Genomic DNA, 576,716 nt, shown 5'->3' with positions numbered 1-576,716 from the left:
TGAGGGGTGTGTTTGTTGTGATCTGCAACCTCACCCCTATATTCCACTAAATCCTACACAACAGTCCTTTTATCACTTAATATTCAACATTTTTGCAGGGTAATGTGGTAAGCCCTTTCGTTTTATTTCCTGTAGATGAAAGCCTTTACTTTATGTCAAAAATGTGGAAGGAAGATGAACACGAAACACGCTTGATTCCCTGCAGACAGCTTCTCATTTGAAATTGCATTGAAATTCTAAAATATACAGATATGTTAAGTATACACAATTTGTGTTAACATCCCAAAACCCTAATGGACCATTTTAACTATTATATAAAAAAATACATATACTGTATCATGTTTCACTAATCAGATGGAGCAAAATCAAGCAAAGGCTTTAGCAGGTGCTGGCATGGAGGGATGCAGAATATTCATTCATATGTATTGGGAACACTTTTATATTATATACGTACTGTATATTGGAGAGATGAACTGACTCCATGTATTATCAGTTTTGAAGTTCAGTTGGCCTATTAAATTAAAGATGTGTATCTAATCTGAGTGCATTTGATTTACATAGCACATTTCAAGAACAAATGTCACGAAATGCTTCATAATGAAAGATTAGAGAGAACAACACTCATTAAATAGAGCCTACCAAATAAACACAGAGAAAGACAAAAAACTCTCAAACAAGCTGTTTTTTTTTTAAATTGTCCTGTTGTCCTCAGACACTGTCATCCAGTGGGAGACAACCTTAAAAGCGCATTATAGGTTCTTAATGGGTTTATATGGTTGCAATAGCTCTTTAATGCAGGCACCAGAGAATCTAAACATTACCACAGATGCTTGAAGTAGAGAGAAGTGCCAGTACTCCCATTGTGGACATACACAGTAGTTTTGTGAATCTACATCAGCAAATTAATCTCTAAATAATAATATTTTGGGGAGATATTGTTGATGTTTATAAACAGATTTACTCAAAGGAACATGTATTTGCTGACTTAAAATATATGTAATAATGATACATGATATATATATATATATATATATATATATATATATATCATGTTTATAAATATGTGAGATTTATATATCATGTGATAAAACATATTATACTATACTATACATATTAAACTCCATGATACTTGTGTGTGTCTACAGTGTGTTTTATGTTTATGTAAATATTCAGTACTCTCTCTTAAGTATGGCTGGCCTGCATCAAGTAAGTAATGCTCATGCAAATCAAAATTAATGTCAGTTATGTTTTTCTGACTCCTAAAGGGCAGAAAACTCCTGAATCAGACTATTGACTCCATGAGCTTGACTACATTAATTGTACATGAATATTTTCTTAACTTTGCATTTTCTTATCTACAATATAAGCAGTAACTCCAGTGAAGATACTGTAAATGGCTCAACTTACTTTACGTTGTTATGTAATTTCATAAAGAAAAGCTCAGTTCACACATTGTCCATAAGTTGAGTGTGGTGTGACAGAGCTAGACAGAGAGAAGTGATAGAGTGGATGAGTGAGCGCATGTGCTTTGGAGATCTAAACCGAACAGTGACCACATGATGTATTATTGAGCTGCAGTTATCAGCAAGCAAACATCATAATTTGTGACAATGTGTAATGCAGTATAAAGACCTGACAGTGAGGTGCCAGTATGCAAGAAAATTTCTGATACACCAAAGAGTGACATGTAGAACCAACACCAGTGAGTATCAACCCCAATTCAAGTACTTTTTATCACAATAATGTTGGACTGGGTTCATTTGATGGAGTGTTAAGAAATCAGGGTTGGTATTACATGAGACCTCCTGTGAGATTTGGTCAGAAGCTTAGCAGCAGTATTTTGGACAACAGAAGTTCGCAAAGGCCACAATAAGACCGAGAACTGGAGAATGAAGTGGATAGGAAATAAACATATGCATAATCATCAGCCAACTATGGCCACAATAGAGCTGAGTTTAGTGATGTTACTCTGCTGAAAAACAGGAGTGAACTAAACAAATTACATGCTGATCAAGACTCAAGGCCTGGCCTATAGAGACAGCTAGATTACAGAGAGTGGGTTTAACAGAAGAAGATAAAGAGCCAAGACTTTCCATCACCTTTGGGACAATGCCAGCAGGGGCAGAGATAAGACATTTTGTTTTGTCCGTATTTAGCAGTCGAAAACTATGTGCTTTCCAGTTGGTTATACAGTTTTGGCAATTCAGTAGAAGAGATAGCTTTGAAACATTTTGAGGCTTAAAGTGGCATTAACGAAGTTTCCCCAAAAGTCGAAACAATCTAAATACTTACGGTGTCGTTATTTAAAAGACATTGCAGCATAAAACTTGTGTATTGCCACTTTAAATAAAACATCAAATAGAACTTACTATTGTGAGAAAGTAGAAGATGCCTTTAAAATGACAAATTAGCAGTATAGTTCTGTCATTGTGAAAGAGAACTTCTTTTAGAAAATGCATATGTAATTGTATCCGCATGAGATGATTTCTTTAAATTGTGTAAACTTTTTTTTTTCATTCCTGTGTCTCAAGCCAATGGCAAATCCATTATGCTTAACGCCAATGTAGCAATAGTCCTGGATTACTCCACTGCAATTAATTGGATCACTTGTGTGATTGGTAAAATGAATCACTATGCAGTTTGCTTTTTTCCTTTGCCTCTCCATGTGACTATGAGTCATCCAGACATTTATGATGGAAGAAGCTTCACAGACCTGTATGAAAAACCAACACAGAATATTTATATAAAAAAAGGAGTACATCACTGTGTTAGAGGCAAAATGAGGCAGCAGACTAACATTGCATGTTTTTACTCACATTGATCAATCAAATTGATGAAAATAAAAGTTGTCCTAGCAGTGTCCAGTGTGAACTATTCAAATTAATCCGTTGATTGGAAACCAGACACAAACATTTTGATCTCTGTGACAGAGGTGGGAGAGTAAACGACTAAATTATTGTCTTGATCGAACACACTGATTCAGTGCTCTGAGGCTGGTATAAGGTCAAGCCTCGCCAAGGACAAAATCCCATCCTGACTGAGAGTTTTCGTGGGTAGAATTGCCCCGGGAACTAGGGAGTAGGGTCTGATAAAGCCCCAAGATAGAGGTGCGTCCTTGGCCAGAATGAGAAAGAGAGAGGAGTTGTTTTGTGTGATATGAAAGAGAAACTTGAAAAGCTCTTCCCAACGCCGCTAAATTTACAAGCTTCTTGTAAGTAAACTTCAATTCAAGCTTATAGTATCCACACTATAGCTAAAATCAAAGCTGAGAAGACCTTAGATGCATCTGTACACTTGCGTTCCCTCTTTTGTTTCTGTTTGAGTTTATGTGTGCATTGTTGTTTCCTTTAGTGCTGTTCTTTGTGATATTTGATTTTGGTTACCATGGCAAGTCATCAGTCTAAAGTAGATCAAAAGTCTAAAGAAGTTGCAGAAACTACTGCTAAAAATAAATCTAAGAAATCAGATCATAAGCTTGATGATGATGTGTCAAAAAACAAATATTCAGCTGCAGCTGACAGATTTGACCAGGTGTTTCCAAGTGACACCCCGAATGGAGCAGTAGAAGAGTAGAAGAAAAGCCTGGAGAAATATGGTGCCATTTTCCAGTAAAATGTGTAAATGGACTGATAATGAGTGGTCGTATGAAGGAAAACTGAACATGCTGTCTGAGTGGCATGTGAGAATATCTGGAAGTGACAAGTCCATCCATGGAGACAGAGAATACATGATAATTTGCATACCGGAATGGTAGAGTGTGGCAAAGAGTGAGAGAGAAAAGGAAAAGAGATCGAAAGACTGTGAATGGATGTCTGTTGAATTGAGAGACGCCATAGATGCAAGTACTGATTGGATTTCTAAACAAGAGTTGCCTTTGTTATAAACTGCTTTTTTCCTCTGAGCCATTGAAGCTCTAAAGGAAAACATGACAGAGATATGGCCACATATGCTAAAACCAAAATGTATGCTTGGTGTAAATAGCAAAGCCATCCAAATGCTTATGCAATGTTTAAAGCTGCACATTACCAAAGTGTTTAAAATCGCCAACACTATGTCGACCACTGTGGCATGAATGCTGTGATCGTTGTCATTCTCACTACGTATGGAAATCTGACTTTTGCAGGGGCAATCACAGAGAATTGCATGCACAGGCTTCTCTAAATAACACACAACCAAGGCAGAGGGACAAAAATAAAGGCGTGTGTTGTAAATGCAGAAAGTGGGGTCATTGGGCCGCTGAGTGTAAAAGTAAACAGCGCAACTGGACACAGTCCTCCCCAGATCTGACCATGGCGTTGCCATCGCTGCCACCAGCCTTTGCTGCCTCCTCCTTGGCCTCCTGGCCAACAGCCAGCTTTTATCCTTTACAGTTGTTCATGGTGGGGGGGGGGGGGGGGTGAGTAAACAGGATCAGAACCAAATGTTTTCCTTCAAGCACTTGTAATTAGTAACGCAACATTGCCAGTTGAAATTTGTAGTTCAGTTGTCATATTTTGATTGATAGTGGAGCCACTTTGTCAACAGTGAGAGCTGCAGAGCAGGTGTGTTACTGTTGCACTTTTTCCTGATCTCTGAAAAAAGCCCAATAAATCTAATGGGCAGAGATCTGTTGTGTAAGATGCACGCCATCATCGATTGGATTCTGGATGGTTTGTTTTTGTCTCTTCCTGATTACAGAACAATGTAGAGCAACATGCAGAAAGTTGTTAAGTCCTCCCCAGCTTGTGCTTCACGTATGTCTGCTATGAGGCCAGTCTTGAATTGTTTTTGTGTGGTTGCTTTTAACCCATCAGGCCAATACAGAAATTATGTTAAAAACTTTTTTGAGCACTAGGCCTAAATTCTGATGACATGGTTTTGTATCTTGGCCAACGGGGATGTGTGATGCCTGTGAGTCTGTCTGATCCACATGCAGCTGTGCTCAAAACTAATGGCTTTGTCTCACAAGTTGTGGCTGTGTCCCAAGAAAATGAGATAACAGACCTGCAGGGAATGACAGCTAAATGCCAAGCACTCTGAGCAGCTGGAAGTGAAATCACTCCTGAGGCCTTAACTCACCTAGGTGATGATCTGTACATGTAAAAGCTAGAGGGGCCTGTACAGCCTCCTGGTGTGTTTCAGTATCAAAGGCCAACTGCTCCAGTACATTATGGCCCGCCATCTGAGCTGTCAGAGGTGCCTTTATCACTCTGGGCTAAACACAACAATCATGTGGGCACTGTAAAGTCAGCACCTCCTCTAAAAGTCTCACTTAAACCAAATGCTAAATTGCCAAAGATCAAACAGTACCATCTGCCCCCACGCTCGATAGCAGGAATTGAGCCTGTTATTCAGTCATTGATGGATCAGTGGAGTGTTGGGAGAAACACAAACCCCTGTAACACTGCTGTCCTACTTATTAAGAACCCTGGTCACCCAGATGACTGGAGATTTGTACAAAATATAAAAGCTATAAATTACATTGTTGTCCCCATGACACCTATGGTTCTTGATACCAATTCAATCCTAGTATTATTGACCTCTGATTCAACTTATTACACAGTCACTGACCTGAGCTCTGCTTTCTTTTTGGTGACATGGCACAAAGATAGTCAGTATATTTTTGCTTTTACATTTAAGGGTAAGCAGTTAACCTGGACCTCCCTTCCACAGGGTTACTGTGAGTCGCCAAGTGTGTATGCTGTAGCTGTCAGGAGAGATCTTGAGGATTTGCACTTGCCATATGGCACTGTTTTGTTGCAGTATGCTGATGATTTGCTGATCACACTGCCCACAGAAAAAGATTGCATAGAGGGTTATATATGTTTGAGGCAGAGACTGGCTAAATGTGGCCACAGGGCTTCGCTGACAAAGCTGCAGTTCTGCCTCCCACAAATGACATATTTAGGCCACATACTAAAGGAGGGTCAGCGCCTGCTGTCTGCTGATGGAGTGAAACTCATTGTTGAGATACCCCCTACTAAGACCAAGAAGGAGATGTTGTCTTTCCTACGTGTGACAAACTTTTGTCATCATTGGGTGACAAATTGGGTGAGTACGCTGTCAAGCCTGCTATGCTGGGTTTGGTTGAACTGATTAGGAAAGCATATGAATCTAAGGATACTAAAAGAATTATTTCACTCCTGTATAGAGAACTCTCTAACCTTAAACAATGTTCAACTCTGTACATTAAAACACTATGGGAGAGGGAAGGAGGGATAAACATTTCTGAGGAAGAATGGAAAGTAATGTGGATAAACCAGTGGAAATGTACGAGTTCACAGAGGTGGAGAGAGTTTGGGTGGAAAAGTCTGATAAGGTTTTTTATAACACCCTCTCAGAAAGCCCATTATGATGGAAACCCTCCGACTTGCTGGCGAAAATGTGGGAATTTAAATGCCAACCATTATCATGTTTTTTGGAATTGTAGTGTCATTATTGAATTTTGGAAAGAAATACATAAAGATATCCAGCATGTCTTTACTTGTCAATTTCCATTTGAAATTAAGACTATTTTCTTTGGGCTGTTACCTCAAGAATGGAGGAAAAAAGACAAATATCTGTTAAATGTGTTGCTCACAGCTGCAAAAAAATCTATCACTAAAAAATGGATGTTGCAAGAAAGGCCGACCCTGAATGAGTGGATGGACATTATCGTGGATATTTACAAAATGGAGAAGATCACAGCCTCTGTTAACCAAACACTGGACCTGTTATCATCACGGTGGGAAAAATGGATAATATATGCAAGACCGCGCAGACCAGAACTCTTTCCTTCAGTTATGTAATTGCTGTACTTACAGGAGACAATCTACTCCCTCCCTGTTCTGTTTTTATTTTATGTTGTCATTTTATTGAAAAACTGTCAATAAAAAGATAATAAAAAAAAAAAGCCTGCTATGCTGGAAGCTGTTCCAAATGTGGTGATATGGACAGATTAAATGCACAGTGCTTTTGGTGAAATGAAACGTGCTCTTATATTCACCCCTTCACTGGGCCTCCCTAACAACGCTCAACCTTTCCATCTGCACCTCCACAAGAGCAATGGATTTGCGACAGACATTTTGGTGCAAAAACATGGGACTCACTGCAGACCTGTAGCATAGGAGACTCTGCCCTGTGGTTAAAGAACTGCCTGGTGGTCTGCAATTTGTTGCCGCAGTTGATATGATGATAGAGAAATCCTCTCCTTTAGTGCTGGGCCATGACTGTGTAGTTCATGTGAATCATGCTGTAATGCAGATTCTGAAATCCACAGCAACTCAACACCTGACAGCTACTTGCCATTCAGGTAATGAAGCCATTATTCTTGGGAGCCCACACATTACATTTAACCCCCCCCCCCCCAACCCCCCCACAATGTTGCCATTAGTAGATACAATTTTGACCATGACTGCATTGGTGTTGTTGATCTGTGTACTTCACCAAGGCTAGTTTTGCTTCACACACCTATCACTAATTCTGATATCATTTTTTACACTGATGGCTCCACATGCAGGTCAGCAGATAATATCCAGCTTGCAGGCTACACTGTTGTGTCTGACTTTGAAGTGATAGAGAATGTGGCCTAGCCCAGAGGTACCTCCACCCAGGCCGCAGAGCTTTATGCTTGCACGCGTGCATACACACTCACAGCAGGAAAAGTGGCAACAATTTATACAGATAGTCACTATGCTTTTGGCTGGTTCGTGATTATGGACAGTTGTGGAAAATGAGAGTTTTTTTTACTTCATCCAGAATACCGAGTCAGCACTAAAAATTGGTACCACAATTCCTTCAAGCAGGTCAGCTACAGTACTAACTAAAGTAGCTGTTGTTAAGTGTGCTGCTCACACGAATGGTTCTGATCCTGTCTCAAGAGGAAATGTGTTGGCCAATTCTGCAGCCAAAAAAGCAGCCATCTCCTCCTCCTCCATGATTAAGCAATGTACTTCCATTCAGCATGTACATTAGTCATGCTCTCCCTCTTATGATGATTTCATTGTTTTACAGGACCGCATTAATGATAAGGAGCGAGACTTATGTATATGGAAAGGCTGCACCCCTCATCCAGAGTCGGGCCTATGGCAGCATCCAGGTGCCCGACCAGTTTGTCCTTGTTCTCTCCTACATGTGTTGGCTCGTATCACGCACGGACCCACTCGTGACGGAAAAGGAGGGATGAATGAAGTAATGCAATCACAGTGGTTTGTGCCAGATATTACACAAGTTACACAGGAATTAGAAGACATATGTAGAACTTGTCAGTTAACCAGAAGAAAAGGCAATACAATAAACATGATAATTTGGTTCCACCAGCTGGACCTTTTGGGAACTTGCAAGTTGATTTTGCACACATGCCTAGATGTCAGGGCTATAAATATCGCTTCTGTTTATAGATCAGTTTTCCAAGTGGGTTGAAGTGTATCCAATGAGAAGAGAAGACGCACAAACTGCGGTAAGGTGTCTGTTGAAAGATATCCCCAGATATGAAATCACAAGAGGAATAAACTCTGACAACGGGCCCACATTCAAAGGTAAAGTACCACAAAACTTAACCAAAGCATTCAGGTTTAAGTAGAAATTGCATGTTCCTTATTGTCCCAGAAGCAGTGTCCAGGTGGAAAAAAACAAATCGCGCAATTAAAGAAAAGCTGACAAAAAACAATATTAGCAACAGGCCTAAAATGGGTCAATGCACTGCCACCTGTTCAATGTGCAATCAGAAGCACACTAAACACAACCACAGGGCTAAGCCTGCATGAAGTACTTATGGGGAGGCTCATGTCCACAGGGACAAACCCACCTTTGACACCCCGTAAGGTTGCTGTGCTAGGGACTGATGACCTCCAGGTGGACTATGTTAAAAAAGCTAACTGAGATTTTGAGACTATCACAAACAGGTTGCTGACAGACTACCACAGCCCTCAGATGATCCAACACATTCATTTAAGCATGGTGATAATATGCTAATCAAATCTTTGGACAAAGAATCTCTTTCTCCTAGGTGGAAAGGCCCTTTCTAGGTGTTGCTGGTCACTCGAACAGTTCTGAAGGTTGAAGGGAAACCAGAAGGGATTCACACCACGAGGTGCTGGCTGGCCCCCCTGGACTGCCAGAGGGAAGGGTACAATGGTGGATAAGAGGAGAGCGCTTTCCCCTCCCTTATTCTCATCACCCTAATAGCTATAATGTGTATAAAACTCACACAAGAATACACCGCCTCCCTCAGTGAAGAAACCATGCTTAGCCCAGATGTCCCTCTTCAAATCAGGAACAAAAGGAGGGTGCAATATGTTGTTTTCTGATGCCCAGTAGATAGATGCAAGCCTGTGCAAGGAACATGGTGGTAGAAAATCAGAGAACCTAAGCGAATAACAGCCACCACCTCTCTCTCATGTAAACACTACTAAAATTGCATACAAATATTTTGTGGCAGAAGATTCTGATATCTGGTGTTGTACCAAGCAGCGATTAAAAGAAAAATCTATATTGAAAAAAACTTAAATCTCTTAAATTGATAGTGGATTATGCTAGGGACCAGAACTTCACTGAGTGTTTGGTCTGTCAAAATGTACCTGCCTCAATCCATGCTCCAATGTTTGTGCTGTGCCATTTCCAGGGCGGATTGCGAGTTGTTCAATTGGAATGACTGGGACTTCCTGCTTTCTGATAAAGCTGAGTATTGTTACCCTCCCGCAGATCCACATGAGCCTAACGCATTGTGAGCCTGCTGCAAATAATTCATACGTGAATGTATGTTCAACTTGGTTTTAATTACAGAATACAATTAGCAGTAACAGGCAGCATGGTGGTACAGTGGTTAGCACTGTCGCCTCACAGCAAGAAGGTTCCAGGTTTGAGTCCCGGCTCGGGCGTGGGATCTTTCTGTGTGGAGTTTGCATGTTCTCCCTGCGCCTGCGTGGGTTCTCTCCGGGTACTCTGGCTTCTTCCCGCAGTCCAAAGACATGCAATTGGGGGCTAGGCTAATTGGATACTCAAAATTGACCGTAGGTCTGACTGTGAGTGTGAATGGTTGTCTGTCTATACGTGTTGGCCCTGCAATGGACTGGTGACCTGTCCAGGGTGTATCCCACATCTTGCCTGAAAGCCGCCAGGATAGGCTTTGTAACCCTTTACAGGAATAAGCGGAAGAAAATGGATGGATGGATGGAATTAGCAGAAACTCAAACTAACTGTACTGAACAATTAGACACACAGGTCTGCGTCCCCATACCACTCTCTCTAACTGCTGTGGCTGAGGCTTTCATTACAGCAATAGCATGGAAAGGTCAGCTCAATGTTTCCTTAGTGAAAATCTGAGTGCATAACTATTCTGGGCTTGTTCTGAGAGTATGTATGTCCCTGGGTGATTGCTCAAGGTGGAGTCTGTAAAGTTGTGGTTAGAGTGCTGTCCATATGTCTCTGATTTGACACCTGAGGTTCAAGACTTGGCTGCAATAGGCCTACAACAACTGCATGAGGAGCATAGACTTTACTTGAGAAATTTCTCCTAAATATTTGGATCCAGGGGTTCTGGAATAATGAAATGTAATCCTTAGCACTGTCTCTCTGCTTCTGTCCCCTTGATAAAGCAAACTGCACACAGCTGAGATTGATTCCAGTTATTCTTAGAGGGAATTTAATGTTGTATTATTTGCAAAATTTTATGTATCACTCAAATCTTTTGATGTTTTGATTATCATGTCATGATTTGCATGTTATCCATGTATTTACTGTTCATCATATACATCTTACATTTTAGAAGTATTATTGATTGTGGTGTTATGTTCTTAATTCTCCTAATCAGCTCTGCCCATACAAGAAGCAAGTTGAGTGGTGATTGATTCTGATTCATGCTTACTTAAGACACAAGAAAGGGTTAAAACTCCCTAATAGATGGAGGACGTTCAAGGTGTTCTATTCTGATCTCATGGGAGAGGATGGACAAATGCTGAGTGTCTGGTTGCAGCAACTCATCTCCTGATCAGTAAAGACTGACTATTCTCTTTTAGTGGATTCTTAATGTGATCTTGAAGATTAATTTTGCTTGGATTAAGACTCAGCTAAGGCCAAGGCTAAAGCATAATCAGATTTGATTACATTTGATTTGTTTTACAGTATCAGTTTTTATCTTATATATTCACTTTTACTCCTGTCATTTAGGTTGGAGATTGAGATAGGTGTTACACTGTAGTTTAGTAACATTGAATTACTCATTGTTGTCTAAATTTTACATTTACATCTATGTGTTTTACTCTTGCTTTTCCCATATCATCACTTGTCTATTCGATTAGGTTGGAATCATTTAATGTATGTTTGATTTGTGTTTATTGCTGTGAACTGATTTACTCAAATTTTCAGTCTCCGGTATTAGGGACACTATTTTGAGCTGCTCAGGGGGATAGTTAGACAGGGCAGACTGGCTCTTTTGTCCATTCCTAGTCAACAGCGGAGTGGGGTGTTTGGGCAGCTGCTGTTGTGTGTCTTTCATGAACTCTGCCTTTGAGATATTGCTTTGGTAATGACATGCATTCAGTTTTGACTGTGGGGCGGAACTCATGGGAGATCCATCCATCCATCCATTTTCTTCCGCTTAACCTGTTCAGGGTGGCGGGGGGGCTGGAGCCTATCTGCGGCTTTCAGGCGAGAGGTGGGCTTCACCCTGGACAGGTCTCCAGGCCATCGCAGGGCCAACATCTATAGACAGACATCCATTTACACTCACAGTCATACTTACTGTAGAGTATCCAATTAGCCTAGTTCCTTCCCATTTCCATGTCTTTGGATTGTGGGAGGAAGCCGGAGTACCAGGAGAGAACCCACACAGGCAAAGTGAGAACATGCAAGCTCCATACAGAAGATCCTGTGGCCGAGCCAGGACTCAAACTCGGAACCTTCTTGCTGTGAGGCGACAGTGCTAACCACTGCACCACCGTTCCGCCTCTCATTGGAGATACATGACAAAAAATTCATATTCTTCTCTACTGTGACATTATTAAAGTGATTCTTTTAAGTTTGATGTTATATTCAAGTTTGTTGACTTGACAAACGATAAAGAAAAAAAGCTCATACTGGTTTCTGGACATTGATTTTATTGTATAGTCACGAGATAACAGGTTGACACAACTCCTCTCACCCACTGGGTGTTCCCCCTCTGATTCCTTTGGACAGTTGTTTATCCCCTAGTGAAAAAAAGAGGGCTCTGATGATGATTAACTCCCTTGCACCTCATCCTCATAATTTGTCGATAAGGTCAAAAGTTGGTCTGACCCCAGGGCCTTGACCTGGGTCTGGGAGTGAACCTGTTGCATCTTCCATTGTTTTTCATAATCACAAATTTATTGTTAGAACCCTTTCTGATAATAAAGCTGCCACTCAAAGCACCAGCTTTGTGGCTTTGCTTCAACTACGTGAACTTCACATCTGTGCACGATGTTCCAATTCAGTATTACTGGTAGTGCCTGACATTACTAGTATGATTGTTTTTGAGGGGTGGGACTCATATGTTCAGGAGGAGCTGACTCTACCTCATCTCACAGCGAACCTTGTACATCTGGGTTGGATATCCAGTAAAGTGTCCATTGCAAGCCATCTCTGAATCTCCAGCCTGTTTCCCTTGTCTGACAAATTCTTTCATCACCCAAAATTCCTGGACACAAACCTATGGTGTGATTCACAGCAAGTTTTAAATCTCACAGAATGAATGCATCTTAAGCAACTGTGTTTGCATTTCAATGCAAAACATCAATTTTTACATCCTGCCTGTTGACTAGCAAGGGAACTTTGGGTAGTCAATTACTTTTGTAAGGAAAACATTTCCTATCCACTACTGTCTTAGAACAGATAAAAGTTTAAAAAATTCCCGGGGCCTCAGGTATCAATTCTTGCGTGAATCTCATACTAAAAAAACAGCGGTCGCAAGAATCCTGAAAGTTGCGCTCACAGAAAAAAAATCCGGATGCATCAATCTGTGCGAGCGCCGGAATCCACGCACGTTTCCAAACCCTTACGATTAACGTAAGCATATTCCTCATAGGACAGCACTTTTATGGCAATATGAGTGCAGTTGATGGCTTCGATTACATTACAGAATCTGGCTATTAGTGCAAATTGTGCTTTAATATTGGCCTGTTCAACCACACCGTGAGGGAATTTAATTTACCTGAGGGAGAGGTGGATGATCAGGTCCACCACCAAGGGCACGGCCCTGCTGAGGGTCAACTGGCTCACCCTGGAACGGTCCAGCATCTCCCACTGGAAGGAGCCAGTGGCTAAGATGCCGAGCATGCTCAGCACCAGTGTCGGCACTGGCACAGCTCGGCTCCTGGCGGTTCTGCGCTGGAGTCGCAGCTCCTCATAAATTTGCAGGAGGATGGCCCGTGGTAGCCAGAACCCGCTCATCAGCTACTCATCTGAATTGTGCAGCAGATCCTCCCGCTCCCTGAAATGTCGCTCCCATCTTAGTGCACCGTTTGCCACGTCTTCAAACAGCGCAAGTGCTGCCATTGTTGAAAGTTACACATTCAGCACCATCGTGAAGGCTCTTTTATAGCTGCTTAAGTAATGCCAAAAGGTGTTTGTGTTGATGGCTTTTGTGTGCCCGATGTATGTGCAGTTGTCAAATAATATCAGTCATCAATCACCGCCACACAGTGTATCCAACGGACCAAAGTGCAGTCAACGCAAAAATAGGCTTTCCGCCAACTTCTATGGCACCTCTGGAGTTGGCGTGAAACAGCGCAAGAATCAACGAACTTTTCGCATAGATACATCTGAACATGAGCGCCAATCCTGGCATAGCCAAGTTTTTCTTGTGTAAACGGCTGATACATGAGGCCCCTGGTCCTCACTGAGAATGTTAGACACCGATGTGTACCATCTTTACAAGTTAACTAAATACTGCAATGGAATGTGCTTTTGAAACTTTGAATGAAATTTCTTTTCAAGCACTCATCATCAGTGAGAAGAGAACACCCCATCATGTTGTCATCATCTCCCAATATGCAGTGTACACATGAAAGAGCAGTTGCTATTGGGAACTACACATTTTACAGAGCCCATTACAGTCTATACATAAACCCCTGACAGTGGTAAAACTATCATCCCAAGAGACACTTTGCAGTGGTTTATGGCTCATTCTCTGCATACAGCACTACTACGATTGGAGATGACTTCTGAATGGCAGCCAGTCTTTTCACAAGAATTTGTCTTGCTGTCAGCAGGCACTACAGGCCTCAGTGAATTAATGAGCTCCTTGGCCTGACAAAACCATGTTCTCTATGGATGCTTTGTGATGAAACATAGAAGTCAAATGATAAATGGGAAAAGCCAAAGAAAAGCTATAAAAAAGTACACCCAAATTCATTTGTGGAGGCGAGATAAAGTATCCCAGGGGGCTTTTAGATAAAATCTCAGAACAAATGTCATCATCTATTATCTACTACTACTGTGTGCTTATAGGAGGTGTTTGAAATGCAGCAGCGGAATCTGGGTCATGCTTGATTTGAATAGTCCGGCACTGCTACTCAATTTACTGCCAAGTGATATTCGAAAAGTTTGAGCTTAAGGTGAAACAGATTTGTGCAGAGAAGTAGAAGAAAAACTTGGTTGGTTAAGAGCCATCTTCAGGTTGGAGGGGAGTAAGTAAAACTACTGGCATGTTGACAGCAGCATCCCTATCTGGCACACTTTATTTCAAAAACTGATAAAAAAAACCTCTGTAAGCCAAGATAGCATTCAGTTTTAAGTTTGTCTCTCATCTGTCCAGAAATGCACAGGTTTTGCCATAGCACCTGTCATGATGGTACCTTCCATGAATTTACAATGTTGCAATCTTCTGGGTTACTGCAGTGCCAAAGGAACATGCACAGAATGCCTAAACATATACTGTATATGCAAGCAACTGCTTGAGGGGTAAAAACTAAGAGATTAATTGATATGCTCCAGATTTCATGTGTAAGATACAGCTGCATCAATTCAGACAGTTTGTATTAGTATAAAAAAAGTTTGACACTGTGTACATTTCAATATGATGTGCACACCTTTCATTTTTGGCATCTACAAACTGCTATTGTTACTTTGCCCCCTCCTGCATCTCTCACACTGTCTGTCTCTGTCTCGCACTCTCTGGGTCTGTCTGTCTGTGTGTGTGTGTGTCTCTCTCTCTCAGCTACTATTTTATTTGGGTATTGGGTAAGTCCCAACTTAAAAAAAAATCCAACTAGGGGACTGTTGTCTTTCATCTGCTTTGGGCCTAAAGTATTAAAAAGGACAAATATGATTGAAATTCTCCCAATATTTAGCAAGATGCAAGCTGGCATCCATGATACCTTTCCAAAGGAGCGTTTGTGGTTGGTTTTTGCTAATGGCATGCTCAAAACCATTTGGAAAGTATCCCTGGTGAAAGGCTGTCTCATGGAGTAATGTTCTGGAAATCTCTCAGGCATTCCGATTTTAACTGCAGAAAAAGTCACATTGTGTTTTTTTAGAGTTAAAAACAAGCAATGTGTTATGCGCGTTTATGAATGATGGTAAACAAAATTGCTCCACACATCACAATGCCTTAGGGGGACAGAAGCACACTGACATTGTGGCCACTGGTAGACAAAAAGTACAAGACATCCTTCACCAAAGCACTTGTTTTCCTGAAGAAAGATGTTATTTCTGGAATGGAGAGAGAGACCTACTGGGCACACAGTAAGGTTCATCTTGTTACCTCAGGTTATGGTGTTAACTTGGCACATGAAAATACAGAGAAAGGATCATTCAATGAATCAATAAAAAAAAAAAAACAGAGTACTCACCAAGCCAAATGTAAACAAGAAGGTCAATCTCAGTGAAATTCTTTCCCTGATGATGAAGACATCACAAAAGCCATTCAGCACATATTAGTGACAGCATGACATTTTGAACCTATCAATTATAATGATAAACCCAACTTTGCATTTAGCTGCACCTGGCGTAACATTTAAGATTCACATCATATAGGAAGAAAGCAGAAAGAGAATGGTGGAAAAATATTTATCTACTTTGAAAAATAAATATTGCTATAGTTGGCCTCTTGTTGGTTCACTAGCACACAATATCTTATGAATCCATAGATGGGCTGCTGTCTTTTTTGAGCTTCCCGTTTCATGTGCACCGTGTCAATAGACATTGTATTCCCTCTTGTGTAAAAATGAAAATAACTTTTGCATATTTCCCACTCTGGGAAGCACCTTCCTCTAGCGTTACCCACTTATAAGTATTGTAGTTTCCCAGTCTTTCTTGTAGCTGCATTTCTTTGTAGTAGTTTACATCAAAGTCACTTGAAAACTTCATAACTTGTGACTTTGTGGTGACTCTCAATCTTCCCTGTTGGGTATCGTGTAGAGGCAGCAAAGTCTAAGACAGGTTAGCCTTTAATTGACCCGTGTGTGAATTGTGATTGACATGAAATAAAGCCCTGTGAAGGCAGCCTTCACTGCTTTCTCTCAGCCATGGAATTAAAAGCCAGATTTTAGCAAATTACCTATCCTGTTGTGGTTTACCTTTTGAAGACTATAGCACCAATCAAATGTGGAACATCTTGATGTGTGGGATGCTACACAAAGGTTGAAAAAAACAATGCAGTTCCACATAAAGCAGGACACCTAGTCACTCTTGTCTTTGTTCCCCATTTCTTGTCAACTCCACTAAAACTGTCAATGTAGTTGGTATGTTTTTATTGAATTACTAAGAGTTAATTACTAATTATTAACAGTTAATTAGTTGATTAGTCGGCTTGCCTAATGACCATCAAATCTGGGTCCACCTGCATCCATTCATTATTACATATGTTCACTTTTGCCTTTTTTATCATTTATTGCAGCAGTGGAATATATCCAGATCACACTTGTACCAATATTTGAGACTCAGGTACAGCCTTCATCTTAGCTTACTCCCCATAATGTCTGCCTACTTCTCTGTTAGAACAGGCAGACACATAATTTACAAAGTACTCCACTTAATGCCTTTAGAGCCTCCTTAAAAATAAATGGAGAATGGGATTAGGCAGACCGTTTTTTTTTTAAGATAATTTTTTCTCCTTCATACGTTTTACACTTGCTGTTAGTCATTTTGAAATTCTACTGCATTTGCACTGACCTGAAGTTATACTGAGTTGGTAAGACAATTTGTAGAAAACTGAGATGGGAACACCGACACTCAAACATCACCACAAAGGAGTGTTTTAATTTAATCTTCTGTCAGACAGTAGTGTTTCATGTTGAACCACAAACACCAAACCAAAAAATGCTAACATCAGCCCCTGACTCTCTGGGCCAGCGTTTCTTAAAGTGTGTGGCACCCAACGTCCAAACATTATTTCCCCCCTCACCTTTCGCTTTGTTTATGGTTCCACCGCGAAAAAAAATTCCGACGTCCAAACATTAGTTTCCCCTCACCTTTCGCTTTGTTTATGGTTCCGCCGCGAAAAAAATTCCGACGTCCAAACATTAGTCCCCCCCCCCCTCACCGGGGGGAAAAGGGGATGGGGGGAACTAATGTTTGGACGTCGGAATTTTTTTCGCGGCGGAACCAAAGTGTGCTTTAAACCTCTTTCATAGCAACTGTTGTCAGGTCTGTTTTTAAAATGGAGAGATATTTGACAGGGATGAAAAACATTTTATTTCATTTTTTCTAGTTCTGAATAACTAAAGGACTGTTTGTAATTTTTAATAGGTCAATAAAGTTAAACATGGCCTATTTTGTCAAAAATATGGCGTGGGGGAATGAAAAATTTCTTCCTCCAAAGGGGGAATGACAGAAAAAGTTTGAGAACCTCTGCTCTGGGCTAACCCTCTGCCATTGTCATCCAAAACCAATATTTACATATTTTAAACCATTGTCAATATTTTGCATAAATCTGTCATAAAAAAGATTGTCATTCAACTGCCCGATGGTCCAAGCAAATCTAGGGAAAGTACTTGAACCAAACTGCCAAAGAATTCAAAACAATGATGGGATTGAGAGTTGTACAAAAACTTTGATTTAAAGCCCCTTTCACACTGCACCAAAAATGCAGATGAACATGGGTGTAAAAAAATGGGTGGAAAAAAATAAATAAATAACTGGACTCGGCTGCACTGCAAGCGCTGCTCACTCATCTCTCAATAAAGTCTTGGCCTCTGCCATAAGATCAGTCTTCCTGTTGATGTCCCCAAGACTCTATCTCACTCCTTTTTTTTCAAACACTTTACATGTGTATGATCTTACATGAATTAATCTATGCTTGGGAACTCCCACCAATCGGGGAACCCTAACGTGAACTGCATAAGCGCGAATGTGTTTATAAACAACTTTTATAGCGATCTTGCACATCTTTTGTATCGATCATGGCAGGGCACTGGCAAGATCGGGAAGTCTGTGAGCTGCTGGCCATTCGTGGTGAAGAGGAGATCCGGCGCCAGATTTCTGGAACCGTATGGGATACGGTGATTTATGGGAACATCATCGGCATTTTGAGACACAGTGCACTTTTGTGTGTAATGATGATGTTGTCAGTGCGATGAGGTACAAGAGAGAAAAACACAGGCACTCAGCCCTCACAATGGGAGCTCAGACCCGCGTCTGCTGGACGCTTGAATGGGCCCTAATGCCGAGCAAACGTCGGTACAAAAACCCGCTTTAACCCACGTGTTTCAGTGTGAAAGGTTTATAATTCTCCACTTCAGGAAGATTACAATGTTAAGTGTTAATATGTTCTGTTTGAGAGAGTTTTTATTTTGAATGTCATTTTTTGTGGACCAACACTGACGGGAATAGCTGCTTTGTATGGCAGTTCCAACTGTGTTGCATTTGAGGACCTGGGTGCCTCTCAGTAGTGGAACAATTGATTTCAATCATTTTGACCACAAAACATAAAAAATAGGGTCCAGGTTAAAAAAAAAAATTACCTGGAGTAAATTGAACAAAGTCTGACAAAAGAAATAACAGGATGAGCCACAGCAATTGCTATTATGCCAAAAATTTCTGGTTTGTACTTTATATACTATGTTGTGCTAAGTATGTTAATTAAATGAATTTGGCTGTGAAAATTATTAATAATCATTATGAAAAAATAATCATGAATTTAATGGGATATAATTTGCATTAAATCTGCCTCAGGGCATCATCCTGCTAACAGAAAAACAGCCAAACCAGTGAATTCCATCTCATAAAGCACCAACTACATTACAGAACTATTAAGTTCCATCGTCATCGTCATCTTCCGCTTATTCCTACACATTAAGGGTCGCGGGGGGGCTGGAGCCTATCCCAGCGTCAACAGGCGAGAGGCGGGGTACACCCTGGACAGGTCGCCAGTCCATCGCAGGGCCAACATAGAGAGATGAACAACCATTCACACTCACATTCATACCTACGGTCAATTTAGAGTATTCAATCAGCCTAGTCCCCAATTGCATGTTTTTGGACTGTGGGAGGAAGCCGGAGTACCCAGAGAGAACCCACGCAGACACGGGGAGAACATGCAAACTCCACACAGAAAGATCCCGTGCCCGAGCCGGGACTCGAACCCGGAACCTTCTTGCTGTGAGGCCACAGTGCTAACCACTGCACCACCGTGCAGCCAACTATTAAGTTGTAAATGATTAATAGTTAAGATAAATTAAGATATATGATCAGAATTACATATCAATAGTGAGTAAATTGAAGGATTTTGGAGTTCTTGGCAAGGACGAGTTTTGCATATGATTTATTATTTATTTGTTTGCACAAGAACATTAAAGAAACTTGTGCATTTTATAACATTTATGTGCAACATAAAAGACACAACCTAACTAATGATTTAACTAAACACCTAAACTACTAGGAAGAGTGTATGCATGTGAGAAAGAATGTAGTATTTTCTGTGTGTTGTGCAGGTAGTGCATGAATGAACACAAATGGTCTGAGACAAATAGGGAGCATGGCTGGAGCAGGATGTTTAAAAAAAAAAATCATTACCACCAGTAGTAGTAGAAGACCCAAACTAGAATTGGTTGTGTCATAGTGCCAGGTAGGACTCGGTGACATGGACTAAAAATAAAATCTCTGATTTTTTTTCACAAAAAATTTGATTCAGGATTTTTTCCAATTTTTTTGAAGAAAACAAGAAGTACAAACAGAACTCAAAACAAATTCTGCTTTTATTTATCAAAAACATAATTAAAGGAGTTTGTTGGTTGTAGCAGTCTTGTTCCCCTTGCAAAGAGTGGCATTTCTCCAACTCGGCAGGATGCCTCTGTTTTAGATGCTGAAAAAAGTTTGCTGTGCTGCTGCCTTTTGTTACAATGGCTTCAGACAAACTTTGCAATGCACAATCACTTGTTCAAGTATGTCGCCACAAACCCAAACCAGTTCCAAACCACTGATGATGCTACCCCTTACTTAGAAACAAACTTCTTGCTCTTGTTAGCCATGTTACTACTATGCAGGCGCAGGAAACAAGAGGGAGGGGTGATAGGGAAAGCTATGGAAGCTCCTGGCGGACAAAAGGTGCACCAAAGCAAGAGGAGTAAAAACTCAAATTTCTTATTTTTTAAATTGTCCACAACAAAAGACTCGAATTAACCAATAAAATAAAAACATCACCCAGGCCTAGTGCTAGGTTCAAAAAGAGGTTGATTAGTTTGCATGCATAGACTGTGTGTCTGTATGGAACAACACAAACACCAAATTTCTCACAACTGGTGATCACAACAATAGAAATTAAATTCATGTACATCAACAATCACTAGGGAAACAGTCGTTTTGAAATGTTCTCACTACTAATGGTGTATTTTTGAATGCTCTGTTTATGCCCGGTGGAGTTACCAATTCAGGTGTTGCTTAGCTGGTGTACTGTCAGTCTGAGAAAAACAGGAAGATGCTGGTCACCCCTTTGTTCTCTAATTCAAGTGAGCAGCTTGGTGCTAACTTGGTGCCCCTATGCTGGCAAAGTTTGAATCAGCTGTCAGGCTGTACATAGCAACAACCTGCAATGAGTTACCCCTTTTGTGCAGCTGATTTAGGCAGGCTCTGGTATCACTGCCGTGATGTGAAGTGAGCCTCCAATAGTTCTAAACATTGCGTAACATGGCAATGGAACACACTGATTCCAGTGGCTGCACATCTAAAAACTCCAGCGGTAAGTTGAAGAGCTGTTTTCTTTGATATGTGTCAGCGTTGGTTTAAATTTATATCTTATACAATGGCAAGGTTGGGTTTTCAGCGGTTGCCCGCTTGCTAGCTAGCTTGAATTTGCTGGGATTTAAAAAAATATTTAAGTAATGGAGCTTCTAAATTAAAAAGTTACTATCAACTTTTGAAGGGTTATCAAAAATTTGAGGCTGGTTTTCAGTGGGTTTTATTGAGGTTGTTTTGTTGAAGCTGGTGATGCTCGACTTCTGTGATGTTTAAGGCGGCATGGTGATGCAGTGGTTAGCACTGTCGCCTCACAGCAAGAAGGTTCCAGGTTCGAGCTCCCGCTTGTGCATGGGATCATTCTGTGTGGAGTTTGCATGTTCTCCCTGTGCCTGCATGGGTTCTCTCCGGGTACTCTGCCTTCCTCCCACAGTCCAAAGACATGCAAGTGGGGACTAGGCTGATTGGATACTCTAAACTGACCGTAAGCATGGCTGTGAGTGTGAATGGTTGTTTGTCTATATGTGTTGGCCCTGCAATGGACTGGCGACCCGTCCAGGGTATACCCCGCCTCTCGCCCGAAGGCTGTTGGAATAGGCTCAAGCCCCCCGCAATCCTTGACAGGAAAAGCGGTGGAAGTTGGATGGATGATGGTGATGGTGAACGTGCTAATTATTGTCATTTACCGCAGGCAGAATTATGTGTCCAATTTGCCAGTTATTTCATTCAATTGGTGATTTATTAATGTTTAATAATGTGCGTTGCCTGTAAGTAGTATTATCTGTCCTGCATTAATTTTGCTGGCTAATTCTACGTTAAGAAGCAGTGAGCTCCTGATCAGGGCATGTCAAGGCATTGGATATGACTCCTAATGAATTAGGTTAGATTCCAGTTTAAATGGATGGAATGGGTTTCAGTGGTGAATTTGAGCTTGTGATTATGGCATGCCAAGCTACTCAACAAGACAACTGTCAATTTCAATAACAAGTGGCCTACTGTTTAACTTTGCTTGGGCTCCTCATGTGAATTGTTCATCTTGTTATCTTGTCAAAATAGCCAATGTGTGTGGACATGACCAGACTCATAAGAAGTAATTGATAACGTTAAAGAACTTTAAATTTCCTTCTCCAAGAACCATGATGTGGTAAGATAGGATTCTCAGTGCTTCTCCTCTTCCACAAAGCACTTCAAGGCAGCACTTTTTGCTGAAGAGATGCATGGCTGAACCAACTTTAATTTTTTCAAAATGATTAGACTCCAAGATGCCTCTGAAGAGGTTAGGAGTCAGCTATACATAATAGCCAGTGTGTGGACATGAACAGACTCATAAAAAGTAATTGAAAACTTTAAAAATTAAACAATTTTAATTAGCAGGTTAAGTGGCTGCTGGCGGCAGCTGCTGCTGGTGGCGGCTGGAGCTGGTTGAGGCTGCTGCTGCTGCTGCCGGCTGAGACTGGTAGCAGCTGGTGGCTGCTGCTGGCAGTGGTGGCTGCAAGTGGCAGTCGCTACTGGTGACTGCTGGAGACTGCTTCTTGTTCCAAAGCACTCACACGATTGTTTGTTTTAATTATTGCTTGATAAAAATCTTGTGTTATTAAACAACTCTTATTCCACCCCATAAGTTCTAACATGAATTCCGAATGTGAAAAAAAGTTAGTTGCTTATAGCTTTACTTTTGTTCCTATTGATTCAACATACATTATTCAAGCATAACTTGTGGTACTTTGATATAGATATATCCATACATACACACTAATATGTATAAATATTTGTGCATATATATATATATATATATATATATATATATACACACACACACACACACACACACACACACACACACACACACACACTCACTGGCCAATTTATTAGGTACACTTTGCTCGTACTGGGTTGGACCCCATTTTGCCTTCAGAACTGCCTTAATTCTTTGTGGCATAGATTCAACAAGGTACTGGAAACATTCCTCAGAGAGTTTGGTCCATTGACATGATAGCATCATGCAGTTGCTGCAGATTTGTCGGCTGCACATCCATCATGCGTATTTCCCGTTCCACCACATCCCAAAGGTGCTCTATTGGATTGAGATCTGGTGACTGTGGAGGCCATTTGAGTACAGTGAACTCATTGTCAAGTTCAAGAAACCAGTCTGAGATGATCTGAGCTTTATGACATGGCGTGTTATCCTGCTAGAAGTAGCCATCAGAACATGGGAACACTGTGGTCATAAAGGGATGAACATGGTCAGCAACAATACTCAGGTAGGCTGTGGCATTGCAACGATGCTCAATTGGTACTAAGGGGCCCAAAGTGTGCCAAGAAAATATCCCCCACATCATTACACCACCACCACCAGCCTGAACCATTGATACAAGGCAGGATGGATCCATGCTTTCATGTTATTGACGCCAAATTCTGACCCTATCATTCGAATGTTGCAGCAGAAATTGAGACTCATCGGACCAGGCAATGTTTTCCAATCTTCTGTTGTCCAATTTTGGTGAGCCTGTGTGAATTGTAGCCTCAGTTTTCTGTTCTGAGCTGACAGGAGTGCCACCCAGCATGGTCTTCTGCTGCTGTAGCCCATCTGCCTCAAGGTTCGACGTGTTGTGCGTTCAGAGATGCTCTTCTGCATACCTTGGTTGTAACGAGTGGTTATTTAAGTTTCTGTTGCCTTTCTATCAGCTCGAACCAGTCTGGCCATTCTCCTCTGACCTCTGGCATCAACAAGGCATTTTCGCCCACAGAACTGCCGCTCAATGGATATTTTCTCTTTTTCAGACCATACTCTGTAAACCCTAGAGATGGTTGTGCATGAAAATCCCAGTAGATCAGCAGTTTCTGAAATATTTAGACCAGCCCATCTGGAACCAACAACCATGCCAGTTCAAAGTCTCTTAAATCACATTTCTTCCCCATTCTGATGCTCGGTTTGAACTGCAGCAGATCGTCTTGACCATGTCTACATGCCTAAATGCATTGAGTTGCTGCCATGTGATTGGCTGATGAGTAATTTGCTTTAACAAGCAGTTGGACAGGTGTGCCTAATAAAGTAGCCAGTGAGTGTATATATATACAAACAGTATATCCACCATCTTGGGGGGTGATGTGCTGGGGTAGCATCATTGCAGCTGCAGATGAGAAGAGACTAGACAAACTGATTAAGAAGGCCAGCTCTGTCCTGGAATGCTGGCCAAGCTGTCATCTCTGTTGAACACAGACTCCCACCCCATGCACAACACTCTGACAGCACTGGAGAGCTCCTTCAGTGACAGGCTCCTTCACCCTAAGTGTGTAAAGGAGAGATTCTGCAGGTCCTTCCTACCTGCAGCTGTCAGACTGTACAACAAGCACGGCTCCCAGTAACCACCCCCACCAGACCTTGGACAATCTTTCGTGTGCAATATTTAACACTTGGCTGTGTAATACTTAACACTGTTAGCCAACGCTTATGCTGCTAGTATTTATTGTAGTTGATTGTAGTTTATTATCGTGTATTATAGTTTTATTGTAGTTTATTATAGTTTCTGCCATTTATTGCGCTTGTACTTTTTCTGCTGCTACTTCTCTGTCTTTGCTGATGTAACAGTGCCAATTTCCCCACTGAGGTATGAATAAAGGTTTATCTTATCTCATATGTATGTGTGCGCATTCATAAATAATACTTTGATAAATCCAAAAAAAAAAAAGTGCTTTATCTTAAAATCTTCATGGTTCTGATGTGTGACCTAGCATGATCAACTGAACATTTCAAGAGCTAGACTGGGTAAATAAAGATGAACATCCATCAGTAAAGCAGACACCTAACAGAGCAGGCAAGCTCCACAGTCCCAATAAATTGGTAAGCAATGAATGACCCTTTAATGTTATCACCACTCATGTAAGTAATCTACTCAAGCTAACACAAACCTTTCCCCCAAAACTTGACACTTTACAAAGTAATAAATGCAGTACTTTCAGATGTCAACCCCACTAAAAAGTATAATTGACACAAAAATATATAAAATAGTGCAACAACATTTAGAAATATACTTGAGTATGGTTTATATTGATATTTACTAATCAATAACACGCTCGCTTCTGTCTGTCTCATATTAGAACATGACAGTTAACCCTTTGTTGGAAGTATTGAGGCTTACATGAACTACGTGACTGCTCCAGTAGTGACATCAAAATGTGTTGCAACTCTTTCTCTCGATGGCTCTGGGATTGGCATCCAGTTGTGAAATGGCTGGGGCTTCTGGGAAAGTCCCTCATGGAATCGCTTTGTTCTTTGGGCCTTATCCATGAGGTCCCCTCACATGCTCACTAACTGCTCTTTAGAGGATAGGTGAAATGCAGAGGGAAAATTAGTTATATCTACAGGATACAATGACTGACCACCAGCTCAAAAATGCTCATTGGCAGTAACTCAATACAGTATTATTCTGGTGATTTAGCCTCCAACCTTCTTGTTCTGTCCACAAACTGCCAAAGGACTGTCATCAGGATTACATTGGCTAACTCACCACTCTGTTCATTCAATGTAAGATAGTGAATTAAAAATAAGTCAAGTCAGTTTTATTTGTATCGTGCCAAATCACAACAAAAGTTATTTCCTGACACTTTACAAGTAGAGCAGGTTGAGTACCACACTCCTTCAATGAATTTACACCCAACAATTCTCCATGAGCAAGCACATTGTGTAACAGTGGTGACGAAAACCTTCATTTTAACAGGCAGGAACACAGAGCAGATCCAGGCTCAATGGGGAAGGCCTTCTGCTTTGACCTGTTGGGGGAAAGAAAGCAGGAAAGCGGGGTATAGACAAAGACAGATCATGGAGAAAGACAGATATACAGAAGAAAAGACAGGGGCAGGGATAAAGAAGGAGAGAAAGGGAAGAGACTGATGGAAAAAAGATAATATTTGACTTTAAAAATGAATATTTCATTATAGTTATTCAAATAGTTTGGCCCTGATTACTGTTGGCATTTTTCCCTATTTTTCAATCCGTGCACAAGAAGAAAGTGCCTTTGCGCTGTCAAAAACAAGACCACTGTGTGCACAAAGCATTGACTGGCAAGGTAATAAAAATGTATCCTGTGAGCTCAAAATATAAGAGTGTAGAGGAAAAAGTCTGCAATTGTATTTTTGACTCTGCTGAGCCAAAGTGACAACCTGTGTCTAGCTGAAAAAATAATGAGCCAGGAATGCTCGCTCATCACTTTAGGAGCATCATCTCTTTGCAATTTGACAGGAAAGGTTCCTGGCTTCACCAACACTGTCTGCGTCTCAGCCTATGTGCTGTTTTGTGACAAAGTTCCTCAGTCATAGTTGACCCATGGGAGTCAGGTACTTCACCCAGTGAATGCATGGCTGAAGCACATACAGCTGTTGAAAGGAATGATGAGACAGAGTTCGTGTTATGGGTGGAAGTCGACAGCTGTGACCCCTGTTCATATTAACTTCAGTGGTTGGGCCTTTTCTCTGTCCTGTTACCTCAGAATAAATATGAAATTAGGTTTCAGCTTTTTGTAGGCACACGTAGTCTAGGTAGACTGAATAAAGAAGATTCCGCTTTTTTTGCCACTAGCTAAAATATTTCAGTTGGAACCAGAGGTGGATAAAATAGGCATGGTGTGTAATCCTCTTTGAAAGGATTGCAGAGAAGCAAACCTGCCTGACAGAAGCAAATTAAGATGTCAGCAGCAGTGTGTGGAAGTGCACACAGTCTCATTATTAGCTCAGACTATTTCTAAAAGAAGCAGATGAAGAAGATGACCTCAATCACCATTGCATTTCCCTCATTAAATCAGACGATGCCACTTCCATTAATGCCGCATAAACCTTTGCACGACTTGTCATTAGGCTTGACGTCAGTTTACATCATGTGGCGTGTTGGGAATGAGGTAGACTTAAGTCTTGATTTGTGACAGAAAATAATAAAAATAATGTCACTTTTTCTATTTATGTCATGTCACAGTATATCCTTCGTCTAGGTTCCCATTAAGGGATCTGTCTTCAAAGTTACTTTTCTTTGTTTGAAGGGCATTGCACTTTGTATATTATAACACAGGGCCAAATAAATCTGACAGAACAAATATATATCCATCCATCTACTGCTTATCCTGTTGGGGGTCACAGGAGGGCTGGAGCCGGAGTACCCGGAGAGAGCCCACACAGGCACAGGGAGAACATGCAAACTCCACACAGAAAGGCCCTGCGCTTGAACATTATATGTTTACAGTGGAGCTGGTTGAAAACTGGATGTGTCTCTTGCAGATCCCAAATGGTGTCTTGTGCATTAGGTAGGGGTGTTGTGTTGGGTATAATGCATTTCACTACACCTAGCCCTAATGTCCTTTTTTAAAATTTTTATCTTAACGTTAGGGTGGTACTGTGGTGCAGTGGTTAGCACTGTGGCCTCACAGCAAGAAGATTCTGGGTTTGAGCCTTGGCTCAGGCACGGGGTCTTTCTTTGTGGAGTTTGCATGTTCTCCATGTGCCTGCGTGGGTTCTATCCAGGTACTCTGGCTTCCTCCCACAGTCTAAAGCAGGGGTGTCAAACTGATCCAGTAAAGGGCCATGTGGCTGCAGGTTTTCATTCCAACCAAGCAAAAGCAACACCTGATCCAACAAATGAGCTGTGTGGGTACAGCTTAGTTGATTTAAGTTGAATCAGGTGTTGCTTTTGCTCAGTTGGAATGAAAACCTGCAGCCACACGGCCCTTTACTGGATCAGTTTAACACCCCTGCTCTAAATTGACTGGAGGCATGGTTGTGAGTATGAATGTTTGTCTGTCTCTATGTTGGCCCTGTGATGGACTGGCAACCCATCCAGGGGTGAACCCCGCCTCACACCTGAAGGCTGCTGGGATAGGCTCCAGCCCCCCCCAGCCCTTAACAGGATAAGCGGTAGAAAATGGATGGATGGATGGATGTTTACTTTAGTATATTTCTTATTTGGTTTTGTTACAAGTGTGCTCTCAGATGTTTGTTTTTTTAACCAGTTGGACACAAGTGTACCTACTGTTGCCAGGACCAATGGTTTGACTGTGAGAAAACAACAGGCCACTCAAAGGCAATGCTGGAGCAAGAGGCAGACTCTTCTCTTCATCAAAAGAGCAAAACTGCTTTTGCTCTTTTGATCAAGAGAAGAGTCGGAAGGCTGACAGTGTGACAGCAGACATCAGCTGGCAATTACATCTAGCAGCCAGTGAGATCCTGCATACATAGCACCAAGCACACATTTTGGACATTAAATCGGCCAACTGTCAACTCTCCCTTTTAAGACTGAGGACAGTTTTGCCTCTCATGTGAAATGTGGTGAAAGCAATGTCTGGATCTGCACTGTGATCCAGATCTTTCCCAAATTAAATAAATTATTTCTTCCTTAGGCCATTCTCCACCCCGAAATAGCCAATAAAAAAAAAATTATCTAATACCAATGATGCAAAACAACAAATCATTCAACCCCTGTTAGGGGATACCATAAGCTCTCGTTTAAAACAAAATACATAAAATAAGAAATAGTTCAACCCCTGATAAGACTATCAGAAGCTCTCATTTGAAATAACCATTTCATTAACAGAAGATTAACAATGCCTGGAAATGCAAAAACATGTTTTTATCATCCAATGTCACACCTTCCATAATTGTTTTACTTGTTGTGGTGGAAAGAAGTTAAGAGGAATCAAAGGATCGGGACACAAGTGTCGGGTGGGGAAGTCTCTTTATTCACAACAACTCCACTAACAACATAGTCAAGAGATGTCTTTCAACATTACAGTGTGACATACGTTTTCATACTGAGGACAGGCTCTGTGTGTATGTGCTTGTGAATGTTGAGACCTTCAGGCTATCTTCAAGTTCCAGAAAGGAAAGGGACATTCCCAGATTATGCTTATCTTGGACCTTGGCTGTCTGTACACGAGTGTCTCTGAAACCGTGTGTGTGTGTGTGTGTGTGGTGTACTTTGCTTGTTTCCCACATCTCCTGCTTTTGTTTGGTAGGCTGACATATTTAGCATCAGTACAGGTCATAGTGACTTAAATCTCATTCTCTTACATACTCAACCTTTATATTACTGCAACTCCACCATTATTAAAATACTATAAATAATATGTATTTGAAAATTTACTATTTTCCTCCAACTAAAAATAGAGGGGGAAAGTACTATCATTAGCATAAAGTGTTCAAAGCGCTCTCCCCCTTTACCCAGCTCCTAAACGGAAATCTTTAATGTTTATCTGTGGGATTTAATGCTTTTTACAGGTGAACAAGCTGAGGGAGGATCTGCAGAATGTCCCCTGACAGAAGAGAAATTTTAATTAGCATTGTTGCAGTTTGGGTCACCAACATAGACATCCATCTGAGACTGTTCAATAATTAATTAAATGGCTCTTGCTTTACACCCTGTTTCACCTAAGAACACAATTCCCTTTTATTCAGCATCCCAATTAATCAGTGCAAAACACTTAATGAGAAACAGCAAAGCAAATACTCAATAAATCCCAAAAGCATCAGTTTGCTGTCGTCTTAAGTGATATCAGGTATTTAAAGTGGTTCTTAAGAGTTTAAGAGACACAGATTTTAATCCTGTTTAACAGATACCGCTGAAATGTTGTTAAATACCCACATTTTGTTTCAATGTACCAAAGTCATCACTAATGAACCACAAGCTTACTTATTTTTAGACCAAACAAAAAAGATGCAAGCCATCTCAATTGCATGTCATCCTCTGTCCTCAAGTATTTTCTATCTCTTCAACTGTTTTGAGGAGGAATTTACAGTCAGATCTGATCAGTCAAGTCTTGTTCATGACCAACTGATTGTTTTGTTTTTGATCCATAGCCTCATTTTGGACACTGGCATTCAGTTATTTTACAATAACAAATGGTAAGATGAAACAAAAAACTCTAATTGGCTATGGGACACCTCCCAGTCTGACCTACCTGAGTATGTGGATGTCTTTACTGCTGTGGCAAATTTAAGGTGATGGGTTTGTTTATTCACATCCAAAGCCTCGGACTGCCAGCTTCAGCAGCTAACTTCCCAGCAGTCTCTCAGAGTATCTTTGGACTCTCATGAAAACTCTAAATTTGAACTCATGTCCCCCTCCCCCCACCACCACCATCTCCCTTCTACTTTACACTTGGATCATCTTATCCTTGTGGACTCCTGCTAATTCGCAAAAGCCAAGGTAGCCCATGGTTGATATGTACCTCGTCTTTTTAAGAAACCTTACTTCTGGCACCAGTGTAACACTTCTTGGATGAGATGGGAAGATAATAAGACTCCCTACCCGAGGTTTATTAAATTGAACAATGATGGGTGGTGATACAGCATTGTTCTTTGGTCAGTTAATTCATTCAAAAATGTTTCAGCTTAGGCAGCACGGTGGTGCAGTGGTGAGCACTGTCGCCTCACAGCAAGAAGGTTCCGGGGTTCAAGTCCCGGCTCGGGATCTTTCTGTGTGGAGTTTGCATGTTCTCCCTGTGCCTGAGTGGTTTCTCTCCAGGTACTCCGGCTTCTTCCCACCGTCCAAAGACATGCAATTGGGGACTAGGCTAATTGGATACTCTAAATTGACCGTAGGTATGAATGTGAGTGTGAATGGTTGTTTGTCTCTATGTGTTGGCCCTGCGATGGACTGTTCGGGGTGAACCCCGCCTCTCGCCCGTAGCCGCTGGGATAGGCTCCAGCCCCCTCCCCACGACCCTTAACGGGAATAAGCAGAAGACGATGGATGAATGTTTCAGCTTCTCTGTATTTACACAACAGAAAAAGTTTATTTCCATACAAATGGAAGCATTTCTGAAACCACCCATAACAGCATTTTATGATGTGACAATGCAATGATTATTGTCTGGTTAGGTTTTGGCAGCAAAAACAAGTTTGTGAAACATTGCTTCGTTAGTTTTCATGGATAAAGTAACAGCCAGAAAAAGAAATGGAGGTATTCATAATGTAATATTTTGTTTTAAAACACATGATTTGAGTACAGAAAATGTGGTTTGAAACAGTAAAAACAGCTGTCTCAATCTTCCGATTCAGACTCAGAAAGCTTTATTCTCTTCATTTTAGATTTTGCTCAAAACACTCAAACATACATCTTTTAAATTAAAAGCATATGAGAAATGTTTTCCACTTGAATAAAATCTTTGTTTTATTGGGATTAAAGGAGTTTTGATAAACTTAATTATCCTGTCAACAGAGTCTACATACCACCTAAAAAAAAGAAATAAAATAAGAGAGCCAGATGCCTAATCTTTGTAATAAGGCAAGGGAATTTTTTTACATCAGATTTCACTGTTTTGTCTAGCTACATAACATTCTATTCACGGACTTAAATAGTGGCCTCAAAATGGGATAGTATAAACATTATAGAAAGAGGCAAACCACTCATGGAATCCGAAAGACAGTTGTATTATACGTATTCGTCCTCTCCTGAAACAGCAGTTTTTATGTCCCGATGATCATCCAAAGAACTTTTATCTCTCCAAATGCATTTGATTGAGATGATTGAGTGACCTATTAAAACGAAATAACTGCCTGGAAGCATTACTTACATGGTGACAGAAATTTCATGTTACGAGAGCAAGGAATAAGACCCAATTGCAGACCGAGGCAAGGCGTGTTCACAAGAAAGTGGATATTTAGTAATCCGACTTGAATCACAGCGACAACAACGTGAATGACAAACAATGGTCCAATGTGGGGAAGAGGAAACAGAGGTTAAATACACTGAGGAAATGAGACACAGGTGGTGCAATCAACACAGGTGAGACACATGAGGTAATTACAAGAAGGAGCACAGGAAAGCAGGACAAGAGCTACAAAATAAAACAGGAAGACAAGACATGGAACATGAGGCAGGGATCATGACAAGAAATTTACAAATTTAGAAGGACTTTGAGTGAATTTTTCTTTAAATTCTCAAAATTCACATATAGCGTGAAGGCAGCAAAATATATACGTCAATAAATGTCAAGTCAGAGAAAACAGGTGAAATTTAGATGAATATATTTGGATGGCCTATAGATGTTTGCTTAAAAACCAGAACAAAACAAAAAACAACAGAACATACCATTGCTTTTACATGTAGACATACCTCATGACATGATTTTAGATAATTCACCTTTTAATTACAAATAAATGGATTCAGTTCAACACAATGAATGCGCTGACATATGTTATGAAATAGATTAATGTAAACTCTAAGTCTCACACTTTGAGACAAGAAATATATAAATTATCCATCATCCATCAATCCATTTTCTACCACTTATCCTGTTAAGGTCGAAGGGGAGCTGGAGCCTATCCCAGCGGCTACAGGCAAGAGGCAGGGTTCACCCTGGACAGGTCGCCAGTCCATCGCAGGGCCAACACATATAGACAGACATCCTTTCACTCTCACAGCCACACCTACGGTCTATCTCTGATTAGTCCACTCCCCTCTTGCATGTCTTTGGATTGTGGGAGGAAGCCAGAGTACCCAGAGAGAACCCACACAGGCACAGGTAGAACATGCAAACTCCACAAAGAAAGACCCCTTGCTTGAGCAGGGGCTCGAACTTGAAACCTTCTTGCCAGGAGGTGACAGTGCTAACCACTGCACCACTAAAAATAAAAAATAGATCAAGTATTCTAGTGATGTATAGTGATTTTGACTATCCATCCATCCATTTTCCATACCACTTATCTGTTAAGGGTTGCCGGGGGGGCATTGGGCGAGAGACCAGGTACACCCTGGATGGGAAGCCAGTCTGTCACTGATTTTGGCTAACTATAGTTATTAAACTCTACCAGATGTTATGTGAATATATCCAGAACATATTATACAGAGCGTGAAATTAAAAAGTCATTGAGCTAGTGGCGCTATTGCATTTAGATTTAGGATTTTTTTTTACAACCAAGTAGCCTTACTATAAGATTCCTGCAGGTACTTTCTTTTGCCAAGTTGAAAAACATGACATATCTTCTGCACTCTACAACACAGAAGTTACCTATGATCAGGCCTGCAGATTTTCTAACCACAGCTGAGGTGAAGATGGGACCATGAATCTTATTCATGAGTTCAAGTTGTTCCTTTACACTTTGCACTTTTATTTTGAGTGTATTATGGTCAAACAAAATCTTTGGTTTCCTTTTCCATAACTGTTCACAAAAGCCATGTCAAACACAAGACGAATACATTTTTCTCATGGCACTGCTCCACTGCACTATGAATGCTAAATTTAGTATGTCATAGAACGGCTGTGAAAGGTACTATAAATAATTTTATGAATTATGCCTGTGTTTACCTTCTGTGATGTGTCAAAATGGCTGCTGTTGAAAGGCCTATTAGAGCCAAATTTTCAGGGAGGCACATGGGAAAATATTAAAACAAATATTGTGTTGGGCTTCAATTTGTGAAGGAATGAAACAGAGAAAGGTCCTCATTTAAAACTTTCAGATTTGTTCTGCATGAAAATTATTTACACAACTTTCTATGATGAGGGTCTGTTAATTATTCTTATAAACTTTCGTGGTGATTACGGCCCTGTAAGAAAAATCTAATCAGCCAAATAACATAGATGGAAATGGGTGTAGTCCCTACACCACGAGAATAGATTTAGGTAACTTGTACAACTTGGTCATGTCTTATTTTTATGTGAAAATATGTATGAATGGGCAGCATGGCGGCACGGTGGTGCAGTGGTTAGCACTGTTGCCTCACAGCAACAAGGTTACAAGTTCGAGCCCCTGCTCGAGCAAGGGGTCTTTCTGTGTGGAGTTTGCATGTTCTCCCTGTGCCTGTGTGGGTTCTCTCTGGGTACTCTGGCTTCCTCCCACAATCAAAAGACATATAAGAGGGGACTAGGCTAATTGAATTCTTTAAATTGATCATAGGTGTGGCTGTGAGTGTTAATGGTTGTCTGTATATATATGTTGGCTCCAGCCCCCCCTGACACCTTAACAGTGGTAGAAAATGGATGGAATTTGTACTTGTGTTTATTTTGATTCGAATACCGCCTTGTGGTGGACATGGACAAAACATGTTTACATCTGTAAAGTTTTATCAGTTTTCAAGCAAATTGGGCATGCATTATTAATTTGCTGGAGAAACTCGAAGTCCTTTAATCATCTTTCTTGCTCACCGTTTCTCTCTCACCCAAATACATTGGAGTATATTTAATAAATATATTATCTAAATGTAAATATGACTATAGATTTGACATGAGAGAAATAGCTTCAGTGTGATGTAGACACACTGGACAAAAACAGTAGATAACAAGTAGTATGGCTAGACATTTCAGCAGTGAACATGACTGTTTCTTCAATAAACTGAATCACTCCAGACATATTCTCTACCCAGAATCAATTTGTTTTTTATTTGTTTTTTTTCTGTGTCTTTTAGTATGACTTCTCTCTCCTGTCTGATCATGGTTCAATCTTTTAAGTCCTGTTTCATTTTACCCAACTAGCTTGTTAGCATTTAAATGACTTTTTGTAATTGCCTTGGTGAATCTTGAAAGAGCACGAGCAAATAGCTTGTTTTTGCTCTTCATCTGCACTACCCCTGTGTTGTTGACCTTCCCATGCATTCTCAATTGCAAGCAAACAATACCCTCCAGGTCGCTCTATAAAATGTTTTTATTTAAAATTATTCCGCTCATAGTCTGGCTTAAATGCTTGTTATTACTTTTTTTCTGGCCCCTGTCATGAAAAAATTATTCACTAATAGTCAACACAAACTGAGTCTTAACATGACACAAAACAATTTTAAGGGTTTCTTTGAAAGTGTGTACATGTTTGGAAGGACAGTAGGGATCCCTGAGATTAAAGTCCTTGTTTTGTACAGCATTCAGGGAAAGGTGGGACTTTGTATTTTGATCTAATCCAAAATAATCATATAAAAAAATCGTAGCCAAGAGATTTATAGCCAGAAATGCTCCGTTTTATACAGCTACAGACTTCAACAGTAAAAGTACACTGTAAAATAAGAACAATGTCCTGACTTACGACTAAATAGCGCATTTAACTTGAGTCAAACTAGTTTTTAAAGTTTACTTTCTAACACTGAGCTTTCTGTACTTTTCATACACGTACTTGTTACATTCAGTGATATGTACTTGTTTTTTCAGAATGCGGAGAATGGTTTGTGGTATCAGATGTAAGTCTGAGATCTGTGCATCGCAGTGTGCATGTCCATTTCTGGTTAGCGTGCATTTGCAGCTGAGGAGGCACTGCTGATGCAAGCTGTTGAAGGTGCACACAGCTCCAGTACTGGTTGGCCTTGATTTCAGCAAGTGTAAAGCTTTTGTTTGTTAGCTTTCCAATATGATTTCATTTTCTTAAAGTGACATTTTTTAATAAACAAGCTAGCAAGTTTTTCCAAGAACGTTAGCTTGTTACCCTATGTGTGTTCACAAAGCAGACGTCAAAAAGTTAGCTGCAACTCAACATGAGTGAATGAGTGTAAAAGTGCATTAGTTTAGTCTGAACGGCTCGGAGCAAGTCTCTGTAGTGTCCTGCACCTGACCCATTAGCTGGCGGAAGTTAGCTGCTGCCGCTTGCTAACAGACGGCAGCAGCTCTCCACCTGTCCTGAAACAGCAGCCACTAACTTCCAGCAGCTAACGGAACGAGTGCAGGAACAGGAGAACTGTACCGCAGCCCCGCCATCTGTGAGCAAGCTGTAGCAGCTAACGACGCTGGTGTAGGAACAGGAGGACTGTACAGCTGCCCTGCCGTTTGATAGGTAATCACCGGAGTAGCGCGCACTGCTAGCTGTCTTGAAGGGAACCAGTCGATAAAACGGAGTCATGATAAATAGCATAAATGCTAATGCTATCATTTCTTTGCAACACATTTGTTTGCATCATGCATCAACTGCACTTAAAGTTATCAGCTCTCATTTGCTATCAGGAAAAGCACTGTGACACATTAATATGACAACATGGACACACATGTTGAGTACCTCTAGATAAAAAAAAAAAGATTCATTGAATAATTCCATTCTTTTGTTAAATGCTGGATGCCTGCGACCTGTCCAGGGTGTACCCCGCCTCTCGCCCGTAGCCGCTGGGATAGGCTCCAGCACCCCCGCGACCCTTACTATAAGACCCAACAGGAATAAGTGGAAGACAATGGATGAATGGATGGATGCTGGATGCCTGGCACTGGCACTTGTGACTTTACCCAATTTTTTTTTTTTAATTTGTTGCAGGTGGTATGAGACCCTGGTAAGTCCCAAAACCAGCAAACCTACAAGTGTCTGTTTGAAGTGGGATGCAGTGGACAGTGGCCTTATCTTAAATATATATTTTCAGATAAGTATCTTCTTATTATGCCAGTGATTTACAAATGGGCTACAGAGAGAATGCAAAAAATACTTGGTGATGCACCAAAACATTGTCCCATATCCTCCTTGTTACCACCTTTCACAGATTGCAGCTGCCAATGTTGATCTGTTGACATGAAAGCTTGTATTAAATATTGTTTCAGAAATTGTGTCATAAAGGGCTAAATGACTTCTAAATGGTTGAATTATTTTTAGATGACTTTTTTTTGTCTCCCTGGCACAAAAAAATGTTTAAAAAAAAAACTTTGGGGTAATTAAAAATTTTCCAATTGGACCCAAAAATATTCACATTGCAGTGATTTGATAGTGTTGTGATATCACTCATGATTAAATGGTAGTATGATTTTTTTTTAAATGTGATTTTTTTTCATCATACAACACTCTACAATGCTTCCATCAACATATTATGTTGTTAAACATTTGACATTTGTTCAGTGGTGCTTCACCATCCTCTGTACGTTTAATGTCATTATAATTTAAGACAGAAAGCCTGAAGACTTTTTCATGAATAGGTCAGCTTGTTGATAACCTGTGTTCATTTTTTTAAGCATTTCTTTAAAGCATGGCTAAAGCTTTATTCTGGTATTTTTAAACATGGACAACATTTTCCCATTGTTGGGCTGACGACAACAGCTATCAGGGACAAAAATGATAGGGATCGGCACAAATGGCTGCAGAACAGAGTGATGAAAAAAAAAAAGCTTCTTCAGATTTTAATTCATAGTGTTGGATATTATTGAAAGTGAAATTTTGGACTGTTTATTACTCAAGCCCATGTTTACATGAATCCCGACATGTAACAATTACACAGCTTCAGCAGACTCATTAAACATTGCCAGCTGCACACAGTGTTTGATAACAGCCTCCTAAATCTCATAATAAAATGATTTAATTCCCTGCTTTACTCTCTTCATAATTGGCTTCTAAATGGCTTCCCTCTCTTAACTGCAGATACAGTTTTTTTAGACTCTTTCATAAACAACTGATTCTTTTGTCTTCTTAAGAGTGTAATCGTTTCCTCTTTCTCTCCTCTCTCCAGTATAAATGTCCTAGACTGCATAATCTAATCAGTCATAATCTTGAAGGATGTCATCGTAGAACCAAAATTACGATTTTTGCCAATTCTCAAATTGACAGCATCCTTAATTTTCCCAGAGACACTTTTTTTTTCCAATGAGAAATCATCCAAATACACCAGACACTTGATGCTGAACTCATTACACTCTCATCCAGGTTCCTCATCTCTCTTCTCTTTAATTGCTTTATATTTGTATAAAATCACTGCTAAAAGGTTCATTACTTGTCTGGATATAGGCTGCATTGCTACACCATAATAATGCAATATGTATTTTTTGCTTGACTTTAGAACACTAAAAGAGAAAACCTAGAAGTATTGTGTTGTGGATGTTGTGACCATGGAAAGATTGCTTAGGCGAATAATAATTCATATTTGAAGAATACAGTCCCCTCTTACGATGATTCAAAACTGAATAATTAACTATAAAAATAAAAAAAATATGTCAGTGAATTATTTTTTTCAATTCTCTCCTCTATTTTTTATTTAATGTTTTTGTTATTCGTCATCAGCACCCTTCAAAGAAGCACAAGGTTTCAAACCTTGCCGTAAGTGTAATCACCTCTTTAAAATGATATTGAATCATACGTTCTTATTTCTTTTTCTTTTGTGTCAAACACAACGTAGTTGGAAACCTCTTACAAGTTGGTGTTTTTTGCAGTGCTTCTCTTTCTGCTTTGAGGCATGTACACAAGTCTCAGAGGTCACCTTTGTGTGTGAGAGTTGTTGAAAGGGAGGAGGAGGAGGCGGCACGCAGTGAATGGTTGCTGGCAGCTCTTCATTTGTTTAATTCACAGGAAGGTGAGTGAATTGCTCAGGGGAACAAGAGAAGACTTTGGAGACACAGATAATATTGTAGACAGCCGACATCACAGTGAATCTACAATGAATCAGTCAGGGAATTGGCAAATGAGGAAAGGCTAGAGTAATTTGATGGTAATAGTTGTACACGATATAGGAGCAGGTTTTGATGAAATCCACTGAGGCCAACAGTTTTATTAGGTCTCATAATACAAACGATGATGGCAATAATGAACTGCAATCCTTGCATCTCATCTCATGCCACTTCAGACAAATATTTCTTAATTTCAGGGAGCACCATTAGGCACTAGTCACTTAGTAAGTTACTATATGCTCCTGTGCCTTCCACATAAATTTGTGTTGAGTACTAGCACTGACTGGACATAAGTGGACATGACCCAATAGATTCAGCAAACAGAAGAGGATTGCCTTGTATTGATGTGTTTCTTCCCCTCTTGCAAGAATTTTATGAGCCAACTCACCCTCTACGCTGAAAGACTGTGATATGCTCACCTCTAGTAATTAGCTATTTACAATAATTGTGGTAAAATATTCAGTCACATTAAAGCTTTGGGACATACCTAAATTTATTGGAGGCACGTGTATTGACAAGTCCACAAGAAATAGGGCCGCTGAGTAGGCTATATTGGTGTAAATCAGTTACTATAAAAGTCATCAATTGATACAAAAGAAAAATGCAGTGACGGAGGAAGCGTGGAAAGAAATGTCAACATGATAAAAGAATAGAATAAATAAAAAATCGGAATATGTATGCACTCATAAATCAACATGTGACATCCAGCAGATCCACAGCATAGAGATTTCAACCCCCCATCCCCGAATTACAATCATTTCAGGGGATTTCTTTATTGTGATAAGATTCAAGATATTATTGGATGGATGTATGATTGTTTAAACAATTTATTTTCATCATCAGGCAGACTGATTTAAGTCATTTAAGATTTCCATGTGCGCAGTAATAGCACTTCAGTTAATGTCAGCTTGTCTTACCTGGCCTTGCCTTTGACTTGGTCTGCTAGGGCTCTGCTTTTCAGTTTGGCAACTTCAAGAACTTATCTCTGACATATGTCTCGGAGGCACAAATACCTGCTGAAAGAGCCATAATGAAAGAGCAGACAGCACAAACCCAACTAATTATTTTTCTCTGATTTATAACCTGCCTGCACCCAAATATTGTTTTTGGCTTAAATTTGCCCTTTTACATTTCTCTCTGATCTCTTATTCTGTTTTTGTTTTAGACTTCATTGTTGTGTATTGTATGTGCACATTTGCAATTAGAGTCTGGGTAGCTACTTTGTGCATGACAAAAAAAATTACCTTGTTAGCTGACAGAAGAATAATACATATATATAATATCAATATGCTCTGTAGCTTTCTGCTTTGTTCACAATTTTCTCATGAATGATGAAGTATTTCACCTTTTGCATCCCATCTGCTATTAAACAGAATGTTAATTTTTATGACCCAACGTGCCCAGATTAATCACAGAGCCTGCAGATACAACTATTATCTGCTTAACTTGACTGTCAAGTGTAAAACTCATCTTTTGCAAACTAAAAAGTTGTGATGATGTATCTTGGTGATGAGCACATGCTGTATGTATGTAATATACAAGAAAAAAAGGCAGAGAAAATCTTTATTAGACTGTTTATGTTTATTTTCTGCCATTTTATAACTGCCTGATTTTGAAATTCTCAACTACTTTATAGATTAAAGACACCTCTTTCCTAGAAGTCCACTGCATGGTCTAGGTGTTAGTGATACAGCCAGTTACAGAGGGACTCTCTCAATGCCTTCAGTATTTGCAATAGTTGCCTCGCAGACAGAGCTGAATGGTGCAAGTTTGGGCAATAAGGAGTGACAGGAACAAGGAGAGAACTGCTGTTGCCTCATTCTCAATTACTGTGAATTCATTGGGGGAGATAGAGGAAGTCTAATCAGTCTTGTAGGATCACCCGTGGATTTTGTTCAATTCACAACAGCAGCATCTGCTCCAGCTGCATGAAGCATGGCACTAACTACAGTGCCACTTCATGCTTTCACAGCGTAACAACACATGCTCTCTGTGCCCACTTTTCCTCTCGTTCCTGTCCAAACACTATGTAATTATGTGGAAGAGGCCCACTTGTGCTTCTGTCTTTCAAATCCCAGCTGTTCAGCTTATGCATTTTAAAACTCCTAAAGTGCCACATTGAATAATCCCTTAATTAAATGAGGCTAAAAGCACACAAGATTATGCCTAAGAAAAAACAATTGAATGTTGCAGGTTTAAGACAATTTTTGGCACAAGATGCACTTTAAGATTGTCTGGTCCAAGGACATAGAGGAAATGTGCAGAGGATCCCTCTCCCCATGCCCTTTTCTTTCATAACCAGTAGACAAGGAATACCGCTGCTCATTTGAGAATTTCCAAATAAATAAAAAGGGGGACCTTTTGGTGAAGTAGGGAGTTTTAAATAACTGACAGATGGTGAAATCCCACATATTTCCTATTTTGTAATTCTATTTTCTTTTGTTAGGTCTGCTGCCCTGATTAGACTCATCAGTCATATTCTTCAGTCCAGATTTTGCACATGTCATTTTGTTTCAGTTTCCTATGAAAGCCCATATGAATAGGCGGCATGGTGGTGCAATGGTTAGCACTGTCACCTCACTGCAAGAAGGTTCCAGGTTCGAGCCCTGGGCTCGGGCATGGGATCTTTCTGTGTGCAGTTTCCATGTTCTCCCTGTGCCTGCATGGTTTCTCCCCAGATACTCCGGCTTCTTCCCACAGTCCAAAGACATGCAAGAGGGGAATGGGTTAATACTCTAAATAGGCTCCAGCCCCCCTGCAACCCTTAACAGTATAAGCAGTAGAAAATGGACGGATGGATGGCCCAAGTGAATGCTAGCAATTCTATTATATTCACTCTTGAGATTATCAAGATACATCGCATTCTGTAAGTGTACATTAAGGGCATCAGTGATTGGTGTTGAATGGAAGAATGTCAAAAGAAAGAAAAGCATGAGAGAAAGGGAACTATGTAGTAATACAGGTCAGAAAACAAACTGTACAAAATCATTGTTTATCTTTCTCAGAGAATTTCGGACAACAGCAATATGGTTGTTTTTTTTCAATTTTTTTCTTTGATAAATTTGTCCTGATCACGTACCCAGCAGACAGCAAGGTGATTTTTAACATTAATGGCTTTATGGACATTAGTAACAAAACTTACAACACTAATCTCCACGAAGTCGCACTAAAAAAGGAACTCAGGGAAATCTCCTCCAGGCCACATCTCACTGGAAAATGAATCAGCATGACAAAGGATGACAGCTTCTTTGGACTCATTATATCTCTCCCAGGGTGAAGCCTGTACCAGAGCCAGTTAGCCTCCAGCCTACTAAGCCAATCCATCTCCTGAGAACAACCTTGTTGAGTTTTTCATGAAATGTGCATTCAAGTCTATGACTAATTAGTCTGCTGGTATTCAACCTCACAGTAAGAAGCCTAAACTTGTACTGTCCTGCCACTCCATCTCCTGAACTACAAGCTTGCTCCCTGTTATCATGCAGCATTCCAGTTTTGATGGGACTCCTCTGGTCATTTACTATGGTGTTCACTGAAATTGATCAGAGAGATTGCTTTGATTTTATGTTGCAACTGGTAACTGTCTAAAGCCTGGTTTATGCTTCTGCATTGCAGCGACGCCGTACCTACGCCGTCGACGCAGACCCTACACCTGACGTGCACCTCCAAAAAATCCTGACTACACGTCACATCGCGTCGACACATCGTGACATGAACATCAAGGACTGTGATTGGTCCGGTCAGAACGTCATTTCCGGTTCAACACAACAACAACGCCATTTTTTATGTGTCTGTGGTGAGAGCTACACGCAAAAATATACCAAGCCGAAGAAAGGGTTATCGAGGAGGTCTGCAAGTACAAAGACACAGCCACCTGAGTCACCAGAGCTTGTCCTGCAGCAGCCCCAGCTAGAGCCCATCCTGCAGCGACTCTCCATGGTGTCAGAGCTAAGGAGCTGCCCGACTCATCACATCCTGAGCTTTGACAGTCATCAGACCTGCAGCAGTCGTCCTCATCTCTTGACCTGTGGCTATCCAAGTCATGGGAGTGCCAGTGTCTTGTGTTGAGAACACTGCAGGGCATATTTGACCAGAATAGAATTAGTCTAGAATGACCAGATCAGATCCAGCTACTACAGCAAGGGCCATAACACAACACAGCCATGTCCAATGGAAATTAGTAGTGAGCCATCCTCAAAAGTGGGTCCTTTGTTTGAGGCCCCATGGCAACTGCCCAGGGGAGGTTCTCATTCATTGTAGTCAGCCTCCTGAGTGGCCTGTCCACCAAGGGCTTACTGAGATGTATAGTGCCTGTCCCACACCCAGTATTCAGGCCTCCTGACTAGGGTAAATAGCCAGTACCATGTTCAGCACTCAGGCCGCTCACCTGAGGTCAACTGCCTCTTCTGTCTGAACCACTTGACATTTTTTGTAGTATTCATTTCTTTTAAAGCTTAATGGAGTCCCCCTTAATGTTTTTTGTCGTATGTTGTCTATTATTGTCATGATTTCAGCTAATTTAGGATTGAGCTACAGTACCAATAACAAACATTGCATTTTGGATCACCACTTCATTTTTGCATTCTAAAGCCAGTCCCACCCGCTGAAGAATTCAATATTCTGGTCCATGAAAATGACCCACCAAATAAAGGAAAAAGAAAACAAAACTGTTCATTCTCACTGAACATTAGTGAAGGAGGTACTTTAAAAATAAATTAAATTGTTGTAGTTGATACGAATTTAATGGCCAACCAAGTGATAAGCAGGCCATGCTCAATGATAAGTGAAGATCAGTGATAAAATTATGTTTTGTTTTGGTTTTTTTTTTGCTGATGTAAATTTTGAATTTGAAACAAAAAACAATGGTTGACACTGCACAACAAGGAATGGTATGCAGGAGAATTGCACCAAATCAAAAAGCTGGAAAAAGGACTACAGTACATTGTAAATTTCAATATAATATTTATTTGTGACATTGCAGTCCAAGACATTTATCAGGCAAACAGTTTCTGACAATGACAAGCCATTTTACATAGGGAGATGTTGTCAATTTGCAACCTATCGTATTACTCACATGCAAAGAAGAACATAAAAGGAGAATTAATCATAATGAGCAAATATAAAAACAAAAAAAACTTGCAATATTTAAAATAAAGATAAAACCCTATTTTTTAAAAATTGCATGAAGACAAAGAAGTTTTAAAACTGAGTTTTTATCAAGGTCCCAGGTTATCAAGTTCATTTAGCTATGTAACTTGCTGATTATGTTCATTTATATAAATCTCCATTTGTACTGCATGAATCTTTTTGGAGACCTTACTAGCTACTGGATACATAACAGTGTACTTTTTTTTTTTAACTCTGATAACATTCTAGCACCTCATACTGCACACTCAACAAATCAGGAGCAGCATGTTGCCCAATATTTTGGCTAACCACCTTATAATAAGACACAAGAAACTGTTAACTCAAAAAAAAAATAAAAAATTAACACTGTCTTTCAACTACCTTTATAAACAATGAAATGAAGGAGCCCAAGTATCATTTTCATGCTTAGTGGCAATTGCCCCTTGAAGTTCAAACAGGTATTACCAGAAGGGACGGACCAGTTTCTAAAATTATAAACAACTTCTAGAAAAATAAATCTTCAAATATATCAAAAATATTTACCTTGTAAACATTTGCACAACAGTAATGAAGGTTTCCCTTTGAACATCTCATCTAAAAGGAGCTCTTTCTGTTTGTTTGTAGAAACTACCACTGCCATCAAGTTGTTTTTGTCAGAGACAATGTTCTGATTGCATGGGGAGAGTAAATTATATTATTTATTTCTAAACTGCCTTGCTTGAGCTGCATCGGCTGAACTAGCAAGCTGAAAATAAACATTTCTTCTCTCCTGCTCTGCTTCTCAAATCATTGACAAAAGTTTTCTTTTTAACCACACTGCAATGCTAAAGAGTGAGACGGCTTGTCTAAGAACTGAATGAGTGGTCTACATCCTCTCAGCTTGATGGCTGTGTCAGAGGGCTTAGTACAAATACTTACACAGCAGCGTTTGAACAACATATCTCCTCAAATGAGTTATTTATATTGGGATGAGCTTTGAGGCCTCTCTTTACCAACCATCAGTGAGTGGGTTGAAAACAAAATCTGTCTACCTTGAAACTCAGGCTGTACTTTTTGAAAGTCAGACTACTTTTAAGTATGCAATCATTGGCTAGTGAACTTTTATTCTTTGTTGCAGTTTTTTTTTTTTTTCAAACATCTTTGGTCATTGCAGGAACAAATAAATGGCAGTGCTTGTGTCTGGTGTGGGCCAAGTGTGAAAATGATGCAGTTAGATCACAGATGCAAGTTGAATCACACCACTGTTTGAGGGAGATAAAATGAATACATCACACATTTCCTGGAATGGTCCAAGGGAGTGATTTAAAAGCAGCTTCTGGTAAGTGAAGTACAGTTTACAATCATAGCAACCAGCTAAATGGACTGAGAAATCTGGACTGTGTTTGGATTTCAACAAGTTTACCTGGAATGTCACATGAGCTTTTCACTGCCAGGAAACATCATTATAATTACTGTAAACACGTACTGAGAAAATCATGAAGACAGAAGCTGAGCCATCTCTCTATCAGTTAAATCACTATGATAATCACTGTCAATAAGCTGGGGGCATCACGGGACCACTCCTCCTCCTTAACACTCTACCCTTACATATCAAATAGCAATTATTTCCTAATACATATTACAGATTGCCTAATTGCCACATATGCCCACTGCTCTCAATCACTATTTGGTGTAAACATGGGATGAGTGAGCTGTTAATGATGCTCAATTCAGTACTGTTGCTACAGTCTGTCACAACCCATACACTATTCCCTAATTACAAACCTGCGTACTATACATGTTGTCATCATCACTGCTACAACACATTTATTTATTCAGACTGCATCTATTATTCATTACAGTGCTGTTGTCCTTTTATCTCTTTCTAAAGTCTAGTTAAAGCAACAAAATGCTCTCAAATCAAAGGATATTCAAATGTGCATTAAGGGTCACATGTGTATTAATGGGTTCACCTGCATGTTATGTGAATTTTGTACATGAATAAAATCTGCGCATGCATGCATGTGTACTGAACTGTCTTTGAGGACTTCAAGGCAGATGGTACTTTTTAGTCTTGGGCAGTTAATATTCAAAACTTGCAAGAATTTCTAATTAAGCTATCCATGGTACAGAGGCAAAACAATCAAATAAACCAAAGTGGAAAATTATGTCAAATGTAATTCAAGTATTTACATTACTTAAATATTCATCAACTAAAACACACGAGGGTAATTCAGGAAGTCCATAGGCCACCTTCTTACTGAGCATCTTTTGGCTAAATGCTGATTTCAGCCCCATTAACTTGATATCACTAACCATTTCTACAGTCATGATACTCAAAAACAGATGAGCTGTTATTATTCAATGAAAATGTTACAGCTACAGATTGTTACAGAATCCAGAACAGATTACAGAACAAAAGGTGTATTTTCAGCAAAGCAGGATTCCCTGATGAATGAGAAAAGGTGTTGATGAAACTAAAAAAATACACAGATGAATCAAAAATTGAAAGTGCTTTTGAAACTGTTTAATATGTGAAATTGGTGGAAAGCTTTCCCCATTCACAGCAAACAATCTTCCAGCTGCAACCACAGGCATTCTTTTCCTATATTTTATTCATAATTTTGACTCTCTGACACCATTGTTGTCATTCTATATGCATTCCTTATGCAATTCATTTCTCGTACTGGGAGTTAATGGTAAGATATAACAAACACTAATAGATGGATTTTGATGACAACTTGTGAAGCGATAATATGATAAGCTACAAATTATTAACTTTTTCAGGTGATCTGGATCAAACTGTAGCTGCGTAATTATTGTGCAGGATGAATTCTGCTTGCATACCTCAGAGAGAACTGTCTGTATTATTACTAATTCTGCACTGAGTAAGTTTTACTGTAGTGCTGAAAGCAGCACTTGTAGAGGCCACAGTATACTTCAACCTGTTGATCTGTGTCTTTTTTCCCAGTTTGCCATGTTTTTTAATAATTTTTAAAGCTTAAGAGAAGTGTTGAGTTATTTGAAATTAAAATAACAACTCAACAGCAAAAACATAAGCAGCTCTATAGCTGAAACATAATTTGCTTCCATCCATCAATCCATCCATTTTCTATACAGCTTATCCATTAAGGGTCGCAGGGGCTGGAGCCCATCCCAGCTGACATTGGGCAAGAGGCGGGGTACATCCTGGATGGGTCGCCAGTCCATCAAAGGGCTGTCAAGAGCAATTCAGTATGTTCCTCAAGGATACTTGGACATGGCTCCCGGGGGGAAGTGAGGAACAAACCACCAACCCTGCGGTTGCTAGACGACCACTCTAACTCTGAGCCATGCCACCCCTGCTACTTTGATAGCTTGTCTTTATTTAGCTCAATCTTTTGATTGATTTGTTAATCTGTGTCTGATGACTTCTGCATCTGGATCCAGCTCCACAAGTTGTGACAGTACTCTATGCATGCACATAAAAAAGATCGACAAGAAATCAATGAGCGACTGAATATCTCCACATTCGTTAACTTTTGACACAGTGAGTGGCTGTTCCACAGAGTGATAGGGTGATGAAACATGAGGTGCACTAAGCCTTGTTGCATGGTTTCAGCGCGATTTCATTTTTGTTTCAAATCAAAAGCAACTCCCCTTGATCCGATAGCTGCCTGACCCCTGAATACACTATGAAAAGTCTGTCTCTGGAGACAATGCAGGGCTCCCAAACGACAAACAAACACTGAGAACACAGGATGTGCACATAAACGTTACAAACCACATTCCAGCCAATCACCAACAAGATGGTTAGGGATGGGGGGAGTAGTGTGCATGCATACATTTGGGAATAAGCAGAGTCTATTGAGTAGCAATGCTACTGTAGCATAGTAGCTGTAACACTCGTAAACTATTTTTCAATGTAATAGTTTGTTATTCCTAGCTTACGCTATAGGTCATAGCTAGCACTGATTCCAGGAAGGACAAATTCTACAAGAAGTGTCGCTTTCGAATAAACTCATAAGATAATTTTCAATATATCAGTGGTAACTCATAATCTAACAAAATAATTTTAGATATACTGTATATCAGCTGTACCTCATAACCTAATATCGTAAAGATATTGTATAAAGACTTAGAATATAAATTTACTCACCAAACAGTTGGAGTTTGCTCGCTCATCTTATCAACATTAGCGCAGCACAGGCCCACTTTCTATGTCGATGCGCGTTCATGACATTTACAGAAATACAGGGGGAGGGGCGAGCTTGCTCTGCTTTTGTTTGGTATTTACAACAAATGGCAACGGAAGTGATGTCAGGCAACAACGCTTAGTGCACCTAAGATCCAGTATTTGGATGTCAAATGCATACTAAATGGTTCAAATATCTCTTCCTGTGTGTACGAAGTGGTGCTAAAGAACATACACTTTCCATACTATGTGTGACACTGCGGTGAAGTCAAGTTGGGTTTCCATGTTTTGTCTTGTCATTTCCTGTTTTTTACATATGAAATTTAACTCCCCTCTCATTTTAGGTCACTTGCTCTTCCTCATGTGTCTTAGTCTGATTGCTGTTTCTACCTGTTCCCCGTTACCTTGTGCCCATATATTGTCTGCGTTTCCCTTGGTCTTTTGCCAGTGTGTTTCATCCCTGTGGTTCACCATAGCCTTGATTGGTGTTTTGTGGTTACCTTCCTCCAAGTGAGAGATCTTTTGTTGTAAGCTTTTCTACCTTCGACCAGTCTTTAGTTCAAGTTTTCATAGCTTTTTGTTTCCTCCGTGAGGAGTCATCTTTTGTTTCCTTACCTTTTCATAACAGTTCCTCCCCTTTATTAGGGCCTGAGCCAGAAGGTACTTCTGGTTTTATTTAAGAGTGTTTTTTGTTTGTGTTTTTTGTTTCGAGTTCTTGTTTCCTCTGTAGCTGGAGTGGTTTTCATGTATTGATTAACCTTTGATAATCAATTACGTTTATTCCTCCTTTATTGGAGTGATTCTTTTTTTAAAATATGATATTTTTCATAGCCGAGGAAGAGGTGTAATCTTAAAATAGGTTCATAGCCTATATTCTGTACCTTGAACTTGGAGTCAACTGGAAAACCTTCATTAAACACCTGAACCCTGCGCCTGTGTCCAAGCATGACAGACACACATACATACATAGGTTGCTGTTTATCATGGTATAGTTTTTTTGTAAATCATTTTTTTGTTCTACCCGGTTTACCTCTCTCTTTAACCCCAAGGTGTTGCAATGACTTAAATTAATCTTGTGAATGTCTTCAGGCCAGGACTCATCAGCATGTTTTTGAGGCATTTCTGCAGGAAATTTGAAATTCATCTTTTGAAATTAATCTTGGAGGATGGAGGTGATGCTATGACTATTCTGCCCCCAAAATGTAATGGATACTTCCTTGGCCCACACTCGTCCATGTTTAGTGACAAATTGCCCCCAAGACATTACCACCTTGCAAAAGTCATTGTTATTAAAGATTACCGAGGGAATCCAGAGTTTGGATTTTAAATGTGATAAATGTTCTTCTAATAGGAATCTTAAGTACTGCAAATAACTACATATGATAGTTTTGCAGAGGATTTGCTTCATTTGATTTCCTTCATTAGTTTTGAGAAAAAATATGCTCGCTCTTGATTGCCCTCTATAATCAAGATGTTACCCACAGGTGTTGCCACTCAACTGAACATGAATTTTGAGTTTGACACAGTATGCATGTCACATCTCTCAGCCTTGTAAGTGAATCTGAGGTCACATTTGTGTTCCTTTTTATATCTTGGTACCAGAGGAGTGGATAGGACATGCTGTCTCCATCTCTGCTGCTCTGCTTTCAGTTCTTTTTGTAGCTGCATAATAAAACGACTCTTCACACTATGAAATTTAAAACATTACAAAGTCACCCCGTCTCCTTTCTTCGAACAAGTTCTGCCTTCTGAAAGGCAAAACAAAGCATGGATTACATTTTTTTAAACAACAATTTGAACAGCAGTGTTTCTTTTATCTAATCTGGCGCTTGGGTTTTTGTCATGGCCAGGAAAAGCGATTATTTTCATACAAACAAGGAAATGCTCTGATTTTAGGTACGCCTGAATCATCTTGCTTCTCACTAAGGTTTCTGTTCAAAAGCAGGTCATGGCTGTAAGCTTTTGATAGAATGTCAGAACTGGTTAAAATTGGAATCATTGGGTGGGTGCACATATTTAGCATTGGTGTCCTCTATGAGACAGAGAAGCTCTGTGCATTCATCCATGTGGGACCACACAGTTCAACATAATCTGAAGGCATACAAAATCACAAGGAGAGCTTGATGTAGTTTAACCTGCAAGCAATACATTCACAGCGTGAAACTGTCGGATAAATTAAGAAGATCAGAGGTTCAAAGTCTTTGCTCATGTTGGCAGTGTGTAAAAGCTATGGTGAGAGATTGCTTTTGTGTTATCAGGAGAAGGAATCACAGTTCTCTTCCAATAACATGGCATTCATGATATATATATATATATATATATATATATATATATATGGGTATGGCTGTGGGCATGGCACTTGCCATTTGCGGTCATGATCATGTTATCAAGTAAATGCATACCCCGACATGATGTGCTAACCACATTTTTGGCCTTGCAACAGAAGGCCCAGTGAGAGCCTGCCCTTTTAATGAATCATGCCCATGCACACATGGAACACAGGGAATTGCATGTCAACTTGCATGTGTGGCATTGTAGAAATTGCCCAACGCTGATTTATATGCTGTCCCTTACTTGACACAAGCCCAGGGACAATTAGAGAAAGTATTTCCTGCACACACATATACTCTCTGTCTCAGGGCTCAATGACAGCACAGGAGACCATAAAAATGCAAGCAGCCCAAGAGAGTGCTGTCTGCCTGCTGCACCCTGCAAATGCACACATGGGAAGGAATAATTGGACCCAGCTAGCTTTGCATTGGGCTCCATCCAACTATGTGCAAATGTGTTGAATTTAGAGTAACTGTTGATTGATAGATATACTGTGTGCCTTGGGCCCTTGAATATATTCTGTGCAGCACAAGTGTCAGGCACCAGTCGCTGAGATTCAAAACATTACATTGAGACGGTGCAGGGGGAGTTGTTGGGTGCTTGGATGCTGGTTTAATCCCTCAGTTTGTTGAAGGCAAATGATAGTGTGTCACTTGCTGTCCTCCTGACCAGTGCCTTCCTTTTTCCATGGGTACTAGAAACATTCTTTCTTTGGTGTGTAAAATCAGAAATACAAAAGACGGAAACTGAGAGCATAACCAAAGAAGAATATTCATTCGTGGCTGATTTCAAAATGATTTTTACTTTCTTGAATCAAATAATGTGTAGTAGCTTGATCATTTCTCCTTGTGGATTAATAATGTTTATGTAAACCTAAAATAATACATCACAATCTGTTGCTCATGTAAAAAGAGTGACATCTCGTTCTGTTACATTAATAGTTTCCTGTTGTTCTTTGGCATAGGTGAAAATTACACATATAAAAAATACAAGCTCTACAGCAGAACTTTGTTTTCATAGTCAACTGTCATGTTTGGTTTTGTTTTTTTTAGTTTTTTTTAGTTTTTGATAATCTATGACATAGCTGTCATAAATGGGAAATTCTAAGGTTGATCTAAGGTTGTGCAAAAATTAATGTTCGGTCAAATATTCTACATGTTGTGATGGTTGTATACTGTGAAAGCCCCCCGATTACATTACTGTATAAGTTCCTGTGATCCACATTGAGAAGACACAATGATGGGCTAATAGTAGTTTAGGGAGTTCGAACTTGAGGGGCTATGAGTTGTGTAATGTCACATGACCTTTCTGACTAATCCTGGATCTCATAGTTCTGCGTTCATCTTTAAATTCTACCTTTGCAAGTCTTGTGAATCTTGTCTTGCAGGTTATTGATCCCTGACTTAGATCTCAGGGGTGTAACTTTCATTTTGGATGTTATTACTATGATCTCTGAATTTGATGCTTCAACTATTGTTCCAGTAATGATTATGAATTTGCAGGATTATGAATTTGTTTTGGTACTCTGTAACTGTAAAGTTCAGATTTTTCAACAAAGCACACTTCAGTTTATCGGTATAAACTGTATACCTTGAAATATTTAAATGTTTTTATATTATTATATTTGTGTCTTCCTATAAATTATAACACCATTTGAAGTTCTTCCATCTTCAGCTACTTAAAACATAAGAACCTACACCATCAAGAGGACACCGGCATTGTTGGTAGGGTCCTTGAGTTTTTCAGTTTTTTTGTTAACTTTGAGATATCAACATAATTGTTTTTATGAATATTCTTGGGCTATATTTTGATAGATATTCCCTTGAATAATATAATATTTATATATACCACTGTCTGCACTCTTATATAGTCAACTATTGAATGATATCTTCATAACCATGTGCTTGTCCATGAACACAGTAGAATAAGTTGCATACTTTATTTATATATGTGCTAATACTTATAAGTGACCAAAGACATATGTCACCCAAGTTCATTTCTGAATAATTAATAAAATTATCTTTTTAACTCTTCTCTGGGACATTACAATTTCAGCCCATTTATTGTTCAACAATCTAAGGAAACTGAGGTGCACTGTTGATGATGTGTTTTACAGTCTTTGACAGTGAGGTGCAGGAATGTTCTGCTTGCAGCTAGCTGTACTTACACACCTTTATATTTAGTCATAACTACTCTATGATATAATCCTCTTATCCAGGATCCAGGCTACGGTACATTGAACACTGTGGAATAGGCTGATGTATATATATATATATATATATATATATATATATATATATATATATATATATATATATATATATATATATATATATATATATATATATATGGTGTGTTTGGCCTTGTGCACACTGTCTGAACTACTGATTCGTAGGATTATACCAGGTGTATCATTGAGATTGAGATCATTCTTAAACTTCTATACAGGGGACGGCATATGCCTTGGAGGTAGTGTGGCTGTCTCGCAACCAAAGGGTCACTGGTTCAATCCTCACTTCCCCAGTGACCATATCAAAGTATCCTTGAGCAAGATACTGAGCCCCTAAGTGCTCCTGATGGCTCTGTGACGGACCGTCAACCTGTCCAGGGTGTACCCCACCTCTTGACCAATATCAGCTGGATAGGCTATAGACCCCTTCCGTGACCCTCAATAGATAAGCGGTGTAGAAATTGGATGGATGGGTGGATGGATGGATACATTTAGAAACTCTGTAAGGGCAGGCTTGTCTGCCAAAATAAATAATTCAAATTACTTTATGGTCCAGCCCTCAGACAAACATGTAGTTGGTTAGACAGTTACCCATCCTCACAAAGGGGAATCCATGAGTATTATTTTGCAGGAGGAGGGCAATACTGCTGCTGTTGCATTGCTGTGACTATTGTTTATGGTCATTTTAAGATTCTTTAAGGCAAGAGTGTTGATGTTTAGACCTTTGATCTATGGTTGTTTTTCAAGATGAAGCTTAAAATTTGCTGACCTAACATTAAACTCTTGACTGTGGATTTGAGCTCTGACTACTCACAGCTGTTGGTGAGTAGTTCAGCTGTCACCTCACAAAGGAACATCTTATACTTACCCACCAGGGAAAACATTCAAGGTAAATCTCAACTTGATTTGCCTCTGTAAATACTGAAAAATGACTACTTCTCAGTGGTGCAACAGCAATCAGCATTTGCCCAGCTGTCTACAAATTTGCAAACACTCCTGACAAGCAGCAGTGGCTGGCAAAATATACCTACTCTCAGCTGCCCATGACTGGGCACATAATGCTCACATTCACTGTCAACAGCAGCCCCCAGGAGGGCCACCAAAATTTGTCGATCTATGTCACCAAATTGTCCCAAAATCTAACTCTAGCTTGTAATGTATGTCTTTGTCTGTTGGAAAAAGGAACTATCTGCTCATCCTCCATTCTCTGACTCAACAAGAGGCTATTGAGGTCAGGAGAATCTTCACATTGACTGGCTTTTGTGACACAGCTTCTTTTGATAAACATTAAATATTTTCGACCTGTGCAAACATGCAAGAGGCTGACACATGTCACATTATTTGCTGTTCAAGCCTTGACGTTGCAAATTTACTAATGACAAACACAGAGCTAACAATTTTGTTTTCTGATTGTGTTTTTGTGTGGAGGGATAGACTGAGAGACAGCAGTCAGAATTAGATGTCATTTATGATGATAGCCAACCAGATGATCAATTATGATGACTTTGAAAACACATCACACTGTACTAGGCTCTGGCTGTGTTTTGTTTTGTTTTTCCACTTGACTTCAAAATTTGTATTTTGATACCAGTTTTGCTCTGGTTAACAGACAAACACGATTCTCTGACCATCAACCAATCAGATGGAGTGGAGGTAACATTTTCACAGAGTTCAATGGAAAGAGAAGCTTCAGCTGTGTCATTTCCAGTTGTTACATGTTCAACAAAAAGTTGTCAAGCCTGTTCTCTTACTTTATTTCTGTAGTGCAGCAATTAAGTCCACTTAGGCTTTATACTAAGCCCAAAGCACCCACTGAATCAGACAGATGGCAGTGGGTCAGCTACTACTACTACTACAGTTAGTACTAACTGTTGGACATCATGAGAACACATCAGGACAGAATATTCCTTTGGTGAATGTCCTGCATGACACATCAAAACATGCACATATACAAAAATTCCTTACTTAATTACAGAAATGTATGATCACATGGAGGAGTGAGGACATCTCACACACATTGATAATAAGAAAACAGTGGAATACTACAGAATCAGATGTCCTCCTGCTGACTTTGGAATTTTCACATTGAATTAAACACAAATTTATTACTGAATAACACTGATTTATTAATGGTGGAAATCATATTTATCTATCTTGTGGATGTTGTCTGTACATCCAGGTGACTTATGTGTTTCCTTCAGCTATATGGGTGAAGATTGCAGGACATCATATAACTTCACTTCAATTGACCTAAAAACGTATCAGAGTACAATGGTATACACATTTCATTACACACCACACATCCAATCTCACACAATTTTAGATATTCCACACTTGATGACAGAAAATGTATTAAGATGTGATGGAAAAAATATCACTTAAAAGAAATTACTTACTTTTTTCCCCCCAGCATGTATATTTGTCTTTACACCTAGGGTGTAAAGCGTCGCTTTGGACAAAAGCGTCTGCTAAATGAAATTGTAGAATTGTAGAATTGTAGGGTAAAGCTAACACTTTGCAGGTGACTTCATCTTGTGTCCTTCATCTATGTGGCTGCAAGTTTCTGAACGTAACATTGCATGTCAGGAAAACAATTGAATACTACAGGGTAGGATAGCCCACTGGCGGGTTTTGTACACCACACATCAAACCATGCACACAACCAAAGACTGAAGAATGACAGAATGAAGCATCACATATCTTTACAGTTATCAACTACAGGAAAACATCAAACTGTTACAGGATAGGTTATCCTACTGGTGGCCTCCATACATACATCATACCTACACACAACCATACCTGCACACAACAAGAGATTTTTTACTTTATTGGAGTTATTTGTTTTACCACATGAAGAAACAAATCTGCATTTAAAATCAAATCTAAGTTTTTAATCACAGTGTAAGTTTTCTCTCCATTTTCCTCCCCCATTTTTTTAATTGGGTTGTTAAATGCATGGAATGAAACATCAAACACAATTAAAATAATAAATGGAAAATAAAGCAAGAATTGAAAATAAATGCATTTGTTTTCCATTGCATCAAAATTATGTGACCCAAACCTAATGAATATATTTTACTACCAAATATATCAATGAGTTCTTCAAGTTGAGAACATTAATTTTTTAAAGCTTCTTTCACTGGGGAGAATCGAGGGAACGAATGAAATCTGTTATCAATTAAACATTTTTACATTGCTCTCAAATGAGGTGTTTCCTTGTGATAAAAGTTTGCTGCAATTCAAGATGTCATTCAATACGGGAGGCTTAATATCATTTTTGTTGTTGTTGTTATTATTATTATTATTATTATTATTATTATACTACCAAGAAAACAAATGTAACAAATTTTCATTTAACGGCTGTATGCTTTAATATGGAAATAAGCAGAAAATAAGCCATGGGTAATGTAATATTAATATATTTCTATCTCATGAAGGTAGGAATCTCAACAATGAACAGGGATTCATTCAGATGAACTCAAACTTGATGGGTCTTTTGGGGTTGCAGTTGCAAGAAGTTTAGTGGGTTCTTCTCATTAACAGCTCAAGTAAAACGACCAAACTAGGAAAACTTGAATAAGGATAAAAATGTCGGCACTGCTTTTTTCATTGACATTGGTTTCACATACAATTGTAACATGACATGGCCACGATGTTGGAAACAATCAAATTCTGCCCATCAATGTACAATCTTACAAATTACATAATTGCACAGTGATTTCACAATGCATGACAGCTCCCTCCTCACAGTGGAAGTCTATGGGGCATCAAATGACATGCAGAAAATCCATCCATTGTCTTCCGCTTATTGCTACATTAAGGGTCGCGGGGGGGGCTGGAGCCTATCCCAGCATCAACGGGCGAGAGTCGGGGTACACCCTGGACAGACCGCCAGTCCATTGCAGGGCCAACATACAGAGACAAACAACCATTCACACTCACATTCATACCTACGGTCAATTTAGAGTATTCAATCAGTCTAGTCCCCATTTGCATGTCTTTGGATGGTGGGAAGAAGCCGGAGTACCTGGAGAGAACCCACGCAGGCATGGGGAGAACATGCAAACTCCACACAGAAAGATCCCGTGCCAGAGCCAGGACCCGGAACCTTCTTGCTGTGAGGCGACAGTGCTAACCACTGCACCACCATGCAGCCTTGCAGAAAATCAATAATGTGATTAGATAACACATGAATTGTGGCATGTTAATTATAACCAATCCCATAAACTCACATTTTTCAGACCCGATTGAATAAGTAAGAATTTAAGGTAGCAAGGCTCAGAATCAGGTTTTAGAACTGCTTGGATTCCTTGGCTAAATGCAAAGACAACTTGGCAGTGGTACAGTCCAGGAGGACTGGTGAGGAATGAACTGGACAAGACATAATCAGAAGTTTGAAGAAGACTGGTGGAAATGTTAAGACATTTCAAAAGAACGAAGGTGGTTGAGGCAGGTAGAATAAATCAGAGGTAGATAGGTAAATCACAAAAGAATTTACAAAATTGTACAAGTGATAAAAATCTGTTGGGGTATGAATGTGAAAAAAATACTTTTTACCCACTTCTAATAACTGAACACGTGGTCCTAGATGAGCTTTTGATAATTCATAGGCTTTGCACGGTTGGATGCTATTAAAGCTATCAGTTTCTCACAGCGTGATCTGAATATCTTTTGAGATTTGACTCTTTGAAGAATCAGTGTTCAGTGTCATATTAACTCTTCAGGCTGTGAGAACTGTGGTAATTTCTGTGGTTCAAACTGCAAAAAGGAAGCTTTTACAAGTATATAAATTACTCACATAACTGGAGGGGTAGTGCAGAGAAACAAACATCGCAGGTCTTCGCCAGTCCATTGCAGGGCCAACACATAAAGACAGACAACCATTCACACTCACAGTCACACCTATGGTCAATTTAGACTCTCCAATTAGCTTAGTCTCCATTTGCATGTCTTTGGACTGTGGGAGGAAGCAGGAGTTCTTGGAGAGAAACCACACAGGCACAGGGAGAAAATGCAAAATCTTCATAGAAAGACCCAGTGGTTGAGCCAAGGTTTAAACCTGGAACCCTCTTGCTGTGAGGCGACGGTGCTAACCACTGCAACACCGTGCCACCATTCTGCTGTAAAATCCTCTCTAAATATCTTTGTCACATATGTTCTGTACATTACGGTACAGAACGGTTTGTACATTACGGTACAGAACGGTTTGCTTAAGATGAAATGAAACACTGTGCACAAGTAAGGAAAAGCAAAGCAAAAGTTTCCATTTAATTTTTCATGCTCAATTGCAGAGTTTATCAACATGGGATATGTAGACCTGGCGGCACGGTGGTGCAGTGGTTAGCACTGTCTCCTCACAGCAAGAAAGTTACAGGTTCGAGCCCTGGCTCGGGCATGGGATCTTTCAGTATGGAGTTTGCATGTTCTCCCTGTGCCTGTGTGGGTTCTCTCCAAGAACTCCTGCTTCCTCCCACAATCCAAAGACATGCAAATGGGGACTAGGCTAATTGAATCCTCTAAATTGACCTTAGGCGTGGCTGTGAGTGTAAATGGTTGTCTGTCTATATGTGTTGGACCTGTGATGGACAACCGTCCAGGGGGTACCCCACCTCTCACCCGAAGGATGGATGGGTACACAGACCCCTCGTTGTCCGCGGTGTTATTGCAAGGGGTCCGTGAATATAAAATATCTTTTTAAAAAGATATTATGGCATTTATAGATAAAGGATTTTTTTATTCAAATGCAACTGAGACCTCCATCTATCCATCCATTTTCTTCCGCTTGTTCCTATTAAAGGGTTGCGGGGGGGGGGGGGGGGCTGGAGCCTATCCCAACGGCTACGGGCATGAGGTGGGGCACACCCTGGACAGGTCGCCCAGAATGCTCTGAACCCAGAAGCAACTGAGATCTTTTTCTTTCTAGACTAAAGAGGATAACATGACTTATTATTCTCTACTTCCATCTGTTTCACAAGTATATTTCCTTCTTTTTTAATAAGAGCTTGCACCGTTTGCATTGTTAAATTTACTGCATAATGCTGATGATGCAAATTTGACCGAATCTGCATCCTTTTCAAATAATAAGCCCCCTAGTGTCTCAGTGGGCATACACCATTCATTTCTTGATAATCCTTTTATTGTGAAATATTTGCAGGAATAGTTTGATTTTAATGAGAACTCATTAACTTCCAAGGTCCAGGTAAGCGCTTGAAATTAAGTTATTGTTATAAAGAAGAAGACAACAAAGAGGCAGTAGAAGAAGATGCTTCAACTTGACAACATGGAGAGATGGCTCAAAGAAAAAGACTGCTTTTTACGGATGAAGCAGACTCTGGGCCACCGAAAAAGAAGAAAACAGACAACAACAAAAATGACTTTATAAATGGGTGTATGTAGCAACTCATAATGTAATAATGGCTCATAATATAATAAATGTAATAGAAGTTCATAACTAATAATCGGCTCATAATGTAACAAAATCTTAAGCGCATAACGTAATAACATCTTTTTAACAATTTATTACATTATGAGCCCGACTATTAAGCAACTCATAATGTAATAACATCCCATTGTGTAACAGTGGCTTATATTTTCCGGGTTTGAGTCCAGGCTCTGGCAAGGGATCTTTCTGTGTGGAGTTTGCATGTTCTCCCTGTGCCTGCATGGGTTCTCTCCTGGTACAACAGCTTCTTCCCACAGTCCAAAGACATGGAAATAGGGACTAGGCTAATTGAATACTCTAAATTGACCATCGGCATGGCTGTGAGTATGAATGCCCGAACGCTGAAAATGGAATAGGCTCCAGCACCCCTGCGAACCTTAAAAATGCTCTTAAAATACATGAACTACAGACTTCAGAGGAGAGAACCCACGCAGGCACAGGGGGCACAAGCATGCAAACTCTATACAGAAAGATCCAGTGCCCTAGCCTGGGCTTGTACCCAGAACCTTTTTGCCGTGCTCTGAAACTACATGAACTACAGTCCCCTCCCTGTTTCCTAATCCACACTATTACTGTAGTGGCACTTATGTACAAATTACAGTCAAACACAGGGCTCTGCCTGTCACTGAATTCTAAGTAGTCAGTGTGCAGGTGTAGTCATTATGGACCACAATTTGCAGAAATTTTGTGACTCTGCTTACATACAGACGGACAATCACAAAGGTGAAAGCATGACCTTTCACCCTGCAGGAATGGTAAAGGTAAAAAATGGTGATAATGCAACACTTCTCTCACAGTATAAGCCATTGTTACATTATGAGCTGTTATTACATTATGAGTTGCTACATAGTTGGGCTCATAATGTAATAAATTGTTACATTATTACATTATGTGCAAAGACATTACTTCATTATGCGCTCATGGTTTTATTATATTATGAGCCATTATTACAATATGAGTTGCTACATATACAGGTATATTTATAAAATTAAAAAAAATCAATATGAGGTGTATTTATATCTAACTGTATGATACAGGACTATGTGAGGTAATTATGTGGGTGTTGAGTGTGTGTATTAGAAGTGTGAGAGTCCAGGGGTGGGGGAGTCCGTGGAGTAGATAAGAGGAGAGCTTGGGTCCAGAGGCTTTGAAGGAGAGAGATCTGAAAGGCTGGGAGGATTTTCTGGGGAGAGAGAAAAAAGGGACACAGATGAGTATGTATATCAAAAATGTGCAAGTACCAGAAAATAACCAAAAACACAAGCGTATCTCACGAGTGCTAGAGATGTTGCTGTACCGTACAGATGACTACGTACGTTCTGGCACAGGAATGTAGGATGCGCTGGCTCATATAGAATGTGGTGTCCTCATTAGCGGCAGGTCCGTTGATAGCCGGTTGCATGAAGCTGGGCTGGTGCACGGCCGTGGCTGAAGAGGGACACGCTGGAGAGCACACTGAGGGTCCAGGACCCCAAAAATGTTGAGAACCACTGCTCTATGGCAAGACATGTAGGAAATGAAAAGGACAGTTTTTTTTTGTTTTTTTTTGGCTCTGATATATTCTTCCTGGACTATAAAACATACATTGGTTTGCGATAAAGGGGTCCCATGTTTAATCTGTGTAATAATATGAAGCTGACTGTGGCACCACACTGAGATGTGGATAAGAAACAATGATAGTTGTGTTTAATGACCCAAGAGGCATCTTCTCTGAAGAGGAAATTAAGCCTCTTTCAGCAGGGAGAGGGGATGGATTGTTGGTGTTTGGGGAAATGACTCCAATTTTTTTTTTTTAATTTACTAAATGACTAGCAACCTTTGTGAGAAAGAAATCAAATCCCAATGTCCCTACCCCTTGTCACTAACACTGCTGAGAAAAGCATGCTCCGCTATATATGGCAAAAAAGAGGTGCTTTAGCTTTAACTTTCAAGTAGTCAAAGTCTGAAGCATAACTAATAAATTATTAAATTTTTATAAATTATTTTTATTTGTGTCAGTCAACGCTTTTGATTCAGTCACATCTATCAAGGAAACATTCAAGGCAGGTACTCAACCAAATGAAGACTGCTTAAAAGAAGGAAGAGGTCAGCACACAGCAGCTCCTTTTAACTTAATATAAAGTAATAGTGATATTTTGAGCCACTGCTCCTCTTCACACTAGATAAAAATGATAGATGATTCCTCAGACACCCCAGTCACTTGATTGAAGGGAATACAAAAAGTTAACACACTGTGTATAGGAGGCACATAGTGGAATGTACAGATCTGTTGGGCTATACAGAAAAAGTAAAAATAAATACAATTAAATCAATACTTTTGTATAAAAATATCATGATCATAGATGCTGATTTATGTTTCAGCTGGTGGACGCTCAAAGAAGTGAAAGCCCCAGCCCTGCCCTCAAGATAGGATCCGAGCTGCAACATGTTACAGGGATAGTCAGGGTGAGTTTTACTAGATTGGTGAGCTCTGGCCACATGGTCTTCAAGTGTTGTCCCTGATCGCCTTGAGAAGTAGCAATACAAACTCATTTTTGTTGTGCTGCTTCAATGCACATATCACGATGCACCATAAGCCTGACTTTGGCTAAATGACCTATGTGGAACTGCATGATTTCTGTGTCAGAATTGTCCTAGTGCTATACCCTAGCTAAAAAGCCATCCATCCATCCATCCATTTTTTACTGCTTATCCTGTTAGGGTCGCGGGGGAAGCTGGAGCCTATCCCAGCAGCCCTCGGGCGTGAGGCGGGGTTCACCCTGGATGGGTCGCCAATCCATCGCAGGGCCAACACATATTGACAGACAACCATTCACACTCACCCCTCAACCCAACCTGGTGCCACATGTGGGTGCTTGGTCTTCTTTGAGTGCTTGGGTGTGTTTGTGGGTGCTTAAATCTGTCCCTATGATCAAGAACCCCTGAGCATCCAGTGATAAAAGGCACAACAGTTTATATAAATTTTGGTTGATGCGAACTTAAGAATTAGAACAGTGCTAAGGCTAGCGGTGATGACAGGATTTACCCTTAACAGATTCTTAAGAAGTCAAGTAATAACAAGAACACATATTGAGAAATGGCTTTTGATTATACTGGACATGCATCTCATAGCTGAACAGACATTTTTTTTTAATCTTATCTTATGTTCTTTTTTTCAATTTAAGGTCTCTCTTAACCTTCCAGTAACAAGTGGGCCTACAAGGGATCCAAATTCTGGAGTCACAAGGGAGTCATTTGGAGGGGGTCCAAAATTCATGAAAATCATGAATCTTAAATAAATACTTGTCCTCATAAGCTATTAGCATATGGCATGTATTTTTTAAGAATATGTTGAGAGCACAATCAATCAGTCAATTACAACCAGTAATCAAAATGCATATTTGAGATAAAGTAAAAAAAAAAAAAATTTTTTGAATTACATATTAAATCATACTGATTTTTCTGTTTTTTCCTATGAGCTTTTCCACTTAACACCACAAAAGCAGACCCTGACATGCTCTGCTGAAAGTGCTGATCTACTGTTTTGTATGGAAATATGTCTTCTGCTACTGAGAATACGACATTCTGTTGGTGCAGGAATATAAGCAATTTTCTACTTGGCTTGGGGCCTCTGCATGTGACCTCTGCTTGACAGTTCTGCTGATGTACTTGCTGAGGTTGACATGTATAAATGAATCTCAATTTCCTTTATTAATTTCAAACGTCAATATAAATTTGCCTCTAAATGGACCTGACCCAATATCTCAACTCACTACCCAAGAGGAAGTGACTTCCATAACTTTCACACACACAACATTTTAGACATGACATGAGTGCGAAGACACATGACATTACTTCTGACTACAGTGAAATAGAAACTGGTTTTCAAATATGTGGTTGATCTGCACATATTGAGTCTTGCAACTTGCAGCCCTGCAATAAACATCAAAGAAATGCCTGTGTGACTTGAACTAAACAGAATTCAGTTCCTAAAACCTAATTTATACATTACACACACAGTATAAAGTAAAGTGTGTAATATCTCTAAAACTGCAGCACAAACGGAAATTCTTACGGCACAAACCAACACAAACGAAGCACAAGCGAATGGCAGCGCTCTGGGCCGTTTGGAGCAAATGGGGGGCTGGGTGAACTCTGAAAAATTATCTTTAATAACTAAAAAACCATAGCAGCACAATTGAAAATTTTTACAGCACAAACCAACACAAACAAAGCACAAACGAAGCAGATTATTTTCCCGAAATTTGGTGTGGGGTGGGGGGCCAGCTTCACTCACGTCACTAACTCAAATGTTTAAGTTTCAGTCAATGAAAATATAATTAGGACATGACAACAGAGATCATCCAATCACACTAAATGTATTTATTAGTTACCTGTCCAGGGTGTATTTGACTAGAGACAGCTGGGATGAAGTCCAGCCCCCTGCAACCCTAAACAGGATAAGTGGTTGATGATGGATGGATGGATGGATGGACTTTTAAACCTGCAAATGCAACATTTCAAGTACAGCCCAAAGTAAAAATCAAGCCAAGGCACATTCCTTTTGTTGTCTAAATCATTACAGTGTGCCTTTGAATATTGATTTAGCTCTCGAATTCAGAGACAGAGCCAAAATTCCTCACATAGTGCACTAGTAAGTAAAGCTGATATTTGCCACCTCACTCTCCTGCACAGAAAATAAACAGATCTCAGAATAGACCTGCATGTCACGTGACAAGCACTGACACATTGAACCTGTCAAAGCTGGTAAGACCCAGGCAGAGCAGGAGAATAACTTTATCTGAAATACGATGGCACCTGTCTCTCAAGCAGCAGACTCCTTATTACAGGCAGTTTCTTTGACTGCTTGTTCAGACATCAGCTGTCACAGTTCATCAGCCATGCCAATAAGCAGCTGCCAGTAGTCTCCTCAGCTGCAAAGGAGCCATGTGGAGATAAATACCAGGCCACAGAGCTCTGGGAACAGTCAGAACTCTGTCACTCTGACAGCTGTGTGGTGTGAACCCTTTTTTTTAGTTCATACCAGCAAAGAATGTAATTATCATTAAATGAATTGAGACAACCGATACACATGAAATTGATTGTTTGTATGTATAAATACAGTTGATTTATTTCGATGAATTGAATAAATGCCAGATTTGATCTTGTTTAATTAGGGGTAATTTGGAGCAGAGATGGCCTTTACCACACATGGAAAAGGTAAGGTAGAAATTGTTCACATCCAGTTAAAATGCAACGATAAAGATATTGGCAAGATTAAAAATTATTATAAGAAATAGGAATAGCAAGGTAGTAATCTGTTTTACTGTACAAAACATATACTGTTTGGCTGCTCAGCATTTGTGCTCACCCCATCTGTCACTTTATCCTGTTGTCAAACATTACAAACATCTGTTTGTATGAACTAAGGTAAAACATTACTATTCTAAATTCATTAATCCCATAAATTTTTCAAACATCTCTACAATGAGAGTACAGTGGCGCAGTGTTAGCACTGTCGCCTCACAGCTAGAAGGACCTGGGTTTGATTCCCGCAGAGGACCCTTTGTGGTGTGTCCTCTTCTTCATGTAACAGAAATCAGGGATAAAAAAAAAAAAAGCTATAATGGGCTGTTAGAAAAATAATCCAAGTGCCTTTTCACACACATGCTGGTTTGCGTAGGAATACCCAAGCTGTAGTGATGGAAATAAATTACATAATTGGCAGAGCATGTATACAAAAATGAGGACTGAATATTTGGCCAGCACTTCAATTTTGTTGGGGTGAGGACAAGGCCAGAAAACAGTCTACTGCTGTGACCCCAAATTCCTGCTGAAATAGAAACGTGTAAGATTAGGCATGCAAGGCAAGATTATATTGCGTCAATTTACAACTACACAACAGGTCAAGTTGCAGAGGAAAGCAAAAATAATGTAATGAATTGTGTTGCTAATTACCAGTCGCCAGGAGTAATAATGTGAGGCATTACTTTTCTTAGAAGTATTGAGTAATTAATTTCTTATTCAGCATTAATACTCTAAAATTAGGCTACTTTAAAAATGCCCACATACAAACTAAGACATATATACAGTATTTATCCATGTCTTCTAAGAAGCTGCAATTGCGGTGTTGTCGAACAATTGCAATGAATTTTAAATGAAAAGATGTGTAAACTTCTTTGTTTGTAATCTGCTGAAACTTCTGCCACCTTCCAATTCTCCTTATCCATCACTTCTGCTCTCCCACACTGCAAAATTCCATCCATCCATCCATCCATCCATCTGTCCATTTTCTACTGCTGTTAGGGTCCCAGGGGCACTGGAGGCTGTCCCAGCAGCCTTCAGGCGAGAGGCAAGGTACACCCTGGATGGGAAGCCAGTCCATCGCAGGGCCAACATAAATAGACAGACAGCCATTCACTCACACAGCTATGCCAACAGTCAATTTAGAGTATCCAATTAGCCTCATCCCCTCTTGCATGTCTTTGGACTGTGGGAGGAAGCCAGAGTACAGGCTCGAACCTGAAACCTTCTTGCTGTCGCCCCTGCAAAACTCCTTTCACTCAAAATACTGGCAACACTTCACTGGACAAATCCTCTCTCTGCCTGTATTCTACTCCCATAGTTCAGTTATAATGAAAATTCATGTGAAAGATATATTGCATGCACCTAACCACAATCCCAAACGTCTATTATTTCAGATGTTCCTGGTGCCTCATTCATTCCATGTGCATCCTTGCTGTAGGCAGCCACCAGCTTTTAGACCCAAGGGGAATTCTATCCTACTTCCTATTTCCTGAGACTAAGCACACTCTGGTGGGGTCTTACTGTTGGTTGGGCTGTGCCTCAGGAGTTAGGACGGGTTGTCTAGTAATTGAAAAGTGGAGTTCTTGGCTCCTTTAGAAGTTTCAGTGTGTCCTTGAGCAAGACACAGAGCCCTGAACCACCCCTGATGCCTTTGCCATCAGTGTCTGCATGTGTAAGGAAGTTGGCGCCTTGCACAGCAATCTCTGCCAACAGTGTATGAATGTGTGTGTGGCTGAATATGAATTTGATTTAAAGCACTTTGAGTGTTTGCCAGACTAAAAAGAAACCTCTAAATGAATGCAATCCATTTACCATTTGTCAAACTCTGCCTCTTCTATTAATAACAAATTAAATGTTATTTCTTAATCTAATCTCTACTTTAAGAAACATCTTTAGTGTTTTATATGTAAGTAACAAACTATAGACATGTCTTTGTTTACATATCCCCCAAAAAATCCCACAGTGAATGACGTTTTCAACAGAGACATCTTAAGTATGAGTCCAAATTACATTTTAATCAATCCTGATATCTCCATATCGAACAGAGTGGTTTTGGTTTTACTAGAATGCCCCTGGAAGCCATTTATACATTTTTACATGGTGATGTCTTGTAATATGCCTTTTGTCTTCATTAAAGAACCAGACATAGTTTGTTCTTTCAAGTCTACGTCTTAGAACTTCCTACTTCTCCTCCTCCTCCTCCACTTACCATGGTCTTCACAGCAAATGAGGAACACTTTGCCTCCCAAGACCTTTGACATACAGAGGCTTGGACACCCAAAATAACTCCCCTTACTTCACAACTCAGTGTTGGTGTCAAGTATGACTGTCTACCTTAAGTATTTTCTGCATACTTGTCACACGAGCCCTCCCTGATGCTCTGTACTAAGACGTGAACAGACAGTCTGTGGTCAGGCAGAGACATAGTGCCTTAAGGTGGCCAAAATCCTCCTTAATCCCTGAAAAATTGTCAACTGGACCCAATGGCACTGCAAAGAAATTAGTTCCTAGCACTGTAACAATTTCTCATGGGGCTTTTGAGTGAGGAGGGAGCAGGTCTAAAACGTTTGCTTTTACTTTCCGTCTCTTATCGTATCCGACTCCTGCAGATACAAGAAATAATCAGAAATTACAAGGATGCCCTTGATCCCTGTCTGACCCCTCTCTGTTGACTGCCACTCTCTGCTCTTAGGTGTTCTTGCCTTAATAGTGTCAAGGATACCAAGATTGCCTTATCACACTCCTCCTGGTGTTTGATTCGCGACACTGATGCTCAACAGCAATGGCTCTTTGCCTCAATGTCTTTATCACAGTAACAGAGTCTTGACTGGGTCAGTGAACTAAAGGAGGTGCAGCAAATAAATGATCATATTTACTTGACTGATTCAGAATGATGAAATGTTGTGTTTACCAAGACAGGTCCTATGGAAGCTTTAGGAGAACTAATTTACAATTTTTGATACTGTCCAATGTTCAGTGTGAGTGATTACCCTGAAATACACATTCTGGTGCAATGGGCAATGCACCAAAAAAACATAACAAGGAAAAATTACTTTGTAATCTTTTTTTTTAATGTAAGTATAGTTAAAATGTGATTATCTCAAAGGGTTCCTTGCAAATATTAAAGTTTGGTTTGCAAATTAAAAACCTTTACTTGCAGTTCATCATTTTTTGTTTGCAATTGAAAAAGGTTTGCCTACCCATACACTGAAGTGTGTGTGTGTGTGTGTGTGTGTGTGTGTGTGTGTGTGTGTGTGTGTGTGTGTGTGTGTGTCATTATTTAGCATTCAAACAGGTTTGAGAGCTAAACTTCCCAATTGCAATCAGGAAACAGATTTGTGAGCTTTGACTTGATCCAAGTTTTGGAGTCTGAGTATTTGAGTCAATGTGATTTATACACAATATGAGTGTATTGCAGCAGGGCTCACACATTACAAGATTGTTCAACAGAAACGTGAGTCTGTTTGCTATGGTATTTGTCATGAAAAGACAAATGAACTGCACAAAACAAGACAAGATGTTTTGTTCTGAAAAAAAAAGAATTACAAGAAGTGATTCAATTTTTTTATTTGGTGATTTATAGTGAGCCCCAACAATTAAAAAAAAAAAAAAAAAAAGGTCATGGTTGAATTTTCTTTTTCTTTTTCAATCAGTTTATTGACTTTTGCCAACATTTTTCACCATTTATACCTAGTAGCTGGTTGTATCTGGCCTTTGAAACAACATTAATTTGTCTTGCAAAGGCACAACAGTTCTTCAGATGACTACAGCTTGTCTGATCTAGATATTTTGCTGCCCAGAATTGTTGGGTGTTTTCAAAATTCATTGGTTTCACACACACAGGTCTTTGAGTTAAAGTGTGTCAGGACATTTAAAAGAGCAGAACAAATGTCGATTCATCTGTGATCTGGGGCTTTTGTTGGTGGGCCCTGAAACCCAGAGGGGGGAAAAATCAGGGCTAAAACCATGCAGCATGAGCTGGGTACGAGTTGTGCTTCTGACTAAGTAATGTAAAATCAGAATAGTCATGTGCCATATAGCCAAAACCATTTATATTTTATTGGTCTGGTAGTTATACAAGCAGTGTTAATAGCTGTGACATTTTCTTATGACCATTTTAACCTTGTCTGATCATGCCATACATTGAAACAGAATTTTAGGCCAATAGTTCTGCTGGCATCCTTTTCCAGTTTAAAAATATGGCTCACTCCGAAAAAAAAAAAAATCAGGTTAGCACAGGAATTAATCCTTGAATCTGTACATTATTTTAGATCAGTGTCAGGTGTCAGTGGGTCATGAATAATCATTACTGTAACGTGAACCTTGAGACAGTGGACAAATTATAACTGTCAAAAATGGCCTACCAGTTTATTTTGAAAAAGTTAGCATTGGTATTACTCTGTTCTACTCACACTCTATAGTATAATTTGACAAGCAGCTAAAGGCCTTCTTTATCAAACTCCTGTTAGGAGAATATTAGAGGAATGATGTGATTTATAATGGAAAGGGTGGAACTTGAAAGAACTTAATAAAACCCTATTTACCTGAGTAACATAATTCCAATGATTACATGACTTACATGATCTTAATTAACAAGCAAAAAAAATAAATGAATCGACCAATTCTAAACATAGGATTACATGGCTGAAAAAGAAAATATTTTTCATTAAACTGACTTTGGTTTGGATCCTACATGGGCAGAGGATTAAGGAAAACAGTTATGGTATTTTACTCCAAAGTGGAAATAAGCCTACAAAAATGCACAGAGATTATTGCTTTCAAAGGTCACTCCAAGGTCGCTGTGACATCAGAATCATTTTTATTGGCCAAGGAATTTGACTACTGCTCTCTCAGTACTCACACAAATAGGATAGACAGGTAAAACAAAGGCAACATACAGAGGACACACACACACACACACACACACACACACACACACACACACACACACACACACAAACACACATTATATATACATAGCCATAGTGCAGCCTTGCAGAGTGCAATGATGAGACAGTGTGTCAAAAAAAAAGTGTTCCTTATAAATATTAATTATTCAACTTGACATAAGTGGACCATAGTGCATTGTCGTGTTAGTGAGAAAACACTGTTGCTATTGGGCTTATTTTATTCTCAGATGTCAGTTTCAAGCTGCTACTTTCAGTGACAACATGGCAGACTGACTGATTTGGTTTTGAAGTGCGAATGAGCCAATCTGATCATCCATTCTGGTGGTCAGAAAAATGCATGGTAAACAATTTAGTTAGAGCCTGTGCTAGAGCTTGGAGCTCTAGGGAAGGCTACATGGAGGGAAGTAGAACATGCCTATAGTGTCCACATTGTAATGAAACAAAGCTGGTTGGGCTAGATCAGTCCAGTCCATCACTGACAAACAAAATTTCAAAAGGAAAATTGATGTCAGTTTTTCTTCTTATAATTTGTAGAAATTTGCTATATAATTTATGTTTTATATGAGTTATAGTATTGTGGTTTAAATCTCTGTTGGTGTTACTGTTAGATAGTCGGGGAATAATATCTATTTACTCCCTTTTAAAATCAACTGAAAAAGATTTTGGAATATCGTGTCTTCCTATAAATGTGCCATGCATCTTAATAATGTCAAACAATCTAAGCACAAACCAAAAGAGTGGTTAATGGTTAAAAGAACAAAGACAGATATGTCAAAAGGAATCAAGTATGTGCAAACAAGGAAATGAGAGGCTTTTTTCTCAGAATCTGCATTGTCTCATGAAAAAAATAACTCAAATAATATTTTGATATACATGGATATATACAACTTAAATCTAAATATGTACAGTACAATAAATCTGATATATTATTTAAAGATATAGACAATATATATATATATATATAGTATTTATCTATTTATTTTTACCCCTTCATAGATACCTGAGGGGGATAAATTCAGCCTGAAATAATATGCAACATTTAGGAAAAAGGAAAGAGATTAAACTAAAGCCGCTGACAAAAAAAAAAGACCATAGTAAGTCTGAAGATATGTGATAGAAAACTGTAAAAGAAAGTTCGAGTAGAAAGCCGTGGAAGTAGAGGGCAAATGAGCTATAATTTTACTTCATTAGATATGGAGTAAACATCCAACTCATCAGAGCTTTATGCTGAGCCACATTCTACAAATCACCCAAAAGGTAGCATTAGAGTAAAAATGAAAAGGTCAGCAACTCATTCAGCTTGAGTGGATAAATAATTCCAGATGAGAAACAATGGAGGGCGAATCAAACAGGCATTCAAACAGGTAGGTAGGAAGGGCATGTTAGTCATTATAGTCCTTTTGCTCTTTACAGAGCCTGTAGGCTGAAGACACTCTGTCAGGTGTGGCTCTTTGATTCACGCTCTGACTCCACTGGGTATTTAGCCATGTGCACACTGCACAGACAGTTGCTCCAACTTCAATACTAATTACCCTGTGGGATTATTTATCAAGTGATGTATTTAATCTGTCGTATGAAATTCAGCATAAGTGAACGGGTCACTTAGATAAAGTTAAAAAGATTTTGCAAAATGACTTTGCAGCAGTCCCAAGTGTTTACTTGCTTAGTGGGGGCAGTTTTTGCTCCACTTATAGAAAATGATTTGGGCGAATATTCGCAAACAGTGTTCTTTTTCCCTGCGCACTAATTAAACACTGTAAATCTCATAGAGGACAGAGATATTCATAACACCAACCTGGAGCGCTTGTGGCACTTAAAAGCCATAAGCACAAGACAAATGTTCATCAGCTGCACAAGCAAGCCATAATCAATCATATGACTTAGTAGAGGAAACAGATTATTTCCTATGGAGGAGAGTGCTGATGCTGACATAAGGATATAAATGAATGCATTCTAATGGTGAGAAATTTGTGTGTGTAACAGCTTTATATAAGGGGAAGAAATGTAGGAACCGGGACTGATGAGGCTCCCGGAGGAAAGCTATCAGAAGTGCAACAGCAACACCATGTGGCCTTGAGAAAACATTGTATACTGATTCCTCCTGTGTATCAGACATTAGGGGCAAAGTGTACAGTGACCATTTGGTGGTGTTTACTCTTGGAAGGCATCACAGAATGTGAACTTATATCTTGGTCTTTAGTTTAATGTGAAACCAGTGAAGACTAGATTTGTGCCTCGTGAAACATTATGTCGGACCTGGTCAAAAGCTTTGAGGCAGCATCCTGAACCACTTCCATGTAATTGAATTTAGTCCTGGAATGTCTCGCAAAAAGTCTAAACTGGATAAAACAAAAGCATTCATGTTCATTTCCCCCTCAGTCTGAGACACAGTGAATCTATCTATATTCATCAAACAAAGTAACGAGCATCAAACAAACATTCCTTGAACAACAGATAACTATTGCAACACTCAGATTTCACAGGTTATATTTAAAAGAAGGTAAGAGACAAGATTTTCCATCACAGTTAACACATGCCTGAGTGGTGGAAAACAACATATTTGCATGTTTTGCTTTTTTAAATAGATCTGTTCCAAACTTGTATGTAGATAATATTTGGCTTCACTTTTGGAGTAATCCTAACAGTCCAACAGAAAAATAATAATTAAAAAAAAAAAACCTCCTCAGCAAGTAGTGTGACCACATTACCTCATTAAAAGAGATAATTATATACCTGCATACAATAACATCTAGGTAATGTTAATATAGCAATGTTTTATAGTGATATAACTCAATAAAATGGAGTCTGTGTATTCAAATTCACGTTCCCTACAGGCAGTGTTTTGGGATTATACATCAGGGACTGTAGAGCTCTGGATGTTGAGAAAAGTGAAGAGGGGGTCTGTTGGAGTTTACTGCTGACTGAATTGGATTGACATGTTCATATGAGTATGTGATTGGAAATTAGAGTGCTTTTCAGATCACATTTAAACCTTAGCAGTATATTCAAAGAGATTTACAATGTTGTTTTCACTGGTGGTATAGATTTAGCTCAAGTAGACTATTAGTAATTTAGTGTCTTGCTAAGGATGCTTAAAACGATGTCTGACGGTAGCTGAGGATCAAACCTACTGGGATGGAAACTGGGGTGTTGAGTGCTGTAGTATCCTCCTGCTTAAAGCAATAGGTAAATGAATTAAAACAGCTTCATTTGCATTTGTATTTTGTATGTACAGTTTTTGCCTCTGGAAAAATACAGATATTCAAAGAAAGTTTACTCAGTTTACAGTTTGCGCATCGTCTGTTCTTTTGCTCATCTCCTCTCTTTACATCTTACTGCCTCCTACTTGAAATTTGGGCAGAGGAGGTGAGCTGGAGGTACCAGGAGAGAGAAGACAGGAGAACAAGCTTTTCAAAAAGTGAAACATCCATGCTTTGAGCATCATGTCAAAGAGACACAGCAGCATCACCTCTCTGTTGTAGGATACTCAAACTAGAATATTCTCTTTAACACAGAAATTTTGCTAAAAACTATTTTCACAAAGTAAACATTACACTGGGTCAAGAGAAAACAAATCATTTGAAATGTAGGGAGCCTTTTGCAGTACTACACAAACAGTGTAGGACTAAAAGCTTATTAATACATGTGATGTATTTTTCCTATTTTCGTATTAATTATGTATGTATCCATCCATCCATTGTCTTCCGCTTATTCCTACACATTAAGGGTCGCAGGGGGGCTGGAGCCTATCCCAGCGTAAACGGGCGAGAGGCGGGGTACACCCTGGACAGGTCATCAGTCCATCGCAGGGCCAACATAGAGAGACGAACAACCATTCCCACTCACATTCATATCTACGGTCAATTTAGAGTATTCAATCAGCCTAGTCCCCAATTGCATGTTTTTGGATGTGGGAAGAAGCCGGAGTACCCGGAGAGAACCCACGCAGGCACAGGGAGAACATGCAAACTCCACACAGAAAGATCCCGTTCCCGAGCCAAGACTCGAAACCAGAACTTTCTTGCTGTGAGGCGACAGTGCTAACCACTGCACCACCGTGCAGCCCTTATGTATGTATTATTATGTATTTATTAATGGTTTAATATCTACCAATTCCTTTTTTAACATCCATCCATCCATTTTCAACTGTTAATTTCTTATTTGAATTATCAGTTGGAATTATACATATATTTATGCAGATTTCGAAATGTGTATGTTTTATGTGTGTGTTTTTGTGTATATATAAAAACACAATATAATACAATATAAATATATATATATTATGTAATCTTTTATGTGGATGTATGTATTTATATGAACATATATATATATATATATATATATATATATATATATATAGTACAAAATAAAGATTAAAAAAATCAGAAACGAAAAGAAAAAATCTAATATTCTTTATTTTCTTCCTTAATATGCAGACACAAGTTATTGCTGTGTCATTAAAAAATAAAATGCTCTTTGCTTTGAAAAAACAACATTTGTTTTTTATACACACACACACACACACACACACACACACACACACACACACACTCACACACATATCACTGTTGCTTTCTCATTTACATGGGAAGCCAAAATAAGTCCACACAACTGATTTGTTTGATGAAGGAGCATTCGCTACTTGTTCGATCTCATCTTCCTCCATTTAGAAATAATTGTTTTGCTTCTTCTTCTTCCTCTATGGGGCTGCTACAGTGTTCTTCCTCTTGTAGTGTGTGTATACAGTTGGCAAGAGGGTCAAAAACCATCAGTGATAGTGGTGCACTTTGTTGCTTCGAATTTTTTTTTACATTGATTTTTTTTGTCTGATTTTTTTTCGTCATTTTTTATTTTGTGAAATTTCATGATGCAATTGACGTGATGAAATTTTGTAACACCCCTAATATATGTATCTATATCTATATCGATATAGATATATACCCATATATACACACACCATACACTTTGCACACTCAGATATCAGCCACTTCCTCAATCTGGCGGTTGTACATGCCATATAGGGGCTTATCATCCATGTCTGCTCCTCTCCCTCCTCACTCTCATCGGGTTTCAGCTGTCTGAGGCATTCACTGAGCAGCTCGTCCTGAGGGGCCATCTTCTTGATGTACTCTTGGATTTTCAATGTTTCATCCTGGACAGTGGCTCTGATGCTCACTAGTCCTCATCCTCCCACTTTCCGCTTAGTGTACAGCCTCAGGATGCTGGACTTAGGGTGAAACCCTCCGTGCATGGTGAGGGGCTTTCTGGTCTTGACGTCTGTGGCTTCTATCTATTCCTTTAGCTTATGATCCCAGCGGGGTATCTGATGACTGGTAGCGCACACATGTTGATGGCTTGGAACTTGTTCTTACCGTTCAGCTTGCTGCCTCCTTATGGTTTCCATTATCCTGTGGGATGCCAAGGTACTTGTGGCTGCTCTGGATGTCACCTATATTTCCTTCTGGTAGGGTAACCCTGTCAGTTCTCATCTTGCCTCTCCTTAATACCATCTGGCCACATTTGTCCAATCCGAATAACATCCCTATGTTGTTGTAGATCCTGGTGGCGTGGATCAGTATAAATAAAGGAGTGGACTTGTTTGAAAACAAACAACTGAAACAGAAACAGATTACTTAACTGAGTTTTGCCCATTGGTATCAGTGGTGTCAGTGGTGTGGTCCACTTATGTGTGTTTGCCTGTGTTAGTGGCTGTGGCTACAGCTGTTGAAGATATTGTGTCTTTCCGACAATTGTTGGCTTTTCTGCTGTTTTATACTGCAGTTAAAATGTTTGTTGTTTAATCTTTGATGTCTGATAGAGAATTTCATCTGGTGTTCTCTGTTTTAGCTTTCTTAGGCCTCATCCCTGTACTTTATCTGTAAGTTTAAAGGTGTGTTCACACCAAACGCAACGCAAATTTTCACGTAGCTTTATTCACGCGAATTTGATCGCTGGATCGTATGTTTATATTTGCGTCATTCGCACGAACTTATTATATATATATTATACTAGGAGAATTTATTTCCGCCATTTCTCTCATCATCAACCATGGCTGACCTAACAACCTGGCTGGCTTGTATCTGTTGTGGAAGTCCCAGATACAGCGGAAAACCAAAAGCCGCTGTATCTGGATCCGTGATACAATCCGGAGGAGCACACAGCTTGGTGAATTTCACTGCTTTGCGCCTGGACGAGGGCCGTACTTCAGGCTGACGAGGGCTGAGTTCGATGACCTGTTAGCAAGGATCAGTGCCAGGATATCACAGCCTGACACCAACAACAGCCAGGACCGTTGACGTGACTTCATTGATGCCAGGGGAATCTCAATGCTGTTCTCTCGACACAACATCACGCGAATTTGTCGAAGACGTAAATACACAAAATTTGCATATTCACATCACGAAATTCGTGTCGAGTATACACGCAAATCCGCGTCTAATTGCCTCTCTACATAGACTTTACATGTAAACTTGTCGCGTGAAAAATTTGCATCGTGTTTGATGTGAACACACCTTAAGAGCTGATCTGACCCCTGGGCCTTGACCTGGGTCTGGGAGTGAGCAAGTCTTCTATAAATGCTTTTATAATCATAACTTTGTTGTTAGAACACTACCTGATAGTAAAGCTGACACGTACGATGCCAGCATTGTCCAGATGCATAGCTTTGTTTAGACAATGTGAGAGATCACATCCAGGATGTTCCGATGAGGTATAACTGATTGTGCCCAATGTTACTAGTATGAATGTTTACACGGGTGGGACTCACACTGTAAATAATTACCAGGATTTAACCATATTTAACTGTAATATTTCACACTAAATTGCTTTATTATCACTTTACAGTCTTTAACTTTAATTTTCACAAGATTGTAATTTAGAAATTTAGACTATCCTCTGCAAAAACACATCAAATTACACAAACTGCACTTAATCGTGGGATCTACTGCAGACTTTCAAGATTTTAACGGTTGATGCCACCCGGAGCTCAAAGAACACAAAGAAAAGAAAAAGAGATCGGTTCTACACATTCTGTCAAGGTAAATCACCCCCATTTTCCCCCCTTGGCTTTCATTAGACATTTGCTTTTCAAATGAGTGTGGTCTTCATATTAATTACTCTTTTCTCTGAAGCTTTTATTTCTGTGCTCTGAAGCCAGGTTTTCTGTGCCAAGTGATGCCCACTTTACCGAAGGCTGCCAGTGCCACAGCAAGGATTAGCTCGCATGTAATGTAAAAACTAACTTTTCCATGGACTTATTCATTAAAAAATGATGTGACGTTTTGTCTTTGACGGCCCACAATCTAATATTGGGTCTCTAAACTGGCCCTCAGTCATTCATTCTTTGAGAACCCCAGAGGGGTATTCCATAAAGTTGACTAACTGAGTCAGCCTGGTTCATACACTGAGTAAAACCTGATAGAGCTCTTTTTCCTTCAGGCCATGTTCAAGATTTGAAGAGGTTCCGGGTTTTGCTCTGTGATGATAGAGTTAGCCAGCTTCATTGAATAACCTGCTGGTTTAAAAGTTTATAACACTGTAGAGGTTTATTTTCTTCAGGCTAAGCAGTAAAATGTAACATATTCTATTGTTCAGATGTTTTCACACAGACCTGATTAAAAAAGGCATGTCTGCCATATTCCTGTTAATGCAATTGCACTTGGCACTTGAGCTATTGGATTAAAGAGTGAAAACTAATTCTTATAGTGTTATAGTTTTATTGTAAATAACTGTGAAATAATTACAATAAACTATTGTGAAATAATTGCAGCAAATTACTGTGAAAATATTTGCAGCGCATTGCTGTAAAAGTAATGCCATTATCAACCAATAATTTACTGTAAATTTACAGCGAAAATAGTTACAGTGCAGATATTCTGGGGGAGCTGGACATATCAAGTAAAGTGTATGGTGTAAACCATCTCTGAGTCTCCAGCCTGTTTCATGTGAATTCCTTCATCCCTTCAGTCAGAAAAGCTGGTTCACCAAGTGGAAATGGTCGCATTATGTTTCTTTTGTCTTTGCGTCTCTTGCTGCAAATCCCTTGAAAAGGGATGAAGGTATATAAACTTTATTTATTAAAAAAGGCTTTTGAACTGATGTGTAGCTGCAGTACCAAAAAGTCAAGCCATTTGAAGGTGTCTTACACACTTTCTGACTGTGAAAATATGAGGGCTTCGCTCAACAACAATCTATTACTGCTCTTCTCTTGTTAGGGCTTTTGACTGTGACTAATAGCCACAGCTCTGAAAAGAGTTGTGGCCCTGGACCATAACTGCACTATGATGGTGGATGCATGTACTGCGTGTGTGATTTAAGAAAAAATTCAATCTACAAATTTTCAAAAGCCCTTTCCTCTACAACCCAGTGTTATCAGTACAAAGTTATTAGCTAAATTAATCACTTGAGCGCACTTCCTCAATACAGAGAAATGTGTTGAGGGATGTCTTTAAAAGCAGAAGGAGCTTGGGTGCTATATAGTTTTAGTTTGGTAATGTGTGTATGGGTGTGTGTTAAAGCATGCATAAGGTTAAAATAATCTAAAGCCACTTCAGTGTGATGGAAACCAAACCCAGAGAACATCAGCTGATGGAAGTAACAGAAAGGTGGTCAGATCAGAGCACCAGGCAAAAAAGTCAGAGAGAGTGAGGAATGAACATTGAATCTTAAGTGTTCCATTCATGTCAAAACGTGTCAAAGTTCTTAAATGTCTAATATCTATACCTTCACATGTTTCAGTCAGTGAATAATCACAGGACATCAGATATATTCTTAAAGGTGCACAAAGCATTGTTGCAAAGTTTAAGCATAGCATTTCATTTTTGTCTCAAATCGTAGGCATCTTCCCTTGATCCCAAAGCTGCCTTCCCCTGAATACAATATGAAAAACTCCGATTTCTGGAGATACTGTAACACAGGGCTCACAAATGGCAAACAAACACTGATTGCACAGGATGTCCACACAAACATAACAAACCATGTTATAGCCAATCACCGAGAAGATGGTTGGGGATGGGGTAGTGCCCATGCATGCACTGGGGAATAAGAAGAGTTGTTTGAGTAGCAGAGTAGCAAACAGCCAGATAGCTGGATGGCATCTACTCTTTGTTACACTTTGGAAAATGGCAGAGCCACAACCAAGGAAAAGACGCTAAATATTTGGTAAGAAGAGAGATGGCAAAGGAAGGAACAAACACAGACCTGCATTTACACTGGGGAAGCGTTTCAAAGGTTGTGAGAACTCAGCCAACTGTGCATCAGATAGGACGCCCATCTGTTGGCAAAGTTCTTACTTGACAGGTAGGTAGGTAAAAGTGAAGTAATAGTTTTTTTTATTCCGAGCTTATTCTATAGGTCCTAGCTAGCACTAGCATCGATTCCAGGAAGGACAATTCTATAACAAGTAACAAGTGCATAAGCTCATAAAATAATTTTCAATATATCAGTGGTAACTCATAACCTGACAAAATAATTTTAAATATATCAGCTGTAACTCCATCCAGCCATCCATCCATTTTTTACTGCTTATCCTGTTAAGGGTCATGGGGGGCAGGAGCCGATGCCAGTAGTTTTCGGGCGTGAGGCGAGGTACATCCTGGACGAGTCGCCAGTCCATCGCAGGGCCAACACATATAGACAGACAGCCATTCACATTCACAGACATGCCTACTGTCAATTTAGAGTATCCAATTAGCCTAGTCCCCGCTTGCATGTCTTTGGACTGTGGGAGGAAGCTGGAGTACCCAGAGTGGACCAACATAGGCACAGGGAGAACATGCAAACTCCACACACAAAGACCTGTAACTCATAACCTAATATTGTTAAGATATTGTATAAAGACTTAAAATATAAATTTACTCACTGAACAGTTGGAGTTTGCTCACTCATCGTAGTGACATTAGGGCCAGTAACATACTTGTAGTGTGGATTCTTTGGCAAGCCTGTTAATGCTGCTAACCTACCTCAGGATGAGTGAAACCAAAGATGGAGTCATGAGTTCCAGCTCAGACATTGCTCAGGTTAACAAGGTCTGTGTCAGGTGCTAAGAAACCATGGCAACCTGATGAGACATGGGCTACTGGAACAAGACATAGATGGACTTGAGCAGAAAATCTGGATTGGTTGTGATATTATTAAATAAGTAATCCCAGCAAGAGTGGCTGCATTCTGGGGGGTATGGGAGACATAGATGTTTCGACACCCAATAGCTTGGTTGACAAAGAAACAAAATCTGGCCCAGTGTCCTAACATCCGCAAACAGCAACTACTATCACAACTAGAGATTGATGAGGTACAACTAGCATGCTACAGCAAGGGGGATTGCAGGTCAGATAGGATGTATCATCATTATCAACACAGAGATTAAGTACCAAGCCCCGATGATGCCAACCTTTAACACAAAGGGTGACTGACCTGAGAATGAAGATCATAACCAAACTGGATACCTGGGCCCCCCAAACCCAGTTACCAAAGGGTAAGTGATAAAGTACCCTCTGAAGGTCTGCTGGAAGATGTGAACGCAGCACTACAGACTATCACCACTAGGACCATGGCCATAGGATCATAACATGTACACCACAGCAACAATGATGAATACCATGTGCCACAAGGTGCATTACCTCCTATAGAGGCTGTATAGAGGCTGGAGGCCAAGATCAAGGCAATGCTGAGAAAAGTTAATCAGCTCCCAGAGCTACAGAAAGGTGTGAGGAAGAAAGGGATGCCCAGGGAGTACAACAAGCTGTCCATACTTGAGGCACTCGAGACTGCCGTGCAAAGACTCACAGCTCTGGTACTGTCTGTACTGTAGAGATACAGAATAGTTGTAGAATGCCTGGCAGCACAAATGAAGCAACTGTTGATGGATGGGATTCACCCAGAAAGGCTAACCCAAGAGTGAAAAGCCCTGACCATGAAAGAGCCCAAAAAGGGTGGGATCCCATCCAACTATCAGCAAATAATGTGCCTCTGCACAACATGGAATATCCTGTCAAGCATCATAGTGGCTAAGACAAATGGACACATGGTCCAAAGGGCAGGGACCATAAAGGAATTGGTCACAATAACAGCGAAGCCAAGCACCTGCTTCTGATCGATATAACAGTCACCCCAAGACTGACATTGCACAAGTTACCATCAGGCGCAGTATATACCACCTCTTCGGCCGCCCTCACAAATCGCCTCATAAACTCCAACTCGTCCAGAATTCAGCTGCTTGCATCATAACTCGAACTCCTTCTATCCACCATATCACTCCGGTCCTCCAAGAGCTCAAATGGCTCCCGGTTCAGGTCCGCATTCAATTCAAAATCCTCCTGCTTACATTCAAGGCCATCCACAACCTTGCCCCCCATGCCCCCCCCCCTCCCCCAATCTGTCTGACCTCCTCCATCTTCCCACTCCCTCCCGTGCCCTAAGATCCTCTTCCACCATACACCTGTCTGTCTCCTCGGCCCGTCTCACCACCATGGGGAGCAGGGTATTCAGCCGCTCTGCTCCCCACCTCTGGAATTCATTACCACCCCAACTCAGAAATATTGACTCACTCGCCCACTTCAAATCACAACTCAAAACTCATCTGTTCAAATCTGTGTATCCAACTTAATGTAAATCTCTGTGCCTCTTTCTGTTCTTTTTAATCCATTATTGTTGTTTTGATGTTTGTTTTGATGTTTGTTTTGATGTTTACAGATGTGTGTTGTTGTTTTTTTAAATGTGCTCTGTACGGCAACCTTGAGTGCCAAGACAAGTCCCTTTAAATAAAACTTATTATTATTATTATTATTATTATACCAAGGTGATGCACTATCCCCACAATTGTTCTCCATAGGCCTCGACACTCTCAGCCATATCATAACTAAGAGTGGCTAGGGATAACAGTTCTGAAGTGGGGCAACCATCAGTCACCTCCTCTACATTAATGACATCAATCTATATTCCAGGAATGAGTGAGACATCAACTCATTGATCCTCAGCACCAGTATCTACAGCAGCAACATCGGAATGCCATTGGGACTACAGTACATAAGTTTGGTCAGATGGAATCAAAGAGAGACAATGATCAGAACAAATAGGGCTGAACTCCCAGAAGGCTACATTGCAGAGGACAGCTACAAGTATCTTGGGATCTCACGGACAGATAGAAACCATTGGGAGGCAGCAAGGAATACCTCCACAGAGTAAGGCAGGTCCTGAGAAGTCAGCTCAATGGGAGGAACAAGGTCTGAGCCACGTATGCCCTACCAGTCATCAGGTACCCTGGTGATATCATAAGTTGGCAAAAGGTAGAGATGAACGCCACTTAAATAGGCTCTTCAAAATGCATCAAGGGTTTCACCCCAAGTTCATCAACTTGAGACTGTACGCTAGTGGAGCAAAGGAGATCATGGTCTGTTATAGCCACTGTCGAGGATGAAACAACCAAGATCCAGGAATATATCAGGAGTAATAAAAGATGAACTGATGAATTGATACCTCTGGCAACACAAACCTGAAGATCCAGAGGAGGAGGATGAACCATTATTGCGGGACAAGCCCTGCATGTCCTGTACATCTGACAGAAAGAAGAAGTGTCTGATATCAAGAAATTCTACCAGTGGCTGGAGAAGGCTGAACTGAAAGACAGCACAGAGACCCTACTCATGGCAGCACAAGAATAGGCACAACATCAATAGAGGCCAGGGTCAACCACACCAGACAGAACTCCAGATACAGGTTATACAAAAATGCCATGGAAACAGTTCAGCACATAGTAGCAGGATGAAAGATGTAGTCAGGAAGGGCACACGTGGAACACCATAATGAAGCAACTGGCATAGTGTACAGGGACCTCTCCACTGAATATAGGCTCAAAGTTTCAAGGTCAGAATGGAAGAACCCCTCCATAGGTAGGGAGTGACCAAGCAAAGAACCTCTGGGATTTCCAGATCTAGACTGACATTATTGTGTCTTACCTGGCTTTTTGTTGTTGTTGTTTTGATGTTGTATATGTGTAGTAGTAGTATAAAACTTTGAATAGTGTTAAATAGTGTCATTTTGCTTAGAAAGAAATCATCAAGAGGTAATCAGTTTTTAAATTATTGACTATCCTAATTGCCCTGGGTCTTCCTTTGTTAAGATTCATGATCCTCAAATCGACTAGGGGGAAACAGATACATGTTGTTTTATGTGCCAATGTTTTTTGCTGCAGGTTTGTATTTATTATTTTGGATAGTTCCTCCAGATTTTGGTAGCCTCGGATGGTGGATCATAGCCTAAGGAAAACACAGTATACACCTTAATAGAAAACTGTCTGACTACTTCACTTACATTTTGAACCTTTATCTGTTCATTTGTAACTTTTTAAAAGACAAACTAAGGGGAAAAAAGAGACACTTCGGCTTGGCTTGAGAGAGCGACTTCGGGTCGGGTTGGGTCGGGTCGGTTTGGCCCCATTTCCACTGGCCCCAACATGGTACTAACATTTTTGGGATCTGTCCCCCATTCTCTCAGGTGGGCAGCCTTTAACTTCTTCCATGTGTTAAGCAACATCACAAACCTGGTCAGAACCTACTTCCAGAATTTGCAGGTTTGTGTGACAGCAGCAGAGTACACAACAGCTTGGCAATCACTGGCAGTGGGAATAATGGCAGGATGCACCATCTCCCCACTGGCTTTCACCATGGCAATGGAGGTGATCATCCGAGCTTCCGGGTGGGTTGCAGGAAGGCAACGTCTGCAAAACAGACAACGACTGCCCCCTATTCATGCCTACAAGGATGACATGACCACCCTGACCTCAACCATCCCATGAACAAAATCCCTGATGGAAAAACTACACAACAACATAACATGGGCACGGATGAAGTTTAAACTCCGCAAATCCAGGAGCATATCGATCGTCAGAGGAAAACTCATGGACCAGAGATTCTACATCAACGAAGCACCCAATTCCATTGGTGTCAGAGCAGCTAGTCAAAAGCTTGGGCCGATGATGCAAACCTCAAAGACACAGAGTGATCAACTGAGGGAGGCAAAGGACTTGTCACCATAGACAAGACATCCCTCCCAGGCAAGTTGAAGTTGTGGTGTTTGCAGTTCAAATTGCTCCCCAGGTTGATGTGGCCTCCAAAATCAAGGTCGAGAAAATGAACTGGAGAGGACAGTCAGCTTCTCTATCAAAAAGTGGCTTGAACTCCCACGGTGCCTGAGTAATATCGGATTATATGGATATGGTGCGCTGGAGCTGCCAGTCTGTGGCCTCACTGAAGAATACAAATGCACTAAAGTAAGGCTAGACATGACCCCGTCAGAGTCCCAAGACACAGCTATACCAATGTCTGCTCCCAAACTGGCAACAGGGAGGAAATGGATCCCTTCTGAGGCTGTGCAGCAGGCTAAATCTGCTCTCAGCCATCAAGACTTAGTGGGGCAGGTTCAGCAGAGAAGAGGCAGGTTTGGACTTAGGACAAGTAGACCAACATGGCACAACACCCACCCAGATAAGAAGACTGGTGGTTGATGAGATCCGCCAGCAGGAGGACGCAGACCGATGCGCAAAGGCAGTCTCACAGGCCAAACAGGGTCAGTGGACCACCTTGGAGAATCTGGGAAAATCTGGAGCATCGCAAACTCACCTGGAGGGATCTCTAGGGGATGGAAGGAAGCCAAATATGATGTTCTCCCTACACTCATGAACCTTAACCAATGGATTGGAGAAGATCCCTCATTTGCTCTCTGCCAATCTCCAGCATCACTGAGACACATCCTCACTGGCTGCAAAACCAGCTTGTCTCAGGGCCGGTACACCTGGAGGCACAGTCAGGTCCTACGGCAACTGGCGATAATCCTGGAAAAAAGGAGAATTACCACCAACACCCTCCCTCCCCATGTGCCTGGATTCCCAGGCACCACTGCCTTTGTGAAAGCAGGACAGCTTCCAGGGGGACCATCTGCAAGAATGGAGGCCACCCTCCTGGACACAGCCGAAGACTGGAAAATGAAAGTCTACCTGGATCAAAAACTCGTCTTTCCACCAGAGATCCATTACAACTAATCTCAAACCATACCTGATCTTGTGGTCAACCTCGCAGAAGCTACTGTACATTGTGGAACTAACAGTCCCATGGGAGACTGCAGTGGATGAAGCCTATGAGCGCAAAAGCCTGAAGTACACAGACATCACAGCGAAGGAGGCGGAGCAGCATTGCTGGCATACATGGGTGTTCTCTGTGGAGGTCGGATGTAGAGGATTTGTAGCCACATCAACAACAAGGCTCCTGAAAAGCATGGAGATCCAAGGCCAGGGCCTCCGACAAGCTGTGAAATTGCTGTCAGAGGGTGCGGAGAGAGGCAGCAATTGGCTTTGGATGAAGAGGAAGGACTCAATTTGGGCTGCTAGATGTCAAATGAGAGGAAAAGTGGAGGAGGAACACCTGATGTCAGTATGATGTCATAATGACAAAACTACACCAAGAGACTTCAAAGCTTCAAAGACCTACAAGACTTCAAAGACCTACAAGAGACTTCAAGGACCTTGCAAGGCATAAAAGGACTCCTCTCCCTTCCCAATTTTGATGAGTAAGAGGAGCAGAGCCAGAGGGGGGCACTCCTGAGGCGTGCAGTTGCCACTGTTGAACCCATCCCAAGGTGTCGTGGGCCTATCAACGAAACACCGATGAAGAAGGGCGCCCACCAAATGACCCCAGTGAAGACTTTGTCCTCATGCAGGTAAAAAAAATGATGAATTGATTGCTTCTTCCCCACTCAAAAACACCCCATAAATGCTGATTATTTTAGGGATTATAACAAGTCCTATTAGCTAAACGGAATACCATTTTGGTCCCTGCACCACTTGGGTTTCAAGCAAGCCGAGCAGGGACTAAATTGTGATGTAAACATAGAGTGGGGCGCTTATTGGGTAACTTACCCACTTACGTTGTCTACTTCGTATCATCTTAGCTTTGGCTGAATACTGGTCGATGGCTTGGTAAAGTCTTTTATACTTTTCTTGAGTGTTCTGTTTCGCTGCTTGAAGCCTTGCCTGTCTGCCATCCCTTACTTTTAGTTTAAGCAAAAACCCATGACCGAGCAACAGGCATCACGCTGCCTCCATGTCATCCATTGTTGCTGTTGTGTCACACACAAATTATACCGAGGAACTCTCAGCCGGTGAGTCCACCCATGCTGACATGGTACCCAATGTTAGTGGAAACGCACCCATAGCGAGCCGTACCAGCCTGACCCCACCCAGCCCGAGCCGAAGTGAGAAAGTGGAAACACACCCTTACCTTCACTCTATCTACCTTTAAAATGGCAGTTGACCACATACCACTTAAAGTTAAGACAATATTTAAGATAAAACTTGAGGAATTTTTTTTTAGTCTAATTCTTTCTTAAATGTATGATGTCAAATGTTGAGACAAATGTTAGGATAATGCTTGAGGTATGTTTTGTGAATGCAAACTTTATTTTTTTTCCTCTGAAATTAAAACACATTTATTCATTCCATTACACATTCCCACTGTCGTAAGATAGTTTTGTGAATCTGGCCATAGGACATAAAATAACTAGGTTTGTGGAATTAACCAAAAAAGTTTTCAGGTTTTGTTCAGTCACCTTACTTTTATGCCCATATCTTGTTATCAAGACAGCAAATTACACTATAAGACAGGACTACAGTGAAATTATCATCTCTATTTACAGAGATAGATCAGGAAGGAAGCATTGCAGATCAGGAAGATAATATTTGTTCCAGTGGGCCATGAAGACAATATCTAGTCTGACCACAGCTGAGGGATGACATCATCATGGATTCCCAACCAGCTAAACTTGAGTGATGAACAACACACAAAATTACAAGATTCAGTAGATGAACCCAAAAAGCATCAAGTGATCACATGTCCATGTCATCATCATCACCATGACATCATTGAACCCTCAGTCAGATGATTTTCTTGGAAATCATGGTTCTCCTCTGGTCCATCCCAATGCTGTAGATCCTAGTAACCAGGGAGGTTCCTAGCAATATGCATTGTGCCGCACAGCCCCCAGTAGCAACATGGTCAGAGAACATCAGCAGCCATTCAAAGATCTTTCACACAGAGAAACCACACAAACACACACAAACACACACACATATGCACTATATAAGCTCACGTTTGAGGTCCACCACTTTGCTACACCACACATCAAAGGGATAGTGCCAACATCTCAGAGGGTTGCATGGGTGAGAAAATATTGGTAGGTGCCCTCTCTTCTCAGGATTCAGACCTGCCATGTCCTAACCAGGACAGCTCGGTAGAACAGCACATAGTAGAAATGGTATCTGATGTTTATTGACAGCATGTGGGGAGCATAAGCCAGAGTAATGGGAGGGGACACCAACCTCGCTTCTACAGACATACATGCACAGGTGATTCATTCAACATTTATGTCCGAAAACAGTGTGTTAACAAATTGCCAGATCCTCCATACTAAAAGAAACATCGATCGCTAAAAAAAAAAATCTCTTGCCACAATTCACTGATATTTTGTGCTTTGGGTAACTCCTAATGTCACTGCTGCTGGGAGCTGGCTGTTTCTTGTGAGCAAGAAAAGCCTGGATGAAACTGAAGGTGAAAATGAAATGGATTTTAACAAACAATTGCAGAGTATAAAGAGAGGCAGGAAGATCAGGATTTCCTGCCTCAGCCTTTCAGATATCCGCATGGAAGAGCAGAGAGTCCCACAACAGAATTATACTGCCAAATATATTTTACTGTATGCAGTACAACAAAAGATCGTTTTTACTGATGTAGTCCTGACTAACATCAGGTTAGTGTCATTCCCTCCACCAGATTTGGAAACTGTTTCATTTACAAAACACATATTTTCAGTCATCACTCAGAAAAAATGTTTCATATTAAAAGTGTTATTTCTTGTCAAACGAAAATGTCATTTGTGTGCTACAAAGTCCCTGTGGCCTTGCATATGCTGGAGCAAGACCAGGTGCCAGGTGAAACATGATGCTTGGTCAAATGTGAACAAGCTGTTACACAGATACATTCATTGCTGGGTCCATATTGTGTTCCTAGGTATTTTTTGTTTATATGTTTTCTTTAGTGGTTTATTAATGTCTTTGAGTACTAAGGCATTAATACGCATAATATAGTTAAGGTGGGGATGTTCTAAATGCAGTGTTAAAAGCAAAACTTCATCCTTTTTTCAGATGTTTGCTTTGTGTATTAAAGTTGGGTTATAAGAATGTTTCTCCAAGAGTAATAATTACTCCGTATACTATAAGAGGCTGAAAGATCAGAAACACTGGTTACCGAATTCCGCTATATTTAAGAATTGTCATGGTTTGCAGTTTTCACCACTGGTTACTCCAAGTCACCCTGAACGCATCACCTCTCACTCCCTCAGCCAACCTCCTCTGCCAATCAGTCTCTATCACCTGCACCTGTCCCATAGCTATATAGGCCTCCCTCTCCCTTTGTTCTCTGCCAGATTGTGATGCTCGATGCTAAACTCTCCAGCGTTTTCTCTTGGACTGACTTCCCGGCTTCGACCCCGCCTGCTTCGACTACTCCCCCCTGCCTCAGCCCTGGTAACCACTTCTGCCTTGGTTCACTGCAAGACTGCCTCTGTTTTTGCCTGCCTGTTATTGTGGTTACTTTCCTGGCATCCTCGGAATAAAGGCCATTACCGATTCAACTCCTGTTTCTAAGTGTGTTGCATTTGGGTCCATAACCCCCACCGTTTCAAGAATTTACAATTTCAGAAGAGAGGACGAGTGAGAACAGAATTGCCACTAAACCAAAAGAGCCGGCAAGACATAGTTAGCCAGTCTGAGTGAGACCGTGCAATGCTGCAGGGAGCAGCTTAGCAACAGAACGTTTTTGCAGCTCATTGGTAAGCACGCTGGTCTGAAGCAGGAAGCAGTGGTGGCTTACTTTCTCTCAGCTAATTCCCCACCTCCCTACCTACAGGAGTCTACAGATCTGTCCACCTACTGCAGGAAACAGCTACCCAACCTCTGTCTTTACTGCTTGTGATTCAAAAAATTTGGTATTTACCACACAATAAGATGTGCCCATGACAGTTGTCTTCTGGAGTCTGGTAAATGAAATTATTAACATTGTAATGTTGGAGGAGGTATGCAATGGTAATGTGTGCAAAGAAAGTATACGTTTATAAAACAGATTAACTCTATCACCTGGCTGTGAACCTTCATCATAACAAGAAGGCACTATCATTACTTCTGGTTTAAAGGGTCAGTCTTGCATAAAAGCCATTTTTAAAGTCACCAATTCCACAAGTTAGTTTTCAGCAAATATATCTCAACAGAAAAAAAAAACAACATCCCTCACTTTGATAAAATTCTCAAAATTTTGGCATTGACCATTGTACCAATCTGTCTGTTCTTGTGCCACCTTTACATATGGGTGCCTTAATCTGTAGGGCTTGAATACGAAATAATTTAACAAACATGGAAATTCCTTCCAAACATAATGTTGCAGGTAGTCCCAGGAAAAAAAAGCCAGATGCATTTTAATCACCTTCGAAATGAGCGATTACAATAATTATTTCAGGGGAGAGGGATGGCTCCTGCTATTAACAACTCTCTATTCAATCTCACAACAAATTACCTCATGCTCATTAGTATGACTTGTGCTTGCCTAGTGGTTTGGAAACCATCCATTGGGAACTTATTTCCCCCCATGTGAGTGGAGCAGGTAATTAGCATTCATCAAATGTGCTCCTCCTCACAAATGTAATTTTGACATTATGTAAGTGTTACTTGCCTGATCAAGATGGGTCTTACCTGGGAGGCTAAGCTGATACACTAAAGATCAACAACTTCCACTGATTTCAGATGTCCATACTGAAGTTCTGGCCGAGTTGCTGTGAACCAAGACATTGTTAATGCCATAAAGTCTACTGTTCAAGTATATCACTCTAAAAAGTAATTCAACTGACCTTTTACAACCTCTCACTTCAATTGATAAATGTGAGATTATAAAGAATGTAAATTATTTATTTGCAGTTGATAAACCTATCTTTCAGACAAATTTAAAAGAGTTGTGATAAAATAATCTTGGTAAATGCACCACATTAATCCATCCTCCATTTTCCTCCGCTTATTCCTGTTAAGGGTCACAGGGGGGGCTGGAGCCTATCCCAGCAGCCGAGAGGCAGGGTACACCCTGGACAGGTCGCCAGTCCATGGCAGGGCCAACATATTTCGACAAACAACCATTCACACTTACAGTCATACCTTTGGTCAATTTAGAGTATCCAAATAACCTAGTCCCTAATTGCACGTCTTTGGACGGTGGGAAGAGGCCAGAGTACCTGGAGAGAAACCTTGCAGGCTCAGGGAGAACATGCAAACTCCACGTGGGCGGCATGGCCCACTCCATGTGGGCGGCATGGCTCAGGGGTAGAGTGGCCGTCCAGCAACCAAAGGTTCGCTGGTTCGATCCTCGACCCCGGTGACCATGTCGAAGTGTCCTTGAGCAAGATACTGAACCCATAATTGCTCCTGATGAGTAGGTTGGCGCCTTGCATGGCAGCCTCCACCATCAGTGTGTGTGTGAATGGGTAATGAGATGACACTGTAAAGCGCTTTGAGTGCCGCTAAGGTAGAAAAGCGCTATATAAAATTGAGTCCATTTACCATTTTACCACACAGAAAGATCCCTTGCTCAAGCTGGGACTTGAACCTAGAACCTTCTTGCTGTGAGGCGACAGTGCTAACCACTGCACCCCCGTGCCACCCACATCACATTAATGTTGAAATTCAATTTTTTGCATTCATTGAAAAACTAAATATAAGTTTAAGACACAGAATAAAGTTTGCCGGCTAACTAAATGTTTTTTCTTCTTTGATGAAAGAATTACAGTTTATTGTGAACTTTCCTACTTATGTAACCTGGATAAATGTCATGTGTGTTAGAGGACCTGTAAGTTGAACAAATATGATAAAAATGACATTTTCTTAGTGAATCTCATTTCATTTACAAATAAACTCCACTAAAACTAAGATTTGGGCTTGTTGTCATGACCAAAATTGAACTTGCATGGAGGTTAAGTTACATCTGCTGTTGTTGATGGAATATCTCAACACATATTAGCTCGTGCTGTAATATTAAATTCTACAATTCTACAATTTAATTTCAAAGATGCTTTTGCCCAGATCGACATACAACACAAGCAAGAATTTAGGCTGGAGGGAAAACCTTATTAAGTATGACATAGTGCTTCAAATTTGATTGACTGTAGGTGCTGCCATTTAGTGGCAGAAGCAGTGTCAGTTTTTTGTTGTTGTTGTTGTTGTTCATAATAAAATGTAACCGCAATTGACCATAACCAATAATTCAACATTCAACACATTCAATATTCAACACTGTCAGTGCTAAGTACTAGCAGTCACTGAGAGCTTGGTCTTACTCATTCTCCCCCTGAGGACAAAGAAGAGAAGGGTCAAATTTTAGTGCCTAGGTTTTCCCTGAACAGTTGAGTCTTCAAATGTCTCTTAAAAGTAGAAAGGAGCTATGTGGATTATATGGAGTTGGGTAGTTCAATCCACCATTTGGAAAAAACAGGAGAAAAGTCTGGCTAGAAATTTAGAGCAACGCTGGGCTGGGAGCACCAGCCGTCTCTCACAGGCAGAACATAGTGGGTGGGAGGGAATGTAGACCTGGATGAGGGATTCCTGGTAGGCAGGAGGTGTTCTTGTCCCTGTTTTGTAAGCCAGAAGAAGAGAAGAAAAGAGAATTTGGCCTTCAAACCCTTTAGCACAACATGATTTAGTCCCATTTGATATATTTTAAAAGCTAGTGAGTGTTCAGTTGGAAAAGAATGATTACATTTTTGCTTATTTGTCTATATTGTGTATTCTAAACTTGTCCATGAACACTTTTTTCATCTGTCATTTACTGATAAGTGTTGGATAGTTGGTCAAAATTAGCCATCTTAGGAATTTGAGAATCTTGAAAGGCATAAAATTTGTTGTTGCACAATGTTTCTGTTTTATCTTTCTCACTCATTTCATCTTGTGTTGGTTTTGTATCCAATTTGCACACGGTTACGTATAATATTTAAACACTTTTGGATTTTTGGCAATTATTGGGATAGAGCTTTAAAGTATTTTCTATTATATACATTACACTGAAAGGTTAATATTCAATGATGTTGAAAAAGCTGTTGGAAGAACTATGAGTAATCAACTTTAAAAAAAAATATGTACAGTGGATTGAAAAAAAATCATTTTTGAGGAAAAGCTCATTTCCCTTGTTTTTTTCTTGAAGGAAATATCATTTGAAGTTGTGATTTTAAAAGACTGAATGGTAAGTGCTGCATTATCTATGTATTTTTTTAAGTATGTATTAGGCCACATCATGTGTAAAGTTCATGTGTCATTCGATGATTTCAGGAAATCTTCCTTCAAACAGCCATTGCAGTCTGTGACACTTAATAAACAAATCTATGGTTCCAAGAATCAGGTTTAGAATCAAGATTCAATTTTAGGAAGCCTACAATACTTTTTCAAGAAATGAAGTCTACTTTGAAGGAAGTCCTTTTCAGATTAACACTGATTTGTGAAATGTGAGCCAAACAACTACTGTTTATAAAAAAGGCATGAACTCTCACTCCAATATACAGTAATTGTCCTTTGCATTTCTGAGTCTGTCTGACAGCTGCATAGACACAAGTGAGTAAACTTAAATAATTGGAAGAAACAAAGAAAAGTGAAGACGAGAATTTACCACTACTACATTTATATAAACAGTGACACCATGGTAACAGCAATGACAATCACACCTGGCATTTTGTGTCACTGTGGTTTTTAATATTGTTGTTGGATTGATATGTGTCCCTGTCCCATTTATTGCCTTATACATAAAGTGTAGTGGGATCGTGTTGTGATCATTTAGTTTGCATTGTGAGTAAAATTATTGTCTATAACCACTAATTATTTTTAATCTTAAATTATTCCAACAATCAGCTTTCAACAAATGGAGGAAAGAAACATCCAAAAAAAACCTACCAAGGTGACTTCTGTGACAGACCATAAACAAAAAAATATTCTGTTCTTAAAATGAGACCTGTCATCTGACAGGCTGGAACTAGAGAATGTCATCTTTCACAATTGGGTTGAAAATGACAAATTAATTGGGTTTTTTTGTTGTTGTTGTTTCAATTTAAAAACAGCATTTTTCTATTTATTGATCTATTGATGAATTTGAAAAACTTCTACGGTTACAATGACCAAAGGAAAACATATGCCTGCCTTAACATTGGTAAAAGTCGTCTGTAAATGATAGGATGAGAACTAGTATTTAGCAAGCTGGGGACGAAATTGCAGTGCGCACACACTTCCTGCTGGAGCTGCTTATGCGAAGAATAAAATACTATTAGCTAGCTTGCTAGACAAGTTATGAGAAAGTTATGCCTGGCTGTGAAGTGGAAGGCGGAAGATCGGTTTTTGATAATGGACGTTATTTTTACATTTTTCGTAGATGAATAATAAAGAACGCCCACGTCCAGAGTCCCGGCGCTGGTGTCAAGCCAACTGCGAATGGTTAAATTGTTGAAGCTAACAAGTCCCCGGTAGATAGCGTTAGCATCCAGGCTAGTCAGCTAAATAAGACGAGCTTGCTAATATGCTTTAGGCCTTGGATAGTTTGTTTTTGTATTCGGCTGTGACTGGATAATGTTAATTTGGTGCCAACACTGAAGTACAGTGATGCTGTAAGTTCATTGCGTGTTCTACATGATGTATTTGATCTCTCTTGACTTTGTATGCCAGTTTTATGGCAGCTACAGTAAGTCAAGCTAATAATGCTACAAGATTAGCCAGTCAGTTAACTGCACCGTCGCAGCCCACTGAAGGCTAAATGTTATCCTATTTAACTGCTTGACATTATGTTAGACTAACGTCACCCCAACTTGTCGTTTCTTGTGTATCCAATCTAAGTTATGGTTTATTATATTTCACTTTGTATGGCTAACTTGACGTTACCCACTGACAATTATGTTATTTTGGTATTGTAAATATCGCCTGGGCCTTCGTTTGCTGAATTTAACAATTTTCTGCCTTTGGCTGTAATTTGGATGTTTTCCTTCAGTAACTTGCTGGTTGACGTTAGTTAGTAATGTCTCTAACGTTACCGTCCGCCGATATGCTTGAAACACCTCCTGGATATCCATTCGAAGAAATCAACTATGAGGACATTGAGGTTGAGGAGGTAGGTTTTTTTTGTATTTTGTAGTATAATTATATTCTCTGAAAGTAGGTGCCAAAAGTATCTGTGAATGCCATCAATAAATGTTTAAAACAATTTCAGAAACTCACACCTTGTACAAACTGTCATTTTTCAGGTGGTGGGGAGAGGAGCTTTTGGAGTGGTTTGCAAAGCCAAGTGGAAAGGCAAAGATGTTGCAATCAAAACTATTGAGAGTGAATCAGAACGGAAAGCCTTTATTGTTGAGGTATTGCCATGTCATCTCCCTCACGGAATTGTACATGTGCTGTTGGCATATTCAGAGAATTACCTTTCAATTTATTGCAGCATTGTTATAAAATAATTAATTCAATAATAAATTTATTTTCAAATGTTTGTATAGTTACGTGGGTTAGGGTGTCAGTTCCCTGTTGTGTTGTCCTCCTCTGTCTTTCTGTCAGGAATTGTACATTTTATGATGAAAACACACAAGGAGTGGCAAGACAAATAATACAAAACCATACACGAGACAGCAATGTTTGTTCCGAAAATGAATGGTCCTGAGAAATGAAGGAACATCAGTAATGAAGGGATTTGGATGTTGTTATTGGTGCATGTGTCTTCATAGTCTAGTCACCAAAGTTTTCACTATTTGGAAAAGCTGTTCTGTGGGTGCAACAACATTGGTCAATTTTGCAGATGCACATATAAAAAGAGTAGTTCTGTGACTACTGACAACTCCTCATGCTGACATGCCATGTCCTGCATTCCCAATGGCTCATGTGACTGCACCTGGTAACTGACTTATCCAAATTTCCTGCTTGACACTGAGAGCACTTGAACCCCCTCAAAGAAAGTTCTGTCAGCAAGTTAAAAAGTCATGACTAAAATCATGCAGTCTGAACTAAGCATTAGTTGTTTAACATCATTAATGGAATATTGTGTTATACCTCTCTATGTCTGTAGCTCCGTCAGCTTTCACGTGTTAATCACCCCAACATTGTGAAGTTGTATGGCTCCTGCAATAACCCAGTAAGTTAATTACAATGTTAGACATGTAGATAGGCTCACCAAGTATTCCTTTAATATGGATATTGTATATACACATTCCCTATTTGGTGGCTGGTCGCATCTTAATTCCTGATGATTTTCTCTCTTCCTTTAGGTCTGCCTTGTCATGGAATATGCAGAAGGCGGGTCACTGTACAATGGTGAGTCTATATGTGTTACTAGAGAAGTACACTTTTGTCTGACCAAAACTGAATTTTGTCCACTTTGCATTTGTTCCCCTTAGTTGACTCTGCCACCATTTGCATGTTCAGTTATTTGTCCAATTCCTTTGCACACTCACTTTGTTTACGTGGATGCAGTAAACCAGTGATTTGCCTCATTTTAATGTAGACACTGTTTTGATGAAGGTGCTTACATAGGTTTTCTATAGAATATTCCACTCGTATACCTGTTTTTCATTATATAATGCAAAGTCTGATGAATGACAGAAGATTCTAGCAAGTCACAGTTTTTAAGTGTTTTTCCAAAACATATAGTGGACTTATGATATGCCTGCTTTGTTTTAGCAAATGTATATGTTTGAGGTCAGCCCTATAAATTTGGAAGTTATTCCAGAGCTTAATTTTTTTGACATCCTGCCTGTGTAGTGTTTTTGAAAGCCTGGCTATGGAGCAGTTACTTGTCAACAGGAGGTTCAGTGCTTTATTTTACTTTGCTGGTGACTTCAGATGACAACTGTGACTTACAATTCATGTTTGCATCATGAAAGTTGGGATTGATTGATGTAGCCTAATGAAGAAAAAGAAAAAACGACACCATTGAATACTGATTTGTGCATCGATTTCAATGGCAATGAATGACACTTCAAACTCCCCTAGTTTTATTAGCATTTTCAATGAATTTTAGTTTAATAAGGATAGAGTTTCGATGGTACTTCAGTCATATCACAATCATTTGCTTGCTAGATTCAGAATTTCTAACAGTTAGAATTGCAGAAAGAAAGAAATGCAGTGTGTGTTATTCAATTCAGAGGTGCAGACTTACTTTGAATGGTGCATTCTCAGCTTTTCTTGTCAGAATTAACTTGTAAAGGAGCGAGCAAGTATATAGATCAGTGGGTGTCTTTGTTTGTAAGACAGCGTCATAAAGCCCTGGTGGTTTAATGTCAGTGGTTGTGACTGGGCTCTCTTGTTCACAGTGCTGCATGGTGCTGAACCCCTCCCCTTTTACACTGCCTCCCATGCCATGAGCTGGTGTTTACAGTGTTCCCAGGGTGTGGCCTACCTCCATGGCATGAAACCAAAGGCTCTCATTCACAGGGACCTGAAGCCACCTAAGTATGCTCCTCTGTACCTCACACTCTTTTCTGTCCCTTTTCACTATGCCAACAGGATTTCTTTTCAGTACCTTTAAATCATTTATAACAGTGAAGTGCTATTTGAAAACTTACGTACTCAGAATGGAATGATTGCTTGCCTCTGACTGACGCTTCAATAAATAGAAAATTTCGTGTAATGGATGTGAGGTGTGAATGAATATATTTACACCAACAAAATCAAAGAAAGTAACATTCTGTTATACAAATGATTAAAGAAATAGCTTTAGTACTTTAGTAGAAAATGTTTTTCTTATTACTCAGGTAAAATAAAGACTGCATTTAAAAATACTATAATGTGCATCCTAAAATAAAGTGGATTTATACTATTGGGATCTTTTGATTGTTCCTATTTTTGTTGCCCTCAGTTTGGATTTGACTAAGTATGATTTCTGCACAGATAAGGGCTTTGTCAATTGTGGCACTTCACAAACACAACTATGACCTACCATCACAGAAAAGGAACTGCCTTTGAAAGTGTGTGCTCCATTAACATGTATGTAACTGCAGTAGTTGGGGCCCTATCCTTTGAAAAGTTGAAGAATGTTATTGATAGTTTCTGTCATGGGTGTGTTGATTTAAAACGAAAAGATTGGGTTAAGTGCATTCCCATCTTTAATCAGTACAAACCATGTGTGCCATGAATGAAAAAAATAGAGGGGCTTGATTTAAGTGTTGGGATTCTTAAATGGCAAGTGGGCAAATGATGAAATGACTGACGAAAAATATTTCAAATTTATAACACCCTGTGTACACTTAACCTTGAATGAGTTTCCCTTTACAAATCCTAGTCTACTCATCTTTTAAGTCAAATCGCTGTCACTACCCTCTGCCATGTTTTCAATGATGCAAATTGCACCTTTGTCTGCCTCCAAATTGTAAAATTGGACATGCTGCTCAGTCCCGAGAAGTTGTTTACAAGACACTTGTGAATAGAAAGCCGCAGGCAGGAGTCTTTGGAATTATTATCTGGTATTTTTCATGGAGAATTTTTGTTGAGTCAATTAAAATAAGTATGTCAGGCATTGACAAAGTGTTGTCATGTCTTTACTGTTGGAGGAGTTTCCTTAGTCTATGCTCACTTTATCATTTTCTATGACAATACATTTCAAATGTCGGCCTCTCTTTCTGTCTCAATTTCATTTTCAATTCAATATCAATTTAATGAGCTTTGCTGGCAGCGGCACAGTTTATATTGCCTAAGCAAACAAATATTAACAACAGTAATAAATAAATCACTTTTTTTATTGAAGTAGCAAATGGTTGGAGTATTTGCAATTAACAAAAAAAAGAAAACAGACAGAAATAAAACAAGTGCATATACAAAGTATATTAGGCATTTCACTGGTCCCTTAGGTTGTGGCAGGAGGCAGGGAGCACCCACCCAATGAAGCAGCCTTGATCCAAGTGTCTGGGATCATGCTCCCCTAAAATAGGCCTAACAACATCCATGATGCTTCATGAGTCTGAAAAACACAGATGTAAACTGCAACTGGACTGCTTGGCTGATGCTGACTCTGAAGTGCAGATCTATGCCTAGACCAATACCAAAACTTTCCCTCCTTCACGGTATGAAAGAAAACAATAATAATTGTTAAAAAATGGATCTTGGAAATAGGTTTATCCTCAGTCCGTGATCCAACCTTCCATCAAATTTCATGAATATTAACCTGCTCAGTTTGTGTCCATGTGAATTTGTTTCTAATGGGTTGCTTCCTCTGTTGCAGTCTGTTACTTGTGGCTGGTGGCACTGTACTCAAGATATGTGACTTTGGAACAGCATGCGACATTCAGACCCACATGACCAACAACAAAGGAAGTGCAGCATGGATGGCCCCAGAGGTATTTGAAGGCAAGTGCAGGTGTTAATCCAAAAACTTCAAAAAGTGACATTTTTTAACTCTGGTCTCCAGTCAGTGATGGCACTGTATTATTATCTTCACACATTACAAGGCATTAAAAGAGCAATTAGTGCACGCACGTACACACACCCTTATAGATACTGGCGCTGCAATGAGGTGTATCTCAACTGTGCCATTTTGCTGATCCAGTAGTTGACATTAGCCAGTATAAATGATGAGATCAGTGATTTGTTATGGTTAGTGGTTGGCAGCCCTGTCTAGCTGCAAAGCTTCTTAAGACTTTACTCCCATTCAGGTTTTAACATTTTATGTAAAGAAAAGTGACACCAGGACACTTGGTGTAGAAGAAGGAAATATTAACTTTGGATTCTGTTGCAGAAAGTATGTAAGTATGTATGTTTGTGGAGCATTAATGCCACCTTCTGGTTGTGCAGTGACTTATTACCACCAGTTCACTGTAAACACATATGGAAGATGTAGTTTTTAAGACCAGACAAAGGCAGTTACCAGGCAAAAGTTTGGACCCACATTCTCATTTAGTGTTTTTTGTTAATTGTTATGATTATTTACATGGTAGATTCTCACTGAAGGCATCAAAACTATGAACACGTATGCAATTATGTAATAAACAAAAAAGTGCGAATTAACTCAAAACATGTTTTATATTTCAGATTCTAAAAAATAGCCACCCTTTGCTTTGCTCTCCTTTCACACTCTTGGTATTCTCTCGATGAGCTTCATTAGGTAGTCACCTGAAATCGTTTTCCAACAATCTTGAAGGACTTCCCAGAGATGCTGAGCACTTGTTTGCCCTACTGCCTTCACTCTGTTGGTTCGTCTCATCCTAAACCGTCTGCATTGGGTTTAGGTCATATGGCTGTGGAGGCCAGGTCATCTGACTCAGCACATCCATCCCTTACACATTCTAGAGGTGTGTTTTGGGTCATGGTCCCATTGAAAAATAAATGATGGTCCAACTAAACGAACACCGGATGGGATGGCATGTCCTTGCAGGATACTCTAGTAGACATGCTGGTTTAGTGTGCCTTCAGTTTTGAATAAATCCCCACGTGTCACCAGCAAAGCACCCCAACACCATCACACCTCACATGTAGGGACCATCTGTTCACAATTTTTGTGTAGCACAAAGACACGGCGAGTGGAACTAAAGATCTCAAATTTGGACTCATCAGACCAAAGCACACTTTCTACTGGACTAATGTCCATTCCTTGTGTTTCTTGGCTCAAACAAATCTCTTCTGCTTGTTGCTTTTCCTTAGTAGTGGTTTCTTAGTAGCTATTCGACCATAAAGGCTTGATTGGCACAGTCTCTTCTGAACAGTTGATGTAAAGATGTGTCTGCTACTAGAACTCTGTGTGGCATTTATCTGGTCTCTAATCTGAGGTGCTGTTAACTTGCAATTTCTGAGGCTTGTGACTTGCATGAACTTTTTCTCAGCAGCAGAGGTGACTCTTGGTCTTCCTTTCTGGGGTGGTCCTCCTGTGAGCCAGTTTCACCATCGTGCTTGATGGTTTTTGCAATTCCGCTTGGAGACACATTAAAAGTTTTTGCAATTTTTCAGACTGACTGACCTCAGTCCCTCCCGACTGATGTAGGGAGGCTGCTAGGGTGGCTACTTTGAGGAATCTAAAATCTAAAATATATTGAGTTATTAAAAAAAAACTTTGCTACATAATTCCATATATCTTGATGATATATTTCATGTCTTGAGTATGTATCTACAATGTAGAAAGTAGTGAAATAAAGAAAAAAAACATTGAATTTGTGTCCAAACATTTGACTGTGTATGTGTGTGTTTATATGTATGTATGCATGTATATATGTGTATATGTATGTATGCATGTATATATGTGTATATGTATGTATGCATGTATATATGTGTATATGTATGTATGCTTGTATATATGTGTATATGTATGTATGCTTGTATATATGTGTATATGTATGTATATATATATGTGTGTGTGTATATGTGTGTCTGTATGTGTATATGTGTGTATGTATGTGTGTATGTATGTGTATATATGTGTGTATATATATATGTATGTGTGTGTATATATGTGTGTGTGTGTGTGTATATACAATGGGGGAAATAAGTATTGAATGCATTAACTTTTTTGTCATTACATTTATTTCCAAAGATGCAATTCATGTGACATTTCTGCCAGACACTGGTATTAACTCAAATAATCCACACATGAAAAGAAATCACAACATTCAAATCCATAAATAATGATTATGTGGAATTTAGTGCAATAACACAGGAAAAAAGTATTAAACACACTATCTGAGACTCGTTTAATACTTTGTGGAGAAGCCTTTGTTTGCAATGACAGCTTCCAGACGCTTCTTGTATGTATTAACTAATCGCCCACACTGCTCAGGTGTGATTTTTGTCCATTCCTCCACACAGATTGTCTTTAAATCTTGAATATTCTTTGGTGCCCTCTGGTGAACCTTTTTCTTTAGTTCTTTCCACAAATGTTCAATCGGATTTAAGTCAGGTGATTGACTGGGCCATTCTAACACATTGATTTTCTTATTTTTAAACCATTCGAGAGTCAACTTTGCCATGTGCTTCGGATCGTTGTCCTGTTGAAAGGTCCAGCCACGTCTCATCTTCATCATCCTGGTGGATGGCAGCAGGTTCATCTCAAGAATTTGCCGATAGATGTTTCCATTCATTGCTCCTTCAATTACATGAAGTCTGCCAGTACCACGAGATGAGAAACAACCCCATGCCATGGTGTTTCCACCACCAAACTTCACTGTTGGTATAGTGTTATTTGGGTGATGTGCAGTGCCATTTCTCCTCCAAACATGGTGTGTAGTATGACAGCCAAAAAGTTCAATTTTGGTCTCGTCTGACCAGACAACATTCTCCCAGTATTCCACAGGCTTATCCAGATGCTGTTTAGCAAACTTTAAATGAGCTTCAACATGCCTTTTTTTGAGGAATGGAGTCTTGCGGGCTGAGCGTCCATAGAGGCCATGGCGGTGGAGTGCATTGCCTATCGTTTTCTCTGTAACACTTGTACCTGCTGCCTCCATGTCTTTCTGGAGCGCTTTCCGGGTGGTCCTTGGCTCTTTGAGAACTCTTCTGACCATCTTTCTGACCCCCTGGTCAGAAATCTTGCGAGGAGCTCCTGTGCGTGGCCTGTTGATGATAAGGTGATGCTTCTTCCACTTGTGGATAATAGCCCCAACGGTGCTTACTGGAATACTCAGATGCTTTGAGATAAGTCTGTAATCAGTTCCATTCTGATGCTGAGCAACAATCAGGTTGCGAAGGTCTTGAGAGAGCTCCTTGCTTTTACCCATCATGAGATGTGTCTTGTTTGACTACTTGGTGAAAAAACAACCTGTTTATAGGGCCATCAATTAGCACTAACCCAGCTGATGTTGGTTTGCACTTATAGGAAGTACAAAGACTAATTACTTTCAGATTTGAGATGGTATGGTGCCTTTCCTTGCCAAACTATACAGCTTTCCCATGGTGTGTTCAATACTTTTTTCCTGTGTTATTGCACATAATTCCACATAATCATTATTTATGGATTTGAATGTTGTGATTTCTTTTCATGTGTTGATTATTTGAGTTAATACCAGTGTCTGGAAGAAATGTCACATGAATTGCATCTTTGGAAATAAATGTAATGACAAAAAAGTTCATGCGTTCAATACTTATTTCCCCCATTGTATATATTACTGAAGTCATCAAATATATGATGCAAGATTTATGGCATAAGGTAGATTGTTGTGGAAAAATTTAAAATAACGCTTAATATGTTTTATATTTTAGATTCCTCAAAGTAGCCACCCTTTGCTTTGTTGACAGCACTGCAAACCCTGGGCCTTCTCTCAGTGAGCTTCGTGATGTAGTTACATGAAATGGTTTTCACTTAACAGATGTGCTGTTGGAGTTCATTTGTGGAATTTCTTGCCTTCTTAATGGGGTTGGGACTATTAGTTGTGTTGTGCAGAAGTCAGGTTACTACGCAGCTGGCAGCCCTATTTGACAAATGTTAGAATTCATATTATGGCAAAAAACAGTCAGCTAAGTAAAGAGAAAAGACAGTCCATCATTATGGTACTTAAAGAACTGAGTCAGTCCGTCTGAAAAATTGCAAAATTTTTGAATGCGTCCTCAAGTGAAGTTGCAAAAACCATTAAGTACTATGGTGAAACTGGCTCACAGGAGGACCACCCCAGAAAGGAAGACCAAGAGTCACCTCTGCCGCTGAGAAAAAGTTAATCCGAGTCACCAGCCAAAATCGCAAGTTAACAGCACCTCAGATTAGAGACCAGATAAATGCCACACAGAGTTCTAGTAGCAGACACATCTTTACATCAACTGTTCAGAAGAGACTGTGCCAATCAGGCCTTTATGGTTGAATAGCTACTAAGAAACCACTACTAAGGAAAAGCAACAAGCAGAAGAGATCTGTTTGGGCCAAGAAACACAAGGAATGGACAGTAGTCCAGTAGAAAGTGTGCTTTGGTTTGATGAGTCCAAATTTGAGATCTTTAGTTGAACCCGCTGTGTCTTTTTGTGACGCAGAAATGGTGAACGGATGGTCTCTACATGCATGGTTCCCACCGTGAAGCATGGAGGAGGAGGTGTGATGGTGTTGGGGTGCTTTGCTGGTGACACGTGGGGATTTATTCAAAATTGAAGGAACCAGTAAGGCTACCACAGCATCCATCAGCCTCATACCATCCCATCCGGTTTGCGTTTAGTTGGACTATCATTTATTTTTCAACAGGACAATGACCCCAAACACACCTCCAGAATGTGTTAGGGCTATTTGACCAAGAAGAAGAGTGAGGAAGTGCTGCGTCAGATGACCTGGTGTCCACAGTCACCTGACCTAAACCCAGTGCAGACGGTTTAGGATGAGATGGACATCAGAGTGAAGGCAGAAGGGCCAACTAGTGCTCAGCATCATTGGGAAAGTCCTTCAAGACTGTTGGAAAACCATTTCAGGTGACAACCTAATGAAGCTCATCGAGAGAATGCCAAGAGTGTGCAAAGCAATAATCAAAGAAAAGGGTGGCTATTTTGAAGAATCTAAATATAAAACATGTTTTGAGTTATTTCACACTTTTTTGTTTACTACATAATTCCATATGTTTTCATTCATAGTTTTGATACCCTCCGTGAGAATCTACCATGTGCAAAGTCATGAAAATAAATTTTAAAAAATATCAAATGAGCTGCTTTGGCTCAGTTATAAAGGATTCACAGCCAGTCACACACTGTGAACCTTTTCATGACTGAGCCAAAGCAGCAACATAATATGGAAAATAAGGAGCGGGTAAGTTAGCTGCGCAACGCACTCGTTTGCTTGCTAGACAGTGAATGTGATCTGAAGGAGGAAAACTAGACAAGACAATGCAGAGTCTCACAATGAACTAAAACAGAGTGTCAGTGCCGTGACATTTTGTATTTGAGATCAGCTGTGATGTGAGCTGCAAAATGTTATTTATTTTAATACAGCTGAATTCCCAATAATGCAATGTCAATTACATCCAATTTATCTCAATTTTATTTGCTGTACATGCTGTAAGACAAAGGGAAAAATAATAAATAGAGAGTGACACAAAGTCTATTAATCAACATGTTTGCTTCCGCTCGACACTGCCACAGTTCTATAACTATGTATATACTATATGATAGCTGACAAATTCCCGATACTCTAATTCTAAAGACAATGGCTGAGCTGGAATTTTGCTGTATTAAATAATTGAAAAGGCAGCAGAATAGCTTTCAAAGAGACTGCTCCTTCATGTCTGTGTCTGCTGATACGTGGACTACAAATGGTCCTCTCTGCTTTACTGCCACTCAGTTAGCTTAACAGAGGACAGAGATGTGTCACTCGCAGGGGATTTCTGATAGCTGTCTTTAGTAGCTTAGAGTTTAAGCCTCTGTAGGAGCTTCCACCAGTCTACTATAAAGTGAAGTTTGAAAACTAGTTGTAAAATTAGGTTTACTGGTGCCAGGCCTTTTTTTAAATATCAAATCAGTTAGAAGATTTTTACAACGGGCATGCCTCATCACCTTTTACCTTAGTCGTAACATAGACCTCAAACACTGAAGGATTAATATTTGACTCATCCTCGGTTGCCTTACTCTCTAGCTTGATGTTAGGGTTAACACGTCCAAGGATATTTGTAATATGAAGGGAATATAGATGGTATGTTTATTTCCCTCATGAGATCACAGTGTTTATGTTCCCACTCAACCAAGAGCTGAATTAATTTCTGCATGATGAGACATGTTCTCGGCCATGGGGATAGATGAATTAAGCTTTAGTCATTATCTTGTTTTTGGAGGGAAGTTACAAGACATATGTAATTAAACTTCTCACATTTGCCCTTCCAGTGAACTCTTTACAACTAATTAAAATTGGTATGAAATTTGAACAGAGCATCTCAGTACAGCAACTTTAAAGTATGTGTGTGATGTGCACTTTAATTCTCCAATAATAGTGTCTGTTATTAAGGAACACAGGGGCTGTTAGTCTATAAAATTGCTCCCTTATTTTAATGTTCCTCTTCCTCTGAAAGCAAATATGAGATAAAGGCTCGGGTGGTTTCATTGGCATCATGTTTGCCCTAATTTCAAATGTGCAACAGAGAGTTCTACGGAGCCTTTTTTCTCTGTTTGAAAATGACTAATTGTTGCAGTTGGTTCCTCTGTACTTCCAGGCAGCAATTACAGCGAGAAGTGTGATGTGTTCAGCTGGGGGATCATTCTCTGGGAGGTGATCACACGCAGGAAGCCCTTTGATGAAATTGGAGGACCAGCTTTCCGCATTATGTGGGCTGTGCACAATGGTGAGTCAAAAGGGAAATGCCCACCTGTGTAGTATTCCCTGCAGTTTATTTTAATATAGAAATGGATGGAAGATAACACCAATTGATTGCAATATATATTTCATATTTTTATTACATCTCCTGACTGAGTCATTCCAGATTCAAGCAGCAGGAGACAGGATTGTGGATTCGCATAAATTTGCATTATGTCTTTGCTTGCCAGGTGTGATGCCAAAGCTTACATTTATTTTTATTTTTTTTACTTTATATTAACAATTACTTACATTAGCTGTTTTTTTGTTTTTTTTGTTTTTGTTTAGGCACAAGACCACCTTTAATCAAAAATTTACCCAAGCCCATTGAGAGCCTGATGACTCGCTGTTGGTCGAAAGACCCCACTCAGCGGCCTTCCATGGAGGAGATTGTGAAGATCATGACTCACCTTATGAGGGTAATCTTTCTTTACACATTGCTCACTAACCTAAAAGGCTTTTTTTTCCATTTGAAGTGAATCAATTAGTAATCCTGACACACTGAGAGTAGAATGTAAAGTGAAGTGCTGCTTATAGAAAGAGAGCAAGTCATTTCCTTCTGGAGATGAAAGCTTATGATCAGAGTTGATTAAAAAAAGATATATATATATCTTCTACATTGATTGCAAGCATATCAGTGTGGAAAAGGTCAAGGTATTCCAAGAGCTTGTTTGGTACCTAGAACCCAAGTGTGATATGCCATCAAGAACTACCATAGTTGTGATCAGAGCTTGCTTGGCTGCCCTACCACATCCTTCTATGTGTTGTATTTTTCAGAGCACTCAGTTACGGTAGTTCTTGATGGCATATCACACTTGGGTTCTATTTACCAAACAAGCTCTTGGAATACCTTGACCTCTTCCACACTGATTGCAAGCATATCAGACTAGTTGTGATGAAGTTCTGTCCAGAGACATAGTGTGTGCTGTTAATGTTGTAACATATGGCGCAAAGCTTCAAACTGCTACTTTTGGAAAAGTTTACCACAGATGTTATAATACCATCATCTGGTCTAGATTCAGCGTGCCCAAGAACTACTGGGTTGCTGCCCCTTAGTGGTCCTCCTGACGGTTGGCCAAACAGAAAAAAGTAGGCTGAAAGGAAGGGGGTGCTTATAGGGACAAGAGCTAAAAGATTTTTTTCAAAGACAAGATGAGGTAAAGAGCTGCAGTAAGGGCCAGATAAGATAATAGAAACTGGACCTATAATGAAAGTCGGGTGGAAATTATGTGATAGGTCCACTTTAAATTTGATTGTACATTTATTTTCCTCTGACTTTTGTTTTCAGTACTTCCCAGGATCTGATGAACCCCTGCAATATCCATACCAGTATTCAGATGAAGGACAGAGCAACTCTGCAACTAGTACAGGTACAAGAGTCTCCCTAAAATGTTAAGAATTGATAATTAAAGTATACAGATAAGGACAATATTATTAGCCCTATGAAAATGTAATTTTCTAAAGTATTTCCCAAGCGTTGTTAAACAGTGCAAGGATTTTTTTTTAACATAACATTTTAGTTTTACATACTACTTTTCTTTACAAAGCATAAATTATTTCTGTTTGCACACAAAAAAACAGGATTATTTCAGGGAAAAAAACAAAATTTACCAGGCTAACTATAACAAGCCCCCTTAAGATTTGACTTTTTTATTGAGCAATAGCACAAACCACTGATGTGTAATGATGTGCTTTAACTTGTAATGTCCCAAGCTTGTAAAATCAAGTTAAAACTGAGGGTTATCAAAGACTCTTGAATGAAATAGGAATTCTAAAATACATGTCATGATTGATGTTTTGGGGAATAACAGGTTCATATGTGGACTACACTGGCACCAGCACAAGCAACAAGAGTGACGCAAACATTGAGCACAGTGATTCTCAAGGGAGCAACGACACTATCAAGATTACGCCCCAGTTTGCGCCTCACTTCAAGCCAAAGGCAAACTTTTTTTGTCTTCCTTTTGATTAAAACTATTGAAATGTTGTTTATAGTAATGGCTATGGATGAAGTGATGGATGAAAACTTTATTTAAACCATCCTTGTCTTATAAAAATTGTATTAATTTTTCTCTTTCAGGGAGATCCATTAAGGACTCTGCCTCTTTCAAGAGGGGGCAGTTTTGAGAGTCTGCCTGCACGAACACAGTGCCTGGCATCCTCTGACAGCAAAAGAATGAGTGCTGACCTGTCAGAACTGGAGCCCAAGATACCGTTTGCATCAGCAGGTAATGTCAGACATGACACATCAAAAAAAATCCGTGGAAAGTAGAAATTGAACTTGTTCAGGCACATTGGCTTGGATCAATAATTTTTTTATTTTAATATTTTGTAAAAGTTGCCCTTTCTGAGTCCTCAAGGAATTTCTCTCCTGACACTGAAGGTCTATACAATGCTTATCAGCTCAATTATCCATTTAAAAAAAATTTTAAAAATTCAAAAGAAAAGGATTTGGAAAAAATGATTCAGTTTTTTAGATTGAATTTTTGAATCCAACATGGGGGCCAGAGTGGTACCACATTTGACCATCAGATGAGCATGTTTCTCAGTTATTTCCCCTTTGCGGGTATAGTTTGACTTCTACTCAAATGTATAACAGTCGTATAGTTTGATAATAGGAGAGGCACATACTTTTTTATAAATGTAGACCATGGAACTCAAGGTTAGTAGGTCTGGTTGGCATACAATATTACCATGACATTACAGAAAATGTGGGCCTACACTCTCGGACAGTATCTGGCTTAATGCACTTTCAGTGATCGGTGCCATCAACCATTGACCACAAGGAAAATGGAAGACAAGCTGATTGTTGCAGCGTATGGCCAGCTATAACTGAAACTGAGAACTTAGATTAGACATTAAATGCGGTCAAACAAATTCCTGTCTATCTCATGTTTAACCACTGCAGAAATATTTGAGCTGGCAGTGAATTTCAGTATAATTGGCCAGTGTGAGACACTGATGGAACTGTGCCATGCTGGCAGATCATGTTGAGGTTTACTAATTGCTTCAGTGCCACAGTACTGGTTAAACACAAGATGTTGGAAGTTTGATGTTCTGCCAGTGGTGAAAAGTAGTATTAATACAGAGCGGATTTCCAATGTTTAACCAGGAACCCTGCACTAACTGCCCACTCATTGAAAGCAATTTTTCCTCTAGCTGCAGATATCTGTTAACTGAGCTTTCAATTGATTACAAACTTGTTTGTCAATTAAACACTCCGCTGCAACAAACACAGAATTGCCAATTGTCTTCATAAATAAACAAGATTTTTTGATTTTTGATTTTCCTCTTTTTTTTTTTTTCTTTGTTCTATATCTTCCAACCCTACTTTTGGTACCATAGACAAAAGGTATCTTGAACAAATGCCCAATGGCATGTTCGCCATTTATTTTGTCTTCCATGGACAGTTTTATGGTGGTAAACTTAAATTTTAATTTGAGATTTTAATGTCATCATTTTGTAAAAGTAAAATGTCAAGTTTACAAACTACGTGATTTATGGCAGTGTACTTGCATTGCTCACAAAATCCACTTAGCTGGCACTTATCCCGAAAGTGCACAGAGAAAAAGAAAGAATTGAACTGGTAAGTGTTACCTAGGCTGCCCACATTTCATTACTCTGTGGTGAAGATTGATTTGTCTTATAAATGCAGCCATATTACTGATTACACTGAGAGTGAGACAGTAACTTATGTCATCACTGTTTTATCTGTATTGTGCAACAAAGCCGAAATCGGTCTGCAATCCAAAAATGTATTTCTGAAGCTGAATAGTGCTGTTCAAAGTTGTCTTATAGGGAATAAAATAAAATGGTTAAATATATTATCATGTTATCATGAAAAACACGTTAGGAAGCTCATGAAAGCCTTTTGATAATTGTCTACGTTTGCCCATGGTATCACTTTGCTGCAAAAGTATACATCGAACCCACCTGTATGGGACATTTATTAGACTTTGATGTAAGCATGGCACCTTTTTTTAAACTTTTATAGTTTATAAACGGTATCCTTATATTCAAGCATTACCACGTATGTCCTTATGTCGTCTCACCAAACATTTATGTCCATGTAGCATTCTGCAGACTGCCTGCCCGTTGTCTGTTCTATGAATTGTTTTGCAATGGCTGCTGGCAGTCAACAAAGTGTCGCTCCATTACAGCATCTGGAACGGATGGGATGCATGCTGCCCTTGCACGTAGTGAACTGTACGCTCTGCATGTGTGCGGCCTACATTTCCAGTCCAGCTGGGGTTCTCCTGTCTGTCGTAGTCTGCATGCTAGTTGTGTACGCAGCTATATGTGTGTGTGTGTGTGTTTTTGCAGTACAAACCCACTATAAACGAGGCCACCGTAAAACAGCATCATTCGGCACCATTCTGGATGTTCCCAAGATCATCGTCACAGGTATCACTGGAGCACTGGGCTTCCTGGTGACTGGGTAGAGCTGGCTTGGTTGAGGCCTAGGGGTTGCTCTGTTCTGACAGGGCCCTCTCCTGTGTGTCACTCCAAATGGTACCAGCTGCAGAATCAATGCAACTTTCATCAATCCAAACTTCTCTTTTGGGTCAGTTTTTTGGGGGGGGAATGTTAGATTGGAATTGAACTGATCCTGGAGTAACACACTTCAGAGTTGCCTCGTGTCCTTTTTGTCTTTTGTGAGTTGTTTTTGTTTTGTTTGGACAGAACCAGAACATGAATTAATATCAGAGCTATCTCATCTGCCATTACTGTCAACTTTCAAAATGTAGTCCCAACTAATAAGTCTTCTTCAGGGGTTGATTAAGACTTTATTCCACCCATGGGAATAAAAAAATATCGTTATCTTATTTTAAGAAACCCTATCGGTTGGCACATGAGATAAAACTCATAACACATGTCCCTGTGCTCTGTCCTGTCTCTGGCATGGCTTCAGCAGATCATGAGTAGTGGAAGTAAATCAGTGCTCTGCATTTCAGCTTGTCCTTGCCTTTCATGCATAGAGGACATTGAGAAAGCATGGCTAATTTTCCCCTTGTTGCTCTCTTTATATCCATTAACTTTGAAAAAATTGTCATTTTGATTAATTTCTTTCACACTGAGGGTCAGAGCTATTATTACATGCTGAGATGTAGATGAAAGGAATGGGGACAGCCCTGGAAGTCAAAAAAGGCTTCTATTTGCCCTGAGAGACAAGTTGAATGGGTGGCTAATTTAATCCAGTGACTAAGGGAGTCAGCTAATCATTAAAGGTAGGACACTTGTCATTTCATGTGCACACCTGCACATCAATCCCCTAAGAATCAGTTTGAGTCCAATGTAGCTGTATTAAAATCTGAGGATTGGTAATTGTACCTTGTCTAACTATATCTTTTGAGTGATGGTTAAATACATTTCCAATTCAACTTGCAATAAAGATTTAAAATTGAACAGCTATTCTTAAAAAGGTAAACATTAATGGGGGCCCATCTTCTATAAATTTACCATAAAATGAAGATGGTTGATTATGCAGTTGATTTTTATTTTGGTCAATATTGAGATAACAGTTATTAAACACAGTTACTCTTTGACTTAAGCAACACTTACTAGTGGGGGTTGGAAGATGCAGACTGTTTGTGCAGGGGGAGTAGAAATGCTCCTTTGCTTAATCTGAAAATCCCTTCCTGTAACCCAAATTTACCGTAACCCATACCAGCTCACATACAGTGGGGCAAAAAAGTATTTGGCAGCCACCGATTCTGCAAGTTGTCCCACTTAAAAAGATGAGAGAGGTCTGTAATGTTCATCATTGGTACTCTTCAACTGTGACAGACAGAATGAAAAAAAAATCTAGGAAATCACATTCTATGATTTTCAAAGAATTTATATGTATAATTGTGCAGAAAATAAGTGTTTGATCAATATTAAAAATTCGCCTCAATTCTTTGTAATGTAACCCTGGTTGGCAGTGACAGAGGTCAAACGTTTCTTATAGGTCTTCACTAGGTTTGCACACACTGTTGCTGGTATTTTGGCCCATTCTTCGATGCAGATCTTCTCAAGAGCTGTGATGCTTTGGGGCTGTCGCTGGGCAACATGGACTTTCAACTCCCTCTACAGATTCTCTACTGGATTGAGGTCCAGAGACTGGCTGGGCCACTCAAGAACCTTGAAATGCTTTTTACATAGCCACTCCTTCGTTGCCTGAGTGGTGTGTTTGGTACCATTGTTCTGCTGGAAGATCCAGCCACATTTCATCCTCAATGTTCTCACTGATGGAAGGAGGTGTTTGCCCAAAATCTCACGATACACGGCCCCATTCATCCTTTCCTTAATTCTGATCAGTTGTCCTGTCCCCTTTGGAGAAAAGCAGCCCCAAAGCATAATGTTCAGTTCCCCCCATGTAGTTCTTGGCCGTTTACTTACCGTTCTTAAGATCATTTGTACCCCACAAGGTGAGATCTTGCATGGAGCCCCAGGTCGAGGGAGATTGTCAGTGATCTTGTGTTCATTCCATTTTCAAATAGTTGCTCCAACAGTTGATCTCTTCTCTCCAAGCTGCTTTCCTATTGTAGATTGGCTCGTCTTAGTCTTGTGCAGGGGTACAATCTTGTCCCTGATGTCCTTAGACAGCTCTTTGGTCTTTGTTATTTAGGAGAGGTTGCAGTCTGACTGTGGACATGTGTCTTTTATATAGACGATACAGGTAACGAGTGGAGAGAAGAGCTTCTTAATGAAGAAGTAACAGGTCTGTGAGGGCCAGAATTCTTGCTTGTTTGCTTTGTTTGTTATTTTCTGCACCATTATACAAATAAATTCTTTGAAAATCATACAATGTGATTTCCTTTTTTTTGTTTGTTGTTTTTACATTCTGTCTCTCACAGAAGAAGTGTAACAATGATAAACATTACAGACCTCTCTCATCTTTTTAAGTGGGACAACTTGCAGAATCGGTGGCTGCCAAATACTTTTTTGCCCCACTGTAGGTAGGCTCAGCAGTTACTGTGAATAGGCTTGGTTTGGTTTGGTCTGCAGTGGTGTGTGTGTGTGTGGGGGGGGGGGGTGGGGGGGGGTGTACCATAGCTACAGTGGGGCCAGGTGTTTTCATCTCTGTGGTGACATTACAGCCTTGTTGACAGTCAAATCAAACTAAGGAATTGAGAGTTAAACCAAAGTAGTTGTCCCTGTGTGATTGTAGGGTTGGATGTCCCTCTAGTAGTAAGCAAACATGGTTCCCCCACCATCAAAACCTGCAAACACCTCTGTGTCTGATTGTGTCTGTTCTTGTATCTCCATTGTGTCCACAGCCACATGCGAGCCTCAAAGACGTCGGTCTATACAGGATCTGCCAGGGGTTGGCACAGAATCTAGCCAGGTAAGCCACAATCAGTGTTGAATATCAAGTGTTAAACAAATACTTCAAAATAGGCCATTCATTTGAATGTTGTTTTTTTAACTTGTCAACCTCTGTTTTTCATTTCTGCTTGAAATTACTGGACAAATTAGTGAGCGCTCTTTTTGTAGTGTATATGTATTGGTTCTGTTCGCAATAAACAACACTGAACGTAAAATCCAAACTCCCAGAACAGGTGTTATGACAGGACTTTCCCTTATGCAAGTTATAAATCCAATTTAACAACCAGAATATGACAGCAGCAAAACACAAAACCTTATACTTACCTATTCACAACCCACATTAGCTTACTTAATGTCTCCCCCATCCACATTCATCACCAAATTTCTTGTGTTGCTTGGTCTGCTGAACATAACATGCAAAGTAACATCCACAAGGGAAAAGTGCATTGCTAGCATAATTTTACCAGCTAGACTGCTAATTTGCTGGTGAGCTTCATCACATTAAAAACCACATGCTGTGGCCTTCATTCCTCAGCACCACAGCCAACCAAACATTTCTGAACGACTGTAGTCAGCAAGAGAAGTTTTGCATTTGAGTTATCAGTCAGATGGATGTGCCTCTGAGGCTTAATGGCTGTAGGAGATATATATATACACACACACACACACACACACACACACACACACACACACACACACACATATATATATATATATATATATATATATATATATATATATATATATATATATATATATTCTCCAGTAATTAAAAAAAAATTCTCATGTAATGAATTTTGATCTCAAAAAGAAATTAATTTATTGTCATTACGTAGTGTTTTTCTGGTATTGTTTTACTTAATGAATGATACAACAAACCTAAAATACAAATTAGTTCAGTAAATCACAAATACATCACTTTCTTTTTGAAATTCTATATTATATATATTATATAGAAGCAAGTGTTTGTCCCAATGTGGTCATTCTTTATAATTTATTTTATTAGGTAATTTAACTACTGGAAATCTACTTCTCAAAATTTGCAGATGATAGAACAATTGCTCCGCAATTAATCGTGATAAAAGGCTTTAATCCTGATTCACACATCTTGGTGATCTCATTTCTACATCAGGACTATTCGCCCTCTGGTGTTGTACATATTGATGTTCTCTGTGTTTACGTGTTGTCACCTCGGAACAATCTTTGTTGCTGTAACGGTCACAGTTATGCAATGTAAAGTCAAATAAAGCAGTTGTTCAACATTGATCTATTCAGTTTAATCAATGTTCTCTCATTTCACTCCCTTAATACTGTAAAATCGGATGTCAAAATTTTGCTGGTAAGATGAGCTTCTTTTGGTGCAAACCCAATAATAATGTAAAAGTGGTCAGAATTTGCAAGCCATCTGCAAGCATCATTCCAGCACCTAAAGGTAACATGCAAAAAATCTCCACAACCCCCAGAAATGTTATTACTATACGGTATGAGTTAGGGATGAAGGATAAACATCAGCCCGAGATAGAACCTGACCCTTTGATTTTGGCATTCCGGCTGAGGGTCACCTTTTGTAGGAACTAAATTCACATTTGAAAATGTGTTGAGATTAATTGCATATGAGTTATTTCTCTTGAGCTGGAAGAACCTGCGGCCTCCTGGTTGTTTTCTATGGTTCGGAGGTGTTCTGCATCACTTAAAACTAATGAAAATCCATCTTATACTTTGTGGTCATCACAAAAACAAACTATGGCAGCCCTTTCTGGATTATGCTAAATGTAAATTTATATATTGATATATTGTTTGCTTTTACTTGTAAATATTTGCATTGACCCCAAAATAACAGTGTCACTTGTGCTGAGATAAAGTTTCTACTCAGCCAGTGCAGTTCTTTTCTGCTTTCCCAGTAGGGTTTAGGGGTTTCGTAGCCACTCATTCATTTTTCTCTGTAAAGCATCAAGGAGTTTTTTTACTTGTGCCGTCATTCAAAAGAATTTGATTCTTATTCAAGAGACAGAAATTCTTGGGAGAGACGAATATAATATATTTGATATACATGCACACACAATTCTCTGTAGTTAAAGGTTTATGCTGAGCTCAACACCAAGATATTGTACAGAACTTCTGTGAGTAAAGAATGTTAGAAATGTTTGTTGATGTCAGTTTGCTGTGCTATACCATGTTGCTTCTCTTGGAAGATCTAGTGAGACAATATTGCGTACTGCTAATGCTAATGGATTTTTAGATATCGCATGGTAAACTATTGTGTTGGATTCATACTGTTGTTAATAGTTTGGAATTGTAATAAATTAGCCAAAATAAATTCATTGTATAGCAGGCAAAGAGAATAACTGACAATTGTAGGTGCTTTACAGCAATGCAAACCACCAGCTTTTCAAATATAATACAGTTCTAATGTCTTCGTATACCTCCTCATACCAAGACATTATAAAGATTCACTAGAGGATGAAACATGTTAATAATCTAATTTTCTAATGTAACTATTGTCTGGTTTTCTCAGAATTCTTACGGCATGTTTTTTGTCAGAAAATTCCTGGTCTAATTCTCATTGCTTTTATCCTCAGAGCAGTTATTAATCATGTGCTTACTGATAAGAAAGCCACAATTAACAGGCAGCCCATGACCACTAAAAAAACTATATGAACTTTTGTGTAAACAGTTACTATCCTTATACAGGGGAGCAGGAATGGTTGTCAGTCATCTCTTGTTCATAGACCATAGACTAATTTGTCTTTTGAATATCTTGTCACTGGTTGTATAATTTATCTATAAATGGCATCCTGCAAGCAGGAAATTAGGGGGAATATGCTACAGCCATAGGACTTGTTGACATGTACAGTTTTGATATTATATCTTACTGAAATAGCTCAGAACCAGGCAGGACATAAAAAAAAATAAAAAAAAATAATGACACTGATGCATCTATTTAATTTTCTATCAAAAATCCTGTTTTTTAATATCACTTTGATGGCTGGAAAGATGCCGTGCTGGTCTTGTGCCAAGGCTCACAAACAAGCTGTGATTGACTTTTCACATGATTTATAAGACATATCTCCTCTTGCAGGGGAGCAGAAACAGCAGCCGGTCGTCCAGTCCTAGTGTTAGGATGATGCCACCTGATAAGACGGGCAGCAGAGGCTACTTCTCCCCAGATGACCCCACAGGTACATAAGACAATTCCAGTTAAGTTATGGTACCAGCAAAAATAACTTTACATTTCAAAAGAATGGATGCTTAAACTGCTATTAATCCGCTCACTCTGTTTGCCATGCAAACTTTTGAGTCTGGATAAACAAACATACATGTTAACTGCAAATGGACTGCTCAGTATACTACCACAAGCTGTGAATACAAGCTCCCTTTCCTTAACCATGATGAATAGCCTTTCACTGATTGTTAAAAATTTCCCTCCAGTCAAAAGGGTTTTTCTTCTTCCCACAGTTGAATGTGTTTGGCTTCACCAAGTAGAATGCTTTATGAGCAGAGTTTGACATTAGAGGGCTGTTTTAGCATTCATTGGTGAATGTGTAAATTTTCTCTTTGCTCATTGAAGATCTAATATGAAGAGGAAATCCTATGAGCATCATTTGTAACATGAAAGTAGTATCGTAGTACAAGTCTATTGTGGAACATTAAAGTCAGCCAGTACATAAACAATGAGAATTGACTTTCTAAAGAAGCAGGAGACTTTTTTTTATCCAGGAGTGAAACAAGGGAAATAAAAAATATTTGCAGGTTTTTAATGAGGTAATATTTTTTTCAACTTTTTAAACGACTTTCAAATGTTGAAAAATTTTTTTTAATTTGATTGTTGTATATTTATTGCATCTTTAATGTCTACAAGTGAGAAGCCCATAGTCTGTCCAAAAATTGAATTTTTTCCTACAGAAAACACAACCTCCTGAAGCTTTTGCTAGAATTTGAATAAGAATTCTTACATTATTCTGAGCTACTAAAACCTGTGTTCCAACTGCACTGAACAGGTGAATCAAGAGAGCATAACATACAGATGTAATTTTTTATTACTGACATAATTGACAGCATAACTCACTATTATTCTAAAATGATGTTAATACTAATGTCATTGTGGCAACATCTGTGGTAAATCTGTCAGGCTGCATCACAAACATGTAATGTTAATCAGTGTTCTCTGGTGCTGAAGAAGGTGCCAGGGCTCTCCAGAGGTGGTAACGTAAGCTGATACCCATCGTTAAACAAAAATACAGTTAGCTGTTGCTCTTTCTTCCTCAGACACCAACGGCTCTGACAACTCTATTCCCATGGCTTATCTCACCCTGGATCACCAGCTCCAGGTATACTATCAATTTATGAACTAAATGGAACAGCACTTAAAGCTGAAGAACATTTGTTCTGCAATATTAAGACAGTAAATGGCAACATAGATGCTTTATTTTTTTTACAGCCCCTCGCTCCTTGTCCCAACTCCAAAGAGTCCATGGCGGTTTTTGAGCAGCACTGCAAAATGGCTCAAGAGTACCTGAAAGTGCAAACAGAGATTGCCTTGCTGATCCAGAGAAAGTAAGTCGAGCTGCCCTTCCAGCATTTTCAGTCTGTTGTAGTTGGGTAAAAGACGTTTTGTCCAAAGTAGTTTTAACAAAAGTACAACGACTTTGTTGGTAGATTCTTACAATTTTAATCCACACAGTTAATACCTATCCATAAAAACTACCGCAAATTCCGGACGATGGAGCGCACCGTTATATAAGCTGCAGATGCTTATTTTAGGGAAAAAAATCAACTTTGTACACGTATAAGCCGCACCGGTAAATAAGCCGCGGTGCACGGCGGTAACACCTCGGCCGCCCGTTCTCGCGTTTTGACCCAGTCTTCCAGAGCGTTTTCAAGTCCGGGCCATCTGCTATTATGACCTCTGAAAGCTTTTGTCGTCTTTTTGCATTGGGTCAGTTCGTCATGTTGCCGCCTCCAGCGTCTCACCATCGATTCGTTTATGCCAAACTTACGTGCTGCAGCTCTATTTCCATCTTTAACTGCCAGATTGATTGCCTTTAACTTGAAAGCTGCATCATAAGCATTCCTTCTTCTGCTCTCCATCTTGAGGGTGAGTACAAATGACTGAAAATATTGTGTGATGCTCTTTTTACACTGCACCGCGGCATGGACTGGATGGTACTTAGAGAAATTACCATAACATTTGGCCGGGAATTTCCCTAAGTACGGTACTTGGAGCTGCCATCAGGAACAATAGGGTATTACTGCCCGCTGCCGCTGCCTGCCACACCCCAGGGTGAAGGTAAAATCCTCATATAAGACGCACCGGAGTATAAGCCGCGGGGCATGAAGCGTCAAAAAAAAGTCGCGGTTTATAGTCCAGAATTTACGGTAGATAATTTACTTTCAAGACCTGATCTAAAGAGGACAAAAGGGTTTCTAAATGAAGCATCGTTCATCATGACCACATTACTGGAGCTGACCAATGACTGAAGCCAAATGTGCGATATCATGCACGTTGCATTACTGTACTGATATTGAGGACAAACTTTTGTTATATTCGACCAATTGAAGTGATTTAGAATTCAAAAGGGAATACTCTGCGGTGGGCAGCTCTCCCACTGTAGCCAATTTGCCATTTATTTCTATCCATGTCTGCCTTCATGGTACATTTTAGAAAATTTCAAAAAGCCAGCAATCAATACAATACGATCTTTTACAAGACCAGAGTGTGAATCTTTAAAACAATAGATTCAGTACCACAAACAATAAAGCAATAATGTTAATGTTCCATTTCTGTGTTTAGTTTCAAGGAAAATCCTAAGATTATATTAATACCAGTAATTACAGAGGGATATTTGCAGCGGCATTATGAGGTCTTTCCTTTGATGCTTCATGAGATTCCTATAGACAAGAGACTGAAACTTCAAAACTGTTGTCAGTAAAATGATATGAGCTTCTGTTTGATATGATGTGTATTGTGGTTTTCTTGATAGAATCTGTCAGTGTAAAGGAAGATGACAACTAGTATGTACATTTAGTTGAAATCAATCACAGGAGGATGCTGCAATATTTTTTAATGGCTAATTGTGTGTCAAAATACCACTTTAGATTAAATATTGTGGTGCTACAGAGGTGTCCTCCCTAAATGTCATTCTAAAGATTTTGAAGACATTTATGCTTGATATAAAACCCGACAAAAATAGCCTAAGTATCATTTTAAATGTGCTTTTCAATTTAATGAGAATAATGATGTTTAAATTTGATTTCCCTCTAATATTGCAAATTATAATGCAAAATAATATTGACTATATTTACAATTGAATTTTTTTTAGTTTTTTTCCCCCCAAAATGGAATAGCCCTGATGTCAGTGTTGCCTATAATGCTTAAAGCTGCAGATGTTGTTGCTCTGTGGCATCTGTGAATGTGCCTTAGAGCTTTTCACCACATTCTGAAGCAACATGTTCCAACTTTATTATAAATCCAAGGCTCAATCCACGCAGATGGGTCCGTTTAAAATATTGATGATGACACAATAACTGTCCTTTTGTGTATCATTTCTGTTCGGCCCTGAGTCACATGATGAAATCTTGAAATTGACGCCTTTCTTCAAGTCTGGCTTTTTAACAACCACTGCACCGTAATGTTCATAACTTCAATATTACCTACAAATATTACCTACCTATTGCTCTTAGTTCTGAAAGAAGTTGCAATATTTTTAACATTTTACCTTTAAAATATTTTTAAATATGAAATGGAAACAAATCCCTGATGCTCAGGCCCAGCATGGAGTCAGTTAACCAGGCCATACCAAGTTGACTTAAAAAGACGTTTTGATATGAAGGCAAAAATCAATGACTTGAGACTTTGTCCCATATTTATAAAACATGGAGGAATTCAAAGTTTTCACAATTAGCTTTTGGTGAGCATATCGTAGTGTAAATTGGAGATAGAGACATTATTTTGTAGGAATTCTTAATTCCATAGTCATTGTAGTGTGTCGCCATCCCTGTTTAGTTTGTATTGTGCAATACACACAAAAAAAAATCTGCTCTCTGATAAGGTCTAAAGTGCATGGGGGTTAAAGCTGCAGAATTTATTTAAAACAAATGGAAAAATGGAAGCAACAGTTATGCAACAATTATGAAAAGATTGATTGGTCGAGTGCTGCAGTTTTCAGTAGACATGTACTAACAAATACATGGAGAAAATTTGAATGGAAGTGTCTTTATTTCCCCAAAGCAAAAGGCTCATGTTACAGGAGCTGAGTCTCAAGTGCTGGTGACAGGACACAAACCACTGGCAAATCTTTTGGAGATGTCCAGTGGCAAGCCGTTTCTGGTTAGAGACACACAAAATATTAGAGAGGATATTTGTGACAAAGATACCATTTCACTTTTCCACTTTCATCTTAGGAAAAAATCATTTCATGCAGTGCTGCTCAATAAATAAATTTTTTAGAGCTCTGATTGTTGCAAAAAATCCATCTCCAATCACTGGCTGCGCCCTGAGTCCTCCACAGTGTAGGAATGAACACATGTCATTAATGCAATATATAATGGGAGGAATTACTTTCTCACATCATGCATACTTCAATACATTCGCTAAACTTTGGTCTAAGTGGGTCACTTATTTATGGCAGTCAAAGTTGATGGAGTCAAATTGAGGGTTCCTCTTAGATTTGGGGTTGGTTTGATTGTGAAGGTTTTTTTTCTTCTTTCTTTTTTGTCTCCTCTTTTTACATAGAAGGGTGAGTTTGTCTTTGCTCTCCAAGGAACAACTTTATTGGCCTCCTAGTCAATATTAAATAATGACTCAGTAGATCTGCCAACATGATAATTGTTGTGTATTAATACATCCCTTTTTCTGTAACTTGTGTTTGGCAGTGGAGGCATACAAGAAGCTTGTCCAGATAGATATACTCTAACTAAACTATGAATAACATTCACATAATATCTGATTTTCTGTAAATATCTACAATATATTAAGATGAAAACCCTGCTGGTGTAACTACAGTGTCTGGTGAATCTGTTTTTAATAAATGAAAATATTTCGATAGGAGTTCAATGTTGATTTTTGCACGTGTGCAGGAAGGAGCTCATTGCTGAACTGGACCAAGATGAGAAGGACCAGCAGAACACGTCCCGTCTGGTACAGGAGCACAAAAAGCTTCTGGAAGAGAACAAGAGTCTGTCGACATACTACCAGAAATGCAAAAAACAGCTGGAGCTGATCCGTGTCCAGCAACAGAAGAGACAGGGCACATCGTGATGAGACTCACCCTCACAGACCTGTGAACTGCTACCATCCTGTCCCCCACCCCTCCCTCTCCTGCATCATGACACTACCCACTCTCTGCTCCTTCTGCTCCAAATCCACACACACACTGTTCCTAGTCCAGCGTTGTACAGAGACCTGCATTCTACTGTGTCCTGCATGTTACATTGTAGACTCTTTTCTTCTGTCCGGCAGGAAGATGGTGTCCTGTACATATATTTGCACATCTTCACAGTGTATTCTGTGACTGCAGACCAATCAATGACTGCACCCCAGTACCCTGCTGCTGTGCTTCAGAATGGAGCTTCCCTTCTAGGATGGCAGGCTGGTGGGTTGTGTGTTTCTATGTATTGCTCTCAGGGCCTCTGGGCTGCCCGGTCCACTTATCCAGCGTTTTCATTCATCAGCATTCTCTGATGGATCCATTGATATGTTTTTCTCTGTGGCTAATGTAATGGCCACACTGTCCTCAAGAATGTGAAAAAAAGACAAAGTATGAATTATATGCAGAATGCTTAGGATGTTTGCAACCCATTTTACACAGTGTGCTTGGAATCCCTGTTATGCAAATCAAACACCTTTAAATCAATGTATTTATCTTTAACCTTCCCTTTTTAATGATGAAATCACACCTGGTTACTTCCTCAAGGGTTTTGGTGTTCCAGGAGACTTCACACCAAACATCTTCAATCTTCTTTTACAGAAAAACAATCAAATCTGTAGATTGTGTAAACCTGGATACACAAAAAAAAAGAGCTTCCAGAGCAAAAACAGGAGCAATGGATTCCAAGTAAAAAAAAAAACAAAAAAACAATTTGTTTTGACTTCAGTATTGTTTTGCGTGATTTCTTTTTTAAGTAGTTGGCTTTGTATGATAGCTGTTGTGTCATTTTTGCATTTGTAAACTGTCCGCTTCAGTAGGTTCACCTGTACAATGGTATGTAATCCATTACAACAGTTTAGCAAAACGCTTCTTTATTTTTGAGGTCATAGTGTGTGTGGTGGTGGACTGGAGATTATACTGAAACGTTTTTCCAATGTTGTGGCCCTCTCATGCATGTAATGGGGTGTTCCAAGTATGAGATATACCTCTCAACATAACATAGTTCAATTCAACACCATTGCAGCCTACAGCCTCATTTATATACTTGTAAATCTCCTTTTAATACCCCTCGGACAGTGATAGTGTCATTCAGTAGTAAACATTATGATCTTTTTAAACTTAGTTTGTTGCTTTGCATCACATCAAAATGTACAAGTGGACCTGATGAAGTGGCCAATGATTTTATTTTCTTCTGTATGGGAACGCTCGTATAGATAGAATAGAGGAGCCGTTACATCTCTCTACAGTATATAGTTTGTTTTTAGTTCACATGTTGCCTTAGAAGTTGCCTGCATTTTAAGTGCTTGACTTGTTTTATGTGATATTTAGTGGGATAAAAGCTTCAAAAAAGATGTTTTTAATGTCATGGATGTTGAATGAAACAGGGCAGGAGAAAAGGATGTATGTTGTCAAGCTGTAACTGTTTCCCACTAGCTTTATACCCAAAACAATCACTGTACTGAAAAAGGATCTGATATGATTATTTCTTTTTTAACTTCATATCCCTCGAGTATTTTTGCACAATCACTTTAACGCTGGTCATGAACAAATTTTATCTTTCATTTAAACAATTCTGTTTTTAAAAGTGCAAGACTTGTCCTGTCAGACTTTTAGATATGTTACTGTACAGAAGAAGTGAGTTTTCTGTTGGCTAAGAATTCATTTTCCACATTCATCACTTCTCCTAAGCAGTTGGGATTTGTGGTACAGTTTGACTGTGAGCAAGGCATTATGAATAAACTCAATGTTGAAAAGATGCAGTTTCTCATGTGCGCATGTCTGTGTGGATTTTTACTCACGTCTCTTAAATTCTCCTTACGCAATTCTTCATCATGATGGAGAAGTATAAAAGCCATGTATGATTATTGAACAAGTTTAGCTACTTTTAGATGAAATGGAAGTTGATATTGACTGTAAACAAATCCAGAAATGTAAGCCTCACTACACCATCACTACCACCTTAGTCCAATGTTCATATCCAAGCATTCCTCTGGAATATAACACTTTTTTTTTTGTAATTATGTAACATTGTACTGTATATTGATTGGTATTATTTTATTTTGTTTTGTTTTGTTGTTTTTTTTTTTTTTTGAAATTTAATTATTATTTGCTGCCTGTTGAGTGTTTTACCACATCTTATGTTTCCAGAGAATGAACCTACTTCAATTGATATTCAAAGTTTAAAAAGTAATCAAGGTCCCGTTACTCAGTTTAAGGAAGTGCAGCTTAAAACAATACTTTATAGTATTATAGTATTTTAACCTCAAGTGTCTTAAGTAATAGTTTGTTTTCAGCCCCAAATTAAAGCTGCAAAAGACAACAATTAGAAGAAAATTGAAAAATAAAAATACATCCACAATGTTTTGGAAAGGTGCAGAATGAAAGTCAAAATTTATCAGAAAAAATATAGTGGTGGAATTAATTTTAAAAATTATAGCAATAGCATCAACATGTTGACATCACGGGGTGGCACGGTGGTATAATGGTTAGCACTGTTGTTGTGGGGAGTTTGCATGTTCTCCCTGTACCTGTGTGAGTTCTCTCTGGGCACTTAGGCTTCTTCCCATAGTCCAAAGACATGCAAGCAGGGACAAGGTTAATTGGATGCTCCAAATTGACTGTCGGTGTGGCTGTGAGTGTGAATGGTTGTCTGTCTATATATGTTGGCTCTTTGAGAACTCATCCAGGGTTTACCCTGCCTCATGCCCAAAGGTGACTGGGATAGGCTACAGCCCACCCGTGACCCTTAACAAGATAAGCAGTAGAAAATGGATGGATGGATGTTAATATGGGCGGCACGGTGGTTCAGTGGTTAGCGTTGTCGCCCCACAGCAAGAAGGTTCCGGGTTCGAACCCCGACTTGGGCACAGGATCTTTCTTTTTGGAGTTCGCATGTTCTCCTTGTGCCTGCGTGGGTTCTTTCCGAGTACTCTGACTTCCTTCCACAGTCAACCAACCCTTGGCAACCAAGGGAATAGTTTCGTGCAGCAAGCGTTAACTTGATGCGCAGCACGGTAGTACAGTCATGTCTATGTGTGCAGTGGTCAGTACTGTGGCCTCACAGCAAGAAGGTTCTGGGTTTGAGCCCCAGCTCAGGTATGCAGTCATTCTGTGTGGAGTTTGCATGTTTTCCCTGTGTCTTCGTGGATTCTCTCTGTGTACATTGGCTTCCTCTCACAGTCCAAAGACATGCAAGAGGGGAATGGGTTAACTGGATACGCTCAGTTGACCATAGGTGTGACTAAGAACAGTCTACTAGTTCTACTGGTAAGATATTTCGAGTTTACTAGTATTACTAGTAAACAAAATTTTGCTTTACTAGTTACGATTTTTGGCGCACGAGTGCATGCGTAGACCTTACCATAAAGCAAAACCGTCTACTAGACAATTTTGTCACACTAGTACGACTGGTACAGCTTTGAGTTTTTACTAGAAACATTTTCCAGATATCACTGATATCAATATTATGCCCAAACGGCTTTTCATAGACTGGTAGCACTAGTAAAGCCAGAAGTGTCGCTAGTCGTTGTAGAATATTTTTCGGTCTATTAGTCGTACGAGTGACACTTTTTCCTTCACAAGTACTACTAGTGACACTTTTTACTTTACTAATTAAGTCTACTCATGCACTACTATACCAAAATTGAGTACATGTACTCCAAATTTGAGGATTAGGAGAGCTAAACTACAGCTGGTATCATTTTTATGCTCAAATGGCCTTTCATACAGGGCACCTCTCTAGCATCAAGCTTCATGGTTGGCTCTCTGCATTCTGGAGCCACACAGATGTAAATTCATGACACCTGTTTATTAATGCTTGAAACGCAAATACAAGTTTCAGCGAAAGTATGGCTTTTCAGCTTTCAGGCCCATTTTGGCATTGTTGGTGAAAAACAGTATATTTGTTATTTAACAAATAGCTTGTGTTTCAAAAAGGTCAAAGGTTCATTGATTGTCACTCAGTTATGCAGCACATTATGAAATTTGTACTCAGGTCTGATGCAAGAATGAAGACAATAAAAAGAGGTTAGAAACAACCAGTAGTAGATTTAAGTAGATTTTTCAGGTACTTTGTACATTTAGAAGTATTTATTTCTCTGACGACTTTTTACTTTTACTCAGTTACATTTTCAACATAAATATCAGTACTTCCTACTCCTTACATTTTCCAAAAAGGCTTGTTACTTTTTATACATGTAAATATATATATATATGTATGTATGCATGCATATATATATATTACATTTTATATACATGTAAATATATATACATGTAAATATATATATATATATATATACATGTAAATACATATATATATATATATATATACATGTAAATACATATATATATATATATATATATATATATATATATATATATATATATATTGCCGCCAAGATTTTGAAAGATGCAGGAGAAACGGCTGTCTGTGTGTGTGCATGCGCGCATGCGTGCACTTTGGGTTTATGAGCATGATTTGTGACATCATAATTTTGGACCAGGATTAGAAGCTAATCCTATTCCAAAATTCAATGTTCAGAAGTGTGATGTGTTAACCTTAAGTGTACAATACAAATGCCTAAATGCCTGAAGTACTATATAGTGAAGTACATAAGGATACTTGGCAGGTAGTGCTTGTTCAAACAATAACATTGCTAAAGTAGATTCTATATAAATTATCCCGTGTTTGATAGCTTTGCAGCAAGTGAATTGTGCAATAGAAATACTTCTTACTTTTAAAAGTACTTTTGAGTACATTTCAGAGCCTGTACGTTTTGCTTTTACTTGAGTAGATATTTGGATCAGTACTTTTTACTTTTACTCAAGTCATATTTTTACATAGGTATTTTACTTCTACTCAAGTAAGGAATCTGGGTACTTTTGCCATCTCTGGAAACAATACAAAGTACCTTACAAACACTGTACAGTTGGATGGTCCAGACTCATGTCCACAAGATGGCAGTGAATAAATGACAGAAAAGGTCAGAGCATTATGGCTCACAAAGTGCATGAAGCGCTTAATTCAGTTCATGTTAAAAGTGTTAAAAGTGCACAAACTTTCTTTTTGAAAGCTTTGTCCTGGCTGAAATGGCCATGGTTGTCTGAGTGTCCCACTTAATGACTAACTCCACTGAACCAGCATGTGCAAGTGGCTTGTCTAAAAAAAAAGTTGTTGTTATTGTTATTAATAAGGCTTATATCTGTTTGTCCCACCATCAAAAACCTCTGCCTTGAAAATAAATACTGTAGAACAGAAGTTCTCAAAAGTTTGAGGCAGTCTCTCGAGAGGAGCTCCAAAAACATTCAAGTGAGGCGCAGTGAATGCAGGTGGCAGATTATTACTTATCAAAGGACATCTTGGAGATCAACCAAAATGTTTGTGATTTAGATCAGTGTATGGTTATGATATACAGGAGTTATGGATGGATTGTTGTCCTACTTTCCAAGAGTCAGAAACTAATTGCTGACTCAGGTGAGACTGTATTCATGTTTCATTGTTAAAGTTCAAGTTATATTAAACTTTTATGTTCGCTAACCAGCTTGGCTAAATAGTTGATTGTCTACTGGATGAAATGAGAATGAACCTAAATTCTGGGGGCATCCAGAAATGAAACCACAAGTAATATAAGGAGGAGTAACATTTCTGTTTCTTATCTAGGAATCCTAAACTGTAAATTTCAACTCAAAATTTTAATAGATAAACAAGCCTTTACAAAATAAAATACTCACTTGACAAGAAACTTGAAAAATAATACTAATGTGCATTCTCTGCCACATATCCATTATGTTTCATGTGTGGAGATATACAGTCAATACATATTGTTACATTATCCATTCATCCATTGTCTTCCGCTTATTCCTGTTAAGGGTCGCAGGGGGGCTGGAGCCTATCCCAGCGGCTACAGGCGAGAGGCAGGGTTCACTCTGGACAAGTCGCCAATCCATTGCAGGGCCAACACATAGAGACAAACAACCATTCACACTCACATTCATACCTACGGTCAATTTAGAGTATCAATCAGCCTAGTCCCCAATTGCATGTTTTTGGACTGTGGGAAGAAGCCAGAGAGCCTGGAGAGAACCCACGCAGGTATGGGGAGAACATGCAGTCTCCACACAGAAAGATCCCGTGCCCAAGCCGGAACTTGAACCCGGAACCTTCTGCTGTGATGTGACAGCGCTAACCACTGCACCACCACCACCACCGCCTATTGTTACAGTATTTTAATAAAATTACTGACTTGACATGATCAGGGCACTCCTTTGTCCCTCTCACCCTGAATAAATAAAGGTTGAAAAACAAATAAATAAGAATCTGTATAGAAAACGTTATGTTTTGTATTCACATTTGTTTATACTTGAGGTCTCATTGAAATTGGTACAGTAGTTTTTCATTTTGCTTTCATCCAAACAGGTAGACAAATACTTCATCTCGTCTCATATCATTATGTGACTGCTATAACAGGTGTAACAACAAATAAAATCCATTCTTTGTGCTATTTAATGATTCAGAACAGTGTCCCATTCTGTTTAACAACACAAATCCCCTGTTATGTCATTGTGGAGGTAATATGTTTGACTGCTGGCAAACAAAACAAGAATAATCAGTGTCATAATGTAAGAATGTCACATACGGTTCCATATTATTTTGGAAATGAGGTGTATATAACTGATCTACTGCTGTTGAGTACAGCTGTCATTTTGACAAATACCCTTGGCTCCCTCCATTTCATAACTCAAAAAGGGCTTTTACTTTGAGAGGCAGGATTTCGCTTCTGTAGGACTGTCCAGTGCTAACTGTGTCTTCAGCCAGACAGCAGGTGGTGCCAAACATCAAGTCATTGCCATCGGCAGTGCAGTGAAACTGTTTTTGTTTTCAGACAAAGAACCATTCATCTGCCACTGTATCAATGGGAGAGATTAAGGTGGATCCTTATTATGTCATGCTACAAGGCCCAGCCAGACCTGCTATATTGATTGTGTGTACAGCTGCTCTTTTGAATTGCACTGATTTATTTAACATATAGAAATAGATTCAGTTACATAAGCTGCGTCTGGCCTTTGATAGTGGAAACCCTGAATCTGACCAGTGAGCAGCCCTGGCTTCTGGTTTACATTTCAGGTTGAAATGCTCCTAGCATTCTGCTGACAAAGGCTTCTCACTTGCTTCTGCTGTCTGTGTTTGAAGCTGACAGCTAAATGGGGAACAATGAGTCATTTCATTGTGGAGAAATGATGTCATCTTCCTTCCCTAGCCAGGTATTGTGTGTGTGCTTCTCTTTGCCCTCGCTGAACTGGTGGAAATAAGGAAGAGTGTGTAGTGTTGCCAGCTTTGTCCTCTGTGCTTTTGTTCTCAGAAGGACATGTAGTGTTTGTCCTACTGTTGACTGGTGGGACAAGAAAGGCGATGGTCTGTTTGTGAGTGTGTGTCTAGGCACAGATAACTGGTGTCCTTTTGGCTTGAGTGCAGTGTTTTCTTTCCACAAGGACAGATTAAACCTCAATGTCATATTTCTTAGAAGGATCTGAATGTGTGTATAATAGAAATTCCTTGAAATTAGCATCAGTCAGGTGGCCAGTATTTAATGTTCAAAATAATACACTATTGTATATGTGCCCTCGCCCAACATGCACATCAGAGTGTGTGGCAATAATTATGTATTTACTGCAATTGGTGCTATAACTACCATGGGCATGTGATCAGGGGTGCTTCATAACCATGTTAAGTTATTTTCACTTCCTTTTTGGCATAATGTAATGCAACGGACATGACCGACCCTGGATGACACAGTGTGAAACATACTTACAAGGAGTAGTAAAAAGCCCAGTTCACCACTTTAGATGTGGGTGGTGGTGTAACTATATGTCATGAATGTCACATAGGCACAATCAGGAGTCTTTAAATAACCATATAATGAGTTAATTTACCACTTCCTGTGTGCCATGGCAACCTTGTTCAACACATTAAGAGGTGTTTTAACTGAAAGTCTGATCAATGTGCATTCCATTTACTAACTGCTTGCTAATTCAACATAGAAAGTAAAATATTTCAATGAACTGCATGCACTTCCAGACTTTCAAGCCTCCTGACCACTCAAAGCACTTTACACTTGTTCAGTGTGTTGGCAGAGACTGCTTCTGAACGCAAGGTAAATACAAATTTACTCTCTGATTATAATCTAGAGAGTCAAAGCTAGGAACCACCTCATTACATGATGACCCATTTACCTCCTGAACCACATCCACCTAGCTTGACAGCAATTATACCTAATCTAACATGAATTGATGAACTTTCTCAGGAGAAAATTTGAGGTGAAACAAAATTAAAACTTTTTTTTGGATGTATTTTCAGAACTGCACACAACAGGTTTCCAAAGCAGGGATGGTAATATAAGGTGGTGCAGCGGTTAGCACTGTCACCTCACAGCAAGAAGGTTCCGGGTTTGAGTCTCGGCTCAGGCACAGTATCTTTTTGTGTGGAGTTTGCATGTTGTCCCTGTGCCTGTGTTGGTTCTTTCTGGGTACTCTGGCTTCTTCCCACCATCCAAAGACATGCAATTGGGGACTAGGCTGATTGAATACTCTAAATTGACCGTAGGTATGAATGTGAATGTGTGTGAATGGTTGTTTGTCTATATATGTTGGCCCCCAGCCCCCCCCCCGCAACCCTTAACACGAATAAATGAATGGATGGATGTAATGAGGTCTCCTATATTGGATTATGCACAAGTAATCTGCCAGCAGCATTTTCAATTAGATTATTAGTTTATTTTATTGTTTTATTTAATTAAATTATACTGAGACACAGATTCGGTGATATACCACGATTTAACATGATATGAGGACACCAAGATAGAATTCTACCATTTTGATGTTTGTTTTTTTTTTAATAAAAGCTCTTTTTAAAAAAATATATTTCTGTGCTACAATTTAAAAAAAAAACAACTCTTGAGGGTTTACCCAGATGCTTAAGTGACTTCAAAGTCGATGTGTTGACAGATTTGTAATTGTTTGATACTTTTATGATGTTATTAAATTTTTCTCTTCTTTAGTTCTTCATATACTTGGTTACAGATTGTTCTATTCGGTACAATTTGTTTCATGTGCAGATGTACTGGGGGAGTACATCTCCTTTCTCAATGGGACCTTCCTCAATAAAATAACATAAGAGCTGCTGCTGCTGCTGCTGCTGCTGCTGAGGAATACTATGCAACACCTTTACACAAACATTCATCTTTAGACTGATAATGGCATAATACCAGGGACATCTTCATGTGCTTTTATGAAGTGCACTGATGAATAAAAGGCAATCATGTCATCCCTCTGCCCTCTTTGTAAGGGGAAGTTGATGTTGCACTTGAAGACCTGTGTGCTTTAGATTTTATCTATGGCATGGTAGCCATGGAAACTGGATGACATAAATAGGCTAGCTATGGCAGAGAGAGATGTGGTGGTTCTCAATAATGGACAGAATTTGGGTCATAATATCTTGCCTGTTGGTCTATAAATTGCACAGTGTGCCAGTTAGGATTCCATTAATCTGCATGAATCCCTGGTTGGTCTTCAAAGTGACTGCGGGCAATTATTTAGGGACTTGATAAGGTGTCCTTGGAGTCAAATATGTTAGAGGAGGAAAGAGCCTCATGTTCTAGCACAAAATTCTTTGTTTACTCCATTTCATGCATTATGTAATTACACACCCCATCTGAGCTACAGTAACAGTGTAAGTATGCTAATTGGGATCATGAATCAGTTTGTTATTTGGAGCAGGTCTCTACAACCATTCTCCATTCATAATCTCACTGCAGGTCTATTAAGAGGGGCACTAATGAGGGTAAGGGGAGGGAGGTTGTGAACTATGTTTTTCGAATGCAATATTGGGAGAAAAGGACAATTTTTTTTCATTTTGATTTTTTTCTAGACAGTGCTTCAATTGTCTGCCTCTGTTTGCATAGATTTGTGTTGTGGAAGAAAAGCTGTGATAACCCCTCTATTTGATCATTTCAGAGGCTGAGTAAGGTTAAAGGTCTCTGGGCTGCCTTCTGCAAGACAGCAGGTAAGACTCAGCAATTGAATTTCCACTCCACACGATAAGCCCCCCCACCTCTTCAGGAGCTGCTCTCCAGGGGAAGTCTGACCATCCATCCATCCATCCATCCATCCATCCATCCATCCATCCATCCATTTTCTACCGCTTATCCTGTTAAGGGCTGGAGCCTATCCCAGCTGCCTTCAGGTGAGAGGCAGGGTTTACCCTGGACAGGTTGCCAGTCCATGGCAGGGCCAACACGTATAGACTGACAACGATTTGCTCTCATAGCCACACTGACGGTCAATTTAGAGTGTCTGATTTACCTCGTCCCCTCTTACATGTCTTTAGACTGTGAGCAGAAGCCAGGTACCTAGAGAGAACATACGCAGACACAGGGAGAACATGCAAACTGCATTCTTCTTGCTGTGAGGCGACAGTGCTAACCACTGCATCACCATGCCACCCTGATGTCAGACCAAGAAACTACATGTTGTGACCTGTTGGACCTCATGATATCTAAGAGTGAGGGTGCAGATTGCATAGTCTACTTACTCTCTAATAGTTCAGCATAATTACGGAAAACAGTTTATAAAAAAACTATAAGACAAATTTTAAAATGTGTATAGAATAATTCTTCATTAATCCTAAATGAGGTAAAAATTTAACGTAATTGCAATATGGATTTTAAGTAATATCACCCAGCCCTTTATCATGTACTAATTGCAAGACCAACCTAGAGGAAAGTTTTGATCCATATCTCTTAACACAGCAGAGTCTTAGATCGCACTCATCCACTCCTTATAATCTTGCTGTTACCTTCTGGCAGGAGGTTCCAGTGCCAAGGCTTTTTGAAAAATAGGTGAAGAGTCGTTCAAATTCTTGGACAAATGTTTAACTAATGTCTTGTCATAATCCAGTTCTTTTGTTTTTAGGGGCAAAATAAGATTTGTGTTTCATCCAGTGTTTGATTATTTTACTACTTTTTATGAATGTGATTCAAAGACATCATGCAATCCTAGGATGCATCTCTGGCATTACTTAATCAGGTATTTTATGCTTGATATGTAGCATATCAGACTTACCTATGACAAGAGCCCACTGCTTATGTTTATGCCAATTCTGAATCTCACTGACAAAGAATTTCCTCATAATAATATAGTAACAACAACTCCATGTCTGAATGTAACCGGTTATGTTGCGATAATGAGATAATTAATTTACTGTTTTTTTTTCAAGATAATGGCACACAAAATTAATTGCAAGTACAATCATTGTCAGCCTCTGTATTTTTCAAAGTTTTGCTGAAAGATTTTCATTTGAGGAACGTTTTAGAGACTGATGTCAGCTAAGTAGTTTGAAATGTCTACATCAAACATCTACAATTATCTGGAAATATTTAAAGACTATTAATTACAATAAAGATGTAAGAGGGAGCACATCTCCAGGACAACATCTCCAGGTGATTTGTGTTAATGAATTCATTACTGCAGGTCATTGGAACACCTGCCTGTGATGTGTTGCATCCTGAACAGATGACTACAACAGACAGCAGGCTGCTGCTTCATGCAAAGAAGCCCTCGATGAGTAAGAGGCTACAGCCATTAAGATGAACATCTTTACTGATGCCCTCAGGTTCAGGACTAAATGAATAGGAAGTAATGACAATAGACCACCAATAACAAAATAGAATAAAATGCCGGCGTCATATAACATCAGCATGTTTACAATGCCATAAATGACACATCATAATACAAGATCACAGTCAGCTGCTTTTCTGTGAGAATGAGATGCCACTTTTACTGTACCATTCCAATAAATTCACGAGTTACACCAACAGATGCAATGTTTGCAAGAGAACATGCTTTCCTCAATGGAATATTTGTTAAATAATCCCAATTTGATTTTAATATTTTCAACCCTATTGTTGATCCCAATGGATGTAACACTATGTGAAGTGCTAAGAAACTGAAGTATTATTATATTATTAACGCGAAACTTCTCCACTGATGCATGGTATAGAAATACATCATGTAGAGTTTAAAGCTTTTATTAGAAGCATCTGAAAGGTCAGTAGGAGTTTTCATTTGTAGTTCATAGTTCAAGTCATCTTCTCAGCAAGAAAACACAAACCTTGAATCAAACCGCAGTTTTCCAGCACACTAAGTTCAAGGAGAAGCACAAATACACAGCAAAATGTCAAGCTGACTTTGATTCAACTGACACCTTTAGTCTGCTATGCAGGTTTGGAAGTGCAATTTGTGCATTTAGTTTGCAACTTGGAATGGAAACTAAGAATAGTAACAACAAGCCTCATTCACTGCAACCACAACCGCATTTCTGCTCCATAATGCCCAGGTTAGACATTTTATCAAAATGGACTCCAAGAATGCTACACGTTACAAATCATGACAATAAATATCACAATGAGGGGAAGTACAAATTTAATGTTCACTAGTTATACAGCAGATGAAAGTTACAACTGAATGTCAGTTGGTGGGACTTTGTTTTTAACTGTATTTCCAGAATCATGTCTGGGAAAGTAAAGCTTCACTATTACTACTTCTGTGTGAATTTCTTTGAGTTTTCATGTTCTTTCTAAGTCTGTTTTTTTTTTTTAGGTGCTCAGATTTCCCCAAATTCATGTTTGTAAGGAAGTTATTACTCCTGTCAGGGCTCTGGTAGGAAAAAAAAAATGGAATTGGTCCTTGACACTGCACTGCAGACACTTACAGCTCCATTTTGGTTGAACACAGAGGACACATTTTGTCATAAGCTGTATTTGATATTATGACTATACTTTATTCTTTATTACAATTCTAGATATTAAAACATTTTAGAATGGCCTCTAATGTAGTTATTTTAATAATTGAAAGTAAATTTAGCTGCACGGTGGTGCAGTGGTTAGCACTGTGGCCTCACAGCAAGAAGGTTCCGGGTTCGAGTCCCGGCTCGGGCACGGGATCTTTCTGTGTGGAGTTTGCATGTTCTCCCCGTGTCTGCGTGCGTTCTCTCCGGGTACTCCAGCTTCCTCCCACAGTCCAAAGACATGCAATTGGGGACTAGGCTGATTGAATACTCTAAAACTGACCGTAGGTATGAATGTGAGTGTGAATGGTTGTTCGTCTCTCTATGTCGGCCCTGCGATGGACTGGCGACCTGTCCAGGGTGTACCCTGCCTCTCGCCCGTTGATGCTGGGATAGGCTCCAGCCCCCCCGCGATCCTTAATGTGTAGGAATAAGCGGAAGATGACGATGGATGGAAAGTAAATTTACATACTATTGTAGAGTTTAGAGAATGCAACAATGATGATCTTTTTCCATTCTTGTGCACCAAAAATTTCGTCAAATCTTTTCAGTGGAATACAAAGTAATATCTTTGTGTGTAGTCTCTGTAATCAGTTTCACAACATGGTCAGTGTGTGTGTGTGTGTGTGTGTGTGTGTGTGTGTGTGTGTGTGTGTGTGTGTGAGAGAGAGAGAGAGAGAGAGAGAGAGAGAGAGAGAGAGAGAGAGAGAGAGAGAGACCTGAAGAGTGCTGGCAAGTGAGTTTTGAGTGGGACAGTGTGACAGCCTGTTATTACTGTCCATGTGACTGACAGTGTGTGGGCGGGAAGGTAATTGCTGAAGTATGCCTGCGGTGACGAGGACCTTCAGGGGAGCGGATGTTCAGCAGACTGAGGCACGCACAGCCCTCAGAGGAACTGCAAGCCCTCAGCTGATGACTCATCTCTCACACCCCATTCACTCTTGTTTGTTTACTCCACTCATCTTCAGCCAGTGCCAGGTGATGACAGACAGGGAACTGTCACCCAGTGATTGGGTCGTCTTAAGGGATTCCACCTGTTTAGACCTCAGGACAAGCAGCTTAGTTAGATCCAGGTCCACTTCCCATGTAAACAGCCCCCAGAGCTGGCAGACTGTAAGCCTCTTTTTACTTGGCTGAGAGGGAGAGTTGGTCTAAATTTACTAGCTGTATTCGCCATGATGAAAGGGCTGCAGTGACTGGGATCGGCATACATACATTATGATATAATCTTCACCGTAGGCTCCATCTTTATAAAAATCCTTCTAGTCTACATTTAAAAAAAATGAAATATATGACACAGAATTATTGAAGACATTGAGGAGTAAACATCATGTTAATGAGAAGCGTTAGTCAAATGAGATACAAAGTGTACAATTTAAAATGTATTAAAATGGAAAAAGCAAGAGATTAAAGAGAATAATCCCATTTACTTCTAATTGTATTTTCTGCAAATAATCTTATTATATTTATGATTTCAAACCTTTTTTTAAATCATTCAAGCATGGATCATTTCCTTTAGTTATAGTGTCCTTTACTGTCAATGTGTTTTTCTCACTACGGTATCATTATTTCACTGTTATGCATCGCAAGTGCTACAACCCAAACAGTCAAAAATGAGCTCAATCTTCACTTAAATTATTTGATTCTAAACTTATATTTTGAAATATATTTTACTTTGAATTAATATTCATAATTTATACTTTTTCGCTGCAAAGTCAACAGGACAAGTTGTGCATGCACATTACAATTTATTACAAAGAATGAGATCTGAAAAGTTGGTTGTTGCTTGTTGGTTGTTGCCTGCAGAATAGCACAAAAATACAGGGCTGAAATTTATCGAACTTCATGTATTAAGAGCAAAGGAAGAATTGTGGGTTAAATCAGTCTAACACAGTGAAAAGGAACTTGTTTTCCTTTTCTTTTACATTGGTTTTGGCAGAAGTCTGTGCTCTCTAAATACCCATCTGTCAGCGGGATTACCATTGGCATCCCCAGAAACCTTTGATACGCCAGATGGGGCCACTGGAAATCTTGGGGTGGCACACCAAAACCATGAAACAATGAATGAATGCATGAAATCCAGGAATCATGTTATGATGTGAGTTAAGGCTCAGTATTTGGTTACAAGTGAAGCATCTTATCATCGAATGTGCATTGACTCATTCGTGTTGAGTTTAGAATTTGAGTTCCAGTACAATCACACTTGAATGTGTTGTGTATCTGATAGTGAGGCAGCAGTGCAACTTCGTAAGTTTCTCATTACGCATAAAAAATGATCAATTAATTGTATGTGTAAGAGAATTTGCTTTGTACTTTAAATCCCCCTCATTGGAAAGAGGGTGTGGCTTTGCAGGTAAAGGTGATATAGTCACCTGGCATGTGAAACAGGTGTGGCAGGTAAGGACAAACAGTTTCTCAGTTGTACTTTGTTTGATTATTGAAGTATTAAGTCCAATCTAATTGTAGACAGCGCCCTCTGTAGAAACTTATTTTAATAGAAGAAGAAACTCATTGGTATTTGCATATATACATTTTTTTCTCATATATTTATTTATTAACATTGACCTTGTTTTTTTCGTGGACTTTATGTTCTTCAAGAATAAATGCAGTTTACCTTCATTTTTCATTTGGTTCTTCTGGTTAAAAACATGGGGTACATGAGGTTTTGGACTATTTTTTTTTACCTTGGTGGAGGTTGCATTTTAAACTGCTCTTGGGGTTATTGTGATCATATTTGTGAAATCACATTATTCACTTAACTGAAAGAGTCACATGTAATTAGATAAATTAGCCTTAAAACCTATAAGAAAGCCCTTTGCAAAACTAGAGTAGCCTGTTACTCAGCATTAGTAGAGGAAGACAAGAACAAACCCAAGTTTCTCAACAGCACTGTAGCCAGACTGACGGAGAGCCACAGCCCTACTGAGTCAAGTATTCCTGTTTCCCTGAGCAGTAATGACTTTATGAACTTTTAAATGATGAAATTGTTGTTGTTGTTAGAGGTAAAAATTCATCTCTTCCCGCCATCAGTTGACACAACGTTAACTTTGGACACAGCTGTAGGTTCAGAGTGGACTGCCTTTCTCCTACTGACCTTCATGAACTCAATATTGAAATTTCTTTCTCTAATTCATCTATCTAACTCCAAGATCCCATCCCAACTAAGCTGCTTGAACACACTTTACCCCCAGTTAGCGCCACTGTTTTAAACATGATCAATCTGTTACTGTCATCAGGTTATGTTCCACAGTTCATTAAAGTTGCAACATCTAAACCTCTTCTCAAAAAAAAAAAAAAAAAGACTCTAGATCCAGAAGTTTTGGCCAACTATTGACTCATATCTAATCAACCCTCCAAAATTCTTGAGAAAGCAGTTGCTAAACAGCGTTGTGACTTTCTTTAAAGCAATAGCTTGTTTGAGGATTTTCAGTCAGGTTTAAATCATATTCAGGTCTATTTCTGTTTGTACTAATGATGGTTCTTCTGTGACCACTGTAGTTAGGTACGGAGTTCCACAAGGGTCTGTGCTTGGACCAGTACTCTTCACCCTTCATTTGCTGCCATTTGGTTAAATCATCAGGAAACTCAGGATTTATTTTCATTGTTATGCAGACGATATGTGATTGTACTTATCAATGCAACCATATGAAACTGATCAATTAACTAAACTTGAGGCCTTCAGACATAAGTATGTAAAAACATGGATGGCCCACAATTTCCTATTACTAAATTCTGACAAAATGGGAGTTATGGTGCATGGCCCAAACCACCTTAGAAACATCTAATCTAATGAGATAGGTGCCCTGGATGGCATTACCTTGGCCTCCAGCAACACTGTAAGGAATCTGGAAGTTCTCTTTGGTCAGGATCCATATTTTGAATACCAAACAAAACAAATATCCAGGACTGCCTTCTTTCATTTATGTAGTACTAAGATCAGGCACATCTTGTCTAAAAAAAATGCAGAAAAACTAGTCTCTAAAGACTCTCCAGCTGCCCTGAAATGCTGCTACCCATACATTGACAAGTACTAGTAGAGGAAATCATATCTTTTCTGTACTTGTTTCTCTGCATTGGGTCCCTGTCAAATTCAGAAGAAAATTCAAAATTTTTCTTCTAACATACAAAGCCCTCAACAAGCTATCATCAAGCTAGAAATCTACACTGGCAGGATGAAAGGTCACTTGTGGTTCCTAGAGTCTCCGAAAAAAAACTCCCATGATGCATTGAGTGCTTTGCTCCTCCTATATTTCCTCCTGTACTCATTTATACCCAATCATGCATGTTGCTAATTTGACTTCTTGCTGGGAATCTTCATGTGTTGCCACCTCCTAACTCCTTGATTGAGGCTGCTACTGGAGGATACTGCAGACTAGCAGAAGCTCAGGCTGCCACCTTTAAAATCAGTATTAGTATTAGAACTAGTAGTATTCATATTAGTATTCTCAGTACTGTGCTTACATTAACATCAGAACCGTGTTTGTATTATTGCCAATAATTTGCAGGATGTACTTCCTGAGGAGGCTGAGAGCCTTCAACATCTGCAGGAGGCTCCTGTGGATGTTCTATCAGTCTGTGGTCTTCAGCGTACTGTCCTACGCTGTGGTGTGCTGGGGAGGGAGTGTGACAAAGGCAGACCTCTCCAGGCTGGAGAAGCTGATCAGGCGGGCCAGCTCAGTGGTTGGGATGAAGCTGGACCCTCTGGCAACAGTAGCAGAGAGAAGAACTTGGACAAACTGCTGGACATTCTGGACAATGTCACCCACCCTCTGCACACTGTCACCACCAGCCAGAGAAGCCTGTTCAGCCAGAGTCTGCTCCTCCCCAAGTGCAGGACCAACAGACTGAAGAACTCCTTCATCCCCTGAGCCATCAAACTGTTAAACTCCTCACTGGAGGGGGGGAGGGCCAACAGAAGGACTGTAGGAGAGGGCTGAGCACCATTAGCTTGCCCTGATAACAACCGGACACTCATGTGCAGTATAAGAGACTGTATATTATTATTTTTATGATTCTTCTTCTTGTTACTACTGCTGCTACTATTATTATTATTATTATTATTATTATTACTATTATAACTATTGTTATATTTTTGATTTTATTATATAATCATCATCATTATTATTGTTATAATTATTATTATTGTTATAATAACAATTAAGAACAATTAATATTTTGATTATTCCTTTCACTATGCACATGTAAATATGCATATATATATATATACATAGTCTTTGTTGCCTCTTCTTTGCTCTTCTTTTTTTAGTCTATTCTATGGTAACAGTGCTGTGAATGTTTGTTGAGGAGAGTGCAATTTCCCTGGCGGAACGTCCAAAAGGGATTAATAAAGTAGTCTGTCTGTCTGTCTGTCTGTCAATGCTAGAACTTTAATGCTCACATTATTGTGGAGTTGATTATTTAAGTGTTTCTCTCTGTCATTCCCTCTTCATCTTCTTTCTCTCCATCTCAATCTATGTCCCTCTCTTTCCTTTTCTGTTTCTGTCCCTGTTTCTTATCCATCTTCATCTCTGCCCCCTCTCTCCTGCTGTCTTTCCCCAAAAAATGGTCAAAGCAAATGGCTGTTACTATTGACCTTCGGTCTGCTTGATGTTCCTGCCTGTCAAAAGGAAAGTTTTCATTTCACAAGATGTATTCGTTCATGGAGAACTGTTGAGTGTAAATAATTGAAAGAGTATGGTGCTAGACCTACATGTAAAGTGCTATGAGGTAACAATTGTTGTGTTTAGCATAATAGAAATATAACTGACTTGACTTGACTTGATGGAGTACACCAAAGAAAAAGTTATTTTTTTATCATGATGACTTCATCCATCAATCCATCCATTTTCTACCACTTGTCTTGTCTTGTCCTGTTTTGTCTGGTTGCGGGGGGGCTGGAGCCTTTCCCAGCTGCCTTCAGGTGAGAGGTGGGATACACCCCGCACGGGTCGCCAGTCCATCGCAAGGCCAATACATATAGACAGATAACCATTTGTTCTCACAGCCACGCTTACAGTCAATTTAGAATATTTGATTAACCTCGTCCCCTCTTGCATGTCTTTGGACTGTGGGAGGAGGCTGGAGTACCCGGAGAGAACCCACGCAAGCACAGGGAGAACATGCAATCTCCACACAAAAAGATCCCATGCTCAAGCTGGGGCTTGAACCCAGAACTTTCTCGCTGTGAGGTGACAGTGCTAACCACTGCACCACCATGCCACCCTCATGATTACTGCATCATTAAAATTAGATAAAAAGATATATCCTTCTTACAGAAATATTGAATTGAGTACCTGAAAAAATAAAGCTTGGTGACAAATGACAAAAACAGATCTTTGGTTGACTCTATCACTTGGAGGCTATGAAGGACATATGAACAGGATTAAAGAGGTGAGGTGAGAATACAAGCACTTGACAATCCTCTTCCTTCAGAGTATCTTGAATTTCATGACCTAATCTTTACATTTCAATGGGATGTCTCCTCAGATTTCTCCCACAAGATAAGATATATTCCAAAATTCATGAAAGCAGCTACCTGCAAAACAAGGCCTGCCTATCTGGACATTTGGCTTTGCTGAGCCCTTGGGTGGAGGATATTTTAATGTGATGAAAAACTGGCTTCCCACCCACCTGAAATGTGCAATTCTCCATCTTGACACATGCATTCCATGCACATACACTCACAAGCTCGCACACACTACAAACTCACAATGACAACCTGTTATCTATGGAGTTGCAGGCTTTTGCCCTTTAATCTCTGAGGTATGAACAGAGGAGCAAACTATCTAAATCTGTCAAGTGGATTGTGTGGTAAGCCAGAGGCAGGGATTGACCCAACAGTACCTTCCACTTAACAGGCAAAACATTTGGTCTTCAGAGAACAAGAACAGGGAGAATGGTCCTTGCACCTGGGTTCCTTTGCTGCAATGTCTCTCAACCTTTCAAACCAAGTTTTGGTTGGGTTGATAGTGATGGGGTGGATGAAAAGGGGGACTTTTACCTCACTGACCCACTGATGACTCAGCGATTAGACACTAACTCATGATGATGATGTGCAGCCCACTTTGTTCACACCTGCTGTACCTCATTTCACAAAGTTTCCAAAATGTCGTCCAAAACTCTGACGACAAAATCTGATGGGATGATGAGGCCATAAAAACATGAAGTTAGAAATTGTGCACAAGTACAAGGGAGTACAAACAGATACAAGAATATGGAAATTTTCTGTTTTTACACAAAATATAATCCAATATATGCAGCACAGTGGTGCAGTGGTTAGCACTGTCGCCTCACAGCAAGAAGGTTCCAGGTTTGAGCCCCAGCTTAGGCATGGGATCTTTCTGTGTGGAGTCTCCATGTTCTCCCTGTGCCTGCGTGGGTTCTCTCCAGGTACTCCGGCTTCCCCCCACAGCCCAAAGACATGCAAGAGGGGACGAAGTTAATCTCTAAATAATACTACTACTACTAATAAATAATACTCTAAATTGACCACAGGCGTGCCTGTGAGTGTGAATGGTTGTCTGTCTATATATGTTGGCCCTGGCAAACCGTCCAGGGGGAACCCCACCTCTCGCCTGAAGGCAGCTGGGATCGGCTCCAGCCCCCCTGCGGCCCTTAACAGGATAAGCAGTCGAAAATGGATGGATGAATAATCCAATATAAAATGCCCAAAAGAAATATTTGTAAACTACAATTTCCACAATATGAGCAATCGAAAAGAGTCAACTCAAATGCATTTTTGTATCACCTATTTATAGTAGAAATTCCTGTATCTTGTATGGAACAGATGTAGAATTACTAATTCCCATGTAGGTCAATCATTTGTCTTTTGGTTTGAAAGTTAAATGATTTTATGAATAAATGAATAAATGTGGTTGTATGTGTTGAGCGGGATCATGGGGGCAGAAGGTGTTTATATGATTACAGGTCCATACTAGAGGTAGAAATACCTGCAGAATATGACAGGAAGTGAGGAGAGAAGAGTGTGTGAGATGCAGTAATGTGTTATGAATGCTTACACAATGAGAAGGGGAGAAGGAGCGAGAAGAGCAGTGCATCATGGGAGATCCCCTGGCAGTCTTGGCCAATAGCAGCATAACTAGGGGATGACTCATGACAAGCCTGAGCCAGCCCTAACTATAGGCTTTATCAAAAAGGAAAGTTATAAGTTGTACATGTAGAGAGGGTGTCTGCCTCCTTGGCCTAAACTGGAAGATAGTTACATAGCAGAGGAGCCTCTCAAGTGAAAGCTGTCCTAACCAGCACCGTCATATCATGAAATGTATTATTTCATTACTTTGAACATTAAGCATGGATTCTTCTTCACTGATGCTTGGTGCATCAGGTCATTGAAGCTGACTGCTGCTCTTCGCAGAACTCTGCACTGGACTTGAGCAGATACAGTACTCTATACTTGGTTTGAAAGAGTTAGTACACTTTAACAATCTGCTGACACCTCACTCTGTCACTGCAGATCTATTGTGTGCCTGTAGACACAGTAACATGGAACATTTGGATTGCATGTATGTTTTTTTCATGTGACAATTATATTTGTTTGTATCTTCTTAAAGTATGCAGAGCCATGTTGAAGGTAACCTGAGCCTGACAGGTGGCTCTATGGCAGCCGCTGTTATGAATGGCGGTTAAACTACTCCCCGCGGCTCCGTCAGCTTGCAGTAATTGATGTAATCAAAGATATTTGGCTTTTGGTCAGATGCCAGCTTGCTGGCTCTCAACAGCGCTGCATTTACGTCTGTGTGCCTCTGCCTAGACTTGTCGCTCTCCTTAGCCAGCGAATTTGTGGAAGTTCTTTTTGGCAAGCATTGCTATCTCACTGACCTTAAACCCAGATGAATCACTTGGAAATGAGTCATCCTCTCTCTTCAAATGATGTCTGAGTGAAGTCTCTTGTTCTGAGCAGGGCTTTTTTCATGCTTTGGATTTGCTTTGAACATTTTTCCTATGAGTCATTGCTTTTAGCAGATGCAGGATTATACATGTGCTCACACTGCAAATTCACTGAAGTGCTGCAGTATAAGATGTGAACTATGCTGCTTGTATTGGATGATGACCCTGCTGAAACACATAAATAGTTCAATAATGATGAACTATTCTTTAAATGTGACATACATTGTGTTTGCAGTTGGCTCTTGTGCTTCACTGACACAATTCCTATCGGAATCCTAAGGAAACTGGTGTGTAAGGGCTAATGAATACACAATAAGTTGAAAAGATTACATTTGATCTAATCTATCCTAAACAGCATTCTGTTTTCATCGACCCAATAAACCCCAGAAGGAATGCATTCATTAGTTATACAGTATGTCTGCATAAAAAAGAGACATCTTTGTTAATCAGCATATGCAATAAATAACAGGTCTGGTTCGTCTTATTACATACACTCTCAAAATAACTAGAAGAAACCAGTAGTAGTATTTTTTTTTCTTAAACAAGGAGCACATTGAGAAAGATTTTCCAAAATAGCAATGTCATTTCTACAAAAAAATAATCCCTTGACACTTGACTCACTGACTCACTGGAAGTGTGGGCCAGTGTCTCCTGCCTTTATTTTATTATTTTGCTGTGTCTGGAACGTGCTTGAGTGTCCATCTCTGGATGTACCCTGGCCAATAATGGTGTGACCAGATGTCATATTAGACCACTGTAAGACTGGCATTCAGCATGCTCATGTTCCAATCCTCTTTGTCTTTTTCCTCCCAGTCCCCCGTTTTTGGTAAAATTCTTAAGACAGGAGCTCTCAACCCAGGTTGGGACCTCCACAGGGGTTGCAAGATTATATTTTGTGTCACAAAATGTACAGTAGGGAAAAAAAAGATATAAAAGTGTTCTATTGTGCTGCCTGTCTCAGTAATACCATTTGATCTAGTATATATTTTATTTAGTGTGTGAGAGTCAAATTATTTGCCTGGTAATGCAGACCTATAATTCACTTCACAAATAAATTCACTTGGTGAGTAGGGTTTTGGGATTGTTTGTAGGATTTTTCACTGATATTGACTGTATGATGTACATTGCATGCCAGAACTCACCAAGCTGCGAATGTAAACAGAAATCCTCCCCCTACATGAGACCAGAGTGCAACATTATGTTGGTAAATGATCATTAAAGAGAATTGTGAAGGAAATCTAAAGTTAAAGGGAACAATACAGCATGGTAATTAATGCTAACTTCCCACATTTTCACAAGACAAAGCACACGTTACCTGTACCCATGACAAAAATTTAAAAAAGGAGGGCAGTGAAACACAACAGTTATTATTGAACAGAGACTGTTATTACATGAAGTCTGTTCTTGCACGGGGTCCATTATTGCAAAGTCATTGGACTTAACCACTGTCACTAGTTGCTGATTGGTCTAATCAAAGATTTTATTTGATTTTGATGAAAACTACACAGCACCTATGAGAACAGTTCTTTAACTAAGGCCTGTAAACTGTAAGGCTTTGTTAGTCCAGCAGTGATCTTGTTAATGAACTAATACATTTATAAGTAAAAGTAGTCAGGGATTTCTGAATATTTTTTAAAACAATCAGTAGTGAGCTCATGGCCTGTGTCCTGAAGACTGTGTTGCATTCCCCAAATCCTAAATTGTTCAAAAGATCCAACATAGACATTTTATTACTGTGGATTTACAAATAGATTGGAGCATAGATTGCAGCCCCCTGTCAGACATCGCTAAGGCATTTTTATTTGCATTTTCTTTTGTGCAAAATTTGCTGAGACTTCCAGTGACCTAATTATTGATAGGATTTGGGGACACATTTATGATTGTTGTTTTGCAGGGGTTTCACTGACTATCTTTGTTTATGTTTTAAATTTCTCCAACAGCTGGTTGTTCTCTTTTGCATGCAGGGAATGTGATTGGTTGCTGGCTTGTCATCATTGTCCTATATAAGCCAGCTACCCACTCACGCAAACTGTTTGCCTGATGAACGTCTGGTAGTGAACTGTTTCAAATAAAAAAGGCTATTGCAAGTTAGACAATATTCTGAAACCATTTTTTTCCCCCTTTCTGTCCAGTCCACCCTCTCTAACTTACCTGTCTTATGCTGGATGAGCAAAGTATTATTTTGTATTAGAGTTAGTAGCAGTGAGAGGCAACAGGGAGGGTTGGCAATACTTGCTACCCCCCGGCTCAGTGCCTGTATGTTAGAGTTTAACCTGGTGGAGGAGAGGGTAGTCCCCCTACACTTTCGGGTGGGGGTCCTGACTGTTGTTAATGCTTATGTGCTTATGATGATCAACTTTGTGGTCATGTCGTCAAACAGACTTGTGGTCATACTTCTTGGACACTTGGGTGAAGAGAGGGGAGAGCAGTCAACCACTCATCATCTGGTGGTGAATTGGCTCCGATGGTGGGGGAGGATACGTGTCAGACCTGGCAGGCCCAAATACATTGTGAGGGTCTACTGGGAATATCTGGCAGAGTCTCCTGCCAGAAGGAGTTTCAACTCTCACCTCCTGTAGAGCTTCAACCATGTACCAAGGGAGGCAGCAGACAAGTCTGAGTAGGCCATGTTCCATGCCACCATTGTCAAGGTGGACGATCAGAGCTGTGGCCGTAAGGTGGCCAGTGCCTGTTGTAGCAGTAATCCCAGAACCTATTGGTGGACATCTGGAGTGAGTGGGATGCTGTCAAGCTGGAAAAGGAGTCCTATCAGGCTTTTTTGAGGACTCCAGAGGCAGATAAGATAAGACAAGACAAGACAAGACAAGACAAGACAAGACAAGACAAGACAAGATAAGATAAACCTTTATTCGTCCCACAGTGGGGAAATTGGCAGCTGACAGGCCAGGCGGTGTGCAGTTTTGGCAGTCGCCGAGGCAAAACCTCAGTTATGGGAAGAGTTCAGCGAGGCCTTGGAGAACAATTTCTGGATGGCTTAGAAAAGACATTCTGGATGACCATCCACCATCTCAGGAGGGCAAAGCAGTGCACTGTAAACACTGTGTATGGTGCAGACAGTGAGCTGCCGACCTCAATTCGAGATGTTGTGGACCGTTGGAGGGAATACTTGGAAGACCTCTGCTATCCCACTGACACGTCTACCAGAGAAGAAGCAGTGCCTGGGAGGTCTATAGTGGGCTCTCCTATCTCTGGGGCTGAGGTTGCCGAGATAGTCAAAAAGCTCCTAGGTGGCGGGGCCCTGGGGGTGGATGAGATCCACCCAGAGCTCCTCAAGGCCCTGGATTTTGTGGGGCTGTCTTGGTTGACATGACTCTGCAGTATTGTATGGAGATCGGGGGTGGTGCCTCTGGATTTGCAGACCAGGGTGGGGTGGTGTTTCCCCTATTAAAGAAGGACGACTGGAAGGTGTGTTCAAACCATCGCGGTATTACACTTCTCAATCTTCCTGGTAAGGTCTATTTGGGGGTTCTGGAGAGGAGGGTGCATCAGTTACAGTAGCTGAACCTTGGATTCAGGAGGAGCAGTGTGGTTTTTGTCCTGGTAGTGGAACTGCGGCCCAACTCTACACTCTTGGCAGGTCCCTTAAGATGCATGGGAGTTTGCCTAACCAGTCTACATGAATTTTTGTCGACTTGGAGAAGGCATTCAGCTGTGTCACTCAAGGAATCCTGTTGGGAGTACTCGGGTTAGGGTTAGGGTCAGGTGGTTCACTTCCTGTGTGAGTGGTGCCAGAGCTCTGTCTGCATTGTAAGTTGGACTCGTTTCCAGTGAAGGTTGAACGCCGCCAGGGCTGCCCTTTGCCACAGATTCTGTTCATAACTTTTATGGACAGAATCTCTAGGCGCTGCCAGGGTGTTGAGCGGATCCAGTTTGGTGGCTGCAGGATTGGGTCTCTGCTTTTATAGGACAATGTGGTCCTGCTGGCTTCATCAGGCCATGACCTTCAGCGCTCACTGGATCGGTTTGCAGCCATTTCCTGCCCCAAGTGGAGGAGTTTAAGAGGGGTCTTGTTGGATGGATGGTAAGATTGACAGGCAGATTAGTGTGGCATCTACAACGATGCGACTCTGAATCTGTCATGGTGAAGAAGGAGCTGAGCTGAAAGGCAAAGCTCTCAATTTAGCGGTCGATTTACATTCTTACCCTCACCTATGGTCATGAGCTTTTGGTAATGACCGAAAGGACAAGATCGCAGGTTCAAGTGGCCGAAATTAGTTCTCCGGAGGCTGACTGGGCTCTCCTTTAGAGATAGGGTGAGAAGCTCGGTCATCTGGGAGGAGCTTGGAGCAGAGCCGCTGCTCCTCCACATTGAGAGGAGTCAGACGAGGTGGCTGGTCATCTGGTCAGGATGCCTCCCAGATGCCTCCCTGAGGAAGTGTTAAGGGCGTGTCTGAATGACAGGAGGCCTCATGTAAGACCCAGGACACGTTGGAGAGACTATGTCTCTCAACTGGCCTGGGAATCCTCGGAATGCCTTGGTATTCCCTGTGAGAAGCTGAATAAAGTGGCAGGGAGAGGGAAGTCTGGGTTTCTCTGATTAAGCTGCTGGCCCCGCAACCCAATTCTGGATAAACGGAAGAAGATGGATGAATGGATGGATGAAGCCATACCTCTCACCTTATCTTTAATTAAACCATTTTGGTGCTCAAGCGTGGCATTTAGTTACATTTTAAAGATGACATTAGAGGACATCCATCTTCTTGATGCAATACTTCACCCAAAAGTGTATTTTGCTTTTCAAGTTCTCACTTATAAGTGTTTTAAACTCACACAGATGTTTCTCATAACTGCATCACTTGTGTTTCCAGACAGCAGTAAGAGAAAACCACATATATCAGCATGAAGGGAGCTAATGGCACCCCATACATACCAGTTACTAACAACAGCAAAACTGTTCAAAAATGTCAGTTTACAAACTCTCTTGTGCATCATCTGGTATAACCCATGTTTTCTTTATCCAGCCATATGCTCAGTAATCCACAAGCTTTTTATTTTGCTAAATCAAAAGATATTATGGCAATACTGTGAACAAGTGCAGATGAGTGCAAGCAAGTTGGTTCAATTTATGCAGTGACGCTTAGACAATACTTGAAAAGCAAAATATGCAAGTTAGAATGCACAAATTCAAAAGGTCAAATTGATGAAAAGGAAAATTCATAATTTTGTTTGAAATAGATACCACTGTATTTACAGGTATTACAGATATTTAAAAAAATAAATCTGTTGTGCTATTTTTTGTTTAAAATATGTTTTCATCATAGGACATGTTTACAATGCAGTTCAGTGACCACGTACAAAAAGACAAAAATAAAGAAGTTACAAAGATGGTGACCCTTTTTAATTTCCAAATATATCAGATTTATATAGATGTTAATATTTGTTTTTCTTTGTTTTTGTTTTTCTTATTTCATAAATATTTTTTCTTTTTCATTTGTTATCCTTTCTTCTTCTCTTTGTAAATGCTGCTGTTACTATGTAAATTTCCCCAGTGTGGGATAAATAAAGTATCGGTATTCTTATTTTTATTCTCATTCTTATTTCGCACAATACAAACGTGATTTTTTTTTTAAATTTGGCACACACATGACATTTCAACTTCTAATTTGTTTTTTTGTTAAACATAATCTGACTAAAAATATCACTAGCACAATGATCTATATAGATGTTACAAAAGAAAGCATTTTAATTAAATGGAATGTAGTATTTGTTGGCTGATTTTTAGTAATTCTTGCATGACAGAACACATTTTCTTCAGACACCTATCAACAAAGCGACATCATTGCACAAATGTGTTACACGGTCACCTTGTCTATAAGAGGAGGTTTTCAGGTTTTCCACTGAGTGGGCCTCCCTCTGCATGGTGTTTCCTCTTTCTGACACAGAGGAATCGCAGACATTTCACATGTTGCTTTTATTAAAGTTAATTAGACTTCCTGAAATGAGAACACATTGTTTGTCCACAGAGTGGGTGCTGGGCGAGAAGGGTAGGCCAAAGCCATCACTCTGTAGATTCTTTCAGCTCCCCCCCCCCCCATCATCACCCCATTCATCCCCCACTCCTTCCCCTCTTTTTCCGCCACCCAGCCTTAGTCAGCCGGCTTTCTTGAAAAGGCCTCAAGGAGAGGTCATCGAGTGCAGGAATGCAACTGAAAACTGTGTGTCCGTGTGTGTGTGTGTGAATGTGTGTGTGTGTTCATGCAGTCCATACTCTGTAATTGAATTCTCCTCATGCATTTAGTGCATTGGGTGCACTAGTGAGATGTTGACTGTGAGAGCAAAGCACTGAAACAAAGGGGTTGAAGATCGTCTCCGAAATGCTTTAGACATGGGTTTGCTCCTTGGTGCTTAAGGCCTAAAGCCTGGCTTCAGAGTGCCACCACTTTAGGTTTGGGAATGAAAAACCCTAAAATATCCTGAAGGTTTCTACATATGTGAATATGAATACCTTCACTAATCTGGAGGATTAGCTGCTGGATTTTCAAAATGTGCCTCTCAGAACCCCCAAAAATCACCCCATGACAGATTGCAGTTCTCCTTTAATTCAATACTTTCTATCTGGCATTTAGCTCCGTACTTCAAGACACCACTGATTTTCCTTTGACACATTGGACTGATTATAAGTAATGCATATTCATTTCAAGTTCTGTGCGGGCTTCAATGAAATCTGTTCCTGTCATCTGGGTTCTTGGAAGTAAGCTGACTTCACACGTAGAAAGAACCATTTGGATTAAGCAAATGCTTAATAACACTGTCTGCTGCTATAACACACATTTAGAGAGACTGTTGAGATTCAGCATGTTTCAAGTCTAACTGAAATTTGAATTTTCCATTGAATATGAACAGTAATGATAGATATCTAATTGATTGATAAATGTAATCAACTTCACAGTCTTATTTCGCATTTTTGTTTTTCCATTTGAAAAGTCAGTCTTCTCATCACCATTAGATCCTGTCTTCCTCTCTCCACATGCAGGCTGTACAATTCTGTTGTTTTTCTGCTTTTGCTTTAGAATCCCACTTTGATGCTTTCTCCATGCCAATAATAAATGCCTGTTGGTGGTATTGTTTTGATGTCAGTGGCAGGCCCATCTCAAATTGCCTGTTTAATGTGTGCAGCTGCACAAAAAGCTGCTCTTTGAATGCCACTCATGGAATAGCCAGTGAAAGTGAATGCTGCTGTGAAAAAGGGGCTGTCTGCTGTGCAGTGATAATTCATAATTACATGCAAACTCCCCAAGGTTATTTTTTACCTTGGAAATTAAAGCATCTTTAGTGAATGCTCACTTGTCCAAATAGGATGTGAGCTCCTTCATGGAACAAAAACCTGATCCCCTCACATAACTAGAGTTTAATCTGAGCAATGTCCTCCACTTTTCCTTCCTCCCACTGTCTTGCTCCTCTCATTTACCACCATCCATCTATAAAGTTTCTATACCACTTACCCATTATGGATCATGGGGGACTGCAGCCTATCACAGCTGACATTGGGCGTGAGGCGGGGTACATCCAGGATAGGTCGCCAGTCTGTCACAAGGCCATCACAGGCAATTAGGGGTTCCGTACCTTGATCAAGGATACTTTTACATAGACAGCAGGGGAAGTGAGGATTGAACCAGCAACCCTTTGGTTGCTAGATGGCCACTCTACCTCTGAGCCATGTCCCCCCTTCATTTACCGTCAGGCTTTTGCATTTTAGTTTGTTTGCGCAGATGTGTTTTAAGATATCAACATATCTGGTTTTCTGATGTGGATTAGATCATTAACATTAATCAGTTATGTAAAGAACATTACTAAATAGTTAATCAACAGTTATGTATGAATGTAGTTATGTATAAATATCAAGTAAACCTCTACCTGAGTAGTAATGTATTTTTTGATTGGCATAGGCCCCTTGGAATGAGGTGGTTCATTTCAAGTAGTTTATCTCACTTTAAACATAGATTTTTACCAAAAAAAAAAAGATGGGCAATTATTGAATGTTGTGGATTAACATTTTCTTTTCCATCCATCCATCCAATTTCCACCTCATATCCTTTTAAGGGTCACGGGGGAGCTGGAGCCCTCCTAGCTGCCTTTGGGCGAGAGGCGGGATACACCTTGGATGGGTCACCAGTCCATCGCAGGGCCAACTCATATAAGACAGACAACCATTCGCACTCACAGCCACGCCTACGGTCAATTTCGGGTATCAATCTGTCGAGTCCCCTCTTGATATCTTGGGCCTGTGGGAGGAAGCCAGAGTACCCGAAAAGAAGCCACACAGGTTAAGGGAGAACATGCAAACTCCACTCTAAGTTAAATGATTTAGCTACAAATGTCATAACATCAAATTTGATAAATATATAGTATATACCAATCTTAGCTTGGCTGCTGGCTTAGCTTAATTAATATGACATGTCCTTTGTTAATGTAATGCTTGTCAAAGGCTATTAATAACTGCTACATTGTTAGTTCATATTTGTACTGTGTTTTTAAACCAATAGATAAATGTATAAATTCGTATGAGTTTACATGAACACAATAAAGAAGTTATTCACTGAAACACTGACTGTAAATGAATGCCACTGACTGTAAATGAATGCTTCTTGCAGAATTTTCTGACTTACATAATGTTCCCTTATCATATGTGTTCCAGGTCTTTTCATCACCATTTAGCAGTGCTGAATGTCCAGATTTCTTGTCTCTATGAAAAAGTTCTGGCCAGAAATAACGTCTGTGGTTAACACAATCTCAAGATTTCTTAATGTTTTCCTCTACTACATAAGATACATGGTACAAACTGCATTTATTAATTTCAAAGCTTTTTATGTGTCTTAAACGCAATAGTTTTAAACTGGAGTCTAAAAGAGACAACAATTGCTGACAAAAAATTGTGAAGCTTTATACTAATAATGTTGATGTCTTGGGTCTGGGGTGTATATGTTCTGTGATTCAAAAATAATGAAAAGTGGCAAGTGCAGCACGGTGGTGCAGTGGTTATCACTGTCGCCTCACAGTAAGAAGGTTTTGGGTTCGAGCCTTGGCTTAAGCTTGGGATCTTACTGTCTGTAGTTTGCATGTTCTCCCTGTGCCTGCGTGGGTTCTCTCTGGGTACTCCGACTTCTTCCAACAGTCCAAAGACATGCAAGTGGGGACGAGGCTGATTGGATACCCTAAATTGACTGTAGCCGTGGCTGTGAATGTGAATGGCTGTCTGTCTATGTGTTGGACCCATGATGGACTGGGTGTACCCCACCTTTCACCCGAAGGCAGCTGGGATAGGCTCCAGCCTCCCACGACCCTTAACAGGATAAGCGGTAGAAAATGGATGGATGGATAAAAAGTGGCATTCATTTTTAAAGTTTATCTTCAACAAAACATGTAAAACAGTAAAAATGTTTGCCACAGAGTTGATTTTCAGGAATAATCTGAATTGCAGTGTAAAATACTCATTGACTTTGCTAGTGATACACACTTCTGGGTTAGCCATGTCATGCCGGCAGCACTTCATGAATTGTGTATGTATGTTGGAAAAGTAATCATGTATATTTTTTTGTAATTAAATGTTGTGGGTAACTCCTCTGATAACTCCTTGAGTTTCTGTTAGATCCTCCATATTCTGGTTGAAAGTTCCTGGAATCATCCCATTTAAACTTTGTTTTCCGATGTGGCTTGAGTGACCGGCTCACACTGGACAGTGAGATACACTGTGTTCTGATTCATTCCTGCCTATGTGCCCTTCAATACAAAGTCAAAGGGCTTTGTAAACAGTGCTAATGTTTGTCTGTTCCCGTTCAAGCATCTATTAATCATAGAGTGGCTATGAAAACAAGAAATTATTTCAAGTATTTATAAATGTGTATTATATTCATATAGTATTACAAAGATATGTGGCCAGGTTTCCCCAATTTGCATATGAATTGTGAGAATGTTGGTCATTTACTTTTGTTTTGAATTGTGGGAGTTTGTGTATATCTCTCTAAATTCACACAAATGTATTTCAAGTACTTCAACAACAAAAATAAAATAATGAACACATCACTGACAAGGGATAAAATGTACATTTGTTCTTCCTTGTATAAATTTGCTCTGTTGAGGTGTAAATTCACACTATTAATAGAAAATGAAGTGAATTAATATAATCAGGGTTGAATAAAAACAATATGTCATGTAGCAAGTGAAACATTGTTTTCAATATGCTACTATGTATTTTCAGGAAGTCTGCTTACTTCAGTTTGATATTCAATTTTTGTATAAAAACAATGCCGCAATTTATTTTGAAATTCCAACATGTAAACTTAGTCCTTCAACATTTGAAAAGGAGTTGAACAAGTAGTGGATACCGAAATGAATTGTATTCATGTTTGTGTCTCCAGCTTGTGAAAAATGCCTGTCATCTTTCGCCGTCACATTCACACTGTGTGTGTGTGTGTGTGTGGGGGGGGGGGGGGGGCATGAGGGGAGGGATCTTAGCCAGCAACCAGTAGTGCCATTCTCCAAGCGTGGCTGCGCACATTCCAGGGAGTACGCGCGCACCTCCCACCGGCACCAACGCAAATTCGCGCCGCGCTAACGATGTTGTGAATGAGGGGATGGAGTGACGTCAGCGGACGAATGTCAACAATGTAGCGGCTGAGAGTAGGCGTTCCAGTCGAGTGTAACAAACAGCAGAGACGGAGCTGCACGCCGCGCAGGATCACCACGCACACGTACACACACACATGCGCGCGCGCGAGCAAACGTACACACCGCGGCAACAACAGACCGTAGAATCTCAGACGCGTTGTTTTTTTATTGTAAGTGAAAAATAACCGAGTTACAGCAGAAGAAAGAAGGCACCTCTCTGGAACCCGGAGGCTTTGAGGAAACGAGAAAGCGAGTCATCATGTGAAAGAACTTACGTGGGAAACGGACAAAAGGGCTGGAATACTAGCAGTATTGAAAGGAAAAGGTGAGCAGACATGCACACTTCTGTCTCCCTCTTTATATCACAAGTATCTTGCTGTGTTATTTACTGCCAACTTGTCTAAGCCTTCATGCTCTCATAACCGAGTTGCAAACTTGCATAAGTGGGCTACGGCCAAAGGGGTACTATCTCAATTTGATGCGATCTATGGAAAAAGTCACTTGTAGCAACAAAACCGCATACGCAAATATTGAAAGCTTGGCTTGTGTGTATACTATAGTTGAATGTGTTTGGGTGTGAACGCGGGTTCAGGAGTGAAACAACCACATCCTGTTATGCTTTGAGTCAGTACGTCTTGTGCGCTCCCTTTTGTCGGATTTTGCAAAGTAGATGCGTTGGTGATCCCAGAAGAGGGTCGGGCATGCCGCTGATACTAGCAGGAAAAATGCTCCTTAAAAAAAACAACCTTCCACTTGCAGCGTCATTAAACACCTCCCTCAGTCATGCAGGATGGCATCCATCAAATGAATCTGGAAAACAATGCGTATTATTATTATTATTATTATTATTATTATTATTATTATTATTATTGCATGAACTCTTCTTTTCCCGATTCTTAAATTTTAAATCATTGCACTTCCTTAATACAATACATATATTAAAAAACAGCTAATTATTTGCTGTGTAAGGCGAGCTGTTACCGCTCCGACAGCCAATGGAATCATCTCCATCTCTCGACGACATGGTTTAATGACCATATTCTCAACATCATTAACCCTTTAATGTTGTTCATTAAAAAGATGGAGAGCGAGGTCTAAAATTAAAAAGTATTATTATTATCATTATTATCATTATTATTATTATCATTATTATTATTATTATTATCGTTTACTGATCACAAGCATGACTGTGTAAAACCAGCTGTACGCGCGGTCTTGTATTGTCATGTGAGTGGATGCTGCAGCAGCGGCTTCGTCAGTCCTTGTCAGCCGTATTATGCAGGAGTCATTGTTGTTACTGAGTTATAGTGGTACGGATTGTGATCAGGTCTCACAAAGAGGAAACCATTTTAGATCTTTTTTTAAACAAAGTATTTATTGAGATCTTAATGGCGAATGTGGACAAACCTCTCATAGATCTTACGCTCATATCATACATTTTTGGAAAAGTTTACAATAAGAAGCCCTGTTTCATCTTCCAGTGGCCACGTTTGTTCTCCTGCGTCACATAGCAGTGTGTGGTTCATCGATATAAGATGGTAGAATAATGTAATATTCTGAATAATATTGTTTCATCGCCACGTGTTTGATGATGAGGTACCTGGATTCGGAGGGGAGGATGATGTTCCCATCGATGCAGTGATACAGCATTTTGAGTCGCAGTGGTAACAAGGTAACATGCATAGTCTCTTTGTCTGGGAGAGTGCTGATGCAAAGCGACGATGGCAGTGGCGGATTGCAGCATCACCCCCTCATCCTCAGCCTTTAATCTCATCATATATGGTATATTTGGTTCGTGGAATTATGAAAAAAATGCTTTTATTTAATCTATCAGTGCTGGAAGGTAATTTGAAATTAACGATGACCGGAGATTTTTTTTGTAAGTGTCGTAATTCTTGGCCATCGACATTTCATTGGGATGCTGAAATGAAACACTCTCGCTCTACTTTCACAACACGTGCATGGCGGCAGCACTCATGCGCAGTTTTACGCACTGAGCCTTTTGTTCTGTACAGTGGCCTCCGCAGCCGTTCTTTTCCCATTATTGGGGGGGGGGGGGGGGGTGTCTCCAAAACTGTAAACCCCACGGTGACTCAGTCATGCTTAAATGCCACCTCATCCAGTCCTGTCTTTGATGCTTTCACACCACACCCCTCCCCATTGTATAACATCAAATTTCACCAGTTTATGTGGAAAAGGAAGAATTATTTTATGAACATTTTTTATTTTACCTTGAGTGCTACTTTCCTCAAGGTCTTAGCTGCTTGTGTCTATTAATTTGATATTTTTTAAATGGCTTCTAATATTTCTTTATAATAGGAGATGATCATTTCTGTGTACCTATAAAGTCCAGTCGGTAGCATCTTCGCAATGATGTGATCATATTAAAGTATTGCCCAGTTATTGCATCACATTTTCTCTCTCTTTTATTCCTCTCAATAAAGCTGTAATTTCAACGTGAGTGATGTTGTTTGGGTTCAGCGCCATAGCTGAGATATTCCCAGTTTAACCCTTTTTTCTGTAGATAAAATTCTCTATGCAAAAATAATAATGAAGTCTTTTTAGTGTTTTGATGAAGTTTGAAAATGAATTAATAACCTCTGCTGGAGATGGGGTGGGGGATTAATCACAGCACCACCTGGTGGTAACAGGAAATTTTATTTTTTTTTTTACACTTTGATGTTGTCCTCTTAGGGCATCCACCTGATCTGTATTTCCATCTTAGATTGCACCTGATAGATATTGCTTATGAATGTTGGTAATTATAAAAGAAGAAGAACTGTAACATGGCAAGGTGATCAATTTTGATATTTCATGATGAAACACAAAACTGGTGTAACTCTTTTTAGGTGTGATGATTTCCCAGCCTGAAGGCACAAGCTGAACGTAAGTCACAGCCATAGCACCACATGGTGATTACAGAAAGTAAGCATGATGTAACAGACATCATTTGATTTACATCAAAATTAAACTGGGTGTTCTTCTGCTTTAATGAGGGCCAAATTATAAAAATGCCTGAAGACAAAAGTTTACCTAGGTGGAATCATGTTCTCTCTGCATGCTAGCTTGTTCTGAGCAACAGGCCCCCAAATGTTGCTTAAAGAACCAATGTCTAAAATGGAAATAATTTTTGATAAAAAAAATCAAAGGTGTATTAAATACTGCATACAAGCTTGAACAAACTGACTGCCATAGCAACATCTCTCAAGTTGAGCTTGGCTGAGAACATACCAGTCAAAGCAGGGCTGTTGGGGATAGACAGACTGAGTCCCTCAGGATTTTCAACCCTCAGAAATCCCCTCCTCCTGCATCATCAGAAATATACTATCTAGTACAAGCTCTGTTTCCCCAGAGCCCATAGTAGACATGTTTTTTTTATTGCTGAAGTTCCTTATTAAGATGATGATGGCAGAAGACGCTACCTTTGTGAAAGAGTAACCAAGAATCAATGGGTAAATGATTCATGATCTTGCAGTTGGAGTATAATGTGATGGAGTAACTACAGGCGCTTTCACACTGGCCACCGAGCCGCTAATTTGCCTGTCTTTTTTGCGTCTCAGTCCGAGGTTTTAGACAGAGCGCGGCAAATTAGGGTCAATTTTGTCAATATTCCTCCTCCGACGGTGCGCTTATTGCCGCATCCATTGCTATGTGAGTCCAAGCCGTCAATGTGAAGGCTTGGTGTGAGGTCGGCGTAGGTGTCGTGATGATGCAAACTTGCACAAACATAATGCTCGGCAGTTCTCACGCATCATACTCTTCCAAGAATTTCAACACCAATGCTGCTGGCAGCCAGAGCGGCGAACCGCTGTTTTAAACTTACAGACTGTCACGGAGCTAAATATTCTTCAGACGCATCGTCACTTCAGCAAGATTAGGAAATGGGGAACTGCTGATATCAGGGAGCTGCTAACCATCTCTGGCAAGAGGACTGTGGATAACCACCTCACAGGACTGTGAAGGATGGCTTGATGTATGAAAAGGTCCCGGAGGAGCTAAATCGACATAGCTATCGCCGGATGACGGAACGTCTCCAAGAAAAGTACCACCAGGTCTGTGACCACAACAGCAGCAGCAGCAGAGGGAGGTTGGACTGAGAACACAATGAGGTTTGACAGACTGTCATGGGGCTAAATGTTCTCCCAACGTACAGTATATGTAGTACGTCAGTGTTAACGTGCAACTTTGTGCTGCACATCATGTCACATGTTTACGCTAACACAAGTGGCAGCTTTTTTGGAAAGAGGAATATTACGCCTCCATTTCAAACAGACAAAACGGCAAATTTGGCGCATTCTCTGTTTACAAAAGGCTAGTGTTACTAGCCTGCTCTAGTGTTACTACTCTTACTGTGGGTGAAGAAGGATTTCTCTGTACACAGCACCCTGTTAAGATGCTAAATCATCATCATCTATCCATCTATTTTCTATACTGCTTCTCCATTAAGGGATGCGGGGGCTGGGTCCTATCCTGGCTGACTTTGGGCGAGAGGCGGGGTACACCCTGGACGGTTAGCCAGTCCATCGCAGGAAACTTTGTCCTTTTGGATATATTAGATTAGATTACATGAGATTAGATTATTATAATGTATATATTTTATCAGATATAACAAGTTAAAAAAAAACATCTTCCCTAAAAAGTTAACAAATGCCATGACATAAATAAATCTGCATGTTTCTGAAGGAATCACTTGCATCACAGAGGTTGTTTGAGTAAATCAGTGGCATTTGTTTTGTGCCTTTTCTACATTAGCAGCACTCAAAAGACAGTTTTTTCCTCATTCACCCATTCTCGACCCCACTCATTGCAGAGACTGCTATACAAGGTGCCAAACAGCTGATCAGGAGTAATTAAGGGTTGAGTATCTTCCTCAATGACACTTTGACAATGGCACTGGAGGATCAAACCTTATGATTATTAGACAGCCACTCTATCTACTCAGCTATTCCACCCCTTTCAGTGTTGGAAAAAGAAAAAAACATGTTCCCATCGCTCATCCACGTCAGCACAAAGGCATGTTTGACTGGGCTTCTGCCAGTGTGAGGTGTAGATGGAACAGCACTGCTGGAAGAAATCTAAGATCCTGAACTCCATACCAAGGTCTCTCTCTCTCTCTCTCTCTCTCTCTCTCTGTGTCTCTCTGTCTATGTTGTAATCCCTTATTCCCGCGTCAGGTCATGGCTGTTCATTCCTTTTCCTCCCGCCGTTCTCGGCAGTGATGTGCACTGGTGTAGTCACTCCCCATGTGAAATCAGATTGCATTATCCCACCAGAGCCAGCTCCCATCAGTCTGCGGTCACAGAGTCAATGCTTGTCTGTCTGTTTGCTTCTCAACAGAGATACTTGCCAAGAAGCTATAAAAGAATCCAAAAGAGCACAGGTAGATTTCAGATTGTTCAGTTTTATTTGTTTTTTTTTATTTCCAATGTTGCCGGTGAGACATGATCAAGACATCAAATCATAGTTGCATAAAACTACTTTGATTATGTCCCAGACTTGTTCTATATCCCTGGGAGAGAGCCTCACATCATCAGCTGTGAGATCATACTCTTTATCCTGCCTTCATCCTTGAATTTAACACTGTGCAACACATATTGGGCTAATTAATGTACACCTGGTCCCAATAGCTTGCACTTAAAACACTGGAAAGGGGAGGATGGGACTTTTGTGAAGCAGTTTAGAAAAAGGAACCGTGTGTAAAGTGGCATTCAGTGACAGAAGGGAAAAAACAAAAGTTTAGCACATTAATGACCTGTTTGTATTGGATTGGTGCAGCACTGCTATTCTTGCCCTGGCAAGGGACTGAGAAACACTGCTGAGATCTGTTTAAACTTGCACTCACTGAGCTGGAGACCAGTGAAGTGATGCTGCTACGTTTCATTCAGTTTGTGTTGCAGAACAGGGATCCCACAGAGAGTTCATTTTCATACTTTACAACAACAGTCTTATAAATTACACTGGATGTTTTATGCTCAATGAAATAAAATATGTGTACTACTTACTCCAATGTTTAAGTTTTCCCATAATCTTAAACAAAATGTGTTTTAAATGGTTAATTATCATGTCATTACTGTTCTGCCTGCAAAGACAACTCTAAACCACCTATATGATGAGTTCCATTGTTGTATATTGAACTCATATTAGGCCCAGGCACTAAAAAATTACTATTAGCAATAGTCCCTTCAAGTATATCTATTAGAAAAGTGTCTAGTAGAATTTCTAGTTTTATTAAAATTAATTTATTGCAAAACACCATTAAGACACATAAGTTTGTTTGCATCAAAAGCATTCTCCCTCCCTCGCTAGTAAGCAGCCTTTTATATTCCTCGATTATGGACATTTAATAATCTAAAAGTGGTGTTGTTTGGTTGCACGATGAAGTTGTTACAACAGAAAAATTGTGAAAATATGTAACTGATGAAGTAGTTAAAGTGAACCTTTTCCCCTTAATATAGGTCAGTTGCAATTACAGATATGAACTGATGTTGACCACTGGCCTATCTCATAACAACCAACCAAGAAAAATTGAAAGATGATGGTGAAAAATTTCTGATCTGCTGCTGCTGTTCCTATAACTGGTCAACCTTCTGCTTATTAATAGAACTGTTTGTTGTTATGGTAAATTGAATGGCCAATTACAGAATGTTCAAAAGGAATGCATTTGAGTTACTGTTATTGTATTGAAGAATGTGTCAATAAAACCCCGCAATGGCTGACTTTTGATTCTGAAGAGACTGAACAATCTTACCAAATCTGAGAAAATCGTGGCTGAATCTTGTGTAGAATATCTGTCCTTCAGAGGCTTTCTGGTGTTGCAAGAAGCAAGAGAAATGGTTGATAAAATGCTTGCTATTTTAATACTAATTTCATATACTTAATTAACTGAATGGGTATTTCTGTTAATAGAAAAATACAGCGTGGGTGTAAGGTATAGGCTGTACTTGTGTGTACCTGATAAGTGTTGCACTACTGCTGTTTGACACATTTAGTGCCTACGCTAGAAGACACCAGGCTCTGCAGTCTGCGTAGAGATGCTTGAAATCTTCTCAGCTCCAGGGAGAATAAAGACTCTCTTCACAGGAAATTGATTTGTTGGATATTTATCTGTTTGCAGGAGTATATTCTAAGACATTAATGATGAAAATTAGTAATCTGTTGTTAAATGTGAATCATTCTATGAGGACAGAGTCAGAAGTGATTAGGAAATTCACATTTTTTAGATGAGCCAAATGTAGGTTTTATAAGAATTCATGAAATGTTGGAATGTTTTATTGCTCAGAATACTGACTTTATCTCTTAATAAGTCCGAGCACAGTCTTAGCAATGTAATTTTAATTGTAATACTTCAAAATGTATTCTTGAATTTAAACCAAGTTAATAATGGGGTGTAGTTATTTTTTTATATTTCCAACATAAAAAAAAGTCTGGTTTGAATGTGAATTTTCAGATTAAGTGCCTTGTTTACAAGATTTATAATTTAAAACCAAAATTGATGACTCACATAATTCCTGTACCAAATGTTTTTCATACATGTTAATTTAGCAGTGGGCTGTATCAGTTTTGGAACGTCTATGTTTATGACCGTGTGTTCCATTTGTGTAAAACCAAGCTCCTGAACACAAACAACTAGTTCTGTTTGAAATACGCCTCCACATTTGTCCAACTTCTTTGATGAAGCTGTTGCATTTTTTTTTTATTTTCTGATGTGTGTGTGCTGTTTTTGTTTCCAAGCATTATTGAAAGTGAATGTTATGTGTGCCTGTTTTTTAAATTTTTTTTCTCCATTGAGCCCACTGGAAAAATGGTGGACAAACAGTCACATTGAGCGCTTTTGCTGTGTCTCAATATGCACCTGGGTAACACTAACAAAGCCATTATCACCAACTCTTCCATATATTCATGTAAGTTTTTTTAAGGATGCTGAGATTATTTATACAGAAGTAAAAGCTGCTGTCTGTGTGGTCCTCAGAGCCCCCCCCCCCCATCATCACCATAGAAATGATATGCATACCATATCAAATTAGAGCAGTTTACTGTGAAAATGAGGCACTACAAACATTATATCTCTGGGGTTAGCCCCCCTGCTGCATGCCACTCCTGTGTGAGTGTTCCTGGGGAACACTAAAGCACATAGTAGTATTGCATCCTATCTGTCAGCAGTTTCCTCTCTGCGGCTGCAGAATCGCATATGAAGTCAAAGCTTCTACTGACCAGAGTGCTACTTGATTTCACGGCTTTATTCATGCCAGTGAAAAGGCCATTATCATGAGACATATTCCTCCGTATTTGAATGTAGGTGCCTACTGAACCTATTCTAGTAGGTTCTAGAAGCTGCTTTCATCTGTTTTTATTTGTAATAAGTTGAGGAGTTAGTGGCAAAGAGCGTCTCCTAAAACACAGTTCCTACAGAAGCAGCAGATTGCCTCTCATAATCTGCCAGCCTGGTCTCACCAAAAGCAGTAGGCTTATGATTAAGATGCCAATTTAGCATGTTAGCACAACACATTCTTTGTTTTGTTTTGTTTTTTGTCATTTCATACCATTTTGTGTCCATAAACATGGCTTAACAGTTTACTGCGAATGCAGCATGGCTGGTTGTTAATGCATTGGCTATTCCTTGCCTCGAAATACATTAGAAACATACTTTAGTGTGTAGTGTTTAGTGTGTAGTTGTAAAATGAGACTGTTACTCGGTCTCTATGTTGGGAACAATTGTCGGCAGTGAGTTTGCTGTGTGCGGCATGGTGGTGCAGTGGTTAGCGCTGTCGCCTCACAGCAAGAAGGTTCTGGGTTTGAGCCCCAGCTCGGGCACGGGATCTTTCTGTGTGGAGTTTGTATGTTCTCCCTGTGTCTGCGTGGGTTCTCTCCAGGTACTCTGGTTTCTTCCCACAGTCCAAAGACATGCAATTGGGGACTAGGCTAATTGGATACTTTAAATTGACCGTAGGTGTGAATGTCAGTGTGAATGGTTGTCTGTCTCTATGTGTTGGCCCTGCAGCGACCTGGTGTACCTCGCCTCTCGCCCGTAGACGCTGGGATAGGCTCCAGCCCCCCCCCGCGACCCTTAACAGGAATAAGCGGAAGACAATGGATGGATGGATGGATGGACTTTGCTGTGCGGGACCATGGCATGCCATCTCTTTAAATTTGACATCTGTAGGAAAACGACAAATGCATTGATATGACAAGTGAAACCTCCTTAGTGGCGTGTTATTTATTTGCATTCCCATGACATCATGCTGCATCTGCAGCCTTCAACATAAATCAACTATGATTTGCGAGGACAATGGTTAAGGTGTGATTAGATTTCGGCACAAATCAATCAGTCAAGCTTAGGCAACATGTTCACAACAAGAGTAAACTTAACTCACAGTTGCAAGCATGCACCCAACAGATGCAAACAGGACTTGGTATTCCACTGCAAGGTGTAATATTACAATAAATTCAGTGAATTAGTATCTATAGAAAAGCAGAATCAAAAGTAAATATAATAGATATTTATACCCCTAATTGGTTGAAAACTGCATTGTTCCGGTTGGAAACATAATTAATACATTAAAATGGCATCAAACATGCCTATCACATCTGAGGATGCAAGTATCTCTGTCAGAGTGTGGTACAGGTTTCTAAATATAAATACATTCATGTAAAGACAAAAGAATAAAAAATGCTAGTTTTGACATGCCCCCCACCCCAACCCCCACCTGCTGGCAGAAGAATGCGGTTGTGTGCTTCTTCCTCTGAAATCTGAGGTCATATCCTTATGTGTGACTCTCTTTTGTTCTCTTCACTTGTCACTTTGCAACAACAACAGTGAAACGCCTGACAATGCCTGAGTTGCAGCAGTCATTACTGTCTCATCTCCCTCTGTTGAGTTCGTACTGCTGAACACACCACTGTCCTGTACTGCTGCCCTTACAGTTTACAATCATAACCCAGCCTACTCTATGCAGCAATAAGGCTTATGAAGACTGATACATCAACAGATAGATATTAACAGCTGGTATCAGATTATTCAGTAAAAAAAACAACAGAAAGCAGCATTGAAAAAAATGTTTTTTTGGTATGTGTGAATCTTTTTTTCTTCTTCGGACTTACACCAGCTCTTCATGACTGTGTTAAAGTGCTAGGAGAAAAACTATTAAATGAATATACAGTGGTGACAGGCTTATCAGCAGTTGTTTTGTAGGACAAGATTGAAAAATCAAGTCTAAGACATCAATGTAATTTTTGCTTTTGCCATAAGTTTTTGATCCAGTGTCAGTGTTGCAAAATTTTCATTTTTTAAGATACATACTTTTCTTCATTTAAACAGCTTTTTTATTTTTAGCTTAAAATGTTTTTTTCATATTCACTGCCTTGATAACAAGACAAATCAAATAAGACATTACCAGCTTCTTGAACTCTATGTGTGTTAATCGTCAGCGCTACAAATATATTTTTCTTTTTAATAAGTAATCATTGGTCAAAATTTAACTGGTATTTACAGTTTAAAATGTGTTATCATACTCTCACTCTTTCATCATATGTGAAATTAAAGTGTATTATTGAACTGTAAATTATCTTTGTGTGGATATATTTTTATAGCACATATTTTGATGCAAAAACTGCTACTGAATCATTTATATGGAGCAAGGAAGGGGCTAGGATGATCTTGGTGTCAGGCTCTTGTCATGTCCAACAGAGCTGCTCAGTCAAGCAGTTATATGGTCATATCATATCATTATAGTTGCATGATTGTGAACTTGACAGTTACACAAGATCATGAACTCAGTCGGGCAACATCCATTTTAATGTGACTTTTCGCTCATAACACAGGCCTACAATATGTACCAATGGCACTGGGTTTATTTATCCAGGATTTGCGTTATCTGATTTCATCTGATTTTTCCGCTTACATCACAAAACAGCTGAGGTCTGCCTTAACAAGTGATTGCTTTATTTATAAAATGGCAAATTAAATGAGTTAGCATTTTCACAAGAGTCACTGTTCAAATTAATTGAATATTGCTGTTAGCAAAGTTATTCAAGTGCAGCTAATTAATGTTAATTCCATACGTCAGCCAAGGTGAAACACGTCAGCCCCCAAAAATTTTCTTTGAAAAAATAAAAATCCCTTCGATGCTTGAAAAATATACTGCTTTATCTTTTCCGGAGTTTGTTTGTTTCATCTGCCTCACTGATATTGTAGCCTCTCAGGTCGTTCCAGTCAGCAGCTAACTTTGCAGTCATGGATTAAAAGACAAAGATTTAGTGAATACACACTATACCTGCATCATTTAAAAAAAAAAGACTTCAAAGCTCATTATTTTAAGCGTCCCAACTTTATAAATCTTTATTAAAAACCTCCAGTATAGAGTGAATGTGAAGTTAGCTTACTGTGGCAACAGCGCACAGATGGGATAAGAAGTTTTTTCATTTGCAGAAAAAATGTACGCGTAAAATTTGACAAATGGCCCAAAAAATCCAAAGTATGTTTTCCTTACAATTATTTTGGCATGAATTAAGGTTCTTTTCTTTTCTTTATGACTATCTCAGAACCTATCAGCTAACATATGACTAGCCTCTGGAGACAAGGACCAAAGTTTTGGGCTCTTAGTGTAGCTATTGTGTTTCAGGGCAAAGCTTTCTTCCTCCATTTGTTGGTTAAAATTTCACAGACTTAACGAATGGAGTTGGAGTTGAGACATGATGTTTAGGTATGTACTGTATTGTTATTATGTAGATGGCTTTCTTTTCTGCCAGTATTTTCTTTCTCATGGACTACCACTATTACTGAATGTTATTGTTCCATACTACTTGGACCAAAAAGCAAAATCAGAGCACTACCATTCCCTTAAATTCTACATGTATGCAAGTAGATAAGACATTATGATGCTCACACCAGTGAAGAACATTTGAAAAGTTCATCAGCAACCTCAGTTTTTAGGATCATTGGGCCCTATTCATGAAATGTTCTCCAATTATGATAATATTTCAAGGGGTATAGAAGTAGCAACCAGGCTTTTCTTCCTATCTGTAAAACTACATTTTAGGGTTTAAAAAAAGGTCCAGTAGTCTGAAAGAACACATTTTTCCATAAGAACTTTTCATGAATGTCCCCTCACAGACCATGCTGTGCTGAAGGGTCCTTGTAATTCCAATGCAAAATTAAAAGATGTCTCACACCAGATGTCTCCAAATATAGCTAAATAAAAGTATCTGCATTGCTTCATCTAACAAATGTTCATTAATTTTGGGTGAAACAACCCTCTATAGACTTACAGTTTGTGGAGTCATTTATGTTGTAGAGGTAGTGGAATATAAAACAAAGGTGTTGTACACTGCAGAATTTTCGGTGTGCAGCTTTTAAAGTGCAGCTGTAAAGGAGTTAGTGTTGAGGAGACGTGGGGGTGGGGGGCCGAGGGCCTGGAAGGCATCCTGTGAGACCAGCACAGGTGTTTGGGTTGGCGTATTGGAGGAGGAGGGATGGGTGGTTTATGGGCGTGGAAGTGGAGTAATGTGCCCACTTCCTGCACCAAGCCCCAGCACTGCACTATAAACCAGTAAGCTTACAACAAGATCAGCAGGATTTGCTGGCTGTGGCTTCTTGCCATCTCACAGCAGGCAGCCATAGGTGGAGATCCTGTCTCTGCACTCCAATGGCTCACTGTGCCTCATATTTTTCCCTCTGACTTTTCTTTGTTTTATTAGATTATGGTGCAGAAAAAAGGAGAATAGAGAGGTGTTGCAAAAGAAAAGGCTGCGAATTTAAATCAAAACATGGTAAACATCAAAAGGTTTTCCATTTTTTTGCACAGAGAATGGAAAACATGTCATCCATGTGGAGTAATCTCTAGGCAGATTACAAGCTGTAATATCAAGGTAATGAGCCTGTAAAAGTCTGTAGGCTTTGTTCACCCAGATATGTTTGGACCAGTTTATCCATTTTCCAGTTTGGCTCCACTGTAAAAATGATAATGATGCCATTTATCATGGTGCCCTTAAATAAATCCACCATGTGAATCCTCATCTTTCAGCTACTTTCTTATCAACACTGTATTTTAATGTTGAATTAATATTGTATTTAAATAACTGGGACATTGCTCTGTTCTGGCAGTTGGTCATTCTCACAACTCTGTCTACAAAACATACTGGTAATTCCTTGTGTTAGCCAAAATGCTTACTTCAGAAGAACAGTTTAGATAGTTAGATCATCAGATACTGAGCCCTTAATTGCTTCAATGGCCCCTGATGGACTGCAACCCATCCAGGGTGTACCCCGTCTCTCACCCAATGTCATCTGTGATAGGCTGCAGCCCCCCCAATGGTCCATAATGGATAAGCAGGATAGAAACTGGACAGATGGATGATGGTAAAGGAGCGAGACGGTTGATGTATTGATTTTCTTTAAAAAAAATCAAGAGTTAATTTTTTTTGTCACAATTAGCCTTTTTTGGAACTAATAGGGATTTGAAATGGTCAATATTACAAACCTAAACATTATAGCATAGCTTTACCTCTCTTGGATAAAGTGCGCTACATTTTTCATTGAAGACTTTCTTATCAAAGGTAGAGAGGAAAAAAGATTTAGAAACAAAAAGGGAGTTAGCGAGAATCGAGATCAATAGTCCTGCTGCATGAGAAGTTGCTGAAGCTGGCCATTTAGATGAATTACGCCAGCGCTGCTTCCCTTTCATCTCACCAAGGGATTGTGACTGGAGGGAAGGAAGTAAATTGGTTCTCATCATGCTTAGCAAGTGCTGCTCAGTCTTATTCCAGTAGCAGAATCTGTTTGATCACACCCACATACAGCATGCTCCTTTCGGATGATATACAAGATGAACATTTATGTTGCTGTTTAAACCAACAGTCATAGTCTTCCTGTCTTCTGTGAGCGCAGTGACACACCAGGCTAATCACTCATTCTCTCCTCCATAGCCTGGCCAAAATATCATTCATCAAAGGGACAGCTGTATGCACCGTTTCAGAATAATACAGTATTTGATTTGTATTGGTTGAAACAATTAGCAAAATAAAAGGAGAAGGGGACAATAACAGATTTCACAACTGATTTAAATGTGTAAGTGAAAGATTTCTTTAGCCACCACTGTAAAAAGACACAAGGGTGTCAGCTCACACTGCAGTCTGGACTACAATCATGAGATAGTTGATTGAAACTGCATTACTGCAGCTGTGATTATACTGTAAAAAACAAGCAGCAAATTCAAGAATAATTCTGGTTGTTCCCATATTTTCCAGAGAAACAAATTGAAAAAATGTGACAACCACAGGATTTGTCAAATATCATCGAGTTCACTTGAATCAAAATGATAAGAAAGAAGTGTTAAATGTTCTTCATTCCGAAGAAAAAAAATGATATTGAAAGTTATTTAGCATTTAACTGATATAAAAGACAGCAGCTTTGACAATGATATGAAAATATTTGATAAATGAAATAATGAATTAATTTTGTTTTCAATGTGGCCAACAGTAATTTCTGAGGGATCGTATGTGGCTTCTGAAAAAAATGATCCAATATTTTCTTTTGGAGACTGCGGGCTGAAAGAAAACATTATCATTAGATTAAACTCACGTAAAGGATAGAACAATTGTAAAAACTCCTGTTATACAGGAAATGACAATCAGACATAATCACTTATAAAGTATTGGTACATAATATGTAAGCAAAAAAATCCAGTATTCTACAGCTCTTGGCAGGAGCATCAACTGGGTACATTAAGCATAAATCACATGCACCTGCAATGTTTCTGCGCTGCTTTTTAAATGAAGCCTTATTCCTTTCTTCCTTTATTAACATTTTCCTATCAAGAATTATTATTTATTTGTAGAATTAACAAACATAACTGCATTGACAGTTTATTACGAAATCTATGATGAAGTTGAGGAATTTTTAAAATGTTTTTTGCAGTGATCCAAAAATGTGTTTGTGTTGTACTGTTTTATAGATCTTGCATAAAAAAAAAGAAACTAAAAATTTTTCTAGCAGTTGATCTACATTAGGAGCTTATCAAAGATTTTCTTAAAATAACTGAGTATTAATTCTTTTGTTATGTCTAACTTGGCTACAGATATCACTTCTGTAGGTTTGTTGTGACGGAAGGAGGAGTAATTGTTGATTATAGGAGTGTCTGTCTCCACACTGCAGGGACGCCCTCCCCACAAGTCACTGAGCTGCAAATCATCTCTCTGACCTTGCATCTATTTTACTGATAGCTATGTAGCCAATGTGACTATATGATGCTTGCGGATAAATGATCACTTATCACAATCAAAAGATGAAGCACACGTCTGTAAGTAACACCAATAATTTTCATTCTTTGTCTGTTTTTAACGATTCTCTGCTGACAGGAAGGCTGTTTTATTTTATTTTTTCCTGTTGTGGTTACACTGTGTGAAGCTGAGGCAAACATTTGTCACTGTCACAACACACATGAAACTAAAGGATGATTCTCTGATTATTTGAATAACTAATTTATATATTTCTATACTCTCTATATGATTTAAAGTCCCCAAAGCGAAGATAACAGTAAATTATTTGTGTTTAACAGCTAAATTAGACATTTTTAATGTAACAGCAAAAAATCCTCTCTCAAGTAAAGACTATTCGCAAGTCAGAAGATGACATTTGTTTGTACTCAAACAATAGCAGAAACAAATACATTTTTGAAAAATTGCATAGTTCCATTTATTACTAACTGTTGCAAAGGAAATACAGCTTCCTTCTCTAACTTCCTGTGCAGGTGATAGAGTAATTGCCATGGTACACTTAATATTTCATTGAAATTGATTCAAATGTATCTTTTTTGACTATTTTAAAAGCCTGTAATCTTTTAACAATTACAGCCTTACACACAGATTAGAAATAAATATAATATATTCCCAAGCCCTTCCTTCTTATTATAGATCCTATTGCTGGTAAAGGGGATACTCAAACTCTACATGTTGCTCACAGACCTCTTTATAGTGGCTCTCATGTGTGTTGCATATGTTTATAAAGTCAGGACCCTTATCCGTTTTTCCCGTATAATCTGCTAGGATACATAAATGTGTTCTTTGTCCTGGAGCTGTTAGTCTCATAGCATTGGTGGCTTAGTGTAGTGAAGTTGAAAGCTGCTGTAGTAGTTTTCACTGCGCTTCATTAAGACCACGTGGAGTGCTGGAATCTGTGTGCCATGCCCTGAGACCTGCTCAACATGGATACTTTTACTTTTGGCTGATGTGGCACGCTGCTCTGGCCTTGTATGACTCCCAGACCTTCCACTGCAATTTTTTTAATGACAATATACATCATTTTTGCTACAGAGCAGAATATTTGTTCCTTGATTTTACATGGGGAATATTGTTGTAAATATACTTAAACAAAATAATTGATACATGTTTTGTTTTTTCTGGAGTAACCAAGATACCAAGATACTTTAGTTGTCACCAAGGGATGAGCCAAGGGCATCCTCTGTATTTTTGCTTCTCAGTTGGTTATGACTTATGATGTCAGCACAGTAATTTGATGGGTCAACAACAAAATAAGTCATAAGCCAATGTACTTAAAATTGGATCAACAGGGAAACTGACATTTTGATGCTGGCCAGAGACAATATCATTTTTGGAAATATTGTTGAGTGACTCCAGCTCTCACTGTTCATGTAAATTTTCTGTGATGCAAATTCACAACTTATGTGCTAACACTTCAAACTCCATCACAGTCAGTGAAGTGTTCTGTCAACTACAAGTAAAGATTTGAAAGCTGTAAGTTAGGGTGTGTGTTTACAAGGTCATTATGACACTGTCTTTATCCTCTTATCCTCTATTTCCTGTCAACTCTTTCATATAGGTCTTGATGACCCTGGATGTTGCCATGGTACTTCCATATGTTGAATTCGCTACTGGTTGTCTGTCTCTATGTGTTGGCCCTGCGATGGACTGGCAACCTGTCCAGGGTGTACCCCGCCTCTCGCCCGTAGCTGCTGGGATAGGCTCCAGCCCCCCCGCGACCCTTAACAGGAATAAGCGGAAGACAATGGATGGATGGATGGATGGATGGAATTCGCTACTTTGCACAGTGTGTTTGACCTAAACTACAGACATGTCAGAAATCCAACCAAATCTGGAAAGCCCAAAGGGAATTGTTGATAGTAACCTGTTGCATCAGATTGCTTTTTTTCACAGAACCATCGGAGAAGCTTCCCATAAATACTGTTTTGAACAGAGTAGATGCTTTCAAAAAATATTTGGCAGGTGATCGGATGATCACTTGTCTGCTACCATCTAATCAGATCAACCAACTGATGCAGAAATCAAAGCAAGTCCATAAAAGAGTTAAAAAAACACATCTTTTCTGGAGTGAAAAACCTTTGGTGGAGGTATTTGCTTCTCTGTCAAAGAAGAAATACTCTCCTCTTCTCATAGAAATGATGCTATAGCTGCATCTATGCAAACATTTTCATGAGCAGCCATTGTTGTTTTCAGTCACTTCCATGGACACCATACATCTAAACCACATCACAGCTGACAGTACTTACTTCCTATAAGCCTTGAATGGCCACACTACTTTGGTGCTGACCCAAAACATAAACTGGTCTCTTGTGATATTGTGCTCTCAAGAATCCCTCTACTAAGTAGAAGTAGAGTCTACTTCATAGGGTGAAGCTGATAGAACCTTGCTCAAACTGAAGTACAGTCAACGGCAAAATGTCTCTTGCAGCTCAAAAATCAGGTCAGAAACAGGCACAAACCCAATGCAGCGCATTATTTTACGGAAGCTGAAGCAAAGCTACTCGACAGCTATTAAACTGTATACACTTCCTGGCTTCTTTATGGGCGTAGTTTTTTCTTGTGCCAATCCCTTGTCTGGAGGTTTTGTGACACAACCTTTATTTTATTTCAGCTTTTACTTTAAATGGATGAATAAGTCCATTCAAAATTCATGGTTTGACAATAAAAGTCAGCAACACTGCAATGAAACTATATGAATGTTTCAGCATAGCAAAGATTTGGTAAGATTTCTCCCTAACACAGCATATATTGTCATGATTTGTTATATAAAACCTTAGAAAAAAAATAGGGAAGCAACCTTGTTTTAGCATTCGTAGGATTCCAACACTGGGTGTATCTGTTTTAAAAGATAAGACATCATGAATTTTACACCTACTTTGCATAAAGAATAAAGAGCTGGCAGGAATATTGACAATGTAATGCCGTTTTCTTGCTTTGTTCATGAGCCTGCCTTGGGTTGTATAGTGACCCAAACAGATGCTTCTTCTTTCTGCCCTGGTAAATCTGTTGTTATTTCAACAAGGTTTGGCAAACCTGGAGAAAGGTGAGCCAAACTGGAATTAGGAGGGGATGCCTCTATCTTTCAATGAATCTGCTAAAAGCTCAAGAATAAAAATCATGTTTATTTAAAGATAAGGTACCACCTCAAGGTTCTTTTTTCTATAGCTTTCATTTTTACTGTGTGTTTTTTGGTGTTAGGCAAGTCACTTCCAAAACGGAATTTATTAGGTATTGCTTTAAATCACTTTACAATATTACTGCCTGTCTTCTATTTCTTTTTTTTTCTATTCGTGTATATACATTTACATATGTTGTATTTGTTTGTACTGGACAAAATAATTATATTAATATTACAAAAAATTCCATTGATAACGTTGTACATTAATCTGCATTACTACATGAAAATAGGATATTACTGGTATGTGTTGCCCCCAGCACTGGAGGTTTTATACTTTTTGGGATTATGATTGTATAGCAATTTCATTAACTGCTGTTGTTATCAAAACATCTTTACGAGTACACTTGACTTAAAAAAGTGAAGTATGGAAAGCAGTTCATGTATTAAGAGAGAGTGTGTGCATCAAAGACAAGTGAACACATTTATTCATACTATATATTATTCATGTTGGAGGTTGCTGGAGCTTTGTGAACTGCCTACCCTCTAATCCAGACTGAGTTCCTCAACTGTGTGTGTTTCACAAAGCAGCGGTAATCCAAGCACATAATTCACACATGGCTCATGTCTGTGAATTTGAGGGCCATTGCTTGTTGCCTGGGTTTGTGTGAGGCCTCTTAGAACTATCCATGCTCAACTGTATGAGCCTGTCTGCCTGTCTGCTTCCCATGATGCACCTCCCCATCTCCAGGCTGGCGAAGGCAGTGAAAGAAGCCATTGTTCCTGTCACTCTGAGGCATGTTGCATGCACTTCTGACACAGAGTAGGAAAAGGCATTCCCATTATACCCCTGGAATGTCTTTGAACCAATCAAATCTGTATGAATAAGTGCTTGTTTACATGTTTGAAAGCAAGCAGAAAGAACATTACACTGTATAAAACTGAATTATACTTTTGTGCAAGAATAATTGCCATAGTCATTGAGATATTGTTCATTTTTACCCTGATCAATGCAAAAAACCCTCCCCAGATTAATCCCTTTCACATCCTGTTCAAGGCTAAAATATAACACCGCTGTTACCGCTCACTGTCTGTATAAAAATTAAGAGAGATAATAGGAGCACAGTGAAGGCAGTAGAGGTGCCAAATCAATGTCTGTAAAATCACATCCCGTCTTTTTGTAATGTTGTGTAAACATGCAAAGTGAAATAACATTTAAATCATTCTTACAGCAGAATTACTTTGTGAAATCAGCTCCTTACTCAAAGTTTAGATCCAGCGAGTCTAGTGGTCTGTTAACACCTTGGTCATCTCTCACGTTATTCCTTGCTTTTCTTGCAGAGCTGTGATTGATGTGAAGCAAACCGCAACTGGGAAAGCTTGTAGCTTTCTTGAGGATTTTTCCACCATGACGCAATGTTTTGAAGATCCCCATTGAAGTACACCATGTGCAGTGACACTAAATCATATCCCTGCAAAGGATATGTAGGCACAGCATTTAAGCTTCACAGCCCCGAAAGATTAAATATTATATTTCTCAACCGTATACATAGATCGGCAACAATTCTGTCATTACAATTAATGCATGAACCTCAATTACTCTCGTCTCAATGCAGTGATCCACTTTAAAATCAATCACAAACTGATACAATAACAGTAAGGTCCTCGTGAGAACTGGATGACCGAAGTCTAGTCTTAGGCTAAATTAATACCAGAAGAATTCTGACACCAACCTTTTTCTAATACTTAAAAAATTATTCAGACTTAATGACTAGAGATTTGTCCTCCATATAGCAACAACCACCAGCACAGTGGTGACATAAATATAAATTACACCAATGCTCTTTTCACAAATTTATTCTACCATGCCGACCACCTCCATTCTTCCAGGTGTGTGTTTGGATTTTGCCTCTACAGCTGCATCTATTTCATGTTCTGTGGCCTAGGAGCTCCAGCTCGCCACAGCATCTGAATGAAAGAAGATTATATAAAAAAAATCATATAGAAGACAAATAAATGAGCAATAGTTTTCAGAAGTGATGTGATTTGGGTGTTTCTCCTGCCCTCAACCTTCTACTTTCCTTTACATTGCAGTGGTTAAAAAAAAAAAAAAAGTTTGTCTTGGTTTTTTTTTTTATGAGCAGTAGTGTAAGTGATTATTGGTTGCTTTGTTTTGATAGTTAAGGGCACAAATTGTCACTGACATTGTCAGTAATGGGACATGCAGGGTCGAAATGAAAACTGCCTCTAACTGACTCAAACATTATGGCATAGCGTAATTGCCAAAGTCATATTTTAAGGTTTTTGAAAAAAAACAACCAAAAATGTTTTTAAGGTTACTTAATTTGGTGAGCTCAGGCACGGGATCTTTGTGTGGAGTCTGTATGTTCTCCCTGTACCTGCGTGGGTTCTCTCCGGTACTCCGGCTTCTTCCCACAGTCCAAAGACATGCAATTGGGGACTAGGCTGACTGATACTCTAAACTGACCGTAGGTGTGACTGTGAGTGTGAATGGTTAGAAAATGGATGGATGGATGGATGGATAGTTTGGTGAGTTAGGCAGATATCTCAGTGACTTAGGCAATTGTGCTATGTGGCTAACGACATACTAGAATACTTAGTGGGGGAAAATGTTATGCTGGCCAGCAGAACTTCACAAACTAATACAATTCACACTACTTTGTAAAGTTCTCACAGTCCCGTGGCAGAGTGAAGGGAGAAGATCAGCAGGCTCATGTTGTGCAACTTACAAACATCACAGGCTGAAGAAAGGACTAGAAATTACAAATAGATATAATAGACAAACCTATCTGGTGGATATAAATAAACTGCATTAACGTGTTTTTAGCAAGTGTTCTCAGCACCAATTTTGGTAAATGATCACTGCATGATAGATGTTTCTTGGATGCCACAAGACGTTCTTTACTTGGTTGTGCATGAGAATGTTTGATTATTTCTCATCACAGGGTCCATCCATCCATCCATCCATCCATCCATCCATCCATCCATTTTCTACTTCTTATCCTGTTAGGGGTCGTGGGGGGGCTGGAGCCTATCCCAGCTGCCTTCGTGCGTGAGTTGCCAGTCCATCGCAGGGCCGACACATAAAGACAAACAACTATTCGCTCTCACAGCCGCACCTATGGTCAATTTAGAGTAGCTAATCAGCCTCGACCCCATTTGGATTTCTTTGGACTGTGGGAGGAAGCCAGAGTACCCCGAGAGAACCCATGCAAGCACAGGGAGAACATGCAAACTCCACACAGAAAGACCTCGTGCCCGAGTGGGGGCTCAAATCTGAAACCCTCTTGCTGTGAGGTGATGTGCTAACCACTGCACCATGTATCGCCATCTCAGGTTCCAGGCAACATAAAATCCTAATAGAAGTAACACTTCCTCGTAGAATATGTGTCTCCAAGTGCTGGGCAAAAAAAACCCAATTATTTTCTTTATTTCAGCCTTAGACTGAGTTGTAGTCTCAGTTTTGGAGTCACATTCATGAAACACTGCCCAATCCGTCAGCAGCTGATCTATTTTTAACCCAGCTGTATCACATATCACCTCTTGCCATTTTGTTCATTTGTTTGGCAAGGAGGGATATTTCAGGACACTCTCAAATAGCATGGGAGAAAAGGTGAGGCGGAACCTCTTCCTGACAATTGATCTTCCCTCTCCTTTGTGTGTGTGTGTGTGTGTGTGTGTGTGTGTGTGTGTGTGTGTGTGTGTGTGTGTGTGTGTGCGCGCGCATGTGTGTGTGTGTGTGCGCGCATGTGTGTGTGTTTGTGAGGTGAGATGAAGTCCATGCCTGCATCCAACCTGTTTCAGGGTTTGAAAATGAGTTCTTCCTATTCATTAGGCATCGGCATCCTGCAAAGCTACCAAGTGCTTTCACTGCATCTGAATTTGTGGTTTCTGATAGGATCCAGATGGCAGTCTGGAACACCCGTGCAGACCTCTTATGAGTTTCACATATGGCAAACAGTAAAGGAATATTTAAAGGAGACTTACACTGGTCACTATAAACAAGTGATGGGCTCTGCATTCGTCGTATTATCAGCTCATTTTTAATTCTATTTTGTCATAGGAGGGGGTATGGTTTCTGTAAGAAAGGTTAAGATTAAGTAGTTTAAGTACTCCAAGTCAGTGGCACTCACAGTAACTTTTCATATGGGTGGCCGGATGAAAACCATGGGGTGGCCTGTCAAAACCAAAAGCCATATGTGAGTGTCTGGAATTCTGTTATGCTGTTGTATTGGACAGGTAAAAAGTAGAATTGCATATTGATTCACTTTTTATTCTTTTTTTACTTTCGTGATATCTGATATACTTAGATAAGTAAGGGGTAAGTGTCTTTTCATTTGAAAGATTTGCAGCTTTATTTTGAAATCATAAATTGTGAAACAAAATTACAGGGAAAAAGCCTGTCAACTTTAATGTCATGTCACTGGGATAGACAAAATATTAGCACCACCTCTCAGTTGAACCTGTTGAAGTTCTACAGCAGCAAACATTACAGCCTGCAGAATGACAATGTAAATAACAACTCTCTAACACAGCTAAAAAACAATAAATAAAAAGGACTGGATGGTATAATTCATATATGGTGAAGTCTGCATAGTTTTATCTAGTTGTACTGATAAATTGTCAAACTGATCCAGTGAACAGCCATTTGGCTGCAGGTTTTCATTCCAACCAAGCAAAGGCAACACCTGATTCGACTTAAATCAACTAAGCTGTGTCCGCACAGCTCATTTGTTGGATCAGGTGTTGCTTTTGCTTGGTTGGAATGAAAACCTGCAGCCACACGGCCCTTTACTTGATCAGTTAAATTGACCGTGGACGTGGCTGTGAGTGTGAGTGGTTGTCTGCCTATATGTGCTGGCCCTGCAATGGACTAGCGAGTCATCCAGGGTGAACCCCACCTCACACCTGAAGGTTGCTTGGATAGGCTCCAGCCCTCCATAGAAAATGGATGGATGGATGGATGGATGGATGAACTAACGTGACACTGTATGTATTATACAGCACCCATCCCTACTTTATAGAGAATGTCAGATTCTGCCAACGTTACTGTTTTCACAATATGGTAATCCCAGAAATGTGTTACAAATATAATTTGATAAATACCAGAGTCAAAAATAATACAGATGGTAAATGTCTGTACATCAACTGTTATATGGGTTATTTAGCTTGTAAAAGTGTGCTAAAATATATAGTTATATACTGTCATTCGTGTCAGTGCTAGTATAATGTATTTAATGTCATGTTTTCTGTAGGAAGACATGTTTGGCATAGCAAGCTGAGACAACAGCATAGACAAAACCAGTAGATAAGGAGAATAAAACTGAAAACACAGGGTTAGAGTATTTTTAGGGAGAAAGGATATTTTACCAGACAGTTGGGACATGACATTTGTTGTCCAACTTTTTGCTGCTCTGAATATGGTCACGGAATGTGTGTGGGGCAAGCTGACAGAAGGGGCAGGAATTCCCACTCACTTGGCTCATTTTGCATTTTCTCTACTCCTTCGCTGAACTGCACATGGTGAAGGGGATGTTTTGTTTGTGAAACACAGCACTCTCGGTGCTTTGCATGCCTTCGTTGTTTTCCAAGTATTGTGAACTCAAAGATGCTGCACAATGTGGCGGGAGAAGCAGGGGAACACTACTGGGTTCATTCATCTGCCTGACATGGGCCCCTTTTCACTTTTATTTTTAGCCAAAATCCATCAGGCCTGACAAGCAGGGCAATATGAGCCAAGTCAAAGGCATTGCTCCAGGACTCTTCCATAAAGTCCCCCCCCCACCCCCCACCCCTTGGGAAAAAGCTGGACAACCCTGCTCCAGGCCTGGGGTTTTGTTGAGTCATGTGAGATCATATACACAGAAACACAGATGAGGTGGGGGCTGAAGGTGAAGGGGCCCGCTGGGTAAATGAAGCGGATGGAGTTGAGGTCTGGGGCAGCAGGGTGGCTAAAATCTGCTCTAGGCAAGCAGACAGCAGAACAGGCTGGTGCTAGCCTTGTATAAGGTAATGTCTAGCGAGTATGTTGGGGTGGGACATGAGCACAGATTTATTTTAATACACTGGCAGTGTTTCCAGTGGGGGGAAGGGATGTCCAGCCCGCCAGCTCATCCCAGGACCACTGTCACACTGTCACAAGACTGGCCTTTTTAATAGCCAAACCTACCACATGGGAGTTAAAAAAAAAAAAACGCTTAAAAGAGGCAAGTGTTTGTATGAGTTTGTCCTGTGAATCTGCATGACCTGACTGGCTTGTTTTACATTTCCAAAATGGTATTTGCACTTGTTTTGTTCATCTTGTCATACAGTTGCACTAGCACCTCTGACAGATGCATGTTTTGAGTTCATTGCGCCACACAGAAGTTTGGACTTAGTGTGTAAGTCTAGTATATAGTGTTGCAGTTACACAATATGAGTAGTCAGACGGTAGTAATGTTGCACTGTAGCATGGTACCTGAGAAGGCGTCAGTGTGAGGTCAAACAATACAGTGATTCTGCACCTGTGGTTGTGCATTAACCAAGGTATGTCAGTGGTTCTCCCTGTGCTTGTGTGGGTTCTCTCTGGTACTCCGGCTTCCTCCCACAGTCCAAAGACATGCAAGAGGGGATGAGGTTTATTGGATACTCTAAATTGACTGTGGGTGTGGCTGTGAAAGCGAATGGTTGTCTGTCCATATGTGTTGGCCCTGCGATGGACTGGCAACCCTTTCAGGGTGAACCACACCTCTCGCCCAAAGGCAGCTGGGATAGGCTCCAGTGGTAGAAAATGGATGGATGGATGTCAGGGATGGAAAGTAATGAAGCATTTTAACTGTATTTTCCTTCAGTTTTTGTATTTATGGGGAATTTATACATTTACTCTACCACATGATTAATTACATTGGGAAATGGAAATTTTGGCATAGAAAAAAGATGACAAAACTTGATGGAATTGATACTTTCAAGTTTGAAACCTGACAGCCACAGCCAGAACTCATACATTACCATGTTAACACAACATTTAGAGGTGAATGGTTCTAGCATTGTCTAGCATTGAATGTTCCCAAAAAGTGGAACAAACACACACACACACACACACACACACACACACACACACACACACACACACACACACACACACACACACACCACAGCATGATGAATGTTTTATCTGTCTTGTTTTCTACTTTTACTAAAGCTTTTTTTTGGGGGGGGGGGGTGAAGAGCTCAACATCAGCATAGGGGAAAAACAGAATGGATTGACTGTGCTAGTTACTCATCACTGAGTTTTTATTTTGGTTAATATTTTGCTTAATGACTGTATTATGATTATTGATTGATTTAGATTTAGCCAATGAGAAACATGCTGATCTAATAGATCATACAGATGAGGGTGTTTTTTTCTTGAATTTTCACCTCAGTACACAAAGACACAATACAGACACAAACTGACACAAGTCAAAGTGATATACATTTATTTATCTTGAAATTAATCACTCTCAAACAAGTCTGATGAAGAGACGTGTTTATTGTGTTTTAACTGGTGACAGTTTCTCAACATTGTTTACAAAGGGTTGCTTTCTTTGACATTAAAACCTGAAATCTATTCAGCCTGTCCTTCCCTGTCTCCCAAACTTTGATGCAATTTTACTTTTATGAGACATGCCACACATATATGCTAGTTGACTTCCTGTTGGGTTAATACAGCACTATTCAGTTGTGATCATCTTTTCCCAAATCAACCCTGCCAGACATTTATTTAGTCATTGACAAAAATGTCCGTAGATTTTGTTAATGCTTTGTTTTATCATTACACCGTTTTGTCTCTTCTTTATTGCTGCGAAAAACTGAAGTGAATTAAAGCGGTAATAGAATGAACATCATTTGATCCCTCAACAGCAGTATTAGCTTTGCTTCAGTGGTTGTTTTACGGGGGAGATATTTTCCATTATTGAATGTTGAGGACATTCAATGGGCTAATAATTTTTGCAGCCTATAAATAGCAGCAACACTGTCAGTCTTTGCAAGGTGTTGTTAAGCTACACTGCAGCAGAAACTCTTTCCAACCCACCTTGAGCGATGAAGGTCACACAAGAGGAGACTTGATGACAAAGCACTCAGGCAATTTTAATGAGCCCTGCATAAGTGTTATTTAGATTCCATTATAGGCTGTCTTCCCACTCTCATTCAAGCTGTCAAGAGACTGTATATCCTCTATTTGTGTAAGTGTGTTTTTTTTGTGTCCAGGAATCTTACATGTCTTTGCTGTTTGTTATATTCAAGGGGGGATGGAAATGATATAAAAACTATATATTTAAGAAAAATAAGTCAAGTCAAGTCAAGTCAGGTTGATTTTATTTGTATAGCCCCAAATCACAACAAAAGTTATTTCATGACACTCTAGTACCACACTCCTTCAATGAATTTACACCCAACAATTCTCCATGAGCAAATAAAAGCCATATTATATTATTAATGTCTAATTTCTTTACAAATTGTGCTCTGCATAAGTGCTAAGACAAACTTTGGGTGGGAAAAGTGGAAAAATATCACACATATACAGTTGGAATCAAGTTTTCTCTTTCAAATGAATTTTCAGTCAAGTGTCCACTGCAAATCTTGCTTCACAAAATCAGCATCCACAGTGAGTTGTCATGAGCTTATTTATTTATCTACGTATCTGAGAATGCCCTCATAGAGGCTGGAAGCAGATAGTTTTTACTTAAATCATTTCTTAAGCAATTCACTTTCTCTATTGAAATTGATGTTTTGGATACTGATTAGACCAAACAATGAATTGCCTTATTTTTTTCAGCACTGACGTTTGACCCTAATAAGTGTGAAACATTTCATCATGCAGCTAAGTAACATCCGTCATTAAGGTTCTGTCACTTCAAACAGACATTTTTTAGAAAATTCTGAGACCTTTGACACTGAACTGTTGTCCTGCTGATTAATAGCAAACTGCCTTGACTTTGTTTATCTCTGAGGGACTGAAGAGTTCCAAATAGAGAAAGCTCTTTAACTACAACAGACTGTCAACTGTTCCAGTGTCCCACAGGACATGCAGCTAGCAGAAAGATTTTAAGAATAAATTCATCTTACTTATTTTTCAATTGACAAGATACAGTGATTGTGTGATACTGGCGTGTTACTGGGTGGTAAGCATGTTATAGTTAGTTTACATCACATTATTTTACCCCTCACTTTTGTCTCGCAGGCATTTTCTTGAGCTGGCCAACAAGGTAAATCAAGGTAAATCGGTATTTGCTCTGCACTCATAAATAGGTTTTTGCGCAATATGTGTAAACTAGTAAAAGACATGAGCTAAGAGACTTGCCAGCTAAATATCTGGATTACTCGGCAATGAGCTTCAGCCATTTGATCCAATTAGAGCGCTAGACCCTGCACAGCAGGGGTATCTGCCACAAACTGTTGTTTCTTCACATCCGTTAGCGACACAGATCAAGGCAGTTGCATCTAGATACGAATCATAAAGAGTAACATGCTGAAAACAAGCAACTTTAGATTCAATTTTGAAACAAGAATGCCCCAATGTCCTTTCACACATGTTCTTTTTTCTTATTCTCTGCTTCAAATCAGCACACAATCAACTTGGATCTCTTCTGTCTCAGTGAAAAAAAACCCTCCTGTCTCACTCATGCCATTATCCTTGCCACTCTCACATGTGTTTTGCCTCATGATAGAGGGAGACACACAGAAGAGGAGGTTTTTGGAGGAAGCTTCAGAGATAAAATGTGAAAAATTAGACATGTCTGCCTGTAGTAGCTCAGTCAGTTGTAATGCTAGTTCTTAGGAGCTCCATCCTAATTACCAGTATGATGGATGTTATGATGTAAGAAAAGACTTAGCTCATTTCAACACATAATCATCTATAATCATGTTACAGTAGTGCACTACTCTTCTAAAATAAACATAAAAATGCTCCCATTTTCCCAGCAGAGGTAACTATTAATAATTAAAATGACATAATACCAATTTAACTGTCATTTGTCAATGTGACATGGAATTTTTTTAGGGGCAGCATGACTCAGAGGTAGAATGGCCGTCTAGCAACTGAAGGGTTGCTGCTTCAATCCTCACTTCCCCCTGGTGACCACGTTGAAGTATACTTGCGTGAGATACTGAGCCCCTAATTGCTCCTGATGGCCCTGCGATGGACTGGCATCAACCAGAGTGTACCCTGCCTCTCGCCCAATGTCAACTGGGATAGGCTGTATAGCAGTTTAGAGAATGGATGGATGGATGGATGGATGGATAGATGGATGGATGGATGGATGGATGGATGGAGGTAATGATTTATTTCAGAGTCAAAAGACTTAGTTTTTGGACATGTTCCATACAGATTTATAGACCTTGTTTGCTAAGTGTTGTTCTCTAGGTGTTAGATGCGTTGTGACTTAGCTGTTTGTTGCCTGTGAACTGGGGTCTGACAGTGGGCTATGGACCCTCAGTTGTTTACATTATTCAGAGAGCCATCTGCTGGCTTGCCCAGCACACCTATGTTGTCCTCTTTAAGTCTTACATCACACACTTGCCTATGCATTGGATGGACATGACTTACAATATTAAAAAAGAAATGCTCAAATATGTAATGTATGGAATTCCTCATACATACCTGATAAGGTGCTATATAGTTGGCTGTTTGAAATGAAAGTAGCAAAATTCATTATTTTGTTTTACTCTCTTCCAAAAGGGATGTGGGTGTCAATTGTAGTTTCTATTAACGATGTTGTTTTCTTCCAAACTATTGATGCATGAAAATTCCTACTGTGTTGTCATGGCCATAGGCTAAAAGAATGTCTTTGGAAAGAAAAAAAAGTTCACGAAGTTTGGACTGTACACATGAAGCATGGAACAGCAGAGATACTAACAGGATACAGACAAATGAGGATTTTCTTTTCTGTAAATGTAAGTTTATCTACTGACAGAAGAGAAAACGGAGCCCTCTGAAAAGTGTTCTATAGCATTCTGGAAGTTGAGGTCATTTTTCTGCGGGCTCATTTCTGTACCACAGCTCTGGATCAGAGAACCAATCACCATGGAAACCATTATGTGGGGCAATTGGCAGTGAAGCAGTTTGGAAATCTCCTTGGAATATATTAGTAGCTGCAAAGGCCCCACTCTCCTCACCTTCAACCTCTTGCCATTGTCTTGGAGCTAGTTTACTTCAAGGGCTGTTCTCAGAATTTCAGGCTTTGGAATGTTCGATCTATAGCCCCTGTCCATGCTGGGACACAAAAACAACCCAGCCACTGTCAGCTTAGGTTTAAAATCTCTAACAAACAAACCTCAAACTTACCAACAGTGAAGCCTTTTATCTATTAAAATATATTATAGAGATTAATTATATTGAGTCATAAATAATCAGCAGCAAACAGCAACAATTTTGATGATTCAATTTGCTTCAGAAAAATTAAATAATTAGCAGTGTTTACTGATCAGGCAAAGTGTATGTGTATGTGGGTGGGGGATAATTAACTAGGCCACACCTACAACCCACAGAACAGAAAGTAGCCCGCTTTGAATATGAAGTGTGATTTTTTTCCTTCTCTCTCTCTCCCTCTTTCTCTGTCTCTCTCTCAGTTCAATATTACCTTCACAAACATTTCCCTCAGGTTTTTTGTTAGCAATATTCTCAAATCTGATAAGCTCAGCAGTTGTGTACAGCAGCCCATCACCTGGTATTGCTCAAAGGCATTGAGTGTAATACTACTTTTCCTTTTTTGATTCGGCACATTTTTAATGAGTAGGAAAACAAGCTTCCTAGATCTGCTCCCCCATCTGGCTGAGGTGATTAGCAAAAGCTGGGGCAGATGGTTCCATGGCCAGATTCTGCATTGCTTCAGGGGTGTATTAATGTGCTTATACAACTGACAGCCATGTTTGGCTGTGAAAAATGTTTTTGTGTATTACATGGCCAAAAGAGTGTGAAAGTCCTCTACAGTGTGTGAGGTTTCTGGTGGAATTGACTTATTCACTGCTGAAAAGTCTTTGACTGAGACCCTCAGGATGTTTTTGTTAGACGGTGGGACGGCGGGTGTGGGGGTGTGGACCTTCCTCTGTTCATCTGCACCAAACACACTAAAGCGTGAATGAGCCACATAGCCACCCCACCTCACCCCAACTGCCCCACCCCCCCACCCCACCCCCACCAGTCCCAGCCCCAGCCCCCTTCACCGCTGGCAGCAGGGTCTGGAAATGTTGACACATGGAGAGGAGAGCAGCCCCCGAAACCCCAGGAATCCCCCTGAGACGATGCTGGGCGGGAGGGTGAGGTGGAGCCTTGGAATGCGCTCGGAGGAGTCAGTCACTTATTTACTAGCTGAACTCGGTGAACCCTCCCTGAGTCAGCCACTTCCAGCACAGCCAGTTTGTCCTAAAGCTCCCTCCCTCTTTCCTCTATATTTTGTTCTTTAACCTACCCTAATGCTCCTCATTTGCTCTACCTGCCCCTTCCATCTCCTTATAGACAGAAACTCAGTGTAATGACTGCTCATTGCCTTGCTTCTGCGTCCATTCCCCAAGCAACCTTATCCAACCCCCAGTTGACCTTTCTTACCCCATCACTCACACTCTAACTGTAAACACTAAGGGCATAAGCTCATGAGTAATAAGACAAATGTCAGCAGGAGTGTGAGTCAAGCTGGGCAGTGCATGTTGTGCAGACTATGTACAGGACAAACCACAACATTATTTTTTCTGTGAAAAAAATTGAAAAGTGAATCTAACCTGACCCTCCCACCAAATCCCAATTTGATCTGGTTAATTTGCTGAATGACCACACCTTGTTTTGTCTTGTTGCCACTTTCAAACAAAATCCTTATTGTGTAATAATTGTGCTGGCACAAGAACTTCCAGGCCGTTCAAATTCCTATGTGTAAGAAAGTAAATTACTAAAAGATGTATTAAGAGATAAATTAAATTTGAATTCATTTCATTGTGACATATGACATCTACATGTCACTTCTTCATTTCTTTTAAAGTTCCTGAGCAAAGTTGCCTGAAAAATGTTAAAATTGTCAATGAAATCTTTGCAATATGTGTTTCATTTATTTACACAAACACACACACACACACACACACACACACACACACACTTCTAAAACACACACACACAAACAGAGGGCAAAGGACCATCACTATCATGCACTAAATTCCACTTATTTGTTTACTGTGAGCACACAAACAATAGAGCTCTGATATCTTGGCATATTGTCCTTAGACACTGTTAGACAGCATAAAATAGACAGAAGACGGCTTCACTCGTCTCATAAATACTCAAGTATATAAGAGCAGTATTTTGAGGATCTACTCATAGTTGACATGTTAATTAATTTGGACTTAAATAGCAAAATGTAATCTAATTTCCTTATTGACTCACTTCTTCCAAACTGCATCACCATCATGTTTATAGTCAACATTGTACATTGCAATAGACACATTCATTACTACAGTAACTCATTACTATTGTGATTACAGTACAGTTTCATTACTGTGGCTTGCATTAGCATTGATAAAGCAATTCACTGCAATTTTTTAAGTTAAATTTCAAAACAAAGAAGTTTTCATAGGTTTCATGATTGATCATTAAATGACAAAATAAATAGTGACTTGATGACTTAAATGGGAAGGATTCTGTATAAACCGTCTGGGTTTCCTCCCTCTCCTGCAAAATGAATACAACCTTTTTCACTTTTATGCAAATAAAATAAATAAAAACTCTTTAGTTGTACATCTAGGTGGAGATATAGACATTTGAAACAGTTGGCATATTGCAATGAAACATTTACAATATAAAGTCTTGCATGCTTTCTTGAATATAGTATTGCTAGTATGTGTAATGTGAGATTTTTCTCTGAATGATCCAAATTAGGTCAAATATGTCTGATCTGGACCTTGGTTATTTATTCCTTTTTCATGGAAATCTTAGTTAGGAAATTCTTCTCTTTTATTCTGCAAATCAGCTATTAGATGGAAGATTTGATTCCCAGCCAGCTTTGCATCATTGGAATGTGTGTTTAAATGCAAATGAACAATGTTTAACTTCCCTCCACATTGCCTGCCCCGAGAGCTCCATGATCATTTGCCTGCAAAAGTGTCCTCACACATTCTTGCTGGCTTTAAGGGCTGTTGTTTGAACGACAGATTGTGCTGCAGGGAAGTGATGTTGGTTTTCTATCTTTTGACCAACAATGTCAAAAATATTTGCATGTGTGCCTCATTTTTTTAAAAGATACTTTTTTGTCCTTTAAGTTGAGGGATGAGAGCACTTGCATTTTGTAACTTGGATGTATGATCACTAAGAAGTGGCTTATACTCTGATTTTTCCTTAAACTCTCCACAGATTTTGTTCCAAAATCTGAAACAGTTATTTGTTGCAGTTTTAGAAGTCTCTGCCAGGGGTTGACCCCTTATTCACTGTGGTCAAGTCAAGTCAGTTTAATTTGTATAGTGCCAAATCACTCTTAACAAGTAGAGCAGGTCTAGAACCACACTCCTTCAATGAATTTAAACCCAACAATTCTCCATGAGCAAGCACATCCTGCAACAGCAGCGATGAAAACCTTCCTTTTAACAGGCAGGAACATCAAGCAGATCCAGGCTCAATGGGGACGGCCTTCTGCTTTGACTGGTTGGGGGAAAAGAGAGTGGGAGAGCAGAGCAGAGACAAAAACAGATAATGGAGGAAGACAGACATACAGAAGGAAAGAGAGGGACAGAGATAAAGAGGGAGAGAAAAGGGGATAGACTGATGGACAGACGATGATGTGAGCAGGTGATGCTAAGGGTGCCAGCTTGAGCCTCTTCAAGTCTGTAACTTCCTCCAACAGCAGCATCAGTCAGGCATCTGGGAAGTGGGGAAGCATAAAGGTCCTGGAGAAGACGAGTTAGTAACACTTATGAGTACAGGAAGACAGAGAGGAGAGAGAGGAGGAGAGAGCAGCCCAGTGCATCATGGGAGATCCCTAGTTGTCTAAGCCTATAGCAGCATATCTAAGGGCCAGCCTAAGCAGCCCTAACTATAAGCCTGATCAAAAGGGAAGGTCTTATGTCTGCTCTTAAACGTAGAGAGGGTGTCTGCATCCCACCATGAAACTGGGAGACGGTTCCACAGGACAGGAGCCTATTACCTGAAGGCTCTGGCTCTCATTCTACTTTTAGAGACTCGAGGGACCACAAGTGACCCTGCATCCTGGACGCGAAGGGTTCTAGTTGGATAATAGGAGACTATGAGCTCTGTCGGATATTAAGATGCCTGATTGTTAAGAGCTTTGTTTGTTAGAAGAAGAATTTTGAATTTTTTTCTGAGTTTAACAGGGAGCCAATGCAGAAAACCAGTACAGGAGAGATATGGTCTCTTCAACCAGTTCTAGTCTAGTAGTAGTAGTGTATATATATATATATATATATATATATATATATATATATATATATATATATAATTGCTCATCAACCTTAAACACCTTCAGTAATTGGAGCACATTGCAAATAAAGTCTGTGTTTTTATTGTACATAACATTAACTATGTGCAAATAGTGTCTATGCTAAATACGTTTGGATACAATGAGGGATTTGAATTGGTGTGGTTTTAACAAGTTTGATCACAGATTTGGATTGGTTGAACTTCTTTCAATTTTAAATATCTTTTTTCATTTTTATTTAGGTTCTTTTTCCAATGAATACATATATTTGTCGGTGCTCTAATCTGAGTATTTATTTTACAATAAACTACTTAAAACATGGCTGCACGTTTGATATGTTATGACCGTTTGTCTTTATCTTTTACTTCTGACTTCTTTAGTGCTTGCAACTCTCTCACAAGTTCTTAAATATTTGAACTTAGCCTATACTTTTACTTGTGGGCAAGAAGCAACTACGAAAGACTTGACACACCCCTAATGACCCTCTAAAACGCTTTCTTTCCAAACCCAGCAGAGAGTGAGTGGTTTTTTTTTTTTGTCCTGTTGTGTTTTGACGATCCTCATCCCATCAGAAAGTAGGTCACAGGCTGACCGAGGTAAAGTATGAGGCAGCACTTTGCTGGCGGGCAGATAGTGTCTCCAGGAAGCTTGTTGCAGAGGAGACGTTAAACACACAAGTTCCTGTTAGACATCTGTTTCCAGCGAGCCTCGCAGACCAGCTTTTCGCCTGCCACTCACTCTCAGCCCTCGTTCACCTAACTGCTCCATCAGCCAGGTTTGTTGGTTTAACTGCTCTGTGACCCCTTCCTCCCCTCCCTTCCTAAAAACCAGAAAAGTTCTGATGATGCCTATTTTTGACACTGTGCCCAGAATAACGAAATCTTGTGAGATAAAATCAGGAAAGACAGGTTCTTACGCAGGCAGCAACCCTGCTATGACGCAGACCCTCAGGGCTGTAAATAATTAACCAGGTGTATTTTTAAGGAGACATAGTATAGTAAGAATACATTTGCTTCCTGTGAACGAGCACTTCCTGAAATGTTACAGTGTATACTAGTTTTCAAAATGCTGCAAGAATCATAGCAGCTTGAAGAACTCTCCAAGTGAGACATCACAGGGACAGCCAAACTGGTATACACTGCAGATTGTTTTTCTCAGGCTGCCGAGAGATGGCTTATATTTGTTTTACATAATCAATAAACTGGTTGCAAACTTCCACTATCCTGCATGGGCTTTCCTCTGCACATGTATGAAAGAGTGCACATGAGGAGTATATTTTTAGCTCTGAGAGATACTGTGACCCACCAGACATCAGAAGACCAATTATGCTCCTACTTCACCTTGCTTCACGTGAAACCCAAGATAGGGTGAGTTGTAGTTAGACGGAGACCTGGCCCCACAAGCAGTGGTGATGTCAGAGACGGGGCTGAAAGGCAACACGGGTGAGTGACAGAGCCCAGGCAGAGTGCCAGCAGAGCGCAGGACGAGCCAGGGCAGTGTTCTCATGTCACACAGTGAAAGGTGTCACTATTGCTCTCACCTGGACTGTGTTGCAGATAAGATGAGATGTGATTATCTGCCAAACTCTGAGCAGGGCATCATTTTACACTGCAAAACAATCTCTATATGTCAATTAATGAGTCATTATATAAATATAACTCTGTACCCATTATCATCAAAGGCAGAATGGCCTTTCAGATAACTAACAAGACTATGTTCGCAGCAGATGTGCTGAGAATTGTATTTTCAAAGAAGTCACAATGTGATATAATGCAAATGCATGGAAGGGAGTTTTATGATGCAGATGATTTGCATTAACCACTGTATACACTATCATTGTACATATCACCACAATATAGCAGGGTATTCTTCTTTTCTTCATCTTTTCTTATTATCAAACATTAACTATCAGATTTAAATATATTATTGGTGCATTCATGTTTACACAATCCTATATTTGTATTTCCAAAATGGCAGAATTATAAAAGTTGCAGATATGAGTGTGTCTGAACACATTTTTTATTAGTTCTTGTGCATGTTTCTTCGCTCATATGTGTTTTTAGCTAAACCTACAGTTCATCTGTGCATACTCATATATGTTTATATCTATATGTGTGTGTGTGTGTGTGGGGGGGGGGGGGGTTAAACTCATTACTTTTTTAATGTGTTACCCTGAACACACTTTAGGATAATCAATAGATTTGTGTATCAAAACTACAAAAGATCCAATGAGGAAATTTGAATAGTCCTTTGTGTTAATCTGATTCACACAGCAGTGCATTAATAAATGTTGCAACAAAGTCATCAATAGATGGATTTTTCTAAATGCCACACAGTTACTCTTCTTGTAATAGATCAAAACAGTTTAGCCCACTTCACCCACCAGTATAGTCAAGTATCCTACAGTCAAGGATGTGATACCACCAGATTTTATGAATGTGTTCAAACCTCTACACATTTTTCTGTATGGAAACAATGAGTGGGGAGTGGGTGAAGCCAACATTTCCACTGATTTTGGATGGGGGGGGGGGGTGAAGCATTGTAGTGGGCGATTCAGATTTTCCACTTACTTTAAAACTCCTGGCAGTTGAGGGTTCTTTGTGAGTAATTTGTGAACTGTAAGTATCATGTGATAGTATTTTCAGAGTTCTTATGCACTCTGTTAAATATCTGTAATAACCTATCATGAAGCTGAGTCAATGCACATTCTCATATTGTAATATTTGTTTCCTTATTGAGTGGTTTCACGTTTCATAGATAAATTAATCAAGATTATAAAGCAGCTGCTTCATGTGAACCAAACCATGTATGTAAATGATTACTTTGCTGCAAATCCAATCTAACCAAGAGGGATAAAAACCTGCTGCTCATTCTATATGAATGGACTCGTGGACTCAGATTTATATAGCGCTTTCCTACCTTGGCAACGCTCAAAGTGCTTTACAGTGTCATCTCATTCACCCATTCACAGATACACACTCACATACTGATGGTGAAGGCTGCCATGCAAGGCGCAAACCTACTCATCAGGAGCAATTATGGGTCCAGTATCTTGCTCAAGGACACTTTGATGGTCACCAGGGTCGAGGATCAAACCAGTGACCCTTCCGTCGCTAGACGGCCACTCTACCCCTGAGCCATGCCGCCCATATAACAGTGCAGTTTGGTTTAGAATTCCAGCAGTATTGACTAATCGATCAACCATGAGCAGAGGGTGCAGAGATTCACTGTGAGAGGATGAAACATATGACTAGCTTCTTGGTTTCGCTCAGAGGATGCGAAAGGAGACAGGGTGAGGAGTAAAAGGGACTGTTTGCGGCTCCGCTCTGATGCCGTAGGCTGAGATCAGACCAATCAATACCAGGGATAATGTGGAGTAGTATGACATCAATATCAGGCACAAAAGCCCAGAAACATGACTACGCTGCTCCCCCACACCTATGTGCTGAGTAAACAGTGGTTCCCCAAGGAGAAAGGAACTCATTGATGGGTCTCTTCAGCTTCCTGCCTGTGTGTATTGTTGGGCCTCCCATACACAGAGACCTCACCAACAGTGAAAAACCTACCTGCTGGTGCTGGCCAACAGAGAATGATGGCAGATAAATACAACACCTCATTGCTCACGACATTGACTATCTCACCCAGTGTTTTCTTGGATCTTGAAAAAAATCAATAAGGTTCTGTTGGAAGGATTCATGTGGGTGTTTGAGTGGTCTTCCTTGTGGAAAGTTGGGGTTTAACTGATGCCTAATGATTTTACAGCAGCTTTGATTTACCCAGTGGGAAAGAGTGGGAGGTTGGAATATCATGTCCAAATTTGATCGAGCTAAAAAGGAAGGAACTTTTCCAGTCAGTGTAACAAAAGGCCGATGCTCCTCTTTTGCACGTTACAATCATGGACTCATTACAAAACTAAGACTCTTTCATATTTAGAAAAGTGTATTAAAAATATATATATAGCTCCCTTTATAATCATAGAAATTATTTGATTATAAGAAAATAGTTATAAATCATATAAATTCTATATTTAGAGTTTTTAAAAATAATTTTGTCGTCAGTAAGAATTGTGTAATAGCATGTATGGTGATACCAAGAAATCTCAAATCGCATACTTTTGCAACCCTACTTCAAATACACTCAAACATTCAAACCATACTAACTCAGTTTTTACTGACTTCAAAATTTTATTGCGCATAATCTTGAAATTTATGTTATTGTTTGTTTTTCATTTAAAAAAACAGATCATCCCATTAAAAAAAGAAATCTGAAGGCACTCACATTTTAAGGATCCTTTCTTTTTTTCAAGTAGTTTATAATGCAGGAATCATGGAAATTCAACTGCTAGTGAGACATGACAATATATATACTGGACTTCTTTTGAATCACTGAACAAATATTCCCAAAGGTAGAGCTAATCTGGCGGCTCTGAGCCAAAGAATAGATTCTGTATATTGTCCAACAGTCCAGTTAATGTTGAACATTAAGAGCTTCCTCATGTGCAAGGTAAAGAGTGAGTCGGACGCACAGCCTTCAGTCAAAGCCCAACTTAATAAATCCTGGATCCTCCACAGTGACTTCCATCCCCCACACAGCCAGCCTCACTCCCCTCCATCAAGTGGGAATACCCAATATAATTGGTTGAGCTTTGATGTGACGCCACTCCACTAAGCTTCTAAATTCAGCACTTAGCACTTAACAATGCACGTTTCTTTCATCTGCAAAGCCAATTAATTTGAGGCATGGAGTAGAATTTCAAAGCGCAGCTGTAGTGAGGGTCATATACATTTCTCCAATGTTTCTGTTTGTATTACCGCACAGATAATGAATGTGCTTTGTATTTGATGTTGTGCAAAAATGAATTAAGTGTGTCATCACAGATGGTCATTCACACACAGACACACACACGCATGCACGCACATACACACACGTACACACGTCAGAGAAAGCAATTCACCTCAGGAGACCTCAGTTCTCTGTTCTCACTACAGTATGTACTCAAGATCAGTGTTTATCAATGGTAGTTTTTATTACAGAAGAGTCTTGTCTCTGTTTATTTATTGTTTCAAGAGACAAACAGTCCCTGCGACTTATTCATACAGCAAAGTGATGTACTATTTGGCTTTTGGAACATTTTATGACTCATTGCTGGCTTCCTCCATATTATGACTCAGAGGCAGAGGGTAAAAAAAAGTTTCAGATTTCACGGTGGCCTTGTGCCTGTGTGTATATGTGGGAGAGGGACAGAAAGAGAGTTAATTCAAATAGTCATGACTGAATTCATAAAATCATGTAATCAGATTACAGATAGCTGGAATTGTCCCAAGGTACAGTCCTAAAAGTAGGTAATCCCAGTGGCTGAGCCAAGACAAAACATCTATCATAATTGTTAATCAAGATGTGTACACATTTAAAATGGCTCCATTTTACTTGAGAAATTAATGAGATAAATAAAAGTATAATTGCAGGATGCACCTAGATGGAATGCAGCCATCATTTACGTTCTCAGAGTGGGGTCCTTGATGTTTCTTCTGATGATGGTTTCCTATTTTACTAATTTTTAGCTATTTTTTTCTTATGGCCTTTCCCTCTAACAAATTGAATTTGCTGTGACAAAATAAAATAAACTTAGGGAAACATTGGTATATTTGCCTATTAAAATATTTAAATCTAATAATAGAAACAAATGGGTAATGTGGCCAGGGAAAGGAATATTTGGGGTTCCCTGCTGGAGCTTCTGCCACCATGCCCAATTTCAGATAAGCAGATGAAGAAGGATGGATGGATGGTTGGTTGGACTGATGGATGGATTTAATTCATTGCATCAGTATGGCCTGTGCAGCAGTCTGTGGTATTTTTTTAGTGACAGGTCAGTGATGCTAGATCTTGAGTTAAAATGATTGTTAGATACACCTCAATTTCAACCTAGAATATCTCTTAAAGTCATTAAATATTGCAAAGGGTTTTTTTTTTTGTAACACCATAGAAATAGAGAAATACAAATACACTCAACATGAAAGAAATCCCAGATTTAGGTAATTTTCAATTCATTCATGAAAAAGTTTAATATAATGATGATGATGTTGATTTATTGTGAAGTATACAAATGTTTTCTGCTACTGACTAACCCCCTACACAGCTTAGACATCTCACATGTGTAATTGTGTGTGGCCCTGCACAGTTCTATTTCTGTGGGAATGAGGAAGTGAAATAGAGACAAAAATGCCCCCACACCACCTCCCACTGCCTGCACCTCGATAAGTATGGTGTATGTGTGTGTGTGTGTGTGTGAGAGAGAGAGAGAGAGAGAGAGACAGAGACAGAGACAGAGACAGAGACAGACAGAGAGAAGCAGAGGGATGGCATGTCCTGCAGCCACCCCGGTGCTTTGTGCGATGTTTACAAGTCTCTGCTGCAGCCCTTTTCCACTGTCTCAGCCCCCCCACCCCCAACTTCCAACCCCCACTACCACCAAACCCTCTCTCCCACCTTTCCTGGCACCCATTATCTTGCTGGAGCAAGTTTGCTGTGACGAGCCCAAGCAAGTGCTTGAGACAAGATTACAACAGTCACACAGGATGTGAAAGAGTCCAGAATAAGTCATTTTATATCCTCACATAATAGCCTGTCTGCCATGTTTACATTCGTCAGTGCGATTGTCATTCCTAATCCCTTTCTTAGCCCATTGGGTTCACAATTTCTCTTTGTAATGACAAAATTTTGAGGCACAATAGCAGCAGTTGGTGTGGTTTATGACATCTCTTCCATGTCAGTGATGTCACAGGGTCAGCTGCCTAATACTTTAGTTTTAGTCCTTGAAAATTGGTAAAGGTACTTATGCACAGTTTTAATGGATTTTCTAGAGCCTTCTTTTTTTTACATGCTCATTTAAATACAGGTAAAAGGGAGGTTGTATGCATCTAAAATCATAAATATCCACAAATTCAAATTTGATGATTCATCTCAATCTCATCCTCAAATCCCTGAAACCTTTGTACAGAGCTCTGTTCCAAAGCTCAAAACTTCAACAATTAAAACTAATGTACATTTTGTTAAGCATTTACTCAATTGTACATTTCATCTGTTACATTGTAAGAAATAACAGGATATTGTATTCACAATCTGAAAATATCAAGGTCTGCTTGTATATTGCATTGTTTACAAGTCGCATGTCGCTCTGTGATACTAATTACCAGTACATTTCTTAAAGTCAAAATTAACTCTGAAGTGTTTAGACTTTTTGTCGTTCTCAGACAGTCTTGATTCAAGATTAAAGACAAAGTTTTAGGTCTAAGTCTCCCAGCAAAGAAAAGTTCAGCTTCTCGCATTTATTTTTAAATTCAAATCCAGTAATAAAGTGTAGAGTCTGCTTCTCTATATTCATGTAATTAGATTCTTAAAAAATGAAAAATAAAATAGAAAATAATAAGCTGCAGATGTGTTTTCATGTTCTTGCACATATCAAAATAGCTAACATACAAAAAGAATAAATACACACATTTTTCAAGATTTAGCCTAAATTTGCTAAAGTACAGTTTAAAACCATCATGTCATACGTCAGTGTCATCATGTGTCCTGCTTGTTTAATTATACGCTTGTGCCCTCTTCTTCTGCAGTGGCCTAATGGCTCTGACTGGAAACTTAGCCAAAAACCCACATCCATATAATAGCGTAAAGGCAGGGGACAGGCATACTCATTATATCAAGTTGTCTTCTTATGATTTTCTGCAGATTTTGTTAAGATTTGCTTTAAAGTTTTATTGAAACATGAAATGATTTACTTCCAGCTGCTTAAGACTGAATGACAGGGGCATATTGGCATAGACTATATTCATGTGCCTGGCTGACTGTGATCAATCACCACTCTTCTCCATCAGTCAGGTAATTTTTTCACTCCCGTTACAACAGAGTACCCCAACAATCAGTAGACATTACTGTCAATAACAGATTGTAGACGTGAGCATACTTGCCATTCAGCTGAGGTCTTGTCAAAGCCTCATTTATTTTTGGGACTACAACATGTTGAATACAGGTTCCTCATAGCTACAGCCATGTGTAACATTACTTATATTGCCAAATTCTTCCCAATTTTTTCTTTTTTATTTAGAACAAACCAGTTGATACCATTAATGGAAACATATCTGCTTTTTTTGCAATATTTACTTAACAACACAATAATTAAGAATATGCTGGTGGTATAAGCCACAACATAATATTCTATACTGGAAAAATATAATTCAAATATCGTATATATATATATATATATATATATATATATATATATATATATATATATATATATATATATATATATATATATATATGTCATTCAAAAACAGTAACAGACTCTCCAAGTTACTGTGATCACCCATTACTGATGAAAGGTCTGTTTTCCCTTAGTGGACAGGATTCAAATTGTGTTAAAGGGTATGAATTTGAATATTTTTCATTTAATACTACAAATACTAATACTATTTATTTCCAGCACAATACTTGTGTACTTAGGGGTTAGACTAAATGACCTTCGCAGTCTCTAGTGCAGCTGTGCATGTCCACGGTGTTATTGAGCCAATGTAGGCTGCCAGTCGATGGTTGCCTCTACATTAGAAAATATTGAGCTCAGCTAGGCCATGTATAGGGAAGTGGAACATCAGTACGACTTCAGCGATGATTGAGGGCAGTGAGAGCACCTGCTTAAGGCTGAATACCTACTTCTGACAGAAGCCATTCATCAACTCTTGGAAAATATATCACCTGCTATCACATCATCCCTGAATGTGTGCTCTAATTGTATTGTAGCGTGGAGAGTTTAAGACATGCTCTGCATCACTTAAAGATACTTTTTCCATGTGCTTCCTCTGCTGCAGCACATGGCATGTCTGCTCATTCATCTGCGAGGTCTTGGCAGTTACTGCCAGAAGGTGAACCCCCCCCCAGCTTTGCCTTTACGTGAGAGTTTTCTTTAGCACTATATGCTTTTCTCCTCTTAGATTAAGGAGATTTACTGTCAGTAAAAACTGCATTCAGCTTAAATCATAGTTTGTTTTTGACCTTGACCTTTGTTTGTGATGTCTGTCAAATGCAATACTGGCCAGTTTTTCACCAGAAACTGCTTCAGTATGACGTTAATAACGTGCTGCCCCCCCCTCCACCACCAGATTTTACATTTCTGGATAGATTTTCTGATTTTCTTTTTGCGTTATTGTCATTTTTATGAAATTGGTTGAAATGAAAATCAAAATTGTAAAAATAAAGTGCTTACTAGCTGCACTTAGCATCTGTGATGACTGTGATGATGATGCTACATGCAGTGTCGCATGTAGCATCATCATTATATTAATCAGAAGTCTTATAGTTCCTAAAGAAGAAATGTTTCCTTGCTGTGATGCAGTCTGTGAACTAAATATGTTGCATCTGTTGCATATGTTGCAACTATATATGTTCGGCTAAACAGAAAATAAATGATACTTAATTTTCTGAATAACATTACTTGATGATAATTGGGCTTACCTAAGTCTGTCCTGACTTGTGCTGTTTTTTTCTATGCATGTTACGACTACTGTAGCTGTTTATAGTTTAAGATCATAGACCAACTTCAAATTATTGTGAACCTTCAGCTCACCAATCATGATTGAATGATGGAAAATGTATGCTTTGAGGCTTTTAGAGGGCAAGAGGTTGAGGCCTAGTTTCTCAGTGTTGTTGTCCATAGGATTTGAGACAGGAGGGTTTGTTTCTGCTACGGGGTGGTCAATGCAGACTGTGTGTGGTCATGTTTTGCCCCCTCCCACTTCAGCAGTGTAAAGTAGAATGATGAAATCCCCCTAGGTGCAAGCAGCTCTGAAATGTAGTATCATCATGGTCAGAGTCATCAGTGATTTTCTGTAGTTGTATGAAAAGTCTGACATGAACATTATATATGAGTTGGGGTTTTTTTTTGTATAATGGAATGTCAAAGAGCTGAAATAATGACAGATCAGACATAAACCCAGTGGGTGCTGCAACATGGATCTTTCTATGTTTTATTTTTGTCATCTGGCCAGTCTGGGCCATTATAAATCCATTGAAGGATTAGGCAGCTAAAAATAGCCTCTTACGATATGGGACTTAGTGCACAATCTAAACCATAAACAAACAAATGGCAATTTCTCTGCTGCCCTGTCTGCCAGTGTTTCAGGGAGTAATTTGTGGTGTGTCGAGAGGTTGACCTCGGCCAGGAAACAGCGGCAGGATAAAAAAGTGTTTTTTAGCTCTGTATGAAGCTTAAGAGTGGCCCCCTCGCAAGCCGTGTCCACTGTGCGGCAGCTGCTCGGCCACAGACGAGCTAGAACTCTCAGAACGCTTGAGTGTAGATGTGTATCAATCATGATTCCAAGAACTGTCTGCCAGTAGAAAAGCCAATGTCTTCCCTCAGACTATCACCTAACATGTCATTTCAGCCAACGCTGTCTCTTGTCCACAAATAGCAGCAGCTTGCGTCTGCATTTTTTTCCTCTTGAGGTTCTCAGCACTGATCTGAGAGGAGGGCTGGCCTCCTTCATCAGTCAGCTTTCACTCTGCAGAAGTCTTCATTGACTGGAGGGTGACCTTTGTAATAGCAGGACGAGATATTTCTGATATACAAAAGTTGAATCATGCATTTTTTTCTGCATATTTTTGTTCCCGTGTGTTGCGTTTGATGCTACACCAACAGAGCTTACTGGACTAAAGGATTTTATTGTTACAATTTGCCATCATTAATTTGTCTTTTGTTTTTTTATTTTTTAATTCTTAATTTAATATAAAAGGGAAGGTATTACTGTGTAGTAATCGTGATAGCAGCATGGTAAACATAAAAAATGCAAAAAATACAAAGAATAAATAAAATTTAAAGAGAATAATCCAGGTTGAACACAAGTGATGGAAATTTGGGGACCGTCTTAATATCTTTCTGTGAAAAAAAGGCTACCTTATATCGATAAATACACTCGTAATGAATAAGAAAAATATTTTTGTAATTTTTTTAAGGCATTAAATGTTTATGGGCTGGTGAGGGTTAATTAAAAACCATATTTTTAGTGATACATGGTCCCGTGGTTAACAGGATAACACAAATCAACAACAATCTCGCTTCATTCCTTTAATTTACTGAACTAATTACGTTTTGTAGATGAACAGTTGCAAAGAGTGTATGGTGTTTATTTATTTATTTTGAATTTAGAAGAAGATTCTTTTAACCAAAAGTTTATTTCTGCAGATTTTGGCCCAGGTAAGAGATGCTGAAATTGAAAAAAAGGAAAATCTTCATGTCAGCTTTCTCCACTCATAGCAGTCTGAAAGACATGACACAAGTGCAGTATACTGGAGCTATGTGTGGGTTTGTCACTATAGCAACACACTTTACTGTAGATTAAACAGAGTAATTCCCTTTGCTAAAAATATTGATTTGTGTAGGATTTGTGGAAAAACAGTGCACCTTTCTGACCCTGAATTATACAGTGATTGATGGAAAACAGACTGACTTGCTCTTAGAATAAACCATTTGCATATGAGTATCATTATTTCCCCTTTTGATGAGTAAATAAAACAGAGCTAAGGAAACTTTTTATGCAGGAAAGAACATACAGTGGGCCAACACTAAACCCTCCGTACATTATGATAAACAATTTTAATACAGGCTTTGGTTATTGCCTTTCTAGGGAGATAGATAAATGATAAGCACACTCCAAAGAAGGCCAGCGATAAGTGATGAATAATGTTTTCTTTTTATGTTGATGTGATAAACAAGAAATTTTAAAAAATGTTGAAAGTTGAGTCACTGCTTTAAAAAATATTTTTGTTGGGGGTTAGCAAAATGCTGGTAGAGGAACTGGAAATAATTCATCACAATTGTACGCTGCCACAATGTGTGGTTGTCACCGTGACCTTGACCACAAAAATCTTTGGAGTTCATTCTAAAGACCCATCAGAGTTTTGAGCCAAACTTGAAAAGATTCCATCCAAGCATTTCAGCGATATAATTTTCAAATGAGGTGACCTCTGCCTTTGACCACTAAAATCTTTTCAGTTATCCTCAAGTCCCACTGTACATTTGGGTCAAATTTGAGGAAAGTCCCTCACAGTATTCCTGAGATAACATGACATTGAGAATGGGATAGATATCAAACACAATGTGATTTAGTCACAAAAATATTTTCAGTTTACCAATTAGTCCCAATGCGCATTTCGTCACCATTTTAAAATAATTGCCTTAGTCTTTTTTTTTTTTTTTTTACTTTTTTCTGCTTAAATCAACTCCTGATGATGTTTTGTCTGCATTTTTTGGTGTTTTCTGAAAAATTTGAAAAAAATGACTTAGGCTATTATTTTAAGCAGGTGACGATTTGCATTGAACATTTACCTAATGCATTAAGGAATGCATTCCTTAGGCGCTCTCCCACAAGACTGGGATGGACATATGGACAGACTACCCAAAACATAATGACAGCCCATGGCTACCACAGGCGCAAGGCATCAACAATAGATCGAGGGCAAATTTTACCAGTACTTGCAATACTGTTGTATGCATACATAATGAAATTGGCCCTTAAGTTTTGATTAATATGTGGGTACAAGATAAGTGTGCTACCAGAGACCCACACCAACAGACTAGCCTTTCTTCCCTAAACATGAAGGACACTGAGTTTGTTAGTACTCTCAAAACTTCCAGATTAATATCTCATCAGCAAAACATTTTATAAACAAAACACTGCATCTTTCCAAACCCAATAAGGTGAAGGACAAAACGAACTGCACAGATGGCATTCTTATTTATGATCAATCAACTGTGAGACAGGGGCTCACATACCATCTAATAAGTATGACACTGAAAACAACTTGGGAGCAATTTAATGAAAACACGGGAAATAACTGTATCTCACATGCATATGAAATACCATTTCAAGAGTTACATGTCTTGTGAAGACAGAATAGCCCCTTTTTTCTTTCTATGGCCATTTCAGAGGTCTGTTGACTTTCCTTTGTAAAATTGAGTCTAAAAGCTCATCTCTTCGGAAAAGTATAAACTGTACATGATCATATACAGTCCCACTCTGACTTGTGTTGCTTATAGATGTTGTGCTTTCAACTGATTATTGGATTAGTCATTTCCACCGTGATGGAAAAATCAATCACCCATCGCGCCGATAAATGTCATCTATACAGTATTGTCTGTGTTGTGGAATTTTGTATTATGTTGTGTTGTGCTGCGTTGCACTCTGCTGGGTCTCGCTGCAGAGTTGTGTTATGGTTGGGATATCCATCGTGTGTGTGTGTGTGTGTATGTGTATGTGTATGTGTGTGTGTGTGTGTGTGTGCGCGCATGTGCGTGTTTGTGTGCGTGTGTGTCTGTGTCTGTGTGTGTGTGCGTGTGTGTCTGTGTTTGTGTTTGTGTTTGTGTCTGTGTGGGGGTTTTAAGTTCTCTGCTGGTGTCTTTTCCAAAATGCCTGCCTGCATTTGTACTCAGTCTCCTTTCTCCTTGAACCTGTTACAAGTCAGTGTTATAATCAAGTGGAAATCAATAGTCTCAGAGATAAATATTGATTTGTCAGGAGTCAAGACTGTAACTGAAGCCATTTCACCAGTTGGTCTACACCATTACAACTACACAGCAAAGGGGAGGACTTTGAGTTAACTTTGTGTGCTTTTCGTGATTATTTCACTTGAGTGTTGCACATATTATCTGAGAACAGAAATGATGCATTTGGAATATATTTAGAAATGTATTTATGACCCACTCTGTGTTTTTTAATAGTTGTCACTGTTTCATCATCTGACTGACTGTTCACTGTTGATACAATTCTTCCGCCCTGCAAATATTCCACTGTGAATTGTGATGTTTCGGCAAGCAAACGGGGGTCTAATCAGTAAACAGTTACTTTCTCTTCTCAGGTTGAGTCACAAAGACTGTTGCCCAAAAGCCACTAAACCACACTATGCGTCATATCAGTGTGCACTTGAAACTGTAACCTTTCACTGAGTGCCCTCACTCTCAATTTTAGGCACTCAAAGTCTTGTGCCATTTTACAGTACTTGACAGTTCTAAGTGACCCAAGTTGTTATTTAGAATTTTGTTCCAGGTACTAGTTACCAATGAGTTCCCTTGACAACTACCTTCCCTTGCTGTTTTTTCTTTCTGTTTGTTTTTGGACCACTATTAGGACTGGTCAAGTGACTTCAACAAGCTGATAATCCTCACAATGTTGCTGTTTATGTGGCATAAAATATGTGGTTACATTTGCAGAATCAACTCTTCTTAGACCCACAAACCTTGAGTTTTAAAGGTTCTTCAAAACAGGTTTCCTAGAACTGTCCTGAAACCTGCGAGCCCAATGAGTGCTACAAGTTAACACTTGCACACTTATGTCATACAGAAAACTTCAGCTGCTATTACTGACTGTTTTTGCACTATGACAACATATTCCTAAAACGCTTGCTGCTACCTCCAACAGTCACTCTGTGAACTACTCTCAGTATCAGGAAATGTCCAATTTACTGTGCACTTAATTTATTGTCTTAACCTACTTTTAGAACATGTCTGTCTTTATTGTTGTGCCTGTGCACTTCACTGTTTTTTTATTACTATGTCACAAATGTCTTCACCATAGGATAGTGAGGAACATAATTTCGATTCCTTTGTATGTCTGGTACATTTGAAGAAGTTAACATTAAGTTGACTTTGACTCTGACAAGGATCACCCAATGATCACCACAAGTGGATATCTGTAGCATATCTTTTTAATTTCACTCAACATCATACCATATTAAAAACAGCATGAATCAGTTCTGTACCTCACTGTCTATACGGTCCATTTCTTTTGATTTAAAATCGTGTCAGCTTTGGAAGTTCAAACCTCTGGAATCTGCTGAGTAGTAGACCTAATGATCAGCATGAAACCTGCACACTCTTGCCTTTTAAGATGATCATGCTCCTGGAAATGCTGTGCAGTGGGGGAGTGCATGCTATGAAAAAACAGAAATATATGTTGAGATCCTTTTAGTGATTACTAAAATGGTTAAGAAGAAGCAACTGTAGTGGTTGTGTTCAACAGCCATTTTAGTTGTTTATCACATGTTTGCTTAATCAGTATCCTCAACTACTCTAACTGAGATGTAACTCAGGACACATGAAGTATTTAGCAGAGCACATATTTCGATGTCTCAATCACAAATCTCATTTAGAGGTGACATTTTTGCGACATTGTTTTCAGAGACAGATTGATTTGGGCCATCCTGATTTATTGGTCTTAAAATGAGGTGTGGTCCAACAATAGAACAAGGTTAACAACAACTTGACCATCAATACTAAGCACATTTAATATGCATACATGCATACATGTCCTTGTACTTTCCAGCAGCAAAACATGCCAAAGATCCCAACTAAAACATTCCAGTGGGAAAGATTATTTTTTTATGTACACTCCTTATTTACCTCAGGGAGCTTTGGTGGATTCCTGCCTATAGATACGTGGCCTGGTTGCACACTTTCAAGTCGGTATACCCTCTGTCTTGTTTGATAATAGGATAAACAAACACACAATACATATAAATACCTGCATCAATCCCTCACAGCAGAAATAAGTGTTTCTCCACAAGTTGCTGAGTGCATTTATACAAGGCCTTTATTTTCAACCTCACATCACTTCCCACTGTGGCCACGGCTGCTCCTACGGGGTCTTCTAACCATTGTCTGAATGAGAAATGAAGGTGAGCTTATAGTCCAACTTTAAGTGTGTATCACCTTTCTCTGCTTTCTCACATCCATCATACTGGCATTGGTGCAGCCACGCTGAACTGACGGCAACGGCTGCTCAGCACGCATGCACTGACTGTATGACTTCAAGAGACTGTTTTTACGGATCAGTCTGAATAACTGCAAGGTTGAAATCAAGACGATAGTTTGAGACTGTTGATGATCATCACTCTTGTTAGCACTGATTTATTTGCATACATGGAAGGGAGTCTGCCAAAACATGTTTTGAGTAAATAATGTTTTTACCCCGGTAGCACATGCCTCAGCTCCCAATTCCTCTCCTTACTCACCCAACACATATTATTGAATCCTATGAAATTTTACACATTTTCAATATGGTTTAAGCTGGATTCCCATCATTTTTGCTGACTTCCTGTAGGGCCATGTGGGATCATTGATTTTTACACAGTCGTAAATATCCTGCGGATGCCTTGATGGATTTTGTGCATTATGACATTTTGTTGGGTCCCAAGTGAGCAGGGAGGTTTATTTGAATAAGGGTGTGATGATGAGCATCCTGCAGTAATGCTGGGATCGATGACCACAACGTGACTCTTTAGGGATTCTTTGTAACTTAAGACCAACTTTTTTGAGGTACAATTCTGTCTTAAATTTCTGTACATGATAATACGTTGTTATATTATTTAAACAATCTCATAACCTGAAGGTCTCAGTTCAAAAAATTACCAGGAACAGTAGTTAAGCTTTGTCCAAGTTGGTTGGTAATGGTCCTTTCGTGCTCAGTAGCAAATTTTAGGAAAAACCTCAGTGTAAAAGTATAATAAATGATGATGCCTGATGCCTTCACAGTGGCCACATCTCAACCCAAATGAGCAATTGTGACCGCAAACCTCTCTACCATCATCAAAACAACAAATGAGAGAATACTAGCCACTTCTAATTTTACAATGTTTCTATGTTTATGTTGTTTGTTTGGTTTTTTTTTGGGGGGGGGGGGGTTGGATACTGTAACAAAGGTCATTAGAGTACTTATCTTTATTACTGAGGTCATAATGGGGGGTAATGGCCCACTGGATTGCATTATTTTAAAGTTGTGAATAGTCAACATTTGTGGGTGCGATTGGGGTGCCCAAAATATGAGAAAAACTTTCTTTCCCTCATAATTTGCATACCAAAAATAAGGAGAAATATTGAACTGTACTGCTTGTACACTACATTACAGATATTAGACTGTAAAAGCGCTTGCAGTGTCATGGAATCTCTGCAGTGACCACTGAAGCTGTCCAGGTTGTTTGTGCTAGCCTAATGCCTTACTAAGACTTTAAAATGTATTTTAGTTTAGTAGATCCTCATCCGTAGATGAGTCTCCTCAGTTACAGATGAGGATCCACAGAGATGAGCAGACTGATCACGATGTGTATTGCGAAAGAAACTCCAATAGAAACTGGAGAGTGTGAACTGAACTTGCACTTCTGCTCTTTATCAATGGCAGACAATGAAACTTCCAATGTCAGCATTCAGATCAGGTTAAATTATTCGTGAATCTTTACTGATGCTAATGAATTCATGTTAGGTCAGGAGGGCAGGGTTAACTGCTATACCGTGAGATTGTTGTGATTGTGAGCTTGCCAACCATGTTTTTTTCCTGTTGGCACATAAAGATAAAATGATAGACCGGACACAAAAATAACAGAGATTCATAGCACAGGGCATGTGGCTCCCAGGGGAATATAGCAGCTTCAATTAATTATAAAGTAAGTATTCTGCTGTGACAGCCATGTTTTATTGCACCTGTGCCTAGTATAACTAGATATGGTATATCTAAATCCTTTCAGAAAACACAAAATTTACATAAATGCCCTAATATTGTCAGATATTATAACTGTAAAAATTCACAAATATACAAATATATTTGTTCTTGAAGACCTCTTGTATCTTACTCTAGGTGTTTTACAATTTTGTGCAATATACCTATGAAGTCTTGACTCTCACTTTAGCAAAACCTTTACCTAATCAAATAAAAGTGTTTTGGGTACTTTGCAAACCCTCATGCACTAGTGACACATTTTCCCCTAATAAGTTTACAAACGAATCTGTTTTTTTGTCAAAGGAGAATATCCCATAGTCATTGTCAGCATTCCAATATGAGAAATCTATGCACATAATTTTCCTTTACTGTAAGGAGGAAGAAAACATGATCTACAACCTGTTTGTGTGCAAACATTTTGGGTTTTTTTTTTAATGGTTGAAAGGGTTTATAAGGGAACTTTCATATTCCCAGTCTTGCCTGTGGTTTGTCTCTGAATTTAGAACTGCTGGATGAAATGTGAGAACAGAACATGCAAACAAGTCTTGATGCATCAGTGTATAGTGTCCAGCTCAAGCCTTGGATATGTTGGAAGTGTCTAGTGCTTGTTGACTGTACAATCAGTCACATCAGTGGATGTAGTCTTTCATCTCCCTCTCAGCATGCAGTCCTTTCATCTCCGTTGGAAATGTAAACCACTGGTCAGGTTTGCAGATTTGTGCACACTGCTGGCACAAGTATGAATATGAGTATGTTTTTAAATTTTAAGAAAACACACTGCCGGAAATTTGTGGGATCCACGGGTGTTTATGGGGATGAAAATCCCACTTATCATGCAGTGAAAACTAGAATTGTTGCATATGAGCCCTTAATAAAAAAAAACAACTTTACTTTGCCATATCAACAACCCTATAGCCCACTCAGACATATACACATGATCATATACACACACACACACACACACACACACACACACACACACACACATAGAACAGACGTTGCTTTTGAAGGTTTTGACGTGGGCAATGCCTCTGCATCAACGTTTTCCTGTGGGGAGATTTTCCGTTTGCCTTTTTTCCATGAGTGCTTTGAGTGTAAGTTTTTTTTTTTTTTGGTCAAAATCGGTGGTTGAATTTTTTTCAAAATCATGCATATGTTAAATGTATCACTTCAAATGAAGGCTTTCCCACACACCCCTCTACTCTATTCATGCTGGCAGCACCTTTTCCTGCCAATCACCAGCCTAATTAGCACAAGCACTGTGCCTTTCGTGTGTGGTGGAGTCAATCCATACATCCTAATCCAATCAATCATAGACAATTTTGCCCCTTTCCTTGATTTGGGGTCTCTCCCTTAAATTTTAGGGTAGTACTTATACTGTACTTGTGGGGTGCTGAAACTTTTTTTCTTGCTGATTCAGCCAGTTACACAGGAAGAGATGCATTCATCCTTTGTGGTGTTTTTTTTCTGCATGGTTCACAATAATGGATGGCTGCTGTAGTATTTTTATTTTAAGGCTAAAGCTGCGTCAAGTGGAAGCCAAAATGGGTCAGCTCAAGTTGAGTAAAATGTGAAAAAAAAAATAACCCAAATAACAAAAAACCTGAAGATCTGATCACTAATATCACACATGCTCTCATGATTTTCAAAGATCAGATGAAACTAAAGACAAATGTGTAATAATATCATCTCAAGATCAAGATACACCATGCTGAGACAGAGCAGTACACCTTCAGACATTTGAAACTGTGAGCCTGGTCTATAGATAACCCCGTGTTTCGATCACATGTGCAGTGTGTTACCATATAAGACAGCAATATGACTCACCCCGCTCACTGACCTACTATGTGGGAAGTCATGATTCATGCAAGCTGCATTTAAGCAGGCAGGGCCCAAAATACTCTGGCATGCCATCACACAAACAAATACACAACTACACAACTACACGCATGCACACTCAAACACACACACACACACACACACATACACATACCTCACTTGCTCAGTCATACTCACCCACCCACAGACACTGATAGGCTCAGATGCTGTTGTAACAAACAGTGAGAGACATTAGAAAGTTGTCAAAGACTGGAATAACAAGATGACTGGATGGTGCTGATGCCTTTCTGAGGTAATGTAAACTCACAGCTGACATTTTCAAGGCTTCATTTAGATATATTATTTTATTATTTTTGACTTTTAATGGAACGGAAAACATTTTTGAGACATAACCTAACGCTGGGCCCATGCAACATGTAACTTTTTTGAAACAAATCAGCTTTGCTAACAATTCTTCTATCGCATACATGTTGCTTCAGAATGACTGATCTGGTTGATAATATAGTGCTTAAAATGGTTTAACTTGCTGTGAGTTTGCAAGAAACATCAATATCTGAATAGGCTCTTGAGTATTCGTGTAGTACTCAATTCAACTGCAAAATGAAACCAAGCCTTAAAAAGTTTGATTAAGGTGTTGACAAACCTTTACTGATTTGTCCAGTTGAATGGAACTCATTGTTTCCCCCCTTGATACATCAGTTTAGGATGATCTGAGCTATTATCCTCTGGTGCAAGGTAACCATACCAAGACCATTTCCTCAGAACAGTGTGCAAGAAAAAAAAAATGGCCCAAAACCATTTCCAATGACTTCTGGAATAATTTGTGAAGAAATTGTGGTTCGACCTTGACCTGACCAAACTGATTTGCACACCTGCAGATCATGCCATAATGTGTGCACAAGCAGCTATAAGTGGTGGAGAATGAACTGAAATTTTTCTAGTCGTGACAATATATTTAGGATGTTTGTGTAGATGGACAATTGTGTAGCATACTTAGATTTTTTTTTTCTGAGTGACAAGAAATCACATAAGAGTAACTTTGCCATAGTGCCTTGAATTAAGAAATAAAGTTACAGGTTTGAAACATATAGGAACACCTATCAAGAGAATTTAATATCTGCTTACCAATCTGAACTTCACATGTCTTTTCATTGAAATAATTAAATTTCTTAACCTTGTCTCTTGACAAGGGTGAGGAAGGGCAATTTCCCTGATTTCAGTGCATTTTTACTGCAGCTGTGCTGATAGTGAGTTTATTAGAATGTAATCCAGCTGTCTGGGATTGTTTCAATGTAGCTAATTGTTTATTTTAAAAGGTAAACCTCGACAGAGCTTTGAGTATTGATTCACATGGCTGAGGTTGCTGCCTTGGCCTTCCCATCGCTAGGAGATGAAGTCACTCTGGTGTTAATTAAGCCAATTGCAGGTTTGTGCAGCTCTCCATGTGCATTCTGGGCCATGAAGTCAGGTGCTCCCATTCATCACTGTCAACACCAAAGCATGGTCCACAACACGGTGGGAACTGGGTTGTCAGTCTGACCTGGGTTACCCCAGTCACCTGCCACACTAGAGTGTTGTTGAGGACATCACATGTGGAGAGTGTATCTTTCAGGTCAGACATGAGCAAGTTCCTTTGTCAGTAAACTCATGTGCCGTTGTCTTTGCTGAGTCCCCTGATCGAAGCACACGGAGACAGTATTGATTTCTTACTGGAGTGAGAAAAATTGGATCCATTTGTAAATGGACTTGAGCATAGTGTCCCCGGTTGTATCCTGAGATGATTCTGTGTCTTCAACTGTCAAAAACACTGAAACTGATCAGAACAGAACAATTCCACAAGTGTAATTGCAATGGTCTATTTATTTAGCATGTGTATTTCACAAGAGACCATAGAATATTCTTGAATTAAAGGCATATGAATTGATCCCAACATTTGTGTCACTTTGTTGAAATTTGTGGTAATTATGCTTCCACATTTCTCAGTATATAATCAGCAGAGCCACGTGAGCATCAGCAGCTTGTCTCAGACATTGCATATATTATCAATAGGATCAATATCAGCTACCCAAATGACCTTTAACCTCTGAAAGCCTGCATACCTTTTATCAAGACTGTGTTAATTTGTCTGCCATTGATGTGAGCAAACTTTCTGTAGGCAGAGTGGAAATCCCCCAAACTGTGTTTGTCCACTGATTGAGGTTTTACTCTTGTTTTAAATGGAGGAATGTACTTCATCGATGTTATGTCCCTTGTTTTGAGGCTAAACAGATGTTCAGATTATCGAAAACTTAACATTTACAGTCATCACAGTTTTCTTCAAGGTTTGAAGGAAAATGACAAAATAATCTCACCCAAATGATAAATGAGTTCTTTTTAGGATTTCAATTGACTTCAAGTAAAATCCATCATTCAGATACCTCCAAAAGCCCCTTTCCTAGAGGCAAAAAAACCCCACTAACATCCCCTAATGTCAAGCTTTTGTCAGCAATAGAAGCAATTAAAATAGCATTCAGTACTCAAGTTCAAATGACTCTGCAGTGGTATTCATTCACCTAGCCTACTTTTTTCAGCTTGATTCTGATGCTTCCTTTGTAGAACCATATTGAGGGATCTGAGCTCCTCTATCGAAATATGCACGGAGGCAATGAAAGCTTGTCCCCTTTACCGGAATTTTTTCCATCTCTGCCACAAACTCAACTTGTCTGCATTCAAGGAGCAGCACTCTCGATCATTCTTCAGTCAGTTTTGTGTTTGAAATACAGACTGGAACAAAAAATATTAAATAGTAATCACAGAAACACGGTCACTATTTCCCATGCTACTTTTATTAAAGCTAGTTAGAATTGTATACAAGCCCAGGATACACTCTGGCTCTATTTTGACTACACCTTTTACCTTTCACCTTTCACAGTGCAGTGACTATATCAAAATGATTTTGACAAAAAAGCAGACAGGCAATTCAATGTACATTCACAATGTGAACATAATTATCAAACTATTTAAAACACATTTTCCAGTGTTTCAGATGAAGGTGTACAATGTGTTACTTGTTACGTATTAGCATCATTGCCTCTTGCCAATAATAACTTGCCTTTACAAATGTTAATATCTGGCTCAACAGTTTTGGAAAAATGTTGGCATAAAAGTTCCCTAGTTACTTATAAAGTGTGAGACACATTCTTTGTTTGTGATGATGGTTGGGCACCGAGTACAGATTACAAAATTTAATTTTTTCAGGGAAGTGTGTGTATGTGTGTGTGTGTGTGTGTGTGTGTGTGTGTGTGTGTGTGTGTGTGTATGTGTGTGTGTGTGTGTGTGTGTGTGTGCGCCTGTGTGTGTGTTACAAGGGTCTTCTTCATGCTCTGGGGTCATTTTATTGAAGTTACGGAACAATGGCCAGTGTGAATAAAGTGGATCAGATTTGAAGTTAATCATCTCAAAACTTTAAGGCCAGTCTAAAAAAAAAAAGAGGATGTCAGATTTGAATGAAAATAAACAAAGAGGGAGTGTAAGAAACAGCCAAGGAGACATTTGAGACCGAGTGAGTAGTCCATGTTCATTAAGATTTTCTATTTACAGTCCAGATAGAGCCATCCCTGTTTAATCAATCCCTGTGCCTGATGCCCATTTGGTGCTTGTAATGAACCATTAACATGTTTCTGATGATCTCTGCAGTTTATCCCGCAGAGAAGCACCATCCTGGGCATGATAAGCACCAGCTTTTCATATTATTAAAGAAGACCACAGACATGCATTAAATATACAATGTGCTTTTCTGCAGTTTCAGACATCTTTCCATATTCAAGTGCTTGAAATGTTTGGAAAATGAAATCTTGTCAGATTCCATTGTTGTATGTACAAACAAATTCTGCTAATGGAACAGCTGCATTAAAATATCTGCAGTACAGATGCTAATTTTAAAAGAAGCCTAAAAGGTTAACATCCTGCTAGCAGCCTGAACAACCTTCTCATTAACTATTCATTATAGTCATTATTATTAATAGATACCCCTTTTGAATTATGGGAAATCCAGTGTTTCTGTCAATGGATCCATATTAGATTTAAAGTAGGAAATTTGCACCTGGGCGCCATGGTGGTGCAGTGGTTAGTACTGTCACCTCACAGCAAGTTTCCAGGTCCAAGCCCCGGCTCGAGCACAGGGTGTTTCTGTGTGGAGTTTGCATGTTCTCCCTGTTCCAGCGTGGGTTCTTCCCCAAGAAATGCAAGAGGTGATGAGGTTAATCGAATACTCTAAATTGACCATAGGTGTGGCTGTGAGTGTGAATGGTTGTCTTTCTATATGTGTTGGCCCTGCAATGGACTGGTGACCCGTCCAGGGTGAACCCCGCCTCTCTCCGGAAGGCAGCTGATATAGGCTCTAGCCCCCTGCGACCCTTAACAGGATAAGCAGTATGAAAATAGATGGATGGATGGATGGAATATGCAGCCTCCCCTGCTTTTATGTCTGTGTAGGTTCTCATTCATCCAGGTCATCGTAGATCGAAGCGAAGTAAAATCTGGTCAACTGGACGTAAGTTTATCTTGAAGACGTTTCACCTCTCATCCGAGAGGCTTCTTCAGTTCTAGTGAAGAGTGTGGAAACTCCAGCTTATAAACCTATGTGGGAGTGGTCAGTGCTATTGTGGTGGAAACGACCCTCCCGAGACTCACCTGGCCTCCCCAAATGACAGTCGTTGTGAGGTGTCAGGGAGTTTCAGGGGTGGTCGTTAGGGAGTTTCACCGACCACTCAGATGCTAATGGGCTGTGCTGGCATCAGCCGTTCCAACGTCAGGATAGAGAAACCATCTTTGAACAGAGGAGGTGGACTGCGACATTTCCTTTCACCTATTTACAACCAAGTCCTTTCAAAACTTCCCCAAAGAGCTCAGCTGAAAGACCCATGTGGAACGGCTGATGCCAGCACAGCCCATTAGCATCTGAGTGGTCGGTGAAACTCCCTAACGACCACCCCTGAAACTCCCTGACACCTCACAACGACTGTCATTTGGGGAGGCCAGGTGAGTCTCGGGAGGGTCGTTTCCACCACAATAGCACTGACCACTCCCACATAGGTTTATAAGCTGGAGTTTCCACACTCTTCACTAGAACTGAAGAAGCCTCTCGGATGAGAGGTGAAACGTCTTCAAGATAAAGTTACGTCCAGTTGACCAGATTTTACTTCGCTTCGATCCCCTGCTTTTACTTTTACCTTGAGTGTTAAAGCTCTCTAATATGAGTGAATAATTTTTATCAAGCTGTGTGAGAAGTGACAGAGTAGAGTAGTCGTGGAGAACCCCTGTAAGACCTAGCTGGAATAAACTAAACAGCTACTTCCAAAATGGCCAAACTTGAGAGCCACACCCTTCCATTACATTAATGATTAGCTTGCTTGCACTCAGACTCTGTACTTAGCACCTTCCAGGTGTGTGTACCTGTGTGAATGGGACCAGGGTAGATGAAAGAATTATCCTCCCCTGAATAAATACATAACACATCAGAATATGGCTCGTTATGGCGCAGTCTTTTAGACGTACACGCTCATATTCAAAGATAAGGGCAGCCAATAACAAATACATAACCCAAATATTTTAGCAATTTTTTTTACATTTCATAAAATACCACAATTTAATAAGAAGAAATGATACCAAAAAAAAACTGTAAAATTGCTGAACTTCCCGACTGTGATTGGGTAACTGGATAAAATGTAACAGTGATGAATGTGATGCATTTTGAAATGGCTGGCATAGGCCCAAGTTTGCCTGTAGAACTGCATGCATGAAATATGGCTGTCCACAGATGTGCCTGCTTGTTTATCAGCCTCATGAGCTCAGGTATGTTCATTGCCAATGCTATTTAATTTATATATATATATATATATATATATATATATATATATATATATATATATATATATATATATATATATATATATATATTCAAATAGTAGCCCATTTATTGGCTCATAGATTAGGTCAGTTGACCTCTAAATTCTGCTTAATCCCTAGAGAAGGCCATTCTATCAGTGTGTTCCCCATACTAATTAGGAGGTGTTTTGTGTTGTGTTTTCCATATGGCCATTCACATGAAAATAATCGGGGAGACATGGTTTCATAGAAGAAAGATGACATTTATTGTTTACAGAATGGTGGCACTATTGTCTATTCCCACCAATGTCTTAAATATTGAGATATTATAGAGATTTACAAGAAATTCAATACTTCTTGGTGAAAGGGGAGGGAATTTTTGTCATGAATTGAAAAGTATCTCTGCAAACAGAAAAAAAGAAATAGCAAACTTCATAAGAATTTGTCTTTCTTTGGACCAAAACATTAAAACTGGTGGCTGGATGGACCATCACACTGGCGTATCAACACTGCCACAATTTAATCTGCAAATTGGAGAAGCAGATAATTTTACATGAGGAAATGAAACCCCTTCAAAAAAACAGTCCATGTCTGTATGCATGAAAAGGACTTTGTTTGTGCTAACATAACACAGATCTGCATGCAATTTTCATTTGAACTTAACCCCCGGAAAGCTCGGTATGCCTTCTATTGACCAACTCATCATCCTCAGCATCCATGTTGACATTTGCTGTCTTGTTCAGTTTCAAGGGCCTTCACTGCCATAGTCTAATGTTATAATTCCAATTAAAACCATGTTCATCCTCACTGTAATTACAGTCATCTGGCAGGAGTGTCCCCTAATTGTACACAGTGACTCAGTGTTCTTGTTTATTTCCCTCTGACTGCACTAGCCCAGTAGATAATGTTATTAGACTGCAGCTGTGGGAGTTGAGATTAACCTTGATATTACAAGAGCTATATGGTTTCTTTCTATTTTGTCACAGTTGTGCCACTAGTGAGATATTCCATGGGGTACAATCGTTCAAATCACTCAAAAGACATTAAAAATATTTGTGCTGCAATCAGCAGTGGTCCACATTTAATATCTGAGATTTCCACCATCAAGTCATTTCACTGCATCCTAATTAACTTTCTCCCTGACTCAGCCACTTATCTGGAGAACATTATCAAATATGTGTGATATCAATGTTAAAGCAAATAAAAAGTAAAAATGAATATGCTGTCTTTCCAGAAAAGTTACAAACCAGCAACTAACTGTATTCCTTAAACTTACATCTGAAAACATTTAACAGTGTCTGCCTACTATAAAAGGTTATATACAATTTATTACAGCCTTTAGTGTCTGTCATCCGTCTAGTCAGCATTAACATCAGTCAGCATTAACATTGAATCATCAAGTACTGAAAATTTCTAATACTTTGGAACAAACAAAGATCAGTAAAAGTAGTGTCCAAGTGGTCCTTCACAAACATCACATTCTGAGGTGGGCATTAGGTCTCACATGTGCAATTCATAAACAAGTCTCGAGCCTTAATCTTCAAGTCTCTAAAAAGACCAATCTTCAGGTCATACTGCATTTTTAACCATCTAGCCAGCAAGCTCTGATAGCCTATTTAGCCTAGATGGATGAAAATGCAGTAGGAAAGCATACCTTCATCTTGCCAATTACAGGCCTGTATTAATGTATGGGAAATTAGGTTGTATGTCTTTCACAGCTGTTAATTGATAGTCTATTAAGTGTTTACAATGCAAGAAATAAGGCACAATAATTTATTAAGTCTTTAAAAGGAAGGATTTATTGTGAAGTGTAAAACCTTAACCTCTCAGAATCTAGGAAAAATGCAAAAGTTTTATTCAAATACATCTATTTCAGTTTCTAAAAGAGTCTCAAGTAAATGAGTCTGGTACGCTAAACAAGTCTGAAGTCTCAAACTTGTGGAGTCATGAGACACAATCACCCACCTCTGTCTTGTTCCAGTATGTATCCATTTGCCTCCTGCTTTGAAAAAAAGCCTGACTACTACATCTGAAACTGCCAGCTATCAATGAATCACTGGAGGGGTGTGGTTGATCACAGATCTCCATTGAAAGTTTAAATCATTTTTTGTTTTGTATTTTTTTTTGTTTATTTCAAAGGGAAAAGAAACATTAAAATAACTTTGCAGTGTCTTGTAGTGGGCTATTGATGCATATAGAAAATAAAAGAATGTGTTGAGAGAATGTAAGAGGGGTTGTGAATGATAGTAGCAGTCATGGCTGTGCCATTGAGATCAACCACAGTCCTCCCTTGTTCATACATATATTTCATTCCATGATGACCCATGCATGCTGAACATTATTCAGGGAGACACACATCATGTAGCACATTGTGACACTCTGTCACACATTACTACTACACCCTCCCATCCCTCTTAATAAATGCCCCCAAACCAAGGCCATGTCATTTAATGCAGCCAGGCCAACGCTGACTCAAACGTCCTGTCATAGTCCCTGAATGGCAACTCAAATGGGACTTTTCAACTGTGAATACTGCATAACATAATTGGTGCATTCTTGCCAAAATGTTTCAATTGGGTCATTTCAGAATTTGGGCAGCTGTGTTATATCTGTGTTATAAAAGTCAGTAACACCTTCGAGCAGATGATAACCAACAGAAAAGAGGAAAGCTTGTGTGTGTACTGCAGAAGAAATAGTGTAATTGATCTATAGAATGTTTATGTGTCACCTGACAGACAATATTTCAAGGAAGGAATCTTTTGCGATGTTGTAACAAACTAACAATAACAACATGAACCTTTCAGAGGTTTTAGTTTGTTTATCATGCATTTGCTATTGTTAGTTAGCAAACATTAGCTCACCTGTCCAGCAGAAAAGTGGTAACCTCAACATGGCTTTCCAGACCCTTAGACCACTGTCGAGGTGCTGAACCAGTATTGCCCCTCATCTTGCTCCTTTCTTGGTCTGCCAGTATTTGAGATGGATAATGGAATGAACCCTTATGTTTCTCAGCCTTTTCAGATTAATCCAAAACTTGGGAACTCCAGAGCTCCTGCAGTTCCTATCAATACATCAATAACATGTGATATCACTGTATTTATGCTATCAGATCAGAGATCTTTAATGGTTAGTTAGCCATTAAAGCCAACTTGCTGGAATGTAATTATAATAAGTATTTTGCACCTAATTATTTTTGGGGATAATTAATTCAACACTATAATATTTTTTAGGTAAATTTAGAATTTCATTCTACACCTTTCTAAAAGCTCTGTGGATTTTTGTTGTTTTTTCTCTTCAAAGTGTATTCCTTGCACATTTAAATTTTTTTCAGCAGATGCAAGTTGTTTTCCAGCGTTTGATTGTAATGCTGAGTCAGTCAACACAAATAAAATTGTGACCCATTGTGCTCATATTCTGCACTGTATTTTTAATCTGTAAATTCCAAAAAGTCCCAATTTATACTAAGCTTCTATGTTGCCTTTCACTCTATCCTCCATCTGAAATGAGCTATGTGAGTTCCTGTCTCTAAAAGGACTGGCTAAAATCCAGATGGGTCCCTTGACAACAACAGAGCTAAACGCAGATTTCAGAGTGTCCGCGTGAACTTTTTGTTACTGCTTTTATACATGTTTGCCTCATCATTTGAAACTGCCACGTTTGATTTAGGAATCGAACATCAAAATTTTATTTACAATGAAGGAAAATAATATAAGGAGTACATTATTCAGACCTTGTTCTTCAGTAGAATTCTGAGGTTACTGTAATAAGATATTGTACTTTTACTTCACTACAATTATTTGACTAATTTAGCTTGAAGTTACTTTGGACATTAAATAATTAATTTACTCTGAACAAATATTTTTGACTTGGAAAGTCAACATTTATTTCAAATCAAAGTACTCAACAGTTTATGTAAGGACAATAAGATTATTCATATCAAGCAATTAAATAATGATATTTTCCATGCATTTTCACTACTCATAGGCAATGATGGCCATTCCAATCACAAATATGAACCAAATAGTAAAGCTCTCCATTCACAAGATAAATTCCAGCAAGGGATCAAGGGGGGAGGGCGAGATTAACCTTTCAACTATGTTTGTTGCTCCCAAGCTCCCTCAAACATAGTCACTCTGTTTTAACTGCTCATACATCAATGCAAAAACAAGAAATCCTCACCTTTTCAGGCAGTAAGATAATGTCTCAGGCTCATAATTAAAATGAGTAACTGTAGTGCTTACACAAAGTACACATGGTATTCCTGTTTAAACATCCAAATAACAAAGCATGAAATCTCTGTATGACTGACTTTGACTTTGTTAATTCAACACCTTCATTTGATCCAGTCAAAGGAAGCACTGTGGTGAATTTAAACTCTGGAGTCAGGATAATTCCTTTCATAGGGTGGTAATTTTTGACAAGGACACCACAAAGTTGCCTGAACTACTCAAAATTCAATGAAAGATGTGATCAGCCATTTTACATATTCAGAAGAACACAACACAGTATTTATGATTTATGAGAATGTTCATCATTTTGCCTACCGGGATAAAAATGCTTATTTGATCTCTCAGACAATTACCGGAAATTTAATTCATTGTTAATATTCAAAAACATGTCATGATTCAAGCATCTGTACTTAAAATCCTTCAATCCACACATGAATGCTCTGATAGTGTAGATATCAATGAACATAGTAGAAATGCTGTTTTGTGCAGCTTCCTTTTTTTATGCACCCTCTGTAGAGTATGGAATTGTGTTGGCTGCTCTCCACATGTTTTATGTGTTGTGCTGTAGCTCTGGAAGTATAATTGCTGGAATAGGGAATGTCGAGCTAACAGGCCTCCAGCCACATTAGTCTTCATCAGCGTCCCTCAGATCAGCAGGCTCTCTCTAGGACCAGCCAGCGGGAAATCATGAAGTCCACTCTGACCGCTGCTGGAGTATACTCATCACCATCATGCTGTGCTTTTGATCAACACATGAACATTAGCAACTCACAGAGAAGATTGGGAGTATTGATGTGACAGAAAGAGTTGCTGTCAACAACTGACCATGGAAGTAGAAAAAAAAAAAGACTGAAAAATGTTTTGCATCCATCAGCAGTTCTAATCAGATTTCTGCTACAACCTGCTATTTTGTGGTGTGTGTGTCTGGGTATGCGTCTGCTTCTACATTACTGTGTGTTGTGTTTGTGTCATCCTTGCATTTTCCTCCCATTGGGACTCTGAAGTTCAAGAGAAGCACATGCGCATTCCAGGGTAAAAAGTGTATATTTGAATTGCTCTGAACCGCATCTGGAAACATTATTCTTGGAAGACAGGCCATTATCCTAGGAAGCCAATTTGGAAATGTTTAGTGAAAATATGCAAACTATATAACAGTTGGACAAAGCTGAGCCATGGAAAGACGCTCCAGAACAGCCCCCACAGCAGACTGCTGGTCATAGCAGTAAACTCCTGCAACGAAATCAATGCTACCACCCTGCCAGGTAAAGAGCTGAATCCACAAATGACCCGCATGAAAAGACATACGAGTGACTACTCTGTAATAGCCTCACAAAGTCAGCCCACATTTCCCCATTGTGGTCTAAGTTCATACTTACCACAGACAACATTTCAAGTAGGCTAAGTGGTAAATATGCTGCAGTGTCAACAATATCCCCTCTTGCACCTGATTGGATAAAAGCACCATCCGGTGGTCTGTGATAAGCTTTTTTTTAAATCTGATTTTCAAAACATGCTGATTGAGCTACAAATGCTGTCGACTCTCAGTTTCTCCTTATTTTAGTTCAAAACTAGGTCATGAAATAAGAGTCATTTTCATGTATGCCCTGAATTATTACTCAGTTGTTGGCTGATTGGTCTTTTGATGGATGGTGGATGTTTTAATGCAAAGAGGGTCATTTAACAGAAAGGTTGAATTCAAGGCCTAAATATTACAATCAAATACATCAATTCTGAAAGCAAAGTTGTTAGGTCCATACTCACTTGCAACTCATCAAACATTAGCATTTGGTCATAGAATAGAAGTCATTAAATAGAAGAATTGGTTGTGTGATAAAAGATTTTGACCTGCTTGGGGGACTATGTTTTAAGGTTGTCCATCCATCCATAGTCCCTTTCTATAAATAAAAAAAATTTACCTTGGGAAGTTTCCACAGCAAAGGTAGTTGCATGAATTATAAAATTACAACACCATGCCCTATGATATATAGGCTCTCTGAGCAAGTTGTGTGATTCCTGAAGGAAATTAGCATCTCCTGACGATTGGAACAGAACAGGTTATTCCCTTGTAGTGCTAAGTTTGTAATTATAAGGTAAAATGTGTCATCAAAGCTTAGTAAAACCTGAATGGGCATAAGGTACAATCCTGAAGCTCCCGCTCATATGAGAGGTCCTGTTGCAATATATCATTTTCATGACTTAAATATTCAGAAACTTGGGACTTCATTGACCTCCCATTGCTCTCTCTTAGTACATTGTGTAGGCAAAATAAAACAAAAAAATGCTGGTGACGCCTTTCCAATTTCAGTATACATTGTGCTTGCAATGTCCGTGCAAGGAAATTGATCAAATAATCACAAACTAAATGGCCAGACAAGAAGATCAATACAGGACAAGCAATTCACTCAGTGACAATGATTTTTTTTAACTATTTTTTTTTTTTAATTGGCAGTTTTTTCAGTATCTGCACGTACAAGGTTTAGTACAGTATAGTGCTGTTAATCTCAGGAAACGTGACAGGACACAAATTCTGCTCTCTTGCATGAAAGTCAAGGTCAGGGTGTTTATATCCTGTGAAGAAGCTGCTATTATATTTTCTTCCTCTTTTAGCTGATGTTTTTTTACTGAGCGTGTCCAAGCTGCACAACATATCTTTGCAGGGTTTCCTTCGATTACAAACAAATTTGGACCTCTGGAGTGGGAGTACTGCATGCTTCTATCTTTCTACTCACTCATATTTGTCAGATCTGAATGAATTTGAATGAATGGAAGATGTTTTCATTATGTGTGTTACTCGGTGAAATAATTTCCAAGATTTTGTGAGCATGTGATTTGAATTTGTGTAGGGGAGCAGAAGTGAGGGCACTAGGGGAGGGTGATTATGTGGGGAGTGATTATGTGAAGCAAAGAGCAGTAGTCAGTCAACATTGTATGTGTTGAATCATGGAGCTGGCTGCAGCAGGCAGCCGGGGCTGATGTCAGACCTGTGGTATGTGCTTGCTGGGCTCAGCTGTAAGCTGACCCCCTCTGTTGTGCTTCTGTTTCCAGGGCGTGAGCGGAATGTCAGTGGATGAGAAGCCTGAAGCCCCCATGTATGTGTATGAGTCGACGGTTCATTGTACCAATATCCTCCTCTGCCTCAATGACCAGCGGAAGCAGGATATCCTGTGCGATGTGACTGTCCTGGTGGAGGGCAAGGAGTTCCGTGGGCACCGGGCCGTTTTGGCCGCCTGCAGCGAGTATTTCCTCCAGGTGTTGGTGGGCCAGGCGGAGAATGGCTTGGTCGTTAGCCTGCCTGAGGAGGTATGTCCATCAACCTCATATTTTCACTTACAGTTTTTTCTTGCAAGGGTGGAAATGCCACAGGACTTTGCATAATACAACTGTAAATATCTGGACTGTCATCAATACAAAGATGTACGAACTAGGCTGTCTTCACTTTCTTACAGCATCCGTAGCCACACACAGTCCTGCCTTTCACCTCACCAAAAGAGTTTTTACTCCTCTACACTTTTGAGTTTTATAACCATATTTCCAGCTGATTAAAAACATTTAACTAACCAAAGCCCCATTGGCTATCACACGAATGGTATGTGCGCAACTGTTATATTCAAATGGAGATATGTCACTGGGGAGCAGAGTTGCATTGATTTAATTGATGCAAACCATTTAAAGATATAGTAACAACAACAAGCACTTCCCAGGCAACTGGAAACACACTCAAACCGTCCCAAAATGTATTATTATATCCATAAGGGCACATGTTACTGTTGCATCAATTCAGATTTGCTGACTGATATGCGCATTTTCCATCAAAACTAAGATGGAGAAGATAGCTCTGACTTTTGGACTGACTCCTTGTTTTAGCCAATAGTAGCTTACATGTCCTGTCCAACAATAACCAGTGAGTCTGTGTTGAATGACAGTACCCTGCCATTGGCACAACGACAGATTGTGGAGATGGCAATACCTTATCCCCTATGGTTGTTGTTAATGGCATGGACATACCTAAAAGCACATATTGCCTCACTGTATTTTCAGTGTGAATTTTTTCTTTTGGTAGTACTCTTGTGATTTTTGTTTCCTTTATCATGGCCATGTCCCTCTTTTTCACGCAACTCTCTATGGTAAGCTCATGATCCTTTTGGGCTTGATCTGTCTGATAAAGAAAAACATGAAAGGATGGTGAAGGCAAGGCAAGGCAATTTTATTTGTATAGCCCGTTTTCACAAACAGTTTGTCTCAAAGGGCTTCACATGGCATCATAACAACATCCTCTGCCCTTAGACCCTCAAGAATGTGAAGGTTTGATGTGAAGGTATTCACATAAAAACATTTAATTTTATAACAAATTATTCTGAAAATATGGAGTATAAACGAGTATAAACTTGTTAAAATATCAATTCTCCACCTCTCTCACTTTTCTGTTTACTTTTTTGACTTTTTCATTATATTTTTGCAATTTTGCTTTTCATTCATGTTGTTTTTCTGTCATGACCTCTTGAATTTCCATCAACATGTTTTGACGAGCATTTTGAAGTATTGCATTATGAAAGGTGGATGGAAACAGCAAGATTTGAGAAGAAAAAAAACTTTATTTTCACTTGAGATGTTTTTTTTTCCCCTTTTCAACAATAAAAAAATGCGCAAAACAGGAAATGGAAACCCTTTTTCAAATAAGCTCTGACACAGTGAATCTTTAACATTTGTGGCAAGAGCTGTTTCCAATGTGCAGATATTCCTAAAATGTATGTTTGTTGCCCAGAGTGAATTCAGCCAAAATCACAGCAGTCATCTGTTTGATGATGTTTTTCAGGCAACATTGCAGTTATATCAATTGCTTCAGCAGATTCAAGCAGTAGTTGTCACATTCAGCATTGCAAATACTACCAGGTACCAAAACACTCTTAGAACTTGGTCAAGTGAAAGTAAACCTTTCTCCATTTTTCATGCACATTCACTATGTTCTAATGGGTTATGAAGCCTATTTTATTGATTCCAAACCAGATGATAGAAATATACATATTAAACCTATTTTGTTTTTTACATTTTCACAGTTCTCTTGAAATTCGATAGACTATTCTTTTAACTGACTTAAGTTTCAGTTTTATCAGCCATTCACTGGAAGAGGAGGTGGAACACCCAAAGGTGTTAGAAAGTGCATTATTAAGCCTAAAATGCTGTGATTGCCAATTAGCACCTGTCAGCTGCCGATGTCAGCTGCCATTGTAGCACTTTAAGCGAGATTAACGCCACCTCAGGCTCAGTGCTCATCAGGTTCGGCAACACCATTCACTCTTGCTCACCTCAGCATTCACACCGTCATTTTAAACTGAACACATGATGAAAGTACCTCTCTGACGTGTTGATGTCACACACCCACACTCACACACACACACATATATATATATATATATATATATATATATATATATATATATATATATATATATATACACACACATATACATATACATACATGTGCCACTGTGAAAAGTGGGGCACATCCCACATATAATGTGTGGTTATGGCTCCTCACTGGGGCCAGCACATATTAATAAAGCAACGCCTGTCAAACACACTCATTGAAAAAGAAGTCACCGTCAGATTGCCGTCTTATGTAAAATGAGCATCATGGGCTTTTTTTGTCATCTTAACTCAAAGAATGACTGCAGGGAATGGCTCCTAGATGCTCAAAGCAGCATCCCTTTCATTCACTCGCTGCTGCATGAATAATGCATGAGCTGCTGTGTTTTTCAGGTGTGAGATAGAGTGTGGAAAGTAACATCTTTCAGTGACTGTTGTCTCTTTAATGTGCCAGAGAGAATGTTACTCCCGTTGAGGATTTTACCATGTCTCCTTCTCTTTGTCTATTCTAGCTCCATTTGACAACATTTCACTTTTTTCTTTGTCGCTACAGTCCTATAAAGTAGCACTATAGAAATGTGATGAAAAAAAATGCACTAAACACATATTTTCCATGCCAGAAATGTAATTTATCATTTACTTCACAAAACAAGTGTTTAAGTAATAATAATGTAATGACTTTTAATACAGTGAAAATGTAAGCCTTTTCTTTATTTAATTTCATTTTCTTAACACATACTTTCAGTTTTTAATAGCGCCATCAATACAGTAATACTGTCAATGCCCATCCTTTATCACAGTCAAGTATTTGAAAATTTCAGCCATACTGAAATGAGAGCTTCAGCCAGGACCACTGTTTAATACACAGGGTATACTGGTCCCATCTCTGAGATGAAAATTAATAACTGGACTGCAGTCAATGAAATACCTTACATGTTAAAATAAGTTGTACTATATGTTTATATGTTTGGTAAACACCACACACATCTGAGAAGCAGTCTAATCAGTTGTTCTATTTCAACTGGGAGGATTCAACTGCAATTGGATGTTGCCATGGTGATTGGCTTAAGCCCAATTCATATTTATGTGTATCCACATACATAGCCTGATGTGCAAACGCAACTGCATGTTGAAGTGATGAAAGCGCAACAGCTGTGATTGGTCCACTTTGTAACATTACAATCCCTCCTACGCATTTCCACACACTCATTTCCACACCATCTCCCTCTTTTTTGGCATAACATTTTTCATTTTTTCATCATAGATATCACTCAACATCAACACAGAAGTATAAAAAAGGCTCTGTGATGCCTAAATTCAGCCTTTAGGTCTTACAAGGATTGAGACCAGTTGACAGACTCCTCCAGACTCAGGCTTATTACTCAAACACCATGACTACATTACATCCAGAGAAAGGAGACTGCTGAACACAGCATAACAAGAGAATTTATTTGTTTGTTGATAGTTTCCCTCTGACAATTGTGGTCTCACTTAACATTTGTATGCAGGGAAGTTGACATTTTCCCCTAACTTTTAAAGGGTCATGGAGCATTTTTGCTTAAAAAGTTAAATTGTGAGAAATAGTCCATCCATCAATCCATTTTCTATCACTTTTTCCTGTTAATGGTCGTTGGGGGTCTGGAGACTATCCCAGCTGCCTTTGGGCAAGAAGCGGGGTTCACCCTGGATGGGTCACTAGTCCATCGCAGGGCCAACACATATAGACAGAAAACCATTCACTCTCACAGCCATACCTATGGTCAATTTAGAGTATTCAATTAGCCTAGTCCCCTCTTGCATATCTTTACACTGTGGGAGGAAGCCGGAATACCTGGAGAGAACCTACACAGGCATATGGAGAACATGCAGACTCCACACAGAAAGACCTTGTGCTTGAGCTGGAGTTTGAACCCAGAACGTTCCTTCTGTGAGGTGACAGTGCTAACCTCTGTACCTTGTGAGAAATATTTCACCAGGAATTACTGAGTACAGCTGAGCTCCTTCTTGGCCTCTGTGTGGGATGTCACCCATACAGCCTATGCTATATTGTCAACTGAATGCTTCAACATCTACCAATGAGTTAAGGAATTTCTTTCCCATTAGAATTATTTCATGTTGTTGTAGAATCACTACAGTTAAGGAAGATATTAAATTAATCTGGTAGAAGTATAAAATGGTATCAAATGTAAAGAGAACAAACTCATATTTTTTATTTCTTTCTATTTAAACTGGAATTTTCTTTTACAATTCATTATTCTTGCAGGATATATTTCTCTCTTGCTCTCTGACTGAGATATCATGGAGCAATGCCATTTTACTGATGTGGCCCATCAAGATTTTTAAGGCCCCCTGTCGCCCCCTGCTTCACACTCAGCGACTGAAGCATGCTGACGCATCCCTGCCTCATGTCTGAAAGCCTTCTTTTCTCTGATGATGGGGGGAGGACTAGGTCAGCTCAGCCCCCACTGGTCCGTCAGCTTAGAGCAGTAGCCTTAAGCCCTGCTAGGTTAGCAATACTTCACTGACACTCATGCGTCTGGCTGCTGTCATGGAGAGCATTGCTTCAGCAGCTACTGTAGGCTGCCACCTATGTGTAACAAAGGGCACAGTAGAGAAGCCTCAGCTGCCACCGGAAGAGGAGGGGGAGGCTGGTGCAGCTGAATTGTGAAACAAAGACCACCTCCCCCACCACCTTTATAACTCCTCTCTCATGGCCTCTCCGCCCCTGGAATAGCCGCGGCTGTAGTGGGTGGGTGACATCATCTATATCTAATGTGATTGTAGACTTGCAGGGGGGCAGCCAGTTTCATCAAGGGTCTTTGTTAGCCATCACATCATGGGAACAGAACAATCCTGCTTTATCTCAGTGATGCTCTCCTCCCAACCAGCCTACTATAGAAAGGAACAGAAGCAAACTAGGGTCATGTTGAACAACACAGACTCACGTGCTGCTGCTCTCCATCATATTTGTTGTGAGCCTTACAAACAAAGGAAAATTCATGAGAATCAGCATGCTGCAAATGTGACTGGGGTAGAAGAATTTCAGAGAGAGCCCTCCACTGGAGAGGAGCAGTCATCACTATGACAAACAAAAATGACTTCCATATTGTGCAACTCAATATTTACTGCCATGAGTACTGCTGCCTGATATAAATTAGAAGCATGCTGCCTTTGTTCTCCTGCACTTCCCTGATAGTGATAATCTGTTGATGCAGTTTATATACTATAGTTATCATATTAGTTCATTATTTTTGTTGGCCTGACTCAACCAGTAAACAATGAATGGTAATACTCTGACTTGCTGAATAAATTTGTTCCACAACCAAAAGGGTTGCAGGTGATAGGTGCTTCCATTTCTGATCTGTCAGGTTTTTATTCTGGAAAAAGCAAGGGGGCAGCAGTATGCATCCAAATCTTGTGTGTGTTTAGTTGTGAGTTAGAGAATACAGTTACACCTCATAAAGAACCCCCCCCCCCCCCCCCATATACACACCCACACACATAAATATGCACTCTGCACTCAGCATCTTTCCTGAACGCCATGGAAATCTTTTGTTTACTCATGACCACAATCTTTCCATCCGTCTTGTTACCTAATTAACCATGAAGCAGATGATTAGAAAATGTTTAAACAGAATTTTTTAATGAAAAATGAGAACTTATTTGACCTGAGGCTGTGAGGGCAACAAAAGCGATTTTTATAAGAGCAGAGTAGCATTTTTAGAAGACTTGAGTCCACCATCTTAGATCAAACAGCTGAATGCGTCAAAGAGTTCATAATGCCTTTTAATCTGAGGAAGCCTCACATAGACCTGCTCCACACCAGGAGCCTGGCCAGGACACTAACTAACACATATACAGCCTGTTAGACAGATGGTGGGAGCTAGTGACAGAGCCCTGTCTACCTTAAAGATGGGGGCTGGGTGGTAAAAGATGAAGTAGGCAGTGGAGTTATATGCTACAGTGGGAGAATTGGCACAAATACCCAGCCCCCTTGGTCCAGCAGGGGGTCTTTCTTACTCTGCCAACACAAGGACACATCTCATCCCATAAATTTACAGAGAAGATGCAGGGTCTTTGTCTTAGAGTGAGAGGCTGGGTAGAGGAGCATCTTCTGTAGCCATCCTGCAGTGTGATCCCTGTGTTCATGTGCTCTGTATTTAACCTCCAAACCTGGCACAGTTAAGCAGCAACCATCTTTTATGATCAGAGACATACACAGAAAAACCTGCAATTTGAGCATGAAGAACAGATGCCTCACAAAGAGAGCGTCTCCTTTTCACTCAAGGCACATAGTCAAACTGAAATATTGGACAATTTGATATTTTTTTAAGTCCAAATCAAGCAGCCAAAACACAATCTTGTAGTGTCTTAACCATTGTAGAGGTGGGGTCATGTCCTCCCTGGTGTCTGGCCTGTACTATAAGCTGCGTTGCGAGCGGATTAAGACGTACACTATCAGATTTAATCCACTGTCAGGGGGAGGTTTACTTACCCACGGCTCAGCACTAGGAACGTCCGAGCTTCTGCTGTCACAAAGAACGACACTTTCCTTACGTATCCAAGTCACTCAACATCAGTAGGGAAAGTTTTGTAATTCCATATTAACACTGATTTTTCACTTGACTGAATACAAAATGATCACTTTTACTGAACTCCAGTATCGTGCTGGGGTGGTATTGTATGCCTCTATTGCCTCAGGACAGTTGTAAAACTATATGTATACATAATGGTTCTCAAGTATATTGAAGTTGCACTACACATTTTCCAATTAAAATGCTGTATTTCATGAGGGTTTTTAAAAAAACTTTTTTTACAACTCTGTATATTTGTCACTCAGACTTACGCCTGAAACACACACAGGTATCACTGTCATTAGGTCCAGTTTACCTTTGACTGCTAATTTCTCAGTGAACAATTAAACCAATTTGAAAAAAAAAAACAATTTAAAGCTTTCAGAAATATCACATGAACAAAAATGTGACAGTGATCACGTTTATGTGAGGTGACAGTGATCTTGAGCTTTGACCAAAATGTTGATCCTTCCTTGAGACCTGTGGACATTTGAGACAAATTTCTCTTTATTATCATTATTTATTGCTTTATTCTTTTACATTTTATTTGTGATTACTGACAAGAATGTGACAACGCGTGACGGTACAAACGGGGGGAGTTCCAGAACCAGACTCAAATCCAATAAGACACATAAACAAAACAAAAACACATAAAAAGAGCAAAAAGGACACAAATACATTGTTTGTGTGAAATACTACATGCCCGTGTATATACTTATGTTCTAGGATGTGGAGGGAAGAGAGAAAAAAAGAGAAAGAGAGGAGGAGTAGCAAAATGAATGGGTGAAGAGAGGAAATCAGCAATAGTAATGAATACATAAATAAGAGGGGGTTAAATATGTAGAGGGCTATCACCTTATTTGGAAACAACTTAGATTTTAATTGAGACAAATTTCAACAAATTCCTTCAAGGTGTTTCAGAAATATTGTGGTGACAAGAATGAGATGAATGTTTTAACAAACATTTAGAAAATGTCCAGATGTAACAGACACCAGACAACCTCAAGGCTTCAGCTTTTGCCAGGTCAGAGACAAAAAAAATATATTCTATGTATGAAAACAAAGTCAGATTTCAATAAATCAGTGGTTTATAGAGGCAAATTCTTATGCGGTACTTTACATGAAGCCTTTTTAGTAATAAGCCAGAGTTTGACAGGTGTTTCTCAGCTGAATCCTTGTCTACTCAGCTTATGAAGCTGCACTGATGGTCTCATTTATACCACAGTATACTCAAAGATATATTTGTCAGTCATGATATGTTAATATACATAAGATTATTAAACATGTGGTGACTAGGCTCTGGTCATATCCTTGATTTCTCTGGAAAAATTTCTTGAACGTTTGAAGAGGTCTGCAAAATAAAGATATTGACCCATCCCTCTCTCAGAATACTTTAACTATAATGTAAACAGAAAGTGTCAGATGGGTTAATCAGTTACTGTGTTTCTGTTCCAGCTGACTTCATAAAAGACTTTGGCCCCAGAGCTGTCCTGTTGTGCGGCAGGCCTTTGTCCCCACACATTTCCTTTTAACCCTCAATGGCGTCATGACAGCGTACAGTACATAGCCTGTTTCATTTCCATTAGCGGTGTGACTCTTATTGTTTGTCTGTGAACAGAGAGGTTAATGTCAAGCTACTCAGCAGATCTGATATTAAAGCACTGGCTTCCTCAATGGAGATGGAGTGTTTTCTCTTACACGGGAAGCACTCCATTGTCATGCTGTGTCCTCATTAGCATGCATGACATGCAGGAATTCATTGGAGCACATTTGAATAAATTAGCCCTCTCTTCTATGAAGGCGAAAAGCCGATGTAAGGAAGGAGTGTTGAGTGCTAGAAGAGGAAGGGGAGGGGAGGGGAGGGTGGAGTAGTATTGCTCAGCCTGTTTATGAAAGGATATTTGGCAGACTTCCTACAAATGTCATGTGAATTCTCTGGGTCTGTGATTGGCCATTGCTTATCATTTCCTACCCTGTAATGATATCATGTTTCCACTCCAGATGCAGAGAAGGGTTGTGCTAGCCTTAAATGGCCTCTTATTGATGAAGTTGTTTCAACTCACACATTAAGTACTACTAACATATGAAATGCCGGGAACATCACTGGCTAGTGACAAGAAAAACCTCAGCATCCTCCCTGTCTTCCTCCTCTTCGTCTAACATTTAGTTCCTGAGGTGTGACTATCTCCCTTCTTCTCTCTTTCTCCCCCCACATTTCCTCCCTCCATGCTGTGTCTCTCCCTTTACACTTTGCCTTCATTAGGCTGCTGTGCTGGTTGTAAATGGAGTAATCACATATGGTGCAGGGCACACATACTAGATACACTCCCGCAGGCTGCAGCTGCTGATACTAGCTGAAAATAGATCCCTGGTATGCTCAGCACTTTTCCTCCAGCAGCTTTGCTGTTTATCAGCAGGCTTGGATACAGCAGGCTAGACCACCCCTCTCATTTAAACTGTGACTCCTCACCATTAGAGTCAGCATGGCTTAACAGGGGGTATGAAAACAGGCCAAGGGCAATTGGGCTGCTTGAAGATATACTGTACCTAGCCAGGTTGCTAGAAAGTTTGTATTGTGTTTTTGTTGTACTGTATGTAAGGATGATAGATACTCAAATGTATGCGTCACCCCTCAGCATACAAACAATTTTGTACATTTGCTTATAAAACCATTGTGGGTGATCAGATTGCAAGTGGACAACATGACACAGCAGTGTTTCCAGCTGCAAATGTAGCTAGCTCACAATTTAAATTCAGATTTCGTTACTGCCTACGTCACCCCAGGGCCAAGGTCAAAGGCCCCTGTGCATAGTATTCCCATTAGTCTGTCGCCAGACAATCAAGCACAAGATTGTCTTAGCACAGGCTAACTATGAAAACAAGATGTTTTCAGAGCAAATATACCTGTATGTACTGTCCATCCTAATTTTTTGGGTTACATCCTTCTTAGGGACACTTCAGGGCATGTTATTGTTAATACTACCAAAAATACGGTCAACCGTGTTCCAGACCATCTCAGCAGCTTGGTTGTTATTTGCACTTGCTGTCAACACATTTCCTTTTACTATTTGCTGAAAAATGTTCCACTTTAAAAAAGATCAGATCTATTAAAGGCATTATTATATCAACTCCACAGCATGATCTAACTTTCAATCTTTAGCAGCAGTGTAAATTCATCAAAATATTCAAGAGCATATCAAATTAGCAAGAAATAATAGAAAGTATAAATGTATGGATATGTATTATCAAATGGATGGAAAGAATACCTGTGCATGATTAAAAAAAAAAATCAGGCAATGCAAGCTATGACCAATTATGTGTTTATATGTGTGTGGAGGGTGATCAAAAAGAAAAAAAGAAGTTGATGAAAAGAAACATGAATTGCCCCTTTAAAAAATGATTCTACTCAGCCTGGGTCTTTTGTTGCTTGAATCTTTGTCAAGTGAATTAGTTACCAAGATTATGTCATAAGGTTGTTAATGAGGTTTTGTCTGCTTGGAGTTTAGGAGGTGCCATCAAAAGCCTGTAAATGGGGTTGTGGAGGCAGAGGATTGACAGAAAAGGTTGCATTGCTTGGTTGGTTTGTTGCATGATTGGAAATATAGACTCCAGTATTTTTAAAGCTTTTCCCATGTAGAGACTAAAATTTGGGATATCTCTATTTCTTCAATGTTGAACTCTCTGTTTTAACCTTTCTGTGTCCTTGAATTGGAGTACAGTACTAAAGCCAAAACCACCGAAATACCACTTTAATATAGAAGTGAAATATATGAATATCATTAAGATCCTTTAATGATGATTGGAAAGATAGAATAGAAGTCAGAGAACCAACAGTTTATCATTATATCATTTACTGAAGATCATGGGACACGAATTCAATGGAGTCATTACAGGGAGGGCAGAAGTGTGTGTGTCTGTGTGGGGGGAGGGGGGGCAACTGTGTGTGTCTGCTAATGTTCCTACTGCAGTAGTGTAGTGATGTGCTGTGCTCATCAGTACAGCAGATAGTCCAGTCAGAGCCTCTTCCCTTCCCCCAATCTGTCATACTCAAGCACACGTTCTTGTACCCACCCACTTAATATAGGCACTAGCACAAACGCACATACACACTCACACACACACCATCCCCCTTCATGGCTATGGAATCAGCAGCTTCCTCTTAACATTGACTGATATGGGTAGTGTTGTTGGACTGTGTTACCTGCTTTTGAGCAGAGGCCTGCAGCATGGATGCATTGGGTTAACACGTGACAAATGGGTCATGTGGGCCAGATTGTTGAACCTGAAGTGCCTCCTGAAGTTACAGAAAAAATGTCACTCACCTTTTAGGAAGAGGGAAATGATATGAATGATGTCTGTGAATATATCTCAGATAGCAAGAAATTTATTGACAGCTAACAATGGCCAAGTTTACATGGGTAGCAATATCATGATATTAACCCAAGAAGGACAATACAGACTTATGACCCTGCACAGCATTTTCTGCTTAACATTACCTGAATAAGGAATAAGGCCACTGCCAAAGTAATGTAATAATCAAATGCAGTTTTGAGTTTTTACATTATTTTTGCAACACATACAGAAGTCAGATGCTTTATGATTCATAATCCACTTCTAGCAAGTGTTACAAACTGGACTCTAAGTGCATTTTTCTGAATTATTAACAAGAACGGACTCAAAATATATCATGGTAGTAACATGACAGAAACGTTTCAGGGTCAAAACCCAGAAGGAAATAGACATACAGGGCAGAAATGTGAGGTCAGTCAGTTGTCAGATTATGCTCAGTATCATGTAAACAGGAAGATTAAGTTAATATTCTTTGAGAAACTCCTGTATAACCTAATCAAATTATGGTCTTACTTAGAGCAAGGTCACCAATTGGAGTTTACCATCCATGTAAATGTAGCTTTGTAATGTAGGAAATTTCAATGTAGTACATTTGTTCTAACGTGATCTTGCTGAGTTTCACTGAATGTAGCTAAACACCAAGTTGGAGGCCTCACAATTCCGGGTCAATTCTTCTTCTGCATATGTTCTTGTATCATAGAATCCCAGTTTGTATTTAAGAGCATTATCCATTCAGTTTTGAACAGACTCCTATGTGTTGTTGAGTAGCATGCAGCATGTTGTTATATCGCTGGTTTCACCATACAAATACAAACATACATAGGCAATGGCCTGGGGCCTTGTCCGCTAAATGGCCTTTCAAACTTTTTAAATGATAAAATTAACTGTTATTTAAATGAGGGCCTAACAAATTGTACATTTGCAAATATTTAGTATGACCCATTTAACATTTAATAGACTATTTTACAGTTTTATGGTTTATTATCCATGAGTTAATGTATACTTTTCTTACTTACTTTGTTGTTTAGTGTGCATAGTGGGGGCAACATAAATTTTTCTGATTCAACCCTGTTGTTAATTGACTGTCATATTCTTTTGCATGCTGCATTTGTCCTTTATCGAATGACATAGCAGATGCAGATACCATTGGAGACAGTCTCTTATTTTTGTCACTAGGGGATTTTCATTGTGGATTTTGGGAAGAAGTAGGGAAGACGGAAGATGTCCAGTTTAACGAAAGTAGAACAGCCAGACTACATAATAGATAAACAATAAAGAAACTGACTATAAAATAGTTGGAACCTGAGTTGCAGAATCTTAGTTGGCTGACGTTAAGAAAAGAGTCACCTCTGATTATACTCGGAAGAGTCCCTGAGGCCTTAAACAATTCCTGCATGTAATATAACCAATTTCACTTTTTTTTTTTAATTTCAACTTCAGAAAGAATAAACAGCCTAATGATATAATACATTTTTTTACTTAGATGACCTCATGCTACGTTTTTGCTGACATATTTGTATTACCTCATGTATGCTGCTTAGTTGTTTTTCCAGCCTGAAAATATCCCAGAGAAAATACTGTGGTTTCTGAAGCTTCATTATTTAAGAGGGAAAATCCAGTTTCACTAGTGAGGTGTCCTGGAAAGACCATTGGCCATCTGGAAGCTGCAGCAGTACTCACACATAATATGCTGTTGCACTCAGGGTATTTCATCTTGTTTCCCCCTTACGAAGGTACCAAAACAATCAGTAAACAGTGGGCTCATTAAAACCACACAGTGTTGCTCATCCCTTACATCTGCACTTAGACTTTGACCTAGACTTTGCTATGTTTTGTAAAGGAGACTTTACTCTACTTTGCCCCTAAAAGGTAGATTAAAGAGAAAACAATATTACTGCATAGTTAGTTTGAATCCTTTGTAATCGCATTTGTAAGTTTGCCTTTTCTCACCTGTGTGCTATGGTTACATTCACTACAGTGTGTTTGTCACCATAATTTACAAAAGGACAAATCTGCACAAACTAGGTAGTTGAGTTTGAGAGAAGTGGCTGACGCAACCTGACGCTGATCTCCAAACAGAGGAAAAGCCTTGAATTAAAGCCAACTCCTGTGGTCCCTTTCTCTTGTCTGTATGCTCAGTGTCAACAGCAGCAGAGGGTTGCCTGGACTTCTGCAAGCTCAGGAGTTTACCTAATTATCTGGCATTAAGTTTAAAGAGAAGGCTTCCCTCTATCATCCCACACCACATGGCAGCTACAGGGATAAGCTGCAGTCTTACAAACCATTAGGCTTTACAGGCAGTTGACCTAAGGATGCAGGGCAGAGATACAGAAAGCGAGGCTGAAGAGACGTGCCCTGATTGCAGTACTTATAGTACAGAGGAGTGGAACAGCAGAACCAAACACCGCTATACATGTTCATGTCAGTGTTTCAATCTAAAAGTCACAGGGGTGTCAAGGCAGTTGTTTGAACTAGGTTTCATGTGTCATAGGTGTCTGGTGTTTATGAAAACTAAAAGTAATCATCCATTGTCAAAAGTTGGTCCCTGGTCATGTTCTTTCATTCAAGTTTACATATTTAGACTATTTAATCTAGGACTGTGTCATATTTAACTTTTGAGAATTTTTTGTTTCATTCTTGTTTTGGAAAAGCGCTATCCAAATTTAGTATTACTATGTAATTCTTTAATTTTCTAATTTAGTCTTATATCACGTAATTGTTTAAGATTAAAAGTATTGCACTGGAAGCTGTAATGCATAATTCCTGAATACCTGATTGAAATTAGCCCCAAAGTACCCCACTGAGCAAAATAAAAGATCTTGAGCCATTTAGCAAGGCACCTAAGGCAGCATTTTCTTCATATTGAAAGTGGAGGTATGAGGCAAATAGAGCTCTGTAATTACAAATACACTCTTAAAACGTTCCCTCAAAAGTATCATATGGGTTTTAATTTGAAGAGTGAATGCATGTTACTGAACATATTTAAACAGGTAATCAAGCAAGGATTTGAGCTTATACATTCTACCTCAAGTAAGTTTAAGCGGTGATGTTTAGACCAAACCACTGATATGACCACAGAGCAGACACTAGACAGCTGGAATGTCCCACAGGTTGTTTTTTTGTTAACATGAGGCTGAACACAACAGCTAACAGCCCCAAAGCACCAGTTTTTATTTACCGCTGTATAGCATGTTCAGTGCTGACCCCATAAAAAGATTAACTGGTACTTTACAGTGTTTGTTTATGTTCGTTGGAACTGTCGGGTTGTCTTACCACACTCCAAGTGCTTTGAACAATGACCGTGCTGATGGTAATGCTGGCAATTTCCCTGTTTTTTTGCAGGTCACTGCCAGGGGATTCGCCCCATTGTTGCAGTTTGCCTACACTGCTAAGCTGTTACTCAGCAGAGAAAACATTCAGGAGGTCATCCGCTGTGCTGAATTCCTGCGCATGCACAACCTCGAGGACTCGTGCTTTCGCTTCCTGGAAGCTCAGCTGCGGAGTGAAGAGGATGGCTTGCTGCATTGCCACAAGGTGGCTGCGGAGGCAAACAACTCAGAGGATGAGAGTATGCAGTCAGAGACTGAAAGGCCCACCTCCCCCATGACCCGGCGGTGCGCTGATGCCCTCACATCCTTTTGTCGCCCTGATGATGATCGGTTAGCAATGGCTATACCCAGTAACTTCACAGATGGCCGGCTGGACTTTGATCGGCACAGAGGATCCGACCTGCCACGATGCCCTAAGTACAGGAAATACCAGTGGGCTTGCAACAAGCACAATAATGACACCTCCTCACACACCAGTACCTCAGGTTTTCCAAGCACATTAAAGGAGAGCAGTGTTAGTGGGGCGATGCCAGGTCAGGACAGGCTGCCTTTGGCACAGATCAAAGTTGAACCACAAGCAGAGGAGGAGGCCATCTCATTGTGCCTGTCAGGGGATGAGCAGGATGTCAGGGATAAGGATAGTGTGACAGCCATGGAGATGGATAACCCCATGTCTGTTGAAAGAACCAAGAGAACCAAGTCCCCCTCTTGCCTCCGAGCCTTCTTCAAGAAAGGGGTGGACCTCCCAAGTCTGCCCAACACATCACAGCAGCTATTCGCCAACAGACTTGTCTGCCCCCAGGACAAAGGAAACTCTCAGGGAGATCATAAAAAAGACTTCAGGCCTTTCACTGGGGAGCTGGGTCTGTCTGTGACATCCCCAACAGATGTGGATGGTTTCCCTGCAGGGTTGTCTCTCAAGTCTGCCTCCTGTGATGGGGTCTGCAAACAGGAGGCTGAGCTAGACCGCCGTAGTGTCATATTTTCCTCAGGGGCTTGCAACCGTCTGGGACCCCCAGCGCATTCCTACCCTGGTGGGAACTCTTTGGAGATGGAGCTCTCTGAGCACATTGCAAAGGGTATGTGGGCTGGAGCCAGTCAGTCCCTACCCACCTCCCAGACCTATTCTCCCAGCACCACCTCCAATGAGCCCCAACTCCTGTGCCGCACACGGCCTAACACCAGCTGCCCAGTGCCAATCAAAGTGTGCCCACGCTCACCACCTTGTGAGACACGCACCAGGACTTCTAGCTCCTGCTCCTCATACTCCTATGCGGAGGATGGCAGCGGAGGTTCTCCCTGCAGCCTGCCTCAGTTTGAGTTCTCCTCCTCACCATGCTCCAATGTGGCACGCTGTCTCAATGTGGACCAGCAGGAGCAAAGTGTGGGGGGGGACACCCTTTTTAACCAGGTGCGGCCCAAGATCAAATGTGAGCAGTCCTACGGCACCAACTCCAGTGATGAGTCTGGCTCTTTTTCAGAGGGAGACAGTGAATCCTGCCATGTTCAAGAGCGAGGCCCAGAGGTGAGTGTAAAACATTCTTTCACATGTAATGCAGAATGTATCCATCACACTCAATTCCAGGATGGCTAATTATATCACGGTGGCCTGCTCTCCGGGTCTGCATTAGCAGTCATTAAATCATCATGTAATTGAAGCAGCAGAGTTCAGTACAAGATTTACAGCACCACCATAGGGCACAGATGTGCTTTGATATTATTAATCTGTCTTATGCACTGTTGGAGATCTGTGTAATGAGTCTGAATATGTGAACCCAAATGCACCAGGCCAGTAGAAATTCAGGAGGCAGCTTTCAAGACTGTCATTGGCTGATGTGTGCATGTGAGAAGCTCTGCAGGTGATTCTTGTGTCAGAAATCTCTCAGGGTAGTACTGCCTTCTGATTCCCTGTTCCACTGCAAGTGCCCACAAGTGTATGCACTTCATTTTATTCCAGGAGAAACACAGGCGCCTATAATCTGCCCTCATAAATATGCGGATGCTAATTCTCATTATCGTCTGATCTCAAATTTTATCTGATTGCAGCCAATTCATAACAGCAGCAATGTGCTGTAGCCATAAATTTGTAATTGGTGGCTGTTGCAGTGTGTTGAATGTTGGTTGCCTAAAAGTTCAGCCAAGGTCCAACTTTTACACCGACCAAGCATCACTGGATGGTGAATTGGAACCAGTGGACATCACTCCAGTATGAAATCACACACAAAAAAATTTAAAAACAACAGTTTAAAAAATTATATGTGTTGTTGGTGGGCACAGGCCTGTGTACACAGAGGGATAACTACCTCGTACACTTTTTAAGGGAGTAATTGTTCCTTGCTTTAAGGGAACCCTGTCTCAAGGGAGGAGCCAGGATTGGGTCTGTCTGTTTATGGTTTTTAATGCAGTTTTTTGTGTTTGGTAAGCTGATCTCAGGCATCTGTTCATGGATATGAGAGTGTATTCGTCAAATGTATAAAAACACAAAAATTTACATAGGTAACTTTTGGGTATTTTGGACACACTAAAACTAACCTTCTTGAAAGCTCCTTGTAGTTTTGCTGTACCAGCTGTCGGTCTGCTGTTAAATATAGTTAATTTGTGACCATACTTACAAAGAGTAAACCGCATTATCCCCCAATGAAAAGAAAAGAGAAGAAAAAATGGAATACAAGCAGGAAGTTCTTTGAGGAATGGGTTATATCTATGTATGTGAATATAAATACAATTTATTATTTCTGCTTGTACAAAAAATGCTTGGCAAGTGAATTTATTTAATCTACATCCTTTTGGTCAGTGAGTTAAAAAGTAAATTGTGGACACGAGGTTCAGCTCAGTGTCATAGTAGGACTCTAGTGCAGCTTGACAGTGCTGACAACAATGAATAGCCAATCCCTTAATCATCCTCCCTTAATCCACCTGAGCAGACGTCCTCCAAGCTGCAGACTAGACGACTGTTGTTGTTTACTAGGTAAAGATCAGTGAGGAAACCTCTGATTCACGGATGCAGTACAGCACATTTGTGCTAATATTGTAAGCGACATATGATAAAATTAATTTGCGAAAAAATAGCTCTGCTTTTATATTGCTTCATTTTACTCAGTTTAACGGTTTGAATACATATGGTGTTTCTGTCAGCTATAACATTGTATTTCTAAAAAGTCCTTCAAATATTATAAAGAAGTGACTTTTCCTGGTTTGGATTTAAAATGCTTTCACAATAAATAATACATCACACTCTATTAGTTATGCTGTTTTACTTAGGTGATGCCATATGTTGTTCTCTAGACTGTCACGTCTGATGTTGGCTGCTACAGAGCTTGAACTTGTGACCTTTGGGCTCCAGGAGGCCTTGTTTCCTCTTGTTATATTACATTTGCCGATGTTTGCTTGAGGTGTAAGCAGAACTGTTTTTGATGGGAGTGAGGGTTGCTGTAAGTGCACAGAGGGAGCAGAAAAAAGAGAGACAGAAAAAGTGGTGTGTTGCCATGGTGATCATATTCACAGAGTGAGTCGTGTATTACAGGGGTTGGAGCTACATGAGAGGATTGTGCTTTTCCATGGAAAGAATTCAGTTCCACTGCACAAACAGAGCTGCGAGATAAAGAGTCCCAGTCGCAATGTGTAATTACTACCTCTGTAGAGTGGCGCACAACACCCATCGCCATCAGATTTATGAGCCTTTAAAAAGCTGATGAATGTGCTGCTGTATATTATGTGGGATTGATTTACAGCCCTGAGCTTTCATCTGGGAAAGCAGCCCAAAAAATGACTACTAGACATTTTAGCTGCCTTTGTATGTATGACTTTATATGGATACGTGTCAGCTCTTTTAAGTGCTCATTACTCCAAACAATATCATCTGTAGAATATCTATTGACTCACTCTGGGTTATCTGTCAGCTTTCTACACACTATCACGAGCTGTTGATAAGATTCCTCATGAATGAATGTTTCCTCGATATGCCTTCTTTCCAGATTATTGCATGAGCATTACAGTGAAGGTCATTGAAAGGTGCTTATTAACTTATTAAATGAAGTTCAGTGTTAGGTTACTCCCCCTTTCCCTTTATGCAGGAAGAAATGCTACCTCATAGTTCGCGGGTCATTCTTTTTCCATCTCTGTAATTCAACCATATAAACAAACAAAGGGACAGCAGGCCTCACTCTGTTTGCAGAGTAAATGGAAGAGGGTGGAAGCAGCTTTTGTTTAAAAAAAAAAATAACGATGAGGACTGTAGACTGGACACAATGAATCCCTATGAGGAAGGAAGTTGTTAAAGTGCAAGCTGGTATAACCAAACATAGCCTAGTCACTCAAGGTAGCTCGTGTCACTTGAGGTCCATAGATTTCTTCTCTTCAGCTATGGTCTGTGCATGCACATGAACCGCTTCTGTGTAGATTTAGGAGCTCCTTTCACACAGTTGGCAGGGTCACTTTAAAACAGACATCTAAAAGATTAATAAAGCATTCTCTCAAAATGAGAGAGAGAACCCTATGGCACAGATTATGATTCCTTTTCCTTATTTTACTTTTGCATTTATGCAACATGTCACACAGCTACTTTTAAGCAAAGGCAATTTTCTGTAATTACCTTAATTTTCCTCAGTAACAGTGATTTCTTAGAAGAACCATGAGTTGGATCTCAAACGGCAGAAAGGGCATCAGAGTTAGAGACAGTGTTGTGTGTGGCTGCCATAACTGAGTGTTGCCACTGCAACCACCAGTATTTCACTGTAGATGTATTACACATCTTTGCACGGCACGGTTTGTAGCTCAGTCTGTCTCAGAGCTCCAGCTCCTGGCAGCAGTGTAGGCGTTGAGCTCATTCTAACATATCGTCTGGCTACACCAGTGCAAATATTGATTTCAGAGCAAGTGGGAGGAATGAGGAAGTAATCCTGATACATCAGCACATTGTTTTTTGTTAAGCTGTTTTTCAAGTGAAACATGATTTGAATGAACATGTGAGAGGAAGTGCACAAACCTTAATATCAGTTCCGCCATGCTTACACAATGCCGGAGAATCATTGCTCTGCTCTAGATATGATATGGCTGTGGTCTGAAAGCAATTTGCCATTTATCTTCATAGCTGTACAGCATTTTACATGCCTCACTCACATGATGTCAGGGTAAATGTTTCATCCCCTTGCATTTATAAAAGCAATATGAAAACATTCACCAGAGACAGCTTGGAAACACTGAAAATACTGTGTTTTTGTATTTTTGTTATGGAATAGCAATATATCAAAAACAGTTAGATTAATACATTTGGATGCAGTAGCTGTGAAGTCAAAAGGATAACTATCCCAGGTAAATATTAGGAGGATGTTTGTTTTTTAAATTCATCTTTAAAATGTACTTATGGTGACAAAGGAAGCTTTATTTTGTCGACTACTGAGGACACCACAGATTTTCCATATTCTGTTACATAGGCATTTTACTTTAAAATTGTTATTTACCTAAACTGATTCATCCAGACAAATGTATTATCAAGGTTATGAAATACAGTAGCTCTTCATTACACTGCAAATTGCCCCTAGAGTTTATGTTGCAGAGCTCCTCTGAGGAGAGCAGGACAAATACAGAGAGCCAGAGGAGATATGATTGTGCTCTTATTTGTTGTGTCTGCAGAGGGAAGAGTAATGTATAGACTGCAGTGTGCGATCACTAGACTCTACTGTTGAATTAATGCAAAATTTAAAGTTTATGGGTCCTCAGGGCTCGCTTGGGTACAGACGCTGGTCTATTTCTCTGCAGGGACTGGAAGCACGAAGACATTTAGCATCCAGTTACCTTACAGTGTGAAGCTGCCAGATTTTTGTTATGTTTACATTGGCTATGTTTTTGTTGCTTGGCAGCCAATGCTGTGGGTTTTTTCACAGAAATTCACAGAAATATCCAACCAGTTAAACAATATGTGCAATACTGTAAGCTTGAAGTAGGTTTTCCGAGTATGGCCATTACCTCTTGAGTTTAGTCCAAACAAATTTCTGCTCACAGTAACAATTAAAAGCCATCAGTAAGTGACCATCATTATCTGTTACCATCTGAAAACTGTATAGATAACCCCTAAAACACAACTGAAACAGTCAAAATCATACTCATCAAAGTTGCCATGTAATATAACAATGTTCAAAGCATGTGAGGTATAACAGTGTCAAACACAGACACCTGAATGCTAAATCCCACTTAACAGGATAAGATCTCATTTTAGTTCCCATTAGATAAGGGACACTGTCTCGTTTTAGAAAATTGCTTCAGCATGTAAGGCAAGCTGCCAGACAAAATATTCAAGTGCTGATAGAGCTTCTGTGTTTCAATATGGTCAATGGGGAACGTGCTTTTGTGGGAACGGAATGACCGCTGAGGTTTTATAGCAGGTCAAGAGACTGCAAGTCAAGAGACTGCAGGTGAGTAGAGAGCACAGTGACCCCCCCCCCCCCCCCCCGCATCGAAGGCAGGGTCATTCAGCCTTCCTCCAGGCTATCTTTCTGCAGTCTGCCAGCTACCCAGCCTCACAAACACACTGCAAAAATATCCTGCTAAACTAGGCCTCATACCCCTGGTTCAAACTGGAAAGTATCATGCAGAGAAACCAAACAGTCCTTTTGATATCAAAAAAGATATTAAAATGTCTTTGTCATTTATATCTATACCACTTTCGAAAACACATTTTTCAGGTGAAAATAATTTGCCTCGACACTCATATTTCTAGGTGGAATTGAGGAGAGACTTGGCCTATTTTATACTTGTCCTATTTTAGACAGCAAGTTCCAACAAAATTCAATTAGAAAGTACTGCACAAAAATCAAAACCTCTCGCAACAGCTTCTGTCATCATTTTGCATTTACAGAATAGTAAATGTCAAACAACTAGCCCCCTCCTCTGTTTCCTGAGGACTTTAAATGCATGTAGGAACAATTTACAATACTACTATTAAAGGGTCATTTGACAAAATATTCAATTACTGAGAGTAAAATCGGGAAAGAGAATGATTCCTAAATCCCATAAATAAGCTTTCTTGAATGTCCACGTTGAACAGGTTTTCAGTTATATTCCCAAAATAATTTCTGTTTTTAACACAAGCTTAAGGTATTTTTACATTTGTTCTAAAAAAAAATACATTAGTGAATAGCAAACTAGAGAATTTCCAAGGTTTTAAATATTTATAAGGTGCCAGTGGGCAACAACTAGCTAAACACAACTACAGAGTTTGTCTGGCAAAGTCAGCAATCAAACTCACCTACATAAATATGTAATCCTTGCAGCACTTAATTTTTACCAAGATATAGTCTCATGTGTACGTTTATTGTATAGTCTGCTATGAAAAGATACTGCCTTTCCAACATTTTAAATGTCATTGAACCGGTTGGTGTCCATGTCTCCAGTCCTAAAGGATGGTTCTAATTTATCATCACTTGGATTTTAGCCGTCATTCATATCAATGATAAGAAGATTATACACAAAGTTTTTCAACAAAGTCTTAGTTTATGAAAATTCTGAAAGAGTGAAGCTGTAATGAACCAGAACCAGTGTGAGGAAAAATGTAATCTCAAATGAGAAAAATGTAATCTCAAATGTCCAACTGAATTTTTGCATTTGTCCCACATACATTACATTTTTAGATGTGAATGTCCATTATTTTTTCAGAGTGCATAGTGTCAGTGCATAGGCCCACCACTGGTCCTGATAACAGATGAGTCCTAGTTTCCACTCTGTAGCCCATTTGCAGTATAATGACCCAGAGAGAGAAAGTGACTGAGGGTAGGGAGGAGGCATGGAGACAACTGAGAAAGAAATATAAATCCAGAACAGTTGGATGTGAATTTATGACCGTCGTTGAGGCATATTCTGTCATCCCAGCCTTGCCTGTGAACTGGTTCTTGCAGAGGAGTAGCTAAATTTAGCCGTCCCAAGTGTATGGTTGACTAGTGGATGAGGGGGAGAAAGAGACCGTCACAATGTCACTGTGTCTCCTGGTTCAGCCAAAGATCCCATCAGATTTTGTGGCTGTAAAAAGCAGAGAATCACAAACAAAGTCATCGTCTCCTGTGCTTTAGATTGAGCTGGCAGCTCAAAGCGATGCTTTAAAGCTTTCCTCACCCCTCTCTTTGAGGCTGGAGTTGTCATGCCCTGGCAAAGTAGCAAGAGTCAAATGTGGCCTTGAAAGCACGGGCCATTATTTATTCATGTGTCTGCATGCAGATGTCGAACTGAGATGAGAAAGGGGGCTCCTGGTGGCTCAGAGGGCTGCACTCCTAATGAGGAAACTAAACCATTTTCTCTCTTAGGGAAAGATTGACATGTAGATTTGCTCTACAGTGAGGAGTAATTTCGATTCTGTCATGAGTATGCACCTTGCTGTATCCCCCTGAGTGTGGTGCTAACATCAGGTGATGCCTCAGCCACTACTGTGTGGCGTCTGGTGGAGAAAGAGAGCCTCTGCTGCAGTCTCTGAGTGGTTAAAGGTCTCCCGGGAGCATCTGGCCCCACTCAGGCAGCCAGGTACAGTGAGTTGCATCGCTCGCTCCTCTTTCCACTCTCTTCCTCCTTTGTTTGACTTTGTTCCTCCTGCACTCCGCAGAGGCAGCCACAGGGAGGGAAAGGGAGAGGGAAAGAAGAACGAGAGAGCTGCAGCTCCTCTCATCTCTGCCAAGCCTTCCAGCTGTCTTCCTCTGGCTCTTTGTTATGCCTCCTCTGCTTCCTTTGCTGCCTAAAGCTATGGCTCCCTGGTGCACGCAGATACCACTGGAGTGGTTCTGCCTATGATGTGCTTATCATAAGGTTTGCCATCACCTGAGGGAGAAAGCCCAACTGATTGTTGCTCTCCAAACTGAAAGACAGAGGCTTAACATAAACAAGCTTGATATGTTGTCACATCAGTAGAGGAATACCACATGGCTCTCTTTATGGTTTGTGCTCTTGTGCCAAATCAGTGCTTTTGCTATTTCTCCTAGTGCTTTTTATTTTGGCTGTGAAGACTGTTCTCAGTTGATTGTGCAGACATTAACACCCCCAGAAATCACCTGGCTCTGATTTGGATCAGTGCCCCCCCCCCCCCCCCCCAATCTGTCATGCTGGCACCTTTCCAGTTGCTAAGGGACAGATGGAGAGGGGTGCTCTTTTCTTGGATCACCTTTTCCCCTATGCAACAGAATGTGTTACATACAAAGAGCTAAAGGCTGTGTGACATGTGCAGTGCTCTTTTGCCATCTTGTGGTCAAATGGAGTAGGCTTATGAAAGTACAAAGAAAAAACGGCCACAATTCTTTATTCCTCCTTATTAAATCACAAAGGGTGGGTTGAATATCTAAGAGACCAACCATAGAGGTGAAATAGCAGCATACTGCAATTCAAACATATATTTTTTTAATTCAGCACCCAAATAACTTGATTTTTGTTCTTGTTTTGAAACTCAGCTACCTTTAGCAAGTTAAATAAGCCACAACACCTGGGTGTAAGTTTTTAACATCGATGTCAAAATGTAATGATATTACATAACAACTTAATAATTTTCAAAAAGGCTACAATATGTTACAAACAGGTGCCATTTTCACTCTTTTGATGCAAGAACATTATACCTAAGCACTTAATAGAAGATACTGTTGTTTCCTCAAACATGATGTTTTGATAGCTTTTTCCGATGCAGGATTTCAAGGAACAGAAATGGAAAGGCATCTGTAAAGAAAAATCACAAATTTCACGGAATAAAAGAAACGGAGCACAGTGTTTTGAAAGACATTTGTCAACGCAGAAAATGTGTTCATTAGGTTTAATTCTGCAGTTCCATTAGTAGTTTTGTATATGACTCATCCATTTGCTAATGGAATAAACATGTCAAAAAGTCCCATAATTCAATGTCATGTCTTCAACTCCATACAGTAATCTAGTTAATACTCTTAATTTATTTCTTCTTTTTTCAGGTGAAGCTCCCTTTCCCCGTAGATCAAATCACAAATCTTCCACGGAATGACTTTCAAATGTTGGTGAAAATGCACAAACTGACCTCGGAGCAGCTCGAGTTCATTCACGATGTGAGGCGGAGGAGTAAGAACCGTATCGCTGCACAGCGCTGCCGTAAGAGGAAGCTTGATTGCATCCTAAACCTGGAGTGTGAGATCAGAAAACTGGTGAGTCAGCTGCCTCCTCCCATACACTGCCATTCTCATCATCTGTCCACGAGAATCTCAATAAATGAAGATGTAGTGAAATCTCAGCTCTCGTTCAGTCATCACTTTCACACCTCTGGAGAAGCCTCTGGTTGCCATGCTGACAACATAGCAGTGTGTGTCAATCTGTTGGCTGCTCTTGATCACATAATGATATAATATCAATCAAAAAAATGTAATTGTACCACACATTTCATGTATAAATAACAATCAGTGGACTCAGATTAATGCTCTAAATGCATGCAATGAGAAAGAGAGTATTATGGGTTGCATTTATACAAGGTTTACAATTAAAGGCTTGACCCGTTCAGACAAATTCATTCATACACTACTTAAGCAGGCTGCCATGAAAGATGTCAAGCCACTCATCAGGAGCAAAAAAAAAAAAGGTATGCTGTCTTGATCAACAATACTTCAACACGGTCTTAAGAGGCAAGATAGGATATCAAGAACGTAAGATTTCTCTTGTGGCACAGAGGTGCAGTGGTCAGCGCTGTTGCCTCACAGCAAGATGGTTCCGGGTTCAAGCCCCAGCTTGAGTGCGGAATCTTTCCGTGTGGAGTGTGCATGTTCTCCCTGTGCCTACATGGCTTCTCTCCTAGTGCTCCTCCTACAGTCCAAAGACATGTAAGAGAGGACTAGGTTAATTGGATACTCTAAATTGAGGTGTGGCTGTGAGAGCGAACGGATATCTGTCTATATGTGTTGGCCCTGCAATGGACTGGCGACGCATCCAGGGTGAACCCCGCCTCTCTGGCAAGGCTCCAGCCCACAGGATAAGTGGTAGAAAATGGATGGATGGAATATGTCTTATATTGTTCTCATATACCACTAGAAGTCCTGAAAATTTTCAAACCAAGGACCCTGAAAATTAAGGTGCAAGAAACTTGCAACACCCACTATACAAGGAACTTGTTGAGGCATGCAAAAAACTAGTAGTAATAGAACACACAAACACATGCAATTTTAGAGATTTAATAGAAGTTATAGTGTTAGATTTTATTTTAAAAAATTAAGGGATTTTAGACACTTTTTAAATTCTTAATTGATTTCTAGAAATCATATTTCACCCCCCCAAACCCCACCCCATCTTTGTCACTTTGAGAACCCCTGCCTCGGGGTATAACCCCATTTGAGAAAAAAAACATTTCTATAGAGAGTTCTATTATGTGTGTATGCAGGTGTGTGAGAAGGAGAAGTTGCTGACAGAGAGGAACCAGCTGAAGGCCTGCATGGGTGAGCTGTGGGAGAACTTCTCCTGCCTGTCACAGGAGGTGTGTAGGGACGTCCAGCTGAGCCCAGAGCAGGTTCAGTCTTTACACCACTACTGCCCCATACTGCGGCCTGCCAACTCCACTGCCAGCAACAATGCTGCCCATGATCCTAAGCCTGCCCCCAAACCCCCTACCACCAGCATTGACCTCACTGCCCTCTCGGGCTCGGCAACACCCGAACCCAGCTTCCATGGGTCTCCTGGTCCCTCGGAGAGTGAAGCCGACTCAGCTGTCAGAAATGGGGCGGATAAAGATATGGATGGCCAAGACACCAGCTTGTACACAGAGTCAAGGCTGTCTGTGGAAAAATCTAACCAGACGGTAACAGTTGATTTCTGCCAGGAAATGACTGACAAATGTACAACTGACGAGCAGCCAAGGAAGGATTGTACTAAGTAGTGACAGAATTGTTGTTTCAAAGTTGTTGTTTTTTTGTTTTTGTTTTTTTTTATTATTTAATGTTACTCTTCTGACAAACCCTCTCTCAGGGTTGTTGAGATGGTCAGCCTCTGCCAGTGTTCACTGAAAAACAAGCTTTGTTTGTATTTATGTTTTTTGTGATGTCTTTTATTTTTTTCTTTGAACGGTTGACACTAAAGTTGTCTTAACAGCAGCAATACTGTTCTCCAGGTATTCTCCTCTTACCATGACAGAGTGGGAACTTCTCACCAAACAAATCCTTACAATGGTGCTATTCTCACCCCGGCAGCAACCTCCATTTTGGAGGCTCTTTTCTTCTTCATGTATCACACATCAAAACTCAAAGTTGAATCTCATCGGACCTAAAACGAAAAAAAAAAAAAAAAAGCAGCTCTCTTTGTCTCACCAACAGAATCCCTCTTCCTGCCTTTCTCGTTCACGTTCCCTTTCTTTCTCCCACTCTGTCTCTGTCAACCTTCTCTACCTCTCTCTTTCTCTTTCTCTTTCTTTCTCTTTCTTTTTCTCTTTCTCTCTCTAGCTATATCTCAGTGGCCCTTTTCGTCACAGCAATTCAAACTCAGGAAAAGAAAATCCTCTGAATGTTCAACCTAATTCATGAAAATGATTAAACAGTTTCTGTACATGAGGAAGTCATTATAATGCAATTAGACTGTAAAATGTTCATATGCAAAAATGTCTTCAAGCGTCTCACATTTGTAATTCTGTACAGGAGAAATTTGTACAGGCTGTAAACCGAAAACATTCCTCCTTTGCCTTCCTCAGCACTGAATTGAAAGGAAAAAAAGATTTTTGCAGGCGGTTAAATGGCATATTTTTTCTCCCCCTCATCAGCAATACCATTGTAGTTGGATGTTGTAATGGTGACTTTCAAGTGCTTGTTTGGCAGAAATGTATATAGTTTGGAGCATGATGACTGTAACAGTGATTTTGTACAGGTAGAGGCTTAGATGTTTCTTTTCACCGGGGTTATATCAAGCACCTTTTTGCTAAGGGAAAATCTTTGCTTTGCTGTTTCCTGTCCTGCCGAATGAATATTCTCCAACATGGTGGGTGTTCTTGTACTCAGGAAATCAGCTCGACATACACCCACACACAGTACATACAGACACATGTGTCAACACACACATACGTCAATATTTTGAGACCCATGCATGCATAAAAGTTCGACATTCAAGATGTTTAATGCGAGGCTCGCGCTAGCTCCTCTCCCCTTTTGACTCCTCTTTAAATGTGAAAAAAAAAGAGTTCTGCCTTGTGATTTTTTCAAGGACATCTTAGTATTTAGCTGTTTGTATACACTTTTGCTTTGGGTTTCAGATACTTTAGTTTATTCCAATTGATCCTGAATAAATTGAACACCACCTGTCAAAAATAGAAAAAGAAATAATTTAATTTTAGTAGGTTCACACACTTGCAACCCCATGCGCTCGGAGCCATTTAGCACTTCAATTTATCGTTGTTTCAGACCTGTTAAAGTCTTAGTTTAGAGCACTTACATTGGCACTTAAAGTAAAAACATCTTGTCAATATAATTAGATGAGTATGCCATTAAAAATCTTCTAAGTTAAACATGTATCTGAAACCTAAACAGGTCTCTTAACACAAAAGGTAATATTTATGGAGTTTTCTCCTTATATTTGTATTTCTTTAGGAATTGAATAAGCTAATTCAGAATTCATTTGACGTAAAAACAGTGTATATGTTGTCCAAATGATTGAGTTACAATCATATAAAAAGTAACATGTCTGCCCTAATTGTGCATTCATTTAAACATCCTATTTTGTGATGTGCGTGCATGCTGCCTATTGCTATAAGCCTAGTTAGTTTGTCTAGCTCCTGTTTGCTGCATTAGTTCCCTCTGGAGCAATCCTTTAAAATGATCTCAACCTTGTTAGAGCTCTTTTAGTTGCTCTTTAAAGCTCCAATCCAAAATGGTGCCCCATGTTGAACTACTTGAGCAGTTTTAACGTCACATTGGGCCTGCTCTATCCTCATCAGCACCCTCTACAGCACTTACTATTACAAGCAATTTGCAGTTCTAACAAAAGTTTTTTTCCAGCATGGCATCTTGTAAAATGCATCATTGTAGCCACTAGTTTCCTGCTTATCCAATAATGTTCTTCTCTAATGATGAGAAAAATCTTGGCTTTAACAAACTTTTCTGTCCTGTTTTCAGCACTCAAGCTGATAGTGTATGACATTGGACTTGGGGGGGAAAGGTTGACAGGCAGCTGAAGCAGTGTTTTAAACAATAATACAGCTATTTTTTTTCGAATTTACCAACCTTGTAGGCATTAAGTAATTCATGTGGTTAATGATAGACTGACTGATGTCAGTGTGGTTTTGTACAAGGTTTTCTTTGTTTCAAACCACTCTTGAAAATTTGGATTTTACTCTGACCCTCTATTGAAAATGGATGAATTGTCAGTGTTGGTAAGTTAGATCTCTATTATGTAACAATATCAACCCGGTGTTGTTCATAGTGTAAAGTACAGGTGGTGATGATTCTGTTCATACAAACTCAAATCAAGTAAAATGTGGGTCAATGGGTCTGTTAGAGGGTCCCTCCTTCTTAACAACCAGCTCTGCCTTGGTAGATTACCCCAGAGGTCATCTCACCTGAGAGGGAAAAATATGTTTACACCCCTGACTATCCTCAGCACATTCAGTTCTTCATAGAGTGAAACCAAAACCTCTGGATTAAGAAAAACTTGGTTAACAGCATGTTAAGTGGAAAGCCATAAAGAGTTGAAAACATAAAGGAAAGTACTGTATTATATTCAGGATTTTAGAATAAGGATAGCATATCCTGCAGAAGGAGTTGGGATATTAAAATGCCCCCCCCCCCCCACCCAAATTAAAAATGTTACTTCATTCTTAAATGTGTATAGGAGCTGGGGATGGTTAAAAACGAAGTGTTAACATCACATTTCGCTCATGAAAAATCAATGTAAATATTTGATGCACAGAAATATCTTGGATTGGGGCTTTAAGGTTTGGATAAAATGTTGAATTTGAAAGAATCCAATGGAAACTATTTTTTTTCCTTACTATTACCGGTATAAATTTTAGGTGTAGTTTACTCACATTTGAGCCTGTTTCTGTCCTACAGCTACAGCATAGGTGTATATTTTAAACCTGTCTTTACCCATATTTTACATACAAAAGATTACAAAGACTCACACGCACAATCACATACACTCACACACACACACACATATTCAAATATAATAAATACACATAAAGTGAATATTTTGTGGCACAACCTGACATTGCAGCAGTTGTGGTTCTACATCAGCTGGTGTAATTTCTGGTGTTTGATGAGCCCTTTTCCCTATTTGTGCTCTTTTTATTCTTGTATTCCTATTTACTGATGCAGAACTGTATTTGTGTATGTGGGGGTTCTATTGAGTTCCCAACAGAAAAATTAAGTAGAACTGTCCACATCACAGAAGCATCTCTTCTGCAAAATCATGTGACTTCATGTTTTCATTTAATTTGTTTAAGCTTAAATTGAGGAGGCCTGGTGTTGCACTGGAGACTCTGTGACTTTAGTTTTGTTTTTTTTTCCTTTTAGAGAAAATGACATCATGAAGGTTGTGTTGTAGCAAAGGGGTGGTAACAAAGGCCCCTGGGTATCTTGTCAGATGGCCTGATTATCTTATCAGGACCGCAATCTTCTTTTATCTGCTATATGTTGTTAAATCAACCCTACAAGCACATGCTGTAGATTTCCATATAGAGCTATGATGAGATCCTTCCAGTGAGAGAAGCTTTTTAATACAGACCTCAAAGCATTTTGACTCTTGCATCTTACAGTAACAAGGATCTTCAGCTTGATATCCACATCATAATTTAGAAAAAAAGACAGACTTACACCATGGAGACTATCATTTCCATTGTTGTTTAAAGGGTCAGTTACAACTTCAGATTGCAAAAAAAATCTCACCAATGCAGATAGTTTTGATTTTATTGGTTATATGTGTCCAGCTTGGAGAAATATACCTCTTGAGATTTTTTTTCTCCATTCCAATACAATGAGAAGCATTCAATCTGCACAAATAAATAACATCTCTTTTCTAGATAATCACATTGCCAGACTGGTATTTATTTGGTATTTGAAAAAAAGAATAATTCGACTGACCGCTATTAAAGTTCAGTTATCAGACTCAGACACAAACATCTCAAAGCACAACTATCTGCATGGTCACATTCTGACATGTCAGTGAGAATATAATATCTGTTTTATGCAACTGACCCTTTAGTGTCTCAGGGTGCCATTTGAACCTGCTCTCCATATTACTCGGAGCAGCTGATTTGTTTGAAAGTCTAATATGAAAGTCACTTGAATTAATTTGTGAACTATAACTGAAAGCTGTATTAATTAATGGTGAGATAAAGTAATTCTCTGTGGTTTTATCACTGCAAATATCTCCTTCTTTATTACCCATTCAATCCGCAGTTTAGTTAAAAGAATATTGAGTACCTTCACAGTGAGTGGTGTAAGGATTCCAGGTTTCTTACAGCAGGCCACATGTGACAATTTTTATTTATGACCTTCACAGCAGATTGATTAAGTCAACGATAAAGCTTTTGCTGTAACTGTAATTTGAACGCCCTTACTTTTTAGCTTTGTATTTGTTTTTTCAAGTTCAATATTTTTGTTGCTGCTTCTCTGAAACAAACACTGGCTTTTCATCTCCAAAGGTTGTTCTGTAAACAAATATGAACAAAAAAAATCATGCCTTTCTAACAGATTGCTCAACTTTATTGAGAAAAAAACAGAAAAAAAAACCCTCTGGTATCCTGGTTGAATGCGCAGGCTGAGTTCATTGAGTAAGTTTAAAAAAAATGGAATATGTTTACAAATAGCTGTCATGTCATGTTTGATTCATTCTTGCCATGTAAAACTGCTTGATTCAATTGGACTAGTTTCGGATGTTGTATAAAGAGACAGAAAGGAGAGTGTCTCCTTACGTTGTCTCTAATCCAATTGTTGGGATGGGTCAGCATTACATGGATACAAGTGCACCTCCAATATTTGCCTTAGAACTTGCAGAGGCCATAGTTCACATTCAAGTGAAGTGAGTGTATGCAGGGGCCTGGGCCCCCATCCCCGAGTCACCAGTGCGGACTTTCTCACACTTATCTACCTGTGAAATCCTTCATACCTCTCATAACTGGTCAATGACTGTATCAGCAAACTGCATCAGGTGTTTTTTCTACATGTTTTTTTACACAGATTATATGGATTATTGTATTAGTAGATTTTGGTGCATCATTTTTAATGTAATAGCTCTTAAGCTTGTAGTTAAAGTTGTTTTTCTTTCATTTTCTAGATGACTGTTTTGTGTTAATATTGTCAGTTTGAAATAGCTGTTATTTGCTTATTCTCTACTACGAGTTCTTATCTTTATGATTTTTAAATGCTACATGACCCTAATTAATTAATTTGACTTATCCATTGTAAATACGGTATTGTGGAAACCCAATTTTCATTCATTTCAATTGATAGTGTTATATAAATGACTTTTTTGTCTAGACACCATTTCTCTTTATGAAATAAAGAAACATACATATCACGTTGTTGTAAGTCTTTACTTAATTACATATGATGTTTTTTTTCCATTAATTACATTTACATTAAAATGTGATGTCTTAGTAAAATACATTATCCTCATTTCCTAATTTGGTCATTGGGTTTTGGCTGAAAGTGTGATAACATAAAATTACTGTACATCAAAATGTTAAGTTAATACTTCAACCATTGATAATACTTAGTTAAATGTTATTAACAGTTAGCTAATGTGTCTTTCATTAATCTATATTCATTTACATAATGATGTTCATAATAACTATATGAGTTGCAGCAAAGATGGATGGGAAAACTGGGGGAAGAGGGGATGGGGCGAGGGTGTGGGGGAATACGTGTTCCCCATTTTATAGTAAAGGTAACAACAAGAATAAGTAAATGGTTGTTCATGTATAAGTAATGCTTATTAAGTAGTCCAAGGAAATAAGAAAACTGTGATTATTGTACAACTATTGTTAAGTGGGCGGCATGGGTCATCTAGCAAACAAAAGGTCGATGGTTTGATTCTCAGTTTCCCCGGTGACCATGTCGAAGTATCCTCGAGCAAGATACTGTGCCTCTAATTGCTCCTGATGGCCCTGCAATGGACTGGCGACCTGTCCAGGGTGAACCCTACCTCTCATCCAATGTCAGGTGGGATAGGCTCCAGCCCCCTCGGACCCATACTGGATAAGTGGTATAGACAAACAGATGGATGAATGGAAATGGAAGCATTTTCAGGAAGTGTCACAGAACAAACGTGGACACGACATTTTTTTATCATGAAGTTTATTCCAAATAACAAAGAAAAAAGACATTGGTAGACAGTGTGAATTTCACCCAGAACAGGAACCAGAGTAAAGCAGGAAAACTGAGACAATGGCAGAAATTTGTCAGTGGAATGTGGTGGAAAAGTGGATTTGAGCTGTTCCCAATTTTAATACAAAATAACAACAATATATGTTTGTTGGATATATATCTTTACTGTCTTTCATAAAGTCACAAAGAGAGGGATGATAGGTGCGATTGGATTGATAGCAAGGAGATGAGGAGCAGGGTCAAATGCTGAGAAAGCAGGGGCTAAGATTGAGGCTAGATGGCCTCCTCAATGATTATTGTTATAAGAAGGAAATATTTTGGTAATGGGAGATAATCATAGCACCCAGCATAAATATGGGAACAACATACAAACTCAACACACAAGGGACCTGGGCCAACAGAGGTCTTTGCCCAGAACCTTCTTGCTGAGAGGCAACAGTGCTTACCATCAAGACGCCATACTGCATGCTGCATGCATTGTCAAAAACCTCACTAATTCTTCAGTGTCAGTCACTTCTGTGTCATCATTCTTAACATCTTAGAATCCCTATATAGGCTACATGTATCGAACTCAGACCCTAGCTAAATGCATGTATATAGGGAGTCTAAGATGTTAAGAATGATGACACAGAAGTGACTGACACTGAAGAATTAGTGAGGTTTGTGTGGTTGGACTGATAAGAGGTGGCATGGTCTTGTTTCTGTGCTTTAGTTATAATCTTTATTAATCATCACCCAGCTAACACCAGATATAATTTAACTACTGAAAGAGGTTACATAAGTGTTAAGCGTTGGTTGAAAATGAAAATCAAGGTTGATGATAAAATCCAACTTATCTGACATCAAACTCCAACCCACATAATTAAAAATGCCTTATGACTAAGGCTAAACAAGATATTTAGCAGACTTTGGGTTTTGGTCACAGTACTTCTATGTCAAGATTGGCACAAAATGTTAAAAAGATGTTGGATATTGGTTATAACATAACTTGCAAAAATACCAATGTCTAAAGACTTTTTGATTGTCAGCTGGGTATAAGTAATCACTTTGGTTATTAATGTGGCAGCAAAAATATATCTTAAGTCAAAATATAATTTTGAAGACAAACATTTCACTAGATTGTGATATCTTAAACTACCATGTTCTGCTCAGCCAAATTACACTATAAGCTTTAGAGTCCTTCCAGACTGAACATGTCACACAGCACACGAAGCAGTCTGGTCCTACTGAGGAGGGGGAGAAGGAGGGGGAGGGAGAGGAGGAGGTGGAGGAGGAGGATAAGTGTTCTCTCAGGAAATGTCAACAGAATAACCACAGAAAGATTCACTTTCGTCAAATATAATCATGTATCATACTGGACTACATGCAGCCAAAACAAAACATTGAATTTGAAGAGCCCTTTTTTCTCAAGCTCATTCTGTATGATAAGCCATTAGCACTCATTTTGACACTTCCTGTATCTCCTTTGTGGATACCAATTAAAAAAAAAATTTGTTTTATTACAATCTTTTGTCAAATATCTTTCAAAAAGGCTTTTGGTCTCATTTTATGAGCAGTAAAATATGCTTCGACTGAAATAGAATTTTGATTCATATTTGTTTTATAGTCTCCAAAAGGAGCTTACAAACTATCATCATAATGAAATAGTGGCGAGATCATTGTGAACACACCATTCTGCAAATCATTAAATGTTGTTTGCTGGTGAAGTGCCATAATAATAATAATGATAATAATAATAATAATAATAATAATAATAATAATAATAATAATAATAAATAGAATAGAATAAGTGATCTGAAGAGCTCAACAACAGGCCGTAAAACATACAATTGTTATAAAGTTATTATGAAGTTGTTATAAACCCTGCAGTCCCCTCTGACCTTCCAAATGTCTCCAACATTGATCATAAAATTTACTTTTTCATGATCGAAGATAGCTCCAGAATCATGCTCTGAAAAAAGAAAACATATGAATTATGAATAGTCATTATTCAAACAGCAAACAAATTCCCTGACAATTAATCCAAAAATCCCAAAAATGTGAAATGAATACAAGTACATGCTGTTGCTATAAATAATAATTTCTATCGTCTGTCCTCCAATATTTGCAATTCCAGTTATGAGTAATTATTATATTGCAATATAGTATAGCTACAATGCACCATGTTATACACAAAAATAATAAGTAGTCTTTGTTGTTATTGTACATAAATAATAATCCTTCCTGAGGGGCCAAACCTCCATGTAAGTGTCTAGGTAAAGAGAAAGACCACATACATAGACATGAAGAGAATATACCATTAAGGATTTACTCACTGAAGTGTGGTGTCAGTTGAACCTGACAACTAAGATCAACTTAATGCCTTTGCTTTGATTCTTTTAAACACACAAAACTGAAGCCAAATTGGCTATGAGGGAATCTGTTTAAAAACAACTGTTTTAATTTTAAAAAACTATTAATATTGATTACCAGAGTATTAATCGATCAATAAACATAAAAACCATGTCAATATATTGTGATATAACTTTTCGTCCCACCCAAACTGTTTAACAAACTCCTTATATACTACGACCATTGATCTGAAATGCTTCCATATTTGGACACATTAGTTCTAATTCTGACTCTGGTATGACCTCGAAAATAGTTCGATTACTCAAGTATTTCAGAATTTTGCTATATAAGCATTCTTTGAAATATATCTATTCTTTAAATTAATACTCAACTGCTAATCAACATTATTTGAGTCAAAATATGATGTTAAGATTTTCAAGACATCCACAAATCCTAATGTGATATGATTATTGATGGAGATTTGATATGTATTGATTAAATGTTTTCATGACAATGTATGTCCTGTCACTTGGTAATATTGGTGTGTCAACTCATTATTAAGCAATTCTCCAAATGCTGCAGTGTTGTAGGGGTGTGGTCACCCAGGCAATTGTGGTCAAAGGTGAAACTTTCAACCAAATTAGGGTAGCATGGTGCTATGTTAAAATTGCCATTTTTGCCATATGAATATATTTAGTCATAACCAGATCACATTACTGACTATGTACATCTGTTACTTCAAATAATACATGATGGTCCCTGATCTGTTCTCACCATTGACATCCTCCTGCCACTTGCTGGAGGCGGTGGGGTCATAGCTGGACTCTCTCCCTGGGTGAGGTGCTGGGCTTCAGTGTCTGTTCCATTGACAGAATCTACACTGTCAGATGGAGTGGCTAGCATACCCTCAGAAAGACCACGAGACATGAAACTGCACTTCCTGGCTGTGGGAAAGTGATCACTCTCAGGAGAATCACTCATGTCGCTGAGCTCCTTACAAATGCTCACTCTGCTCTGCTTCCTCTGTGGAGGGTTCCTCAGGGCTGCAGGGAATTCCATGTGGCTGGCCATGATTGTTGGTCTTGGTCCCATGTAATGTGGCTGTCTGGAGCTATGAGGTGCATTTGATTCATCACTGCTGCATGATTGCATCCTGTTGTCCAGTGTGAAACGTCTCTCAGCAGCCCCCAGCTTCTGCAGGGTCTGGATATCTGATTGGCTTTGCTTGCACTCCTGCATGGCCTGATGGTAAGTGCTGGTCAACCCCTCTTGATTCTGAGGGGCCAAATGCAATGGCTGAGTGTCCACGTGAGTATCAGGCACAACTGAGCAGGTCATCTGTGTAAGCTGCATCAACTTCTGTGGTGATGAATTCGTAAGTACACAAACCTGCTGCACCATGGAGTTTTTCTTTGACCTGCACATGCTCTCATCATCTCCATATTTGTATCCATACAAACTTTGTTTGATCTTCTTCACCCCCAGATGAAAGATCTCCAGAAGGTTGAGGAATAAAGAAACTCCTGCAATAACCAGCATGAAAACCATGAAAATATTCTTTTCGGTTGGTCGTGACACAAAACAGTCAACACTGTTGGGGCAAGGCAACCTTTCACATTTGTATAGTGGAGACAGTCCTATGCCATACAGAGCACACTGACCTATAATGAAACCCACCTCCACCACAGATCTGGTCAAGATATGAAAAACATATGTGCGCAGTAAGGAGCCTCGTAGGGGAGCTTTCCTTACTTTCTTCTGTTCATCTAGTTTTCTTAGCTCTCGCTCTATTCGCTTATGGTCCTCTTGGATGGCATCTCTTCCCTCCAGCTCAGCTTTCAGGCAGGCTTTCTTCCTGTGTCTCTCCTTCTCAAGGGTCCTCAAACGGTATAAGGCATGCCCCATGTAGACCAGAGATGGAGACGACACAAAAATTATCTGAAGTACCCAGTAGCGAATGAGGGAGATGGGGAAAGCCTGGTCATAGCAGACATTCTTGCAGCCTGGTTGGTCCGTGTTGCAAACAAACTCACTCTGCTCATCGTCCCAGACATCCTCAGCTGCGACGCCTAGCACAAGCATCCGAAAAATGAAGAGGATGGTGAGCCAGATCTTTCCCACGATGGTGGAATGAATATGGACCTCCTCTAAAATACTCCCTAATAAGTTCCAATCCCCCATCTTCTGTTACATTATTTGCTGTCATTGTGGACAAAATCACAGAGGTCACAAAGGTCAGTTTCAACAACATGGTAGAGGTGGATCAAAGAGCTGCTTTACTTACACTTTTCTGAGGTCCTTCTGTTGCGTGCTTCACCGTTAAACCAGTCATGAGGGCTCATTTGGCCTCTCTTGGATAGAGACAAGACTCTACAGGACGTGATCACTCTGTCTCAGTAGCTGACACTGTTTCATTGCAGATGAGAACTAGGACTCTAGTTAGCAGGGATTGATCCAACACATGACCCCATTCTGCCCTGAGGTTAGTTTCACCCTGCCACTTTTACAGGACACTACACTGGAAATAGTACCAACTGAGATGTCAATAACCAGTCACACAGAATGTTTTCTTCTCGCTTAATATGTAAAATGTAGGGCAAAATGTATGTTTCAAGTTTTGAAAGTCTGCGTAGTTTTTTTATGGATAGGGTTTACATCCAATTGAGGGAAATAAAGCATGGACTAGTATTTTAGCAAATGCATTTTTATTCCTGGGCTGACTGTTTGGGGACTCTTTCCTGTCTCAGCATGAGACTGCTCAAAACCAGCTCGACATTAACATGAGCCCACATGCAGTGTTAGAGGTCACTAATGATCTTGTGTCCTAATAGCAGCAAATCCATCATGCCAGGTTCCAATATCTGCTGGAAAACCTGAAACCAGAACAAGTTAGCAAAGCTTGGGTGTCCACATAGTGTTGTCTGTCAACAAATAACACTATGTGTACTTTAACTGTTGAGCTGAATTAAAAAGTCCACTGGTTTCTCTGTATGGGTGAAGGGTTCAAGACCAAAGACTTTCATTCTTAATTGAGAGTTTCTTTAGTCCTTCTGATTTTATATAATAAAATCAGAATAGATCTTAAATGAACATGATAATTATGTCAATGAATACTGTGTCCACAGAGGTATGAGGAGCCTAGCTGAACCAGGTCCCACAAAGGCAGGCAGTGGGCACTGCACACACCCAGTAATAAGGGGCTTAAGGCACAGTGGACAAGCAGAGGACCACAGTACTTTATCTTTAACTGTAATTTTTATATATTACTACCATTATTTCACTAGATTCTCTTTGAATTATTTTAACATTGGGTCTCTTACAAAATTAGAGGAAGATGCCAGTCCATTGCTGGAGAACATATAGGCTGAAACCATTTATCAATCTAGCTCTGCTTCAGCTCCTGAACAGTTTTATGACTGTGAATGTCTTGAAATCAAGAGTTTGCCTTTAAGCCTTTCCTATTATTTGATATTTCATTAAGTCTTACTTTCTTAAAATATTCTAAATGACCTATTAGGTGCCAAATATTCTCTCATTTAACTGCTCCATCCATCCATCCATCCATCTATTTCCTACCACTTATCCTGTTAAAGGTTTTTTTTTGGGGGGGGGGGGGGGCTAGAGCCTGTCCCACCTGCCTTTGGGCGATAGGTGGGGTTCACCCTGGATGGATCACCATTCCATCGCACGACCAACACATATAGACAACATTCACACCCACAGCCACGCCCTATGGTCAATTTAGAATAATCAATTACACTAGTCCACATTTGCATGTCTTTGGACTGTGGGAGGAAGACGGAGTACTGGGAGAGAACCCACACAGGTACAGGGTAAACATGCAAACTCTACACAGAAAGATCCCATGCCCAAGCAGGGGCTCAAACCTGGAAATTTCTTGCTATGAGGCAACAGTGCTAACCACTGCACCACCTCATTTAATAGTTAATACTGCATATTGAACCACTAAAATAGTTATATTCTACATGTACCAACTGGTGAAGTACAATTATTTTACTGGTTCAAAATGTTGCAATCCTTCCCAGAGTGGTTCTCAGCCTCCATCTTTCCTCCAAATTCCCCACTAATATCATATTCTGGTTACAATTCATACAAATAAGAATTCAAAAGAAACACATAAATAAATAAATAAAACTTTATTTTCATTAAAGAATTATATACAGTATTCACAATAACAAATTCCATGCAGTTTAGAAGTAATAGGATGGGTCAAACAAAATACACAGATAAAAGGTTTCATCTGTATAGACAGATTAAGGCATTGATGCACAGTCATGTGCACAGGCATGGACAAACTTTAACCTTCAAACAAATCAAGTTCCCACCGCCATTAAAATATTGTCTGAAATATCACCCACTAAATAATAATAGTAATAATAATAATAATAATAATATAATATCCCAATTATTCCTTTCATAGGGAAAAAAATAAGGAACATGTATTTGAATGAAAACTAAAATTATGCTACCTCAGAGGCAGTTTTAGGTCTAGATGAACAATGGATTTAGGATATTTTTGCAACTTTTCCATGTAGATATAAAGAGTTGAGACAGAAAACCATATTCAGATGCTGTATGGAGTAAAAAAAACTTGACAATGTTCAGAACAGATATCCACGTGGAGATTGTACATTGGATCTTGAAAAACCAAAAAGTGAAAACAGATGGTAACTGCATGTTTACTTAGTTGACATTTGGTCAGTCGTTAATTTTTGTTTATCACAATTGAGTTCTTTTAAAACTGCATGAACAAATACAGCTCAATGTCTCCAACACAATATTTTCATACCTTAAAAATACCGTGCATTCTCATTCTTCTAATTACTGACCTGAGATGAACAAATCTTAGCTCAAACTGCTGACCACTTTTTATTTACTTGGCAGGGAATCTTGAAATCATGATGAAACCTGGGATCTTTTCGAATATCTCATGACTCAGCCGTCCAGGATTCTTCTCTTGCACCACTTTGCATTAAAAGCAGCATTCACCCATGTACTGTGTGTAAGAATATTAAATCATTTTGCAAAAAAAAAAAAATCAACTGTGGGAAGTGAGATCAAGGGTCCATCTTTCTAAAGAGTTTCATGAGCTGGTAAAACCTCTGAGCGATCTGAGAGAAAATAAAAAAGAAATCAACAATTGTTTAAGTCAAATCTGCACCTCTTTTACAGTCTTACACAAACTGTAACTTTAACAGACACCTAAACTTACCTGGCAGGATGGTTTCTTCAGCTTTTCTGACAATTCAGAGAATGTTTCACGAGATGCGCCTTTGGTTTTGAGGTCAATAAGAATAGCTCGGTCTTCATCTCTGGAAAAAGCAGTATATACATAACAAGCCTTCATATTTTCATTCATTGTGTGAACGTTTTTGTTTTTTTTACATAACAGTACAGTTTTTAAAAGGTATTGCAGACCAACTTGACAGACACATTTACAATACAAATCAATATTCAATTATTTCGAGATAATTTTGATCTGTATATAGTATAAAGCAGCAATATGACTTTTCAACCACAGTTGATCAACACACAGAAGAACTTGTTTTTATTAGCATTACTCACAAGAGGAATATAAATAAATACAATACTCCAGCAAGCAAAATTGCACAGGTAATACAAGGTGAATATTAGCTCTGCGTTTGGTCTTGATGCATGATAAGGGGGTATACATTACTGCATCTGCTACTGACCTGGTCCACGCCATCACCACAGTGCCTTTTTTCCTGATGACGTTCATTGCAGAGAGGCTGTTCGGGGACAGGGACAAGGGCGAGGATGATGTTTCACTATCATTCTTCTTGGATTCAGACACCATATCTTCCATACGGTCCTCTTTCTCCTTTCTGGGCCGTTTGGATTTTGTTCTTTCTTGGTGTTTCTTCCGTTTCTGCCTTTTCTCACAATACTTGTCTTTTTCTGCGGTACTGCTTAAATCATCTGCAATTGTGAGACTTCTCTCTGACTCAGACACCTCCATTTCCTCCCTAGGCGAGTCTGAAACATGTGATTCTTGGTAACTCTGATTTGTTCCAGAGCTTTCAGCAGCTTGACTATTATTTAACAGAATGGTTTTAGAAGGACTGGGAAGTTGAACTGGCATGTTTTTCCCTTCATGGTTCAATGGACTTGTGCTCCCATCGGTAACAAGGGCGACATCTTCTCGGTTGGTTGCTGGGCTGCTTTGCTCAGATAAAAAATCAGAGCTTTGAGCAATATTGTGCAAATTCATCTTTGAAGGTGTTGTTTTAGAAGGAGAAGCCAAAAGTATCAGTGAATCTTCTGAAAAGGACTCTTTAGATGCATCATGTTGAATTGGCATATTTTCTGGTTTGTGTTTTTTTAGTGTTAGATCATCATTATCAGGGAGACAAAAATCTGCACCAGACTGACACAATTTGGAATGTTCAGCAACGTCAGTGACACAGTCCTCAGTGGATATAGGTCTGCTGGAACTAGTATGTTTTTCAAACTTGTCCAGTAATACAGATTTTGCTTGACTTTCCTGACTTGTGATGTCTTTTCCATGTTGCTGATCATCTTCCATTAGTGTCTGGTTTAAGCTTGTATCTGCAGTGAATGTAACATCTGTTCCTAAGGTCGACTGACGAATCTTCAGAATGAAATGATCATTGGATCTCTCCATCACTAGCGCCTGCACAGGCAAGTCTGGCTTGAACACAAAAGGTTTGCCAGATGCCTGTGAGGCCATGCTGCTGTTAGACCCGAGACTGGAATTGTCTGTGTCAAGGGCAAGGTGAATGTCCTGCTCTGTAGCATCTTCTCCATCCAGCAGAGCATCCTCGCTTATGTGAGCGCTGATGACGCTGTCTGGAGTGGACATGATGCGCACGCTCGAAGGCTGTAGGAAGCTGAGATGGCTGTCAGACTTGAGAGGTGAGGGAATGGTGAGGGAGACAGCGAGATCCTCAGCTAGGATGGAGTAAGCCCTCTGAGAAGAGGAGCTGTGCTGCATCATTGCTTGACTCTGTGATGGCACCTCTAACATGCAACTTTCATCAAATAAAGCTGGATTCATCCGTCCATGATCTTTGGACTGTGGGGAGGACAACATCTTGCGTGGTGAGATGCTAGACCATGTAGTAAAAAGTTTGGAGGGTGTATCAAATTTAGTTGGGGAAAGTAATTTCGAAGGAGAGCCATATTTGGTTGGCGTCGTAATGCTAATGACTCTTTCTCCATCCTTCTTTGGAGTACCGAGGGACCAGGCTGTGGTTTCTCCTGCGATGCCACTACTTTCTAGCAAGTCAGAGCCTTGCAGCAAGCACTTGAATATTTCTCCCATCTGAGAGTCCCTCACAAGGTTAAATGTTAAGCTAGAAGCCTGCTGCTCTGTGAGTAGTTCAAAGTCAGTTTTGTCAAGCAAAGAGCTACTTTGAGAGACCATCAAGGAAGCAATGTTACTTTTCTCTGGTGGTGAAGGCTTTTTAGGAGATGGGAAGTCAACACCACTTTCGGTGTTTCTAAAATTTTGTGTTTTGAGGTTATCGCTGTCTTTCTCTACATGAGTCATTCTAATATCTTTACCTCTACTTCCAAGGCCTGTTTTGTATGGCGCAACTGCACAAGTCTTGATTCGATTCAGGTTGCTTGGTGGAGACTTTGTGTCTTTCTGTTGACACTGTATCTTTGCAGGAGGTAGTCCACACTCTTTTTCATTTCCACTAGACCTTGTGTCCTCAGACTTAACTCTCGCTGGTCTACAAAAGTTCTTCAGTGTCACAAAAATGTCTTTGAACAAGTAGTCAACTTGAACATCTACAAAGTCCCACAGCTTTTGCTTAAGATCAACTGCTTGCTGTTCAAAGATTCGCTTCACAATACCGTTGTTCACTACTTTGCTGAACACAGATTCAATCAATGCCTTCAGCTTGGATTTCAGCTCCCCTGCCTGACAGCATACGTGACCAAAATGGGCCCCATCAACAAATTCTAGAAAAGACTCCCGGAAATTTTCCATCACACCATAAAAGCTCTTCTTAGGGAAGGTCTTATGAAGTTTCATGTACTTTTTTCGGATTTCAGAGCGAACCAACTTGAATGTTTCCATGACTTCCTCTACGGTTGAAAAAGATGCTTTGGATGATGCTGGGCAAACAGTTTTAAAACGACTCTTACCGCTAGCCGGGCTTTGTGATGATCCAACATATTTTTCAGCCATTTCTGTTGAAGCAACACACCTTTCTTCTGTTTTCCTCTTGAACACAGAGTTTGAAATGTGTTTTTTTCTGACTGACGGCATTAATTTGTCCCTCTTGGTTGTGGTAGAAATTGAAGTTGGCTCATCGGTCTCACTTAGTATTTCCCCTTCCTCCAGTTCAGTGTCAGAGAGACTTGAAGGTAGATCAGACAGTTTCTCTGCCAAGTCTTGCGTACCGTGTTTTACAGGAGACCCTGGATATTTGTTCTCTTTGTTAACATCCACCTTCTTTGAGTTGGCATCAGTAGCTGTACCTGAGAACTCTACAAAACAGAGAAAATGAAAATATATCATTAGAATTATGATTGAACGTCTCACAATGGTAACATATCATCATTACAGCATTCCTGTGTTTTAAGTTGTCTTCATTTTGTACTAATTTATAAGTAAAAAGAGACTTCTGAAGGAATGGGTGACAGTAAATGACATAATTTGCACTTAATATCTTGATGGTTTGAGCAATTTAGGTGTCACACCAACTAGTCAAAGAATATTCAGACATGTAAGCAATTTGCAGAGTTGCAGACTACATTACACAAGAAAAAAATTAAGTCATTATATAGATAAACTCAACCTTACAGCACTTGCCAACTTGCTACTGCAAATGTACATATTTATGATGTTTTGAGGTTGCTCACACAGGATTAGATAAGTATTACTTGCAGACTTTTATCAATCTGTATTTGCAATAGTTGTCTGTGATCATGTGCCATGTCTGTAATTTGTAAAATAAAAAAATCCCACACAAATAAATTACTAACCCTATTTCACCAAACACAGTTCTTTTAATAATACTAGTCCAGTCCAAATTGGCCTCTTGGTAATTGAAGTGGTGAACAACGAACAGAGTGGTCCGTACAGCTGCCCGAGGCTACTGTCCTGTTACGCTGCATGCTGTCTGATGCTTGTAATGCATAGACAGTGTTAATCACCCATTTCTTCCAGACCTGCATTGTGGCTTAACTGTTACTTTTGTAATCGCAGCAAATTTTTTGAGCTGGGAACTGTTGCTGCTTCCTCCAATCTTGAATCTTGTTGACTATAGCACCAGAATCATATCCACATTCTGGCAACTTAAATACGAGGAGCACTATTTGCTTTGCTATGCTAAGCCACAACTTCCTGCAGATAATCTTATTTCCTCCTGTTGCACTTATAACACCATCACTGTGACTTTGAAAACTCAAGCCGCTTTTTCTAAATGCTCAATATAATCCAAAAGGAAATCACCTCTACCGCAGGGATAAATCCATAATCTATGAATATGTATTTATTTTTCAACTGGAATGTTTTAACTGGAAGACACAAGATGGCTCCTACTTGATTGAAACATCCATTCTCAATGTGAAGTTTCATGTTTTCACATGGACCACAACAGGCTCCAAACTACTTCATGCTTGAAGGCACATAGTATAAACTTAGTCACTTCTAAGTGGATGAAAACTAAGATGATCAGATGTAGAGGAGGTTTGATCACAACAGATCCAAGTCATGATAAACCCTCAAAATATTGTGCATTAACAAAAAATTCAGAATCTCATGACTTAACAAACATGCTAATATTACCTTTTTGAAGGCTTTTGACATGACCAGGCTTGCTATGAAGATGGAGGTGACTTCTCTTGGTTATCCGTATAGGACTCCTCAGAGGGCTTATGGCATCAGGGATTCTCTTCAGATTGCTCAGGGTGTGCATCATGGAGTCCTCATCATGAAGTAATGGTACAGAACTGGAAGGCTCAGCATTACTCTCAAGACTCTTGGCGGGGCTAAAGTTCTTCTTTGGTGTGAAAGTGAGGTCAGTGTATTTCTCTGGCAGTACCATTTCCTCTGTTGTGCTGCTGACTTTTGACACAGCGATGCAGCCAGTTGATGAGCTTGGGTCATTCACAGTGTTACTGCTGTCATCTTCGTTTGTCCGCGTTAACACGTAAATAGCTTCAGGTAAACTCAGCCCTTCTTGTGGAAGTGATTCCAGGCTTATAGTGCTAGACACTGCTTCTACATCTTTGAGACCATCTTGTATATGATAAGCATCTTTCTCATTGGGGGAACTGGATGAAGTGGGGGGTCCTAATGGTAAGTCCTGCATTAGGATGGCGGGGGAAGTTTGCTGACTTCCTGGTTTGGTGCTTCCACTAATATCTCCATATTCTTTGACTGAATTGAGAGAGATTGTCTGTGGTGCTGTTGCTTTAGAAACACTTAAATCAAGCTTGACTGATTCGATAACAACTACGCATTGCTTAGTGCTATTTCCACTGTTTGATTGTTGTAGTTCATGAAGGCTTCCAGGTGTGTCAATGACACCATCAGTGGCGTCTGGCTGTCCACATTTAATAACCTGCCTGTCTGGGGTCAACTTGACTTTCTCTTCCTGAATGGTTGGAACATTTCCATCTGTTGATAATCCAGAACTACTCTCTGGTGCTTCTGCAGAGAGATTTATCCCTACACTATGAAGGCGCTGGTTCATTCCTGAAGTGGTTTGGACAGAACTGCTTTCTAGCCCTTTGTCTGTCATAGAAGTTGCACTCTGGTTTTTATTCTTTTCCTGGTTATCTTTCAGCATATGCATCTTTTTATCAGAACTTTGAGTTCTGGTGATATCTGGAGACTGTTCTTCAGTATCTTCCATACCAGCTTCTATTTCAATGCTGGCTACCTCATCAATAACACACATATCTTCAATATCAGGCTGCGATTCCTCACCATCTGGCCCGTTCTCAAGTGCCTTTTCCACAGCTTCAAGGTCATTCTGTCTTGCAGTGTTGGGCAACCTTGGCTTCTTGACTGGTGATAGGGTTAAATTTAAAGTTTCCATGAAACATAGTTTCCTATTTGGACTATTTTCATCCACAAATAATTTTTCTGTAATAAGTTCCGTTGATCTTTTTAAGATCTCATGCGTCTTCTTCTTTCTATGGATGTCTATTTGCACATACTGTGACTCATTTGATAGTAGTCTTTCATGGTCTCTGCTTGCCTCAAACTTCTTTTTATACTTTCTAATAATTGCATCTTCAAGTTGTCCATCTTCCCTCCTGTGGCAATCTTTTGAAAGTCTTCCTAATTCCTTGTCTTTTGAGGAATCACAGCGGCGCTCAGCATGTTGGTGTGAAGAGTTCTTTTTCCGGTCCTTTGAGCCAGAACCTTTATGTCTATCATCCTTGTTATTTTTTTTGTAAGATCGACCATGGCCCTCTTTAGAGCTGTGATCGGTACTATGTTCAGAATGTAATGTGGCCCTTTTGGATTTATGTCTTCTCCTTTCTCGACTTCTTCCTTCTGAATCATTGGAACCTGCAATTTTTAAAACCTCTGGTGGAGGGCTTGAGGCCTTCTCTGGTCTGTGGTGCCCTACATCATTTTGGTAATTCCCACTTTTACTTGATCTCGAGTCATATCTTCGCCGTGTATCCTTATCTGATTTGTGAGTCCTGTTTTTCTCACAATCCCCCTTGGCATCTGAACCGGTTCTATGTTTCCTTTCTGTTGACTCGGGTACTATTTGTCCTTGATATTTTTCATCTCTGTGCCTAGACTTGTGCTTATCTGATTCACTTTGTTGTGTTGATGAACTAACACTGGATTTGCTGACAGAAATTTCAGCGTATTTGTCAGGTACTTGGCAATCTCCACTCAAGGAACCTCTTGAATGATGATTAGAAGATATTTTTGGAGCTTTGATCTCAACACAAGAGCCACTGGGCTGATTGCTGGAGCTGTCACTCTCTTTTCTGGATGGTTGAAGATGATCATTTTGAATTAGATCCAGTCTTGAAGAAGAAGTGAGAGGCAGGGGCAGGGCAGGGCTGGATGACGGCACAGGTTGGGAACTGGATGATGGAGGATGAAGCCTATTCATGGAGCAGCCAATGGAGGTATGATTGAAGGAGCTTTGATCCTGCAGATAGTTTCTGGAAAGATGAGGACGTTGACCTTTCTTTGGCCTGTAAGAAAAAGGAAAGTTAAGAAATGCATTAATCAGTTTGGATTGTTCGAATCAGCATATGTGTGTAACAAGTTAAACTATGAATATTGAGAAAGTATAAAAATGAATAAGCTACTGTCATCAGCCACAGCTAGATCACTTTGTAACTGCTAGATTAGCTGAGTAATACCTGACACACACCAAGTTTATCTGCAATATGCTACAAGAGCATAATGATGACTGATGCACAACCACCACCAAACAAGACGCACGCCCTCTTGCAATCCATCCCAATATTTTTTTGAGCACAGGTCTTTTTTTTTTTCTTTTTTTTTTTAAATCAGGTGACAATGTGGTCCCCGGGAAATTTAAAGATGACAAAATCTCCCAAAAAATTGCCCTAATTGTGCTGTCCGGTATGCATAACAGATAGACCCAATATGTCAGCTTAAGAAAAATCCCCCTCCCTGCCATTGAAGTAATGCCACATTAAAATCACTGGTGTGTTTCTGGTGATCATTTTGCCAAAAGTTGTTGAGGTAAGATTTAAATATTAACACTTACCACTGATTCAGTCTTTGAATCTCAGCATCTTTTCGAGTCACTTCCTGTCTTGCTGTTCGTAATAGTGCAGAGATGTTCTTTTTGAGGCGATAGTTCTCAGTGTTCAGCCCTGAGTTCTATTGTACACACAAAAGAAGAAGGAAAACGGTGATTCTTCCCTAATATCCAAGCTGGCTCTCTGACTCCTTCAGGAATTCATTCAATCAGGATCTTAAGACCTTATCTTCACCATGTCTACACATGAGAAAATGGAAGTGACAACAGTTTTGTCATCTAACACATGATGCTGATATTTTCAAAACCTGAAAACTACAAGTTTTGAAAAGCATCAAAAACAATGGATAGTTTAAGTGATATCAAATGAAAAAAAAAAGATAAATGTCAGAATCCATGCAACAATTTTAGCATAGCTCCAGTTAATATGGTATCTGGTCTATTAATTACCATATTAACATGGCACACAATTAGAAAAATTGGAATAATGGATGTTATTCAAACTTCTTTAAAGAGCCTTATGATGTTCCAGGAGCAATACATTTTAACATTAAGTTAAATAAAACAAACCTGCATCTCCATCTGCTCCAGTCTCCTGCGTAACTCTTTAATTTGGTTTTGAGCTGCTTGGAATCGGGAGTTCAACTGTTAAAAAAAAAAGGCAACGTGAGCTTGTTGATTCCAGCTCCAGCATTTTAGATTTTAGCAAAGTCACCATTACTGGTATTGATTAGCATATTCAAAGCCCTTTTCAAACACACAAATAATGTATATAATAAGGAATAATCTATTTATCTGCCAAATATTAGTATCTATGATATTTCCATCAGCCAAGTGGCAAATAAAGGTTGAATTCACCGATAACAGCAGCTAGAGTTTATCTGTTGATGTGAATACAGGTCTAGTGTTGCTTCATGAAGTCGTATGATTGAAAAGATACTCATTCAAAGTCAGAGTGATAAAGTTCTGTTAATTTTTTGCTTCTATGGCACGAAAGGGGGATAAATAACAACACAAAATACACAAAAAAAAAACATTGGTACTGGCAGAAGTTGTTGCCCAAATTTCAGCCCAGAATCTCAACCTCTTTCAGGTGGCAGAAAAAAAAAAGTGTCATGGCTTACATCATAATTATATGGTCACATGTCATACATCTGAAAAAGATACACAGCCACAAAAGAGCTACACAACAGCAGCAAACAGGCACAGGTTTATCAAGTCTCACATTCAGTATAACAAGTGTATGAATAGCTATCAAGACAGTGAGAGAAAGCATGAAGTACAAAGCAACAAACCTCAGTGTAAGACGACTCCCTGCTCTGCTGTTCCTCTGTTACAATTTCTTCATAAAGATCCATTGACGCCTTCAGCTGCGAGGGGGGGGACTTTTCTGTCATACCCAGGAATATAATAAATTCATTATACATTCTGCTGCAATGTTGAGCCAAGATATTTGTGTCAGACAAAATCCAAAACACTAGAATGGAATAACATCATTGATAGTAAGAAAGACCAGGTTTATGCGCTCCTAAAAAATTCAAGCAGAAACGCAATTAAAATGTAAAATGCTCGATTACATAATTAGGTTTTCATTTAATGTGTACTTTAACTTGGCAAATATACATTTTCCTTTTCCTGTTTTGTTTACTGATTGTTAAATTTTGTGTTATTATAAAAGTTCAAGTACATTCTTTTTGAATCGTTGTTTGTTCAAATCACTGCCTTTTATAAAGCAAAATAGAGCAGAGCACTTTAGGATATTTCAAAACAGACTTTTACCTGCATTGCTAATCAACCCCATATCCAGGTCATCGTAGATATCTATAGAATCTTCATTAACATCAGGAACCAAGACTGTGGATGTGTCACAAATATATATCAATTATACAGATATAATCAAACAGTTCTGTTACATAACAATGACATAATACTTGCAGAAATAACATGTATCTATATGATCCACAAAATGACTTCCACACATTCTACCATATGATATGAATGGTACATTTTTCATTTAACTGTGGGAACACTATTTATAGTGCACTACATAGAAAACGGGACTATTTTTTGTCATTATTTGTAGAAAATAATTACTTTTTTTCCAGTGAGAATAGAGTATACCTGGAAAAGCATTTTATATGTTTTCTAAGATAGAATTTAGTTTCATGTCAACAGTCACAGTGTGTTTGGAAATTGGAATAAAACCACTATTATACCATCACAGGAGATGGCAATCCTTTATAAAATAAAAAGATCACAAAATGAAATAAACATAACAGCCTAGGCAAATATCATAATCATACGTACAACCAGAGGGCTCCTGGTTGTCTGTGTTCTCCATTCTTCCAAATACCTCTCACAGCTCACGTTTTCATGGAATACCTGATACCAACGTCAAAAGAAAATAAAAAAATTAATCCTAATTTACAGAACAAACGTAGCATTTAACATATCAAGAAAAAGTATGGTAATTGTGCCTAAATATGTGAGCAACCAGTTTGAAATATCCATGAAACTGATACTGTTATTGGGTCTTTGATCTCAGCTTAGACTTGGACTTGTAACAGAAAGTCTGAGTAACAGAGTCAACAAAAAAAAATGTACCAAATTTCATCTGTGTCATGTAGTTGCAACCATTTCCATTGTTCTACAACCATAATGGATTAACCTCCCTTAAGATATTATAATTTTAGTGCCAATTGGGACTAGAATCTTTGGAGGGGGTGAATCACTGGATGAGGAAGAACTGGAAAGAACCACTCTGGAGTAGTTCCATGAACATGGAACAGATTTTCAGACTTATTTCGCTTTTGAGATTGCTCTCTCTCTCTCTCTCTCTCTCTCTCTCTCTCTCTCTCAAAAAATTTCTTTGAACTTTATGAAGGAACTCATATTTCTAATATTAACGTGATTATTTTAGTTGTTCATTTCTTTAACCTCTCAAAATAATGCACGTTGGGACGTTTTCATTAATTTCTCAGAGAATAATGTATACTGTCGTGAAAAATTACCGATCCTAATAAAAATAGGCTTTTTGCTTTAGCTGGTCTGTATTCCGAGTGCTCTAATATACCCTTCATCACATTTTTTTCGAGAAATGCATTAACTCAAAACTCACGTAGAGACAACGAAATACACCGTGAGAGAGGAACTGGGCACCGCACTACTGCATCCAAATCAAGTGGACAAGCTAATGTGCTGACTGTGAACTACCTAAAGCTCCTTCGATCACTTGTTATTCTGAAGTCTAAAAATAAAAGAACGAAGTCAACTTACAACAGAATTGAGAAGAGATGAGTAAAAATAAATACCTATAACTCGTAGAATTCTAAGTTAAAGCGTCAGACAGTGCTCCTTTGTTAGCTTATTGTCTCTGGTCTGAATCTGACTTTTACTGAAGGCAACACAACAAACGGAGAGTAACCTTTATATTGCTGTACATTTATAAAGCTACCTGAAATTGGCAGTTCAATCTGACTTTTACAACACCAGAGAAATGACAAAAGCTTACATATATTTGCATTATCCTGAAGAGCGATTTATTGAGTTAAAAATCAACTTGATTGTTTGTTCAGTTTTCCCTTGAGTTATTACGTTATTCACTATGCCGACATAACACACATTATGACAGTAACGCTAACGATATTAATAAGAATCCGACACATCAGTCAGATATCAAAGGAGACAAAATGCTTGCAGTTGGACTTACTTGATCTTTTCTCCTGTTGTTTACAACTAGAATGTCGCGCCAATAATTATTTGCACAGGAAGTAACGACATTTTCCCGCGGAGTGTCACTGCCTTGAAGCCGCTTGAAAGGAGCCGAAAAATATGAAAAAAACCGGAGTCAGACGCTACATGTAATCCATTTCACTTCGACTCATTCGCTCCTTCTAACGCTAACATTCTTATTTAGTCTCTGCGCAGCGGTGAAAGCACTAAACAGCGATAAATATGCTACTTGGCTCCAGCTAAACTCTCGCATCAAATTGTCCACCAAGCCGGCGTCACTGTCCTCTAACGTCATCACCAAGCGTCATGGTGGGCGGAATGCAGGGTGACCCGGAAGAACTTCGCCTGACTTACATGTGGAGAGGATTTTAACACAGAGACGGGAACGTGTTCGTGTGTTTTGACACAGACAAACGCGTGATGATCGTCCCGGTTTGGCATAATAACCTTAAATCGGGAGATCGGTTGGTAAACAGCACGAGTTCGTTTTCGTCGTAAATTGCTCCTTCTGAAGCGATTAATGATAAAATGGAAAATTTAGAACTGAGCCTGTCATCACTGGCCACCATATCCAGACATGTTGACAAAAGTCAGAACGAACTGAGCCAATATTTATCAAAACAGGTAAGAGATGTTGATTAATGTTTTTTTCTGGATATAAATGTATTTGCGAGGTTATGTATTTTGACAGTATGAGTTAAATCTTCCGCTCGTAGCATGCTGTAACATTTCCTCAACGTGCCTACATAGCTATTTAACAAATGTGTGATAATTTTAGTGAATTTCAATTTCATTGAAACTATAGTGTTGTCTTGTTAACCTTTAGGCTGTAAATATTTAAAAAAAATATATGAATGTGCCATTTTTTACCACATAATCTTTCTTCAGATATGGAGCCAGCAGGACAGGCAGTGTATTCTGGAGTGTCTGGCTCAGCTGCTGTTGGAGAAAGATTACACTTTGCTGATTGCAAGACATCTGCGGCCATTGGTTCTGGACCTGCTGGAGAGGAACGCAGAGAGGGTCAAGACAGGTGGCAAGATAAACCATGACCTCCATGAACGCCTGTGTGTGTCTCTCAGCAAACTCCTCTGCACCAGTCCTGATGCACAGGCGTAAGTGGACCTCAGTCTGTTCTCACTGAGCATGAGCAATGTCCTTGCTTCACCCCAACTCTCGAACTATGTTAGTGCTGTCCAGTTGTATGTTCAACACACACAGCTGGTCTCAAAAGGCTCCTATCTACAATGTTCACTAATGCCATTACAGTGTTTTCCAGTTTTGAGGAAACACCTTAAACAGGTTAACAATATTCACTGGAAGTACAACATGTTTACATAGTTTAAAATAGAAGGTGTGAGAATTGAAGGTATAGGTTAACATTAGACCAAAAAAAAGATTTTCTCAAGTAAGATGAAAAAAATGTTTCATTTTTGTGCGTCTTCTCAGTATATTTTTCAGTATAAGTTTGTATGTGCAAACAGATGATGAATCGAACAGTTATAAAGCCCTCAATCCCATTCAGCTATTTAATTTAAGACAGGATAAAATATTTTAGACATAAAGTCAAAGTATATGTTTGTCCAAACACACAAGTGTTACGAATATAAACAAACATTTAAAGACACATTTGAAATTCTTTCCATTTACATTTTTACCATCTCTATCAATCAAGCGTTTTTAACAATTTACCATCCTGCAGATTTAACATCCTGCAGTTGAAACCTAGCTTAGAATTTTGTGAATTTATTGTCATGTGATGTCTGAGTCAACCATGGCTTCTATGTTGCTCTTAATGCAGATTTTTTTCAATCTTTTTTTTATATAGGATTTGATTAGTGGAAACGATTTACTTTAAATGAAATATAAAAATTTTAAGTTTGGAATGGGTTACAATGGGTTGCATTTTAGCAGCATGAGTTAGCATATGTGTGTATTCAAGACGATGCCTCAAAAAAAAATAGTGGCGGCATTCTGATCTTTTGATTGGCACATAATTTGAAAAAATAGGTTTGTCCCAGTTCAGCTGAAACTTTCTAAGGCTTTGGTCTACAAAGGCTGGATGGGTTGCAGCCTTACAGACCAGCTGGTTCCACTAGGACACCTGCTACCAGATCAGCCAATAGCAAAATTTAATCACAATGACCTGATTTCAACAAGTACAGCACAGTAATTATGCTTGTTATTACACAATATTGTGAAGTACAAATACTTTGTCGAAAATTTAACCAAATCAGTATTTTTACCGCATGGGGTTGGTGCAGACAGTTTAAATTGGTATAAAAATCACAATTTTAGGCTGCAATATTTTATATATATATGATATATATATATAATATATTTATTTTGTTTTATTTTTTTTACAAATTACGCTATTCATTTTTACGTCGGGCGGCACGGTGGTGCAGTTGGGCGGTACGGTGGTGCAGTGGTTAGCACTGTCGCCTCACAGCAAGAAGATTCCGGGTTCGAGTCCCGGCTCAAGTATGGGATCTTTCTGTGTGGAGTCTGCATGTTCTCCCCGTGCCTGCGTGGATTCTCTCCGGGTACTCCGGCTTCTCTCCGGGTACTCCGGCTTCTCTCCGGGTACTCTGGCTTCCTCCCACCGTCCAAAGACATGCAATTGGGGACTAGGCTAATTGGATACTCAAAATTTACCGTAGGTGTGACTGTGAGTGTGAATGGTTGTTTGTCTATATGTGTTGGACCTGCGACTGGCGACCTGTCCAGGGTGAACCCCGCCTCTCGCCTTTAGCCGCTGGGGTAGGCTCCATCTCCCCCACGACCCTTAACAGGTATAAGCGGAAGACAATGGATGGATTGATGGATTTTTATGTCACTTGTTTGGACCTGAATCCATCAAGTACAATTATTAATACACATACTGTACTTGACGTTTCAGCTTAAATAAGTGGTTACTCACAATAGACACACTTAGAAGGAGCTAGGATCTCATACATGCATATACAGTCTATAGAAATCCAGACGGGGAGCAGCTTTCTTCGCATGAAACTGTGAGTGTGAGTGACAGCGAGGTGCAATGTCCGTGTTCCTGTCTAGCTTGCCATGGGAAAGTAGGTAGTTGTGTTTATCTTTCTCAACATATTAGATGTGGTCAGTGTATTTTTGAATAAGCTGACTGGTGCTTTGGCTGCTACATGAAGCTTCCATCCATTCATTGTCCATTACATTTATCAATCTCCAATCTTAGCTTTTGTCAGGTGAGAGGCTGACACAACCCTGGACAGACTACCAGTCAATCACAGAGCTGACAAATACAGACAAGTAACTGTTCACACATTCACAAAATTTACAGTCCCCAATTAACTTATATTGTTTTTGTCTATGGAGCTGGTCTGCCGGAGAGAAACCGCACAGAAAAGGCACCAGCTGGCCATTAGGTTCGATCCCTGAACCTTCTTGCTGTGAGGTGACAGTGCTAATCACTCTGCCCATCACTGTGTTAGATTATGAATTAAGTTTGTTGCAAGTCTGAGTCATATGAACAGCTGAGGGTTGCTTTGATAGAAATGTCTGCCCAAAACAGCTTTTGTCAATGTGTGTGCATGTGCCTAAACCATCATTTCTGCTCTTTACATTCACTTTACCTCCATTTCTAATTCCCTCTCTAAGGTTTGCGGCCAGGTACTTTAATGATGCTCCTCCAGTGTTCCAGAGGCTCTTTTTCACCAGTGAAGAGGCATCAGCTGTCCATTATGGACCTAGAAGGATGAAGTTGCGTGATCTCATGGGTGCAACCCTGCGTTTCCTCCAGAGCGACTGTGCCAAATTTCGAATGCTCTGGGACTGGAGTCCCTGTGTGTCCCAGCTGCTCACCAGTGATGTGATGGTTCGAGGGTGTGTACCTGCTTCCTCATTAAATCTGTAGAGGCTTAAGGGGCCTTTTAGGAGGCAAAAACATAACTCTAAAGCAACGTGTCATGTAATTAATTCAACAAAAGTTTGAACAGAGTTTTATGTAAATTATCTGGATTTTTTCCAATACCAAAGAACTTCGTGGTTTTGTTTTTCTGCTGTCCAAAGTGTGAGTATATTTGTTTTCTGGCAACAACTCATCGCCGACTAGATTTCAAAACAAGTCTTCGTCGGTGGTCGTTTGTACTGTGGATGCGTGTCTTTCTCAGTAGAATTCACTTGCATTGTGATTTGTAGTTTCCTAGTTTGTGTTCACTTTATAACCTGACAGTCATTTAGTCCCAAAAAGATGCAAAAACGCTTCAGATGCAATGACATGTCAACCTGGGTAATTTCCCAACTAAAAAGAATTAAAATTATAATTTTGAAAAGCACTGCACAAATGTTGCAGAAATGTTATTATTTCTGTTAGATAATTTTCTTTATTGCCATGTACTTAATTTGGTAAAACACTGCTATTGAGAAAACCGTACTATACAAATGTCTTCGTATCCTCTTTTATGCTAGGTTAAGTTCATATTTTGAGTTGAGAAGTATATATTTCAATAAGCAGACTCATGATACCATTTGTTTATTGTATTACAAATCACAAAATTGTGCCATTTCATACATTAAAATGACCACAAAATAATGCCTCTTCAGGCTGATCAAATATATACATTCACTTATTTTACTGTTAATACTGATGTGGGTTTTTGTATTTACAGCTATTCACCAACAGTTTTGTTTTTTACCTGCCAGCCCATCAAGTGAAATGTTGTGTGTTTTGTCATCGTCTCTAACAGATACACTGCCCAGTGTTTAGCTCTGGTCTCTCATATGACTGATAATCAGAAAACCATCTTTCTGAGAAAGGTGCTGACGAGTGATGAGATCCTGCACATGAAAATCAAGTATGAACTTTTGTTTTTGTTTGTCACCTCTAAGGCTGAATGGCGTGTGAAGTCCTTAGTTTATCTTCTACGATCAAAACATGAGTCAGGAATGGCTTTAACGCATTTTCTGTTATTCTCCAAATAATTTTTCCCTTACATGTTAGTTTGCATTTTTTGCATTTTATTTATAGTTTAATTGATTAAATTCTGTTCATTTGCAATTGTTGTCATTGTTAATTGGAAGTGAATGAGATTTTTTATTGATACTGTTACAAAAGGCATTTTTTGCATACCCCTATGTATGATGAATAGAACTTTTTATGAAAAATACACTTTTATATGTTTCATCTTATGATGGACTTGTTTTATATTTATTTGTTCAGGGCTTTGGATGAAACTCAGCAGCTGGAGGTAGAAAGGGCCCTGGTGTTAGCCAATCAGGGCACTGTGATGTGGCGCCAGGAGAAAACTAACAAGTTTACTCGGGGCCAGGTGGTTTCAGAGGATCTGTCTCAGAATGTTGTGGCAGTCTGTGGTGTTGTGCTACCCAGGATAGTTCCAAGACAGGCTGAAAAGGCATGAATCTTTGATTTGTTACATTGAATTTTTGTTGCTGTTATTATTTTAGTTGTTAATGTTAGTATGTATTTGTAGATGAGCCACAAGGACATGATACTGGTTGACTCAACCTGCCGTAATCTGAGAAGACTGGCATTGGCTGTAGCCTCGCAGAAGCCTGTGCTCCTTGAGGGTCCTATTGGATGTGGTAAAACTGCCCTGGTGGAGTTAATGGCTGCTGTCACAGGACACACAAAAGCTACAGAGATCCTCAAGGTCCAACTTGGGGACCAAACTGACAGTAAGGTAAGTGATCAGAGTCCATCTAAATCATGAATTCAAGTGGAGAGCACACCAAGGCTGCCACTCTGTCAATATGTGTGCTTGATTCCCAGATGCTGCTGGGGATGTACCGGTGCACTGATATACCAGGGAAGTTTGTGTGGCAGCCAGGATCACTCACACAAGCTGTGTCTAAAGGCCTGTGGATTCTGTTGGAGGACATAGATCATGCACCACTGGATGTGGTTAGTTAAAAAAAAACAAAAAAAAAAAAAACACGCTCACCCCCAAACCGGACCTTCTTTCCTGTTGTCTTTGAATGCAAAGCCAAGGTTTGCTTCACATTATTCCTTTTCCATCATATTGCTACCTTGTTTCAGGCAGCAATATGATGTATCCAGTCATGATGAAAACCATCACAAATGGATCAAAATAATGGCCTCAAGCAAATAACTTTAAAAATGATGGAAAATGTAACAATGTTGTGTGGAGACATTGCCTTTTTATGTGCATTATTTCACATCTTTTCTGATCACAACATAAAACATTCGATTGATAGATTCTTAGTTGACTAAATTCTGATATCAATAGACTTTTTCTGCACTGTTAGGGTAGACCATAATTGTACTAAAATGCTCTGTTTTTAGATATCTGTGCTCCTTCCTTTGATGGAGAATAAAAAGTTGATGATTCCAGGACGGGAGGATTGCATTGACATTGCTCCTGGATTTCAGTTCTTTGCAACAAGAAGGTAAATACATCATTGTTAAATGTAGTGGCGATCATCTGTCTATTTAAATTACTTACTTGTATCGATTTGACTTTTTGCCATGAAGTAGCTGCTGATGCTGATAGACCACAGTGTCATACTGTATATCCTTTGCATTTGACCCATGTACTCTTTGGAGCAGTGGGGAGTACAAGGACTACCTTACAGTTCTTTCTAACCTCTTACCTGTACCACTGTGCTGAGGCAAAAATTTATGCGTGGGAGGAGTTCGGTGAGGCCATGGAGAATAACTATTGGTCCTCTCCAAAAAGGTTCTGGCAAACCGTCTGTCACCTCGGGGGGAAGGTGGCAACTTACCCACACTGTTTACAGTGCGGACAGGAGGCTGCTGACGTCAAATGGGGAGATAATTGGGTGGTGGAAGAAATACTTTGAGGAACTCTCTATCCCACCAACACGTATTCCATGGGGGAAATAGAGAACAGAGAAACCCATCCCATCCCATCCCATCCCATCCCATCTCTGGGGTACAAGTCGCCAAGGAAGTAAAACAACTCTGTGGTGGCATAGATCTTGGGGTGGATGAGATCTGCCCTGGGAATCTGAAGGCTCTGGATGTTGTAGAGCTGTCTTGGTTGACACGTCTCTACAACTTTGCCTGGACATTGGGGGCGATGCCTTTGGAGTGACAGACCGGGTGGTGGTCCCCATCCTTAAGAAAGGTGATCAGAGGGTGTATTCCAACTATGGGGGGATCACACTCCTCAGCCTCCCTTGAAAGGTCTATGCAAGGGTACTGGAGAGGAGGGTCAGGGTGATAGTCGAACCTAAGATGGAGGAGGAGCAAGGTGTTTTTCATCCCGGCCGTGGAACCATGGATTACAGTAGCTCTTCTCTCTAGGGTGCTGAAGGGGGCATGGGAGTTTGCCCAACCAGTCCACATGTGCTTTGTGGATTTGGAGAAGGCTTATGATCGTGTTCCCAGGAGCACTCTGTGCGTGTGTGTGTGTGTGTGTGTGTGTGGGGGGGGGGGGGGGGGGTACTCCGGTTGTATGGAGTGGATTGCCCCTTATAATGGGCTGTTCAGTCTTTCTATTGGAGGGGTTAGAGTCTGGTTTGTGTTGCTGGCAGTAAGTCTGACTTCTTCTGAGTGAGGGTTGGGGCTGCCCTTTGTCACTGGTTCTGTTCATAACTTTTATGGACAGCATTTCTAGGCGCAGCTGGGTGGTGGAGAGGGTTGAATTTGGTGGCGGAAGAATATCATCTCTGCTTTTTGCGGATGATGTGGTCCTCTCAACTCCATCAAGCCACGACCTCTTGCTGGGGCAGTTCGCAGCCGTATGTAAAGTGGCACCTCCAAGTCTGAGGCCATGGTCTTCAGCCAGAAAAGGGTGGCCTGCTCACTCTGGGTTGGGGGGGGGTCCTTCCTCAGGTGACAGAGTTTAAGTATCTTGGAATCTTGTTCACAAGTGAGGGTAGGATGGAGCAGGAGATTGACAGACAGATTGGGACGGCATCCACAGTGATGTGGGCGCTAAACCAGTCCATTGTGGTAAAGAGGGAGCTTAGCCAAAAGGCGTGGCTGTTGATTTACCGGTCAATCTACGTTCCGATCCTCACCTGTGGTCGTAAGCTTTGGATAATGACCGAAAGAGCAAGATCACTGATACAAGCGGCCGAAATTAGTTTCCTCCGCAGAGTGGCTGCCTCTCCCTTAGAGACATGGTGAGAAGCTCGGTCGTTCAGGAGGGACTCAGAGTAGAGCCGCTGTTCCTCCATGTCGCAAAGAGTCAGTTGAGGTGGTTCGGACATCTGGTGAGGATGCCTCCTGGATGCCTCCCTTGGGAGGTTTCTTAGGTATGTCCGACTGGGAGGAGGCCTTGGGGCTGACCCAGGGCACGCTGGAGGGATTACATCTCTCGGCTGGCCTGGGAACGCCTCAGCATTCCCCAGGAAGAATGGATGGAAGTAGCTGGGGAGAGGACAGTCTGGGCTTCCTTGCTGAGGCTGCTGCCCCTGCGACCCAGACCAACCGGATAAAGCGCTAGACGATTGCGACTATTTGTAACATTTGCCAGTACCTATTTGATTTTGAAATAAGTTGTTAAATGCCTCCTGTCTTCATCTGAGAGTCAATGGCTATTCGTGAAATCTCAGAAATATGGTTTCACACAAGCTTAATATGGTGCAGTGGTTAGCACTGTCACCTCACAGCAAGAAGGTTCCGGGTTCAAGTCTGGGCTCAGGCACTGGATCTTTTTGTGTGGAGTTTGCATGTTCTCCCCGTGCCTGCATGGGTTCTCTTCAGGTACTCCAGCTTCTTCCCACCGTTGGGGACTAGGCTAGTTGGATACTCTAAATTGACCGTAGGTATGAATGTTAGTGTGAATGGTTGTTTGTCTATACATGTTGGCCCTGCGATGGACTGGTGACCTGTCCAGGGTGTACCCCGCCTCTCGCCTGTAGCTGTTGGGATAGGCTCCAGCCCCCCCATGACCCTTAACAGGAATTAGCGGAAGAAAATGGAAGGATGGATGAATGGACAAGCTTAATATAGTTTAACATTTTGTTCTCCTGCATGAAATATTTATGTACTGCAGAAATACCATACTTGTTAGTTTTTAACTGTTTAGGTCTCTTTGAAACAATGTTTTCTACCATATGCTTAAATGAGACGATGGTAAGATAAGGTTGTCAGAAACATTACTGTAAATGTCATCAAGCCAAAAATGGAAGACACACCAAGCTCGTTGTAGAGATGGGGGGGGGGGGGGGGTGTCAGATGTGTAGTTTGTACAATTCATAAAATTAACTTTGTACTTTCTATTTTCCTTTCAAAAGTGATATTGTTTGTGAGATTATCTTTCTTTCGTTTAATGAAGAGTTTATTTCTTGAATTAATCTAAAATTCATTGTAAAAATCCAATTGGTGTTTGGTTGAAAGAAACCCACGGTGATGCTAAGATGCTTCAGGTTTAGCACTTCAAGGTTCACCTAACAGTGTAACATCTCAGTAATACCCTTTTTATGACTGTCACTTAAAGTCAGCTATGGACTGTCTTCAATAATCGTCTCGCTAGTTCAGCCAATAATAGTCATGCTTGTGTTTGACAGGATGACCTACAGTGGCGGGAGCTGGCACAAACCACAGAACTCTCATGCAACACTGTTGGATAAATACTGGACCAAGCTGCAAATGGGCAACATGACAAGAGGAGAGCTGAAGAAGGTAAGAGTTGAGAGGAATATTAAAACCATGTTATTTAACCATAACTTTTCAAGAAGTTGGTGTTTTATTATATTTGTACTGTGTGTTATGGCAGGGTAGTATTCAATTTTATTTAATAGGGAGGATGCAATTTACATAGTTTCAATGAAAAGAATTAAACTGATGTGTTGCACAGAGTTTATAGTTAGTAAATTATAATCAATGAAAGTCTGGCTCTTGAGGTTTTCAGAATTGTTTCTGCATTTTTGTTCATGACTTACCCCCCAAAAAGTCATAAAGTCAAAAAGAAATCATAGAAGGAGTTGGCAAAGACAACTTGTCAGTCCCCTGATAATAAATCTCAGGCTCTTGTGACAACTGTTGTAATGCAAAAACACTATTCATTTTGCAAATCTGAGTACTGGTTTGCTGGAATAATGCAAATGTTCATTTAGCTTAAAAAGATATTGGAAATTATGTGAAATTCCTGTCTTTGTCTACACCACAGAGTAGATTATAAACAGAGGCAAACAATTTAGCGGTATTAAAACTATTTGATACCATCACTTTTAATGACTTTTAACAGTAAAACCAATTCCTTTTAATCATCCATGTGGTATTTTGAGGCAAATGACAGCACTGGAAGGGGAGTGCTTACATCCTGCCTTATATACACTCTTAATGACTTGATGACTGTGTGTGTCCTTAGGCTCCCCAGAGTGTGTGTTCCTGTAGTTAAAAACACAAGTTGCTTCCTGCTGTAAGAAGTCATAGAAGTAGATATATGTGACCTCAAAATAATTTAATTAATTGTAAAGTTAATGTGATATATGAATATATACTGTGTATATAAATAGAACTTACTTTGTGTGTTTCCTGTGTTTACAGGTGCTCGTCAGCAGGTATCCAAGGCTGACAGTGGTGGCAGATCGTCTCCTGGATATCTACTGTCAGCTGACTGGGGAGAAACACTCTGACGTGGACGTGAACAGCCTCCAAGGCCCCAATGAAAGCCAGCAGCACAAGTGTGAAGAGAAGCCGTCGCAGCTGGAGGGGAGAGCTCTCTCACTGAGGTGAGGCACCTGTCATTGCACAATTCCTAACTTACTCCTGCCCCAAGGTGGCAGGCCCTGAGCATACCTAGGATTAAGATCTCTTCTGATCAGTAATGGAAAGCTGCGGCAAGCGAGTTCACACACACACACACACACACACACACACAAATTCTGAGAGAGAGAGAGAGTGAGATGTTATTTTTAGATATCAGCTGAAGGTCAAGCGACATTAACTCTTAATAAGAGAGAGATAGCGGCGCAGCCAGTGATACTTTCCTTGTGTTTATAAGTCAGAAATTAGAGCGTGAGCGAGATGCTTGTTCCTAACAACCAACCTGCCAAAGATGTTTATTGCAGCAGTAAAAATCTCTATATGAGCTGTTCACATGATCAGACATTTTATACTACACCACCATTTGTGCACTCAGGAATGGTAATTCCACTAAACAAAGGACATCAGCTCAAGATGCGTTCCTTCAATGGACACATTTGCCTACACACGACCTAAAAGAATGTGGTCCTGAGTTGCCCTGACTGACCTCGGAATATGGTATCAGTGATCAGTTCTGTAGATGCATTCAAGTGTGTACACACCTGTTATTAAGGCTGACCACTTTTGAAACCAGGTGCAAACAGGCTCTATGACTTCTTTTGCATCTCATCCTCCTGATTGTCACCACATCATGGTCATGTAGTGTGTCCATATAATTCTGATTTCTGGTATAAATTATACTCAAAAAAACTGCTAGAAACTGCCAGCATAATACTTTTGTGAGCATTTTTTTAAAATTTAAAATTTGATACTATTAAATTGTAAATTAAAATAACCACCCTACGTCATCCTGCTTGGCAACTTTAATATTATAATCATGAAATTAAGTGAGCTCATCATTATTCATTTCAGTGCAACTGCATATTAAACCAAATGGTATGTTTATAATAAGGTCAATATCTGCCACTTAACTTTTATTTAATCAAGTTTAAAAAAGTAGATTATAGAAAATTTAGATAATGCATGATTTGACACACACATCAGGCACAGTATACTGAAGGACATACATAATATTATTACATGGTTATTTATATGCTCATACTGCCTACATGGTCGTCCGTTGCCCTATTTCCCCATAATCACTTGACTGTTACGAAAACAGATAAATCTGCTGTGCTCTTGAGAAGGTGAAAAATATTCATCTTCCTGAAAATACTTTGCACACAAAGTTTGATCTTATATCACATTACTATTCAGTTATTGATGTAAAAGAAATGCCATTCCAGGCAAACACCTCAAATTTAACACTCCAATTTACAATAGGGGGCAAAGTACCAGAGGACTGTGGTGTCTATACCTTCTGTAAAAAAAACAAAAACAAGAAATACTAACTTCTTTAACATAAGCTGTTGTTGCTGAAATGCTGTATTTACAAGTTGATTACATTCCATTCTTGGAAGAAAGTGATGATTTAGGTCTCTAAAGTTTATACAACTACCAAATAATTATGCTGCTTTGGCATGCATACATATATAGACCAGACTCCTGTCTAATCGGTTCCCATGGCAGCATCCGTCTTAACAGTTCACATCGTCCACCCTGCTAAACAATGTTTCATTTGCCAAGGTATGATATTTATCCATGGGGACAGTTCTTTATGTGTGGTGCAGGTGTGGATTTTACATGAATTGTGTAGGGCAGGAGACAGTTCAGTTAATATAACTTCATGAAAGTAAGTCATCTACTTACAGGTGTTAACACGAAGATCATCCTTAGACTCATTGAGAAGCAGCAAAGTTGGATTGAGTCACGTGGCTTTCATCAATCCAGCATGTAAATGGGTCTCATTCATGAAATGATCATGTGCACAAATTTTCTTCTTGCATACTTTAGGACTATTTAGGTCTCAATTTAGTCTTACGGCCATGAAGCAAAGCTTTTTTTGTATTGTCTTTGCAAGCTGGATTGATCGTCAATTGCAAAAGGTACACAATAGATGCCAGGAGCAAAGGGTGTCAAATCTCCACCAGGCTTTGCTTCATGTCTGTAAGACTAAATTGATGCCTAAAAAAGACCTACAGTGTGTATGAACATTTTATGAACAAGACCCAATCTTTTCATCTTTTGCTTCTTTGATGAAAGAGATGAATCAGATTTACAATTCACTTATTTTCACTCTTTTCCACGACACATGGTCATGACAAAACTAAAGATATTTTTTTTCTACTTTACCACTTGTCAAATTCACACCCAAATACAGTTACCAGGCAGGCTGCAGCAAAAGCCCATTATGACTTTAATTAGCTTTCCACTAGCTGCTGCTGTGTTCGATAGATTATTGATCGGACTGTCCTCTGGACAACATCCTTGAGTCACAGATTCTGTACGTCACCATAGTATCAGGTGTATAAATGCCTACTCACTTAGCAATGTCCCTTCCCTACTGGCCATGTGGTGCTTCTTAAATTCTCCATATTTGATTGTGGCCTATAGAAGCTGTGTTTAGGAAGACTCAGTCATGAATCAATGTGTTGGTAGTTTCCATTCTCTGCACTTCAATAGTACATATGCTTTTCATGGATCAATGTAATTAACTTTATAGCTTGGCTGAATGCTCTGGTGTAGGTCATCAGGGTTTATGCTATTTAGCAAGACAAGTTCACAGTCATGCTTGTTTTAGTATTTTCTGTTGTGAAATGACTAAACATTATTCTTTTGGTATAGGTTCTGTAAATTAGATTTATAACCTAAATGTAGCAGCAAACAGCTATTTTTTTCTCAGTTTTATTGTGGATTCCTGCATCCTGAGCAGAGAGTAAAGTCACACTCTCTCTGTTTGGGTGTTAAAAGTCTGAGCTGACTGATAGCAAGTATACTGTATGTACTAGATACGTGTAATTGATGTTTACAAAATTAAGCTAACAAGCTAATGTCAATTAATGTTAGCTAGGTAACAAATCTTAATTCAAAAAAAGTATTGTCCTTTGCTAAATCAGCTGCTCAACAATTTAAAAATTAACAATTTACATGGTTTGGCAGCTACTGTTTGTTTGTTTTGGGGTAGCATTTGTCTTTCCATGAATAACTGATCTGTTTTTTTGGTTGAGATCTTTAGGTCATTTTTTTTATTGTGAATAAAATAGGAGCTAAATTTAAAACAAAGTTTGTTTATAAAATGTTCCTAACCCCAGCATGTCAACAAAATGAAAGAATACATTTTGAATTTGGGGGTTTGGAAATGTATTTATATAAGCTCATATTTTATGAGATAATGCTAATTTTCCAACTTTACCTGAAATGTACAGCAAATCAGGCAGATTTTGCTCAAATTTTTTTTTTAGCTTGAACTCAATTTGTAACTTGAATGTAGAACTGGAATCCCCTTTTTGCTTGGACTTGCTGTATTCCTATCAATAGCTTATTAAAAAACATATATTTATATATTTATAGGCTTTTTAATTTAAATAAAAGTCATGTTCAAATGACACTTGAATTCATGGAAAGCTCTGATGTCCAAGTTGAGCAGCATGCATTTGTTGAGCTGTCTGGCGTTGCGTTACCCAATATTACACAATTGTAAAATGTATTTTTCATTTTGAGATCATGCAGTGTGCATTTTTCACTATTCCAAGTGCTATTTCTCTACATACCAACAAATACTTTTCATAAAAAGCCAAATCTGGAACCTTCACAGTTCTAGCAGTGGGCACATGAGCATCCCTCTCTGTGATAGTGAAATGGAAGAGTGCAGTCTTGGGTGTATCAAAACCTCTGTTTTATTCTGCTACTTTGCATGCAGGGACAACTGTTACCTAAATCATGATATCATGAAAGGATTGCTTGTCCAATTTTACAGGGACTTACTAAAATGGTGTGAGCGAACCAGTGCCAACTTTGACAACAGCTCCTCAGCCACAGCACAACATGTCTTCCAAGAGGTTAGTGGATTTTATTTCTGAAAAAGCTATAAAATGAAGATAAATGTATTTTATTTACAGCTGACAGAAAATACAAATGTGTTTCATAATGCTCAGGACTGGGAAAACTCCTTCCCTAAGTATGTAAAACCTGTCAAGGTCATGGTGATTTAATCTACCCGTGGTGTTTCTCTCTATCAGGCTCTTGACTGCTTCACGGCGATGCTGTCTTATTCTGAAAGTCGACTGCGAATGGCAGAGATTATTGGAAGCAAACTTAATATCTCCAAAGAAAAGGTATTTTCGGAAGAAAAAAAAAAACATTTGGGTGATCTTGCAAAAATCTTCTATCTTGGCCAATGGAATATTGGGCACAGGGTTAAAAATGCCAGAATTTTCTACCTTTGGCAAAATATTTCCCTAAGCTGGGGGTTTGGTTTGGAGAGTTGCATGAAGCATCTGAGACAGTTCCCTGGCCTGGGTTTAGACTAAGACTTACACACTAGTTACTGTCACCATAAATCACATGTGCCCTTCAGTTACCATGGAAACACTGATATAAGGGATTAATGCTTAGTGAAGTGCAGACACCTAAATATCATATTGTTACACTGCATGTAATTGTTTTGATGGTGATTTTATGCAATTCACATTTTTCTGAGGACACTTTAACCTTTTTGGCTTTATCCAACCAGGCATGAACCCTGATAATTCATGAATTGATGTATTCAACAGGGATTTTAATTGTCCTCCCTCCTTGAGAAGATACATTTTATCCAGTAAACGCTCATGGTGATTGTGATATCTCACTACTGTTTGCCTCAAGACCCACCACTTCTGTCAGATGTATCAGCCTGGCATCTCATTGACCGAACTGGAGGCCTCCGTGGGCAGAGTGACTCTGAATCGGAAGCAAACCGAAGCCGTGCATCTGAGTGTGTAAGTAGGACATCCTGCGTATACTTTATGCATCAGCCAGCTAGTTGGTGTGCCAACATTCACCAGCGAATTGAGGCAAATAGACCTGCTGTTGGGAAATTGACTAAACATGGAATTGATTTCAAAATATGTGATGATAAACAAAGCCATCTAATGGCTAAGTCACTGAGACACACTCAAATATTCACATAAATTTTTCCAAAAGCCAATATGAACTGGTATAAAATGTTAGACTAAAACCAAACTGAAACGTGTGACTTTATGCATGAATGGAAACACCAAGCTGTGTATGCATGTGATGAAACAAGCATTAAAAGTATTCTGAACATGGTTTAGGAGAGGAGCTAATCATTTAGATTTCTATTTATTTTTTGATAAATACATTTAATAAAATCTTAATAATTCAAGAGTGCTGAATCAAATGAGTTCAAATTCAGTCAAGTCAATTTTATTTGTATAGCCCCACAATAAAAGTTATCTCATGACACTTTCCAAGTGGAGCAGGTCTAGCACCACACTCCTCCATTGAATTTACACCTTAAAATTTGCAATGAGCAAGCACATCAGGCAACAGTTTTCTGTTTCCTTTGTTTCATGGTTTTCTTTTTTAGTGGGGCAGTAGAGTCCAAAGTTGTTCCTAAGGTTATGGCCTGATCAGACTAACATCTGGAAGCTACAGTTTTCCTTAGTGGAGTGTAGTTAGTACAAATTCAAAAGTGATTAATTGATGGTCTGATAAAAGCGCGTTCTGTGGAAATACGACTAGATATTCGGCTTCAATTCCATACGTCGGGTTGAGGGTGTGGTTGTGACAATGAGAGGGTTCATGTACAGACTGATGGAAACAAATTGAGTCTAGAAAAGAGAAAAATGCAGTACCCAAACTGTCGTTATCAACATCCACATGAATATTGAAGTCACCTACAATAATGTTTATCTGTTTTAAGAGCTAAACCGGATATAAACTCTGAGAATTCAGCTAAGAATTTAGAGTAAGGACCAGGAGGATGGCACACACTAGCAAATAAAAGCAGCTGTAGTGTTTTCCAAGATGAATGAGACAAACTGAGAATCAGGCTTTCAAATGAATGAAAACTTATTTTGGGTTTGGGATTTATTGTGAGACTTCTATAAAAAATGGCAGGAATATGAGTGTTAATGTGACTAGGAGGAGTTGATTCATTTAGACTGATGTAATCATCATTACATAGCCAGGTTTCAGTGAGACAGAGCAGGTCAATGCGATTGTCAGATATTACTTAATTCACTAATACTGCTTTTGGCATCAGAGATCTGATATTTAATAGTCCACATATAATTTTATATTCTTTTGAAATAATTTGGTGTTCGTGTTCATTTTGATGAGGTTTTTCTGTTTGACTCCTCTTCTAATACTATTTGAGTGAATAAACTGTCAGGCTGGGGGACAGACAGTCTCTACGGGGGTTTGGTAGGGTAACTGCCCTAGTGGACACGCAGAGAAGTATGTAAGACTGCAGCTCTGCCTCCTTGTCTGAACTCTGGGTTGTCAGGGTTTTAGATTTATAATAAACTTGGCCATATTTCCAGAAATGCTTAACCCCATCTAACATGGGATGAATGCGGTCTCTCCTAATCAGGCCAGGTCTCCCCCAGAAGGCTCTTCAGTCATCAATGAAGCCCACCTCGTCTCCTGGACACCACCTTGACAGCCAGCAGTTGAAAGATGACATGCGGCTAAACATATCATTGCTGGTCCAATTAGGCAGGGGTCCAGAGAACACTACAGAGTCCGGCATCATCTTCGGAAATGTCCACACCGAGTCAATATTTACTTTAGTGACCTCCGTCTGGTGTAGTCGGATGTCATTACCACTGACGTGAAAAACAATTTTCCTGTATTTACGGTTACGTTTAGACAGCAGTTTTAAATTTGATTTGACTTCACCTTCCCTGGCCCCTGAAATACATTTGTCTGTGGTTGCCAGTGTCTTTAACTCCACATTCCTCAGGATGGAACTTCCAGTTACCAGAGTCATTTTCTCAGCGGGCGTGTTGCAGAGTGGGGAAAACCTATTACAAACGTAAACCGGTGGTTGGTCACTGACAGTAGGCTTCTGCTTAGGACTATGCTTCCTTCAGACAGTCATCCAGCTGCCCTGGTATCACAGCTGCTCTGGAGTTGCCGGGGGAAAGCTAGTCGGAGCTAAGCCAGGGCGGTCCACACCAGCCGATGGGGGCAGCTAATTGTTTGAATCCATCAGTGCGGAACACGCCAATTCAACCTCACTAAACCTTGCCTCCAGCGCTACAAACAAACTACGTTTAATACACTTATCAGCATCTCTAAAGGAGAGGCAGAAACATCGTCGCTATAAGACAGGTGGTCTATTAAGCTTCGGCCAAGTAATGCAATTGACTATACAGTTTTAACAGGTACATTAATCTGCGTAATTATGAGTCAGCAGGGATGATCAAACTTTAGCTGGCACAAAAACGCAAAGCACGACATTCAGCAACATACAGTAACAGAAAATGCAGTCACACGCTTTCCACAACATGTCAATCCTGTGCAATCTGTCATTGAGTGACTTCATCTCAGTCTCTTACTTTGAGGGTGTATCTTGTTGCAGGATTTGACATTGAATGTGTTGTGTTGTATCTAACGTATCTTTATAAATTGGTCTAAAAGAACCCTGAGCAGCTTTTTTTGTTTTATTTTAATTGAATGTGGGACTATTGCTGTTCTGCATCATCGAGATCTTCAAGTTTTCATGGTTAGAGGTAGGGAGAATTCAAAACACATCCGTGCAGTATAATGCTGTTGAAATGCCTTATATTTTTTTTTAAAAGTTCAATTTTTTTGCTAATTTATTGCACATACATAACAGGTACATAGTGATACATGTGTGATATGTGATACATAGTTTTAATAGCTTTGATGATTCTTTTGGTTATATGCAATGCATGTAAGCCAGTGTTTTCGGGCATATGTTATGCCATGTCACCTTTTTTGGGTGCGCTGTGTTGTCCAGACTGGTACACTGTTTAGGGTCATGTGATATAAGCCGCCTCACTCGTTTTTTCTCAATGCCTGATGAAGATGCCACGGATGAAAACCTTGCCTCTGTTTGTTAATAAATTCCTTTGTAGCATTGACAGTGTGCAGACCACTTTTTTCAAAACTGATTTATTGTACATAAATTAAAAAAAACAATTTTCAATTCAATGTATAAATTGTATCGTATATACAATATGAAACTTTCAAATCCATACTTTGTAGTTTGACCCCATATCCTAGAAGCCTGTGCATAATGATAACAAAATGTGTGTTTGAAAATCTCTGTTTAGAGATAACCAGACGTTTGCCGCCACACGACCTGCTGCTGTGCTGCTGGAGCAGCTAGCAATGTGTGTGGCCAAGGGCGAGCCTGTTCTCCTCGTGGGAGAGACAGGGACTGGAAAGACCTCCACTGTGCAACACCTGGCCAGAGTCACAGGTGAGCCTGGCTTCATGAGGAGACACAGACAGAGCACAGCTCAAACCATTACAAATAACTGCTCAGTGTTCTTGATTGAAGTTACCCTCATGTCTGTAAATAGAGTTGAGTTTGGTTAATTTCTTCCAGGAAACAAGTTGCGAGTTGTGAACATGAACCAGCAGAGCGACACTGCTGACTTACTTGGAGGGTGAGTTGCCATTTGTGCAAGCTGCTTCAAAATAAGTTTGTTTTTATCACAAAACAGTCTTCTACCACTAAGTCTTTGTTTATCTTCAACAATTTATTTTGGTAGTAAGTGATCTGTTTTATTCCTTGTACTGTGTTTCCTTGTCAAAACATTGCCCCTACTGTACATGTCACAGCTAATGTTTGGAAATAATATATCGTGGATATGATTCCATGGATTGTATTCATGCTTTCATAAAAGTAGTTGCACATAGAAATTGGTGGCATTATACTGTATTATTTAGTTGCTAACCAAAGTGACCACCTTGCCAACTACCTACTTAGACAAATTGCTAGCTGACTGTCAGGCAGACTATTAGCTTTGTTAGTGTTATTGCTGGCATGCTAAGCAGTTCTAGCACAGAGAGCTAATTAATTTAGCTAATACAGTATTTTTTTCCTTCTCAAATCCTGGCACCTGCATCACACACAACCAGTGTTGGGAAGATCAAACAATGAGGCAGTTAGATGTTTGAAATATATAAATTACCCCATTTGCTAGCTGGCCATCATTTGGCCCGTTCACTTTGTGAGCATCGATGCTGGCTTGCTAACCACGTCCATCAAATAAACAAACCACAGAGAGACCAGTGGCTTTAAAACATACATGATATGTTCAATATTTTTGAAAAAATTATTCTAACCAATAATGTATACCAACCTAAATGTTTGGAAGGGCTGTTTGAGAATAAGATGTTATGTAGGACTGTAAAGTCATACTAACTTGATGTGGTGGAAAATAAGAGGTAAAAATGAAAACTGGCTCCGGGCCGTCTGGCCCAGTTGCCTCATGGGTGTTGGGGGGGCCTGGGACACTGTTTAGTGTGTGTTTTTAGTGTTTTTAGTGCTGCTAATGTGTTGCTCTGCCGAGCAAACGTAATAGGGTCTTCGCCAGAAGTACCTTCTGGCTCAGGCCCTAAAAATGAGATCAATACGTCATACCTCGTAAAGCACTGGCAACTTCTCATTTTGATTGCTGGTTGACAGATTAAAAAACATAGAAAGAATAGAATAGAATAGAAGCTGTATTCGTCATTTCATAAAATATGGAGTATCAACACAACGACATTCAAGTTGCCACCCCTGATCACTGCTTTAAAAAGTAATAAATAATTCATAAATATGTATGCTACTCCTGGAACCGTCATCGTGGTGGAGGAGTTTAAGTGCCTTAAGGAGCCTAGCCCTGGTAGGGTCACCCAAGGCAGACTGGTCCTAGGTGAAGGTCCAGACAAAGAACGATTCAAAAGACACTGCATGGGAAATAAAACAACAACAAAGAGACTGTGTGCCCAACCCGGAGGGTCACAGGGCCTGGCCCCACCCTGGAGCCAGGCCCTGTGTAGGGGCCTGTTGGCAAGCATCTGGTGGCCAGGCCTTTGAGGCTGAAAAGGTTACATGGACAAGGCTTCCCTGCACCTTAGGGTCCTGACTGTTGTCTATGCTTATGTGCTGAACAGCAGTTGAGAGTACCCACCCTCTTTGGAGTCCCTGGGAAGGGTGATGGATTGCGCCCTGACTGGGGACTCCATTGTTGCACTGGAGGACTTCAATGCTCACTTGGGCAATGACAGTGTGACCTGGAAGGGCGTGATTGGGAGGAATGGCAGGCCCAACCTGAACCTGAGTGATGTCCAGTTATTGGACTTTTGTGCAAGTCGCAGTTTGACCATAACTAACAACATGTTCAAACATAAGGATGTCCAACAGTGCACGGGGCATCAGGACATCCTAGGTCTCAGGTCGATGATAGATTTTATAGTCGTATCATCTGATCTGATGTTCTGGACACTCTGGTGAAGAGAGGAGTTGAGCTGTCAACTTAACACTATCTGGTGGTGAGTTGGATCAGGTGGCAGAGGAAGATGCCCTACAAACCTGGTAGGCCAAAACAAGTAGTGAGGGTTTGCTGGGAATGCCTGGTGGAAGAACCTGTCAAGATGGTCTTCAACTCCCAACTGTGACTCAGCTTCAACCGCATTCTGGGAGCAGTGGGAGACATTGAGTCTGGAAGGACCTTGTTCTGCTCTGCCACGCAGACCTGGTAGGCCCAAATAAGTAGTGAGGGTTTGCTGGGAACGCCTGGTTGAAGAACCTGTCAAGATGATCTTCAGCTCCCAACCCTGGCTGAGCTTCAACTGCATCCTGGGGGCAGTGGGAGACATTAAGACTGAATGGACCCTGTTCTGCTCTGCCATTGTCGAGGTGGTTGTTGTGAGCTGTGGCCTGCAAGGCTGCTGGGGCCGATCGCGGCGGTAATCTCCGAACCCACTGGAGAACACCAGAGGTGGGGGAGCCATCAGGCTGAAGAAGGAAGCCCACAGGGTGTTGCTGGTCTGTGGGTCTCCAGAAGCAGCCGACTGGTACCGGCAGGCCAAGCAGTGTGCAGCCATGGGGGTCGCTGAGGCAAAAACTCATGCGTGGGAGGAGTCCGGTGTGGCCATGGAAAATGACTATCAGTCATCTCCAAAAAGGTTCTGGCAAATTGTCTGTTTGAGACAGGGAGGGGAGGGGAGGGGAGGCTGCTGACTTTAACTGGGGAGATAATTGCACGATGGAAGGATTATTTTGAGGAACTCCTCAGTCCTACCAACATGTTTTCCATGGGGGGGGGGGGGGGGGGGTTTGTCCAATCACTGAATCTCTGGGGCAGAAGTCGCTGAGGCAGCAAAGAGGAGGGTTAGGGTGATCGTCAAACCTCAGATTGAGGAGGATCAATGTTGTTTTTGTCCCGGCCGTGGAACCGTGGATCAGCTCTTTACCCTCACTAGGGTGCTGGAAGGGGCATGGGAGTTTGCCCAACCAGCTCTCATGTGTTTTGTGGATTTTGAGAAGGCTTATGAACATGTCCCTAGGACCACCCTGTGGGGGTTACTCCGGGATTATGGGGTGGATGGCCCCTTTCAAAGGCCATTCAGTCTCTCTACCGGAGGAGTGGGCCTCTGGTTCGCATTGTCGGTAATAAGTCAGACTTGTTCCCAGTGAGGATTGGCTGCCCCTTGTCACAGATTCTGTTCATAACTTTTATGGACAGAATTTCTAGGTGCAGCCGGGTTGTCAAAGGTGTCTAATTTGGTGTCAGGAGGATGCCATCCCTGCTTTTTGCAGAGGATGTGATCTTCTTACCATTATCAAACCACAAACCCAGCTCTTGCTGGGGCAGTTTGCAGCCGAATATGAAGCGACAGGGATGAGAATCAATACTTCCAAGTCTGAGGCCATTGTCCTCAACCGGAAAAGGGTGGCCTGCCCACTCCAGGTCTGGGGGTAAGTCCTGCCTCTGGTGGAGGAGTTTTAAGTATCTCAGGAACTTGTTCATGAGTGAGGGTAGGATGGAGCGGGAGATTGACAGGCGGATCGGGGCGCATCCGCAGTGATGTGAGCACTAAACCAATCTGTTGTGGTAAAGAGGGACATAAGCCAAAAGTCAAAGCTCACAATTTACAGAGGTCGACCCAGGACTCGCTGGAAGGATTGCCTCTCTTGGCTGGCCTGGGAATGCCTCAGGATTCCCCCAAAAGAGCTGGGGGAAGTGGCTGGGGAGAGGGCGATCTGGATTTCCTCGCTGAGCCTGCTGCCTCATGAGACGAGATGAATATGTAAACAGACAGGGGATGGGGGGGGGGGGGTTTCTTCTATGTTCTTTTCTCTCTCTTTCTCTCTCACACCCACCTAGCCCCATAAGCAGCACTCTCTCGTTTCTGCCCCACGCCCCCACCCAACCCCTACGCTGCATAACATTTAGGGGCTATAGACAGAGAATTGACATCCTCCTATCCCTCCCAGACAACACACCCTCCTGCACACATATAAAATAGCAGCATACATTTTCGGTATTGTATATGTATCGTCTTTCTACAACTCTGGTGTTTTCTGTCCAATACAGGTATAAGCCAGTTGATCATAAGCAGATATTGCTACCTCTGCGAGAAGCCTTTGAAGACCTGTTCTCCCAAACATACTCGAGGAAACAGAATCTGACCTTCCTGGGTCATGTGCAGACTTGCTTCAGGGAGAAACGCTGGCAGGATCTTCTCAAACTCATGGACCATGTCTGCAAGTCTGCACTGACAAAAGAGTTGGAAGAAAAATCAAATGGTATTGCAGCAAAGAAAGTAAACAATGTTAACAGTTCATGTGCAGGCCACTGAATATTTTCAATGTGTTTGCACAGCTGCCTTGCTGCAAGAGCAGTGGGAGATGTTGGCGGGAAAACTGAGTCAGACCCAGCAGCAGATCCGAGCCTGCGAGACTGCCATGGTTTTTGCTTTTGTGGAGGTAAAGACTTCAAAAATCATGATCAACTTCACTGCCACAGACACATTCCTACATCTAAGCTGTGTGTGTCTCCTTTAGGGAACGTTGGCCCAGGCAGTGAAGAAGGGCCACTGGGTCCTGCTTGATGAGATCAATCTGGCAGCAGCAGAAACCCTGGAGTGTCTGAGTGGACTCCTTGAGGGCAGTGCTGGGTCTCTGGTGCTGCTGGACCGTGGAGACACTGGTGAGGACAATTCAGTTACATTTGATATGGGATGGTCATTGTACCAGAAGCTGTTATTCCACACTGCTCTAGCTGCTAGAGCTGCCAGGTGCCAATCAAAAGAGAATTTACTTTGACTGCTGATTTTATAGATGAACTATGACTAGGAACACACTTTGTCTTTTAGGAGATAGGATGATTGTGTAAGACAAATAAGTTGACCCTGTCAGGTCAGGCACTGATACTAAAGTGCATGATGACCACATACAACACATGCACAAAAGGATATATGCAATACAAAATATATGTCTTGTGTTAAATATTCAACAATAAGCAGATGTTATCATTTTCCAACATAAAAGCTCCTCTTGAAAGATTTCTCTCATCAGGCAAATGTTGATTGTGTGTGTGTGTGTATATATATGTATATATATGTATATATGTGTGTGTGTGTGTATATATATATATATATATATATATATATATTTTTTTTTTTTTTTTTTTTGCCTGATGAATATAATAATAGATATAATTAGTGTGTGTGTGGGTTTGTTTGTTTATAATTGTTTATAATGTGTGTGTTTTGGTAAAGAGCCCCTGGTTCGCAATCCAGACTTCAGGCTTTTTGCATGCATGAATCCAGCTACTGACGTGGGGAAAAGGAACCTACCTCTGGGCCTCAGGAATAGGTGAGGAATTGCAGGGATAAAAGTGAAAAGTAGGACTTTACATCATGAGCATAGTAAAACTGTGTATCTACCTTCCTTGTGTGTGTGCGTGTGTTTGTGTGTGTGTGTGTGCGTAACCCTGACCTTGTATGTGCTAGGTTTACTGAATTATATGTGGAGGAGCTGGAGAATGAAGGAGACCTGCGGATCCTGGTTTCAGACTACCTCAGATACTTGAATCCCAACAGAAATGTCATCAGCGGTATTATAAGGTGAGCGCATATGTAGACGGTGCGGGACGCAACCGCATAAAAGTCAATACAGATCCTAAAGTCGCAAGTTAATTACTGGTCAGTGTGCAAAATTGTATAATCACTATAATACAGCTACTAGGCTGGAGATATTCATTCCTTTAACTATGCATTCACGCACCCATGATTGTTGCCTCTCATATCCTGTATTCATTTGAAGCAAATGTTTTGCACATCTGCAGAAGTAACCACTACTCATTCACAACATACAATTAGTCACATTAACAGTGGGGGCATGTAGAGGCTGTGGGGATGTGACAGCAATAGTGGAAAGTTTTGAACAGAAGTTAACAGACCAAGGGTTTCATTTATAAAAGAATGTTGGATTCAAATTGAAAGCCTATTTATACAAAAAAGATTAAAATGATGTCCATTCTAGCCCTTTGCAACTATTGTCAGCAATAACAGTATATTGAATGTCCTCTTATTAGCAACTCGGCCACACCGTGGGTGTTGATTTATTCCTTGATGTTTCCTTTAATGATTTTTTTTGTGTACAGTTTCTACCTGGCAGTAAGAAAGGAGGCCAATTCACATCTGGTGGACGGAACGGGCCACAGACCTCACTACAGTCTACGGACTCTGTGCCGGGCCCTGAAGTATGTCGCAGCAAACCCCTGCAACAGCGTGCAGCGTTCCCTTTATGAGGTAGGAACCTTTGGCTTATGTGCTTATGTATATGTATATATGCATCCCCCTTACTGGTTTGTATTCAGAGTTTACAGCCTCCATACCTCATGCTTGCAGGGTTTCTGCCTAAGTTTCCTGACTCAGCTGGACAGAAGCTCCCATCCTCTGGTTCAGAAAATGGTTTGTAAGCACATCCTGATGGGGAACGTCAAGTGTCTCAAACAAGTAAGATGACCTGAGTTGGTGCTTTCAATGTTTTACTGCTGGTTTTGCAAGTATTCCAAAGGATATGTGTATAATTTGGATTTGTACTGTAGATATGCTGTATCTACCCATTGAAACTAGACACTGAAATATGAAATGATATCGATATATAATGTGTAATGTTAACATTTGAATATCAAGTTTAGATGGGTGAAATACTTTCATAATCATCAGCACTTGAATTTATCTATTATGTTTATTGCAGCCCATCCAGGCTCCAGTGGGCCAGCGCTATGTAGACATGGAGGGATACTGGGTGTCCCAGGGGGAGATGGAGCCAACTCTCGACCCCAGTTACATCCTCACTGCCTCTGTCAAGCTCAATCTGCGAGACCTTGCCAGAGTGGTATCTGCAGGGTAGGAAAACTTTTACCCAGCTGAACCTCTCTGCCCACAATTTCTTCCCAAATCAATTAATTCATCCATTAATGTCCAGACATTCAGTTTGTCTGAGAGAGTTCTGACCCGGTTAGAAAGAGTGCATCCAAAAAAAATAAATAAATAATGACAAGCTGAATTTTCCCCCCATCAGTGACCTACCTGGCAGAAAGCCAGGTTCTTACTGTATATAGTATGTTCATGAATAGCTGACCAACTCTTGACTACTGTAGATAGTCAGAATAGACCTTCTGTCGTTTTAAATGTAGTTTTATATCCTCGTAATGTTATATCATGATATAGTAATGTTCTGTAGATTCAATTAGAAAGTGTTTTAAAGCATATCATACTTGCTTCTTTCTACTTGGGAACAAACAAAAGTAGAAAACAAATTTTTACTTCATCTTTGCTCAGCTCCTCCTTCTCTCATCCTCTTTCTTGTCATACACATGATGTTGTGAGGCAGGTGGCTGTGGGTGATTTCAGTCAGAATTTGGGTGGACAGTCATTTGCCTTGACCAGTTTCGGATTTGTTAGTCTAGAATAGACTGTCCTCTCTAAGTTGACAGAGACCCAACATTCTACCATGAACAAGCACGTGAGAGGTTCCACAGGAGACTGCAAAATCAAAGCAGCATTATTGCTAGACAATTGAACAAATGTCTGCCTCTGAACTGTGAAAGGTTCTTTGTTGACAGTTGTAATTTTCCAAACTGTCTATAAGAGCCCAGGACCTACAGCTTCTGCTTTGCATTACACTTTGGGTTTTCATCAATTTATTTTGAAATCCATCCATCCATCCATCCATTTTCTTCCGTTTATTCCTGTTAAGGGTCGTGGGGGGGCTGGAGCCTATCCCAGCGGCTACGGGCGCGAGGCAGGGTACACCCTGGACTGGTCACCATTGCAGGGCCAACATATAGAGACAAACAACGATTCACACTAACATTCAAGTTAGAGTATCAATCAGCCTAGTCCCCAATTGCATGTCTTTGGACGGTGGGAAGAAGCTGGAGTACCTGGAGAGAACCCACACAGGAACAGGCAGAACATGCAAACTCCAAACAGAAAGATCCCGTGCCCGAGCCGGGACTTGAACCTTGAACCTTCTTGCTGTGAGGCGACAGTGCTCACCACTGCACCACCGTGCCGCCTTCTTTTGAAATCTCAGTTAAAAAAGATCGTTAGAAATGCCATCATTTGGTTAAAAAATGCCCTAATATGCTGTGGCTTTCTTTTTCAAAAAAGTAAATCTCCGTTTTCACTGACAAACTCTTTTACTGTTTGTTAAAACCAGTCGTGGATAACATTGCCTATACTGCTTTCTCCTGGGGGCATTGAATAGCCTATTATATTGGCTTTAAACCAGTTGTAGTGAATACACCTGATGTGTGTTTCCTTTTTTATGACATACCCTCACTTCTTTTAAAATTTGCCCGACAGTTCAATAGAAACTACAGATGATTTACTCATCCAGTATTAGTTGGAATTTAATAACCTTTGTAAAATCATACTCTGAATGCCACCCTTTGATAAACACATGCACAAGAAAGCTGGCTCTTACTGTAAATACCTGTTTGTCAGGGGGACAGCAATTCAACACATCCTCCATCTCTACTGTCACTTTCACCACTTCACTGCTCAAGGCTCCTCATTTTACCAGAGATATTCCAGGGCAAGAAGCATGAAGTCCTATGAACCACTCAAAGACTTATATTTCAGAAAAAAAAGCACACTGTTGACTTATATATGAGATTTGCTGTTATGGATGGCACACAGAGTCGTTTGATCCTTTTTTCCATGTAAAAGTAATTAATTATTGTAGTATTGATTGATTAGCATATCTTAAAAGATTTAACAATGCCGTTATGTTACGTTACATTTGATCACATTTCAAACAAAAAAAAGCTAAATATGGAATGTTTCTCCTTTTTTGCACATTTTGATATTCATCTTTTTGAATGTATAATTGTGTAGAGAGATTGTGTATAGTTTTTTGGTTTTCGTTGCAACTCTGGCTGCTGTGGTCCCTTCCCACGATTCAGTAGCCCTTTAGGTAATTTGGTACACTCACATTACATCGGTTACATTGAGCTGTTGACAAATCAATATCACTCTCTCCAAATGTTTCATCGTTCCAGGACTCACCCTGTACTGATCCAGGGTGAGACATCTGTGGGGAAGACCAGCCTGATCCGCTGGCTGGCTGCAGCCACCGGTAACCAGTGTGTGAGAATCAACAACCATGAGCACACCGACATCCAGGAGTACATAGGCTGCTACTCATCTGACGACAGGGGCAAGCTTGTGTTCAAAGAGGGTATGACCACTCTTGTTGACCTGCTTTGTAAAAAAAAAAAAAAAAAAAAAGTCCTGTATTTGTGCATATTATGTCAAGCTGAAAACAAACATGATGCAAATTTTTGTTCCATTCCGCTCTCTGGTAACCTGACACTATAAATGGTTTGTGTCACTGAACCATCCGGGGCATTTCTCATAGAAAGTGTGTGAAAAAAGGCAGACGCTCAAAAAAATACAAGGTGATTGGATCATTTGTCTTTCACAGGCTACGTTCAACCGATCAGATGAATGAATATAGAGACTTTAGTGGAATTCTGTCCTTGTTCAAAGAAGAGATATGCCCCGGTTGTGATTTAACTGATGCTATAGCAGCATCTATGCCAACCCTTTCAGGAGCAGCAATTGTTATTTTGCACTAACTCTCACACTGTGGTTATACCTAGACCATGAGAATCTCCAAAAAGCTTATTGAGTGATCAAATCAAATAAAAACTGTGGTTTCAAGTAGTCTGACAAGAAACAACAAGCAAGCATGATGTTTCCTATGAATTATTAATTGTGATAAATAATCGTAATCTCAGTATCGACCAAATACTTAAGAATAAACCAACCTGTAGCTTGCCTATCCTTTGCAGGCATACTGATCGATGCCATGAGGAAAGGATACTGGATCATCCTAGATGAGCTGAACCTGGCTCCCACAGATGTCCTGGAGGCTCTCAACAGACTGCTGGATGACAACAGGGAGCTTTTTGTGGCTGAAACACAGGAAGTCATAAAGGCTCACCCCAGATTCATGCTGTTTGCTACCCAAAATCCCCCAGGTCTCTACGGTGGCAGAAAGGTATTCTACTAGTTTGGACCCCAGGGTTGTTTGTATATCCACACTTTACCAGATATATTTCTTCTCAGCCTTTATCCAGACTAAAAAAGCTTTGTGTATTAATGTTAGTTTAAAACCTTTATCACCACCATTACAGTAAGGGGAGGCTGGAAGAGGGAAGGCGACAGAGGAAAGGTGGTTGCTACCACGGCAATCACAGGAATATAATATTGAAACTACGGTTTAGTAAAAAAATAAAAATTCCTCTCAAGCTACCTGAAGTCATCTTTAACTTTTTACAACATATATCACATTTGGGCTTCAAGTGTCAAGTCAGGTTACCAATCTTTGCTCAACCTCTCTCAGGTGCTCTCCAGGGCTTTTAGGAACCGCTTTGTGGAGCTGCACTTTGATGAGCTGCCCAGTGAAGAACTGGAAACCATCCTCCACCAGAGGTGCAGCCTTCCTCCATCCTACTGCAACAAGCTGGTCAAGATCATGCAAGACCTTCAGGTAACTGCTGGATATTGATGAATATTATTGTTTTCTAGCATGATGCTCATTCCTAACGTGAGTAGCTGGTCTTTTTTTTCTCCCTCTAAACACAACAATGCAGTCCCCCAAGCATATAAAATGACTGCACACAGAAAACCAGAAAATAAAAAACTCACACAGAGCATTTCAAAACAATTAACATAAATGCCTCAGTGTATCAAAGACGAGGCAAAATGTACCATTGGGTGTTGTTCTTTGATTTGTTTTTTACAGTTACACATCAAAATAGACTGTCAGTATTATACTGACGGCTATTGGCTTGCAATCTTACTGTCATCTCACTCTGATTACACAAAATACACAACACATAATCAGCTATCTGATTATAGTCTCAAATTGCCTTGTTGGGTTCAAACGATTGAAACGTGGTTTGACCTCAGTAGGGTTGTCCCAGGAAATGATATTGAGAGGGCTTCAACACTTACTGTCTTGTTTTCCAATCTTCAGTCCGTCCGGAGAGGATCCTCTGTGTTTGCAGGGAAACATGGCTTCATCACCCTTAGAGATCTTTTCCGCTGGGCAGACCGCTACAGGTTGGAGGACCAGACGGAACCCTCTCAAGACTGGCTACAGCATTTGGCTGATGACGGTGAGGCATAGCGGTTATTTCTGTTAAGTCCTCACCCCTTACCCATGGTCTACTGAAACCCTAAAGCTGTTGTCCTCGTCATTAGGGTACATGCTGCTGGCAGGACGTGTTAGGAAGCCAGAGGAAGAGGCCACAATTCTGTCCATCTTGGAGAAGCACTTCAAAAGGACAGTGAACCCTGAAAACCTGTTCTCTCAGAAACAGGTCACCAGCCAGTTCAGTGAGTGATGACAAATTACGTTAAGTACCCCGATGTCTTATGTCAAGGTCTATGTGGTATTTTCAGAAAAATTAAAAGTAAGGTTGGTCCAAGTAAAACTTTCATAGGTGAATATTTCCATTTTCATGCTAAACTACAAGTTTAAAGTAGATGCAACTTACATAGAAAAAAAAGAGACAAAATAGCGAATGAAGCCACCTCACTTGTCTAGTAGTAGTAGTACCATGATGGCTTGATTCTCTGATTGGCAGGTCCCTTCATCGATAGCATTGCTGGAGTTCCAGAGGAGTTTCGACATGTGGTGTGGACGCATGGCATGAGGAGATTAGCCGTGCTAGTAGGACGAGCACTTCGATTTGGCGAGTCTGTCCTGCTTGTTGGAGACACAGGGTATGTCACAGCCATGCCCTAATCTTTCTGTCTGGAAGAAAATGTTTTTTTTTATGTATTTTGTGTATTCCTACCCCACTGTGAGCTGACCAGTTATGAAGCTTGCTTGAATATAATTTCTGTGATGACTTAAGACAGAACAGCAGCTGTCTTGTTGAATATAAACTTTCTCTCCCTGTCAGATTTTCTTTCCTTTATATTTCTTAACATAATGGGTTTTTATATTCTAATCAGGCTAAGCTCTTTTTTTTGTATTCCTTCCTTAGATGTGGGAAGACCACAATCTGCCAGCTGTTTGCTGCTCTGGCTGGACAGAAATTTTTCTCAGTCAATTGTCACCTTCACATGGAAACATCTGACTTCCTTGGAGGCCTGCGACCTGTCAGACACTCACATCAGGTGCTGTTAAACCTGCAGTGGTTGGAAAGTGTTTTTAGTGTGAGACAAATGAGCTGAGTCTACATTAAAGTTTTTGTTTTTTTTGGGATGACACAACCAAGCATGATACATAAAATAAGGCTGGTTTTGAAACTTCAAGGCTATTATCAAGAAGGATACATACATTTATAACTTCATTTGCATTCCACTTTATTTCAGTTTTTATGTTTATTCAGTCAGATCCAAGAGGTACAAGATTAGGTATTGGGATTATGGATTATAATCATGTTAAGATTGTATGTAGCTCAACTAATTTTAATGGAGTCATAAAGGAATAACACTGTTATACATTTATTTAAAGAAAATAAAGGAAGAATATGGGTTTTGACCCTCTCCTTGGTGTGTGGTTGCAGGTCGATGGTGAGGACGGCAGACTTTTTCAATGGCATGACGGTCCCTTGGTGCTGGCCATGAAAGAGGGAGGAGTATTCCTCATGGATGAAATCTCGCTGGCAGATGACTCTGTGCTAGAGAGACTCAACAGGTAGATACACACAAGCTCACTTTCATTGAGTGACACAAACAGTATTCTATGTTGTCAAAAGGATTTCTATACTTTTAAACTTTACTCATTTAAATAGGTTTAAACATATTCCAACCTCTTATCAGTGGTACTTTTCCAAAGTCCTGTGCCCCTCTTGCTACGAGTCAAGCTTTCCCGCCCATCAAGGCAGAAGTAGCATATTTCTGGAATAACAGTTCTGAATTATGAGTGAAAAGGAGACGGAAAGGATTAATGCTCTTGTCATGGTGTTCATATTCAGCAGCAGTCCCCAATCTCTTGGGGAGGGGTTATGGGTAAACCACAGGGGGTGCACGGAAGCAAGCTAGAATTATCAGAATGATTAACAATGTAGAAAGTTGGCACATCTCAAACACAGTTAGTAGCCCAGTGCATGGCTGGTATTATCCATCCTGAGGGATCCAATCACCTGTGGGAGCATCTATAGGATGACACCCCCCCCCGCTCTCTCTCCCTCTCTTTCTCTCTATCTCTCTCTCTCTTTTTCTCTCTGTCTCACTCTTTGTCTAACTTTGTGTGAGTGTAGTTCTACAGGGTCAGGAATGAAATAACTCTTTAATTATCTGTGAAAATACTTTTGAAAAAAAAAGCAATGCATTGATATAACAAAGGAAATGTTCTTTTAAATATGTTGTATAAAGCAAGTATCGCAGTACTTAAACTCAATTCAAAATTTTACAGAGCAACATTCACTTACATTTCTGCAGCATTTGACCAGATACCTTGATTCAAGTACCCGGATGGTGTGTTTCATCCACCACTGCATACACCATATTGTACATTTTGTAGACATACTGTATTTAAGTCACATAATCTAACATGAACTCCTGAATTTATGAATGAATGTATGTATCTGTACACACCCACATACAGAAGAGTGATAGTAGAAATGCCCTTTTTTTTCCATCAGTGTTCTGGAAACGGAGAAATCCCTTGTGCTGGCAGAGAAAGGCAGTGGGGATGATGACAATGTGGAGCTGATCAGAGCAACTGCAGGGTTCCGTTTGGTTGCTACCATGAATCCCGGAGGAGACTTTGGAAAAAAGGAGGTACATTAGAGTAAAATTCAAGTATTGTGTGGGAGTTTCGGATGAAAAACAGAAACAGCCAAGATTTCAACAGCATACTAATAAGACATTAAACCCCCACAGTTCACAATTGTATGGTCAGAGATAGCTTCAATTATTTTGAAAACGATTGATGTAAAATGTATCAAGACTCTGAACTGTTGAGTAAAATCTGACTTTTGTGCTTGTCTGGTTTTGGATAGCTTTCCCCAGCACTCCGGAACCGTTTCACAGAGATCTGGTGTCCTCAGAGCAATGGCCGCAGTGATCTGGTTCAGATCATCCAACATAATCTGCGCTCTGGCCTCTCATTGGATGGTAAACTGGCTTGGTGACATGTGATCATTATTGCAAGAATTTATTTGATGATGAATTTATCAAGTAATAGGAACAGTTTATGCGGATTACTTTGTGTTCTCGTGCACATTTTTATTTCATACATCTGAGCAGTCTGTAACAGTTTGTCTAAATACAGACTGTGTGTCAGGACTGTATTTTTGCATACAGAGTCACAAAAATAAGTTTCCCCCCCGATGTATGTGCTAATCACATGCACATGATTATCACATATTTACAGAAATGTAGTTTGTCACTGTGAGAGAGAAGGGGAATTACAGTCTTTTTGAATCACCATGTGCATCTCGAATATGAAACAAGATTTTAACCATTTAAAGCAGTAAAAAACACATAAAAGGAGCTCTTTGTCCATCACTGACAGTTGGCATGTCTTTAGTTACATTTTACACAATCACAGCAAACAAACTGAATATAAAACTTGTTATCAGTAGAGGTCTCAGTAAAATCATATATAAAACATATCGCGATACTAAAAAGGGTATCTGTCTTGGAGTCTTTATTAAAAAAACCCTCTTTGAATCAAATACAGGTGGTGATATTGCTGAACTGATGCTAGACTTCATCGAGTGGTTGACACAGCAAGATTTTGGTCGGCGCTGCATCCTCAGCGTCAGAGACATTCTGTCATGGGTTAACTTTCTCAATGCTGTGTGTGAGCGGGATGAGGATGGCTTCATGACCATGGGAGCCCTGGAAGATGAGGAAGAAGCGGAGTGGGACCTCAGATTGGATACTGTGACAGCCTTCATCCATGCCGCTTGTTTGGTCTATATAGATGGTATTGGCTCAGGTGAATTAATGGCTTCTTTAAAAAAAAAAAAAAATTCTCATTGGTTGTTTGTTTGAGGAATATGATTTGAGTCTGTCTTGCAGGAACCACTGTGTCCTGTGCGGACAATGCCCTCATGGCACGCCGGCTGTGTCTGGGCTTCCTGCATCAACGGCTGAGCAGAATGAATAAGCTGGATCAAGATATGCTGGATGCCTTGCGAGTCTATGACACCAGCCTTACACGAGAACCTCAGTGGGGCGAGGATTTTTTTGGCATTGACCCGTTCTACATTGCCTTAGGTAGAAACTTTAAAAATTGCCATCTGCATCTTTGTAGATCATATCTTACATCATGTGTTTCATCTGTTGCAAATTGAAATGCTTTTTGTACATATCTGTTTGGTTAAAGTTAGGTGGCACAGTGGACGCAGTTTTCATATCGTTCATATATCAATACATTTGTCAAATTTGGGGTCTGATTCTGCTTCACTTTTCTTATTTTTTTATTCCCATTTAAAGCATACCTGTTAAGATCTAAACAATTGCTGCTTACAGCAGACATTCAGCCAGCTAAACACTCAAGCAACAACTTTACGTTAGCTGTGACATTATAGACAACTTAGCATTCTGCAGCCAAGCTAGATGTCTTTTGCAGCTTCCATATTCTTGGATTACAAGTGATGTAATCAAACCAGCTGCTTTAGATATTTTTAGTGTGCCTTTATTTTGACATCAATGGTAAACAGACAGCAGGTAAAGACAGTTTGAGACTTCAGTAAAGGAATAATGGAATTTTATTGCATTTCCTTTTGTTGACTAAAGCAAAAGGCTCAATTATGTCTGTGTACACACAGGGCCTCAGACTGACAGTCGCAACCTGTCAGATTATGCCATCTCTGCTGGCACTACTGCAGTGAACGCCCAGAGGCTTTTGCGGGCATTGAAGCTGCAGAGACCTGTGCTGCTGGAGGGCTCACCTGGTGTAGGAAAGACAAGTCTGGTGTCAGCACTGGCAAAGGCTTCTGGGAACCACCTGGTCAGAATAAACCTGTCAGAGCAAACCGTAAGTAATCGGAATCTCAGAAGCTCTGTACTGTCCTCCAGTATGAACTGTATATCCTGAAGATCTCAGATGCTGATGATGAACAATCTCTGGCAGGATGTTACTGACTTGTTTGGGACAGATCTCCCTGTGGAGGGAGGGAAGGGAGGAGAGTTTGCATGGCGCGATGGCCCCCTTTTGGCTGCTTTAAAGGCAGGCCACTGGGTTGTCCTGGATGAGGTAGGGGCCACTGAATTTTTTTCAGCTTACCATGTGGATTTTCTATAGCTTGTAGCGTCTTTTCATTGATAAAGTCTCAGATAATGCTGATATAATCTACAACAATTTATTATTTATTAACAATAAAATGCTTTGCTCCTCATGCTGACAGCTCAACCTGGCTTCTCAGTCCGTGTTGGAGGGACTGAACGCTTGCTTTGATCACCGAGCAGAGATCTACATTCCTGAACTCGGGATGAGCTTCCAGGTTCAGCAAGACAAGACCAAAATTTTTGGCTGCCAGAACCCTTTTACACAAGGTGGTGGCCGCAAGGGACTTCCCAAATCCTTCCTCAACAGATTTACCCAGGTAAAAGTCACGATGAGGTGTTGTATGCATGCAGGATATACATTTAATTAGGCCAGAAAGTTCGGGATTTTCACTCAGCTGCTGCTCAATCTAATGCTTCAATATTTGAACTACTTTTCATCTTGTATCATATTAATGGTGGGGTGGAACACATCTCACAATTTTGTACAACCCAAAACAACGCAATAGCACAACAAATCCTCTACAGTCTCTAAAACAGTGGTTAAGAATCAGCACTGCTCTACAACATGTGAAACTTTCTTTCAAAGATGAAAGTAAAATGTAAATTTTGTCTTGTCTCTTTACAGAATATCATATTGTACAAGTTCAAATTCTTATTTCGCATAGGATTGGAAGAAGTGATTTTGATTTTGATCCATATTGACAAAGTCTGACTTATGATATGTTTGCAGGTTTTTGTTGACCAACTCACTTGCAAAGACATGGAATTCATAGGAGACTCCATTTTCCCCAATATTGATAAGGAAATCATTACTAAAATGGTGGAATTCAGTAACAGGGTAGGTTTCTCCTCTGTTTCACTTTGACTTTGACTGTCTGTTGGAAAGACTTTTAATCAGTGACTTTGCCGTACAACTACTGGAAGTCTGACTGTAAAGTAATGTAATGCATATTAAAAACTGTCAAAATAATTTCAAAAATCATTTTCGCTCAACAGCTTGTCCAGGAGGTATGTTTGGAGCGACGTTGGGGTCAGAAAGGAAGCCCCTGGGAGTTCAACCTGCGAGACATGTTCCGCTGGTGTCAGCTGATGCAGGCAGACCAGTCACCAGGATTTTTCAACCCTGGCCAGCATGTAGCTGTGCTGTATGCAGATAGGATGAGAGCAGAGGCTGACAAGGCTCAGGTGCACTGTTCTACCCACCTTGCTTTCACTTGAGGGTCCATCTCCAGTTTGCTTCACTGCAGTGATCTCATTCGTTTCACAACATTCTATTGAACTAGAGGCAGACAACAAGCAGTGGTAACAATGAACTTGATTTTTAGAGCTAGACTTCTCTATGATAAGGCAAACGTTCTCATTTTTGTGTGCACCTTTCTACCTTAACAGTACTCAAAGTGCTTTACAGCGTTGTCTCATTCACACAATACTGGACGTTAAATTTTAAATTGATTTGGTCTTTTGATTTCCATACATTGAGCTTGGTCACTGCTCACATCTCCAGTAATAGAATTTAATTTTGTAGAACGTACATATGATCCATCTTCGACTTAAAACATGCTGTGCAGTTTGTGAATCCAATCTTGGCCCTCACAGGTGCTGGCTGTGTTCAGAAAGGTGTTTGGGGAGGACTTTGAGCCTTACACGGGCTCAAGACAGTTCCACATCACTCCTCTCAACCTGCAGGTTAGTCTGAATGTCATTTTGTGAACATCAAATGTGTGAAATAGAATGACAAAGTTATGGAGCTCTTTCCCCATGCATTGCCCCATAGGTGGGCTTCTCTGTCCTGCAGCGCAGTGGCGGAGCCCCTGTGGCCTTGGATCCTCCACTGTCCATCACACACCAGGCCCTGAGGCCCCTTGAGTCCCTGATGAAGTGTGTGGAGATGGGATGGATGACTATACTGGTAGGGCCCACGAGCAGCGGAAAGACCAGCCTGGTGAGACTCCTGGCTTTACTGACAGGACACCGCCTCAGGGTCATGGCCATGAACAGTGCAATGGACACCACAGAGCTGCTGGGAGGCTTTGAACAGGTAGCAATGAGGGTCAGTTTTCTAGTTCCTTTTTTATTGTCTGAATACAGTGGATTTCATCACTCTGTACTCTGTGTCTAGGTGGATATCATGCGTCCGTGGCAACAAGTGCTTGAAAGTGTGGACTACATCATTGCCATGGTGATAAGGCGAGGCCTGATGTCACTGGACGTCGGCATCCAGGACACAGAGTTCCTTTTGAAGACGTGGGGCCTGTTCTGCCATTGGCTGTACGAGGAAGGGCTCCAAAGATCAGGGGGAACAGTCAACTCCGAGGCACTGAACAAGTTGGAGGTCATCATCCTCCTGCTGCAAAAACTTAACACCAAGCTCAAAGTGTTTACAGGTAATGGCTAAATGCTGTCAAATAACTGCATACTGAACTCTCTTGTTGCTAAAACCTCTTCCCCCTGCTATCCCTCAGTGGCAGGTGAGAGTGAAGAAGGTATATGTAATGGAGAAGATAACAGCACACCTTCATCTTAAAATGGACATTTTCAGAGCAAGATGGGCTCCCATAAGCAAATACTTAAATCTACCAATGCAAAACACTGTCAAATTATGCTCTTAGGAGAACTGTCCAAGGATATTTGTTATTTGTGCAGTGGGATATCAGAAACTGTCCAATGAGCCTGAGTTATTTGCCAAAATGTTCTTGGTTCGACTTTTTACTTTATACATTTTTTGAATAATTTTGATATGTATGTAACAAAAAAAAGCTAATGTAAATCCAACTATATTTTTAAATACATATGAATGCCAATAAATACTTGGCTAAATAAAAAATAACTGCATACTGCTAAATTAAACAGGAAAACTGAATATAAGAATGCATTCTTACATTTTTCACCTAGATATGTCCAAGCTGCAGACAGACTTCACGCTTCTGAAAGAGCGTCTTGCCCAGCTCGAGGATGGCTGGACCAATGGAGGTTTTGAGTGGTTGGATGGTATGCTGGTCCAGGCCTTGCAAGCTGGTGACTGGCTTCTCATGGACAATGTCAACTTCTGCAGGTGTGGAAAGTTCTTTGCTTGTTCATTGTTCTGTGTATGTATTTGTAATGTGTTTTTCCTTACTTTGGATTTTTCCCCACGATATAGTGATGCTGCCAAAATCCCTATTTTGCTGGGATTCACTAGGGGATAATTGTTTTCAATCCAATTTTCATATTAATTTTTTTGAACATACCTTTCATTACCAAAAAACTATTATGAGATTTTCACAGTAATTATGCATGTAGGGAAAATTCACCGATCATTCAAATGAATCCATCACCTTTTAACTTGATAATGATCCATTAATTCAGGTGTGTTGGAGCAGGGCAACATCTAAAATACAATGGGTAAGGGTTCCCAGGGCCAAGATTGGAGAATATTGTTGGACCTCCAAGGGCAATATGGGCATGCAAGAAAAAGTGATTAATAGTATGATCCAAAAAGAGATTCAACCTGTGGCAGTTTGACCTTATTGTTAATTTTGTGCTCAGCGCCTCTGTCCTGGATCGCCTCAATGCTCTGTTGGAGCCTGGTGGGTCCCTCACCATTAATGAACGTGGCGTCATCGATGGGAAGACCCCCAAAATCATCCCACATCCTAACTTCAGGTTGTACTCAACATGATGTTGTCTTGTTTGTTGCCTTTTTTAATGGTCATTAAAGACCAACATCTATGCTGAACTGATGTGTTGGGCTTTGCAGGTTGTTCCTGACCATGGATCCAGTGCATGGGGAGCTCTCCAGAGCAATGAGAAACAGAGGGGTGGAGATTTATATCCCAGGGGAACATGAAGGGGTCTGTTGGGACACACTGGACCTGAAAACCCTGCTTCATACTGCCGGGGTGACTGGAGACTGTGTGTGTGATCTGCTGATTGAAATACACAAAAGCATCAAATCTGCCATCTGGGGTAAGCAACACAGTAGCCTGATTTCTACTGCCTGTCTGTCAGGCTGTAAAGTTAATAGAAGCTCTGACTTCTACCTATCAGATTCCACTGCTTCATCAGTGGCCTCCCTTCTCCATGCTGCGACCCTACTATCCTGCCAGCTGCAGAGAGGTGTAGATTTGCCCAGTGCACTGCAACATGCCCTTGGAGAGGCCTACTCCCTCAGCCAACGCACAACTGCTAGCCAAAAGGTATGACTTAATAAATGTAATCCTGTCTTAGTGTACAGTGTGCGCATCCACAGGTCAGTTGCTGACAGGCCAGGTTGTCATCACCAAGAGGTGTAAATTACTGTCACACAGCTCTATGGAACCCTGAAGCCCTTGTTATACTGCTAGTGTTTCCCAAATAATGTATGTCAAGCTTACACCATTGGCTGCCTATGAATCATTTCTATCAGTTGTGTTTACAATTATATTTGAAAAGCTCCTGGAAATGAAAAATCTTCAAATCACTTCAAATTCACAACTTTGTGTTATGTAAGCTACATAATTACTCCTGTACTGAACTGTACTAATATTTTTTATCAGGACTATTTTATACATATTCTTTTCATGGCCTGCTATTATTGTTATCCTTCCAGCACGCCCAGCAGGTGATTGAGCAGCACTTGGGCATCCTGGACACTGAGGACTGGGGTAGTGGATTGCTGTGTGCAGGAGTTTGGCCTGATGGCTTTCCTTCCGCTCTGCTCTCCACTGAGGATTCCTGCTTCTCTTCTGTACTCCGAGATGGACAGGTCCTGTTGTTTTGTTTAAACACACTCAGCTTACAGGGCAAACGGTAAGGAGGATAATACACTCGCTAGTGTGCCTTTAGTATTAACGTCCCTTAGTTTAAAGATGAAGTGACGTGAAAATGGTGTTATGAGAAATTGATAAGCCACTAACCTCTAGCTTTTGTCTTCAGTGGCAAATGTTACAGCTGTCTTTATTAACTCTGAACTACTGAGTGTGGAGCATAAAGTTGAAATACAGAAAACCATAAATTATCAGTACAATACATGAATTCCTCAATGTTATTTTTAAATCAACATTTTTTTTAGTAATAATATGCACATTTTGTGTTTGCAAAGGAACCGTCCTCTAAGTTTAAGTGACCTGCAGAGAGCACTGCAGAATGGTGGTGTCCATGAAGGCTTGGTGTTCTCAGGAGGAGTGGTCGATCTGGAAGAAGGAGATGCTCTGAGGCTGATTCCCACTGCAGTGAAACTGGTCACAGAGAGAGCCTCTCATGGAGACTGGATCCTGCGCAGCAGCTGGCTTTCACACTTAGGAAAGAGCTTTAAACATGCCCCTGGTTAGTCACACACTACACATAAAAGCACACACAGCATCCAACATTTCAGACTAAAGGGGAAACTTTGCCAGTTTTCAACCAGCTCAGTATCATTATTGTGTGGGTAGTATGCAGAGAAACAAATTTATACCTCAGCCACTTTTTCCTGTGTTCTCTGCGCATGAAGCAACAATGTCGAAAATGTACTCACTGGGGATACTCCATGCAATCAGGTGAAATAATACTGCCGACGACTCCAAGTATAATGTATTAAGCATGTGACAGAGAATGTGTACCAACTACCATAAGGATTAGAATGTATTTTTTTTCTTAGCCAGGAACCTCCTATCTATCTTGCCCTTTGGATCCCAAAACACAACTCTTGATTCTTCCAGATCCAGCTCTGGTCCAAGTTGAGGCAGGAAACAGAGCCTTGAAGTTTGTGTTTAGCGGCAAACTCGCTGCTAAGGGCAAGTCTCTTGCAGAGTTGCTCCAACCACACAGCATAGGTAAACTTTGGTCTGCTATTAGATAAGAACATTTATAAATATAAACCCAACAGTTCACAAGTGTTAAAAGAATTCTATAATCACCAAGCTCTTCTAATCATTGTTTCAGATGAATATAGAATTCTGGTGGACATGCGCTGGAACAAGCAGTACCTGGATATTTTAGCCAATAAGTGTAACTTTGAGGATGAGGAAAGATATATGGAGTTTCTGGAGGCACTCAACACAGTTGCCAACAGGTGGGAGAACAACATTATCTGTACACACATACATATACCACAGCTGATACTGTTCTAACATTTGACTTTTGGTTATTTAGGAGTTTTCTGATGATGATGACGCTAATTGCATGTTCCACAGGATTGTTCTGATGATGGACAGAGAGGAGAGGGCTGTCATCTGCACCTGTGCTATCAACCTCTCTCCTCAGAACAGTGCCCTGAGAATAGCCACAGCCTTTAGCAAAGGTGTGTATAGGACGCATAGGATACTGTATAGGACAGTTTGATATTCTGAATTTAGCATTTTCCAATTGAGATGTGGGAGTTCCAATTTTAATCAGGTTTTAGGAGCTTTTTTTGGCAATGTACATTATATAGGATATTTGGAATATGCTTCTCAAGTCTTATTAATCATGAAGCGCACTATAATGATGTAATGTAACAGTAGAATGATGCTTGACATCATTTTCTTTTCTTTCATGAAAGCACATTAGTAGAAATGATAGCTGTAAAGTCGTGTGTGTAATCCTTAAATAGGAAGGGTAAACTGTGATGGGGAACTTTAATTCCACTCATACTATCAGCCTGCTTCTTTTTTCCCACCATCACAGGGACTGTGGATGTTGGTCACCTACCTCACCCAGTGCTAATGCACCTGCGGACCTTCTTTGACCTGTGGGATTCGTTCACAGTGCAGGCTGTTCAGAGCGGACAGCCCATCATCTCAGACCACATCATGTTTGAGGTCAAAACTCCTTTTGAATACCTTTATTGCAATCTCTTGACATTCTCAATCATGTTTCTTTTTAGTACAGCCATGAAGAAAAAATGTCTTCAGCAGTGATACAGGTGCCTTTGTCTTGTTCTACTCACTCATGTTGACTCTACATGTCGTGTTTAGATCCTGCAGCTACTGCAGTGGCGTGATCGATTCTGGGATGTATGCAGCATGCTGCCGGCAGACTCTCAGGGCATCTCTGTGCTTTCTTTGCACTGGCAGTGGGTGCAGAAACATCTCATCACTCGACTGCCTCAACTCCTGCTTGGAGATGCTGACATCACATTGGAGTAAACAGATTTCACCTCAGGATTGCAATTCTATTTTACTTAAATGCTGATTTACACCTGCTGTGACAAAATCAACATCGTATGCTCAAGATTTGTATAGGATATTTTGTTAAGTACTAATAGGTATTATGATTGTCTCTCTGCTCATACCTGTAATGAATCTTCACCAGAGGCCACCAGGAGCTGCAGGCAGTCTCAGGAGCCATCCAGACTGTTTTGTCCACCCCGGTGTGTGTGGCCACTGCTCTGAAAGGCATCCAGAAAACTCTTGGGAAAGCTTTGCCATTCAAGGTGTGCAGACACTCCATCAGCTCCTCCTCATCTTAGACCCAACTTTATGGATCTTTATTAATTCTATTACTTTTGTGTTTTTCATTCTAACACACTACGTCTTGTGTAATATGGTTGTTTAACAAAAAAGAAGTTATGAAGTTAGTTCTTGTGTAATATGTTTGTTAACCAAAAAAAGAATTTATGATAACAATAATTTGGTACTAGAGATTATCTGAATTCCTTCAATATCCATTATCCTCTCTAGTTGGAATCGGTGGCTGAATGTGCGTCTCGGCTCAGGCTCCTGAGTAAAGTCCTGGATATAAACGATCTGAGGCTGGATCGTTCCTGTGGGCTTTGGAAGCAGGAGTTAGTCCGTCTTCAGGGTGCAGGGCTGGGGCTGGATATTAAGGAGAGTCTGCTGGAAGCCTGGGGCCTCGTTCTGCTGGCAAACAACCAGCTTGATCCACAGAAATCTGGTGAGCTTGAGCTCTGTCCTAGTGCTGTTGTGAAGCTGTCAACTTGCTTTTACGTTCTTACTGAGGTCTGTAATGAACAATCTACTACATGGACTAGTTTTAGACGGTTGTCTACTAGATCTGTTTTCTAACAAGTGACAGTAAAGGACCTGTACTGTATATGAAGGACCCAATGCCTTAATATATTTTCCCTTCAGGACTGTTGGGGAGGTTGATATCAAGTGTGGAGCAACAGCAGCGCCAGATGACCTCTCATGGTCTCCTAGAGGTCTGCACCATGTCTGACAGGGATGACACAGGAGAGGGAATCCATCTAGCCAAGGAGGAGCTGCAGCAGCTCAGCCGCAGGGCTCAGCTCTGGCCCCTGATGGAGGAACTAGCTGTGCTCAACCAGCTGCGGCTCAGCACAGACCTGCTGCAGCTGGCTCTTGGTCCTGGGTAAAACTCATTGTCCCTTAACCAGACTAAAGGAAGATACTGACTGAGACTGTTCTTGAAGCACCTGACTGACTATTTTGTGAACTCATCTGTTGATTTGCAGTGACCAGGAGGCTGAGGACAGCTTACGTCGGGAACTTTCCAGACATCTTCGCTACTGCCTCCAGTCCACACCAATGAATGTCAGTCAACTCCAGGCACTCTGGTTCCTGCTCAGTAGTGACAGGGTTAGTAGCAAAAGGCTTGGATTTCCTTAAGCACTTTTTATTTTGTTGATTGTATTGAGAATATATCATCTGCTAGATTTGGTGGCTGTAGGCTCTCTAATGAGACAACTGATTGGCTATGTTGGATTAAAATAGGAGATTTAGAATATTCCTAGTGTTACAATTACAACAAAGAAAAATTCCTAACAAACTTTCCATATTGAAACAATTCCATCACATTGTTGCTGCAGATTTGTAGGTTTTGCATTCATACTGCATTATTTCTAATTTCAAAAGATTCCTAAAGATTGGTGTTGGATTGGCATGTAGCTACTGTAGTACATTGACCTCAAGTAGTTGTGTAGTAATGACCAGGTGATTAAATGTTTATGTAATGTATTTATGGCAAAAAAGCAGATAATGCACACCAAGGTATCTGGTGAGGTGCTGGACACTGGAAATGCTAATATCAAACAAAGTGTTGCACACTCCAGGTGCCATATGCATTCTTTTTTAATGATAATGATTTAATGAGTCATTAAAAATAACGCATATGGAGCCTGGAGTGTGCGACTCTTTGTTGGTTTGATATATGTAATGGAGTTATCATGTAATTTAATGTCATGTAGTCAACTAGTTTACTTGTGTTGCGGCTTCTTTGATCTCATTTCAAGGATGTCTCTACGTCCTCCCAATAATTACCACTTGACATCAGGCAGGATGGCTTCATGTAATTTTTCATGTCACAGCCCTGTTCCGCCTCAGTTTCTGATTATTACTTACTAAGACTAATGGAGCTACATAAGCTGGAATGGCAGCTGGACTACTGAGGGTAAGAGCTAGATTTAAAGGATCTAACCCTGAATTAGGCCAGGAGTTTTCAAAACAGTACTGGTTATCAGAAAGCTTAGTGAGGTGTAAAGGCAACATGGATGCTGGACCTCTGTAAGAATGATGCTTTTCCACTTTGTACTCTAGAACTATAATAATGAGTGTCATTCCAATAACTGACCTCTTAATACTGTCTCCATCCTTTTACATATTTCATTTACAAGCTGTTGTACAGGTATACCTTTCGTAAGGAGGCATTGATCACCTGTACAACTGCTTTTAAGTAGACCTTATTATCATCGTATTATACAGTATTTGTATTATTATGATGATGATGATGAGGAGGATTTTACCCTCTAGCCAGCAGAAGAGATTCAGTTTGTGTGGTGTGAGCTGCTGTCCGAGGCCTTGGCTGCCCTTTGGACCAACAGAGTGACGTCAAATGCAGACTGCTGGCTAAGATGGGACCCACTCAATCCTGAGACTCAGCTGGCTCCAAAGCTACACCACGGGGCAGATGACATGGTATAGCCCATTCATATGTTCTGCTGATGTATAGATACATCAAATTCCCTCTTTTGTTTAATAAATGAGTGTCATTGTTGTTTTTAGGGACCAGCATTGCTAAGTAAAGCTGTGTGGTCACGTTGCATGCTGGGAGTGCTCAGCAGCAGGGATGCTGGAAATCGATGGGAACCGTCAGGGGCTTCACTCCTCTCCATGTCTCATGTAACCTTGGGGGAGTGGAAGGAGAGGATCCAGCAGCTCCAGGATGTGTCAGCAGTGCTGTGGGACAATATGGCCTTTCCTGCACTGTCTGAGTTCAGGTTCGTTTTATCATTGAAAATGTTCGCCGAGTACACTTGCCATGCTTAGCTTTGACCATCACCTAATCTCTCCAGAGGCACAGACTTCCGGCTCCAGAGTGTGGTCCTGCGTCGACAGCTCCAGAGCATGGCTGACATGCTACCCCCCAGTCTGCAAGAGGGCTACATGGAGAGCTGCGAGAGCCTGGTTGAGGACCCTGACCCGCTGATTGCTGCCCAGGAGATCCAGACAGTTCTCAGAGACTTCCTGCCCCCTAATCTACTCCCTGATGGCCTGGTGGAGGCCTGTATCACCTGCCTGCAGCAATACGTCCAAAACAAAATCCAGGGCACAAATCTTCTGGCCCGCTCTGGAGTATTTTGGGTCAACATGGGCTTGTTACAGATCAAAGTGTGGACACCACAGACAATCTTTGACCCGGCTGTGAAGAGGGCCTACAAACTCAACTATGCTCAGCAGGAGGTCAGCAACTGTTGAGCTGTGCTATTCATAGGCTACTAATGTCACATTGAAATGTTTTTTAAAATGAAAAGAAGGCTTTGGCTGTAGAAGGTAAATAGTCATTCAAAAGTATGTGTATACTGTATAGTATGTGTTAAAAAGGAGTTTTCAATTAGATTTTGTTTATTTTTGTTTTATTTTTTTATATTTTGTTTATTTGCACATTATATAGAAAGACAATAGGACTAATAACAGACGAAACATTGTGTGGGAGAAATTAGAAGCAGAAAAAAAGGTTTATAAGGACATTACTCCCCTCAATAACAGTAGTTACACTTATCAGCAATTAAAAAAGAGGGCTCTCACACTGGAGTACTCGGGCCCTAGTTAAAAAAATCATTAAATTATTGAGGGATGTGCACAATCACTTTGTCTGTTACACACACAGGGACATGCAGCAACACAAACATGCTTGGAGGCTTTTAGGTTTTTGTACTCTTAGTCAAAAGTTGTTCATGCATTGATATTTTGGAGTAATACACAATCTATATGCAAGCTTTTTCATCAAATTTAATTTCATAGATTTGTTCTGATGAAATGTGACCTCTTTTAAGGTTAATAAAAATGCAGTAATTTCCATATTAATTGTCCAGAACACTGGGGAGGGGTGTGTCAAAAGTGTGAACTGCAGGATAGGATTCATGCAGTAAGGATACAGAACACTAGAAGGAGGTTAAAGCCAGAAATTTTTTCAGCGTGTCTCTTTTTCTTGCAGCTGGCTCTGCTACAGGAGGAGTGGCGAGGACGGAGCCTGTGGTCTCAGCTGATGACAGGAACAGAGGTGGAAGAGAGCAGCACCACTGATGGTTTCCAGCATCCTCGAATCAGGTCTGATTTAGGTGGATATGTGGAAGAATGATAGAACATATGACAGGTATATTTAAAAAAAAATAATGACTGTCTAAGAGTGTCAGTTTTAGCATGGGAGTTCATCAAGTTCTATTTTTCCAATATCGATGAGAGTTGACAATTGATTACAAATTCCCACCTTGAGACCACATCAGTTTCACTCTCTGCAAGCTCAAAACATAGAGGAAAAGTTATTTTACTTTGAATAGTCTAGATTTTTTACTCCCAGATATTAATTTCTACATAAACCCAAACTTAAGTGTCAGTTTAGCTTTAGTAAGTAGTCTAGTTCCTCTGACGTGATGTAAACTTGGATGTGTGAAGCGTCAAAATCAGCTATATACAATGAACTCTGGTAACTTCATATAATGAGCTCAAGCCTTTTTTGCATGGTACTTAGAGACAGCTTACATTCATAGTTAAAGTCTTCACATAATCTCCTGTTAAGCATTAAAATTATGAGTATATGGATGAAAAAAATTATTTAATATTGCAATATGGCTAAAAGCATTTGTTATTTATTTGTTATTTATAAATAATCACTTTTCAGCTTTTTACCAAGGATCAATTTTATATCAGTCTGTTTATTTAGTTCGATTTTGCCACTTTTAAGTCGGATAAGTCCTCAGAAAAATTTAAATTAATAATCAAAATGAATGTTTTCACTACAGCCACTTGGGGGTATCGGTGGGTCCCCTGAAACAATTCATAGAATGAGTTAATCACCTGTGTTCTGGCAGGTTTACTCTCATTTATAAAACCTGCACCACAGTGTGAAAAATGAACTTTACTCCTACAGAAAAAGAATTTTGGAACTATTTTCATGGTTCCAGTCTCTAACAAAAATGACTAAGGTCCAATAGAGCTAATGGAGGTCTTTTAGAACATACTTGTATCATTGTGAAGGATCTCTTCAGAGCTAATACAGAGGGGAGGAATGATTAAAATGCACACAGTATATAGGGTATTTGGGTAATAACCTGATCATTTTGGACACATCCCTGATCTATCTGTATCTGACTTGTGATTTAAGGTACTTGTGGATCCGTATGCAGCAGGTGAAGGAGCAGATAGCGGAACTTTCCAGGAAACAGGCCTTTCGCCCACATGAACCCCAGTATGGTAGGCTCTTCCAGGAGCTTCAGCATTACCTCTGCAGCATTGGCCAGGCGTCAGCAGTGGAAGACCTGCTCTCCCACCTACTGAAGGCCCTGCAGGGCTCCTCCTCCAAATCCAGATCAGCGATTCAGGGGTTACTGAAGGAAGAGGCTGTGTGGCAGAACTCCCAGCGGCGCTTCTGCCAAAGACTGCTTGAAGACTATCCCCTTTACCCTGATGTTGTCGGGCCAGTTCGGACCGGCATCCTCCAGCTGCGGCATGGCATGAAACTGGTGGCCTCCCAGGTGGCCGCCTCAGTCACTCATGTTCCAAATCTTGCCAAGCTAGCATCCTGCCTCCTCTCCTTTCCCTCCCTGTCCCAGACTCAGCAGTCCCACCTGGCCCAGGCTGACTATCTCTGCTCCAGAGGTTGTATGGAGGTTTTGCGCAACCTTGTGAAGCTGCTACCACAGCAAGATGTCGAGCTTGTGATTCCTCAGTCCTCCACAGTACTCCTCAATGCTCTGCTGTATGTGCAGTGCCACACGCTTTCCACAGGACAATTCAGTGATGAGGCACTGAGCCTCTTCCGACATATCTGCCAGGTCAGTTGCTAAATTCTCAGTTAAACCTTCCACACCTTCATGTAATTGTAAATATCTTGAGTGAAAGTTTTTGCTTTTTTTTTTGTTATGATTTCTTTCAGGCTCTGGTGAATGAGTGGGATGAGCAGGAAAGAAAGCAGAGAGAGCGAGAGCAGCTGGAGGCAAGTTTGTATCGTAACCGCAGTCGGCTGCACGGCTCAGGACTGACCGAGGAGGAGCAAGAAGAGAGGGACTTCAGACGCCAGTTCCCTAAGTTCAGCAGGGTATTTATATAGAAGTGCTGTCTCAATGCAAAATTGCTGTCAAGCTAAAAAGCATTTAAAAGGATGCATAGATATTTCAGGGGTCACTTTGCTTGTGCACACTAAATCCAGGACTTTGAAGACATCATATCTCAGCCGAGCCTAGAGGGCCCAGGAGACTCAGGGCTGGAGGTTGAGGAAGTTCAGGAAGAGACAAGGGAAAGCAACTTTTCATCACCTGGTGCCATGAACACAGTGGTCCAGGTCCATCAGCACCTGTGTCTGGGATATGCCCAGTCACTCTGGTACCAAGGCACAGCATCAGCCAATCACAGCACTGAATATATCAAAGTCCTGGCCTCCTCCTATCAGATTGCTGCCCCTGTGATATCACGTTTCTATCATCTGATTGGTCAGTGTGCTAGTTTGTTGTCACTTACAGTGTACTCATCTGGAGCACTTCAGCATTTTGTAGGTGCAAAGAAGAAGAAATTGATTTCCTCTTTTCCTCTCAGATGCAGAACTGGACCAGCAGCTTACAGGAAGTGAGCTGCTGCTGTCAACCCTTCTCCAGAACTCAGTGCAGGGCTTGAGGGGGCCTGATATCCTGGCTGTCACTTCAGAGGGACCCTATGACTTCTACCAGCAGCCCAACATGAGTGAAGCCCGCCTTTGTCTTCCTGTCCTGGAGCAGATGAGTGTTGCCATTAAGCAGAGACTAGAGGACTGGCCTGAACACCCAGCCCTTGTACAGGTGAGTGGCATTTTTTCACAGAAATGTATTCTAAAACAAGTTCCATAAAACATGAAATTATTAATGGCATGCTTTGTGTGTGCATGCGTGTTTGTGTGTGTGTATGTCATTGTCCAGCTGACAGTGGTGATTGAGAGGATCATGGCTTTCAGTCTGGCCAGCCCATTAGCAAAGTTCCTTAATGGCTTGGAGATACTCCTCAGTAAAGCACAGGTGAGTTTAACAATGCCACGTTTGTTTATATTTAGGTTTGAAAATGATATACCCCTTGCAGTTTTGAAAGTCAGTTACTAAGTATAAATTGCCAGACATTGTATCATTGAATAAAAGACAGCTGCTAATTACAGTTAGAGTTGTTGGCAGTCGTCATAATGATGAGCATTAGGGTTGTCAAAATTTGTCACATTTGAATATTCATTAAAAGAAACATTGTTGTCAAAAGATTCTAATATCTAATTTTGAAATGTATGCCCATTAGAGGTTAATGCAATATCATGAGGGACATAATTACTTGTTTTGATATATTTGGTATATTCATGCAAATGTCTAAAATTATCCACACACCTACAAATTACAAAATATATAATTGTGTTGGGTCAAGATTGAGAACTGCATATGCACAGACAGTGTTTGTCATTCACAATCTGCATTTTACCAGTTAAACATATGAAAGTTTTTTTTTTTTTAGCTGCTGTATTTTACCACTTTTTCTCTCGCTTTTTTTTCTTTTTTTTTTAGTAATACAGTCAGAATTGCTCCCACTGCCAGCTAGTAGTCATGACTGTGTGAAATAATTTTGACATTGCTCACTCTTCATCTCTATTTACTGAGATCTTGAAGAGCATTAAGAAAAAATAGTGCAATAAGCCTAAAGAAATTTGCATGGAGTTGGTCTTTATTTTTACTTTTGTCACTTCTTCTTCTGTTTCCTCAGGATTGGGAAAATAATGCTAGCCGCTCAGTCTCTCTGCAGAAGGCACTTGAGCCAGTTACCCAGCTCATTATCCAGTGGCGCAAATTGGAGCTCAAGTAAGATATGGTGGTGCTAAAATTTATGTAGCCACTACCTTCTCAAGTTTATGTTTTTCAATGATCATCAGTGTCTCTATACATTAGTTTTTATTGACGGGTGTCCATCTGTTGCAGCATAGAATATTATAATTGCAGCAAACATAGGTCTACACAGTATTGTTAAAGCATCATCATGATGGGCACATGAGCAACCATCCCGTCACTGGATGTGTGACGCCTGAGGCACATTAACTCAACAAGTCATGCTTTTCCTTGAGGGAAAACTTTTGGATCACATGGATCTCATTTCTGGGGTGTTTGAATGTGATTGACCTGCAAATTCTGCAAGCACAGAGCCACCAATCAGATTCTTGATCATTGAGTCCAACCCTGCTAAAGTCGTCACTGCAATTATGCAAACGGAAGACATGGTAACTTTTTACACTGTCAACAAAGAAGAAGGGTTTAAAAATGATCTAGTCACTTGACAGATGATATATTTAAGTGTGAAGCATTTCATTTTTTTTTCACTGAAGTTGCCATACCCATCCTTCTTACTGGGGGAATCTGGTCATTTGCAGCCAGCTTCCAGTGCTTCCAACCTGAGATACACATATGACAAGTGTTGGAGTGCCACTATAAACAATACACATGCAGACAATGAAAGGCTGTTGCTCCTGCTAGTAACTTCCACAACTTTATTTTATTTCAGACAAAAGTTAAACATGTCAGTGTTCATGTGGTGTACTTTGCAGTTGGACAATAAGCTCATGCCAAAAAATATAACAGAAATTCTGCCAATAATAAATGAAACTCCTTTAGAGAAGAGGTAATTCATAAAATTTACAAGCAACAAATAATATCAAAAAAGTTTGAGTGTGATCAAACCCCCACAAATGATTACTTTAAAGAGGCCAAAATACAGGTTACGCTAAGAAGGTCCAATATTTATTGTGATTGCATATCATAGAGGCAAAAAATCACAATAGATTGAGAATAAACTAAACGTCCATATCTAATGAAATTTATTGAGAATTTGTCAAATGTGTGCCACTCAATTATCTTAAACTATGTGTAAAGGTGATGTCTTTTACCTCATGAGCACAATTACTAATAATAAGAAAGCTAAAGATGGCTACTGTAATTTGGTATGCTTTCTGTTTGATGTTCAACAAAGATATCCTTTTTTTAAAAGAAATCTCAGGATATAAGCTGTTCGTGTCCCGTTATCTCATCCTTTGTTTGTAGCTGTTGGTCAAGCAGCTTGGACAATGCAGTGATGCGGCACACCGAGAAATCCACCAAGCACTGGTTCTCTCTTTACCAGCTGATAGAGAGATATCTGGAGGAACAGGGACTTGATGCTAGTACAGGTAGATGTGTTCTCTGATAAAGTAGATGATGATATAGAGTTTTGGAATGATTTTCTTTTTGTTCAGAGAAACCCCCTTTGTGTGTGTATAGGGGAGGTTTAGAAATGTTAAACAAATTAAGCACTTTGCACATCATCATTTCATCTATCAAACAAATTTACTCACGATTATTTTCCTCTCCAGGTGAGGAGATAGAGGCCCTCTCCCTGTCTTCCGTGTCCTCCACCATACAGGCTTTCATGGAGAGCTCCACCCTAGGCGAGTTCCACACCCGCCTGGCCATGCTACTCAGCTTCCACTGCCACCTCCTGCTGCTCCCCAACCAGCCTGGACAAGGTCAGCCATTGCTTTTCTCTCTTATGTGAGGCATACAAGTGTGCTCATATGTCAAATGTACACTGAAAGTTACTGTAACTTTTATTGTTTGCTCATTGGGATACAAAAGCAGTTTGTTGTTACATAAATTGCACCTTTGATCAACAGGTTCAGTTCTAAACCAAGTAAAGTTATTGCTTTTGACTGTGCTAGAGATTGTTTCAGTTATGGGGGACCACATATTAATAGCTACCTTGTTTTGCAGCCTCACTTTCAAGTCTCCTGTGGAACCTGCACAAATACTATAGTCAGTTTTTGGACTGCATCCAAACCAAAATCAGCCAGCTCAGACAACCCATTGAGAAGGAGCTTAAGGTACATTAAGATAATGTTTTTGAATGCTTGTCGCTTTCATATCTTCAATGAAAAGTTACTCGTTGTTGCAGGACTTTGTCAAGATCTCCAGGTGGAACGATGTTAGCTTCTGGTCCATCAAACAGTCAGTGGAGAAGACACATCGGTAAGATAGTATGAGGATTTGATACATTTACCTTCAAGATTCAAATGCACCTCTAAAAGACTGATGGCCCCACTTCCAAATTACTCGTTTGTTTGTTTTCCTCAGGACACTCTTCAAGTTTGTCAGGAAATTTGAAGAGGCTTTGAATGGTCCAAGTGTTCCTTCTCTGGTGGAACAGGGAAGCAGCACCAACTTGGACATTGTGGACTCCAACCCAGAGGAAACGCCCATTCACCGGGTTAACCAGGCTCTGAGGAGCACCCTGCCAGGAAAGGGTAGAGACTTACAGGTGCAACTCTCTCAAAGTGATCATTTCCTGCCCTTTTTTTTTTGTCCCATTGTTAAGTAATTAGTTTCTGGCCCGTAGTGATGTGGAGTAAATAGCTCATGAACAAGCCAAGCTCTATTTGGGAATTTCAGATCGAGGGTCCGGAGGATGGAGTTGAGGCTGCATCTCTACAAGGAAGACTGCCTATTCTGGCCAGAAAGATGAAGACAATGTGTGTCCACATGCTGAAAAAACACCCAGCACCTGAGCTGGTAGAGGATCTGGACTGCTTCACTGGTATGAAACCCACTTCCTATCAGTGCAATATGCAGTTAAGTATGGTATTTGATTAATATATGTGTTGGATTTAAATAACCCTCTGGCACTATCCTAAGGTTTCCCACTACTGGCTGGTCATTCCACCACTTTTAAATCCAGCTGAAACAAAATAAAAAATGTTTCTGTTTTTCTTGGAAACTACCTTTTTTTAAAAAAATGGCAACCTATTGTGATCCAATTTCTCGATAGGCCACACACTCAATTCACTCTGTGCAGAAACATTGCTGATGATTTTAATTGCCCTTTCCCCCTCACTTTGGTAAATCAGATATTTTGGAAAGATTTTTGATCACAAATCACGACTTTACTTTTCATATTATTGAAAATATAATAACACTCTTTGTGTTTTTGTGTTGCTTTTATTACATAAAATGAGCTGTTTCAACTCAGTTGTGAGTTGAACTAAAAATTGAAATCTTATTGGATTCAGTCTGAACTCTTTTTTTTCAAGGAGGATAAGAATGCACATTATTCAAAACCACAGATGCTTTTGCATGACTGTATATTCTTCTTGTCAGGCGAGGTCATCAGCAACCTACGGGACCTGCAAGGCCTCACCATCGACATGTCAGCAGAGAAAGAGAAGCAGAGGGCTGAGGTCAAGCATATCCTGCAGCAGAAGCAGAGAGCTCTGTCTGACCTGTTCAAGATGCTCACAGAAATTGGTGAGTTTTCATCTCCCGTTCACATCTGTCTCTGTACTGTGATCTCAGGAACAAAAAACAGTCTCCTAAACCCTCTTTTCATTTATTTTTTTCACATCAAGGTCTGTCATACCGTAAAGGCCTAACATGGAACAGGACAGCTGACCCAGAGAGAACCCTCTGTATGCATCCTCTGGAGATGAGCACTGCTCTGTCTGCTGTCAGGAACCAGGAGCCAGCCGAGAGCATGTAAACACAACTTTTTCACTTTTTTATTATGCTTTGATTGTATTTATTGTACCACTGGCAGTTGATGTTAGTTTATTTGAAAATTATTTGAAACTGCAATATGTAATGTATTGTATTCTAAAACATTTTAAAATGAACTCAAGTTATAAATATAATCAAGTGAAAAGACGTTTAACCTTCAGACGTCTGGTTGGACCACTTTGGTCATCAAGGGATGCATCTATTCTGGCTTTCGTCTAACATGAAAGGATGAAGAAGAGTGCTGCGCAGAGGCTATATTATGTCGCAAAATTAACACAAAACAGGTGTAATGACAACAGAAAATGTGCAGCCAGTGACAACTCAAACTGGCCTCAAAAACACTCCAAAATGGCTTTGCTGTAGCACTGCTTTTTTGTTTAAGATAGAACTACGTCAGCTCTAATAAAAAACAAACACTAATACAGCATGTAAAGCTTATAAGATTGCAGCTCTTGACAAAGTCTGAGTCTAGGCAGTTCGGTCGAATTTTGTATTTATCAGTGCTCTGCTGTTGAATATTAGTTGGCTTTTTTATGTATAATTAATTATTGTAACTGTCTCTTTGTTTGGTATGTGGGGTTGAAATAAATCACATTTTGACAATTGTAACACAAAGTACATTTAAAGGCACGATTTGTACGTAATCAAACAAGCTAGTGCTTCATATCAGACACTAGGGGGCAGTATAACACCAGAAAGGTTGGGCGTCCACCAGACTGGCTAGCATGTTCCACTGCTCCCTAACACTGCTGCAGTGATTCACTGTCAAAGAGAAATATGTGAGTAGAGCCACAGCTTCTTCATGCTACAGTGACACTGTTGTGATTGCATCAGCTTCTTGAGTTGTTACAAATTATTTCTTCAATGGTGCTGTATGGCTTACATACTGCTATACAAAAATATTGATGGAATTACAGTCTTTCTCTTAAAAATAGTGTTTCCTTAATATACACTACCAGTCAAAAGTTTGGACATACCTTCTCATTTAATGCTTTTTCTTTATTTTCATTCCTATTCACATTGTAGATTCTCACTGAAGACATCAAAACTATGAATGAACACACATGGAATTATGTATTAAACAAAAAAGTGTGAAATAACACACAAAATGTTTTCTTTTTTTTTAATTTTAGATTCTTCAAAATAGCCACCCTTTGCTTTGATTACTGCTTTAGACATTCATGCAAACCGGATGGGATGGTATGACGCTGTAGGATCCTGTGGTAGCCATGTGGTAGCATCTTTCTTCATATATTTCATGTCTTCGATATGTATCTACAATATCGAAAGTAGAGGAAAATAAAGAAAAAAAATTAAATGAGAAGGTGTGTTCAGAGTCTTGACTGGTAGTGTATAATTGTTTTTTTCAATGACTACCTAATTTTTTATTGGGTTTGACATCGTTTTCCTTGGTGGAGGTGGGGGCTGTCAGAATTTCCTCTAGTTTTCAGTTTTTCATGTTTGATAGATTCTTAAACCAAACACAATTTTGTCTATGTTCATGTTACAGGTTGAATACAGAGCTGCTGGCAGCATGGGATGGATGTCAGAAGTACTTCTATCGTTCGTGGGCCAGGAGAACTGCTTTGCAGACAGCCCTCCAACATGCTGCCAAAGTGAGTGGCCAGGAATTAAAATGAAGCACACATTTACTATGTATTTCTGCCTTATAGCTTTAACTAAGTGTGTGTGTGTGTGTGTGTGTGTGTGTGTGTGTGTGTGTGTGTGTGTGTGTGTGTGTGTGTGTGTGTGTGTGTGTGTGTGGTTTGTAGGAGCTGGGTCTGGGGAACATAGAGCGCTGTCGAGGTTTCTCCTCTCACCTGTTCAAGCTACTCCTCGGACAGAGACATCGACTGGCCAAGCTTACTGAACAGTGGGTCCATCTCAGGTCAGTTGACCAAGATTGCTGAGATAATACATTGATTATTTCACAGTCACAAAGATATGAGAGATAGGCTTATCGATGTAACAGAAGATATTAATGGACAGACCTGCAGAAACTCCCTGAGCTACAATTACTGACATGTAGATATTGACGATAAGAAATGTAAATAACACAAGGTTGTTTAAATTATAAAACCATTTAAAATGACATCTGTCTGAAAATGGAAAATAATGTTTGTGCCGTCTGCAGAAATTAAGTTACGGTACAGGACTGATGAAAATAAAACGGTGACATACACATCCAATACTGCATTTGGATGGGTGTTGATCAAAAAAGATTAGGAAAAAAGAAGTGGGGGGGGGGGGTACACATCAAAGAGCTCCCTTTGAAAGACTTTTTTTTAAATCAAGGCTCTTTCTCAAACTACACATCTCAGGGGTGCCTTTTTCCTTGGAGGGCCAAAACTAAAATTTAATGGTGAATCTTAGGTCAAAAGGAAATGCACATTGTGCTGTTAAAATACCTTTTTTTTAGGTATCACTGTGTTTGCCTTTTCAAAATTGACTCTGTGCACAAAGATTCATTCTGCCACCTGACCAAACTATAAAAAAAAAAAAATAAGTGATTCACATTTTTAAAGAACTTTTTACACCACAAAAAAACAGAACTGCATAAAAAGTGACAGCAAGGGTATTTTATGTATGATTATTGAACCTGGTGTTTTCCTTTCTTGTTTTTTATGTCTGCTCAAGCAGCCCTATTCTATACTAACCACTTCACTGTTCTGGTGGTGCACATGCAAACAGAAAAAAAACTTAGATATGTCAGACATGCCTGATTTGGTTCAGAGGGGGCACTCATCTTGTCATACAACTGTAACAACATCTTTAATGTTTCCTCATTTCACCTCCACATACAGGAAGTTGACAAGCAACGTCCAGGATGTCAAGAACCACCTCCGAAACCACAGTGAAGACACAGGGTGTACACTCCCTCCTCAGTCCTCCCTTTGTGATTGGGTCAGCAGAGGGCAGGCTTTGGCTGCTCAGTGCTCCACCCTCCTGCAGCAGCTTACCTGGCTGCTGCAGTGTTGCCCTGAAGATCCCCAGCAAGAGGAGGAAACAAGCAGCTGCAGGCAACACACTTTGATGTGCCCATCTCCATTAGCAGCCCAGCGCCAACCTCCTGGCTGTCTGATGCGCAGGGGGGACACTGCATGGAGCCAGCTAAACCAGCATGTGGTTGCAATGTTGAAGCAGGCCCAAAACCTGAAGAGAGAACTGGACAGTATGGCACAGCAGAGCTCAGAGAGAGTACTTCACACATGGTAAAAACATAATCTCTGGGTTAACCTGAGTGGTAGTTACAAATGACAAGTATAGTCCCAACAACGTGTTTTCAATTTTTGTTTTCCTCAGGAGCTATTTTGTCACATGCTGTGCAGCCTTTGACCAGCTGGCAGCTGTGGTGGCTCAGATGCCAAGCATTGAGCAGCTCTTCATCCCTGCCGTGTGTGTAGGGAGCACAGACTGCCAGCCAGCCATCACCCAGAGCCTGCAGTATGTCAGAGGACAGGTGGAGGCTAACATCACAGAGTTTACCACCTGGAAGAACCAGCTGCTCTCCCTGAGACATCAACAGTCAGGTGGATAAACTGAGCAGCGGTTTTAACAATATTATCTCCTAATATTATTGGCCTATACACAGAACTGAGTATACTAACAGATACAGTCATGTTTGCGGCTTTTTCCAGATAAGGAGTCTGCCTTCTGCTCTGAGTTCTCTGCTGAGATGGAGACTAACATTAACACAGTACTGTGTGCTGTCCAGACACTCGTGAAAAGAAGGGAGAAGGATCAACAAAGTGAGGTCACGACAGGTGGGAAAGACACATTGGAGACCTGAATGAAAAAGCCGATAATGATCTGAATCTGACCCTGTGAATTGCTCCAAAACAATTTAGCTATACAACAAAAATTACAGTGCTCATCTGCCCCATTTAAGTGAGCCAAACATTTGACACCAGAAGACCTGAGCTTGAACCCAGATTAATTTGTGAGATTAGTGTGTTATCCGGCATAATAACTGACTCATCTCACTTTCTGTAAGTAGTCCCAGTGGTGTTATCTGTGGAGTGATAGAAAATGGAACAAATTCAAAACTTATTGCTCACTTCAGTAAGATGATTTACATGCAATATTGGTTCATTCTATTATAGAAGATTACGTGCTGCTCTGTAACTGATGAGGTCAAGTATGTCAGCAGCAACCCTAACTAAATCCATCATAAACAAACATCAGCATACTGCTGGTTCTTGCTTGTAGTTCTGATGCTTAGCACATAAACCTGACTGTTTCTTTGACCCCAGTCATCCAATAGATGTTTTAATCCACAGTGTTTCTGATCATTGTGTGAAAATTGACATGCCAGTTTTCTATGAAGAAAAATAAGATTCTTGTCTCCAGTCCCTCTGGCCATGATTATCTTGTGGGGTCAATGGGTAAATTTTGGGGGCTTCTGGTGTTGTTAACAGTTGTGCACTTCCATCTCTGTTTGCCAGTTATAGTCAACAATTAGCTGATATGAGTGTCATGTTTTCTCTGACTGCATGAATGGTTGTCTACATGGTGTTATTTCAGCTCCAGAGAGTGCTAAAGAGGAGGATGACGAGTCTGTGGAGGACCTGCTGAAGCCAGGGCATCTGACCTGTCTCCTGGAGGACGAGCTGGCAGCTGAGGTGGAGGTTCTGCGTGTGGGAGACGTGAACGACAGGCTGGAGAGGCTGCTGAGCTGCTTGAAAACACATAGAGATTCCTGTCAGCCACAGCAGCTCCAGGTCCAGCTGAATTTATAAATACATTCTGTTCATTTCTGTATACAGGCATACTGTGCCCTTAAAATAAAATTATGTTTCATCTAAAATCATAGTCATGTCAACAGACCAGCTTTAAAATAAATAAAAATCATTGGTTATGTTGCATGATCATGCACTTCCGTCAGTGACTGTATTATACTTGTGTTTCTGTGTGAATGTGTGTGTGTGTGTTCAGGAGGTGAACAGGGTGTGCAGGATGCTGGTGCGTCTGGAACCTCTACTGGGGATTTACTCTGACCTGGTGCGCTATTATTTGGCCATGTCTCTGGGAGCCCACAGGAGCACTGGGAAACTGCTGTCTGTCCTGGCCAACATCTTTACTGAGCTTGCGCAGAAGGTACTCAAACAAAATTCAAGTATATTTTAACATTTTGAAATCTTCAAAAAATGTAACAACTGTATGGTATTCATAACAAAAGGCATACAAAAATCTTTTGGTGAAGATGTCAGTGACATTGTGTTTATACTTAATGGAGCGTTAATATGGTCTGTAAAAAAACAGAATTTTAAAATACCAATTTCCAGGCCTGAAAAGGAATTTGAAAAATAAAGCAAGAAATTTTGGAAAAGTCATGAAAGTTTGCTTCACAAATACCTAAACATTACAGTGTATGTGGTTTGACAGAAAAACTATCTTTTGGCAAAAAATATTATTGAATTTATACATGTTACACATTGTATCAGCTTGTCATTAATTAGTTAAATGTACATTGGTAAATTTTGACATGGGTTTCCATTTATCTTTCCTGTGAAAACTGACATTTCAGAGAATGTATAGCCATGAAAAATTTCCACAAATGTGTAATTCATGAGATTATATTGGTAAAAATGTGTCTGAACCCTGTAAATGAAATTTCCATAGGTGATTTCACAGAAACGCTAATGACGAGTGATCTTGGCAACAGTCAGGATTTTAAAATGGATGTATTTATTTACCAACCAAATACGAAGCACTTTGTGAAGTTATTAAAAGTCACAGATTATAACAGTAGGATTGATTATGTTAGGACCATGAATGCCTATTAAACTTCATGAAAATCCATAAGGTGGAAAAGATATTTCTTTCTGCTAAAAGTCAGACAACAAGTGAGTGACACATTTAGCATGACTAGAAATCATAATATAGTCAGCACAGTGGTAAGTCAGTGTTTCTAGATGAGGTTTTGTTGTCCTGAATACTCTTGTTCTCCTTCTCAGGGTTTCTGCTTACCTCAAGAACTGATGGCTGGTGGAGATAGTGAGGGCACCACAGAGTTTCACGACTACGAGGGCGGTGGTATAGGAGAGGGCGAGGGCACAAAAGATGTCAGCGACAAGATCGAGAATGAAGATCAGGTGATGGAATAGCTTCAGTTTTGTTACTACAGGTTTATCCTTTTCCCTAGAAACAGTTGTTTGTCAAAGAGGCCTGCATGTTATGTGTCTTGAATGCATCTCTGCCTTGTGACTGCAGGTGGAGGACACCCACCAGGAGGGCCAAGAAAAGGAAGAGCAGCAGGAAGATAGGAATATCAAGGCAGAAGACAATGCTATTGAGATGTCAGAAGACTTTGATGGACAAATGCATGATGGGGATGAGAATGAGCAAGGTAGCTAGATTTGAGAACATGTAGGGCACAATGCTTGATATAGTTAGTGCATCGACTATACTGTTTCACTAATTGAATCTTCCTCCCACGAATATTTGCAGGTGAGGATGAGTCAGATAAAGAGAATGAGGAGGAGTTGGACAAGAAAATGGGTGACCTGGGGGAAGGACAAACAGATACTCTTGATGAGAGAATGTGGGGGGACAACGAGGAGGATGAAGATGAGGAAGGAAGTGACAAGGAGGAAGAGTCTGGCCAGGGCATGGACCAGGTACATAATCATTATAACCCATAGCATAATTCAACGCATAATCAGCCAAAAGTCCGCACATATATGTGGGGGCCGCATTTTTTCAAAGACGCCGCGTAAATCGCCGATATCCACGCAAAATGTGCAAAATATGCGGGGCTTGCATGATTTCGTAATCCCCACATTTTCGTTGCAAAAACGTCACACGTATTTAAAAAAAAAAATGTAAAAATGTGTTTGCTTCACACAAGCGGAGCCAATTTTCTCCTGTTGCCTTGGGAATGTTGTGAGGTGACGTCATGAGAAATCTGTAAACCCCACAAAGAAGACACGATGAAGTCCGCAAATCAGTTTTATTTACCAACAAAAATAAGCTTGGAACTTGTTTGATTTGTCAAGGTTTTGTAAGTTTGAGCCATGTGATTATTTAGGTCTGAAATAAAACAAGATGAGAACTTTCTTATGACCAGCACTTTCTGTGATGCAGTATGTTAGCTTATCATAGGAAGTCATTAGAAATGACTCTTTACATTAAAGTTGTAGCTTAGTGAGAACAGAGTGTTAGGGGAATCACTTTCTTTTCTTATTCATCAAACTGCAGTATTTTCAAATTCCGGCCATTTTAACGAATTCCCACAATTTCATCACATAAAATGGCATAAATATCCCGCATATTCCTTCACATTTTTTAAGAAGACGGGCTGCATAATCAAGGATCTTTGCCTGCAATAATCACAAAAATCTCTGTTATCCTTAAAAAATAGGTCCCAAGTACATTTAGTTTTTTTTTGTATGACTCACTCATTTCCCAAAACAACTGGTCATTGTAGGGTTAGGCAAATTATTTGAACCAGTTACTCGAATAAGAACAAATGGTGCATTTGGTGCTCTAGTGAGTAATTGAGGTAACATCAACAGTGTGTGCTGGATTAGTCGAAATAAATTACATTGTGTGTTTATGGTAATAAGCGAACACCTTGTGGCTCACCGAGATTTTTAATAACATCGGAGCTCAATGGTAAAAACGGCAAAAATATTTCAGGCTTTGCATGCAGACCAAATAGTGGTCATTACACTTTGGTTTTGAAAATAATCCTCTAAATTAGGAAGACAGTTCTCAAACCAAATGTAGCATGTTAACATGTTGATGATTGGATGAAAAAAATTGCTTCATCCGTGTTTCCATTTTACAGTCATTTGTGTGTATGGATTTGTTTAGGGTGAATCTGAATTGGTTGCCAAAGATGACAACTTGGATGCTGCAGACCCCAGCAAAGACAAGAAAAACCAGGACAAAGATGAACAGATGGACATGGATGAGAACGAGAAAATCAATGAACAGGGAGATGAGGTAAATATTTCAAGAATGAAAATGGCCTCTGATATTGTTTCCTGAACACACTTGGATGAGTCATTAGCCATTGTCACTTCTATTTTGGTTATTTTAGATGTTGTCTTACCTCCCAAAATCAATATTTGAGATTTCAAAGTTTGGATAGGTCTCCTCTTATGACTTTGTTTTTCTAAACTGATCCCCGCTCTCTTTGTCGACCAGAGAGAGTTTGATGAGAATGAAGTGGACCCCTACCATGGCCAGCAGGACAAGAGACCTGAGCCTGAGACCATGGACCTGCCTGAGGATCTTAACCTAGACCAGGATGAGGCGGGTGACAATGAGGAGGACAAGGGTAACGGTAAGGCTTGATAAACGAATGCAAAGCTTTTGATTAATAATACAAATCTTGTAACATGAGGTGATAGATTAAAGAGTGCAGAACAGGCACATATTGAATGATAATCCAGCATTGCTCTTGAATCATTCTCTGTACTAAGAGTGTTGGTTGTTTTAATGTTGCGGCTGTTCAGTGTATATTTACATTAATTGTAAAGAAAATGTATTCATAGTAAGTTTTAGTAACTGATAAACTGGTATATAAACGAAAAAATTTAGGAGCTTAAAGTAAAGGTTTTCCATATGGTAGAAACAATTTTTTGAATATATATATATATTTTTTAAATAAATTTAAAGATAAGGCCTCCTGATGTCAAGTGTAAAGGTAATACAGATAATGATCTGTTGGTGATTGACGAAGCATTTATATGTGAGTGAGAGCTCAGCTCAGAGTTGTGCTTTTTGCTATTCAGAGGAGAATCCATTTGACATTGATGAGAAAGACATGGCCACAGATGAAAAGGACAGTGGCCAGAAAGATGAGGAGGAGGAGGGAGCAGAGCAGATGGAGGAGGATCAGTGTGACCAACCAGGAGAAGATAATGGTCAAGAGCAGGAGCCCAAGACTGAGGAAGGAGATGAGGAGGGAGGAGTAGATCAAAGAGAAGGAGATGAAGGCCCAGCTGAGAAAGATGAAGTGGAGGAGGAGGAAAAGGAGGAGCAAAGACAAGACGCCGGACAAGACGAGGGGAGGGATGACAAAGGACAAAAACCAAAGGTGTGTATTACCCTTTTCACACTGAAAAACGCATGTCAACGCAGGTTTTTGGACCCGCGTTTGCTCAGCATCAGGGCGCATTCAAGCTTCAAGCAGACGCAGGTCTGAACTCCCACTGTGAGGGCTGCATGCCTGTGTTTTTCTCTCTCGTACGTCATCGCGCTGACGTCATCATTTCACATAAACGTGCGCAGGAACACTGATAGGTAAACAAACAACAATATGGACATCGTCGAGTCAAACGTTAGCGTTATCATTGCATGCATTGCGATGTTGTCTCTTTTGCAAAGCATACAAACTCGGCACAGATTGGAAAATGTCCGAGCGCGAATGCAGCGAAGGAGGATGGAGGTTTTGGCTAGTCTGGAAGGAAGCCGAAGAAGTGTTACGCCCCAGTTTAGGGGTTCTGGAGCGTAACGTGAATTGGACCCATCTTCCCCGTGTCCCAAGTAGCCACAACTAACGATTTTTTGCTGAACACAAATAACGAAGGTGATTCATTCACAAATTGTCTATTTACAATATATACAAGGGTAATAACGAAAAGCGAGCACTAGGGCTTCGGGGTGGACCTAGGCTGAAAACAACAAACAAAAGGAGTCTTATCTATAAACAAAATACCTTACCTACCCGTGAACTCAAACAAAATACAGTCTTCTTACCTTTCTCTAACTAACCAAAAAAACAGGAGAAAACCGGTTAAAACAAAAAGGCAGTCCACCCTTACTGCTCATACACACACAAGAGCACAATCTACTAATATTTTGTGACTCATCACACAAAACGTGGCCAGTTGGAAGATGAGGAGGATAGGTGAAGTGTCTGCCTGCTGTCTCTCTCTCTGCCGTATGAGCCATCTTGCGTTGCTTATACTTAGCTGGCTCTGATTGGCTCTGACCTCCAGCCTATCATGGCCCAGGTTTGGCACTTGTCCACCAATCTTGTTTCTGGGATGGCACATCTTCATCTGTATACAGAGACACACGCACACATACACACCCACTCCACACTCATAACAGAAGCTATAGGCGAAGCCTGACAGGCGGCACAGTGCCAAAATCAGGATGGGACAGGAAGGTCGCATGAAACCTGAGATGACGCGGGTTGCCTTTTTAACACTGCAGGCGAGCCGAGCCCAGCCAAGTCGAGCCGCTAAACACCCGGGTCGCTTGGCGAGTCGGTCAACGCGGGTCAAAATGCCGAGTTCACCCTTTCAGAGGGCCCAAAAACATGTGTTGACCTGCTTTTTTTGGTGCAGTGTGAAAGGGGCTTATGGTAACAAACATTGCACTATGAGCCACACGCAGTGTTGTTGAGCATTTTAACTTTTGTGACTTGTCACATACACAGGATGAAGAGGCTGAAGATAAGGATGAGGAGGTGCCTGAGGCAGCTGAGAGGAAGGAGCATGATACGGCTGGTCAAACTGGAGAGCAGAACATCCAGAGTGATACAGCTGTGGAGTTGGCAGGAGATGCCTCAGAGAAAGATCAAGCAAAGGAGGTGCACTTCATATTCACTCAGTCAGGAGATCAGCTTATGCGTAATAATTTTCTCAGGTAGCCTTTTGGACAAAGCCTGGTAAATGTTACAGGAAGCAAGATGGGGCTCTTATATCTATTAGGCTGGGTAGGAAATCTGTACTAACTAGCCCATATGTAGTGCAGTGTGTGAGGTGTCTTAAAAGTTGCCTGTAGATGGCATCTGTCTCTTCCTCCCCAGACAGGTTTAGTTTCTTGTGAGCATCAGATAGTTTTTGGTGAGGCAAGGCAAGGCAAGGCAATTTTATTTGTATAGCCCGTTTTCACAAACAGTTCTTCTCAAAGGGCCTCACATGGCATCATAACAACATCCTCTGCCCTTAGACCCTCACATTGACTGAGGAAAAACTCCATAGAAAACCCTTTTAACAGGGAAAAATCTGAGAAACCTCAGGGTGAGCAACAGAGGAGGGACCCCTCACCCAGGAGGGACAGACGTGCAGTAGATGTTGTTACAGACAAGAAAACAGTTTACAATGCAAAATGTGGGAAACACGGAAATGTTAATAACAGCTGAAGAAGGAAGCTTCTGGAAGGGGAGGCAGGGAGAGCAAGCCAGCTTGATGGGGGACTGGATGGCAGACTGGTTCATGGAAGGGGAGTGCAGGCCGGTGTAACAGTAGGGAATAAGGGGGGGGGGGGGGGGGGCGATGCAGGCGGCGGTTGGGGCTCTGGTGGATCTGTGGAAACACAGAGAGACTGCGAGACACCAAGGCCAAACTACAAAGTGCAACAAGTAGTGGTAATGACAGTTCCAAAAATGTGCAGGGAGGAGAGAGGGGGAGAGGAGAGGAGAGGAGAGGAGAGGGGGGAAGAGCTCCATGTAACCTGATGTGTCCCCCAGCAGTCTAAGCCTATAGCAGCATAGCTATCAATGGTTCAGCGCTACCTGAACCAGTCCTAACTGAAGGCTCTGTCATAGAGGAAAGTCTTAAGCCTGGACTTAAACGTAGTTAAAGTGTCTGCCTCTCTGACCCATGGAGAGAGCTGGTTCCATAGTAGAGGAGCCCGGTAACTAAAGACTCTACCTCCCAGTCTGTTTTTATTAATACTGGGAATCACTAAAAGACCTGCATTCTGGGAGCGGAGTGCTCTGGTGGGACAGTAGGGACTAATGAGCTCTTTCAAATAGGATGGAGCTTTATCATTGAGAGCCTTATAAGTCAGCAGAAGGATTTTGAAGTCGATTCTCGATCCTACAGGAAGCCAGTGGAGCGAAGCTAAAGTGGGAGAGATGTGTTCTCTCTTCTTAACTCCCGTCAAAACCCTCGCTGCAGCGTTCTGGACCAGCTGGAGACTCTTTAGGGAGTATTTAGGATATCCTGACAGGAGAGAGTTGCAGTAGTCCAGCCGAGAAGTGATAAATGCATGCACCAGTTTCTCAGCATCACTCTGGGAAAGGATATTCCTAATCTTAGCGATACTTCGCAGATGGAAGAAGGCGGTCCTAGTCACATGCTTTATGTGGGAGCTGAAGGAAAGGTCCTGGTCAAAAATGACCCCAAGGTTCCTTGCAGTTGTACTCGGAGTTAGGGTGATGCCATCTAGAGTAGAGATCCGATTCAAGAGTGTGTCCCTGAGGTGTTTAGGTCCAAAAATGATTACCTCAGTTTTATCTGAATTTAGCATTAAGAAGTTAGAAGACATCCAGGATTTAATGTCTTTCAGGCAGTCTTGCAGATTAGTAAACTGGCTTGTGTCGTCTGGCTCCATCGACAAGTAAAGTTGTGTGTCATCTGCATAACAGTGGAAGTTGATCGAGTGCTTCCGGATTATGTCACCTAATGGGAGCATGTAAAGAGAGAAGAGAATCGGTCCTAAAACTGAACCCTGTGGTACACCATATGTAACTCTGCTGTACTCTGAATAGTCATTATTAACATGAACAAACTGAAACCTGTCAGATAAGTAGGACTTAAACCATTTTAGGGCAGTTCCTTTAATCCCAATGTCATGGTCTAGTCTCTGTAGCAGGATGCTGTGGTCGATGGTGTCAAATGCAGCACTGAGGTCCAAAAGGACAAGCACAGAGACAAGACCCCTGTCTGAAGCTATAAAAAGATCATTAGAGACTCTGACCAGTGCTGTTTCAGTGCTATGGTGTTCCCTGAATCCAGATTGGAAGGCTTCAAAGAGCTCGTTGCTGTGCAGATGTTCATGTAGCTGCTCCAGGACAACCTTCTCAAGGATCTTAGAGATGTAGGGGAGGTTGGATATTGGCCTATAGTTGGCTAACACATCTGGGTCAAGAGAAGGTTTTTTAAGTAAAGGGTTGATGACAGCCACCTTAAAGGCCTGTGGCACATAACCTGTGACTAAGGAAAGATTAATTTGATTTAATATAGAAGTGTTGACTAGAGGGAAGGCATCCTTAAGGAGGCTTGTTGGGATGGGATCCAGCAGACAAGTGGCTGACTTGGAGGAACCGACTGCAGAAGTTAATTCTGACAGGTCGATGGGGGAGAAGCTGTCCAAGTATGCACCAAGTCTGGGAGGTGCTTCTATGGGGACTGTAGTCTGTCCTCCATTACTGGCAATCTTCGTTCTAATATTCACAATCTTTTCAGTAAAGAAAGAAAGGAAGTCGTTACTGAGCGTGGGAAAAAAACTTTTTTTTAACATCCATTTGCACTTATGGACCTGGTAGGTTCAAATGATAAAGTTTGGACATTTTACTTAGGAAAGGATATAATCGAACACATTTCCATTTTTTTCCTATTTTTTAGGAGCACGGGAGTGGAGCAGCTGATGCTAGCCAGTCAGAAGGCCACCAGTCAAAGCTGACTGCAAGGATGGCTTCACAGACGCAGACTCAGAGCAAGACTCAAGTAGGGAAAAACATACACACTCTTTTACATCTTGCTAGTCCTTATTTTTGATGAACCAGTCAAATTACAGTTTTCTCATCTATTGAATTTGTTTTTGTGACTTTTAAATGTGTTCCAGAGCTTTAAGAGAAAACCTGGTCAAGCAGACAATGAGCGATCAGTGGGTGACTACAACGAGCAAATCACCAAGCGTCTGCGTACAGTGGAGAGCTCTAAGGATCACACTGAAGACAGCAGGCAAGGGGACACCCAGCAGGAGTCAGACCTGTTCGAGCACATCAAACAGGGAGAGAAGGCTTACGACACTCAGACATACGGTGAGTAATAAACACACCATGGAAAGGGAGTTCTTTCAACAAATGTAATATTTGTCAATGTTGCTGCTTCCAGATGTTGCGAGTGCTGAGCAGCAGAAAGCAGCAGGGCCTCAGCCGCACCAGGAAGAAGATGAGAATGATGAGGATGTTGAAATGGAAACGGAGGACCAGGAGGAAGACCTTCAAGCTGCTGTGCTTCAGGAGCTGAAACCTGAGCAGCTTGACTCCACCAAAGCCTTCCAGAAAGGTGCCACTTTATCACCCTGTCCTTCTGATTGACTTCTAGATGGCTTCAGCTATAAATACTGGAGTTAATATTGCCTAAATTCAACTGTGAATGGACATTTTCTGTCTTCTCATTTCTTCTTATGCAGGTTTAGACAGTGGAGAGATGGAGCTTCAAAGCAAGGGTGAGGAGGAGGAAGAGGAGCGATGGAAGGACAGTCAACATCCCAGGGATAAAGAACAACTTGAGAGAAGCTCAGAATCCACGATTCATACTGTTCCTGAGTTGGTTATGGACATCATGCAGGTACTTGTTCAGAACCACACCCTAATTCTACCATGTTGAGATGCCTCTCATAACATCTTAGTTGTGTGATGAATGATGTTTCATTGTCATAAATCCATCTGCATGTTCTGATAACACAGTGATGAATGTTGTTTTAATTCAGCCAGTGTCTCTCAAAATCTTGTATTCCACTGCAGTTGTTTTTGTTGTTAATAAAGTGACTTTGTTGTAACAGATGAGATGATCTCCCATAGCTTTCACTGACCTCACAGCTGTCTGTCTGTCCCTCTGTCTGTCTGTCTTTTCCAGAGGGCTCAAAGAGACCCAGATGAGCTCAGAAGGGAGATGGAGCTGCAGCTGGAAGCCTGGCACAAACTGGCTCCAGGAACCCAGGATGAAGTGAGTATTGTTTTGTGGTTGAGATAACAAATTAATATACTCTAACAGCATTTTATAGGCGATTTAATGAGGAATAGTGTTGGCAGGTGAAAAGGGAGTTTTAGTGATGTGTTTAGGAAACAAAAGCATGGATTAACATCCAAAGTTCATTTATTGATACAATGGGTGTACGCAGACAGGACTGACTGGAGGACAGTATGGCATGATTGTTGATCAGAGGGAATCAAGGGCAACAATAGGAGACTCAGTTTTATTTGCAGAGAATTATTTTATAATAATATAAAATGCAGCCAGTTTATGGAGTTCATCGGGTTGAATGAGAAATAAAGTGGGGTGTTGTCAGAATATCAGTGATAGATTTTGCTGAAGCTTTAGTGGTGACAGCTCAGATTGACTTGATTTTTGGGTTTGGGTTGCAGGACTGAAACATAACATAACATACTGAAACACTCTGTGTTCAGAGTACCGTGCCTCTCACTTGTGGGGACGTAGCCTTTTTTGTTGCGAGTCGTTAGCATATTTTGAATGAATGGAGATGAAGTGATGGCTCCAGTTCACACTTCCGTAGAGAGGCTGCTGTGTCGAGTGCAACATCTAGTGGCATTCTGGTCTGGTCAAATTAACTTTAGCCTATTGATTCTCTTAAGTCTGGTTCTGTAACTTAAAAAATATTCTATTATCCAGGAGAGAGCAGCAGCTTCCATGTGGCACCAGTACCAGACCCTGACCTCGGGTCTATCCCAGCAGCTGTGTGAGCAGCTCCGCCTCATTCTGGAACCCACTCAGGCTGCCAAGCTCAAGTCAGTACCACCATGCACCACTCTACTCAGATGTAGTTGAATGAACCAGTTGTTTGTCATTAGCTAACTTGTACTCCTCCACAGAGGCGATTACCGCACAGGAAAGCGTCTTAACATGAGAAAGGTGATCCCCTATATCGCCAGTCAGTTCCGCAAGGACAAGATCTGGCTGCGAAGGACCAAGCCCAGTAAGAGAGAGTACCAGATCTGTCTGGCTGTGGACGACTCATCGAGCATGGTGGACAACCACTCCAAACAGGTGCGCGAGCTTGGCTGAGACAGGGAAATCCCACAGATCTTGTAGCTTTGGAGTGATCAATGTGGTTGGTGCAAAAAACAGTTTGAGAAAAAAAGACAAGGTTCAAAATGAAAACAACCAAATCCATCTGTGCACATAATTCTCTCCCAAAGGTACTAATTGTGTGTGTGTGTGTGTGTGTGTGTGTGTGTGTGTGTGTGTGTGTGTGTGTGTGTGTGTGTGTGTGTGTGTGTGTGTTTGTTTGTGTGCACGCGTGTGTACTTGTCTTGCAGCTGGCTTTTGAATCCCTGTCAGTGATCATCAACGCTCTCACTCTGCTAGAGGTCGGACAGGTTTCTGTGTGCAGGTACGAGCACTGACTAACACATTAGCTGGTCAAGTAAAAGTCTTGTCTCTTTTATTAATACAACACTGAATCATAACAGCTCAGTTTTCTCATATAGAGCTGATCTCTTTGGACAAAGCTCTTTTCAATATGGCTGACTTTTGAGATCAAAGTGGCATAGGGAGAAGATGTCAGACAGTCTCTACCTGTATTTAATGTGACGCTAACATTTAGCTACCCACTTGTTCAGTTTTGGCGAGCAGATCCAACTGCTCCACCCCTTGCAAGAGCAGTTCAATGATGAGTCGGGAGCTAGGATTCTTCGACTCTGTCAGTTCCAACAGAAGAAGACAAGAATAGCGCAGGTGTGTATCCTCTTTGTGAAGTCTTCATTTTTTTGAAAGATGTGTAAATAGGATCCAGTGACATCTAGTGATGTAGTTGCCACAGCCTACAGCAGCCAGCAGGATCATTCATATATTATCCTCCTGAAACACAAAATTCTTCACAAACAACCACTTATTCAGCATGGGAAAATGATCTTCTTATTACCACATCTGTGAAACACAGTGCACCAATTTAGTCCTTCCAGTGTCTCATCCACTCATCATCCCAAGATAAACATGATTTCACAGTAACCGTTTTGCAGGACATAAATGGATCATATGAATTTAACATTGTTTTCTTAATATTTCCTTATCTGAATTCAATGTGCTCTAATCATCTTCTAGTTTGGGATGTTTTGGTCATGAACATGCACCAGTGACTGACTCTATTTTCATGTTTCTCTGCAGTTTTTGGAGACCTCAACCAAAATGTTTTTAGCAGCACAACAGCAGCTTCTAGGATCTGCAAATTCAGGTAAGGTCTTACTCTGTACGTTCACTGAATTTGATGACCGTGTTCCCAGCACATAAACACCAATTCTTTTTTGATCATTTGGATTTTTATCATTTGGACTTTGAGCAGTTTTGACTCTTAAACTAATGAGGAGTTTTGAGATGAATGAGAGCTCCATTTTATTTCTGTCTCTTTGCATAAAGCATTTTAATACGATCCATTTTCCTGTTGCTGCTTCCCAGTTCATAACTGATATGATAGGACACCTCCCCTCTGCTGGACACTCCTCCACTTAACTGCCATCTTTTTACTGGTTCAAAGTCGTATGACCTTTTAACTTACCTCTTACAGTTGATCTATTTGATGAATTTTTGGCTGTTTATGATTGATTATAACTTTTTACTCATTTAACTACATACCTTTCTATATAACTTCTGTCTGTATTGTGTCATTTAAGGACCCTGATGCAGCCAAAATGTGTTCGTCCATTAAAAGTTGTTCGATATACCTCAAATGTTGCTGGAGCTTTTTGACCTCTATGTCAAAATGTTGTGACATGTAAATGTAATCATTGTTTATATATCACAACATGCCAATCATGTTAAAAACAGATTTACATGTACAGTTCTTGAATGAAAAAAAACATCCTTTTGGTAAAGTCAGTTAAATTGCCATCCTCTCCAGAGCCGGACAAGAGGATCGATTCCCTTCTCTCTTCTGTGTGTGCATTAGGGCGAGCAGCTGACCGCTAGTTAGCTTGCGCAATGAATGCTAGCGAATCTATGAGTGTAGAGATTTAAATCGGGCCCACAACTTCATCGCCTCAACTAGCTACATGTTGTCAATCGCCTCTTTGACCTCTGACCTCTGACCTCCTTCCACAGAGACGGCCCAACTATTGCTCATCATATCCGATGGTAGAGGGCTGTTCCTGGAGGGGAAGGAGCGCGTGATGGCAGCGGCACGAGCAGCACGCAGCGCCAATGTGTTTGTCATCTTTGTGGTTCTCGACAACCCCAATTCACGGGTAAGAGACACACTATTATAACATGATCACTAAGCACCTGCTAGCTGACAGAATGGATTTAGAAGACAGAGCCATGTTTTTCTCAAAGTCTAAATATGTCGCCTTTAAGACCTCTCTAATTGCTCAATTTGCTGAGCAGACATGGTTACCATTATCTAAAGCACTATTGGATATTTTGTAGACAAGAAATTTCAAGAAAATATTCAGTACATGAGTGGTTAATTGCAATGGTAAAATAAGCTCTGGCACCGTGTGTGCAGGACTCCATCCTGGACATCAAGGTGCCCATATTTAAAGGGCCAGGAGAACTTCCAGAGATTCGCTCTTACATGGAGGAGTTCCCCTTCCCATTCTATGTCATCCTGCGAGATGTCAACGCCTTGCCGGAGACGCTGAGTGACGCACTCAGACAGTGGTTTGAACTCGTCACAGCTGCGGACCAGTAGACCAGTGAGAAGCCATCTTTTATGGGGAAGAGCGAAGTGGGCAGCGACCATCAGCACAATGCCACTCTGCTGCTAGCCTCTCAAAAAGACTCAGAACAGAGGAATCTGCCGCTGTACATGTGCCTTTATTTTCTTATTTTTACTGTAATTTTAGTAGTTGTAGAGTTTGATAGAAACCTTAACTGTTTTGTCTTTGTCATCAGGGGAGTTTCTTTTGTAATGTAAGCAGGATTGCTTTAACTTGCACGTCTGACATGAAATGGTTAAAACAAACATGTGATTCCCTTGTGTGTGAAACACCTCAGTGAAGTCAGTAAATACCTCTGTCCACCTTGTACTATACCCCCATCCTTGTTTGTGTGGATGTTTAAGTCATTGTTATGAAGGTTATTGAATTATACATGTGTACAGAGCTGTTTTTGTGTCAAAGAAGCCTTCCTGATGTCACGACCTAACGGTAGCATGTGGGTGTGGTCATAAGGGAGGAGCTCGAAAATGTGCCTTGGAGAAGAAAATAGTGTTGCAACTCACCTTCCACTTGTATCAGCTGTTTGGCTTTGGATCAGAGGTGTGGTCACTGCTCTGTCAGGAGTTGAGAAATTCCCTTCCCATGCACTTTGAAGCACAGACACTGCAGGTTTTGATAAATAACTAGAATCATGATTTGAGTTGTTTAATGACTCATATCTGCTGTGTTCATCCTCTATCCACACTTATGACTTGTGCTAAATGAGAGATCAGAGCTCACCATTGTGTCTGTTAGGAGTTGGTGTTGACTTCTTTAGGATCACTTCTGTTTTATTGGACATTTAAGCAGACCTGAATATTTATGTCAACTGAAAAACTCGCTTCATTGCATTTATCTGTTTAATCATGACATCACTGAACCTGACAATAAACAGTTCAGGAGGTTGCTGCTGTTTATTGACATACATCACATACCTTTTGAGAAGAAAGGTAATACTTAGAGATAGTACTTGTCATTACTACATTATGACATGAATACAGTACTCTGAAGTAATTACTATTGTTTTACACAAGTACTGTCATTACTATTTTAATACAGGAGTATTTAGCAGGCGTTACTTGATTATTACAGAAGTACTCGATCAGTAGATATTACTATATTGTTAGGTGAGTACTCAGTCATAACTATTTTTATACTATTTTTATAACGTGCGGCAGTCATTACTACATTATGTGTTAGATTGGCCTCACCATTTTGTTACATGAGTAGTTTGTAGTAGTTACTGTACATGAGTACTCATCAGGCATTGCTATACTGCAGAATTATTCAATAGACATTACTGTAATATTACACAAGTACTAAATGTAAATAAGTACCTCTGTTCTTAAAATATTCCACAGCATTACTACATTATTACACGTGTGAGCTGGCATTACTATATTTAACATGAATATATGGTAGTCATTTCTTTATTTTTACATGAATACTTGTGTGTCTGTTGAGCATAATCTACAAAAGTGTCGCAGATTTTTTATTGAAAAATTTCATGTTACATGCATTTCTAAAACAAATAGCAACACTGGTGTCTATGGCCTCATATAAAATTGGAGCTGTCCAGGATTTGATTAATTCGACGGACATAGTTTTTATAAATATTTGGTGCATAATTATTCTTATGTGCTTGAGTGAGTGAGTGAGTGTACAGTCATAATACACTACTATCGAATTCCCTGCAGCATTGTACCCTCCAATCCACCAGGGGGAGCAAACACATAAATAGGCCGTCCTTTGCCCATCACAACATCCGTTACACGGAGTTTATATCACAGTCAAGCTGTCAGGAATGGCATCATCAAGGTTACCACCGATGGCGCTTTCTTTAAAACAGGTAAACAGGTTCACACGTCAGTTGGAGGGAATGTTTGCCTTGCTAAATGCTGGAACGAACGAATTTATTAGACGGGACAACTTCTCTCCTAGCCCAATATTTGCACTATTAGCCTGCTAGCAAGGGCTAACCTTACACATGCACTGCCTAATAGTTACTCTTAGTCATGCTTATTTGATTATATTTTATAATGGGGTGAAGAAAATATTCGTCATTTGCAGCTCTGACCTGTGTCCAAATGTTAAGTTTGTATTCTGGTGTGCGTTTATCCGCAGTTTGACTGTCAGTAGGACTCCTAAACACAAGAACAAGCAATTTTGTAGTTAGCGGAGTTTTATTACATTATCCCAAGTAGGTTTTCTGAAGACAATTGTAGACAAATAATACGAAGTATTCACGTCAAAGCAGGTTAGAATGGCATATGGGATGCACATTAAGTCTCTTAACGGGGTTGCAGTGTACTACGCAGATGAAGCTTTATTGAGAAAAATTGGTGTTGTGTGATCAAAGTAGGAACCTTTTGTGCTTATTTAGACCTTAAACCAATACTCTGGCATTTAACTTTACATGAGGCCATATGAATCTTCCTCTTGTACTTTATGCAACCCCTCACTTCATGTTGGTGAAGATTTTCAGTCATTCAGGTCATGGTATCTCTTAAGTGCTGTGTGATAGTTATCTGGACTGTTTCAGTTTCCCAAAAAGTTCAATGACTTTGAAACCCTAATCTCACTCTACGTTCTATAGAGGGTTACACTCACAGATATAAAATCCTTCAGCTCCCCACCAGTGACAGGCACACCTATGTCAATTTTGAGTATCCAATCAGCCTAGTCCCCTCTTGCTGTCTTTGGACTGTGGGAGGAAGCTGGAGTACCTGGAGAGAACCCACACAGGTACAGGGAGAACATGCAAACTCCACACAGAAAGATCCTGTGCCCGATCCTGTGAGGTGACAGTGCTGACCACTACACCACCGTGCCACCCTCCAGTCATTATGAATGAGAAAATTAAAAAAACTGTTCTTTCTTAAAATAGATAGCTCTGATAATTAAATAATTAAATCATTAATTCTGAAGAGCAGAATTTACCTCCATGGAGCTCTGTTCAGGAAACAAGCATTGTAAAAGTTGTTTGCTTGTTGTCTTGTGGAAAGATGTTGCAAAGCATGAATATGGAGTTTGTACAAATTGGTATCTTGATTTGTTAAATCAGCTCTAATTTGATCAGTTTATTGCAATTAAATCAAAGCAAAATCTATCTTGGAAGCAGCAGTAAAGCAAACACTTTTCCAAATGAAGCTTACAGGGTTCTTATTGTCTCCTCTGCTGCTCACATTGCTTTTTCACATTTTGCTTCCTGATGACGTCACACAAACATCGCTCTTGTGTCTTTAAAGGTACATTCAGAATATAAGATAAATTAAAGCTTTAAAATAAATAATAATTTTAGTTCATAAATGTCCTGATTCACCAACTACACCCTGAGTGTGAGCATTGTCACTTCAAACTGGTCATTCTTGATTCAGAAGTCTTAATCATGAACAAAATAAATATTTAAACTTTCACTGTGAGTCTAAACTGACACTTTTATCATCAGTTTTTACAGAGGCAGAAAGTTTTGGGAATTTACAGAAATATATTGCGGACCATCCGGCAGGTACCAGATGAAAGGGACAGGAAGTACCTGAGAGACTGGGCAAGAGATGAGTTTAAGAGGAATCGCAACGCCACAGACCAGGTAAAGGGATGTTAGATGTGTTTGTCTTGCCAGTAATCTGTCCGGGGGTTAAATAAGGGGCGTGGCCATCAGTTGATGTAGATTTGTCCTCTCACTTGTGACTGAATCTCTCAGAACTCGATAAACTACGTCTGAAAGTGACAAATTACCTTAAAGAAATCTGCAGCAAGTCCAGTGTTGATATTTTTTATTTATATAAAGTACCGGGATATTATCTTGTAATCGTATTATCTTGTGATAACAAAATAATATCCCATTATGACAAACTAGTTTACTCCTTATTTTAACATAGGAGGACAACTAATTCCATATCAGAAGATACAAGCTTTTTAAACATTGTTATCCAATTATCGGGAGATGAAAGCATAAAAACAGTATTGCAAGCATGGCTTTTTTTCAGCCTCCATAATTTTAGTCACAAAATGGAAACTGCATGTAACAGGCTGACAATTCTGTTTGATATCAGGCTTCAAAATTCAAAATTTTGCAATAAACTGTATTTGATATTGTGATATGGACCTCCCCATGAGCTGTGTCCTTGATCAAGTATACAAAATCATGAGGTCATTGTTGTGGCAGTTGAGCAAAAATTCACCATCAAGGCTGCAAATGTCTCAAGCTAATTTAGCTCAAACTAAATGACTAAATGAGTGGGTATAGTTTGATTCAAATAAATGCTGTTTATTACAAGTAAAGCGAATGAATGTCAACCGTTACTTCTTTATCTTGTCTTTTTTCTTCCATCAGGATGCTATCCGTATGATGATCACACAAGCTAACAACCATCTGGAGGAGCTTCAGAGGTCTCTAGCATTGGCCAGGGTTTAAACTGTCAGTTACTGGTTTCCAGTGTGTTACCTGGAAGTGAGCAATGCAGAACTGATTTTAACTCCTTCTCATGGATGGATCGGTGGAACCCGGCTGACATTGTTACGCTATGCTGCTGATGACTCACTGACCTCAGGGGTGAACTGAGCCCATCTGCCAGATCTGTTTAATATGCATGAACAGCAACACATGGAACCAGAGTTAGAAATATTACTTTAATACAAAATAGGTTATCTGGCATCATCACAGGGAGTGCATTATTCATAGCCACAGTTAATCTAACAAACGAGATGAGAGTCACATAAAATATACTGCAACACAACTTCTTCATGCATCACAAGGATCACTCCGGTCCAAGTAGGGAGACTGGCAGAGGGCATGCTGGGAGACTACAGTCTAGTTCGTCTATTGTTCAGGATCAAAACGTAGGAAAACAGACAGATTCTCACAACAATGACTCATATTGATTTGTGTCTGCCACCACATATGCTGCAATAACTTGTTGATCACTATAAAATTAAATCTTTATCTAATTAATTGTTTTCATGATTTTCCAAGCCAAGTGACAGTTCCAGCATCTCCTTTTGTGAATATTTGCTACTTTCTGTGTTTCACATCATCACTGGTGAAATTCAATGCAAAAACTACAGTTGAACAGCAGAGTTAAAAGGCAGATTGGTTTTTCCTTGTCAAAAATTCAGTTGTAATCAGTGGCATCCCTTTTCACATTTAAATTTTTATTTAAGTAAAAGGAAGATTAAGTGATCCATGAAAATTTTTCTGTTTCTGGACCTGTTAAATGTATTTAAATAGCAATCTAAAATTGAACATTACAACAAACTGGAGACAAGATGGGCATACAGCAGTTAGAGAATATTAATATATATAATGGGCGGTTTGGCTCAGGGGTAGAATGGCCGTCTAGCAACCAAAGGGTCGCTGGTTCGATCCTCCACCCCGGTGACCATGTCGAAGTGTCCTTGAGCAAGATACTGAACCCATAATTGCTCCTGATGAGTAGGTTGGTGCCTTGCATGGTAGCCTCCACCATCAGTGTGTGTGAATGGGTGAATGAGATGACACTGTAAAGCGCTTTGAGTGCCGCAGAAAAGCGCTATATAAAATTGAGTCCATTCAAAAGCTACCAGGTTTGACTGAGTTTATGAATGGAATGGAGATTATGAAATTTAAAGTCAAAATTCAATCGCTATAATGTAATTGATCTTGCTGATTTTTCAGTGTGAAAAACTGATCTGGAGTCGCAGTCCCGACTCCTTAGAAAGCAGCAAAATACTCCCAGGCTCCAGGGAGCTCGCTCTAGAAATGGAGAAATAAAAACTTGTTTCAGGCCATGAAACACAACTTCTTCCTTCAATTTAATTAACATGTGGCCACCAAATATAATGTGTTCCCTCAATTTAGTTATTTGAAATGTTAAAGAAGTTCTGTCCAAAATGCATTAGCATTAAGGTTTGTTTGTGGTACGGAAATGCATGTTTTTCTCTTTCTCTCAATGGTCGGTCTGGGGCTCAATAGAAATAAAATAAACAAAAAAAAAACCTTCAGGAAGATCCTCTACAGTGTGAGTTTAGCTGCTTTCCTATCACAGCATATTAAAGCTTATTCCACTGTAATCCCCCCAAGCTACCCACCATTTTACTGTAAAATCATGTTTACACATCAATGTGAAGTATATTGTTCAAACGTGTGTGCTTTGTCGAGTATGTAAACTTCTAGAAATGGAATGTTGGGTCAGTTTTTACAGCTACCTTCACTACTGAGCTGCCCACGTGACTATGCTACTTAATGTACTGTAGACTTGTCTGTTTATCTACTCCAGGTTACGGATGTAGTCATTTGTGTGTGACAGATAAAGTGTGTGTCAGCAGTCTTCATGTCTGTTAGTCCTCAGCATGCGGATTTCGTCCTCCAGATACGTGATCCTCTCGATCAGAGCAGCCCTGTCAGCCTGAGCCCTCTGATTAGCCTGCCAGTGAGCCTCCTCCACTTTCCTCTCATACCAGCGCTCCATCTGTGTCGACACCGCCTCAAAGAAGTACTGGGTCACCTCCATGGCATGCATGTTGTCCCTCTCCTGAGCAAAGGAGGGCTCACTGGGTTGGTCTCCGAAAATCTCCAGGGTCTTAACCCCTGTGGCTCCTCTGGACTTAGTCCTACCCTGGTAGTGCTTCTTTGGGTGCTTCCCTTTGTCGCGGCCTCGCTCCCTTTCTCTGTGTCCCACTTCAGTCCTGCTGTAGTAGCGCCTTCCTGTGGCTGGAGACAGACTGCTGGTCCTGTTGCTCATCCCTCGGCTTGCTCCACACTCCTCTGCCTCTATGTTCTGCATGTCCTGGGTTTTCCGCAGGGTGTCAGCAGAGATAACTGAACGCTCCTTTGGCCGAACCACCGGGGTGGGTGACAGGGGGCTCCTGGCTGCTGCAGGAGATGTGGCTTCTACAGTCGAAGCCTTATCACCCTCTATTGAGTAAAGACAGATTCATGATTTCCTTTTGAAAGTTTGTAAAAGAGAAATAGTGCACCTACTATTAAAACAGACACAGAAGTCCGTACAACCTGGATTTTTTTTTATTGTCACATTTTCTTGTTTTCCACAAGATATTAAGACTGAGAAATCAACACAGTGGGTGTTCTGGTGTTGCCAACCACAATTGTTTGTTTTTTTTTACTGTCAGGAGCAGCACATTATTTTTTACCAAACTGCTGCCAAAATCTTTGAGGAACTCCAACCAAGTCGTACGGTCGTATGTGTTGATGTAAAAACAGCATGGATGAGACTTCAAATCAATCAACTGTAGGTTCTTTCATTACTTTTTTTTTTACAGCATCCCAGTGTGTGTGTGTGCGCGTGTGTGTGCATGCATGAGTGATGGGGAAGTGTTATGAAGGGCAGGGAGTGAGTTACAGAGTTTAGGCTAGAAAAAGACCAATGCTGTTCAATACTAAAAAATGAAAATAAAAACATACTGAAATACAGTAAACTGACAAATATTGACGTGAGTAACTTCCAGTCAGATATATTTAGAGCATGTCTGTCCTCAGCCAAAGACTGAAAACTGTGCACTCACAGGTGGACAACAACTCCATCCATTCACCCATTTTCTATGTCACTTATCCGTTATCCGTTAGGACAGGAGCTTATCCCAGCGAGGCAGGGTACACACCCTGGACAGGTCACCACTCCGTCGCAGGGCAAACAACAACTCCGGTAGTTCAAATTTATAATGATCAGTTTTCTATAGTTGAAGCAGGACCTTTGCACATGGCTCTTGAAATAAAGTAATGTAGATGCAACAAAGTGACAGCAACTACTCTTCAAATGCATGTCCTTCTGATGTTTCACATGAATAGCCTTGTTAATAAATGAGGAAAAGCTAAAAGCAAACGACAGATCAGACACAGAGGATAATTAAAGCTGCAAGCAGCGTTGTTAGGGCCTGAGCCCCCGCGCGGCCGTCCTTGACACTGGCCCGAATCCAACGGTGTAATCGGCAAATCCCTAGGCCTTGTAGTTTAGGAGATACGAGCCTCAGTGCGCTGCAGAGTTGAGAGCCGGCCATTTAAGAGCCCCTCCCTTCTCTGCTCGCTCTCTGCCATCTCTGTCAGAGTGGAGAGCAGAGGAGGATTTGGCAGTTTAACTGTGAAACACAGTCATAACTCTGCATATATGGGTCAAAAGTGGAATGTAAAGACATCAGTGCGTAGAGTTTTTTGTCAGGAATTCAATGGTGTGCTTTTTGAAGGTGTGAGTGTTTTAATTTAGAAGCGACAAGTGTTTGTTTGAGAGTATGTACATGAGGGCAGAGAAGCTCGAATTTTGGTTTCCATGACTACAGTAAACAAATCTCTGCCATCTCTGTCAGAGTGGAGAGCAGAGCTGAGAGCAGAGCTGCCAGCTGGCTCATTAAAAACCCCTCCCCCGCTGCACTTTCTTTGATCTGTGCTAGAGTGGAGAGAGCGGAGGATTAAAAGAAATGTAGTGTGTAAAAGCTGAATAAGTCGGCCTACGTTGGTGAAAAGTAACACAAAATACCATATTTTTGTAGGGATTTTTGTCAGGAATACAGTGATATGTTTTTAAAAGCTGTGGAATGTATGGTGTAGATGTGAGAAGCATTTGTTTGAGAGTATGTACCCTGAGAGGACACGCTCTCCCCATAGACTTCCATTGTAAGGCGAAAAGTGTCTCCCCCACTTTGACGGCTCATAAAATCCAAACCGAGCGCGTAGTATATTAACCTTGAACAATTTTTAATCAGCACAGTTGGGAGAGTAATGTGTGAAAGTTTGGAAGCCCTGGCATTTACGGTTTAGGAGGAGATAGATTTTGTTCGGGGCGCAAAATTGTCCAAAATTAGACATTCGTGTCCAAATTGTGGACATCCTGTTACAGTTAGGTCAGGGGTGTGAGTGCATGATTTATCCGTCTTGATGAGACGAGTTCAATGGTGTTTGTCCCATGTCTGTAGGACATTCCTACAGTCTGTGGCGTGGTTTTTTGTGTATGTAGGTGGCGCTATTGAGTAGAGCGCCTCTTTTTTTTTTAATAATCGAATTTTTCGCCGCACCCGATGTGCTTACCAAATTTGGTGAGTTTTCATGCATGTTTAGGGGGTCAAATTTACTTTTGAAGTGGCGAGTGTGACTTCGAAACATAATAGGGTCTTCGCCAGGGACTGGCTCAGGCCCTAATAAACATCAAACAGAGGTATTAGTCAATACCAAAGTATGTAAGTGCATGTAATCAGGTGTAAATTTTAACACCTACCTGGTGAGCTCTCCATGTGCACCACAAAGTAGTGGTTGGCCAAGCTTCCCTCTGCCACACTAGATTCCCCCCTGCAGGATTCAAGGAGAGCAGGGTTGCTGTGGAGCTCCACGCCCTGGGAGCCTTCTTCCTGGCCAGCAGGAAGTCCAGCTCCATCAGCCTCATTCAGGCCATCTGCTGCAGAGGAGCAACGCCGCAGTTTGGTGCTGTTGGGGTCTCCAGTGAAGTGGACCTCCATGTTCTGCAGCTTGGACAAACACCAGCTCTTCAGCTCACTGACCAGTGATGCCTGCTTGTAGAGCAGCAAAAACCACAAGGATGTACCCACATTACTTATGTTGCGTTGTATGCAGGACCAGCTTTTTTAAGAGTTTCATATGAAACTGTTATTTATCTTAGGATAATTCTGACGGTGAATGTATGAGATATAAATGCACCCCTAAAAATATTTCTAGTACAGAGTCAGGCACCAGAGGAGGCTGAGAGGAACTTTAAGTGAATACTTAGTGTGGCTCTTCATAAACAAGATATCTTGACAGTTAGATGCTTTGATTTTCTAATGCCAGTTTTTCCATGACAGTAATTCATCCACTTCATCACCTTCACCACCTGCTGGCTAAACCAAGAGAAATACATCTTAATGGGAATAGGCATAGCTACAAAATTTGAAGAGTTTTGAGGCATGCCTTCATTTTCTGATCAAAGCCTCAAGATTTCATTTTGACTTTCAAAAGAACCTTGTTAGAATCTCTGATTGTACGCTGAAGTTCAGTGTGAATCTGTTTTGGACCGATCAGGATGAAAGAAGTAAAACGCATGCAGGAATAGCTTTAATTGCATTGATAACACACACGTGTAAATGGTAATTCTTTGACATGATGTTTCACACACATTTGACAGTGAAGATGTGTGCAATTAGTCATTGCTGGGTGCTAAATGTCATCCTCGTGTCTCTTCCTCACATCCCAGCTGGGAGGAGCTACAAGAGATGCCAGTGGGGGGAACAATTTTGTTGAGATTCAAACTACCCATCATTCATTGCACATACCTTCTACCTACCACACTAAAAATCATACTATTTCAACATGGTAGATGGTTTCCAGAAGGATGCAGCTCTGACTGCGAGTGGCCAGTGTTACCTGTCTCTTCTCTGCCTCCAGTCTCTCCTGCTGGGCCTTCTGCTCAATCCTCTGCACACACTCGCTCCGCTCTGCTGACACCCTCTCTACCGTCATCTTGTCAAGCGCTCGGATCTGACATGAACATGCACAGTCACACTCATTGTGAATATTTTGTTCAGCATTTATAGTAACATGTCCTTTTTTTGAGGGCAGTTAAAAAGACATCCAGTAGCTACACCCTGATGAATGAATAATGGCCTGACTTTAGTTTATACTGCTATAGTTGTAGCGGAGAGTAATGAGGAAACAAGTCCTACATCTTGTTTTTAATTGTTATAAAAGTAATCTTACCTCACATAAGTATTATTCTCGGGGCTCATACAAATGTTTACTAAAACATTTCCATGATTTGTCCATGTATTTGAATTTCATAAAGCAATAAAAAAAATCAATTTCAAAATTAAGCAGACTACTGTGTTTTTAACTAAGATAAGCTACATGTTTAGAGAGAACATTAACATGTGTAAAAATAAATCAATACTGCCCAAAAGAGATTTTTATAAGCTGAATCAAATTGAACTGCTAACTTTCCCAATATTTTCAGGCTTCTTTAAATTTTCAATAACAATTCCAATTCCAGTTTTTCGAGGCTGTATGAACCCTCCTTTCTCTATTTTAGAGGAATTAACAGCTATTTTAGTGACTAATTATAAGTGAAATTGTGCTCTAACATTGTGTCATCAGTTTAACCTTTCAACATGATAATTTCCTAGTGTATAATCCAGGTTTATGAGGGACACAGAGTGTCAGTCACGCTTCAGAACCCAAATCCAATTTCTATTTCTAAATCCAAAACCTATCAGCATGATCATTCAATTTTGACTTTGGAAAATCATCACAAATATGGTAGTTAGTTGTAACACCTGTGACACCATGCCACATGTTTTATGAAATAGAAATGTGAAAATGTAAATATAACTGTTTTTATACTATAAAACCAACCAGGAAGCTGCAAGCAGAGAAAAGTGGACATTAGCATTTATGCATGTAAGAGTATGACGCAGTTTTACAGAACAGGAAGGTCATGAAACCTGGCAATGATTGGATAATCAATATAGCAACAGACCAATGCATCTACGACATGGTACAAAAGTAACTTCCTGCATCACCAGGAGGCACAGCAGAACACAGTTTAATTTTATATCATTGAAGGCAGCACAGGCACAATCAGGCTTACTTCCTGCTACAACTAGTTGGTGCTATTAGTAAGAGTCAATATGACCTTTAAATGTCTTCAGGGCTGGGATGTTCATCAAATGTGAAATTTGAAGCAACCCCACCCATGAGGGGAGGAGTTTTAATACTTTCATTTATCATGGCTAATCATCAAAATTTGCCATCCTGCCACAACCACATAGTGCGACACGGATGGCGGACTTTCTGTTGGGTAGAATTCATATCACCAATGGACTTTTTTGTATGTCGTGGTTTGATACAAATGTCAACAAATTCCTGTGCATGTGGATTAAACACATTGGCAGGGGGAGTTTGTTAAAATGTATGGGGGGTGCTATTGAGGCATTTTAGCAAACCTATACATGAGACCTATAAAATATGTAATAGGCTCACTGTCTCACAATTTCACCAGGATTCATCACCAAGCAAGTAAGCATGTAGACAAAGCAAATACATGAATATACATTACAAGCTGACTGCTGTGGACCACCTGAGGAAATGACCTGACCAGTACCTGGTGTTTGTTCTTGCGGTCCAGCTGACCCATCTTGCTGTTCATCAGGTCCTGCACGGTGTGGATCTCAGTTTTCATCTCCTCCTTCGTGGCTTCCAGCTGGTTCTCCAGTTTACTGATGAGAGGCTCACAGCGGCAGCCGTTCAGAGGAGCCTGCGACACACAGCAGGAAATCACAAAACCACCACACAAATTGCAGCTCTTATGTTAGGGCATAGGATTGGGTATGGTCATTTGTTTGGTCCCTTGGAATGCTTTTATGTCCCCCTTTGATGGCAAAGTCATACCTCGAACCCTTGCTGTGATGGACATACTTATAGTCCAAGAAGTATTCGGCCAGTGGACAAGGCTAACAGACATCACGATAGTTGAGTTCCCACTATCGCAGTATCACATTAGAAAAGGGGGATGCAAACAGCAAAATTTGAAAAAAATCCTCTGATTCGTAAAAAAGGTGGATGGTTGGGGAGGTTTTTGAAATAAGGGAAAAATAATCAATAATCGAATTTGAAGCTAGAAACCCATTAGAAAACCCTACCATCTGATTTGTAACCTCTACTTCTATTTTTTTACAGCCATGTTAGGGTAAATTGCCTATACTGCCATCTTCTGACAAAACTATTGAAGTTTATCCACTCCATTGGTTTGATGGAAACACACCTGATTCGCATTTTCCTTATCTTTTTTTGGAGAACTTTAAAAAGATTTGCTTCACATTGAGATGCAAACCAGCTTACAGGTGAACCAGTATTTATATACATACATACATATACGTACAGATATACACAAGTATAGATATATAGTATACAGTATGTACATCTAGACTAACCTGCATGATCTTGCCATCCTTGCCGCGGTAGAGGGTGTAGAGCTGATAGGCTTTATAGTTGTGAGGAGGGATGGACGTATTCGGAGAGATGGCTCGCAGTTTACCTTTCCTCTTGAGAAACGCTTCATTGTGCCTGGTTTCTCTACGCCTGAGGGGCTCGGAGAGAGATGGCTGCAACATAAAGCACTGGGGTAAGTAAATATTTCACCTTCAATCTGGCAAAGTCAGATTAAAGTGTCTTCTCAGTCCATCCACATCTTAGTTCTAACTAACAACCTCCAGACAGAGGAAACAGGAGTTTTTTGGGTTTTTTTCAAAGCAAGGTTGACTCACCTTGTCTTTCTGCTTCCTGTTCTTCCCTTTCTTGGTGTTTGTCTCAGCCACCACAGTATGTTTATAGACAGCCTGGTCACTGCTCTGTGTGTCATCTGCAGCAGATGCACTGTCCTGCAGAAAATGCAGAGGAAGAGGATGGCTAAGATAAAGCAATTTCCACGACACTGCAAAAATGTTGTGCTTTGAAAAAAAAGTGATAAATTGATTTGGAAAGCTTCAAGCTCATTTGGTGCAGTTTGGTAAAGGATGACCAAGTGAAGAGCAGTATAATTGCTTATTTCAATCATTTCTGCAGCCCCTCAGGTTAATAGTATATACTTCAGATACTAGTCCTTATTACTATTCACTGAAAAATGCTCCTAGGACTAACATAAAAAGAAAATCCCCTCAAATGACATTATAACACTTGCATAATGTTCTCATATTTAGTTTATTTTTAAAACATCCTTCATATGTGACATTACATGTTCAGTGGATTCTTGGTCAAGATGACATATCCTTGAAACATTTTATGATTTTAAGTTTGACATAGACAGGGTCATTTAAAAGCGATCCCAGCCATTCAGATTCATGCAAAAACCATAAATATTTTGCAATATTTAGTAAGATATCAGATAAAAGGACTTGAGATGATGATGGCAAACAATTCTAATGATGAAACTGTCAGTAGGTGCATCTGAATGTAAAGTCAAGGTTACGCACAGAAATCATAAAAACAATACAAAATACATCAAAGTTACATGAAATGCAAAAAATGAAACAACAACAATGGATGCATTATATATCATTGCACTTACTACTTCCACACACACTTGCTAGTTGAAATAAAGACTCTACGGCTGCTCTGTAGCAGTGGTCTATTTCATTACCTTACAGGGAAGCAGCTCGTCTCTGGGCACTGACTGAGCTCTGCCCTCTGCCTTTAGTTTGTCTCTCCTCTTCCTCACACTCCTGCCACGCACAAAACTCTGCACCTGATCATGCAAAACAAACAAATGACAACCAGAATCATTGTGATGAGATAATAGTGAGACGTCAGATTACTGATATCTAGAGGTACGTGCATTTTGTATACCATAATCAAATATAATTAAATACAGTTACAATACACTGTACGTATTTACCTGTGGGGCTTTGGTCAGGAGAAGAGCCACATCTGGGTTGTTGTGTTCTCTGGCCTGGTCCAAAGCTGTCTGACCTGCCTGCAGACACAGATTACACATGACTCTTACAGACTGATAGTAAAATTCTCTCATAGCGGCTTAGTAGTAATTATGTCCTCAATAGTATCTCAAACAGTCTTGATAAACAGAACTGACTACATCAGTACAATAGAGTAACTCCTCATTCTCCATTTTGTGCTTATTTAAGTTGCATTCATTGTACGTAATAGTTAGTTAGTTAGTTAATAATTAACCTCACTGTCTCACCACTTCACCATTTGATTCATTCATTCATCCATATTTTCATGGCATTATTTTGTTCTCTTTTTCCAGTGAAGCATTTCTTCATCCTTCTTGGGACTCGGCGAGAGCAGTCGCACTCAATCCTCTCTCTCCTCCTCTTCTTTTCTGTCTGACTGTAATTCTTTGTCTCAACTTCTATCCAATGCAGCTGTGAACTCTCCACCTAAAACTAATCATGGAATTGATCAGCTGGCCTCTCAACGCTATTGACACCATATTTTTCGACAAGGAAATCAGGATCGGAGGAGCCTGCCTGTCCGCATGGAACCCACCCTGTGGACTATGTCTTCGATTCCTGGGGGAGATGGCGTGTCGCGTGCTTGACGCCACTCTCTGTGGTAGGACATCGAGGACCTCTACTTGTTTGGATTCGTGGTTGTGGGGCTTCTCCTCCTCGGACTTGGAGGTGCCCTAACATACCGCAAAATTGGCAAGACGATGGCTGCCACCAGATCTGGATCTCCACGACTGACTGTCATTTACAATGTGATTACTGAGGTTGGCAGAGCGGGGCAACAACAGACTCTTGAACTGAAACGCAAGATGGAAACCATCTCGGAGCAGTTGGCCGCTCTGCGAAGAAGAGAGTGATGTTGAAGACCAGAAATTTAACTTTACAATTTGGATTGGACTGAAAGAGAAGACGGATTGGAATAATGTGTGCTCCTCTGCCCAAACCCGAACACAGCTTCCTTATCGGCTGCTGAAGGTCAGCTGCCTCATTGTTTATCCTCCAGGAGAACTCCATCTGCCTTGGTGACGCAAATGGCACATACTATCTTCCCCTCCCCCGTGTGTTCCTGACCCCCGCCTCTGCCCTCTCCACCTCCCTTGGGGTGGTAGCGCCGACCTTGTAGTCTGGCTGCAGGCCTCACTCTCACTTGCCTCCATTGGGACAACGGACTGTTCAAGTTTAGTGTACATCCACAACAAATGTATATGTGCTGTTGTTAATTCTGAAGTGTACCATTATTACGATCAACCTGTAATAATTGTGACTATTTGTGTTAGCTGTATCAGGCATTTGAGTGTGGAATGGAATTTCTCCTTGGGGATTAATAAAGTATCTATCTATCTATCTATCTTTCTTTCTGATGGTTCTTGAGTCTCCAGCCTGTTTCTTGTGTCTGATAAATCCCTTCAAAACACAAAATTCCTCTACAGTTCTTATTTGCATTATATTATTATAGTAATTTATTAAATCTAATGTCAAATTTGGACCTCATTCATGAAATGTCTGCTTGCATAAATTTGTTTTTGCACACTTTTTTAAGCTCTTTATGCCCTCTTTGCTCTTTTAACAGGCAATCATCCAGGCTTGCAAGGGCTTAATGTTACAAGAGGCACACAGGGGCAAGGAATTACAGAATATCCGTCAGGCTTTGCTTCCTGACTGTAAGGCTAAATTGAGGGCTAAAAAGTCCTACAGTAAAAAAGAAGATTTTATGAAAAAGGTCCATGATATGGGTGGGCACAGTGGTTACTCACAGCAAGAAGTTTACGGTTCGAGCCCCCGTACGGGCACACTGTCTTTCTGTGTGGAGTTTGCATGTTCTACCTGTGCCTGCATGGGTTCTCTCCCGGTCCTCCAGCTTCCTCCCACCATCCAAAGACATGCAAGAGGGAACTAGGCTGATTGGATACTCCAAATTGACCGTAGGTGTGGCTGTGAGAGGGAATGGTTGTCTGCCTATGTGTTGGCCCTGCGATGGACTGGCGACCATCATGAACCCCGCCTCTCGCCCAAAAGCTGATGGGATAGGCTCCGGCCCCCCTGTGACCCTTAACAGGATAAGCAGTAGGAAATGGATGGATGGATGGGCCCATTATATGTATCTTTTGTGTTTTCCTGACTTCAAAATACAGGAGTTTATACAGTTTGTTGTCTAGATGAATGTGATTCCATATCAGTAGTGGGTTCCACAATCCACATTTCATAGTATAATCACCTTGTACAAAAAGACAAGATGGTAACTACATTCCCTGAATTAACCTTGTCTTAAAATTCAGTGCTTAACAAATTAATTGAATGGGAGTGAAATCTTGAACCTCTCATCAGGAACAGGAAGTGGAGTTAACTGCTAACCACTAACCCTTTCAAATCAGCGATGAAAGTGAATCAATTATGACAATCAGTTTGTTCTTTCATTGGTCAGCTGAAGGTACTACATCAGTCTTCTGAAATCTTTACAGGCCAGTGTCAGAAGCTGCCCAGGATTTCCAGTCAGGTTTCAGGGTTCATCATAGCACAGAAACAGCACTAGTCAAAGTTACCAGTGACCTCCTACTGGCATCAATTGAGGGACTCGTCTCTGTGCCGGTCTTAATAGATCTTAGTGCAGCTTTTGATAGCATTGTCCATCATATTATACTACAGAGACTGGAACATGTCATTGGCATTAAAGGAACAGCACTAAACTGGTTTAGGTCATATTTACTAGGCTGATCTCAGTTCGTAATCGCTAACGATAATTCCTCTGAAACCACTACAGTCAGCTATGGTGTTCCACAAGGGTCTGTGCTTGGACCAGTCCTCTTCACTCTATACCTGCTTCCACTAGGTCATATTTTAAGGAAACACTCAATTAACGTTCACTGTTATGCAAACGATACGCAGCTGTACTTATCAATGCATCCACATGAAATAAATCAGCTGACTAAACTGGAGGCCTATCTTAAGGACATACAAACATGGATGACCCATAATTTTCTTTTATTAAACTCTGATAAAACATAAGTTATTGTGCTGGGCCCAAAACATCTTAGAAACACCCTATCTAATGAGATAGGTACCCTGGATGGCATCACCCTGGCCCCCAGCACGACTGTAAGGAGTGGGAGTTCTCTTTGATCAGGACCTGTCCTTTAAGTCCCACATTAAGCAAATTTCTAGGACTGCTTTCTTTCATTTACAAAACATTGCTAAGATCAGACACATCCTGTCTCAAAAGGATGCAGAAAAACTAGTCCATGCTTTTGTCACTTCCAGGCTTCATTACTGGAATTGCCTCCTATCAAGCTGTACTAATCAGTCCCTAAAGACTCTTTAGCTGGTCCAAGACACTGCTGCATGCGTGTTGACTAGATCTGGTAGAAGAGACCATGTCTCTCCTTTAATGGCTTCTCTGCGTTGGCTCCCTGTCAAATCCAGAACAGAATTTAAAATTCTTCTTCTTACATACAAAGTCCTCAACGGTCAGGCACCTTCATATTTCACAGAACTCATTTGTCTCTCTTTTGTATAGTACCATTGCTCTTAAATAAAGCAAAAGTAACTTAATTGAAAAAATTGCAGAATGTGCAATACTTCTTATCTGATTACTCAGTTAATCGCCAGAATAATCAATAGATTACTCGATTACTGAAAGAATCAATAGGTACAGCCCTAATATAGTCCCTTCAGCTGACCAATGAAAGAACAAACTGATTATATCTCATAACTGATTCACTTGCATTGGTCCGCTGAAGGAACTATCTATAACAGTATTCAGGGCAGTGTCAGAGACTGCTGCATCTATATGATAAAGACAAGGTGAACTGACATCACAGACTGACCAGGTCTAACACATCGCAAAGATGTCTAAACACTGTTCACTGCATTTTTGTTCAAAACCATCAAACACTCGGCAGAATATTCTGCTTGAAGCTCTTGGTGGTTGTGATTGTTACTGTTTATAACACGGAGCCAACTGAAAGGCATTCTCTATTTTGAAGGGGGTTTCACCAAGGGTACTCTCAGGTGTGTACTCCCAGGATTAGAATTTTGCACCAGGGGGCAAAACATACTCAATTGAAAAACACCAATATCAAGGCCTCTTTTCTCCCCATGTGGACAACTCTGATCACTGTGTTTTTCTTCAGCAAGTTTCATTCTTTTACTTGCAGTTAGTTTTATTACAGCCTCATGTAACCCAATACATAGACCACCACTACTACCACTACTCACAGTGTTGCAGATGCGGCTGTCAGCTCCTGCCTCCAGCAGCAGACGTGCTGTCTTCTTGTGATTCAGAGCAGCTGAAATGTGTAGTGGTGTGTCCCCACCCTGTTCTCACACACACACACACACACACACACACACACACACACACACACACACACACACACACACGCACGCACGCACGCACGCACGCACAGACACAAAAAAAACAAGATGGCAGAGTGAGAGTGGTTCCTTCATATCTCCAAACATTTAGTGCTTGTATGAATTACAAAAAGGCTCTCAATCAGCAATTACACCAAATACAAATCAAATCAATTATCCATGTGTTTACTTAATATGGATGAGTCATTTCCAGCAATAATTATGGGCACACAGATTATATCTATGCAGAAAACTTTCTGATTTAAAGAGCTGCAACTAATAATAATAAAGCACCAACTCACCAGGTTCTTCTCTGACACAGAGCAAAAGGCACCCAGGAGGATACGGATCATAGGTATGTGGTTATATCGGGCCGCAACATGGAGACATGTATCTCCAGCCTCAAAAAAATAAAACATTGAGAAAATGGGTGTTCATAAACTTTTTTAAAAGGTAGTTAATTTGAAAATATACAAGTCACAAATAAAATATTTTAATTTTACACATTTAATTCTAATCATGCAAAGAAACATATCAAAATGGTTTTAAAGGTGAAAAATCCTTTTTCAACTGTAGAAAAAAATAAAATCACAAATGACCCCCCCCCCTTCCCTTTAAAGCCTGTTTTAAACAGCCAGTTCCATTTTACACCTTGCCAGCTGTGTAATATTGCAGAACAGAATGGGGCACAGAATGCTGTGCTGACAATGAAGGTTGTGAAAGAAGTAAATTGATGTCTGTGTAAAAGTTGAGAAATGGACATGTTGGAACAGCTTGATACATACAGTTGCTATCTGACCTATTTCTCTATATCTGTTGGGAAACATTCGAAACAAATGGAAATATTGTTTTAATGGTTGTCCATAAACTCCACTTGTTAGCAAGCATTCATTCTCAAATTCCTGATAAAATCTTTATTTGTACCAACATTAATCCAGGTGAATGACAGAGGTCTGACTTGATGAAAACTTTGTCCAACAACTATTAGCAAACTCAGGGCCAGTCACATGGTGACCATGTTCTCTGACTCTGTCATCATCACCTGCTCTCTGAACAGCAAGTTTTACATTCAGGCAATGATTTAATGAAGTCGTACGCTTATAATAGAGTCTCATTGTGAGTAAAGTTTTCTGAAATCAGGACTCTAGGGGTGACTGAGGACAACTGCTACCCAAGCCCAATGCAGACAAGAGTTTCTTTCCGCAACTGTTCTTTGTCTCGTAACAGCAGTTTCTTGTGAGGCGGCACATCACATTTGAAGTGCAAATGTTCCATGTGGTCTTTAATAATTCAGAGACTACAGTGCCATGTAAACATTTCTGGCTGCGCTGCAAAGAACAGGCCATCATTTTGGATTTGAAGCTACTGGGTATGAAAGGATAAAGAGAATATTAGATGAAGAGACAGCAAGTTGCTCAAACTATTTTTTTAATGCCAGCCCTATGCTGGACATCAGGAACTGTACCCTGATCTGCTTCCCAGACACCTGGATGTCTGCTAAGATGTCTAAGATGTCTACTAGACAAGAGTAGTATATATATATATATATATATATATATATATGTGTGTGTGTGTGTGTGTGTGTGTGTGTGTATATATATATGTGTGTGTGTTTTTATATATATATATATACATATATACATATAGCAGATGGGTCCGGCCTTGGCAACGCATGTCCATGAGTTTGAAGGGCTCTTAGGAGATGATGGATTTCATGTTCAAAGTTTGTCATTTGTATTTTTACTGGTTGGCAACCATCAAAAAATTGAAGATCAGAAGAATTCTTGCCATGCCCCTGCAGGGAGGGTGGTAACATTACAAGTATGACATTGACCATTACAGGACTGTTAAAAAAAACACAAGTGAATTGGTAGTCAGGAGGGAAAATATATAAATTGACCTAATCATATTTGCTTTGCAGCAATGCAACTGGGAATAATAACCTAGCATAATTATCTTGTCAGTAACCAGTGCATGTGTTCACTTCATTCAGTCCTAACATTTCAGTTCAACTTCTTGAAACTCAATTTCAGATTACTAGGACATTTGAGAGACATTCAAATAGTTGCTAAAGAAGAGCAAACAAGTACAGATCCACAAAACTTCAGCCCAACATATTTACCATTTTGTCATTTTTAACTTTCCATGTGATCAGCCCCTATTTATTGCCAACTGAAAGCACAAAAATGTTATGATATTAGCTTGAATTAATCAATTAGAAATTAATAAGAAATAATGATTTTTGTTGTAGCAGTGCAGTTTCTGAATATATTCTGCTGCCTGGCACTAAGAGGATGGCAAAGTAAGCATGAAATTTCTGACATGGTCTATGTTTTCTCAGGGGGTGTCATTGGGGCCAGATACCTATTTTTTGTCACATCTGTAGAGATAAAAACAGAGGTTGACATTCCCAGTGGAGACCATCACTGGAAATGTGTCACAGACAATAACAATGTATCAAAACTAAGAGGAGTTTGCAGTCTGATGCTGGCATTGGATTAACAACTACATATTAATGTGACTGCAAATGGTTCAATAATTTTTCTTTATCAGAGCTCAGTGGTTACTAATTATATAGTCATTGTTCACAAACTGAACCTCATTTTGGTTGTCAAAGGAGAACAACATTCTCCTCAAAACATTCTCTTTAGCACAGACAATAAAAACACAAGGCAACCAGAATGAAACATGATCTTAATGTTGTTTAGAGGCGGCACGGTAGTGCAGTGGTTAGCACTGTCGCCTCACAGCAAGAAGGTTCTGGGTTTGAGCCCCGGCTTGGGAACGGGATCTTTCTGTGTGGAGTCTGCATGTTCTCCCTGTGCCTGCGTGGGTTCTCTCTGGGTACTCAAGCTTCCTCCCACAGTCCACAAACATGCAAATGGGGGCTAAGCTAATTGGATACTCTAAATTGACCATAGGCAAGGCTGTGAGTGTGAATGGTTGTCTGTCTATATGTGTTGGCCCTGCGATGGACTGGTGACCTGTCCAGGGTGACCCTTAACAGGATAAGCGGAAGAAAATGGATGGATGGATGTTGTTTAGACTCTCAAGAATAAAACCACAAAATCTGACTCTACTTATTAATTCCACCTTGACATGTGTTCATCATTAGACCCAACAGAACCCCCTAGATATCCCGTTATCAAAATTAAGACCAATAGGAGTTAAATGTGTCCATAAGTACAAAGAAAAGGTCTGAATGCGAATGAATGAGTCATTGCCTCTGACAGGTGATACTACTTAAATAGAAGACATTGGAGCTTGAAACATACATGGTTCTTGCTGTCGGGCCTTGAGCCTCCCAGGAGTAGAATCTTTGAGCTCTGAGTGTGACTGTTTTGGCATGCAAGGTGGAGAGCCGTGTTTCCTGCCTGGAGCATGAGGGGGAAGAGAGACACATGGCTTAATGGTGTTAAATTGGTTCGATTTTTTTTACAGTCACATGCAATAGTTACGTATTTTTAACATCAAATTTGGCTGTACTTAGAAGTGAAATCTTCATATGACAACTATGCTTGCACTGCCCATCTGTTTTTGTGGATTTGCAGATGTTTTTATAAAACAAGGACGCATTAAAACGCCACCTAAAAAAAAAGTGTTTGTAATTATTTGATTATTAACTGCTTGTTGATGTAGAATGACCTTGTTTTTAGCATGAACGTTGGCTCCGGCCTTCACCAGCAGTTTGACAGATTGGCTGAAACCATGCCAGGACACCTCATGAAGAGCAGTGTTGCCATCCTGGTTAGACACAAAACCAAGAGCCACATTAACAACAGCCACAATGTTGCACTGGCCTTAATCCCAATGTTAAACCAGTGGCTCCCTTTCAATACTGCAAATCTGAATTGTAAAAGCGAAAGTGAGTGTCCAACAATATTCTACAAGGTAAACTTATCCAAAACACTAACTCATTCCATTTCATTATTTGGCAGCAGATAATTTTGTATAAAGAGACATTTTAAGAGTAACTGTGCATAACAGGCTTCTCTTGTCTAACAGATATATTGTTGAGCAGGTTCCTCTTCTCTAAACATTATGACACTGTTGATGAAACTCATCCCTTTCAATTTGGGCTGAAACGATTCCTCCCGTAACTCCAGTAATTCGATTACTAAAATTCCTTGAGGCAAAAATATTTTCCTTGAGGCCTCGTTTAAATCTGAACTGTACTTTGTTTTGCATGTCAGGGTGGAACCTGAAATTCATTATTAAACAGCTGAATTATCTAAGACCATAGTATTGATAAGCTTGAGTTTAAGTTTTGATATCATTTATTAACACACAGCTGCAGCGTCTCTCCTCTCTGTGTCAATGCAGTTCTTATATGCACGCACATGCAGTACATGCACACAGAGTAACGTATAAGAGGGGAAAAAGGTGGCATGTTGGTGAACCAATCTCCTGTAGGACCCCATCTGTGCTTCAGTAAAAAGTAAAGTAAAAACAGTAAAAGTAAAGTCAATGTAAAGTTACTTTGTTTAGTAAGTTTACATGAGCATACTTGTCCATTTAAGAGACTTGTCTTATTTTCTTTTTCTGTATAGTACCAATGCTCTTAAATAAAGCAAAAGTAATGTAATCGAAAAAAATTACAGAATGTGCAATACTTCTTATCTGATTACTCGATTAATTGCCAGACTTATCAATAGATAACGCAATTACTAAAAGAATCGATAGCTGCAGCCCTACTTTCAAGAAATGCTTCACATCGAAATTCTCTCGATCATAAATAGTAAAATCCCATGGGAATAGAAATGATGAAAAATTGAAAAAAAAAAAATCGAAAATAAATCCAAGCTTGCTTCTATGGCAACTACGTTTCAATGAAAGATTTGGTTCTCTGGTTGAGGACAAAAATAGGTGTGACCACAACACTCAAAATGGCATAATAACATAAATGGCATAATGCATTTACATGAAGTTCTTTATTGCTCTGTTTACACATATTTTGAAAATCTGGGGAGTACTAATACCTGAAATGTGGCAGTATGTTAAGTTTTATTTGCACTCTTACATTCAAATACCATAATAGAATCAGAACCAGAATCAGAATAGCTTTATTGTCACCAAGGGATCGAGCCCAAGGCGAAATTATCACTTGCTTAATATGGGCTATTTTACATACTGTCTGTGAATTCTCAAATCCAACAGCCAAGATGGCATTAAATGCCATTTCTCTGTGGCCCCCATTGCATTTGGAATTGACCCTTACTGTTATCTCCATTCACAAAGGTGTACAAAGGAGGAGCTCTCTATCTCTCTGTCTCTATCTATCCTAAAAGAAGAGCTAAGTGCTAAGCATTGCACACTTGCATACAGTGAATAAGCATTTGAATCATTTGGAAGAACTCATCCACTGGCTTTTAGAGGAACACAACCCTGTTTAATTTTTGGATGCCAAAACATTACCTATGAGATTAACATGAATTAGCAACAAATAACAGATTATCTATTGGTCTACTTTCATTCTGACAAGTAACACTGACAGTAAGTATCAGCCAAATATTTCTTAACATAATTGGAGCACAGTGCGGCACTGTAAACTGTTGCAAAATAGCAGGCGTATGGAACAGTAATGAAAGGATCTGATCCAATCCGCTTTATTTTAGTCAATACTGATCCTTTAAAATATGCCCTGATTGGTTCAGATACCAATCCTTGGGATCAGCTTGGGACATCTCTAGCCATTAGCCTCTATAGTTTGACTGACATGATGTGTTTTTGGATCTGCACCTTGTCCTGTCGGTCCAGTGCACACCCTTCCTGGATGAGAGCGCTGATGATGTCACTATTTCCAACCACAGAAGCCCGGTGTAATGCTGTCTGCTCCCCCTATCGACCCAAAGAGAAACAAACACAAAAATACTGATAAACTGTAAAACACAGAAAATTATTAAAGCACTGGGGAAGTCTAGGGAAACATTCCATTCATGTGGTATTCTAAACATAAATACTTGATCTTGCTCTTTATGGATCATATATGGGTCATGAATGTCACTGCAAGCAATATTTACGAATTTGTGGATTATTGAGTATAAAGCTGGATAAAAAAAAGTCTTGGATTATATTTAATGATGCAACTGAGAGTTTGTGGAAAAAACATGTTTGGACAGTTTTGCTGACAGTTTAGTAGTCACTCTCCATTAGCTTCAAGCTAGTAATACAGTATGTGGCTGGTGTTTTCTGACTTCCAGAGTCCCCACTAAGACATTCATGAGTGATTAATACATTTGTGTGTTTAAAACACCTAACTGCAGTGTGCAAATGAAATATGACACTTATTGAAGTATAGTAACAGTTTTTAAAATGGACAGCTTGTCTACATATCCTGTTTTACAAATTTATGATGTTTCATTTAACCATTCAAGAACTAGCTCAACATTTTGGAACATACACTAATAGTTTACTTGCCATTTCTGGGAGAGAAATATCTATCTCATGTCTATGTGTTCTGCACCAGGCTGGAGTAAAGACATGGGGCAGGGGGATAACAGCTGGCAAAGATGTCAAAGGCTTATAAGCACAGCAGGCTTCAACAGTGAGTGTGTCTGTGAATCAGCAGAGCAAAGTGAAAGGAATTTGATGCTTGCTGTGAAGTGGAAGGTGCAGCACCTGCAGCATAGTCTGGCTGCTCCTACTTATTCCATTCCTCCCTGTGACATTTCAAACTGACTTGCTGTCAAAAGAAATACAGAAAATGAATTTGATCTTGTTTTTTGGACATTTTTTTTATATGAATAGCTACTTCATAATAAAATTAACCTGTGATTCACCAGTTAAATGTTTTCAATTTGATGTTTGGAGTAATGCAATAAAACATATTATCTGTCAGAGACTGAACTAACACATTAGACGTGGAGTCTAAGACATTCAAAATATATGCCAGTGTTTGTGGATTAATTTACTGTATTGTGACACTGTAAGAATGTGAATATGAAGTTACAAGTAATGTTATAGACTTGTTGTAAACAGTGTTGAGGAGTAGCAGCCAACAAGTTCAACTATATTTCTTAGTAGTGGGGCCGATACCATGTCTTCATCAACCAAGTATTGCCACAACATCCACACATGCAAGTATTTCTGAAGCTCCTTGGAAGGACTGAAGTAGGTTACTACAAATAAAAGTGAAAGAGATGCTTCCCCAAGTTGTATTGATATGTCCTTCGTGTCAGCCCTTCCCCATAAGTCTGTGCAACAGCTCTCTCTGCAGCTGGAAAAAATAAATGCCAGGAATAAAAGGGAAAAGTAAATGGGGGGGGGTCTGTTTTGCTTATACTTTCATTACAGTAAACATTGTACATTAAGGTAGCTAAAAACTGTTGTTGGATATATTTGCAAGGTATCTTTAAGCCATCTAGATAACATTAACTGCTTAGTAGACTTTAGCTAAGTGTGTTTATGACAGGAGTCTTCAAATACTGTTTGAAACCAACATTTTCAGAAGATATTGTCACAAGTGATGCATTTTGAGGCACTTGTAAAATAGACCATAAAGCAACACTGCAGGAATTTGTAGCGTGCTTTTTCCTCTCCACTCCCAGTCTCCACACTGAGTTTAACTAACCACCTCTTGAGGGAATTAAATAAAAGTACATTTCTTTGCAGTTGTCAAAAACTCCTGCTTTTTGGCTTTATGTGAGGGTTTTAGTAAAGTTATATAGATACCCTCATGTATGGTTGATGAAATGTGTTGCAATATGACTGTTATCACACAATCCTGATATCATCCATTTCCTACACTGCTCATCCATTAAGGGTCGCAGGGGGGCTGGAGCCTATCCCAGCTGACATTGGGTGAGAGCTGGGGTTCACCCTGGATGAATCGCCAGTCCGTCGCAGGGCCATCAGGAGTAATTAGAGGCTCAGTAACTTGCTCAAGGATACTCCCACACAGTGGGAAAAATCATCGGGGAAAGTGAGGATTGAACCAGCGACCCTTCAGTTGCTAGATGGCCACTTTACCTCTGAGCCATGCCGCCCCATCCCAATATCAGTATTTCATAATTAAGTACAGTGACTCATGAAAGGGTGTTGGAAGCTACACTGTGATTTCTTGACTCGTGTGGGTGTGTATGTTGAGGAGCTCTGTCCCCTACACAGAGAGAAGAGACAGCAGCGAGAACATTAATTACACCAAAGTATCCATAAAAGAACCAGGAATATCGGAGCTAATCAGAGCTGCAGCATTTAATAATAACAATTGAATCCCTACTGATGAGTTTTCTTTTTGCTGTTTTGTTTGTGTGCAATAATGAAAAGCTACTTTAGCTATCACAGTAAACTGCTGTTGCATCATGATTGTCTGTGACTGACAAGGATTTTCCCATGCAAATTTTCTCGACAATAAGTGACTGGCCTGTATGACCTTCTTTTCTTCACAAAAGATAGTGAGCTCTAAACAGACCTAATAATGAATGTGACAAGTAAATGAAAAACATCTCAGATGCCTTTCTTTTTTGTTTGTGTGCACTTAATGGTATGAACAATGTCTACATGTTCAGGGGACCTAGAGTACACACTGTGTATTGGGCTGCATCACATTAACTTGAAACATCTGTCAAGTCTCTTCTTGTAAAAGTGCTTCACTACGTGCCACTAGGTGGAGCAGCTACTTTATCCCTATAATAACATCCTTCCCTTCAAAGGAAGGATCATAAGCTATTTCTCAAAAGCACAGTATGTATCCCAAAGTTCAGCATTATCACTGAGGGTATTAATATGGTCCCATGGTAGAGGGTAAACAAACATCAGCAGCAAATAGCTCAATTTACAATCAAATGTGGTTTGTACTGTATAACCATATGAAAAAACTACAGTCCCAGAAAAAGCCCAAGCTAACATTTATGCACAGCCATTAAAGGAATTTCTACAAAGCCCAGGTTTGACATGAGAGGACTGTAAACGATGATTTCCATGAGAGAAAGAGGAGAAACAGCAGGGAGGAAAGAGTTGGTCATTCCAAGCTAGATAAGAAGTGAGCTGAGCACAGCAGCAATGGTAGTGGAGGAGTGGATTTTCAGGGAAGGAAGGATGAAGGGACAGATTTCTGCTGTCACAGCAGGTTTGGCTAACCTCCTTCACTCTCCCTGATCCTCCAGGCTCCTTCCCAGCCCTCCTCCACTGTCTTCTCCCCTCCTCCTTCTCCTCCTCCTTCTCCTCCTCCTTCTCCTGACTGCACCTCCCGCTCCCTCCAGTCATGGAGGATGGACTGCAGCCTGTTGCAGAGCTCATTGACCACAGAGAGTGACTTTGGCAGTGCCAGAGATCAGGGTTAGCACTATCTGTGGGGAAAGGGAACCTGCATCCTGAAGGAAAGCCCATGAGTGGGCAGTCGAAAGAGTCCCATTCAAGGCCACTAGATGTCATTAGATTACTATTGTATTATCAAATGATTCCAACAAAATGTCCACTAGTAGCCATCAGTCAGGAATGCAGCACAAACTGGAAGCAGATGAAAGTGGAAACATGGCTGACCCCTTTGATAGATGGATGGCTCTACTCACATCGTCTTGGATGTCCAAATCGCAGCCAGCTTTGAGCAGGATACGCACAACCTCAATGTGGCCTTTGTAGGCAGCCAAATGCAGGGGACTTCTTCCATACTGTGGACACAAAACAATTCAGACAAGAGAGAAAACAAAATCAAACAGAAAACAAAATTGAAAGAAAGCCTCACCTCGTCTGTCTCCAACACAAAATCACAGTGCTTTATGTCAGATACAGTGGTCATTGCTGGTGACCCGAGCAAAGAAAATCTGCTATGGCGTAGAACACAGCTCAATAATGACTCTACTGACAACAAACAAATCCTTAATGCATGCTTTAAGAGAATGCACAGATGTTCATGTTGGCTGAGCAGAGGATAACCTCTGCTTCCTTATTCTCAATCCAATAGAGGGAGCAGTGGGCGGGACAACAATGAAATGCCTACCTACCCTTATTGTGGTTGAGTCCAACAAATTACACAACATTGTTAAGGTCTGGCATTTTATCGTCATACAAATGCATACAGTCTACCCACACATATCTGACATCTGTCCATCCATTTCATGTTAAGTGGAATTTTATTTTGATGCTTAAAAAATTAAGATAAAAATTACACACTTAGGTAATAAAATCAGTACACTGTGTCATGCTGTTAAAATATGTAAATGTGTGCTATGACCAAAAACATTTTTGCTAAACTCTAAATAAAATAACATGCATTTTAGAATATGTCCCAAACATATGCATCAGACATGTGCAAAAACGTATTTGTCACCTACAATATCACCCAATACTAATTTCAGGTCTATTATTTCAGAATTTACTGTAATTTTGATTTCCCTAAGAAGTAATATTGCTGACTTAGTTTTATTCATTCACATTCAAATATCATGAAATGTTGCTAAATGTTTGTGTCAAATATAGTACACCAGTTAGAAATTTACTATGGTGGTTGAGGTGACATAAGGAATGTCAACAGCAGGTAATTTTCTCTTGAAGCCCCAGGAGACAATGCGTTTGTCTCCGGCAGGATCAGGTAAAAAGCTCTTTCAACACATCCGACACCTTGACCATTACATCTAAGATAAGAAACCCTGCTTAACCACATGAGGAGGAGTGACAAAGCAGGATGTCAGCATGGGAGTAATCAGTTTTACTTCCAAACACAAGACAACACTAGCTTATGTATGGTAATCTGTAATTATTGTTATTAAATACAGTTTAATTACAGATCAAGTGTTTATTCCCACACAGCACCACAAGTGCATAACACACCAGGTATAATCTTCGCAGGTCTGTTCTTTGTGTGTGGCATGCACTATCTGGTATTCATGTGGAGCTCAGATTGAGTTACAATTTCTTTTTCTTCATGTTGTCATAAACCACTGACAGTAAGCAGAAGTCCCCAGTCCCTCCTCATTGGAATATAGTTTGGAGAAAAGAGTTCCTTTATTGTGATTTCCCAATAAATTGGTGTAAGGAATGGAGGGCCGGCACCGAGTGATCATAGTTGCTTAATGACAATAGTTGCACCTTTGTTCAGCAGTTGAAAAGGGATGCAATGGTAAGAAAATTTCTTGACCAGAATGATTACAGTTATCAATACTATATATATACCGGCATGTTGTATATGACATCGTACAAATTGTACTGATAAAAATGACCAATTGTAAGGTTCTCTAACTTCCTAACTTATGTAACATAGCTAAGATCAGCTATATCCTATCTCAAAAAATGCAGAAAAACTAATCCATGATTTTGTCACTTCCAACCTGGATTAGTGCAATTCCCACTTACGAGGCTGCACCAGAAAGTCCATAAAAATTCTCCAGCAGGTCCAAAACACTGCTGCCCATATATTGAGAAGAACTAGTCGATGAGACCATATCTCTCCTGTACTGGCTTCTCTGCATTGGCTTCCTGTCAAATTCAGAATAGAATTAAAATTCTCCCTACAACATACAAAGCTCTTGACAATCAGTTATATCTGACAGAGCTCATTGTCCCCAAATCCAGCTAGAACCCTTCGCTCCTAGGATGCAGCGTTACTTGTGGTTCCTAGAGACTCTAAAATTAGAATGGGAGCCAGAGCCTTCATTTATCAGGCTCCTCTCCAATGGAACTGTCTCCCAGTTTTGGTCAGGGACACAGACACCCTCTCTACGTTGAAGAGTAGACGACCTACCTTTTTGATAAACTGGCTTAGGCTAGCCCTTAGATATGCTGCTATGCTACAGGCTTAGACTGCCAGGGATCTCCCACGATACACAGGGCTTCTCTCTCCTCCTCTCTGTCCTCCTTTACTCATTCTTGTTACTAACTTGACCTCTTCTCCGGAGCCTTTGTACTTGCCTACTTTCAAGATCCTTGACTGATGCTACAAATGGAGGAGGCTACAGACTTGAAGTGGCTCAAGCTACCACCCTTAGTGTCTGTATTAGGATTAGTTCTATTAGTAGTCATATAAGTATTCTCAATAATGTACTAGCACATCAGCAGTGTTTTTATCAGATATGCAAGCACAAAACTTCTCATGTTATACTGAAATTGACTGCTTGAGTACCCTATACATGTTGTTATTATTGGTATCTAGCTGTTATTGTTAACTGTGCCCCCAGTCTCTCGTCTTTCTCTCCACTCGTCATTCTCCTTCCAGACTGTCCACGTTCCCATCTGTCTGTCATTCTCTCCCTCCTTTCTCTCTCTCTTTTCCTCTGTCCCTCTCTTTCCTTCTTTATATCTGTTTTTTTCCATTATCTGCCTTTGTCTCTGTTCTGCTTTCCTGCTCTCTTTCCACCCAACTGGTCACAGCACATGTCCATTCCCATTGAGCCTGGGTCTGTACGACATTCCTGTTTGTTGAAAAGGTTTTCATTCATCTACTGCAATATGTGCTTGCTCAGTTGAATTATTGTGTGTAAATGAACTGAAGGAGTGTGGTTCTAGGCCTACTGTACTTGTACAGTGTCATAAGATAAATTTTGTTGTGATTTGGCGCTAAACAAATAAAACTGACTTGACTAACTGCTGCGTGCTGTTGACTTACAATGTATCTCTTTCAGAAGCTTTGTAATACAGCCTAGAACTTCAGTGTCTTTTTTTAATCTTTGGAAAATGAATACATCATAATAATGAATTTCTTTTTCGATAAGAATTCATTTTCTGCATCTAAAACACCTGTTTGCTCCATAGTACCTGATTCATGAAATTTGTGCAAAGTCTGTTGACCAATTAAAGTGGCTATACAGTTGCATAACTATATGCAACTCTAGATCTAAAAAAGCTGAGCACAATGGATTGAAACAAAGCAAGCCCTATCATCATATTTATTGATCTACACTTTAGACTTCATTTCCAAAGTATCGAAAATAGGAATAGAGCTATATCTAATAGATAATATATGGATTCTTATTTATATATATTTGCACATTCGGATAGCATTGATAAGTCATCTTCAGTCATGGGTTATATTAACATAATCTGCATTAGGTTTATGTCATAACTGAAAAGTTTGGAAATGTAATGTGTTTGGAAAAAAAATGCAACTTGCAAAACAAGTCCCTGCAATTTTCTTCAGTCTCTGACAGTATATCACTTTGAAATGTTGCAGGGAGTAAGTGAAAAAGAATGAGCAAACGAAGTGAACAAATTGGAAGAAAGAGCTGTAGGCAAAAGATTTTATCTTCAACTCCTCAGCAAGGTAACAATGCCAGTCTCTATGTCTAGCTGATTCACAAATGCCTCAGTATACACAGTATGTAGAAAAAGAGAGGGCCTGAATGTTCCATCCACAATTATATTTTTATTACAATTATCTTATATATATATATATATATATATATATATAGTGTGTGTGTGTATGTGCGCACACTTATAAACACATATATACATACATGTATACATATATACTACATATTTTAAACTATTAACAAATGTGATCTACTTCCGTCTTACAGCTTTCATCAACAGATGGAGTTTGCTCAGTTGTCATCACATGACCCAAGTATAGTGCAAACTCAGCCTCGGTTGCCATCTGACTTCTCCAGTTACATACAGCCTGAGGTGTTCAAGCAGTGGATTCTAAAAAAAAAATCAATCTTCTGCTCACAGCTTCTTCTTAATTATAACCGCATTTCATCCTTTCTTTATATTTTTTGCAGTCTTATTTCATCTGTTTTTCTCCCTACAAATTTCAATCCAGTCATCACATTCGTCTTGTGACCTCAACATTCCTGTTCCCGAGCAGAGGAATTTAACATCAAACTTTGCCTGTTTTATCCTGGATTAAGCTTTCATCATACAAATAAAACTGCCCAGAAAAAAAATCATTAGAATGAGCAGCAGCCTATCTAATATTGTTGTAACTGTTACAATATAATGCCATGTGTTCCTACCTACATGGAAATCTGTTGGCTGTGCCAGACACACAACAGAAACATCCGGTACTGGTGAGTACTCAGCTTTGCTTTATTTATTGTAGCATTACTGCTTTGATCCCTTTGTTCTTGTGTCTTCTTCACCATTAGTTTATGAATGTGTATGAATGAGGACATGTGGTGTAAAAGCACTTTGAATGGTCAGTGAACAAGAAAAGCAATGTATGAATACAGTCCATTTACCATTGACGTTCTGTACCCAGCAGTGTGATTTAAGTCAGTGAGATCCATCTGGCGACACAGGAGCTGAACTGTACTGTTAAACATCTGGGAGCAAGAGACCAACTGCTCGCTACTGTGAGAGATTACACTGCATGAAAAATCTGTGCTGGGCCATTCTCAGCTGATTCAATTAGACCTCTCGACGGGCCTGAAAATTACAACCCGACCAGACCTGAAGGTTTTAAAGCCCAAACCCTACCCAGCCCAATACATCAACATGAATTATCAGCCCAAAACCAGCCCGCAGCCCACCCACCCCCCCACACTCCGCTCGCATGCTTTTTCTCATTCAAAGCATCCACTCGATCAGAATCTAGAACCACTGCAAACACTTTCCACACCTCTGATTTCCCTGCTCTTCTAGTAGCGAGTCTAGCAATGGTAGAATCACCTGCAGCAAGTTTACTTTTAACCAACTCCATCTTCTCCTCCAGGGCCAGGCTAAAGGCATGCACGCAGCAGCATCAGGTGTGCCCCCGCCCCTCTCCATGATGCAATGTTGCAGGCAGCAGCCAGCCAGAGACTTTCTTAACCGGTGATTTTTATTTTATTTTTTTTGGCAGGCATCCCATCGTCCAACCAGACCCACTTGCATATCTTTTGCATATTCAACCCCCACTGGGTTTGTCGGGCTGGCCCAAACTGATGAGAGCTCTAGATTCAAGTGCATTTTGAATTTTGATGTTTAGGAACTGAGAATGACTAAATTCACCATATCATTTAATAAAGCCCAGGACCAGTGACTCACCTTGGTGACAGCTACTTTTGCACCCTTGTTAATGAGCTGGACCACATTGTCAGCTTGCCCCTTGTGTGAAGCTATGAGGAGGCGCTCAGAGAGTGCGAGGACCTCAGCCGCATCCTGCTGGCTCATGAAGCAGGACAAATGATGCAGGTGTCTCCAGATGTGGTGCTCAGGGCAGTCAGAAGGCAGCTGTGGTGATGGTCCCTGATGCCCTCTAACTCATGGTGAACTGTCTTGCCAACAAAGCAATGAAGCAGGAGCCAGAGTTGATTCCCTTGTTTCTTCTGTTGCTACAAACTCTGTAAATTGCCGGAAAACCTCCCTTTCATCATCATCATCATCATAGCTGCAAGGAAGAGAACAGGAAACACATGGATTCAAAAACAGGAAAACAGGGCAGAGTGGGGTGACATCATCATTATCATTTCGGTCCAGCTTGTTATGGTCCTGTTCAATTCTCTTGGGATCATGTAAGGTGTAGAATGAGAGGGAAAAAAAGACCCATATTTGGTTAAACTCCACTATTACAAACAAACTCAATCATACAGCAGGGATCAACATGCACATGTAAGAATGTGGATGAAGTTTCTCTCATTCCAGCAGAATTCAGCTTTTGCCTGCAGCTTTCACACATACAGTACAACAATGCATCATTTGTCCTGCTTCATGAGCCAGCAGGATGCGGGTGAAGTCCTCGCATAATCAGTCACTACTTGTGCATCTAATCCTAAACTGACTCACCTGAATGGCAAAATGCATGAGTAGGCAATATGCATTTTGCCGTTTTTAATGTCTGTGGCAGATCGATGTGTTCACGCAATCTGTTCTATAGATGCACACTGAGATTAAATTACATATACAACAGGCTTTACCTACCTATGTCCTGAGTGTCTGTTGTACTGCAAAGGACCTTGCTCATACACAGATACCACCTGAAACAGCACCTGAACAATTTTGTTTCATACACTGTACATAGAAGCCTGGCTTCAGTTTAACACCAGGGAAGTGGGTGAGAATGAAATATAATCAGATTTCTCATCATCATTAAAAACATACATTTATCTGTAATTCTGTAACTACACTTTCCAAGCTCCCTGGAACACATTCCTGAATAATTAGGCATTTTACAACTCTCCCAAAGCAATCCTTTTATCTCCCTGTTTGCAAAAATTTTACTTAAAGTGACAGCCAAAGATATTTACAACCTTCAAAAAAACAGCCCTTGGCCCTGCAGGGCAGATGTGTTAAAACACCTCACCAAGTCATTTTCCCCTCTCCTGATTAACTATTCAATCTTCCTTTCTTGCAAAAGCAACTGTTATGTCAAAAATATCTTCCAATTGTTGGTGTTTTTAAACTGAGAAGAGCATGACAGTTCATTTTGGAAATGGCAGTGCGACCACTTAAACTACAGATCTTCCAAACTGAACACTGAGGGGCCTCTAAATGAGCTTCATTGTCAAATTGTAAGGAATAACTAAAAGTGCAGAGTGGTATTTTTTTTTAAGGAGCACAAGTTGAAGGAATCCTTGAAGGAATTACACTTATTGTCCATTGTGCATTTTTAGTGTCAGACAAACACACAGCCACCCTTCTGTTGTGGCTTTATCAATCTTAAACTAGAAAATGATGAGGTGAATAGGGGAGTTTACATGGCTTGTGAATATGATAGGAAAAATTCAGCAACTGATAACAGCTGTGTAAACTTGCCAGCTCTATGAAAAAACAGAAAACCTTCCTAGACCTCTGCTTGACTAGCATTATGGTTAATGAAGTCCACACAGATCTAATAGCAAATTCAAACAATTTACTCTCTAAAACTGTTCTCTGCACTTGAAATAGATAATTACACATCAAATGAAATATTCAAGCTGTTAACTCATTATTTAACATAAACTGCTTTTATACATAATGTTAACTGAAATGTTTCTATGAATTATTAACCTCAAAATGAGGTGTTACGACTTTAGTGTAAGGTATATCAAGAACTAGTACAGACACAGAAATTTGACAAAGCCCCATAATAACTCAAGTGAAGAAAACAAACAGCAGTTCACAGGAAAAACATCTACTATCTGCCACTAATCATTAAACTTTATAGGAGAATTTGGAGTATTGGAGGGACAGAAGTTTAAGGCAGTCAAATTAGTTCTGGGTATGTATCTGAAAAAAATGACATTAGCTCATAATTTTAATTTTTAAGTTCTTACACAGCAAATGTTAAGCAGAATCCTATTTCTATTAACACAGGCAAAAGGCCGTTTATAGGACCTTCTGGTGTTCAATGCAGTTGGCATGTTACCTTAAAACCATATAAATATGAGAATGCACTTTATTCATACACCTCTGTAAAAAAGTGCTAGGTTTTTGGTGAGTGGTTTGTTTCAGCAACTCAAAAAACACATCACTCCTAAAATAATAGTTGTAGTCACAAATATTCACACAATATTTACATATTTAGAAATAGAGTTAGAGTCCCAGCTCAGGCACCGGATCTTTCGTTGTGGAGTTTGCATGTTCTCCTCGTGCCTGCATGGGTTCTCTCTTCGGGTACTCAGGCTTCCTCCCACCGTCTAAAGACATGCAATTGGGGACTAGGCTAATTGATACTCTAAATTGACCGTAGGTATGAATGTGAGTGTGAATGGTTGTATGTCTCTATGTGTTGGCCCTGTGACGGACTGGCAACCTGTCCAGGGTGTACCCCACCTCTCGCCCGTAGCTGGTGGGATAGGCTACAGCACCCCCCCGCGACCCTTAACAGGAATAAGCGGAAGACAATGGATGGATGGATGGATGGATGGATGGATGGATGGATGCAAATTGCAAAACATTATTTGCATAATGAGAATATTCTAAAAATGTCTATGGATGGATGGATGGAAAATGTCTATGATGTCTATGATGTCTATAATGTCTAAAAATGTCTATGGATGGATGGATGGATGGATGGATGGATGGATGGATGGATGCAAATTGCAAAACATTATTTGCATAATGAGAATATTCTAAAAATGTCTATGGTTCCTGAAAAACCCCTGCATAATGATGAAATAATGCAAACAAAATTTACCCTGCAAACAACTTCTAGGGACAGTCATTTGGTCATTTGATATAGTTGCAAACAACTTGTTTATCTTTCAACAGTGGTCCTATACACCATATGGAGGAGCCATTGAACAAGCATCTGTATTGAATGGGTTTGGAGTGAGAAAGCTTTTAAAAACACAGATTCACTAAAAAAGATTTAAAAAAAAGACAGGAACTAATTATTAATTCATTTGAGGGTGTGGCTGTCATTTTACCTGCTGATACACAATATTCATCATAGAGCCTCTGCATATGTACACAGACAGAATCTAGTGGCACAGCATTGTCCTATCATGAAAAATCGGTTGACTGTGTCTGGTTCAGAAACTCACATGACCAACAGTGATGGTCGATGAAAACTGATCAACATACAAGTGAACGATCAAGACTCTGCACATTATCAAAATTCACGTAAGATTTATTGACTGAAGCAAATGGCTCATGAGGACATTTAGGGTGGGTTCTCTAATTCGGAAAAATGTCTCCAGCTCAAACCATTTAGGAGTAATGACACTTCACAGCAAACTGATATGTCACAAAATCCCTCCTGGTCTCAAAAATGTCAAAATATTACACTATATAAAAAACACACCAAGTGGAAAGTTACTGGATGATGTTGGATATTAAATATTTTGTCAGTCTACATAAGTTTGTGTCACCACTGTCAATCTGGAGAAAGGAGTAAGGAGAAATTTTGGTGAAAACAGACATTGCCAACATGTCCTGACAAGTAGACTCTATAATTAACAGGCTCTAATACATGTTGTCAGTGCTGGCTATCATATGGATTTATACTAGAATGGTGTACTGTTGTAAACTCTGAACACTTGTAGAAAGGTCCATTTTGTGACCCATGACGTTCTTACTGGAGGTTAAATCAGAGCTGCAGCAATGATAACTGCACATACACCCACACAAACACACACAAGGCTGCAGTACACTCAGAACAAAGGAAATCATTTCAAAATAGCTGAGTTTAAGCTTAAGACTTTTCTTTGGAAAGCATTAATGTAAAAAAAAAAAAAAGACCACCAGCTCTACCCAACCTCTAAATCATGGGAAGACCTCAAATGTTTTGCTATAAAACTGGAAAAATCCATGTATACATCACACTATGACCTGTGCTGATGTGGCTGACAGCTGGGAGAGAACACAGAAACATTTTAATGTCAGTCAACTTTCAAAGGGATGACATTTAACTTATAGATGTACTTACATCAGTCTTTCTACCCATTTGTATGTTGGTCTTAAAATAAGTTACAATTGGCAATGCTATGCAATGCAATGCGATGCGATGTGATGCGATGCAATGCAATGCGATGCTATGCGATGTTACCCGATGTGATAAAGCACATTTTATTGTTCCATTGGGGAAATTTGTCCTGGGCTCCTGAGATGACATAGTTAGTTGCCCTTACAATAGAAATCAATAAACTGAAAAAACAAGAGGCAACCGGATACAGGAAATACAATTCAGCATTTAGTTTATGAAATAATTTGAAACAGAGAGTTAAAACAAGTTGAGAAAGCTGCCCTTGTTTCCAACTTTCAAAATCTCTAATTTAAATAGCAATGCACCATAACGCACCAAAAAATATACAGAAGCTTTAAAAAATATTCTTATCATATTTTCAAAGATGTGATACATATTCAGATTGTAGCTGGTCAAAATTAGTACACTGATTTAAAAAGACCTCTATGAAGTACTTCACCAGAGGAGACCAATACACAAAGAAGCAGAAAAGAAAGGAGAAAGAAAACCACTCCAAACCTACTATACCTTGAAACTTTGTTGTTCTTTGCATATGTTGAGTGATGTTAATATTATAAAAGTGGAGATAAGTTTGAATAGGATTAGCACTTTGTAAATTTTTTTCACAGGAAAATTACATGGCAACTGGTAACCTGAGAGGATGACAGGATGTGGGACAGAAAACACAACACTCATTGCAAAGCTCCACAATGCAGAGGAAGAAACATGTCCAATCTGATCCATGGAGTCTAATCTGTGATGACAGTACAATCAGTTTCATTACTAGAAATGCAGCAGAGAATAAGATACAACATCGTACAGATCACAACACCAAGACTGATTCGGTGCCTGCAGGCCTACATGGTTCAATTCAGAAACGGTTTATTTCCACAACATTAGCTCTTCATCTCAACTCAACCATAAACAGGGCTGTGCATACTGTGTCTCAGCCAAATCATTTCCACTGAACATGCTTTCAATTTTAAAACAGAAGAGCTATCACACTGCTTACTTTACAATAAATCTCTTACAAATTTATCACAAAAACCATTAAAGCCTGAAAATGACACACACAAATAAAATGGTTACTGGTATGGAATTCTTTTGAACACAGAAATGATCCAATTTTTTTTCTACTGATGTGTTGGGTTTTTTTGAGTTCTTATTTAGGGAATGAAAATTCAGTGCATGATTTTTGCCTTGTATGGCTGAACAAATGTGTTGTTTACCTTTATACATGACAAGGTACATAAGTTAGCATAAGTTACAAAAAAAACTTCCTAATTTATTCCTCCTGATTCTATTACTGTGGATTCTCATCCAGATAGCATACATTGAATATTCCCCAAATTTAGCAAGTTAAGACCCCACAAAGCGTAGAGATGCATAGAATGCATGAAAATCCTCATATGCCACTTTCCCTTCTCTTAGAGGGGTCAATTCACTTGAGCTGAATAGGGTGCTAATGCACTATGGTAACTTTTGAATATCTCCCTCCTGCCGGTTGAAAACTGAATAAGATTAAGTGAATGGGGGGAATTCTCACCCTGACTGCATTCCAGTTGATTCTACTGAAGATCCTGTTCAGTCAGACTCACACACACAAAGCAGGCCTGGTAGGCGCAGAGAGGCTCCTCATTGGCAGCTAGGCAACAGGGCTTTTGTGCAAACTTTTAGGAACTCAAGACTGGGATCAAAAACAAGAAATGCCAAGCCCTTGCTTTTCACATGGCTCGGGCAAGAGGCCCCAGAGAATAGTTATTAACCTGCTTGCTGCTGAAAAACAGCTGCACGCATATCAGTCTTAGTTCCTTCCTGGAGAAAGGGGGCAGTTACCTGGGGAATAGATCATGTTTTTATGATAAAAGTTACACACAAAATTGTTGCAAGTCAAACTGCAAAAAAGGCAAATATAGTAGCAGTAAAAAGATTTGTATTTTTACAAACCCAATTATGAAGAACTTTTGATGTATTAAATGTAAATACAAATGGAATGCAATAATTTATAAATCTCATGAAGCCATTTTTAAATCACAATAGAACATAGACAACATATCAAGTATTAACAATAAGAAATTTAGTATTTCATGAAAAATATTAGCTCATTTTAAATTTGATGGCAGCAAGAAAAGTTCAAAAAAGTTGTAATGGGGGCCACACAAGGCTGGAAAAGGAACTGACACTAAAACTCAACAGCCAGTGCAACATTTTGCAAATAATTAGGTTGAGTGGCAACAGTTAAGTGACATTATTGGTGACAAAAAGAGAATCTTACAGATGTCTATCAGAAGTAAATATGGGCAGAGGTTCACCATTCTTTAAAAATCTTGGTCTACAAATTGTGGAACAATTTCAGAAAAAATGTTCCTCAATGTAAAGTTGGAAAGACTTCTAAAATTCATTAAATCATCAAAAAAAAAAAAATCAGAGAATCTTAAGAAATCTTAATGCGCAAAGTAGAAGGCCAAAATCCATATTGGATGCTTGTGATCTTCTGGCACTGCATTAAACACAGGCATGATTCTATAAAGGAAATCTGTCTCTATGTTTAGACACAGTTTTTGACCCTGATCTTAAAGTTGGACTCAGCTAGATGTAAACAACTGTCTATTACCAAGGTTGTGAATCACTGTTGTTTAAAACTCAACAATCAACAATTGCAAGCTCCATTTCCCAAAATGTTTATTACAGTTAAATGTACCCAGACTTTTGGGCCTGCTCATGTGTGTTTCAAAGTTTACATTGAGTCCTGCTTCGTCAGTACCTATATCTGGCTGGAATATACAACGCTAGAAAATGATAACAGCAAAACTGATACACACTAACATGCAGGGTGGAGTTTCAGAAAACTATCTTTGACTAAGTCTTAAGTTATCTGACAGCAGATATTTCGATTTTATATAGTAAAGTCTGTTGGCTACAAACCAAAAAATGATAATAAACAACAGGGACTCCCTTCTTGATCATTTGGGGATGGGAGGCGATGCTTTCATGTCTACACAACTAAGAAGCATGTCGCTCTTATTACAAAGAGCTTGTGCACATGGAGGACAAGGTGATAAGCCCACAACCAGGCCCTTCATGTCTTTTTATCTTCGATCCCTGGGAGGAGGAGTTGGGGTCAGTCTGGGGTCAAACATCTGCTCTCATTGGAATGCATCCAGCTCCTCGCTTTTGTGGTTTTGTGTTTTCTCAAACCACTATATTTTCATCTTTGATTCTACTGCACTGGACTTTAAATATAAACAACCAATATAGTCAACTATTTTGATCAGTACAAGTGGCATTCCTACTTAACCGTAATCACTTTTAAACACAGATTCCAAATACTACCACAAGCATTATTTGTTTACACTGAACCAAATGACACCAGCATAATGCATCCTGAGGTGTAACATGTAAGGTAAACTGAACAATGCCAGAGTTTGACATGAGTTACTCTACCATTCCAGCTGTCCCATTGTACTGATGTTGATCCATTTAAGTGCTGGCTCATTATCAGCAGTGGAGTATTCTGTCTCCCCACTCTGTCTCAGAAAAGTTAGAACTTAATCAGGCTGTGGGGGTTAATGTAAAAATAAAAGCTCAGATAAAATAAAATATCAAAAATAATAATTTAAAGACAGCTCATTTAGGACATGAGCGCTCCATTAAGCTAGACTTCTAGATTATTATTTATCAGACTTGTAGAACAGCAGGTTAAAACAGGACAGATAACCTGTGATTCTCTCCACAGATGGCTGAGATCATCAGGGTCCATCACTGCTGCAGATTGCTGCAATCTTCTCATTATGTCTTTGCTATCTTTCACAATACTTAAAGACAAAAAAAGCATGTTCATATTCAAAGCACATAAAAAATACACGAGCCTGTAAGTATGCATTTATTCAGAAAAGGGTTTGTTGAACCCTGTAGAGTTTAGCTGGAATGTTACAGCATGCTGTTTTTTTCTGATTGAGATGTGATGGTGTCATCCACAGAAACAGCTGCGATGGAAGGTTTCATTTGATAAACTCACTCACTCACATACCTGCTCTGGCTCAGTAATTACATGGAATGCAATAAGGGGTTTCTTAAAGAAATGATGAGAACAACAATTTCCAAGAAAAAAAGAACTACACTGTTGCACTAATACAATGACAAAATGAATAACTACAAAAATATGAACGACCAACAACAATCTCTTCTATATCACATTATGTGACATTTATGCAGTTTGGGTCATTGCATGCCAGAAAAAGATAGACTGAGCAGAGATTACGAGCATGTCATTACGGATGTACAAACCTTTTTCAAAATGAAACAGGGAAGTTAATGAGGAGCAAGCAAGCATAGAAGGGGTGGAGAAAGAGCTATCTCCCGAAGCTGTCTCAGCAGATGGGTCAGGGTCAGAGGTGAGAGGGCCACTATCTCATCTACAGGAATTTGAAGAGAACAACAGAAGAACAGATAAGGCTTTCCAGAGAGGGGTTATCAGTCAGAGATAGTACCGGTTCTACTGTAGTTTAGTAATAGGTACCAGTAGATGTACATCTCTTACTGTATATTAGCATGTATCTGGCATTCAGTAGTGATGCTGTATTGTGTTACTGACGGACCATATGATTTAACAAGCAATGATGACTTTTTATTCCCTTTTGAGGGGAAATAATTGTTTGCATTCCTATATATGGATATTTTTTGGTGCATTCAAGTCATAATTTCTGATTAAGATACCTTTACATATAACATGATGCACCCACTAAAAACAAAGAAACGAGGATATATTTTGATTGCATCATTAGTTATGAGCAAAAGAGAAAAAACAGGAGAGAGCATAGGAGTTAAGCAGATGTGAGGATGAAGACGACAGAGTTAAAGCAATACTTCATCAAAAAAACTACTTTTCCCTTCAAGAACTTGAAAATAGGTCTGTTGAGCTACTTTACGAATGCAGCATCACTCATTTGTCCACATACCTAAGCTTTCCAAAAATGTCTGCTAACAAATTATCAAGTGCATTGTCTGTAACAATTCATGTTTTCTTTATCAACTGATTTGTGCTGAACACAAACTAACCCTTGCAGTTGGCACATTCAGTCGAACCAACTTGCTTGTGCAAGTGTTTGCATGTAACTGAGCATAAGGCTGGATTAAAAGCAAGCGCTTGCTTGTATACAAACATATTTAGACAGTTATGATGTTGGTTGTTGGCAAAATTTACTATTCCTGGCTTTCTCTTTCTGAATTCTGCGGTCATTAAAAGAAGGGACACATTGGAGAAGAACTGTCTTTGTGAGCTCAAGGCACATATTTGTCAGCACATACTTGGAAGGCAATAAATACTTTTTTGGGTGAGGTATCGCCTGAACACATTCTGTCATTGTCACACAATAGAAACGAGCAAAGAAACAAGCCATGAAGCCAGGGTTGACAAAAATTTAAGAAACACTGGCAACATACAATCTAACGTAGTATTGCTGTCACAGTAGCTGTTGAAAAATGAGTGAAAAATCATATTGTCAGTCAAAAACATCTGACTCCTTTTAGTAGGAGTTTTATTATTTTATCAGCATATTTTATCAGCTGACTGATTTTTAAAAAGCCCCCTTTTAGCAACACTGATGAAAGGAAGTCAATTAGTATTTTTTTTTGCCCCCCCCCCCAAATATTAGATAAAAGGATTTCTTGGCCGAGCTAAGGGCCAATCGTTTCAAGATCCAAACAATACAATCCATTACATTTTTTCTACATGTTCATAATGAAGCGCTAAAGCCAGTGTTACTGCTGACACCAAGACTGAAGTGAGAAAGCAATCCTGGACAGCAGATATTATTTGAGGAATGCCAGGAATGTAAACATAAGTGCCTGCCTGGCCACATTAGGTGGAAGGTGGAGTTTTGATGCGAGTGATGTGAACCAAAAATGTATGTTCTTTAACCTACATGTCATGACTGGAATGTAGTGTTTTTCCTGTGATTTCTCTCAGTTACACCCTTCAACAAGCTTGTGACAATAGGTTTCTACGCATGACTAGCTGAGGTGAGCTCGGACATTCTCAACTTTACAACCCACTTTGACAGGAAAAAAATATCCAAGTCTTTATTTGAAAACTTACTGGCATCTCACATCGTATTTTTCACCAACTGTGAAAGGGAAGCGCTGCACACACCTCAAATGCCACTTCATCTTAAGAGAAGCATAAAAAATTTCCCATACTAAAGTCATGAAAATTACTCGGACATCCAGAAAAACACAACTGTCACAGCCTACAGATTCAGCTTTCAAAGAGACTTCAGCTTTCAAAAACATTCACATGCACCATACACATGAAGGAAGGACACAACAACAAAAAAATGTATTATTTTTGTGTATTGCAGAAGGGCATGAATGCACTAAAATTAACTTCAGTGCTCTGAGCTACATCAGTGCCTGCTACTATGTGGGTCATCTCAGCCCTGTGTGTGAGCACTCACTGCTCCATAAAGGAGATCTGCATTATGACTACAGAGTCTCAAGATGCTCTGCCTGAGCTTTTAACACACAAGCACATGAAGATACTGTATAGCACAAATTCAGTGATCCAGAACAACTATGAAGCACACCTCATGCCTTACAAATGCACACATGATGTATTTTTAAATTAATGGAAAAATGCAACAGGCAAGTTTTTCTGTAAACATTATTTTTCCCATAAACCCAAAATGTATCATCTTAAACAGCTTATTTTCTAATTTTTATCATAATGTTAATGAGCTTTATCCAAGTGCATTTTAGGCTATCTCATATTCATAAAGACAACCCCAGATCATGGACTGTATAAAATGAATTAATGTCACCAGCTTAATGTCACCCACTGTTAGTGAATTCCTGTTTTGAGGTACAGCTGGGGCAGCGGGGGCCCAACTGAGACAGAAGTTGCTCTGGAAGTAACTTGTCAATCCCAAGTAACTACGGCAGTGATCCTCAATAGGTGCCATCACATCCAGCCCATGGGCCGCCTATTTGTGGCCCCTGAACTGTTATTCCTTCACTATGTGTTTTGGTTAGGACAGCACGTCAAGGCAGGGTGGCCATTAGGAGGTTCGTGAGGTTTCCCGTATGGCCCGTCTGCCCGGAGCGTTAATTTTGTTTTTTTGTAACCCCAAACGCATTTATATTACACCCTGCCCTCGCGCAGCACATAAAGACAGGTAAATTGATAATCCACAAGCGACTGCACTTGCACTTCACTCAAACCGCCACCTCCTGGGATGTGGTCTGACTGTTAAGACTGGTCTGTCTCAACAGTCCACTCTGAGGTGCGTAGTAGTAGACAAGTCATCACAACCGTGGCACAAAGTGACTGGTATGAACTGACTTTGAGGTGTATCTTCACATATTTACCCCCATTGGTAGCTGTGTAGTCAATGACAACTCAATACTAATAAGAGTGATTTATGAAAACCACCTCTTCTATAAGCCTGTCCAAAGTAAATTGTTATAAACCAGCTAAAATAAAAGCTAAATGTCTGTGGCCCAACAGTTTCGCTTAGTTTAGGAATCTTCAAATTTGGCAAATCTTTTGGTGTGATAAATATTATTATATTACTTGCATTCTATATTGGTCGTGTATAATGGCTTTGCTGATTTTATGGTTGCTGCTCCAGAAAAAATATTTAGTTTGTATACATAATCCAGCACCACTAATAACAGGATAAGCGGGAGAAAATGGATGGACGGATCAGGTGCACTCCCTCCGTGTTAACTGGGGGGGGGGGGGGGGGGGGTGGAGTCTATCCCAACGGCTTTCGGGCTAGAGGCAGGGTTCACCCTGGACAGGTCGCCAGTCCATCGCAGGGCCGACATACACAGACAGACAACCATTCACACTCACAGTTACCTACAATCAATTTAGAGTATCAATTAACCTCATCCCCATTTGCATGTCTTTGGACTGTGGGAGGAAGCCGGAGTACCCTGAGAGAACCCATGCAGGCACAGGGAGAACATGGAGACTCCACACAGAAAGATCCCATCCCCGAGCTGGGACTCAAAACCGGAACCTTCTTGCTGTGAGGCAACAGTGCTGACCACTGCACCACTGTGCCACCAATAAAAAAAAAGTATCTCTTGAAAAATAAGTGGACCACTTTGAGTCAGAGATAATTTCCCACCCACCCTACACACATCAAGCTATTTTGTTAAAAAAAATTCTGCAGCATTTAAGCACATCATTACAAATCCACTGACAGCGATTGATTACACAGACATATTATCAAAACAAAATAACAATGACCATTGTTTACATTATTTACTGTATATTTTGTCTTACAGAGGCTAAATTACAGGAAGCATTTACACTGCCGCATATGTGCAGTAGATAATTACATATACAAGTAACAGATCAGATTTGGGGTAGTAGTGAATGGGACTACAGCAGGGCTTAAAACACAAAAACCTTCCTGTCGACTGCTCTTAACAGTGCAGCTATTTTCCCAGCTGAAGGGCTCCTCCCCTCCTACTGTAGATACAAGGGATCAGTGACATGACTGGATGATGTGTGCAAAACCAGCAGCCAGGAAGGAAGGCTCACCTAAGCTTCCCCTCTATCCCCGGATTTCACTCAAAACTCAACCATCTGTCTTTCCTGCACCAGGCAGGACAGAAAGCCAAAACCAGATTAAAACAATACTTTGACCCACTCACTAATCCCAAGATCTGTTACAGTGCTAGCTAACTCACTGCAGCAGTGAAGCAGAGAATCTGAGCCCACTTAGGCATCTATGGATAACAAAATGGACCACTGCATATAAATATGGAGGAAAAATATTTACTGCTGTATGATCAGCTTAATCACTATCACACGGCTGAGCATCTTCTGCAGAGATAGGGAGCTTACAAACTGCTGTCTAATCCTGAGGTCAGAGCTGGAAATAAACCTTCAGTCATCAGTGAGATAGCTGATCCCGATGTGACAGCCCTCTAAAGAAATAGCACATAGGTCAGCCTTAGCATATGAATCAAAATAACAACACAAAATACCTTTTAGTTCAACTCTGCAGGGATTTACAAGATATCAGATTTTTACAAGCAGAGACAGACAACATATTAACAGAGATTCCAAAAAGAAAATCAGCACAATCTTGATAAACAGGTTTTGCAGATAGATAAAAGCAGTTATGTCTGAACCCTTCTCATAATATACTGTTAAAGGATGTGCTAATGCAGCAACAATAGCATTGTAAAAACAGAGGTCCTGAGGAAAAATCTAAACATGTTTGGCTCTCGGTATCAGGGTAATGATTTGTGATGTCTGGAAGATTGTAGAGTTAAGATTTTACAGGTGAACAACTCCAGGAAAGCGAAACCACCTCGCAAACAGAAAAAGATGACCCATCTAAGACTGGTTGACACTGTCTGGGTTCTTAGGATATTATACCAGAGTGTCAGAATGATGCCATCTCAATCCCTTCATAAGGTTTCTCACCTGTTTTGCAGACACCAGAGTGTGTGTGGGTTTTATCTGAGTTTGAGTGTGGAGATGAAGGCTACAGCATAGTCTTCCTTCATCATAAGGTGAAATTCTTGGATATTCAATAGAAATCTAACCATTCTTAAAAGATGAGAAGAAAAGTTATAAAATAACTGGCAGAAAAATTGGAACTGTTGTCACACTGCCAACCATTCAAGTGCATTCAGCGGCATCAACAAAGAGTTAAGAGCAAAAACAGCCCTGAGTTACTGAGAGTGAAAACAGCCCTGAATTAAAACAACACAGCAGTGGTGGGATATGTTGTTTATGTGCGATTGTAAGGTCATCAATGGAATATCGCTGTTCATATGACAAACATGAGATTAGTTTTCACAGTGCCTCTTTGAATGGAGTTGAGGGAAAAGATGAACCATTTTCTATTTGTTTGATGAAGGGGTGGTCAGGTTTCCTTCAAATGTATCACAAATTGTCACGAAATTGAGAAAATGCATGTTGTCACGATGGTTGCAGCAAGCACACTGTTTGTTTGTTTTCTGATTTACAGGCTTTTGTTTGTTTTGATTTGTGTAAAAAAAAGAAAGAAAGAAAGAAAGAAAAAAGGGATCATCCATAGTGGAAGTCCAACCATCAGCAGATGTGGGTCGGTGCATCTTCCACACAGGGAGCTGACAGTAGATCAGATGCTAAAATAAGAAAGTGCTGTTACAGAGTAATTCACTGCATGAGTGGGATTACAGGGATGTTCCAACGTAAAAATAAATAAATAAATAAATAAATAAAAAGGAAAAATTGTAAGGAAAAATTAGGGAGTAATCCACTGGATCAAGAATCTGTTTCAAAGGTCTTCAACTTCTCATGTGACATAATCATATGACCACAAGACCAGTCCACAGAGGGGATCACTTACAGTACAGAGACTTAGACAACCTCGCATGGACATGAAAAATAAGGTTACCTACAAATAAAAATAGTGAAAAAATGGAATTGGAGAGCACTCAATTTGTTAATTATTTCTATTGATATAATATTGAAACTCAGTGATGAAAGAAGTCATTATTGCTCTGCTTCGGGTATGACTTTGGCACTGGAGGATGTGGTTTGATTCCCGGTCTAGGCAGGTTAACATACTTCCATTATGGACCTTAAGCAAGGTTCCTAATGCTGCTCGCCTTCCTCAGAAATGAGTGAAACCAATATTTGAGTCATACTGGCTCAGACGTTGCCAGGGTCGACAAGGCCCACTGGTGCCAAGTGCTGGAGAACCAGGGAAACTTGATGAGGATTGGGATACTGGAACAAGACATAGATGGACTGGAGTATGTGACGCAGCACTACAGACTACCACCACTAGGACGGTAACTGAGGCCAAATATGAGCTGATGTACATCAGCTACACCAGGGGTACTCAAATCCAACTTTAAAAGGGCCACAAAGAATTTTTTAAATGAGTCAAAGGTCAAGACATTGACAGGCGCCATGAAAAGCCCTTTTCATTCATAACAAAAACAAAAATACAAACTAAAATAAAATGTCATTTCCATTTTTACATAAATTAAAATAAACAGTTGAATAAAACAAAAGACCACTCTTGTCATGAATCCAAAACAAATATGTCAGGAGAGGGTTAAGAACACTTTTCTTTTTAAATATAAAAACAAAGAACCACAAGGGAGAGGAAAAATGTATTTCTGTCCTATTGTGATGATGGGATGTGAACTAACACAGATGCTAAAATCAAACTAAATGTCCCTTTCTGTTTAAAAACTGATTAAAATTTTAGAAACTGCTCCAAAAACAAACGTGAAGGTTAAAAAAAATTGTGCTCGCAGTGGTGAACTCTGAGTGACCCAGTACCAGGCTGTGGTATCGTTGGCACGGAGACAAGCCCTGACCAGTATATCGTGGAGGTGGGGGTGCAAGTGAAGTGCAAGTGCAGTCGTTAGTGGATTATTGTTGTATCTGTCAGTATGTGCTGTGCAAGGGCAGGGTGTAATATAAATGCAGCATTTGGGGTCCAAAAAAAAAAAAAAAAAACGCTCTGGCCAGACGGGCCATTCGGGAAACCTCTTGAACCTCCCTATGGCCACGTTGTCTTGATGTGCTGACCCGACCAAAACACACTGTGAAAGAATAACAGTTCAGAGGTAACAAATAGGGCAGTACAGTGGTGCAGTGGTTAGCACTGTCACCTCACAGCAAGAAGGTTCCGGGTTCAAGGCCCGGCTGGAACATGGGATCTGTCTGTGTGGAGTTTGCATGTTCACCCTGTGCCTGTGTGGGTTCTCTCCGGGTACTCCGGCTTCCTCCCACAGTCCAAAGACATGCAATTGGGAACTAGGCTAATTGCTACTCTAAATTGACCGTAGGCGTAGCTGTAAGTGTGAATGGTTGTCTGTCTATATGTGTCAGCCCTGCAATGGACTGGTGACCCCTCCAGGTTGTACCCTTCCTCTCATCCAAAGGCTGCTGGGATACGCTCAAGCCCCCCCCCCCCCCCCCCCCCCCCTTTTAGTTAACACAGAGGGAGTGCACCTGAACGTGAGGGGGAGATGTGCCACTGCGCTGTTGGCTGCAGCTGGGAGGACTTGCCAGTGTCTGAGTCCCCTTCCATGCTCTCTGGTCCAAAATAAAAATAAGTTCCATGAAATTAAACGACACTGTGTGATTACTTAATATTCATCACAAAGCAATTTCATTGTTTAGACCTATTAGGGATGCCCCCCTTATTTTCTTTTTTTTTAACCACTGCCATACTCCGACTCAGGTGTATCAGTGTCTCTTCCGCCTGAAATGCCCGAAATTGAAGAAGACCCGATAAGTGAGGCCACTCTCTCCTCCACTGCTGTTAGAGGTGAGTCAGACCTGCCTCCACCAGTTCGCCTTATAGCAGCAACACGCCTTTTCATGGCATATTTAAGGTCAGCCCATTTCTTCTTGACCTTATTGCAAATAAAACAGTTTTACCCACTTAGAATTAGAACTAAGTTGTATCAAATGTTTAACAATCACAGATATAGAAATATTTATTATAAATATTTAATAAATATAATAAATAATAAATATTTATATTCGAAATATTCGAACTGCTTCCATAGTCTGATAGCAGCTTGTTCTTATGATGAGATTGGTGTGATCAGCATGTTTCGGAAATCTCACGTGAGTCCTGTCGTGCACTGATTCCTCCATTTGTATTTGAGCTGGGTTGTACAATCATTTGATAAATGAGGGGCATTATTCTAAGCTCACCCAACAACCCCCAGCATTGTGCATATACACACAGATGCACCGATCCATCGGCCACCGATTAACAACACCGGATTTATATCAAACCGGCCCCATCGATCCCCGGCCGTGTTGTAATTTTGGATTTCTGCCAAGCAAACTGACGCGCATGTAACACGCAGGCTCGCGTCTACTCTGTCGGAAATTCAGAAGAAGAAGAAGAAGAAAATGGGCATATGCGCGATGCATTAAGCATTAAGCTCAAAGCGTGTAGAAGAAGAAGAAGAAGCGGCGAAGCTAAAAGCTAGCACAAATCATACACATGAGGAAAACATGTTGCTGATTTGGAGCTATTTCGCTGTTTGCCAGGACGACCCATCACACGGTCTTTGTCTTGAAAGCAAATCAAAAGTAAGCCGTGTACGAAAAACGCCCAAAAACTTTTGGAACAACAAACTTAAGACACCATTTGGAAAAGAGGCACCCCGGTTTGTTTAACAAATATAACGAGGAGGACACTGCTGCTAAAAAGAGGAGGGATGCAGCAGAGTCCCAGGAACCACAAAAACCCACCGCTGTGGCTCCCATTTTCGACAACAGTGAAAAGTCCAACGCCACTCTTTACTGTAACACAAACATAAACAATTTTAATGATGATTCAAATATTTTAAAAATCCAAGCATGTCCCTATTTATACTTTGTATTTCAGTATTTTATTTCAGAAACTAAATGAAAATGTAACATTATGTGTATTATTTTCAATCTTTTGGTAAAAAGCATTAACTTTACTATGTGGAGCCCTGCAGCAGTCAACAGTAAGTCAACGGCACCAAAACCAACATGGAGCATGAATTTGCCCAGTTGCTGGGTGTCCTGCTGTTGCTCTCTCTTGCAATTGTAACGCAAAAGGACCAAAGATAACAAACATGTTTAATATACCACTGTGGTGACAATGCACATTAGCTACATGAATTTCCACTCACAAAGCACAGTCGGAATTGACTCAGTCCATCTCAGCATTACACCTTCCACTTCACCATCAATGATGACAATAGCCTCCATCTCGCCATCTGACAGTCAAATTCAATTATCACCAAACAAACAGTGTCAAGTTTCCAGCATGTGTAAGTGCCCCCACCCCCAGACTGTACCCCATTACAGCTCATTATGTGCCCATTATACACCTGGCGACCTCTGACCTCGTCAGTGCAGTGCTGTGCTAATCAGCTCCCTGAGGACATGAGCAGACGGGCAGATGGGTGAGGCTGTTGTTCCAAACCCCAACTGCGTGGGTTCATTCATTCCCTTCACATAGAGCAAAGCCAGCTAAGCATGTCATTGAACTTGTAATCAAATTTGCGGGTAACACAAACAATATTTCTTAGGGGTTCCAATGGCCAAGGATCACAGGGGGTACACGGGGCTTTGTCTGCTCTTGACGGTTAAATAATATCACCATCTTCCTGGATTATTTATTTTCACTAAAGTCTGTTTTAGTAGTAAAACAAAAGCAATAACAAGGTTCATCTTTCTGCTCCAATGCCAAACAGTTAGGACCTACTCATCTAGAGTTATATAATTGGGGATGTCATATGTTGTTTCAGTCAGTCAATTTCTGAGAAGTACTGATTAACCTGTGACAATGGTTGACCAACACTTTGTCTTTTTCTATAATCCTACAGGCAAAATCCAGGTTACTGGCCAACTAGAGGGGGAGGGAAGGAGAGGGGATTGGCTGCAAGGCCAGGGAACAAGCAAGTTGCAATGCTGAGAAAATGCAAATCTCTGTGTGCCATCTCATTAGTTTGCCAGCTTTTCCTCAGTAACACTCAAGAGCAGTTCAATATATGTGAACCTCCCAACTATGGACACCAGAATGGAACACAGCACTAATTATTACCATTCTTACCTATCAGGAACCAAATATAAATTAAATCGAACCAAACATGTTTATAACTGGTGTTTTGTATCTACGCCTTTGACACCCCATACAGGTCCTATTCAAGTGAAAGAAATCACTGTAAAAAGAACAGAACCCTGTTTTTGGGCATGGAGTGGCGTGTTTGTGATGTGTGTGTGTGTGTGTGTGTGTGTGGGGGGGGGGGGGTCCTCCTCCAGATGTTGTGGATCCTCCCCGAATGACCCTGACTTCACCTGAAGACATTACACTTATATACACAAATCCTGTTAAAAAATGTTCTTAATTAAAGGCTAGTCTTCTTCCTTATGGGAGAAAGCTTGTGTTGAGGTATTACCATTACAACACATGACTAATCAGCCTCTCTTGATAAGCTCATATCCTCTAACTAGGTTTCAATATTAAATACCCTCAATTTGAACCCCCTTACACTTAAATATTTAGGTTAAGCCTTAGGCTAAGTTCCATGCTGCAGAGAGGATTTCACTTAAGCCTACTTTATTTCACATCTCCTTGGCATTTTTTCACTGGCTGTAGCCTAATTAGCACCAGGCTATTTTGCTCCCAGTTTCCTGATTAATGTTTCAGTAATTTCTTGAATTATTCTGGTTTTCAGACATAATTTACATAGTTAACTCATCCAAGTCCAAACCAAAAATGACTATTCAAAATGATGCATTAGTAACATCAGTGCCTTGAAAAAAAGGAAATGATGTGTAAATGAGGAAAAGTCAGAGAATATTCTTCTAAGGTCATTTTTGGTGAATACCAGACTCACACAACCGATTTCTTTTTAAAGAGGGTTGTCAGGCTAATTTTACCAAAACAAGATGACATATTGCAACAGCCCCAGCTACCTGCAACACTGAAGACTGATTATAAATTCTTTTGCTGATGAGGCTTTTAATGTTTAAGCAAAAGAATTTGAAATCAGTCTTCAGTGTTACAGGTAGCTGGAGCTCATCTGAGTATATCCCACTCTCATCCTTTACATAATCTACTGCTGAGTTCATCAAGTTAAAAAAAAAAATAATATATATATATATATATATATATATATATATATATATATATATATATATAAAGCCATAAGGTTTTGCCTCCTGTCTGGAAGACAAAACTGAGTGCTAAAAATATCATATGGTGTGCAAGACCAAATTTGTGCATTAGAACATTCTATTCATGAGGTACATTACCTTTCTCTTTATGCATAATTGTTTAATGCTTTTCATGCCTTATAGATTGAACCATTATAAGATCCTCTCTACCATTAATATTATCCTATTTCTCTAATCTTTGATTATATCGTTCTGTTTAGTTTGCTCTTTAAATCTCCTGTTATCATTAAACATACATTAATGCTATTTTTTAAACTACAATGTTTGTGCATAGTTTGCCACTGTTGATTACAGTAGTGTCTAAAATTACAGAGGGAGATTAGGCAGTAGGTCACCTAAACATAAAAAAAAAGTTTGAGTATAATATGGCACGTACTGTATATGTCTGTGAGTTGCACGTCAGAAGCAGTTGTTAACTAGAGCAAATTCAACAGAACGGGCTAATATATAGCTGTAAGGATCCTAATAATTCACCGTGCAAAATTAGGTAGCTACAGACAGCTACAGTGTTGGAATATTGCAGAGATTTCTAGTGGAGCGTAATTCAAGTCAGCAGACTTCGTCACCTCCTGTATACCCAAAACCTTGCACGTTAAACAACGTCTTTCACAGGAAAAACTAAACAAAACACACACACACACACACACACACACACACACACACACACACACACACACACACACACTTGAGAAAGAAAATTGCACTTACTTCGAGAAGAAAGAACCACACAGAGTAGAGTCGACTGAATGGAGATGGAGAAAACTAGTCCGACATTCAGCGCATGTTGTCTAGGAGGAAAAAACCGAGTGAAAATACAGAGTCGCTTCTGTCAGCTCTCCGTGCTGCTGCCGCCTCCCACTTTGCCTCATTTGCACGTCAACAGACCCGTCGACAATCTCTGCCAGGGCAGGGAAATGAGACGAGGAAGACAGTTATGGTCCAACTTTTTCTTCAGAGGAGTTCCGGTCTGACTTCAGGTCCTGGGCCGAGCTGTTTACCCTGTCCCACTGAGGTGCTCGAAAGCAAACTGCCTGCTTAAATGTAAACGAAAATGACGCAACAAGGCATTATCAAATGAATGAACACGCACATCAGCTTCCAGAACAGAATTCGCACGTTAAATAGAGCAGAGCTACGCTGAATGGTATTGCAGACACATTCCTGTTTTTAAAGAATTACTTTTAGGTTATTGAATTTCGACAGATAACGAATACCATACAATAACGACAACCAGAAATGGTTACGCATTGCTTCAAATCTGAACCCTCTGTAAAAGAAAAAAAGTATCCTAAGAAGGTGTCTGTGAGTACTCCTGGAGTATAATTTTTTGGCTCCGAAAAAAATCACGAAAAATAATAATACCAACAGGATATCGCCATGACACTTTCTGTTGTGATTACTTATCGATAAGAAAAATTCCTTTCTGTGGCTTATTGTATATATTTTTAAATTTTAATCTAAATAATTGTAATAATAATACAATTCATTTTTTTGCATAAACATAACAGAAATCTAAACTGAAATGCCAGCCTGAATCTCCTTTTGTTTGTGTTTTTTTTTTATAAATGCAAAATAAAATGTAAGGGGGTAAAACTGTCAAAATTGAAGTTGAGACAACCTTCATATTCCCTCCTGGTGATGTACATGTAGTCCTTGTGTAATTTAATGATTATGTTTGGTACATGCTGATGTTCATGTCCTAAAATATGCTAGGATAATTGTTATTGAATACCAGATTTCCAGATTTGTTTAAGAAAAAACATTTTACTTAAGTAAATCACACTAGATAGATTTGGCTTGGTGGTCTCAACTCCTTGACCCTTGTGCTGCTGCTGCAGTCCTGCACATTTCACTTTACATGCATGACTGCAACCCCTGACATGACGAGAGCTCTGTAGGGAAGTTTGCGAATGACAACACAATCATTGTCCAGATTACAAAAAAATGATATGATTACAAATTTTGAAAAAACCTGAAAATCCTAACGTATAACGTTAAAACTAAAGAGCTGATTGGTGATTTTTTTCATTTTTTTTTTTACAAAAGCGATAAAGACATACACCCCCTTCTACATCATGTGAGCTGAGATGAACCAGAGAACCTCTTGTGGTCGTCATCTCTACCCCTCAGAGATAGCATTTTTTTCTTGAGGAAATAAATTTAAAGCAAATTTCACGTGCCAGCTGTTAACCTTGTTGACTGGAAACTTCACAAGATGGCATGAGACAGAACAGGCAGAAATGGATTTCACTTGCAGCTTTCAATCAGTATCTGAAATAATCTTTTCTGTGAGACTGCCTCCCGTTTGTGGTAGCAGCCCCCAAGCCATGAAGACCAGGGTGGGGCCAAGTCCTGGGGAAGACGGGTGTGTCCAGAGCAACCTGGATGTTTCATTCCTCTCCTTTTTGTGCTCTTCTTCATTCTAAGACAATAGTTGCCCAAAGAATGGAAGTGGATATCGGAGACGTGCCGACTGCTTTGAAACTGTCATTTCATGATTCTCTGGTGGTTCCTCCACCGACACTGGTGCACATTCTTGAGCTATACAGAGCGTCATTGTCTCATCCAGTGAGTCAGAGGTATGATCCAAACTATGTTGCACTGACCTGAGGGCTTGTTCTGATCCATCAACAATGCAAATAACCACAGTGTCACACACATATAAGTATTGATTTCATGACTAGAGGATGGGTTTGGAGATTATACAACACAGGAAGATTTTCAAAAATATGTTTACGCAATTCTGTCACAAGTTTGCTGCTCATATTCAGTCCAGTTTATGTTAAATTGGTCCTTTGCAGTCACAAAATGTGAAACAGTGAGAGAACAGATGTCGTTTACATGGTGCTTTGATGCAACTATCAGTCCAATTCTCACTGAAGCACAAATCCACAAGAACTGAGTACAAGGAAACAAAAATCAACAGATCTCCTTAAATGAAACTTTGACCAGAGCTGTTCCTGTTATGGGGAAGAAACTTCACTGCAAAGACCACTGAAACCTGATCCATGTAATCTTTTGACCTGAAGCCTCCAGTGATTTGTCAACACCTGTAAGTGGCTTTAGTTCAACCTTGCCAGTTTGAATGTGTTTTTCTTACCCACTTCACAGTGCCTGGCCCTCAATGTTCAGGGAGCTAAATTTTCTCCTCTCAAATTCCAGGGCAGATATCAGATTCTGCATTACCGCATGGGTTTTGGCTGGTGAATTTTGCCGGAGGAAAATCTTACAGTTTCTCCACCGAAGGTAAATAACCTCTCTGGAATATGATATATCTATATCACTGATCAATATCACTTGCTTACAAATTTGGATAAAGCTTGAAACTTGAGGATGACAAAAAACTATTTGTGACCATTGAATATTAGCAGGTTAATGACTCACTAACACTAAATCAAAGCTGATGGGATTGTGACAAGAAATTGTGTTCTGGACTGTTCTGTTCTTTGCATTATCTCAATGGAGGTTGTGATTTGGAAGGATTCTTTCTACTAGGAAACTAAAAGGTCAATTTTTATGATACTTGGTGGATGGATGTAGCATGGGCCAAGAAAGAACCCATTTCTCAGGGAGGACATCTGTTTTACATAGAGAACAATGGCATTTAGATTTGTTTTCTACATTAGCAATGCTGGAGGTCTGTACATCTCTAGACTTAGTGGCATTTATGTCCTGCCCTTTCTTTCTTTCTTTCTTTCTTTCTTTCTTTCTTTCTTTCTTTCTTTCTTTCTTTCTTTCTTTCTTTCTTTCTTTCTTTCTTTTGGTTAGAAAACATCAGAACATTCAGTCAAATGAAACTAAAGACATTATTTGTATGTTATGACCTCAAAATGTTGTTTGGAACATATCAGCAAAGTGTAGCCTGTTTACAGTCCAGCACAGACTAACATTATCATTCATTGGGAGCTGTGTTTCTGTTGATCCAAACACAAGTTTAATTGCCACTGAACTTTGACTGAAACTTTTATTGTTAAATGCTCATGTACCTGATCTTTCTGTTGTCTGATGCTAAATAGATAGTGAGCTGCTGGTGGTTTGCAGGGCAGAAACAATAAGGTTGATAAAACTAAAAACGTTTTGTAGAGCGGAAGGTCCTGCAGGGTCAGGATTCTTTGCATTAGTTGATCTATTGTTAGTTCACTGGTATAACACATTTAAGCATTGTGAAAGTAATTGGCCAAAGAGAAAAATGTTGAGTTTTACAATGATCTGCTGGTTAGTCTTATGGGATGTTTTTTTTGTTTGTTTGTTTTGTTTTTAGGCCAGCTTCACCTGCGTGCTGAAGTTTGATAAATCTGAAAAAAGCAGAACAATATTTCCTCAACAAGAAACATCAGCAGCATTTTCTGATCAGACCTGTTTTTTTTCTTACCTTGCACAAGAGTTTATGTGGTATGTGGACGGAAATTAATATCAATGTTCTGACACACAAAAGCAGAGAATTTCACGTCAATGTCAAGAGTTTTGTGAGCACATACCACCATCATGTGGTGAGATAGTGAATAACATCAATGAAAAAGTTCTCATTAATCGTGGCTGTTTTGATCTGAGCGTTCGATGTAATACTCTGCAAGAACGAATCTAAAATCACATTCTAAATTCAGTCTTTCACTTTTATGGGAGATGGAATATTCAAAGTTATTTATTGTCCAAGTTTAAAGCCTTGCAATATGAACAATTTTGCACTGTAGAGTTGACTGTATATTATAATTTTATGATAGAAAAATACTTAGGGTACAAGGGGCCCTATTTTCTTAATGTTTCAATGACCAGCAGAATCAGCATTTGTTATTTCCTTCTATAGAAATTCTCTTAAAAGTTTTTTTTGTGTCATACAGCCTTCTATATCCTTGAGAAGAATTACATCAGGTGGGAAAAATTGCATTTGATGCCACCAATCATATTCAGGATTTGCACATACAACTGAATTTAATCTTCTAACAGTCACATTCATAACTGTAAATGCTCACAATTTATAGACATTTGAAAGTCTAGCTGTAAATGTTCATAATCTATAAACATTAGATTACTTACCATCACTGATGAACCTAAAAGAGATTTTTTTTAATCATTCATAAGGAGTATTTTGTCTTGAAATAAGAATGAGCATCGCTTTTGCTTTAGTTGTGCGAGCTCTCATGAGATGCCTGCAATTCTTGGCAGAACTTGGAAAGAACTTGGCATAACACAGGCTGGCACCAGCAAATTTGCTCAAATTTGATTTTTCTGTTTTGTTTTGGCTCCTGTCAGATGGCTCTCCACCTGTGCTGCTACCTAGACCATGAAAGGATGCTTGATGCAGGACAAGAGCAGAAGCTGCATTGGAGTAGAATTGGAACTCCTCTTGGGGAGGAAATGATGTGGCCACCACTCATGGACTTGATAGCATTTGCAGAGTCAATTATTTACCCTGCTTGCATAGAACAAGAGAGTGAGAGTGTTATGACTTATCAATGGTGAGGGAATGTGGTTTCTGTGAGAAGAGCAAAGAGCATTGGAGTAAGGTCAAGGCCAAGGTCTTGGCGCAGCCACCCCGAGGAGGTGGAGAGGGCAGAGATGGGGTGGGGGGAAGGGTGGAGAGGATGGGGGGAGGTCAGGAGCACGAGAGGGAGGGGGAGAGTGCGTATAGTTTTGGGTCACCAACGCCGTGGAATTCTCCTGGAGGATAAACAATGGGGCAGATGTCCTTCAGCAGCTGATAAGATTGCAGTGTTTGGATTTGGGGCAGCGTGCCCGATGAATCCTGGCATTGTCATCTTGGAATATGCCAGTGCCATCAGGGAAGAAAAAAATCCATTGATGGAATATATTCAGGTAGTCAGCTGACCTCATTCTTTGAGCACATACTGTAGGCCTACTGTTGCTGAACCTAGACCTGACCAACTGCAGCAACCCCAGATCATAGCACTGCCCCCACATGCTTGTACAGTAGACAATAGGCATGATGGGTGCATCACTTTATCTGCCTCTCTTCTTACCCTAATGTGCCGATCACTCTAAAACAGGGTAAATCTGGACTCATCGGACCACATGACATTCTTCTATTGCTCCAGAGTCCAATCTTTATGCTGTCTAGCAAATTGAAGCCCTTTGTTTCCAGTTACCCTCACTGATTAGTGGTTTTCTTAAGGCTACACAGCACAGGGTGCAAGGCCCGGCTCGGGTGTGGGATTTTTCTGTGTGGAGTTTGCATGTTCTCCCTGTGCCTGCGTGGGTTCTTTCCAGGTACTCCAGCTTCTTCCCACCATCAGACTCCAATTTACTGTGTTTTCCATATTTTTTATAGTTTGTTGCTAAGCAATTTATTCAGACAATGTATTAAAGCCACTGCAAAAGAAAATTGTGATAAGTTAGAGAGGGAGGAGGGAAAATAATTATGAAGGCGGCTTTCTTTCTCCTCCCAAAAGGATTGGGATCAAGGGCAGCATGGCTCAGGGGTACTGTAGAGTGGCTGTCTAGTAACTATGTTACCATGCTCCTGTTGTCCTTGTGACGGACTGGTGACCATCCAGGGTGAACCCCACCTCTTATTTTGTTCTCGTTGCATCACTCTGTTACATCGTTCCTCAGCAGGCTTCTTGGCACATACAAAAGATTGGATGTGTGATGCAGAGTGACAGCTTTTCCCTCATTGTACATGAGCACACAATGAGCACAGAGACAGCTTGCATAATTTTACAGAAATGTATTTCAGCACAACATTCCACTTTCAGACACACTCTGTATGTAAAGTATGTCAAATATTTAATCCTTTGAATCTGTCAGAGGAGGGAAACAAATGGAGTTGATCAAATGGAATATTAAAGTCAAAATAATATTTTTCTTACGTATTATGAATAAAACTTCCTCAATAAAGAATTCAGAGCCAGGATATTTGTTAGAAGGATAGCCAGCAGATGTCAGCAGAACGCTATACAGCATAATAGTCTGACACAGCAGCAGAGGGGACGTGATTGAGTTTGCAGGGTACTTTAAATGTATTTCACTATAGATTACAAAATACATACATTTAAATGTCATTTCTAATGTATTGTGTTTGACCACTTAAAGATGCACACAAATGGTTATGCAGCTCTTTTAAGGATAAAATGTGAACAATATGGGGTATTGATTCGGAGTAAGTGGGTCAAGTGTCTTGGAAACTACTGGGGGGAAAAGAAACAAATAATTATTTCTTGATTCAAATAGTGATGTAAATGCAGAACTTTGTTGAATCATGTGTCCCACATATAGTCAATGGTGAATTAAAAAGAAAAATATTGCAAATGACAATTTTGAGTCATTCAAACAGTAATTTGTTAGTGGTCTTGTGGTGAGGAAGCTACTGGACCCGGGGGGAACGCCAGCTGAACTTCCAACCTAAAACTAACCTCACCAGTAGTTCTCTTAAAACTGCAGTCATCTGCATCTCTATAGAAAGGAAATAGTCCCATAATGGTCACAAATGTGATTTACATGTTTCAAAAATGAAAAATAAGCTTTGCAGACATATACACAACTTTAATGATAATTTTTTTAGCTATACATTTCCCCCTTCAACTTCACAGATCTGACCATGTTTGCTACATATTCTACAAATATGTATAGATTTAGTTCAGACTTAAGATGTGATCACAAATCCCCTCAGAGCATAGACTGAATTTGAGCTTTGAGACTGAGATTTTTTCTTTTTTTTTCTTTTAGAAAAACACTCTCCTTCTCTCTCTTTCTCTCCAGCACCAGAATTATCCACAAATGTGTACTGCATTCAAAGCTGGAAACAGATAACAGGAAAAGTCACAGTGTGATGTGTGACTGTGTCACTTTAAGGTGCGAAAGAAGTTTTTTTCTGAATTGCGAGAACGGTTCAACACCCCTCTATTAGAACACTACCAACTATAGTCTATATAAGACTATCTATCATACTATATATGTAGATAGATATATATGTAGACATATGATTTATGTAGGCAAGTGTCACTCGATCTCGGACATTGGCCCATCTGATGCATATGCAACACGGCAAACAATATCTGTTGCAAAGCCTACATGTTTTTAGTTGAAACATCAGTTTTCCGCATAATGACAGATTATCTCAGCAACGTGCTGAATTATGAATAAATAATGACTTAAGATTCTTTAATGGGTGTAAAATATTTAGGATGGATAGAGTTTGCTGTTAATGTCCCTTGAAAAATGGGTGGAAAGTAATTTATTATATATACTCATGTTGCTGGAATGAGAAGTTTTTTGTGTAAGTGTACGTATTAAGTAATTCTTAAAATCTGCAATTTTACTTTTATTTAAATAGGTTTTTAAAAAAAAAAAATTAAACAACTGCACCAAATGATGAGTAGGAGAAGATGGAAAGACGGCGACAAACTGTGGTTTGGACCCACCTTAAGGAAAATCATGCAAATTCTGCCAAAGTCAAACTCAAAGTACATAAAGTGAACCTCAAATTGTATTTAGGGGAATACTTTGACTTAAAATACATAAAAGCAACAGCTTTATAATGCAGTTTAAACTTACCCAGAGAGTCAATCGAGCAGCTTATAAACACTCAACATCAGACCTGCAAATGCTTGTGAAGTTAGGTTACTTCACATATAATGTCTAAACTTGTGAGTTAAAAAGTTTTCATAGTAAAAGGTTTTGCTCAAATTAACCAAAAAGAAATTGTTTGCTGCTGGTAACTAACAGTATTGATTAATACTATCAGATGGTGATCAAAAACAATAATGGTATTAAATATCTTACTCTACTTCTGATTACAGTCAGCGCTTTAAATTGAGGATTGAATCAATAACTGCAGTTGGTCTCTGTTTCAAGTCTGGTTAAGATTGGCCAGATTCCCTCATCAGCTGTTCTAAGGCAGTCTTTTTCCAGTATCAGTGTTATGACAATATCCAGCATGCTTTATATTCTTGCAGATCTTCAGTCTTAAGTCTTGTGCAAATTGTGCTATACAGTGATGTGAACATTGTCAACAACCAATCCACTAAAATGACCCCTGGTCCTTTTTCTGTCTGACGCAGAAGAGACCACCCTCCTATTGTTAAGTAAATTTTAAACATGCCACATTTTCTTGTGTCCATTTTTTAACTGGTAATTTAGCTTGTACTAAAGAAAATTTTAATCAAGGTAATAGTACTTTTATTTGGTAGAATATTTTAGTACTGTTCCACCTCTGTCTCGCAAGTAAGGGAACATGATGACAGTAGGCTTCCATGTCTCCACATATCATAGGATCACTTCATCATGGATGTTAAATGCCATTCATATGACAACCAAGATAACTATCTGTTGTTGAATATGTTAAGATGAAAGTCCTGTGAAAAACATCGATGCTGGTTTAGTTCAGTTTTTTTTTTTTTGAAACACAACCATCTTATCTATAAAGTCAACATGCTTAGGCTTTTGGAGTTTTTTTTTTTATCTGTTCACACAAATAACTGGAAGTATAATATAGGCGTAGTGTTTTTTTTTTTCTTTAAGTGAGGAATTGACTGTATCAGAACTATGCAAATATTCAATAGGAAAGCCTAAACGATGTAATTGTAATTAAAATTTGTATAAATTGGATCTCTTCTCCCTGAAACAGTGAGATAAAATTGTAGACCCCTATCTGTTTTACAGTTCAGATGAAGGCAAAGTAAGAGTGTTCAATAATGAGAGCACAAAGTAAAATCAAGCTGTGATCAGCCTCCCAGTCCCAATTTCAGAGCAAGCTAGGATAGCTTTATACACTAAAGTTTTCAGTGCATACGAGGACAGAATAATGAACATAGTCAAAGTTCTGAGGCCACCAGAGGAAGTGTCTCACTAGATTTGAGCAGCGTATTGGTTGGATTTGCTATTTCCTCTCTTGCTTCTGTTCACTCTAAGTTCTGGCAGTTTGTATTCCACAGACAACAAACTCCGGCTGAGAGCAGAGTAAACTTTATTTGACTTTACCCATAAATGAAGTGTCATCCTCTTAATAAGATCTGGCAACATCTATGGATTACTCAATTAGTATTTTCATAATACTGAACATGGAAAGCAATCTGTCCTGAAAAGATTGGATGGGGAGTGTCTGTTGGAAGCATGTTTACTGTGATGCTGAGCAGTATGTTGCATTGCACTGTTGTCTATTGATTTCTTGTGTTTTGTTCTTTGAGGAAAGTTAAAGCATTAATACAAGTATTAATGCTTTAACAAGTAGTGAAATTAATTCACATGTCAAAATATTTGTCCAGACCTTTGCTTTTGTCTCATGTGCTTTCACATAGAATACTATAGAGTGAACAAGTAACTTTTTTTTTGTAACAAAGGCTTTTTTTTAGGTTTTGCAATGTATGACTAGGAGCAATCTCAGAAGGGCCTGAAACTGTTCCATAGACATCACGGAACATGCATGAACCTTCAAGACCTATACAAGGTAGTGGAATGCTGCTTCTCTTTCTCAACATTGTAAAATGGAATTTCCAAAATCCCCTCTTCCTTTTTCAAGTGAGGTGGAGGAGGAAGAGGGCATTATTATTTTTCCAATAGAATTAGTTGCTGCCAATCGTACGGATCTTTTTTTTTTTTTTTAACTTTTCCAATATCACAAACTACATTATCTCTGAAAGGAATATTAAGTATAAAGTATATAATATACATTGTATTTGCAACACAGTGGTGTGGCGGTTTGCACTGTTACCTTAGAACAAGATGGTTCTGGGTTCAATTCCACCAGGCAGCCTTTATGAGTTTCCATGTTCTCCCTATATCACCAAGAGTTCTCTCTGGTTTCTTCCACCCACATGCCAAAACCTGCTCTATAGGTTAGTTGAAGATTCTGAATTGTCTGTGGGTGTGAAGGTTTGTGTGGCCCTGCAATGGAATGGGGACTGTCCAGGGTGTGCCCTGCATCTCATCTGATGACAGCTGGGACAGGCTCCAGGCCCCTGTGACCCTGTAGCAGCATAAGCAATTGATGACGGGTGGTGTTTTGCATTTTTGTGTTGTTTACTCATCTCATTCATCTTCCTGTTTGTATTAAACTTTACTGAAGGTATAAATCATCTTGTTTTGCAGGGGATCCTAAAAACGCATATATAGCAGCGATAAACAATCTAGCAATACGAGAAAATTATAGGTACACAGACTTGTACAAATACAACACTCACAAATTCACCACCACAGAAACAGAAAAGAATTTATAAAGAATAGAAATAACAACACAAGTTGTTGTAAGATGTGCAAATAATAAAGTCCTTAAAATAAAAAAAATAGAGAAACTGAGTGGAGTTCCAATCAGTTGTTTTGTATTTAGAAGCACCAACATCCAAATTCCTGTTCCAATTTTAGGAACAAAAAATTAATGATGAAATTAATGAAAGCATGTAAGTACAAGGAACTGTATGGAACTAGTTACTGATTTAGATTTGCTCGATAGTTAAAGAGAATACATTTGAAAATAAATTGCACCAAGGGAGAGTGCCTTCTAGAATTATGATAAAGCTAATTAAGGGACTCATACATAGTGCATTGGTGTGTGATATGGGCAGTGGTGATTTTAGGGGGTGGACGCCACCACTGAAATCGCATTGGCCACCCTTGTGGCCACTCCAGACCTGATTGGAAGTTCATCAAGAACGCCTGTCAATCAATGATGACAGCTCAGATTATTTGTTGATTTAGAGCTACACTGACCCAGGAGCAGTTTTATATTTTCGATTGACAGTAAAGCTGAGCCTGCGTGAGCTGATCGCAGGTCAGCAAGGTGGTCCACACTCACTTGGCCAACAGCCAGTCGAGGTCAGAATGGGTCAGATGCAGAAGTTGTTTTAGTCGAAGATGCACAGCGACCAGGCAGCGACAACAACCTGAAAGGTAAGGTAACATTGAATTTATCCCAAATTTCTATCTTCATGATGGCTCTTGCACTGTTCTGGACTCAAACAAAGTGATGTGAGTAAAAAAAAACATTTTTGGGAGCTCAAGAGACCTATTTGTGAGTACATGTGTTTTGAAATGATGTACAACACAAAGATGGTCCAAATATTTGGCATTTACTCTACTGTAATTTTTTAGTATGTGCCTGATTAGAGCTTAAACTGTGATGATATTATCATTATTATTATTATTATTATTATTATTATTATTATTATTATTATTATTATTATTATTATTATTATTATTAGGGAGCACAGTGGTGCAGTGTTTAGCAAGGGGGCTCTGGCTCCAGCATAGGATCTTTCTGTGTGGAGTTTGCATGTTCTCCCTGTGCCTGCGTGGGTTCTCACTGGGTACTCCAGCTTGCAAGAGGGGGCGAGGTTAATCAGATACTCTAAACTGACTGTGGGAGCGGCTGTGAGTGTGAATGGTTGTTTGTCTATATGTGTTGGCCCTGCGATGGACTGGCTACTAGTCCAGGGTGACTCTCTTGCCTGAAGGCAGCTGGGATAGGCTCCAGCTCCCCCACGACTCTCAACAGGATAAACAGTAGGAAATTATTATTATTATTGTTATTATTATTATTATTATTATTATTATTATTATTATTATTATTATTATTATTATTATTATTATTATTATTATTATTATTATCCTTTCCACTATAATATATTTGGATTTATTTTCTTTGACTCTGCCATATGTTTTTTGGGTAGAGAAAGTAATGTTGGGAAAGTACAGTTTGCGGACTCTTGAATAAGTCCCTGAAGCATGCTGTCAAAAAATCTGCACACACAAAACAAGCTGAGAGTCAAATGTATGTTGAGTGCACTCATGAGAGAATGTTAACTTTACAGTTTCTGTTCATTCACAGAACTCTCAGTATCCTGGATTGCAGCAGCTGCAGGCAGGTGTTTGAGGAGAAAAAAAGAACCCTTACCTTCTCAGACACCTAACAGATAAGTTGATGAGCGAAGTGGAGCATTCAGCAGCTAAAGTTACAGATATTTTTCCTCCGAATTTGAAGTGAAGTGAATATTTGTCTTCATGGGAAACACATCTGATATTGGTTCCCTGTGTCCTTTGGATTTGAGAGCTGGCAACCGTTCAACGAGGCGTTAATGGGATTTGTCCACTTCTTGTTCCGCAATAAGCACAGATTTAAGCACAAATGGCGTATCATTGTTGGCCAACCCAGAAGTAAGCATCACCCTGGGTTCCCTTAATCAACTGCCAATTGGATTTTTACATTTGATTCCTGATCATTATAGAAAATAAGGTCTGTGGCAAGTAAAAACTTTATGAGACGGATAGGTTTTGAACACAAAGATAATCTTGGCCACTTCGTAACCAAAGGGTCACTGGTTTAGTCCTCATTTCCCACACAAGCTGTGTCAACCTGTCCCTAAAACCTGATCTATCAAATAACTTCTATAAAATTTAATAACTCTTTGCAAGTATGATTTTCATTTTATAACCCATCTGATGATTCGATTTTTTGTGCAATTTATTGCTCACTGTAAATTATTTTCATACAAACTAAAACAAACAGATTACAACTACCCCCCCCCCCCCAAAAAAAAGACCTCAATGGTAACATAGAGGTCTCAGAAACATGTGTATCAAGTGATTGTGTGTGTTTGGGTGAATATGGCAACATTGTGAAAAACATTGAATACTGCTATAGGAAAGCAGTGTATTAAAATGATTCCATTGCCTTTTATTATTTTTGAGGTCTAAATGCAATTCCTAGATGTGCAGCACTAACTATATGTGATGAACAATTTACACCACAGATGCAAGACCTTAACATTATAATCTTGGTGATTCTTGTACTGCCATTTGGCAGCAATGTTAGAGACATTCAAATGCCTTTAAATTCACAAGTGTGTATTTAAAGCTATATTTTATTTCATAGAACAAATCATTAATCAAATCTTATAGACTTTACGGCAGGAATGTAAAAATTCATGGACTAGGATATGTGACTGGACATTCAACAATGCTAGCTTATTAATTTCTGGGTTTTAGGATTCACTCCTATTCTACTCTAGAAAGCTAGCATTATGTAGTGGCAAAGGTCAGCCACCCCATGATGGAATGAGACTCTGGCGTTTTGTGTCTATGATTCAAGACATAGAGAGATGAGAAACAAAAATTCCACCTGAAATTGTATTTATTAAACATCTCTATCATGCAAGTGAAGACAGTGTGCCTTTGTGTGCTTTCTTTTTTAATGATAATATTAGTTTACTCCACCTACTGTATGCATCTGTCAAAAGTATATTTAAGTTTGCAAAAGATTTATGTTGAAAACATGGAAGGGAAACAGCAAACAAAACCAAAAACCCACAGATATGGGTCATACTTAGTCCAAATCAGATCCCTTTCCATCCTGCTCGCATCCAACCAAACTACCAACACCCACCGGCTTTGCACACACAGGGATTTGTCGGACAGTTCTTTGTTGTGTTTTCTTTATTTAAGATTTTTAAATGCAATGTGTTGAAATATTATTTAATTTATCCTTGACATAACATATTATAATCTACAGCACAAACATCCTTTTAGGACAAGAAATCCTCAAGGATTTGCTTGTGGGTATAAATCATCACCAGACATGAATCAGTGCATTACCTTAATGCTGCAGATGCATTTATAAACAACATAGATGAGCGTGTGGGATGAGTTGCCTTGCTAGAGTGCTGTGTTCCTAAGTAGTGGTAGCATAGGCAAATCTGAGATGATTTATTTATTTGGGGATTAGATGAGTCCAGAGTGCTCTGTAAAATCTGGATTAAAGATGGATGTGCGTCACACAGGAAGATTGTGTCTAATACATCATTCTTGGAAGTTGGGGGTTTTCTGTTAAGTTGTTCCTTAGCCGCTGCAGTTATTGGAAAACTGTGTGGAAGAAATTTAAAGCATTATGGCCATCCTCCAACTGTTTTTTACATATTTTGATATTTCAAAGTTTAAAACCAAGACGACTGAAAAGTGTGAAATAAAGACTTTATTTAATAAATTTGCTTTAAAAGCATTACATTCTGAATATTTTTCTGAAGATGAACTAAGAAATGATATTATTTGGAAGACAGGGTCCACATTTTCAAATTCCAAAATGAGATTTGCACAATATAAAACACATTGATAAGTCTTTCTAAACTTAGGTGTGTTATTGCAGTGGTTTCCAACATTTTAACCTTTCTTCTGGGTGTTCAAAGTTGTGCTCTGCTGGCAGGAAAACAAGGATAAACTACTATAGCCAGCTGATCTGCAATAATCACTCATCCCAATTTGACAGTGCAGACTGACAGGTCACAAGGTGTGGCCTACCTGCATTATCCAGTTAGGATGAAAAAAAAAGATCTCATTATCTTATCAATATTTCATATACCAAGTTTGCTAAAATACATGTTCAGTAATTGTGATTTTAGACATGATGTTTCTCTTATCATGCACCCCTTGTGCTCTCTGGAACTCCCCCCAAGGGGTCACTGAACCCCAGGTTGGAAACCACTGTATCATTGGTCACTAAAAACATAGGAACCCATTTGAGACCTTGAATTAAAGAACAATATGTAGGCACCCAAACAAGTTAGTTTCACCACTCAAATGCAATACTGAGTCACTCATGGTAGTGTGACCCAGCCAGTGGACTGATGCTTTGTCTCCACGTACACATTTGTGGCTCTTTAATTTGTTAAAAAAAAACAAACAAACAAACATGGATGTCCATTCATTTCCCATAAACCTCAGTGACCTCTGATGTGTTTCCGAGGCTTGTTGTTCTGTTTATTTTTGGCACCATATTTGCCTTCTTTTTTTCCTGTATACATCATGGACACTGTAGTAGCAAAAACAAGCCAACAAGCTGCAAGTGATTCACAGGTTTTTGCTTCCTCTGCAGCTTTCTCTGAAGTGCTCCATGTGGAAATTTGACACTTGTAGGTGCCTGACCATGGACTACTGAATAAACATTTAAATTGCCTTCTTACATATAGATAGATATATATATAAATATGAAATTACAGACTCCAGACATCCATATGTGGAAACTAGACATGAGCCTATAGGCTACTTGGACAACCTGGAACTGTAACAACCACATCCACCCTAAGAGAGAAACTCATTTTGGCAGCTTATATCCACAATGTCATTGTTTCAGTCACTGTTTTTTTTTTTCTGTCACAACTCAAAGCTAGTTACCATAGGAAAGTTTTTCATTATAAATCAACAAGTAAATTTAGAGTTTTGCCCTCTGGCTCATGCTAAGGAATTTTTTTTTATTTCTTACATGCCGATGTGATGGAAGTATTGGTTGGATTGTGCAATAACTTGTTCAGTTTACCTTTAAAGGTCATTTTGGAGATACTGGAATATAAACCTTTTCTCAAAGAAAACCAATACCTCTCTCATATGATTTTATAAAGTATACATTTTTGGCATGGAGTTAGCTGGCTCAGAACAGGAGTTATGTACTCTAACAATTTCCTTACAAACAACAGTTTATACAGTACTCCTCATACTTCAGTGCAGTCTGCTGGCAATTCCGTGGCCTCCAAAAACCCCACTTGAGAGTCACTGCACCAGCTGATGTTTGGTAAGGAATATTATCTTAACACAAAATTATATGTGTGCTTTTTAAACAAGTGAGATAAAACTTGTCAACTAGTTGGATTATTTTCCAGTCAGACACAATATGAAAAAAATGTCTGCCTTATGGCTTTGTTGTGACATATGTCATCTGAAGAGCTTTGACCTATGCAAGACTCCACACTACCTTTGAACTTGTCCTGTCGTATCTGGCACCAAGACATTAGCAGTTAATTATTCATCTAACATTTCACTTCTCTGTTGCATTGTTGTGGTTAATAGGTGTATTTTTATGCTGGACAGAACCAAGCTAGTTTTTTTCCTCTCCTCCCATTCTCTATGCTAAGCTAATTGCGAGTTACAGTGGATCAGTGTGGACCATTCAGTGGGACAATCCCAAAATGTTGATCTCTTCCTCACAAAATGAATATTTTTGTGGGTAGAGTCATCTGCTTTTGAAGTACAGTATGGACACAAAACATTTTAGTGAATATCCCCTTTTGTGGAATGATGCTGTAGCACTTGATGGATAAAATCCTGTGCATCACAGCACAGGTAAACATCAAGCATCAATCCGTATCATTCACCTAAATGCTAACATGATGGATCACTAGCCAGAAACCAAAATCTGACAAGCAGTCACTCATGGTCTCAAAACACAACAAAAAAATCAGCTGTTAAACAAAAGTGGCGTGTAAAAAAAAGGTGTTCTCTTAAGGCGGTTCAAGTAGGTTACATCACTGGTAAAGCTTTCCCTGTTTTGAAGTCCCTCTTTGGACACATACCACTAGGAACATACATTGCAGCATGCACTGAGCAGTTTTTGTACATGCCCTGTTTTTCATGCATCTTTGCCAACTTAAGGTGTAATGGCACATGGATCAATTGCTGCACATGGAATAAACAAATAAATAATAAATAAACTGACTCTATATGTACACATACAAACTTTGTTCAGCAATGTACCATGTGATGATTGAAACCTATACAGTAGTAGCAGACTGTTGGGCCCTGATGGTATGGGTTGCTTCATTCTGGTTAATATCAGCAGTAGTCCATGAGTAACAGAGGGTAGCATCTTTACAGAGACTTCAAATGAAATGTCACTGTAGTAGGAGGGCTGCTAATGAAGAAAGCATTAGCTCACTTACTGCCTCATTAGCTAAGTGCTCTGGACACATTCAGTGGCATAATTCAGTCAGTTCCAAAGGTTACAGAGGCAATGAGCTAAATGAAATACTCTTGTTACTGACAGTTTGATCATGAAGACAGAGAACTTCAAAGTACAGAATGTTATTTAGTGAAGTCAGGGCTGATTGCACCAGAGACTATAATGTCAATGGGCAATATTTAATAGTCCAACTTCAGGTAGACATCTAACACATTTACACAAACTATACTAATCAACATTGTCTTTACAGATTATGGATCATATGGCCATCTGGTTGTAAAATGGCCGTGGAGAATTATGCAGTTCACATCATGATTTTTGGTTTTGCCTAGCTCACTGTTTTAGTTTTGCAGCCCATAAAATCCTCTGTCATAAACCTTTCATGGTGCACAACAAACGAAAGCCCACTAAAATCTGGATTTTTTTTTGCTCAGTAGGAAAGTTCCCAGTTCACAAAGTCTGTCCTGATTGGCAGTGATGGAAACATGGTACCTGGCTGGACACGATAATTTTCCCCTTTTCTCCAGCACAATGCCATGACATACTTTGCACCTAAACATCTCGAACGAGTGTCACCTGTCCAGCACCGTGCTGTTATACAGAAACACCATGGATATACTTCATTTTGAGAGAACAAGCGCAGCTCTGAAATAAGTTTGTAAAAGACACATTGTAGTCAACACTGAGAGGGTCAGTGGACAAATGCCTGCCCTTTATTATTATTATCATGGTGGTCTCTCTTAAAATTGGACCAATGCCAGTCAGTTTCATTACTATTAATTCTTGAAAGCCAAAATTTTGGGAAAACAGGTCCTTGGTCTAAAATGGAAAAATAAGAATCATTTGTATTCTGCCTAAATCGGGACTCCTCCCTAATTAAAATAAATTAGCAAAGCTGTTCAGCTCTCTTTTCTCCAGCTGAATATCTATGCTGTGTCGAGGACTTACAAGGACATTTCCAGTTTTGAGGGTACACTGAAGTGTTAAATGGAAAAAAATTAAAATGGAAATACACTGGGACAACAAGCAGGAGTGTTAATGTGGCATTTGACAGAAAAAAGATATGGAAATATGATACAAGATGCAGGAGATAGGTTACACAAGCTTTTTGTTTGAATTTAGGTTTTATATTTGCAACTGTGGCAATTTCTTCTATTGATTGTCATCATCAAAGTAGTGGTTTTCCTATGGACTTGCATATTCCTTCAAGATAGCGTAATGTTTAGTCAGCCTATGTATTTTTTTTTTTTTGAATCAAGGAACAAAGATAAGACTAACCCAAACACCAGTCTTTGTGCAACCAGCCCGGGGGATACTGAAATATATCAGAGTAATATGATTTCATGATCATGTGATCAAAATGAGGACAGGCTGAAAGAGCAGCTGACATGTGAGCCAGAGTTGAGGATTTTCACAACCAGAAGCCTGTGAGAGTCATTAGCTGTCCCACTGGACATGCGTCTCCACCTGATCATACAGGCTGGAAACAAAGACCTCTGCTACGGTTGACCAAATGGTTTCCGAGTTCTTTCACTGCAACAGTTTAGGCTAAAATGTACATGCTCAGCAGTACACACACCAGTAGATAAGGTTAAAGAGGATGTAGGCGCCAGGGAAGATCATGCGAGAGTAGGTGTCGATGGCATGCGTGTTCTGGATGATCCGAAAACTGCGGACACCCTTCTTCTTGGTTCCCGTGGATTCGTTGTCCAGGGAGAGGTGCACCACCATACGCTCCTGTTTTTCAGTCACATCCTCAGCTGCCATGGAGGCCCTGGTGTACCCTGCCAGGCTATTGACATCCGCTTCACTATATGTCCCATCTAACATCATGGTCCTAGCATGAGACATGCCACAGGTGCAGGGAAGTGTCTGCGACTGGGTAAAAGAGAGGAAAACAAATAAGTCGACTAAAATTTTATAAATTATTTTGCTATATCTAGGACGGTCTCTGTACCTGTTCCCTGACTTTCTCACGAAGCTTCCGGTCTTTCCCATCCCTCAGTGTAGTCAGGTAGTTGACAGCAGCATATTCAAGAACAGACAGGAAGACAAAGACGAAGCTGACCCAAAGGTAAATATCCACAGCTTTGATGTACGAGACCCTCGGCATGGAGGCGTTGACTCCAGTAATGATAGTGGACATGGTGAGCACTGTGGTAATACCTGAGACACAAAAAATATGTACCTTTGTGTTAGTATGGCACAAGAATGGCTTTTTAAGAAAGATCCATATCATCTCACTGTGTCCAGTAGAGGGATGAGTCTGGGATTAGAAGCCGATGCTGCAAGTCTTATTGTATCTGCTAAAACCTGTTTCTAGTTTTTGCCTCTGTAACTTTCCTCACTCGCAGTTCATGTCAGCACTGTAACTCAAGAACAATTTCATTAAATCTTTTGAAACTCTTGGTGGTCTAAACTGGATCATTTTGATCACCATTTGATTACCGATGTCTACACAGTCTTGCTCCAGATTATTTTAGTCAGCTCATCAGAAGATATTACACTTCTTGGGCAAAATATATGTTTTGAAATATTAACTTCTTGTGCCAGCTTTATTGTATTATTAATTTTTACAAATCTTCCATATTTCTCTTCCCTTGCAGTTGCAACAACTGACCATATCTAATGTGCTTATGAACTGTGTTTGCTCCTGCATCCCTCATAAAGCTAGCAGTTACATGGCACTATTTCTTTGCAAAATTAACAGCAAATCCCTCCACCAGCATTTCTGGGCAGTGAGTGTGTTTGCAATGAGGGGTGGCAAATATCCATCCATCCATCCATCCATCCACCCATCCATCTATCCATCCATCCATCCATCCATCCATCCATCCATCCATCCATTTTCTTCCGCTTTTCCTGTTAAGGGTCGCGGGGGGGGGCTGGAGCCTATCCCAGTGGCTTTCGGGCGAGAGGCGGGGTTCACCCTGGACAGGTCGCCAGTCCATCGCAGGGCCAACACATATAGACAGACAACCATTCATACTCACAGCCACGCCTACCATCAATTTAGAGTATCCAATTAGCCTAGTCCCCTCTTGATGTCTTTGGACTGTGGGAGGAAGCTGGAGTACCCGGAGAGAAGGGTGGCAAATATCATGTTATTTATTTTTTAAATGTACTTTTCTATCATTTATGCCCCAGTTGTATAAAGAGATTATAAATGCAGAATCTGTAGGCAGGGGACAAGATTGTAGACAAGAAGCATTCAGATTTCTGTATGTAGAACTAAGAAATATCGATCAAAACATTTGTGTGGGCTTTGGGTCCATGCATGTAAGTAGGCTGTGTGAAGAGTTGAAAAGAGGTAGAAACTGGCTGAAATACTTCCTGTTATTGTCAAAGCCATCACTGGTAACCGTCCGTTCTATCTGTCCTCATACATCACATTCACACCAAACACGTCTTCCAGTTTACGTTCACAGGATCATTTACATGCCTCAGTACCCAGAACTCACATTGAGTTTGGGAAAAGGGCTTTTCCTTTTTCTGCTCCGGTTGCCTGGAATAGACTTCAAAAAACTCTCAAACTGCAAGCTCTCACCACCATATCTGATTTTAAAACACAGACTTTGGACATTTTAAAGATTGAAATGGGACAATGTGATTGTTTTGCTGGATAATGTATCACATTTCCATGAACCTGACCTTCTCTCCTCGGTGACCCTTTGTTAAGCCCAGCCTCCCCCCGCCTTCTTGCTTCGACTTTTATCTACTTCTGGCCTTGTTTCACTGTTCGTTTTTTCTCTGTACCACGTCGCTTTGTTTGTTCTTGTCTGATTTTGTGTTATTTTGCTTGTTTTAGATGTTGCCATTTGGCCAGGTCTCGCTCGAAAAAGACATCACCTGATCTCAAGTGACTACCTGGTAAAATAAAGGTTAAATAAATTGTCTTATATTATTTTTACTTTTAAGATGTGTTAAGTGTGAAATTGTCATAGACATCTTCTCTCACCTCAGGGCTAAAGCTGAAGGATGTTCCATCAGCCCAGGGACAATAACACCAGGATCAGTGATGTGTTTCATTACTTTTGGGGAGAACCAGTGTTAGGTGTTGTCAAAAACAAAGAAAGGGCAAGTTGAATTCCAGAAAACAAATGTATTCATGTAAATCTGGTGATATCACACAAACTCCTCTGACACTAGAATCTTTTGGTTGAGATGTGAATGACTTACTGTACCTCTAGTAATCTTTACAAACAGATTCTGCATATAAATATGAATCTGTATGCAAGGAAGAAAATGTTGGGACAGGGAAGCTTGTAGTTTTAGTAGCCTTGACCAAACATGTTTGAGTGGGCCTCAGTGAGGTCCATGTAAATAGTCCATGAGGAGTGCAAAAGAGATGGAATGCTGTTGTAGTAATTTTAAACTGGCTATTTTTGAAACGATCAGTTCGTACTCACCATCTTTTAATTCCATCCAAATGTACTCACCATCTTTTAACTCCATCCAAATGTACTCACCATCTTTTAACTCCATCCAAATGTACTCACTATCTTTTAACTCCATCCAAATGTACTCAACATCTTTTAACTCCATCCAAATGCGCTCATCATCTTTTAACTCCATCCAAATGTCTCAAGTTGCTATATGCACTGTAAGCAATGAGCAGTGGATGGAACAAGGAGTTTTTGGACAGATATCTGCTGGCTGCACCGGAACCCCAAAACACTGGCCTTTATTCCCCATGGATATATCACTAGACATAGCAAATGGATTCCAGGGTTATATTTCACATGAATTTATTCAAGACTGATATACATTTTCAAGATGTTTTTAATTTATGGGGAATTTGAATTATTTTGACTGATGATATAAATATAAAAATAACATAAAACTGGTTCACATTTGTTTATAGATTTTTGTCAGGATGGTTCTGGGTTGATAAATTAATTCCATTCTTGCATCTCAAGTTTCTCATTTGACTGTCAACAATAACTGGAACATGCTAAAACTATGTCTTGACTATTGATTTGTACTTAGTGCACATATTTAAGCTTGGTGTTCCCCTAAATTCACCCTGAGAATGAAAATCAATGTGTTACATTAATGTGGTATGGACAACATTCCATTTGAATGGGTGCGTGGTTCATTGTGTTACATATCCTTGTACCTAATGACACTCGGGCAGGGACGGCCCTGCGGTCAATCCAGAAGGACACCCAGGACAGCATGACCATGAGAGTGGCAGGGAAGTAGGTCTGCAGCAGGAAGAAGAAGATGTGACGGCGTAGAGTGAAGTTGATGTACAGACGGTTGTACCAGCCTGGAGAAAAAAGTAAATCCCTTTGTTTTTGTTGAAGTATCAAAGGTAAAGCAGGAATGATGAAATGAAAAAAAACATGATTATCAGAGAGCTGGGTGAATTTAACTACTAATCTGCTGCTGGTGGTGTTGCTGAAATGAAGGAGGATATGAAACCACACAAGCAACAGTGGAATAGGTACAAGATAATTAGAGTAGTTAACAAAATGACAGCAGAGCACAAAAAGAAGAATTATAGAAATATACAAAAAATCTAAATTCTTTCCATATAAATGGTCTAGTTCCTGAGTTACAAATATTTGTCATAGAGGGATCATGTTTTAATTTCATGTTTCTACAAACAAAAATTGCTTTTGTTCTGTAAAACACCAGTATTTCATTAGTGTATTGTGTATGGTGTATGAGGGAGAAAATCTGTAATAATCTTGTTGACATAAAAATGTTGTCTTTAAATTTGGAAAATTTGAAAATGTCATGTATGAATACTCTTTGCATAAAAGAGTACGAAATTAAATCAGAAGTATGTTATTTTATGGTACACAGTCTTTTACAATTATAAAGAATCTAGAAACTATACAGTACTTCCTCTATTATTTATTAATTGTTATTAGCCTCTCCAGCTATGCAGAAAGGCAACATTTAGAAACATATCAAGTAGGTCAAGATCAAACCATGAATATAATGATAGAATAAATAAAAATAACTGAAAGTTGCACACACACACACACACACACACAAATAAAAATACCATTTTTAATAATTCAGTTGATCTTTTTGAGGCTCAGATGAAGAATTCTGGATCAGTTTTCTTGTGTTTAAATGCTTGTTAAAGGTATATAAAAGCAGCGTCAACCAGTGGTACAAAGTCTATTGTAAGCAACTTCAGGTTTGTTATTCAGAGAAGTCCCCTGTAAATATTGATAGTCACATAAGTGTAGTTGGTTACAAGGACTGGCTCTCTATAGTATAACCCCTTTCCATCTCATTAAATCTATCTAATGACACAGAAATGCATTCAAATAATATGGAAATGTCCTAATGTTGAATGAAGGCACCCCCCCCCACACACACACACACACACACACACAGGTGATAGTCAATGAGTTTCTGATCAGAATGAGTTTAGCTACTTCAGTAACAAGTCCAGTAACTAAGAGGGTGAAATATAGAAAAAGAGGAAAAAGAGAGAGAGAGAGTAGATAAAAAGACCAGATAAAATTCAAAGGCAGTGTGCAGATTAAGCGTGTTACGTGCACATCATGCAGAAACATGCTGCACTGCACAACATAAAAGGAACATGGCACAGTTGTCATCACTGAGGCATACTCAAAGGATCTGAATCATAGTCAAAAAGTATTTATTACATTTTACTTCGTAACTTTCATTTTTATTCAAACCCCATTGTTTGTTGGCCAATTGGCTTGTAGAGTAGAGAAAATGTTAAATTACAAGTTTCTGTTGTTACCTATAAAATGCAAAATAAACACCTTTTTATGGATTACATAGTATGTATGTATGTGTGTGAGTGTGTAAGTGCACGTCTGTCTGTGTTTGTATGCACACCTGCTATTTCTTTAGCGAGCAGTTACACTCCAGAGTCCACGCTAAACATGAAAACGCAGTACAGATGACTCGCCTGGAGACTGACCATTATCAGTGAGGAAGCTACGATTAAATCTCACATTGAGGTCGTACATGCATGCTTCAAGTCAGCGTGACAATGTGGCATTTTATATCTGGCAGAGTCTGAGAATGGTTGAGACCATTCTGACCGGTCTTTAAGTATCGGCCATTACATTAAAAAACATAGCTTATGGCAATTGCCGGGACACAGCTGCAGGACGATGTACTGCTGGGCTGGGGTCATCTCTATACTGAGGAGCTATATTGCTTGACCGTTTTATCAAATATAGTAAATTCTGCAACAAATAAGGAAGGCTCTTGGATCAGCGAGTGGGAATTCTACTGTACAAGTTAGCCGGAGAAAGTCTGTGACATGCCTGTGGGGTTCTTCACAATATTACACTGAATTTTTTTTTCTTTTTTTGTTTTTTGATGTACCAATGAGCACAGCGGTGCATCTCTGACTCCTCCACGTCTAATAGTCACACAGAAGTGCAGCTATGAGCCCATTAGACTACTGAAAATGATCAGCATCAACCTTTAGCTGGCATTCATGTGATAGTGGCAAATCTGTTGAGCATGTAGCAGCCATTTCACCTTTAAGCCGCTTTTATCACACTTCTTTTTATTCCACTTTCAGGTTGTCAAATAAAACTATTACAGGTTCATTTGATCTAGAGTCATGAAGGTTTCAACCAGGTCGGAGAAGTTCTTCTTCTCAGCTGTATTATCTGCATATCTGCATGGTTTATGCTTGATTGATAAATGAGGGCCAGCACGATCCAAACCCAAAATCTGCAGTATGTACCGATGTTTCCATGTTTGTTAGTGCAACGCTGGATGGTGATGGTGGATTTTAATGTTGATGGAAAAATACCCAGTGCCAGCTTAGTTTATGTACTGTACCTGTGCTGCTGTAGAAAGCCAATCTGGAGGTAGTGTGGAACTTCTGGATGAGGAACTGAGACAGAGAAATTCTGTCATCGGTACTCAGAGACTCGTCCCCACTTTTCCAATACAGCATCAGATCTTCATCTGTGTAGGCATCTGGACAGGACAGAACAGGTATAGTGAGGTGTGGAAAAGAATACATTTCATTATTGGCAGCAGTAATTGCATTATTTCAAAAATCACATCAGACACTAAACCATGTTGATCCAGTGACAATGACCTTCTCACCGATAAAAGGTAATTCAGTGTTTCTTGTCAGTGTGAGGCAACTAGCTGTAAAATCCTTTAGGCCTGTAATCATTTCAAGCAATTTATGTCCACTGTCATCTCAGCACATGTGGAGTAGAGTGTCAGGCTTAATGAATACTTACAGCTCTCCAGCTCCAGTGTGCATGTTTGTGAGTCCAAAGGAAAACGACTGAAATCCATGTTGCATGCAGCAGTAACTGTAACCCTGGGGAATTACACACAGACACCAGCTCTGCACATGTTGCACCAGAACCTGCCAAGTGTTATCATGTTGGTGTGAGAAAATCCTTTGTAGGCATTATATCAGCATAAGGGAGATGGCTCCCTGTTCTAACCTCAGGCTGTAGAGGACATGGCCATCAGGGAAGACCCGCAGCATTATGTTGTCAGTGGTGGTGTCATGGATGAATGACCTCTTGGAGTGGACAAAAAACACGTCAGGCACCCAAATTTTCTTCACCAGGCGCCCATCAAACGTCATACTCTTGTTGGTGGAACTAGGGAAGGCCAATCGCTCATCCTTCCAGTAGTGCCTCAGATACAGGGTCATAGTGAAGTCCTGGGGGAGGGGTGACAGTAACAGCTTCTGGATTAAAGTCTCACTATGAGGACTCTACTCGCTTGCAGCTTCTGGTTCATTGAATTCCACTAGGATTAGACCGCTGCAGTCAGAGGCTGCTGGATTATATAGATTGATTATGACTAAATGTATATGTTAACAGGAGTGCCTGACATATGTTAAGTAAGTACATTCCAGAGCTTTCATTGCTCCTAGATTACCATTGTATTCTCACCTCCTTGCCCCTGTTGCTATGCAGGCGAGTGGTCCTGCCACAGGAGATCATCCTCAGTCCCCCTTCTTTCCCTGAGGCATTACATAAGCCCAGATCAGCTTGCAATAATGGCTGTAGCTACAAACTGTACTCTTGACACCCACCATGAAAGTGCCTTTAAAAAAAGACAAACATAAACCAGGGTGGAGTATGTGAATAGTTGGTTGTTTGAATTTTATGCTAATTCTAAATTATTTAATAAAAATGATATATATTTTACATATAAAAATTTCCCCCCCTTGTCCTTCTTGGTCTTGTTCTTTGTCATGATCTTCTTTGTTAAGGGTGGGGTGGGTAAAAAAAAAATACATAAAAGAAAAATAAATATTCCACACAAAAATATAAGTTTGGTTTTCACAGCCGTGGAGGCTGCATCACTTCATTGAGTTTAGAGTATTGCCAGACAAGGTTGCATTTGTGAATGGAAACTTTCAGTTTGCTTTCCATTTCTAGGATTTCCAGTGGGTATAATAACAGCCACAGACCAACACATAAATGTATGCACACCACAGCATGCAGGGATGTGCTGGGATTGTGCAGCACTGACATATCTGTGACTGTTGCTCGAAGTAAAAGACAGGCTTCGAGATATCATGGAAGTGTACTGCTTTCATAAATAGAAATTTCTCTGAGGAAAAATAAAATCCCCATTTTTTTCTGAATTAATGAGATTATTTTACATGGAAGAAATACAAACAAAAACAACTTCTGCATTCTGTATTTTTTTAAAGTAATGAGATATGTGTTCTTTTTTATTATTTCACAAGATCAAGGCAGATTTTTTTTCATTGAAAGTTCCATTCATCCATTTCCTATACTGCTTATCCATTAAGGGTTGGGGGGGGGGGGGTTGCTGGAGCCTATCCCAGTTGACATTGGGTGAGAGGTGGGGTACACCCTACACATATAACTAGTCTGTCGGAGGGCCAACATATATAGACAAACAACCACTTACACTCACAGCCACACCTTAGGTCAATTTAGGGTCACCGATGAACCTAACTTGCACATTTTTGGACTGTGGGAGGAAGCCAGAGTACCTGTAGAGAACCCACACAGGCACAGGGAGAACATGCAAACTCCACACAGAAAACCCCAAGGCTAGAACCTTGAGCCTTCTTGCTGTGAGGTGACAGTGCTAAACACTGCACCACTCTGCCACCCTTAAATAAAAGTTATCTAGTTAAATTAAAAAACTGATATATTCTCTCTCAGGTGAATACAATAGGCTTCCTCAGTTATCATTCATCCACCAATCCATCCATTTTCTACTGCTTTTCCTGTTAAGGGTCGTAGGGGGGCTGGAGCCTATCCCAGCTGTCTTCCGGCGAGAGGCAAGGGTCACACTGAGCAGGTCGCCAGTCCGTCGCAGGGCCAACACACATGGACAGACAACCATTCACACTCACAGCCACACCTATGATCAAGTAGAGTATCCAATTAACCTCGTCCCCTCTGACATGTCTTTGGACTGTGGGAGGAAGCCTGAGTACTTGGAGAGAACCCACACTAGTTATCATTCACTTTACAAAAATATTAGATGGGGAAGACAAAAAATATCTTTGAATGACTCGTTGAGGTTAAAACGACTTTGACAAAATGTTTTGAAAAATACCTCTTCAAACGTATCGTGTACCATAACTCAGACGATGGGAAGAGGATAAAAAAAAAAACAAGCCGCTTAACACTAAGAAGCATCTGCAGCATTTTAATAGGATGAAAGGAATCTGTAGCTTCTTGAATGTGACATTTTTAGACTTTGAGAAAAACATGGTCTCAAATGCCAGTTGTCTTATTTGCATCAATTCTGTCAACTGCCAGGTGTTCAGAGTTGTGTTGTATTATCAAAATGTCTCAGCAGTGCCTCTCTGTCAGTCATCATATCAAATCAATTATGTAAACAGTTGTGATGAGCCATTCAGTTTCATGCCGAATGGAATGGCTGCCAGACCTCCCTGTCTCTTTTCAAAACAACATCAGAGCAAACATTCTCACAAACTCCTGCACTTACAATAGGACGATAGAAGCCAAGACTGTACCATTTTTCCAGCCATTCTAATATTTACTTATGACACAAAAACAGCTAATTGAATTAAAATTAGTGTCCAACAGTTTTGATAAATTACTTTGTAATAATTCAATTTTTTTTGGGGGGGGGGCATGGCTCAGAGGTGTGGCCGTCTTGCAACGAAGGGTCGCTGGTTTGACCCTCACTTCCCCTGGTGACCATGTGGAAGTATTCTTCAGTGACGTACTGAGCCCCTAATTGGTGTTGATGACCCTGCGACAGACTGGCAACCCATCCAGGGTGAACCCACCTCTAGCTCGATGTCAACTGGGAGAGGCTCCAGACCCCCCCCCCCCCCCCCCCACGCACACACACACACACACACACACATACACTCACGGCCCTTAATGGATAAGTGGCATGGATGGATGGATGGATGGATGGATGGATGGATGGATGGAGGGTTACTTTGTAATGTATACATTCTTAAGATTTACCCATATTTATGTAAAGTATACGACTCATGTAATGGCCTTGTATTGAATTTGATTTGATTTGAAGGAGTCTTCAGCTTTCTTTAAGCTGTAACTGTATCTGTGAGGATACAGATGATTTAACCAGCGAGGCTCTTGTCATAACCTTAATGGAAGGATGTTGATAAAATAGTAATTAATATGCTGTTTTTCTTTTAATTAAAATGCTGAAAATGCCTGGTGGCTGGGCTTTCACCCATGGAGCCCAGCCGGGCCCAGCTTAAAATGGATACATGGGCTCGTCCCCCCATGGGCCCACCACCCACAGAAGGAACCAGAAGGGTCCGGTTCAGTGTGGGTCTGTGTGAGTCACAGTTTGTCCATAAATAACACCATGTTTGTACATAAGGATGTCCATCAGTACACGTAGCACCAGGACATCCTAGGTCATAGGTCTATGCTCGATTTATAATCATATCATTTGATCTGCGGCCATATGTTCTGGACACTCAGGTGAAGAGAGGAACTGAGCTGTCGATTGATCACCATCTGGTGGTGAGTTGAATCAGGTGGCAGGGGAAGACAGCGCAGATCAAACAACCCAAACGAGTAGTGAGGGTCTGCTGGGCACACCTGGCTGAAGAATCTGTCAAGAGAATCTACAATTCCCACCTCCAGCAGAGCTTCGACAGCATCTCAGGGGCAGTCGGGGACATTGAGTCTGAATGGACCCTGTTCCGTTCTGCCATTGTTGAAGAGGCTGTTCTGAGCTGCGGCTGCAAGGCTGCTGGTGCTAGTTGCGGCAGCAATCCTCAAACCCGCTGGTGGACACCAGAGGTGAGGAGAGCCGTCAGGCTGAAGAAGGAGCATTACAGGGTGTGGTTGGTCTGTGGGTCTCCAGAGGCAGCTGACTGGTACCGAATGGGACAAGCGGTGGGCAGTTGCTGAGGCAAAAACTCGGTCGGGGGAAGCAGTCAAACAACACTGCGGGGGCAGAGTTCTGGGGGTGGATGAGATCCGCCCTGGGTATCTCAAGGCTCTGGATGTTGTAGGGCTTTCATGGCTGACACGTCTTTACAACATTGTGAGGACATCAGGCGCAGTGCCTTTGGAGTGGCAGACTGGGGTGTTGGTTCCCATCTTTATGAAAAGAGATCAGAGGGTGTGTTCTAAATACTGGGGGATCACGCTCCTCAACCTCCCCGGAAGGTCTCTGCCAGGGTACTGGAGAGGAAGGTCAGGTCAGTAGTCAAACCTCAGATCAAGGAGGAGCAATTTGGTTTTTGTCAGGGCCATGGAACTGTGGATCAGCTCGTCACCCTCCAGCATCCCTTTCGGCTGCTGGAGGGGAAATGAAAGTTTACCCAAACAGTCCACATGTTCTTTGTGGATTTGGAGAAGGCATACAGTATGACCATATTCAGGATGGAGCAAGAGATTGACAGGCAGATTGGGGTGGCGTGCCAGTCCATTGTGGTGAAGAGGGAGATAAGCCAAAAGGCAAAGCTCTCAATTTACAGGTCAATCAATGTTCCAAACCTCTCCTATGGTCATGAGCTTTGGGAAATGACCGAAAGAACAAGATCGCAAATACAAGCGGCCGAAATTAGTTTCCTCCATAGGGTGGCTGAGCTCTCCCTTAGAGATAGGGTGAGAAGCTGAAACATTAGGGAGGGACTCAGAGTAGAGATGCAGCTCCTACATGTTGAGAGGATTCAGTTGAGGTGGTTCGGGCATCTGGTGAGGATGCTTCCTGGACGCCTCCCTCAGGAGGTTTTCTAGGCATCTCCAACCAAGAGGAGGTCTCGTGGCCGACCCAGGATGTGCTGGAGGGATTATATCTCTCGGCTGGCCTGGGAACGCCTCAGGTTTTCCCGGAAGAGCTGATGGAAGTGGCTGGGAGAGGGCGGTCTAGGTTTCCCTGCTGAGGCTGCTGCCCCCGTGACCCGGACCAACCAGATCAGCAGAGGACGACTGATGTGGATGAATGGACGGACGAACATACAACAGACATGTGTTTTGATTTCATGAAGATTGAAAGAATTTTACACCCTTGGTATAAACAAACTGAGTCAGGACTCAGCAGGTCAGAAAGTCACAAAGAGACAGATTTGCATTGTTTGTTTTGGACTTTTCATGGGATTTGTTAACAATAAGAGGAGCATATAGTACATGTCAGTCTGATCCTTTAAAATCTTTCGCTTAATTTAGGATTTGCAGAGGATGATTTCCTATAAATGTTTCCATGACATAATACCATTAAGAGCATCTGCTGTCAATCATTTTTGTCCCAATCTGCTGCAAAACAATTAAATAACAAACCCTGGGATCTAAATTACATGTAATCCTTGAACGTCCTTGCAAACAGGAGTTAACACAACATCAGGACAGCAGTTGGATTCCATTTATGGTTCTGCAACAGAGGGATGATTTAATTACATTACTCAACGTGTATTCAATCTGATTTTAAGCAAAATAAACAATTCCTACTGCTGAGCTTTCATCATTTGACTCTGATTATCCAACTCAAACAGCAGCTAAATGACTTAATCTAAAAGGATTCCTTTAGGCCATCATTTCAACCCCCTAATAAGTACAAATCCTGTGCCAGCAGCAGTACACAGAGGGAACACAAGCAGCAATTATTTCTTTTACTGAACTACATTTGGGAAATTGTTAGAGAAGACAATTGTTACCACTGTTTTAGTCACTGTCTGAAATGTTCTTTTGTTTTTTGTTTTTTTCATGAATAATGTTCTAACGATGGCCCATTAGCTGCTCTGTCAGAGATGAACTTCCTCCTCCTGTGCTGGAATAACTCAAGTTTATTTATTACAATGTGCAACTTGCTGAGTTCCACACTGAATCAGGTTCTGATTTACAAGTTAAATGTGCCACCAGCAACATAATCTACTGGAAAAGTATGATCACCAATGACAGTGTATATCTACCACTTTCCATAATCTCATTACTTTCAGTTGTTGTTAGCTTTAGCTTCAAGCCTGATTGGATATTAAGTTAAGGAGAAAGAATAATCCAGTTAATCCTCTATTTTTCTACCCAGACTAAATTTATTCCAATTGCTGTTATTTTCAGTATCTGCAGCAGATTTCAGTCATCCATTTTCATGGAAATTTTCAGTGTGTACCACATGGCATCAGTGGTGAGCAGAGTACACTCAGTTACTTGAGTCAAAGTTGTGACGGCCCTTCTCTGGTAGTGTGTGTGTTCTGTTTTGCAGGTCCCTTGCTGGGTGTTAGGTAACTGGGGACATCTGGCCAGGGCTCCCAGGTTACTTATCCCTGCTGTCCAGATGTCATTTGCCTTTCGCTGTTTGCACATTGCTGCTGCTGTTGCTGCTGTGCTGCTGCTAGTTCCATCACCCAACCATACTGCCCTTTTAGCTTGTCTTTTGTATTGCACCACTCATCACAAACATGCACCCTCACACACCAAACTCATTGCAGTATTTAATAATATTGAATCTCTTAATAATTTTTTTTTTACTTTTGCAGTATTGCTCCCTTCTTTAATGGGGTCTACGAGCCAGTCGTAAAATATACATAACTCAAATATTACAAAGAGAAAGTTACTCAGTCAAGATTTTACCTGAATTCAGTGATGACTTGCTTTTAAAATTATGAAAATACTTAAGTTCATGTCAACACATTTTCTTTTTTATATCAAAGTGTGGCTGTGTCACAATACATCTTTGAAGACACCTACTGTAATGTACCATGATGCCACACAAGGCTTATAGAATTGCTTTGAATAGGATGATATGGAAGCAGAGAAAGGCTGTTGTTGCAATAGTTACTAATAATTTTGTGTGCATTATCATAGGATATTACCTTTTAATCATGAAAAGAAAAATCTTGCTCTCTAAGATAATGAGATGATTAATTTGTTTTTCCAGCAGGAGAACTACATCTTTTCATGAGATCATGCTATTTTTCTTGAGATAACAAGTTAGTTATTGTAAGTACAGCCTTTCTTGGCTTCCAGTGCATAGAAATGCAATTGTGTCTTGTGAATAAAATGTACGTTTTTTCCTCCGGTGAAGAACACAATTTCTGAACAGCCACATTTAATAAGAAAAATGAACATTTGACGAAAAAGTTTCATGTTTAAAAGTAGCTGGAACCTTCATAGAAATGAAAGTAAAATTTTAAGGTTTCCTAAAGAACAAATACTCAAGTCTAAAAATATTGGTACTCAAGTAAATCTTCTTCATTACTGTTCACCACTGAAAGACATTTAACCATTTCAAGCCTCTTACCATGTCAACCTCTGATATGCTGTCTAAGCTCTCCACCTGAACATCCACCCCGACAGGAACAGCTGGACCTGAGGACAAATATCAGTCAAACTGAGAAACAGTGTCTTCCTGAACATATATCTCAGGTCACATAACTATCATGCTCAATTTTGAAGTCCAAATAAAAACATCAGAATCATCACTGCGGCACAGTTATTCCAAACAAAAAATTGAAGCTAGCCAGGGACAAATTAAAACTGGAAACCATGTTTACATTGTATTCTTCGACTGCATAAAGTGTACCTCCCGAGCTAATGAAAGAGGTAGTGTGTCCTTTATGAGGAGAAATACCAATATGTTTATAGGTTACAGCTCCTGTCACAATGCAACACTTAATGATGTCTGCTTTTTAAAAGTGAAACTAAAAGTTCTCTATACTGTACCTATGAATTAAATGTTTTAGTTGGCAAAACCTACCTCTTATTTGTTATAGTCATTATATCCCTAAACCTGATCATATTGAATCCATCCATCCATCCATTTTCTACCGCTTATCCTGTTAAGGGTCACGCGGGGGGGGGGGGGGGGGGGCTGGGGCTTATCCCAGCAGCCTTCAGGCGAGAGGCGGGGTTCACCCTGGACAGGTCACCAGTCCATCACAGGGCCAACACATATAGACAGACAACCATTCACACTCACAGTCACATCTACGGTCAATTTAGAGTATCAATCAGCCTCGTCCCCTCTTGATGTCTTTGGACTGTGGGAGGAAGCTGGAGTACCAGAGAGAACCCACACAGGAAAAGGGAGATCATGCAGACTCCACACAGAAAGACTGAGTTAGTTGGGGCTCGAACCCGGAACCTTCTTGCTGTGAGGCAACAGTGCGAACCACTGCACCATCATGCCACCTATCATATTGAATATACAATGAAAAGATATTTTTGAAAGACATGAAGACATAATATAAGAATTGTGCTTCAAATTGACTGTAATTTGGTTTCAATTCTTAATGTAATTAACTATCAGGAATAAATTAATATTTATTATTTCCTGGATGTTTTGCAGTATTGGGGAAGTGAACCTATATAACGTTCTCCATTAATCAGCACCTATATTTTAAAGACATACCAAATCATAATTACACATAACCAAATGAAATAAATCCAAAACACTTTGTTCATTCTTTTTTTTTTTTTGATGGAAGAAAATACTGCTAATTTAAAAAGTATCAAGTATTAAGGTATGCATTGATTTTTGTTGTTTTGTTCCAGAACGTTGCCCCTAGATGGATTTAATAATTATTTGCAAATATATGTTTAGATATTTATGACTGAATACTGAGGATCAATAACATCAGTGCATTGGAATCATGGCTTGGAACTTACAATCTTTCCAGCAACCCAGGCCAGCCACCCTAATGTGGAGGCTTATTTCTGCAGATGATATCCAGAATGTCATTCTTTCAGTCACAATTAACAACTTGTGAACATGAGAGGGATAACATGTAAATGGACTGGTAAATTAGGAGTTTTGCCTTTGGGCTAATGCTAAATAAGTTAGCATTTCCATGCTTCTTACTCTAGGAGGTGTCACTCCAACATTCTGGTAATAAGCAGCCCACAACTGGTTGGGGGATTGAAATTGTGCTTGTTCAGGTCACATCCAAAATGTACTTCTATAAGATCATGGTGGGGTTTAGCAGGAAAAACTATGTCTACATCATCTATATAAATTGAAGAAAAAAATGTAATAATGATTAAGTTATAATTATAAACTCAGACACTAATCATTTATTTGTCCAATGAAGACCCATTGGCAGCTGTAGCATTGTTAATCTGTGCAGTGGTGAGGATGCCAGCCTTACATAACCAGCGGAACCTGGAAGAGGGAATATTAATTCATGCCCAGTGCCAGCTGTCAGTGGTGGGTCCTCCACACACTCAGTCACACAATATGCCACACATCACATGCCAGACTCCAAAAGTCTGAGCTCCAGCTGACATGTTCCCTCTGTGGACATAACACCAGACACCTGCTGAGAAAAAAAAGGCCTGGTGGTGCTTATAGGACAGGATCACCCCGGGATTTCTCTCTGCCTCAGCTGGGTCACGCGAGGCAACACTGAGAACCAATTCTGAGATGAACAGCATTTGAAAGACTCAGTCACAGTGAAAATCTTGAGGAGCTGTGATTGTTCCATGAATTACAGAATATGAAGGCCTCTGTGCTTTCTCTCATTTAGGCTGAAAAGCACGGCTTGTGTCTGTGTGTGTGTGTGTTCAGACATGACAACAGTGCACAGGGGAAATGTCCTGCGTGTGATTTTGCCAGAAGATGGCTTTTTCCTATTTTCGCTGCATTATTCTACGTCACTGATCATCAGATGAGACCCATGAATGCGTCACAGCAATGCTCCACTTCATAATTCCTGCTGGCTCTTGTAGCCTTCAGAAGCACTTCTATGTTGGCTATTTTCAAATGGGGCATGAAGCAAGAATGCGTCAGCCAGAGTTCTCCTGACCTTACAGGCCCACAAGCATGAACAACACAGCATCAAGGATCAACATCTCAGTGCAGCAAAAAGTGCATGTCAAAATGCAAAACAGTCTGTTTATGGGTGCACACTGGCAGCACGCTGAGCATATTGATAGTTGCATTGTTCCGCTTTCTTGAGGGCACTACAAAACCCAATAGGCTTCATTTAATAGCATGACTTGTTCCTTAGAATATTATTATCATCAAAGGAAAAAACAGCTCATTTAATTTGCAAAATAATATGAAAAGCAAACATATTGGCTACTTATAGGGATGTATTAAGCTTCTGAATTTTTTAGAAGGTTAATTATTGGAGACACTGCGTGGACATTCATTTCTCCCTGTAGATGAAATTTCATGGCGTCCCTAATTAAGAAAGTTACACTTTACATGCTACATTATGATCATTAATCAAAGGTGGGGGATGTGGGTGCTGAGGAGGGACTTTTATTTTGATGTGTGCCAACAGATGTTCAGGCATATTAAAATCTTACGCTTGAAATTGTGTACTAGGGGGATATTTTACTTCTGGAGGCAGTTTTGTACTTTTTAAAAATGTGTGAGCTCTGCCTCCAGCCTTTCTTTTACTGGATCCTAATCTAGGGTTGCATTCTGAACTCAGATCTTACATTAAAGACAGAAAATCTTTCAAGGGGTCAGCCTACCATATATACAATATATCTATCAAAAACACTACCCAATATACTATCTATCCCTGCAGAATCCAGGTTATGAGAGCTATCTCAGAGAAATGTCTCCACTTCAATACAGTAGAGGTGAGTGGATTTTCTGTCAGTGGTCACAGTACATTCATATCTTTAAAAAAGTGGTTGAATCGCATAAAGTTCTGCAAAATTACAGTGATAGATATGAAGCATGTTATTATTACAGAAGGCTGCTGGGAATGAAACTGCTGCAGACCCTGTCATAGATCCCGAAGGTGCAATGTCGTTGGTAATTTCTCACAACAACCCACCCCCTCCCTCCTTCTGGCATCTTGAGGCTTTTTTTGTTGTGCAATGTTGTGTTACCCACAATGGTGGGTAAAAACTGTGCTCAAGAAAATGTAGCAAAAATCATGTACTCAAATAGAAGTAATTGTGGCTAATCCAAATAACTAATAACTAATTGACTTACATTCTAAAAGTTAAAAACCTAATTATAATCACAATTAGTAGAGATAATGGAGATGGGCGATCTCAAGTGCAGACATGAAACTGAAACTTGACAAAAACCTAAAAAAGCAGGCTCAAACTAACAAACAGGCTAGTGAACCACAATAAAAAAAAAAACTGGATGGAGAAAAAAAGGAGAATCTGACAGAGACGACCATCACTACCCTTAAAAGGAATACCAAGTTTTTGATTCTGGAAAAAATCACATGAATGGCCCTTCATGTTGGAAAAACACTAGTAGATTCTGAATAAGTCTATAAAATAAGTTGACGAGTAGAAAAATAGTCAGTGTTGTTTAAGTAAGTATAAGTATATTTTTTATCAAATCACATAATAATTCACATGTTGAATATAATTCTTGGAATAAATGTTTGACGCTATCTGTGTAGAGCAGGACTAGCTTTAAAAATGATCCATTATCATTAATCCTGATCGTAATATGACTTTTCCTCTGCACTTCATTGTCGTAAAAAAATTGGCAGAAAAGCAGTAAAATACAACAAACTTTCTCTGTAGTGTCCTTGTTGTTACCTCATGAGCTCATGAACACAACAAAGTTGGAAGAACAACATGCCAACTCTAAAAATCTGACTGTAAAAATATTTGACTGCAGCAGAAGACGGCAAATCAAACTGAATTTCAAAGTCAAATAAAGCCAAAACAATAAAGGGAACACAAGGGCAGGGAAGGGGAAAAAATAGGGGAAGAGACAAGAGGAACAGCGCTGGGGATGACAAGGACACCCCGCCCTTTGATCCCAGTGTATATCTCTGCAGAGTGATCACTAAATATTGCAGTCATGTTATAGTCTACAGCTAAAAGGAATTTTTAAAATGATATTCTTGCTTGTTGTCTGATATATTATGATGTGTCAAATAAATCAGCAAATCTTGTGCATGAGCATAACAGACTGTGAAATCAGATAATGAATATAATGAGTGCCAAGATGTTCCAGTGTCCTAAAACATTTATCATTCCAATATATATGTCCCACATCCCAGTTCCAATCACAAAGAGTTCCCACATCCGTGAAGACAATCAGATGAGAAGAGTGGACAAATCAGTCTCACATTAGATGACTCATTCGTGCTCATTAGGAGAGAATGATGCAATATTTCTGTATTCATTATTAAGTACAGGCGTGTTCATTTCATTTTTTTTTTGAAGACCATCTGTGGTTGGAACATTCTATTAGTCATGTCCACATGAAAAACCAGCGGTAAGTCTCAAAAAAAGAAAGAAAAAAAAAGCTTAATTTGGTTTCTATGTTTGTGTCTCTTCATCTGGCTGCAAGTCCCAGCCACCAGACAGCTTGAGTATTTACCATCCAGCAGTCAGTAGCTGTGTTTGAAGCGTGATTTGTTTGTATCATTACATATATTAGCATGAACACAACAGATACTTCTACAGCTATCTATCAGCTCAGTGTCTGGTATGATGCGCATTCTTTTCGAATCCACCGATAAATATTAACAGTTCGTTTCAGCTGTGATGCTGCTTCAGCCAGACTTGAGTCACCAAGAGAGGGCAACAGATTGTCAGCAGACCTGAGATTTGCCAACCACCTGCCTCCTGAAGACTGAAAGACCATGTTGGAATAGAGTGCAGCAGAGATGATGAAATTAGCATCTCCATGGTCTCCCTCGACCAGGAGCCTCTGGTCTTTTTACATTGGATTATGGCAGAAAATAAGCTCTGTAAGTATATGTCTGTTTTAGATATTTGGATTGAATTATGCAACATGGCCTAATTACTACGCTATATCAAAAAGAAACAAATAGAAATACATTCCTTTTTGTAACCAGCAATGCTCATCACAGAGCTCTGAAACATGGTCCACTTGAGAGCTAGTTTTATAGGCGCAGATGTCTTTGTCACTGATGAGCCAGTCATTGATCAAGTTGCTATGAACAAAAATTTGGACTGAGGTATCCCTTACACTTCAAATGTGTCATTGGGGCCTAAAAAAGGGCATGTTCTAAACCCCAGTCTGATGTTTTATTTTGTAAAAAAAAAAAAAAAAAAAAGTGTCAAGAAGATCAAATTTTACAATTTATCATCACATATACTCTACAGACCTATATCCTAAAGGGTAGCACCTTCAAACAATGGCTTGTCTTGACCTCTGATCCTGAACTTGCCAAGCATTTCAAGCATCCTTCTCTCTACTGAAGAGGCCTGAACTTGTCAAATGAGCTGGTATGGAACGACATTTAGACAGATCTAAAGCAGACTCTTTTGCCCCCCCTTAAGGATAAAAATTATCAATGTGGTAAGTTTCATATCTTATCTCATCTATGATTTAAGGGTATCGAACATGGTGAGTCCCCAAGAGGGAGAGATCAGGACAGAAGGATATGGCATTTTAGAAACACTTCAGCCTATGAGTCTAAAGTAGGATTTTGACATGTGTGTTACGTTCTGATCCAAGATGTTTTTTCAAATAGATTTGGGTGTTCATTATTCATCACGGCTCTTGCCTGATACCTTTTTATAGCTATTTTTTCAATTGATATTGATATCTGTGTTGTCCCTGTCAACAAGATGGCTACCTTTAGGTCCATTGTTTAGTGGTGTATTCTCTTGTAGACAGAATGATTGCATTTATAAACCTGAGGGTGCAGAACTTTTTTCTCCTAGTAGAACAAAATGTTAAAATTTATTAAGCTAGTGTGAACTGCAGACCTTATTTCATACATTTAAGGGAAACCCCATTCAAAAAGCCTTTTGACTTGCAACAATGGAGAGTTCCCGCTTTTAGAGTTTATTTCTATGCCTCTCTATGACCTAATAATGCTTAAATCTTGAGATAATGTGAGCAAGTTTGCTCAAACAATGGAAGGAACATTCTATCTTGCCAAAACTTTGGTGGGGAGGGACATGTCACTTCTGCCCTTACATAAACCTACATCCTTTGCTAGTAAACCTGGTGAGTATGCAACTGACCCCTTTTCTATTGCCATTAGATGAGTTTGCCTTTCTCTTTCTTTTCAAGTGTGTTGCAATCAGTGTCAGGAAAGCAGTGGAACAGCAGGGCTGGGAGTGAGCAGCTAGCAGCTGTGCAGACTGCTAAAATGGACCCACGGTGTCTTTGTATTCGGAGGCAGGTACTCCCAACAACTTATTTTCGGGCAGTGCTTATTTTTCCAGCCCCAAACAAAACTCACTCAGCAAGCATTGTTAATGCAACCGTGCTAAAATAAGGCATGGCTGCAGTGATTCTAGTCGAACAGCACCATACTGGGCAGCTGACAGAAGTATCCAGAATCACACCAAAAATCACTGCAGCGTCATACTTCCAAGCTGATGCTTATAAAGTCTCATTAGTTCTGCTGAGTCAAATGACAAAGCCAAATGTTAGTGATAGTGAGGCAGTAGTGACACAAATCTTGAGCCTATTGAATTGAATTGAATGGAGCAAAAAAAAAATGTTTTAACTTCCCATTTATGAGGAAAATACTCAGTTTTTTTTTTCTTCGCATGTCATCGCTGTGTTTTAAGGGCTGCTGGATGAATCAAGCTACCCATCATTACAAAACAGCTGTTCCATCTAATGCTGCCACAGAAAGTAGCTACAATTTGTAGGAAGTCCTTCATTTACCCAAAGATGAATTGTCCTCCTGTAATTCCTTCAGATGTGTGGTTAAACAAGAGGGAAGCACCCCATCCATTCCACCTAATGATTCCTGACTGCTCCTATTTTCATGGATTAGCAACTTTAAATCCACTATTGGGTCACACTGTAGGGCTGAGTAAGACAGCTCGGGCTGTGCATTACAAAGTATCCATGTGCTGAGGGTTCTTCAGAATCCCGGAGGATGCAATGAAGGGAAAACATGATGTATTAATGCAAACGTGACTAATGCATGACAGGTCTAACCGTGTGTCAGACGTCTTGTGAATCCCAAGCACATAGCTCCATAAATAAATGCAACCAGGAATCAAAACCAGAAATCTTTCATCCAAACAAATGTCATCTTGTACATGTTAGAGTTGAGGACCACAGTGACAAACAAGGCAGTAGAAGCAGTGTGGTAAGCAGGCAAGCAGTTTTACCATTTATCAGCTAAGATAGCTGATATTTCAAATATCTGTTGTGCATGGCTTTTTTGCGAATGAGAGCTTAATTTGGTAAAAAATTGAGATTCACACCTTCAGCATATTGAACATGTACTGACTTCAGACACACAGAAAGACCTATGATGGTGGTCTCAGAAAACGGATCTCCTGCTCTGGAGGCGTGGTAGCTGAGAATGTTGTGATTATACCCTGACAGAAATGCAAACCCTGGCCTCATACATGGCAGTCGCGGTTCCAGAGTATGTTTGAATACCTGCCCCCACCTCCCACTTGCCATAGATCTTGATGAATGAACTGCCTTGAGATTAGTCTTCTCAGTCTTGCCTTGGAAACAACTACATTTTCACCTAGCAGACTTTAGATTTCATGTAGGAAACCACAACTGTGGTGATATTGCTAAATTGCCTGTGCATTAATTGATTATATATATATATATATATATATATATATATATATATATATATATCTTGATTTACTTACTGAACGCAACAAGAATCTTTGCTGTTAGCAGCTGCTCCCTTCACTCCTCCAACCCCCATTCACAATGAACTGTCAGTGGCTGAAGCTGCAGGGAATATGTCAGCTAATTCATCCAAAATTACATTTGGATACACAAACCATAAACAAACTGAAAAACAGCTAACTGAAAAGAAAAAAAAAAGCTTTCCACATTCTGTGAAAACTGCTGTCTCAGTCATGACTGGGTTTCATTTTTTGACAGCCTGTATTAACAGAATTACAGATACCTGTGATGTCATTTCACTGTGTCAAAACTGGTGTGCAAGATGAGTATCATGACATATTGTTTCAGCAAAATGGAGGTTAAAGATAACTCTAGGTTGAGAGCTCTCTCATCCCGATGTTTTTCATAAAAAAAAAAGAAAAGCCTTCAAAACGTAATTATGAACATTTACAAGATGTAAAGTGAATGATAACTAGTGTGGGTTCTCTCTGTATACTCCGGCTTCCTCCCACTGTCCAAAGACATGCAAAAGGGGATGAAGTTAATCAGATACTCTAAATTGACCGTAGGTTTGACTGTGAGTTTGAATGGTTGTCTGTCTATTTGTGTTGGCTCTGCAATGGACTAGCGACCTGTCCAGGGTGAACCCCGCCTCTCGCCCGAAAGCCGATAGGGTCCAGCCCCCTGCGACCCTTAACAGGATAAGCGGAAGACAATGGATGGATGGACTTCACTTATGAATAGGCAGTCTAGCTTGTAAATGACTGACGTCTTGCCAGAGGAAGAGGACCTCTCATTAGGAAAAAGAAACCTTATCAGTCTTCACTGATCCACCTGCACAAACCAAACAAATGCCATTTTTCTGATGAATTGTTTTTTGTGATACCACAATAGAATTCTCTGTGATCAGGATCTGATTGTGACTCCAGAATTTTCTCCATCTGTACCTTGGCATCCCTGCTGGCATGTTTCAGCATCATTCTGGATATTGTTTGCCCCGCAAACAGGACGTGGCCATGTAAGAGGCTTTCATTAGTAACACTGCTGTCGGTCCTTTTGAAGCCAGGAGGAGCCACAGCAGCTGCTACACCCGTCTTCCACAGCCAAGTGAGTGCGGCAGCAGCAGCACACATACACAACTCAGCGTTTGATGATGTTTGAATATCCCATTCTTCTTCTGCTGCTGCTGGTGCAGAGGCAGACAGGAAACAAAAGCTGACAAAAACAAGTCAAAAAGTGATCCTCAGTGGGATCCACACTGCCATCTGTGGCTGTGACTGTAGTCCCAGGGGAGCATGCAATTCACTGTGGGATGCTTCATTTAGCACCGGAGTATAAATAGGGCCTCTTTATGCTGACTAGCAGTCTGGGACTATTTAGTTCAACAAATAAGCTTCTTATTTTTAATTGCCTCCTCATATCCCGACAGAATTGGCGTATCTCTGCCATTCAAGGTGTAAAGCAAGGACACACGCAGCCTGTGCATGAACTTCTGCTCCAGTCCACATGATCGATCATTGTCAGGTCTGGAACATACACACAGCCCATCAAACTTGACAAATAGTTGGCTTGGAAAGGTCTGTGCAGAGAAGGAGGGCAATAAACTGAAGGAACAGCAGGGACGAGAGGGAATTTTCAGGTTTCTCTACAAGGGGTTGCAGGATGACCCCAGCCCCATGTCTGTATGTACTTACAGCATAATGGTACCTGCAGAAGGGTAGATGGGGAAAATAAACCAGTTTCTCTTTTGCAGTCATGTCATGCTCAGGTTCAACAAAGGGCCAACCTTGACATGTGAACAACATAAAGGTCCAGACAATGTCGAAAGACGACTGGCTCTTGATAAACACCTTAACATCAAAAACGCAATGTCGAAAAACTTGCAAGCTTTTATCTGTAGCAGGCTGGAATTAGCCTGACACTCAGACTGAAGTGCATTTCATTTCAGTCACTCTGACCAGGCTTCCATTGCAGCTGTTTTCTGGAATGGGCTTTTTTGAAAAGACACAAAAACTAACATCACTTATAGGAGGCTAACAAAGCAGTTTGACCTAAATTTAAATTAGTTTCTGCGTAACAATTTTGTGCTTTGAGATATTTGAGAATTCAAACTTTGACAAATGTAGGATCATACACAGATGGTCATCCAGGCTACTGTAGGTTCTCTTATGAACCTGTGAAGGGAGGAGTGAGTGGAAAAGTTGCAATGTGCAATTTAACCTCTAGATGTCATTCGATTACGCACACAGGTCTTTAAAACTAAACATGGTGAAAGTGCCTTCTTAGCCTAAATACTGTTCACTGGTGCCACTATATGCCAGAAGACTGGAGATACTGTTAACACCATTGAAATCCCACTATTTTTAATTAATTTTCTAGCCTGCTAATTTTGCTGCTTTTATTCTATACACTTTATTTTATTTTTATTGTTACCACTGGCGTAAAATTACCCTGTAAAGTGTAAAATTTTGAAAAGAGCTATAAAGTTACATTAGCTATTTAATATCACTCTGACTTGACCCCATCAGAGACTCAAGGACAATGGCCACATTATCCTTGCCACAATCATTCGCGACAAGCCTTCTGACCTTACCTGCAAAGGCGGGCCTCATGGTGAAGTCATGCTCATCGATGCGCAGAAGGTGGCTGGTCTTCACCTTTCGGGTTTTGGTTCCGTCTGCAACCTTCTTTGACAGAGGACTGACATGGCACACAGAGAGGAGCATCATTAGTGTTTGGTCTAAAATAATTTCTTTTCACTCACTTTTTAGCTACTTTGCATTGAGTGGCACATGGGTCAATGAAGAGCCTTTTACATTTAAGAGTGGATCTGAATCATGCGTCTGACACTTTATTTAATTAACACTGACAAGAGTGGGTGGCATCCCACACCGAGTGGAAGTCAGAACCTCCAACTAACATTATGAAATCCCCCTCTGCCAAACCGCAACCAAAAATGACATAATTTCACCTCACATCTGGGATTCTCTGAAATGTGGAACATTTGAAAACACATCATAGTTTGTTGGGATTATCTTTTTTTTTTTTTTTGCAGTGTAGGACAGAGCGAGGGCATCCTCTACAGTGACGTAAGACTGTCGCTCTGCTCCTCTAGCCGCTTGCAGCCTCTTCATCCTGCATCTGAGCAAACATCTGTTTTTTCTTCCATAGTGAAGCCAGTTAGTTAATCCAGTGACAAATTTCATGTGTTATAAGATATAAGACTCAGGTACCTAGGATAAATTTATTGATCTAGTATGAATTGTTGACACCACTGATATTCAAGAACCAATTCAGAACACAGAAAATAAAAGCAAATGGACCTATTTTATGATAAAATTCTTCATCAAAATGTCTAAGATTATTCAATAAAAGGGACAACTTGCAGAATAAAATGTGAACATGAAATGTATTCTTGTCAGTGACATGCTGACCACAGTAGAGCTCGGTATGATTTAGCTCACCAGATGTATTAAATAAATAAGTAAATGAAAAATAACATGAAAGATCGAATAATTAATTATATACAATAATTTAAAACAATATACCATAAAATCACAGTTTTTCTGTTTTTGCCAGGTAAAAATGCTCTTTAAATATGAAGGATCCCTAATTTTTAATTATCATTTTATCAAGCAGCAGAAAGACACTTTGTACAGGATGTCAGTTTGCTGTGAGTGACGTCTGAAGAAATTGAAAAACCAATGCAACCGTACATAGACTACAGGTATTTTAGCAAAATAACGTGTGTTTGCTTTTGGCCTGCTTTACACTATTTAGTTTGTGTTTTAGCTCTCCAAGAGAAAAGTTTGGGCACCCTTGCTCTAAACCTTCTTTTGCAGCTGTCGAATACTCTAGCACACAGCCACAAGTTTCACTCTTCACACATGTTCAAGAGACAAGGAGTCGTGAGTATCCTCCAACCACCCCACAGACACCTATATTAATTTTACCTATTTAATTTTCTCTGTGTTGCCTGATTGTTCACAGCACTAACAAACACAATACCAAGACTGTTGCAATACCAGAAGCAGCCATGGTCTTTGGGTGATCCGGGGACTTTCTACTGGTAGCTGACTTAATTATGATGCCCAAAGTGGAGATGAGTTTAACTCGGTACCCGTCCCACGTACCACCGCCTAATCACTCACTCTTCATCTCTTCCTGTGTCTGTAGCTCACTCATCTCTCTCTACTCTTCACCCACAAACAACATTAAATTGATCCAATGTGATTCCTTCATGAACAAACACACACACACACACACACACACACGCACGTGCAAATGCGCATGAGCGCCGAGCACACACACACACACACACACAACACATGAGAACCTCAAACTGCATCTGAACCCTCTAGTGAGGGAGCCTAGAGAGGCTTGAGGGCTTCTTAGCAGATATTACAATGACCTTGTAAGAGGTCTGAGCTCTTGGATTGCAGTTCTACTTCATTATGAAGAGAATATCCCTGCTTACTGGGCTGGATTTTCATACCCTGCCCTTATGGTTCCTACCTCAGATGTAAATCTTTCTAAAAAGCCGACAGATATGTTATTGTGTTGCTTAGATATATCATTGCTTGCGTTGCTTCTCTTTTTTTTAGGCTAAACTATTTCCTACAATCTCTAGTTTTATCAAATGTTACAGTGCAAAAGTTCATTCATCTTGGAATATTTGTTGTATATGTGTGTGTGTGTGTGTGTGTGATTCAACATGTCACAATAACCAACAGCAAGACTTCGTGACATTGTCAGAGAGCAGCAGGTATTCACACCTGATTGTGATATCTGTGTGTGTGTGTGAGAGAGAGAGAGAGAGAGAGCGAGCGAGAGAGAGAGAGAGAGAGAGAGAGAGAGAGAGAAGAGTGGTGAATTAAATCTGCATTTATCTAATGTGTGTGTTTTTAGGGAATCTCTGTGTGCTCTAAATGAATGTTTCACACGCAGGTGACTGGGGAGCGACCCGACGCGCTGGTGTTTCACCACTGCTTTTTATGCAAAGTTTGTTTCCCAGTCTGACCACCATGCGACGGGTTGCATTGGGTACCGAATCCTCGCGTTACAATCTTCTTCAAACGAGTTGATCGGAACTGCTGGGAGCGCGGAGATCGTATGAAAACATTATAGATAGATGTCCTTAGAGATCAATCCGCTATGAATTCATCGCGCTCTCTTAGACTGACGTTAGTCTTGACTGTCAATATTTAGTCTGCAGCACAGATACGTGCATACATGTGAGTTAATTCTATTCACTGGAGAGAGTAAAGGAGAGGTCACGTACAGGGGAAAAGTAAGAATCAAGTAAAATTGAACACTATTTCTCAGAAGGTTTTCCACACTTACGTGCCTGGCTTGTGAGTCTCCGCCGGCGCAGACCACCGCTTTTTCCTGCTTTTGTGTTTGCGACACTCTCCAATCAGGACCAAACATAGAAGAAAAACCAGAAACCTGGCGTAACGAGCCATGGTGAGCTTAAATGTCCCTCAGTGAGTCGGTGAATGACGCCTTGGGTCCGCGTGCAGAACGCTCTGTGCGCGGTTGCATCTTCCTGTCAGAGGCACGGGAAGAAGGTGTGATCATCGGGAGGGAGACGCTGACGATGAGTTCAAGAGCGCTGCTTCACGGAGAGAGAGAGAGAGAGAGAGAGAGAGAGGTGGAAGAAGTGAAGTCTGATCAGCGTTCTGATTGGTCTGCAGACTCCATGGGGGCTTTTTCGAGGAGCGCAGCATCAGCACCAGACGCAGCAGCCCGCTTAGCACACGCTCTCTCTCTCGCGCTCCCTCTCTCTCTCTCTCTCTCTCTCTCTCGCTCCCTCTCTCTCTCTCTCTCTCTCTCTCTCTCTCTCTCTCTCTCTCACACACACACACACACACACAGACGAGATGGCAGCTTGTCCTGACATGTGCATGCTTTTATTTTTCTCTCAAATAGGAACCAGTCCGATCTCAGAAAATGAATCAAACGACTTTCTTTAAAGTTAAAACATACTCATTGACAATTGGAGAAAGTGAAACTATTTCATGTCATGTGGAGGGATTCTGTCAATAGTTTGTCGGGATTTTTATTAATTAATTTATTTTTTTGCAGTGTAGGACAGTGTCAGGGCATTCTCTACAGTGGCGTAAGCCTGTCGCTCTGCCTCTTTAACTGCCTGCAACTTCTTCAATCTGAATCTGAACAAACATAATACTTATTCTTCCACACTGCAGCTGGTTAGTTGATCCACTGATAAGCTTTTGCCATTTATCTCCAAGAAACAAACAAACAAAAACCTATAAACTTGTGGAATTATCTCCCCATAGCCGCAGCTCCAATATCCCTCTCAGCAATATAGGATGTTTATTCTGTGGTATTGAGAATTATAAACAACTCTAAATTTCAAGTACACAATTAGAATATTCTAAGAAATGAATGCAAATGAACCTCTTGTAATCAGAATATTCTAACAAGTCCTAGGTTATTAAAAAAGAAAAAAACATGATTGTGAAATTATACAAACACAAAATTAAATGCTGGGCACAATTACTGCCTTTCTTCCTCCAATAAGTGTTCAAACGCTTTCAAGTTGCTGTAGCAGATTTTGAAGCTCTCTCCAAAAGTTGTCATTAAGATTTAGGTCAGGACTCACTGCTGTTCATCAGCTCCTTTGCAGAAAATCTCATTAGCTGCTGGACATATGCTTCAGGTGAAAGAGTGAAGACTTCACCTCAAATCTCGTTTTTCAGACACTGGGTATCACATTTCGTGCGAAGATGCCTTGAAAATCTTCTGATTTCATCAGTTCTTTGATGTGTTCAGTGCCTCCAGTAGCAGAGGCAGCAAAGCAGCCCCACAGCATGATGGAACCTCCACCATGTGTTGGATCCAGCTTCTTTTCTTTAATAGCTTCAGTTGGTCACCTGCAAACAAACTGCATTCCCAAGAAACACAACACTTTTTTTTTTTTTGTGACCGCACAACTTCACACACTTCTTCCATGGAGTTTCTTCTAAGCACCACATCCCGGAGGCATTTCAAGACCTTTGGTGTTAGCCTTTGCGATGGACTGGCAGCCCATCCAGGGTGAACCCCGCCTCTCACTCGATGGGATAAGGGCCCCCTGCGACCCTTAACAGATAAGCAGTGTAGAAAATGGATGGCTGTATGGATGGTGTTAGCCTTGCATCATTTTTTTGTTATAGCTGCCACAATCTGTTAGATTTTTATCTGTCTTTAGCAATAAGGAGATCAGCCATCCCTGGTTAATGGGCCCTTCTGTTGAAATTTGAAACATTGATAGTAACATGAGACACAAAAGATCCCGGACAGTGAACTAGAGCTCCATTGGAATACCATCCCATCCAGGCGCCTTCACAAAGACCGTGTCCTTGAGTTCATCTATTATAAAAGAAAAACACCCTCTGTTAAAAGATCTGAAAGTATCGTTTAGCTTTTTAAGGCTGATGGCTGCCTCCTTGAACTGAGTCTGATAGATAGAATATCAACAAAGTCTAGCAGGGTTTATGGAAAAACCTTGAGGCCATGAGATATAAATTCCACCCATCCATCCATCCATTTTCTATACCGCTTATCAGTTAAGGGTCACGGGGGGCCATGAGGAGCAATTAGGGGCTCAGTATCTTGCTCAAGGATACTTTGACATGGTCACCGGGGGGAAGTGAGGATCAAACCAGCGACCCTTCAGTTGCTAGATGGCCACCCTACCTCTGAGCCATGCCACCAAGATATAAATTGTCCCTTTTATTATTTATTTTATGTTTTTGAAGTTTTAGTATGTGGCATTAGGGGGAACAAATTATATCGCAGCCTCAAAACATTTTTTGTCTTCCTTTGTTTTCTATGCCCTCAACAAACAACATAAATAATGGTTCTGCAGACCATCCCTCTTCTCTCCTGGTCATTGTTTAAATAAAAAACTTGCTCCCCTTTTCATTTGTTGGTGTATTCATGCCATATAGACACTAACAATTAAGCACAGATGATAAATATTTCTGCATTTTGTCTAAGGAACTAATTCAGATTAATCAAAAGTGTCACAGTGACTGTGCCCAGCATATATTTGATACCCAATGTTTATAGATTTATCTTTATAAAAGCACTTTATGTTGATTCTATAAATATTCCAACATTGTCAAATTGGTTTAATTTGCATTTATGTCCAAACATACTTTGAGTGACATACTCGAAATTCAGGGCTGACCAACTGTGTGTGGGCTTCCACACAACATTTGCTGAAAGCATTTTCTCAGTGGACCAGGAAAGACAGGATTTTTCAGATGAATTCTGATTTTGACTTGACTTTTCAACTCTGTGGTTTTATGTGAGTTGTTGCCTTTTGTCTTTCAGGATACAGAGGAACATTTTTGCTACCTAAATGGAAGTCCTTGTTCCCCTCACAAAAAAATTGTTGTCGATCTCTTGAGATTACAATTAATAGTCCAGTCAAAAACATTTTGTCAGACAACAAGATCCTGCTGGATGATTCCCATTTTTAAAGACTGAGAACTTGAAGTAATGTAGAATTGGTTTTCTCTCTTTAAAAAAAATCGTTTGAAGTCTTCAGTCTGGTAAAAGCTAAACTATTTAACAGATAGAGGAGGCTACTTGTAATACCTCAATTTTATGCCTTTTTAGGCTGATTATTTTATTCCCATGCTACTGCCACAGACCTTATGTAAGACTTAAAACTGCAACACCCTGCCTTTGGGAATGTGCGAGAAAAATGCGATATCTGCAAAGGATTTTTTTTTTGTCTATTTCTGGGTCTGAACTTTAAAAGTTTATATATTTACATATGTGATTTAAAGATAGTTTATGGTGGAAGTCCATGACAAGTTTTTTAGAACATAATTTCCACTTGAGTATTTTTTTTTCTTAGTTTTAAGCTGTCAGAGGAAAATCAATTTTCTCAAATTTGTACTCAACCACATACGTGACTGTTCAAAGAAACAAGCTGAGACAATCATTTTCAAGTAAATTTCAAGTCATCAGGCCAAGTCTCATCAGTTTGGGTCTAACTCATTAGTCAAGGGGATAGAATCAAGTAAGAGGTCATAGTTAAGTCTCAAGTCCAGTAGTAGTCTAATTGTGGAGAGACTCCATCAGCGGTAAAGTGCACTACTGCCAGCTTCTGCTCCAGATAGTGGTCTGCATTGCACTGGCTCCCTGTGTGTCAAAGGATTGAGTTCAAAATCTTGTTACTGGTCTATAAGTCGCTGAATGGGCTTGGGCCTAAATACATGTCAGAGCTACTGACTGGGTATGAAGCATCCAGACCCCTCAGGTCATCAGGGACAGGTCTACTCAGTGTCCCCAGGGTCAGAACCAAGCAGGGTGAAGCTGCTTTCAGCTTCTGTGGTCCACACCTGTGGAACAAACTCCCTGAACCTCTGAGGGGGGCACAAACTGTCAGCTCATTTAAATCAGGGCTGAAAACACTGCTGTTTACTGCAGCCTTCTTATAGTATTGATTTGGGATTGAGCTGGGTGATTTGGTATTGATGGATTGATTTAATATTGATTTGTCTGCTGTCGAATTGATTTTAAATGATTTTTGAATGTTTTAATGCATGTTTTCGATTTTAAACTGATTTTAACTTTCAATGTCTCATTCCCTCTGTAAAGCAATATGAATTGCCCTGTGTATGAATGGTGCTATACAAATAAATTTGCCTTTCACTCTCTCACCAATTCCAGCCTATGTCATGCCAGTTCCCTTGTTTGAGTGACTCTTTATTACACCCTCTCTGTCCCCCCCCCCCTCTCTCTCTGTCTGTCTCATACACACGCGTCATGTTCATCATGATGCAAGTTTGGCTGACTTCACCAGAACAATTCAACAGAAAAATTCCGACATCCAAACATTAGTCGCCCCCCCCCCCCCCCCCCCCCGCGGGGAAAGGGGGGGGGACTAATGTTTGGATGTCGGAATTTTTTTCGCGGCGGAACCAAAGCGCGCTTTAAACCTCTTTCATAGCAACTGTTGTCAGGTCTGTTTTTAAAATGGAGAGATATTTGACAGGTATGAAACACATTTTATTTTATTTTTAACTAGTTCTGAAAAACTGAAGGGATGTTTGTAATTTTTAATAGGTCAATAAAGTTAAACATGGCCTATTTTGTCAAAAAAAAAAAAAAGAGTTCGGTGTGGGGGGGATGAAAATTTTTCTTCCTCCAAAGGGGGAAATGACAGAAAAAGTTTGAGAACCACTGAGGTACAAGAAGACTTTATAAAACCTGAAGCATGACAAACAGCTTTCTTGTTCAAGTGATTTATTTTCTGTTCATATCCCAGTATACCAGCCCTGGGCACAATAACTGATGAGGCAGATGAAGAGATGCAGAGGGAAGCTCTGCTGCCTTCAAGCAATACCTGGACACATGCAGGTAGAAGATGTTGCACAGACTAGCAAAACAAATTTGTTCCCCTCCACAGATTGACTGCAACGACTACCTCAGAGCTTTTTGTGCAGCATTTGTCAGAAGGCAGTCAGACATTATGTGCAAATAGATCTAAATTGCCTCCCAGTTCCTTTGAGTCTAATCAGAGTGATATCCCCCCCCAACTCAAAGTATATCACAGAGTATAAATATTAGACAGTGTTTGAGTCTACTTATATAAAGCAGAGAAAAACTCAAGCCAAACATTAGATTAATGCAATGGAACATGGTGTGAATTCCATGAAACAGAGCATGAGGGAGGAAAGATAAAAATGATTGGAAAAACAACTTGTTGATTAAATTCAAATAAATACAATCCATTACATGTGAGGAATCAGAGGTGCAAGACTAAACATCTAATGACTGAAACATAAGCAGACATTTGGCTGAACATGCTGGCTTGATTTGCTTTATGCAAATCACATTCCTATTTACTTGTGCAAATAATGTCTAAAACTGTTCAATCAATAAACATTTCCAGGGTAATTATAAAAAAAGACAGCCATCAATTGCGCATTCCATCTTTAGCTGATCCCTGATCAGTCTGCTCCTTCCATTAATCACAGGGAAATCTTACACAATGGTTGGTTTTCATGGTCGTACAACAACCAGCGCTGTGACAGGCAGGTACTTTTCTGACATTGTCATTGATTTGACTAAATAATTTCCTAATTTCAGACTTATTTATTCAATTGGCACCATTTAAATGATGTTTAAAGAAATGAAAGCATCTGCAGCACTGTTCAGTTAAACTTTTCCATTAACTTTGTAAAAGGAGCTCTAGAGCAGTGACATGACTTTCATGCATCTAAATATACAATGAACTTACAGCAACCTATGTAGAATTTATAGCTTAAACTAACAGTTTCAGCATCAATTTGATGGAGCACTGTTGTGTGTAAAAGGAGGTTTCTTTTATTTGTCCATTTGATTTTGTCTCTCGTAATGTGGCTTGAATTGACCGAGCATAAAATCCTTCTAGTTTGTGGTGATGCTTTCAGGTACTGGATGCAAGTTTGGCATCCTTACTGCAAAAATGAACTACTGCTAGTCACTCAGTCAATGTAACACTTAACAGCTAGTGCTAACCAGCTATTACCACTAGCAACTACACATTAACATAATTGCTGTGGGTCCAGAACTATGATCACTGTAATGAGTTTGTGTTTTGCTTCATTTAAAGATTATTTTTGTTTGTTTCTGTTTTACTCTTGTTGGTAAAACCAGCATTTTTAACTATCATGTTACACTTGTAAGGTCCTCTACCAATGCCCAAATTAGAACATTGAAATGTACTAGCATCTAGTATTTTACTACTTTTACCACCAGACGCCTTTTAACTAATAACTTTTTGTAAGTATTACTGTACATGTAGCACAAGTATATTTGTGGACCAAGATATAATGAAATGGAATGTGTACTTTGTGATGTAAATAACCTCCTTTATTCACTCACGATACTGATATAAGATTTCTTCATTTCGGGGTGTATTTTTTGTTTGAAGAAAATGTATTTTTCTCAGTATTCATGATTATAAAAAAGGAATTAAATCAAGTGTCAGGTCAGATGTGATGATCACTTTGCATGACCTACAAAAAGCTTTCCTCTCTTCAACTCTGACACAAGCTCGCTGTCAGCTAATTCTGTGATGAAACAATTCCACCGTTGAGTCCCTGGGCATGAATCTCTACTGAAGAACTGATGATGTGGTCGTCTCTATAGCCTACACTTGAATAAAAAGTATGTTAAATTTGAACCCTGATGCAACCGAATCCATATATGTTTCTACACCAAAATTAATTGGTGGCCAATCATTTGATTATTTTAATAAGAAAAATTACATACTTGGAGCAAATAAAAGCTAATATCCAGCATTCAAAAATGTTTAAATAACATAAGGTATTGTATAAAAAGGCACAAATGTACTTTTTTTTGTAGAAAAACTATCAAAGCAAAAGCTTTTTTATGTGTTACAGCACCTCTGTAGAATGTCTTTGAAAACATAAACAACCTTGTTGAGGGGGCAGCACATGACCAGAGAGTTGCGGTGTCAGTCCCTGTTGTCGGAAACAATTTAAGTATGAGCTGAGGAAGAAACTTTCAATTTAGCAATTGATTTACAGTCTAACACATATAGTAACAAGCTCTGATTTGTGACGGAAAGGCTAAGATTCAGTGGTTGAAATGTGTCGGTGTCTTGTGCAGACAGCTGCTTCCTCACACTGCTACAGTAATGCAATGAGCCAAATGAAGACCTCTACACAGAGATAGCCAACTCCATGACTTCAGATGCAGCCCTCCGGTACATCTACCTAGCAGCCAGGTGTTGAGGTGAGGAGAAAAATGGGAGTAGAGCCAAAACTCCTACGTGCTCCACTGTTGCCTCCATGGGAATAAAGTGGTATTACAGGATAAGATGCCACAATACTAGCTTAGCTCCAGCTACATTGATCCCTTTACAAATAAAAATAAATCACAATATGGAAGCTATGTACAGAAATATGGCAAAAAAGGTTGCCCGCAGCTGTGTGTCCTTCAACGCTAGTCTGGTTGGCCATAATATACATGATGTCAGATAACATTACTTCCTTTCATCCACCTTTTTACCAAGTTTTATTATTGAGATCTGTTTCCCAAAATGGTATGTGTAGCCCCAAGGGGAATGTGCAGGTATATCTGGGGTACACTAAAAACATTTGAAGTAACTTCTCAAAATCCTCCAAGTATAAACCAGTGCTGCGTATTTTTTCCAGAGGCATTCTGCCAAGACATGTTCCATCTCTTCTTGACTGAGTCTTAACTCAGTTCATCTAACTTGATTCCTAGCCAGTCGGAGGCAGAGTAGAGCCATTGGCAAGTCTTTGGGGATGCACTCTCAAGAAACCGTTTCCATTCTATTTCCTTCTAAATTGGGAAAATTAGGCCCTTTAGCACTCAGTACATTGCTTAGCTTGCACAAATATGGGTAAATTGTTGAAATGATCTCAAACCATGCCCATGGGAGCAGCTGGGAGTGCATTACAGAGTCTGAAACCATCTGCTCCTGGTCTTCCAGTACCATGTCTGACAGAGCGAGGTGAGGTATGGGGTCCACAGCATGAGGGTGAATGTTTAAGTGAGTACAGGATTTTTAAATTTATAAACCATTATCATAGATGCATTATGGGGAAAAAACACCATTGTGCCACATCAGTTAGAATATAATGTGAAAAATAAGATCATATTACACCAAAACTAGTACTGGTTGATCCAGCCATACAGGGTTGTTGTGGTAATTAACTGTTAAAAAGCAATATATCACACAATGATACACAATCAGGTGTTCTGATGGCGAGTCTTCTCTAAGGTTGGGTCAGAGTTATATGACACGACTGGCCAAGATCTATTCCCCTTGTAAGCCCTTTTTTATGTTAAACAGGTGGTCGTACATGAACAAGACCTGCCTCTGCACTGGTTGTTGCACGTGTCAGACAAATAAAGCCCTGCGATGTGACCGAGGTGGTTAAAGCACAAAGCTGCACACACACTATGCAGATGATTCCATGATTGAACAATTACTTTGAGACATAAATCCCCCATAATTCCATATAGTTCATGTTATATTACAATTTTAATTAAATAAATGGGAACAAGATACAGCCCGGGATAGAAAGCAATTACACGAAACAGGACTTTTTTGTGTGGCTGCTGAACAAACACAACAAAGCTTCCCTTGTGAAAAACGCACGAGACTTGGAAGAATAAAATTCACATTGATTAAAAGACACCCAGGAGATATTGTGGTGAGTGGGACTGCCTCCTCTGCAGGAATGAGGGTTTCCCTCCATGGAGTTTGAAGCCGGAAACTAATGAGCAGGGCGGGTAAAGTGTCAGTGTCAGTGACCACCTCGTCAATATTCCCACTGTAGCTGCTCACAGTTCTGGGGGTGTTAGAAGGAGGGGCTGACTGAGCTGACAAGAGGAGGCAGCTAAGTGTGCTCACAGCTCATAGTCAAACTTGTACTCGTGAGCAAGGTAGATCCTGCGGAAGATGAGTGCAGCCAGGGCCAGAGTGAGCACCACAATGAGCATGACTGAACCTGCATGGCTTTCCTCTTGTGGCTGGCGAGGTGCTGCGATGAAGGCTGGCCTGCTTGGGGCATTGCTGCTGTCTCTTTGGCCCTGCTGGCTGTGCTGTTGAGCACGTCGTTGCCGGGGACTGAGAGGACGATCAACGCTGGGGGGCAAAAGGGTTTGAGGTTCCTCTGCTTCGGTAGCTGGAGGCACTTCAGACTGTACGGAATGACAGAAAAAGAAAATTTTATAGCATGAGTGTAGACAAATGCTTTTTTTATGAGTGCAATTTGTAGTTCACCTGAATGAACTTGTGCTTCACATTTGAAGAAAAAAATTGTAAGAAGGAAAGGCTAACTTTCTTAGCATAGATCTATGGGCAGAACGCCCAATTTACCAGTTGATTTACTTTATGATCCTACACTCATGTTTGGTCTAAAGCTTTCTCTAGTGACAAAAGAATGAAGCAGCAGAAAGTTTCCTCTGTCGGGATTGGCATATTTGATCATTGATCTATCATTGATTGCTAAAGATTTTGTTGATAATTTGCAATTTTGAATGATCGAACTCCAAAATGGTGGTTTGTCTCTGCTGTGCATGCTAGTGTCAAAACAAATTACCTTGTCAACAGAAGAACTTTGGTAAATATGAAAAGAGCACAGTGAAGTTTGGTGTCTGCAATTTTGGACTAAAAAAAGATAAAGCTAATTTCAAACACTGCACCTGGAACCTTCTTGCTGTGAGGCACAGTGATGCAGAGGTTAGCACTGTTGCCTCACAGCAAGAAGGTTCCAGTTTCCAGCCAGGGCTTTTCTATGTAGAGTTTGTTTTGTTATTGGAGTTTGTCTGTGCCTGCGTGGGTTCTCTCCAGGTACTCAAGCTTCCTCCCACAATCCAAAGACATGAAAGTTAGGTTAATTTGCGACTCTAAATTGACCGTAGGTGTGCCTGTGAGCGTGAATAGTCGTTTGTCTATGTGTGTTGCCCTGTGATGGACTGGCGATCTGTCCAGGGTGTACTCCACCTCTCACCCAAAGTCAGCTGGGATGGGCTCCAGCCCCACTGGGACCCTTAACTAATAAGCGGTGTCGAAAATTGATGGATGGATCGGTAATGCCATGTACAAGTACAACACAACAACGACCCCCGATAATGCTCCACTTTAACAATGTACACCTGATCCTGATTGATGAATCCTCCACCTCACTCATTCAGGACTAATGCCAGGTCTGAGCACTGGGACTGGGTCCAGGACCTCTCTCTTGTGCCTGGCTGTGATGCGTATAATCCATCATTATTATTGCCAAGAAAGTTAAAATACATAAAATACATCCAGGTTTTCTGTTGCATGGAACTGATCATGAGCAGCATCTTAGCCCATTACAGCAAATTTATACCAAACCAAATTCGAACAGCATGTAGTTGCTGCTTCATTGAAATCTTGCTTTGGCTGTTCTTGACTTGGTATCAGTCTTCTCCCCACATGTTTTGCTGTTGACATCGTCTATTACCCTCAGTTATTCTAAAGAATACTGGGTGATACATCAAACTAAACTTGTTATGTCCCTTATATCATATCAGTATAAGCCCCAAATATCCGGTATCCATTGGGCTTTTAATGTTACAATGTTCCTGTTCATTTTAAGACCATAATAAGTTAACATAACATGCTGTCTGGGGTAAAAACTAACCAAAACTTTCTCAGTAAAAGCTGCGCCCAAACAATTCAACCAATCAGAGAAAGGCCAGATGGAGACAGGGCATGAAACAACACCCAGTCCTACCTCCTTTGTCTTTAACCACAGCAGAAGCCGGCTTGGCTCTTTCTGGACAAGTTTTAAGTCTCCACCCTCCAACTTTGTGGCAGATGGTGAGTCCTATTTTTGACATGGCCATCCTCAGTTTATCCAAACTCTAATCTAATTTGACTCTCCTCTTTGCTCCAAGAGAGTGGCTCGCTGTGGTTGTGTGTTGGCAGCAGCTGGAGCTAAAATCAATCCTCTTAGGCAACAAAGCTCACTCGTACCAAAAGAATCTGTGGAAACACCATAGCACATCCTCTGTGATGATATGGATCTCAAACTGTTTGACTGTACCCAATAAGTCAGTGCAACCAGTGTAGATGACTGTACATTCAGCAAACGGAGAGATTTCTGTCTATACACATTATAAGTGATTTTAAGAGCTCAGTGGGATGTCAGGGAGTGATGAAGCACAATGTGAAAGATGGGTAAAAATCTTAAGAGAGACATCACCATATAATCATTCTGACTGCACACTACAGAGCTTCAGAACACCCACTGCTCTGTCTCTGTCTGTAGAAATGAAACAGACAGATTTTTCTTTTTTTTTTAGTATAGCAAACACCAGGAGAAGGAATTGGCACAAACCACCATGGCATCACAAAACATCAGTTTTGACACATTGCTGTTATTTTGTGTGTGTTGGTTTTAGTTACATATTTATGAAGTTATATCACGTTTTTTTTGCATTTTGTTTTTAATTCATTCGAATGCTGTCTATTTTTTTTCTTTTCTGTCTGAGGTTTTGTTGTTGCAGATGTTGCCATCTTTGATGAAGTTACCATGGTTATAGGTGTTACTGTCGATTGGGGGCTAATGTGTAGTGTTGACTGTGAAGCTGCTACTTCCGCACTTTATTGGTGTCCAAGTTTATAGTCTGTCACAGTGTAAGAAGTTGTAAAATGTGTGTCAGACAGTGGTAATAACTATTCAAATGGTCCCACCCATTAAATTAATGCAAACCCAAGAATGTTGCATTTGGTACGAGGCCATTACATAGACTGGCTTGTCTCAACATTCCAGCTATAGCCCCTTTTGCACAGTACTTTTGAGGCGGGAATCTTATCCTACTGTATCAAATCACTGTCTGAAAAAAACAACACAAAGAAAGAATGTTGGGACAGATTGCTGCGCCTCTGATATGCCACAGGAATTAATAACAGCAACTAATGTGAAAGGGACAAGTCGAACAGCTCATTCAAAAAACTGTTGTGGAATTTACACTTCAGTCTAGACAAGAACTTGCAGCTTAAAAGTCCCTAAACATAGGATGTACAACGTGGTGCCTTGAGCCTTCACTTCCCTTCATTGCTGAACTGTTGCACAGCACGTGTGCAGGGGCAGAGCAAAGTGCGAGGGTCATGCATGTGCCCCCAAGAAATAATACTTTGGTGCAGCACGCTGTGAAGACAGGCAGGTTTGCCCAACAGCAGGTAATCTGACAGGAGGGTGTTGTAGATCACAATAATGGGGATGGAAGAAAAGATCATCCTGGTGGTGTTCAGACCAAAATAAACCTGAAAGCAATCTTCAGGAAGCCATCGCTCCCGGAGTTGTGCCGAGTTATGTCTGTCAAGATCTACATGCACCTCCGGGGAGAGCACACAGCTGAAGTGAAACCTTACAGAAACTGTGGTGATTTCTACGTCAATTTAATGCTGAAAAAAACCAAAAACATTTTCCGGTGTTTTATTACACTCAGTAAAAGTAGCATGTAGTTAATCGTGATGGTCTGTAATCTGTCAGTTTTTCTTAAGAAAAACTGTTCTCAAATGTGCAAAAACGACTTTCAAGAATAAGATACAGTGAATCAATTTGATCAAACAGAACAAGCTAATAACGTTATTGTATTTGTATGTCAGTTTGATTTGAAACATCCTTTCTGAGTGTTCAAGCCTTAATCAATCAATCCACAGAACTTCAGTGCCTGTAATGCATCTGCTCTATACTGAAGCTGAGTTCACTGTACCACAGTATTTATATTAACATAGAACATGTTCTAATGAAAGTTTTCCTTCATTGAGCTCTTTATGTAAAGTTGCAGTTTTGGGTGCATCGTTTGGTACATATCGTATGGAATTCCAAATGACAAATAACGCACGCACCTTCAAAGTTTCTCCTCTGACACTGAAGGATCACAAGCTGTTTCCAGCTCATATTCTGGGCTGTTTTGAGTCAACACTGAGAATTTGTGAGTGTGACAGTCTTCGTGGCTAAAAAAGAAGTGCGTGCACATTTTGGTGACGCTAAAATCAATGTTGCAAAATAATGTATGCACCTCCAGGGTGTTTTTCCTGACACTTGAGGATCCAAAGCTGTTTCCAGCTCATATTTTGGGCTGTTCTCACTCAGCACTTAGAGTAACATACTTGTAGCTCTCCCTAGGTCTGAAAAGAAGAGAGGATGTAATTCTCAGCATATTATAAACAACACATCTCTAAAATAATTCATCCACTTAAGAACTTACTGAAGAATATAACAGATACAATACAGGCATTGTAGTTCTGCCAATTATTTAATTCAACCCTTAACGAGTACAACAATACAAATACAATGATACTCATTAGCTTGTTCTAATTGACCAAAGTGACAGTGTGTATTTGACATTTAAAAGTTTTCATTCTGCATTTGAGAACAGAGTTTATCCTCAGAAAAACTGATCAGCGTGATCAATCAAATGCTACTCCTATCTAACAAAACACTGGCAAATGGAATGTTACTTAGTTCGTACTGCAGCTAATGGGACCAAAATAGTTATGAATGTTGGGACAGTTAGAGCAGACCACCACGAAGATCAGTTCTGTCAGTTCATCTTCATTGTTTTAAGCATGAACCATTCATTAAAGTAAATAGATTTGATGAGCTGACTGAATTTCAGTGGATTAGATTGATACCGTTTGTACTGTGGTCCATCTGTCCCCTTGCTGTCATATTAGCCATGCATGCAGGGATGAATCAAATGTTTAAATGTCTCGTATTACATAGTCACATATACCGGTTCTGGTAGACAGCTACTCTACATCTTTGTAGATATGTTCCCTTTACTGGAAATAGTCAAGGCTTATTATATTTGGTTGTGATTTGAGTTTTGGCTCCCAACCCTAGCTTTAGATTGTCTGTGACACCCCAAGAGAGGCAGTAGAACACCTACCTGCTCAACAGGAGGCTGGTCTGCAGCTTCCTGGCTTGCAGAGCTGGAGGTATCTCCCTCCATTAGTGTGGAAGGCTCAATATCTGCACTCCCACTCTCACTGGCCTGTCTTGATGAGCTGGACTCTGCCTGCATTAACACAAAGAACTACAATCATTTACACTGTGCTTTAGCTCTGCGTCAGTAGCTTTGACAATAGAGCCTGTTCTTTCATCGCATATCTGCTTATTCATTATTAAGTCAAAAAAAGGGCTGTCTGATTACAAATCCATAACAAGAACTCAGATTATATGACTTCATTGAATTGGACTTTATTAAGCCAAGTAAGAAGTTAAGAAGAGGTGGAAGAAGTGCTGAATTTGTATTTACAGGTCCAAGAATCGATAATGAACTGAAAACTTTTCCCAAAATTAAGGCCTGGTCCGGGCTCAGGACACTAGGGAGAATTTACAACACTCTGATTTTAATTATATGGATTTTGGGAAGTTTATTAAAAATGGTGTTATGAAACAAGTCAGTGTTTTTGAGAATTTTAAGAGAACTATAATGGTTATTTATGCAGCTGTCTCATATCACAGTTATAAGAGATGCTTTAGGGGAAAGAGAAAGAGAGAAAAGAAGGTAGAATTACAAGGGGCCTTTTCTTTAAAGCAGTTCTTTGGCTGTTGGATTAAACGACTGACGGAATGGTGAATCAAATGCGAGTAGTGGAACTCCCGTTTGCACCTTGAAGTTGATTTGTTGAGCCAGTTCCTTTGCCTTGTGGTCCTCAGGGCTGGGGTTGCTGTTAGGGTTAAGAGCCAGAAGGGAAGAGCGCATAGAACACCCACATGTCTCACAGCAGAAGTCCTGGGACCTGCCAGAGAACAGGCAGTACATGGTTAGACCATTTTTTTTTGAGGGATGAGGCCAGAGTTAGCAATCTCCAGCCTGATTGTTAGCTGTCACTAGATCTTACTCACAGTTCCTTTAATTACTTTGAAGTCTATCTGAAGAGATGGCACACAAGCAAAGGGATTTTCCAGCATGGTCATTATGTTTAACATGTACGCTAAGGGGCTCACAGGCATTCACTTTTCTGTTATATACAGCATGACAAAAAAAGACAATCTGTTCTTGAAAAATGACTAAAATGATGAATTATTTAAAAAAAGTTGGGGGGGGGGGGGTTAGTTGATGGATTGCTGCAGCCTCAACTTTTTTTCATTTCCAAAATAAATGACTGATTAATTATCAACTGTACTCACTCACTTATCAGAGTATGTCACATTTACCTACCAAGTTACCTAAAAATTTAACCAGCTAAGAGTTTTAACTGGACAACTTGAACAATAAATACATTTTCCCTGCAATATGTCCCACTACCTGAATGCAAATACATAAAGACTTGTGCTTGGAATTCATTATGAAGTGCAATTACTTTTAATTCACCATACTGATATATTGGGCCAGCCCATATATTGTTCATTATTGGCCTACCACAGGTCTATCACATATATATCGTATCTGCCTATATGTTTTTCAATATGCGCTGATATTGAAAACCCTTCTTTCTTTCTTTTTATTTAAAACACATAAAATGCTTCCATGTTCACATAGTTATATAGCAAAAAGTACAAAAAGTCACTATATTGCTTACACATATTGGTAATCAGTGATTTTTTTTATTGTCTCCATCGGGCTCAAAAATAGGCTTTTATTTGAAAACACAAAACATTCTACCACAGCATCAACTCAAACCACATTCTCTCAAAACTAAATGTCACAATTAATTGTTTAAAACATGCACAAATGAAATAATCTTCTCATCCTAAGTACCTTTCTGTAAAGTCTGGTTGTGTAGCTAAGCTTTTATTGTTTTGGTTCATGATCGCTGCTCATATCAATCTCATGACAGTCTCTGAATGTTGTCTCTTCCAAATAAGTTAGGTTTGTTCACTCTTTCTCTTGTTTGACTGTGATGTCATAGAATATGCAGCTTCAGTCATCCAAACTGAATAAAAATATTTCTTTCAATGTAATATAGGGCACATCTGAAACAGGGAACGTACAGTCTAACGTGGTGGTAAGGCAAAAACAACGTTCAAAACTGACTGAATTTCTTCCCAGTGACTTAAGATGACTTAAAAGGATTCCACACATTAGTTCATAAGGCAGCATCAATGTCTCTTCCCTTGGCTAAGTGCGTTGACATCAATTGGGCCCCTTAAGTTCAAGTAAGACATAGCATTTTTTTTCCCCCTTATCAACCAGAAGCATCATTTTCAGGCAAAATAGAAGTTATGGTAGCAGCTGCTAGGAGTAGGTAACATTGTTCAGAGGAATATGCCCTTGAAAGTAAATTCTTTAAGTGATCTGAAAAAGACCCGTGCTTAATATGTCACACCCTAGACTAATAGAACACAGCATCTGATCAAAAAGTTGGAGTTACCACTCCTATTGTAAGAAACAAGGAAATGCCAACTTATTAACCATGAATCAGTGGGTGAAACCCTTAATTTACATTCATCCCTTATGTCAATGAGCTTTAAGCAGTGACTGAAAGAAAGAGAATGATGATACAAGCAGTCTAAATTAGTTACCTCCACTATGTGGCCGGGCTCTCTCATGCAACAGTGACTTGCTATCATCTCATGAGGAACAAAACTGTATTCAAGGACACACCTGACAGGCATTAGCTTGTTTAGATGACTGGAAATTGTCGGTTTAGCAACTTTTATTTCTGTTAATTGACTTACAACAACCAGTTCAGCTGTTATAAGGTTGTGTGAAAATGACAACTGCAACACAACTACATGGAGTGCAGACAGAGATTGTGCAGCAGGTAAAAAGGTCTGCTTGCTTCCATGACAGCCTGCCTGGTATACCTTAAGCATCCTTAGACTCATAGAACATTAGTGACATAATAGGTGACTAAGAGGCTCGGCACCAGGCTAGATCTCAGGTGTCAAATGCAATGCCACCTATAGATAGAAAACAACAACAACAAAAAAACTACATTAAACTTTGGTCTTCAAACAGTCCCCTGAAAAAGTCATGACTGCCCACTTAGGCTGAAAAAACAAGTACAGAAAATCAGAGGACAGGCATATGGTGTTTGATGCTGAGCCACAGTTTGGCTTTGCAGCATAATGATGAGGGTTCTGTGGTCACCAGCCACAAAGAAAACCTGACAAAGAGTCCTACATTACACTTTAATGTTACATGTCACTAAGTTAGCAGAAAATGCAGGGACGCACGTTGATTTTTCTGCCAAAGAAAAATACAAACATCATGTGGTTCTTGGCCAACGGCAATTTGGGATGTTGATTATGAAGTTACACATTTTACTGTGAAGGAACCCTGTGAACAATCTAAATGAACAACCCAAGCTTCAAACACAGAGTGCAACTGTGGTTTAATGTTGATATACAGGAGTGCGTTAATGGCCTTGGCTTTCTGTTTATGCTGTTGGCTGGCTCACTGTGTATCCTCAAATGAAAGGCTCGTTTTGATTTCACCACCTGTGGCACATTTACATGCCAGGATTTAGACTCTTGTGTACACCTTTAGGCCCTCCTGTCAGTTCTGACAGCAGTGTTGCATGTAATATTGTTAAGAGAAGCATCAACACATCTGCTTAGTGCAGTGACATGAAAAAAAAAAACATTAATACACAACACATGAAAAGGGGGTTTCTGTGGATTTGTCTTAGAAAAGCTAATCATCCCTCTAAGCGGCTAATAGACTGACATTATAGGGGAAGGATGAATCATGCTCTGAGGAACGCCACATCATAATTGTGGAGCTCCTTCGGCTGAAATAGATTTGAATACATTATGGTATTATATGATCAAAATAAGTTTTCCACTTTAGTCAAAGGAAAACTGGATTCTATTTCAAGTAAAATTACACTAGTTGTAGCTGGGGAGGAGGCTTTTTAGGCATATTGCAAGGCGGTGTGGTTACTCTCTTATATTTCAAGTCATCATGCTACAAGCCTGCAATGGCTAATATAAAAGGCAAAGGACATGCAGAAAGATTCCATGTTTGCTTTATGGTCACACATAATTTAAAGCTAAAACAGTTTTAGGCAGAAGTGCTGATCATCAAAAACAAATCTGAGCTCAAACTGCAGATAAGGTAAAATCTAGAGAAGGTGCAGAGAAGAGTGCGAGATAATAAATTTGATTAAAGATTCTACACACGTGCTATCGTTGCGATTGGAATCATTTCAAAATTTTACATTTGGTGACAGGTTTTAAATTTTGGTAGATCAAATCATAGCACCTGAAACTCACCTTCTGGTAGAGTAAAGCGGGGCTACACCCAACATCATCTTGCCAACATACACCATAAGGCAATCACCTGTGCCTGGAGATGTTGAAGAAGGCAGGACTTTCAAATCGTCTTTTTTTTTTTTTTTAACTTAACCGTGTCTGTCATGTTATCATGTATAAACCAGTGCTGCGACACCATGAATGGCTTTTAAGGAATGTCAGAAAACATTGTATGATTCACTGAGTGGAGACTAAAAAGAAACAGAATCCTTGGAGAGACATTGGGGAGGCAGGACACACCAATCAAACAACAGCCTTAGAGGCAATTTACTCTTTCCATTAAAAAGCATCTATCAATCAATCCATCAATCAAACTTTATTTATATAGCACTTTTCATGCAAAAAAGTAACACAAAATTGTTTTCATTATTAAAGCAACCCCAACCCCTCACCCCACAGACAACACACACACACCATCAGCAGCAGCAGCAGTCACTTGGGGTTCGAGAATGACTGACTTCCCACATACACACACAACAATCCCCAAACTCAAGAAAAGTTAAATAACTGGAACCAAGGAGACACGATCATCAAGTAGTAACATGTCTCTCCAGTGGCTGCCTTGAGATCTGACCACTCTGATGACAGAAGTAAACACACTCACTCTGCTCTACAACTTCAGTCACTCTAGCTGCCTTCCTCTCTGTACTGAGGTACTCCTAAAGTAGCAAATTACTCTTATGCCTAAAAACTCTGGGGCTGTCCATGATGCTCCACTACATCTATGCTGCGGGTCAGCTGTCCATCAGCCATATGTTCTGAGTTTTCATTGAGATTTCTAGGGCTGCAATCAACCAAAGAAATTCTTGGTCGACTGAAGCCCTCAAATTTCGACTAAAAATCAACTAATTTTATATATGAAAAATATACTGTGTCAACTATCAGCACAAAACCTGTTGAGAAATATTTAGACAATTGTTTTTGTCACGTTACAATAACTGACGACACGATCATTTGTCCTGCGCACAGAGCAAGACTGAACAGCGGAGCTCAGCAAATTAAAACTTTACTCTTAAAAACAAAAGGCAAGAATTTTTACAACTGAAACAAAACAATTATTAAACTAAAACATTGAAATATCAATTCTGATATGTTCATATACTCAATACTGACGGGGCAACCTAAGGTGGACAAGTTAGCTTACCGTTTTTAGGTGATAAGTCGTTGTGTTTGTAGTGGAGCTGTGACATGAAAACTGTTGTTTGCAAACTTTGCATTCGACTTTTTTTTCTACTATCTATTTTCATGAAATGCTGCCACGCTGCAGATGTCTTTGACATGTGGATGAGGACTGACTTTAAATGAAACCGTCAAAATTACATTTATCAAACCACCAGACGTTGGCCTTCAAGTACTCTTCAGTCTGTCTGTCTCTAGCGGGTCGGGTGATTCCAAAATAGCAAAAACAAGGGGGATGTTCAAAGATAGATTGTTATCTGTGAAACAGGGGTGCTTTTGGTACTTTCCTCCTGATGAAATTAACGTGGCATAAAAAAATCGAACAATCAGAATTTTGGTCGAGCCAGAGTGTATCGACTAATAAATCGACCAGTCGACTAGGAGATTACAGCCCTAGAGATTTCAGCAGGATACCCAGTATTCTTCTGTTAAAGTTGCCAATATTTTTCACAAACACAATCAGCTGCTCACCATGATCTATACTGACCAAGAATCATACATAACTGAATTGACTTGATCTACTATAGTGTGAAAAAAACTGATTAGCACAGTCTCTTCTGAACAGTCGACAGAGATGTGTCTGCTACTAGAACTCTGAGTGACATTTATCTGGGTGTTAATCTAAGGTGCTGTGAACTTGCAATTTCTGGGGAAGGTGACTCGGATGAATTTATCTAACATAAAGAGGTGACTCTTGGTCCCTTTCCTGGGGTGATCCTCATGTGAGCCAGTTTCATCTTAGTGCTTGATTGTTTTTGCGACTGCACTTGGTGACACATTCAAGGTTTTTGCAATTTTCCAGACTGACTGACCTTCAGTTCTTCAAGTAATGATGGACTGACGTTTCTCTTTACTTAGCCCACAGGTGTCAAACTGATCCAGTAAAGGGCCGGTGTGGCTGCAGGTTTTCATTCCAACCGACCAAAAGCAACACCTGATTCAGCTTAAATCAATCAAGCTGTGTCCACACAGCTCATTTGTTGGATCAGGTGTTGCTTTTGCTTGGTTGGATTGAAAACCTGCAGCCACACCAGCCCTTTACTGGATCAGTTTGACACCCCTGACTTAGCCAATTGGTTCTTGCCATAATAATTCTAACAGCTGTCAAATAGGGCTGTCAGCTGTGTACCAACCTTATTTCTGCAAAACACAACTAATGGTCCCAAACCATTAAGAAGGTAAGAAATTCCACAACTGCACCCTGACAAGGCACATCTGTGAAGTGAAAACCATTTCAGGTGACTACAACATGATGCTCATTGGGAGGAAGCCAAGGGTTTGCAGTGCTCGCAAAAAAGCAAAGGGTAACTACTTTGAGGAATCTAAAATATTAAACATATTTACAGTTATTTAATAATTTTTTCTTTGCTACACAATTCCATATATTTTGCTTCATATATCTGATGCCTTCATTATGTATCTACACTGAAGGAAGTAGAAATATAAAGACAAAAAATACTGAATTAGAAGGTGTGTCAAAACTTTTGACTGGCAGTGTATTTATATGGCAGTCTTCAATCAAGTTTCTGAGCATCTGCAGAAGAACAATCTGATTGACTCCTATCAAACTGGCTTTAGGCATGATCATTCCACTGAAATTGCACTCCCGTCAGTCACAGAATCACTACAACTGGCCAGAGCTGCTGGTCAGTCCTCTGTTCTTTAATCTGTCTGCTGCCTTTGACACTGTGAACCATCAAATTCTACTCTCCACACTCTCTGAACTCGGCATCTCAGGATCTGTCCTGTTGTGGTTCAAGTCCTACCTCACAGGTAGATCTTTCAGAGTGTCATGGCGGGGAGAAGTGTCTGAATCACATGGCTTATTAACAGGGATACCCCAAGGGTAAGTGCTTGGTCTCCTCCTCTTTTCCTTATACACCATATCACTGGGTGCAATAATATACTCACATGGCTTCTCCCACCACTGTTTACTCAGTCTGACGACACTCAGTTTTTCCTGTCTTTTCCACCAGAAGACAAAACCGTCTCCGCTCAAATATCAGCCTGTCTGGCTGATATCTCATTCCAAGGAATGCCACCTTCTACTAAATCTGTCCAAAACTGAGCTCATTGTTTTTCCAGCATGTCCGTCCGTCCAACCACAGATCAGTGTTCTGCTTGATTTAAATCAACTCATGCCCATAAACTCAGCCAGAAATCCAGTGTCATGATGACCAGCTGACCTTTAAGGTACATGTGACCTCAATTGCTTTGTCTTGTTGAAATGCCCTCTATAACATCAGGAGGATCAGACCCCACCTGACACAACAACCCATACAGCTTCTACTGTAGCCCCTTGTGATTTTGTGCACTGACTACTGCAACTCTCTCCAAGCAGGCATGTATTAAACCTCTGCAGATGATCCAGAATGCAGCAGCACATTTGGTCTTTAAGTTGTCCAAAACTACACGTCACCACATTGTTAATATCCCTTCATTCCGGTGGCTGCTCGAACCAAATTCAAAGCTCTTCCTCTGGCTTACAAAACATTAAAAATAACAGCTCCTGCCTACCTGGAATCCCTCATCCAGGTCTACACTCCCTCTTGCCCCCTTACACTCTGCCTGTGAGAGACAGCTGGTGCTCACAGCCCAGCATGGCTCTAAATCTCTAGCCAGACTCTTCTCCTCTATTGTTCCCAAATGGTGGAATGAACTACCTAACTCCATACAATCTGCAGAGTCCCTTACTACTTTTAAGAGACATTTCAAAACTCAACTGTTAAGGGAACACCTTGGCACTTAAATCTGACCCTTCTCTTTTTTTCCTCAGGGGTGGAATGAGTCTGAAGGTTTAAGACCCAGCTCTTGGTGAATACTTAGCACTGACAATGTTGAATAGTAAATGTGTTGAATGTTGATAGATATTGTTGACACTGAATTATTTGTTGTTGTCAGTTGTGGTTACATTATATTAGTAGTTTTCCTAAGGTTTCTTATTACTAGTATTCACTAAGGTTTTCATATACAGTATATGTGCGTGCGTGTGTGAACAGTGGGTAAAATATAGTAAGTATTGAACACGTCACCATTTTTCTCGGTAAATATATTTCCAAAGGTGCTACTGACATGAAATTTTCACCAGATGTCGGTAATAACTCATGCAACCCACACATGCCAAGATTTCAAACCTTAGATGTCCATAAATTAAGCTGTGTTCAAAAACAGAATGACACAGGTAAAAAGCATTGAATACATTAAGAAATAGAGGTGCAAATAGGCATGGAAAGCCAAGACATCACCTGAAATCTTTGAGTAATTAGAAAGCAACCCTGCCCCTTTTCAGTGCAAATTAATACAGTATCAGCTGATTCAATTCCAACTGATGGCCTGAAAAAAAGGTGTCTCGTTGCCAAGCTTTCACACAAAAAACATTTGATGATTGGTAAAAGCAAACAGCTACTCTCAAGACTAATACAATCTAATTGTTAGAAAAATACTGATGGTATTGGTTACAGAAGGATTTCTAAATTTCTTTATGTTCTAGTGAGCACTGTTGGGGCTGTAATCCAAAATTAGAAACAGCATCATTTCACCATAAACCGGCCACAATCAGGTGCTCCTCGCAAGATTTCTTACAGAGGAGTTCAAAGAAAAGAATCAGTAAGTCACTCAACAGCCATGGCCTGTGTACGCATGCTCATCATGCAAGACTTCATTGCTGTAGAAAAAATCATGTTGAAGCTGGTTTCAAGTTTGCTGCACCACATTTAGACAACTGTTATGACTCCTTTGGTGGCAAGGTGGACAGGAGACATCAACATGACAATCGAAAAGAAGATGGAGTCTGTGTTTTGTGGGTACACAAGGCGAAGTGGTTTAATGACCAACAGGAAACTACTTACAAAAGGAACACAATTGTGGAGGAGGGTGGAACGAGGTGGTTGTGCCAAATAAACTGAAATACATACAACAAAACTAGGCCTGAGCTAGTCCTTAACTTGAAAACAAAACTTAAAAGAAGCCTGACTCTTATCCTAAAAGAAGATGCTAACCCAAAAATAAATACAGGGGTGGCACCCGCCCTAAAACATAGTGTTTCGATACAACGGGTTCCTATGTGAATGAAAATGTACATGGTACCCCAATTTACCTATCTTCACAACCTCACTCCACGAACCTTGAACTCAAAGTATATAAAGTTAACTCAGTTTTTTGCAGCCCTCTGCCCCATGACCAGCAACTTTAATAGGCAAAGAAGATTAAAAAAAAAAAAAGTATGTGTGATCATTGCAGGCATGGTCCTTTTATATGGGAGCACTGGATGTGATTGGCTAGGCTTCACTCAACAGGAGCAGGCCAATCAGGCTGATCACACCCTGAGAGCAGAGAGAAGGGGACGGGAAGAGCTGACCAGGAGGGAAAAACACACACACAACCACAACTACATCGTCTGGCCCTGCCAAGCATGTAACAACAACCCTGTGAAATACTAGGAGAATACAGTCTGATCAGACGAGACCAAAACTGAACTCTTTGGGTACTATAATCCAACCATGTTTGGAGGTCAAATGGCACTGCACATCACCCCCCCCCCCCAAACTTCATATAATTGAAGGAAGTATCAATGGAAAAATGTACCGAGACATTCTTGATAAATCTGCTGCCATCTATCAGGATGATGAAGATCAAACAAGGGTTGACATTTCAGCAAGACAATGATCCCAAACACAGACATGGAAACTTTCACTTGGTTCCAACGAAAGAAAATAAAACTCCTAGAATGGCCCAGCCCATCACTTGACTTGAATCTAATAGAATATCGATGGAAAGAACTAAAGACTCAGAGTTCACAGAAGTCCACGGAACCTTTAAGATTAGAAGATTGTTTGTGTGAAAGAACGGGCCAAATCATACCTGAGCAATGCATGCAACTTGTTTCTTCATACAGGAGGCGTCTTGAAGCTGTTATTACCAGCGAAGGCTTTTATACAAAGTATTTAATAAATTTGAGTGTGTTCAATACTTTTTGCCTCCGTCATTCCATTTCATTACACAGAAGCAGAACTTTTGAGGAACACCTGACTGAGATCTGGCACATTCTCAACCAGATTTCCACCACTGGAGCCAAACTGGCACTTGCCAATGGCCAGTGGTGCCGCACCAAGGTGGAGTATATAGGTCTCATGGTGACCGCTGATGGCATTGAGCCCTAATCTGGGAGAATTCAAGCCATCCATTGCATTGCAACCCTGACCAATGAGTTGGAGCTCTGGAACTTCCTGAGTCTCTGCAACTCCTCCCAACAGTTCATTGAGGACTATATGGAGATAGCCTGACACCTCACAGAACTCTGAAATGATATATCATTTAAATGGGAAGAAACTCAAGAACAGTCTTTTCAGCATTAGAGACAAATTCTGTGCAGCACCATGCCTTGCCTGCCCTGACAAGGACAAAGAGTTTCACCTGGAGGCATTTTTCTCTTCTCACAGCCTCAGTGCCAATCTGGCACAGACATATCACATGGACAGGCGGGTCGTTGCCTATAGGAGTCGGCCCATGAGCAGCATTGAGATTAAGTTCTCTGACTGTGAAAAGGCCCTTCTTACAACTGTACAGGCTGTAGGGCACTTCCGCAGCTACGTCTGGAGGCAGATGGTGATCGTTGAGACTTACCAACAACCTGTCACCTTTCTCAACAGCAAGCAGCTGAGAGAAGGACATGTATCAAACATTTGCATTTACTCTGGGATGGTGGCATTACAAAGCTTTGTCATTGATGTAAAGTATGCCCAGAATCACAGAATGGCTCCTGGCTGAATGCAAACACTGCAACTATGAGGGGCAACCGAATCCCCAGCTATCGCTTGTCACCACACCTTTCCTTCCAACCACCACAACAACGATGAAAATGCCTGCATAGATCTCCTAAGAGCCTATGTGGAAAGCTGTGCCTACCAGCATGAATGCCGAATCCGGGCAAGAGTTGGAATTGTCTGGGTCAACCAAACCGTTGATGAGCCAAACAACTTCCGACTGGGCACCAGGTCGAGCCAGTGCGTGGAGATCACAGCAGTACTCATCACCCTACAACAAGCCGCCAAGATGGCTATGGAACAACTGGTGATCTCCTCGAAATCTAACTACACTCACCACAGTTTCATTGCTCATCTCCTGGTGTGGAAGGAAAACAGCATGAGAAATGTCAGGCATCAGGATGTCAAGAATTCTGAACTCTTCCTGGCTTGCAAACAACTTGTGACAGACCGAGGGATGGCTGTGTACCAGAAGGACACACACAATGCATGAGGATCTGTCATGGCTTTTAGTAGAAAACAGATTAAAGTTGAGTATTTTGACTTTCATCAGAAATGTGATAAATGATAAAAAACGCAATATTTCTTTGATCAAATTGTATACCTAAACCTAGAACAAACTTTCTATAACAGATTGTTATTTATAGAGTCATTACAGAATGGAACTTGTTGCCCAGTTACATTAAAAACACTAACTCAAAACACACTTTCAAAAAGGTTATAAGAGCACACCTAAACATATCAAACATATAAGAGCACTGCATGAACAGGTATCCATGCCACTGGGCTGAACTGCTTTTCTGCAGGAAACCCTGTTGACCTGTTTTTTCTTACCTTTTCTTTACCTAATGGTGGAGCATATAAAATAGCTGCTGTCTTGCCTCCATACCTGTTTACTCTACAAACTCTTGCAAGGCTTTTCATAATAGTTTGGTACATTCACTTGGCCCTACAGTCCAAGTGAAAAGATGTGTAATCCTGAGGCGTTGAACCTAATATCCCCAGTTTTTCAGTTGTCATAAAATATCTGCCAGAGCAAGCTGTGTAGTGTATACTCTCAGTCTTTTCATAATCTGTTAGGATTGTAAAAGTTTTCTAGAGTATCCAAAGCTTTAGCCATCAAAATTACGGCTCACAATCTAAATGGTCAGAGAACCAAGAGGGGAGAGTTTTCAGTTCCCATAATGCAGAACAACCTTAACCTTGTTTCCTGTCCCTCTCTCATTATCTCATAAAGGTATACTTTATGTATCAGTTTTAATCTTCTCAGTTAGGGACTGCAGCATCTCAGTGGAAACACCACTGATGCTCAATCCAGCTAAACAGAAGCCTCACTAGCAGTAAAGATCAAGGGGGCTGTTTACATCAGCATACCATGATGCTGTGACAATGAAGTGGTTTCTAAACATAGTCTATAGCATTTATTTGCTGAAAACTGCTGCTAAACCTGTACACATACTGCTTCAGTCCTTTATTCACTATGTTTATCTGCTCTCAGCCTGTCTATCCCTCACACACTTGAATATGGAATAGTATTTTTACTTGAAATACACATCCCAGGTACAGATGCAGGTCTGCCACATATATGAAAGGTGTCAAGAATGATTGACATTCATACTCATTTCTGAGCCTTTCTAAACCTACCTCTACACCATGCTTGGACATCACAAGCTGCTGAACTTTTGTGGATGGGTTAGTTGTCAGTTAAAAAATTGAGCACTGGACAGGCCCTTTTCCTGTTGTACAGGAACCCCTCTTTGACTGACAGCTCTAACATTCACAAGGGGCAAGGAAACACAAGATTAGAAACCAAGCACTGCCTCAGCCCTCAACTGAGAGAAAAAAGGGTTTTCCATCAGGGACAGACACGTATTTATAGCAAAGTGCGTATTCCTGTCTATCTCATCTTCATGTGCTAATGAAACAGCTGGCTGATCAAGAGTCCTGTCTCATCTGCTAATAGAAGAGCGACTGAACTGGATCCTCTCTGGATCCTTCTGTGGCTTTGTACTGTTTCCTCACAGGGAGATGTGGTGTGAAATGGAGAGCAATGTGCCCACTCATGCTCGCTCTAGAGACTGGGTATTTTGGTGATAATGAATTTATCATCCTGCAAAACTGGGACTGGTGTGGGCATGCTTTACCCCTTTGTGACAGAGCAAATATTAGTGGGGGGTATATCCACAGAGGCTCAGGTGTTGATTAATTTACATGCTTATAACCATGCTTGAATGGAATGTGCCGTTTCAACGCCACCAATCCAAAATCATGCATATAATTCTGACAACAATTATATCTTCAGCCTGCATGTTGATCATCCTGCACATGAAGAGCATGTCAAAATACTGCATTCCACACTATCTTCTACACTCACCTCAATATTATCCTCAATCCACAACACTGCATACAAAACTCTTGCTCTGCAGATATAAACATTGGAAAAGATTTCATTTACCAAATCTTACTTTTTGGCAAGGGCTCTCCTCTCCTCTGGGGTATAATCAAGAGATCCTATTGCACCCTCTCCTTTTGTTGGCATGAATCCGATTATAGCTATTAGGGCGGTTCGAACTGCAAGAGAAACAGACAAAAGGAAAAAAAAATTAATAGCAGAACATGTTCAACATTGCTGGTTAGAACAGACAAGGTTAAATACATCGCAGGCTGCACATGTGGTCATGTTCAGTCCCCATGTTACATAAGTGGGACTGTTGCTTTGTTTTCTGAGTGTAAGCCTAGATTTAGTCTGTCTGGGGTAATCCACCACGACATCCACCATGTGTCTATACTAACAATCTTCTGCTGGTATGGGGTTGTTTAACAATATGGTCGAGGTCAGGGACGTTTTTGTGACTATGTCATCAAGGCTGGCTCTGTTATGTCTGTACTCATATACCCAATAAAGCAGGTGGAAGCCCATTATACCAGACTGTTGAATGATAAACCTACTTTAAAAAAGGTCCAGCAAGAAGAGTTTAGGAGGGATTATTTGCAGAAATGTGATATTATATTCCTATGTTTTCGTAAACACACAACATTCTGAAACTGAGAACTGTGCTTTTGGGGCTTAGAATAAGCCCTTTATATCTACCACGTCCATGGACCAACAATGTTGAATCTACAATTAACCAGAAAAAAAAGTAAAAGATGACACTTAACAATAACAGTAGTGCCGAGTAAGAACTACTTAAGCATAACTGACCATTTATTGAGGCTCTTTGTGACCACACAGACCTCCCCCAGTTTTTCCATCCATCTTTTCTATAACCCATAAAATTATCATGAACACCATTAGTAAATGATTCCTTGACATATAAACTGCAATCTTATCTTGTCATATTTGTTCAAATTTTATAAATAATAACTTTTTAAGCTCCACCCTCCCTCTCTGAACCAGCCATTGGAGAGGGTTCTGCTGTTTTTCACTGCTGTTATACTTGGTGCTGAATGAGAGAATGCTGTAATTGTTGCAGACCAATTTCACAGTCTTACTGTAAACAGCAAATCATGTTGAAGTTGAGGGACACCCCCATAGAAAATGTGAGGGTATACAAGGGTTTCAGAAGAGCGTCAAGGTATAGACAGAGATAAGAACTGCTCCAACAACAGACAACAGTGATTGATGCAAGGGAGCTTTAAATTGTTTCCCCCTCTATCATTACGATCAATGTGAGATCACTGGATGATGGACAAGCTAGTGAAGAACCACAGGGACAAACATGGGAGTGGTGTTATTTGTCTCACAGAGACAAGGCTACGGAACAATTGTTCATACACAATCATACTACTGGCAGCTTTCAGATTCTCACACAGTAATAAATTTGAGCACAGGGGTGAGGTGGTGGGGGCAGCTGGCTTGATGCTTTTATTAACAACCAATGATGCCACCCTGGTGAGTGAAGCAACTCCAGCTGATTAAAACAGAGCATTCTCCTATGACAGCCATGTCCTCTGAGTATGTACTCAGAGGACGTGGCTTACATGTATTACATCCATTTTATTATTGAGCTAAAGTAAAATGCATACCACATACTCACAGAGTTTTTGTTTACATCGACTCTATTCAATTGAGCGTGACATGCTGACTCTTTTATGGCAAGACTCCAAATGCAGCCCGTTACTTTCTTCATTATCTCAGGGGACTTCAATAACCCAAAATTGGATAATCATTTCCTCTTTCCTTAATGTGTTTTAGCTAATACCTTGCAGTATCTTATCAGCCCTTTACATCCTACATTATGTGCTCATAATGTGTTCTTCTAATGCAGCTGAATTCCCATTGAATTCATTATTTGCATATTTTTGTCTATTGTTTTTTTTTTTTTATCAGACAACTAAGCCACTGATGAAATGGCTATTCTGATTTTATTAAGGCAGTGTGTGTAATTGTCCTTTTAAGTCTAAATAAAGCCATTACACAGACCCACAACTATTTTGCAATATATTGTAGCTGGTGCACTAGGCAGAGGTGTCAATCAAGTCACACAAGTGCAGATATTTTGCAAATGATCAATTAATAAACATAATTGCAGCACACTAAAGTGCACAAACACAGGATCATTCTACTGGGTTTTACCAGATATTCAAGCGTTTATGCATGCAGATCACAAATCAGCAAAATGATTTTCAACACTTTAGTCATTGATTATCTTTGGGAGACAGGAATTGGCCGAGATTGCAGCCACTGGTGGTATGAACGGACAAAATCACTCCTGTGACCATTTTGAATGCTAGGATTTAATTTTGGGAATCCGAAATAACAGATTAAATTTGATTAATCGTGCAGCCCTAATCAGAATTCGACACACCTTGGCAAATTAAGGAGAGTGGGGCCTTAGGTGAAAATCTCACTACATAAATTGGGTATTTGAAATAAGAAACCAGAAACTTACTGATTTCCATGAGGAGTTAAATCTTCAGTTAGAAGCAAGTTGCAGCATATTTTAATTTCATAACAGCAGTTATCAAATTTATCAGTCTGTTAAAGGGGTTTTTCTAATATTTGATATGGGTCAGGGAAACATCCCTGCAAAAATGCCAGGAGCAGTGACAGCTCTAAAGCTCAGTGTGTATTTTATCCACCAAATAAAAATCCTCTTATATAAATCTTTAATTTGTAAGTCATATTTGTAAGATTTTCTCTTTTTACTTTCACTATCAGATATCCTTTTGTTTGTAAGATCAGCAGTTTGAATGGAAAGTGCTGCTGTGAGTCAGAGTGAATGGCATGCACAGGAATTCAAGGAAATGCGATTGCTGAAATCTGTGGAGGGCTGAATGACAGCAAAAAACACATTTTTTTCACAGATATACAGTACATAGTCCATGTAAATGGATACTGATTTATTTAGGAAGGAGTTTATTAAATGGATAATATATGCCCTGCTGTGAACACTGTCCACAGCAAAGCAATGCTGAATGACAGAGTTGCTGCACTGATTCTTTGTACAGAAGTCACGCTACCCCCATCTGTCGAAGTCAAGACCCATACTATAGATGACCACCTCATACACCCTTCTCAAAAAATCTGAAATAGCACTTTCACCTCCTGTCAAGTCTTACTCTGACTCTTCCCAAGTTGTGAAGAAAATAGATGGATTTTTGTGTAAGTACACAACTCCTACTACACAAGAATCCACCTACATGTATTTAATAGTTTGTATTCAAACATATAAGTCAACTGGTTTTACTTCCACTGACAAAATTTAGTAACTACAGAAAGAACTAAATAAATCAGTTGAGGTAAAAAAAAAAAAAAAATTTAAAAATCATAGTTGATATGAAAAATACCTGAGTGTAGGTGTCTTCTATGCAGTGGAAGACATAATGTTTGAATCGTCGTCGTCGTCCGCTTATTCCTTACTAGTAAGTGTCGCGGGGGGCCTGGAGCCTATCCCAGCATCTACGGGCGAGAGGCGGGGTTCACCCTGGACAGGTCGCCAGTCCATCGCAGGGCCAACATACAGAGACGAACAACCATTCACACTCACATTCATACCTACGGTCAATGTAGAGAATCCAATCAGCCTAGTCCCCAAATTGCATGTCTTTGGACGGTGGGAGGAAGCCGGAGTACCCGGAGAGAACCCACGCAGGCACGGGGAGAACATGCACACTCCACACAGAAAATCCCCCGCCTCGAACCCGGAACCTTCTTGCTGTGAGGCCGCAGTGCTAACTACTGCACCACCGTGCAGCTCTATAATGTTTGAATCATTTAGCCAATATTGATTAAATTTGTAGGTGTAACATATGAAATGAGGCAGGATCCTCTGAGGTTTAGAACTAGAAGTAGCATTATCCAGCCTGGCTTCTTGCCAGTCAATCCTAAGTGTATGAGGAATATTTAAAGCACCACTTTGAGAGCCCAGCAAGCCAAGTCCAATATTCAAAGCATTACACACCACATGGCCTGTGATGGTAAAAAAATTAATTCTGTTGTTGGTTTAAGCCTTTTTGTGGTGATGAAAGGGACGCAGAAGGTAAAACAGCTTTATGGAAGATCCACCATCTTCCACTGAGACCCTCTGATTAAGGCCCCATGCCAAGAAGCAACATGAAAGCAACACTTAGCAAAAGAAGCGACTGCAAGCAGAGCTGAGTTCTTGGTAGAAACATATTTGACAAGAGGTAAACAAATGTATCTTTCCAGGGCTCCAGTCTGCAAATAATTAGCCCACTTTTGGGATCACCGCAACAAAATTGTATAATTGGGTGCAGAAGTAGGACTTGCAAACAGTGGTAAATGGTGTAATGACACTAAAGAAGAAAGCCAATACCCAGCTCGAATGACTGTGTTTGGCTCTGCTTCCAATTTCTTGCTGTAGCGGTGACAAAATGAGAGGCATGCCTGTTAATTCGTATTATTGTAATCAAGTTAAGTTTTCTTTAACTTACATTACTTTACATCTGTCATATTCAATCAAAATCCATACACAAACTTTTGAGGCATCCTACAAACATGTTTGCAATGGTAATGATCCCATAAGATAAAAAATGTGCTAATTAGAGGGCAGAACTCAATCACACCGCTGTCATGAGTCTTTAATCCCTATTTAAACACTGTTTACTTCATGACAACTGGTTGCAAACACATCAATTTAAGTGTGAACAACTGAAAAACTTAAATGTGGTGAACAGCGAAACAAACTCAAAAAAACTAGAGACCTCTCTGTGACTAATGAAATTTGTCACTGTCAATAACAAACTTATTTTCCTTTTTTTTCCTCCAGAGACTCACTGAAGGAACTTGTGTTTGTGACATGTGCGACATGGAAAACCGGGCCTTGTTTCTGAGGCAACTTACTGCTCCATGAAGGCTGCCAAGTCTCTGGATGGTGGCCAGAGATGCTCAGACAAATCTTCTTCCCAACTTCAAATCTTCCATTTGGCTAGGGGGAGAGTCATAAAGAATAGAGGATAAATGAATCAATCATTCTCAAGATGAGATCATAAGCAGTTTATTCACAATACCAAAATTCTGACTTCAACAACCTGATACTGAAACAACATGGTTTTGTGTTTGTTTTTCATATATGCAGATTAATTATTTTTGATCATGACTTTAACAGAGCGCCGCAATGTCATGGTTTGTGTGTCTACTTCATCAACAATTCCTGATGGTGGGCAAGAGAGCTCATAATTGTAGCCATGCCTCTTGTTTTGTCATAATAAAAGCTTCAGAAGGAGGAAGAGGATAAAATAACGAAGCGTGACGTCAACAGTCAAACGATCGCACTGTCTTCTGATGAACTGCAGAATGAACGGGAATAGACACTCACAATTAAGTCTGTTATGTTAATACTGATAATACTGACAAACTATGCTGGCTGGGTGCCTTGCTAACATAACTGAATAATGTGATGAGCAAGAGTGACATGACGGTTGTCAGGAACAGGGCTATAGTTATACTGTAAAGGGAATATGATGGGGCCCTTGACTGTTTAGTAACTTTCCAGCAATGTATTTCACAAACTAGTTAGCAACTTAAGTTACCCTGAAGACTCCATCAAACTCTGCAGCTCCATCTGTTCAAATATGACGCACTCTTCTAAATGTGCTGCTAACAGCGCTGTTCTATAAATAATGGAGTTGGAACACCCCCTGCTGGACAAATTGTGATGACACCTTCCCCAATCATCTTTTCTGCATTATGTTCTGAAAAAAAAAAAGTTTTCCTATCGGCATATATTACGCCGATTCCAGTATATCTGTGATAGGCTCATATCGGCTGATTTAATTGGCCGACTGATAGATCAGTCAGGAACTAATAGCAGGGTGCCTCCAACTCAGATGCCGGGATAGAAGAGGTCTTGTCAGCTCCACCGGTTTAGTGTCATTTTTTTAACCACTAAGAGCTAATTCTTGTAATCTATTCTTAGGTTTTGAGGAATTTGAGCTAATTAAGGGCCACAGAGTTGCAGGGGTGGAAGGGTGAAAGGGGAAAACACTGGGGCAGACCTCTTCCTGTTTCCACTACCTGAGGGTGATGATAAGCCTTGTATGCCTTCTGCCAAAGTAGTATGTCTTACTAGTGGGTCTGCAGTGTGATCTGCCTTGGTCTGCTTTGGCATTTGTGTTCTAACCTCGTGGTATTAAGGATCCCCATTAGTCTACACCGTAATATAGACTATTCTTCCTGGGGTCCAAATAAAAAATCACAATACAAATCATAAAATGCAGTACAGCATGATCAATGTAAAAGGGTAAAAAAACAACACACTTACAGAACAAAATTTACATTAAAACATAAAAAAAACCTTACTGAAAACAAAAACTAAAAATAACAACCTAAACCAGTTTAATTGCCTTCCTGATTATTGCTTCCTTCAGTTTCTTTTTGATATAAAATTTAGTCCTTATTGGAGTCAAATGTGGGGGGAGCACAACCCAATATCAAATGGCTCTGCATATAACTATTTTCTAAAGTGCATTGGTTCTGGGCAGAGGTAAAGTAAAGTAACCACTTAGTCCCTGTCTTGTATTATAACTAGCCCTTTTTAGACAGAGAATGCGCCAAATTTATGGCCGGGTAGAGATGGGAATTTGCCATTTTGTCTGTGTGAAATGGAGACGTAATATTCCCCTTGCCAAAAAACACCACTTGTGTGGGCGTAAACACGTGACATGTAGCACGAGGTTGCAGGTGAACAGTGACGTACAACTTAAAAGTCGGAAGAACATTTAGCCCCGTGACAGTCTGGAAAACCTCATAGCCCAACCTCCCTCTGCCGCCGCAACTGTTGTGTTCACAGACCTGGTGGTACTTTTCTCATAAGCTTATCAACTTGCTGGTGATGTTCCATCATCCGGCAATAGCCACGTCGACTTAGCTCCTCCACGACCTTTTCATACAACACGCCATCCTTCACAGTCCCGTGAGGTTGTTATCCACGGTCCTCTCACCACTGATGGTTAGCAGCTCCCTGATCTCAGTGGCTCCCCAGTTGCTACTCTTACTGAAGTGACGATGCGTTGGAAGAATATTTAGCCCTGTGACAGTCTGTAAGTTTCAAAACAGCAGTTCACCGCTCTGGCTGCCAGTATCGTTGGTGTTGACATTCCTGGAGGAGTTTGATGCGGGAGAACTGTCAAGCGATATGTTTACGAGTTTGCGTCATCATCGACACCTCTGCCCACCTCACAACGATACGGCACAATGATGGCTTGGATTCACATAGCAGTGGAGGGGGCAATAAGTGTACCCTCGGAGGAGGAATATTGCCAGGCCAAAATTGCCCCCCAATTTGCCGCACTCTGTCTGAAACCTCTGACCGAGCTGCAAAGAAGAAGGGCGACTCGGTTGCCAGTGTGAAAGTGCCGACTGTGTCTCTCGTTTGCAGGTGATAACTGTAAAAACAAACTGAATGGTTTCTGTGAGAAAATCCCATTTTTAAGAACAGAACTAGGCTGCATGCCAGTCTTTCATCCACCCTCATCCATGAAAACCTGGCATGCATAGCATCCACACTACTCCCAACATAGCAGCTAAGTGCTAGCCTTGCCACTCTGTTCTGAGCAAGCTGAAGTTTATCAAGATCATGCTTCGATGAAAAAAACTAGAGATTGTATGATGAGTGTAATTGTTGTATTAGTTGACTGATGAGCACTCCTTCTAATTGCATATATGCCATTACTCATTCTCACCACTGTATCATTAATCTGAATGGACCATGACAGTGGTTCATCAATTGTGACACCCACCAATTTGACTTCTTTAACTTGCTCAATAGTAACATCTTGTAAAGAGAGGCTTAATTTCTGATCTTTCTTGAGAACATATTTAGAACCAATTACCATGCATTTAGTTTTTAAACATTCAACTTATCATCATTCATCTTATTTTCTATTATCCATTCAGAAACCAGGTTTAGCTCTAGTTGAAGCACATCATTAACATGTTCAATGCTCTCTGATGATGCATACATAATCATGTCATCCGCATCAATCCCCATTCCTGCATTTTTAATACACATGGCAAATCATTTACAAAAATAGAGATGCGGACCAAGGGACCTTCCCTGAGGAATTCCCCACTGAAATGTCTCAGCCTTTAAAAGGGAGTCATTAAACATCACACATTGTTGCCTGTTCACTCAACAGCCCTTCAATAAATCAATAGCAGATTCTTTGAATCCATAAGCCGATAGTTTCATGAACAGTAGCTTATGATCTACAATGTCAAAAGCACCGCTGAAAGTAAAAGCACCAGATCAACAACTGACTTCTTGTCAATCTGTTTTAGCCACTCATAAGTAAGACATGCCAGTGCAGTGCTTGTAGAATAACCTGCTTTGTATGCATGCTGTAGATCAAAGTTAATATTGTTTTCTGCATGATAATGCTGGATCTGTTTAAACATAATTCCCACCAGAAGCTTACTCAAGACAGGTAAAATGCTGATAGGTCTATTGTTTGGAACTATAAATGGCTCCCTACTATTTTTTGACAGAGGCATACCCTTTGTCATTTTCCATAAACCAGGATAAGCATATTCCTTAAAATATAAATTAAAAATATGGCCTACAGGCTTAGCGATTGATTTAGCTGATAAATGTAGCAGTCTGCCATCAATATTATCAAACCCACAAGGTTTATCACACCTAATTGTGTGAAGTAGCTTTACAATTAAATCATTATTGATAGGCTTGAATTCAAACACACAATCTTTATCACAGATGATATGACTTTTAATTATAGCTTTCGACAGCCCACCACTCACAGGCAACATTTAATTCCTTTTTGTGTTTCACTTTAAAGAGAAAATAATTATGAAAGTAGTTAGCGATGTCAGATGATTTGGTAATGAATTCTCTATTCAGATTGATAAATGAAGGTGCTTTGGCCATTTTACTTCTGCCCATAGCATCATTCAGTATTCTCCAAAGTTTTCTACTGTCCCCATACCATTCCTTAAATTTAGAATGGTGGTTTAAAAAAAGTTTCTTTAGTCCATTTGATTTAGTAATTTTATTTCTCAGTGAGCAGTAGGCTTGCCAATCTGCTACATTACCTGGCATGATGGTAGAATTTTTTTCTGTAGGTCCCTTTTTCTCATCCTGTTTCTCAATTCGTTAAGCAACCAGGGTGCCTTAAGCGATCAAACAGTGAGCTTCTTAATTGGACCATGTTTATCACACACCCCAGAAAATAAATTCATAAAGGAGTCTGGTGCAGCATTTACTTGTATCTTCTCAAGTACAGTATCCTACTCAACATTTTCTACATCAGAAGTAAAATTATTTTCCAAAAATGTTTTATGAATTCGATGTTCGAGTTCGATGAATTCCTGTAGCACCTGCTTTACGAACCTTTGTTTTCACAGTCAGAGCAATAATGTTGTCGTCACTGAAGCCAACAGGTACCGACACAGCTTTAGAACATTTTTCAAAACAATTTGTAAAAAAGTGATTGATGCATGTTGACGGGACCTTTCTGTCCCTAATGACATTGATTCTTGTGACTAAACTTATGACTTGAGATAAGTAGCACAATGTAGCAGCATCACTCAACTTTCCTTTCAATGTGCAATTGCTTGACAACCAGTCTATATTCATATCACCCAAAATGTAAATATCATTGTCATTATAAGTTACATTCTCAAACATGCTGCATGTTATTCAGATATTCAGCATTAGAGAGCATGGTGGCCTATTACAACAGCATGTCAATATAGTTTCAGGTGTGGGATATGAACTTGGAACCATAAGGCCACGACTCCACTCATACCTAGATTTTTCCTAATTTTAGCTGGAATGTTAAGTTGTATGTAAAAAGCTATACCTCCCCCATAACTGTCTCTGTCCAATCTAAATATATTATAACCACAGATTGAAACAACTGTATCCTCTATGGCTTCTTCCAAGTGAGTTTCTGACACAACCATAATACGACTGTCATTTTCATGTAAAATAGAACATAACTCTTGGACCATGTTCTTTAAACTACAGACATTTAAATGAGCAAATTTTTTTTTGTAGTTTAATAGACATTAAAAAAAATAAGAAAAACAAGCAGCGTTGTTAGGGCCTGCGGCCGCGTCCTAAACACCAGCCTGAATCCAACGGTGTCTTGGTGAAATCCCTGGGCCTTGTAGTTTAGGAGTTAGAAGCCTGAGTCTGATCAGACAGTGAGAGCAGAGCTGAGAGCTGGCCCTTTAAGAACCCCTCCCCCACTGCTCTGTCTTTGATCTGTGCTAGAGTGGAGAGCAGAGGAGGATCAACAGAATTGTAGTGTGGAAAAGCTGAATAAGTCAGCATACGTTGGTCAAAAGTGACACATAATACCATATCTTTTTAGGGATTTTTGTCAGGAATGCAGTGGTGGGTTTTTAAAAGCTGTGGGATGTATGGTGTAGACGTGAGAAGCATTAGTTTGACAGTATGTACCCTGAGAGGACACGGTCTCCCCATAGACTTCCATTGTAAGCGTGAAACGTGTCTCCCCCACTTTGACGGCTTATAAAATCCAAACCAAGCAATTCATATGAAATTCTTTAGCAACTTGTAATCAGCACAGTTGGGAGAGTAATGTGTGAAAGTTTGGAAGTGATGCCATTAACGGCCTAGGAGGAGATAGATTTTGTTCGGGGAGTAAAAAAAGTCCTTTTTTGGACAGTTTTGTCCAATTTGTGGACATTCTGTTGTAGATAGGTGAGAGGTCAGAGTGTATGAATTGTTCATCTTGATGAGACGAGTCCAACGGTGTTGGTCCCATGTTTGTGGGACATTCGTGGGAGGAGTTATAGCGCTCCAAATGATAAAAAATTATCTTGTTGTTGTGTGGCTCCCTAGGTGGCGCTATAGACTTCTGTGGTGTTTTTCTTTTTGATTAGTGAATGTTTAGCCAGACCGGACAATTGTGCCCAATTTCAGCGAATTCCATGAATGTTCAGGGGGTGAAATTAGATTATGCGCGTTATGCACATATTGCGTGCGCTCATTGACAGCAAGAACAGTCTAGTACCAGGTTTTGAATGGGTGTGTATGTGAAAACCGGCTCCGAGGCCGTCTGGCCCAGATGCCTCATGGGTTTGGGGGGCTGGGACACTGTTTTGCGTGTGTTTTTAGTGCTGCTAATGTGTTGCTCTGCCAAGCAAACATAATAGAGTCTTCGCCTGAAGTACCTTCAGGCTCAGGCCTTAATAAAAATCATATTAAAACAGAAGGTCCTCATCTCTGAATCCAAACTACTACTTCTCTTCATTCAGGGCAGGGTGGAGGACAAGTGCTGGGGCAACACAGCCCCTTGCTCCATCGGTGGGTCACAAGGCCATCAAATCTTATGTAGGCTATGTCCTTCCTAGCCCTTGCCCCCTCAAGTTTAGGCAAAAGATCCCTTTGTTTCTCCCGTACAGCCTCAGAAAAATCCTCATTGATGTAAACCCCCTGGGCAGACTTCTTTAATTCCTTTCTCCTCTCAGATTAAACCTCTGTCCTTGAAGTTTAAGAATTTAACCACAATGGGATACATCTTGTCAGCTCTGTGATCTGGCTTTTCACTGCAGTGAGCTCTTTCAATCTGCATGGCTCCAGCATCCAGCTTTAATTCTTCAGAGATTAAGTTGTGGACTGACCTACCTTCAGTATCAGCCCAGGGGCCTCATGTATCAACGTGATTTACACAAGAGAAACTTTCGTACGCAAGGATCGGTGCTCACGTTCAGATGAATCAACGCAAAAAGTTCGTCGATTCTTGCGCTGTTTCACGCCAACTCCGGAGGTGCCGGAGAAGTTGGTAGAAAGCCGATTCTTGCGATAACTGCACTTTGGTCCGTTGGCGACACCCTGTGGCGGTGTTTGGTAACTGACATTATTTGACAACTGCACATACATCGGGAACAAAAAAGCCAAAAACACAAACACAAACACCTGTTGGCATTACTTAAGCAGCTATAAAAGAGCCTTCATGATTGTGCTGAATGTGCACCTTTCAACAATGGCAGCACTTGCGCTGTTGGAGGACGTGGCAAACGGTGCAATAAGATGGGAGCGACATTTAAGGGACCGGGAGGATCTGCGGCACAATTCAGATGAGTGGCCAATGAGCGGGTTCCGGCTACCACGGGCCATCCTCCTGCAAATTTATGAGGAGCTGCGATTGGCGCTCCAGTTCATCTGCGATGCGCAGAGCCTGGAGGGATGGACAGCAATCCCGGCCGGGCAGGCATCCTCTAACACCAGAATTTCATTTCCAAATGTGAATGGGTAAGAAGATACTACACGGTTCATGAAGGCACTTCATGGTGGCAAGACGGGAAACCTTATTCGGCGTCTCGCCGCCACCTCATCAAGAGGAACTTTTCAGAGACGAGATGGAGGTGCTTGTTGATGAGGTGGCAGTGTTGTTAACCCTGTTATTACAACAATGACCTGGGGCCTCATTTATAAAACCTTGTGTACGATCCATACTAAAAGTTTACGTATGCCGAAAAGCTGAAAAGTGCCTACGCAAAAAAAAAAAATCTGTTTAATAAAACCGTGCGTACACACACCTGCATGCACTTTCCCTTTATAAATCACAGTCCAGCCAGAAAGTTGCAGAGCAGGGTTTGATTCATGTCCCTCCCTCTCAACACCCACAATTCACCATGTATGGTCATGCAAATTACCTCATGAATGTGCTTTGCATATAAATAGGCATGATGGATCCACGGCATTTCACGCTCAATCATGGCATCAATCAGACGAAAGAGGAAATTTTCGAGACAGATGGAGGTGCTTGTTGATGAGGTGGCGGCGAGACGGGAAACTTTATTCAAGTGGAATTACCAACAAACAAAAGCCACTGAATGGCACGCCTTGGCCACTGCGGTAAGCGCGGCTGGCACGGAGCGCGGCTGGCACGGAGCGCAGTGTCGCTGAAATAAAAAAGAAGTGGTCCGATGTGAAGGTGGAGGCAAAGAAAAAAGTGGCTTTGCACCACCGGAGCGTGGCAGCTACAGGTGGGGATCAGAAAACACATGAAACGTGTATGTGTGACACTAGTGTTTTAACAAATGGCTCCCTTATCCACCACTACTTATGTGGTGAAAGTTTGTAAATGAACATTGTAAAAACACAAACAAAAAAGGATCTAGTCACATTTATCTTTAAACAAAATCGGATAAATGCATGTGGAATTTGTTCTCTTGCACATGTAGTCTACATTTGTAAACTAGGCTGTAAAAAATCGGAATCTGCTAAATCGAAATATTCAAAATGAAAACTATTGGTTAAATTTCAAATTGAATGTTGTGAATATAAATCCTAAATAAAGCTACATCTAAATCTTAAATCTAACGGCACCCAATAGCTGCCATGTGCAAGCATGATGAAGAAGTGCTACACTTTTCATTCATTAAAATAGCTGCCATGTGTTTTAACGAATGAAAAGTGTAGCACTTCTTCATCATGCTTGCAAGGTTCATTTTCTGTGATGTTGCCGGCACCCCTTTGTGACTCTTGACTGAGCAGAAAAAGTATTATTTTTGCACATATTTATATGCGCTCTTTCCATTAACCAATTGTTCTCACCTTGTCACAATTGTCTCCAAAATGTGCGTAAGCAAGGTCTGTAGTTTGCTTAAAGTTGCGCACATTCCTACGCTAGTCTTTTTTTTATAAATCCCAACTCTTGCGTAAGAAGTTGCGTACGCACTTCCAAGCCCGGTTTTGTGCATAAGCAAGCTTTATAAATGAGGCCCCTGCTCAAGACCTGCTCTTATTGAAGTGTATATGGATGTAGTGCTTTGAAGAGGTAGTGCCTTTAGTTTTTTAGGCCATACTCACTAGTTGTATCCTACAGTTGTTTTCCATTAATATTGTAATAACTAAATCATGATGAACTGATATTTTGGTAGCCAGTGATATGTTTCTAATCTATCATCTTCCTACAATACCCAAGGCAACTGGGTTTATTTAAAGCCTTATCACTCTCGGAGAAACATTCTAAGAAGCTAATAATACACCTTAAATACACAAACACCTGAAAATATAAGAAAAAATTTTGTTCTTTTAGTTTTATTTCAAACATTTCTAATTTAACTGTGTTATGCGTTCTGCTACTTCAGTACTCTTCAGAGACTAATATTACTGAACCACTGAAGACAACTGAAAACACATAATATTCGGGACAAACCATAATGGAACCATCTATAAACTTATCTGTGCAACAATTTATCCACCTTTTGGCTCTCTGGCTATGTCCCAATCCATATACTAAGTTTCCACTAGTCTTATTCAATAGTTGATTCAGAAATGAGCTGGCCTTCAATGAATCCAAGCTGAAATAGATACAAGGAAAGATTGTTGGACACAATAAACAAGTGTCTGTCTGAAGTACAAATACACTGACTTTTATTAAGCCGTCTTCTTGCAGTTTTCATACAGCAGTCTGACAATAAAAAAATGTTCTGACAAAACCACCAGTGCAAAGCCCCTCTGCATTATGGTGACAGTACTACTGTACCTTTGTTCTGACAACCACTAAGCATGACGTGATCATAAGTGGCTGAGGGTTAAATGACATGCGGTCATTCCAGTCTTGGATCATTTGGTTTGACATCTTCCTGCTCTACTTCAGTTGGAGATTAATAGGATGTGATTGATAAGTGTCATCAATATGTGTGTCTTACTGTGAGCAGAATGATGCTGGGGGGCTTCATGGGGTACTCTGGGGGAAGTACGATCCTGCCATGGTAAACCCCTCCATCAAAATCAGAATCTGGGGGCCCACGAACAGAGAAGTGCCATTCAAAGAGATTATCCTGCAAGGAAAAACGTCACATTTAAGTGAATACTCCCGATGTATTAGTCAGGAGATATCCAACTCGATGTCTATCGTAGTTGTTGTGCTGGTAGTGTGAAATTATTCTGATGCTGCAGTATCCAATACAACTGTTGTAGGAAAAAAAGATTCTCTTCCTATGAAAATGTCACTTCATCAATTTGTACAATGAATCTGTAGAATCTAATGGATAATTATGGTTCATAATTTATTATTCTACCAAAAAAAACAAAAAAAATTAATGCGGGGCAAAATATAAATTCAAACTTAAATATAATGAAAATATCTTATCAGAAGGCCTCAAATGATTCTCTCCAGCAGTATGAAATACGGGTTTCCCTCCAGACACATGTTTTATTTCTTCAGTTTGCTCTAGTGGTGGGCCTGAATTGACAGAAAGAATATAGAAACACGAGAACTACACAGGTGCTGCAGTGCTGATGTGTCTTGAAGGTAAACTTACCTCCAGTGGCTGAGCGTGGTAATGCTCTGTGGGATCCCTCAGTTCAGCCGCCTCTTTCATTAGCCTCTTTACGGCTAGTCAAAACACAAAGACAAACATACATAGTATGTATTACTATTATAGTCAGTATTTTTGTGGGAAGATAGCTGAAGAACCACTGCAAACATTGTGGATCTGAGCTGTAGTTATCATGAAGTGTCTATCACCTTGACTTGTGTGTCAAATGCTTAAGTTCAAACCAAATGGTATTGCCCAATGGAGCAGCTAAACCAGCAGAAATACAGTAACAGGATATTAACACGGCAAGACAAACAATAGAGCACACATAGAGGCAAGGATCAATGTAGTGAAAGTGCACAAAGTTTGGGCAAAATAGACTGTCATAGTCATGTACACTGAAGAGCACAAAAGCTGCGAGAACAATGCCATCAAATGTGCCATCCAAAGATTAACATCAGCTAGACTGAGAAACTGCCCAGGTCAACCTATCAAGGCAATAATCTTATAGCAGACATGGTGCCAATATGGATGCATTGGCAAAGTAACAAGAAATGTACTACTGACCTTCTAATTGAACTGTACTGTTTTATCATAGCAATAGATTATTGCATTTAAAAGTAAAAGCATAAGGTATTCACTGGAGTTCACAATGCAATAACAATTTTTTTAGCTGAATTTGACAATTATTTTTTTTATTCAACAGTCAAATGAAATGATAAAGTGATGAAATTTCACACAATCAGTTTTATTTCTATGAGCTCACAAATGCAAATAAAAAGAGTGTGTCAATTATCATGCTGTATGTGCAGCTGCCCTGTGGCTTGAAAGGAGAGGCAAATCTCATGTGACAGATTGGGTGAAAAACAATGTACACTCTGGACAGGCTGCCTGTCAATCACAGTTGACAGAGACAGCGAAGAGAGATAAAGATCCACACACCCACCAGGAAGCTCCCATTAAAGGACTATAATGCAGTGAATGTTTGAGTTTTTCTATTCATCTTCACAGAGACAGACGGATCTCAACAACTGCAATTTACTCATTAATCAACATAAGCTGCATGTTTTTGGTTGGTGGGAAGTAAAGGGAGCCTGAGGAGGAAACCCAAAGAAGCTCATGGAGAACATGCAAACCCCACAGAAAGAGACCCCAACCAGCTGGCTTGGTCCAAACCAGAAATTGTGTGTTAAAAAAATGGATTGACACAGAGAAAAAGTATTCAATGCATGAAGAAATGGAGGTGCGAAAAGGCACAGAAAACCAAGATACCAGCTGAAATCTATCAGTAATTAAAAAGCAATCCTGTCCCTTGTCAGCGCAATTTAATATCAGCTAGTTCAGTTCCAAATGATGGCCTTTAAAAAGTGTCTCATTGCCAAGGTATCACTAAATATACATCTCATGATGGTTAAAAGCAAAGCGCTTTCTCAAGACCTTCGCAACCTTACTGCTGTAAAACACACAGATGGCATTCGTTACAGAAGGATTTCTAAACTTCTGAATGTAACGACAGTAGATTTGGAAAATCATGGTGTTGGGCTGTTTTTCAGCATAGGGCACAGGCAAACTTCATATAATTGAAGGAAGGATGAACGGAAAAATGTCCTGAGACATTCTCATTAAATTATATCCTTGCTTTTTATCATTTTTACACTTAAATTTACCCTTAACAGGCTAGGCAGTAGAAAATGGATGGATGGATGGATGGATGGAATGGAAATTTATACCCCGATATACACCATTACCATGAGGGGATTCAATTTTTACCAGTATATGAATTTCAGGTCATACTGCCCAGTCCTATCCATTATCATGAGACACTGTGATGATGTATAATATGCACAACAAAGGGGTGCCGGATGCAGGAGGAATGCTCGGCTTTGCGCACCTCATTCCTTTTGCTGTATATCTGTGCTCAACTGATGAAGGAGTAGTCAAATATAGTCATACGTATTAAAATTAGTGCGATACCCACTGGCAGGCCTTAACTGCAGTGGTGAAAATGTCATTATTTGAATGCAGGCTGTGTTGTCAGCACTGATACGAAATGTTTTCTTTTTTTTCCTGGTAGAAATACATCAAGATCACATGAAATTGTAATTCTCTGAAATGTAAAATGCCAAAATTATATTTTTGGTAACTGAGCTTTATAAATCAGGAGGCTCAAACAGGGAAGAAAGTAAACCATGTTGTACTTGTGTAGTTGAGAGTGACCCTCAGAATGAGGCACCAGAGTAAAGTCTTCTGACTTAAACCCTTGTATCTCAACACATGGATGCATTTATCTGAATACAACCAAATGCATCATTCTAGGAAGGACATTTCACGATGTTAGTGGTGATGCTGATCATGGGGGCATTTATTCATTGCCCTGGCAGCAAAGGACAAAATGACACTCCTTGATGTGATGCTGACAGCTTATCTGCAGACATCCCACTCAGAGTACAGGCGGCACATCCCCACAGAGGCCACATATAAAACAACACCTTTAACTGAATATCCCATCTTTTTCACACAAGATCATAAGTCACAACAGCAGGTGCTAATGTCTTCTGAAGCACACTGGAGATGTGTGACACATTTTGTCAGAAACAGCCCCAGCCAAACTGGCTCTGCTTGTTGAGGTAACCCCACAGCACCAAGGAAGCCATTTCTATGGATTTTTAGTCATTTTTAATGCCCAGAAGGCCCTGTCGTCAAACGATGTGACAATAAAGATAGACGGGCCGCAAAAAAAAAAAAATCACTCTTGTGCTGAGAAATTCGTGTCACACACAACTGACATAGTCATAGCGGCTGCTACAATTTATAATGAATACTGATTGTAATGGCCATCACTGTGATAATGTGACGTGTTTTGCATGGGCTTGGTGTGTTAGAAGCCTTCAGCCCGATGATAAAAAGTGCTCATCACAAGTTCAAAAGAGCATTTGAGTTAACGGACATCAAGGTTAATTTTCTTGCTTTTGCACCTACTGTGTAAGGACTGCTACTGGAGCTAAAGCTATCAGCTTCCAGCCCACAGCAGGAGGAAAAGAATAGGGTTGAAAATTGGAAATTAATTGTGAAAAAGAAAGCGGAACTAAGAGGTATACAAAGACAGAAAATGGGTCTTGAATCCAATTGACTCCAAGTCTAGAGCTGGACATGGAAACTGTGAAATTGACACAGGAGAAGAAGATGAGGGGCACAAGTAGGGATTACAAGTGAGGTCAAAAACTGAGATGAAGGTAAAGCTAGGATGTATAGGCTGTGAGTGGAGTGCAGCATGGAATCAGAGGGACATTCTGACACCGCACGACTTTCAAGGCACGCATTCCATCTGATTCTGCCTAAGACAGACACTACTAAAGATATGAAGCAAAGACAGTAATTCCACATTGGGTGCAAAATACATAATTTCAAAAAATATCTTTTGCCAACTGAACAGCGGTGCATTTAAGCTTGGCATCTATGCTACAGGCTAAAAACAGCAACCTTCAAAAACCCTGCTGATCTCATTTCAGACAAGCAGAAACTGAAATTTCAGAAAGCAATGAGGTGCGCACCAAAGTTGGCCCCCTGATTGGGTCTTATCAATCATAATGTTTCCTTCCCTGTTTTCTCAGCTAGCAGGCATTGTGCTGCTGTTCTAAAGTGCATCTAACAGGGCGAAACGAATTGGGGGGAAAAAATCTAATTGCGAGTAAGATGATTCAGTAATCATTCAATCAATCTGTGAGACGATATTCATCTTCTTGGGTCCAGATTTAATCAAAACGGCAGGTATATAGTGAAAAAAACATGTTGTCATCATCTTTTACCACAATGTATGCCTTTTGTGTAGGGCCCAACCAAAATGAATTTTTTGGGGGCCAGTGCCGATTTCAAAATTAGGGAATAAAAAATTCTGATATATATATAGATATAGATATAGATATATAGATAGATATAGATATAGATATATAGATATAGATAGATAGATATAGATATAGATATAGATAGTATGTATATATAGTGTATATGTATATATATATATATATATATATATATATATAAATAAATATATATTCCATTTTTCACATAAAAAAAGATAAAATGCCGGATAACCGCCGCCTGCATCGCCCCCCCCCCCCCCCCTTATTCCCTACTGTTACACCGGCCTGCGCTCCCCTTCCATGAACCAGTCTGCCATCCAGTCCCCCATCAAGCTGGCTTGCTCTCCCTGCCTCCCCTACCAGAAGCTTCCTTCTTCAGCTGTTATTAACATTTCCATGTTTCCCACATTCTGCATTGTAAACTGTTTTCTTGTCTGTAACAACATCTACTGCACGTCTGTCCGTCCTGGGTGAGGGATCCCTCCTCTGTTGCTCACCCTGAGGTTTCTCAGATTTTTCCCTGTTAAAAGGGTTTTCTATGGAGTTTTTCCTCAGTCGATGTGAGGGTCGAAGGACAGAGGATGTTGTTATGATGCCATGTGAAGCCCTTTGAGACAAACTGTTTGTGAAAACGGGCTCTACAAATAAAATTGCCTTGCCTTGCCTTGCCTGGTTTTGATGGCTTAAATATAGTTCCAAACACTTGTTACAAACATTTAAATTGTAAGGCAACACCCAATATCATCCCAGTAAGCATTAAGAAGTCTCTCTCACAGTGTCAACATTTTCAAAGTAATACATTTATCGAAGCAGAATTCATGGTAGGGCTGTTATTGGTGTACATAACATTGCACAGTGTCTAATTAAGAGGTCAGGAAGTGTATATCAATGGGTAAGAGGCAATTTGAACAGCGTCATAAAAGTCTTTGGTTAAACATGAATTGAAATGGGGATCTCGGATGTTCTTTCACCGTGCGTTCGCATTATCTATCCATGATGTTAGAACTCTGACTGGAAACGCTTTTTCCTCCTCGATGCCACAAGTTAAAAAACACATTCCGTGCGCTGCTGAAAATGTGTGCAGCCCTCAACGGTTTTTGCACGGTGACGAAGTGTTATCCTAATTTGCCCCTGTCTTATCTAGTCTGGTAGCATGCAGCTGCCTGAGGGAGTGTAATATTACTTTAGTTACTGTAACGTTACCGTTCAATCATTCATTGTTCCGTGACTGACACGATTAAATAGTTTAGCAAGGTAATATTTAAACTAGATTATCCTAACTTTCTTTAACTTACTAACACGTCATGTCACGCTCGACTGATATCAGTGAAGCGTGACAGACACAACGAGGTATGTCGAGGGAAACTTGTTAATTTATTTTTTTACTTCACAAACTATAAACTTACCATCAAGGCAAACTGCTCGGTTGTCTAGTATGCATTTCTGGACTTTCAGTACCTTTCACTACTTCATTCTCACTCTGTAGGGTTGCTGTGAAATGTGACTCGAGAGGAGTCGGAGCGCCCTCTACTGGATACACAAGGACATCATTACTAAGAAAAACGCCATATTAACAGTATTTTATTACTGAAAATTATGTATTAAAATCGGTGTCAATCGGCCAACTTTGGGCCAATTACCGATTATACCCAAATGGCTATAATCAGCCGATGAAATTTGCCGGCCGATTAATCAGACGGGCCCTTCTTTTGTTATTTTGTTGCCTCATGTCATGTCTATGGATTTTGTCTGCAAATAGTATGTTGTGTGCGAATTTGACCGTCTCATTCTTGTGCTACTTTTACTGATGGTTCCACCTTGTTGCCAATCCAAGAAATCCCTTTTCACCATTGCTCTTCGTCCTTCAGAGTAGAGATTCTGATTCCTAATAACACTAATATATACCCAGTATAGGCATATGGTCATGTGATGTTTTCAGCTGTGTAAACAAGGATTATTGATTCTGAAATGTTGCTAAAATGCTGCATGTGTAAGAAAAGGTTCAAACTCAACAGCATCCACAAATCCAAATACACAGTCAACAGACAGCTGTATTTCAGGGTAATAAGATGTGGATATGTCTTCCATGTTTCCAAGCAACAGGAAAGGAGCAAGCAGTGGAGCCTGCTACTGAAATGCAAGCTCTATCTACATTTGCCAACCGACACAGATGTCTATTTCACCAAAAAAGTCTAAAACAGAAGCAATATGAGCTGAGCTACATTTTCCCCAGCTTGGGGATGCTTTGCATCTGATGTTAGTGGGACTGAACCACTGAACCTGGGTTGTTTGTCAAGGTGCTGCAGCACAGAAATGCCAGCAAATTAAATAAAACAGCTTAACTGTGCTGTGATCTGTGAACAGATGAACATGTGGCTGCACTGCTCCACACTGTGAGCTCCATCAGTCACAGGAAGACACATAATATTTCAAATGTACAAAGACTGAGCCAGCTGTGATCAGCACAGCCTCATTTTTTAAACCAGTCATTCAGTGCAAAAAAGGCACACCGCACTGATGTTCTTGCCTGGTACTGATACAGATGTTTAAAGTATTTTTGCAAATAGTATAATAGATACTAGGGCGGCACAGTGGTGCAGTGGTTAGCACTGTCGCCTCATTGCAAAAAGGTTCCTGATTCAAGTCTGCATGTTCTCCCTGTGCCTGCGTAGGTTCTCTCCAGGTACTCCTTCCTCCCACAGTCCAAAGACATGCAAGAGAGGACTAGGTTAATCGGATACTCTAAATTGACTGTGGGTGTGGCTGTGAATGTGAATGGTTGTCTGTCTATATGTGTTGGCCCTCCGATGGACTAGCAACCCGTCCAGGGTGAACCCCGCCTCACGCCTGAAGGCTGCTGGGATAGGCTCCAGCCCCCCCAGTGACCCTTAACAGGATAGCGGTAGAAAATGGATGGATGGACAATAGATACCTGCAATTTTTTCTTTTGGTTTACAAAATGTTTTTTTAACTTGACGTTTTTGTCACCATTACTCACCCTTTTGTTTCATGTTAACAAAAAAAAAACAAAAAAACTTTTTAAAAAATATTTTCAATCACAACATATAAATATTGGCCACTAAGTGAATTACATCATTTTTACCAATAGGTATCAACAAAATGTCCATCACCACCTCCCCCGCCAAAAAAAAACCATACTGTCTGACATACTGGCTCATCCTTTCAAAAACGTGCTCACAAAGGATGTCACAAAAAACAATTTGGGTTTTGACTGAACAGCTTAATATCAATAACCATAACAGACTAAGCAGAACGGGTATGAGGTTCAAAAGGATTTTATCAAATAAGCTATTAACTCAAATTAACATACATTAGCAAATAATTAAACATATAATCAACATGATTCAATGTACATCCGGAAAGTCTGTTGTTTACGGATATCTTCTGTCGAGTATTCAGTGGCAGTGATATTAAAATTGACAAACAGTTTGTAACACCTGACCAGGCAAGTGGGTCCAAAAGCCAATTTTTACATGCCCCTAGACATATTGTTTATTAATTTGAGCATTGAAATGAAATTAATGCTACACACTCGGGTTGTAAAGGTTAACGATTATTGAGGTAAACAAGGTAAATTCCCTGATGGTTAGTAATTTCCTTAAAATTTTAACCATCATGATACCCTTGTGTGATTACATGGTCTAAAATCAGGGTAATCCAATACTGTAAGACCATCCTGCAGAGGCCAAAGTTTGCAGCATTGGTCTCCTGCAGATGCAGCTGCCAAGATGAACATGCAAGTTTGTTTTGTATAAGCCCCATTTCCACTGGCCAAAAAAACCCTGCAAACTGCTAACAGTCTTTTCCTGCAATGAGAATAGCTTTCATCTTCATTCAGCCCCGAGTCAAACGATCCTGCAGTTGGCACTTATTGGCTCGGCTCCTATCAGCACTGATTGGAACACAAAACCAGATATTGCTTTTAGTGGTTAGTGATCTAATATTGCTTTCAGTGATCAGTAATCAGCCCTGAAAATCCTTACTGGAGCACCCTTAGTATGAGCATATAACTGGATAGAGAAGACTTACACTGGAAAATGTGTTTCAGAGTTTGCGAATGGAATATTTGTTTATAAAGCTTTTTTAAGGTGGCCCTCCATGTGATGTTCCATCTTATGGCCTGACAAACACCAGACATACTTCCTAAGGCCTGAGATATTCTTGCTTTTTAACTATGCATTTGTATAAACAACTGGCTGCATCATGGGTGTACTTGTGTAAATATTTCTGTATGTTACTGCTTCCACTAGAGGAATTCCAATAGCCATAGAACATCTGTATTTGATTTATACTGTAGCAAAGCCACAAAGATGAAAGAGAATGAAGTAGGAGGACTGTAAGCATGGAGACACCTGAAAAGTTTAGTATTTTGCCAGTTCTGAGATCAAGGCAGAAAAAAAAAAACATGGTGCCATTGTACGGTTACTCAAGCAAGGGCAGCCCTCATAACTGAAAAAAAAACTATTCAATAAGCTCAGGTGTCTGATGTCTGGAGAGAAAATACACCATCTACACTGTCCCACTCCACTTTTCAAAAATTTCCATCCATGCTCCGAGATTAAGTTCTCATGCGTTGTTTTGATGGTTTCGATGTAAATATCTAAAACTGTACCCATCTCATGACATTTATTCTGACAAGAATATTTGTCACTGTGCATTGGCAGTGACACATTGCACAGATGCAGGAAATTAAAACTTTCTGCCATTTATATCACCAATGTACTGGCTCCTGTCCCAGTCACATCCCCATAACCGCTACACTGCCCCTGCCTTCATGTAATTATTAATTATTCATTAGATATGCACATCCAACGCTCTTAACTATCAGGTTGAAGATTGTCTCTCCCCTCTTAGTTTGGACATTTTAAATAGTTCTGGTGTCATTAATCTTAGGTGTCCATTGTGGCAACCTCCCCTGCTTCTCCCCAAAATGGAGTCTTTAGGAGAAATCAATGGATTGTTCGTTTCACCCATAATATAAAGGTTTCGGTTGCATGTTTACAAGAAGGGTGCATATTGGGAATGGTGAATGTCCCTGATCTTGCAGTAGATTGCTAGCTTTTTTCCTGTTTTTTTTTTGGTTTTACTTTTAAATATTATTAATTGCACTGAACATTAATTCCAACAAAACTGTCAAAATATTTTAAATTATATATTATATTTTGCACAACCACACTTCACACCTTAGAAAATGTGTAGGAGGATTCATAAGGAATGTGAATATGAATTAATGATGACCATAATATAATTTTTTATTGACCCTTCCAGAATAGTTTAATAAAGAGAGAAAAAACTGTGTCACACCTCTTGCAAAAGGTCAGAAATAGTTATGGCATTAATATATTAACAACATTAAAATCAAATTATGCAACGGTCTTCTCATTGGGTGTTGATATTGATGCAAACTCACCAATATAACTCAAAGAGTCTGGAAAATGTTAAGCTCTTACAGGTCTCTCTGAAAGTCACATTCTGCAAATCAGGAGATATCAGGACTAGTTCATTTTGTATTATCTATCCAAGAAATATGTCTGTATGATATTGTTTCACACGCTGGGGAGAAAAACAAAATTTTGTAAAATAAGTATGCACATCACTACTGTATGTTGATGAGCCTTTAACACCATAAAATTGGAAAATTTCATGTTAGGCCGATTCCATTTTTTTTGTTTTTTTTTTTGTTAATGTAATCATTACAGATTTTTGGTACAATTTTCTGTCAAATCAACTTTTCTTCAATGAAAATTTATTTTTCATATATACAGAAAATACTACTCTTGAAAAGGGACTGGCTATACAATGCCATTCATGTGAAGATTTCCTTTCTACGCAAAAAAAATCTGACAGCTAAAAGAATGAGAAAAATAGAGGGGGAGGAATCAACAGGGAGAGGGCAACCGAGGTACTACTTGAAATGAGTTTTAACCAACGATGGCAGCTGAAGAGAGGCACTGCTGTTGTGACTAGAGAGGAAAATGTCCCTCCACCATTGAGGACCTAGAAGGGAAACTTTGAAAACACTGATTGATATGCCAGTCTTTCTGGTAGTTGTCCATGTGCTGTCAATTCAAACAAAGATGGAGAGATAGAAAAGGCTGAAAGATGATGTGAAGCACTGTGTTTGTGTGTGTGTGTGTGTTATTAAAAGTATTTTTAATTGGCTATAGTAATAATTCCCAAATATATTTAAAATTCCAAAAGACCTTGGGTTCTTAACTGCATGTGAAGATTTTAGTATTTATTCAATGTGTTCCAAAAAATACCTTACTTATGTCTGCCTACAAACAAAATGTATCCATGATTGCTTGTGGGCTGGAAGTCTTGGACAAATCAACTGTAGTTCGCATATTTTTGTAGAGCTTATTTGAAAACACTTTTGAGCCTTTGAGGGGTAAAGTTTTTTTTTTGGGGGGGGGGGTCACACGGATTAATGATCAATATGTTTTCAACAACAACCAAAAATGTATTCTTTTAAGCTTGTTTCTACATTAGTAGACGAATAAATGCAGTGTCTTCTTGTTGAACTCAAACAAGACAAGTGCATTGCTTGACATTACTCAATTTTAACTTTCACTCATATGGTGTACATTATTGATTGATGGTGTCCAGTGTACCATCCATCCATCCGTCCATTTTCTACCTGTTAAGAGTCCGGGGGGGGCTATCCCAGCCTTTAGGTGGGTCACCAGTCCATTGCGAGGCCAACACAAATAGACTGATAACCATTCACACTCACAGCCACACCTACAGTCAATTTAGAGTGTCCAATTAGCCTAGTCCCCTCTTGCATGTCTTTGGACCATTAGAGGAAGCCAGAGTACCTGGAGAGAACCCACACAGGCACAGGGAGAGCATGCAAACTCAACACAGAAAGACCCCAGGCTTGAACCTGGAACCTTCTTGCTGCGGGGCAACAATGCTAACCACTGCACCGCACTGTCACCCGGGCAGTGTACCATTTGAGCAAATACTGAAATATTGCTAGCTTAGCTCAACAACACGATGACCAAATAGGAAATCAGTTTATTTTTCCCCCCAAATTCTATTCCATTTATTATATTATCATTTCAAAAAGCACAGTTCACAGAGCACAGTTTGCCAAGTGTCAGTAATCTTTTTCAAATTCCAAAAGTTAAATAATATAATTAAAGTAAGTCATGCACTGAATGAAATTAATCAAGATAGAGGGTGGATGTCAAGGATGTGGAGCCTCAGCACATGAATTATTAAAAGGTAAAAGAAGAGGACAGCCATTTGTGAGACAATTAGCTCAGGTGAAAGAGCCTTAACATGAATATGGTTGAAGAGAAAACAATCCCCAGGGTGTGAAGTAGTTGGTTGTTGCCAGTTGGACACAAGCAGGGTCGTGTTGGTGAAGATTCCTAGTCAACCAGGCGGTGGTATCTCTTCAGTTATGTGTCGCAGTCAACTGGACTGTTTCAGTTTTCTCAAGACATTTCACTTCTCATCAAAAGGCTTCTTTGGTTCTAAGTCACTGGTGGGGGGTTGCAGCCTTTATTCTGTAAAGCTCAAAAGTGGCATTGTTTGGTAAACAAAGAGCATAGCAGGTCTGAGATCAGTTTTCTTTTCTAACACTTGAAAGCCAGGCCACAAACCACTCCTAACTATCACAGGCTAACGTTACATTACCTCCACACATAACGAGATATATATCAAGGATGAATGGCCAAAAAAGGTGTGCCAGATTTTTTCAGCTGCAAAAGGGAATGGGCGTCTCATTAATGACGATGAGGAATCCACAGAGTCTACCACGTTTGCAGCCATGGCTTAACAGATAAAACTAGCTAGCACATCGCACTCACTTGGCATTTGAGTAGCCAAGCTTCTATCAGAAGTAAACACTGCTCCTCTTCTTGCTTGCACCTAACCAGTGAGTATTTTTTGATTCCAGTGCTCATGAAGGAGAGGACAGATTTATTTCCTTTGGCCTTCATAGTTGTTGAAAACAACACTCCAAGACTCTACAGGTTTGTCGACTCTTCATGCTAACATGTAACAACGGAAGCATGTGGTCAAATAGGGCCTTCCCCAGATTCACAGATGAGCAATGACCAGGTCAATTTGGCAATCAGGTAATTGGCCATGTATAATTGGGGAGAAAAAGCGGGAGACCGCCAAATTTAAAAAAAAAGGAGGCTCGTCCCCAGCTCTTACATCTCATCCAAAGCCTGTCAGACCTGCCAAATACAAAAAACCAAGAGGGTTCAAAAAAGCTGAACTTGGGGCTTCAAAACTCAGAATCCAGAACCCAATGGGCTACATCACACTTTCTCCATCCACTTCTTAAATGGTCTATGTCTGGCACAATTCAGCCTACACACACATTAATACTGATATATATCTGAAAGGCCAACATGTCAGTCAAGTTCTAGTTGATGCCTGTTTAGGAAGTCTTAATCATACATACAGTAGAGTGAATGTTCTAAGTCATAACGAGTCTCTGTTTGCATACAGTAAGTTAAAACTCACTGCAAGGGACATGCTGGCAGCTGGAGGCGACAACAAGCCTGATATGTGGTCTAAGTAGTCCTGACAGCACAGGGAGTGGCGTCCTCCTCCACAGCTACCCACAGGCATTGGAACAAGCCAATAGCACGTGGCCTTATTCCCACAGAAGCTGTAGCAATTACAAATTATGCATTCAATACACATTTAATTGCTGTGTGGAAGAGGGTTGTGTGTGGAAAACACACGACCAGAACAGACCTAGAACAAGAAAAAACATCTAATGTACCATCCTCTGAAGTCCACATATTGTATGCATTTATACTATTTAATAAATCTTTTAAATACTCTCTTGCATTCAAAATCAAAAGAATATTCGTTCTCTGTCTAAAAGTAAAAAGAGGAGGAAAAGTTTTTAAATTCCCTCCATTAAAGAAAATAATGATGGCTTGGGAGAGACACCTTGGGTGATCGTTGATAAAAAAGGGATGGAGAGACTGAGAGCTTAAGCTATTCAGGATAAAACATCCTCTCTATCTTCCTGTCCTCCAGTTAGTCATGATTTCCCACTTGGGAATCCATCAGTACCCTGCTGAGTGGAATCAGGAGCACTCAGAGGTGTGATAGGCTATCAGAGCTGGACAGCCACTTCAGGATGAGACAGGCCAGCTAAGTACTTCATTCACCAGCATCTTGTGAGACAGCATTTGGCAGTTCTAGCTTTGATGGCAGGGTCAGTGGTGGCTTACACTTAGCCTGGGACTCTAAGCTTTTTGGGTCATGAACATGATATGCTGGTGTCTGGTTCAAATCGCAATGGTCCCTGAAATTTGATGTCAGTGTGTCACATTTTCTGTTCATCATAGGGTTGGGTAGCAAACTCAGTAACTTTAAGGATACTACCCAAATCACACCGGTACAACAGGTACTGATTCATGTAAAAACCAATTGGTGCCAAATTTCAGTGACTGTGAAAGAATGGGGGAAAAATGAAGGGAGCGAGACAATACATTTAGTCTTCGACACAACAGTGAGAGCATAACAATGTCACGCTCTGTAGTAAATGTGAGTCCACAGTGGTCAAAATCTAATTTATGGAAGCAACTTATACAAAACACAAGATATACATAGAAGTCAACAAATGCATAGTGTTCACTTCCTTAAAAGTTTGCACTTTCAAAACTTGTAAAATTAAAACAAAGTGCAACAGAAAGTGAAAAATTTTGGGAAGCACAGGACAAATTGACAAAAGGTATCAAGGTCGAACTGACCTCCCAATACATGTACTTGGACAAGAAGGAGGAGCATTAGAGGTAGTGTGTAACCCGTTCCTCACTAGGCCTGTAGCGATACACTAATCTCGCGATACAATACGATACACGATATTTGGCTTACGATACAATATATATCACGATATTTGGCTTAAGATATGATATATATCACGATATTCAGCTCACGATAAAATTCGATACACTTACATCATTTTCTGAAAGATTTTAAAGGGACAAAGTGATTTTGGTGATATCTTGTGAGTGTTCCATTGACTTTGATTGAATTAATTGAACTGAAAGCATCAATTACACAATATATGGCTCTGACTGGCAGCTTGCAAATGCTGGACAAAAAGAATCAAAGATGTGGTAAGACAATTAGTTTCATTTTTTGAAACTGAGTGCAAATTGTAGCTTAAAAGCTTTCGAAAAGTAAATTGAACAATGAAGTGTTAAAAGTGCAGCCAGTGGCCTTCTTTGGCAGCTTTTTGAGCTTGATACTGAACATATGAGGTAGCTACTAGCCAGTCTAGCCACCAGGTTAACTAAAAATAAACCATAGCAGCCAAGAATTCAATTCGCAGTTGACAATAGCATAGCGGGGCTCCCCTTCCCCATTCGCCTAAACCCGGTGTTTTCCACCACCGAATAAGGTATCAAATCCTGACAAATAAAGTAGGCAATGGACTCTGTAATTTTCAGCGACCTCGGTGAAGAAGATGGGAACTTATTGCAACAACCGCTGTCACTGTCCAGCGTGGTTTGTTTCGGGTCGCACCGCAGCTTCTTGGGCTCAGTCTCAGTTACCGTGTCCCGGTGGTGATGTTTTAGGTGGGCTCGCAGGTTGGTGGTTTTTCCAAAGTCCTCAAAGTTCGTGTGACACAGCTTGCAAACCACCATACTTTTGCCTAAATCATCACTTTCCTTTTTGTTTATGAAGCTACAATGCTCCCACACTTTTAAGCATGCAGGCGCTGGATTTATACTCCCCACCATTCTCCTGAATGTCTCAGCTCTAACCGGATGAGAAAGGCGTCAGTGTCTGGGTGACTAGAAATGCTCTAGCAACACTAGCGTCTGGCAGATCTAATGGCTCTTCCTGCAAAGTGCAGGACACGGGGGATTTGAATGGGGCTTAATGTATCGATACTCGCGACTGAAAAATCGATACTCTGGGGAAACAAAATTTTGATATATATTGCAGAATCTACACAATTTCTCAGCCCTATTAGTCACAAAGTGGTACAAAGTGCCAGAATCAGTCCCGCACATCACCCTGCTCATAAATGAAAATTTTAAAGAAAAAAAACTTGGGACCAATGATGAAAACCACCTCTGCACTTCAGTCACCAGAAGTGAAATTTTTAATGCTAACTGATCTGTGCTCTGTGTTTTTCAGCATACCACTGTCTAGAGATGGGAATTGATACGATTTTTACGATTCTGATTCCATTTTTGATTCTGCTTAACAATTCGGTTCTTATTCATTCTCTTATCAATTCTCATTTCGAAAAAAAGATTAACAGACTCTGTCAGTAGGCGTTAGTAATAGCAGGTTTTACAATGAGGCACATAGCGTTAACATGATAGGCAGTGTCAGTTGGTTAGTTACCTGCAGAATTAACAGAAGAGGACATGCTAATGTTGCCGCTGCTGCTGGGTTGGAGAAAACGCGACATTCATTCAAAGTTATCACATGCTGTGTGTGCAAATGTTTCTGCATATTGGTAGTATTTCCTCCCTTTGATGAAATATCCACTTTGCAAGTATTGCAAGTTGCCCTGTTGTCATCCTTTCGCATGAAATGTAACCAAATTGTTGAGCATTTGTGCTGCTTGGGCAGCATGTTTCCTGCTGGCTGCACTGGTGAAAGACATCGCCACTCACGTAGTGTAGCTTCCGTAAGCAATGCAACATGCTTAGTGACGTCATTCGTGCCCACTGGAATTGATAAGGAAATCGTTTGCAAAATTGGCAAATGATTCCAAAGAATTGAAACACTGGGAACCAGTTCTCAACAAGAACCGTTTTTTGATTCCCACCCCCACCACTGTCAGTAGATTCCTGTTCTCTGCTTGCATTCACATACAAATGTAAGCAATATATCTATATATGCCAAGGTGGCGCCTGTGACTCTGCTAACCATTTTGATCTCCTAAGTGTACAGTGTAGATCACTGCGCCAGGGAGGAGGTGTTATAAAAATAAAACAAGGATACTTGACACCATACATGCAAGACGCGTTAAAGGCATATTTGAGAGCATGACGTGGTATCACCTGAATCACTGCACCAGAGTTCCAGAGGATAAAAAAGGGCAGTATAAAACATAAAGAATGATGAGAAAAATGACTGTATGGGGCAAACTAGTGACAACCACTCTCCTGACGATGGCCAGCCAGCCCCTGCCAGACCCAAGAAGATCCAAGCAACTGCAGGACACGAGAAGGAAAGCAGCAGGCTGTGAACGGAGCCACTCTCAATGACTCAGATAAACAGTGCCTGGGAGCAATGGACAGTCAAACAGACATGGTGATGGGCCTGCGGGGAGCTCAGATGGTAAATCTGTACTAGCAAATGGACAAATGACTCATATGCACTCTGTGGTCCAAGGACTACTGGGGATGCGGACCTGTTCCCCATACCTGGAAAGGAGCCTGACAGGGGGGACTTGAAATTGTTGCCTGTCAACAGACTCAGTGGACTGAAATTGAACCACAATACACTGAACTATGCATCTTTGAGTCACAGTTGTCATCAAAATCTTGAAATTGTGTAATCCATTGTTACAGTACTAGCACACATCATTCTGCAAATGCATACATGTAACTCCATACAGTCATCATATATTCTTGTGTAAACAAAAGTTGTAAAATTACCATCTCATTACATTACAAATCGTCCTGTCATATTCACTTAACTTGAGTATTATGAAAAATATGTTGTGCCGACAGTTCACGGTTCAAGGTGTGACTTGAGAAAGTTGGTTGCCAGTGGGGAAGGGGCCGTGGGAGAATTTTCCTTTTGAAAGGTTTTTCGCTCCCATATACTTCTGAAGTTGTAAACTGTCTTATGTACTCTTGTGTACTAAAATGTGTCTTTGATTTCCCAGGTAAAGCTTTCTCCACATTTTCCTCTGTGTTATCCACCTGCCAGTCCTCGGCTGTATCTGACTCATCCTCCTCTCTGATCACTTCACCAGCCTGCTCCCCAATGTCCTTTGTGTCTGGCTCAACCACTTCCCTTGTCACTTCAGCAGCCTGTTCCACAGAGAGAAACATACACTGTGTACGGAGATTGCAGTGGGCTACCTCTACGTCGCACCATATTCTGATTGTACCACATACAAAGGTACGCTGACTGCTTCTTCACCATGATGTATGAACGAGGCTCCCTCTTGTCTCCCAGTTTCTCTCGCCCCTCCACATGACACACCTCAACCAGAGAGATTTCATGTTGTAGGCGAGGCTCAGCAAGGTTGAATTGGACCTGCGGCAGCTCCACACTGATGGATCCAAACAATTAGCCACTGGAGCTAGCCAGCCCTCATCAGCCGGTGCAGACCGCCCTACCTTAGCCCTGACTTGCATTCCCACCGCAGCTCCTGAGCAGCTGGGAAACCAAGGCGGCTCGGTGACTGTCCAAAGGATGCATAGCAGAAGCCGGCTTTCAGTGACCAACCACTGGTTCACATTTTGAATAGGTTCTTCCCACTCAGCGACACACCCGCTGAGAAAACAACTCTGGTATTTGGAAGTTCCATTCTGAGCAACATGAAATTCACCGACCACAGTCAAACGTATTCCAGGGGCCAGAGCAAGCAGCGTCGAGTCAAATCTAAAACTGCTGATTAAAAGTAAACATAAATATGATGAAATTGTTATTCACATTGGTGGTAATGAAATCCGACTAGGCCAATCAGAGGTCACCAAAATAAATATTGAGTCAGTGTGTACATTTCCGAAGACGATGTCGGACTCTGTACTGTTCTCAGGACCCCTGCCTTATCTGACTAGTGACGACACGTTTAGCCACATGATCATTCAACTGCTGGTTTTCGAGGTAGTGTCCAGCAAATAAAGTGGGCTTCATAGATAAATGGAAAAGTTTCTGGAGGAGACCTGGTCTGATTAGGATGGATGGCATGCATCCTACGTTGGATGGAGCTGCTCTCATCTCTAGAAATATGGCCCAGTTTATTATCGAACCAAATCCCTGACAACCCAGAGCTGAGACCAGGAGACAGTGCTGCCTTTTTACACGCTTCTCTGCGCATCCACCAGGGTAGTTACCCATCCCAACCCCCATAGAGACTGTGTCTGTCCCCCAACCATGTCAGTTTATTCACTCCAATTCTATTAGAAGAGGAATCAATCAGAAAAACCTTATCAAAACTAACACAACGAAATTGGATGAGGACTATTAAAGATCAGATCTCTAATACCAAAAACTCTCACATTAACACTCATAATCCTCTAGGCTCTGGCCAAGGAGGTGGAGATGCTGCCATTTTTGACAGAAGTTTAGCAATAAATCCCAAATCCAAAATAAGTTTCAATTCATTTGAAGGCCTGATTCTCAGTTTGTCTCATCCAACCTGGAAAATATTACAGCCACTTTTATTTACTATTGTGTACCAACCTCCTGGTCCTTACTCTGAATTCTCAGACTTTATGTCCAGCTTAGTTCTTAAAACAGATGAAATCATTATCGTAGGTGACTTCAATATTCATTTGTGTTGATAACAGTCTGGGTAGTGTGTTTATCTCTCTTCTAGACTAAATTGGTTTTCATCAGTCTGTCCATAAACCTACTCACTATCACAACTACACTCTCAACCTTGTCCTGACATATGGAATTCACGCTTAACATCTAGTTGTATTTCCACAGAACTCACTTTTATCTGACCATCAATTAATCACTCTCAAATTTGTACTTATCGACTACAGTCCACTAAGGAAAAAAGTAGTTTCCAGATGTTTGTTTGATCAGGCCATAACTAGATTTAAGGAACCGATTCCATTGACGCTAATTTCAGTGTCATGTCCCATTGCAACTGAGGACGCCGTTGTTTACCTTAGTCCCTTCCAACTTTTTATTGATAGTGCAACAGGCATTTTAGGAACAACTTCGGACTCTATTGCCCCATTAAAAAAGAAAACTATGAATCCAAGGAAACAAGCACCTTGGTACAATTCCGAAACTCCTCAGTTAAAAAATAAACCTCATAAACTAAATAGAATGTGGTGCTCCTCCAAACTGAAGGTGTCACATGTCATCTGGCAAGATAGCCTTAAAACGTATGGGAAAGCCCTTCATAGAACTAAAGCAGCCTACTACTTGGCATTCACCAAGGAACACAAGAACAAACCCAGGTTCCTCTTCAGTACTATAGCCGGACTGACAGAGAGCCACACCTCTATTGAGCCAAATATTCCTGTTTCCCTGAAAAGCAATGATTTCATGGACTTTTTTAATGACAAAGTTCTACTTATTACAGAGAAAATTCTTCTCCTCCTGCCATCAGCTGACTACATGGCACATATAACCCCACAAACTTTAGAGGCAGCTGTTGGACCAGACATACACCTTGATAGTTTTTCTTCGATTAATCTTCATGAGCTTAGTACAATATTTTCGTCCTCTAAACCATCCACCTGTCGTCTAGACACCATCCCAACTAAGCTGCTCAAGACTTTTTACTTGCAGTTAGCACTTCTCAGATATGATCAATGTGTCACTGTTATCTGGCTATATCCCACAGTGCTTTAAAGTAGCACTAATTAAACCCCTTCTCAAAAAAACAACTCTGCATCCAGAAGTTTTGGCAAACTACAAACCAATATCAAATCTTCCTTTTCTCTCAAATTCTGGAGAAAGCAGTTGCTAAACACCTCTGTGACTTTCTCCATAGCAAGTTCTTATTGGAGGATTTCCAGTCAGGTTTCAGGGTTCATCATAGCGCAGAAACAGCACTAGTCAAAGTTACCAATGACCTCCTACTGGCAGATGAGGGACTCATCTCTGTGCTGGTCTTATTAGATTTTAGAGCAGCTTTTGATACCACTGACCATCACATCCTACTACAGAGACTGGAACATTGGCAAGAAAAGAAACCACACTAAATTGGTTTAGGTCATATTTACTAGGTCGATCTCAGTTAGTACTAGCTAACGATAATTCCCCTGAAACCACTACAGTAGGCAGACTTAACACCTTGTTTTTTGATAAAGCTTATAGTTAGGGCTGGCTTAGGCTAGCTCTTAGCTATGCTGCTATAGGCTTAGACTTCTTGGGGATATCCTACGGTGCACTGGGTTTCTCTCTCCTCATCTCTTTCCTCTCTGTCCTCCTGTATGTGTTATACATGAATCATACTCACATGTGTTACTAATTTGTCTTCTTCTTCAGAGCCACTGGGCTCCCCAAATCCCAGATCCCGGGCACTGCTGGAGGAGGCTACAGACCTGAAGAGGTTCAACCTGCCACCCTTAGCATCACCTGCTCAAGTCACCATCTGTCCATCATTCTCTTCCTTTTATCTCCTTCTTGAGTTCTGCCTCTCTTTCCTTTGAATATCTGTCTTTCTCCATTATCTGTCTTTGTCTCTGCCCAGTTCTACTGCCCCCTCAACCGCTCAAAGCAGATGCCTACCCATTGAGCCTGGATCTGCTCAATGTTTCTGCCTGTCAAAAGGAAGGTTTTCATCGCTGCTGTTGCAAGATGTGCTTGCTCATGGAAAATTGTTGGGTGTAAATTCATTGAATTAATGTGGTACTAGACCTGCTCTACTTGTAAAGTGTCATGAGATAACAACTGTTTTGATTGGCGCTATACAAACTGACTTGACTTGACCATCATGACATTTACCCTGCTCTTTGTCTGTAAAGTCCACAGCACTCTCCACCAGGGAAACAGTAGCCAGATGTGTGTGAGGTTTGATATTAATCGCATGCTGGGATAGGTTCATCAGTCTGACAGGGGTCCTTTTATGTCCGCAAAGACTCTGGCAACTAAGAGGTCTTGCGGGAACTGCAAGGTGGAATGCCCTTCAATCAGGGCAGTATAAGTCTTCCTTTGTGGGCCGGCCTTTATCCTGCACATTAATCCATCTCTTTTCCCCCGGGATGTGCATTTCAAAGCCAGCGTAAACAGCTGGGCCTTTAATTTCATCCACTTCACCATGTTTGGTGCTCCCAATCACCAGTAGAGCAGTGTACCACTCTGAATGACTCTCCTTTACGTGGTAAAGGAACTGCTGGCCATAGGTTGCTTAAATATGTCTTCTGGATGAATGGAGGACAATAGTTCCCACAACCAGAGGGACAGAGGAGCGATACTCTGAGTCAGTGACAACAAAAGCTGGCACACTCTTGAACTCTTTCCCCAACACTGTCAAGTTAATGCACAGGACACCATGGTGGATCATAGTCTGACCAGCTGCACCTTCTATGGATATTTTAGAAGGTTGTAGCTTTTGTTTCTGAAGAAATGGATGGCTGCAACAGTATTTGTAAGTAAAACTGGTTATCCAAGAACCAGAGTCAATGAGCACCCTGCATTTTATTCCACTGACTTCCACCTCCCCCCATTCCTAGGGCCTACTCAAGGAGTGCCCTCTCTTCCATCAATAGTTTTGTTCACAAGCTCAGCTTGCAGCTCACAGAAGCTCAGATGTCCGGGTTTCATAAGTGCAATCCTTATATACACCTCCTCTTCTTTAACTCCTCATTGGAAATGCCGGGTGAGTTTACTGTCACAGTCAGGGACAGATCTGCCACCTTTCTGGCATGCTTCTAGAAATGCTGCCTTCAGTGTTATAGCATCAGAGCAGGCAGACTCTCCTGACCTCTGACCATGGTCATAGAAGTCTGCTAGTGGGCTCAAGGAGCCCTGTGTGTCACCATATTCCACCCTCAGTTCATCAAATGCCTTTTCAGGGGTTTGGTCATGGGGAGGTAGATTCAGGACCAGTTTTCTGGCCTAACTGCTCTGGTGATGCACCACAGTGGAAAAGCAAAGCTGCATGGGAAGATCAACTGCCTCCAGTCAGTATTACCGGTACATGTCACAAATCAAGTCCTCGACAAGCATTTCAAATCCAGTCCTCGACAAGCATTTCAGCATTACCAGTGAAGACTTGAACATTCTTCACCTGATGAGTCTGCAAGAAACCACCACAGGCAGCCGACGGGAGGCCCAGGATGGGTGTGGATATGACTTTTGCATTTAGTGGTGCAGGAATGTGCTGTGTGGAAGATGGAGGCGGGAGCGTGGGTTGCAACAGTGACTTGGGATACATGCTGACTAAGCGGGTGTCTGTAGATGTACTGGAGCATGGGTGTGGGAAACAAATGTATAGTCCAAAGCTGTATGCGTTATATTCATAGAGGTGGGTGCAGCTTGTGACACATACAACTGGGGTGTATGCCCATACTCTGAACCTTGGGGGCTCTGCTTAGCTGCAGAGGGGTTATCCATAATGCCCATTGTTTGTGGTGCTGGGAAACTTGGCATGGGGGCTTGGGACACAGGTCTGGGATTGGCATAGCTTTTGGGGACCAGGGGACTAGGCTGATTAGCTTCTTGAATAAAGGGAGATAACTGGATGGTTCAGGATTGGCTGCTGTATGATGTGTGTCTCTGGGCAGCTGAGATGCAGGTGACTTTAAGGTGAGAAGATAGCTGTGGGCCCATACACACTGGCCTTGGGCAGGTGGACTGACACCATGGCCATCTATTCAGCTGGCTGAAGCACCAGGGGAGCTGCACTTGGGGTTACAGAGGCTGGTAGTGTGGACACTCGGAGATCAGTGGGGTGCACAGCAAGCCTATTCCTGAGTCTGTGCACAGCTGGATTGGAGTGTGGAACTGCAGCTGCAAGGCAGTGAAACTGGGGGGCTGGGTGGTTAGCTTTGACCTCACAGATGACTGTTGATTCCAAGTGCCTGCCATTGCTCCTTCACGCTGGAGGTGAGTTTGTGTCCTCTTTGGATAGTCATAGCTGTGACTTGTTACAGGCCCAAAGTTGGGTTGGGTCTTGATGTCCCTGCAGAGGGTCCCTGTTTCAGTAAAGAGTCTTCATAGTCACTCATCATCCTTACTTTACTATCTTTGATTAACAGCAGAATAAAATGTGTGAGTGTGTGTAAGTTGCTTGTTATAAGCTTAACTGTGAGTAAGTACAGCTTTTATTTCTGGTAGAATGTAATTGACAAAACAAGATCTGTTATGCAATTCTCACCTTATAACCCAAAACTCACATTAAACTTGCATTAAACTCAAATTGTCACGATACCACCTTATGCATAACACAGAGTATGATTGAGATTAACTAGCAACGCTTGGTTTACATTAACAGGGTTTCCTGCAGCAAGTGCCTAAGCAACAAACACCTGTCGCCTTAATGAACATCTTCCAAAAAAAACAACAAAAAAACAATATTGCCCGTTTTATTCTGTCCCGCTTTCTTCCTTTCATTCCAAACTGTGACCAACGGCAGTCTCACTTCTCTGCAGAAAACATTAAAAACGTGTCATGAATCAGAAAAGAATTAGTGTTTGAAATCTTTAAATACAGTAGGTCTATGTGGGATGCGTCCGAACAGTGGCATCTGCTGGTTGAATGTCATTGTGCTATGTAGCTACCTGTCTTCGTTTGCCAACATCTGGGAAAAAAGAAAAGTAAAACTTTTTGGGAAGATGTTCATCCAGAAGTTGGATAGCCAACAATCAACCTGTTGCATTAAGATAATTATTCATCCAAATTCTATAAATTCGTGAGTAACCTGTCAACTGTATGCTCGTAGTAGGCTATCTGCAATTATTAAGATAGGTGTAATATTTTCTTGTCAAGCCTAGTTGTGTGTCCCACTAACACCTGACTGGCAATCTTGATGATTGCATGTGATTTTCTCTTGCATTGTACAAAGCCAAATGGACCGACCAAAAAAAAACAAAAACAAAAAAAAAAACACCAAAAATTGCAGGCTTTTTCTTGAAACAAAGCATGCCTACCTTACCCTCGGCACCTCCTCCTCCCCCACCACCACCGCTGCCACCTCCGGATCCCCAGCAATCCTCTAAACGCCGATGTCGTGGGTGGAACCCAGAGTGGGCAAAGACCTCAAATATGCAGGGTGATTTTACCACACAAAACACAGTGAGTAGAGCATTATTTATTTTATACTAAATGTTGAAATTTGAAATATAGATTAAGCTACATTGAATGAGTTATTGTAGTATTCCTAGGAATGTTTTGCACACTATACAGGATGCGGCGTCAAAGGGCTATACGTGGCCCCTCTCAAAGGCCTTTCATATAAGTGCCCTGCACTACCTACAGGCTTGATGCCTTGGACTCGCACTTGAGCTCAACAAATCATGTGTAATGTGTGGGCATTTCAACCCAATCAAGCCAAAGAAGGTGATTGAGTTGTTCACGAATAAAAAAAACAAACTAGTGTGATTATAATTATTACATTTAAACTAACAATGACAGCTTATTGAATGTTTGTTTATTACGTCTACCCATAAGTGAGGCATTTCAGCCCATTTTGAATGTGGAGAATGAGGTCATAATTGGTGGCTTCAAATGTCTATACTGGTTGGTAAAGCATGAAATCGCCCACCATACGAATTACCCAATACTACTGGATCTGGCAGACCTCCTAGATTGCGAATATTTTGCAAAATTGAAGGTAAGAATTTTATTTCATTACAGTGTACATTTGTTGTCGTGAGTTTTTAGTCAAATTAATTCTAATTTAAGAATTTTCCTTGATTGATCAAAGGACAAACTCCAGGTCCCACAGGATCAAATGGATGAAAATGCTACAAATTCTGGGTAGAGTGGTTGAGGAGCCCATTTTAGAAGCCATTAAAACATCAAAGGCTTTTGGCTTGGAAATTGTTAAGTCCAAAGACATTGGTGTGAAAATTAGATATCTATGTCAGGTACAGCAGAAGTCACCTTCTTAATCATTTCTGAATGGGTCATGCTGACGTCCTGTATGTGTAACAAAAGCAGGATAAGACTAATCGTTTTTTTGTAAATATTCCAGGTATACAGACAAGGAAGGACAATTGTTCTGTCAATCCCTGGTTCTTGTATCCATTTCAGAGGGCAGGGGCTTGAATATTGCAGAAACTGTGAAGCAGGTCATAATAAAAACAGAAATACCTAAGGACCATATCTTCAGCCTTGGCACAGATGGAGCAGCAGTGATGACTGGTAATGTGAATGAATGAATGAAGGAGAATGGCAGTTAAGTTAATGTCGCAAATAATAGGTTGCCTTCACCTAAAAGCTTTTTTTAAATAATTATTTTAGGAAAACAGAATGGCACAGGAAAATTGTTGACGACACCTGGCCAGGGTGAGTGTCAGTGCACTCGTCTGCTCATCGCCTGGCCCTGGCATGTAAAGATGCAGCTAGGGAAGTGCCATACATGAAAACATTAAGAAAGCATCTTGAAGACCTGCACCTTTATTTTCAAATAGTGCAAACCACACTAGTGCTCTTAAAACAACTGCCAGTGTCCTCCAAGTAGAAGACCTGAAAGTCACCATAAGTAAAAACACTGTACACCATATTCCCTACATTAATATATATGGATTGGATTTAATTGCGCTAACTCCCTCCCCAGGAGGTTAAGGACACTAGGTGGTTATCACAAGAGAGGTCCATTTCCAATCTCCAAAGAAATCTGCCTGCAGTGCTTGCTACACTTGCTAAAAAGGCAGGTATAAAGAAGGACCCAGTAACATGAGGGTAGTGTCACGCTGGACGAAAACGAAAATGACAATGTCAGACCCCTGTTTTTCCATGACGAAAATGAGACTAAGACAAACGTCACCATAGCCCTGTAAAGACTAAAATGTGATGAAATTGTATACATTTTCGTCTGAGACTAAACTAAATTGTTAGTGGGTGGACGATCAAAGTTTCAAAACATGCGTTCTTTTTTCCGCCAAGTATAACATGCGTGCAATGTCAATCAAGAGCTCAAACATCAGAATGGAGCCAGCTGTAGCTGTTGGTCCAAATGGTCACGCCCCCATCATCAGTACACACACACGAAAAGCCTCCCTCGCGCGCGCACACACACGCACACACAGAGACAAGTCTGGGCCTGTCTGCAGCGGACGAGACACACAGCATGGCAGCAGCAGCGGTGTCGGGTAGGTGTAAAAAGAGGGATGATTTATGGTTGAACTTCAGATACAGTCCGAGGGACAATAAAACAGAATGCCTTGTACGGCCTGAGGAGACAAGTCAGACGACGGAGCCACCACAGCTTCCTCATGTTGTGGCTTGAAACTCTCAGGAAAAAAATACTACAAACATTTGCTGAGAGAGTCTTTAGCGTTACAGGTGACCTCAGTCGTGGCCATCGTAACAGAGCCAGAGTCATTTTAGAGAGAAGCGCTTTTGTCAAATTGAACCAGTAGGCTACCTAACGGCAAGTTGTTACTTGACTAGTGTCATAGTACAGGTCCTACCGTGCTTCCATGTTGCTTCTGTTTGGTTGCCATAAATAGTTTTTATATATGCAGAGCAGGAAATTTTGTTTTGATGTTTACATATTAGTAAAGCCATTCATGGCCATGTTGAGATTTGAATGTCTCTAGAATTTGACTTGTGGTTGTGAAACTTGTTTGCCGTGAAAAGAGAAGACTGCTGCTCCACCCTCATATTCTAGTAGAATTGCACTAGGAGCCACTTTGTGTTCCCATCCTACTTCATATGGAAGTCAAGTATGCTTTTATTTTTTGTTTAATCATATTTTCTTGTGATACAATACTCATATTGTGTGCCAGTGTGTTGTCTGCATCTGCAACAAAATAATAAAAGTAAAAGGTAGAGAAAGAAAAAGAGGGGGAAAAACTCACCTTTGAAAGTTAGATCAGTTTCAGTGTGCTTCATTCAAATACCTGTATTGGCCTATTAAGTACATACACATATATCTTTGATTTATAGGTATCTTTGATATTTGACTTAAACCTTTGAGTTTTCATCGACTAAAACTAGACTAAAACTATCAAGGCTAGAAATGACTAAAATGTGACTAAAACTAAGAAGCATTTAGTCCAAAAGACTAAGACTAAAACTAAATCTAAAATGCCTGCCAAAAACAACACTGCATGAGGGTTGTACACCTTGTGTGAAACTTACAGATTCGTTACAGCTATTCACCTGCAAGCATCTTCGTGTTGTAGGGCTGTCTGGGTTGACACGTCTCTGCAACATTGTGTGGGATTGACAGGTGGATTGGAGCGGCATCCGCAGTGATGTGGGTGCTAAACCAGTCCATTGTGGTAAAGAGGGAGCTTAGCCAAAAGGCATTTACCAGTCAATCTACGTTCCAACCCTCACCTATGGTCATGAGCTTTGGGTAATGACCAAAAGAACAAGATTGCAAATACAAGCAGCCAAATTGAATTTCCTTCGCAGGGTGGCTGAGCTCTCCCTTAGAGATAGGGTGAAAAGCTTGGTCATTCAAGAGGGACTCAAGAGTACAGCAGCTGCTCCTCCATGTCAAGAGGAGTCAGTTGAGGTGGTTCGGGCATCTGGTGAGGATGCCTCCTAGATGCCTCCCTCAGGAGGTATTCCAGTCATGTCCAACCGGGAGGAAGCCTCGGGGTTGGCCCAGGACATGCTGGAGGGATTATATCTCCCGACTGGCCTGGGAACGCCTCGGGGTTCCCCTACAAGAGCTGTGTAAGAGGCTGGGGTGAGGAAAGTCTGGGCTTCTTTGGTGAGGCTGCTGCCCCCGCAACCCGGACCCAGAAAAGCCAAAGAGGAGGACGATGATGAGTTTTCCTTTGTAAATATAAAATCATGTTTAATTTGCATGTCTATTTAGGTTCCTGTTACCATTGAAACATTAAGAAATATTAAAATTAAAGCAGTAAGTGTGGAGTTTGCATATTCTCTCTGTGCCTGCATGGGTTCTCCAGTTACTCCGGCTTCCTCCCACAGTCTAAAAATTGCAAGAAGGGACTAGGCTAATTGGATACTCTAAATTGACCGTAGGTATGGCTAGGAGTGTGAATGGTTGTCTGTCTATTTGTGTTGGCCCTGCATTGGACTGGCGACCCATCCAGGGTGTACCCCGCCTCTTGCCCGAAGGCTGCTAGGAAAGGCTCCAGCCCCCCTGCGACCCTTAACAGGATAAGCGGTAGAAAATGGATGGATGTTTTCTTAAAACTTGTGTACTATTTTTGTTGTACATTTTATTATATCCAGTATGTTATGTATCATTATATGTGGACCCGAGAAGAAATAGTGGCTACATTAGAGGAAACTAATGGGGATCCAGTTAAATAAACGATACATTTAATTTGTGTCATCAACAAACTGACAATCTTTGTGACTAAATTCTGTTTTCTCTTCTGCTGTACTAGTCCCTCTCTCTATGCCAACCACCAACGCTTTCTCGCTGCAATAAAACAAGACACTCCCCCCCCCACACACACACACACACACACCCCACTGCCTCCTGTCTGTGCTCTTCATTTCCTCTAAAGTTGGTGGAAAGTGAAGATTAGACATCATACAACTAAATGTTCATAAAGTGTGTGTGTGTGGATTAAGTTCAGGTTTCATAAGAAAGATGGAACATGTGGCTGCAAAACCTAGTGGGGAGCAGTGAAATCCAGAGTCGCTAATCTCCCGACTATATCCAGAGATGTCAAGATCTACAGATACAAGTATGAGCTGTAGTATCAACCTGTTCCTCTGCATTGTGAGATTCTATCACCAAAGTCACAACACACTTCATAAAAACAGTATCACATCATCTAGTTGACAGAGAGAGAGAGAGAGAAAGAGAAAGAAAGAGAGCGAGAGAACTTAGATATAATTACCAACAACAAAATTGGAACACATCCTCTTTTTTTTTTCACAATGAAGATACATGTGCCTCCTCTGGCATGTATCTGTGTTGTTAAAAAGTCACCATGTCTGTATCAGGCACATGCCAATGAGAGATTTGAATATCAATACGGGTGTGGGCATATCCCTATATCCATTTCACCTCTAAAAACACTGACATGATTGACATTTTTGATACATCCCAAAAAAAACTTGTACTAACTTGGAAAACTGTACGATCCACTATTCAGACCTAACAACATGTTTTCTACTTTATCCATTCATTTAAAGTAATTGTGGGCTCTGCCAGGAAATTCCATAACTGAATTAGATTCAGATTCCAGTCCAATATGAAAAATACTGTAATTGCAATGCTAAGTTGAAAGGGGAGAGGGGAAGGTTAGCCATTACACAACTCAGCACATTACTATGACAGGCGCTCCAGTGCTCCATATCTTCTACTTTCATATCCTATGCCCATTTTTGGCTCTTCCTTCTGGTAACACTGAGCAGAGATGACAAGGGAAAGCCCTTTTCCACACAAGTGCCTCTGGCTTCTGTTGCCTTGTCAGAGGTCTGGTCACTGGCCGCAAGGCAAAATGGTGCTAATCCTTGATGCCCAATCGTCTTATGTAACACACATTTTGAGTGTTTGCCCCCAGAGATGATTTTCAGTTGGCCCATTAAGAGAGAGAGGAGACGCTATTGCATAACAACTCCAGGCGTGAAAGATACACAAATCTGAGCACCTGATACTGCTCTTCTACTGCCTATCACACATCCAGCTATGGAGCTTGACTGATATTAGTTATTCATTTCAGCATTTCATATCTTTATAATAAATAAAATTACATTACTGTTCACATTACTGATCAATCATTTTGGCTGATAAAGTTTATTGTTTAACAGTAAAGTGTTAAACAGTTTAACAGTCTTCATTTTTTTACTCAGTTCTGAGTTCTATTTTTTTTCAAGTCCAGCTGCATACAAATTGCAAACATATCTAAAATCCTTTCATCATACAAAATCAAGATAACCTTATGTTTATGCAAGCCAAAGTGAAATAAATCCAGAGTACAGGGAACCATTAGAGAGAAATCAATTACTTCTGTTGACAGATGGTGGCAGTACAACAGAACTCACCATAGCCATGTGGATAACAATCTTAACAAACTGTGTAAAATGATGCATAGCAAATCAATGACACATTTCCTGATTGAGCAATGACATATAAATTAATCGTATCACCATTTCAACCCACACATACGATAGGCTATCTAAGAGAAGCATGTCAAAATGTAATATGCCATATCACACAAAAGGGGAAGGAGGAGAAGAGAAAGAGGAAGAACAAGACGATGTAGATAATTTATAGAAACAACAGCAACTCTGATTTAAGATTGCATGGTATTATGTAATCTGAGTGATGTATTGTAAAAATGACAACTTTGTATACCAAGCAGGTCTGAAAAACAGCAAAAAAATAAAATAGTCCAAACATTAACAAATACATTAAAATCATCAAATATGGAAATAAATTGATATAAATTATTCATTTTTCTATTCTGTCGTATATTTTCCTTTTAACATAAAAATCCATTTGATAATTGATGTTTTTAATTCCATTTATTATTTATTATTATTATTATTATGTAATCAATTTATTGGGTCAGTGTTAGTGATTATGTCAATAGTCCTTTATATATGCAGGAAGCAACAAGTCTAAGATACACTTATGCAGACAGTCATTATTTAAGTTGAAAATTAGTTTCTATTCTGTTCCTCTAAACAAAAGATCGATTCCTGGGGGAATTGAGAAACACTGTGTACAATATTTGCATGTGCATCTGTCTTTGGAGGAACAAATTGTGCAGTAGTAAAGCAAACATCAAGGTCCTTGGCACACTAGCTAGTCCTAAGTATTACATGGCATCAAATCAAAGCCTGTACATTTTCTTAAAACGTTTTGATATTGCTGATCAAGTATAATCCCAGGCTGTGTGTAATTGAAAGGAATTATCACTTAGCTTGCTTAGCTGGAACGAGAAGTGTCTGCCATGATTTTTTTGCATTAAAAAGATTAATTATAATGTGTGAAGAATCAATAAATATCATAATACTCAAAGTAGCAATATTTTCTTACACTCCTACCAGCCACTGTGGCCCTACATAGCAGGCCCCACAGCAAGTTTTGATTTTAATCAAATTGAAGTCTGTCTCTTATTAAATTTAGATTATTATAACAGAACAATGTTCTGGAATAAACAAGACAACATGTACAATCATAACAGGCACAAGTTACCAATATTCCATTTACTCCACACAACATCTCCTGTATTTAGCGTCACAAATCAATACCATTAGCAGAAGTGCATTGAGCGGTGGTTATTGCCATGCTGTCTTTCTTAATCTTATGTTAACAAACCAGTCCAGTCAACTACAGTCAGTGACGCATTTTTAAATAGCATATTCGAGCAAATGGCCACTTTCAGTAAGTACTAACAACCTGTTAAGAAAACATCTTTCATCTCCAATTTACAAAACTTCCACGACTACAGAACAGGAGGAGATCACGATTCTTAATTATGAACAATGACAGCTACACACGCCAACTTGTCCTAAAGTTGTAACCGCAGTAGAACGTGTCTCAAATTTCAATACGGTCAAAATAACGATGTTCCCATGAAGCCGATACAAGTGTTACCAGTGCTATTCTTATCTAGACAAATGGCAATCACTGGTCCCAATTTTGAATGGAAAGAAAAACATCCATTATGTTGACGTCCATAAGTTAGGGAAGATAATTGAGAGGTTTCATTTTAAAGACTTACCACATCAATATAACATTCTCAAATACAGTATTGTCAACCAAGTAATGTGATAAACTTGGAACATATGGGTTCTAACTTATGTGCAAAGTCTGAGAGGCCAGCAGAGCAAAAGAAAAAAGTACTTTACAGTAAGTTTACCTGGACTCTTCAAGTTGTATTTACTCTCCATTCCGACAGATGTAACAGACGTTAAGTGATGAAACAGTGTTGAGTTTCTCCAGCTAACTGGCTAGCTAGCTCCCTGCCACCTACTTAGCGTTAGCTTAGCAGCTCGGCTATACTGCTTCGGTTCTCAAATATGAGACGGGCACCTGGAAGCGAGAGCCGTCCTCTCCCCTCAAACCTCCGTATCGTGGATAAGAGAGAACAAATCTACATTCAACTGTCAAAATGAAATGTTTGAGAACTCTTTCGCAAGGTTTGAAAGCTGTTTCGTGTTTTAAATTTTCTGTCTATGTCGTTCTCGTGACGTCAGGCGTGGAAACGTAAACAGGAAGTTACTGACACGGGAGGGACGCTTTCGCTACTATTCACGAGAAAAGCAAAACGATTGGGTAAAAGGGTACTAAAATAATTCAGCGGCCAATCGGGTGGCACTTTTAACCATTCATATTGACGTGGAACCCCGGACAGCCTTCTAGCACCCACAATCCATTGATCGAATATGAAGTAAAACATCCTCCGCGTCTGCGAAGTGAAGTTAGCTGTGTTACACTTGCATTCTCCCTCAATGAAAATACATAAAGAATAATGGCTGGTTCTTGGAGAAACTACCGTAATTTTCCCTTTATTTCTTATTTCAGTTAACGGTCTGTTAGGTTTGTGGTCTCTTGTATGATGGTGACGTGTGCCCGGTCAAATTGATCCTGTTCATTTAAAAAAAAATCAGTAATAAGAACCTTGTCTTGTAAACGTAAGTAATCTTCAATTATGTTATTTAATGAGTCATGTCAATAATATGAGTTTTTTGTTTTTTATATTAACGGAAAAGAAAATGTGATCGATTTCCGAATAAAATATTTGACTATTTATTTGGTTGTAATATAAATTGAGATAAGATTGTCATGTCTTACTCTACATCCAAAGACAAATACTATTTTGACATAATTTTTAAGAATAAAATGAACTTAGTTCCAGGTAGGGGTGAAGGATTAAAAAAAAAATCTTTTAGTTATTATTTTGACTTGTACTTTGATAGCAATATGATTTGCATTATTAGAGATAATGCCAATATTCCCATCATTATTCAGATTTTCATGAAAACCCCATTGTTTAATGTTGTGGATATTTCTATGTCTACCTCTATAAATAAGACTTTTTTCTACATCTGTAAAGGCCGATGTGCAGGCAGGAGGTTTCTGCAGGACCACACATTCAACTGAAAATGTTATTTTGACACATAATCAGCCTTTGATAAAATATTGCATTTTCCAAATTCTAATTTGTTATTAACTTTGGTTAATTGTGAAGCCCTAATTCCCGATGAGGTCAAGAAAATGTTAAGACATAAGGGCATCAAGTACTAATCAAGACATTAATTGGATCACATGGTGCTGATTTTTCAAGTGGATCCTATCATGATGAGCATCTTAAACTTTTCATGAGGGTAAATGCCATAATTGAAAACATCTAGTAAACATCACTCTTTGGCCAAAAATGGTTGTGTACCCAACTAGAATAAGCCTATAAATTATACATCCCTGAGCAGCAAGAGGAAGAGCTTTTGTGAACCTGTGGAGTAACTGGTACACTGCAGAATAAAGCAGAGCAATCCTCCTTGTAAAGCAACAACTATGGACTTACATTCTGTCTTGACTTTGGCGACCCCTCTAACCAAAAGCAGCAGTCATCACCAAAATTATGACCATTTCTCATGAGCATTGCTCTCATGTCATAAATCAATGATCATGATCTGTCTGGTTCAGGATAGCTGGAGGACATCCATTTGTCAGAGAAGTGAGTGAAAAAAGAGTGAAGATATTTAGTTTGCAGGATGCACCACAATGAGGTCATATTTGTGAACATTTCTGGTAAAATAGTAGCTATGGTTATATGCAGGATTACATTTAATATCTGAGCTTTTATTATTCATTAACCATAATTTTCATGTCATCTGATTTTGCAGGTGCCAAGAGGAAAACAGTATTTATGCAACATTTTGTGGGAATAGTAAATCTGCTGGGTCGCATGTAATGGTTATATGCATCAGTCTTACATTAACATGCCTACATAATCAGTAAAAAGTTCTAGTAAGTGCTTAAATATGAATGCAAAAGTTTTAAATGATGCACATTTCATATTTTACATAATTGTTCTTTTGCACTTTTGTGGAGATCCAGCCTCCTCCTAAACATCAAGAAGAAGCTGTTGACCCATGAGAATCCTTGAGAGATGAGACATGAACATTATTTATCCACAAGGGTACAGTTAATTGTCTTCAGAAATATTGCTACTCCATAAAAGCATATCATTATTATACAAAATTAACCAAATATGAGCACCTCAACACACACACACACACACACACACACACACACACACACACACACACACACACACACACACACACACACACTAAAAGAAAACAAAAACCTCTGTGTTCTCCTCAGTTCTCCATATCAGATTGCAAAGTAACAAAGTACTGTATGTTTGACCAGTGGCTCATGTCACAACATGTTAAGCTATTCTGCATGTGTGCCCACGCACTTCAAGCCTCACAGTCCACTGCGATGGTCATACATAATGCTGAGGGCATAGTAAAACACACTGCTGCAATGTCAATCCCCACAGGAACCATGGACATGCTATACCAACCAGTGACCTTTACCTTCTATCCGCTTGTCTGTGCATCCATGGAGCTACGTTTGGAAATTAGGGGAAATTTAGGCCTAGGGCTCAAAGTTCCTCTCACACAGTGAACTATTACATTGTTCTTAAATGTATGAAATTCAATGAACACTGTTGCAAATTCAATATAAACAGAATAACTACTGTAATTCTTTTCTTATTGTATTTTTTCAAAAAAACAAAAAAACATGACTAACAACTTCCATTTCTATTCAGTGGGAGACAAGGAGACAAGACAAATGGCATCCGCTAGCTGGTCATATAACTGGAGCAACCTCAGGTTATCATCAGCTCCAGCTCTGCACATGACAACCCAGGGGTTATTTTTCTCCTTTTTCCACATATTAAGTGCACACAATCACCTTCAAAGAGGGGTTCTGGGTTCCTCTGATGTTCCTTAAGTGTCTTTCAGGGCTTCTTCAGCAAAATGAGGAATAATCTGCTACAAGTCTTTTGTGACATGCATTATAAAATCTTCAGAAAACATTCAGGTTGAAAACAGATTTACAATTGTAATTGTTTTTCAACTGTAATTAATTTCCAGGGACAGATCAGTGCTGTCCGATCAGATTTCTCAGCCTGTGTTTGTTTGTTTGTGCCGAAAACAGCACTGAGACCAGTCAACCAGAAAACTAAAACAATGAGCTGAATGCTCAATCATTTGTTTGACCAAGATAAAATACAGACTAAGGGATAGATGTCTACGGAATCATCACTATGAGGGAGTCTTTTCCACATATTTGGCCCATCTTCATATTCAAATGCTCATTAATGTAGTTGTGTTAAAGTTACACAGATATCACTACATGCAACACATTGAAAGCTCTGCTGTTACAAGTATTGATATGACACATTTTCCTGTTTTTTGTAAAGCTTAAATGACACTGGAGATCCAAAGATGCACTTTGATGAATTCATTATATCTACTGTTTGTACAAGTTTGCAAGGATATTCACCTTTAGGTTAGTTGTCCATTTGACACATTCACAAGAAATTTCCTGATGTCAGCGCTTAACTAACAAATAAGTAAACAGTATCTTTAACTTTCTCTAAATGATGATGGCTTTTACAGGCATTGTGGAATGACAAGAAATATAGATGAAAATGGGAGCCAACAACAATACACGCATGTAAATCACTTGCACATTAACCTGCTGTGCTCCACTCATGCCTGGTAATTCTTTATTAATGTGTGAAGTATGCTGATTCACATTCACATTACACAGAGGACTTAACACAGCTGTGTTGAGAACAAAATAATTAGATGCAGGAGAGGGAAACTGTTATGGGATCATTCGGATGCCTGTCTGTTTAAATTTCAGTTTTGGAGGAGCACATGCCATTAGCAACTGTCCGCCACTGATTTGCAATGGGGGCACAAAGGAGATATGCTTATGGTTCATGTAGGAGATGTTTCTTATCAGGGTTTCAGGATAAATGACACATATTTGTTTGGGTAAGAGGACTTGTTGCCAATGAGCATTTCCTGGAAATAACAGAAAATCCAGTAGTACAACTCATTACTATATTTTAAGTGTGATCACCATCCAACATGCCAGGATGGTTGAATGATCACTGAGCTGGTTGCGTGACAGTTATTCTGTATGGCCCATTGGGCAATAAATCCATAATATTAGCATTTATTTAACAGAGATGATGAATTTATTCCATGAAGTGTCCATGTTTGTTTGCTTTCCAGACACTTAAAGTATGTATTATCCTTACATATGTTGACTTTTTGTGGCCACAGAGATTTGAATTGCTTACAAAGTCACTAATAGTCATATTACTCACAAACTCTGTATGATTACCAAGCTCCTCTATTCCTGTTTGTTCTGTGTGGTGATGCTGGTAGCCTTGATGCAAGCATTTAAGAGCAAAATAGAAATTGTAGTAATTTCAGTAGCAGCATTTACAAAAGTGGCATTTTAATCCTTTTGAAGCTAGAATCATAATTACTTCATTATTTACTATTACTATTTAAGTCTGCTTGTATGATGGTTTTCTGGTCATAACCGGGTCACTGCGGAAATGTGTGACCCAGGAAGACTCAGAGGCAGCAGGACATCATTGAGTTATTTTTGTTTGTTAATTTTGTTTGATCTGTTCTTAATGTTGCAGTAGAAGGCTAACCAAGGATTGCAATGTAATTTTTCAAGTTTTCAAGGCTAGCAAGCATATAATCTAAATATGTTCCCTATCTGTGCTGTATTCTATGTGACAATGTGTCTTGTACTTACATTTATGTGTGTGATATCTTCCCTATCTTGGGTTTGTGTGTGTGTGTGTGGGGGGGGGGGGGGGGTGCTTCCTCACCAAGCCAGGTCACCCAGGCCCTTCTAGATGCTGGTTGTTTTTGGCCTGCTTGCTTTCTTCAGAGGCTGTCATGGTTCTCGCCAACCAGCGCACTTCTTGGTGGCATTGTTCAGTTTATTTTAAAAATGATGACTTTTCACAGTTTGTGTAATGGGTGAAACAAAACGTGGGTTGTCTGTCAGTTCCATGATTGTTTTCCCATGTGTTGTCTTTAGTGCTTCCTTTCAGGCTTCCTTTTCTCCACTCTCCTCCAGATGAACTTCCCTCCACGAAATTAGTTAGCTGCAACGTAACACCCCCAGTGGGATGCTACTTGCCCCTGTCTGTCAGCCTGATAGTCTCCTATGTATACAAACACGAACATAACATCCCTTCCCCCATAAAGAAAGAAGTGAACAAAATATGTGACATCCACTGTTGTTTTGAAGGTTAAAGACATTGTGAGGCATTTGTCATTTTAAACATATTGCCATGTTAAAAAAAGACATTTTAATTTTACACTAATGCTGCAGTGTCCTGGATCATTTTTACATTTTTACATTTTATTGAAACCTCACCTTCACAAGACAGAACAAACACAGTGCAGCTGAAGTTTCAAAAGAGCACCTATATGTTATGCTACTCCTTTGTCCTGACTCTCTGATATCTTAAATTTAGCCAAGGATGACAGTGGAGATTGACAGTGGACTGTGATCAGTATACACCACAAGCTCTCAGTATGAGTGAGACAGTTACACCTCAGAATGATTGACTGCCAGGACAAGAGCCAAGGCCTCAATGGCAATGGTTGAAAAGCTTTCTGATGTTTAACTTCTAAAAGATATGTCATTGATTGGTCTAGTTCAGCTGCATCTACTATATATCTTCCCTATCTTGGTGTGTGTATGTTTGACTAAAGTCTCCAAGCAAGGTCCCCCTTAATGCCCATTTGTTTTTGGCATACCAGCCATAATGGATCTGATATACCAGCATGGTATTTGATGATATTGTTCAAAAATTGTGACTGTGGTAAGTGAAATTAATTTTGGGTTGTCAGTCTTTTCAATTACTGTCCAGCCATGTGTCATAATTTGTGCATCAAAGGCTTCCTGCTGCCTCTCTCCTCCAGCTGGACTTCCTGCTGCTTGAGTGAGTTGGCCCTGACACAACACCACCTCCTGGTGGCCTGTCAGTAGGACCCAACCATCTTGGCCTTACACTCACTTGTGGCCACAAACAGTCACATAACAGAAAAAAGATTATGAGAGGTACATTCATGATGTAACCTCATTTTTTATTGTTTGATTCTTTTCAAATATGTAACATTTATTTTGATCATCCTTGACAACAGTAAATTATTAGAACAACTTCTGGGATCCTGTGTTTAAATGTGCACTTAAACATCAGATCACAATGAAGTTTTTCCACTACTATTTGTATTTAACACAGGGAAATTAGATCCAATGTGTCAAGAAGCATGTAGAAGCTGTTTGAAAATTGAAATTACTCACTATAACAGCACTGTTAAAATCAATGCACACAGAAGGAAGCAATTTGGAAAAGTAATCAAAAAGTGTGCCGTTGCCAAAATTGCCTGACAGATGGATCTTTACTGATGCGCAACAATATTCAGAGCCAAACCTGCCACATGAAAACTGCACTGGAAGACATTATTGGATAACCCACTCAACCTCCTTCCTGGCTGCTTGAGCCTCATAGATAAAAATGGAAGCTTGGGGCAACTGTTCCAGTATGGACTGCTGCTCTGTTGTGTTCACTCCACCAAGTTTAGTCCAAAAAAAAAAAAAAAAAAAGCGAACCTTTTCTTTCATAAAGTCATGAAGTAGGCAACAATAGCCAACCACAGATCTGATTAAGAAAAGCAATGTTTTGTGTACAGTACCACAGTCACTGTCTAACACAGTCTGTAGCCAACACTTGACTTCATTAAAATATTTTTAGGTACACTATCTACCCTGATGGCAGTCGAAACAGGACTGGCAGACATTGGTTCATTGTGGTGGATTGTGTCAACAGCAGATTCATCAAGCAAAGGCTGATCAGTTCTACGCTGTTTGCCTAAATTATACCACTGAAACAAAGGGGGGTCAGTCTGGGGGGTTCTCTGTGTTGAGTTACACATTCCTCACAGTAATGACTGAAACTGAGCTGATCATCCGTTGAATACACTGAAATAGTAGCAAGGCTGAGAAGAGCTCATATCTAAAATATTCATACGTATAATGCATGGTAAGAAATGTTATGCTATAAAGGGGACCAGTCACAAATTGTTTGCTTTTTGGTTGGTTGATTTTTGTTCTTTGCCTTTCTCAAAGGCACCTCAATGGTGGTAATGAGGCTGGGGATTAAACTGGTATCTCTAAACTCTAGGCCACCACTGCCCCACAGATCCAGAAACAGCCAGTGCAAAGACTCAGTCAAACAACCCCGGTGAGAATAATACCGCATTTGCTTACAATCATGTGTCCATCCATCCAATTTCTATATTGCTTATCTGTTAAGGGTTGGGGGGCGGAGCCTATCCCAGCTGACAATGGGCGAGAGGTGGGGTTCACCCTGGATGAGTCACTAGTCCATCGCAGGGCCATCAGGGGCTCAGTATCTTTCTTGCTCAAGGATACTTCGAAATGGTCACTGGGGGAAGTGAGGATCGAACCAGTGACCCTTCGGTCATGAGACAGCCACTCTACCTTTAAGCCATGTCACCCCCATTACATTCATGTGCGTTTATCATTGATGTACCTGCCCTTGCCAGCCAACACCAGCTGGTTGGTCCCTGTCCCCATGAGCCACTGAACTAATGGCACAGTTGGTTTACAATGTCTCAGCCAAAAAGCAGATCCATCAACAAGCCTAATATTTGCTTTAGTTTCTATAGTAATTTTCACACGAGTGTTCATTGAGCATATAAGTCAGGATATGGAACAACTAGTGCACTGACTTTCACACAAATGAGGCCTCTGTTGTACAGACATCAGCCTTCATGATGATGAAGCAGTGACTGTCACGAAGCTTTCAAAGTTTCAATTTACTGAAAAAAAATACAATTGTGTCTGAAATGCATTACACTTTAATTGTTTGGCATGAAATTACAACATTTGGAAGAGTTGGTGTACATATCTATTGAGTAAAGCCCAGGGGTGAAAATGAGCTGGAACGGGCCGGAACACAGTTCCGGTAAAATACTCAAGGCCGGAACGGAGTTCCGTTAAAAAAAAGGAGGAGAAGGGAGCTGTCAAAATCCCATATTAAATAAAGAAAAGACGTCTGAAGGCAGTTTCACACTGAACGCGGCAGACGCGGCATACTGCGCGGGGTGGGGTGAAAGCACGCGCAGCGCTACCAAGGTTGCTGGGCTTGGTTTGCATTCATGTGACATCACAGCGCGGCCACATACACAATGAATGGACTTCCCCCGCGCAGCCTGCGCCTTGCAGTTTTCAAAGCATTTCCAGGGGTATCTGGGAAAGGTGGGGCTATGGGGGCTGCAGTTGTGTGGGGAATAGACACCTGAAAACTGTAATAAAAATCACCCAAAATCGATTAAAAACTTGAAGACATTTTTTTTAAACACACGCCCAAAGGGTATGCGTACAGTTCCAGCAAGACTTTTAAGCCACTTTCACCCCTGATAAAGCCACATACGTAACAAATTACAAAACTTCTGATTAGAGTAAAGGTCCCTTACAATAAAGGTCAGTGAAACACAGTAATATGGACCCAAATGCAACAAGAATTTGGTTCAGGAAAAGTGCGAAATTTTTTTTTAGACAATTACAAAAGTGTGGCTGTTGCAGTAGAATGTCCACCAAGGAATATGAGCAAGTTTAGAGGGTAAGGGGCATAAAAACCAAAATCCGACCCAAAACAGAAAAAAGGTCCACAACAAAAATCCTTCTAAAAAAATGAGGCCACATAAAAAAAAAATCCTTTTCCTTCAGAAAAGTCCATAACAATAATCTTCTTCTACAAAAAATACAACAAAGGAAAAATCAGCATCAACACAACCAAAGGGGAAGGTAAGAGGCAGAAACAGGAGCAGGCAGGGTTGGCAACAGGTAAGGCAAAAAGCAAAGAACAACATGCTAGAGAACCATGCAAAGCAGAGGTAAAATCTGGCGATGAGGAGAGGGAGAGGGGTGGCTTTATAAACTGTGTGGTGGACAGGTGTGAGCAGAAGAGGCTGATCATGATGAAGATTGGCTGATAGTGGGGAGGATGATGCATTCAAGGGGAAACGGAGAAACCAGTGACTGACAGATAGCAAACCATCTATTTTCTTCTGCTTATTCCTGTTAAGGGTCGCGGGGGGGTGGGGGGTGGAGCCTATCCCAGTGGCTATGGGCAAGAGGCAGGGTTCACCCTGGATGGGTTGCCAGTCCATCGCAGGGCCAACATATATAGACAAACAACCATTCACTCTCCCATTCATACCTATGGTCAATTTAGAGTATCAACCAGCCTAGTCCCCAATTGCATGTCTTTGGACGGTGGGAAGAAACTGGAGTACCTGGAGAGAATCCATGCAGGCACAGGGCGAACATGTAAACTCCACACAGAAAGATCCCATGCCCAAGTTGGGACTCGAACCCGCAACTTTCTTGCTGTGAGGCAACAGTGTTAACCACTGCACCACTGTGCCGCCTAGATAGCGAAACATGATAGTCAATATATCAGTTATACCAAGGAACTTGTAATTGACCTCAGGAAAAGAAACGGCAACCTCACAGCGGACACTCATACACAGTACTTGGGCAATGTTTGACTCATGACTTAAAGGTACACTAAGCCTTGTTGCATGGTTTAAGCATGATTTGATTTTTGTCTCAAATCGAAGGAATCTCCCCTTGAATCTGCAAGCTGCCTGCCCCTGAATACACTATGAAAAAGTTCAATCTCTGTAGACAACACAGGGCTCACAAATGGCAAACAAACACTGAGTGCACAGGATGTGCACATAAATATAACAAACCACATTCCAGCCAATCACCGACAAGATAGTTAGGGATGGGGGATTTAGTGTGCATCCATACATTGGGGAATAAGCAGAGTCGATTGAGTAGTGTAGTAACTATGACACTCGTAAGCCATTTTTCTATGTAATAGTTTGTTATTCCTAGCTTACTCCTAGCTAGGTCCTAGCTAGTTCTAGCATTGATTCCAGGAAGGATGTCAGGGAGGGAGATCTCAATTCAAAGTTTTACTTGCATCAAGGAGTACAGGCAAAGTTCTACATCTGCACTAAACAGTCTCAGTGTCTTCCAAACAAATATATATGCAAAGTTCCTCCTCTCAGTAGCTTTCCATCACGTCTTGTTCTTCCTCCTTCTTTCAAGGACAGTTGCAGGGGGGAGCGTAGGGACGCTGACTCCTCACTGTCCAAGGCCTTTCCCAAACTCTTCTTATCTCAGGAGTGTAAGCATAGCCTGGTACATCCTGCACAAACTTAATTTCTTTGGTCTGTATAAAGGTGACAACACTATCATATAGTTCTACATGAGGCTAAAATTTCATGATAATAAAACATAAAGGTGTCTACATATTTTCTAACAAAGGACAAATTCTACAAGAAGTGTCTCTTTCACATAAGCTCATAAAATAATTTTCAATATATCAGCGGTAACTCATAACCTAATATCATAAAGATGTTAGATAAAGACAGAGAATATAAATTTGCTCAGCAAACAGTTGGAGTTTGCTCAATCATCTTATCGACATTAGCGCAGCACAGGTCCAATATCCATGTTGATACCTGTTCATGACATTTACAGAAATACAGGGGGAGGGGCGAGCGTGCTCTGTTTTTGTTTGGTATTTACAATGAACGTCAACGAAATTGACATTAGGCAACAACACTGAGTGCACCTTTAAGTTTGATGTAAATACTGAGTTGAGTCAACAAAGAATGGTGTTGGTATATGGTGTGTATAAATCTTTTTTTCCGCACTATCCAATACCTGTCTTACATGGATAGCATTTCCTATAGGGCACATAGCAAGCTCTTCTTCCTTCAAAGTTCTGTTTGAACACATATATGTGGTTGGAGGACAGCAGAAACAGAGTTGTCCTTTGAGAATGAATACTGTTTACCGATTATCTTTCTGATTACAGTGAAACCATCTTGCTTCCAGTGATTCATCCTTCAGTTTCCATCCATCTCATTCCCACTGGAATGGCTTTTTTCTGGCCTCTCAAGTTAGAATATGTTGAGTCATTAAAAGGATGATCATCAATTTGAACTATTCACAATCTGTCTGTCCCTTTCCAACAATTATTTTCAACATGACGGCATTTGATTGTGAAATAGACAACGGCTGATGTGTGTGTGTGTGTGTGTGTGTGTGTGTGTGTGTGTGTGTGTGTGTGTGTGTGTGTGTGTGTGTGTGTGTATTAACATCTAATGAAGGGAGATAGAGGGAAAAAAGCTTTATATAATGCCAGGAGGTTGGCTTTCCATCAACTGCAGCAATCTTCCACCCACCAAATCCAGATTAACTCTCTCTCTCTCTATCTCTCTTTCTGTGTGTGAGTGTGTGCATGTGTGTGTGTGCGCGCGCATGTGTGTTTATTTTGTTTTTCGCTGTATAGTGAGGACCGAACCATGGTTTTAACCAACCAAGTCTGGTCTTCACAACTTCAAGGGGCTGTTTGGAGGTCATAACTTGATTTTAGGATCAGAGTTAAGTTACCGTTAGATTTAAGGTTAGGGTAAAGGTCAGACATTTACTCAAGAGATGGAAAAAGAGAGCACATTAGACAGTGCTTCCAGTCAATTTGATCACACCACTGGATATATGTTTGATGTTTTGGGTACACAGCCCTTCATCAGATATATAATTGCACATAGATACATATACATTGTTAATAATCAGAATTAGAAAAAAATTTAAAAACAGACATGATTAAGAATTAAGGCATAAAGCTTTACAGGGTTTAATGTAAAGAGGTCTTGTCATAGACGCACATCAGATTTCTGCTGGATAATAGTCTGAGGTGAATATCCATGACACTTGTGTCACTGATTGCTTTAGAAATAACATTTTATAAGGCTCACATTATTTGGACAGGGTACCTTCATATTGTCCTTGCACAAGGTGGCGATCATCTTATTTTATCACACTACTGCTCTCTACTGGTATAAATATTAAAATGTAAACAGGGACTCAGTTTCTTAAGAACTAATCCAGAAAAATATTGTATAACTGATTAAAGACATGCCTCTCCAAAAAAAAAAAAGTTTGAGCTCAAGGAAGTACACTAGTTGTATTTGCTACATAATATACTAAATATTCTAAATATATTATTCTAAAATACTTCTCTTGATAATTTAGTATAATACCAGTTCAATATAAATTCTACAATATTATGTCTTGCCATTTTATATTATCATAATACAAATATCCTCAATTTTTGTGTATATATATCTTGTTTTATGTAGTTCTTATCTTGTTTCATGTTTCTTTAAGCACTAGCGGAGTCGCACTGGCAATTTTATATTATCTATGAAAATAAAACTTTCTATTCTAATATATTCTGTGAAGGACTAACATGTCCAAGTATGAAGTGAGGCATTAATTCATTTTTCCTGGAGTATGTTTGGAATGTTTCTGATCAAAAGTCATTGAATGTATCCACAGACAGGGCATCAGTTTGAATACAGTCTGTTGATAAATTCTGCATCAAATCTGACTCTAAAATTCATGATGAGGGAGGATATCCTTCATGTCACAACAGTGCTAAGAAAGGTAATGACTCCTACGTGATGTACAGGACACAAACTAGCCCTGGTCAGAGAATCACATTAACACAATACAGCAAGACAATAAAATACACAAAATATTTCATGAGACATTTATATGTCGTTCTCTTTATGTAATAATCAATAAACGAAAACAGCAAACCTCCAATGAGGCAAAAAAAACCCTCATTTACTGTATTTCAACATGCTGCAATCTTAACCATAAGAATCAGAAATTTAGTCAGACAATAAAAGCTATAAAGTGGTGCAGAACAGAAGGACCACTACATTCTTAGTAGAGAAAAGTTTTCCCACTCTGTTAAAATAATCTGCCACAAAATGCCATGGCTTCTCTCTTGGCCTACGCTTTACTCTTCCCTCAGATTTTTTGAAAATCGTGCAAACAATGTAGAAGTTCACCCAGACAGCACAGCCCACTCTTAAAATTATATCACAAATGACTCATAACCATTCACATTAATAGACAGTATCAATATGCCACATTTTCCCATAAAGGTCCATGTGAGATTCGCTGAGAAATAAATATTCTCGTTAAAAAAACTCTCCTGTATGACAGAAAGTGAAAAAGATTCCTGAATCTGCTCCATGATTCAAAATTTAAAGTAAAAATTCCCCCGAATATGAAACCAGTGTCACAGAAGGGTAGGAAATACTTCAGAACAATCAGCCATTACCAGCCTCTGGGAGGGCAACAGCCAAAGTTTTGATGCCTCTGTTGTTGCCATCAGATACCAAGGCCAAGACATCCTTCTCCACCCCTGATTATTATTATGGCCCAATAAGCAATTTGCAATGCAAGAATAGAGTAAAAATATATGACTATAGGAATTATTTTTCTCTGAAAGCAGAGACACTTGGAAAAAATAATTAAACCAAAAAGCTAAGAAGATCCCATGGATGTAATTCAAACACATCACTTGTCATGAAGATACAAGGATATGATCGTTTGAAAAAAAACAACAAGAATGCTTTCCTTCCCTTGTATGTCATGAGTATTTTTAATTGTATGTACATCACATCGGTATTAAGCATGTTACAACATGTAACAACGGCTTCACAGATAGCAAGGGACCTTAGCATGTAAAGCATGCAAATGTAAAGCATTAGCATGTCCCCCCTGAATAAATATGAGTCCAGTCCATCGTTTTCCCCACCATTAGAGCTCATTCCCCTGCCTTGCTTGGTCAGGTACTCACCTGGAGGGTACCCCCTCATAAAGAGTGTGTATATAAAGGCCGCATGCAGCTCTCATCCTTGATGCATGTTATTCAGGGCAGCAAGAGAGCAGGCTTCATTGAAGGTATGATTTAAAACTAATGTTATGTAACTCCTGGTGAAATGGTTTTTAAGGGTTTTTATCGATGAGTTTTACCTTTTTGATGCAGGAACTTTTAATGCCCAGTTGCCCAGTCCCTACAATCTGGAGGACTTCCTTTCAAGCTAGCCCTTATAGGAAACATAATTTCAGGGAAAGCAGTGGGAGATGATGACACCCCTGAGCTAAAAGATATTTAGTTTTAATTAATGGGTTTTATGGTCATGTATACATTGTAATGCATGAATTTTGTTTGTCTCATACAACAGTTGTCTTCGATGTCCTGTGGTTGCTTGAAGAAGAGCTGACACTTTAGTGCACACATATTCAGTGGCTTACCCAAGTGCAGCTACTTCCATGTTGAGACTGTGAGCAAGTGACAAATGAAAGTATCAAACACTCTATGAACATGGCTACAAACAGGAGCGATCAGGAAAATGCAGAGCAGGAGAATATTTTAATATATATCGACTGAGAGTGAAGTTTACAATAGTGAGCCAACCTAGAGGGCTAGTGGCTATTCTGTCCGTGGCACCTGCTCCTTCTAATGTTAGCAAAAATAGATAGAAGGTGTTCAGACGCTATGATTCGAGTAGACCTCAGTTTGGATTTAACAGAGAAAGAGCCAAGGCCCCACTGAGTGGTATGTGGTGGACAAAAAACTGAAGCTGGATGCTAGAGCCAGAGACAGCATCGTGGCACACCTAGGGCTCTATTTTAAGCATGGCACAAACTTTCGCTTGGTCAGTGAAAATGTCATTGCTAGTTTCAAGCTGGAGCAAATGACATTTTCACACAAAGTGCTTGCCCTTTTACGAGTAAATTCAGTTGCGGTCCATCAGCACCAGCGAGTGCTTCAGTACTGTTTGTTCATGGGGCATGGTCTGGTGCAACCATGGCACATTGCTGATTGAGAAAACCAGAGAATGTTTTCACCATCGATCAAGGAGAAGCTGGTCTTTGGTCAATGGCGTTATCCACGACCTCCTCCCAGGCCTGCTCCGATGGCTGGAGTGGATTAGTGCTGCTCCCTTATATAAATATTAGATGTGCTTACACACCTTCACTTGGCACACAAGGAGGTCCATTTTTTCCATGACATGAGTTCACTTCCCCTGAGTTGAGGTACCACTCAAATTACAACACTCCAAGTCCTGGCACAGCTTGGGCTTTAAAGCAAACAACGTGTGGCACTCTGATTGGTTTAATTGATATCAGACACAAACCTCTAATGATTGCCTCTTTGTGCTATGCAATGTATTTGCACATATATGTACTTATATTCTCTGATTTACTACAGTTGACACCCTTAATTTTGAAGAATCCTTGTTCATACATTATTATATAATAAGTTTAGGGGATATGCAAACATTAAGAAACTATAAAGTTAACAAATATCTAATCCCACCATCGGAAAATTGCTAACATTATACCTACACAGTTGTACAGGTACAGATAATTGGTTATGTTATATCCAAAAAAAAATGGCAAAAATGTAATATATAATATAGAGTCCTATTTATGTATTATCACATTATCCAGTACAGTTATCACATTTTCAAATGATATCGTCCAATAATGTAATATTCATGTTTCAATGCACAATATGGCGGTGCAGTGGTTAGCACCGTTGCCTAACAGCAACAAGATTTCAGCTTGGAATCTAACCTGCCAGGGACTTTCTGTGTGGAGTTTGTGTGTTTTCCCCTTGTCAATGTGGGTGCTCAAGGTACTCTGGCTTCCTCCCATACTCCAAAAACATGCTTGTTGTGTTAGGTTGATTGGGGACTCTAAATTTCCTATATGTGTGAATGGTTTTCTGTCTCTATATGGCCCTGTGATGGACTGGTGACCTGTCCAAGGCGTAACCCACCTCTAACCCAGTGATAGCTGGGATAAACTCCAGGTCCCCGTGACCCTGTACAAGTGAACGGTTGACAATCGGTGTTGTTATTTTTTGTGTTTTATGAGCGCTTTATCTATCATTCTGTCCATCTCGTTTCAGACTGACGATGTATTTTTGTAGGGAAACCTAAAAGTTAGGAAAGGCATGAATTTCCCCTGACCAAAACCTCATGTTTTGTTTTGTTTTTTTAATTCAGATTTGGGTTATTGCAGGTGGCACGGTGCTGCAGTGGTTACCTAACAGCAAGAAGGTTCCGGGTTTGAATCCCGGCTCAGGCATGGGGTCTCTCTGTGTGGAGTTTGCAAGTTCTCCCTGTGCCTGCGTGGGTTCTCTCCGGGTACTCCGGCTTTTCCCCACCGTCCAAAGACATCAAGAGGGGACAAGGTTAATCTAGACTCTAAACTGACAGTAGGTGTGAATGTGAGTGTGAATGGTTGTTTGTCTATATATGTTGGTCCTGTGATGGACTGGCAACCTGTCCAGGGTGTACCCCGCCTCTCGCCCATAGCTGCTGGGATAGGCTCCAGCCCCCCCGCGACCCTTAACAGGAATAAACAGAAGAAAATGGATGGATAGATGGATGGATTATTGCAGAAAATAATCTCTGTGGCAAGCAACTTTATAACTCTGACATCTTGTTTTTGCGAAGTGATCTACACAAATGAACACTATGAACAACTACACCACGGATACAACTTCAACATCAAAACAACTAGCTTTGTTTAATGTCGGCAGCAAACACTGTAGTCTCGTTTCGCCGCTTGTTACCAGCTACTGTTTTTAAGATACACAGGGTCATATTCTTTTTTTTATTTTTACTGCATTTCATGCAACTGCTTTTCATTCAAAACAATTCAACACAGTACAGTTGCCTACAATGTACCATGTAACATGATCTATTGATGAATTATTCATGTGTAGGACCACTCAACAACCTAATGCTAGTGGTAGAAAAACAGTGTTTAACCAACAGCAAGAGCAAGAAATCTGTCAAATGGTCATTGGCAACATTGGTTGTTTTTTTCACTAAACTGTTATCAGTTGTGGGATGGGTTTTTGTTGTTGTTGTTTGATTTTGTGTTTTCGCAATGATGTAATTTTGTGACAGAATGATAATGTAAATTTTTGTGACTAGCATGGTGAAAAATATCTATACATTTTGACCAGTTGGCTCAGGAGATAAAGAAAAAATATATGAAACAGAACAAAGCTCCACTACTTGTCCATGTGTGTGAATACTGTGTTGTGTGACTAAAATACAATCATGATAATGAGAGTACAGTCAGACTGCAGTGACATGCCAGGACTTTCTCAACCAAGGTTTACATTGTACAGAGTAGCATCCCGGATTAAGACGTGGTTACATAATTTCACATACCTATCAAATCTCCTGTATAGATAGCCTATGGATGATGTGATTTTATTTTTTAAAAACACTAAATGAATTTTTTTTAAAAACGAGTCATATTATTAAAACCACATTTTATCTGCATATTGTCTAGATAGGCCCATGAAGGACTGTGAAAGAATGTTTACCCCCACCCCCTCTTAATCCACTTGAGATCATTGAACCTTGTATACACAGATATAATAGTTGGGTTCAACAGCGCATTCGTGACCTTCATCTTCCACCTGTGCACGTGGAAGTGAATGACGTGAATATACATGTTGTGTGTTGCTGCCTTCATTGAGAGTAAATCCGAGCCATCTGACACGGAGGATTTGAGGGGGAAATTGCTCCCCCACCCCCCCCCCACCCCCTTTGTCAGATTAAATATTGTGGTTTCAAGCAGAGTCACTGTGGTTTCAGCGTGGGAGGAATGTGGCCACGTAAAAAGTTTAGGGAGTTGGCTAGGCTGCACTTTTGAGACTTTTTGGCAGGGTGTCTCGGGCCACTGTGGCACCATGCGTATGGATGCTGTGTTGCTCAATTTGCTGGTTTGGATGGTCGGCGCGTCCGGGGAGATGCTCGCGAGAGGAGCAATGCTGCAGCCTTACAGGCACACAAGGTCAGTCCTCTGTGATCAAAGTTGGCTCAAGTGTGAAGGGGTGAAAACCCTCCCAAGCGCTAGTTATTAAAATGAACTTCTTCTTGATGTAGGGTGATCGTCACAGTGGCAGTTAACAGAATGCTCACCACTGTGGAGGCAGTGTTCTGTTCGGTTGTTTGTCTTTTTTGTAAAATTAGAAATAAAACTACCAAAAAGACTGTTGTTTGTTTGTATGCTAGTTTGCTTTCTTTTTCAGAGTTTGTTACCAGAATCACTTTGACAATTCATTATTTCGCACATGTCCCCATAGCGACAGAGGGTATACAACTTCACAACAAAAAATGAAAGTAAATTTGCATATAGAACAGTTTGAAATATCCTATGTAGTAATTATATTTAATATTGTTTTATTTTATAAATTAATTCATGACAGACAAAATGCTAAATAAATTGAAATTTAGATTGAAATACAGACAAATGAAATTTTCAGAAAAGTGGATTCTTTGTTAAGGGCTTAAACACAACATTTAAATTAAGTATTGTGCTGCTGAGGAGATGGGACACCCACAGATCATACTAACACAAAAACGAAACCATTGTAAAAGAAATGAAAAGGATCATGTAAAAATTAATATTCTCTCTAATAATGGAAATTATATCACGGTTGCGTGTGGGATTTTGAATCACACCTTTTGTAACACATAACTAAGTGAAATTAGACAAATTGGGGAAAATTATCTCAATAATTTTGAGAAAAATATTAGAAACTGATCCAGATCAATGTATCCTTAGTGGCAAACTGCAGTGCATACAAAAGATCAAACTGTTGAGATGATGTACTCAACACTGAGCTATTGCAATAGAGACTGTTTATTTCAGCCTCGGACATGTTTATGTTTGGCAAGGAACAACCACAGACAGAACACACGCCACGCTGGGATTGGCTCCAGCTCTGCTTCAACGCTACAGGATAAGAGATGTAGTTGAAGAATGTTCATGCAAGTCCTAAACGGAGATTAAGGGAGATAAGTTAATCAATTAAGACCAAAACACAGTATATGTTTTTGCTTACTAAGGAAAATGATCCAATCTTAAATATGCTTGTGTGTCTAAAGTATTTGAACCAGGTACTTTAATAACTAGGGATCCTCTATAGCGCCAACATAACACATTTGCCATTAGCCCTACACTTTCGCTTGAAGGGTTTTTAGTCCATTTCTCCTGTCAGAACAGTGGATTTTGGTTGTTTCAATGCATGAGCTGCCCGCGTCACATCCATGTAACTTGTCGAGTGTTACATGACCTTCCACAATCAATTACATTTCTTCATTTCACTTCATTTCCCAAAGCAGACTTTATATCAATATTGGCCAGCTGCTCTGAGCTACAGGCTGCAAAGCATGCCCACACCATAACCATGTTTGACAGATGGAAACATAATTCAGATTTTGACTCCATCCAAGGCCTCCCCTCCCATGTAAACCACAATTTTTTTACACTAATGCTGCTTGTTAATGATAATTATACTAATGACATGATTAGACAAATCTTTATTATTCCCACAAGGGGATATTTCCAGTTATTCAGATCCAATGAAAAATGAAAAAAAGAGAGAAAGTAAGTGAGCGAAACCTAAAATTAACATGTATTCCATTACACTGACATGTTGACAAACAATACACTTTAAATGTAAGACTATGGACAAATAATTTGTTGAAATTGTGATTGACTTTGTCTTTGTGTGTGTGTGTGTGTGTGTGTGTGTGTGTGTTACCTTTGCAGTACCCAGCACTTGGACATTGTTTAAGTGTGGTTTAACACCACAAGAAAAAGACTGGGTGTGCACGTCATTTCCTAAGATCCAATGAGGAAATTCAAATTTGGAACTAGATAAATAATGCACATAAAGCTGAATAAACTCATTACAGATGGTAGGTCTCTATGGCTCTTCACAGCCACCTGGAAATGTTCAGGTGCTCCAAACAGGCTGTCCACAAGTGGAAGTGCTGTAGTGTTTGATAACCACAATGCCAAAAAACGTCTCATTCCAACGAGTAAGTTCCCCTTCAGTCTTATTTATTCACATATCATTCTTTTATTAGCCGGTTGGCCTGTCTACATGGCCTTGAGTAAACTGTGCATTTCCATCACGTGATCGGGACAGAGAACCTAACACACTGTTGCCAGAAGATCTTGGTATCAGCAATATACCTCAACATGACTGTAATGGAAGAAGTAGAAATAACATGAAAAAAAACAGGCATCCAAGCACATTATTATCCATACTTTTTCGTGCATGAGACTGGGGCATATTTTGGTCAGCTCCTTGGTCCACGTTTTACTGTTGCTCTTATTACATGCTGTGGTGTTGCGCGTTATGGGGGAAACAGTAGAAACAGTGAGTTTGGTGTTCACCACATCAGAACTCAAAAAATGTGTTTCTTAATTTGCAGATTAAATCTTTTTTGCACAATTATCTCAAAAAACATCTCAACTGAGTGTAAAAACCTTTTCTGCAGATTTTGACATTTCCAATGCAATATTTTGAAACGTTCATCAAAAAAGGGCAATGGAAACCTAGCTATCGTTGCTAGCTATTAAATATTGCAACAGAGGTCTTAACGCTTAACTGCTGTGAAGATCCTGTTTTCATGGAGAAGATTCATATGTAACTGTTACCCCAGAAAAAAAATGTCCATTGCCACACAAATTAGCCGATGTTACATTTTGGTCATTTATAAAGTGATGTCTCTTTGCTTTGCTTGAGTACTTCGATGGAAATAGGATCGGGTTGTAAGTCATATATCAGAGAAAATACATTTTTCTGAAGGGCTCACAAATTCAGTGCACTACTACATGATTTGTAATCAAAACTCAGACAGTAACAAAAGATGACATGCATGGTTAGAAAAACCACTTACTCTGATTACGTAATCTGTAATCTGAGTGTGTTAATGTGCTTTCTGAATTATTGCTATTGTTGTGGCTTGGGGGAAGATTACCCAGGCAGAAGGAAGACCAGCAATTACATGTCATTTTTAGTAAAGCACAAATGTGAGCATCTATAGATTTTAGTTTTTAACCTCCAGGGCATTCAAATGTTAATTGTCTAATAAACTGCGCATCTGTTGAAAGGAAATTTGGAGTTGTGATTCTTTGATTGGATTTTACTGCACAAGAATCCAGCACATCCTTTTCCATTCAGAATATTTATACCGGGATTATATAAAATGTGACATTGAGGATTGAATTGCATTGCTGCTATGAATAACGTACCAAAATTAATTTGATGAAATCCCAGTTATTAGTCAAGTTTTTGCAAAAGAGAAGGGCATACTTCAGTACAAAACAAAGAAATTAAAATATCAAACAGACCACTAGGCGCAATCAAGGCTTGCCATAGCTAATCTTATGTAGCTAACATGCTACAGCCAAAATCACGCTGTTTGCTGTTTTTATTCATTTCTATAATTAACAGAAGGCACAGTCAGGAACTTCTTTCAATCTGTAGTATCTGCAGTCTTAACTGCTTGACATGGTGCCACCCAATCAGCCAGTATTTAAAGTCAAAATATGCCATCCCTCATTGGATGAATAAAGACAGGATGGAAGTAGTCCCATATCTTTGATTCAATCCTTCTCTAATGTGTACATCTACATTTTCACATGCTGGAATGACATGGTAAAATAACAAAATGAACATATTTTTGAGACTTAGCAGAGAAATATTTAATCAGGCTTACAGGAAAATTGTCTGTCATTTCAAATCAATGTTGACACAGTTATGAAGACTTGGATGTTACTGTCAAGAGACGGTCAAAATGTAGATTTGAATGGCAGACAGCAAGTGGGTCAGTCTTATTGGTGGGAGCAAGACGAGTATTTACTGTCATCCACTTTGGACTCTCTGACCTGAAGCACTTGTCACATCTGAGCACCCCACGATATTTTATGGTATTTTCTTGTGTGTGTGTGTGTGTGTGTGTGTGTGTGTGTGCGTGTGTGTGTGTGTGCGTGTGCGTGTGTGTGAGACAGAGAGAGAGAGATTCCAAAGATGAGACAACCAACCCTTCCTGAGCAGTGTTTTGACAGTTAAAATTACATATTAGATTTAAGTTCATTGAGAGTAGCAAAGAAGACTTGGAAATTGATGTATAAAAATCACAAACAGGTGTAAAAAAAAACAACAAATCACCATAATGCAAGAAATAAAGTGTCTGATCTTCAACTGGAGGACTGCTGACCCCTCACTTGAAACCAGATTTATAGAGGTATTTATGAGTTTAATTTGAGAAAATTATGCCCTCACTCAGAGTGGAGCTCTGACTATTTATCTTGTCCCCCTTTTTTTTTTTTTACTGTAAATCATGTTTGTTGGTTTGGGAAAAAAGTTCTTGCCTCGCTGAACTTGAATTTACTCCTCAATATGTTTACATCCAGATGGACTGGATTCTACATGGGTTCAAATAATGAGTCCCAGTAAATATGCATGCTGAGATGCTGCAGAGAGAAGCTACTGTATGGAAGCTGTCAAATCACCTCACGCAACACGGTAACTGAGGAACACTTGGAAGTCATTTGGCGTTTTTGAGACTTTGATAGTGTTTGTTTGTTTTTTCAAATTATGAAATCAGTTTTGCTTTCTGCTGTTTGATTTTATTGTATTTTTTTGATTATTATTGCTTTTAGAGATGAAAGTTAGAATAAGGTTTTTTTTCCTTTTTATTATAATTTTGAGCCAAATGTCCACCCTCTTTCAGTAAGTGCAGTTAAGCACACACACCCAAGCATTTATCTTGAAATTGTAATAGTAATTATTTTCCCTCACAATATGTGGTTAAAATTAATACTGTGAGGTAAGTATGAGTCCATCCCATCCTGCCTTTTAGGTGTAGAGAGTGTGCAGTATGCTGTCCATTTAGCTTCCAACCATGTGGGGATTGGAACGATCACAGCAAGGCTCAGTCACTGAATTACAGGAGTCCTTGTTTGTCGAATCACATGCACCACTCAGTCACTCTGGGGCATCTGAGGTTGGAGTATACGTGTGTGTTGGTGTTTTGCTGTTGATTTCCCCTCTTGAGAACAGGCTGCAGTTTGGGTTGTGGATCCAAGTGGGTCTTTCATCAATGTGGACAGCTGTTTCTGGGACAAGGAGGACCTGACTCTTGCCACCTGGGTTGATGCCAGCACAGCTTTAGTCCTAAGAAAAAGAGCATAAAAGTTTGTGCATTACAGTATAGGATCATTTCATGAACAACATAAATCATGAAAACGTGATTTTTCTTACGATGAAATGATTAAGAGACTGAAGGATTTTGATCTGCCTGTGGAATAGCTGCTCTGTTTACCATATGCATCTACGCATACGTTGGGCTCCAAACACTCCCTACAAGTGGGGGAATGTCACTCAACTGTGTACCAGAACACCTCCTGCGTAGTTGCCACAGCTGATATGCTTAATGTACTGTTTTATGCAGTTTACTTGTCTAATTTTGAACATTGTTTGGCAGAGTCACGTCTGCTTTCTCCCTGTCCGCTGCAGCCAGGTAGCAGAGCCCTAAAGCTCTGTGTCTTTGCTGCTTGTTGCACATAGCAGGGCAGATTTGAGGTAGTTTATCAAAAATGACACAGAGAAACAGATTGCTGACTTTATCAGGTCATTAAGCGAGGTCGTTCGGATATCCTTGATGTAGCTTCTTCTTCATCATCACCTTCTTCTTCTTCTGATTCCCGCACACTTGGCATGCTTTGTGAATTGTTTTCGGTGGGCATATATCCAATGGCCTTGGGTTAATTGTGCTTAGTTAATCACAATGTGTAAATTAAAATCAATTAGTCGTTCAGCCCTAGTTTGAATTTCTTGTCCTTTCATGCTTGTGCTTTATTTTTGGTAAGTTACGTCAGTTCCTGTTGCCATGGTGTCTCCATTTGCTTTATATTTGCTATCTTTGTCTTTTTTCACCTTTTTTTTATTGTATTTGTGTCCTGTCATTTAGTTAGTCTTTGTCAGTCACAGCCATTTTCCTTGTGCCGCTTATCTAACAGCTCTCCCTGGCCTGGATTTTGGATGGTTAGATGAGTTTGTACTGCAGTTTCGTGAGTCAGTCTTTTTTCCTCACCTGCTGTTTTTGTTGTTTATTTTTGATGATTAAAAGCCTCAAGTTCTCCATATTTGCATCCTCATTGTCTGCATTTGGGCACTTTGATGGCGGTACGCAAACACTTCTCATACACTATCACTGATTGTGCTGAGCTAACTAGCAGTCCGCAGATATCTAGCTCTGTAATGCACACCAAGAGGAGAGAATGGGATCTATTTTGTCTGGGTCTGGGGTCAATGGAAGAGGAAAAAATGTGTGCAATACCAATATTACATGAAATCAAAAAGTGATCTATCATAGGGAAAAAGAAAAACTTCATATGATGCTGAGCTCCTATTTTCTTGTTTTTTTTTTCCTGGGGGCAATGGATAATGACTATTTACTGATGATTCTTTACCAAAAAGTAAACTTTTTCCTGTACTATTTCCCATTAATCCGACCCCTGATTTTCAAACTTTAACTTCAGGCTGCCACAAAATGTATCTCTCACTATTTTGTGCAGATGAGGGGTGTCGGTGTGTATCCATTTGTGTAGGTGTAAATGTTTTTTGACTGTGTAAATGTACTTAATGACAATTGTGCAGCTGTATTTACACTTGAAGTTTCTTGACTGTGGTGCGGTGGAGCTCGGTGGACCCAAATAGAGATATGATTGAGTCAGGAATGAAAAACTCAAAGATTATGAACGTAAAGGAAACTTTCCTTCAAAAAGGTGCATATACAATTCAAAAAGGGGAGAGAATGAAATATATAACATATTAATAATTAAAATATTATAAGTATTTTAACCTATGTTGTATGGGACTTGTACTGGAGGCTTGTCCTCCAGGTTCTTGGGTAATAACAACCTGCTCCACACCCTGCTCAGTTTCCGGCTGGCTGAGCGCGCTGATAGCCATCGGCTGTTCCTCTTGGGGAACAGGGGTCATTTTTACTGGTCTCCACTCTCTATACACTGAGCTTCTCTCTCCTCCTCTCTGTCCCCTTTTCCTCCTATACTCATACTTATTACTAAGTCAAGTCAAGTCAAGTCAGTTTTATTTGTAAAGTGCCAAACCACAACGAAAGTTCTCTCATGACACTTTACAAGGTCAAGCGCCACGCCCCTTCAATGAATTTACACCCAACAATTCTTCATGAGCAAGCACATCAGGCAACAGTGGTGACGAAAACCTTTCTTTTTACAGGCAGGAATGCCAAGCAGATCCAGGATCAGTGGAGACGGCCTTCTGCTTTGACCAGTTGGGGGGAAAGAGAGCAGGAGAGCAGGGCAGAGACAAAGACAGATAATGGAGGAAGACAGATATACAGAAGGAAAGAGAGGAAAAGAGATCAAGAGGGAGAGAAAGGGAAGAGACTGATGGACAGACAGGAACGTGAGCAGGTGGTGCTACGGGTGGCTGCTTGAGCCTGTGCAGGTCTGTCGCCTCCTCCAGCAGCACCCTGGATCTAGGATGTGCGGAGCCTGAAGGTTAACTTGACTTCTTCCCTGCAGATTTTGTGCTTTCCCACTGCCAAGATCCCTGACTGATTCTGCTGCAGGAGGAGGCTACAGACCTTAGAGGCTGAACCTTCCACCCTCAGCATCAGTATCAGAATTAGTACCAGTAGTATTCACATTAGTATTCTCTTTACTGTACTAATATTAACATCAGTATTGTGTTTGTATTGTATCTGCTTGCACATAAATGCTCATATCAGACTGAAATTGATTTCTTAAGTAACCGGTAGATGTCATGATTGGTAGCTCGTCTACTGTTATTCCCACTGTTGTTACTGTTTCTTTGTGTGCCCTCCGTTCCTTTGTCTTTCTCTCCACTTGTCTGTCTCCCTCTGTGTTGCTCACATGTCCCTCTGTCTGTCATTCTCTCTGCCTGCCTTTTCTCTCTCTCCTCGTCTCTGTCCCTCTTTCTTTTTCTTTGTCTCTGTCTCTCTCTATTTGTCTCTGTCTCTGCCCCTGTTCTCCTGCTCTATTTCCTCCAACAAGTCAAAGTAGATGTCCGTTCCCATTCAGCCTGGGTCTGCTTGACATTCTTGACAGTTAAAAGGCAGGTATTTTTGACACCACTGTTGCAAGATGTGCTTGCTCATAGAGAATTGTTGGGTGAAAATTCAACACGCTCTACCTGTAAAATGTCATGAGACAACTTTTGCTGTTATTTGGCACTATACAATTAAAACTGACTTGGCTTGACATTTGTTTTTAGAGCATGTGTGATAACTGAATATCCTCCAAAAGAGTACCACTAGATTCACATCTACAGAAATGATGCAATGCCAGTCCAAAGTCTGCCAGCTTGGTTGGAACTTGAAGGAAGTGGCTGAAGCATGGTCATGAGGCACCTGGGTGTCCTCCGTGTCACGGTAATGGACGCCTTCACAGGCTGAAAGACAGACCAAAGTGATTTCAAATCTTCATTTTTCACTGAAAAATCTGTGATCCCAACAGGTATCAGCTGTTCCCGGAACAATCACAGACAGAGAGAATAAAAGAAGACTATATCAGAGCACAGTATTGTGGAATTCAGCGCATGTTGCAATGCTTGCACAAAATAAATGGGTTATTCAGGCAATCATACAATTTTGTGAGAATTATGTAACCACTTCACCATGGAAACAAAGTGTCATCAACAACCTCTCTGGCTTTGTTAGATAAATAAGTGTGAGTATGTCAAAGTTAAAAGTTAAAGTACAACCCCTGGAATGGGATGACTTTTTTGTAGATGTTCATATGTTACATCTACCAAATTTGATGCGTGTGAGTCAAACCCTCACAATACATTTAATGATTCAAAGCAACCTACACAGCAAGGAGCCTGATTTACTGATTACAGTATTAGACAATGATGACAGCGGCATGCAGCCACATCTCCGTGTTCTGATGAAGTGACTGAAGAGAGGAATAGCTGTTGAAAACCAAGAGGGCAAAGGTAGGGTTTACAGTACCTGCTGAAGCATTGGGTAGGGAGTCATGAGCAGACACCACTGATGAGTCGGGTGATGTCAGGTTGTAATTTCAACAGAACAAGGAGCAAACACACACTTTGGAGATTCAACAATACCAAGATAAATGGTGTAGGATGAAAATATTGAATGCTCAGGATCTCATTGTAGACGTTTTAGGGCCCTATTTGAGCGATCTATAAAAATGGGGCAAGCTGACACCCAGTCAAGCGTAAGCTTCATTTCTAGTTTCAAGCTATGACATTTCAACACAAAGCGCCCTCGCCCTTCAATTAGGAAAAGGAACTGATGTATGAGGTGTTATTTAAAAGGCACCTCAATCAAATAAGCAGATGCACAGCAATGCAATTCAGTTCAGTTGATACCCGCCAACGTGGAAACATTGGTCACCACCTCCTCCCAACCCTGCTTCACCTCTGATGGCTTCGTTGGATTTCTATTGCTCCTTTACTAAAACATAAAAGTGACATGACAAGTCCTGGCGCACCCTGGGTTATAAAGGGAATGCCACAAGGCACTTGGATTGCTTCAAGTGATGTCACGCCCAGAACACACCAATAAATAATTAGTTATCTAATGACTGCCTCTGAGCACTGTTTGCCACAGTTTGTGCACTGATTACTGGGAATATTGGCGTTAAAATTAACGCCGTTTGTAACAGCGTTACTTTTGTCAGTAATGGGTAATCTAACTAATTACTTTCCTTATCGTTACAACGCCGTTACCGCCATTACTACGCGTTACTGAAGCTACTCATTGAAGCTGTCCTCTGTCTCGGCTCACAGACACAGGAGCCGCAAATGCGTGTGTTCTTTCTTCTCCTTTGATGAGGGGGGAGGGGATGGGGCCTAAAGTAATGATGATTGGCTAAGAAAGAGTAAGACGTCATGTAAGGCCAACCAGAGACATCAGGTGGGCGGGTGTTTACACACAAACCCAGTACGGAGCAGCACACACACAAACTATTAGAAATGGCGAGTCGCGGGTAAAGACGGCGCTTTCAAGATGGAAATATAGGCACAACTTTATGGAGGTTAAAGGTAAAAATGTACATGTTGAGTCTACATTATGTCGTCCAAGAGCGAGAGCAAAGAGGCTGTCAACGTCCAATGTCAGCAACTCCAATTTAATGAAGCGCCTCTCGACGGCCCACGCTTCTACTAAACTAGTAGCCAGAAACACCGTTGACTCCGCTAATGGTGATAGCAAGCCAGGTGCTGTTAAGGTGAGCTCCGCTAGCAAAGAAGGACATGGAGCCACGCCTTCAAGCAGCAACAGCTGGATTTTTAATTAAAAAAAAAAAATCCAAATCCTTTGACATTTTTAAACTTAAAAGAAATACAGTAGTTATTTTCCCTGGTAACTAGTTACTTTCATATTGGAGTAACTCAGTTACTAACTCAGTTACTTTTGGGAGAGGTAACTAGTAACTTTAATTAATTACTTTTTCAAAGTAACGTGCCCAACACTTCTGATTACGTGTATTCTAAATACCAAAATGAAGCTGAACATGCCATGAACATTAGGCTGACGCTTAATGAAATCCGACATGGTGTCAGTGATTGCTTAAATAGGTGTTAATGTGTTCCAATAACAACATTGTGGCCATAGCCTTTTTTCAGGAGTCTCCTTGCATGTAGTTGGTGCCTTTGCTTTGTTTCATAGGACTGGAAAAGGGCTGGCTACAAAACACTGTCATTGGAACACATTGAGACTTCTTCATCTAGAGCATGAGTGTGTGGTATTTTTTCCTCTTATATACAGTAGATTTTAATTTCTGGAAGAGAAAGAGCTGGGACAAATTACACCATGTGACCAGGGATGTCTGGTTACCTGAATAAGTGGGTTTAGTTAACGACTTGTTACAAGCACAAACTGATCGGGTTTGTTTAAACTGAGCAGGCCCACCAGCTTCCTTATCACAAATCAGTGAACCATACAATGATTGTGAAACATCCTCAAGCTAAGCTAAAAGGGCTGCATGATGTTTGTTCATTTGGGCTGGCATTGTAGAGAATGCACAATATCCCAAAGGCATCTTTGGAGAGTTGTGATACTTTTTTTTTTTGACTCACACACACCAGTCTTATCCCTCTACCTTTGGCTGTGTTGAGACAACTCATACTTCGGGTGATAGTCAATCCTAGAACATAAGAACGTGTCATTTATTTTCTTTTGCCATATGTGGTTATATGGTTTTAACAAGTTCCTCTCAATTAAAAATATGTACTTCCCTTGGTTGTTTGAGCTTCATTCTGCTGTATGGATCATTGCAAAGTTTAAAGAGAGCTTTGTTTGGTTAAGATTCTCCATCATCAAGGCCATTGTATCTCTCAAGTGCTGTGTCATGGTCAACTGGACTGTTTCAGTTTCCTTAAAGTCGTTCTGCATCTCACACAAGAGGCTTCTTTAGTTCAGTTCATTCTATGTTTATTTGCTAAAGGGGAAGATCTCTCCGTGTTTTCTCTATATTTTTTTAATCCATGTACCTCACGGAGAATCCAAACTAGTTTGGAAGCCAGTCAGTGTCCACCATCCAATCATCTTTCAGAGCAAATAAGAATCCCAGCTGTTAAAAATGTGAAATAAAAAGGTCATATCACTGATTTTGATCTTTCCATCAGGAATATGGAGGATATATAACTTGAAAAAAAAATGTCTCTTGAAAAATCATGTCTGAAACAAATTATTGCGTCCTCAAGGAGACCATTTGTTGGTTTGTCAAATCTAGAATGACGAGATGAGCCATTTATTAAGAATAGTTTTCGAATGTTAGGAGGGCTACATACCAGGGCTGTCTCACATTGCGCCATGCTTGCACAAAATCCCATTATGTTTTTCCTCTTTCAGGTTAAAAAGAGAAATGGCTCTGACAGAGGGATCCGGTCGCAAGAGTTTCAGGTATTGCGTATGTGTGTGTGTGTGTGATTGTTGTCGTCGTAAGCTGTAAGCTACTCTAGTGCTGTCAGCAGTCTCAGCATTTGGATAAATTAACATTTTCCACACAATCGCTACCACTGATACCAGTTAGACCAGATCTTTGGAAATTGCCTCAATCAGATATCATCTATTCTTATTTGTAGGTTGTACTTTTACATTTAAATATATCCATCTGTACCTGTACCATGACAAGAGATGGATGTATGGATTTTGGTGGGTACGACAAGTCCTCTATAAGGTACGCCTTTGCACAAATCAGGATTTACAACTGCAAAAAAAACTTTTAAAAAAAGGCTTATTTTACACAATTTATTGTGTCCATCCATGGTAAATAAAAGTGCCAGTAACTGGATTCCCATTGAACGTTAGAGGCTGACACCTGTCAACTTCAAATATGACTCACTCATGAGTTACCAGATTGAGCTGTCAACTTGCATGTGGACCGAGGTGGAGGGTTCACGATGACCAGCGATTTGTGGAATTCCTGAAGTAAACTAAAACTTAATTATACCTCTGTTTGTCTTTTTCTAGCAATCCCACGCCACCCATTCTGCCTAGTTTTAGGACTCATCGCTACACCACTCATTTTGTTACAAAGACAATTTATGCAATTTAGAAAAGATTGGAAAGCAATCTGGAGCAGACTTTGGCAAAAATGATGTTGTAAGCAAAGGAACAGATGTGGTATGACATGCTTGATACCTTCCTGTCACTGTCACCGTCATAACACCAAAAACTGAAGAAGCTCGTTGCGAAGAAACCAGTCTGGGAGACACTGAAATCATGAAGTTGCTTGATCATAGTATAAAAAAAACAACTTGAATACACCTTACGGTGATACTTGGACACGTCATCAGTGATTAACCCGGGGTCACAGGGTGTTTCGGGTCTTTAATAATCATACACCCTCACCCGGGCGACCCAGCCGGGGGTGATCAATCCCCGGCTTGTGCCCAAGTAGCGCACCACGGATCCCCCCTACGGATCCACAGCCACCGCGAGGCCTTTTCTGCGGCCTCGAGGATGTTCTTGGTGGCTCTCCTCAACTGCAGTCCTCTAACTCCAAGGAGTTTGAGCACTCTCTGGAGTGAATGTCCTGCGAATCCTCTGCACCCGATTTCGACTGGCTCGCAGCGAGCTCTCCAGCCATTGCTCCGGCACTCTGTGGTGAGCTCAGAGTATTTGGCCCTCTTGCGCTCATTGGCCTCATCAATCCGGTCCTCCCAGGGGACAGTCAGTTCCAGCAGGACCACTTGCTTGGTGGACTCCGATGTTAACACCATATCTGGGCGGAGTGAAGTGGTTCCCAGCTATGTTAGCTGGGAACTTGAGTTGCCTTCCCAGGTCAACTTGGAGCTGCCAGTCACGAGCGGTAGCGAGGAGTCCTCCTGAGGAGTTGGGCTGGTGTTTTGCCTTCTGCCCCGCTCTTACGAAAGTGATTGACTGCTTCGGGGCGACCTGGGTCTTGCTGTTCTGTATCGCTGTGCAGATGGAATCTGCCAAGGATTTAAGAACTTGGTCGTGGCGCCAGCGATACCGCCCCTCTCCTAACGCCTTTGGGCAGCAGCTCAGAATGTGCTCCATGGTGCCCCTCCTCTGGCACAACTTGCACTCAGGCGTATCTGCCAGGCCCCAGGTGTGCAGGTTGGCCGGGCTTGGGAGGACGTCGTAGACTGATTGAATGAGGAACTTTGTGCGCAGAGGTTCAGCTCTCCAGAGCTCTGCCCAGGTGAGTTTGCGGGGTTCTGCATGCTCCCACCTAGTCCACGCCCCTTGCTTGGACATGCCGACCATCTTGCTGCAGCGTTCTTCCTCCACCTCAGCACGTATCTCCTCTTGGACCAGTTGGCGCTTCTCCTTTCCACGAGCGTGGTCGTAGCGTGGCTTGGGAAAGCTACCAAGGCCTGCCCTCCCCATTGCCACGGTTCTAACCAAGGTTTTATGCCTCAGCCTTGCCTCCGCTCTGCTAACGGCTTCTTGAGCCTGCCACTTCCTCCCGGTCTTGACAAGAATTCCCGCCGAGGTCACCTTGACATCTGCTGAGTCTCTGTACATCATCACCTCTCTGGAGCGGGTGACTTTGAACTCCTCTCTTAGTCCACTGAACGGGAGTGGACTAAGAGAGGTGCAGCTTGGTGGAATGGCCATACAGGGCGATGCTGCTTAAGGACAGAGGGAGCCCCAGCCATCTCCTGAGAAATTGGCTGATGGTCTTCTCTAGTGCCTCTACCGTTGTCATGGGTACCTCGTAGACAAACAGGGGCCAGAGTATTCTAGGCAGGACTCCATGCTGGTACATCCAGGCCTTGAACTTTCCTGGGAGACCGGATTTGTCGATGGCTGTGAGCCAAGAAGACAGGTCACTCTTGGTCTGCTGAACTGCTGCTGCATCCTTCAGGGAGCTGTCAAATATTTTACCCAGGCTCTTGACAGGTTTTTCGGTCACTGTTGGAATCTTGGTCCCTCCCAATGTAAAGCGGAACTGATCGGCCACTTTACCTTTTTTCAGGACCAGAGACCTTGACTTTGCTGGCTTGAAGCTCATCTTCGCCCATGAGATAAGCTGCTCAAACCCCTGAAGGAGCCACCTGCACCCAGGCACAGATGTAGTCATCACTGTTAAGTTGTCCATAAAGGCTCTTATGGGCGGCTGCCGGGTCCCAGATCTTGACTTGGGCCCTCTGCATTCTACCTCCGCCGACTTAAAAATCATGTTCATGGCCAAGGAGAAGAGTGACACCGAGATGGTACAGCCGGTGATTATGCCCTTCTCCAGGCGGTGCCAGGCAGATGTTACTTGGCCTGAGGAGACTCTTGCACTGAAGTCGTTGTAATAGTCCATGATGAGGTTGCAGATCTTCTCAGGAACGTGATGTCTCGTCAATGCTGTTTCGACAAGCTTGTGTGGGAGAGATCCATAGGCATTGGTTAAGTCAAGCCAGAGGGTTGCCAAGTCTCCTTTGCTTTCCCTTGCCTCCCGGATCAGCTGCGTCACCACTCCTGTATGCTCCAAGCACCCAGGCACTCCCGGAACTCCCCCCTTTTGGACAGAGGTGTCTATGTAGGCGTTCTTCAGGAGGAACTCTGTTAGTCGTTGAGACACAATCTTAAAGAAAATCTTGCTTTCAACGCTGAGCAATGAAATTATGCGAAACTGCTCGATGTTGCTAGAGTTCTCTTCCTTCGGGATCCAGATGCCTTCGGCGTGCCTCCACTGGGCGGCAACTTTCCCTCTCCGCCAGACCACCTTTAAGATCTTCCACAGGCGATTGAGAATCCGTGGACACTGCTTATAGACCCTGTAGGGTACGCCACTGGGGCCGGGTACCGAACTAGATCTTGCAGCTTTGACAGCTTCTTTTACCTCTGCCAGGGTGGGCTCAGCACTGTTGAATTCGGACACTGGTTCTGGAGGTGTCACCAGTGCCTTGCAAGGGCCAAGCTCTTGATCTCTTGAAGTGTCACTGAAGGTGGTGTTGAGATGGTGGTTGATCTCTTCTACAGGGCAAGCCAGGTGGCCACTTCGCTTCTGGCCCAGTAGCCTCTTGGTGAAAGCAAAGGGGTTGCCAATAAAGGCGCTTCGCTTCCGAGCCCTTTCTTTGCCCTTCCTTCGGTGCCACTCAGCCCTCCTCAACGTGATGAGCTTCTTCCTTATGATGTTAGTGAGTTCCGATAGAGCAAGTCTCTCCTCTTCTTTGGCTGCCTTGAACTGGTATCTCAAGGATTTCAGCTCTTGTCTCAGCTGACTTATCTTGACTTCCCGCCGGTTGAGCTTTGCTGGGTTGCTTGCTCCTTGCTTTTGTTCCACTCCAAAACGCTCAGCTCCCATACTCATTATAAGGGAGCACATGGTTTGGAGTTTCTGGTCAGCATTGCCCCTCGAGATGGCTTCCAAGGTCTTGTCTACATCCTCATCCAGCTTGGACCACTCCTTGCTGTTGGCGGCAGGCCACTTCACCCGACGATGTTCCGATTTCCTGCTTGGAGGGGGGACTTGTGTTGCTTGGAGGTTCTGAGTACTGTTGGGGGACTCCGGACCCGGCTCCTCCTCCGTCTGAACAGGTACTGCAGTCACCGCAACAGGGACTGTTGCATCAGCTGCCGTTCCTGTGCGTCGCTTCACTTGTTCCCTCCTGAGTCAGGCCATCTTAGTCTGGTGGATCTTCAGACCTCTCAGGTTTTTGCAGACCTTGCTGCATGTGCAGACTGCGCTCGTAATCCGTTGTCCATTTGCTTGGGTCATTGCCAGTAAATCCGTCCGATTGGGATGCTCATCCTCCCCCCCTCTCGGGCATCCCTGAGGGTATTTTTCTGTAGGGTTCTTCATAGCAAGTTTATGGGTGCTCCCTCACGGGAGCTGCAGGTCGGGCGGCTAACCCTTCCTACCCCGGTTGCCGTCTCTCCGGGCTGTCCGCTGTCTCTCCAGCCGTCACCACTCTATTCATGGACGTCATCCAGACTTTCCTGGAGGTCACTGGCTGTGCCAGATGTGATAGAACTTGAATACACCTTACGGTGATACTTGGACACGTCATCAGTGATTAACATTAGCTTGCAATTCTAATGTTTGCATTTTTGCTTCAATAATCTGGATTTAGTGTTCGTTTGTGTAAGTCTCATAAACTTTTGTTCACCACAGAAATTATTTTCTGCAATGATCTCAAACGCCAATGTAAAAATCACACTGGCTTTTGGTGGAGGGAACTCATGATGATGCCAGTTACAACATGTCAAATGAGTGGCAGTGTACAGCAGAATTGCCTTTACTATATTTTTTTGGATATTTTTATAGACCTTAATCTTCATTGTCTGTTTCTGAAATTAACCCTTGTGTACATATGGGTTGTTGTTTTTTCCTCAATGCCATCAGTCCTATGTACAAAAGGAGTCCAGACATCACTAAATCCTGGGGTACAAAGTCAGAGCAGCTGCTGAGGATAGACGACCATGACTTTACAATGCGACCAGGATTTGGAGGTACGGAAGTTCCTATTCCTGATGTAGCATTACGTTTCACTTGTCATGCAGACAGCCAGCAGACTGTGATCTGCATCCAAAGATGATTAGATTTTAATTCTATGTCCAGACAAATCATTACCCACATGGAGTGTTACATTCGATTTACAACATACATACACAACCCTATCTATAAACTCACTGAGATGGGGGAAGTGGGAGTGTCCAACACTGGTATGAAGAGATGACATAACAGATTAGGATTATGACTGAGCCATACTGCTGAGGGGGCAGTGATTAATTACCAAGCGGACACAGTCTGTAGCTTTAGGTTTCAATAACTCCCATCTTAATCTGATGACGCATTAGAAGGACTCAAAGCCTGAATCTGTGTGCTTTTTGATTTCTCACGCTTCTGTTTTCCTACAAATTCCAAAATCTAACATGAAATCTCAGTGTTATTCCTGGAAAGTTTTTATTTAGTTACTAGTTGATTTGGATCAGTCATTGCTATTAATTACATCAGGAAATATAAGAGGAATTGGATGTATTTTGTGACTGTGGGCTTCTTTATGGTTGTGTCTTTGATACATGTTTGGTGCATTGTAGAAAATATATTTACATTTTACTTGTGTCTTTGGTGAGGTGCACAATCCTCATCCATCCAAGTGTATGGTTGGTGGAAAGGGAAGGAAACGTCTTCCCGCTTTCATAATTCCATTAATTCCTCTGTTCCTGTTTGAACCCACTTCCTGAGTGAAGTGGGATCAACCAGTCAGTCAGTTTGTGATGTAAGCTCTCTTGAGATATGGTGTGTGTTCGTGTATGTGTTTGTGGTGCGGGGAGGGGATGAGGGGGTTCTCTCCGACTAATTCCAGCTTTTTGGTAAAGTTTGAAAACCTCTTTAACCTTAGAACACTAACGTTAAAATTAGTAACACCATCACCAACATTAGGTATATGGCATCTTATACATTATTCCTGATAAAATACATTTTTCATCAAAATATATTAAAATACAACACTGCATGCCAAATTGAAGTACTTTTCTTTGATTTCCCAATATGCAATGTCACATAAAATGAAAAATGTACCATGGGGGACCCTATAAAAATGACATGACAAGAATCGTGTGATATATATATATATATATATATATATATATATATATATATATATATCATAATATATTATAAAACATACACAACACATACATACAGACACACACACACCACACAGGTACATACATGTACAGTATATATTACAACATTTTGCACTAGCATGTGTTGGCTTTGGGGATTTAGTTGAAGCAGAAGTTATTGTTTGAAACAAAAGGATTGGTGTAAGTGGGAGTCACAACCTCAAAATAAGCAGAAAATCCAAACAGTTATGAATGGGGCACTTAAGCTGCATCGACACTAACGGATAATCCTGTCAACTGTTTCTTGCTCAAAAATGCATCATTTTTAACCACTGCAGGACCTGCAGTACCAGTTGGAGTGGATGTTCAGGTCGAAAGTCTGGATGCTATATCAGAGGTTGACATGGTACGTTTGGACCAAATTATGAGACATTTCATTACAGGTAAGAAAAGAAGAGCAACAACTAACAAGCACTGATTTTCTTGTTGAAGGACTTTACTATGACCTTGTATCTGAGGCACTACTGGAAAGATGAACGTCTGTCCTTCAGAAGCACCAATAACCAAAGTATGACCTTTGATGGTCGCCTGGTGAAGAAGATCTGGGTCCCTGACATGTTTTTTGTCCACTCTAAGAAGTCTTTCACACATGACACCACCACTGACAATGTTATGCTGCGCGTCTACCCAGATGGCAAAGTCCTCTACAGCCTCAGGTAACTCACACTGTTGCTTGCCCCACTCAATTCATAATTAGCACAAATGATGGTTCTTTTCAAAGAATAAATTTGTTTCTCATAAAAACTTGCATTTTAACAAGTTCCTGACATTCACTTGCGTTTTCACATTTAGGACTTGTTCTTAGATAAAAATGAAAACCCGAGGGCACACTTAAGTACACTGACATCCATGTGCAAAATGCAGTAACTGGTATCTTTTTTTTTTTCAGATTACATAGTTGTGTTATTATATTACAAGATTTGTAAGATAAGATGTCATTATTGTCACTGCATTCATAATACAATGAAATTGCAGGGTGTCCACTAAAGTTGCATTGAAACATATTATTACATGCATGTCTACTGCATCACAAAACACAATCAATCCCACAATCCTGGGCCAATCATACAACTCAATAAGATAAGAGAAAAGAAGATAAACCTTTAATCGTCCCACAATGGGGAAATTTACTTTGTTACAGCAGCAAGAACAAGGAGAATTTCACATAAATAGTATGTGAAGATAAATATAAGGGGTGTGCAAATGTACAAAAATAAGTAATATATAAAAGTAATACACAAAAGCAAAAGAGGAAGAAGTATGTACTGTAGTGGAGTATGTACAGTCTTAAATATATGAGTATGTACAGTGATATTGCACTATGAAAAGATTCTGTTGGGTTGTGGTCTGCTGGTTCTACCGCTGCTGGTTGTAAAGTCTGACAGCTGCAGGAAGGAGGACCTGCAATATCACTCCTTCACACTTTGGGGATTTATCTTTTTTATTGTTTGCAAGGTCTTATAATTACTTCTGTTACAGGTAATACTACTGCGGCAGGAACATAAATTGTTTACTCAGCTATTGTTCATAGCTGTCACTCAATCAATAGGGGCAGCCAGTGTATAAGAGGGAAGCTGGAACGTGCACTGCTAGTCTAAGAAAGAAGCAAGAGCTAAGGGTTTTTGAAAGGGCTTGAAGAGTCTTACTCTTCTGTCAGACATGCTAATCTCCTTAGTACAAGCTGAGGGTGAAAGCCTCTATTCATTCTATTATTCAGTCCTCCCAGGATTCTTGTGAGGTTTTTGTTGTTGTTGTTGGGGCCAAAAATGCTTGATTATAGTGATGGCTTTTCTCAAAAATTGCACAGCAGATTTGCAGGATATTTTTAGTGGGGTTTATTGTTTTTGTTTTTGTTTTGTCTGACAAAATTTGCGATCTCTTGTGAAAGTTTGTGATTTATGTTTATCTGAAAATGCCCCTTAATATTTGTATGCAATTATGTAACTTACGCTGTTTAGAGAGATATGTTTACGGATGTTGCCGTGACGAACCAGAGGTTGAGGTGTCCAATTCTAATACATCCGTAAAGTGTGCTCATTTTATTACATTATATTTGCTTACTGCCTTTGAGACAATTTTTTTACTTATTCTTTCTGGTCCATGTAAACTGTATTTTTGTTTCTTAACTTGTTTGATACAGTTTTCATGAACTGGCAGGAAAATGAGTTTTTTGGATTCGCTTTTTTCCCCACACACAGAGAATAGATCATTCAAAATATGCCAAATAATATGTAAATAGGAATATTCCCACAGCTGCGGCACATATAAACACATTTTCAGAACATTACCTTAATCAGAATATGGACCTTAATCATCATGTAAATGTAAGGCAAGGCAAGGCAATTTTATTTGTATAGCCCGTTTTCACAAACAGTTTGTCTCAAAGGGCTTCACATGGCATCATAACAACATCCTCTGCCCTTCGACCCTCACATCGACTGAGGAAAAACTCCATAGAAAACCCTTTTAACAGGGAAAAATCTGAGAAACCTCAGGGTGAGCAACAAAGGAGGGATCCCTCACCCAGGACGGACAGACGTGCAGTAGATGTTGTTACAGACAAGAAAACAGTTTACAATGCAGAATGTGAGAAACACGGAAATGTTAATAACAGCTGAAGAAGGAAGCTTCTGGTAGGGGAGGCAGGGAGAGCAAGCCAGCTTGATGGGGGACTGGATGGCAGACTGGTTCATGGAAGGGGAGCGCAGGCCGGTGTAACAGTAGGGAATAAGAGGGGGGGGCCAATGCAGGCGGCGGTTGGGGCTCTGGTGGATCTGTGGAAACACAGAGAGACTGCGAGACACCAAGGCCAAACTACAAAGTGCAACAAGTAGTGGTAGTGACAGTTCCAAAAATGTGCAGGGAGGAGAGAGGGGGAGAGGAGAGGAGAGGAGAGGAGAGGAGAGGAGAGGAGAGGAGAGGAGGGAAGGGCTCCATGTAACCTGATGTGTCCCCCAGCAGTCTAAGCCTGTAGCAGCATAGCTATCAATGGTTCAGAGCTACCTGAACCAGTCCTAACTGAAGGCTCTGTCATAGAGGAAGGTCTTAAGCCTGGACTTAAACGTAGTTAAAATGTCTGCCTCTCTAACCCATGGAGAGAGCTGGTTCCACAGTAGAGGAGCCCGGTAACTAAAGGCTCTAATCTCCCAGTCTGTTTTTATTGATACTGGGAATCACTAAAAGACCTGCATTCTATGTAGCCATTGTTTTCCCATGAATGCGTGCGAAAGATTATGACATGTCACATAGCATCACGGATATGATGTCACTTCTAGAAAAAGGCAGCTCCTGCATTAAAAAAAAGATGCAACATTTTACAACTTTTTTACAGTGAAAAAATGTACTGATACAAAAAAGTGCAGGAATTTGGAAAATAAGCAACTCCCTGCATATTCTACAAAATATGGCTAATTCTGCATTAATTTATGATCCCGCAGAATTAGGATTTTCTGGAGGGACTGAATATTCATGTTCCAACCCTAAACTATGGTAGAAGCTGTGAGGTGTGCCTTAAAAGGAAAGTGCTACTTGAAATAAAGTTATGGTTAATAGTGACATTGGGACCCAAATATATGCCTTTTATTTTTCTAGTATAGAGTTGGCAGGACAGAAATCTCATCTTTTATGGCTAGATTTTGCAGAGCAAACAGTGTGTAGTTAGTGTTGCTTCTCATTTTTTTTAATCATTATGTTTTCATGTTTTATTTTTTTAAATGTGATATCTGTGGTATATGTTTGCTTGGCCTTGAAGGTTTTTTTTTAAACTACTGTTTTTGAACATTTTCTGTTGTTTGCCATCAGAAACCACTAGCTCCATGGTAGATAGATATATGTGGCTGGCTCTATCTGCACGCTGGAATCACTAAAAAAAAATGTGAATGTCTGTCGCCTTGAAGGGCAAAATACACTTTTTGAGTCACAATCATTTTGAAGTCAGAAATCGGAGATCACTGAAAATTAAAAGCCAGAGATGAAAGAAGAGATCAATGTTAGAATTCTGAGACAGGGATCACCCAAGCTACGAGTGAAGTTTCTGCTTGAGCCACTGAAGAGCTGTGAAATCGGTCATGGGAACGCGGGTATATGGAACCCAAGTCGCGAGTCCATGTATGAAGATAATCCACAATATTAGCAAAAGCCCTGAGAACATGAATGACGAGATCATGGAAGACCTTGTCCAGTTGAATAAAGACAGCGATTTGTTTCTCAGATTAAAAGAAATAATTGAGGTCGACACACAGACAGAGAGCGCCATCTATGAAAACCTGTCATACACCCTCAATGATTTTGAGGCTATGATGGATCGAGCCCAACAGGAGGTTGAGGCACAGAACTACATACATGGACTACAAGCAAAGCTTCGGGAGCTAGAAAAGAATGATTTGATCAGACAGACGAATGCAATTCATGAAGAGGTCAAAAGGTTCAAAGGGATATGGGAATATTTTAAATGTGCATCAGTAGGGGCAGTGTGTGGGTTTGTGATTGCAGGGTTGATGTTAGAAGCCATCTATTGATGTCTTGTGAAAGACTGTAAAGTTTGCTCATCATCAGTGCTGGGGGTGGGGGGTGGGGTGTGAGACTTGACTGGTAGCTTCAGGGTCTCTGACCTGAGACTCTTCCACCCAGTATGTTCACGCCTGTGCCACTCAGTTCACTGGAGTACACCAGTGGTATATGCTTTTAAGAACCACAAACACACTTCAGCTAGTTTCTCTGTCCTGCGCAGTTTCTGCTATGGGCTCCTACACACCCCAAGTTGCGTTGTGTTTACAAGGGATGAGCAAGTACAACATTAACTGTAGGAGCGGTTGTGACTGGCAGTCTGAGTGCTAATCAGAGAACATTGTGAGACACAGAAATCTTCTCTTTTTTTTTTAGGACTTTCCCTCCTTACTTCCAACAGTGTTCACATCTGGTTACCACTTGAACGCCTAGCCTTTCCTGTACACAACTTCATGACACAAGTTCACGTATTACATTTGAAGGTTTGAAGGACTTGATGCTTTAAAACCCATAGCTGTCCCCTACTTTCTCTCTGGATAACCCTATACGGACAGCGTAAGCCTAAAAGAGCCCCAAGCAGTATGCATCAAACCAAGTGAGATCTTTTATTTTTATAAGATCAAAAATGTAAGAATTTTTACAATGAAAACAATAAAACAGTAAAATTCAAAAGAGAATTTTTAAAAAAAAATACATTGTGTAAACTTCCTAAAGGACCTGTCCATAGGAGTTCTAGAATTTTAATGGTTTCTGTGGCTGCAGGGTTCAAAATTAATTAGATTTTTAAAAATTTAGGGACAATCCACCAACTGGCAGGTGAAGGTTGAACCAAAATAATGTAGTCAGTATCAAATCACATCCAAACTAAACAGCTGGAGCACACGATTCAGACTGATCAGACAAAGGAACACCATTGTGTTCTATTCATAGAGCCCCTGATCCACTCCTATACAAGAAAAAACATCTGCATCATGACTCGGCCGTTAAAATAATCTACCTCTCAGGAATTATAGCTACTTTTTCCATTAATGACGGCCTGGTATCTTTAGCCAAACGTTTGTTTAGATCATATTCACTTACGGAAAAAAAAACATCTTTGTGTTTTACTATTAAATATTTTTACTGTTAATGTAAATTATTCACTGATGTAACAATTCTATAAAGCTAGCCAGGGACAAGGTGATGGGGGTTTGGAAAATATTCCCAACTAAACCAGGAGGACTCAACTTGGGAACCCCTGAATAAAAGGGATAGTTCAGTTATTTTGATGTTGGGTTTTATGAGGCACTGATTTCAAGTCAGTTTCTCACCTGCCACAGATGATGGTCAGCTTGTCCTCTGTTTGGAGAATCAGTGCAATACACTGGAAGGAAGTACAGGAAGGTGCTGCTGTAATATATACATCTATGGGTACCACCATAAACACGTCTTTTAGCTAATAAGTCCACCCACTCAAGAATATTTGTCCCTTTACTTGCCTGTCAAACTTTTGAAAATGTTTGGTGCTCTGCATTCCTGTTCGATAGCCATTTCATTTGGGAACTACATTTCTCAACCGCACAATGTCTGTATTCCTATACAGAGCCCAGATGTATCAGCCATGCACTGCATTACGCTGACTGTAGTATCTACATTATCTTTGGCAGGTGACACACTGACTGGGCAGATGTTTCTCATAAAACCCCACATCAAAATAATTGGAGTCTCTTTTAACGGTCTGGTTGAGGTCTGCTCGCAGTTTTGTTTGCCGCTGACCCTTTTTTAATAATTCAATCAGACATTAGCAATGTTAACTTCCTGAACTTCCTGGTTGGAGGAAAAAATGTCATCCCCATGGCCCCATACTGAAGCAGCCATCTGTTACAGCTGCAGCTCATTGCAGTGATTCACTATCATTTCTTGAGGATCAAGGCGGTATTAAAGACCACCACTGGCTTGTTCAGGTGCTTACATACATTGTCTCTTACATCTATTGAACTTCAAAGCTTCACCTTTAATATATCGCAGTGTTTGCATCAGTTCTGCTTATGATGCAGAACATACATGGAACACTTAATCAAAGGCCGAGGTTATGATATTAGTGAGTAATCTGGAATGGAACTCGATATTTTCTGTGCCACCAAGACCTGGTGTCACCTAATTCACATTAGCAGAGCCTGGCAAATGCTAATAGCAAGCTTGTCCACACTGGCTTCCTGACTAGCTGGGGAAAAAAATGACATCATCATATTCAAATCTGCATTCATTAACATCCACATTTTTTAACAGCAAATATCACATCGTTTGCACTTTTGTGAACTGTTTTACAGTAAGCTAGTGAATGTGTCACCTACTAAATTCATGAGAGAGGAGAGGTTGATGACATATAAGCATCACATGGCCTGGGTTAATCTGTGCAGGGTTGATGCTGGTTGGAGATTTTCTAGATTTAGGCAGATTGGCGAATAAAGATGACAGTTTGATGAACTCGTCTGCAGACCATGTAGCCTTCTCTTGTCCTGTGAGCTGGATTATGTATTTTCATTTATGATCCCTGTGCTGGAAACCAAATCTCTGCTGAGACCTCTGACCCACACAATATTTGTGGATGGATGGATGGATGGATGGATGGATGGATGGATGGATGGATGGATGGATGGATGGATGGATGGAGATGCTCTGCTGAATGTTAGATGAGCATACAGACCATGAATGGTTGGAGCTTTTGAATTACAGTATGTCACCAGGAAAGAGGTACATAAATTCAGTTCACTTAATGAATGAGCACCTCTTCTTATGCTCAAAGTGTGGACAAAAAAATCTCATCTTTCTGATGTCCAGCTTCAAAGTGCAAAGTTAGCAATTCAGTAATTTGTGGCAGCTTACACTGATAAAGTTGATATTATTGAGTTAGTTACTACTGTAAGCTCTTGTTACCTTACCTTACTGTTTTCATTGTTAGGCAGTGAATTCTCGACTCTAATTCTTCATCCCTAACCCTAACCCTGCACAGAATTTTACAGATAATAAACACAATTGTCTGCTCAGGTGTTGTAACTGCAACAAACAAAAGCACACATTTATACTTTACTGAGGGCAGTTTCCTATGGCAGAAAACGCTGACATCTCACTAGATGAATTTCCTCTATAATGACAAGAAAACGAAAATGCAAGACAATAAATAACACAGCAAATTCTACAATAGCACAACAAATTCCATGATAGGTTAATATTGACCCTTTCCTTTTTTTATTTGTTTATTCTTGCTCCAACTGCAGGATGCTTACCGTTACAGGCTACTTTGAATTTATGAGCTTCAAAATAATGTTGGTGTGGGTGTGCAACCACAAGGAGGGTATGAGTGAATGGAAGGATTCATCAGTGACAACAGTTGTATCATACACTTAAATGGAGTCCAATTCCAGACAGGTTCTCCTTTTTATTTCCTTACCACTGAAATGATTGAACCCTTCACTTGTCAACATCCTGCCAGTACGGTTTTGCCTGCGACAAATGCTCTATAGATTCTGATCCCAACTGTTGAATCCTCCAATGAATCCTCCCCCACAGTCATGATTATTACAATGGCGGAGCCAAAGACATTTTTAATCTGATTTGCTTAGAGACTGCAGGCCTCTCCCACTGACCACACAGCCGTACCACAAGTTTGAAGGCATAGCGCTTCTGATCACCGATAAACATGAGCTCCTCCCATACTTAAAAAAAATAAAAGTTTGTGAGCCTCTTAAGTGCTTTGGTCAGTAAATGTGTTTTTATTTATAAATAATATTTTGGGGCTAAATCATCAGCACAGCCACTATTAGCAGTGCTGCGAGTTACCCGTAGAATTACATACGTTTGTAAGCTTTAGCTATAGCGTCTCTTGTTTTATAGCACTGTGCGGGGCAGGTGAGGTTTTTTTTCTGGTTCTTGTGTGCTGTCAATGTGCACCATAGCATCAAACCCCAAAGGGGTGAAAATAAGTGGGTTCATGACATGTTTCCATCACAGTCAGTTTCAGTGACTGACTGTAAGTACCTAATGGGTCAAATATTGTCTGATGTTTGCATAGACCAACACATTTAATCAAAACAGTTAGTTTTCATTAAAACATTCAGTCGTGTTGTTTCAGTTGTGCCATATGCTTTGGATCGTCTTCATGACCCTTGAAGACTAGATGATGTTTTGCATCCAAAAATGGGATCCTGATGAAATTAATTCAAATGTCCGTTGACCTCTTTTGAATGTTATCAGCTCAAGGTGAAGTTCTTCTAACACTGTTACTTGTCATTATCATGCCAAGCAACAGTGTGATAATAATCTGCGCTTATTATTCAAAGCAATACACAGGAGAAGGTAAACACAAGAACTGGTCTACTTAATGGTGAAATGTGTTTGGGATGTGTCACCTCTTGAAAATTAAAAGAAATTGCAACCAAGAAGTAGAGGGCAAATGCAAATATATTTGCTCAAACTGTGTTCTGTTTTTTTCTGTGAATTAAACAGCCAATGATTCATAAAACTGATGGTTTTTTTTAATCATATCTTTATAAAATATTTCATAAACACAGAGCAGTTGCACAGGTGAACTGGCCCAAGGCCATTACACCCACACACACATTGTGTACTCCATCCTGAGTTTCTGGTAAACGGAATTAAAAACTTTTTCTTGCACCATGTTACAGGTTTCAGGTAGTTGAATAAAGCAAGTTTGCTTTTGAAACGCAATTTGTCAGTTGACTGATATCAAAGGGAACCAACACCTATTCCCTTATCAGTAATCTTGTTAGCTCCACAGCATAGCATCCATTGTGTGCTCTGCAGCAACATTGTTTATACTTGTAAACATTTTTTGAAACATCTCTTAATTATCAGTATATTACAACAGCTAATTATTTTCTTTTTGTAATGCAGGGTAACAGTTACATCAATGTGCAGCATGGACCTCAGCCGCTTTCCTCTCGATACACAGACCTGCTCTTTGGAGATAGAGAGCTGTAAGTGACAGTGAGATGTGATGTGATCAGTGTCACAGCTACTTAAGGGTGTCTTATAGTGGCTCGGAACGATTTAACCTCACTTGTTCTTATAAAGCAGAGCTTTCGTCACCATCTTCTGGCAGTGACGGTTTTTACCACTGTTAATACGTGTTAAAGTCATCAGCTCTACTCCAGCATTCGTGTCTACCATAAAACGGTGAAGAAATTGATGAATAAAAACAATGATGAATTGTTTTGAGGCTTGCACCCATTCAAAGTGAGCTGCTTTACAATCTGAACAGGATCCATTAGGTCTGATAACATTTGGAAAGTCTGGAAGAACCACAAAATTATTTATTTATCTGAATTATTATTTATCTCTTTCTGTTGAACACGCTGGAAATATCAGAATATGTTTTTTGTGGGGTTTTTCATGCTTCTATCTGAATTTGTTTCAAGAGAATTTGTGCCAGATATTTTTGTTTGTTTTCACTCAAGATGCGTACACAGATGATGACTTGATGCTGTACTGGAAAAAAGGGAACCGCTCATTAAATACAGATGAGAGAATCTCTCTTTCCCAGTTTGTCATTGAGGAGTTCCAAACCACCACCAGGCTGGCATTCTACAGCAGCACAGGTACGCCCAGATGAGTGCAGAACTGCGTTTTAACGTCAATCTAAAGTCTGTCAGAGCTGTGCAGCCTCTAACTTCCTCTCTTCTCCAGGCTGGTACAACCGTCTGTACATCAACTTCACTCTACGCCGTCACATCTTCTTTTTCCTGCTGCAGACCTACTTTCCTGCCACTCTCATGGTCATGCTGTCCTGGGTGTCCTTCTGGATTGACCGCAGGGCCGTCCCTGCCCGAGTACCACTGGGTGAGAGCATAGACCTTTAAAGATAGACACAGTGGCTCAATCCTAAACTCCACCCTCACAGACTCACAGACTTGAAGGCCCATACCAATGTACACAATGACAAATGGTTAAATTTGTGAGGGCTCTACTTCTGATATTTTGAGACCTTCTTCTTCTTCAGACTTTGGCTGGGGGAATTGCCCACAATTCATGGCTTGTGGTAGAATATACCAGTTACCAGAGAGTTTCCAGGAAGTGTGACAATATTGCTAAAAAAAAAAGTCAATATGATGCTGAGTGGGAAATGTGCTTTTGTTTTGTTTTGTTTTTTGTTGTTTTTTATGAATGGTACACAATCATCTGAAAAACAGTATTTTCTCAATGACGTCATACTTCGTAAATTATTACATTTCAGTTTGTTGGAGTCAAACTTTAATTTTAGTATATGACATGAAAGCACTGTCCTGTTCCTACTTGTACCAATTCCAGCCCTCTCTCTCTCTCCGCCATTTACCAGGTGATGTCAATTATGTCTATGAGGGTTCAGGGCTCAACACTGTGGGTCTGTGAGGACAGAGATTGGGACTGGGCCTAAAACATTTCACTTGAAGTGAAATCAAAAGATCTCAGCTGCCCCCTGGTGGCTGGTTGCAGTGTCAGTCACAAAGTCCACTCCCTCCAAACCAGCAGATAAGACCCAAAAAAAAGAAATGCACTCTTAAGATGCTTTTTTCCACAACAACATACTTTCTGCTTTTGCAAGTAGTTTTCATCGCAGTGATATATCATAATGATGAACTCAAGTCAGATTTTAATAAGATATTTGATGCCCTAAAAGGAGATGTGAAGTCATGATTGACAACTGCTCTGAGTGGAATATGCTGAGCTAACCAAGCTAACTGTCCAACAGCAGCTAACACTAGCAAACAAATCTAACTGACCACCAGGAAACTACCTCGATACGAGACACTTTTGTATTAAACTGGCTTCTGTAAGTCATGGAGGCTGTTATTTGAGACTGAGGGATTGCCGAGCTTGTACAGTTAAGCGTAGTGTACAGTCACTCTCGCTACTACAGGTCTTTGGAGACAAACCACAAATCCGTGCGACAGTTGAGTTGTGACAGAGCAGCCAGAGGACATAACAGTACCAGCCTCATGGTTCCAGACATTGGAGATCTCCACCTACGAAAGTCTTGGGATTTCTGAACACCAAATAATGTGTGAACAGTGTTGATGACATCCACTAATAAACCCTCACCCCCTAAATTCTGTCAAGGAATCCTTACTGATGTGATGATCACCCTTGTTGACCCACATAGTGAAACAGTCAACTTTTAGTGATAAAATCTCGAGGAAGGTCCTCAGTCTGTATGGGCAACTATGAGTTGTCCTGTTGTCTCACTGACCTGTGAGTATACATAGTAATTTACCAACTTTAGAAGGTTGTTCTGACATACATTGTGAAGCTTTAGAGGCCAAAGACTAATCTATTATTAAATCAGCTCATAAACAGCCATTATTCTTGACAGCAGAATTTCTTGAGTTTATATTAATATCAGTCATGTTTTAGGTGAAGTTAAGTTTCTAGAATAGATAACATTCTCCTCTTCGACAAATGTTCCCACTTTGCAATCTCCAACCTTTCTATCGCTCTGACTTGAGCATCCTGCTCTGTTTATGTTCTGTACTTTGTGCATTTCAGGTATAACCACAGTGCTCACCATGTCCACCATCATCACTGGAGTCAATGCCTCCATGCCGAGGGTCTCCTACATCAAAGCTGTGGATATTTACCTCTGGGTCAGCTTCGTCTTTGTCTTCTTATCTGTGATCGAGTATGCAGCTGTCAACTACCTGTCTACACTGCAAGAACGCAAAGAGAGGAAAGTCAGAGAGAGGGTGAGTATTTGTTATTTAGAACCTCTGTAGTCACGTTAGCCACAGCAACCACTGCTTTTAAGACACATAAAAAGCTTGGAAATTCACCAGTGTAATGACTGACATATGTTACTCTGGTGAAAAAAGTATAAATATATTTCATGCTTGTGCATACCAAGACCTCATTCAGGCATGCAGCTAAAAACATTGAGACGAGGGAAACAGACACTCAAAAATGCTCACTTATTTTTGAGTTGCAGGACTTGTTCTTGCACCACTCTATTGAGAAAAAGTCAATGTGCGGCATAAAAAGTTGGCTCACTGTACAGTGATATTACAATACAGTTTTCTCCAGCCTAACACCAACAACTGTGCAAACAAGTTAGCTGAATTGCCTGATGAGCCAATGTCTTTGATATTAAACCGCTCCTGCAAATGCAGCATAAAGCTTTTACGGTTCTGTCCACTGGCAGCTGCCCTGTACCTGCGGTATGGCCCATCCTGGTATGATGTCGGCTAGCTACAGTGAGGTGGACATCAACACCACAGGGAACTACAGCATGCCAGAAGAGAATGGGCTGAAACGGGAAAGGATGTTGGTGCAGCTGGCGATGGAAAGCGATCCAATCACAGGCCATGTTGGCTCCAGTGCCTATAGCAACGTGTGGATCGACACGCATGTTATTGACAAGTACTCACGGTTCATCTTTCCGGGATCGTATATCTTCTTCAACATCATCTACTGGTCCATTTACTGCTAACACTGGACTGAGCCTGAAACATACCTGTGTTGCTGTGAGGACGTGTGCTGACTTTGAAGATGTAGAATAGTGTCTTAAAACTTGTAAAAAAAATTCTTAAAAATGTTTAAAAAAAATTGGGGTCAGCAATTCCAAAGAAAAAGTCATCATGCGCAGCAGAGGTCCTCAGGCTTACTCCACCCCTGCAAAATTGGCTCAGGTGTTGATCTAACTTTGCGACATCTTTTACTACACTTTCTGACTTACCTCACCTTCTGGATCTGTGCAAAGAGAAAGGAAAAGACACAAGAAAAATCTCAAAATCAAGTTGCATCTTCTTCAAGATGAAGGCTCCTGAATGGTAGGAGGCAGCATGTTTCATTTTTAACAGGTTGTTTGCCGCCAGTGTTGCATTTAGGGATTTTCTCAAACAGTTCAGAGCTTGATAAGCTCTTCTGCAAAGGGCTTAAAGGTGACTTCATTGTGGTCTGACTTTGGAGACCTCTCACGAAGCTAAGCCCGCGTTAATGTTATTTAATCCCCACGTGGACTGTGAAGGAGGCAGTCAACAAGTGATTCATATATAAAATATAATTTAATTAAAAATAGCAAAAGGTATGACTGTAAGGGCTGTACATGCAAATATTTCCACCAATATATAAAAAAGTGTACATTTCAATACTGAACATAAATCACTAACAGCCAGTAAAGTTGGACAAACATGGTATGATTTTAGAAAACATTGCTTCATAATTCCAACTCACATTGAAGAAGTCAATTGTTTGCAGTCAAGTCTGGCTAGTTGTAGTTGTGAATAAAGATTTATTCGAAAGCTCCAGGGAATTTGTTTTGCACCCTGAAGAGGAAGAAGTTAAGAACAAGGTTGCTGAAGCCATTTGTCTCATTCATGTCCGTCGTCATCAGAAGAGGAAGCCACATCAATCAGGCTGTGGCTCTGCTTACGCTTACACCTGTGGGGTAAAAAGAAACTGGCACTGTAGCCATGGAAACATTTGCTGGTTCTGTTTTCACTTGCGTGATAATGACCAACCAAAATGTCTGACATCTGAAATCTGGGCATCGTGCACCAGCAGGAGCAGCTGATTGGGCCGTGACTGGTGGTCTTCTCCCATCCACTGCATGGCAAACACAAAGCTGAAATTTTGGCTGACTTTGAAATGAGTCGTGCTACTTTTTTATTTGGCTCAGCTGCGGGTTTAAATTGTACAATTTAAGCCTGGTTTAACATTTGGCTTTTGTCTGCAGTGTGAAAGGGTGCGTCTTTTCTTCGGTCACATGACCTTCAGGTAGCCACAAGTATTTCTCGACATATTGTCTGCCTTTTTTAACTTTTCTCCTACACAGTGGTGACTTCAGTGGGATCAGTTGAGGTCGTGGGTGTACAGATGTCTTAATTAAAGTGTGTTTCTTACCTGCCACTGGAACGCAGTCTCATTTGCGTTCATCAAAAAAACCTATTGCTAATAAAAACGCGTTCCTGCTTCTTTCGTGATACCACTCCAACATCCTTTGTGGATAACGAGACATGAACAAAGACCAAGATGGTATCAAAATCTGATATTTCATTGTTTATCTATTAAACTGAATTAATGGTGTGACCATGACATACGGAGGCTAACATGAAAGATTATTTTGTGTACATCATGTCTGCTTTGTCTCGGCGAGCTTTGGTGGATCCTTGCTGCTTGCTCCCTTTGCCTTCACTGCTTTATTAAATCTCTTGCTCTGTGCTTGTAGCATTTGATTTCATGTCTGTCCGTCCTGAGAGAGAACCTTCCTCTGAGGCTCCCTGAGGGTTGTTTTTTTTTTAATCCCCTGCTGAAAGGGATTTCAGGTGTTTTTCCTCACTCAAAATGAGGGTCTAAGAGCAGAGTGTATTGAACCTTGCACAGATAGAAGCTCCCTAAGGCAGATTGTAATTTGTAATTTTTGACGAGGTCAGCATACTTTATTGTGTTTCGTATTAAAATTTCTGTTTCTTTTCTGATTTACTTTACAGAGGCTGATTTCAGCAGCTGTGACCTTTTCGTGTGTGCACTGGCATTAGCATCTAATTACAGCAAATATTGTGGGACATTTAACTTCAATTCTAACCACAACTGACCACTACCAATAATTCAACATCAACAATATCTTTCAACATTGAACATATTCAACATGAACCAAGTAGTGATTCTGAAATAGAGAGAGAGAGAATTGAAGGAATTAGCTTGTAAGTTAATTATCTCCTTAGCTAAGCAAGCACACTGTCATACGGTCTCCCTACAATTCACCGCAAAAGTTCTTATTTTATGTATTCAGGGTGAAATATAAAATATAATGGAGGGCAGAAGGCAAATTTCAGTTTCCATACATTTACCTATGTGGACGTAACACAACTGTAACTAATCTGAATGGACCAGATACACCCCTGAGGTATTTGACCCTGTGTCCGAGGAAAGTCAGCCTCAGCAGTAAATGATTGTGGTTTTGCATTAGCAGTGACTTCATGTGTTTTTCTTACAAATATCAACACAAAAAACCCAGTCAGTAAATATGCACATTTATTAATATTGACATAATTTCAGTGTTTTGAAAAGGGAAATCATACAGGTTATCTTAAGACCTTGTATAATGTTTACTTTACATGTAAACTGCAACAAGGCAGACATCAAAAATCTATATAAAAGTTTCATTCAGTTCATGATGTACACAGAGGTTCCCAACCCTTTACTGATATGCATCCTAACTGATCTGATCCAAAGAGGACAGCTTTTTATCAGACGAGATAAGACTCAGATCACATGTTAAGAACAGGTCAGAGTCGAGGTATACCCTACCCGGTCTGTTCATGGATCTGAAGCATGACATCTACTGTAGCATATTAGCATTCATGTTTAGTGACTGTGTATAGTGTGTGTGATGCTTTCTTCTACTGCAGATCGCTCCTCCACAAGCCTTAACAGTTGTTTTCAGACTCTCCAGCCAGTTTCTTGTCCTCCTTCAGTTTGGACTCAGTGAATTCCTGCTTCACCCTCTGCAGAAGCTCGGGACGCAGCAGTACATCCAGGGCTGTCATGGCTAGAGCCTTTGCTGTCCGCAGGGTGAAGAACTGAGCTTTCTCGTCACCTGCAACAAAGACACAAGTATTAAAACAAGATTGTTACATTTTGCTGCAGTTCGATGACAGAGCAGCGTTACAGGAGCTTCCAGACATCAGAGCCAGGCTGAGTCTATACGGAGTCTATTCAAACCTTTGTACAGAGTGTGTTTGTAATCACCCGCCATGAAAAATCTGCTTTGCAGTTGATAGTGTTGTGGTATAAATTGTCATTTATGGGCCTCCAGACGTGTGGTAGTGCCTATCTATAAAGCCACTACCCCTAACCAGTATTTCAATGGTTTTGTGTTAACAAGTTGCAACAAACAATGGTCTGGACTCTCCATTTAATTTTGCATGGTTTAACCATCTTGAACTATGAAATCAGCCAACATTCTTGATCCATGCAGACGATATATTCTGGAATTAACCCTGAGACTCCAGAGGATGTGACTCAAAAAGCTAAAGAAAACCTGGATTTCCTCCAATTTACAAATAGGTGAATAAATTGACACAGTGTTTTAAGAGTTTAAAATCTTCTGCACACCAAATATGAGATGGCAAAGTCCAAATATAAAAGTGTGATTTTACTGTCAATATGTGATATCTTTACACACCCAAGAGTAACATTTGGTAAACTGAAAGATCAGCACCCTTGAGAGTGAGTTTCTTCTGACAGTGACATGCTGACATGCTTAATCATGATAGAATATTGTAACTATTGGATTAAAAACCCATTTAATAATACTAACAACAATGATAGTATTTAATCATATTGCACTTTTCATAAAGACAATGCATTTCAACAATATGAAACAATTCTAAATTAAAATGCAACATATTGGACTTTAAGCAAACCTGGACTAAGGGTTTGAAAATGTAATGGAATTTAATGTAATCTGTGTCATATCTAGTGTGTAAAAACTATGCTGTGTTGTATCTAATAAAGACTTCTCAGTTTAGATGAACGTTCAGGCTGCTCTGCTCGACCTACCGGAGGCCACCGTGTATTCCTCAGTGTGGTTCAGAGCCTTAGATCCAATGTAGAAGTATGGATGGATCCCAGGAACCACAAATGACACATTTCCAAAGTCTGTAGAGCCTGTAGGTATCAAGAACAACTGAATATTTTTAATCTTCTAACTCAACAAACAGGGTGGCATGCTTGGATGTAGTGTGACCGTCTAGCAATCGAAGGGTCGCTGGTTCGATCCTCACTTCCCCTGGTGACCATGTAGAAGTATCCTTGAGTGAGATACTGAGCCACGAAATGCTCCTGATTGACAGACTGGCAACCCATCCAGGGTTTAACCTGCCTCTTAACCAATGTCAGCTGGGATAGGGATAAGGTCAACCCCTCCCGCACTCACACACACACACACACACACACACACACACACACACGGATGGATGGATTTCACAAAACTGCAATGATTGTTTGAATCATGGAATGACTCTCACCAGAGGCTTTCGTAAGTACGTCTTCATCCGTGGTAAATTCTATCCCCAAAGCTCGGCCATTCTTCTCATAAAGATCTTCCAAAGTTGGATTCCTCAATAAATTGTCAAAAACATTCTTAGCATATTGCACTTCAACCTGCAGGAGACATTTAACAACACATTGAGCTGTGGACAGCAGTAATCTCACTTGTTATATCAAACAAACATTTTTTTACCTCACAGCCAGTTGCCATGGCAGCCGCTCTAAAACACACGTCAGCCTTTGCCTTCAAGACAGAAAGCTCGGAGCGTGAGGGGGTTCCCAGATAGTACTCCAGCTGTGTGTAGGCCGGGATGACGTTTGGTTTCTCGCCACCGTGTGTGATGATACCTGCCATACACAACCTGATTTCATTGGCGCTTATTAAACAACACGTGAGTTTAGAGGTGCAGCACTTACCATGAACCCTCCAGTCTGGCTTCATCTGCTGTCTGAGCGTAGACAGATTGTTGTAGCAGAGGACCGCTGCATCCAGCGCATTGACTCCCTCCCAAGGGTAGGCTGAGGCATGAGACGCCTTTCCGCGATATTTGATCGTCACACTGGAAAACAGAGCAGACCACCATTCCGTCTCCCTGATTCTCCTCAGTGAACACAGAAATCATCAAACTTGGGACATGTTCACTGTAATGAAATGCTGTTGAATTTATCCAAATATTTCTCAACGGCAGCCGTTATTTTATTATCTCAGTGTGTTCAAAAAAAAAAGGGGGGGGGGGGAGGCAGATGGGACCGTTTTAATATGAGGTCAAATCTGACCAGGCGGTAAAACAATCACCTTAACTGGATATCCTACAGTTTACAAAATTGTATCTCAAAGACTTCAATCATTGCTCTCACCTGAATACATGTACTTCAGCGCATTTCAAAACCACAATTCACTCGTACATAAACTGTTAATTTAGCTTCGAAGAACTTCTTCCAGAGCGTGTAAAACATGAGCTGGCAGATTTGTCTGGTTCCATCCTGATCTGTAACTTTGGAGCCAATGAGGCAGTCTGACATCTATTGTACACATTTTGCAACTACCAACCTTCTAAGCCTTTCTGACTTCAGTGTTACTTGAGGTACAAATTGAGGTCCGCCAAAAAAAAAAAAAAAAAAATTTGCTTTCTGTCAATGAGCGTTAATTAATGGCTTTTTTATAGTTTGTAAGAACAAATTTGCTCAAAAGGTACATTTCATGAATGAGGCCGTTTTGTAAAAACAAAATCGGCAGGCAGGGTTGAAAATGTCGCGACGGAGAAGCTTTTGGATTCAGTTTGAGAAGTTGTGAGCGATCACGTTTGAGCGGACCTCAGTTGTGTCCACATAAACTGTTTGTGTGGAAAAGAGACTGAATGCATTGGCTGAAGCGCAAACTAGGAAAAATATCTGTAGTCCGATGATTTAATAATTTAACGCTATTTTAGTGGTTTGAAGTTAATAACTGAGTGTAAACTGGGTACTTTTTAACAGTCTACTCATATCTGCCGTCTTTCAACGCCAGACAAACGTCTCAAGTTTCATGTGCATTGTAAACAACGAGCAGCAGACGGAACAAGGAAGTTCATCTACTGGCTGCACCAGAAACCACAAAATACTGGCCCCTGTTGGATTCCAAGATTGCTTTGGAACTGATTGAGCACAAAAGTCACACTATTGTAATGGTGCTTTCAGGTGCTGGCTCAGAAATCTCATCACAAAACAATAACTGATGTTATAATACCTTTACAACACTCACTGCTCGAATCATACAATACTGCAGTGTGTTTAGATCCATGGTCACAGTGATGAAATCAATTTGAAGCATGAAGAATGTCACCATAGATCTATTTATTATTTCAATTACCACAAAGGATGTTTGCTTTTTAAATAAATAAATAAATCAAAACCAAAGAAATGATGACACATAGAGAAATTCAGGAGATGTTTCTTTAAACTTACTCCTGTACAGCCACGTGTGGCAGATATGGAGCATCATCCTGCAAAGGGTGGGCCATAAACACCACATCCATATTATCAAAGGCTCCCTCCAGGATCAGGTCAATTTTACCTCCACCGTCCTCTTCGGCTGGAGTCCCCAGCACTGTCACCTGCACAGACGATGACTGTTACTGAAAAAATACATATGTTACAATAACTCCAGGTAGGTGCTGGGCAGAGAGCTAAAACACACAGCTAAAAAGTATCAAAGTGCCGAGTGCATCTGTTCAATTTCTAGTCATTAAATTTCAAAACATTTAATTCAAGACAGGATCCCAGCAGGAAGCGTCTCAAAAAAAATTTGTGTTGAGACTTTTAACTGATCACTAAAGTAATCTGCAAATTCAGGGAACAGAATGAACTGGCAAGAAGTTCTAGAAACAAGATTAAACTGTTTTAAATGATAAAGGCAAAATAAAAGAGGTTTCCTTTATCTCACTGAGTTGATCGCTGTTAATTGGCTCTCTTACCGTGAGCGTAAAGACATTTTTTACTAGAAATTAGACATGTATACAAACTGATTTATCTATTATTCTTCCCCCATTCTTCTTACTAATGTTTTACCTTAGTGAGGAGATCATGTGATTGGTTTTGTTTGTTCTTTGATTTGTTCGTCTTACGGCGAAACTTCTGTGAGGGGGTGGAGCAGTTTCCATGGAAGACCCCTTAAACTGACCAGATTCATTCAACATTAGCCTTGGGACAATTGGTGACTGGATTGTGATCAAAGGTGGTGTTTTCCTGGCCGATGCCATTGCATGGAGAGAGTTACCAGTATAAATTTCTCATCAATTAACACTGGGACCCCCGTCTCAACTGACCATAGGACAACTTGGTTATGGACACTGCCACTCCACTCTTTTTAATCCAGTGTAAAAAGGTTCTTTTTATTTTTTTCCATCGGCTTTTTTATAACATATCATCGAAATAATATTGGTGATTTTTCATTTATGTTAACAAAGCAGATCAAGCGATATGAAGCTTACCTAAAATACAAAAAACAAAACATAACACGTTACAAGTGTTTATGTCTTTAAAAGCATATTTTAGCTTTCACATTTGATGTCTTTTGTGTCTTTCTTTGTTTTGTATCTGTTTTATCAGTCTTGTCTTTAGCATTAATAGCAAAGCTTAATATCTAGGGTCATGTCTCAAAATATGATGGTGAAGTCATCAGGTTGAAACGTTAAAAAAAAACAACTTTCCAACATACAGTGGTGGAATGTTAAAAATTACTAATGTGACAACTGGTGTCTTTAATGTGCCTCTCCAATATATTTCCGAGGTAAATATAGGTAATATTACACTTAAGTTATTTTTACTTTAGTATAACAATTTAACCTCTGGGGTTCCTCCAGTTAAGCACTTCTCCGAATTCAGATACGATAAGGAACTGCAGTCACGTCAAGACTGCAGTGAGTACAACAACATCTATAAGGTCAGTTTTCTTCAGACAGTTTCTGATAATGTTCAGAATTGTTTTGACTACGTAAACCAACAATTACATCAGCTGTCTAGTTGGGTGGTTTCAGATTATCATGCAGGTGACATGGCGGGATGTGGTGGTCCTGGGATGCCAGGTGTCATAGAGTCCACGGTTGTGAGCTTGGTTGGGGGTCCTGCCACATTCTTGGTAATAATGACAGAAACGACTTCTGATGAAGTGTGCGTTTACAGATCTCTGGTGGACATTACTGCACTCAGCAGTCAGCTGGACGCTTGTGACAACATGTTGCGTAACAAACTGAACATTTTAGAGTGTCCTTTTACTGTGACCAGTCTACGACACACCAGTGCAGTAATCAGGGCTGATCTACCACCCCTGTCAGGTGGATGGCTTTTATTAGCAAAGGTGAAGTACAGAGTAACATGGATCTTTAAACAGTTGAGAGAGAAATTTAAGGGAAACCTTTTTTGTGCATAAGACTTGAGATCTGCTCGAGCAAGAGCAAAGCGTGTATATGTCCTTGTTTGTACACAAAGGGGGGGAACACCTTTCAACACAATGGATAGTGTCAATCCACTTTAATGTTATGAAGGCAATATTCGTGTTAGAATTCTTATTTGGATCTCATAACACTGTATTGGTGCGCCTGTGGAATGGCCAGTGAATATGAATGTTTCCAAACTTCTCTTACTGTGTGTGTGTGTGTGTGTGTGTGTGTGTGTGTGTGTGTGTGTGTGTGTGTGTGTGTGTGTGTGTGTGTGTGTGTGTGTGTGTGTACCTGCACTTGGACGGGGAGGTTGTTGGTGTTTTCCAACACCTTCTTCAGTCCCACAGCAGCAGCGGCTCCAACCTCCGCTATCAGGTTGTGTCCACATGCGTGTCCAATGCCAGGCAGGGCGTCATACTCACAGAGGAAACCCACCGTAACCACGTCATCCTGCTGGCTTCCTCCTTCAGTTCTCCAGGTGGCTCGAAATGCAGTCTCAAGTTTGAAGTGACTGTCGACCTTCCAGCCTCCTTCTTGCGTGAAAAACGCTACTAGCCTATTGTGAGCCTTCCGCTCCTCATAAGCCAGCTCTGGACAGCTCCATATGTCCTCACTGAGGCTTTGAAAATTTTCTTTTGCTTCATCTATACAGCAGCCAACTCTCTTTTTCAGCCCAACCAGCACGTCCGTTCCCTGTGACATTTTTTTTGCGGCTGACATCGCGTTGTTTGTTGTTCTACGGAAGCCAGGAGCGGCCATGCCTACTCGGCTATCTCCTCGTGGTAGCAGGTGAATCATTAATACGTCATGTGCTAAAATGATCACTTGTGTGAGTACTGATACACATAGGACAGCCGCTGACAAAAACTCCTTATTACATTTTTCAAGATTTACATGTACATGACAAAATCCAAGATTCAAGATACTTTACTGCCATTTCCACATTCAGAGTACACGGAAACGACACTTCGTTTCTCTCAGCTCTGTTTCTCTGGCGTAAAATAGATAAAATATTTGGATTCAAAAATCGAAACGGAAAAGGAAAGAACTTTTTTTTTTTTTACATAAAAATACACAAATACATGATCAATTTATACATGGTATAATATATTCTAGGCGCAGTTCAGTGTTTATGGTGGGGTGTGTTT

The 576,716-nt window shown here is 40.1% G+C and overlaps 11 protein-coding genes, 1 long non-coding RNA gene and 1 pseudogene across 23 annotated transcripts; 5 read left to right on the top strand and 8 right to left on the bottom strand.

Annotated features, from left to right (window-relative positions):
- The first annotated feature begins 92,189 nt into the window (after positions 1–92,189).
- Positions 92,190–121,601, top strand: map3k7 (mitogen-activated protein kinase kinase kinase 7). 3 transcript variants are annotated; one of them, XM_086189082.1, is made up of 18 exons: positions 92,191–92,575; positions 92,953–93,072; positions 93,206–93,316; positions 94,015–94,080; positions 94,214–94,259; positions 95,258–95,396; positions 97,162–97,290; positions 104,034–104,158; positions 104,458–104,588; positions 105,458–105,539; positions 105,981–106,111; positions 106,250–106,397; positions 108,493–108,573; positions 111,432–111,499; positions 114,560–114,659; positions 115,747–115,808; positions 115,919–116,034; positions 119,557–121,600. In XM_086189082.1, the coding sequence occupies exons 2-18, from the start codon at positions 92,980–92,982 to the stop codon at positions 119,735–119,737; spliced, it is 1,809 nt and encodes a 602-aa protein (XP_086045208.1). In that variant the 5' UTR covers positions 92,191–92,575; positions 92,953–92,979; the 3' UTR covers positions 119,738–121,600. The 3 variants fall into 3 exon arrangements, with proteins under 3 accessions (XP_086045209.1, XP_086045208.1, XP_086045210.1); XM_086189083.1 differs by having other exon boundaries at positions 92,190–93,072; positions 119,557–121,601; XM_086189084.1 differs by lacking the exon at positions 108,493–108,573.
- A 30,646-nt stretch (positions 121,602–152,247) lies between these two features.
- Positions 152,248–250,592, top strand: bach2b (BACH transcriptional regulator 2b). Of its 2 annotated transcripts, XM_086190330.1 has the most exons (6): positions 152,248–152,542; positions 153,814–153,889; positions 218,567–218,821; positions 233,152–234,663; positions 243,062–243,268; positions 244,489–250,592. In XM_086190330.1, exons 3-6 carry the CDS (start codon positions 218,579–218,581, stop codon positions 244,978–244,980), a joined length of 2,454 nt encoding a protein of 817 aa, XP_086046456.1. In that variant the 5' UTR covers positions 152,248–152,542; positions 153,814–153,889; positions 218,567–218,578; the 3' UTR covers positions 244,981–250,592. The 2 variants fall into 2 exon arrangements, with proteins under 2 accessions (XP_086046456.1, XP_086046455.1); XM_086190329.1 differs by lacking the exon at positions 153,814–153,889.
- A 2,458-nt stretch (positions 250,593–253,050) lies between these two features.
- Positions 253,051–256,145, bottom strand: gja10b (gap junction protein alpha 10 b). The gene is made up of 3 exons (XM_086190332.1): positions 256,029–256,145; positions 254,519–255,943; positions 253,051–253,364 (listed from the first exon to the last, which is right to left on the bottom strand). Exons 2-3 carry the CDS (start codon positions 255,923–255,925, stop codon positions 253,326–253,328), a joined length of 1,446 nt encoding a protein of 481 aa, XP_086046458.1. The 5' UTR covers positions 255,926–255,943; positions 256,029–256,145; the 3' UTR covers positions 253,051–253,325.
- Positions 256,146–257,847: 1,702 nt separating this feature from the next.
- On the bottom strand, positions 257,848–270,488 carry casp8ap2 (caspase 8 associated protein 2). Its single transcript, XM_086190087.1, has 10 exons — positions 270,188–270,488; positions 268,786–268,860; positions 268,258–268,332; positions 267,774–267,868; positions 267,049–267,123; positions 266,485–266,600; positions 263,553–265,939; positions 259,459–262,249; positions 258,978–259,077; positions 257,848–258,876 (listed from the first exon to the last, which is right to left on the bottom strand). Exons 2-10 carry the CDS (start codon positions 268,817–268,819, stop codon positions 258,823–258,825), a joined length of 5,727 nt encoding a protein of 1,908 aa, XP_086046213.1. The 5' UTR covers positions 268,820–268,860; positions 270,188–270,488; the 3' UTR covers positions 257,848–258,822.
- Positions 270,489–270,572: 84 nt separating this feature from the next.
- mdn1 (midasin AAA ATPase 1) lies at positions 270,573–343,666 on the top strand. Its single transcript, XM_086188864.1, has 102 exons — positions 270,573–270,834; positions 271,099–271,325; positions 273,844–274,068; positions 274,932–275,039; positions 275,405–275,597; positions 275,676–275,885; positions 275,975–276,106; positions 276,509–276,612; positions 279,706–279,820; positions 280,688–280,872; positions 284,703–284,784; positions 284,965–285,060; positions 285,590–285,702; positions 289,033–289,181; positions 289,311–289,371; positions 293,296–293,507; positions 293,584–293,687; positions 293,766–293,910; positions 294,482–294,578; positions 294,716–294,829; positions 295,369–295,516; positions 295,616–295,723; positions 295,968–296,119; positions 298,282–298,460; positions 299,077–299,285; positions 299,631–299,777; positions 300,267–300,408; positions 300,494–300,628; positions 300,880–301,018; positions 301,285–301,417; positions 301,810–301,940; positions 302,890–303,028; positions 303,250–303,364; positions 303,933–304,193; positions 304,277–304,474; positions 305,029–305,237; positions 305,334–305,456; positions 305,608–305,805; positions 306,219–306,326; positions 306,485–306,673; positions 307,085–307,174; positions 307,263–307,526; positions 307,608–307,872; positions 308,381–308,540; positions 309,014–309,130; positions 309,225–309,433; positions 309,515–309,663; positions 310,056–310,255; positions 310,548–310,771; positions 311,146–311,259; positions 311,369–311,498; positions 311,620–311,726; positions 312,092–312,225; positions 312,382–312,548; positions 312,719–312,839; positions 313,087–313,300; positions 313,498–313,738; positions 313,842–313,965; positions 315,136–315,300; positions 315,388–315,602; positions 315,678–316,065; positions 316,820–316,932; positions 317,987–318,656; positions 318,758–318,919; positions 319,031–319,310; positions 319,414–319,652; positions 319,770–319,865; positions 320,587–320,681; positions 321,912–322,036; positions 322,220–322,372; positions 322,617–322,726; positions 322,798–322,871; positions 322,977–323,160; positions 323,292–323,436; positions 323,997–324,143; positions 324,245–324,371; positions 325,903–326,008; positions 326,165–326,280; positions 327,197–327,604; positions 327,696–327,922; positions 328,031–328,156; positions 328,917–329,113; positions 329,328–329,489; positions 330,350–330,487; positions 330,606–330,741; positions 330,843–331,012; positions 332,211–332,342; positions 332,547–332,685; positions 333,137–333,441; positions 334,792–334,944; positions 337,709–337,810; positions 337,929–338,127; positions 338,201–338,374; positions 338,502–338,659; positions 338,948–339,037; positions 339,722–339,837; positions 339,922–340,096; positions 340,369–340,442; positions 340,672–340,786; positions 341,216–341,282; positions 342,146–342,288; positions 342,549–343,666. The coding sequence occupies exons 1-102, from the start codon at positions 270,739–270,741 to the stop codon at positions 342,732–342,734; spliced, it is 16,563 nt and encodes a 5,520-aa protein (XP_086044990.1). The 5' UTR covers positions 270,573–270,738; the 3' UTR covers positions 342,735–343,666.
- On the bottom strand, positions 287,097–288,975 carry LOC147242679 (uncharacterized; annotated as a pseudogene).
- An 800-nt stretch (positions 343,667–344,466) lies between the features above and the next one.
- lyrm2 (LYR motif containing 2) lies at positions 344,467–350,106 on the top strand. Its single transcript, XM_086189646.1, has 3 exons — positions 344,467–344,590; positions 346,190–346,330; positions 347,078–350,106. The coding sequence occupies exons 1-3, from the start codon at positions 344,546–344,548 to the stop codon at positions 347,156–347,158; spliced, it is 267 nt and encodes an 88-aa protein (XP_086045772.1). The 5' UTR covers positions 344,467–344,545; the 3' UTR covers positions 347,159–350,106.
- ankrd6b (ankyrin repeat domain 6b) lies at positions 346,511–397,526 on the bottom strand. Of its 6 annotated transcripts, none has more exons than XM_086189640.1 (16): positions 376,429–376,573; positions 371,040–371,138; positions 370,609–370,834; positions 367,270–367,368; positions 365,176–365,274; positions 364,806–364,904; positions 361,833–361,931; positions 361,393–361,491; positions 357,105–357,182; positions 356,850–356,954; positions 355,978–356,091; positions 355,645–355,815; positions 354,816–354,968; positions 353,084–353,197; positions 351,945–352,236; positions 346,511–349,636 (listed from the first exon to the last, which is right to left on the bottom strand). In XM_086189640.1, the coding sequence occupies exons 2-16, from the start codon at positions 371,135–371,137 to the stop codon at positions 349,041–349,043; spliced, it is 2,442 nt and encodes an 813-aa protein (XP_086045766.1). In that variant the 5' UTR covers position 371,138; positions 376,429–376,573; the 3' UTR covers positions 346,511–349,040. The 6 variants fall into 6 exon arrangements, with proteins under 6 accessions (XP_086045766.1, XP_086045768.1, XP_086045767.1 ...); XM_086189642.1 differs by having other exon boundaries at positions 351,945–352,185; XM_086189641.1 differs by having other exon boundaries at positions 346,512–349,636; positions 351,945–352,233.
- A 17,437-nt stretch (positions 397,527–414,963) lies between these two features.
- On the bottom strand, positions 414,964–443,660 carry LOC147242675 (gamma-aminobutyric acid receptor subunit rho-2-like). 3 transcript variants are annotated; one of them, XM_086188860.1, is made up of 9 exons: positions 443,416–443,660; positions 440,666–440,772; positions 429,838–429,905; positions 422,580–422,803; positions 422,367–422,449; positions 421,951–422,091; positions 419,270–419,422; positions 416,108–416,316; positions 414,964–416,028 (listed from the first exon to the last, which is right to left on the bottom strand). In XM_086188860.1, exons 1-9 carry the CDS (start codon positions 443,535–443,537, stop codon positions 415,714–415,716), a joined length of 1,422 nt encoding a protein of 473 aa, XP_086044986.1. In that variant the 5' UTR covers positions 443,538–443,660; the 3' UTR covers positions 414,964–415,713. The 3 variants fall into 3 exon arrangements, with proteins under 3 accessions (XP_086044986.1, XP_086044987.1, XP_086044988.1); XM_086188861.1 differs by having other exon boundaries at positions 422,580–422,659; XM_086188862.1 differs by lacking the exons at positions 429,838–429,905; positions 440,666–440,772; positions 443,416–443,660 and adding an exon at positions 423,039–423,187.
- A 4,525-nt stretch (positions 443,661–448,185) lies between these two features.
- Positions 448,186–518,321, bottom strand: ube2j1 (ubiquitin-conjugating enzyme E2, J1). Its single transcript, XM_086189833.1, has 8 exons — positions 517,966–518,321; positions 486,507–486,580; positions 485,892–486,023; positions 476,085–476,169; positions 471,244–471,349; positions 458,245–458,374; positions 457,519–457,647; positions 448,186–452,784 (listed from the first exon to the last, which is right to left on the bottom strand). The coding sequence occupies exons 1-8, from the start codon at positions 517,994–517,996 to the stop codon at positions 452,491–452,493; spliced, it is 981 nt and encodes a 326-aa protein (XP_086045959.1). The 5' UTR covers positions 517,997–518,321; the 3' UTR covers positions 448,186–452,490.
- LOC147242674 (uncharacterized) lies at positions 509,748–513,585 on the bottom strand. 2 transcript variants are annotated; one of them, XR_015110662.1, is made up of 4 exons: positions 513,317–513,585; positions 513,013–513,064; positions 511,301–511,348; positions 509,748–510,243 (listed from the first exon to the last, which is right to left on the bottom strand). It is a non-coding gene; the product is annotated as an uncharacterized LOC147242674 (long non-coding RNA). The 2 variants fall into 2 exon arrangements; XR_015110663.1 differs by lacking the exon at positions 513,013–513,064 and having other exon boundaries at positions 510,218–510,243.
- Positions 518,322–535,774: 17,453 nt separating the features above from the next.
- LOC147242672 (gamma-aminobutyric acid receptor subunit rho-1-like) lies at positions 535,775–569,722 on the top strand. Its single transcript, XM_086189246.1, has 10 exons — positions 535,775–535,979; positions 547,880–547,930; positions 552,840–552,946; positions 554,404–554,471; positions 554,558–554,781; positions 563,525–563,607; positions 564,088–564,228; positions 564,317–564,469; positions 566,153–566,349; positions 566,802–569,722. The coding sequence occupies exons 1-10, from the start codon at positions 535,876–535,878 to the stop codon at positions 567,087–567,089; spliced, it is 1,416 nt and encodes a 471-aa protein (XP_086045372.1). The 5' UTR covers positions 535,775–535,875; the 3' UTR covers positions 567,090–569,722.
- LOC147242671 (xaa-Arg dipeptidase-like) lies at positions 569,632–576,343 on the bottom strand. Its single transcript, XM_086189248.1, has 7 exons — positions 575,860–576,343; positions 573,596–573,744; positions 572,069–572,211; positions 571,845–571,999; positions 571,630–571,765; positions 571,163–571,270; positions 569,632–570,197 (listed from the first exon to the last, which is right to left on the bottom strand). Exons 1-7 carry the CDS (start codon positions 576,325–576,327, stop codon positions 570,028–570,030), a joined length of 1,329 nt encoding a protein of 442 aa, XP_086045374.1. The 5' UTR covers positions 576,328–576,343; the 3' UTR covers positions 569,632–570,027.
- Between the last annotated feature and the right edge of the window lie 373 nt (positions 576,344–576,716).

The sequence above is a fragment of the Aulostomus chinensis genome, chromosome 20 (genome assembly GCF_037954235.1).
Source record: "Aulostomus chinensis isolate RoL2024-O1b breed Wild chromosome 20, RoL_Achi_v1.0, whole genome shotgun sequence".
In the NCBI taxonomy this organism is placed as follows: domain Eukaryota; kingdom Metazoa; phylum Chordata; class Actinopteri; order Syngnathiformes; family Aulostomidae; genus Aulostomus; species Aulostomus chinensis.
Note: the sequence above shows the minus strand (reverse complement) of the source record. Positions and strands in the feature narration are given on the sequence as shown.

Excerpts from the sequence above, each read along its gene's own strand:
- mdn1 (XM_086188864.1), top strand. The coding sequence starts at position 270,739 with ATGGAAAATTTAGAACTGAGCCTGTCATCACTGGCCACCATATCCAGA. Across the intron at positions 311,499-311,619 it reads CTCAACACAGTTGCCAACAG|GATTGTTCTGATGATGGACA; the intron begins GTGGGAGAACAA and ends CATGTTCCACAG. Across the intron at positions 334,945-337,708 it reads AGAAAGATCAAGCAAAGGAG|GAGCACGGGAGTGGAGCAGC; the intron begins GTGCACTTCATA and ends CCTATTTTTTAG.
- ankrd6b (XM_086189640.1), bottom strand. The coding sequence starts at position 371,137 with ATGGAAGAAGTCCCCTGCATTTGGCTGCCTACAAAGGCCACATTGAGG. Across the intron at positions 367,369-370,608 it reads GATCAGGGAGAGTGAAGGAG|GGGGAGCAGACAGCATTACA; the intron begins GTTAGCCAAACC and ends TTGGGTCGATAG. Across the intron at positions 361,492-361,832 it reads CTGTGTCAGAGAAGAACCTG|GGTGGGGACACACCACTACA; the intron begins GTGAGTTGGTGC and ends GTGTGAGAACAG.
- LOC147242675 (XM_086188860.1), bottom strand. The coding sequence starts at position 443,537 with ATGGCTCGTTACGCCAGGTTTCTGGTTTTTCTTCTATGTTTGGTCCTG. Across the intron at positions 416,317-419,269 it reads CCCTGCCCGAGTGTCATTAG|GTATTACCACAGTGCTCACC; the intron begins GTACAAGGATAT and ends TTTGTGTCTCAG. Across the intron at positions 416,029-416,107 it reads GTGAGAAAGTCAGGGAACAG|TCGCAGACACTTCCCTGCAC; the intron begins GTACAGAGACCG and ends TCTTTTACCCAG.
- map3k7 (XM_086189083.1), top strand. The coding sequence starts at position 92,980 with ATGTCTCTAACGTTACCGTCCGCCGATATGCTTGAAACACCTCCTGGA. Across the intron at positions 94,260-95,257 it reads AGGCGGGTCACTGTACAATG|TGCTGCATGGTGCTGAACCC; the intron begins GTGAGTCTATAT and ends TCTTGTTCACAG. Across the intron at positions 105,540-105,980 it reads CAACTCTGCAACTAGTACAG|GTTCATATGTGGACTACACT; the intron begins GTACAAGAGTCT and ends GGGGAATAACAG.
- ube2j1 (XM_086189833.1), bottom strand. The coding sequence starts at position 517,996 with ATGGAGAGTAAATACAACTTGAAGAGTCCAG. Across the intron at positions 458,375-471,243 it reads AGGAGAGCCCTTGCCAAAAA|GTCCCAGGACTTCTGCTGTG; the intron begins GTAAGATTTGGT and ends GTTCTCTGGCAG. Across the intron at positions 457,648-458,244 it reads CTCAACAAATCAACTTCAAG|GCAGAGTCCAGCTCATCAAG; the intron begins GTGCAAACGGGA and ends GTGTTAATGCAG.
- lyrm2 (XM_086189646.1), top strand. The coding sequence starts at position 344,546 with ATGGCATCATCAAGGTTACCACCGATGGCGCTTTCTTTAAAACAG. Across the intron at positions 344,591-346,189 it reads TGGCGCTTTCTTTAAAACAG|TTTTTACAGAGGCAGAAAGT; the intron begins GTAAACAGGTTC and ends TTTTATCATCAG. Across the intron at positions 346,331-347,077 it reads ATCGCAACGCCACAGACCAG|GATGCTATCCGTATGATGAT; the intron begins GTAAAGGGATGT and ends TTCTTCCATCAG.
- casp8ap2 (XM_086190087.1), bottom strand. The coding sequence starts at position 268,819 with ATGGAGAACACAGACAACCAGGAGCCCTCTGGTT. Across the intron at positions 266,601-267,048 it reads TGGAGCAGATGGAGATGCAG|AACTCAGGGCTGAACACTGA; the intron begins GTTTGTTTTATT and ends TGTGTACAATAG. Across the intron at positions 262,250-263,552 it reads TGTCAAAAGCCTTCAAAAAG|AGTTCTCAGGTACAGCTACT; the intron begins GTAATATTAGCA and ends TCTGTTTTGTAG.
- gja10b (XM_086190332.1), bottom strand. The coding sequence starts at position 255,925 with ATGGGGGATTGGAACTTATTAGGGAGTATTTTAGAGGAGGTCCATATT. Across the intron at positions 253,365-254,518 it reads GTGGCAGGAGGATGTCAATG|AGCATGATTCTGGAGCTATC; the intron begins GTGAGAACAGAT and ends TTCTTTTTTCAG.
- LOC147242671 (XM_086189248.1), bottom strand. The coding sequence starts at position 576,327 with ATGGCCGCTCCTGGCTTCCGTAGAACAACAAACAACGCGATGTCAGCC. Across the intron at positions 571,766-571,844 it reads CCATGGCAACTGGCTGTGAG|GTTGAAGTGCAATATGCTAA; the intron begins GTAAAAAAATGT and ends TGTCTCCTGCAG. Across the intron at positions 571,271-571,629 it reads CGTACTTACGAAAGCCTCTG|GCTCTACAGACTTTGGAAAT; the intron begins GTGAGAGTCATT and ends TGATACCTACAG.
- LOC147242672 (XM_086189246.1), top strand. The coding sequence starts at position 535,876 with ATGCGTATGGATGCTGTGTTGCTCAATTTGCTGGTTTGGATGGTCGGC. Across the intron at positions 535,980-547,879 it reads CAGCCTTACAGGCACACAAG|GTTAAAAAGAGAAATGGCTC; the intron begins GTCAGTCCTCTG and ends TTCCTCTTTCAG. Across the intron at positions 552,947-554,403 it reads AATGCGACCAGGATTTGGAG|GACCTGCAGTACCAGTTGGA; the intron begins GTACGGAAGTTC and ends TAACCACTGCAG.
- bach2b (XM_086190329.1), top strand. The coding sequence starts at position 218,579 with ATGTCAGTGGATGAGAAGCCTGAAGCCCCCATGTATGTGTATGAGTCG. Across the intron at positions 218,822-233,151 it reads TCGTTAGCCTGCCTGAGGAG|GTCACTGCCAGGGGATTCGC; the intron begins GTATGTCCATCA and ends GTTTTTTTGCAG. Across the intron at positions 243,269-244,488 it reads AGTGTGAGATCAGAAAACTG|GTGTGTGAGAAGGAGAAGTT; the intron begins GTGAGTCAGCTG and ends GTGTGTATGCAG.